At 46.9% G+C, this 576,716-nt stretch overlaps 2 protein-coding genes across 5 annotated transcripts; one reads left to right on the top strand and one right to left on the bottom strand.

Annotated features, from left to right (window-relative positions):
* The first annotated feature begins 100,032 nt into the window (after window positions 1-100,032).
* On the top strand, window positions 100,033-553,126 carry DOCK1 (dedicator of cytokinesis 1). Of its 2 annotated transcripts, none has more exons than XM_081074113.1 (52): window positions 100,033-100,211; window positions 148,317-148,400; window positions 153,507-153,547; window positions 155,758-155,813; window positions 159,860-159,956; window positions 162,271-162,419; window positions 166,485-166,620; window positions 167,515-167,672; window positions 168,829-168,910; window positions 169,304-169,439; window positions 175,170-175,242; window positions 178,383-178,462; window positions 184,547-184,672; window positions 189,076-189,200; window positions 190,266-190,364; window positions 191,332-191,404; window positions 195,987-196,090; window positions 196,475-196,658; window positions 200,688-200,785; window positions 202,995-203,084; window positions 203,415-203,515; window positions 208,560-208,694; window positions 214,504-214,612; window positions 249,459-249,529; window positions 253,010-253,116; window positions 270,095-270,222; window positions 272,020-272,115; window positions 378,936-379,037; window positions 386,025-386,119; window positions 457,436-457,514; window positions 464,094-464,194; window positions 474,627-474,685; window positions 481,071-481,219; window positions 492,242-492,327; window positions 492,508-492,664; window positions 498,147-498,187; window positions 499,441-499,531; window positions 502,317-502,436; window positions 512,399-512,488; window positions 513,329-513,433; window positions 517,480-517,621; window positions 517,764-517,842; window positions 519,731-519,815; window positions 522,855-522,941; window positions 524,737-524,913; window positions 525,890-525,973; window positions 531,807-531,944; window positions 539,058-539,203; window positions 543,236-543,434; window positions 546,155-546,308; window positions 547,584-547,732; window positions 551,946-553,126. In XM_081074113.1, the coding sequence occupies exons 1-52, from the start codon at window positions 100,166-100,168 to the stop codon at window positions 552,039-552,041; spliced, it is 5,595 nt and encodes a 1,864-aa protein (XP_080930239.1). In that variant the 5' UTR covers window positions 100,033-100,165; the 3' UTR covers window positions 552,042-553,126. The 2 variants fall into 2 exon arrangements, with proteins under 2 accessions (XP_080930239.1, XP_080930238.1); XM_081074112.1 differs by having other exon boundaries at window positions 100,036-100,211; window positions 178,320-178,462.
* Window positions 278,813-336,070, bottom strand: INSYN2A (inhibitory synaptic factor 2A). Of its 3 annotated transcripts, none has more exons than XM_081074114.1 (4): window positions 335,943-336,070; window positions 317,279-318,335; window positions 297,375-297,446; window positions 278,813-281,397 (listed from the first exon to the last, which is right to left on the bottom strand). In XM_081074114.1, the coding sequence occupies exons 2-4, from the start codon at window positions 318,328-318,330 to the stop codon at window positions 281,214-281,216; spliced, it is 1,308 nt and encodes a 435-aa protein (XP_080930240.1). In that variant the 5' UTR covers window positions 318,331-318,335; window positions 335,943-336,070; the 3' UTR covers window positions 278,813-281,213. The 3 variants fall into 3 exon arrangements, with proteins under 3 accessions (XP_080930240.1, XP_080930241.1, XP_080930242.1); XM_081074115.1 differs by lacking the exon at window positions 335,943-336,070 and adding an exon at window positions 318,956-319,085; XM_081074116.1 differs by lacking the exon at window positions 297,375-297,446 and having other exon boundaries at window positions 279,156-281,397.
* Window positions 553,127-576,716: the final 23,590 nt, after the last annotated feature.

The raw sequence follows: 576,716 nt of genomic DNA, 5'->3' as shown, positions 1-576,716 counted from the left end.
AATGTGTGACCTTTGGCAAAGATCTCCACCAAAAGCGAAATAGAGATTGTTTTTCAAAGTACCTTCTTCTGACACTGTGGGAAGGTTACTACATAATGCACAGCAGCAGTGAGCACAGCCCCCGGCACAGGGAAGGGTTCACCGAGTGCTGTGCACCTACTAACATACCCTGATCTGTGTGCAGGGTCCGGGCAAGGCACGTGGGGATACCCAGAGGAAGGAGAACTAAGCTGCCCGCCACGTGGGGCCCAGAGGACAGCTGCAGAGAAGGAATTTTAGAACGTGTGGCCTTTGGAGACCCCAGCACCCAAGGACGCATGGGGTGGAGAGAAGAAACCCCAAGAGCTGAGATCCTGAGTCTCCCTGGGAACAGAAATAAGGGCAGGATGATGGGCACAGTGGGTGTGGGGCAGAGATTCATGGAAGGGGTACATGGTTTGGAAACATGAGCGGGCACTGTTTGGGGCATATTCACAAATGCTGCCCCATTCCATGGAAAGCCAGTCTGGGACTAGAGAGCAAAGCACCATGAATGCAGACCAAGACGTGAGGACTTCATTTGGTTGGGTGTAGACTCACTTTCATCAAAGTAGGGCAGTGACATAATCAGAGCGGGTCTCCAGGAAGGGGAATCTGGCAGCAGCATGAAGAACAGGTGAGAAAGGGAAAGCTAGAGCAGGGAGGCCAGGTGGGGCCTCCCAGGGATGCTGGTTAACGTGTGACTAGGATGGGGCTGCTTAAATCAATCAGGACCTGTACCCCTCTGCCTGTAGGATCGTCTCTTGAACCTTCGGACATGCAGTAACTTCCAATCTTGGCGGAAGGGCGGGGAAGGGATTCTTGGGGGAGGGAGAGGCCCATTAGGTTCAAAGGAGAAATTTTAAAAATCGATTAGACAACAGACAAATTGAAAAGCACAAAAACGCACGTTTCAACTGGGAAACCTAACATCGCCGATTCAGCTTCAGGAAAACATCCTGTCACAGCGCTGTTGTGATTCGAGCTTTACTGGTGTCGTCCTTCAGTTGGTATTGGGTTAATTATTTGATTTGGTTTTTGGAGTTCACAGAAGAGCTCTCAACATACACCCAGGCATATGAGACTATACCTGGTTTTCTGTTGGTATAGACGCATATGTTGTGCGATGATAATAAAACAATTTGAGGCATCATACTCCGTCTTGACCCCACGCAGCCACTGCTCCGTCCCCCGCATTACACTTCACAACAAAACTCATGGCCGGAGACATCTGAACAGCACCGTCCAATTTCCCATCTCCCATTTTCTGTGGCATTCACTCCAATCACACTTCACTGCCAGGCCCTCCTCAAGGTCCCCAGGGACCTACCGGTGACTAAATCCCAGGACCTGGCTCAGTCCTCATCCTACTTGACCCATCTGCAGCACCTGACTCGACACTCGGCTGGGACACATCTTCCCACTCACCAGCTGTTCTTCTGTCCCCACCCCGCTTCTTACCACCACCCTTTCCCAGGCTCCTCTGCTGCTCCCTCTTCCTCCTCCTGAACTCTGAGGGAGCCCTCAGTCCTCAGGCACCTCTCCATCTGCACCCCCTCCCTGGCTGACAGCATCCCTCAAAGGCTCATAACTCACCTAAAACTCTAGTGCCAACTTCTGCCTGGAACTCCACATTTGTATTTCCAACTGCCCGTTTATGCTCTTTGCGTGCATGGATAACAGGCATCTTGAACTCAACATATCTAGAACTGAACTCTCGATTTCCTCCCCTGAGTCTGTTTCTACTGCAGTGTTCACAAGCCTAATAAATGGCAACACCATTCCCCCCGCCGCTGAAGCCAAAGCCTTGGAGTTTCTGCCATCTCTTCTCTTCCTCTCCCAACCAATGTCCAATTAATGAGCAGATTATAGCACACCTTCCTTCAGAATTCACCCGTGATCCCATCACTACTCACCAGCTCTGTCACTACCATCTGGGTCCAAATCAATATTGCTTTCCTGGACTATTGTAATAGCTTCCTTCCAACCCCCTTGACTTTCCTATAATCTCCTGTCAGCACTTCAAAAATGGAAGTCAGATCAAGTCACTCTTCTGTTTAAAACGTTTCAAAGCTTTGCCATTTTACACGGAGGGAAATCCAAAGTTTTCCCACTGGCCTCCAGGGCCCTGTGTCACCTGGCCCCCTCCTGCCTCTTTACGTTCATCTTCTTCCCTCCCTGTGGCTCAGTCCGCTCTAATCACATGGCCCTTCTGGCTGTCCCTGGGCCACAGTACAGACACCTTCTGCCTCAGTGGTGTGCAGGGGCCGGCTCACACCCACTGGAGACAATTATGAGTATCACTTCCCAACTCCACATTAAGTGACCTAGTGGTGGCTTTACATCAGCTATGGTGCAGGTATTTACATGACGGAGGTCAACCAATGTGGCATGTGTTTACATGACGGAGGTCAGCCAATGTGGCATGTGTTTTCAGAGAGCTGGTTGTTAGTCACTTACCGTCACATCACTGCTCTGCCTAAAACAACATTCCCAGATCCGTCCTCTCACCTCTGCTGCCTTCACGTCTCTGCTCAAATGCGCTCTCACCAGAGGGGTCCTCTCTGACCACACGCTAGAAGACAGTAAGCCCTACACATACTCCCTCGTCCACTTACCCTACGCTATTGTTCTCCACTAAACATACTATTCATTTAACAGTGTGTTCATGGGTTCTCCCCTCTGGAATGTCAGCCCCATAATAAACGAGGATTTTCGTTTTGTTCCCGTCTTTATCTCTAGCACCAAGACCAGTAGCTGACAATGCTGAAGACACTCAATAAATATTTATTAAATGAATGAATAAATGCATTTTATGCATTATTCCATGCATTTGAGACTTTCTCAGTTATTATTCAATGCATTCAATACATTGAGTAATACACAGTAAAAGAGTAAAACGGATGGATCTGTTGTACTGACATGAAAAGACATTGGAGATTTAAATTTAAAGAGCAAGTTGTTAAACATGTTAGAAAAAAATGTATGCGTATATACGTACATATTTACAAAAATGTCTAAAAGATTATAGAAGTCTTCTGCACTTCAATTTACATACTTTTAGAATGTGATTTCTAAAACCATGTGCATGCACCATTCTTGTTTTCAGAGATTTCAAATCTGGAAAAGCAAATCATGAAAATATGCTCGATTGTGAGCTCCATGAAGAGAGGTCAGAGTCCTATACATCTGGACTTCTTTAGTGTCTAGAAACTTCCTGGCAAACAGTGGGTGCTCAGAGATGCTATGGCATGGCTGAGGGCCAGTGAGAGCTGACACAAGCCTGAACTCAGGAGGCACCAGGGGGCCGGAAGCGCATTCAAAGTGGGTAGAGCCAGCCGGCAGCATCAGAGTTGTGACAGTGAACACGTGGGGCTTTAGGAGCAAAGGGACAGGGCCGGACGGAGACACGACCACATGTGAGTGCCGACTTCGTGCCAGGTACCGTGCTGGCACGTGGGGACAAGGTAATGAACAACGCATGGTACAACCAGACCGGAAGCATTCCAGTCTCCTGAGCTGAAGCCTCGAACCCTGGAGGAGAACTGGGCTTGGCAAGGGCTGTCCTTGCAGAGAAGTCCCCAAGCCACAATGCCAGGAAGCCAGCACCCAGAGGTGGGCTCCATGTGTTTGGCCTCATGTGCTGCCCACTCTTGGGCGCTTACACGTATCATCGACAAAGTGGCCACCACATTGAACCCTAATTTGGGGTACAAGACCATTCACTTGGAAACGCTTCTCTTACCAGTTTGGTAATGTCACAAGAGAAATGGACAGAATTCCACCTAGAGAATGCCTTTCTTCTTGGGAAATCAGACTTGTCCTGATCCCTGATGATACCCTATTACACACACCATTATCTACACATTCAATCTAAGAGACATTCATCTTCTATTTTAAGGAATCGTGATAACTCATTATAGAAAAGAAAAAAAGAAGATCAGGCACACTTCATTATGTGTTTTCCCTCAATTAGGTAGATGTCTCACTGGATTAACATTCAAAAAGCTATAGGTCTTTTTTCGAGATTTTTACTCAATTTTCTCAGTAACAGTAGACGTCAAGCTAAAAATCAAGAATGCAGGGTACAGAAACACATGCATGACTGCATTTTAAAGTTTCCCCAAGCCAATTGTTTTATCATAATAAGCTGATAAAAATAAAGAACTCCCCTCTACTGTTTTTAATGATTTTATTTCTAGGAATGGGACATGTACGATATAAAAAGACTTAAGGTTGGTATTAACAAGCTTGCTTCTGCAACTAAGCAAGTCATTTGACCTCTGTTAGGCATTTTCTCATCTGTAAAAAGTGGTTAGAATGGTAATGAGTTCACGAAGCCATCGTGAAGGTTAACGAGGTACTTCATAAAATCATTATGACATATTCCAGCAAGAGCAATTACCACTCGTGATCGTTTTGAAGTAAAAGACTTTTAGTTGTATACATGTATTATTAAAATTAATTGTGTCTTAAGCTTGTTGTAACTACTAATTACAGACATTTCCCTACAACTCCTGCTAAACAACCTGCTTAAAAAAAAAAAATCCAACGTGCAAATCATATTCATTTTCCAAAACGGCACTAGTCTCTGTACCCAAAATTGTGTAAGTCTCCCCATCCATCGTGGGACCATCCCTTACATGACCTTGTAATTTACCACACGCAGGCTCAAGTTGCAGGCACAAAATACACAACTAAAGTGAACAAGCAAGAACCAATGAAATAAAGCATCGACGCCTACTCGTGAGCAAGTCTCCATGGGTTACATGGTGAGTAACTGGAGCTTGTCCTTGGTGTTCACACGAAGTGAAGGGGAGGATTGAAATTCAACTCTTTCCACCAGTGATTTCTTTAATGAGAAAACCAAAATTGCATTTGAAGTAGATTAACTAATTCGTTTGAGGCATTCACTAGAAGCAAACAGATGTGTTTTGCCATTTAAATGTCTCGACGGGTCCAATCCTTTAGCACTTGGTGACACGCTGACCCTATGGTCTGTCTACCGGCCTGGCAGCTGAATGCCTCGGACTTGCTGTTACTTCCTGTATCATTCCCACAACATGCAGCGTCACATGACATGAGACCTTCGGAATCCCCAGGTTCCGGGACCTGGACGTGCTTGAGAGTCATATGGGGTGTTTGGCACAGATGCATATCCTCCTCGGCAAAGCGTACGTTCCGCAGGAGGTGGGCCCCAGAACCTAAACATGTTACGGGTCCTGAATGTGGAGGACAACACCTTGGGAAACACGGAATAATAGGGAGGCATGTTCCACACAGGGGTGCTCTGCACGCACCCCGCAGCCTTTGATGTGATAAGTGCCTTGGAAACGTTCCACACTTATGATCCATTTATACAGAAAACATACCCAGCAGACGGGGAACTCACCAGCACCGGACCTTCCCTGGTTTTAAACCTCACTATTGATACCTCTGATGCCTCATATGTCAGAACACCGGACATGACACGGTAGATTCGTGTCACATCCATCTGTTTATTTCACTCACACACAAATTCTCTCTCTCTCAACCATAAGTAATCCATCCTGCTCTTTTTGAATGCCAGGACCACCTTGGTCTAGGGCTCCACGGATTTTCGTTCTTCTTATGAGCATGACAATCATCCTTTAAACAACACACCAAGAGATCAAAGATCTGTGCAGCGTGGCACTGACATCACAGTGTGGACTCCTGGGGGCATGAAATACACTTTTTATAATTCCTACTGACAACACTCTGGCGGGATGATTTCCTCCTCTCCATCCTGGGAGCAGAACAAAGGAGCCATATGCCATCTGCTCAGTAGAGTCAACCCCCACGAAGGGTACTGGGCTTGAAAGCATTTGCCCACAAATTGAGCCTCTCAAAGTGGGATTTCACTAAATCAATGTTAATCCACTTACAGAATCTCCTACTTGGGGTTTTGTGAAGACAGGGTGATTTAGCAAGAAGCTGTTCTCAGATACTGAATGGGCTTCCAATATAGGGCAATTGTTGGTGTCAACCTCAGCTTGCACACACCAACGCTCAGGCTGGTCGACAGGCGAGCCGGGTACAGAGGTGACTCACTCAATTGCAAAGCACACACTCAGAGTCTATGAGGAACTCAAAGCCTGTAAGGAAATGAGGGCAGCTGACCTGTTGGGGACTGTGGCAAACTTGGAAGGGCAGCTCCCATTCCAAAGGACCCACAGCTATGGAGCTCCATCCAAAGCCACCTGGCACAGTGGCAGCCTTGAACCTCCAGATTTTCTGGTTTTTCAAAAGAAGGCAGATGTTTGTTTTTTAGGTGAAAGCCACTGAAGTTTTCTTAATCTACGTAATGCATGAGATAGTTAGAAAATCAAAGGCTTAAAAACTATGGATACAGTCATAAGATCAGTTTCCAGGGCTTGGGCAGAGCACAGAGGACTTTTAAGGAAGTGAGACTACTCTGTATGATCCTAGAATGATGGATACCTATCAGTATACATTCGTCCAACCCCCAGAATGTAAAACACCAGGATGAACCATAACTTAAACTCTGGACTGTGGGTGACGATAACGTGTCAACGTTAGTTCATGAATCGTAATAAATGTCCCACTCTGGTGGGGCACACGGACAGTGGGGAGACTGTGCATGTGTGAGGGCAAAGAGGATGTGAAATCTCTGAAGCTTCTCCTCAATATTGCTATGAACCTAAAACTTCCCTAGAAAAACAAAATCCACTTCCCTATTCTCAGTAACCACAACTTTCAACTCTTCCTTTTATTTTTCTGTCACTTTCTTTCATATTACTAAAAAGTATGCTTTGTCTCCTGCTCTGTGTTAGTTTAGTTATTCTAAACACTACCTATTTGTGTCCTGTCTCCATGGAGGTCGAGTGTTTTAGCTCTTAGAGCACCCAGCCTTCCCAATATCATCACAGCCCTTTTCCAGTGAACTCAGTCCACCTCCTGGCCGTGCAGCTGCAGCGCACACCAGGGGCCTCCTAACGCCTTCTCCTGAGCGGGGACGCCTGTTTTCTGAATTCCATGTATTTTTGTTGCTATAGAATCTTTTTCCATCAAGGGTGTGGGTGATGAGTCCATGGATATGTACTGCTTACCATCGCAGACAAAGGCAGCACCTGCAGATTCCATCACCATGGTTGACCAGATGCCCAAGCCCAGGACACACTGGCTGTGCCTCCTTTGCAAGCAGGACTGCCCTTCCCCTCCCTGGGTGCTCTGCAACCCCGATCCCACTGTCTCATAGTCATTTTTCTCAACATGAAGACTTTTCCTTTCCAAAATCCCTCTATTTTAAATAAACTGAGACTGTTTTGGAAATGCCTAGTAACAAATAAAATGCACAGCAACTCCATGCATCAAGGCTATTTGTGAGAATACGTTCACTACGGTCTCGTCTGCAACGGCAAAAATATTTGAGCCCTTCTAACAGTCCACGAATACTCAAAACGTACATTACAATACCCCCATGCTATGGAACTCTGTGCAGCAGTTTAAATGAATGAGGTACCTGTCCATCCACTCTTAGAAGGGCACCTGTGCTGGATTATTGGGGATGGCCACCACAGAGAGTATATATACAACTCTGCTAAAAAGAAATGAAGCACATGCATTTATATATAACAGTGTGCGGAAGTTTCTATGTGCACAGAAAAAGACCTGGAAGGGCACGCATTAAAACTATGACAGGGATTATACCTGGAGAATATAACGGGCATGGAGGAGGTGATAGAGAAGACTTTTATTTTTTATTAGAATGGACTACTTGCAGCGTTTTTAAAAATCCTCTAATAAAATACTGATCTCCATGGGAGAGCTTGTTTCACGCTGAGGTCCAGTAGCTCGGGGGTAACCTGGGAACCATGGGCGGCAGCATTCATTACACAATCTGCTGAGAAGCAGCCCAGGAATTTCCTCAGGAAAGGGGGTGGCACAGCCCAGACAGAATGCACGCACCCGACCTACGGACCAAAGCGCAGCATGTGTCACATAGCGACATTTGTGGAGTCCTGCCAGTGGCACTGTCTCCTTTCTTGGAGGGACAATGATACACCCTTGGCAGCTCCAGTCATCCTGTGCCCTGTCTCTACCAAGGATTTCCTTTCCCAAAGAGGCTGCCCGTGGCGGAGTATGACAACCAAAGGACCAAACTGTAAATGGGTGGTCCGTTACCCAGGCCGTTTTCCTTTCCATCACTTTATATAATTAAATATCAGGGTCTCTACATGGTCAGAAGAATTGAAAGCCAGTTACATGTGGGCAGCTTGGGACTAGAAATGATGGGAGTTCCCATTACATAAAGAAATCGTTGGCTTCGCATCGTGGACTCTAGCTTCCCTTTGATTGATTAGCTGCTGACAGACACCTGAACACAGCATTAAACCAAAATCAACAGGGCCCAGAATTTTGCTTGCAATCCCAAGCAATCTGCTGACCCTCCTGTGACTCTACTTATATTTTAGTGTTAGGATAAATCGAATGGTGGGTTCTAAAGAGAGCCACTGAATACACCTGTGTTTCGGGAAAAGCTGCCTCAGTGACCCTCATCCATCACTGTTGGATGGAAGGGGGTAATAACTTAAAGTGGCACGTTTACTTTCCATTGCAATATGCTAGCCGTGCGCATAAAGACTCTGTAACACGCGGCGACCGCTGTGACCTATCCTCATAAGGCAATGTCTGAGTCAAAAGAGAACGTCCATCTCCGAGAACTCGCTTTTCTCTGTTGGGAGAGTGGACGGGCCCTTTGGGTACCAACCACGTAAGTGTCACAGCGCCCTCTGCTGGTGGTTGCTTTCCCCTGCACCGCGCAATCCCACGTTTCTCTGATTTGCCCCCGTGGCAGACGAAGGCAACTCTGATCAGCGGACGGTTTGGGGAACGGGGACGCTGAGCGGAAGAGTGTCTAAAACTGAAAGTAAAGAAATCAGCATTTAGAAGTATCACGGGAATGACCAGTGGGTGCAGGTCGGCCTCCTGTGTACCATACTGAGAGTTGACAACCCAAGGACAAGTCAATAGACTAACGTTTTGGTGGCCTCCTCGCCAGATCTGCTGAAAAATGTGGTGAAAGGCCCACCGCCCTGCTACAAAGCAAATCAGTACCGCCAAGTGGAAGAACACAGACTTGGGACAAAGGAGCTGGGTGTGGGACCCTGCTCTGTCACTTACTGGTTGAGTGACAGAGGGAAACTCATTTAGCTTGTACAGTTTGCTCATCAGTTTGCTCTCTGCAACATGGGGGAAAGAAATCCTGCCTCATGAAGTCAGCATCCAAACAGACAACATGCACCAGAGCTCAGGCCAGGGGGTAGCAGAGAGCAGGCAGTGGCTCAGTGACAACGGTCACTAAATGTGCTGCGATTCCAGGTACTGCCTTAGAGTCTTTATGCAAATGGATGAGACAGTGGGAGATGAAGCACATTTTTAAATCACAGATGTGTATAATAAAGTTGTGTGCTTTTTCCTCTAAAGATGAAGTCTATGAATCTGATATGAACAATCATGTGTGTTCTTTATTCTTCCTTCCTCGATTTCCCCACTGCTTCTTGTACCTCTTTCTAAAATGAACAGATCTCAATAGTTCTTTTTCAAAATCTCTCACAAATTACTTTCCAGTCAGAGAGTTCCTAGTTTAGACAACCCTACATGTTCAAGTTGGCCCAAAGTATATCAAGGAACGAGATCATCAACAATGTGCCCACTAATTTTATTTTAAGTTACAAACAGGCAGCTAACTCTTCTCTGTGAGTCATCTTCTTGAACACTGAGCTTATGTGGATAAAATGTATTATTATTATCACAAAGACACACCAGTGGTCTGTATCTCGATTGGGGTGGTAGTTACATGAATCTATATATTAATAAATTGCACAGAAATACATACACACAACTGGCTGCATGGAAATTGGTGAGATCAGAATAAGTTCTGTGGATTATATTAACATCATTATATTATGTTGATTATATTATATTGATTATATTAACATCATTCCCAGGTTGCAACACTGTACTATAGTTACACAAGATGTCACCACGGGGGGAAACTGGGTCCATATTTGCAACTAACTTCAAATCTAGAATTATTTCAAAATGAAAAGTTAAAATAATAAGATATCAATGAGTTTGTGCTAATCGTCAATTACTGAGAGGCATAGTAACTATTATACCGTGAGGTAATAAGACATTAGCAGTCAGCCAGGACATAAATTACGCACTCAAGTTCAGCATCTACCATGTTTCCTCAATTGTACGCTTCAGCATTTTTATATGTCGACCCACGTGAAATCAGAATGAGTCTGACAATGACTAGCATGTCATAGTTTAATTAGTAGCATTTCTTCTTTCTTATTGGTACATAAAATAATGGTGTACATTCAAGAGAGCTGAGGAAGTGTAATGAATGTGACAGTCATTAGTGCTATTTACCCAACATTTCCTGCTCACCTGTTGGACACATGGTATTACACTCAACTGCCCTCTGAAATTCAGTGTGACTGGGGGATTGACTTTGGCCAATGAAATATGAGCAGAAATGATGCCCCTTCTGGAATAAAATCTTTAAATACTTGTGAGCCACATGTCCCTCTGCTGCCACCCTGACTGGCAATGTCCCAGCTGCTGGGGTCTTTGTCAGCCTGCATCCCAGGGGAAGGAATTATGCAGAAGAGCCCTAAGCACCCATGAGCAACATGAAGCATGAACTGGAAACTTCGTTTTTATCATCCGAAGCCATTAAGATGTCGGGATGTTGTTACTGCAGCATAACTAGCCCAGTGTAACTGATGAAGTGATGGCCGCTGTGCGCCATGGTCCCTCATGCAGCTGATTCTCGTTAACCTCAGTGGTTACGTTCTGTAAAGTTGCAGTGAACACTGAATTGGGGAACACTGAATCATTGGCCCTGAAGGGAATGCAAGGTTAGCTTCCTATGAGGCTCTGGTTTCAACATTTTCATCAACTGATCAAAACATAACCGTGTGTTACATGTGTTTCCGTTTAAAGACACCTTATGTATTTAATATATATCGTTAACTCATTAACATTGAACTTGTTGCCAACAGCACCATAACTCATGCCTGGACAAAACTTTCCTAACACACGTATTTCTCCGTAAGGCACGTCACAGCCGTCTGTGCTCAGCAACATGAGACCGCCCTTCAGCACTGCACTTGGGGGCCATTTTAAACAGTACCATCACAACAAAAAGCACAAAACTAAAGTTGAACACATCGCACTAAATAAACTGCAAAAAAGACACTTGTATACAGTATCAGAGTCAAAACAAGAGAGCGGGTGTCACCTTGCTTGACCTTAGCTGGGAACGTGCACATCCGGTCATTCCAATGTAAGCCACTCTGGTCATGTGCTTGCCATTAAATGGCCACAAATGCGTGCCGAGTATTGACTGAGAACCACAAATAAATCTAAGTAGATGGATTCACAAATCCGTGAATAATGAGCATCAATTGGCCCAGAGGTTGACCAAGTTGGGCCTATAGACACCTGGTATGAGGAGACCCTTTCAGAAAGTCTGAGAGATCAAAACAGTTTTCACAGTATTACTGAGATGCCACTTGCTTTTTACTCTCTACTGACATTTGCAGCAACAGTGCAAACAACAGGGTGTTTCAACAACCAGCAAAGGCGCGACACCGACCTGCTAGCCACCACTGTGAACTTCACCACCATGTACTCCTAGAAAGAAAAAAGAAGCCAGTTCCATTCAAGAATGTTCTGGAAGAAGCAGTAAAAATTGTTAATTTCATTTTGTCTTTTTCTATGAGAACACATCTTTAAATAGCCCTTGTGGCAAAATTGGAAACTACATATAAAATACTTCTTGATCATAATCGTCTTGAATAAAAGTTTTTGTGCCATTGTTTGAGTTGCACACTAAACTAGCCTTTTTTCTCTCTCTCATACTCTTGAAACAGTGTTTCTACTTGAAAGAACTGCTAATAAATGGTAGGATATTTTATCTGGAGTGAATGAAGTGAGCCTGGCACTTTGAGGAAAACAGATTATTTGTTGCCAATGATAAAATTCAAGCTTTCAAGTGAAAATTACATTTTAGAAAAATTGCATATGCCACGATGAGCTGGACAGCTTTCCGGTATTTAAACACTTTCCTGATATGATTGGGGCTGATATTAACAAACGCAATTTTGGATAGTGTCTAATGAAATATATCAACATTCAGAAGGGCTGTCTAACTTGGTGAACCACCATTTTCCAAGTGGCCCATGCGTGAGATAACAAAATCATGCATAGGTAAAAGATCCATTCAAAGTACCAGATAGAAAAATGGATTTTAATATACCAGGGAGTGAAAAGTTCGATGTCATTCCATATTCCACACAGCAACTAACTTCTGGGAAACTACTTTCAAGTTTTGATACGATATAAAAAGAACAATATTCACAATTACCTGCAAAGAATATTAGAATATCCTTTGTCCAACTACACACCTGAGTGAGGCCAGGTTTTTCTCATAGGCTTCAACCAAACATATCACAACACATTTCATGAATAAGCAGCTATGAGGACTTAGCTGCCTTTTAGTAAGCCAGACATTAGAGATTTGCAAAAATGTTAACCAATGCCACTCTTCTCACTGTCTTTTTCTTGGAAAAGGCAGTTATTTTTTATTAATATGTAATGTATCTTAACATGTGATGGGGCTGTTATTATTTTCAATTAATTAATAATTTTTACTGTCCCAGTTAAGTTTCAATGTGGTAAATCTCCACAGACAAAACCCCCATTAACAAAACTTCTTCAGGGTTCTCAACTTTTAAGTGTTTGAGAAGGGCTGCCCCTGCCACATCCTGCTTAACCAACACTGTCGTCGCCCATACACTCACACTGGTCACACCCAGGTTACAGGAAGAAGGGACTAGATCTCAGTCCCAACAGCAAGGAGAACAGAAAGAAGCCGGTGCTTGGCAAACGGGAGACCCTGCAGGCAAATTCCCAGCCTTGCAGATTTCATGCCAATGGGCTTCGCCTTTCTGAGTCAGTGACCCTAGAAGTGAAGTGGAAGGACTCTGATCCCTCCCCGGAGAGAATGCTGATCTTCTGCCGGCCCAGCCACTGAGGAGCCACGGACAGCAAGCACGGTTCTCCAGGTCAGTGGACGGAGGGTATGCTGCGTCCACTCTGGGCCATCGCATGAACCCAGAGACATCCAACGACCATGTACAGCAGGACTTCTCACCCTATCTCTGAGAGGCTGTGAACTCTCGCCCTGTTACCCCAGCAAAGATGCAACACAAAAGCAAGACCAACAGCCCAAACGTGACAAGCCATGTCGGTGGTCGGTGAAGTCAAGCCCGTGCCCAGCTGTCTGTGAGATGATCCGAATTGGCTCAGAGGCCCACGCCTCAGGCAGCGGCACCCCCCAAATCTCTCACGTCTACCCAGGTGTTTCCTGTGCACCCGTCCTCCCATCTTCCTCCTGAAAATACCATCCCGTCCATCCGGACTTTAGAGCTCCCTTTTTCACAAATATCTGTCGTGATTTCTTACATACTCAATTTAGTTTTCCTCCCTGCTCTGCTCTGTTCATTACACAGATGGATGCAACAAATGCCCCCAAAATGTCAGGATGGCCTGGGAAAGGGAACAGCACAGGCTGAAACTACTTAGATGCAAATATTTTTGTGCAAATCACTTTTCTTTTCTAACAGGGAAATGGCATGCAGTTCGAAAGTCTTTTATTTTTATAAGACTAAGAGTCACCCGTAAATGCATTTCTAAGTTTGGAGTTCTTAAACTAAAAGCAGCCCCGTATTAGAATTTACTGAGGAGTCTGCCTGACAGCCTCATTGCTGTCCTACTTCCTGAGCAAACAAGCACTTGGCATTTTCAGGGGAGCTGCTGCGTCATTAATGCTTGTCAACATTGCCCTGACTGGTGGTTGGGGCTTGCTGCTATTATTCCCTTTTAATTAGAAATCTGTATTAGTTTGACTCATCATTATCGCTTTAATTTCTCGCGAGCTATTTGGTTTGCTATATAATGAGATGCCTATTAGCGTCCAGAGCATTTTTGGCCCCTAATTTTCCAGTGCCCTGATTTAGGACGATATGTAATGGCACAAATATGAACCCTTCAGACTTCTATTGCTAAGATTTGTGAGATGTTATTCTAGATAATTATATAATCATAAATACGTTCCATAGATAATTCTGTTGTTGTACAAATAATTCTCTCAGAATGTCTTTGGACAATGAAATTCTGTGGTTATTAAAAGTGTTTCTTCAACTGGGAAGGTGAAAAGGGGCAGTTTGGGGTCATAATGTCTAATGTGAAAACTGTTTAAGATGCAATGATTTGCAGCATATGCCGGTAATTCCCAAATCAGAATCTCTGGCCTCTCATTTTTCCTAGGCTCTGGTTCCATATATTCAACCAGGTTTCACAAACTCATCATTTCCAAAATGGAAACTGTCTTTCTGCTCCTGTCTCAGAAAATGGTGTCACGTTTGCTTAGTCACTCCATCTACACACCTGGCTCCTCTCTCGTTCCCTGTCCAAGTTCGAAGGTCCTTGACTCTGCCTCCTAGACCCTTCTTAAATGCCCCTTTTCTCCTCATCCCCACTGCTACCACCCCAAGACACTGCCATCTCTCACCGCTTTATTTTCCACTGCTTTATTCCCAGAATCACCCCTGGCACGTAGTAGGTACTTGTGATGGATGTCCTTTGTTTGCCCCTTTGGATCCACCCTCCTCCCTTCCCCATGTCCTGGGCCCCGGCGTCTGACCTGATGAACCCTCTCAGCAGAATGGCCTGTTCTCTGGCTTTTTCAGCAGTGCTGTGCAACAGAAACAAAACACAAGCCACCGATGTGGGCCACATGCGTCATTTTGAATTTTCTAGTAGCTACATTTTAGAAAGAAAAAAAGACATAGGTGAAGCCAGTTTTAATAATATATTTTATTTAACCTAATATATCTTAAAAATGATCATATCAAGTTATGATCAATATCAAACAATACTTACTAATGGAATATTTTACAACCTTTTTCTTACTAAGCCTTCATTATCCAGTGTGTATGTTACACGCACAGCACATCTCAGTTCGGACTAGCCGCATTTCAAGCACACCATAGCTACGTGTGATGAGTGGCCACCATCCTGGGAGCTCAGACAAGGAAATCAGAGGGAGGGCAGGGAGTAGGATCATGGCATTTATATCTCTAACCCTTCACCACACCCCTTCACGGTCCTCACCTGCTGGTGGGTCCCAGCGCTTGTCCAGCAGCCTGTCTCCAGACCCAGTGTGTCAGTCTCCTGGGGTTGCTGTAACGAGTGTCACACACTGGGTGGCTTAGAACAACAGACATTTATTCTCTCATGGCTCTAGAGGTCAACAGTCCAAAAGCAAGGTGACGGCAGGGCCACAGTGTCTCGGGAGGCCCCAGAGAAGAAGACTCCTTTGCCTCGTGAAGCTTCCGGTGGTGGCTGCACGCCCTTGGTTCCTTGGCTTGTAGATACCTCACCCCAAGGTCTGCCTCATCATCTCATGGGCTTCTTCCTGTGTGCCTCTGTGTCTCTTTGTATAAGGGTGTTAGTCATGTCCGATCAAGGGTCCACGCTACTCCATCATGACTTCCTCTGAACTAATGACCCCTGCAATGACCCTATTTCCAGAGCACATCACATTATGAGGTACCGGTAAGGACATGAATTTTGTGGGGACAGTATCCAATGCAGGACACCCTGTAACTGCAACCTCCTCTGATAAAAGGATGAGCAAGTCCTTGCTGTTTCCCACCCTTCCCACACTGCCTACCCCCCGGCTTGAGATCCCATCTTTACTGAGTTCTGAATTTCCAAAAGCGATTAGGTCTATTTCCAGATTTTTCTACTCTGTTCCATTGGTATGTCAATACATGCACGAATTCCACACTATTTTAGTTATAGAGCCTTTCGGGCATGTTTTAAGGTTTTAATTCTACATGTTTTATAGTAGATTAACCTCTGCTCCCCACCCCTACTGCTCACCTTCCTCCTGGTTATCCCTAGTAAACCTTTCTCATTTGTTCTTCTAAATAAACTTTGTAAGTGACTGTCTCACTCCAGTTAAAAAAATAATCAATGATATAATTTTAATTGAGATTGCCTTTAATTTATAAATTTAACTGTGAGGAATTGACACATTTGTGAAAATGAATTTTTCTATCCAAAATACAAGATGCTTTTTCATTTGTTTATAGCTCCTGTTGTATCTTGGAGGGGTGTTTAAGTTTTCCATATAGGGTTTGAACATTTCCTGTTAAGTTTATGCCTAGATGTTTTGTTTTCTTTCTTGCTATTTAAAATGCAGTCTTCTCTTCCATTATATCTTCTAACTGGCTTTTGTTTGTGTATAACACAACTATTAATTTGTATGTTGGTTTTATAACTTGTTAATTTACTGCATTTTCTTACTATTTTATAGTAGTTGCCCATTGATTCTTTGAGTTGACACATTATCATATTACCCATAGAGATATTTTTCTATTCCTTCCAATACCTATTCTATAAATGTTTTATTTTTCTATTTCTTCCAATATCTACTCTATAAATGCTTTATAGCATTGGCTAATAATATAATGTTAACCAATAGTGGACACAGTGGTTATTATTTCTTGTTCCAGACCTCGGAGGCAAAGCCTCAAGTATTTTCTTACTACCATGTTTCCCCGAAAATAAGACCTTGCCAGACAATCAGCTCTAACATGTATTTTGGAGCAAAAATTAATATAAGACCCAGTCTTATTTTATTATAATAAAAAACCGGGCATAATATAATATAATATAATACAATACCAGGTCTTATATTTATAATATAAGACTGGGCCTTACATTAATTTTTGCTCCAAAAGACGCATTAGGGCTGATAGTCTGGCTAGGTCTTATTTTCGGGGAAACACAGTAAGTTAACAAGCTAACTTTGGTCTGAGGCATATCTATGGTTGTCACGTTATGAAAGCATCCGTCAATTCTTATATTACAAAGTGTTTATAAAACGGATATTGTTATGGGTTGAATTGTGTGTCCTCCCAAATTCACACATTGAATCCCTTACCCCAATACCTCAGAATGTGATTGCATTGGGAGCAAAGGCCTTTGGAGAGGTTATTGAGTTAAAGCGAGGCTGTTAGGGTGTGCCTTGGTCCAATCTGACTGCTGTTCTTATAAGAAGAAATTTGGACACACCAAGAGGTGCCAGGAGCCCGTACACATAGGAAAGACCACGTGAGGCAGCAAAAAAGAGATGAGAATCTATAAGCCAAGGAAAGAGACCTTAGAAGAAACCAACCCTACTGACACAGTGATCTTGGACTTCCAGCCTCCAGAATTGTGAGAAAATACATTTCTGTTGTTTATGACACCCACCCACGCTGTGGTGTTTTGTCACAGCAGCTCTACCAGATTAATACAGGTATTGAATTTTGTCAAGTGCCTCTGCCATATCTATGAAAATAATGATATGATTTATTACTTAACTCTATCAATAGCATGGTATACCAATATATCTCCTAAAATTGAACTATCCTTGCATTCCTGAATTGAACTTGTTCTTAATGTATCATTCTTTTAATGTGCTATTGGATTTTTTTTGGATTAGTTTTCATTTAAAAACTGTGCATCAATATTTATAAGTAAGACTAATCAGAAGTTTTATTTTTCAGTGCAACCTTTCAAATTTGAGGATTAATGATATACTCACTTCATAAAAAGTTTTACTTTATTTCTTATGCTCCAACATAGTTTGGTTGGTACTGGGATTATATGAACTTGAAAGGTGCATTTTAGGTTTGATGCTTTTGCAGGGGGAAAGTTCTTCAATTATTTTCCCATTTTTTTCTATGTTAAGTAATCCGTTTAGACTTACTGTCTTCACTAAATTAAATTTTGGTAAGTTGTGTTTTTCTACAAAATTACCCATTTCATTTAGGTTTTCATATTTATTTGCATAGAGTGTGCAAAGTACACTCAATTTTTAAATTTTCTCTAATTCATGAGTTTCACCCTTTTTCACTTCTGATGTTTTGAATTTCTGCTTTCTCCATTCTTTTCTTGATTTGATTAGCTGATCATTTGTCTATGTTGTTGGTTTCTTCTTAAAGAAATTCACTCTTGGATTTCTTTATGATCAATTCTGTTTTTTTCCCCTAAGGTATTAACTTCTTTATGTTTATTAGATCATACCTCCTGCTTTCTTTTTAGCATGCTGTGCTGTTCTTTTCCTATCTTTTTGAGTTGGTGTTCAATTTATTTATTTTTCATTATTATTGCTACATGTAACTAATTTTACAAGTTTTTCTCTGAGAACCAGTTTAGCTGTATATCTCTTAGATTCTCATAGATTATATTTTAATCTATACTTACTTATAAGAACTGCAATTTCATTTTGTATTTTCCCACTGACCAAAGGGCTGTTTAATAAAAAATGCTTTTTAATTGTTGTTTTGTATTAATGTGCTTGACTACTTCTCCTTGAATCTTTCATAGAATCTACAAGGTTGTTGCTGTGTTATTTGGTGCCTAAATACTAGTAACTGGCATCTTCATTGTGACGTGGAGGCTTTGACGTTATAAACTATCTTCTTGGTCTCATAATGCTTTCTGATCTGAATTCTGCCTTGAAAGATACCAAGTTTTTTCATGCATTTTTTAATCTTTCTTTTTCTTTTATTTATTTATTATTTCACATAGTATAAGTTTCTCCATTCTTTAATTGTTAACCTCCCTTGGAACTATTTAACTTAGGAGTGACTCTTACATAGGGAATAGTGTTGGATTTTTCTTTTGCAGCCCAAACTGTGAACCCTTCTTTCAATAGGCCAAGCTCACTTACATTTATTTTAATAATCAATATATTTTTCCTCAGCTTCATCATACCATATAATTGTGTGTATATTACACATATGTGTACATACACACACACCTATACACATATGTACATACATATTGAAATACATCTAATAGTCTCTCTTTCAGTATGTGGTCTTTGGGGTTCTTTTATCTTGCTGCTATTTATTTTAATTTTTGGAAATTAGGAAGGTTGCATTTTTGTGTAAGTAGTTACCTTTATATTACTACAGTTTTATCATACTTTAGTTCCTCCTCATTTAGCTTTTACCTGTGGACCCCCTACTGTAAACAATATCACAATTAGCTAATAGCCTCTTGTTTACACTTTCGTGCTTCTCCTCTGCACCTAATTGGAAATAATGTAATTTGAGTCCCAGTTAATACTAATGAGTTTGTCTTTGGCTCTATTAAGTCTGAGGTCTTCAAACTTAATAATTCCAACGTCTGTAGTTCGGTGAACTACTATTTAATTGATCAGTCCTGCCCTGCAGGGCTCACCCTAACCCCTGCATACTGAATATTATCAAGGCATTTATGGTCCAGGTCTGCCTGCTACCTACCTCCAAACACTGTAAACAGCAGAGCATCATACATGGCTGATGTCCTAGGCCCCCAGTGGCCGCACTGCCCTCAAGCCTGTGTCTTTGGACATCTTCAACCTGTGGCCTAGTCATGGATGGTGCCCTGCACGGCGCTAGGTACATTCAAAAGATCAGCTCACGTGGGCAAAGGGCAGGGGACAAGGTCTAGTACACCGCTGTCGTCATCCTCATCCTCATCATCATCACCACTCTGAACAGATATCAGAGCTGACCCCACAACATTGAGTGTCCCCAGGGAGCACAGCCTGGCATTCACGCTCTGCTGGAATCTGACCTCAAACGCTTTGCCTGTCATACACATTCAGGCTTTTTTTCATGACCTCCTGGGGTCTATTATATTTTCCTTTCCAACCCCACCCTTATTTCCCTCTTGGGGGAACCACCTCTACCAAACTCTCACTGCTTGATGTTGGAGGAGACCTGGCCTCATTCCAGAGGATAAGCTCCAGAGGTAAAGCATGTGAACAGGATCTAAGCCAATCAGGGAATACATCACATTTCCTTTGACGTGCTGGTTGGTTCAAGGATATGCACATGACCAGCTAGAGTTAATGAGGCTTTTTTCTAGGTATTCAGGGCAAGACACACTATCTTCTGCTGAGAAATGTGAGGTCTGAAGCTCTTTTGTGGTCATGAAAAAAAAAAGGTGTCTGGGACGAAGCCTGTAACTGAAGCCACATGACAAGATGGCTAGAAACAAAGTTGGGACATTTTTTGAGCCATGCTTAAAACTACCCCTGGCTTTTCACTTAAGTGAAACAACACATACATTCCTTTTATCTTTAGCTGATTGGTGTTGGATTTTTGTCATTTCCCACCAAAAAATTCTTAACTGACACATGATCTGATCTTGCTTTTTGTGATTTTACTGTCTGCTATGTGGGCTCCATAATTTTCCACCTACTTGGCTCTGTTCAAACTAATCCCTCTATCTGGGATGCTTGTTTGCCCATCCCCAAACATCCAAAATCTTTCTAGTTTTCTGGATTTAGGTCAAATGCTGCCTTCTCTTTAAAGAATTCCTTGAAGTATTCAGGGAAGATGAAGCACCAGCTCCACAACTTATACTCAAGTGGTCCAAGAAACCACTGTTCTTTGTAGTCCACTGGCAACTTCTCTGTAGATGTGTAATTATTCCAAAATCTTTAAAAATCAAACTTCAAAAGAAGTCTAAGCTCTTTGGTAGGCTTATCATCAGTAGAGGCAACTTCACAACAATATTATTAACTATTACTAACAGTCTTCCTGTTGGGGTTGGTTTGAAATAGCCCTAAGTGTGTCCAATCTCTTGGACAAGGTAGATGGGCCCATTGTCAAATGGACAGAGTACCCAGGATTTATCCCAGTCCCTGGCACATGGTAGACACTCTATGTGTTTTTTGAAGGAGTGAATGGACAGGGATGGATCCTACACACAGACGTCAAAGTGTTGATTGTACAGAAAAATCCATAGAACATTTTCTTCAATATTTTATGTGATGTAAGAGAAGATTATTAGTATTTTATGGTCTGATCACTGATTAAATAGTTAGGAGAGTAAAAGAGGAGATTCTTCATCAAGTGAAATAACTTTGCTTCCTGCAGACTGTGTAACAGGGTAATTGCAGATTCGTGCAAAACTAATGGATTCTTTGTGAAAGGAATGGATGCAGGAAGGGACCTGGTATCACGGTGCAATGTCAACAGTAGCAGTTATTTACCAGAAAAATAAATTGGATTTACTCACTCCTGGAACTGCCCCTATTGTAATGATAAGTATGCACTTGGCACAACTTGTCCATCTTCCTGACCTTCCCTTGCTCTGCTTTCCCCTCACCTGTTGGCACTTCATGCATCGGGTGGCCAATTTGCATTACCCTACATATGGGTGCAATCATGTGCAAGGTCATAAAACCTGCCTGATGCCATCATAAGTACAGCACCTCAGAACACAAAAATCCCACTCTTCAGAGCAATTAGTAAGAGACCATTCTCAGCCTGCTGCTGCAAGCCCACCCCACACCCCGATCTCAAGGATCAGGACTGCACTCCGACTGCTTTCTCGAAAAGAAGCACCAGAAAGATGCCGAGTGTCCAGTGGGGAAACCTAGTCCCTGTCCCACGTTATGGAAAGAGAAATACATAGGCTCAAAAGTTCCCAGCCCCAACATAGTCTGTATGACTTTGGTAAGTCACCCAGTGTCCCAGGGTCTCAGGCTCTCGTCACACAAGCAGACACAGTGATAACTGCCCCAACTTCTTCACACACTCTTTGTGAGGGTCAAATGTATGTGAAAATACTATGAAAGTCAAACAGTTCCCAATACACAAGCATCATCAGCAGCGTTTCAATGCCGAGGCAGTACTTATGGAGGCCTGAGGCATCAGGGAAAAGGAAGGGAGAATAGACGAAGGAAATCTGGTCCAATCTGCAGATGGAATGCAATGCTTGACAGTCCCTTACATGATGCTGGTTTTCCACTGGGCTGATGGCATCTCCAGGAAGGTCTCCGGTTGCTGGACAGAGCTAGACACTGTAAAGTCTTAACATTTGTACATTCACATTACCCACATCTCCAAAAGATACCATCTGTGGTATTTGGTGGTGTTTGGTATGGCAAAGAGAAGAGTGCCTACTGAGACAGTCTGTGGCTCCTTCATTTCTCTCGCCATCTATGCATAAGTGGTCCTCGCCCCCATCACCTTTTCTCACCTGCTCTTCCATTCTGCTCTGGCTTTCCCTCTCTCTAACATGTGCTTTTCTACTAGCACCAAGCCGCAGATACACTTAGGCCTCCCCAAAAAGAAAATGCATACTCCCTTTTGCTGTGTCACCCTCCCCGCTGAACGGTTCTCTCCCACGCCTCCTAAGTGAAGAGCGATCTCTTGGCCCAATTCTTTCCCACTCTCTCCATGTCCTCTTTCCTTGACCTTCTCAACCCACCTGGGTGGCAGTTAACACCTCCCGAGGGCTCCTGAGCCCAACTCACCACACTGTCACCTCTCTAAGGGATGTCATTACCTGAATGTCCCAGCAGAGCCTAATGCTCACTTTAGGTTTACCTAAAATTTCATCTTTTTCTTCTACTTCAAACTCCTGTATTTCAACCGGTTGGGCCAGCATTATTCCAGGCATTTAAACTGAAAACCCAGGAGTGGTCTTTGAACTCTCCTTGAATTCCCTACTAGCCCTACAAGTTTTTCCCATCCCTTTTGCTGCCACCCTGCTCAAGTCCTTACTGCATTTCTCTTCGACACCAGCCCGGCCTCCCACCGAAGTGTCTCTTCTTTCCAACACAACTTCTCAGTAGATCTTCCTATATTCAGCATTCAATACTCATATCTGACAGCCTTCGGCTCCCACACCCACCTCTCACATTGCTTTCTGTATAGTTCAATCCCCTCAACTTGGCATCAGAGGCCCTTTTTGGTCTTGCTTCAGGCAGCTTTTGCAGATTGGTTCCCTCCTCCTTCATAAGTACTGCATTTCTCACGTATCCCAAGTGTCTGGCCCTGTCCAATGGACTCTGGACCTCCCACCTCCCCCCTGCGCTCACACAGTTTCTCTTTCTGGTGCACCTTTCCCACCTCCTGTCTCTCCTTGGCAAAATCATCTGGAGGCCCAGATCCACTCCACCTGCCAGGAAACCTTCCTGGATCCTTCCTGGATCCTTGCTATTCTGCTGCCTTTATTAGAACCATGGGTGCTCATGACATTCTCTTTACTAGATGATAGATTCCTTTGGAGAGCAAGCCGTGTCTTGGTCCTTGGTGAATGCCACACAGACTGATCTCAGAGCAGCACGCAATACTGATTTGCTGTGATAAGTCCATTTGTTAAAATCAATTCTCCTGGGTTGGATTGGCACCTTTTGGAAAGGAGCCTTGTTGCCTTCTGATGATGTCACTCTCTTGAAATTTTCAGAAATATTTTCTAAGACTTGAGATTTCTATTTTGAATTATCTAGATAGATTTGCTTAGCTGGTGACCACAACACCAAACTTGAAACTTTATCAAAGAACAATCATCCAATTCACACGGAAAAACAGAACGCTGCTACATAAATAAAGGTTCATGCTGGTGAACTACAAAACACACGCCGAAGATCGAAATGCTGCTTGAATATGGAATTAGCAGTGATGCAAAAAATAAAAAACAAAAAGCAAAACAAAAAACAAACAAACAAACAAACAAAAAAAACTGAAGGAAATACAAGTAGGGTCACCGATTCTATATTCTCAATTCCCTGAAAGCTTGGGGAGACGATTTGAAATCAAGAGTTGAAATAGGAGATTTCTGAACATAAAACGGATTTGGCAAGTCTGAACAGGGTAGAGAGAGCCAAACAGGGTCTGAACTGGCCCTGCTCCAAGGGGGTGCAATGTAGGCAGCTGCAGAGGCCCTGAACCTGAACCCTGGGTTTTGTCTAATACTCTACTGTTGCCAACATGAAATTATTTCTAATTTCTGAACAAGGAGCCTGGCATTTGCACTTTGCACTGAGCTCTGAAAATGATACAGCCAGTCCTGGTCTGGGGCTTTTGGCGTCAGAGGAGCAGAGGACAAAGTAACTCTGAGAAGGTGGAGACATCAGTGAGCTGCCACGTATCTAATGTCACTTGACCGGGAGGGAGGGAAACGCTTGCTCTACTGGAAAAGGTCCCCTATTTTCTAGGAAAGTTGATACAAGTAACTTTTCTCTTTTGCAAGCCAGCCTGTGAAGGCATTTTTGGAAACGTTTTCCTCTCTAGAAGAAGGGGGGAGTAGAATTTCCCAAGAAAGTCTTCAACAAAAGGCTTCCATGTGGAATCACCAGACCAATTAAAAATTACAATGTGCAAATGTCTTTGGCATATATGTCCGTAAATCTGCAGATACTCCAGGGTGACGTGCCTTGGCTGCAAATGATGCAGCCGCTAGTCTTCTGAAGCACATCTACAATCCCCTTTTAGAAAGTGACCATAAACAGTTTGTATCCACAATCTGTGAATTTCCTTAAGTGGAATGTCTTGGAAAGGGATTGCATTCCTCTCACACCTAAGAAAGCGCTCCTCTGTTAATTAGAGGAACTAAGAAACCTATATTTTGTAGGCAAATGCCTACACTGGAGGAAATATAGGGTTTAACTACAATATTTGTCTTGTGACTCATTTGGCTTTGACAGTTTGACTACAATAATTATCACTTTCTCAGGAAATATTTAATGAAGATAATAATCCTGTGCATTACCACACTATCTCATTGAATCTTTTAAATCCATTATTTTAATGATGGAAAAAAAAAAACCACGTGAATTTGTTATTAAGCAAACCCAAGGCTGAATTTTCACATGTTGCAAAAAAAAAAAAAAAAATGTACTTTACCATATGTAATTTTAAAGTGCAAATATGTTGTGTTTATGTGGCGAAGTTTAAACAATCATCTTAATGGAAACACCAACATTCTTTTAGTGTGGGGGGGTGCTTAGTTTCTTAAGGAAAATGACTTGATAATCTGCTGATGGGGTTCACAGTTGGTTTTCCCATCCAGCTAGACTTGAAACAAGCCAACAAAAGATGTGGCAAATCGGCTCTGCCTTTGGGGGTCAAGGAGACAGGAGAGGAAAGGAGAGAGAAAGGTTGAAGCAGAGGTTCCCCAGGGGCTTTTAAGAACAAAACAGCTAACATCTCGTTGTTATTTGTAAATCGGTTTCATCTCCCCAACCTTCCTTCAAGCCCAAGCCCACACACACAGGCCCTGTGTTTGGAAGCCAAGCGAAGAGACAGCATTATCCACTCAGGATGGCCTAGAGCACAGAGGTCGTGTGTCCTGTAGGAGCAGAAAGTGAAAGCACGAAGGGATTTCCCCAAATCTTCGGTGGGCTGGAAGAAGGGGCGAAGTGCCCTGATTTTAAGTCTCTCTTCTGACATTATAATAACCCCCATTATCCATGGGGGACACATTCCAAGGCTCCCAGTGAGTGCCTGGAACAGCATATACTTCCAAACCCCATAAATACAATGTTTTTCCCTCTACAGCCACACCTATGATAAAGTTTAATTTACCAATTAGTTGCAGTGAGAGATTAACAATAATAAAACAGAACAATTATCACAATATAATGCAATAAGTTATGTGAATGTGGTCTCTCTCTCAAAACATATAATTGTGCTGTACTCACCCTTCTTCTTGGGATGCTGTGAGACGGTACGGTCCACGTGATGAGATGAAGGAGGGAGAATTTTCCGTTTCATCTTTTCAGACTGAGGTTGACCACGGGTAACTGAAACCACAAAAAGCAAAACCGTGTACAAAGGGCGGAACTAGTGTACTACCAATTTTCAACAAGAAAATATTTCCCCCAGAAAACTTTTTCCATGGAGTACATGTTTTCTGATTTGAGAGATTTACTATGACTCTCCACTGAGCTTTCACCTTTCCCCTCAACTCCCCCCAGGAAAGGATTTACCTTGAGCAAGGCACAAAAGGATTAAGGATAAAATGGCGCCGACCACTTCAGTTGGGCATGCTTTCCTCTCTCTTTCTCTCTATGGACTCAAGACAGATATCCTGTATACCCAAACCCTACTGAAATACTCCAAGAAATGGGGGCAGTAGCAACTTCCGGCATCTTTGCTCAGGGTCGAAAGTCCGTAAGACTCCATGTCGCCTTCTCTCTTCTCCCCTAATCACAAAATGGAAATTTTAAAACATACTAAGTGAGGCCTTCTTCCTCTCAACTATCATCCATTTAGAAGGTTTTCTGAGCACCAACTCTGAGTAATATACAAACCTATAGGCAGTCTTGCTTAAAAACAGTATTTTTTCTATTTAGCAAGAAATTAGAAATGGCTGAAAGAAGACAATATTAGGAAAACTCATGTGCTAGAGAGTGACAATGTGTAATTAACCACCAGAAATACATGGTTACACCTTGCAACTGAGGCCAAGTTCCCCTGCACTGTAAACCCATGATTTACCTGACTCGTAAATTCTAAAACCACTGCAAGTTTCTGGATGATTCGTCATTCTAGGCCTTAGGCGATGGGGGCCAAGTCCTTGTTACTCTAGAACAGTGTAACATGACAGCCCAAGGTGAGATGGGCCCCTGAGGTTTTTTGTGTTTTTTTTTTTTAAACAGGACTTTATTGGGGAACAGTGTGTACTTCCAGGCCTTTTTTCCAAGTCAAGTTGTTGTCCTTTCAGTCTTAGTTGTGGAGGGCGCAGCTCAGCTCCAGGTCCAGTTGCCGTTGTTAGTTGCAGGGGGCGCTGCCCACCATCCCTCGCAGGAGGAGTTGAACTGGCAACCTTGTGGTTGAGAGCCCACTAGCCCATGGGGGAATCGAACCAGCAGCCTTCGGAGTTAGGACCACGGAGCTCTAACCGCCTGAGCCACTGAGGTTTTTTTAAATGCAGGTAAAGAGAAACTGGGAAAGCTTACATACATTTGTGAGCAGTTTTCTTCCTGAGCTGGAGGTGCTTGAATTTGCACTTTGATGTGATCTGTTCCTTAGTTCTGGGGAAAACAGCCAAAGGTCTTACCTGCAAAGCGAAGACTCTACTGGGAAGGAGGGGCCTGAGAAACTGTGGCTTCAGGGCGCCATGCACCTCTGCGTCGTCATCCAAGCCACTGCTCCCAATTCTGCAGGATGTTAGCGATGGAAAGGTGCTTCTTCCCTAAGTGAGGACTGAGCCTGCACTCGATATGTTCTTCCATGGGGTTGAACATACTGGGGGGTCCAGCAGTTTCAGGTGGCAGAGGTGGGGTATGGAGTTCTACAAGAAGCACATGCAAGCCTATCCATCACCTCACTCCAAGAGAGATTCAATAGGACACTGGGTTCCCCTCGGGCCAGCCCAGCCAATAAGTGGGATTAGAGACCAGATAGCCCGGCTTGGAGACATGAAATTATGTTCCATGGCTGGTAGTGGGCAAACCAAAGGCCCTAAAGGGATCAAGTCTGGAGTGAAGGGGAAAAGTGTCCTTGTAGCCTTAGGGTCTGGGGCTAGTTTGCCTTGGGAGCGACCGATGGTGAGGCAGAAGCTGGCAGGGAGGAGGCTGGTCCAGGACCCTCTGTGGTGTGGAACGGGATTCTGCCCATCTCCTAGGATCACAGATTCAGCATTCGTATTTTTCTAGAAGGTGGAAGCTGGTCCTTGCTGTGTTGCAGGGCTCAGAGGAGCTAGGAGGCAGGCCAAGCTCGGCCCTTCTATTAGTATCCTATTGCTGCTGTAACGAGTTACCACAAACTTTGTGGCTTAAAATAGCACAGTCATTCCTTCATTTCTGGAGATGAGAAGTTCACAGTGGGTCTTGGAGAACTAAAACAAGGCTGGGGCTTCCTCTGGAGGCTTTGAGGGATAATCTGTTTCCTTGCCTCCTTTCCCTTCGAGAGGGCTCCTGCGTTCCTTGGCTCATGGCTACATTACTCTGACCTCCACTTCCATCCTCACTCTGCTTCTCTGACTCTGACCTTCTGGCCTTCCTCTTCCAAGGACCCTTGTGAGTGCAATGGACTCACCCGGAATCCAGGGGAATCTCCTCATGGCAAGAGTCTTCATTTAGTCCCATCTGCAAAGTCCCTTTGCCGGGTAAGGTCACATACTCACAGGGTCCAGAGATTAGGACATGGTCACCTTTAGGAGCCATAATTCACCTTTCCAGCCCCTGGGCTGAGTGACCATTAGTAGTTATGACCTTCAGAGGAGCCCATTCAAGGGACAGCAATGGCAGAGGTAGCAGAGCGGGGCCCAAGCTGCGGGAGGCCAGGGTGAAACTCCAGGGGGTCTTCTTGACATTCTTTGTTTCAGATTAACAACAAATCACTTTTAGTATAAACAATACCCCAATATTACATGGGACATACTTGCACTAAAAATTAATCATTGTTTATCTGATAGTCGCATGGAGCTGAACGTCCTGTGTTTTATTTGCTAAATCTGGAAACCCTTGAGGAACTCACAGAAACAATTCCAAGGCATCTGGAAGATACTTTGAGCAAGCTAAGGTCCTACCGTGAAGCCATCAGAGAGGTTTGCTATTGTAATTACATTACACATAAATTCGTCGATGTTATCAATTCAATTTTATAAGTTCTCTTAACACTTTCTTGTTTCCACATTAATATTGCTCTGATTTTAATTGTATTGTCCTTTCTAATGTAGGTTTTCTGTATTTTTGAAACATGGCCACTTTTACCCAGGTACTAAATATATATTTCAGAAATGTGATTTCAACCAATGTATCAAACGGAACATTTTATTTTCGTAAAGCAAAGACACTGCCTGTTGCTTTCAACAAGCCGATGTGTGGTTCACAGAGCCAAACTAATTAGTCCTCCACGTTTTTACACATTGAGATCAAGTTAACAGCAGTAACCAGTTATATTCCTGTGCATTAGGAAATTCCCAGAGGGATTATGTACAATGCTATGAGTCTCCAAGCAGTATCATCGGCTGGATACTGAAAGAGTTTCAAGTAAAATGCTACCTCGTGGAAGCTCTCCTACACAGTGGGCAGCCTAAATGTAAACAAGCTCAGGAATGATTTGGCATCATTTTTAACGAGTGGACATTCTTGTTTGAGTTGCACAATAACCTGAGCTGTCTCGACCAGCCCTGTCCAACAGAAGTAATGAGAGCCACATACACAATCATAAACTTTCTAGTAGCCACATTAAAAAAATAAAAAGAACCGAGTCAAATTAATTTTGAGGATACACTATATTTTACTCAACATATCCAAAGAATTATTCTTATAACATGTAATCAATCAATCTTTTAAAATGCGTTTTGAGTGGTTATTGACTTAATATTTGGAAATTAATCTTAGCATTTCCATAATGTGTAATATTAAATATTTCACCTATTTTGAACTTAAAAGGATTTCTTATATGTGGTTTTGTGACTATACTAAGGACAGGCTTTTGACAGAATCTGTTTACATCCTTAGTATAAACAATCGTAACGAGATATTATTACATTCTCTTTTCCCTACTAAGCCTTTGCAATTTGGAGTGTATGTCCTGCTACAGCACATCTCAGCTTGGAGTAGTCACGTGTGCAATGCTCAACAGCCACGTGCGGCTGGCGGGTTTCCTTACTGGACAGGGCAGCCCTACAATGTAGTGGACCCCAGACAGCATCCTAAACAGAGAAGCCCAGGCGAGGCACCGACTCTCTGGTGTTGACCGATAACACTGGGGCATTTCTGACCGCTCCCAACATCCAGGAGGAGTTCATAAAATCCCCAACAGCCACCCCACTTATTCCCACTGTCATCCCTTCAAACATAAAAGAAGAGCACTCAGACATACAAAGGCGATTAACCGGAGTGAGGCAATTCAGTGAGAACTGTATGTGAATTCATTCCTTCACACCCACAGGGAAAGGGAAGCAGTGAATGCAGCCGCCTGGGGCTAAGAGTGACAAACCTCAGCTTCTAAGACAGAACAAGTTTCTGAAGCAAATTCAAACATACTGTGAATCTCAACCTTGTGAAGAAGAGTTGGGGCATTTTAGAGCTTCTTGGGCAAACTGAGGTCCGGGTCACAGGGCCCATGGACCCCCGAGAAAAGGGGTTCAGGGGAACCTGTATCTTCCTGAACAACAGGGAGATTCCACGGGGCTTGGAGAAGATAAAGGACATCTAGACCCTAAGTGGCCCTGAGCCTGATGCAGTCCTCCCAGAAGTGAGACTGTCACAGACCGGTAGACGTTCGGGGGAATCGAGGCAGCAGCTACGAAGGGGAGTCCGGGATACATAAGGCATTCTGGAATTTTCCTCCATCCCTGGAAACTCCTTTCTCACAGAAACCCAGTGGCCCCAGTCAGCCGCACCAGGAATTCCTACCACAGACGTTCTGTTAATGGGGTTCACCAGCCCGTGCCTGGGGTGGGGGGACATGGCAGCCAGTTGAAGCGAGTATTTAATTTCATTCCTGTGTGTGCGAGTGGATGTAAGCACTCACTGACGTGTCAAACAAATGCCCTGTGTCTACAGTTCACATACTCCATTTTTGAGGTTCTACACGATGCTTAGGGATTGTAATTGTTTCTTTGGAGCACAAGATCTTAGGGCATCAAGGTTTTCACCAGTTACAATCCCTACTTAGAATTGTAGCTGTCAGAACATTCATAATGAAAACAGGAACAAAACTCCCAGGGCCCGCGTTTGATAGAACACAGCTGTGTTTGACAGAGGGAGGCTGGTCTAATTTTCTGAATGCATTTAAGGTCCGTGACTTGGGCTCCTGGTCTGAATTCCTCTTGGGAAAGCATGTGACATTGGGGCCGCATTTTCCACATTTCTTACTGAGAAAAGAATCACACTGACTGAACTACCAACACAGTTCTGAATATTAAGTCTTCAAAGCATGAACTGTGTGTGTGTCGGGGGCAGAGAGCCACGAATAACTAATATTACAGTGGCCAGCTAACATCCTGCTCTGCGAGACATAGGTATCATCTGCCTGATGACAACAGCTGCATTATATTTAAATAATAACTTATGGAAAATGGAAACTTCTCACCCAAAAGATTCTGCAGGGCCCTGCCTACCCGGGAAAAGAGACTGATACCACACCACCAAGGCTCATAATTTAAAATACAGATCTTCCTTTTGGAAGATTTCCGCTGAGGGAGATTTTGGTACAGAAAGTGGAGAAATACAATGCACTGACTCCAGACCTCTTCTTTTGGCAATTTAGCCTCCAAAAGTCATGCAGTGAACGTCCCTTTCCTGGTCCTAATGGGGTGTGAAGAGAAATATTTCAAGAATAAAGGCAAATAACTTGTCAAAATTAATAACGGATACCAAGTCACAGATCCAGAATCTCAGAGAACATAAAGCAGAATGAATACCGAAAAGTCTACACCTACTCATATCATATTCAAACTTCAGAAAACCCACAACAAAAGGAAAACCTTGAAAGAAGGCAGAGGGAGGAAAAAAATCTACCTTGCCTCTAGATGAACAAAGATAAAAATTGTAGCAGACATTTCATTAGAAACCATTCAAAAAGAGAGATCGGGGTGAAACATTTTCTATTGAAAGAATGCATGTCAATCTAGAATTCTATATTCAGAGAAATTACCCTTCAACATTGAAAGAGAAAGATCTTCTCAGATAAACATACACTGAGGAAATTCATCACCTGTCCTGCAAGAAATGTTAAAAGATGTTCTCAGGCAGAAAGAAAATGATACAGGTCAAAATCTTGGATCTACACAAAGAAAGGAGGACCGCTGGAGAAGGAATAAATGAAAGTAAAACCTTTCCTTATTCTTAATTGATCTAAGAAATAACGACTTGTTTGAAGTAGTAATGATGTACTGATGATTATAGCAAATGGATCAAATGGAAAAGTGAAATCAATGACAGCAAAGTCATACGGGCGAGAGGGAGAATCTGGGAGTTCTCTTCTATGAGATAACTTCCCCACACAGACAGTGGGACGTTATTTGTAGGTAGACTTAAATTAGCTTAAAAATAAATATCGTCCAATCTTAGAGCAACAATTAAAATTTTTAAGGAAGTATCATTGATATGCTAAGATAGCAGATAAAATACAATTATATGAAATACTCAAATTAAATCACAGAAGGCAGAAAATCCTGACAATAAAAAGTTACAAACATGGTTGATATTAATATTAATCCAAATATATCAATAACCACATTAAATACGAATTGCCTAAATACTATAATTAAAATACAGAGATTGTCAGAGAAAAAAAGACCCAAGTATATATTGTCTACATATACTGACTGCAAATATAAACTTAGTGTAAAAGAATAAGAAAAGATAGGCCATGCTAACACTATTTTAAAGAAAGCTGGAGTAGCTATATTAATTCAACCAAAGCATATTTTAAAACAAGGAAAATTATGAGGGGCACTACATAATGACAAGGGGGTCAATTCTCTAAGAAGACATAACCGTCCTAAAGACGTGTGCACTTAACAACTGAGCATCAAAATACGTGAGGCAAAATGTGATACAACTGAATGTTGAAATAGATAAATCCACAGTTAGAGTTCAACGTCTTCCTGTCAATAATTGATAGATTAAGCAGATAGAAAATCAATAAGGATATAATAGACCTGAATAATATGGTCAATCAACTTAATCTAATTGCCATGTATAGAATATCCCATCCAAGAACAGCAAAATATACATTCTTCCCAAGCTCATATGGAATATTCAGCGAGATGGACCACAAAATACATCTTAATACATTTAAAAGAGTAGAAAGCACATCACATAAAGTGTGTTTTTAGGCCACAAAGGAATTAAATTAGAAATCAGTAACAGAAAGATAGCTGGAAAACTCCTAATATTTGCAAATTAAGCAACACACTTCTAAATAATATGGGGCCAACCAAGTGGAAGTATCAAGAGATACATACAAATATTTCAAACTAAATTAAAATGAGAATATAATTTATCAAAGTTTGTAGGCTATAGTAAAATCAGTGCTTAGAGAAAAATATGTAGCATTAAACTGCACATATTGGAAAGGAGGAAAATGGTAATATAAATAATCCAACCTTTCATCTTAGAAAACTAGAGAAGGAAGAGCAAGTTAATCCTAAAGCTGGAATGGGACAGAAATAATGAAAGAGCAGAAGTTAATAAAACTGAAAACAGGAAAATAATACAGGGAAAAAAATCTATAAAGCCAAAAGCTATATTTTTGGTAAGATCGATAAAACTGATAAAGTTCTAGCCATCCTAACCAAGAAAGAGAGAGAAGACACAAATGATCAATATCATAAATTTAAAAGGTTCATCACTACCGATCCCACTGATATTAAATACATAGAAAGGAAGACTCCAAACAACACTGTGTTCACAAATTTAATTTAAACTGGGCCAATTCCTTGAAAGACATAAACTAACAAAACTCACACAAAGAGATACAGATAACCTGAATAGTCTTACATCTTTTAAAGAAATTGAATTAATCATACCTTTCCAAAAAAGAAGCCAGATCCAGATAGCTTCACGGGTGAATTTTACCTAACATTTATGACAGAAATAATGTCAATTCTCTACAATATCTTCCAGAAAATATAAGCAGAGAAAACATTTCTTAATTCATTCTAAGAGGGTAGCATTACCCCAACAACAAAGTCAAATGAAGACATTACAGGAAAGGAAAGTTACAGATTAATATCTCTCAAAAACATAGACTGAAAAATTCTCAAAAAATATGAGAAAATCAGATCCAACAATGGGTAAAAGCATTCTAATTGACAACTAAGTGGGATTTCAGGAATGCAAGGCGGGTTTTTTGATTGATTGATATTTGAAAATCAATCATTGTAATCTACCACATAAACAGACTAAAGAAGAAAAGTCATATTGTCATATCCATTGACACAGAAAATATATTTGACAAGATCTAACATGCATTCACAACATGAAAAAAAACAAAACCTCAGCAAATTAAAAATAGAGGGAAACTTCCTCAACCTGATAAAGAACACCTATAAAAAACCTACAGTTTATATCATACTTAATGGTGAGAAACTGAACACTTTCTCCCTAAGACCAGAAACAAAATAAGGATTCCCTCTCTCACCACTCCTATTCAACATCATACTTAAAGTGCAAGCTAGCAAACTGAGATAAGTGAAGGAAATAAAAGGTATGCAGATTGAAAAGGACAAAACTTCTTTGTTTTTGGATGACATGATTATGTCGAAAATCCCAATGAACAACAGCAATAAAAAAAAAAAACTTCTGAAACTAAAAAGATAGTTCTACAGAAAGATAACAAGATAAAAAGAAAGAAGCATACAAAATTCAACTGCTCTCCTTACACCAGCAACAAACAATTGGAATTTGAAATGAAAAAGGATATGATTTTTAATAGCATCCAAAAATGATATGCTTAGGTACAAATATAACAAAATATGTCTAGTATCTATACGTGGAAACTTAGAAACCATTGATGAAAAAAATCAAAGGAGATCCATATAAATAGAGAGATATTCCACATTCATGGAATGGAAGACTCAATATTGTTAAGACGTAAATTCTTCCCAATGTGATCTATGGATTCGACTTAATACAAATCAAAATACCAGCAAGCTATTTTGTAGATATCAACAAAATAATTCTAAAGTTCACAGGGAAAGGCAAAAGACTAGAACAGCACACACAACAATGAAGGAATACAAAGCTGGAAGACTCAAACTCCCTGATTTCAAAAGTTACTATAATGCTAGAGTAATCAAGACAGCACAACATTGGTGAAAGAATAGGCATATAGATCAAGGGAACAAAATTAAAAGTCCAGAGATAGACAAAGGCACATATAGTCAACTGATCTTTAACAAAGAAGCAAAGACAATTCAATGGGGAAAGTCTTTTCAACAACAGTACTGCACGTAAAAATAATTGATCATCTGTCTGCAAAAATAAGAACCTAGACACAGACCTTATAGCTTATACAAAAATTAATTCAAAATGGATCATAGATCTCAATGTAAAAGGCCAAACTATAAAACTTCTTGAAGAAAACACAGGAGAAAATCTATATGACCTAGGGTTTGGTGACGAGTGTTTAAACACAACACCAGTAGAATGATCCAAGAAACAAAAAACTGGTAAGTTGAACTCTATTACAATGAAAACATGCTCTGCAAAAGACACTGTTAAGAGAATAAAAAGATGAGCCACAGACTGGGAGAAAAAAATTTCAAAATATATATCTGATAAAAGATTTGTATCCAAACAATGCAAGGAACTCATAAAACTCAACAATAACAAACAACCCAGTTTTAAAACAATAGACATCTCAACAAAGAAGATATACAGATGGTAAATAAACATATGAAAAGTTGCTCAACATCACTTATTCTTAGATAACTGCAAGCTAAAGCAACAATGAGACACCACTGTACACCTATTTGAATGGCTAAAATCCCAAACAGTGACAATACCAACTGCTGGAAAGAATCTGGAACAAAAATTCTCAGTCATTGCTGTTAGAAATGAAAAATGGTACAGCCTTTGGAAGACAATTTGGCAGTTTCTTATAAAACTAAACATTGCCTTATCATAAGATCTAGCAATTGCACTCATAGGTACTTACCCAAATGATTTGAAAACTCATGTTCACACACACAAAAAACTATACAGACATTTATAGCAGTTTCATTCATAATTGCCAAAAACCAGAAGCAACCAAAATGTCCACCAATAGGTGAATGGATTAACAAAGTATGGTACACGCATACAATGGACTATCCTTCTGTGATAAATAGCTTTCAAGTTATGCAAAGACATGAATGAGTCCTAAATGCATATTGCTAAGTAAAAGAAGCCAATCTGAAAAAGCTACTTACTATGTGATTCCAATTATATGACATTCGGGAAGTGAAAAGCTAGAGAGACAGTAAACAGAGGTTTTGGTTGCAGGGGGCTCCAGGTGGGGGTGTGAAGAATGAGTAGGTGGAGCACAGAGCATTTCTAGGCAGCAACCTAGTCTGTATTATACTGTGATGGTGAATACAAGACAATAAGCATGTGTCAAAATCCATAGGACTTGATGGCACAAAGGGTAAACCATACTTTACAAAGGGTAAAGTATGCAAATTAGGCAAATTTATAAAAATCACTTAGGATGTCGGGGGATCCTAGGATAGAACGTAGACTACAACAGAGAAATATAAATGTATTTAAAGTATATGAAGCAATCTTGCTGAATGGGGTGGGGGTTGAGGTGCTGACCTAGGAAACTCTGGAAATTGAGTAGAAGCTATTAAGACCAAGCCAAAGGAACTATATGTAAGCACCGTGGTTGATAAAGCTGTTTCCCATGGGGTATGTGTTAACGATTCTGAAACCATTATATGTACGTAATGGATGTGAGCAGTTAATATGTGCTAGGAGCCAAGTTTCTCACTGTGGGAGTGGAAGGTTACAGAGAAGCAAGGACACGAGGATGATCCATGTGGGAATGGAGAAGAGTTGGAGACAGGAATAAACTAAACTCAAGTTCAGCTTGCTAGAGATACAGATGGTTACACGCAGAAATATTTACATACACACACACGGACTCGTATTGCATATATAGCTGCTGCTCTGTCAGCTGAGGGGACCTCAAAGAAATGACATCCCAGTAGCAATAAGCACAGCTCACACTCAGATATTGGTTTCTAATACCATTCTCCAGAGAAAGGAAACGGCCTCTAGGAGTGATGGCGGATTACAGGACTGGGACAGGAAATACACAAGATGAGACTGGCGAATCCTATAATGCAAGAAGTGCTAAAAAAAAAAAAAGATGGGGGTATTTCAAAGGGATATAAGAACAACTGAAAGGGCTCCCAATGGCCAAACTAGAAAAAAATTGGAGCTATAGCATAAAATAAAGTAGGATCGGATTATAACTTGAAATGGTAAATCAGTATGTGGAGTCCATATACATGTAAATAAATGATTAAATAAATAAGAATAAACAAATCATGCATGCAGAAGAATTCCAAATAATTTATGCATATACTCCACTTTTAAGGAGGGGGAGCATAACTCCCAAACCTGTAAGCGTGGGCTGCATATGGTCACTTATGAGTACAGTCGGGAAAAGGAAAAACAAAAATGTAACTTTACAGTGGAGAAACCTGACCGCACGACCTCAGCCAGGTGACCAAGGTCAGTGTCCACAGTGATAGGTCATATTCAGAGCGTGTACCCTTGATATAATGTGATGACAGTAGCACTTTACCTCTGTGCTCATCCCCCCAGAAAACCCATTACTCCAATCTAATCATGAGAAAAACATCAGACAAATCCCAATGGGAAGATATTCTGCAACACATTTGACCAACACCCTTCAAAACTGTCAAAGTCATCCAAAACAAGGAAAGTCCGAGAAACTGGCACAGACAAGAGGAGCCCGAGGACACGTGAAGCCTAGATATAATGGTGTCCTGGATGGAACCTTGAAACAGGAAAGTGCTTTAGGTAAAAACTAAGGAACTCTAAACTATGAACTTTAATCAATAATAGTATACCAACATTGGTGCATGAATTGTGACAAATATGCCATATTAATGTAGGACGTTAGTAACAGGGAACTGACGTGGGGTATGTGGGAACTCTGTACTGTCTTGGCAATAATCTGTAAATCTGAAGCCGTTCTTTTAAAAGTTATTTTTTCATCAAAGGGATGGGAAAAGCAGAAGTCAAAGTCGGAGGGACTCACAGAATTCTGAAATCCAGGCAATACATTTGCAAAAAATAATCCCCCCCCCCAATTTTTTAAATCTACCAACATGTCCATCATAACAGTATCACTGGTTAATTTACCTTGGCCCTGGGCTAAACTGATTTAACTGTATCCAATTATAGGCAAGATGTAGGTACATATTAAACTATTCAAGAATCAGATGGGGGGGTGGGGTTAATATCTTAATAGAATGAGTGGCTTCTGTTTTTAAATGCTAAATCAGAACGGGCTGGTGAAACCCACACAGAGAAGGGCAAATAGAATGCAAACATTGCGCGAATTGGTGGCATCCTTATAACTAAATTGGGCAGCGTGAGGAAAACCAGGGAAGAAACACAAGTAGTAAAAATGGACCTACGGAGGTTATACACAGAGCCAGACAATAAGATGAGGAGATTGCAGGTGGATTAATGCCAGGTAAAGCACCTGGGAAAAATAATCCCAAACAGACAAAGTAGCAGGGAATGAGATGATTAAAAACGCCAGAAGAAATGAGGCAGTGAAAGCCTGTGAAATCAGGTGTATGCAGTATGGAAGGGGAAGTGAAACAGGTGGCTTCAACGAAGGCAGTGTGTTGTGCCTCTTCTGGGGTTTAGACGGGCAACAACGGAGTCAGTGAATCTCCTCCCGGGGAAGGTAAAACCTCTGGTCCTCCAGGAAGCTGGGGAGGAATGAGTGTCCCAAGGAACAAGTTGCTAACAGATTCCACACTCTTAAAATTCTTGCCAAATGAGGTTTTCTTCATTTCCGCTAAGTATTCATCACTGAGTCGAGCCAAAGTAAGCCCTAAAATGTGAGAGTTGGAGAGGATTTCTGCAATTCAACGTCTAAAAATCTTAGAGCTCATGATAATGGGAGCATTGCACGTTGTTGGTAAGTAACATATCTTCACACCATTACTTTCAAAAAATAAAAATGACAAACAGCATTGGTTGCGTGCTTACCAGGTGCCAGGCTCTGGGATAACAAACATTTTATGTTCAGTCTCATTGAATCCTCACCAAGTTGCCCCCCAGGGCTCTTCCCCAAAAGCACTCCAAGGCATTCTAGGAGCCCCCCGAACCACATCCTCAGCCAGCTTGCACCAAAAAGAGCCCCTGGAATATTTGTCAACCAAATAGAAAGGAAATTGGGTTTTTGCCCAAAACTTGTGATTTTTTTTTTTTTTAGTAGTCTTCTTCTACAGATGCTTTCACTTACATCCTGTATTTTTTTTTTAAAGATTTTATTGGGGAAGGGGAACAGGATTTTATTGGGGAACATTGTGCACTTCCAGGACTTTTTTCCAAGTCAAGTTGTTGTCCTTTCAGTCTTAGTTGTGGAGGGCGCAGCTCAGCTCCAGGTCCAGTTGCCCTTTCTAGTTGCAGGGGGTGCAGCCCGTCATCCCTTGTGGGAGTCGAACCGGCAACCTTGTGGTTGAGAGGACACACTCCAACCAACTGAGCCATCAGAGAGCTCAGCGGCAGCTCAGCTCAAGGTGCCATGTTCAATCTTAGTTGCAGTGGGCGGAGCCCACCATCCCTTGTGCCACTCAAGGAGTTGAACAGGCAACCTTGTGGTTGAGAGCCTAAAGGCCCATGTGGGAATTGAACCAGCAGTCTTTGGAGTCAGGAGCACGGAGCTCCAACCCCTGAGCCACCGGGCCGGCCCCCACCCTGTAGTTTTTAAACATAGATAATTAAATGGATCTTTCAAGGCAAAAACCAATGAGTGTGACAGAAAATTATAGTTAAGCACACGCTTCTCATTGAAACACGCAACTTACCAAACAGCCCGGGCAGGCACCTTCTGCCTCATTTGTGCCAATGCCAACAGCTGCCGATTCGATTTTCTCCATACACACGGTAACTAAGGGGGTGAAGGACCTTGAGCGCGCCCAGAATGGCATCTCGTCTGCCCATGCTGAGGGGCTTTCTTCCGACTCCTCACTTTCAAGCACGAGGTTTCAAAGCAATGTGTCTTCAGAGTCTTAAGCTCTTGCTTGGGCAAACGGCCAACCTGAAAGCCCTGCCAGGCGTTTCTTTGTGAAGGGAGCTCCAGGTGGGTTGGTGGCCACACGGTTTGTCATGCAGGGGACCCTGCTTGCTGTGCCATTTGTCAGGGGTCTCAGCTCCTACTCCCCACATAAGAACGCAGGACATGGTGAGGCCAAAAGGAACACCCACGGAGCCACAGACAGGGGAGTCACACCACTGTATTCTCGCTGGCGGCATCCACCCCTCTGTAATCTGCTCTTGCCAGCCCAACCAGCATCTTCTTGCCAGCCCCCATTTTTTCTGCTAGTGTAGCCACAGCAGTTATATTGGTGGCCAATGGCTCACTGGTTACAGCTGACGGCCAACTAGCCACAGCTGATGCCCATCCAATCACAGTTAATGGCCATTTACTACCTGAACCAGCACCTTTCTATGTGAGGCCCAGAGCCTGGAAACTGCTTTCTGGGGTTCTGTCCCCACAGCCGCCTTCATGTTCTGAAGCATTTTGGCTTTGGGGAAGAGCCAGAAGTCGCACGGTGCCAAATCCAGTGAGTAAGGTGGATAAGAACACACCATAATGTTTTTATTGGACAGAAATTGCTGTATACCCAAAGAGACGTGTGACACCATGCGTTGTCATGATGGAGGATGGTTTACAGCACATTTTAAAACACACCGTCTCTCAACCATAGTTCATACTCGACTGACTGCATTGAACAAGTTGAAACATGTCACACACTGTTACAAAGGTTCAATGCGCCGTTTTTTCCCATATTGAAGATCCCTGCCTTTCTGTTGGATGGCACTCGGCCGCAGCATTTACCGTATTTTTTTATCACAGCTCGTGGAAGAAAATCCCTTTGCTGCCTGACCTTGCAGCTTGCAGGTGTCAGGGTCCATCGTTCTCCTCTCTGCAATACCAGTCCCCTCCCCGACTGCCATAATCCTTCTAAGCAAAGTTTCTCAGTACCTAAGCCCAGATTCATGTTTTATCTGACACCGCCAGCTCCAGTCTCCCACACACCCTCTCATCTCCACTTTTCTCCTCGATTACCTGGGACGGGACCGATGTACTCTGCTCACCACCACAGAGCCTTCCTTGCCTCTGGCCAGACTTAGCCCAGTGGATGGCCTGTGGCTGGTGTCGGGCATCCTGGCTCCAAATTGCTGCATTTCTGAAATAGCCACAGGTCCTCTAACAAGTTCCTTCGCCTCTCAGAGCCAAGGTTGCTCCTCTACAGAATATTGTTCAAGGGACTTTCCTCCCAGGAGGAGTAAATGGGGCGAGAAGAGGGGCGCTCAGAAGGCACTTAGTCTCCAGATGTCAAGGCGGGCAAACATGCAGCATGCTCTAGCACCGAGAGAAACGTCGGCAGCTGGGCCCAGCCCTCCCACCCAGCTGAGAAGACGACAGGAGCAGAAGCACCTGGGAGAGGCCCGTCACTGTTCAAGAGAGGGAGCCAGCCAGGGCAGCTCCCGGAAGCCAGAGTTCACAGGGCCATTCAGCACACGCTGCCGATGCCCTCTGGTATCCCTGTGCCTCCCACCCAGTGGTCCCACGTGGCAGGAGCCCGAAAGGTAATAATGGGGCATCTGTTGTCTCTGTTTCCTAGGCACTTCTCTGAGTTAAGGCTGCAGAATCTCACTCAAATATTTATTTTCAAAATTGCTTTCAGTTGGCATCAGAACACGGACTCTAGCACTGACTCGCAATGGCTGTTTTAAGAAATGCACTTTGTATGCTGCCTTTCCCAAAGTGAGATCTGTGGGGAGGAAAACTCTGGAAGACATCAAAGGTGACCCTCATCCGACAGCAGAAGCTCAGAGAAGTTGGGGCACGGGGGGTGTGTGTCAAGTTTAGGTTACAATAACCAGGGGTCCCAGCTCTGCCGCTAAGGCCAGCACATGAATCTTGTTTGGGTTGTTTTTGTTTTCTTACACGTCTGAATATCTTCAATCCCGCTGTGCTGACCATTCAAATGTGCAGTGTCTATTTTCCCCCAGGTCCCCACCAGGTTCCATCAGCCGTCAGCGCTGCTGGGATCCTGGGGACACTTTATTTTGTGACTGCAGTCAGGTCTCCTGCCTCCTTGACCAGTGACTTCTCTGTGAGACACTGATTTCACTTTGAAAGCCCAATGTTCCTCTCTGACCTAGCTTTTTACTTCTAGAAACACAGCCCTAGGAAACATGGTCCAAAAATATATGTATAATGATACGTAGCAGCACACAGACTGAACACTGACAAATTGGCAACAATTTACATGTCTAGCAATGTAGCAGTAATATGTAATTTATAGCCAGGGAGAAAATACACAGCCATTTTAAAAATGATATATGTGCTATAATCAGATGTTCGTTTAATAACCTAAAAATGGCATATATCGGAGCGAGAAAACTATACAATATGTTGTAGTGGACCTAGTATGCTTGGTCAGCTTAATCCACGCTCCCCTGCCTCAGGGCCTGCCTGCTGCCACCAGGACCTGGTCTCCCCAGGGCCAGGCTTTGGCTCAGGCCCCGTGGCTCCAGGAGCCAGGTCCAAACCCCAAACCCTGTGTAGGCCATTGCGCATATCCCAGCACTTCCAGGCCCGGGTGACACAGAGATGCAGGACGGGATCTGCTCTCTCCAATGTCTGACCATAGAGGCTGATAACAAAGCACAGAGGGGCCAGGAGGTTGACGTCTGTGGGGCAAAATTTGACCAGTGAGAGGCAAGTGACTAGAAGGAACCCTCAGATAAGAACCTCACCTTTCCAACTGCTAACGGGGAGCTCCCAGGCGTGGAGGTCCCTCACAGCCTGTCAGAGGGCCGTCCTCTGTGTTTTTCTGTGAAGCTCTTAATAGCTCAGTAATGCCCCACGTCACACCTGGTTTACCACCTTCTCTGCCTGACTCTTGCTGCCCTGGGATTGCACTTGCCAGGAAAGCCTCAGCAAATAAGCCAGGTGCCTGAGCCACAACGTGCGTATGAGAGACAAAATTGTCATCATGAGTGACATTCACTTTTATATACTTTTACTTTTCTAAAATTTTAATAATGAATATCATTACATATTTATAATCAATGTCATCCACTGAAACATTGGACCCCCTGCAAAGGTTAGCCCACGGCTAAATTAGGGGGAGCGCCGGCCACGGGATCACACTCACTGCTGACACTAATTGCAAATTTGGGAGGATTCCCGAAACCCACCCTCAGGTTTGATAGCGCTCTAGAAGGACTCAGAACTCGATGAAGCTCATGTTATACTCATGGTTATGGCTTCTCACAAGGAAAGGACACAAACTGAAATGAGCCGAGGGAAGAGGCTCAGGGGCAGAGTCAAGGGAAAAGACCAAATGCCTTGCTGCCACTGTCCTCTCCCGGGGGCCGGGCACAGCATGACCTCCCCAGCATCGGTGTGTGACAATACGCACGATACTGCCCACTAGGGATGTTTACCTGAGGCACCGTGGCCCAGTGCCGACCGGGGCTACACCACACTGGGTGGTTGATGGCCTGCGCAGCTGGTCTATCTCCAACTGCTCTGCAGGCCGGCTGATACCACCTGACCAGTGGTGATGTTGGTAACCACCCAACATCACTGGTTAGTCACCAGCTTTGCCCAGGACCCCGTGGAAAACAAGACACCACCCTGCACCCCCCAAAAGGCTGGACATTCCAACAGCTTAGAGAATACCCAGAAGCCAAGAGCAAAGGCCAGACCTCTTTGGGGGACCTTTGGGGGTTAAATTCTACACTACACATCCCTGGAACATTCCTCAGTGGTTCTCCACTGCCTTCATGGTCAAGTCAACTCTTTGGAGACCCTTTGAGATCTGTCTGCTGCTTATCTCTCCACCGCACGCCTCCTGCCCGGATCCCATATGCCCCTCTCCTCCCATCGCAGCCTCTTACATGCGTGTGCTGTCTGTTGCAACCAGGCCCTTGCACGGTCTATTTCCTGTGCCTGGAATATCAGGCTAATCCCACCCTATGTGTACACTCACAGGGTCTGCATCTGAAGCCTAGAATTCTTAGACCCTCAAAGCTTTCATCCCTACAGGCCATGGCTCAGGCAGCTGCTCTCAGGAACGGATTTTTTTTTTTTTTTTTTTTGAGAGCCCACTGGCCCATGTGGGAATCGAACCCGCAGCCTTCGGAGTTAGGAGCATGGAGCTCTAACCGCCTGCGCCACCGGGCCGGCCCCCAGGAACGGATTTTTTAAAAAGATAATATCAGAAAGAAAATCAGTGCTGGTGATGGAAGTAAAGCATCTAAGAAATGATGGTTCTTGGCCAGGAAGTGGAAATTTGGGATAAAGAGTGAAATGGCAAATGTGGCAGAGCTTCCTGTTTATGTCTCCTATGATTTTAGTCTCTTTCTAGATAAGCAATACAGGCTTGATTCAACAAGCAGTTCTACCACTGCAGAAATTATACATTGAGATAAAGATAAAACTACAAAGACATTTGGAAGGACAGTGTACCCATGGTGTGTCAATAAGCAGAGAAAACATGTAGCTATCAATTGATTTAAATAATTTATTTACTTAATTCCTTCTTAGAACCCACTGGGTTGGGTACTGCCCCAAGCCCTTTACAAAAGCATTACAAATAAGTTATTTAATCCTCTTAATAATCCTATGACTATAATTGACTATATAATCCTAATGACTATAATAATCCAGTACTATTATTATGCACGATTTACAGAGGAGGAAACTGACATACACAGAGGTTAAGTAACTTGCCCAGGGTCACACAGCTCATAAGTGGTGGAGCGGAATGGCACCTGAGTTCTGATTCTACAGAAATGGTGTAATACACTAGAGTATGAACTCCAAGACATCAGACTGAGATTAATTTGCTCACGCTACATTCCCTGGTTTTAGCACAGTTCTTGGTACCTAATAGATACTCAACAAAGGTCTGTTGTTACTGATTAAGAGGACTAAATATTTTTAAACATCCATTAATTAATTTATAATACTGAGGGTCTAATATGTGGAACATTTAATGGACATTTGAAGAAATTAAATGATCTTCCCAGACAAAGGATTGGATAATTCGGGGACTGTTTTGAGGATGTGAGGGAAAGTAAATGAGTTTGAGACTCAGGGAAAGAATCCATGGAAAGAAAAAGTTTGCGAGCCGTCTTGAGCAAATCAGAGCTGACAGATGACTTTCTGGGGTGAATATAGCTAAGATACAATTAAATACATTTCTTGTTGAATTCTTGAGTACTCTCAGGTTCATCAATCAGTGCCCATAAGGCTTAGGTTGAGAGAATCACAGAGTTTCAAAAATGAAAGCGACCTTAGAGGTCATCAAATTTAACTTTCTCATTTTGCCTGTTATTTTCACAAAAAGAAACCAAGACCCAGAGTGCTCAAGTGGCTGGCTTACGATTATCGCTCCCTTTATGAAGAAATCCTTCCCTCCCCTCCTCAGAACATCCTGTTTTGATACATCCTACAAGGCTCTTCTTAACTCCCGTCCACCCACGTGGCCTCCCTTGCACCCTGAAGCCATTGGAAACCATTTTATCTCCCTTTAACTCCCGTAATATGGAGTTTGCAGTACTGTTTAATGCTTAGCTTTTTTCAGCAGCTGAGTGTGTATTTAATTTCCCAGGTGGCAGACAGCTCAACAATTACTTGTTGGATGAATGTATGCAAGCTCCATGTTGGCTGGCAAGGTAGCATACACCATGACGTGCTGGGCCAGGAGCTCACCCTGGGATGGGGCCCAGGGAACACTTTGCATGCGAACTTACACCTGTCATCTAAGAAGTCGGGAAGGCGTGGCTAGGATCGGAAGCTCTAGAGCACATTGCCTGCGTTCAGGTCCTTCTCCATCACTAACCAGCTGACTTATTTAGACATTTGCTTAACTTCTCTGTCTCCCGCCCTGTCTATAAAAGGAGGATAAATATAAACCACACCTCATAGGTTTTCGTGAGGATTAAATGCGTGACGTTATGTAAAGCACTTAGAACACTGTTTGGCAATAGCAGGTGCTCAATAGATGTTAGCAAATATAATTATTAATTTCTTATTTTTGTGCCTAGAATGAAGCATGACACATCGCAAGTGCAGAATAAATGGTAACTGCTCTTAGTTCCTTTGGCACCTAGAACCTTTGTCACTGCTTCTAACTAGGCTTCAGAATAGAAAGTTTCAGATTATCCAAAGAACAACAAATTCAGAATAGACTAATGAAGTCGCACCTCACAGGGCAGTAGAATAACCAGGGAAGTGGCAGAAATGCTTATCTGTGCACGAAGAAACGTGTATAAGTACTGCACTCTTAAGAATTCCATAAAGTTGCATGAGCAATTAAAACACATTAGAGACCAATTCCATATTTGCTCTCAGAACCAAAGAGTGTAATTGTGTCACTGTGCTAATATCATCATTTCCATTTAGCTGAAAGAGTTCTCAGGTCATAAACACAATGGTTTTGCATTCTACCATAGCCGACTGCTATGAGAATACTAGAGACCTAATGGCCCAGCCAGCTTAATCAAAGCAAGGAATCTTCTTTCCAGAAGCTTCTGTCACTTAAATTGTGTTATCGAAACTTAAAATTATGGCATAGCCCAATACAAAACAATATTCATTCACCTTTTCAAAGTGCTTAACTCTGAAGATTTAAAACATACTGAGCCAAGTACTTTAAATTTGGGGTGGTGGTGGAGGAGTCTCTTCAGAGTTGTTACAGGAGTAATAATAGTTACGAGGCATAATTAACCTTTCCTGACCTAAAACCACATTTCACAGATGGTGAAGAAGGATTTTGCTCTCCACCCTCAACATCAGTTTCTTTCCTTTAACTTAAAATATTAGTCACGGGTTCCTGTGGCCTGTGGTAATATGACAAGGTGCCCAAGTTTTAGCATATTTTCTCCTCATGATTTTATTTCCTACATTTGGGGAAATAATCTAAAAATGCAGCCCTGCCACCAGCACCACAGGTCTGTTGCTCAGCGAGGTCTGGCAGACTGCCACCATCCAGGACAGGTAAATTTGTGACTCTGAGAACGTGCCTGTGTCCAAGTTTAGAGGTCTGTTCGACATGTGAGCCGTGCTTTCATTCAGAAGACAGAAACAGAAGCACTCGTCAGAAACAGCTTCTCCAGCAGGGCGATCTGTGCAAAGAAATGAGACCATTTCATTCCTTTGTTAAGCTGCCTTGTAAGTGACTATTAGGGAGGAAAGTCTCATTGTGAGGGATGTTCTTGAAGTATTTCTGTCTGAATTTTATTTGAGGATAATTCTTTGCACTTGCAGAAAGTTTCTTTATTCTTCCTTGAAGAGAAAGCAATCCTGCTGTGCCCTGCCATTCTTTCTAAATAGCAGCGATGTCACCTTTTGCTTTGGACTCTCAGAGGGACATAAAACGTCTGTGACTGAGATAATTAGAAGGATACAACAGAATAGGAAATGAATTAAAACATCCTAAGGATGTATTAGTGTGAACTGGTTCAATAGATCATGGCATTCATATAAGGGAATATTATAAAGCTGTTTAAAAGTACGAGGCATTTCCTGTACTAATGGCAAATGTTCTCCAAGACAACATATTATTACGTGAAAAAAGAGCAAGGCCATAATCAGTGGGTATAGTATGCTTCAAATGGTGGGATGGTTTTAAAGGAGGTATATATCTTTGTACTTCTATATGCAAACAATTTCCCAGGAAGAATCCATTAGAAATTGGTCATTATTGTCTCTGTAGAAGTAACTAGACAACTAATGTACTATAGTGAAAGAGAAATGTATTTTTAACTGTATACTCCATATATTTCTACCGAGCTGTAGTGAGTGAGAGAGATTTACTTTTAAAAAAATGTTCCTACAAATGATATTAAAATAATTATTGTCCACATCAAAAAAAAAAAAACAAAAACAACTCTGGACCTATATAAAGATTAAATCAAATGGATCAGAGCTCTAAATATAAAAATACAACTATAAAACTTTTTAGAGGAAAACCATCAAAACCTAGGGTTAAATGAAGAGCGCATAGAAAGAACCAAAATCAGGAGCTACTGAATAATAATTGATAGACATCAGCAGATGGTGAAATGGGAGCGCTGGCTCTTACCACTCTCAGCAACAATAATTTGGTATGCACCCACAAACAAAAATGAAAAATAATTGATGTTAGATTTCATTAAAATTTAAGAGTTGTGCTCATCCATCAATACTATCAAGAGAATAAAAAGACTGGAAGAAACTATTTATAAATCACATACAGAACCAAGACTTGTATTCTACAACAAGAAAGCAAACAACCTAACTTTTTTTAATGGGGAAAGGACTTGAATAGACACTTCACTGGAAACTATCTAAGGATGGTAAATAAGCACACAAAAGATGTTTAACACCATTAGCCACTAGGGAAATGCAAATTATAATAAAAGCATGATGAAATACCACTATAAATGTGCTTATGCAGGATGACTAAAATTTAAAACAATATACTGACAATATCAAATGCTGGTAAGGATGTGAAATAACTACAACTCTTATACATTGATGTTGGGAATACAGAATAGTGAAGTCACTCTGGAAAACAGTTTGGCAGTTTCTTATACAGTTAAACATTCACTTATCATATTATGTCATATGACCCAACATCCCATTCCTTGATATTTGATTAAAAAAATAAAATTTATGTTCACACAAAAACCTGTACACAAATATTCATAGCAGCTTTATTTGCGATAGCTAAAAGCTGGAAACCATGTAAATATTGTTCAGTAGGTAAACTGATAAATATGGATGTGGAACATCCGTGCAATGAATTATCATCATTCAGCAGTGAAAAAGAAGAAAAACGGATACATGGAACAACTCAGATGAATCTCAGAGACGTGGCGAGTGACAGAAGCTAGAGTCAAAAGTTTCCATGTTATACAAGTCCATTTATTTGACACTCTCAAAAAGACACAACTATAATTATGGAACACAGATCAGTGGTTGCCAGGAATGTCAGGAGAAGACAAGGTGCCATTATGAAAGGATAGCATGATGGCCTTTGAGGGGATAATGCAACTGTTCTGTGTCCTAATTATGGTAATGGGTGCATGAAGATATACATGTGTCAAAACTCACAGAACTATATATCAAGAGAAAAATAGTAAATTTTACAATATGGTAATTTTTAATTAAAGAAAAAAGAAGGGTGCATTCCACCTTCTAGAATTGGAATAGACTGGTGGAACTAAAATACTGTTGCAATGTTCCTGTATTATACATAAAGTAGTAAAACATTAGGTCTAAGTTGATTGTGATAAGTTAAATTAAGACACATAATGTAATCCTTACAGGAACCACTAAAAAAATAAAACAGAGATAGCAAAAAAGTTTAAAGTGGAAACAAAAGACATACTGTATTTACTCAGAAGAAGGCAAGAAAGAAGAAACAGAAAAAAAAGCAAATGAGACAAACTGAAAACAAATAGCAAAATCGCATACCTAAATCCAATGGTGTCATTAATTATATTAAATGTAAATGGACTAAAAACTCTAATCAAAAAGCAGAGATTTTTCAGACTTGATAAAAAACTAAGACCCAAGTATACACTGCCTACAATGAATACACTCAATAGTTTTAAAAAGACACAAGGTTGAAAGTAGAAACATGAAGAAGGATATACCATGCAAACACTAATCATAACAAAACTAGAATAGCTACATTAATATCCAATAAAATAGGTTTCAAGACAAGAACCATTACCAAAGATAAAACAGAGCATTTTATTAATGATAAAAAAAGTCAACATATCAGGGAGGCATGACATAATTATAACTGTGTCCCTAATAATAGAGTTTCAAAATACATGAGGCAAAACTGACAGAAATAAAGGAGAAATAGACACAGCCACAATTAGAATTAGAGATTTAAAAACCCTTCACTAAGTAAATGACAGAACAATTAGAAAAATATTAGCAATGATACAGAAGATCTGAATGGCACAATAAAACCCCTGATTTAATAGATATTTGCAGAACAATGCAGCTAATAGTTACGGAACATGCATTCTTTTTAAATGCATATGGAATGCTTATGAAGCTAGACCATATGCTGGGCTATAAAAAAAGTCTCATTAAATGTCCAAAAAAATAGAAATCCTAGAGAGTATGTGCTCTTGCCAAAATTGAAGTAAATTAAAAACCAATACGATATGTAGAAAAGTTCCAAGTACGGAAAATTAAAACAATAAACTTCTAAATGAACTATCAATCTGATAATAAACCAGAAGGCCTAAATCAATGATTTAGGTTTTCACTGAGAAATCTAGAAAAAGAGATGAGTAAACTCAAAGTAAGTAGAGAAAAGACATAACAAAAAAAGGAAAACTAATAATAAAAGAAAAAAAAACAATTGTAGAAAATTAAGAAAAGCAAAAATTGGTTCTATGGAAAGATAACTCTGGTTGATTCACCCCCAGTAAGACTGATGAAGGAAAAAAGAAGGAAAAACCAACCACCAGTAACAGAAACAAAAGGGGTATGTCACTATAACTTCCACAGACATCAAAAGTACAACAAAAAATTATGAACAAATTGTGTCAATAAATTTAACAATTTAACAGAAATGCCCAAATTCCTTGAAAAACACAACTTATTAAAACTGAAATTACATGAAATGTAAAATGTGATTAGCTCTTTGTCTCGTCAAGAAAATTAAATTTGTTATTTAAAAAATTCACCGAAAGGAGATCACTGGCCCTGATGTTTTCACCGGTGAATTCTACCAAACATTAAGGATGAAATAATACCAACTTTACATAAACTCTTTCAGAAAACACAGAAATAAGGAACTCTTGTGAACTTACATAAGAAGATAAGCCTATCTTTAATTCCAAAATCTAACGATAACATTGTAAGACAAGAACTTTATAGCACAATATCCTTCACAAACATAAAAGCAAAAATTCTTAACAAAATGTTAGCAAATCCAAAATAAGTATACCTCATATATTGATATACATAATATAGTATTTTATATAATGTTACATATAATTATAAATATATAATATATATGTATGACATATGTATAATGTAATCAATACAATATACGATTATATTGATATATATTTATATATTATATTAATTACATTGTATATTATATAATAATCATATTATGCAAATATAATTACATATCGCATAGTTATATAGGTTATACAGTTATATATATTATTCTGGTGATATATTCATATAGTGGAATGCCACCTGATGATAAAAGGAACAAACTACTGACATATAACAATATGGATGAATCTCATCCAAAATTATGTTCAGAGAAAGAAGCTAGATACAAAAGAGTACATACGTGAATCCCTTTTTAAGTTCTAAAACAAGAGAAAATGATTTAAGGTGAAAACTAACTCAGGACAGCAGTTGTCTGCAGGCTGTGGGAGGGACTGACAGGTAAGGGACCTGTGGGAACTTTCTGGGGAGATGGAAACATTGCACATCATGCTAAGGATATCGGTATTACTGGTATACCACTCTATCAGCATTACACAGCTCAGATTTGTGTGCTACAAAGTTTGTAAAGATTACCTCAAAAAAAACACAAAAAATAACGTGCAAAAATAATTAAGTGTGGAGGAGAGTGAGTGGAAATACTAATGAAAACAATGGTGACTGAATGTTCATAATTGTTGAAACTGGGTGTTGGGAACATGGGTGGTTCGTAGTACAATTCTCTTTATGCTGCATGTTTGAAACTTGGCATAGGAAAAGCTGAAATTAAATTCAGATCAGCATATACGGTCTTTCATGGCCGGCTGTTAAGCTTTACACACACACACACACACACACACACACAGGCACCGCTAACTCTGATGGTGGAAGCACAACGACAGAGTGTCCAGTGAACGATGGCACCTGTCTTCTCCCTTATCTGTTCCCTACGTCTCCTTAGATCCTCCCACACAATGGCATCCACAGGCCTGTCATACCATTGCCGAAAACGTCCCACTCCTCCTCCAGTTCTAACTCAGTCCCACGTCCCCCTGAGGGGGACAGCAGTCCACACACTCATCCTTCTTCAATGTGCGAAGTCGCTGCCCATGACATTCCCTGACACTCACCTGGCAGTTAGCACATATTGTCCTGTGAAGTTAACTTTCTTTCATTAAATCAAATAGGCCGAAAAATGGACACAAACCTTAAAAACTGTCAGAATCTTCACATTCTGGGTGGAAACACTGTGTTGTGTTCCCTTCAAGCCTCAATAAAAGATATAAACATTTAAAAGAAAATAGAGCCACACGACCGTCTTCAATTTTAGAACTTACCTGACCACGCTGAATACGGGCAGTGGTCACTTTGGTGATGGCGTGCAACAGACACGTACGCATGCCGGACCCCGCCTGCGCCCTCACTTAGCAATTTACGATCCTGACAACTGGGACACGGGGACCGTTCTGATTAAAGACCGGTGAGTACACCTAGCTCTCTCACCCCTTTCAGTGCCACCCAAACAACATGAAAATGGAGTGAAAACATCCTCAAAGGGACAGAGAGAGAGCCACAGCTGCCAAGTACAAAAGGGTGCATACCTGCAAAGTGCTGTGAAAAACGGTCGCCAGGAAGACTGCGAGAGAGAAGGTGCATATCCAGGTTTGAGCCACTCACAAATGTCCACTCATGTTAGTGTCACAGCCCTGAAAGGCTACTCCGGTCACCAGCCTTTGATTAGATCGTGAACAGGGTAGGCCACGCGAGAAGCAAATGGATCAATGGTCAGAAGAGGTCAATGGAAAGGAGAAACCATGAGGAGACACCACTGTCGTTGTGGACAAAGCGTCTGAACCGTGGGAGATGGCCAGAGAAAGGCGGACAGGAAGGCAGCCATGACCAGATCGTAAAACAGAGAGGCTGTGACCATGGACGTTATAAAAGCCCCACCGAGTTTCGGTTCCTGAAAAGTGAGACAGTACTTCCTTTCATCTCAAAGGTATCACAAGTGCTGTGGACTGAGTGTTTGTGTCGCCCCAAAATTCACACGTTGAAATCTCCTCCCCAAGGGGATGGTGTTAGGAGGCGGGGCCTTAAGGAGGTGATTAGGTCATGAGGGTGAAGCCTTCCTGAACGGGATTAGTGCCCTAATAAAAGCGGTCCCAGAGAGCCCTCGTCCCCTTTCCAATATGAGGATGCAGGCAGAAGGCGCCATCTATGAACTAGACACCGAATCTGCTGTACCATGACCTTGAATTCCCAGCCTCCAGAACTGTGAGAAATAAATGTTTGTGGTTTATAAACCTCCCACTTTAAGTTATTTTTATTATAGCAGCTCACAGACCAAGACAACAGACAAATTGATTCTCTGATACAAGAGATCAAAGAAGAGATAAAAAGATTCAAAACATGTTATAAAATTGGAAGAAGATAAGCAAGTTGGAAGATCTGAGAAACATTAAAACATCGAAAAATTCAAATCATATTGGAAACAACAAAAATTAGTGTTCAGAAACATAGCAGGCACAAAACAAAATACAAAAAATTAAGCTATAAACTATTAGATCTGCCTTCCAGTAACACAGAGCAGCTGGTGTCAGACTAAGCCTCATGGTGGTTATAGTAATTATAAACTCTGGACAAAATGTTTTTAAAAAAATAAACCTTTGAAGTCACTGGAGAGCACCCGAAATTGGGGAGAAACTGGAGGTAGGTCAACCCTGGAGAGAAAGAAATCACACTAGGTGTGATTCATGTTTAATTGCTTTTCCTTCGAGAACACTCCACTCTGCATGTGAGGGTCAGATACATCTCAAGGAAAGTCACAGTGCTACTGGTGGGCAGGATCAGAGAAATGTGGGGCTGCCAGGGTGACTAGGAATTAAGGAAATCCAATCAAGCTGGAAGGCACAGAAAAGGGAGTCCCAGTGTCTGTGAATAAATAGTCTCTCCTCCAAATCATTGGCTGGCCCTGAACTGCCAGCAGCCAGTGAGACTCTGAGCAAGGGGGGTTGGGAACATAACGGGCCAACAGGGAAGCTGACAGAGATGAGCAGAGATTTCAGCAGCTGTTGAAATCTCCAGGGAAACAGAGTTTGGGATCAGAGTTACCATAAAATGGGGATAATAATGTCACACCATAGACAGAGGTGTTTGACAAATAAAGAATGAATGAGATGGTTTAGCTCATGGCTGGAACAGAGGAATCAGTAAAAGCTAGCTGTCATTTTAGGTTTATCTCTGTACACCAAGGTTAGTGGAGGGAGAAGTGGGACTAGAATCCATGGCTGCCTAACCCCGTGCTCGGATCTTTGCTACACTTTCTGTAGTACATGGAGCCCTCTGCCCAATGCCGAGCACGCAGGAAACACAATAAATCCTATGACTATGGTTATGATCCTGGACCTACTCTAGGCAGGTCCTGCACCTAAATAACTGCACAGATGCAAAAAGCCCCAACACACACACACACACACACACACACACACACACACACACACACACACACCATTTTAGAATGAATTATGGCCCTTTCCTTTTCTCTTAATTTTATAAAATTAAATAAACACTTGGGAGGAAGAAAACAGTTGTATTCCCGGTTATAATCACTGTGAGTGGAGAGAGACACAGGGCACTCTGGAGCCGTGAGCACGCTCGAAACACCGGTAGAACTGTGGTGCCTGAAAGGAAGCTAAGAGGGAATATAGGTATTTGGTTCAAGTCCACAACCATCATGATCCTAATTGGTGACCCTCTTGCCAGATCAGTTAACATACAAAGCAATAAAAAACAAAAACAAACTGAAAAAATTTCTGCCCACTTTATTTGAAAGGTTGAGAAATGCACCAGTTTGGAGATAGGCAACAATCACAAAAAAGTTAAACCTCGTTTACCATTTTTTCACCGAGTTAAAACAGCCGGCTCTCACTGACAGTGAACAAGAATGAAGCCTTGTAAGAAAAAAAAAAATTAATAACAACAAAAAAAGGAGTCCTCAAATGTCAGAACCCACAGGTTCCTAAAACCTGGGAAGCCAATGGTACAGACCATGTTCTTCTGGTCCCCCAGACCCTGAAATGTTTCCATTTCTTGACAAGCTACTGTTCACTGAGCACTTACTATGTGCTAGGTAGGCACATGCTAAGTGCTTTTCTGACAAGGTTCTGACAGTGCTAACTAATGTCAGAGCCGGGATTCCGACTCAAGCCGTCTGATTCCAACATGGGGTCCTGACCTGCACTCCGGAGCACAGACTTGCCATTTGGCCCCACTTCCTATTATTACCTGTCACTACCCAGCAGCCCCCATGCTGTCCCGCCTCTATGTGTTTGCTTCTGTTGTTCTTTCTGTAAGGATGCCACTCTGCCAAGTCTGTTGAAAGCTAATTCTGCTTTAAAATAATCCTCACAGGCCACCCTTTGGAGAGAGATTTTTGCACTCTGGCCCCAACCCCCCGCCGCCCCTTCTCCCTAACTGTGCCCACATCTGTTTTTCCACAGCTGGCACACCAGGCCCCTCTCTTAATGGAACCAGAAGGGTATGTGGAGGCTCACGGTGTCCTGAACCGTGCCTGGGATTTCCCTCCAGAGTCTGGATCCTGGTTCTGCTTTCCGTTCACTATGTGATCTTGGGTGAGCTGCTCAGATTCCCCATCCGTCAGATGAGGGCTTAACGAGATGAGATGTACGGGGTGGCCCAGAGGCTCAGTAAGCCCCCGCTTCCTTCTCCCTCCCACTGACAGTGCTCCCCATGGCTGCCTGGCCCTGAGCTGGGACATCTCTTGCTAACCAGTTAGTTGTATGAGGCTCACAATAGAACTCATCCATCGTGTGTTCTCATAATACACATTTTTAATGCAAGAAGAATTGTACAGAGTTATTAACTTTTAGAAACAGTCTTTGCAAAGAACTTCTAAATCTTTAGTAGAGGCTGTGTTTACATAAATATTTATTGCGTGTAAGGATTTCAGTGTACCTTGTAAGTAACGTTTCCAGGCACAGCTCCTATTATTGCTCAGAACAGACTGAACTTGATTTTTCATTAGTTATTAAGGACGTGCCTCTGGAGCTCCCAGCACACAGAAGCCAGCAGAGAAAGGAGGAGAGCGTGATTCCAGGATCCTTGGTCAATGTTATTATTTACCAGTGGTGGGATCTTAGATGAGTCAGTAAAGTCATCCAAGCCTTTATTTGCCATCTGTAAAATGGGGATAACCATAGCATTGCAATGATGCAACAATGTTGATGAAAACAAATCCAGCACCGCCCTACTGCAGTTATTCACCAAAAATAGCTCTGAGCTTCCTGGGTATCTGGTCACAAGGGAGAACCACACTGTATACGGTTTGCAATGTTTAGCAAGAGGAGGCTTAATAGTTCTTTGGGAAAGAAACTCTAACATCTAACTCTAACACTCAGGGGAATTTGTCACGTTGAAGCACACAGGACACCAGCAATTTCCTAATGAATGATGCATTTGGACCATTCGGGAAGGAATAGAGAGCTGCTTCGAAGGTTTCTCACAGTGACACCTGATGAAAGTCGACGACTATTATTGGATTGTCACTCGGTGAGGAGGTTCCTAGCAGCTAGATTTCCTGTTCCTTGCAAAGCCTTTCTCGGACTTGAGAATTTCTGAGTATCAGAACCTGGCCACATGGCATAAAAGGGGGGGGATAGTCTTCAGGTGTCATCTTCACCTACTCAAAGGGCAAGGAATCTAAGATCCATGACCACCTGTCACTGTCTCCTGTGACAAGCCAGAAAGAGATAACACAGCTTTTCTAGAACATAGTAATTCATGGAGAGAAAAATTCCTAACTAAAGTACTTTCTGTGCCAACATAAATTATTAAGCCATGATTTATATCAATTAGCACAATTGCCTAACACGAAGTATTTAGCAAATATGTATTGGGCATCTGTTACATTATTATTGATAAAAGCAATATTAAAAACAAGAGCAAAAGATTGCTGAGTGCTTACTATGAGCCAATGAACCAGTTTGGATTCTCATGGTCACAAAACTTCTGTCTGGGCCAGCACCCTGGAGAAGCCAGGCCTTTCCTCTTCCCCCAGGAACGAGGGGTGCTGGTGTCCACCTTGGGGGAGGGGGCAGGAGAGTGCTGACGCTGGGAACGTAACCCTGATGAGGTGAAAGTGCACCTTCTACCTAAGGATGGGACAGCCCAGTCTGCAAGGTCAAAAGCCATGGCGGGAGAAGCGAACACATTCAAGGACGAAGGTGAGGAATTACTTGCAACTGGGAAGATGGAGATCCCAGCGTGGACTCCACATCCCTGTAAAAAACAAGTCTACAGCTGAGTATTTCGCCAAATATTGCAGACGTGCACCCGCCTGTCTGGAATCTTCTATCTGACCTGACCCCACGCTGTTCAAGCCCTCCTCCTCGCTTATGGACAGAGATGGCTACTTCCTAACTGCCCCCCGTCCCATACTCACACAGCCGCTAGAGTGTACATTCTGCACTGCAGATCTGACTTCCTTACCGCCCCACTTGAAATAAACACAGCCGCGGTTCCCTGGGGCCCTCAGGATCGAGGCGGATCCCATGAGGACCCTGATGGCCCCACCCAATCTTTCCCCACTGACCTCCCCAGGCTCTGCTCCTTGGAGCCCTTCTTACCACCCTCAGACCCACTCAGTCCTCTGAGGTTCCCTTCTGGACCCTCACCTCCTGGCCTGGCATAAGCCTGGTCCACTCCCCTCCTCTCACTTTGCCTGGCTTGCTTCTCATCCTTCTAGCCTCTGAGTCCGTCATAGGGAATCCCCGTCCCTCTACGGTTCTCCCACCCTGAACCCGCCACGCTGACCATTGTTGCCCAGTTGCTCTGGCCGACTAATGTTGACAATAACAGCCCAGAGGAGAGCCCAGGTGGACCCGTAACGGTTGCTCGGGAATGATGGTGGAATGGACATATGCCTATTCAAGAAAAGAGGAAGACGACCACCCAAGACGACCACTCTTGACCCAGAGTAGACCAACACCAGAGCAGGTGGAAGGGCCATCAAGGTCAACCAGTTCCTGACCTCTGCCTGGGGACAAACCACCCACAGGCCTGACTTCTGTGAAAGTGCAGGCAGGAAAGCACTGGCTGGATTTCTCCTGTGGCCCAGTCACAGGGACGGTCTGTGTGGCTGTGTCAGCACCAGTCTTCCTCCGTGGTACCCTCCCTTCTTGGAGATGAGGTCTGTCTTTACGTTTTACAAGTGTGCGGTCGACTTCAGAGAATCTTGCCTCCTGAGTTCTGAGATAACCACCCACCGAGTAACATGAGACATATTCTAGGCCCCCAGAGTTTGAGGGGTCTGGGAGGCCACGTTTCTGAAATCAAATGGTTTTTTTTCCCTTCAGTCACGAATAGCTCAGTACAATCTTTCACTAGTATTATAAAATATAGACTTCTCAGAATTTTGATGTTTAGAGTGCACCAGACGTGAAAAGAGTGGACTCGAAAGGCCATCGCTTTCCCTGCAATCCCCGGACCCACCTCCCTCTCTTCACACACCGCCATGTGCTCCAGGGACCACTTCAGAGAACTCGGAGAAGCTCACTGGGGATCTCAGAGAAAAGAGATAGACTCGCTTTCTGAATGTGATCAAAAAAAAATCTAAGCAGAAAATACCAACAAAGCTTTGTTTCCACCCCAAACTTAGCCCCTTGGGAAATTACACTTGGATGATTTATGGGGTGTGGGTCTTTAGCTGTCCTACACACTACAGTGCCGACAGAGACAACAATAATGTGGGATTGATTCCACTTGGATCTCAGCAAGTCAATAAAGAACTTTGTTTATACATAATTTTGTTGGGCAAATCTCCCAGATGGCACTGAAATGTTGCATTTTTAAGATGTTGAGTTTGGGCCAGGAAGATCATAAATTATAAAGATAATGTGTCTTTTGTATCGTTACAGTCATCTAATTGTAATCACAATTATAGTCACTGTGAAATCCACATTCTATTTTGACATTACTCTCGACATTTTTAAAGCTTCATTTATTTAAGAGCCAAAAGTCAAAATAAGGGCTCCAGACTCCCAGAGCTTCTTCCACCTGCTAATGTGAGGGCAATTTTACAAATTAAAACCTATCATGAAAGTAAATATGTAATATTCTCATAATAAGAATCAGTACCAACACAAACTCGTCAATTGGTTTTGGGTTAACTCTCGCACTCTATAGAAAGAGGCTTTAGCGAGGTTCCTAGGAAACAAACACTGTATCTCTGCGATAATTTTCCACTCTCCAAAACATGTAATTTGTGCCTTTATTAAAGATAAAATTATGTTTCTCTCTCTTATTGCTGCATCACACAAAAGTGCGTGGACAGATTATCACGAAATTGAGAGGGTTGGTTGAGGATGATGTGACTTAATATTAAGGTCCAGGCTTATGAAATGCCTCGTGGGGCCTGGCGGGCAGCCCAGTGCAGCTGACACGGGCAGCCCAGTGCATCCCACGTGCTTCCCTCCCAAGGCAGCCACAGGGCCTGCGTGCTAAGACGCTGTTCACACAGCAAGCAAGCCATCGTTTCAAAAATGAACCCCCAGAAGGTAAATTACCCAGGCAGAGGCTCCAGGTTGCAGGCACTGGCTTATAAGTGAGCTGCTTCTCCCAAAGGCAATGTGGCGTCACCTGCTCCAGGTGAGAGGCCTTGGGGATCGAGGGATCAGAGGCTGGTTAACTATTCCCTCAGGTAATGGCAGGAAGCCCAGGTGCCTTCTGAATACATGGGTGGAGATTCGGGGCAGGGGAAGAAGACACGAGGAAAGGGCCAGAGCAGCAGTTCTCAGACCCGAGTGAGTGTCCGTGTCACCTGGAGGGCTGCACCCTGCAGATTCTGATCTGAGGGTCCCGAATGGGACCTGAGTCCTTGCAGTTCTGGCCAATAGCCTAGTAAGTGACCAATAAATGGTGGTGGTGGATGTCCCAGCTAACTCTAAACGAAGCCAGTGGAGACCAAGGTCAGTAAGACCAAGTCATTTCAGTCAGGAAACGGCCCCGGTTTGATAAACACCAAAGGGAACATGGCTCTTCAGAGGACGGGGGCTTCTCCATGGACTCCAGCCTGAAGGGCTTTGTGGACAGTGAGGTGCCTGCACCAGGAAAACATAAGGCACGCAAGTGTTAACTGGGCAAAAGCAGCACTGGGACCTGCCAGCAAGGGGGCACGTGAAGAGAGGGAGCTACAGTGGCCAGAACAAGCCCTAAGCCAGCCTTGACCCCGAGGTAAGAGAGCCAAGGAGTCCCTGCCGAGGTGGGAACGGGGTCTGGCTGGCCCATTGGTGAGCCTTCGGCAAGATGGCCACTCAGCCTCTCGGAGCTTTGGTTTCGTCATCTGTAATGTATTTGCTAATTGGTTTGTGAAATACTGACTGAATACCTACTATGTACCAGCCACTGTGCTAAGGGCTGCAGACACAAATGCAGTAGGTTTAAAAAGACAGACGATAGATGGCAGATAATAGATAGATGATAGATAGATAGATAGATAGATAGATAGATAGATAGATAGATAGATAGATAGATTAGATAGACAGATAGATAGACAGACAGACAGACAGACAGACAGATGATTGATAGATGATAGATAGGTAGCCACCCAGCCAGCCAGGCACTAATAGCTGCCATCAGGAGAATATTTTGATTGGCCTCTTGGGTTGTGCAAGTTGAGGGCCGAAGACCATAGGCTCAGCAGGCAAGGGGGTTGTCCAGCTGGCTGCTGGAAGGTGGCAGGGATGGCAGGGCTCTGGGCAACTGGACAATATGGGCCCCCTTCTAGGGGAAGATTGATTTACCCATGAAGGGGGTCCCCATTTTGCCAGATTGTCCACACTTACAAAAGAAACCAGAACACCAGATTTTCATGTGCAGTGCACCAAAAGTTAAATATTGGTCTCTATTTCAAAATTTTTCAACTATGCTAAGGTCCAAACAAAGCACAGCTGTTTGCTGAACCTATCTGGCCCGTGGAGCACTGGTTTGTAGCCTCCAATTTAGAAAGAGGCAGCGAAACAATGGGCTGTATGAGGAAAGACTAGAATGGAGAACAGACTGAGGGGGCCTGCAGGGGAGGACAGAGGTGGGAGGCCGGTGAAGTGTGTCCAGGGCACCGTGGCCGGGAGGTCGCATGTCATCCCTGCGTGGTTCCCGCTGTGACATCAATTCCCTCGTCGCTGGCCAGACCGTGGGTAAATCTGCCTTGTGTGAGGAGTACGGGGGCAGATGCAGACGGCTGAGGACAACCTGGGAAGCAGGTGGAGTAGGCAGGGTGGTGCCAGCAGGGGCAGCCACTCAGAACCCACATGACAGGAGAACAGATGCCCCTTGGGCGTGGTGAGAATGACCTGGACGTGGGACGGAGGGCTGGAGTCCATTCATCTCAAAGGCCCTATGGCCAAGTTCAACAGAGGCACGCAAAGCCTGACCTAGTCCTCAAGTCTCCTAGGAGACGCAGACAACACTAGCTACTGACCCCCTAGATCAAATGAGCTGATTTTCTAAACGAAGCGCTTTACTGAGCCGCTGCTGCGTGTCAGGTGTTGACACCGCTGCACATCTTATCTTCACAGCAGTTTACACACAAAGCTGGGAGCAGACAACTGGGTAATGTACCAAAGTCTCGTGATAAAGGGCATCTCAGGAACCCTGCCCGGGCCTGTGCGATGCCCAGGTCCACCTCGCTACTCAGCCTCCTGAAAAGTGTGATTGTGGTTGTCTTTGCTGTGTGGTTGTCACAGTCCTGCCCCATCTAAAGAAGAGAGACACTGTGCCTGGTCCTCAGCAAAGTGTCCCGACAAGTGGAGAATATCCAGTAACAGCCGCTGCAGGAAAGACCACCTCCCATCATGCTCCCGTCCTTTCCCGTCATGCTGTTGGCGGGACGCAGGCTGAGGATGGGCGGGTGGCAGGTCTGGGGGCCTCTTTGTGAGGTTGATGCCCACTTTCCCGCACTATCTTGACCGGAGATGTGTCTTTTATGCTCTCTGAGCCTTAGTCTCCTCATCTATGACATTGGAATAATAATAGCAGTTCCTGTCTTGAAAGTTGTGTGTGTGTTTGTATGTGTGTGTGTGTTTGTGTGTGTGTGTGTGTGTGTGTGAAAGATTACATGACAGAGAATCCGAAAGCTCCATACAAATGACTGTGCCCCTGTTGGGCTGTGTTTATATCGCTGGGGCAGTAACCTGGGCCGTTTTCCACAGGCTTTACCCTGGGGGGAGAAAGCCCTGACTGCCAGTCGTAACCACCTCCTGTGGCCCGACTCTGAGTCTATGGTGTGACTGGTCATCACACTGTTGGGTCCCTTCCTCATGGGGGACTCATCATTGGCCTCTCAGCTCCACCCAAGAGTCGTCTGGGCTGTGCTGACCCTACAGTGGGGCAGGGGGATTTCGGGGTTGGAGAGAACTGAGACCAGCTGAAGAACAGGGCAGGCAACACTGGGTCTCAGCATTTCTCCTTCTGCTGAACTCTCTCCATCACATTCCCACTCGCCTCCAGATGGGCCTCTACTCTCTGCTGCCCCATGTACCCAAATCTTCGCCCTCCCACCCCACCTGTCCAGTCTTCCAATTCTTCACAACCCGTGGAGCACAGACGGAACCCGCACTTATTGCAACAAGCCCCCCCTCTCCCGCCCCGGGCACATTTACCCAGGTGGGGCCTCTGGTGTCGTAATTCAAACAGTAACTAAGGGTCAGGCTTCATTGGGAGGAGTGCAGGTCGCTGGGCTTGTTCTCTGCTTACAGGCAGGGCTCCGCCCAGGACCATGACTGTGGTTTCTGTGGGCCTCATCTAACTTGGAGCAGGGACCCCGCGCACAGCTCCATAGACTGCACATGTGTGGTTTCCGTTGCAATTTCACAAGTACTCATGGGAAACACACCCACTGTTTTAAGTTCTCATTGTTTTTACTTAAGCAGACTGGCTGGTCCTGTACTTGCCGGTGCACTGACGCTAGTCTTGAAAATTTCTCTCAAGCCCCAAACAGTGGGTACAGGGAGTAATGGGGCATGGCTGCGGAAATGCAGGGGGTGCCTCGGACCTCTGTCCCCACCCTGTTCACAGTGGGTCACACCAGGGCCAGCAAGTGACCTGCACGCACAGGCTGCAGCCACGAACATGAAAATAACAGGTGGCCTGCGGGGCTGCCTGCGGGGTCTCAGCTCCCGCTCCCCACATAAGAACGCAGGATATGGGGAGGCCAAAAAGGAACACCCTTGGAGCCATAGATAGGGGAGTCATACCACTATATTCTCGCTGGCGGCATCCGCCTCTCTGTAATCCGCTCTTGCTAGCTCAGCCACCATCTTCTTGCTAGCCCCCGTCATCCGTTAGTGTAACCACGGCAGTTACATTAGAAGCCAATGGCTCACTGGTTACACCTGACGGCCGACTAGCCACAGCTGACGGCCATCCCATCACAGCTGATGGCCATTTACTACCCGAGCCAGCACCTTTCCACTTGAGGCCGAGAGCCTGCAAACTGCCCTCCTGGCTCTGTCCCCACACAGGTATCTGTCTTCAGATCACCGAAAAGCGTCATGTATAGTCCATACGTCACGCTTTGGGACTCACTGCCCTACATCAAAGAGTATACATAAATTCATCAACTGTATTTCCTCCTTCCACTAATTTTGTAGTTTAATTAAAAAAATCAACTTTGCTTGATATTATGCATCCTGTATATACCGAAGGGAGAGGCATGACTGCTTTAAATTAAAAACAATTTTGAAATGTGCCACCTGGATGTTACTGCCCCTTAGGCCTTTTAAATCACATTCTCTTGGAAACAATGTGACATTCTAGCTGAACAGGGCCTTTTTTTTTCTGATTGTAAAAGAACTGTTTTATGTCCTTCCAAAATCAAAAAGATATTTTTACTGTTATGATTTTATTATGTATCTTTATAGTGTCATTTGCTTTTGTGAAGTGAAGGCAGTGAAGCGGAAACCAGTAACAAATAGGCCATATTGAAATCCGGCTCCGTGGTTTAAAATCTCCATTCATTTAATTGGGGAGAAAAGTGTGTGTTTGTTTGGATATCTAATTATTGGGAAAGGAGAGGTTCATTTGTCTAAGTTAATATCCCTTAACCAGTTAAAAATTAGCGTACATCTCCTTAATTACACCTTGGTGTGACAGCACCATACACACTCACAGGCCCATTCACCACGGTTCCCCGCTTGCACAATCCTGTAACAAGGATGGGAGGGGGTTTCCAGACCACCTGCCCCCCAAATGCCTGTGGCTGAAGGGACATCAGGGTCTCCCCACCAGGAACCTCCAGCCACCCCTTCCCCATCACTGGCTTGAAGCCCACATGGCCCCAGGTGACCTGCCACCATCAGCATGCAATGTTGTGCACAATAATTGTCAAATAAATGAGTAAGTGAGTGAATGAATGAATGAATGACAATTTAAAAAATGCTTGTGAGTCCTCCATTGTGGCATCCAAGGGCACATGGACTAATGTTCGACCTTGGAAGCCAAGAGTCAACCAGCCATGTGGAAACTATAGTGGCTGCCCCTGGAGGCTGAGGCGAGAAGAGCCCTCCCCGGCTGGGGGTCATGTGTTAATTTCTAAGCACATCATCTGGAGGTTCTTTTCATTCACTCGCCTATTATTGCCAGAATCAAATGATCTGTATCTTAAATGTTCAACAATCGAAAAATGGTTGAGGAAATAATAGAATTGCAATGTACTATGTTGCTATTTAAAATGATGTTTATACAGCGCTCACAGTCACATGAGAAATTTCTTATGATCTAATATTCGCAGGAAACAAACTAGTCCATGCCATATCATGCTATATGAAGACTATTACTGCAAGTGCATTTTTTAAAAATCAGAGAATTCTAATAGAATTCTGTGTAGAATAAAAAAGCAAGCACACTGTTTTTGGGTGATGAGTTTATGATGCTGTTTTTCCTTTTGGCTTCCCATACTTACCAGATTTTTCTATAGTGAGCATTTATTACTTTATTATATAAAGAAATCATGACATGTATTTCTTCTAAGAGGGACCTATACCTGCCCCTATGCCCGTAGGCCAGCTTAGAATGGCTATTTTGGGTTTTCTTAAAGAGGGGTTCCAGTGACATCTGTGTGTCCAGGGGGCTTTCGCACACCTGGAGGGCTGTGGGGTCTGAGCTGAGGGGTCTCAGGTCCCCACCCCAGGGCGGCCACCCTTCTCCGCTGACTGAGAACTGAGTTAGTTCCCAGGTAACGGGGATCGGTGGAGGAATGGAGCCAGAGCTCCCACATCTGTTTTTCCTGTTAATTATTCAGACTGGTACGGCTCACTGCCTCCCACATTACATTTCCAAGGTGTTTTCAAATCAATAACTAATTTATATACGGTCCTCTCAAACATAGGTGTTATTTTTCATCTCATTAACATGCAGCTTGAGCATAAGCCATGACTGACACTGGGAATGAGATCTGAGGCGGGGGAGGGGGGGTGGCCGGGGCGAGAGGGTGAGGACGGGCTCTCGACACCACTGGTGCCAAGGGGAGAGGACGGCAGCTGGGGAGAAAGTCCATGAAGCTTGGCCCGAGCGTGGTCACAGGGCAGGGGCCATGCTGAACTCCCACTACAGAGGACACTTCCGTGTACCACGGTGTGAATTCACTTCCAGAAGTCTCGTAACCGGTGATAACTGTATGTGGAAGTGTGTGTAGGAAGGATTTTTCCAGGGTCCTATTGGAAGTCCCATGACAACTTTAAACACCCCATTGAATGTGATTATTACCGCTAATGAGCCCCCACCACAAAATAACTCTGGATTGTATGCCCAGGGAAACCATCATATACATTCACATACTTCCTAGAGTGTTTAATTTTAAAGAAAAATCTTTAAGGTTTTATTTAGCAGCATCTAAAACACTGCTGTCATGGGGACAAAATCCTTTTTAAAATCACTTATTGCAACATTAGTCATTTAAGTTCACAAAGATAGAAATTTCTATCACAGTACATTTCATCAGAAAAGCACTGGAATCCTCTACCTCAAAACGCCCATGCGTGTTTCCTTGGATTTGTTGGTATTTCTGCTATTCAGCAATTAAACTTGCTTTAACAAGTGGCAGGGCCAGTGGCTCTCCCTGCCTGGGTTCTGCAAAAGCATTTTTTTAAAAAATCAGAGCATTCTAACAGAATTCTGATATAGAAGCAAATAGCAAGAGCACTCCCTAGATCCTACCCATCCTGTACACTCGTCTCCAATGACATCTCCTATCATGCCCCAGATGGTGCCAGGTGCCATGTCCTTAAGTATCTGGGTTCTCTGTCCTCTTCTCCAACCCTCTGGCCCTCCCACATCCCCCTGTGCAGACCCACCTCATCCTAACCCCTCTACTGGCGTCATGCAGCGGGGCCATCCACATGCCAGTTTCTGGGAAGCGGGGAGGAAGCACCAACATCCAGGAAATAGATTGTAAGACCATCTATTAGGGAGAAGGTGGGAGAGCATTCCAGAAGGGTACAAGGGGGTCACTTTGGAAGGCCCTAGAATGTAGTGCCAAGGCACTTGAACTTCTGTCCACAAGTAACAGGGAGCCATTGATGGTTCCCAAGCAGAGGAGTGAGGTGGTCAGAGATACCTGGACTGCACTCGTCACTGGGCACCAGTGGGCCTGCCTCCCACAATAAACACGAGTTCCCGGTATTCTAACGGTCCCCTTAAGACCCTCTTTCTGAGTCTCCTTCAGAAAGCATAGAAACCATCTCTAATACCAGCTTATGCGAAGTTCATTACACCAGAAGGGTTACGCCCTCCTTATGTGGAACTTCCCTTGACCACAACCCTTTAGAAAAACAGAAACCCTCATTGCTCAGGCTGATTAAACTGGGGTCTGTGGAGGTGTACATTTCTCTTCCAGCTAACCATCTACCCCACGAGTCTACCCCTCATCCAGTACCTGGCTAGTTTTGTTCCTCCTACTGTACCTTTTCCAGGTGAACTGAACCCCCTGGGTGAGAAAGCATTTTTTAAAATTCCACCTCAATACAAATATTATTGGGCAAACTGGGCTGAGAAGAAATACAACGTGTACTGGAAAGATAAGTAGATGCTGGGTCTCCAGGTTACGAATATTTTTAAAACTTGACTGTACCCACGGATATTGATTTATGACACGGAAAAGCAAAATGTGTGGAAAGTTGTAATAACTTTAACTACAGCATAAAGCATGATTTGCTTGCCATTATGATATTTGTACTGTACAGATACAAAATTTCAGAATCAGATGTTTTATGGGAAATAATTATACTTCTGAAAATGTGAACTTTTCCTAAACATATAAAAAATGGAACAGCCGGTGAGCATACCTAATTGAAAACAAAGTTTATGAGGCAGTTGATGTCTATAAATATGAACAGAAATTTAATGGAACTTGTCAAAATTTGTGTTTTGCATATTATACTCAGAAACATCTCCTAACATCTCCTAACATCTAACATCTACACTGTTCATGTAGTGGATGACACAGATGGGTAAAATGATTTGACAAGAGGGTCTATGAGTTTTGAGACCAATGGGGCTGCCATGTACAGCCGTGCAGGTTGTGCACTGAACAACTGCAGGGGACCCTTTGACATAGAGAATGATGTGAAAGGTGCCTGCTGGAGTGGCATAGTTCACAGCCTGCACAGTGCCAGGTGCCAGGTGCCATGCCAGGTGAGCAGTACTTCTTGAGCCATCACCTTGAGGGAGAAGCAGAATTCACCCATGTGCCCCCCACAAACACAGCCAAGGAAGACAACAAATTTCAACTCTCATAAAGAACTCCCTAAACCCTCGCGCACTGTTGGTGGGAATGTAACTTGGCGCGGCCGCTATGGAAAAGTGTGGAGGTTCCTCAAAAATTAAACATAAAACTACCAGCAATTCCTCTCTGGGTATTTATCTGAAGAAAATGAAAACACTGACTTGAAACGACACAAGCACCCCCATGTTCACTGTAGCATTATTTACAATGGCCAAGATATGGCAACAACCTGGGTGTCCATCGATGGATGAATGGATGAAGAGGTGGTGCATTTATACAGTGGTCAGTATAGAGTCCTTCTGAGCAGAGGAAGTATTGGCTGAGTGGAGTATTACTCAGCCATAAAAAGGAATGAAATCGTACCATTTGCAACAACATCGGTGGACCTTGAGGGCATTACGCTGAGTGAATAAGTCAGACAGAGAAAGGTGAATGCCATATAATCTCACTTATGTGTGGAATCGTTAAAAAAAAAACAACACACACACACACACATAAAAACACTAAGCTCATAGATACAGAGAACAAATTTGTGGTTGCCAGAGGCAAGGGGTCAGGAGGTGGGCAAATGGGTGAAAGGAGTCCAGAGATACAAACTTTAAGTTATTAAAAAAAACTCCCTAGCAATCCGAACCATCTTCAATTCAATCATTCACTCATTCATTCACTCATTCGTTCATTCAGCTCTTAAAAGTTATGAGTGCCCCCACAGAACTGTCATGGGGCTGCCAGGGGATTCCTGCATCGATGAGAGAACACAGCTCCTTGATCTGCTCTCACTCCGGGGTCCATGATCTCGTCAGCAAGCCAGGCGTTTTTGTCCTGGCAGAACCTTTGTTTTACCCTGGGGTTTGTGGGTTGGAACATGAGCTGCCTTCTAACAACTGGGAAGGTTATTTTTGCCAGTTTTGGATTTGTATTTGAGAACAGGCTCAACCACATCCTCCCCTGTCATATGCCGAGGGCTACTAACTCTACCCGACAGAACGTGAAATAGTTTCTTGAGAGGTGCCCATGCTAATAACCTAGAATACGTCCACAAAACGTGCTCCCATTTTTGGCTCAGCAAAAACAATTCGATTCCAACAGATGGTTCAGAACTGATAAAAAAACATCTTACAAGTAAAAAGCAATAAGTAAGTCATGAGTCACAGCTTTTAAAAAAGTCTGGCGGGTATGCATGGACTCGGGGCCCACCATTTGTAGAATTTAGTGCATCTCCTCGAGGGTCCCCACTCTGGAGCCGGGTTCATTTAACACTGGGGATTTCTTGGCTGATTCTTTCCTGCCTCACTAGTATTTAAAGCTATCACACACACTGAATAATTGCAAGAACTTGAGTCTCTTCTAGAGAAAAGGAACTCAGAAAACAAGACCTAAGAGAAAAAAATTGATGGATTTAGGACTATGTAACCCAGAGAAGAAAAAGGCTGCATGAGGGGTCACGAATTCCAGCAAGGTTATTAACAGTTGTTATGCACAGGATACTGACCATCTGGTTTCCCTTTCCTGAGCACGGAGAGGAAATGATTTTCAATTGCATCAGGAAGGATTTAGGTTGGAAAATAAGGAAGAATTTCCAGGTGCTTCAAGTTATTAAATACTGACTGTGAGAGGCTCTTGCTTCACCTTTTTGGAAATGGTTCAGGGGATGACAGTTCATGTCCGTCTGAGCAGAGGAAGAAGGATGAGTGAAATGATAGCCGTAAAATGCCTTTCAGCCCACCTTGCTGGACTAAAAGGGCCTCCTGCAGGAGCATACATAATTTCTAACTTCCGAAACACTTTTACTGTCTAGATTACGTAGACCTTCCTAAAGGCAGTAGTGGGGAGTGGGGGAGAATTCTGTTCTGGTCTCACCTGTGTGTGGGTGCACCACAGGACCTGTAACATGTCTGATCTCTAAGCCCCAGTTTCCTCGTCTGCAGCTGTCTCAGTGGAGGTAAACATGTCAATGAGCTGCTTGTTTTATGCACCAGCTGTTATTTTCATCCTGTTGGCATCTCGTTCCCTGCATCTGGATCTAGAATGGGCTTCCTTTATTGCAGGGGAGGGCACCCAGCCCAGGTTGCAATACCTTGTCCTTTGTCCACTCTGATTGGTCCAGAGGTGGGTGTGAAACCCGAGGCAGGCCAATCAGAGCTTTGCCTGAAATTTTCTACCTTAAAGTGCTGGGAAAGGCCTTTGTTACTTTTCTGGAGGCAAGTGGGCTGGGATGGGAGTCATAACTATAACTATCTGAAACCCCATCCCCATTACCTGGAGAAAGCTGTTTGCATGAGAATCTCCAAACCTGTGAGAGGCTGAGGGGTAGACACAGAGAAAGTACTCCCAGCCTTCTAGTCAGCTGCAGGCTGCCCTAGCCCCGCTATTTCCCTTTGGGTTTTAGGAGTCAATAGATTACTTTTGTTTTTCTTTAATCTTAAGCTCATTTGATTTGGGTTTCTGTCATTTGCAACCCAAGAGTCCTGATAAATATGGAGGAGGAATAAGGTCCCCTGGCTGTGGGTGTGAACAAGATCCAAGGACACAGAAGATGGTGCCAACTTATTCTGCATTAGAAATATCCATTAGCAACATCTATTCCCTCGGCACAGGAAGGGAAGGGAAGGGAAGGGAAAGGAAGGGAGGGCAGAGGAGGTAGGGGAGGGGAGGGACCCGGTCTTATATTATTATATTAAAGTAAAACCGAGTCTTCTATTACTTTTTGCTCCCAAAGAAGCATTAGAGCTGACGGTCCAGCTGGGTCTTATTTTCGGGGAAACACGGTACATAGATGAACATCATTAACAGTAGTGAAGTCAGGGCAGCAGCCAGTTAACTCAGCTGGTTAGCGCTGTGCTCTTAACAACAAGGTTGCTGGTTCGATCCCCACATGGGCCACTGTGAGCTGTGCCCTCCACAACTAGATTGAAACAACTACTTGACTTGGAGCTGATGGGTCCTGGAAAAACACACTTAAAATATATAAAAAGTGAAAAGAAAAACAAAACAAAAAACAACCAAACAAACTGTAGTGAAGCCAGGCCCTTTCTCCTTTTGCACGGGGCATTTTATAACCAAAAAAATAATTTAGAAAAGTCTTTCAGGGAGCTGAACAACAGCCAGCATCAAACAGAAATTGTGAACTAGACGGGGTCAGTAAGACCAGCACAATTATTGCACCTAAATGGTGCAATGGAAGGAAGCAGCTTTCAGAATGAAATTGATCTGGGCTAGAATTATGGAGAACACTGTTTAAAGAAACAAGCTACTTTTTTTTTTTTTTAACACGATAAGCTTATTCCAAAACTTCTTTACCATTACCTTTAACAAAGAAGGTTTAATGTGAGAGAAGCTAAACTTGCAGTCAGTTATTTCAAATGCTCCCAATTCCTACTTACAGGTAATGATGATCTTGAAAAGCGTGTTCCTGCAGCCAAGAGCGGGAGGCCCGGCTGGCAAACACAGCACGTGGAATAATCTCCATGAATAATTGCCGGTCAGCGTGGCGGATTAAAGAGAAACAGCAAGTTTACAAGACAGGGCTTTGGTTTGCGGTTGAACTTGAAGACACAAAGCAGAAAGCTGGGCTTGACGAAAATGCTTTTAGACTTTCGAGTTTTCACAGAATTAGGGAGTCTTAACCCCAAAGGAGATAGTTTAGAGGGATCAATGGATGCCCGTAAAATTTGCACCAGACTCTTTTGTATGTCTTTGTGCCTTATTCTAGGAAGAGGATCCATAGAGGGGATATGATCACCAAATGCTTAAGAACCACTGAATACATATACTTTCACCAGCATTGACCAATAGAACTTTCTGGAATGATGGGAATATTTTATATCTGCACTGTCCAAAATGGTCGCCATTAGCCACATGTAACTATTGGGCACATGAAATGTGGTTAGTGCAACTAACCAACGGAATTTTTTATTTTACATAATTTTAATCAATTTGAAATTTAAAAGGCAAAATTATAGGGATAAAAAACCGATCGAAGTTACCAGGGGTTGGGAGAAGGTTGTTCATAAAAGAGCTGCATGTGGGGGCGCTTAAGCGTGATGGAACTATTTTGCGTCTTGATTGTGGTGGCAGTTCCTTGACTGCGTTTGTCAAAGCTTATGGAAACGTACATCAAAAATAGTGATTTGTTATATGCAAACTGAAAGTAAAATTTTAAAAAACGTAATTGCCTGCATGTGGTGAATGGCTACCATATTGCATCTGTAGTTCCAGACCGTGATTTAAAAAGACCTACGTGTATATCCATCAGTAATGATGTCACTGGACTCTCCTGACCAACAGATTCATTAGCTTAGAAATTGTTCCCCAAACCTTTGCTATAATTAAGTGCATTCCTGCCTCATCATCAAAGGCAATATGCCCAGTGCAGGATGGTGACTGCCTCTCCCAGTCCCTGCATCCCTCAGTGGGCCCAACTCTCCTTGGTTACAGCAAAGCCAGGCAGAGTGATCTTGTCTCCAGCCTCACACCATTGTCCCAAGTTCCAGTCTCCAATCTTGGGAGTAACCCCTGCCTTTGCACCACCCAAAGACTCCTCCAGGCAGCAGAACAGGCCCGGCCACCTGAATGTGCCACCACAGCTTTCATGGCCTCCACTGACAATCGCATCTTACTCAGAAGCCATCCCGAGCACATAGGCTCCTGCTGTGTTTTCAAACATAACTGTCATTGTGTCCCTGACTCTTTAGTACTTTCCTAGGGCTGCATGCTGGGTGGCTCAGAACAAGAGAAACTGTCTCATGGAGGCCAGATGTCTGAAATCAAGGTGTCACCAAGGTTGGGGTCTTCTTGAGTGATCTGAAGGAGAATGTATTCCACGTCCCCCTGCTCGCTTCTGGTGGCTTCTGGACATCTTGGCATTCCTTGGCTTGTGGCAGCCACACTAGGGGCTCTGCCTCCATCTTCCATCCTCACATGCCATTCTCTTGTCTGTGTCTCTCTGAGTATGTGTCCAAGTTTCCCTCTTCTTTTAAGGACACTGGAAATTGGATTAGGGCTCACTCTAATTCTGTATGACCTCATCTAAACTTTAGTACATTGGCAAAGATCCTATTTCCCAAAAAGGTCATATTGCCACATAATGGGACTTGAATGTATCTTTTTGAGGGACATAAATCAATCCCTAAGAGATCCCAACCATCATTGGGACAGAATCCCTTTCTCAGGGTGGAACATTCCAGACCAGATATGGCTTCACCTCTGACTATCTTTAATTTCATTTGTGTGTGTGTGTGCATGTGTGTTTGTGTGTTTTCCATGGTAGTGTTTTTGCCATAACGCAAGTATCCCATTCATGGAAAACGGAGTGGTACCTGGCAAGTGTCCTCCTTTACTGAGCTCTTAACATTTAGTAGACACTCCCCTTCATTAACCGAAGGGCAGGCCTCTGAGGCAGAAACGTGGCATCTCCTAGGTCGGTGGCCCTTGAGCTGGTTGGCAGAATGCCGGGCACATATGCAAATGTCATGCAGCAAAATAAGGGGAACTGCATTTGGTTATCAAGTGTGCCTCTGATTACAAGTGACACTGAATGAGTCGCTTTACTTTGAGCCTAATTTCCTCCTTAGTCATGTGTGAATGTAATACCTACTTCTTGGGTTGTTTGATCATCAAATAAAATACGTATTGAGAATTTAGCTAATTGATAAAGGTTACTTTCTAAGTCATCTGCCTTTTGACTTTTTTTTTCACTTTTGCACTCATATAGGGACCTATAACATAAAAATAATTTTTATTTAATATAAAAATGAAGACAAGTACGAAGGGTAAATTAAAATACATGTAATTCCCTCACTCAGAGATAATCATTATTTAATTTTTATGTATTTCCTTACAGTCTTTTTAAATGTGTATTTACACACACCATTTCTTCAAAATTGGTTTCATTCTGTACATATTTGTTTTCTGACTACGTTCACTTAACATGATAGTCCATTTTAATTAAATGGTCTTCGAAAGCATGGTTTATAATGGCTGCAGAAGAATCCATGGTGGATATACTGTATTTCTTTAATTAATAACTTTTTGTCGCGTTTTACTGTCCCATTTTTTACCATTCTAAACAATATTGTTAGAAATATTCCTATGGATAAAACACCGTGCACCTCTTCGACTATTCCTTTTAGAAAAGTTACAAGAAGTAGAATGACTGAAATATACTCTCTAAATAACCATCTTACAACTTCTCCTTCCTTCATCCTTTTTTCCTTCCTCTTCCTCATCTCAGCTGACAAACTTTGCTCTTGATTTCACTGACAGCACAGAAGCCATTAGAAAGAACACTCGGACCTGTCCTTGACCGACTCCTGCAATCTGCCTCTATCTGACCATCGTGCTCTCTGACCTCCCTCCTGCACAGGCAAGTCCAGCCCCTCCCCCACTTGAGTACTGGGTCCCAGCCTCTCTTGCCTTCGCAAAGATGCTGCTCCTAGAACTCTCCCCTTGCTCTCCTGCATCTTCACAGGTCTTTATCTTTACACCATGCAAACATGCTCATTTATCCCCTATATTCCTTTTCTATGACTGTTACAACAAATTACCACAAACTTAGTGGCTTAAAGCACCACCAACTTATTATCTTACAGTTCTGGAGGTCAGAAGTCCACAATGAGTGTTGTGGGGTTAGACTCAAGGTGTTAACAGAGTTGTGTTGATTCTCGGCCCTCTAGGGGAAATCCATTTCCTTCCCTTTTCCAGCTTCCACACGCTGCCCATGTCCCTTGGCTCGTGGCCCTTTCCTCTACCTTCAAAGCCAGCATCGTATCATTTTCAGATCTCTCTCTGACTCTGACCCTCTGCCTCTCCCTTATAAAGACCCTCGTGGTGACACTGAGCCCACCCAGATCACCCGGGACAATCTCTCCATCCCGAAATCCTTACTTCCATCCCACCTGCAATGGCGCCGTTTGCCATGTAAGGTTACTGCTCAGAGGCTCGGGAGATTTCTATGTGAACATCACGGGGAGATCGACAGCCTGCCAACCACGTCTTCCACCTTTTCTCCCTGAACCCCCTCCAGTGGGACCCGTACCCCACCAGTGTCTTCCTCCTGCCACAATGTCCCCAGTGCCCCATCCAGTGGTCAAGGCTCAGTCCTGCTGGGCCCTGATGTCTGCACTACATTTATCAGCTGATCATTGTTCACAGAACTCCTTCTTTAGCTTTTGGGATGCCGGAATTTCTTGGTTTTCCCCGTATTTCATTGGCTGCTCCTTCTGGATCTCTCTTGCTAAATCCTGCCCTTTCCCTTGGCCGCTGTCACCCCAGGATTCACTTCTTTATCTGCCCTGACTCCCTGGGGGCCTCATTTGGTCCCACGGCAGTCAACATGACCTGTTTACTGATGGTGCCCAACTCTATGTTCCCAGCCCCAACCTGTCCTCCGAGCTTCCAGACTCAGACACCTCCCTGTGGATTCTGATCGATCTCTCCATCTTGACAGGTCCCAGACTGAACTCAAGGTCCCTCCACTTCCACCTGCCCCACGTGTTATTTCCATCTCAGCAACACAGAACACCCAGATGCTTAGGCCAAAATCATGGATTTGTCTTGAATCTGCTTTTTCTCTCAAATGCAGCCTCCCCTCCATCAGCGAGTCTTGAAGGTGCCTTCTTTACCACGTCCCCCTAGAAGACCGCTCCATCCCCTCAGCACTCCATGCACTGTCTCCTCTTTCCTGGGTTATTGCAGGTACCTCAAGTTACCTAGATGCTGGTGCCCCTGCTTTTACTCCTGCCCTACGTAGTCTGGGTCCCATGCAGAAATCGGAATGGTCTTTGCAGTTTTACATCAAAAGATGTCATTCCTGTGTTCAAAGCCTCCAACGAGAGTGTGTACATAAGACTGGGGTGGTAAGAGTGGCCCGTGGATCACAGCCACGTGACAAGGGGACTAAGGACTTCAATGATGACCGATGAACAGGACACCATTAGCCCCGGTGGGTACTGGATGTGTAACAGAAAATAAGCTAGAAAACTGGTGGTGAGAGTGAAATAGAGGTGTATCAAAAGAGAATGGGGAGTTATAATTTGATGGGTACAAACTTTCAGTTTGGGAAGAGGAAAAGTTCTAGAGATTGTACAACAATGTGAATACACTTAATGTTACTTTACTGCACACTCAGAAATGATAAAAATGATCAATTTTATGTGTATTTCACAATTTGAAAAAACTGAAAAAAAAAGCCCATCCTCTGCCAAGTCTCCCTTGAGTCCCCATGTGGGGTAATCAAGGTCCTCAGACGCTTCCACTGAGGCACTGCTACTATGTAACCACTAACCGAAGTGCTTCCTTCAGCAAATGGGGGACCTCTGAAGGGGGGGTGGCCTGACTCTATTGGTCTCTGTAGCCACAGCCCCCTACACAGTCGCTGGCACATGGCCAGGTCGCAACAAATCTTTGCTGATCCATTAGGACCCTACGTAGGATGTCACCATTAGGCGTCAAGCCGTCCCTGTCTCTGGTATGATCGCAGGTCCTTAGAGACTCAACCCGATGCTTCGACAACAGACACGCCACTTATAAAGAATCAGCTTGACAGACCGAACACTTTCCCCTTGAAAAATGGAGATGAGTAAGAAAATGTTGAGCGTCCTGAAGCAACTGGATGATTTACAGAGACGTTAACGAGAGCCGAGCTGTACCCAGCTCAACTTTGCATTGTTGGCGTCTAATTCACCTGCATGGCTTCCTCCCCTCCTCGGCATCTGCAACCCACAAGCACATAAATATTGCAGTATCATGTGACCAGCAGTGTCAGTCGCAAGATAAAAGTGTCTGTCAAGAAGCTGGAGGGTGCATCACAGTGACGGATGGACTGGAGACAGGACAGGGTGAGTGTTAATTACAGGGCTGGGGTCTGGGCTCCAGGCGAAAGGCAGCCTGGGGGCAGGAGGAAGGAGAGGCCTGAAGACCTGTGGAGGCCTCTCCCCCTCCTCCTGAGCTGTTTCCTGCTCTCAGTGCCTGTGCTTTGAGCCCAGTGTTGACATGTGATTGGGTCCCAACACAAGTCCCAGCAAGTTCTCATGGCTCTCAGCCTTTCTGCTACCTCTTCTCCATCCTCAGTCAGCCTCTGGCCTTGGCTTGGCATGTGAAGAGGAAATAGCTGGGTGGGGCAAGTGCCCCAAAGACGGGTGACTTGTAAACGCAGATATGGGAGGAGAGGGGTCATCAGTGGGAACTGGGTCAAGGGGTTGGAGTTGACTGGAAATGACATGGCCAAGGTTAGGGCCAAGGTTACCCAGATGGTCTAGCATGACTCATACAGGACCTCCAGGGGGATGGGACGTTAAGAGGGGTCTGAAAGCCAACAGCAGAACATGTATGTACACAGCTAAATGGCTTCGCTGATAAGGACTTACCTTGACCGAACATTTGTTCAATGCCACACACTGTGTAAGCATTTCTAAATGGACTAGCTCATTTAATCCTCCAATAACTCCATATAATGCAGTATATTCAGTCACCTCCACTTTCCTATGGAGGAAACTGAGGCACCGAGGTCAAGTGACCTGCTAAAGGACCTATGGGAGACTGGACAGGAACCATCATAAGTCAAGGAAGAGCTACAACCTTGGAGATGGGTAGCCATGGAAACACATGCTAGAGATATGCCAGCAATTGTAGTCATCACCAGTAGGCCGATGGTCAGAAGCAGGAACTCAGATATCATTTTGGTAGCAGTACTCACCTTCATCAGAGGGCAATGATGTTTCCATAAAGGGGCCATAGGAAGAGTGGAGACAAGACGGACTGGTGACCCCTACCTGGCGATGACGGTGGCTGCGTGCAGGTTGCCAGGTGACAGACAGCAGCGACTGCTCTCACGGAGGGCAGGCTTCTCCCCCACGTCCACTCCCAAACACTCCAGCGAGGCCTGGGCCACACGCAGCAGTGTCCCGGTCTGGGAGTTCACAGACATCCACAGCCTCCAAGAGAAGGAGACGGCTGTCCCATGTCAAGAGTCTTCAGCATGTCTTGTCTCCAGAATCTGTAGTGAAATTACGGATTTAGTCTTTAATGATCACTCATTAGAACTTGCAATGAAAAAGACACAGTTCATTCCGCAGTAGATACTGGGGAAAATACTCTCAGGTTATCTCCGCCTGGGAGATAAAAATGCCGCATGAGCGAAGCTGCACATCATTTACACTCTCAGCCCATATGTAGTCGGTGTGCCAGGTGCTGAGCTGAGCCCTGGGGCTATAGCATCAGATAAGATGTGGGCTCAGCCCTCTGTCAGGGTGCTCACCGTGTCGGGGGCAAGGCTGCAAGAAGCCCTGGGACGGAAATGCACATGGGCCCTGTGAGCACAGGAGGGTGAGAACCAAAGAGCATTCTCAAACCACACATCCCGCGGGACGAGAGCTCCACCCTGCTGGGGACCTGGGGGCGAGGGCAGAAGGCCAGCCTCAGAGCTGGCCCACCCAGGGACCCCACCTGTCACCCAGCCATCAGCCTGCTCCCCGAGGGTTTTAACTCCCTGGCACTTCTGACCTGCGACGCAGGTAACAGATGAGTCCACTGGCAAGCAGAATCTCTGGGGGGGAGTCTATGTTGGCACTGGGGCCCTGGCCAGTTTGCCCTGGAGCGGTAAATGCAGGCCGCATGAATAGGACACTCACAGTGTCTGCCCGAGGGTCACATGCCTGGAAGTGCCTAATTTTAAGAGGATGCTTTTCCTCTCAAACGAGAACGTAAGCCTGTCCAAGGACAAAGACCATCCCTTCGCCTCTCGGCGTCCAGTCACACAATACTGCCACACGCCCGACTAATACCCTGTGCCGGTGGACACCAGGAGGGTACATGGATTACGTCCCCCAAGGATTCTGTGCTATGAGATCACCAAGTGCTTTACAGAGAAGAAATCAGGGCTGCTGCTCCGGGGATGTGAGTGTTGCATTCAGCATACCCCTGGGGGTGCTATTCCTGCAGACATCGATATAAATGGCGCCCCCGAGACTTGTGCTGTGTGCCGCCTGTGCAACCATACGCAGGAGCCCTTGTGAGAACAGTTAAGCCGCTTCCCAAGCACCCCACAGGGAAGTGACAAGTGGAACCCTCCCCTACTAGTTCCAAAGCCCTGACCCCCGCCACAGCCTGGGGAAAGTGCTTCATAAAAGCTTCACAACTGCAGGGGCCCGTAAAGAAAACCCATCTGAACTCTTTCCGTCCCTTGGGACAGCGCTGAATCATGCAGCTTCATGGCTTAAAGGATTTGTGCACACAACCAAGAAGAAAGCAGACCCTGCCGGGGTGCGGCATGACTCATGACATACCAAAGCAAAGAAGAGAAGCAAGACTGGGAGGTGGAAGGAGCAGGAAAAGTGGAGCCCTTTACAGGGCAAGGAAGCAGCTTTGAGAAGCAAATGGACAAAAGAGACAGGAGGGAGATTTAGGCTAAGGAGCCGCACGCACGCACGCACGGCACTCCCAGAGAACTCAGAGGCATGCTAACAGGAGGGGTTTGGCTCCAGCTCCCAGTACACATGTCCCCTGGGCCACCGCCAGCACCAGTGTTACAGGCAGAGGCTTCAGTCCAGGCTGCTGGTGAGAACTGTCCTCGGCATGAATGTCAGGGAGCCCGGGAGGCATTCAGACCAACACTTTCCTCTCCTTCCAGCCCACAGGACACCCCCCGAGTGGTCCACTTCCTATCCTGCAGCAGCTGGGAGCACCATCACTCTGGAGGCAGCTGGGTCCCCTGGAAATGACAGGGAGGCACATCCAGAGAAAGCAGAGAGTGTGCTGGGCTGCAAGAGGGATGTGCTCCCAGCCCACAGACATACGCTGGCCCGTGTTAAAGATGGCTTTCGAAGGATTCCCAAAAGGCCCCCCTGGAAGCGTCCGGTCCTTCTGTCTGAGCCCACACCCACCCGCCCTCCTGCTCCCACCCCGCTCCTGAATCCTAGGAGGCCACACGCACGGGGTTCCTCCCAAGTCAGTAAGTGTGGTGCTCTGGAACCCACACCCTGTGACCAAGGCCAGGGCTGAACTCCTGTGCTTTGCCCTCCTCTCTCTGGCTCCATCCCTTTCTTCCCCATCAGCACACAAACCTGCACTTGAAATAAATGTGCTGTGTCTCGCATCTCGGACCTCCCTCCAAACACGCCTCACGGCACCAATAGGGTTGCTCATGTCCAGGTCACACATGATCTCCACGTTGTCACTCATATCGTCCCTCCTCCCTCCTCATCCCAGCTCTCAGTGACCCTCACAGTGGACCTCTCCTCCTGCTGACATGTCACCTTCCCCTGCCTGCGAGGACCCCACCCTTTCTGAGGTTCCCTCTGGATCTTTGGGATGCTTGTTCCCAGCTCCCTTTGCTGGCTCTAGATTTTTACCCTAATGACTGCATACCCGGGGTCTGCTCTGGGCCCCCTTCCCTTTCTCTCTGCACATTCTTCCCGGGTAATCTCATCCTGTCTCTAGGCCCTAAATGCTATGATTTGACCTCTACAGTCCATATCTCCTGCTCCCATCTCCTCCCCAAATTCCAGAAACCTAGAGCCAAGTAAGTGTTGATATAACTTCTTGGTCACTAAGATTACCTAAGCCTTCACAGGGCAAACAGAACTTTTTATCTCCCTCCCTTACCCACAGCCTGTACCTATCTTTCCGAGTCCCTTCCATCTCTGTAACCCTCACCACTGGCCACCCAGATTTTTAAGGCAGAAAATGTAGGAGTCCTCACGGAGTCCCCTTTTCCTCACTCCCCACTTACAGCCCATGACTGAGTCTGGCATGTCCCTTCGGCCACGTGCACAAGGACACTTGATCTCCAGAGAGCTTCGGTACCTCCTAGTGGGTCTTCCTGCCTCGACGGCTGGAACCTCTGTGGTCTCCTCTCAGCAGTGCAATTGGCAAAATGATTTCAAACACGAGAAATGTTACTACTCTCAACCTAACACCCGAGGCTTGCCACCACGTTTCGAAGAAGACCCAACCCTTTATCATGGCTGTTCCACTCTCCTTGTTCACGTGTGCCAGCCACGGGGCTGTGTCTATGCCTGAAACACACCGATCACTCTTCATGCTGGGTCTCGGGTCTCCCCAGCCACTCTCCTTGGGATGCGTGGCCCCCTCCCCTTGGCACCTTTGAGTCTCATCTTAAATGTTCTCTCCCAACATCTGCCCTAGGTCACCTCCCCCCCATTTTAAATGTCTGCGGAGCCCTTTCGGCCATCTCGTTTTCTTGTGTATATGCCTGTTTGCTTATCGTCTGTCTTCCCAGCCTCTCTCACCATTGGAGAGAGTGGCCAAACACTGTGATCACGGAGAAGCACGGGAGGGAAGTAAGAATGAGCAAATGTTTGAACGGACCCATCAGTGGGGGACCGGGCTATGAAGTCTTTCAAGAAAGGGCATCCCCAAGAGTCTTCTGAGGACTAAGCTACCTCCGGGATCAATGAGATTACCGTCCTCCTATCCCCAAAGACCAACGCACAAATGAAAGTGAGGCCCAGAAGTCCAACAAAGGACGCTTCCTTTTATCCCTCCTCTAAATCAATCTCATCATTGCACTGAGCACATTTTACATTAGAGTCAACCTGGGCTTGAGGATAAATCAGCGACACCAGAAATGGCAGCGAATAAGTGGGCCCATTTTATAACCCTTAGGCTCAAACATCAAAGAAACGTTTATTTCCACGTTAACCCTTAACTCCTGTGGCTGGCCACTCCGTGCCGCGCAATGACTAACAGCTTTACAATCGTGCCATTCATCAACTGCCTAGGTTTTCTTTCATTGGGATTTGGATTTTGACCTGTCATTTGTCTATAACTGTGTGTCAGGATTATATTTCAGTAAGAAAAACTATTTGAAGCCAAAAGTATAGGTCTTACAGTTAGACATCAAAAATGCACCAACACCAGAACGTTTTGTGAATCTCCGTCAGAAATCAGGTCAGAGACCACAGCTACGCAAAGTCAAAAACCTCGTGCTAATGGGCGAATTCCATACATGTAAAGAACGCATGCACGCAGTATAATAAGGAACAAAGGACAGGGACTGTTAAATGGCAATATGCAAGACTTTCCCCCAAGAGATAGGTTTTGCCCTTTAATATCGGTTGGTCACACTCTCAGACCCTGTGTGACCTTTAGCTATAAACCTTCTCCATAAAATTTTAATTTTGAAATCTTGAAGCATTTTATTCTATGTGTTTATTCTCTCAAGCCTGATGAAAATAGCATCATTCACGTTATACTAAGTACTAATAATCAACTTCTCAATATCACTGTATTCTAGATATGGGCTCTGTGACTTAAGGATGTGGGTTTAGTGGAGCCACTGCCCCACACTTCCACATCTTGCTTGAGGACCCGCCACTCCTGAAGAATTGGTATGAGATAATTCATTGTGCCAACAACCCCAGATTCATTTAGAAGGATCTCAGCTCTTGTCTTATCTTGTCTCTCGTCTGTTCCATCAGCTCCTATCCTTCTTGCCTGGTCAGGCCTTCATTTCTTCTCTCCAGGTGAGAATGAGTTTCACCACCCAGACCGCTCACCCTCCAGCGAAAGGCATCTCTCCCCCTGGATCCAGCCTTCCCGTTGCAGCCCCTGCGTCTGCTCTCCAGTATAAATACGATCACGTTGATACTCCACATGGAAGCGTGCCTACAGGAGAAGGCTTACCCATGAACTACTGAAGCAGCCATGACCTTGACCCTCCCACCCTCACCTTCACCTTCACCCTTAGCACCTTTCCCGTCTCACTTCATTGCTCCTCACCCTTCCGTCTCACCCCACACTCCAGCTATACGAGACACTTCGTGTCTTCTTAGCTTTACTCACACCCAGTTTGTTTTCTCTTATGAAGGGCTTTCCTCTCCTGCCCCAGCTCACTATACTCATCTCCCAAAACGTCATGTCTCCTCCGCTGATAAGGCTTCCAAGTCCTCAGCATTTGCCCCAGGCTTCAGTGTCACTCTGTGTTCTGCCCCACCTGACCGTCACCTCCTTGAGGTCTGGGACAGGATGTTTCCGGATACATACAAGTCATTCAACAAATGTTCATTGAATGGATGACTGAAGGGGACAGAGCCTGTTACTACAGCTATTGCCAAAAACTTTTCTTAAAATGCCAGCTCCTGTCATCTGGGCCAAGGGGACCTACTTAAGAGGCCAGTGTCCAAGCCTGGGGCAGAGCAGCAGGGGAGGAAGGTCAGCTGGTAGGGACCATCGTGGAGGTGGCACAGGGCTCAAAGGGAGAGACTGTCCTCACAGTGGCAAAGGTGGGAGGCTCTGACTTGGGGTTAATGGGAAAGACAACTTACTGACATATAAACATTTGCTCCAACATGCCATAAATGAAAACAAAAGAGAGAAAGAATCGAAAAAGGAATTTAAGAGCAGAGATGTAAAGAACTCAGGTATTTAAAAATAGTGACTGAATTCAAGGAGAGGCCCTTCACGTGTAAGAACCACGCATTCACGCTACACAAGACTGATGGGGGGTCGTCCACAACCGCTGCTGAGCCGGGAGGCACGGGCTTCCCCCTGGAAGACGGACAACCATCCGTCTAGTCTGCGTTAGTGCTGTACTGGGACCAACAGATAACTGACATCTCAGAGTTCCTGCTGCAGTAGGAAAGATAGGCTAGAAGTGACTCTGCCTGCTGGGCCTTGCAGGGCACAAGCTAGATATGTCCTGGCTGAGCCCCTGTGTGCCATGTACGGACGTCAGCACTGCAGATCCCGACACTGAATCTCGAGGTGACCAAACATAGGGACAAATTCATGGGAACAAAGTTTCCAAGAGGTGACCGTGAGATCAGAGCAGCCACATGTTCACTGACATCAAGAAAGAAAATGCTACGCAGTCTGTAATGCTCATGTTCCCTGGAGGGAGACGTACAAGGGAAGGTACACTGTCACGTCAGACTCGGGAGCGTGACATCCAGCAAAGGCTGCTGGTAGGTGACCCGAAGGTTAAGGCCAGGGGACTCCGCCAGCCAGTCGCCCTGTCATTACCGTTGAGCGGGCTCTAACTGCTCACCAGAAACTGGGATCCGAATGGACCAAACTTTGCCTTCTGCCTGCACCTTTTCTAGCCCCTCTCCCTTCCTCAGACTGCACATACGTAGGGGATGAGGTTTAAGCCTTTTGGAACTAATCCTCCACTTAGCTGGTGCCGTAGTTTGGATGCCCCCAAAGCAGATGACATGACAGAGATTTGAGTGAAGACAGTCTTTTGGAAGGTGATCCCAGGCAGCACATGGGGAGAAGTGAGGGAAGTGCGCACAGGAGGAGAGAAAAGTCGGTGGAGTTTCATTAATGATCAGGGTGCTACCTGGTCCCCACTGGGGACCATCTGAGATACCAGGTGGAGCGTTTGCCCACGATCCCTTCCCCACTGGTTGGCCTTTATCCCTGGAGGCCTCTGCTCTCCACTCCTCGTCCAAACTGCACCTACCCACACTCCAAGGCCAAAGAAAGCCTTCAAGCAGAGAGGATGCGAGAGAAGCCAGAGTTCCGGGCGGTGGCATGGGGGGTGACCTGGGAATTGTCTGCAGCTGCAGGTGATTCGCGGGGACTCTGGGATTTTGCTCCAGCTAGGAATCCTCACATCCCTGAGGCCACACATTTATAATCAGCTAAATTGTTCCATAAAAGGCTAATTGTTTGACCCTTGATTCTTTTTTATTCCCCTTGAGAAGTAATCTCCCAGTGACCTCTGCTCAAGCCTCAACCTAAATTCTTGGTCTCACAGCATTCAGCACAAAAATTCAACTCAAGTATAAAAATGATATTCCACGAAAAGATTTTCTTTTTCCCATAATATTTTCATTCACCATGGACTATAAATGATTCATAACTCGATTTTCCCCATCTGTCACAAAATATGAATTTTCAGTTCATTTTAAAGATTAATTTTTAAACTTAAACCAGCCCCTAAAAAAACAGACGGATATTTAAAATAATCTTTCAGTTCATTTCTATTTTAATACAGAGATGAACAGACCTACTCAAGATTTAAGACTTTATCCTTTTACTCAATTAATATCTCAGAATTACATATTTGTTATCGGTATTAATGAAAACTTTAAAAATTATTCATCGCGCCTGACAATCATGTCAAAATTTTCCAAATTAGGGTGTGATACTAAAAGAAGCACGAATCATTCCTTTCGGCTCGTGATATAATTACGAAGGCAGTCAACCCATTATTTATGTCCAGTATTCATTCAACCACATTATAAAGCGTTCATTTTTAGGGCAAGTTCAGTTGCCAATCAGTCCTGGCTTATGCTTACATATCTAGAGTGTATTCTTTCTTCCTCCCTTGACTGTAACAGCAAACAACAGCGACAACATTTGTGGTATCTGCTAACTCCAGCTGGAGTGCAATTATGGAGGGAGTAGACCATACTTAAAAGTCCTCAAAAAGCAAAGGCGCACAGGAATTCTGAGAAGGGCACTTAAAGTCAGTAGGGGTCTCCAAGGGGCACCCAGAAAGGTCTGATGGAGCTGGAAGAGCTCTCAAACCACCCTGCCAGGGATCCTCCCAGAGCAGGGCACACACAAAGGAGAAGCTTCAGGGAATGGAATTAAAATGCATCTGGACAAGGACAATAAAGACGAAGGTGAGAGAAGACTCAGACCACAGTGGGGTAGGGGAGTCGGTCCAGGAAACTTTGCTCTGAATGCAAGTTGCCATATTTACAAACAATTCAGGAAAACAACAGAGGGAGCTCTGTGGAGGGAGAAAGCTTTCCTGAACACTGCCTTCATGGGGACGTCCTGCAGAACTAACTCTACTTAAAAATGAACGACAATCGAGTATCAAGGTCAAGTCCCATACAAAAGGACTGTAAGAAAAAAAGAGTAAGCAGCAGAAAAACTTCCCTACAGACAATCAAAGCATGCCACAAAGACGTCACCACAGAACAAATCAGAATTAACCTATTATTTCAAAATAAGCTAAAATGATACAACATATGAGTAAGCATTTAGGGAAACTCAGAAATGAGGTAACAGCACTCACAGAGCTGGAAGTAAAATGAAAGTTTATATCACAAATAAAGACCAGATTATTAGGTTGGTGCAAAAGTAATTGCATTTTTTACAATTATTATTTTTAATCTTTTAAACCCCAATTACATTTGCACCAACCTAATAGAAGGAACATAGTAGTGAATAAACAAAGACAATAGCTAAAAAGAAATACGAGATTTAAAAATATTTTTACATCAAGAAGAAATAAAAAAAACAGATTTGAGAAAAAGTAACTAATACAGAAGATAGGCAAAGAAGATTAAACACACAGGTAATAGGAGTCCATTAAGAAGATAATCACAGCAAGGGAAGAAAAGTATTAAAAACATAATTAAAGAAAAAGGTCCTGAAATTAACGAAAACCCATGAAACTACATATTGAAAGAGCGTACCACACACCTGAGACTACTGACATAGAAGAACACCAACACAGTCTAGTTAAATTACTGAGTTAAAGAAAAAGTAAGAACATAGGACTTGTGAGGGAAACAAAATTAGGTAATCCTCAGCCTTTTTAACTGCAATGTTTTCTGCTAGAAGAAAATGGAGCACATATTTAAGAAAGTCAAAGAAAAGGACTATAAGCCAAAGATTTTATAGCCAGCAAAACCAACTTTCAAATATAGACACAAGTTATGAACATGCAAGGAATCACGGAGTAGTGTTTTCCATGAGCATTTCCTGAGACAGCTAATAGAGAAGAGGCTTACGATCCCCCAAGGGATAAGTCATCAGCATAAGGGCTGGTGGTGAACACTAAACACCACATTAGCTGTGGAACTAAGACTAAAAGAGGGTGAAGACGGGCAGGTCAGAGGAAGCCCTGGGATGTGCTGGGACAATGAAGATAGAAACTCCCACTCTTTTTCAATGGGGAAGGAGAGGATGTGGAGAACATTTGTTTAGAACGTATTTAAAATATGTTCATGGTAGTATTGGTATTTTTATTCTGCTGTGTGCTCAATATGGGATAAAAGATATGTGTGATTCTGGGCTATATTAATTCCATCATCCTCTGTGTCCCTGAGAACGAGGATTCTCGGTATCGAAATAGAAGGCACAGATAAAATAGAAAAGAACTAGAGGAGAGGTTATGTCCAAGCTCTGGAGTCTTAAAGTTGACTTGGAAGGTCAATATGAACTCAAGAAAAAAAATTTATATATATGATTTTTCATATATACATAGATATTCTCATATATATAGGTGGTCAAAAGGTACAAACTACCGGTTATAAGACAAATAAGAACACGGAATGGAATATACAGCATGATGCTATGTGGTATGTAGGAAAGTTAGTAAGAAAGTAAATCTTAAGAATTCTCATTACAAGGAATTTTTTTTCATTTCTTTTTACTGTACTTACATGAGATGATGGATGTCAACTAAACTTATTATGGTAATCAAACATTTATGTTGTATACCATGCAGTGATGTGTGCCAATTATATCTCAATAAAACTGGAAAAATAATTTTAATGAAAAGAAAAAATTAAAATTGTTGATATATATACTGGGGGTGCCAAAAAACATACACACTTTTTAAGAGATATTACCTATGCTCAAGCAGTAGTTCGCCGTAATCAGAAGTGTCTGGATGCCGACAGTAACCAGTCTGAGCACTTCTTGTCATTGCAGAAGTCAAACGTGACTTGATTTCATCTTTTGTTATTGGTATATGTTTAGTATTACAGTTAATACAATTTTTTTTTTCTTTCTTAAAATTTGTATACATTTTTTTCGGCACCGTGTGTGTGTGTGTGTGTGTGTGTGTGTGTGTGTGTGTGTGTGTGTGTATAAAGTTACGGAAAAGGCTGAGAAAAAATAATCCAATCGTAGTGAGCATTTCTAGAACTAAGATTGTCATGTAAAATACAGTTTCTTACTGAAAGAAACTAGTGCTTCTTGGGGAAATGACTGATTCCAAGTCAGGGGCAGGAAACATAGTGAAAATATCTTCTAATACCTAATAGCACAGAAGTGATCCAAGACTCCTAGAGACAAGTCAAAGGCCCCAGGAACCAAGGTAAAATGACTCAAACCAAAGACGAAACAGTGAGCTTCAATAATGGTAATAATTGCAATGGATTGAAACCTACCCAATATGTTTAAATCTATAATGTCATAAAGTTACTACAAAAAAATAATTCAATATGAAGATGACAGAGAAAGAATTAATTATCTTGAAAACCAGTCATTGTAGGAGAAGAATCAAGCATTATCCTATCTTTCCTACATAAATTGTCCCACTGAGGAACCAATAATAGATGAGGGGTAGTGTCTCTTTAAAACTGTATTCCAACTAATAAATGAGAAAAGAAATGATGGAATTTGAATATTACCACTTAACTACTCCTGATAATTTAACAGAATCAGGCATTAGAAAGAGCAAGACACCTAGTTATTAAGTCTAGCCAAAGGGACCTAACTTAAGTCTGATCTGGTCTCTGGATCCAGCTGCAAATTTTCAGGAAATACAGGGACAAATAAAACTATAGCACAAGTATGCAATCAGTAAAGTTCAGATTGGAAAATTTTACAGGTCAAAGGTCCCTCAATAAATAAACTGCAAGGAAAAGAGAGATGGAGGAGGAACCTAAAGATTAAAAGAGACTCGAAAGATAAATTTAAAAAAATAAATGTAAGGCTATAGTTGTGACATGGTAAGAAATAGCTACTGGGGCTCTGCCCCTGGTTCCCGGCACAGAGCTTAGGCCTTTGGAATCTCCTGAGTGCAGGAGAGTCTGTGGTACAGTGACGGCTGCTGGCTGAGGGGTCTCCAGACAGCTTCAGGCTGGGGGCTGGCTGCCAGGGGAACAAGCCATTTGAGAATTGGAACTTTCAGCCCCAACCCTCCACTTCCAGGGAGGGAAGGGGGCTAGAGATTGAGTTCATCACCAGTGACCAAAGATTTAATCAACCCTGCCTACATGACAGAACTTCACAAAACCCCTAAATGATGGGGTTTGTGGAACTTCTGGCTTGGTGAACACATCCATGTGCCAGGAGGATGGTGCACCCCAAACTTCAAGGGGACACAAACTCCTGTGTTTGGGACCCTCCCAGACCTCATCATCTGTGCTTCTTCATCTGGCTGATCATTTGTATCCTTTGTCATGTCCTTTATAATAAACAGGTAATGGGAAATAAAGTGTGTCCCTGACTTCTGTGAGTCCATAAAGCAAATTAATCTGAGGAGGGGGTCAGGGGAACCCCTGCCTTACAGCCGAGTTGGACACAAATGTGGGTAACCTGGGAACCCACTACTTGTGATTGGTGTCTGAAGTTAGGAGGAAGTCTTGTGGGACTGAACCCTTAACTTGGGGGGTCTGCGCCAACTCTGGGTAGTTAGTGTCAGAACCGAATTAAATTATAGGACACCCAGGTGGCGTCGGAGAATTGCTTGTTGTGGAAAATTCACACATTTGGTGTCAGAAGTGTTGTGAGTGGGAAAACAGTTTGCCTGTAATAGTGGACAGGGTTGCATGTGTGAGTGATAAAAGTCCATTTAAAAAGGCACAGGAATGTTATTAGTGTAAAAGTCAGGACAATGGTTGCTTATGGGGCCAGAGGAGGGGTCTTGGCTGGAACAGGCCCTTGTGACCTGGGAGGAGCTTCCGGGTGGCTGGCCAGGTCCTGTTTCTTATCCTGATAGTGATTGCCCTGAAATAATTCACTGAGCCTTGCATTGGATTTGTAAAGTTTTCTGTATTTGTGATTTTACAATAAAAAGATTTTTAAAAGCAAAAACAAAGGTCTACCTCCCACCCCCAGGACAATTTCCTTTCAGAAAGCTAAAACCTGCTTTGTCTCCTGGTCTTGTCTACACATTATGAAAACTATTTCTATACAACCAAGATGTGTTTAAAACCTCTCTAGGAACTTTTATCAGGTGTCAAAACGAACACAAAGTTGTCCTCTTGCTGAGTGTCCCGAGGCTCTGAGTCAGTCTGAGGAAGAGAAATTCACCCACAACTCCTATTTTGAGTCATATTTCTTCAACAGAACCAAACCTACTTTTATATCATCTGCTTGAGAGTAACAGAGGGAGAGTCTGAGATTCTGTCATTTCCTTAGAAAAGGAAAGCCCGGTGTGGTCACCTAAGGTCACCCATGCCAGTTTGGACTTGAGCTGCGCAAGGGCTCCCTGCCTCTACCTAGCGAGTGGCTCTGAGTGGGTCTGGGCTCAGGCTGCACTCCAGAGACGCCCTCCTCAGCCCAGCTTCCTCCTGTTCCCCTAGGCTGGCTCCTGGGGAAAGAGTGAAGAAACAAAATGGAGTCAGTATCGTCAAGCTACTAAAACTGAAATCAGAGCGAGTTGAAACAAGGAACTGATTTTTATCTTACTTTAGCCTGAGAACTTAATCTTCTGAACTTCCCAGTTGTGCATCAGAGCCTGGGTGTACATAAATCCTAGATAACCCTCTGAAGAATTAAGGCAAAACTGTTCCATTGCCCAGACCACCAGACATCTGGGAGATTACCATCTCGGCCCAATCCAGAGGCTAAGAATGCAGGGCTGATTCCTCTCAGGAATGTGCTTGTTGCTGTAGAGCTCTCTCCTTGTCCTTTTCTTCCAGACACTCTGGGAATTGCCCGGTGGTGTGTAAAGTACTGCAAGTCGCTTAAGACCCTCGAATAAAACCCTGTCATTTAATTCTAGTGAAGCCTCCTCAGTAGACAATACTTCCATTAGCACTTTGGTTTTGAGCTTCCAGAGGCAAGGCGATTACAAACACAGCCACCAGGGCCCTGTAGGCATTTGGGGCTTGAACTTTGAACCCCACTACTGAAGTGAAAAGCATCCCCGTTCAGTGCTCCAGGAAAAGGAAGCCAGCCCAAGATGAAAGCTTGCCCTTTTGAAGTCCACACCCCTTTCTGCATTTGTACTAAGCTACATTCATCAAGGTGGACACTGGTGGTGGCTGCCCAGGTAACCCGACCTGCCAGTGCGGCCATTCCTCAGCTGCTGTGAGTGTGGACATGAACTGAAAAAATAACAAGAATATCTAACATTCTTTCCAGAAAATGGACCTATGCCTTTAGGATGTACCTCAAAAAGGCTGGGGTGCTGGGTGCCAGGAGCCCCTGACAGTGGGAACAATCTGCGCTTTCAGCACCCGCAACTCCCAGCCCTCAGAAGAGCCCTCATGAGTGATAATACATAATAATAAATATACTACATATTATTAGTGTATGTAAGGATGCACTCATGCACTCCTATAAATAAATGATAAGACTAAATAACTGCAAGGCCTGGTTTCTGCCCTGGGTGTGTGTGTGGGGGGGGGGGAGTGACTGTGGGGTTGCTGTGTCGGTGCTGGGGGTCCCCATCTCAGTCAGGCGGCCCGCCCTTCTCTACCTGATCTACAAACGCCTTCCCTTCCCCTCCAATCCAGGACACTGGCCTCTGACTTTCACACAGATCTCAGGTCAGTTTCCTAGAGGTTAACCTGAGGTGGGAAAGCGTGTCCAGTGGCCTCTAGGGAAAAGGGAAGGGAGTGAAGCAGGAAGACCAGCTTCAGCCTGACCCAGAGGACAAGGCCGGCCTGAGGACGGGAACTGCCCAGAGCTGTCCCACTGGAAGACACGAGATGCCTTCTGCACCTGCGTGCCCATCAGTCACTGGTCTCAGTCTGGGCGAGGGTGGGCCCCATCCAGGGGGCAGCCTACCCTCACAGCAGCTGCAGGTAAAGTCACCTGGGTAGGGATCTGGACTTCCTGCAGCCTCTGCCTCCTGCCTGCAGGAGCCCCTGGCAGGAGGGACCACTGCCTGGGGGACCCCCATCCTGCCCTCAGTGGGGGACGAGAGAACCACGCTGGGGGAACCTAACTCCACATCTCCAGTATCATGCCACAGAAACAAGGGCTCGGTACCTGTTAGCTCTCAGCTGCTGGGGTGCCAGCTGCAGCCTGGCTCCCCACCTGCCCTCCCTGGAGCCCCACAGCCCGAAGCTGCCTCTCGGACTCCGGGGCCTCTTCCACTGGCAGCACGGACAGCGGGATCGGGAGACCCCTTTCCCAGCAGCTCCTCTGCCACCTGTCATCTCCACCACTCGTCTCTTTACAGGCAGCTAGAGAGCCCTGAGCTATAGACTCGACATTCTCAGGAAACCTGCTGCAAGAGGGGCTGCTCTCGCAGGATTTCTCCATTTCTATGTTTACTTGTGGGAAGAAAAGAAGAAAATCAAGATGCCCCACATACAAGAGAGCACGTGCGTCTTTAAACTATTTGTATCGAGCTGATTAAAAAAATCGTCATCATCAAATAAATTTCAGCAAATGAAAATCGGAAAACTGCATTCATTACGAATCGGAATTCTACACATACTGCAATTATGAAAGAGTAGTTTGAAGTTTCAATTTTTTATAACACGATAAAAAGCAGGCAGGTCAACCCTGGAAGACATTCACATGTCCGGGGTGGGGCAAGGGGGGGCGGAGGGGCGGTCTTTGCATCTCAGAGTTCCAGTGGAGTAGGGTAGATCCAGAAAGAACTCAAATGTCTGCTCCAAGCATACCCTGACCGGTCCGTAACCCACAAGCAGGTCAGTGAGGAGCCAGGATGGGGGGCTCAGGAACCGTTCCTTTCGGGTGCTATGTCCCATGCCCAGAGAGTCCTGGCACTGTCCTGCTGACTGTGAAGAACTGAACGGCTGAATGTGGCAGCCCCTGTAGCCTCTGCCCTGGACGAGCTCTGCTTCCCAGGACCGCAGCCCAGCCCCCCTTTCTGGTCTTGCCCCCTCCAGTCCAGCAGAAAGGGTTTCTAACCCAAGTCTTATACCATCCCCTGAGAGAACTCTCCATGGCTCTGCCTGCCCATGATGTGAATCCCCATGGCTCAGTGTGGCCCCCAAGCTACTTCTGGGAGCATGCTTCCACCCTGCCCCCACCCCAAATGTTCTTGTTGGGACCTGAATGTCTGTGCTCCCCCAAATTCACAGGTTAAATCCTAATGCCTAATGGGATGCGATCAGGAGGTGGGCCCACTGGGGTTTAGGGCACCAGGGCAGAGTCCTCATGAATGGGAATAGTGCCCTATAAGGGGACCCCAGAGAGCTCCCTCGACCTCTCTGCCAACTGAAGACAGACGGTGCTATGAACCAAGAAGTGGGCTCTCACCCTACAAGTCTGCAGGTGCCCAGATCTCGGACCTGCAGCAGCCTCCAGAATGAGGAGAAATAAATGTCTGTTAGAGCGGCAGGCACAGAGAGACTAGGCCAGCTCCCCTCTGGGGAGTGCCAGATTGTGGGTTTTGTAGTGAACACACACACGCACTCACGTGTGTGTACACACTGGTCCCAGGCTTCCCTCTGCCCACATGCCCTGCTGTGCCCTTTGCTGCTACAGCCCTTTCTTCCCCACCGTTGCTCACCTCCTTCCCTCACTTCTTTGTTACCTCCCTGCCCATTGCTGCAGTAGCCAAAAGCAAAATGGCCTAAGAACAATGTCCGTGACACCTGCCCTGTGGATTTGCTGTTGAGACCAAACTCCCAGTTGGATACAAGTCTGGGCTCTGACGTTTGCATGACTGGGATCAATCTTGTGCCTTTTACTTTTTAGCTGTGAACTCTGGGCAAGCTACAGAGAATCTTTGGGAGACTCAGTGTCCTCACATGTAAAATGGAGCGACCACAGCACCTACCTCATGGGTTATCGTGAGGATTAAAGCTGTTAGTGCATTAGTGGGCTCAGTCTCAGTAAAAATCTGTAAAGCACTTCCCAGAGTCATCCTCCCTTCCCTCTTAGCTCATTTTCTAGACCCATCTTCTCCATTCCCCAGTCCATCTTCCCTTCTTCCAGGTCGAGCTTCCTAGAGCACAGATTGGGACTCTGTGGGCCTCAGGGCTTGGCGGTCACAGCCCTTCCCCCTCTGGCCCTGCTTCCTGCCCCCACTCTGCACCCTACTCCATCGTCCAGTCTCAGGCACTGAACACTTTCAGGGTGGGGGGACATTTCTCACGCTGTTCCTTCTGCCTGGAATGACAGGGCACTGTCACGTTTCACGGTGTCCCCCAGACTGTCACGTCTTTGTCTGCTTTCTCTGAATCTTCTTCCTTCTGGAAGGTGTGTGTGTGTGTGTCTGACATCCCCAGAGCCTGCCCACAGTGGGCCTTTCGCAGGTCAGCCCTCACTCAGACTCCTCCTCGGGGCTGAGAAGGAACCTCAGGCAAAGGGATCAGATGTGAGCCTCAGAAGAGGAAGTGCTGCCTTTGCAGCTGAAGCTTCAGAGGGCAGCAGCAAGACCCTGGAGCAGGGCCAGCCTCCAGTGCCTAACCCACTTCCTGTCCTGTGCTTGGGGTGGCTCTGGGTGAGGCCACATGCCAGCGGGAAATCAGCCAGGGAGGGCCAATTCATCTCAGTTCTGGAGGCTGGAAGTCTGGGACCAGGGTTCCTCCCTGAGGCCTCCTCGGGACGCCTTCTGGCTGTGTCCTCCACGCATCTCTGATGTCTCTGTGTGGCCAAATTTCCTCCTCTTATAAGAGCACCAGATCAGGGACACCCTAACGGACTCATTTCAACTTAATTACCTCTTTAAAGATCCTATTTCCAAATACAGTCACATTCTGAGGTACTAGGGGTTAGGGCTTCACTTTGAATTTTGGGGGGTCACCATTCAGCATATTAGAGGGAGTCCTCAGAGAAGTGGGGAGGGGACAGACAAATCCAGCAGATACCCATTATAATTCCCGACCACCTATTCACACGGCCAAGAAGTCCTAGACCCCACTCCCAAAGCAGTGAGAGCTTCTAGAACCACAGACAAGAAGGGTCTCATCTGATTAAGTTTAAGAGGAAGAGGCTGTGAGAATTCTGAGAATTGCCCGAATGAAATGAGGGACCTCGGAGATATGAGCAAGTCCACAGTGACAGTAAGAGGTCCCGTGTGTAAGCACTGACTCTGCCTTTATGGTCTCTGTTACTTTCCTCATATTCTCCGTGTTTTCCTCTACCTTTTTGGGTACCTGGGGCATACTGACAACACTGTTTTTAAGGGCTTTGTCTGCTAATTCCATCATCCCTGTCACTTCTGCAACTGTTTCTCCTGATGGCTTTCTCCCCGGGCTATGGGTCATGTTTGCCTGCATCTCTGCATACCTGGTCATTTTTAGCTAGATGACAGACATTCTGAACTTTACATATGATTGGGTGCTTGGGTTTACTGTATTTTTATAAATGGGATCACACTTCACCCCAGCATGCTGTTCAGTTACTTGGGCATGGTTTCATTTTCTTAAGTTTGTTTTACAGCTTTGTCATTTACTAGAGCAGCCTTTTTTGGTGGGAGAATGCAGCCCCACTTCTGGGGTGTGGTCCTTTGGAGGGTTCTACCTGTCCTACTCTTTTTTATGGCGTCTTTCCACCTGGCTGGAGGGAACACTACTGTGTCAGCTCTGGGAATTATCCGGGGCCTGCAACTTTCTGGTGTTCTTTTGGTAGCTGGCCCACCGCGGACCCTTCACAGGTTAGCACTCACCTAGTTTCACTCCACACATGCCCAGGTCAGTATTCAGAGACTCAGGGCAGCCCTTCCGCGGATCTCTGACGATCTCTCTCTGTGGGCAGCCCCTCTTCCTGGGTCCTCTCACCTGCAAGTCCTAGCTTACAGCTGCGGCTTCTCTGAACTCCAATACCTGTCTCCACTCAGTGAGATACCAGGCTCAGCTGAGTTTCCCTTCCTGGGTTGCGGCCCAGCCACTGCCTCCAGGAAGCCAGCTGGGCAACCCACCATAGGGCTCACCTCATTCATTTCCCTTCTTTCAAGGATCACAGTCCTGCATGCCTGACGTCTGATATCTGAAAACCATTGTTTCATCTGAAACCCCTACCAGTATTAAGCTCCGCTCCTGTTCTTTCATGAAATCCTCACGACACCCTAGAAGTCCGGCTATTTTAACAGTGAGGAAACGTAGGGCTGCCAGGTAACTTTCCCCGAGTCAGGCAGCTGCCCACGTATTGGCCATGCGTCTGGCTGACTCCATGAACACTACCCTGCACTGTCTGAGAACCCCGAGGCCCAGGGGGGACCCCGAGGGCATCCAGCCTCCAGGTCAAGGTCTTGACCCCCTCAGGACTTGCAACCCAGATCCTGGGCTCCTGCACTTTCAGGAGGCCCTGCCTACTCCAGAGCTCATTTCCTCGTGTATTCCCCATGGGAAGGCCTGCTTGGTCTGCACTTACATTCAGTCACACTTGCCCACAAGGCACACAGGCGCAGCACGCAGCCGCCTCTACTGAACAACACGTTTGCTCTATGCAGCTGGTTGAGGTTTAACAAGCAGGGTCTGCCTTAATAATGTTCCCGCAGAACGCTGAGCAGTGCCCCTGGGAGGTAAGGCAGCAGCTGAGTTAGGAGAGAGAAGTCAGTCCTGGCTACAGCTTCTCAAGCTGGTTTTTAAATCTCAAGCCCTGCCTTTCCCTCACTTTGACTTTTCAAACATGTATAAAGAAAGCAGAGCGATGAAGCCCTCATTGCCCATCACCCAGACCGAACAATTTTGCTTCATCTTTATTTTTTCTTTAGTACTTGTAAGTAAATGACAAACACAGTGACAGTTCACTTCGAAACACTTCAGCATGCATCTCTAAGATATAAGGACTTTTTCTGACACAACCAGTGTAATACTACCCTAACAACATGAAGCATAATTCAAAAAAATACTTAAAATCCCCTCTTGTCCTTAACATCTTTTAGAGATGGTTTGTTAAAAGGGGTGTCCAATCAAGGACTATGCATTGCATCTGAATGTTCTATTTCTTAAGTCTTTTAAAATCTAAAACAGCTGTTTCCCATCTTCCCATTCTTTTTCAATAATACTGACTTGTTGACAGCCAGTGTCCTGTGGAAGGTCCCACCTTCTAGGTTTATCTGGCTATAGTTCTTGTGGTGTCATTTAACTTATTCTGCAATCCCCTCTATTTCCTGCCAACTAAAAGTTAGGTTGGAAGTCTTGATTATATACTTTGGTGCTGTGTGACAGTGATACTGGGACCACGTGCCTGATCATCTAATATGATGGGATCTGCCACTGGGTCAAAGGGCGGCAACTAGATGGTTCAATGCCAGACAGTGTTCCTCCGCTTTCAGGTAGCAAGCAATCTGACCACACCCCTTTCCAAAGCGTGCAAAATCCCCATATCCCTGTCCCATTCTCATCTCACCCCACTGTAGGAACATGCTTCCCCCACCCTCTGTACCTTCCGGTAGCTCCACCATCGAGATTTTGCTGAATTTACCTCCTGAGTTTGCATTGTGATCATGGAACCTTTTTTTTCAAATTAAAAAATTAAAAATTTTCAAAATTTAAACCTGTAATGTCGATTATACTTTTTTATGTCCCCATCTCAAGATTCTGCCATGTTTTGGAAGGGGTCCCTCGTCTGAACTTTAATGACTGCTCTCGGGCAGGTCACACCGGCATGCCTGGCATCCACCCAAGGCCTACACGGAGCCGGGAGGTATGGCTGAGATCTGTGGCCCAGCCATGTCAACTCAGGAGTTAAAAAGGCCAACCACCTGCAGAGCTCCTGGAACCGGAGGTGGAGCCAGTCCCGTGCTCATGCCACCACAGGGCAAGGAGCCAGGGCCACAAACTCAATTTAGAGTCGCAAGATGAGACCAGTGCGGGAGTCAGCCAGGAAAGGCTGACGAACCTTCTCAGAGCTGCGGGGACTGTGGCCACACGTACAGCTTCTCAGCCACGATGGGACCCATATCGTGACAATGGGGCCAAAACCTCATTGTGTGAAACACAGTTCACGATCTATCTGAAATTTTTAAGTTCGCTTTTAGAAATGAATACGACAGTCTTACAAAAGCACACAAATCCCGCACCACACTTACTTGTATATCCATTGGGTAACCTTTATCCGTGGGAAAGTGGCAACTATTCTAGAAAAGGTGAATCATGAGGTAGTGTCAGATGAGAACGCCAACCAGTTAGTGTCTTACCTGTGTAGCCACGCCTTCTCCTGCGGTCCTCAGAAGAGCCTGTGAAGTTGGTATGATGAGTCCTCATTTATATACAGGACTATCAGAACCCCAAGGCCTGGAAACAGAAGAATGGCCAGACACCCAAGGAGAATGGTCATGCAGCTGGCAACGGTGAAGCCAGGCCTCCCAGTTTGGCGTGACGCTCAAGCCCTTGGTCTTTCACTGCAACGTGCCATCTTCCCCACTGCGGACCTGTAAGCGCAGAACCAGCTCCAGATGGCCCCGTCCTGTTTCTAAGAAGATATTGCATTGCTTTCCAGGGACAGCAGGCCCAAACCCACAGGTCAGGCAGCTGAAGCATGCACAGAAGAGAGAACTCTGACCTCCAGCGGTACCCGGAACCAAAGGCTCACTCCCTCCCCTCCCGCCCCAGGGAACCACAGAACCCGAACATAACCGGAACTTGAACACCGTAACCCTTTCAAAAGCGAATCATCTGGTGTCAGGGAAGATCCAGTCCCGAAGCCTTTTCTGATAAACGGCCAAGTTCCGGGTCCTCCAGTGAAAACTTGCCCAGCCAGAGCTTCTGCATGTTTCCCCGAACCCCTCAAACACCCGCCCCAAACCCTGGATCCAAGAGACAGACTTGAGTGGGGCCTCCTGGGAGCTGACTCCGCATTAAAAACATCGCACTTTCCCCAAAAGCCCATGTCGAAGTATCAGCTGCCACTCACGTTGGGCAGCAAACCCTTTTTGGGCAACAGAGCCACACCCTCCAAATTGAAACTGGGCAGAAAAGATGGTAAGTACAATCCAAATTTGTTTTCCAGGTTTTCTTTGGAGAATCTGAGTTCCTAGCAAGGCCTCGAGGGCCCTTCTGCTGCAGGCTCATTTTGTGCCCCTTTCCCATTGTTCCCTGTGCTTTAGCCATACGATTCCTTGAAGGTTTGTGTTTCTCCTACTCCAGGGTCTTTCATATGCTGTTCCCTCGGCAGTTCACTTCGCTGGTTCCTGCTTCGCCTTAAAGCCTGGGCTGACCTTGTTTCCTCAGGGGATGCCCCTGGCCTAGAGTAGGTCAGGCCGCCATGTCCTTTGTCTCGGAGCACTGTACTTCTCCTGCAAGCATATTCACAGTAGCTTCTCCGTCACCGGGTCAGAATCACCAGGCCATGGTTCAGGCCTGAGCCCCCGAGGTTTCTAATTTCCACAGAGGGCGTTAAGTGTGTGTGATCAGAGCCCAGGCCCTTCCCTCCGTGGCACTTAAGTTCCTTATCAGTAAAACAAGGCCTGTAACTTCCTATGAATCTGCGCTTGATCTACCACCAATTGCCACATCACAGGTTATCCAAGCGATGGTATTCCCTTCAGCAGAGCGGGGGCCCACTTGGCCCTCCCCAGGCCGTACCGACCCCCTCCCCAGCTCTGCCACCTAGCAGTATCCCTATTCCATGGAGCCTTCCATCCTTTTTCCTTCCTTCCTCCAATCCTTGAAGGATCCCAGGCCGACTGCCGTTGTCACTGGTTCTCGGGGGCACGAGAGGGAAAAGGACAGTCAGTTAATATTCCATGAAACTAAATTTACTCCATTTAATGTGCTGCCTTCATTCTGAGGCTATTTCCTTTAACCTTTCAATTCTTTTCTGAAATTAGGGTAAAAATAAATAGGTATGTATGTTGTTTTAAGTTTTTCCTTAGAGAAATCTGAAGCCCCAATTTTTCCTGGTGTGAAAAACATGAAAGTCTGAGAACTTACCTACTGGGGTGAAGACCAAATTCCTAGGAGGCCATGCGTGCCTGCCCTAGGCCTGGCCTGAGGCTTCCTTTCTCAGCCAGCATCTCTCCCACTTCCTCTCTTCCCCCACTTCACAGATCTTGAGTCCTACTGAACTAGCAGAAGGTTAACCCAAGGAGGCTGAGCTCTCCTGCCATAGCTAGGCTTTGCCTGCCTCTCCTTCCGCCTCTTTGGGTAACCACTTATTCAACACTCCAGCCAGGGGCCATGTCCCTGTAAAGCACTTCCTGACAAGCGCGGAAGCATCTCCTCTCACCCACCTGGGGGTCCTGCCCGGTACCAAGACCAACCTATCCATCTGTTGTTACCTGACCATCACCTCCCCACCCGCTAACCTGGCTGCTTCGTGATCGTGGCACAGGCTGGCACTGGGTAGGTGCTCACTTAATGTTTATCAAATGAATGAATGAACCATGTGCTCTGGAAGGCTCCTCCCGGGTTTGCTCCGCTCCAGGACTCTCCACCAATGCGGACCTTACATCACCGGGCGGCTGTCTGAGCAAACACCCCGGAGCGGAGCAAACCGCAGGCTTCCTCCCTCCCACCCCGCCAGGGCGCACCCCTCGCCTTGTACGACGTCCAGACTCAGGGGGACTCACTGAGTCACGGAAACTCCGCTGATAATGAAAAGGGACGTCCCCGCTGGGATGCTGCTCTGGGGTGTCCCTTAGCCCTGAGCGTGGGGACAGGGTGGGGGTGCGGGTGACAGAGCTGAGTCCCCCAGGACGGGGAGCGGTCCCGAGGCCCCGGGCGGGCGGCGGTCCTGGGCCCCCCCGGGCTGGTCTGGGCGCGAGCGCATCCCTCCCGGCCGTCCCGCCTCTCGCCCGCGCTCCCGGCCTTTCCCATCCGGCCCGCGACGCTCCGCCCGCCCCGTCCCACATGACACCGCCTCCGCCGCAAACTTTTTCCTCCCCATCCTGTCGCGGCCCGAAAGGAATGGAAAATGGCGGACTAGGCGCGGAGTTTCCTGCCCGACCAGCGGCGGCGGCTGTCCCGGCGGCGCCATGACGCGCTGGGTGCCCACCAAGCGGGAGGAGAAGTACGGCGTGGGTGAGCAGCGCGCCGACCTCGCGCGGGGCCTGCCCGCCGCCGGCCACTCGCTCCAACTTCCCGGGGCGCGGGCGCGGGCGGGGGCGCCGGGAGCCTGTGGCGGCGACGCGGGCGGGACGCGGAGTGGCCGCCGCGGCGGAACGGGCGCCCCGCGCGGTCCCCCCCCCCCCGCCGCCCGGCCCGGCCGCAGCGCACCCCCTCGCCAGGCACTGCCCGCTGGGACCCCGGGCGCACGCTGTCCCCCCGCCCCCGCCAGAGCACGCGCCGGCCGGGCTGGGGACACGCGGGGACGGGGGCAGGTTGTGTCACTTCCCGGGTGGCCCCTCCGACATCCAGTTCTCGGGCGGGCGCCCCGGCGGTGGAGCCTTCCAGCCGCCCGGGCGCCCCTAAGTCCTAGGTCCCGGTCTGCCCCGGGCCAAGCCTGCAGCTGTGCTGGGCCCGGCCGGGAAGCCCGGGTCCTTGTTTTGTCCCGCCTTGCTGCTTTTAGGTGAAGTTGTGTTCGGGGTCTCGGGCTCCGGGGGACAGTTTCAAGTGGCAGGGATCAAAGAGAAGAATTGTGCTCTCCGCCAGTGGGAAGTGGCACGCGACCCGGGCGGCCGATGGGCTGCCCGCCACTTGGGGGCCCTCCCCTGGACTGTGCGGACCCTGGCAGAGGCACGGCAGGGCGCTCTGGTGTCCCCGGGCCCACGGAGGGCTTGTCGGGGAGGGCGGGACCTGTTTTGGCGGCTCCACTGCTCTTTGTCGTTTCCTGAGGAGAGTAGGGGGTGTCCGGTTGCAAGTTTACCTTTCAGACCCCAGTACACATTCCAGAGGCAGGCCGTCCTTAGTGGTAAAAGGGACCCCCAGCCGTGCCTGGCCTGCTGTCCTCCTCAGGGCATTTCCGGGCATGCCAAGGCCCCTGGGTTCCTGCCTTCTCTGTCTTGCCCACCCCATCTCCAGTCTGGCGGTGCCTGCCTTCCCCACCCTGGATCTTCCCAGTTGGTTTTCAGCCTCACTTTTCTTGGATTGGGCAACCCCAAGAACTCTGACCACCAGCCTCAGCCGGTCAGACTCTGCTTGACTTGTAAAGCCTTTTGTGACCTTGGCCTCCCCTCCCCGCCAGGCTGTCTTCCTAGGGGTCCAGACCTCCTGTCTCTGCAGTGCCCTCCCTGCTCCAGGGGTGTCTTGCCCATGCCCACCGCTGCTCTGCTTCAGTCTTGGCCCTCTGACTTTTAAGAAGTCTTGGGGGGTGGCTCCAGCCCCCAGGACTCTCTGTGACTCCAGCTGCTTATCTCTGCTAGGTGTCAGGGACATACAGTGCAGCCAGCTTGGGCAGTGGCAGGGAACAGTCCTGAGACAGTGCTAGGTCCCCCTCTCAGCTTGTTTCACACATGGGGCTGGGGTGGGGGTGGGGCTCCTTGATTCAGGACCACTGTGGCTGAGCTCCCCTCCCACTCCTGTCTTAGAGGCCATCAAGCTGAGGCTCAAACACGCACGCAGGTCAGGGGCTTCCTGACTGGGTGCTGAGTAGATAAGAAGCACCCTGTGCACCCCTGGGTGGGTTCATTCCATGGTGAGTCCTGATGGAAACGTCCCCATGAGTCTGCATCTGATGAGGGAGGGTTGGGGTGAAGGTTCTGCCTGGGCCAGCATGGCGTGTGGTGAACCTGCAGAGATGTCTACGAGGACAGCTGGGTACAGACACTCCTCCTCCAGAGAGACTGAGGAGGAGATGGACGGGGAGGGGTGCGTGGGGAGGGACTTCTCTTTGGGGCGCATCACTATCAGACACCTTGATACCCTTCCTTAGCTCTCAGGCTGGCCTGCAGGGTGTCACTGAGGATGCCGCACGTGTGGACAGCTGTAGAATGGCTTGAATGTCATGTCCAGAGAAGACCAAGGGGGAAGGTTTGCAGATGGAGAAAGCAGGGTGTCCTCCTGGGGGAGGCAGCTGTGGGCTAGAACACAGCTGTGCTCCTCCGTGTTAAGTCACATGCCTTCCAGAAGCTCTGCTAGCACTCACTGCGGTGACTTGAACATCGCAGCTTTGGTCTTAAGAAAACTCCATGTTGGCAAGTTTCCAAAGAAAAGCGACCAGGAAGGTTTTTCCAGGCAATTCTAGGAAGGGTGTAAATGGCTGCCAGGTAGAGGAGAGAGCAGGCTGGTGTGCTTAATTTTTCCAGGTGGGGATGAGACCGCTGAACTGGGTGGAAGTGACAAGACAGTACAACTCCCTCAGCATCCCAAGCAGCTTTAAATACCTAGAACCCCCTGCTAGGAGCGGCCACAGGCCTGGAACTCCAGTTTGGGGCAGAGGATGGCAGAGGATGGCAGAGGGTGGCGGGATGCGGGCTTGTGGCCTCTGCCCTAGAGGCTTCCACTGGGTCTCCCGGGTGCTGAATGGGAGGTGTGAGTGTGGGGTGCGGGGGTTCAGTCCCATTTGCTGACTGGCCATTTCAGCCTGAGGGAAAATTACTGGAGGTCCCCCTTCCCGACCACTGTTTTTGAGGAGCCTAAGAGCAGAGCTGCATTTCTCTAGAAGGGCTCCCGTGGTTCCACTCTGGCCACTGGCTTGGCCGATGAATGAATCACGAGGGGAAAGAAAATGATAAAACTCCATCTCATTTGGAAACATGAATCACAGCTCATTGTTTGTGAGCTTGGAAGCGGTTAGAAGCATTGTCTGTAAATGACACACTTCAGTTATTTATTTATTTTGTAAAATTGGGAAAGGCGTAAACAGCAAGGGCAGGAAATGCTGGTTCCCCCCACCCCCAATCATTCCCGTGGGGGTTGCCCATTAAATTTGCCAGCCTTTAATTTACCCCCCTGGACTTGAGTTTGGAGGGTCAGTGTTTACAGATCTGGCTGACTACCGTGAGCATGAACTTGGACCTAGTCGTCATACCAAGAGCTTGGGGCGGATGAACTTTTCCATCAGCCCCCCCCCCCCGCCTCCCCAACTAGGCAGAGTCTCCCGTTCCAACACGAATGAAGTTGGTGTTCATACAGATCCTGGCCCTAAGATTAGGTAGAAAGCTGCGTGCGGCATGTTCTCCAGTCACACCTGAGGCTGGTGTTACAGGCAGCATAATGCCCCCCACCCCAACACACGTCCATACTCTAATCCCCAGAACCGCGGAAAATGACATATGACATGGCAGAGGGCCTTTGAGATGTGATTAAGGTCACGAACCTGGATGGAGAGATGACCCTGCATTGTCCACACGGGCCCAGAAACCAGAGGACTGTGTCTGGCCGGTCACCGAAGACGGACTCAGGAACAGAGTCACAGGGCTGGTGGCCCTGAGGTTTAGGGCCCACTTGTAAGGACCGCGGGGAGGCCCCAGGGGCTAAGGTGGCCTCCAGCGACTGCCAGCCAGGAATCAGGTGCCTCAGTCGTACAGTCACAGCTGGATTCTGCCAACACCCCGGATGAGCCTGGGAGCCATTCATCCCAGAGCTTCTGTAGCAGCCCAGCCTGCTAACACCTTGACTTTGAGACCCAGAGCCACTGCTGTCTGACCTGGAGCACTGTGAGATCCTAAATGTGGGCGGTTTGGAGCTGCTCAGGGTGTGCTAGTCTGTCAGGGCAGCGATGGAGAACTAATGGGCTGTGTGGAGAGCAGCTTGGGGGGACAGGAAGGTTCTTTTTCTAGCGCTGAGCCTTGTTAGGAAGCTGTCTGAGCCCCTAGGGAACCCAAGTATGCACTGCACTCTGGCTGCACCCACCCAGAGCTCGGAGTTGGCCCCGCAGACACCTTGAAGTCTCGTTCATTAAGTGACCCGTGAGCAAATGACTCACGCTTTCTTAGCCTCAGTTTCCTGCTCTGGAAAGCAGAGCTAAGCCTGCCCACTGCAGAAGCCAGTGAGGGTTCATTGAGACAGTGCAGACAGAGCGCGGGGCGCTGCTGAGAAGCCACGCTCTCGGGGTGTTGCTTTATCAATTATTTACTAAAGCCCAGTTTGGAAAGGTAGCAACAAGTCATTTTCTGCTAGGACTTAACAGTCATGGTTGTGGAAAGAATGCTTTTCTTCAAAAGTTGGTCTCTTAATGGTGTGTTTTGCCCCTGTACTGGGGGGAAGTGACATTTGCTGGGTGTGGGGAGCATGACTTGTGTGTATTCAGAGTAGCTCTGAGTGACACTTGCTAGGAATAGTGTAATATCCAAATAAATTTGGAAGTGTGGGAATTGCAGAGAGATCTCTTTTGTTATCCAGAGTAGCAAGCAAGTTGCAATGTCAGGGAAGACAATTAGATTTGATCGTAAGTAAATAGAAATGCAGACATTTTCCTTCACTGGAGTTGCAGGAAAACCAAATTAGGGCATATTATAGTTCTACAAACCTGGTTTTACTTTGGAAATATTATATACATTTTAAATTTATTGTTGTGCCAGTGTTTGCCTAGAATATCAGACATCTTAGCAGGATTGTCTTAGGGTGTGAGAGTAGTTCTTCCTCTTGTTTTCTGTGACCACTGACGATTCAGAGAGTAAAAACCCAGAGAAAGAAAACGGCCGTCCTTAGTCTTTCGCGGGGTCCATCAGAGAGTCACAGTACCCACGGACATGTGCACACTCTTTCTTTCCTTTCTTCCTTCCTTCCTTCTTTCCTTCTTTCCTTCCTTCCTCCTTCCCTCCATCCCTTCCTCCCTCCTTTCCTTCCCTCTTTCCTCCTTCCTTCCCTCTCCTTCTTTCTCTTTTTTCATTAAACTTTGTATTTTCAGATAATTATAGATGCGTGTACTTGTAAGAAACACTACAGAGAGATTCCATGTGCCCATTACCCATTTCCCCAAGGTTATATCTTGTGCAATACAGTATTCTCTCAGAACCAGGGTGTGATATCCATACAGTCAGCTGCTGTGAACCTCCGTGTACAGGTTTTTGTGTGAATGTTAAGCCTTCATTTGCTGGGATCAATGCCCATGAGTGGAACTGCTGAGTTGTATGGTCGTTGCCTACAACTTTAGCTTTCTAAGAAACTGCCAAACTTTTCCAGAGCTGTACCGTTTCCCATTCCCAGCAGCCATGTATATGTGATCTGCTTCTCTGTGACATTCTCGCCAGCATTCGTTGTCGTTGCCCTGCTGTCTGTTTCAGCAGCAGTGTGTCATTGTGGGTTGGATTTTCATTTCCCTGATTACAGTCCATCCTTGAGCTGGGCTGACCCAAGGAAGCCAGACAGCCTTATGGGTAGAATTGCCTCCCCCTCTCCCTTCTCTTATCTCTCCTTCTCCCCCTGCGGTGCCTAGTCCTGCCTTCTCTGGTATTGAGCAATGCTTTTCTTTGATGTAGGGGCATGTGTAAACACGTCCCCTTGGTTTAGGGGCACGTGTAATCACATCCCCTAGGGGTATGTGTAAACCTGGAATCCCGCAGGGCAGGTGCCAGATGCCTTCTAACTGGGACTAAGTTCCTCTTTCTGCTCATTTCTATCTATCTACCTATTTCTATCTACCTACCTAACTATCCTATCACTGACACTGGATGAGGGGAGCCCATCCTTATGACCTCACCTTAATCACTTCTCTGAGGACCCTTTCTCCAAATACCGTCACATTCTGAGGTACTGGGTTAGAACTTCAGTGTTTGAATTGGGGGAGGGGGGCACAAGTTAGCCCACAACATTATGATTATCAGGACATGAGACTTTTCTTCTGAATTTTCACTTTCTTCCATGGCCCCACCTGGGTGATTTTTTTTGGTGAGGTTGCCGGTCCCCAGTGCTTCGGGGACACCTGAGCAGTGAGAGGTGGCTGCTCACAGTGTAAGCCTCCCTCCCTTCACAAGGCTCATGGAATCTGACTTAAGGACTCTCATTGGTTTGTGTGTTGAAACCTGGGCACTCCTTGTAGTCAGACAGGACAACACCGGCAGGTAGCTGGAGACGAGGAGGGAAGCTGTGCTGTTTTGTAAGTGTGGTCACTCACCTTGCGAGCTCGCCAGGGGAAGGCCCCTCCCCAGGGCGGTCTTTCCAGCTGCCCCCTCACCCCCCACCTCCCCGCTCTCCTGAGGTGGCTCCTGGGAGACTAAGACATCCTGCAAGGGTTGATTTCCAGTTTCTCTGCGTTTCTGTTTTTGAGTGTGAGTGGAGTGGCCAGGCTCACTGTGGTCCTGGAACCCCAGCCCCCCGGTGATGGCAGGAGGCCTTTGGTGCTGATATCGCATACTCGCTGTTGGCCCAGCGCACGACTCCAGGGGTTGCCCTTCACTGTGCAGACCATGAGGCTGGCGCCTCCAAGCCGGTGACACCACGCACAGCCCGCAGTGGCCCTGGGCAGTCATGGGAGCGCCGTAATTTCAGTAGCTAAGGGGGCAGGGGAGGGTGTTGGCTTGTGACAAATGGATGACAGGTGCTTCTTGATTACCTATAAGCACCCATTTGGCAGCAGGGCATTCTGCAGTCATCTACTTACGTGGGGTGCTGAATGTCAAAAGGCAGATGGTTTCATCCTAGACAGATGTCTATCAGCTTGTTAAATTTTCATCGTGGTGCCTTGGGGAGAAAAGGGTGTTTTCTCTCAGCATACGGTTTGTGCCAGAAGATCACAGGTTTGGGGGCCTGAGGTCCCTCTTCGAATTTCAGCTCCATCTCCTACTAGCCAGGTGACCCTGGGTGAGTTGTTTCCCTTAGGCTTCTCCTTTGTAAGACTGGTGATAACAACTCACCTTGTTGGGCAGTTCTGGGGAAAAAGGGAGGTCACCCAGCACACAGCTGGCCCCGTCTGTGCTTGATAAATGTTCGTTTCATTCTTTACTGATTGGAAGGAGAAGACTGGTGCTGCCTCAGACTGACTCTCTAATTGGCAGGCTCTCCCAGCCCCCATCTGACTCCCAGGTTGCAGCAGCACCCGCTGGCCCCATCGCTTTGGCAGCCCTGCTGCTGAGAGGCGAGGGTCGATGGTGGCGGAGATGTTTAGTGGATTCCCTGGAACTTAATGTCCCTCTGAGGTTGGCGTCCTGGCAGGGCCAGGTGAAGGCAGATCTCTGAAGCTTCCGTGGACAATCAAGCCTCTCGTCAGAACTGTCACTCGGGTCTTTCTCTCTCCCGGTGCCATTGGTTGGTACAGTTGCCATTTGCTGCTGCTTTTCCTCAGGAGCGTGATCCCAAATGTACATGCGTCCTGAGCGATTTTGTTTAACTTCCTTGGATGCGTTAGGCCCATTGCATACGCACACCTACGTGTCGTGATTTCCTTTCTGCGTTAGGCTTGGCTGGGAGGTGGTGCCCGTCGGCTCGCATTCCTTTGCCCAGAGCTCGTTGCCCGTCCGGACCTAATGGCACGTGGGGCTCGGAGGGGGCGCCTGGTGTGCGCAGCACAGACTGGAAGGAGGCTGTGCGTTTCCTCCACGTGCTCGGTCATCTCACTTCCCACTGATCAGGAGAGTAACGAGGGACCCTTAGCGCCGTAGGCTCTGAGAGCGGGGAGGGGCTGCAAGGTCTCACACCTGGTTGTCCCTGAGAGTCACCTGGCAGAACAGGTGTCCAGAGTCCTGCAAAGCCGCGGCACGGTGTGGCTGAGGACAGACGCGGCTCTTTTTCCTCTCTCCTGCCTTAGCTTGTGCGTGTTCTGCTCCTTAGGTCCTACGGCTTCACGTGTTCTCCGTGTACCTAACCCACAGGGGTGCTCCTGGGGGCGGTGAGCGTAAGGAAAACTGCTTTCTAAGTGACTCATCTTCCTATTCGTCTGGCACTTCCGATTCTGTCATCCTAAAATGTTCATGGCACCTCCAGACCCCTTCCCTGTATCTGTTGAATGCTTTGGGTTGCAGAAGGTGGTGTACTAAAGGCAGGCCCGAGTGCGACACTTCCTGGCACCTCGTGTGCCCTCCGGGCCTCAGGCCCTTCACCTGGGAGAGGGGACAGTAATAGTGCTTCGCCTGCACTGTGCCCGGAGCAGTTGGCCAGATAGTGAGTGTGGACCAGCTTGCGGAAGGAGACAGCACTGCTCAACGTGACACTATTAATGCTTACTTAGCTTGGCGATGTTAGCTTGTTAGGGAAAAACCATGTCCTTTATGGTGATGCTTTGGATCACTTTTGAATTGGAAAGGGGCAGCGTGCACTTGTGAGCGTTACTTTTCCTAAGGTTTTGCAATTTTTATTTTATTTGTCACTAGGCAAGTTGTCTAGTAATTGATTAATACTGTGAGCGGATGAGAATTCTGCATAAGCAGCTGACCTGGGCAGCTGAACCACCAGTAGAGATGAATGGTGGCGAAGGTGGTACGTGTGTCCCAGCCTGAGGGACACATGCAACTGTCATAAGCAGCAGAGAAATTAGAGACAACAGAAAACTGCCTTCAGAGAACCCCTGCCCTTTCCCCTCCGCCTCCCTTTCTTCCGGTTTGCTCCCAGTTTTTCCTTTAGACACTGGGGATCCAGAGCCACTCTCATGGGGCTTATATTCTGGTACAAGGTCAGCAGTCTATTATCTGCAGTTCTTGGAGCTAGTGGTCTTTCAGAATTCAGGTTTGTCACAGTGTGGAGAGAAAGTTGGTACCTGTGCAGGCGGGTCACGCGCCCAGCGCCCCTCAGCAGGTGGGCAGCACCCGGCAGTCAGACACGTGGCCCATCCACAGCGTGAGGGCAATGACCTATAATTAGCCTTATCTCCACTGAGGCTCGCTTTTCGCTTTCAAACTCTACAGTTTTCAGGGGGTGTGGATCTGTTTGATTGTCTATTTGGTTTTTTTCATGGCTAAACTGTTAGGTTTTGATCTAAGTTCTCAGACGGTGGCTGACGGGATTGGCAACCCTTTACAATGGCCTTCCTGGCCTCAATTCCTGCTCCGCTCCTGTCCGCCTGGCTGGTCCCAGGTCCCGCTCTTTGATTTCCTCCCTCCTACCTTTGCTTGTTAGGGATTGTGCCTCCTCCCACCTCCCCAGGATTGCAGGCGTGGGCCTCCTGACCCCTTCTGGAAGAGACTGTCCCTTTTTTGTAATCCTGGGCTGGGGGGACAAGTGTGTGTAAGGGCTGAGGGCTCAGAAAGAATGGCCCTGAGTCCCCAGGGCCTGGAAGTGTTGAGGCAGAAGAGGGGGCAGGGTGGGGAGAGGAGTAGAGAGAGCATGGGTGGGGGGGCAAGCATGGTCCAGGGACAGGAGGGAGTCAGGATTGAGGAGACCTGGGGTCCCCCAGAACTCATAGTGCTGTGGGTCCCCTTCTTCATTTCTTTAACCAGAATGCCCTCAGCAGACTGGGCTGATGGAGCTGTGTGGCCCAGGGATGAGCTGTTCAGTGGGCGTAGCAAGGGCCCTGGAGCAGCTGGCCCTGAATGTGGAGGAGGGGCCCAGCTCTGCCCAGTGGTAGCTGGCACTGCCCGGGAAGTGACCTGTCTGAGGCCCAGGGCATTGTCCCTGCGAATATTCAGTGCCTTCACTACCAAGAAGTTACTCCCAGTGGAGGCTGCCCGGTCACAGCCCGGACTGTGATGGCCAGGTTGGCCTGGGCGGCAGGGTCTGACCTGCTTCCTGTTGACATTCTGGATTGGGTGCCTTTCTGTGGCGCAGGGCTGTCCTGTGAATTGTGCACTGGATCCCAATAGCAAGCCCTTCCCTCAGTTGTGAACACCCCAAATAGCTCCAGACCGTGCCGCGTGTCCCTGGGGGCAAGAGGGCTCCCGTGGGGAACCACTGACGAAGTGCTGGGAGTGGCACCAAGGTCGCCCTCGACACCCCACAGCCTGTGCTCACAGTGCTGCTGCCTTATTACTAGAAGCAGAGTCTTTCCTGCATATCTGGGAAGAAGAGTTAGAAACCTGCAGGACCTGATTTCTGCTGGGTGTGTTTGAGCAAGAGGATTAGAAGGAAGCAACAAGGAAGCCTGGGGGGTGGGGATGGGGGTGGGGGTGTTTTGGGCCAGGTGTCCATGCTGCCTGGAGAGGGTCAGGAGCCAGCTGTGTTTCTGGCTGTGTTTCTTCTCCTTTCTGAGAGACAGATGGCAGTTTTGAGGTTAGGTCCTAGGAAGGATGCGGAGAGGACCAGGGGAATTATGGGCCATCCCCAGCCGGTGTGTTGTCTGAGGAATACCGTTCAGGCTGCTGTGACACCGGCATACATACAGGAAATCAAGCATTCACTCTCAGAGTTTTATTTGCTGGCACAAAGGCACTTATCAAGCCTGCTTTTTTTTCCTTTCTAAAATAATAACTTATTTTCTTTAACATAATAGACTTTACCAGGGGCAAATAATGATTTAGTGGGAGGGAAATGTGATGATTTTTCTTCCAAATTGCTGTGCTTCTATTAACTTCACAAGATTTATTTTCAAGTCCTTCTAACATCATGTGTGTTCTGTGCCCATTTTTCAAAGGCAGGAATGCGTCGTGGTCCTCCAGGCACGATGGCCAGGCTGCCAAGTTTCCTCAGATTGGTTTTTTTTGGGGGGTTGGAGAAGCCAAGGGGAGGGCGAGGTGGGCATGGGGCCGCCCACGTGCACGAGGGAAGGGACTCAGTGCAGCTGAGCTCAGTGATGTTGGGTGGCATTTTCATAGCCGGGCTCTGAGGCACTCACCCCCGTGGGTTCTGGAAGGCCTTGGCATATGCTTTTCTGTCTGTCTGGAAATAGCCTTTATTTACCTCCCCCCCATCTAACTTTGCTGGGCTCAGCTCAACTTGTAAACCTTTCTTGACTCACCTAGGCCGAATGAGGGGACCTTCTGCATGCTGCTCTGTGCAAATCCATGACACGCCTGCACGCCAGTCTCGGGGTGTGGGGGGTGCACTCCTTACGCACGTCCCCGCTGGACAGAGGGCCCTGAGGACAGGGCTGGGTTGTGTTCTTTTCTGTACTCCCTGGCCTGCCTTGTGGATGAAGGAGATGGGACGGAGAGATTCTGTCTCAGCAAAGTGTCAGGAGTTCTATTGCTGGGGAGTCACCTCCCTGGATGGGTGACCCTCCCAGGACATGTGGTGGAGTCAGCTCAGGAATCCAGTGGGTGATTGGGTTCCGCGGCCTTAAAGCTCCCCACCCCGACTGTGGGAGGCTTCCTAAAAAGGGGCTCTGTCCCGAACTAGCAGATGCCTGGTCGGTCCCATGCTGCGTACGCATTTGGTGATGCTGGCGGGTCAGGTGGTTCAACCAAACAGTGTCATTCAGTGGTCCTCAGATCACCTGGCGTCATCAGCACTTCTGTGACTTTACTGTCCCTAGAACCCCCCAACACCCCCTCCGTTTAATACTGATACAAGACTACTTCTCAAGTCCCCTTTTAATGTCATGTTCCAACAACGTGTTTCCTTAGTGCAGTCGTTTGTGTAGTTGACTGCAGAGGCTGGACCAGCAGGAGAGAGAGGAGAGCGGGGTTTGAGAAGGGAGTGGGGTGAGTCCTGGCTCCAGCTGTTGGCCGTTGAGGGACCCCAGTGCACTGGGCTCTGAACAGCTGGCAGGGCCGCCAGTCGTCTAAAAGGATGGTCTTGCCGCCATTCTTTCCTGCCCCCGAACGTGCTGATGGAAAGTCAGTGAAATCGAAGTCGATCATCCTCATATGTGTGGAAGTACTTTGTAAAGCGTTGAACAGCTAAAAGGAACAGTAACACATGTCTGCTTTGTAGAAGGTCTTGTTTCTGTTGAGGTCCAATAACAAATACTTTAGGCTTTACAGGCCAGGAGGCAAAATTGAGGGTCCCATGCAGGTATGTATATAACCATTAAAAAAATGGAACCATTAAAAAATGTAACAACTGGAAAACTGGCATTTCCTCAAAAAGTTGATCAGAGAAATGCCATGTGCCCCAGCAATTCCACTCCTAGGTCTATATACCAAAGGACCGAAGTCGAGCCTGCACAGGCACTGGTACTTGGATGCTATCGCGTTACTATTCACAGTACCCAAAGAGGGACACTGTTTAAATGTCCATCAGTGGATGACGGCATGAACAAAATGGGGCGTGCCCACACAGTGGAATATTATTCCGCCCTGAAAATGAACGAGGCACCCACACCACAACAACCTGGATAAACCAGGAGAACATTCTGTCAGTGACAGAAGCCAGACCCAGGAGAACGTGGACGTTAGAGTTCTCTTTGTGTGAAGTGCCCAGAAGAGGCAAATCCACAGACGCAGAAAACAGCTTAGCAGTTGCCATGGGCTGGGGGAAAGGGGTGGGGAGTGACTTCTCAGCGGATGTGGGCTTTCCTTTGGGGGTGACGAAAATAGAACTAGATAGAGTTCATGGCTGTGAATATACGAAATGCAACTGAATCATACATTTTAAAATCATTGTTTGTTATGTGAGTTTTATCTCAATTTTAAAAAGTTAGTGGAAACCTTCCTTAGCTCATGGGCAGTACAAAAACAGGCTGTGTCTGCGTTTGCCTGTGGGTCATAGTTTGTGGGCCCCTGGCTTAGAGTCTTAGGACCTTTGAACTTTAAAGCAATGACTGTTACTTCTGTAATAACATTAGGTGCTAATTATGAAAAGATGCAAACAGTATGGAAAGTAGAAAGATGTAAATAATCTCCCAGGCTTTCTCCAAATAAGGGACCATTCAGAAATAACCTGTGCGTGGAGCGTGGAGAATTGGGGGATTCGTAGACCCTGAAAGTTTCAGCTCTGGAATCGGGCTCAGGGTGCAGCTGAGCTGGGACCAAGAGGCACTTGAAATGTGTGGGGTGAGGTGGGACAATGAAAGGTCGAAAAAAAGAAAGTGATTTAACACAAATCCACTTCTTTGGGATTCCTGCCCCTTCAACCATGTCACCTCCAGTTGAATAGAACATAAAATCTCCATTTCGCACTTTTTATCTAACCAGCAGTTACCAGTGGGGACCAAACGCCCGTCAAGGGCTCTAAAACATTTGTCTGCACGATTTCTCTCTTTGATCTCCTGATTTATGGGAAAGCGCTTAAAGGTGGGATTAATGTGGAGTGGGCCTTCAGAGTGAAGAATCTAAGTCCCTGGAAATGAAGGATCGGATGGAAGTTTTTCGCAAGGACAAAGTGTTGATAATTGTGGCATAAGCAGCATTGCATTAGTACTTCCAGGTTGAAAGGCCGTAGTTTGTGTAACCACGTTCTGCTGCTTACGTGCCAACGGGCACAGCAGTTCTGCAGACTCTCAATGTGTCATCCTCCAACAGTGTTTGGACCAGGTGATAAAATTTTCACTGGGCTTCGCCTTTATCACTGACCTAGTAATGATTCATCTCATGGCTGGGAGTGCATCTCTAGCCTGAAGAAACAGAAGCGTGCCTTTGAGTCTTGTTTTCAGTTTTTATTAATATTTCTTGTTTTATACAGCCTGCCTGCTGGGCAGTGGGCCTGATTTGCCCTCTGCTTCTGTTCAAAAATACTTTGAATGACGTGTACACACACACACACACACACACACACACACACACACGCTGACTTAGAGCCGGGTGGAACCCTGGCACCACCTAGTCCAGCGTCTTCTCTTGACCCATCAGATGTCTGATGCCTTTTCTGACCACGCGGGATTCATGGATACGTTTCGACACACACATTGCTGACTGTGTTGTGAGCCCCCACATAGGCAGTCACTCATTGTGGTGGCCCTAATAGGAGAGCTAGGGCGGGACTGCGTTGGAGATGCAGGTGAAAAGCTGCTTTGGGGAGCAGACCGTCTGGAAGGAGGGATGCGTGACCTTTTCGTGGCTCCTTCTGGACCTGTGCTTCTGCGCCTTGTCCTCGGTCTCCGTTCAGCGAGGAAAAGGATGCTTAGAGGGGTCGCGTTCCTCCATCTGTTGTGTCATCTTTTTAGAAAAATGTCCGGAGACTGAGGTGGTGACAAATGTGCTAGGTATGTGATACTGTTAGTAGATTTTGGTCTCTTTGGACAACTTTTCTGTTTCAGTTTGGATTTCACGTGGTTTGTTGACCAGAACTTGAGGTGAACAGGAAAGTGCTTAATTAACTGCCATCCCTCCAAGGGGTCAGCTACTGACAAGGACGTTGGCGATTCTCCTGGCTCCTCCCGTTTCCGAGGAGATGATCTCTCTCTTTCCCTCCAGAGATCGTCTCTGAGTCATTTCCTTCCTGCCTTCCTGCATTTGTCCGTTGGCGTGGAGTCAGAGATGCCTACATAGCAGGCACCCTTCTAGGTGCTGGGATTCAGTGGAGAACCAAGGCTGAGCTCACGTGTGCCCTCAGGTCGCCACCTGTCGAGTGGGAGAGACGGACTTGGGACCAGGCCGCTCTGATGCCCAGAGCGAGTACTCTCTTAGGGGGAGGGCACCTGCTATGGAGGTGCGGGGCCCCTACGCGGCGTTGCCAGTCTGGGGGTGCTGCCGGGAGCAAGTATTGTTCATATAGAGATCCGGGGGCCTCAGGAGACCCCCAAGAGGAGGAGAGGGGACGAGGATTCTCAGCAGAGGGAACTGCGCATCGAGGCTTGGAGGGGAGATGAGTGGCTTGTTGGCGAACCTGAAAGAATGCACATGAGTGCAGCGAAGACATCCCTGGGTTCTGAATCTAAAACCTGAGTGAGGTGGAGGACGCCCCGGTGGGATGCAGGGGCCTGAGAGGAGTGGGAGAGCCACGCCATCGCCCTGCCGGCGGCTCTGGGGCGGCCTCAGCCTGGCTTTCAGTGATGAGTGGTGCCGGGCTGTGTCCTGGGCTGATGGCTGGGCTCTGCCCCCCGGGGCCTCAGCAGAGCGCTCAGCCTGACTTGTAAACTTGCTCGGCATGATTAAGTCTCCAACTCCCAATTTACCAGAAAATAAGGAGAAACGGGCTTCCTTTGTTCCATTTGTAAGCATTACTTTGCACAGTTGCCACACAGCCGGGATTGCCCTGAGCCAGAGGGTTGATCTATTGAGTCTAGACTGGTATTACGGTTAAGTATTTAATCAGGTCACTTTCAGAAGCGTGGCTGTGGGCATTTCATCTCTCGAGGCATTTCCATACGTCTTGTTCGAGGATGGTGTCTCTGTTGGAAAGACTGCAGGGAAGAAAACGTGCTAACCGTGAAGAAAGCCGAAGTGTTAATTTCCCCCGTTGTCTGGGGAGGCCGAGGGACCCGGAGTTTCCAGCGACCGTACATCTCTCTGACACACATGAAAACCACGCACAGTTATTTGCGTCGGAATTGATTCTTCAACTCGTTGTCAGGTCCTCTTATGGGCCTTGATCCCAGAGGGTTAAAAGATGGTTGCACTGAGTTGGGGGGGAACCCTGGCCATACCCCTTGCAGGTTGCGTGCTATTGAGAACTAATTTCTCCCTCTGTGCTGTGGTTTACTCATCCGTAGCCCAGGGACAATACCAGTTGCCACCCCTTTGTGCTGTTAAGGGATTCAAAGTTAACCCCCGGTCATGCAGTTCCCTATTGGACTTGTTCTCAAGAGTCTGGTGGGGAAAAGGACCATCCAGGGTGACCGTGCTCAGGGAGGGGGGTGCCACGTGTTTGTTCCTGGTCCGAGAAGCGGTCTTGGCTCAGTCGTGGGTAGTGGGCTGTTTGGGGGGCTTCCCTGAAGGGCTTCGGAGGGGTCTGGAGGGCGCCAAGGACAGGAGGGAAAGCAGACAGGCACCTGATGCGGAGGAGTTGTGGTGGCTCAGCCCGGGCTGCAGTGTGGGAGGCCGGGAGGGGACTTTGGCCGGCCTAGGGCTTGCCCGCCAGGGCAGGGACCATCCAGGGTGACAGAGCTTGCTGGCCAGGGCAGGGACCAGAAGCCAGGCGGTGAGTGTGGGAGGCGACAGGAGCACTTTCGAGTACATTTGTAAGTATGTGAATCAGTCGCACGACTTACAGAAAAAGTACTGTACTGAGTGAGATCCACATACACACAGTGAAGCATTATCCAGGGAATGGTTCGGTGGCCTTTCGTGCATTTGGTGTTGGGCCACCACCACCTCTGTCTGTTTCCAAAGCATTTCCATCACTCCAAAGTAAGAGTCCCTCAAGCACGGTCTCCCCGGGCCCCCCTCCCCCGAGGCCCTGGCAACCGCCACTCTGTGCTGTCTCCATGGATGTGTCTTCTCTGGACAGTTCATGGGAACGCATCAGACAGTATGTGGCCGTTGTCGTCTGGCTTCTCTCCCTGAGCACCATTTTCTGAGGTTCACCCGCATGGTAGCCGTGCCAGGGCGTCATCTCTTGTGGCCAAATAATGTTTCCTTATGTGCATGAGGATATCACAGCTGGTTCATCCGTTCCTCTATTGAGGGGCATTTGGGTTTCCACCGCTGGGTATCGCGACTCATGCTGCTATGGACGTTCATGGACGAGTATTTGTTTGAACACCTGTTTTCCAGTCTTCTGGGTCGAGACACCCACTTTGAGTGGAATTGCGGGGCCATATGGTAGATCTATGTTTGATTTACTTGTGCGATTCTTAGACATAACAGTGAACGCTTGGTGAGCAGTCAAGACGGATCTCCCCTGCCGGGGTGTGATGCCCGCATCACAGAGTCGCGGACAGGGTCCCCAGCTCAGTTTTGGAGTTCGGAGGTCTCCCCACACTCCCCACCCAGTGAGGGCTCTGTGGCTCACTGGAGCCCCAAAGTGTGTGGGGTGGGCCAGGAGCCCTGCTCTCTCTGCTGTCCTGGGAGCCATAGGCTCTGATAAGCAGGGAAGGGTGGGGCTGGTGGTGGGTCCCGGTACTTCACGGTGGGGAAATTACATGGGAGAAGGATGAGGGCAGTACTGGGTCTCAGCTTTTACCCTAATACTTAGAGTGGATGTGTCAATTGATGATTGTTTGTGCACCTGGTAATAAGAGGTAGGTAACCCCCAAGTGTAACAGGGCCTGGGATGATAGGACAAGGATTGGCAGAGTTTGGAAAAGGGGTTAATGCCCTGAAGGAAAGGCAGACTTGGGACCATGCCCTGTCTTTACCACGTACTATCCCCATAACCGTGGGCAGCTGACGTGTCACAATTTCTGCTCTCCAAGCAGTGTGATTAGCAACCTACCTTGTAGAGTAACGCTAAGAATGGTGTAGGCTCATGGGAGTCAAGTGGGTGGACGGTGCTGTACAGTCAGAGTGATTGATGAATGAATGACAGCCATCATCTTAGTTCCCTGCCATAATAAAATGCTGGGAACACCTGAAATGTGTTCTCTCACAGTTCTGGAGGCTGTGAGTCTGAAATGAACGTGTTGGCAGGGTCGGTTCCTTCCGGGGCGCAGGGGGAGAGTCTGTTCCTTGCCTCTCCCAGCGTCCGCTGGCTCTGGCTGTCCTGGGTGTTTATGGCTGGTGCAGCATCTCTCCGATGTCTCCCTCCGTCTTTGCATGGTGTTCTCTCTGTGTTGCTTTGCTCAGTGTCCAGATTTCCCTGTTATAAGGACTAGTCATTAGATTAGGGGCTATCCACATCTTAACTTGATCACACCTACAAAGACCCCTTTTTCAAATGAGGCCACATGCACAGCTGCCCGGGGTTAGGTAGTTGAATGTAACTTTCGGGAGGGTAATATGTAACCCACAACAGCTACCAATTAGGAGTATTTCACAATAAACAGATCTTATCCAGGGGTGTAGAATGCAGGGAAGACTACAAACACTGGTAAATGCCGATGGCCTGGAGGAAACCTGTTCTGAGTGACAGTGCTTTGCTCATGCACGTTCCAGGGGAGGACTGGGTGGCACGGTCCTCCAGCTGAGCTTCTCTAACTCCTCACTTGCTGGGTTGACGGTTACAGCTCCTAGATTTCGGGGAACCAGCGAGGGGGAAACAACTGTCTGGATCTCACCAGAGCTGCAGTGGGTGTGGCTGGGACCTGGGGCGGTCATCACGGAGGTCATACCAGCTAAGGACGCCAGCAGGGATTCAAGGAAAGGGGTTGCAACAGCTTCAGAGATGACATTACAGGCCCCGTAAGGACCGGGGACCCAAGAAGGCAGGAGTCCCTCAGCGACCAGGTCTGAGCCGTCCGTTCCCAGATGACCTTGGGGGCGAGGACAGCAGCGTGTTTTCACGGGAAGCCTCTCCTGGGCTGTGACTTGCAGAGACAGGATGAAAGTCGAAGAAGAAGCCCCCGGCCCGTGTGGGTCACTGCCCCCAGGTCCTCATCTGCTGAGTGGGCCGGTCAGGGTTCTCCCCAGGGTTCTCGGGCCACCGAGTACAAATCTCCTCTGACCCCAGGAACCACATGTCTTCATCTGTCAGCTCCTGACGGACGCGGACCCTAGTCCATTTTCCCGGGTTGGCTTGGATAGGTCCTGAGGGACGGACCCCGCAGGATTTCTGTGGTTGGTAGAGGCCCCTGAGGACCTTGGCTCTGGACAGCTGGAGGAGTGGAAGACCCAGGGGCCAGTGGCTTTGAAACACAGCACTGACGAGTGGGCTGACCAGCGTGGTGAGCACTTGTCTACTCGTGTCCACCTCCCACAGTGGGGGTGGATTCTGGGGTGGGAAGCATTGAGATCTGTAGCTCTTACAGGTCTGCTGAGATGGAAGTATGACTTTATTTTGGGGGGAGATAGGTGTAGCTGATCACAATGGTTCCTGTTGGTGCTGCAATGCACTAGACGCCCGCACCTGCGGCCTCTCGGGGCTGCCGCCTTACCTGGGGGTGAGGCTCTTTCTGTAGGGAGCACCACGCCACACTGCCCTGCTTTAGGGATTTGTCTCCTGCTTGTCAGTGGGGCAGGGAAGCGGGAGGGCCCCAGGTCTACAGCAGCTGGGCTCATCGGTGTCGGGGGAACTGGGGTGCTTCCTGCCCATTTTAAGCTAAAGCTTTCACCTATTGAAGATTAACAGTGATTCGGGGAAGACCTTCCTTCCTGGGTTTTGCATGTGGCCCTTGTCAAGGGTGGTGTGTCTCGCACTGGCCTGGGGTTGGCATCAAAGTTGTGGAGGAGGCACATGTCGCTGTGGGGGAGCAGGGGACAGAAATGCAGGGAACTGGGGGAGATTTTATGCAACTCGTGGGGGTGACATCCGTATTTGTCACGTTTCCCTCTGAGACCTTCCGTGTTTTACACCAGGCAGCAGATGCTTCCTTTGGAGCAGTTCAAACCTCCAGGACACGGGTTCTCGTGGAGTGCTCAGATCTGTGATTGGAAGTTACTGTATTTATTCTTAACATGACGGCATTCGTTACATGTGAGCCCAGCTGTATATGTAGCATTTCCATGATCTTTTCATCTTAGTAGAATTGAGTTTCTCATTGCCCCAAACCCCGAAACAAAACAGCCTGGGAAAGGAGCACTGTCACAGGTGGAAGTCAGCGATGGCCTAGGACAGTCAGTGGGACTCTTCACGGTGACCTTGAGCAGGACGTGCAGGCTGTAACTCGCTGGCTGCCTCACAGGGCTCCTTGCAGAGCCCCACCTTCTAAGAGGAGCCATGTGTGACTTGGTTTACTTTATCCCAATCATAACACTTGGCGTTTAGGATCAAAGCCTGATGAATTCTGCGAATACCTTGTGATGAGTTTTAACTTTATCTTAAAAAGAAATCATTCTTCCCTGAGGTGGAGCAATAAATCGGAGCAAGACTGGGCCGCGACTGGAAATCGACACCGCAGGTTTCCAGGGTTTCGTTCCTGCTTACCAGCCGGGTGTCGTCAGCTTTATCTGTTTTCCCACCTGCTACGAGCGGACTTTGTATGTGGCTCAGTAGCACGGCTAGCTGCAGCCTGTTTGGAATTTACAGGCTTTTAGTTTTGATTTCTGCCTTGTCTGCTCGGTGGAGCCCTTATAGGCATAGGGTGATGGTAAGGATTATGGAAAGTATGAAATGTTTCTTTTCAAATGTGGGCTATTGTATCCTAGCCACGTAAAAAGCCTCCATGGGGATGTTGCTGATTTTCATCTAGAATTTTCTGTTAAGAACTCCATGAAGTTGGAGAGGAGTCGTACTCTTAGTACATTTTATTGGTTTCTGAATAGCAATCCTGTAGTTTAGGCTAGACAGTGCTCACATGTGCTGGGCTTGTACAGCCCACGGGAGTAGGGCAGGAAACGAGCTCCCTGTTGACAGACCCCAGGGGAATCCCGGCTGCCAGGCAGATGAAGCACCTGCCTAGGAGATGTGGGGTGGTGGTCGGTTCTTTAAAGGGCCAGCACAGCTCTTCCGGGCCTGGCCTGGTCTCTGTTGCTGCCCTAGGCACACCTCACCATTGCTGTTTGAAGACCAGCCAGGCTGAGCCATATCCTCGCAGCTTTGGGATAGCGAAGGTGTCCTGTTCTGTCAACCTGGAGGGGTGGCACCGTCCGTACCTAACCCCTCCTTCCTTCTGCCCTCTGCTCTTCTCTTTGTGTAACTTCTCTCTGACCTTGTTTACGGTTGGAAGCCCCCTTGGACACTTGCCTTCAGTCTGGCTAAAGTGCCCTACTGTGTGCTGCCCACAGCATCCTGTGTCTTAGGGTCCAAGGTTTCAGGCTGTGCCCTGGCCACTTGGATACTGGACCGTCCCCGCTGTCACACTAGAAACTCGGAGCGGGTAGGGATGGCACCTGCCTAGCCCGTCTTTATATCCTGAGTGTCTAGAGCTGTCCTTGGCGCAGTGCTGGTTGTTAAATATTTGTTGAATGAACGAGGCTGAAATGTTAAAATTCCAAAACCTTTTGATGATTTGTGGATGTGTTGTAGAACATTCAAAATTGGGGCTATTCTAGAAGAGTTGGCAAATCTTTTCTGCTGATGGCCAGAAAGTAAATATTGTAGGCGTTGTGTCTGCTGCAACTCCTCACTTCTGCTGTTGTCGCCCCAAAGCAGCCGCATATGAGGCGTCAAGGCGTGAATGTGGCAGGGTTCCAATAAAACTTTATCTATGGACACCAGAATTAGAATGCTGTATAATTTTTGCAGGTCACGAAATATTCTTATTTTGATTTCCCCCCATCTATTTAAAAATGTCGAAAGCATCCTTGAGCCCACTCAGGCAGACCAGGTGTGTCCTAGGGCTGTCGTTTGCAGACCTCTGGTCTCTGTGGTTACTAGAGATTAAGACTGCTTGAATTCTTTCCCGACAAAGGCAGGGTTCCCGCTTCAAAAGAATAAATAAAAAGACATGAGTGTAAAAGTGAAGAAAAGTAATACCGTGTTTCCCTGAAAATAAGACCTAGCCGGACAATCAGCTCTAATGCATCTTTTGGAGCAAAAATTAATGTAAGACCCGGTATATTATATTATATTATATCATATCATATCATATCATATCATATATCGTATTTATTTTATTATATTATATTATATATTATATTATATTATATTATATTATGTTATGTTATATTATATTATATTATTCTGACCCGGTCTTATAGTAAAATAAGACCCGGTCTTGTATTATATTATATTACATTATATAAGACCCGGTTTTATAGTAAAAGAAGACCGAGTCTTATATTCATTTTTGCTCTAAAAGACGCATTAGAGCTGATGGTCCAGTTAGGTCTTATTTTCGGGGTAAGTAATTGCCTTACTTGGATCTGTTGTCCTCTGAGGGTCATGTCCCGAGGCTGGCCTGAGCAGTAGTCTGGGCGAGCTTTTGCTGTTCCCGGCCCTGGATCACGGTTGGAATAGATGAGTCCGGGGGAAGACGGATGTGAGGAGAGGCAAGAAAGAGGAGAACGTGGGCACAGTTGATGCTTTCTCCCAAATGCCTTTCTACGGAAAGTTCTACTTGGATGATGTTTTTGCCTCTGATTTGGACATTTCCTTGGAGTCTTAGTAACCTACGAGGAATTGACCCCGTGAGTTACGCGTTTATAGGAACGGTGGCAGGCCACGGAGTATTTGAGGACTCAGTGACTTGCCTTGCTTCCTAACTTTGGTTCATTTGATGGGAGTTGATTGAGAATGATTTGAAATAAACCAGTCCTAGGAGGAGGAGATCCATGCAACCATTCTGCTTATTCTTACAAACCAGGGTGATTTTCCAAATTAGTTAACAGAGGAAATCTGGGGCATTTCCTACTCAATATAATTTTTTAAAGTATCTATTTCAATAAACAAACTCTTGACTCCAAATAATTCAGAGTGCCAACTTTTGTAGTTGGCTAGGGTTTATGTAATGAGTGCATCAAGTAAAATTTGAATCTTATTGACAAGAACTGGAGTTGCAATAACAAACAGTAATTGCTGACTCTTTATCTATCAGGGAAATCAAAAGTGTCTATTGAATTATAGTGACTCTATTATGAAGCTCTGTGAACTCACCAAGATAATTCTTTTGAGAGTGATTAAATGTGATCATGAAACCATATAGATGAGAAAGCAAACAGATGGATAAACAACCAAAGTAATTATCAGCTGTACATTTACATTTTTCCATCACACTATTTCTGGGACCTGCTGGTCCAGAGTAATCTGTTGGGCCATTGTCTGGAAGGATATTCTGCATAATATTGCTTGATTGGTTTATCTGCCCTGTGATGGCACCAGAGGGCATGTCAGCAGTTTAACTTTCCAGAAACTCTTTGGAGTGTCGAGATTTTATTGGTGTCTGGTGGACAGAGAGGAAGAGAAAGTTTGAAGGTATGCATTCTGTGATTATGAGAGGAGATGCTATGTTGTATAAAGAAACCCCACAAAGCAACAGATAAAAGAGTACATGTGCATAGATGGCATAGCTCTAAATCCTGATGAAAATTTCCACTTTATGGCCCTTGTTTTGATGCTAGTCATCCTTTAAAACACACACACACACACAAAACCAATCAACCCAACAATAGCAACAGAAAACTGGCAAATTCACAGTGAAACAGAATTTGTCGATTTTACCTGTCTGAAGAATGTGCGATCGCCTTCCCTCGAAAACTTTCTTCTTCCTCAGCCAGCCTTTGCAGGTGGGGTGCTGAGAGTCCAAAATCCCAGCTGAAGATGTAGCCTGTGGTTCTGTGCATGTCTGTTAATGCCCTTTGTTTTGAGTGTTGTGTCTGTGGGTGCGAAAGTCATGTGGGTGGAGCCAAGGGTCAGGAGGCGTGGCGTGTGCTGTCCCTCTGTGATGCTGGCTCATTGTCCCTGTGCTCCCTGAGTAATGCCCACAAGGAGAGGTGGGCTGAGCCCCTCTCTTAACTTGTCCATGGCATGAAGCTCACTTTCCATTTCTGGTTGAAATGGCATGATAGATTCATCTGGGAGCAGGTTGCCTGCTGTTACAGTGGAAATAAATCTTGAAAGACCTACAAGCATCAGAATCAAAGAGTCATGGACGAATCTGCTTCTTACTTCTGATTTGCAGGAAGTTGCCTTAATGGAATGCGTTGGCCTCCAGGGATGAGCCATCTCTGGGAACCTGGGACCTCTGATGAAGAGAGGAATCTCATCCTGCGTGTTTTTCCTGTAAATACACTCAGCATTACAAAGATTCATTGAAAGATAAGCAGATCTGTCCTTTTGGGAAGCTTGTAATGGAAAGTAGGAGGTAGCTGATTATTCTGATTGCTGGGTCTTTATTTACAAGGCGTTTCTTCCCAGAAAATACTCAAATGGGTTATGTGTTTCAGAGCCTCACTGTCGATTCTTGAGTTTTCATGAACGCCTGAGATTTTAATTACTATCCTAAAAATATTGACTTCCTTTCCTTTTTCATCTAGAAATGGCCACTAAAAACAAACAAAGAAAAGGTTGAAGGCTTTCTTTGAACCTGACTGCTTTTTTTGAAGGGCTTATTTTCCTGTGGTCAGGAAACCACAGGTCTCTGGAAACAGACTGCCTGGGATCAAATCCCAGCTCTCTCACTTACTACCTGCGTGAGCGTAGGCAAACCAGCCTCTGCATGCTTCAGTTTCTTTGTCTGTCAAGAGGAGATAGTAACAGTTGTCATGGCTATAGGGCTGAGGTGATGGTTAACTGAGTTAGTATGTGTAAGCACCTAAGTTTATTTAAGTTTGTGATCATGAAAGGATTTTGACTAAGTTTGGCTAAATAAATTCAGTAAATATTCACTAAGTGCCTACAAAAATGCTAGTCACTGGGCTAAACTCTGGGATACAATGTGGTGAATGCTAGGAGGGAGAAAGGACAATCAAGGAAGGCTTCCTGGAAGAGGTGACATTTAGTGGATGACTTAAAGAATAGGTATGAATTAATGAGATGAACAAGGGTCGTCAGGAGTAGCATGAATACACCTGAACGCTCAGAGACACGAGAGAGATTGTGCTGTTGAAGTGCAGTCTGGATTATTCTAAGGGTGGAGGATGGAGCAAAGTGCATGATGAGGCAGGCTTGTCCAGCCGGGTCTTCTAAGCCTTTCTGAGGAATCTGACTCTCCTCAGAACAGTGCGTAGTTATTGAAGGATTTAAAGCCAGGGAGCACCATCATCGGGTTTGTGGTAGACAGATCCCGTGGTTTGTGGAATAGGAAGGAGGAGGGAGAAGAGGGGGGAGATGAGGCGTCTCTGACAGCCATCCAGGTGAACAGCCTCACCCTGGATGAGGGTCGTGGCCCTCTGAGACGGGAGACGCAGGTGGCTTTGAGAAATGTTACGGGGGCGAAGGACATCATGTGGGTGGGTGGAGAGGGAGGAGGGAGGCATCCAGTCGGGACGGATGTGCTGCTGATGCTGGGATGGGTACTCGTGGGCAAGGATGGACCCAGCGCAGACAGGAGGCCTCTGCTGGGCTACGCGCTGAGCAGTCAGCTCCGTTGGGAAGGCAATGGACAGACCCACGCACTGCTGCTAGATGGACGGGAGCACAGTTTGTAGAGTCCGGAGACAGCGCATACGGTAGATGGCGATGGAAGCCGGTGTGGATGACTTGTGCAGGAGTCTGTAGACAGAGAGGTCGCTAAGGTCACACAGAACCCCCGAGGACCGTCAGCGTGAAGGCACTGAGAAGGAGGAAGCCTGGTCAGAGAGGCTCAGGGGAGACACCACCCCGAGGAGGAAGTGGCCCCGACAGAAAAAGGCAGAGGAGTGACCTTCGCCAGGGATGTCTTTGACCCTGTAGGGCAAGTTTGAGTGGCAGGTGGGTTGGCCTGTGGGGGAGCTCGGTGGGGTCAGAGCTTGGGCTGTGAGAGGGAGTGAGAGCTGGAGAGAGGTGTGTGTGTGCAGGGGGAGCTCTGGGAGTGCAGTGAGGTTGGGCTGAACCCCAGCTCTGCATTGGGGCTCAAGTGTCACGGAATACATGGCAGCAAGATGTAGTGGTTGGTTTGAAACATCTACTATCTCGCAGTTTTGCGGGTCAGGAATCTGAGTGTGACTCCGCTGGGCCCTCCAGCTCAGGCTCTCATGGGGCTGCGTGTAGGGCTGGAATCATCTCAGGGTTCGCCTGCGTGGGACAGGATCTGCTTCCATGTGGCCTCACCATAGGGCAGCTCACAACATGGCAGGTGACTTTATCAACATGAGCAAACAGAGAGAGAGAGAAAGAGAAAGAGAGAATTATTGAAACCAGACCCTCTTCTAACCAAATTACGGAGGCAACCACCTGTCACCTGCCATATTTTATTGGCAAGAAGTGAGTCACCAGGTCCAGTCCACTCCAAAGGAAGGGACCACAGGGGCACGAACACCAGGTTGTGGGGCCATGGGCCGTCTCGGAAGTCTGTCCTTCCTAGTCTCTGAGTTTTGTGTCTTCACTGTGGGATGTCCTGGTGACCTCATGCCCCCGCAGGCTGGGGTGGGCGCCCAGCACACTCCATGGAGACTGTGCAGGAAGCAGTAGCTCCCTGTGGGGACCCTCAGAAGAGAGAGGCCAACGCAGACCTGAATTTCCCAGACACCGTGATTGAAAGGGAGCTGCCCCTTGGGAAAAAGGGAAGATTGCTCGTGGAACTCAGGCTCGTCTGTGAAACAATATGCTTCGAGTGGGGCTGGCATCCGGGGGCGGGGGGGACGGACAGTAAGCCTTGGGGAGACACAGGGCCGGCCCTCCTCACTGCAGGGTGGATCGGGCGCCTTTGTCAGGAGCACGTCGCACGTCGCCTGTCCTGTCCATCCCCTGGGGAGGAACGTGTCGGTGCGGTGGGGGTGGATGGAGATGCTGCCTGAACTGGATCCACAGGCTCCTCGTCACCCGAGGTGGCTCCAGGGGCCCTGCAGCTGTGCGCCTAGGAGTCCTGCAGATTCTCAGAGCCATGGTTTGCGTTGTTTGGGGCAACTCCTCGCCTCTCCCATCATCCTGTGCGTAAATAAAGGCTTATTTGCACAGCTGGCAGCAGGCCAGGTTGGACGTGGGCTGTGGTTACTGACCCCAGATCTGGGGCAGGAGAAAGTAAAACGCCTCGGGTGCTTCCTCTGTGGGTCGGCGCACATTGACTGTTTTCTGTTGTGTTTTATTGTTCACGTTATACTTTGCACACTGGGCTGGTGGAGATCGAATGGGGCGCTTTTGAGAGGTGCTGGGGCGTGGCCGTTAAGGCGCTCCTCTCCTGACAGGGCCTGCGGCTTCTAGGCTGTGGGACCTCAGACAGGTTACTTAACCTCTCTGGCTTTATTTTAAAAATCCAGCTTCCCCTCTTTCTCCCCTTCCCCCTCTCCCTCTCTTCCTTCACTCACTTCTTGGTATGGAGTTGGACTTTTTTTTGCCTTGGGAATCTGTAGAAGTTATATTTTCTTTGGTGAGGTTTTTTTTAACTTTCCTTTTTGTCAGTATTCCTACTTCTAAGTTGGTAGCTAAGTTGGGACTCTGGTCCCAGTGATGGGCGGGTGGGGGGTTGGGCTCTGAGAAACCTGGAGGGAGGTGAGGGAAGCAGCCCGGAAGGGAGGAGACCCTGAGCTGGAGCCACGGGGAGCTCTGCAGTGCAAAGAGCACCTGGGATCTGGCCCCCCTGAGGCCCCGGGCCTGGCCTTCGCCCTGTGTTCTTGCAGCAGCCTGTCCCAAGACGCGGTCATCCTAGGTGGGTTCCTCCTGGCAGTGCCTGGCAAGGTGGCTCCCAGTGCAGAAGGCAGCGTGGGGGGAGGATGCCCGGCACAGCGGGTGCTGGCAGCCCACACGACAGCAGCGGGGACACGTCTCTGTAACCCCTCCCCACAACCCTCCTCTGCCCCCTACATGCACTGCCAAGCCCTTGGGCGGAGGCCGTCTGGCCTTGTGAGGGCCCTTTGCCCATCACAGGGAGGTGAGGCAGAAGCTCAGGGGCCGTAGAAGTCCCTCCTCCCTCGTGCAGAGAGTTCAGCCAACCCCAAGGACTTTCCTTCCAGAATTGGTCAAATAGATGACCAAGAATGAAAAAAAGTCTTTCATCTTGAAGGCCGATTTTTTTTTCAGTCGTATTCTCTGCTAGTGAAATGTAGATCACATTTTAGTGTGATGCCTTGTATGGGTTTTCTAGGAACATGGATGTAGTAAGGGAAACACTCTTTCCTTGAAACCTGGGCCTGCTAAGGTGTGGGTTGAGTCTTCTGTGTTTGGTCCCCGTTTCCGGTCCCCAGACTCATGTGGTCTCCAAATCCTGTTGCATGCCGCTCAGTGCTCTGTTGCTGATAGTTTATTTCCTGTTGGCCGTGGGAGGTGGTTTCTGGGAACCTTCGGGTGTTTTGCTGAGGTGGGCAGCCCAGTGTCGGTGGCAGTGCACAGAGGTCACCAGCAGGTCACTGCCGTGGGCCTCTGATTGCCCGAGTGGTCTTTAAATATAAGGAAACTGCGGCAACCACTTGTTGGGAAAGTTTTATGTGAGGGGCTGGGACACCGCTGGGCAGGGCCACCACCTACATACTCTATTTTTATTAAAGTAGCTTCAGTGAGGATTTTTTTTAAATTAACGTTTATTGGGGTGACAATGGTTAGTAAAGTTACATAGCTTTCAGGAGTACAATTCTAAAGCTCAGAGCTTTAGATGCAGAAATGGCAAGGCTCTTAGTACCTACTCATAAAGCTACAGGGAGTGAAATGAGGAAATGCATGAAGTCTTAAGTGGAGTGTCTGGTCTTGGTTAAGTGCAGAATGAAAATGAGCTGTGCTCACCACCCAGAGTCAGTTCTCCTTCCATCACCATCTATTTGATCCCTTTTACCCTCATCTCCCACTGAGATTATTCATATGCCATGCAGTTCACCCATTTGAAGTATGCAGTTCAATGTAATATTAATACTACGTCATTTATCTTTAAAAACTGGATCTATATTTTTATCTACAAGTTTTGAAAAATAGACATTTTTTACATGGGTTACTTGTAAAGCGGCAAGAGCTCCTTAGACAAAACCTTGACAAGCCTTGTCCCACTCTGCTGCTTAAAGGCACTGTTGAAAAGTATAAATATCCAAAGAAAGATTGCGGACGTTGACATGAGGGTTCTTACACTGCGGGAAGGGAAGAAGCTGAAGCCTGCAACACTCCCCAGGGCTGGAGTGGAAAATACTTTGTCACAGATATGCTCCCTTCCTTGGAGTAATTAAAACTCTAATAACAGATGGGGGATGGTAAGCTTGTTTATCGAGGGAAGTACTGCTTTTTAATAAGATTAAAGGATTTCCAACCTTCCTTAGTTTGACAACTAAAATGTGTTTAGTACATATTTAGTATATTAAGTAGTAAAAACTAAACTATAAACTACATGTAAAATGCTGTACATACATACATGCACATATGTACATGCGTACATACAAACGCACATACCTATACATACAACATATGTCGGCACAACCTTTCCTAGTTGCAGTGGGCCCTCCAGGGTCGGGTGGAGGGGACAGATTTTGGTTCCGGGTCTGAGGGCCAGCACCCTGGACCAGAGGTCCTGTTTTCCTGGAGTCTCAGCTTCCTGAGAAACCCATGCTTTGCGAGTCCAGGTTTTCAGCTACGATGAACCTCAAATTTCCCGTCCCTGGTAGCATGTCTAAACTTCTCTGGTTCGTTGGGCTTGGTTTCCCACCCTCTCCTTCAGAAGGGGCCTTTGCCCCCGTCCACCCTCCTGAGGTGGGGTGTGTGTGCCTGCAGGGTTTCATCACCTCACCTGGTCCGCAGAGCCAGCCGGGGCAGCGCTGAGGCCGTGTGTTTGCCAGCAAGCTGGCCTTCCAGCTCCCTTGACTCGCCCAGGCCTCCCTCCCTGCACATGCCCCCCACCCTCACGTCCTTTCCCCGGGGACTCTGGGCCCCTAAGGATCCCGCCCACCCTTGCTGGGCGATGGTACAGGTCCTGGCAGGATGGAGGTCGTTCCTTGTTCAGGGACCCCACCCTCTGCTCCCCGCCTGGTACCCTGGATTCCCCTCTGCATTTGTTTGCTGACCCATCCCAGCTGATTCCTGAAGATGTTTGTTGCGTGTGCACTGTGTGCTGGGCCCTGGGGACATGAGGTTAACAGCCCCCCACTCCTATTCTCATGTAGCTCTGTCTGTAGGTGTGGAGGTGGGAGCTTCAGGATGCCCCTAGGCCAGGCAGTACCTCTGAGAATTACAGGAAGGTGCCCACTTGGGGCAGACATTCTACTTGGTAAACAGAAGGTGGGCTGGACTTCAGCTACTTTGTACCCTTTGAACCTGAACCTTTGTGCAGTCAACAACCTACCCAACTGCACATAGTGGTCTTGAATGGGTAGGTGGGTGAGGGTTATTCCTATGATGGGATTTGTCCTTGCAAACGCCTTGTTTCCCCAGGGTATTGGTAGCTCCCTGGTTTTATTTCAGAGGAGCAGGGCAGAGCTGGAACACAGATGGATTTCTCTGTGTGACAAGATCATGGGGTATTGAATATCCTTTTTATGCAGTAACTATATATTCATGTAAGACAGGAATTAGGGGTTTGACTGATGCAGGAAGGATCTGGAGGGGAAAAATCTTACTAGAGAATATTTCACCTAAAAAGGACTTGGTGACAAGGTTTGCTTGTGGCAGTCCTTGTGTGGTTGTAGATGATATTTTTTGTGACTTTTGTTTTGACATCTTTCTGCCTGGTTTTGTAGGACTATTCAGGAAGGGCCAGAGGGAGACTAGCCAGGCAGGAAGATCCAGGTCCAGCTGCCTTGTGTTTGTACCAACACACACACCAGTCAGATGCTTGGCCAGAACCTGCTGTCCCCTGCCTTCCAGACCCGAGGCTCTGAACAGGCAGCTTAACATCTCCAAGCCTCAGTTGTTTTCTTTTTTTTACCTGAGAAATGGGAATGATAATAGTAATACCTGCCTTATAAAGTTTTGCGATGGTTGTAGTAGATAACCCTCGAGAAGCATGCCACATGCCACATGGCTATTCCATGGCCAGGGGTTAGTAGCTCTTTACGGTTGCGTCATCTGGAGACCTGGCTGCCAACTCGGGTTCTTTTGCATCATGTCTGTATCAGTTCCAGCTCCAGTTTTGGCCTGAGGGAGGTTGTTTGCAGTTGTGAGTTCTCTTGGCATAGAAATCTTGTCTTGTTAGTCTCCACCTGCCCCTCAGTGCTCACCTGGGATCTTGGGTGTACATGTTCCCCCTTTACTGGACTGGATGGCTGATGGTCTTAGAGGTTCTGGTGAGTATTTCTTGTGGGGTACGCTTAGCCAGATATGACGTGGAAAGGCAGTTTCTCCTCTAGACTGGGGTCCGATTCACGGGATTAATGGAATAATTATTACATTATGTCTCAAGGGCTTTCTGGAGTGAGGGATCTGGCGCCTTTGACACTGTCCACAATTGGCACAGCCCCTTTGAAGCAGAGGGGCCCTGGTTATAGAGGAGGCACTTGGAAGCCCTTGTTTGTGAAGCAACAGCATAGTTGCTCTTTGTTTGAGGCACAGAGCAGCCAGGGAGGGCTGTTCTCCCAGCCAGAGGTCACATGATACCCAGAGCCTTTAGGCAGCACGGACTCCTTTCCCTGTTCATTGCTCAGAGCTTTGGATGCAGAAATGGGGAGGCTCTTAGCACCTACGTCATAGGGCTATAGGGGGTGGAATGAGGAAATGCATGAAGGCTTAAGTGGAGTGCCTGGTCTTAATAAGTGCAGAATGAAAATTAACTGTGATCATTACTGTGATAATGGTGATGGTGGTGGAGATGGTGGTGTTGGTGGTGATTGAGGTGATCGTGGTGGTGATGGTGGTGTTGATGATGGTGGTGATGGTGGTGTTGGTGATCGTGGTGATGGTGTTGGTGGTGGTGATGGTGGTGGTGGTGATGGTGGTGTTGGTGATCGTGGTGATGGTGTTGGTGGTGATGGTGGTGTTGGTGGTGATGGTGGTGGTGATGGTGGTGTTGGTGATCGTGGTGATGGTGTTGGTGGTGATGGTGGTGTTGGTGGTGACGGTGGTGATGGTGTTGGTGGTGATGGTAGTGTTGGTGGTGTTGGTTGTGGTGATGGAGGTGTTGGTGGTGATGGTGGTGATGGTGGTGTTGGTTGTTGTGGTGATGGAGGTGTTGGTAGTGATGGTGGTGATGGTGGTGTTGGTTGTTGTGGTGATGGAGGTGTTGGTGATTATGGTGGTGGTAGTGATGATTGTGTGGTGATGGTGATAGTGCTGACCGTATTGTTGGTGGTGGTGGTAGTGAGGGTGGTGGTGGTGGTGGTGGTGAGCACCCCATCTTTCTCACTGAATGCCTTTGGGGCATAGGCCTCATGGGAATAGTGCGAATAGGATATCCCTCGTTTGTAGTTAGGATTTTTCCTAGGAGATTGTTTTGGTGGAGGAAATATTTTTCTACATGTGTTGGGGTTGGGGGTGTTGTGGCTTCTCAATGGTCAGCCATGGTATTATCTAGAGCACACTGTGGTTAAGTCAGCTGAACAACACAGAATTGCAGGGAAATGAGTGTTTTCTGATGTCAAATCTGTTGGAGCTTTAAAAGTTAAAAATGAAAAAAAAGAAACAAATAGTGCAGCCACAGTCAGTGGTCAGTTTTTTGCTCAGTGCGTTAAAAAGAAATACTGAGCGGATCCTGTCTCTTGAGTATGGTGGTGGACACATTGGTGTGCATTTTCTGGGATGGATTCTCTTCTGCCTTCCTTTTATCCTCTTGGCTTTGATCCTGGTCAGCAGCAACTCTAAGCAAGCAAGTAGGTGTTTATACCCTCTTGCTAAGTGTTCCTACCATGGTGTGAAAGCAATTTTAGTATGTGATGCTGTATTTTTATAGTCAATCGAAATGACTATTAAAATCTAGCGTAGCTTGTCAGGCTCACTGTAGCTCTGCTGGAGAAGCACTGCCCTTGCGAGATGCGCACCTGCGTCCTGGAAAGAGAAACCTTCTTGAGACCAGAGCCTGAGGCCTGTGCAGTCACACAGGACCGTGCACGGACATGTTTTTCTTTCTGTCTTTTTTCAGTTTTGGTTTTACCATGAAAATGTACCACTTTAGCCATTTATTAGGTGGCTAAAGTTCAGTGTCATAAGTACACGGACATTATTGTACAGCTGTCACACCGTCCGTCTCCAGAACTTTGTCGTCGTGCAAAACTGAAACTGTCTCCGTGAAACACTAAGTGCCCGTCCCCGACTCTCCCAGCCCCTGGTAGCCACCATCCCACTTTCTGTCCCTATGAATTTGCCTGCTCTCGGGACCTCATGTAAGTGGGGTCCTACGAGGTCGGACAATTAAGGTCGTGAACTCATCCTAGAAAACGTGCTACATACCTCCTTGCTGAATATCACTGCGGTCTCCCTTGAAGTCCCCGCCTTGGGACTCTATGAGGACAGTATTTGTCCTTTTGTGACTGGTTGTTTGACTTTGGTGCAATGTTCTCAGGGTTCGTCCACGTTGTAGCGTGTGTCAGTATTTCCTTCATTTTGCAGCCCGGACAGTGTAGACCACGTTTGGTTTATCTCTTCCTCCGTTGATGGATGCTTCGGTGCTTCCACCTCTTGGCTCTTGGCAGTCATGCTGCCCTGAGTATGGGAGTGCAATCATCTGTTCGAGTCCCTGCTGTCAGTTCTTTGGGCTATAAACCCAGAAGTGGGACTGCTGGGTCGTATATTAATTACATGTTAAGTTATTGAGGAACCGCCAAACGGTTTTCCTCGCAGCCGTACCATTTCACCCTCTCCCAGCAGTGCAGAAGGTTTCCGGTGTTTCTAGATCTGTACCCACGCTTGTTATTGTGTGCTTTTGGGGGAGGTGGGGAGGATAGTAGCCATCCCAACCATCTTGAAAATGTAAATACATTTTGAATGAGGGACTTTGTTCTTCTATTTCCGTCGGGCCTTGAAAATGACGCAGCCGGCCCTGCTGGGAACCGATGCTGTCTGGGGCACGCCGGGTGTTCTGAGGATGCCCGGCCACATTCGAGAGCAGGAAGGTCTGTAGGTTTAGCGGTTTAGCGACCTGATGGGGAAGACAGGCTCGTGCTGTCTGGGCCTCCAGGCGGTTCCTGGGAGGCCCTGGTCTGCCGAGTAGGCTCGGGGGCGGTGAGCAGGCAGCAGTGCGGACATCCCAGCGTCTGCTGGTTTGTTTAGTGCCTCGTCTTGGATCTCTGTTCATGCCTGAGTGTCCACTTTGCATGATACTTGCGAGCGGATCCCGTGGCCTGCTCTGTGAAGGGCGGTTCACCTGCAAACACCTTTTCAATTAACATGCTGCTTCTCCTGTCTTTGCATAGTGACCACCGAAGGCAAATTTATCAAACGATTAACTAAGGAAAGGTTTGTCTTGTGTCCTCCAGGAACTCCTAGCACACACTCGATGGCTCCGACAGGCGTCCTGGCTGGAGGCCTTGGATCAGTCCCTTCCACGTGCCTGGTAAACCAGACGGAGTGGCAGGTGGCCCAGGCCTGGCCCAGTCGTGACCTTGGCTCCTCCTTCCAGGCTGTGCTGGGACGGGCCTCTACTCTTGTTTCCCGGCTTTCCCTTGCAAGCGTGGAAATGTCCCTTCTCCTCACGTGGTGTGTCTGGGCCAGGCCCACTCTGCGACTGCCCAGTGTTGCTTCTCCCCTCTGGGAACAAGCGGGCTGTGTCTGGGCGGCCTGATGAGCAGTTAGCTTCCGGAGTGCGCAGACACCGCTGAGCAGGCTTCCCTTCCAGAGCACGGCCCTCTGTGGGGATTTCTGGAAGGCAGGGACTGTGTGGGGAGAGGGAGCAGGGACTGGTCCTGTCCTTTGGGCTCCGAGAGCGGCTTCCAGACCTGTGTGAGGCCCCGCAGGCGAGGAGCCTGTCCGCTCTGTTTGCTCTTGCGGAACTGACTGTCCTTGTACGTACCCTGCCGCTCAGCGAGTGAGAGAGCAGAGGGGCTCCGGAGGGGAGGGCGGGGCACGAGGGAGCATGGCTCAGATGTGGCAGGGAAGATGCCAGGATCCTGGGGCTTTGGCTCTGCACGAGCATTGTGCCCGAGGAAAGCAGATCCTCACTTTGCACTTGAACCCTTTTAAGTTTAAGGTGACATTTATTGTGCACATTCTAGGGGCTAGCGCCCGCTGGGGAAACCTTCACATGCATTGCCCCCACATACCTATGGGGTAAACCTTCACATGCATTGCCCCCACATACCTCTGGGGTGCTATCTTTGCTGCATCACCCCACTTCAGAGGAAGAAACGGGACCTCCCTGAACTTGTGTTACTTGGCCGGGGCACAGATTGGGGTTTGCGGTTGAGTCCGTGTTTCCACTCCAGTCTGCGTGCCCTGCTCAGGGAGAATGGCTGGGCTGGTCTGCAGAGACCGAGAGAGTGTGACCGGCTGCACTGACAGGCCGGCCCGCCTGGCAGTGGGACAGTGCCATGTGTCTGTGGGGACGAGGTGCCCTGGGCTCCCGTGTCAGGTGTTGCTGGGCTCTTTCACTTCTTGGGCGCCTCACACGGGTACGTCTCTCTGGCTACTCCCTCATCTGCAAAATGGGGCAAAAGAACGGCCGGCCGTGCTGTCCAGTGTGTGGGAGCTCAGGGCAGGCAGAGTGAAGAGGCCCAGTGGTCTGTGGCCTGACGCCCCTACACGAGAGGGGAGATGGCTCCTCCGGGAGCATGCATCTGGAAACCCTGGGCTGCAGGGACGGCCCCCCTTCCTGCACACCCCACGCCCCACGTGTGCTCAGCTTTGCTGGTTTTCTCAGAGGGCTCGTTTGTTTCTTAATCTTCAACTTCATTGTTTTTATCAAAGCTAAATAATACAACGCTCAAGAGGAGGAATTTCAACAAAGTACAAAGACACCAGATGTTTGTGGTGCTGAGTCAGTCTTCCCCGGAACTCCAGGGCTGAGGGGTGCCCGCCGTCCTGTCCGCCGCTCACTCCCTGTCCACCCTCTCTGCCCGCTGCCCCCTGCCCACCGTCTCTGCCCGCCATCCTGCCCTCCATCCCCTGCCCACCCTCCTGCCCACCGACCCAGCCTGCCGTCACTGTCCGCCGCTCCCAGCCCCCTACCTGCTCTCCTGCCCGCTGTCCCTGCCCAATGTCACCTGCTGGCCTCCTGGCTGCTCAGAGGTGCTGGATGCCTTTGCCACCTGCAGCTTCTCAGAAAGTGTGGGCATCTGTAATCAAGGCTGAAATTCCCATTGGTTGAGAACATGTTGACAGAAAGATTCGTGAGAGAAGGTTCATTGCAGCCTTATGTATAATAGCTCCAAACGGGCAATAAATAACCCAAATGACCATCAGTGGGAGAACGAATAGACACATTGTGATACGTTGTTAACAGTGGAATACCATTCTACAATAAAAGAATAAACTGATAACAGCTGTGGGTGAATCTCAAAATGCTGAGTAAAAGAAGGCAGGCATAAAAGTGTACAAGGACTTGCATTTGTATCCAAGAATTGACCAAATTCATGTATAATTTTTGGATTTAATAGAATCCAAGAATTCATCTTGGTGATAATATAAATTAGAAAATGGTGTTGTGGGAGGAAATTTGTCTAGAGAAGGGCATGAGAGTACTTTCTGGACATCTTATTTTGGGTTTGCCTCAGGTAGAGAATTATTCTAAACTCGAACTGATCACCTCGCTGATGTATTCTATTCTATCCATTAGAATATACATATGCATGTGTCGTGCGGGAGACCCTGCTCGCTGCACCATGTGTCGTGTGGGGCGGCCTGCGGGGTCTCAGCTCCCGCTTCCCACATAAGAACGCAGGACATGGTGAGGCCAAAAAGGAACACCCACGGAGCCATAGGTTGGGGAGTCACACCACTGTATTCTCGCTGGCGGGCAGGCAAGACACACGCAGTAGTAGGAACACGATCCACAGTCCGCCATTCACCTCTCTGCCTGCCAACCAACCAACGCAGCCCCGCAATTACATCAGTAACCAATTGGCTAACTGGTTACAGCTGACGGCCAAACAGTCACAGTTGATGGTCATTCACTTCCCGAGCCAGCACCTCTCCACGCGAGGCCGAGAGCCTGGAAACTGGTCCCTGGGACTCCGTCCCCACAGTATGTGAGTGTATGCATGCAGATGTCGGCGAGCGACCTTCTGTGTGTGTGTGTTGTATGGGTCACTGCATTACGTTTCCTGTACTTAGACATAGTAGATACTGCTGTCTTGACACAATGTCCAGGAACCTGGCTGCTTCTTCCCAGTGGTTTTAAACCCTCAGGGTTTGTAGGGGCTTCAGCAGAGCAGGTTGAAGGGACAGGACCAGCTCGTGGGGCCACAGGATGGGCTGTGCTTTGGGGCATCCTGGCTCAGCGCGTTTCCCTGCTCTGCGCAGAGTCTGACTTGGGCGTGAGGAGAATGTGTTGAAGGAAGGATGGGGAATGCGGACATGATGTTGGAGGCTCGGGGCCTTGTGGGAAAACGCAGGTACGTTTTCACTGGAAGCCTGGAGGAAGGTGAGCCCCAGAGTAATTGTGCCCCGGAGAAGAGCACAGGACCCCAGTGACTTCAGACCTACGGCAATCCTCTTCGTTCTCGGGTTGGCACAGCTCAGCTCGCTCGCTCCAAGACAGACCTCTTCTTGTGAAGGGTTGCTGGTGGGTGATCTGGGAGCGGGAGACCATTGGCTCGGTCTCCCTGCAGCATCTTCACCCAGCAGAACCCTGCTCAGGGCCACGTGTGACCGGCTCAGCTGCCCCTCTGAGCCCATGGAGGGTGTGGGTCAGCTAAGAAGGCTACGAGTGTGCAGCTGCCCTGGGGGGGGGTCGTTGGCACCAGGTGAAACTGGGCTTTCTTTCTGGCTGTACGGTTGGATCTGCAGGACCCGCCTCCCTGGTTAGACTGGCCACACTGAGATGTTAGAAGTTGTCTCTGTCAGCTAAGAGGTTGGGTCTTCAGTTTCCAGTATGAAATCAACACAAACAAAACTGCAGTGTTTTCCAGTGGATTTAGGATTCAAGTAATAGTTTTGCTGCCTCGAGTTTCTCTATTGATTTGTTAAATGACTGACTCAAACAACATTTGTGTCCCTGTGGGTGCCAGGCTCCCTTCAGCGAAGATGCAGAGATGGGAAAGGTGCAGGGCAGGTGTGAACGGCATCAGGCAGCAGAGGGAAAGGATAAAGCTCCCCCTCCCCCGGGTGTTTAGAAGAGCTGCTCAGGGAATGAGAAGCTGCAGGCGGGAGGCCCTTATTTGTGGCTCCATGTGACAAACACTTATTGGATACCTGTTCCGCGGTGGTACAGCCAGCAGTGGGTAGCACAAAGGGCAGTGTTCTGAGGGCCTTTGTGAGGGTGGGCAGAGGGCAGTACTGAGTTGGTGTGAGCACACACTGACCTGCTCCACCCCCCACTGTGGGAAGTGACGGGAAGGTTTTCATCCAGGTGATGGACGGCCTGGAGGACCAAGCCAGGGAAAGAGGGGGAGGAAAGGGCATTCAGATAGAAGGAAGCTTTTGGACAAACTGGGGTGGCCACAGATGAGGGTGACTGTGGTCCCCTCCTCTGCTTACATTTACATAATGACAGAAGGTTCCCCCCAGCCTGATGGCTAACTTTATTGTGAATTTAATTTTTTCTTTGCCATTAAGAAAAACAAATTTACATGCTGGAATGTTCCCTTTGTTCTTTCTTTATTAGTCACCATTAATATGAGCGTGAATGATTTGAAAAGAGGAGAGGAGAGGAGAAAGAGTGACCTCATATTTTACGTAACAAATTGTGAGAGACTTTTTACTGAAGCCCAGTAAGGGGTTCGGGGCCTGACAAAGTGACCTTATTATTTACTATCACAGATAAATGGGTCAAAGTCAGTTTTTCTCCTCTTCTCCTTTTGCCCTTCTGGTGTGTCCCCAGCAATGCAGACCTGGCTCACCTTTTCTCAGGGGTGTGTTTTCACTGTGCCCTTTAGGCAGAACCTGTTTGGCTGGTGGGGGGAAGTGCAAGTTCTGGCCAGGTTTACAGCTGAGAAAAGAAAGTAAGGCTTGCGTCACATCCAACACTGGCTGCTCCTGGCTGCCCATGGTTTTCATCAGGAATGTCACCAGGACCGGCCCCTGCTTGTGGAGTCCACTGGACTCGCATTCCATGTGGCTGACTGGCTTTCATGGCTGATTTGCAGGGAGTCTCCTCCAACTGGCCCTGGTGGTGGGGTTTGTGGGCCCCAGAGGTCACACAAAGTCCCCATAGCCTTCTGGGGGAGGGGAAGTGTCTGGCCAGTTCACTAGCATATATTTTCCTAAATTGAAATAACCTTTCTGCCTTGAAGAAGGACGATTAAAGAGATTAAATCTCCGCTCATCTCTTTTCTACAACTCTTTGCTGCTAAGCAAAATTAAATGCAAAAATAGATAATTTTCAGGTCAGTTAAGTCTTTTCTTATTTGTGGGTGGATTTGCAAAGACTCGGTAATGAGGTCGATGGTTTTCCATCCTGGCACTGACTTTATGGAAGACGAAAGTCTTGAAAAGTGGAATCTTGTTTTTCCTGTCATGGAAAAGCAATAAGGCTGGCATCCATCCACCACCCAGTGTATTTCCTAAGAAACCTGCATGTTTTGGGCATGGTGGCCTTTTAGACTAGATAGAAATATGATAGCTGCTGGCTAGTTGTGGGTAAGGCAGACAGTGATATTCTGAAGAAATGAAAATATCTGTGAATTGTGTGTATCACTTCAATTAGAATTTGTAAAAGACTCTTTCATATATTTCTTTTCACACTCTTATCTTCACCATGTCTCCCACCTATTTCCATCCAAAAGGCAAAAGGAAATACTGAATAACAAATGATGGCTACTTTATCTTCCGATGCCTTGCTCCATTTTTTAAATTATTAGATGAGTTCCTTGATTCTAATATCCAAATGTCGCGTGGAGTCCTGCTGCAGGGGTTTTTGTTGGCAGAGAAACACTCTGCTTCTAAGAAAGAAAGATGGGAACCCAGAAGAAGTAACTTTGTGACTTTGAAAGTAGTATCCTTTTTGGAAATGTGGTTATTCTGTCTCTCTGTCCCCCTACTTTCCTCCCCCCATTTCTCTCTCTCTCTCTCTCTCTCTCTCTCTCTCTCTCTCTCTCTCTCTCTCTCTCTCACACACACACACACACACACACACACACACACACACACACACGGTTCTAGTTGTGTCCTTTGACCTGAACCCATCCCCCCTACTTTCCCCTTGCTTCTCTGTCTGGGGTGAACCAGGTAAGGGAATTGCTACCCACCGTGGCAGTTTGTATGTTGAGCCATTGACGGTTTCACGGATCACAGTGATTGGAGATACTAGACCCACTGGCAACATTCCTCATGTACCTACGTTACCAGCCTTTCCTTTTATTCACTGTATCTTTTTTATTATTATGGTAAAATCGACCTTAAGTAAATTTACTGTTTGAACCATTCTTAGGTATTCCGTTCTGTGCCATTAAGCACATTCACGTTGTTGTGCTGCCATCACCACAGTGGGTCTCCCGAGCTCCCCCCTCCCCCCCCCTCCACCCCCCCTGCAACCACCATTCTACCTTGTCTCTGAATTTCACTCCTCTGGTGCCTCACGTACTAAGTGGGATCATGCAATATCTGGCCGTTCCCCTTAGCCTAATGTCTTCAAGGAGCATGTGTCAGAATTCCTTCCTTTTTAAGGCTGAATAATATGCCGTTGTATGAGGGAGACCACATTTTGCTTGTCCGTTCATCCTTCGATGGCCACTGGGTTACTTCCACAACACAGCTGCTGTGAGTCGTGGCGCTGTGAACAGGGGTGGACCCATAGCTGGTTAAGTTTGTGCTTTCCCTCCTTCTGGCTGCATGCCCAGAAAGGATGTGTATATAACCTGATTCTTTCTACGCTCTATTTCCCGAATGGGTCCAGTGCGTGAAAAGGCTGTTCCTTAGGGACCAGGCTGTGGGCCGCTACTCCCTGGGGTTGTGCTGTGCTCAGCCCATCACTGCAACCCCAGCACCAGCTCAGCCCTGGACCAGAGCAGGAGCCCGACAGAGGCTTGGGAATGGCCAAATGTGGGGTTCGCATGGACTAGAGAAATGTGTAGAGTTTGTGAAACTCGAGGACAGCGGACAGGTAGCCTTTTAGAATGAAGCCCCGTAGGGGCACAGACAGGGAGGGCTCTTGCCTGGTCCTCTTAAACCCACGGTCGGCATTTTCCCCAGCCCCCGAGAAGACATATGCTTCTGAGCAGTTTTTTCCAACTGAAGGCAAGATGGAGTGAGATCAAAAACAGAGCAATTCATTTTCACAAATTGACTTTTTAAAAGGATTAATTAACTTTTAAATTGCTACTTGAAACCCTGAAGTCGTGTTTCAAGGGGACAATGTGTGGGACAGAGAAACTGAATTGAGCAGATTTCGAGAAGTGATGTGTGGTCAATCCGTGTTTTGGACATTTTACAAAGGCTTTGAACCTGAGTGCTGATGGTAGATTATCTCATTACAGGCAAGAGACCAAGCAGAGCCTGGAAAGCTAATATTGTGTCTCTTTCTTATTGATTGAATAAATCTTGGGCTCCTGGATCTTTCTGTCGAGGGCAAGATCATTTTGTACAGGAAGAAATGATTCAGTTTTTGCTTTCATTCTATTGCTAGCCTCACAAGAAGGAACACTTTATGATCTGGTTAAATTCAGTGAATTTTTATGGAGTCCCTGCAAGGCATGGTATTAGCTACTGTGTGAAATTCAATGATTAATAAACATTTACTTCCCCCAAGGAGTTTGGTCTGGAGGGAGAGACAGACATAGAGATAAGCAACTCTGCAGGGCTGTGGGGAGTCAGAGGTGATAGGAAAGGTCAGGAGCAAGCAATTAATTCAGGCTGTTCTTGGTTGGGGCAGAAAGTCAGAATTCAGTGAGGACTGGAGAAGGATGCGAAGGTAAAGGCAGGCCTTGCGGACAAGTGGGTCTTCAGAGGTGGTGAGAGGAAGGAGAAGCTTTGGCAGGCTCAGGGGTCCGGGGAAGGGGGGTGGGAGGAGGGGACTGGGGGTGGGTTGAAGTCAGATATCACAGGGCTTAATGATGTGCTGGAGAATTTAGGCGCTATTCAGAAAGTCAACGGAAATGATAAGATTTTAGAGTGAGATTTAAAGAAGATAATTACAGTGATAGAAGAAAAGAGAATTTATGCAATTAATGTAAATTTAGCTGGGAGATCAGCCAAAGTATCATTTTTTCAGCTCTGTGAAAACTTGGACCAGGCAGAGCGGGGTGGTAGAGACACCACAGGGTCCCCAGGGCTGCGGTCAGTTCACCACACCACCTTGAGCAAGTCACAACTCCTCTGTAGGGCTCTGTGTTTTCATCTGTTAAATGGGTTGATGGACTGTCATGTTTTTTTCCCCCTAATGTCAGAGTAGTCAAGTAGGTTTTTTTGTTTTTCCTTGAATAAGAGTTACATTTCATCTGGTCCTTTTTCTGTACCAGTTGGGATGATCACATAATCATATGATGATGCTTTATTCTGTTAATGTGGTGAATCACATTGATTGGTTTTGGATGTTAAACCAACCCTGTATTTCTGAAATCACCCCAACTTGGCTTCTTCTGTGTAAGGAGAAGGAAATCCATTAGCATGGTGCTTTAGACGTGCTGGACTTTAGGAACGCACAGGCCTGTTGGCCTGTCAGGGAACTCCAAGCTGGATGTTGTAATTTGCTGGGGAGCCAGCAGGAGTGCAATCTGAGGCTCAGAGATGACTGACTCTGGCCGAGGGTTGAGGATGGGACCGCACAGGGCTTTGTCACTATGTCCCTTGACCCATGCTGGCCTCTGGCTTTGTACAGCCCCTCCACTGGCTGCGCAAACATGGGCACACTCTGAGCTGCTGTAAACTCTGATGAGGAAAAGGGAAAATTCCGTAGCCACCTATAGGACTATTGTGAAGGTTAAATTAGTCTGAACATGTGAAACACTTAGCTCACTGACTGGCCGAGAAAATTGACTCAGTAAATGTCAGTCTATCATAGCAGCAGCGTTATTGCCATCACCACCATCATCACCACCACCACCGCTGTCACCATTATAACCATCACCGTCACCACCACCATCGCCCCCGCGACCGTCACCACCGGCACCACTGCCGGCACCACCGCCGTCACCACCGCCGTCACTACCACCATCACCACCGCTGTCACCATTACAGCCATCACCGTCACCACCACCATCACCACCGCTGTCACCATTACAGCCGTCACCGTCACCACCACCATCACCACCGCTGTCACCATTACAACCATCACCGTCACCACCACCATCGCCGCCGCTGCCATCCCCACTGGCACCACTGCTGTCACCACCACTGGCACCACCGCCGTCACCACCGCCGTCACTACCACCATCACCACCGCTGTCACCATTACAACCATCACCGTCACCACCACCATCGCCGCCGCCGCCATCCCCACTGGCACCACTGCCGTCACCACCACTGGCACCACCACCGTCACCACCGCCGTCACTACCACCATCACCACCGCTGTCACCATTACAGCCATCACCGTCACCACCACCACCACCACCGCTGTCACCATTACAGCCGTCACCGTCACCACCACCATCACCACCGCTGTCACCATTACAGCCGTCACCGTCACCACCACCATCACCACCGCTGTCACCATTACAGCCGTCACCGTCACCACCACCATCACCACCGCTGTCACCATTACAACCATCACCGTCACCACCACCATCGCCACCGCCGTCACCCCCACTGGCACCACCGCCGTCACCACCACTGGCACCACCGCCGTCACCACCGCCGTCACTACCACCGTCACCACCACCATCACCACCGCTGTCACCATTACAGCCGTCACCGTCACCACCACCATCACCACCGCTGTCACCATTACAGCCGTCACCGCCACCACCACCATCACCACCGCTGTCACCATTACAACCATCACCGTCACCACCACCATCGCCACCGCCGCCATACCCACTGGCACCACCGCCGTCACCACCACTGGCACCACTGCCGTCACCACCGCCGTCACTACCACCGTCACCACCACCGTCAACACCGCTGTCACCATTATAACCGTCACCGTCACCACCGCCCTCGCCACCGCCCACCGCCCCCACCGGCACCACCGCCGTCACCATGGTGTGCCAGTTATACCAGCAGCAGCAGCAGGTTCATGCGTAGTGTCGTCACCATCAGTGTTACTAATATGGGTGCAGTGGAAACCCTCCCTGTGATTTATGAGCCACGGTTCTTTGCTGACACCCCTGGGCAGCTGTTTTTAGGGTGATCAGGAGATTGAGCAGAGCTGAAGACTGTCCATGTTCACATCTCGAAGGCATATGTGCTGTGTGGGCACAGACGGGAGTGTTAACTTGAGACAGAAAGATCCAGGTGCCCATGACCCTAGGCTGATGCCTGCTCTTTCAGAAACAGAAACAACACCCCCCTGGGAAAGAAGCATCGTGCTGCGCTCATCTCTGCATCTGTTCCCATGTCACTTTTCACACAAGTCATGCTTCTGCACTGCACTCTGCAGCCTAGGACGGAGAAGCTCACAGGACTGAGCAGGCATCCCCAGTGCCACCCTCGCAGCCAGGCCAGTCAAAAGGTACATGATCTGAGGAAGAGGCATGTAGCCCAGCAGCTGGGGGAAGCGATGCCATACCCTCTGCAGATGTGAATGGATACGTGGTGACCATATTCTCTTGCGGAGCTGTTCCCGGACCTTAACTCTGGGAAAACAAAGAAGACAAATTGGCTGACTTGCAGAAAGGCTGCCATCTTTGTGCTTCTGTCAGGCAAAGACCTTTTTAAACCCAGATGCCATCTATCATCATCCTTCATAAAGGAGAAGACACTTTTGCTCTTTCTGGTCCCTGTTCTCACCCCTCAAAAGGGGGCATCTTTGAAAGGTCAAATAATCAGAATGAAGAATAATCTTTTAAATTGAATTCTTTTGGATTTACTTAACAAAAATGTACTGCATTGTTCTCATTTTTCTGTCATCCAAGAATTAGGGAACCTCAGCCACAGGCTTGTCAGACTCAGGTGCCTGCAGTTGGGACCCCTGCTCCAGCTGCCTTAAGCATTGAATAAATAAATAAGCCACAAAATACCATGTTCCCATTGTTTTTCCTATACCTCCCTATATGTGTTTCCTACTGCTGCTGTAACAAATTATCACAGACTTACAGGCTTAAAACAACTCAAATTGATAATCTTACACTTTCAGAGATCACAAAAGTCCTAGAGTCAAGGTGTGTTCCTTCTGGGGCTCTGGGTGAGAATTCACATCCCTCTCGCCTGTTCCAGTTTCTGGAGGTGCCCATGGTCCTTGGCTGGCAGCCCCTTCCTTGCTCACTTCGACCTCTGCTTCCATCATCACGTTGCCTCTCTGACTCGGACCCTCTTGTCTCCATCTTATGTGGACCCTGGTGATTACACTGGGCCCACACGGATAATCCAGGACCAGCATCCGCGTCTCAAATCCTTACCCTAATTACATCTGCCATGTCAGGTAGCATTTTCACAGTTTCTGGGATTCGGATGTGGGTGGCGTTGGGCGCCATTGTTCTATCTACTTCACTTAACTCCTCCCTCCCACTCCCCTGTGCAGTAATCTTATATAGTTGATTTGCTTTTAATAAGGGACTGTTTAGGCAGTAATACTAAGAAGAACAAACGGCAGGGGGCTGGGCCGCCACCTGCTGTGTCATCTGGGACCATATGCCTTAACCCTCTGGAGGCCCTTTTATCCTTCATCTATAAAATCAGGGATCTTTAGGGCTCATTGCAGAGTTAAATTGGGAGTTTCTGTATTCATGTGTGAGATTTTCACAACAGCTTCTGTCTGCCTCCTTCAGAGATGGAGGGGGCAGTTCCTTAAAGGTTTTCGTGTGTGTGCCTTCCAGAGTCACATGGACCTGAATGTGTTTAGAGTGGACGTGCTCGTTTTATTTTTATTATTTCTGGTGTGTTTAAGTTTTCCTTGTCCATAAAAGAATAGACACGCTGCCCGGTGTTGTTAAGAGCTGTGATAAACGCCAGTGGGTTACCTCTTGGCTTGGGCATATGGTTACACAGAACTGGAAGGCGAGGGCATGCTCTGAGCTTCCTGGACCTAATGCAGTTCTTTTTTGTTAAAGAGTTACCATAAAATGCTGCATAAACTTCAGTAACTAGTAATAACCATTTATGTTAGTTGAGGACATTACATTTTTTTTTAAATTTATTTATTGGGGTGACAATTGTTAACGAAATTACATAATTTCAGGTGTACAATTCTGTATTACATCATCTATAAATCCCATTGTGTGTTCACCACCCAGAGTCACTTCTCCTTCCATCACCATATATTTGATCCCCCTTACCCTCATCTCCCTCCCCCCACCCCCCTTACCCTCTGGTAACCACTAAACTATTGTCTGTGTCTATGAGTTTTTGTTTCTCATTTGTTTGTCTTGTTTTTGGTTTATATACCACATATCAGTGAAATCATAGGGTTCTCTGCTTTTTCTGTCTGACTTATTTCGCTTAGCATTATACTCTCAAGATCCATCCATGTTGTCACAAATGTTCCTATATCATCTTTTCTTAACGCCGAATAGTATTCCATGGTGTATATATACCACAACTTCTTTATCCATTCATCTATCGAAGGACATTTTGGTTGTTTCCATGTCTTGGCCACCATAAACAAAGCTGCAATGAACATTGGAGCACATGTGTTTTTATATATAAATGATTTCAAATTCTTTGGGTAGATACCCAGGAGAGGGATTGCTGGGTCATATGGTAATTCTATTTGTAATTTTTTGAGGAACCTCCACACTGCCCTCCATAGCGGTTGTACCAGTCTGCATTCCCACCAACAGTGTATTTTTTGGTGGAAATACCAGAAAATACCTGGGAAAGTGAAGTTGTCTGCATATGTATGGCTTTGGATGTTTTCGGATTTTTGTGAGTATGTGATAGTAAGCTTGCGCTGGCTTTTCAAAAGGATTCTAGTACTGACAGGAGTCTTTGCTGCAGGACACACCAGTCCTCTCAGCCACAATAAGAGCCTTTGCCATTTACTGAGTATTCACTGTGGGACCCCATTGCGCTCTATTGCCAAATCTGACAGCAGCATTCTTTTCTGTAAGACACAAAATGCATATGATCCTATGAGGTGTACGTTTCAATATCCTTTTCCGACAGACAGGGAAGCTGAAGATGGAGAGGGTGGGTCATTTGCTGGAGGTCACCCAGGGCCTCAGGGTAGAGGTCTTGCCCTGCATTTTGTCTGGCTCTGGAAACCATGGACATCAAGCCAGGGAGGCTGCCGGGGGCCTGAAAGTCTGAGTGCTGTCACAGCCAGAAGTGGCTCAATTGTGGAGCTGACGACAGGGATTCAGAGAGCTGTGGAACCAGGTGTTTGGAGAAGGGGGCTGAAAAAGCAAATACACACTTCAACCTGGCTTTCTGGAAGAGATGGCGCCCTGTGGGAAGACCCGTTTGGCGACGGGAGGATAAGTCAGTACACACGGGTGTGGGACAGGCCAGCTTCTTTCCTTCAGGGCAAAGGAGGGACACCCGTAGTGTGTGGTTGGGAGGAGTTGTGTACCACGAGGGACCCACCATGCCTGCTGGGGGGGTTTGCACATGATATGACCAAGGATAATTTTAGAGAGGGTCACAGTAAGGGTCTCATGTAAGGGCAGCCTAGTCTTTGGGGTGTTCAGCATGTACGAGAAATTGATCAGGGGTTTGGAGATGAGTTTTCCACCGAGTATGACATCTTTTTAGGAGAACCCTTGAGAAGGAGGGACATGACTGGATCACTGTATTTTTAATTGGGAGAATAATTGAATCATTTTTTGGTCTAAACAGTTTCTAACATCCTTTTTTCACTGTAACAGTTGCCTTTATCCCCTAATACTTGTGTACACGTGTAGTCTGAATTTTATGGTATAACTTTTAGGGCTTATCTAGAATAGGAACTGCTTTATGTCAGGATAAAGATTGGGGATTTCAGAGATTCTTCGAGTACTGCCAGTTTTAAGGATTTCTTCTTAATATTGGGAATATTTTTGCCTATTTGATTATAGCATAGCTTTTTGGCTTAATAGCAACATACCGTGTTTCCCCGAAAATAAGACCTAGCCGCACAATCAACTCTATTGCGTCTTTTGGAGCAAAAATTAATATAAGACCCGGTCTTACTTTAATATAAGAGCCGGTCTTACTTTACTATAAGACCAGGTCTTATATTAATTTTTGCTCCAAAATATGCATTCGAGCTGATTGTCCGGCTAGGTCTTATTTTCGGGGAAACGTGTGTGTGTGTGTGTGTGTGTGTGTGTGTGTGTGTGTGTGTAATTATTTTTTTCTTTTTTCCTTTTCCCAGTTTGGTTTCCAAAGAGTATTCAGTCCACATGTAATGGATTCATAGGAAAAAGTCAGCTAATAAAAAAATTAATTAATGGAAACACAAGTAGTATGTGAAGTGATAATTAAAATGTTGTTAACAATACCCTTAGTTTTCTTCATATTACAAACATTATTCAGCCACTAAAAGAATAAAGTTCTAATACATGGTACAGTGTACATGGACCTTGAAAACATGCTAAGTGGAAGAAGCCAGACACAAAAAGACAATACTGTATGACCACCTATCTGAGAAAGGTAGAGCAGCTGAAGTCATAGAGACAGAAAGTAGGTTTGGGTTTTCAGGAGCGGGGGCGAGGAGGGAATGGGAGGTATTACTTAATGGGTATGAGTTTTCTGCTTGGGGTGATGAAGGAGTTTTGGAAATTCATAGTGGTGATGGTAGCACAGCCCTGGGGATGGAAGTAATGCCACTGAGCTGTACACTGAAAAATGGTTAGGAAGGCAAACTCTGTGTCTATAGTATATTTTACCACAAGTGAAAAAAATCACTTATGGTTGTCTGGCATCAAGAGTAGTTATGAATCGCTTCTCCTTAAATGATGACCCTTTATTTTTGTTTCTTGAAAGCAAAGGCTACTTTTGTGGGCATCTGAGGATGATCCAGGGAAAGTCTGAATATGTTTTAATATTAAAAACAAGCAGAAACAACCCAGCATCGTGACTTCTACCTCTACTAATATCTTCTTACCCTTTTTTCTTTCTTCACAGCTTTTTATAACTATGATGCTAGGGGAGTGGATGAACTTTCTTTACAAATAGGAGACACTGTGCACATTTTGGAAACATACGAAGGTGCGTATACATTTTGGTATCTGTTCTCTTGTGTTTTGGGGCAGTTAGCATGCTTTTTCAATGCTCAGTGGGCAAAGCATTACCCTGGTAAGAAAGCATGTGTACTCATCTTCTTTCTCATATGACCCATATTCTTGCATGATGTGCCATTTCAGGTAAGAGCGGTAACGCGGCTCTCTGCTATTTAAATCATGCTTTTTTAAGATGAAATTAAAACTGAAAATTCCTGGTTTTCACCACTAACGCTTTCTGTTGGAAAAGTTGTTTTCATTTAAAAAAAGCTCATTGATTCTTTTTTTTGGCAAATGTATGTAAATCCTGACTGTTAACAACTGGCCACTTGAAAAAAAAATTTTGAAATACATGTAAGATATTTTAGTGTTGAAGCCATTGTTTTGAGATGTTTGATGGGAATGGTGAGACATTTTATGCTCACAGATTTGTCAACAGCATCCTCAGAAGAACCCAAATTATCATTTCTTATCTTTTCCTTTTTTTTTTTTTTTTTTTTAAATCTCTGACCCCATTTTCCTAGGAGTGAACAGAGATTGTCACAGCTATGTGGGATTTGGTCCAGGGAAACAATTGCTATAAGTATCCCATAAATAACACTGTTGGTGACAGTGGATTTCCGATGTCCTTGGTTTTTCAGGCAATTGTTTTTCATATTTAGTGTTTGCAGACTATTTGAACGGGCCACCTTTCGTTTTGCACTGCGATTATTATTGCAGAGAAGAGCGGCAAGGACAGGCTCGGTTTTTAGAGTCCTCGGATTCTGGAGTTTCTAAGATTGAGTATCAGCGTTGGTGGCTTTATTTCCTGATCGAAGGGGTAACTTCCTTATAGCACAGGAATAAAAACAACTGATTGAAGTCGATAATTTCAACAGAAAAATGGCTTTTATGTTGGGTTTAGCCAAACCCTTCCAAGTAGGAGGTGGGGGTGGGAGAGGAATTGCAGACATCCGATAGGAATCAACAAATTGAACTTCAGACTCAGTCTTTGAAATCCACTTTGCACAAGAACGAAGCAGCAGTGAGCTTTTATGCGCTTGGCAAGCTGCAACTTGCTCCAGTATTCTTTGTAGCTTCCTGTGACAGGCGCGGCGTCTTAAAATGTCCACGTCCCTTATTTCTCCATGTGATGTATGCTGAGTTAGAGTTCTATTTCTTTTGCATCCTTTACCCTGCACAAGTCCTGTTGGGGGAAAAAAATGGCTCCAGTGGCGTGTGCCTGGGAGCAGATGTAACACTACACAAACGGAACCGGTCCTTAAGTGCATGAGGAGTTGTGATGGGCGCCGCCTGCTTGTTTTCAGTTTTCACAGCTGACAGTTGTCTGCTCTCAGTATATATTGCCAATGGCTGAGAGGAAACAGAGAGAAATTAACTGGAGGTTAAGGATCAAGCCTCTCATCTCAGACAGACCCTTTTCTGATCTGAAGGGAAAAATGCTCTTATATCTTTTTTGTTTTTGCCCCCGGGTCAGTTGAAGCTGAAATCCTGGTTGATAAACACGGGGCAATGACATCATTCCTGAATAGACAAGAGCTTCCTGTGCAGCCTGGGTACGTAGGGACTGCAACTTCTTGTCCTTTGCTTTGTAAGAAGAATGTCCGCTTTAAAGCAGTGGAGTCCGTGGGCCAGTCAGTGGTCCTTGTTATACATTTAACCTAAAAACAAAACAAAACAAAACACCAACAACTGGATAGCAGGCATTTGACTTTTTTATCCCGCATGGGAAACGACTCTTCAGTGAGCATTTATTTGCGGGGCTAGTCCATCTTGTAAATTGTGATTAAAATATTCTAGTTTTTGTAAAGACCCTTTGATATAGAATGAATTTTTTTATTTGGAAACTGCCTTTTGGTTTGAATCAGAACCTGGTCAGAGAAATGCATCCGGGGAAGTAGTTTGGACTTTGGGAAAGTTGGTGATTTTATTACCATCGAGTATAAAGGGAATAATTGTTTTTCTACTGTTTCCTCTTGTTCTATTTGAATTTCACGGATTGTATTATTAGAGTTTGGCATTTTCTGCTTCTGTTTTCCTCCTCCCCCCTCCCACTTTTCCTCTAAGAAAATTTATGTCTGTTTGTCAAATTGGATTTTCTTTTTCTCTGTGATCCTTTTCAGGATATTACTGCGATTGCTCCGGAGAATATAATTTCTAAAAGATCATTCTCTATATTAAGGTTCAAAAAACAAATTTACCTTCAAGTTATGGTTAATTTCTCTCAGGCTCCTGAAGGCTGGGAGTGTAGAACAAGCAACAGGAAGTTTACAGGCCACTCTGAAGGTGGAAAGGGCTTTGAGGGGTCATTGAGGGTATGCCCCTGCCTGTATGCCGTGTCCCGGGTCAAGCAGATGGGAGGGGTGAATGGAGATCACAGATGTTTATTCAGTGGCTGTCGCCAGACTAACTCTGTGCCAAGCCTGCCTAGCTGGCTGCCTGCTCATTTACATAAGTGCTAGAGGCTGAACCTGAGGGACATTGCAGGCTTTGCACAAAGATTAGGAAATCATTCTTTTGATCAAACCGCAATCTCTGTCCTGCAATTCGGTTTGTGGTTTGCCCCGTGCTTGTATTAGGGAGTTTTGCAGTTTGTGAGCTCTTGGAGGGCAGAAAATTGGGTCCAGTCTGTTTCTAGATTTGCTCCGGCTAGGGTGGTGTCTGGCACATAGTGTGTGGGCTCAGTTGGTTGAAAGAATCATGCATACAGAAAAGTCCCAGGGAGGAAACCCATAGGTGTTCCTCTTGGTATGGAAAGCCACTGAACAAGAAGCTGCAATCTGCTATCATAACGTAAAAGAAAAGATTTCCCCAGTGCTCACCCTTTCTCCTCCCCCTTCTCACAGAAAACCCTTCTGCTGTGTTTGAAGTGGGCTTGTTGTTTGCTTGTGTTCTTTTACTGGTTGGCGTGCATGTATTTTTCATGTATGTGAATGTGCTTGGTTGTAGGTCTGATTCTGTTTCTGACTTGTGACTCGGTTCTGTATTCTCAGATGCTCTCCTGTTGTCTGTGTAGATGGAGTCTGAGGCCCTCACGGCGTTGTGCGTGCTCCTCATGCTTTCCTACCTGCCCTCCCAGCCACAGGCACTCGCATCGGCCCCACTGCCTGCCGCCTAGATCATGCTGCCGTGGCGTGCTGTGTCTGTCCCGCCTGGCACGGATGGGCGTGCAGATGTCCTCAGGGTGCTTTCCCAGGAGGGCTGTTGCTGGGCTGGGTTTGGGGATAGAGACTGTGAATTGGTAGGGCCAGCTGCTCCCACATTAATCGCCACAGTTTGCACTCCCACCCACAATCCCTGGGGCGACCGTCCTGCAGTATCACAATCTACCACGCTAATAATTGTGCAGTAATACTGTTTTCTAAGTTTTCATTTCTCTGGTTTAAGTTGAGCATCTCTTTATATGCGTGTTAAGTCTTTTGGGTTTCTTCTATGCACTGTTTATAGACTTTCTTTACATTTTACTTGGGTTCTGTCTTTTTCTTGTCACTTTGCAGTATTTTCTTGAATGTTCTAGGACATTAATCCTTTGTCAGTTTCAGAAAAGAAAGGGCATGTTAATCTTGAAAATGTAGGGACGACACAATGACAGGAGCGAGGACAGTCCTTTCCATTGAGGACGTGTAGCTTTGGACACCCGGCTGTGTCGACGTCTCCATTCCTTCACAACACCGTGTGCGAACGCCGTCCTAGACGGGCTCCGACGCTGCGCTGGCACGTGGGAAGCGCTGACGTGGCTGGTTTGGCTCTCAGACGATCCTCCCACTGCAGCTGCAGTCTAGACGTTCTGTGTCTGCGGGCCCCCCGGCCATCTGTGTGTCCCCCTTCGGGAAAGCGCAGTGGGTACAGTTGGTCCTCTCTAGGTCTTAGCACACCCCCGGCAAGGTGCCCGGGAGTGTGCAGCTCCTGTCCTGACTGCTCACGAAGCATCTGTTTAATAATTGCCTGAGGACTTTGCTCATTTTCTCCCCGTCGCTTTCTGGTTTTCCCCACCTCTGGTTGTGGAAACGCCTACTGTTTAAGAGGGGGAGCTGCCATTGCCGTGAGATTTGCCCAGGCTCAGTTTCTGAGCTGATTCCGCACCCCTGGTTTCTAAGGCCTGACTTGCTGATATTGTATGAAACCTTGTATTTGGTTACTCTGGGAATTTTCCCACTTGTACCTTCTATGTGCTCGTGTGGTTCTCTGGACCGTTCTCTTCCTCCGGTGTGGCAGAGTTGGAATTTCTCTGAGCTTCTGATGTACTTGCCCTGGGCGAGGTGGCCTAAAGCGACTTTAGTGTGTTTGGACATGGAAACTGACGTCATGCTGGGGTGGAGTTGTTGGGCGGCTGGTGCCTAGCCATGGACCCACGGGGTTTTGCGGGGACAGTGTCTGAGTCGGGGTGCCAAGGATGTGGTCAGGTCCGGTCTGTCCTGAAGGGACTCTCCCATTGAGCGTGTCATTCATGCCAGCAATCCAGCACGTGTGTCTTCTGCTTTCCCTGTTGTCTTCTCTCCCTCAGGAGGGATGGGAACTGGAGCCCAGGCCAAAGCCCAGGGGGTAGGAGGGCCCGGTTCTGGGCCACTGCTTCCTGCGGAGGGCTGCGTCGTTGTCACAGAAGGACTTTGTGAGGTTGTGGCCGCTCCAGGGCAGAGCCTTCTGTGCGGAAGAGGGAGGGGTCCCAGCTCTCAATAGGATTTCTGTTGTGGAGCAGCTCTTGATGATCTGAGGATGCTGGTATTTGCACTTGGCAGTGACCCTGACCCAAGTCGGAGAGAGGGAGAGAGAGGAAAATGTGCACTCCGGGAGTCTGCTCAGGGGCGAGCTGTCAGGAGGATGCTCGTCCTCCCAGAATTGGCTTCGTAACTCCCAGTTGACGCCTTCCAGGCCATGTGCGGCCCCTGGAGCCGAAGGAGCCACGTCTGTCCACTCAGGCTATAGCCAGGTCTCCAGGACGGCTCTGAGACGCCCTCTACAAAACCCCATAGTTTATCTCCAAGGCGTTGGCATTATTGAATTCTGGTGACGAACTGACGTCCCAGGTCCTGCAATGCAGTTAGTTCCACACCGGGACTCTCCGGGTACTAACCGTGTCAACTTTGTGTTTCTTTAGGGTGGTACCGAGGTTACACCTTAAGAAAAAAGTCGAAGAAGGTAAGTCCTTTTTGTTAAACCCAGTGCATGGCCGCTTCATAAATCACCGTGAGAAGAAATCAATTCTGTCTCATTTGTATCTAAGAGTTTTCCGTCTATATCTCTTTCTCTGAATTTAAACAATATAGGGGCTGACCTGTGTACTGCCCTGAATTGCTTTTTTCTGACAGTAGGTGTATGTAGAAATTGCAGCTGCATTTCCATGACTGCAATGCTGGGCTGTGAGACGGTGTTGACCTGCTGTCATGGAACGTGGAAACTTCTTTCCCTGGTGGAGTTTTTATCTGGTTTAAGCGCAGGATGTGTAAGAGAATGACCTGGGTACAATGACTTTAGAAAACAACAGCACCAAAACACTAGGCGTGATTTTCAGTTTTACGTTATCGTCGCTGATAAAGGCACAGGTTGGCCGAGCTCATGTGTGCTCCTTTCCCTCTTGCTCGTAACTATTTTGATACCACTTAACGTCAGCTGGCAGAAGAAGAACGTTCTGCTTTCGCAGAGCAGCTGGCATGTGTGGTTGTGTGAATTTCTGAAGCTTAGATGTGCAGTGACACCCCGGTCATTGTGCGGGACACTCCTGTACACAATTCGGCTGTGGCTTTCCGTTCTTAGCTCCACAAAACCAATTACAGCTCTGGTCTTTCATTTGATGATTTTGAAGTCATGTCCATTCTAAGCTGTGGTTAGGCTGTCCACGTTAAGTTATACATTTTAATATCTAATTATGCTTGACAGACGGTTCATTTTACTTCTGCTTCTTACCCTTTGCCTCTCATTATGTCGTCATTGGGCTGGGCCGCTCTCCTGGCCCTCAGCCTGTAACTGAGGCTTCTGAAGTCCAGTGGTCAAGCGGCGCCCTCCCACTTCCACCCCTACCCCACCCCCACCCTTCCAGGCTCAGACTCCACCCACTGTGACCTGGGGCTTGAGGCCTGAACAAGGTAGGCTCCAGCGAGGAGGATGGGATAGATTTCCCCAGGGAAAGTTCTGTTCCGCGTGGATTGCCCTCTGTACTTAAGGGTGCCTTTCCTCTAGGTGCAGCCCTGAGTTTTATCTGAGAAAGCCACAGCTCAGGACTTATTAATAAAGAGAGGATGGGATCATGGCCGACCAGGGGCCTTCCTCTCTGTTGCTCAGCTTCTGTCTTTCGGCCTCTCTCTTTCCCTCACTGAAAATTCTTTAAATGAAATGCGGCCACTTTCCTGGTAGGCAGGGGAGCATGAATCATTGGTGCCCTGCCTGCCCCACGTGTGATAAGTAGTGGTTTCTGGGTGGCCTGTGTAAATCCTGCGGGGCCAGATGCCGGGGAGCCCCAGTCAGGAGCTCCTGTTCCCACAACAGGCACCTAGAAGCCCCCGGCCCACTGATTGGATTTCTGCTCACGCAGGACACCGGGACACCTTGGGTGGTGCCGCCCCCGAGCTCAGCCCCGGCGCCCACGTACTTGCCTGTAAGGTGCTCGTCGGTGCTTCACGGGGAGGTGTTTTGCTTGCACAGGAAGCGGGACCAACACTCTTGGGGAAGCTCCTGGCACTTGATGGCCTGTGCCCGACACTGCCCTCTTGAGCTGTGTCCCGGGCACTGTTCTGTCAGGCCGTGTGTGCTCTGCCCTGTGGAGAGGCAGAGACTGAACGTAAACTGGCACGCTCCCCCAGTAGTCACGCAGATGGGGCAAAACTCACCCACTTGCTGTATTTGATCAGATAGCCCCTCTGTTTGGAGACTGATGAGAAATTCTGCGTGGGTCAGGTGAGTATTCGGTACATACGCGATGGTCAATGGTAGAAATGAACTTTCGACCACAAGTTTAGCATTTTGAATGGAGGAACTGTCAGAGACCATCACCAAAAACTGTCTTTAAGCCTCAGTTGGCTGTTGAGCTGCCTGTTTTCAGGTCAACAGTAAAAACAAGGTGGGCCCTATGGAGAGACACAGGAAGGTCCTGTGGAACGTTTTTCCTTGCTAACATTTCACTTCCGTTTTCTTGTAAGACAGCAGCGGCGTCTGAAACACAAGCTGATTGAGCTGCCATCTTTTATGCTTCTTTGTTTTCTGTGATATGTTATATGTGAGACACAGCATAAAACTTGCATAATTAATATTAGTGATCCAGTCACCCCCAAACCCCTCCCTTTTTGGGGACAGTTATTTGATTGACAATCAGTATTCATCTTGATAATAAAAACTGCTCTTTTTTCCCCCTAAAGGGTATATTTCCTGCTTCATATATTCATCTTAAAGAAGCCATAGTTGAAGGAAAAGGGTGAGTCTGGTCTTCATGTTTAAATGAAGGGTGCAGTGATTATATTTAGCCGTCTTGCTCTTTCATATGGCAGGGTAATATTAGGGGGCTGGAAAATGGGGGTGATTGGCTGTGCCAGGAGTTTTGGGAGAGAAAGGGGACTTCTGATTTAGAGGTGTGAGCAACATGGCTCTGAGCCTTTGAAGAGCCTACAAACCGCGGTGTTTGTCCTTGAACCTGATGTTGATTTTGGAAAGCCTCCTAGGGCTCTGTGCTTCGTCTGCGTCTGCGCTACCTCCCCAGCTCTGAACCCATTTTTCTAGAAGACTTTGCAGGCTTCGATACAAGTGGAGTTTAGGATGGAGCAACAGTTGTTAAATTGCTACATGTAAAATTTACCTTTTGTCTAATTGTGGTGTATGTTTCCTAGAGGTTATAAAAGTGATGTATCAGATCATTAACAGGACATTTGCAGAACAGGAACCCATTAGGCAGGAATGGCAGTCGAACAGCCAGGTGTGAACTGGGAAGAAGGAACATTAAAATGTTTTCCTCGTTTGTCTCTGCTATATCTTCACACTCAGTTAAATATGTAAATTATAAAATTACTAATCATATGATTACTGCATAATCACATCTCTTTGGCTGATTACAAAATTGCCTTTCCAAGCACTGCGCTTTTAATGTATGGAAAGGACCTGCTAGGGTTCTGTGGTACCATGATATGTCATTAGAGCGAAGAACGTGATTTAGAGGCATACGCAACTGGTGATAACCCGGAGCATGGTATTTTTATACGGATAAAGTGTTTTGTATGCAACGTTTTAAAGGGAAGAGAAAAAAAAAACCCAGAAAAGTTTTGAAACTTTCACGCAATTGTGGAAATGATTGAATAAAATGCATTCAGTATATTTTCACTTTCGCCTCTGTCAGAATCAGTGTAGGAGTCAGACTGTATGTGATTAATTTTTTAAAATAGCACTTTGATGAATACAAACAAATATATACAAAATATAATTATGAAGCATAATGGTAAAGTGAACAGGAGATCATTTGATTCTCAATAAACAGACTCACACCCTGCCAGACAGACAGACACACACAGACAGAGACGCGGCTGTTCCCATTACTGGGTCTAGTGTAAGAGCCCAGTATGAGCAAATGAGTGGAGCACTGGTGACAGAGACAGTTTGAAAACAACTTCCCTGCTGATGCTTTGGGGGTCCCGGTGATTGTTCTCCAGCTGTTTACCTGGCCCTAACTGTCTGCTGTCCGCTGCTCCCGCCCAAGCCTACCTGCCTTATTGCCGCCTCCTGGTGGAGAACCTCCTGCCTTCAGATGTGACAGGTGAACTCACCCCTCCTCCTTTACTCCAGCCACCTTCCCTGTCTCCTCCTGGCCCTTCCTCCTTTCTAGCGCGGGCCACACTTCCGTCCCACCCTTGCCCGCCTGCATGTCTCTGGTTGGTCTCTCTTGCAGGACGTCTCTCATCTCTCTGTACACTGGCTTTCCTTCACTCTCAGACATCCCAAATCATTACTAAGGGACTGCTGCCGCCGACTCTGTACCTTGTCCTACATAACCAAGGCAGTTTCCATTTGTCCCTTCTCCCATATTGACATGGGCACCCAATTTTCAGACTTAAAGTGTCTTCTCAGTCCTGCTCTTCTGGAGCGTTTCTGCAGTGTCAGACACGGTGGCCACCCAGCACTTACAGCTCCTTGTTTCCTGTGATGCCTTCTTTCCCTGTTTCTGTTGCCACCCGACCCTGTTGTCCCCTGTGCCCACTCCCCTCGGGGTGCTCTCCTTGGCCTCTCTAGTTCCCTCTTTCAGATCGCCTCTTGTTCTCGCACCCTCAGCTCTTCCCTATGGGTGATGCTTGGATCCGGACCTCCAGCCCTGACTTGTCCCTGACGTCTAGTTCCGTCACGCAGAGCCAAGTAACTGATGTGAATCACGACTGATGGCCGAGTGCCAGGCCCACTGCTCCTCCCACATGCCCTCCATCTCGTTCTTCCCCTCGGTCTTGCCACCGACCCTGTGCGGCAGGCACTGTCAGGTTTCTGTAGCGCTGACGCCCCGCAGGTAACGGGTTACGAAGATAATGCAACACAGCCACATTAAAGACGTAGACCCAGCTGACCCATCGGTCCAAGGACAGATCAGACCCATGCAAAGGGACGTAGTGCTCCTGAGTCCAGCACGCACGCTGAGGCCCTTGCCACGTGAGAGCGGAGTCTAACCGAGCTCCAGGCCCCTAAGCCAGTGGGAAGAGGCCCCTGAACTCAGCATGAAACTCGGGATCTGTAGGATGAAAACCAGCCCGTCGCTGATGGACGTGCTCACTCTGAGTGGAGAGAGCGTCTCCCTGGAGGCCTTGTGAGGACGACTCTGCAGAGTGCAATGAGCCACATTTTTATCGGCATCCTTACTGGGAAGCTTGGTGACAGACTTGGCTGCGTTAACGTCGCTTCTCATAGTAACTGGTGATGTCTCCTCAGAGGTGAATTCCGAAAAGCAATTTTAGGAATTGTCTGCGGAGGGTGGTCTCCAATGCATCCCTCCCTCCGACATCCGGTCGCTGCTCCTCCAGCAGGAGCATGTGGCTGACCTCCCACAGAGGCTGACTTTCTCTCAGGGACTCCACTGTTTCCTCCTTTGGTAACCCCCCCCCCATCAGTAAGTCACTAAAGGCCTGAACCCCACCTGTGAGCTGCCCACAGGTCCTGCCCACAGGTCTGGCCCCGTGCCAGTCAAGTTGTGTGGCGGGACCTGTCTGAGCCTGCCTGTACCTCTCACGCTGGTTGGAGTCTCGTCTGTTCAGGACGCCTGTCTGCTCAGGACCTGTGGGTCAGGTGGCCACACACTCAATTTCTCCACTGTACCAAATAGTGAGTTCTGTGTAGCACAATGCCTGACCCAGAGCGTGTGACCGGAAAGCAATGGTTGATTTGATGAAAACAATGCACAAATAGATACGGAGTTCAGAATAAGTCAAGGGTTAACCTGTTGAGGTAGAGAGAAAAGAGAAAGGATAATTAGGGTTTTGGGATCAGATAGAATGCCTATGGACGGTGAAAGCTGTAACCTCGCTGGTACTGTAGTTCATCACGGATAACTGCTTCATGTATTATCATATAATGAGTTTTATACATGATGGAAATGTAAAAATCACCTTAACCTAAACCTGCATTTTGGGGCGGCTGGAGGGCTCAGTTGGTTAGAGCACGAGCTCTCAACAAGGTTGCCGGTTCGATTCCCGCATGAGATGGTGGGCTGGGCCCCCTGCAACTATGATTTAAAATGGCGACTGGACTTGGAACTGAGCTGCGCCCTTCACAACTAGACTGAAGGACAAGTCCTTGGAGCTGATGGGCCCTGGAGAAACACACTGTTCCCCAATATTCCCCAGTAATAAAAAACAAATTTAAATTAATAAAAATAAACAAAAAACCCTGCATTTTAATGCCACACAGATTGGTTGTAATTTATGGCCTGTATAAGATAGATGGGTACACATATTATAAATGTATTTCCACTTCCCAGACATTGATGTTCTGAAGACTTTTGATGGGTATTATGTACCTCTTTTATCTTAGTTGGACATCACAGGATAATGGACAAACAGTCTCAGGCTTTGTCCAAAAATTACTTGTGACACTTAGAGATGCATGTATTCTTATGTGTGGATACAGTCTGATTTGTGTGTTTTCTCTCCCGTTTGCTTAAATACTGGGGTGCCAAAAAAATGTACACAAGTGGACACTTTGGTCACCGTTGCTCAAGCAGTAGTTCGCTGTAATCAGAAGTGTCTGGACGCTCATGGGAACTACTGTGAGCACCTCTTGTCATTGCAGAAGTCACACGTGATTTGTATTCAGCTTTTGTTATCGGTATACATTGAGTATTACAATTTTAATAGTTTTTTCCTTTCTTAAAATGCGTATACATTTTTTTTTGCACCCTTTGTGTTTAACTCTACGGCCTAGGTTTGGAATTTACAAGGTGCAACTCGCAGAGTTTCATGAAGTCATGAACTGAGCTCTCCTTTCCTCCTTTCCTCCCAGGCAACATGAAACAGTCATTCCGGGTGACCTCCCGCTCATTCAGGAAGTCACCACCACCCTGCGAGAGTGGTCCACCATCTGGAGGCAGCTCTACGTGGTGAGAGAATGGGGCGGTGAAGCAAAGCTTGAAAATAGAGAATGGTCTTTCCGGCCCTTTTCTGTGCCAACGGGATGCTTTTCTTTCCCTGGGAACCTCAAAAGCAGACCTTCTGGGACAGCGTGGTACTCAGAAGGCCAAAGAAAGCAACCTGGTTCCATAGTCTGCTCACCCTGGGGGGCGGTGTGCCTTTTGACCTGCTCTGTGGCAGGGTGCAGCCATGCTCACCACGGTGAAGGCTGTAAAGGTCCATCACGGCTTTCACCTCCCTTGTGCTGGGAAGGGAATGGGACTGCTTTAGGGCTTTCAGAGACAAGGTTAGGTGATCTGCATTGATGTACTTACCATCCAAGTTTATATACTGGTCATGAAAATGAACACCTTCTCTTAAACTGTAATAGGGGCTTATTTGTGGATGCGTAGGAGGTGACTACTTATTTGATTTTGCCATCGTAGGTATGCCTCTTCTCATTTGTGATAAACTACATAGTCTGTTAGATTTAAGCATGTGTGTTGCAGAGGTGGTGAAACAGTTTACAGTCTGGCTTTGTGCGCAGGTGTCCACTTCCTCGATCGCACCTGATCACTGGCGAAGTCTTATAAATTTGGAGAGGTTGGGGCTGTGACATCTTCCGTTTCATATTCCCTCAGGGCATTTCTTTGCACATAAATTCCTAGTTGCAGAAGATTCCCTTTTGTTAGCCTGGACTTCTATTCAAAGTGTTGATTCCTCATATGCTAATGTTGTCAGTGCAGAAGCTGGGCGATGCAGGGAAGTCGGTACATTGATTTCTCGGGAACGTAGACAACTTCCGAACGTCCCAGCTGCTCTCTGGGCAGGCTTGTTGTTTGTGATTATACAGCGGTTTCCTGTAAATGCACAGTAATAACGAGCTGCAGTAATTGTTCATCAAATGTTCTCAAAAACCTAAGAGCGTCAAGTTGGCTATGAATGTTTTGTGTAAATCGGAGCAGTTTTGTAGTCGGTTTTTCATGTTCGATTTAGTACTTTTTAAACAAAAATATGGCAGCAAAACAAACAGTCGATGCTGACTAATACATAGTGGGCCCGGCCGTAGCCATGCAGCTCTGAAGGAGGCATTCCTAACAACCACCGTGGTTTCCTTTGTACGGTTTGCCTTTTACGGACTTACGTTGTTGGATTTGTGCAGAGCCAAAGAGAAACGCATGCAGTGGTTGTATGTGGTTGGTTTTTCTCTGTTGTGTGGTTGTAGACGAGTTAGCAAACTATTAAGGATTTTAGAGATTTCATAAAGCCTTAGAAAAATGGACAAGGAGAATTCCTACGAGGGAAACAAGCATGATTTTCTAATAAGCCATTAATTTTGACCATTTAGTTTTCATTTAAGAAATTAAAATTAGGATAGTTTTAGAGTTTGATAGGCTGTAGAATGGTCTGCTAGGGTGTATGTGATGGGTAGGTGGTGGGGACCTTAGAGATTCTTAGAAAGAAGGTGAAATACTAGAAATGGTAGGGTGCAAAGTTCAGATATGTAGAGGAGATGTTATTTTAAAAAGCAGCAATGACTACCTTTAATTTTTTATAGGGATCATGATTTTTAGAAATTATCAAGTTTAGGTCTCACCCAGATTTCTTTTCACAGAAAGAACCACTGGGTTATTTTTCCTTTGGATGATCCCTAATTTCCTTGATCAATTGTACTCTTGCAGTTGCTGCTTTTCATTGTTCCATCGATCCGCTTGAAATATGTAGAAAGTGAAGTGTGAAGTTTGCGTCTTATTTGCGGTTTCCTTTTGGCATAAATGTCCCGAAAGCTTGTAGGCTCTGAGGTGGCTTCTTGCAGAAGCTCCTTTGTGTGCCAAGTGTGGCTCAGTGCTCCGGAGGGCTGGCCCCTGTCCTGGGTAGTCAGCTGAGAGCCAGGCCGAGGGGTTCAGATCTCAGTGTGCGCAGGGCATTGTGAAGATTCGGTCGTCAGACGTGTAGGCTCAGACTGGTCGTGAGGGAGTGGCAGTGTGTGCTCATCCGTGGGCCACATACCTGTGGGCAGGCTTTGAGGCTCGGTCCAGATCCTGCTCTGGTCAGCCTCCTGATTCAGGGGTACATGGCCTGGAATGTTGGATGGAATACTGAGGATTGTGCATTGCTTTTTGTCCTTTTTATCTTCTAGTGTCTGATATGAACCAAATTCTATATAAGCATCTTTCAATTTGACATACATTATTACATCCTATCCCATACAGCATATGCTGCATGTGTATTCGAAAATAAAAATCACAATGCTGTTTTACACTAAGCGCTTTACAACTGACTTTTTTATCCCCTTTCATCTAGCAAGATAACAGGGAGATGTTTCGAAGCGTGCGACACATGATCTACGACCTTATCGAATGGCGATCGCAGATTCTTTCTGGAACTCTGCCGCAGGATGAGCTCAAAGAGCTGAAGAAGAAGGTCACTGCCAAGATTGATTATGGAAACAGGTTTGTTTATCTGAACGATGACTTCATGCTTAAATTATCCAATATCATAACATCCACGTAAGCCTGGAGGAGACTAAAATCCTATTTTATAAAACAAAATTTCTAGCATCAAAACAGGGCATGGCTTTCACTTTTAAAAGGAAGAGGTATGTTCTGTTGCATCTTGAAAATCAGGAGTTTTCTGAGTCATTGTTGAACCTCTTCTTCTCAAGAAGCTGAGGCTGGGGCAGCCTGTCATTTTCATTCTTGTGGAGGGGGCCCCACAGCAATCCCCCCAACCAGGAACTTTTATTTTGCTCACGGTGTTTGACTTTGAGTCGGGACATGGAGGGGTACCTGTGCAGTAACAAGCACTTGGTTTCTTTCTGTGGAACCTAAGTTGTGAGAGTTGGAAAGGACAGCAAAGGTCACCTTAAAAGTTGTCACCGTTGTAGGGCAGACAGATTTGGCAAACAGCAATAGAATGAGCTAAATTGGAGTCTCAGAGAAACAAGTAATTGTTTTGTGTGAGTATGTCTCAGGCACAGTTCCATCCCCACAAGCCTCCGCCCAGCGCCGCTTGAATGTCTTGGGCAGTGCCGTGCTCCCTCCCCCACGGAGCTGTGTGATCCAAGCGTGTTAGCAAGCGCATCTGATCCTGGACGGAAATGGGCCGCTTCATCCCATTTCTGCCAGGGCTGGGACCAGAATGAGGCTCTGCCCTTTCCCGCCGGATAACTGCATGGCTCTTCATTTAATGTCAGGGCTGCAAGCAGCCTTGCAAATGATCTGGTCACATGGTTGCCAAATGCTGGCTTATGTCACAGTCACTGGGAGAGCTCTTAAAACACACACTCCTAGGATCCACTTCTGAAGAGTCTGTTTTCAGTTGTATGGAATGCTGGCTAGAAATCTCACCTCTTGATTGCAGTTGGCCCATGATGGACAGCAGGTTGCAAAACTTCGGGTTTCGTCCGAGTCCCTCATTTTATACAGTAGGATGGAAGCTCAGAGACTACGAGAGGTTTGTCCCCAGCCATTCAGCTGAAGAGAAGGCTGCATAAATTAAAGAACCTTTCTGTAAAAAATCAGAATTATAACATCATTTTGTTTTCTAGTAATTTATACTTTCAAGTATGAGAAGTTTCCAAAAGCAGCATTATTAGTTAACTGTAGTGTTTGGATTAGAAAGGCTACATACAGTTTTGGGTTTTTTTCCCCCAGAAAGCCATGGACTTCTGGGTATAGGATATTTGAGATTTTCGCAGTAAAACCCATTTCAAGACTACCTGCTTAAAAAAGCAAACTTTTGGAACTTCAAATTTATTTTTAGTAGGAGATTGTATATAGAACTTTTGTTCAGAAACCACCTGCTTAATCTGGCTGCAGGAAGCTACCAAAGCACATTACGTCATGGGACAATCCAGTTAAGAAAGGAAGAGTTTCCAAACGTCATTTACTACTTTGACAGGAAATATAATCCTTAATAAGACAGTTTTTTGCCCAAGGAACTCAAGTATATGCCATCATTTCTCTAAAGCCCAATGCTCTCTGCACATACCTTTTTAGTTCTTTCTTCGGAAAAAATAATACAACATAAAATCACAGTGTTCAAAGTTCGATTTTCAAGTGGTTTCTGGGAGACATTGGAGAATGTGATTAAAATCATGGACCATCTTCCTGAAAAATGCACGTGTATAGTTCACACACACAGTTTTGCACGTAATTTCAGGGGTGTTTCGATTCTCCTTTCCTCAACGAGCTTTAGGCGCCAGTGGAATTGGTCGCTAATGGTGTTCGATTTTCTTGGTCTGTTAAGATGTACCTTCATAATGGAAAGGCACTCTGGATCCAGGCCCACTGAGCACTGATTGCTGAGAAGGGCACAAAGAATAGTTGGCATGAAGACGTTCCATGACAGGCCACTTCCTGTGATGGTTTGCACGTGGCCTTCTGGAAGGGCCATGTGCTCAGAATCCAGGATCTGGCTCTTCTAGATGTTTCTCTGACTTTAGGGTTCCTCCTCTTTAAAATGGGCCTGACCATCGCTCTTGGCAGCGCTGTGAGGAGTACCTGGCAGGATGTATGCAGCAGGTTGGCACCTGGCCTGGGACCCCCCTCTTCAGGGACCCTGATTCTGTGAGGCCTGCAAGACTTTCTGGCCAGCCCTCCTCAAGCCAGCCCCACCCACACCCCCATGGGCTCTGCTCACACAGAGCAATCCCCTCCCCTTTCCACCCTGGTTAGCATTGACTCCACCCACACTCATACCGGCTCCTCCTTGGGACAGGTTCAGGGCTGGGATAAGCAATGATATTTGGGAAACATGTTACAAAGATACCGAATGAGAGCTTAAAAGGCTGTAAAAACAGGTCTTTCTGATCATCTCAAGGTCCACAATCCATGCAGCTGCCGAGGCTGTTTTCATGCCAGGCGAAAAGCCTCTTTATGCTCATGCTGCTCACAGGCCCAGTTGGTCCTGCTTCACTATCAGTGAACTTGCGAAACACATTTGAAAAGGACGAAAATAAGGTTTTTGTGATTGCCTCCCCAATGGTGCAGTGGTCCAGCATAACTTTCACAATGAGACCCATCTGCCACCTCATCAGGCTCATACTCACCTTTAAGGTGTGTGACTCTCAGAGAAGTTGGAGATTGGTTTCTGGGGATGGAATCTTTATTGCCAAGTCAACTTTCCTCTTAAACTTGTAACTGTTAAAGACGTTCTCTAATTGAAGTTTCGCTTTCTTTAAACAGACTTTCCTTTGATAGATGCTTAAAAAACTTAAAAATTTCTACTCCGTAGACTTATTAACAGCAGACAGAAAATCCCAAAGGCATCTGTGGTTAGGGTCCTCATGGCTTATCAAAAATAACACCACAACACATCACCAAAGCACGACTCTTGGTTTCTTTCTGTTAATTGCTTGTTTTTTGTTCTTTAAATACAAATTGTGGTAAAAATCACCAGATGATTTTGTTGGATTTGCGGAAACGGAGAGAATGTTGCACACAAGCATTTCCAAAGATAGATAGATGGCCAGCTTGATTGGCCAGAGGCTGCGTGTGTGGGAAGCTGGCTACACATTGCACCACCTGCCAGAAAGGGGCTTAACGTTATTGTGCATGACTTCCCTATGTTTGGTGATGAAATGCAATGAAACATCTTTATTGAAAATCTTCTGATGGGCTAATTTAGGGATTAGAACTGACGCTAGGTAGAAAGAAAGCTGTGCTGGAATCTCCCAGGGCCAGTGGTGAGGAAACCGAGTGGTGGATGTGCCTGGGCTTCAGTGTTTCCTCCCTCCCTCCTCTTCCCACCCCAACAATGATGTCACAGCCACCAACTTTATGTATTTGGACATAAGCGTTTGTATGTATGTATATGTATATACATGTGTACGTACACACATTCTATATATATATATTATATACACAGAAACTGTGTGTGTGTTTATACACACATGCATATACACACATATACTAGGGGTGTGAAAAAAATGTATGCAAGTGGACACTTTGGTCAACGTTGCTCAAGCAGTCATTCGCTGTAATCAGAAGTGTCTGGACACTGATGGGAACCACTTTGAGCACCTCTTGTCATTGCAGAAGTCAAACGTGACTTGTACTCATCTTTTGTTATTGGTATACATTGAGTATTACAATTTTAATACAATTTTCCTTTCTTAAATGTGTATACATTTTTTTGGCACCCTCTGTATATATTGTGCCTCCCACAACATACATAGCATGTGTGTGCTTTAAACTACTCGTCCTTGTCACATAGTAATTAATAACGTACACTTATTTTGGGCTTTGTTGATGAGCTGTGAAAATTTCTCATTGTAGGACAAAGTCACTATTGCAATGGAAGTAAAAATTGAGTTTTTTTTTTCTTCTGATATCCAGGTGGATTTGTTTTAAGTTACAGAACGTGACCTTACAGAATTGTGTTCCCTGAATATTTGTGGTGACCCCGTCTTTCTGTGATGTTTTCTTCTGCTCAGGTGCTAGGACTGAAATTGTGTTAGAGAATTTAAGGCCCTTAGTTTGTGTCCATGAAGTTCTGAATTCCTGTCATTCTAGAATTCTCGATTTGGACTTGGTGGTGAGAGACGAAGATGGGAACATCTTGGACCCAGAACTAACCAGCACGATCAGTCTCTTCAGAGCTCATGAAATCGCTTCTAAACAAGTGGAGGAACGGTTACAAGAAGAAAAAGTAAGTTCAGCGCTCTGTAACACGCCGTTTACGTCTGGAGTACACTTTCTCAGGAACGATTTTCCACACCAGTAAATCATCAGCGAAGCCCAGAATTTGCCCTAAAAAGGACCTGAGCAGGCACAGCGACCCAGCACATTTCACACAGTGATGAATGGATTGGAGCCCCGTGTCAAGTCATGTTGCTGATGACCTGAAAGGATTTCACCCCTTGGGGGGCGGGGGGTGTACAGCATTGCCCTCCATCTCAGGGGGCAGGATCTTAATGACATTGAATTTCCGTTCTCATTTCACGGGAAACGATACCTGATTCTGTACATCCTCCTTCATTGGGGTGGTGGTGTGGGGGAGTGGGGTTACATTTTGTAAGCTCGGTGGGGGCAGGGAACGCATGTCTTACTGATCTTTTTCACCTTCCATGGCCTTTAATGGCGTCTTTTATACAGTAGATATTCAGAAATCAATCACTGATTGAGTCACCCATTCCTTCAGTAAGTATTTACTGAGCTTTGTTGTGTGCCAGGGACTGAGGACATAATGATGAATAAGACAGAGGTGTCCTCGGAGGGTTTAGTCTCATGGGAGAACCCGAACTTAAGCAAGCGACGACACGTGCAATCACCATTCTCATTCATTGCTTGGACACTCCAACATTTCATATCTCTGAAGAACATACTCCATTCGCACGTGTGATCATTGCACAGGCTGTTATTTTTAGTTGGGTGCCTGCGTGTCTCGAGAACTTGAAGTGGGGACAAGGAAGTGCCTGCATGAATGGCTTTGCTGGGTTAGGCCAACGGGTTCTGTACGGTGTTCTATTCTGTAGGGAATACAAAAGCAAGGGGTAGCGATGACTGCTGCTAACGCCACCGTTCTATTTTCCTTCTACTTCAGTCTCAGAAGCAGAACATAGATATTAACAGACAAGCCAAGTTTGCTGCCACTCCTTCTCTGGCCTTGTTTGTCAACCTCAAAAATGTGGTTTGTAAAATAGGAGAAGATGCTGAAGTGCTCATGTCTCTTTATGACCCTGTGGAGTCCAAATTCATCAGGTCAGTAAACACGCCCGGGTTGCTGTCTTTATCTGGTCAGTGTTAGGAAAATGGCCTCACCCAGCACAGGGTCTCACGCCTGTGGAGAGCTCTGGGGGGGCATCAGCCGGCCAGACTTCTCCCACACAGCTGAGCTGGTGCCCTGTGCGGCAGTGTGATGGCAGTTGGCTTGGGCTCGGGGCCGAGGCTATTTGTAGAATTTTACTCTTATAAAGTTTTAAGGACCTAGCAACTAAAGATTGGAGTATTTAATGCTCTGTCTCCTATGTTCATGGGATTTTATATATCCGGAGTCCCCAAATGTCACTCTTCTCTTTATCTTACTTTTTCCATCTTTTGTTCTCTGTGAATGTCACTCCTGGACCTTTAACCTATTGTTATTTCTCCAGTATGAATGGCTGGAATAGTGTCCAGAACGGTGCCTGCTACCTAAAGGCTGTCAGTTAATATTTGTTGAATAAAATACTGTAAATCCTATCTGCCATTCCTGTCATTTCTGGTGTGGTGGTCTCTTTCTTAATTCTTGCTTTTGTCCCTCAGTATAACTTTCTCTTTGTCCAAATGGAAAAACGATGGTTTAAATTATGTGTAAAGTGTGTGCATGCGTGCGTGTAAAAGTCCAGTATCTTCACTTATATTACTCAAAATTTAAAAGCATAGTATATGACAGAAAACAGAACAAACGGGTGAATTTCGTTCTCGTTTCTGATAAGGACTTTATTTCTTGTGTTTTTAAGTTGTATGTGGTTTGTCATAGACTCTGAAAGAAATGTGCAGTGTTTATGTTGTAAATGAATGGATGGTGAATTGTAGACTGTAGTCATTCTAAAAGAACAAGAATGCTTTAGAAATAGATAACTGTTGAGATGGCACTTTCTCATACTTCCACGGTAATCACAACCCGAGACATCCGAAACCAAATCCTCCCAAGGACTTGCTGCCGCCAGGCCTGGCATCCTGCCTGTGTGGGCCATTACTTACCTCCTGTGGTGAAGGAAGAGCAGCTTTGTGTGACACTGTTGATGTGTCTGAACGCGCACGGTCGTCTGTGGCGTGGACCTCTGTCACAGGAACCATGAGTCAGTGTGGATGTACATTTGGTGTCCTGTTATGTTTGGAAAATTAATTCGCTTTTCTTTTTCGTTTCTTTTTCAAGTGAAAACTACCTGGTTCGCTGGTCAAGTTCGGGATTGCCTAAAGACATAGACAGATTACATAATTTGCGGGCGGTTTTTACGGTAAGTGCCTCCAAGGACCTTTGGTTGAATTGCTTCCCTTTCAGATGACGACTTTCAGCTACCCCAGCTGACCTCTCACGGGGCAGTAGGCCCGGGTTGTGGGCCCCCCTGTAATACGTGCTAATGTAGTTACATATAGCAGCACCCTTCCCAGAAGCCTTCTGGGGATTCCCTTAGAATCCCCGAACGTTGCTCTTAACCTTGTATCTTAAGTCCACTTAAGGTTAATTGACTATTGTTATTCAGTTCCTTTTTGCCGTATGAACAGCTTATTAAAATGCTAACAACTGGTCAGAGAGATGAGTCTCCATCCATCTCTTTACTGTCTGTATCAATTGAACCTGCATTGAGTCTTGCTGCTCCAAAGTAATTTATGGAAATTAATATTTCCAGGACCTTGGAAGCAAAGACCTGAAAAGGGAGAAAATCAGCTTCGTTTGTCAGATCGTTCGCGTGGGCCGCATGGAGCTGCGGGAGAACAACACCAGGAAGCTGACCTCGGGCCTGCGGCGGCCTTTCGGAGTGGCCGGTAACCATTTGTCCCCTTCTCATTACGCGTTCATGCTGTGGCTGCAGGCTGCTGGATGCTGGTTTTGTCGGCTTTTCTGGGGGAGGGAAAGAAAATCCATCCGTTCTCTTCTGGGTGCTTTGAGGCCCACGTGCCTGCCGCTCAGGATGCAGCCGAATTTCAGATGTAAATCACGGATTTAGTTTTAAAGTGGTCACCTCTCCTGGGGAGCGCCGGCCCCCATGTGCAGCCTGGAGGGAAGCCGGTCACTGGGGAATGTCCGGGGTTCTGCACTTAGGGACTGATTGATTGATTGAGGAGGGATTTGTCCCAGTGGCCAGTGACGAAGACGAAGAAGGCAAGCACGGCAGCAGGGTGCAGACACCAGGCTGTCGTCGCCATATTTGTGCTCTCTGTCGGTTTCGTTGGGTTTGGTGACAGCACAGGAGAAGCGGGCGATGTGTTACCTCTGTTGCGGAACGATGGAAATGTCCCCAGGAAGCTCTCCTGAGTGGGCCTCTTTCAGTGTCACTCAGTTTTCACCATTTGGGGAAGGGATTTCCCCTCACAAGTTGATGGCTGTAGTGGCGTTTCCACTACACAGCCTTCTAGTCTCATCCTGTTTGTGAATCTTGGGATGTATAAGAATATGCAGGTGGGAAAAGTTCTTTATTTCTGATGCGCAGCTGGGTTTCTTTACTGTGGCTGCCAGGAAACTCAGGGCTTAGTTTGGTTTGTTTTGCTTTGTTTTTAACTCCTTTTGAATAGACTTTACTTTTAGAACAGTCTCAGGTTCATAGCAAAATTGAGCAGAGTGTATAGAGATTTCAGAGCATTTCCACCCCCCCCCGCCCCACTCCCACACAGGCACCAAGATGCTTTTTGTTACAACAGATGAACCCCCACTGATGCGTCACCCGCGATCCGTAGTTCACATGAGGGCCCACTCTGGGTATGGGTCATCCTGTGGGTTTTGACAAAATGTTTAATGGCTTGTGTTTACCCATCTTTGTATCACACACAGTTTTCACGACTGTAAAAATTCTCTGTCCTCTACCTGGATTTTATCGATAAACCATCAAATCATTTAAATATATGATTACTACTGTATAAGGATTAAACAATAAGTGATAAGGGCCCTATGAGAAAGAAGCAGGTTAATTCACTTCACTTCCATTACCAACAGAGCTACCGAATGGGGTGTGCTCTTGAATTTTCCATTTGTGAGTGAAATGTTGAGGGTGAGGTTGCCTTTATGAGGTCCCCATGAGTGTGGGCTCAGGACATACGTTCATGTTTTCTTCCCCGATTACTTGAATACGCACTTTAAAGTGCACCTGTTTTCCAGAACCTGTAGTATCTTTTACGTGTAATCTGGTATTATAGTTGAAATACCTGTAAGTTTTCAAGGTTCTTTTTTCTCTTTCCCACCTCGGTGGTAGTTTTAAGGAAATACTGTCATTTCACCTCAGGTGTATTGGGCTTCTGTTACGTGACCAGAGAAGTCTTTGACAGTGTATGCAAGTTGGGCCTCTACCCACACTGATGCTGTAATTCTTTGGTTGTTAGGTTACCAGTAAAGTGGTAAGTTCCCATGAGTGCACAGATTTCTTAAAACGGTGATGACATCCAGACCTAACCGTTTTGCCCTCCTTTTGAGGGTAAAATTCTCAGCCTTCACAGGTTGACTTTTTGGCATGTGTGCTGAAAATGATTTCTATCTTGTTGGGTGTGGTATTTACATGGATGTATGCATTTTTCAAAATTCATTGAGCTATATTACAACACGTGCATTTAAATTTTTTTTATAATGGTAGCAACAAGGCAAAAGTCCATTCAAAGCATCGTTTCCTATAAAAACTTGTCCCGAGCCCCACTTCCAACCCAGGCTGGTTGATACCCCTCCTCTGTACCCCCATAACACCCGGTGAATTCTTCTGTCGTGGGATGTAACTTGTCCCACTGTGTGTACACAACTGTTCAATTTATTTGCCCACCTCGCTAGGCTAAGCTTTGCAGGGCAAAACCCACGGCTGAGCAGCATCCTGTCCCCGGACCTGCTGCACCTTTGTGGCATCTTCACTACCACAGAGAGCATCCAGGAGAGCACACCTGTTCAGATGGTCAGAATGAAATATGATGGGCAGAAGATGGTGGAGGTGGCTAGAGGGAGACAGGAAAAGATTTCTGAGGTTGTAACATAAATAATATTACGTCACAGGAAAATGTAATCACCCACTACAATGACTATTTTTTTTCTTAGTCAAACTATCCCTGGCATTGCTTTTTACATTTTTTTTACATCTTGACCTCCTCTATCCATTTCTCTCACCCAGCCCCTGCCTCTGGCAACAACCAATCTGTTCTCTGTATCAAGGAGCTTCTGTTTAATTCTGCAAATAGGAAGATTATATGGTTTTTGTCTTTCTCTGACTTAGCATAATACCCCCAAAGTCTATCTATGTTGTCGCAAATGGCAAGATAATTCTTTTTCATAAACCGTGTTTCCACGAAAATAAGACCTAGCCGGACCATCAGCTCTAATGCGTCTTTTGGAGCAAAAATTAATATAAGACTAGGTCTTGTAGTAAAATAAGACCGGTTCTTATATTAAGTTTTCAAAAAATCATCCTCAAAAAATCATCTTAGCCAAAACCTATGTCAAGGAACTTACCACCTGTGTTTTCTTCTAGGAGTTTTATGGTTTCAGGAATACATTCAAATCTTTAATTCATTTTGAATGAATTTTTCTGTATGGTAGAAGATAGCGATCGAGTTTCATTTTTTGGCATGTGTCTGTCCAGTTTTCAATAAAAACCATTTATTGAAGTGACTGTTCTTTCCCTATTGTATATTCTTGGCTTCTTTGTCTTAAATTAATTAACCGTATATGTGTGGGTTCATTTCTGGGCTCACTATTTTTTTCCATTAATCTATGTGTTTGTTTTTATGTCCATACCATACTGTTTGAATTTCTACAGCTTTGTAATATAGTTTGAAGTCAGGGAAGCTTGATGCCTCCAGTTTTGTTTTTCTGCCCATTCCTGTGCAAGTACAGTTTGCACAGACAGATTTAATTTTGAGGATTTATCCAGAATAACTTCTGCCTGTTTGTGTCCGCAGAGTCCCAATTAGCAGTGTTCACGGACCTTAAAGCCTACACTTTTTAGCCTTCTAGTGAACATATTATGTTACATTTCTTATTTTGTCACGTAAAAGTGATATAAAATTGTAAAATTATGAAAAAGAAAGAAAAGTGTAATGGAAAATGAGACATTCATAATTTTAGCTAGGGTTGTACCTCATGATTATCCAATATATTTCTTTCTAGTTTCTTTCTGTGTGTGGTTTATAATTTTTTAAAAACAAGTTCAGATCATACTGTGCTGGTGGTGTTTTTTTTGGTTTTTGGTTTGTTTACTTACTCTTTTGGTCTCTTTAGTCTTTATTTGTCTACCATTTAACCATTTTTAACGTACAGTTCAGTAGTGTTAAGTATATTCCCATTACGCGTTTTGTACATTTTGATCTTTTTAAAAAGCTTAACATCCTATTGTGGACATTTCATTTTATTAAATACGGCTATAATCTATGGCTGTGCCATTATTTCAGCAACGCTTCCTTTTGGGGCTTCAGGGATGTTTCCAGTTTTGTGGTGTCGTAGGTATGCGGTGACCATCCTTGAACTTGGATTTTTGTGCCCTTCTGACTGTGGGAGGGATGAACCCCTGGAAGTGGCACTTCATCTTGGCCTCTTTGATGCTTTGTGCCCAGCTGCTGTGAGCAAGCTGTCCGGAGGTGATGTCTTGAGCCAGCGGCCCCTCTCCTCTGCAGGGTGTTCCTCTTCCCTGCCTTCCTGGTTTCCTCCCTTTGCTGTCCCTCATCCTCCGTCACTACTGTCACAATGCCACCTTCCTTCTCCTCCCCCTGCCTTCCGCGACGTCCTGTTTGCCAGGCCTTTCTCACCCTCCACCACACGGTCACCAAGCCTGCACTCGCTGGGCTCTTGGCTTTCCTACGTCTGACCCTCAGATGTGAATGTAGAGACCCTGGGCTGTCAGTTTGGAGGTGAGCCCTCCGCCCATCCCCTCCCCCAGTCCTTCATCTCTTCCTTTGGTGACAAAGTGGCAACCACACTGAGAAATTCCTTGGCATGGGCCTGTGTGCTGAAGAGCAGCAAGGGAAAATCATTGGGAAAGTACGCGCTGACCAATTTTAAACCTTCTCCTCAGGCTTGGGATGGGCAGGCCGGAAAGGGATGTCCCTTCTGGGAAGCAGCAAGATAAAAGGTGCTTTCTCCCCCTGGTGCCCTTGCTGGGACGTGCTGCTGGCCTTCTGGCGTGTTCCAGGGTTGCAGACGGGGACCTGGCATGGGTCATGGTCCTCAGGGAGACTCCCCATCAGCTGTGGGATGAGGCCTGTGACAGAGGACGCAGGGCACCCCCTGCCGACTGGGCTGCTGGGATGGTCTCCTAGGCTCTGACGAACCTTGTTCTGGCCCCTTGCTGGGTGTGTGGGCTGTTGCTGCAAATACCAGAGGCGGGTTGGACTTTGGCTATAAAATCAGCTCTATGGATGACTCTGAACAGGTAGTCAAAATGTGGTCTTGGATGTAAAAGCATCTTAACAATGGGTGGGTGTCGTGGTCTAGTGCCAAGCAGTCACTGCCAAGAGCGCTTGAAGCTGGAAAGTCTTCTACCAGGTGGAGACTGGAGTCCAGGCTATTTTCTGAGCAATCGCAACTCGACGCTCCAAATTATTTGCGACTCTGACCTGTATCTCTAAACACATCGGTAGGCTCTTTGCTCTCTGAGTAGCGCTGGTTCCTGGGCATCTGTGCGGGTGTTTTTCCTTAGGATGTGCTGTGGGCTCTGGGCTCCACTAAACCAACCAGGAGGTTGGATGCTCGTGTTCTGGTCCCACAGACCCCTCCCTGGTTTTTGGAGGGAGGGTGATAGAAATGGACATTGCACACATTTGCAATATAAGATTATATTCATTAGGGAAGGGATTGTGGAAAAGAAACTAAATGAGGCATGTTGCTCACTTATCTTTAGTCAAATGTGGAGGCTGAGCAGACACACACAGTGTGCAGTGTCCCCGAGGGCTGTTCTTGGGTTTTCCTGCTGTGCTGTTGGTCTGAGCTTGGGCGTGGAGGCCGTCTGGTCTTCTGACTTTGGGAAATGTCATTGATTCGCGTCTTTGAGCCTCAGTCCTTGGCTGTATAGGAGGTGATTGTGAAGGATAGCTGTGAAGTGTGCCAGCATGGGGTGTGTGCGTTGTAGCTACTTTATTATTATTTGGTTGTTTGGGGGAGTGAAATAACCAAAGCAGTACTGTCCGGTATGGTAACCCCTTGCCACCTGTGGCTGCTTAAATGAATGAAATCTAAGTAAAAATTCAGTTCCTCTATCACATTTGCCACATTTTAGGTGCTCGTCATTAGAGAACATTTCGTCATCACCCAAAGTTCTCACAAAGTGCAGCTCTAGGGTGCCTGCTGGATACCAGGCAAAGGAATTTAATAAATGGAACTCTGCCATTTGAGCCCCAACCCCGTTTTAGCCAGTGTTTTCAGAGAACTTCCTTTGTCTTTCAAACAGGGAGATAATTTACTTGAATATAAGAAAATTCCACCATGCAGTTCATGCTGTTGTTTGTCTGAAGGCATTCTAATGTTCCTTTGTTTGTTTGTTTTCTCTGATTATACCACTTGAGCAAAAACAATCTCTGTTTTTTTCTTGTCCCCAGTGATGGATGTAACAGATATAATAAATGGAAAAGTAGACGATGAAGATAAACAGCATTTCATTCCCTTTCAGCCGTAAGTATGGAACCATCAAAATACTTAACTGGATAGAATATGGAAAACGTATGTTTGTAATAGTTATCTTCATAATTAGGGATTGATTATTTTAAAATAATGACAAATCTGTTTAGTCACTTCTGTAATATATGGAATTTTTGTAGCCGTAAGAATCCAGGGTTAAAGTTTATCATCTTGTAAGTAGAAGATTTTACGTGATTCCGGAATTGCCTTATCGCATGGGGCACGCAGGTTTACAATTCTGCTCTGAGCATGGATGTTTCTTTACATAATTGATTTATTCTAGCAGTGATTCACATTTTCAAAATACAGGACTTTCAAATTCATCACAGGAGGTTGCTGTTTTTTAAAATAGAAAAACCAAACAAAATAATAATGAATTTTTTTATAAAGTGAGAAATAATACTTTCAAGTGAATACACTGCCGATCATTCTGTCTTGGTTGTTGCCGAGAGTGGACTGTATCTGTGCTCACCATTTTAAGGATTTGTCCGGGATTTGTCTAGTTCTGACATGAAATCTGCAGAGGAATGGGGAGCTTGAAAAACATTTGGAAGAGATTCTCTAAATTGATTCTTTGATTTGAAGGTGGATCCTGTGGAAAAGGCTGAAAGAATTATTGTTATTTCCCTAGAGATTAAAGCAAGAGGGAACCTAGTGAATGGTCTGAGGCGACTTCCAGGTCACTCAGCCAGGGGTGGAGAGAAAGAGAGAAAGGAATTAGAATGGTTCAGGTCAGTTGTAAGAGACAGTTTCCTCCTGGAATGTGAAATTGCAGAAGAGTAAATGATGAGGCGAATTAGTATGCCCTGTCATAGTGCCCTGTGTGCTGCCTGTTCTCCTCATTTCTGTTTTGACTTTAGTGGTTGCAGGCTTGAAATAAATTTTATTTTAGAAATTTTACATCATGTGCAGGTGTTGGCCGAGGGGGTTTGGAGGTGGGTGATACACAGTGGGTGGCTGAAGAAATCCTATCTGCAGGTTGGGGTGGGCAGGAGATAGAGGTCCGCTTCCCTTTGCTTCCCACCTCCTTGCATGAACAGACCACCCCACTCAGCCCTGGGAGTGACGACTTATTCAGGATGAGAACAGTGTAATTTGTCAGAGAGCATCCTGAACCTTGGCTCAGAAGAAAATCCTGCCACCTTTTTGACACGAGGACACCAGAAAAGCCTGCATTACCAAGCTTGCAATTGGGGTTCAGTTATATGTGCGTCCCCACAGCCAACTGGAGGCAAAAATCTTCTGTGGCTTCAGTGCTTCAGATTTACTCTTCTGCCCAAAACGGTAACCGCTAGCCACGTGGGGCTACTTCAGTGAATGAAAATTAAATAAAGTCAAACAGTTAGCTCCTCAGTTGCACTGGTTCAGTTCCACATGTGGCTAAGTGGCTACCATATCGGTCTGCGCAGGTTAGAACATTTCCACCATCTCCTGGATAGAGCCGCTTCAGAGCTGTACCCAGTAAAGTTAGGTACAAAGGAAGCCAATTCTGCAGAATCTAGACGCTTCCTCAGTAAACTAGGGGACCATCATCTTTGAACATGGGCAGATATTGAGGTAATACATAAAATACACCTTTATAAAATGAAAGTATCAAGTTGCTTCTTTCGCCCATAAGAAATAATGCAGCCCAGGGCTGGTTTGAATGCTGTAGTATTAGACCTCAGAGTTTCTCAATGCCCCATGGACCACTGAGTTGAAATTACCCATTGCCTGCTAGTGTCTTCTGGGAAAAGTCAAGGGAAAAAAAACAAAAACGAAAAAACAGAAAATAACTTGGGTGATTGTTTGAAAAGTTAGGGGGATTCTTAGTGGTAGATTGACTAATCTAAATTTCATCAGGACATGTTATGAGCTACTTGGCGTATTGCCACCATCTTTTTCCATCTTTTAGTGAAATGTCCACTTCAAAAAAAATTATTACACATTCAACTCCTGCTGTAATCTGTGACTCCTTGCTACATTAAAGGAAGACTAATATCCAGATTAATATTTGCAGGGTTGCAAACAAAAGAGCAGCATGCCTTTAATAGCAAAATAAGCAATGAAACCAGTTCTTTGGGAAATGCCATGCTAATGAAACCATTTTTTGCTCCATTAAAACTGATTTATTGTATTACAGGATAAGTTTTAGGGAAGGAAGCAGAGTCTACATTTCTCTCTCTCTCCCTGTGTCTTGTTTAACTTGGTGAACTAAATTAAAATAGTCCCCAGCTCTCCTGAGAAACGTGGGCGCAAGTGATGAATAATACTTGTTCTTGGTTCTAGAAATGGTTTTAAACATTATGTACATGACGTATATTTCCTTGCTCATTGCATATCGTTCTTTGCTGTGCTACACGGTATTTCTCTTTGCACGTGTTGCCTGTTTGTATTGATTCTCTTGGTTTTAGTACAGCTTCTATTAAAAGCTCCTGGTCCCTGGGCCCCCAAAATATTGGTGGTTTCCATTCCTGATTGTGTCAGGATTTCACTTTTCAGGCGTGGTAGTTGTCTTCTCCAAAGACTGCCATTTTTTTTCACATTTAAGTATTTTACACTGAGTACACAGTTGGATGGGGGGGAGTCATCACCCGCCCTACCGCCCTAGGTGGTCATCACCCCAGATTCCCGAGACATTAGGTTGGAGGGATCTCGTTTTGGGGTATTGATTTTGCCTTTTCCTTCAAACCACCTGCCTCTTGACCTACGCTATGGCCACGAGCCATTGAAATTGAAGAAATGGCCATAAACATTCCTTGCGATTACATGATGTCCACCCACATTCCTTTCAGATAGGTCTCCTTTTTGTCTTCATTGCCCAGTAGGAAGAGTGCAGGCCTGGGGCCCATTTGTTTCCTGGGGATAGGGTCACCCTCATTGGCTTTACTTTTCTGATGTGGTTCAGCATTTTCCTGACCAATGCTCTTCCCTGTCTCTCTTGTCACCTATCCTGTCCTTTGTCGTGCGTTGACTCATGATGACTCTCTCGCACTCGGTGACGCTGATCTCTTGTGTTCCCTTGTTACCGTGACCTCTGGGTCTCTGTGCCCCTTTGTCTCCTGTGGTCTTGGTCGTCCCGTGCCCTCCAGGCTCGCGTTGGATGACGCCATTCGACACAAGCCGCTGAACATGTCATCCCGTTTTTCACCCAGGGTGGCAGGGGAGAATGACTTCCTTCAGACTGTTATAAACAAAGTCATTGCTGCCAAAGAAGTCAACCACAAGGGCCAGGGTACGTATTCTAGCATTTCGTTCCTATACATGTCCACGTATACAAACCTGGGGCTGTGCTGTGTGCTTTGCATTTGAGTTTGATGATGATCATGATGGGGGTGATGATAATGATAAAGATGATGAGGCAGATGATGATGATGGTGACGATGATGTCACGTGATGATGCTGATAATGATAGTGATGATGGTGGTGATGGTGATGAAGAAGATGATGGTGACAATGATATGAAGATGATGCTAATGACTGGTGGTGGTGATGAAGATGGTGGTGATGGTGGTGATGATGATGGTGATGGTGATGGTGGTGGTGATGATGGTGATGGTGGTGATGATGGTGGTGATGGTGGTGATGATGGTGATGGTTGTGATGATGATGGTGATGGTGGTGATGATGATGGTGATGGTGGTGGTGGTGATGGTAGTGATGGTGATGGTGATGGTGGTGGTGATGATGGTGATGGTGGTGATGGTGATGGTGGTGATGATGGTGGTGATGGTGGTGATGATGGTGATGGTCGTGATGATGATGGTGATGGTGGTGATGATGATGGTGATGGTGGTGATGATGGTGATGGTGATGGTAGTGATGGTGATGGTGATGGTGGTGGTGATGATGGTGATGGTGGTGATGGTGGTGGTGGTTATGATGATGGTGATGGTGGTGGCGGTGATGGTGATGGTAGTGATGGTGGTGATGGTGATGATGATGATGGTGGTGATGGTGGTGATGATTGTGATGATAAGGCTGTTGCTGCTGCTGCTGATAATGACATGTACTTGTCCCTGATGTATATAGCATGTGAGGGTTCTCTTACTGATCACCTTTGTAAGCAATGCCGAGAGCCAACCTAGATGAGAGGGGAGACTGAGTGGGATACGATTAAATGTTTGGAAACCAGAGTTGATGAGACTGGAAGCAATTCATTTATTGGCCTTCCTCAGTCTTCTCTAAACATCTCCTCTCATCCTAATCATTTTTAAAAACATTTGAATGAGTTCACAAGAGAATACAGTAACTGTCTACTGGCTGTTATGTCACTTTGCTGTTTACATAGAGTTATGGGGACATTTGAGCCACCTCTCCACACACTCTTCTCTCTGATATTCCTTGCCTGCGTTGCCCTAATTACTGCCACATTGTTTTCTGGGACTGCCTCTCCTGTCCCCCTGAGAACTTTTTGCACATGCATTCCATGTCATTTTTGTAATTGAAGCGATTTCTCCTCCCTCACTTGCACTCATCATTGTTAATATCAGGCTGACAAGTTTCTAAGCAGCTGACCTTCTGTTGGCAGAGGCAATGAATCAATCACCTCAGGCTGGTGACAGTTGGCACACGGACAGGCCAGGAGGGCTGCCAGAAAACAACTGTTTGCTGAGGCCCCGCCTCCAGCCTGAGGGGAAGTCACCTTTGGAACCCTCCTACCTCCCTCCTACCTCGGTTGCTTTTAGCACTGGTGGGAAAATCTACTTCTCCATCCCTGATTAGATGGAGAGTTACCATAAATTGGTCAAGCTTAGGTGAGCAGATCTTGACTCATTTCCCAGTGTTCTAAAGGAGAGTGTGAATTGAGTCTGAAGAGTGTTCTGGGGTCCAATCGCTCTGCAGTAGGAGAGACCTTTGGCTTTCTTTTGGTGTGAACTACCCCCCTACCTGGCAAAGAATAGCAAAACAATACCCCTAATCCCAATGTTAATGAAATGTGACCTGTATAGACAGAGCATTTTAAGCTGACCCAGGACTCATCTTCTCATAAAGTAACCCCCCTCCCAATTTGCATTGTAACTGACAACCACAGGGAGGTCCAATTTAAGCTGTTTCCAGTAGAGCCACTGTCAGGTTGGGGCCCCAGGCCCCTGGCTCCCCTTGGGTCCCCTTGTTCTCGCAGAGTCATCAGAGTTTTGATAGACTTTCATTACAGAGTCATATTGGAAAAGTGGAGACTGGGGTCAGGCCAGCAGGAAATTTCTTGGAAAGAGGACCCAAAGCCTGCCTGTCAGTCTCACTGGCTGTGGCCAGTATGTGACACCAGCAGCGAAGAGGCTGATGCCAGGGCCCAGTTCCTTGAACTCCAAGGGCAGGAGGGGTGTCTTTAAGTCCCAGTGGGAACAGAGACGAGAACAGCGACTATTTTTCTGTGGAGACCACAAAGCCTCTGATCCAAAGTGCCCAAGGCCACGTCACTCACTCAGGTGTGAGGGGGGAGGGAAGGGAGCATTTCACGGCGTCCTGTGGGGCCGCTTCAGTGCATTCCAGGCGGGGCCAGTGAACACCGCACAGAATTGCCTGCTGGCCTGTGGGTGTGCCCTGCGCTGCTCCGTGTTCCATCAGTAGGATCCAGGCCTACCCTGTTGTGTGCCCATCGAGGCCCAGTCCGGAGCAGGGCAGGGGAACGGCAGGAGGAGCCCTCACCTGCCCCAGGATCCAGGGAGGTTCCCACGCTCCTCTGAGCTCATCTCCAGACTTTGGTCTCTTTGGGCTTTATTTACATCAACATGTTTACTTGTCGGAATTGACAACGTCTTTTATATTTAGCCCAAGTTGTTCTGAACCCTGAACCCTGAGGTGCTGGCGTTTCATGTGGACAGTGAATCTTCAAACACCCCCGCCATCTGCTCCTATTGTTTGAAATATAATACATGCTAATTCCTTTTGTTTATACTTACTCTGGTTAAGCAAAAGTCAACTCAAAAATGCACTTTTTCTTAGAAAACTGGCCTTATTTTCTCCCACAAGGAAAGTGTTTTAAGCCCATCATGATCAGGAAGATTTAATCTCTATGTTTATGTTGTGTTGAAACAAATGGAACTGTGTCATTAAGTTACTAGTTTATGAACTGAGATAGTTGAGCAAGCTGATATTTGTGAGAAAGAAAAGTTGTTTGGAGGACAGGATTTAGATTTTAGGTTATTAAATGTCTTGTCCTCATTTCTTCACCTTAGGCCCCTGTAAACAAATTTCCTCATCACATCCGGAAAGGTTCTGACAAGTATCTTTGAGTTCGATTTATACTGCAGACACTCATTCCATCGGGAGGTTTTGGGACTCACACTCCTAAGATTTGAGGACCTTTAGCTGCATTCTGGTTTCCCCAGCAAGGACCAGCTCCATGTCAGTGACAGTCAGTGATAATTCCCCTTGCACATCTGTGAGTGTCCTCTTCACTTGGTTTGCTCTGCTGGAGGACAGATGTTTGGCCAGTCAAGGGTCTGTCTGCCCACGTGTTCCCCTGGCCAGAGCTGCTGCCAGCTTGTGGTGCTTTTGTGGGGATTAGACAAAGGGGACCCATTCTCTGGGTGAGTGGGGAGATGCACTCATGGCCAGAGCACAAGGCTCGGTGATCAGAGTGGGGCTGGGTTTAGTTCCCACTTGCCTGTATTTGCCACGGGCCTTGTGCAGTGCCCATCCTCAGCGATGATACAGGTGCTCCTGTTGGGTGCCATCCCCTGACATCTCATTAGGGACCTCCTTTTGTTGGTTATGCTTCTCTTCCATCTTCAACTTCTCCTCCTCACGATCAGGATTGCTAGGCCTTAAAAATAAAGAAAACAAAACAAAAAAAATCTAAAAGGAAAGAAAAGAAAAGGAAAGCACCATAAAAAGAATCCTACCTGGAATCATACATCTGTCTCATTACCTTTCTCCCGCTGTCGCTGCTGTTCGTCTTCTCTGCCTCCTTTGTCCTTCTCTGCCAGCCTTTGCTCGTCCTCTTCCACCTGCAGTGACATCTCCTGCAGAGGTCTCCGTGACACCTGGCTGTCTGTTCCGCAGACTCTCCCCTCTCCGTGGGATGCATGTTGTGCTGTCGCCACACTGACACCACCCCTCCTGATTGTCCCTGTTTTCCCCTGACTCCCCGTGTACCCCGCTGGCTTCTCTTTCCCCGTATGAGGTTCCAAACAGCAGCGTTCTCCATGCCGGGGCCCTTTTTATTTCCCCGCTCTGTGTTCTTGCCCCTCATGATGTCCCCTCTGGGATGCAGGGTTTCCCGGCTCAGGGGAATGTGCCCTGGGCCTGCTATTGGTCCTGCCCACAACTGTGTCTGTCTCGGACAGCCGCCCCTCCTTCCATCTCCTTCCTCCCTTTCTCGTTTGACCTCCATGCTCCCCCGACCACAGGTGTCATCCTGCCAATGTCCCTCTGGGCTCCAGCAGTGGCCCCTCTCACTTTGCTCTAAACTCCCACCTGTCCAGCCCCACACAGCCACCAGAGTGCTGTCAAGTCAAACTCAGGGACTCACTCCTCTTCTGGGTCCCCACTGTCCTTCAGATGGGCCACACACAGTTCCCGCCACTCCTGACAGGGCTACACGGGGTTGGGCCTTGCCAGCTTCCTGTCCACATCTCACAGCTCTCTGCCCTGTGTCTCGGAGCTCCAGCCACGCAGGCCTGCAACTCATCTTCAGATCTCGGCGTGATGCCCCTTTTTTGGGGGAACCTCTGTGACCCCAGGATGGCAGTCTTGGGGATGCAGTCTTCACATGCAATTGACTTTTCCTTTAAAAAACCTCTTTGTATCCAAATTCCGTATTTCACTGAGAGCCCATGCTTAGTGTTGGGCTCATGGAATGGAAGCCAAGTACCTGGTGGGGCTAGAATGAGTGTTCGCTATGTGTCTGCGGTGCCCACTGTGTTGGACACACAGTAGGTGCTCTTAGATACTGTGGAGTAAATCAGAGGGACTCAGTCGATGGCAAGAGGAAAGGGGTGTCAGCAGCTGGCAAAGAGTAAAATGCCATCAGTGACCACAGACTTGATCAGCCACAGGCAGTGCAGATGGTTGCAGAGGACAAAGATGGTTCCAGCCCAGCTGCTAGAAGTTGAGGAAGCTAGAGGGTCAGGGTATGAGGGGCGGGATTCAATCACGTAGAGCCGTTCTCGGCAGAAGCAGCCTCAGATGGCATCTTGCATGGACCCTTTAGACGTCTACCTGTTCCACTTAGAATGCAGGTAGTTTGTGGGCAAGGGCTGTGGCTTTCCCATCGTCCTCTCCTGAGTTCTGGGTGCTGAGCTAAGCACTGGTGAATGGTCCCTGCAACCTTCAGGCTTGTATTGAGAGGAGGGCTAGCTGGACAGACAGACAGACAGACACACATGTCTATTGTAGTGGGAGTGAGGACAGGTGCCGTTATATTCTGATGGGCTTGTGGGATCCTACAGAGCTGAGTGACCAGGGAGCAAGTAGGCCCGATCCCCGGGCTCTTGGAGCTCACAGTGTGCCAGCTGACAGTGACAACTCCCTTCTGATTTGGGAGAAAGGCAGCATCCTTGAAAACGACAGAGAGAACCAAGCAACTGCTTTGTCTCCTGCCTTTGATTTTGTTAAACGTGTCATCTTGATTCGCTCTCCTTACCCCCTTTGTATTCCTGCCTGAGAGTGTTTTATATTCATACCAAACATGAACCTCCATCAGCTTTTCTAGGAGGGAGAGCAGGGCACACACTCAGCTCGCAGGCATTAGTGACTTCACCCTGTTCTCTCCAAGACGTCCTCTGCGTCTTGCTTGGAGGGTGTGAAAGTCTTCATTCTCCCCTTAGAGGAAAGAGCCAAGCAGCGGCCAGAGCATTTGTTCTCCTGTACGTGACGTTGTAAGGCTGCCCGGCTGCAGCTGGCTCCTGGCCTGCTCTGCTGCCCACCTGGGGAGCAGCGGTGCTGCGTAGCATCTGGCAGCTTCCGTGGGTCCAGCTGTGAGCGTAACGTCCAAGCCCTCCTCCACTGTCATCCTTCTTGGGAGAATGAGAAGTGATGGCCTCTCAGTCCACTCCCAGAAAATGCTACCTTCTGGTTTATCTTCAATGCGTATCAACTCAAAAGCATCGCTGGTCCTGGGCAGACGTGGTGCACAGCTGCTGTGATGTGCACACCTGTTGCTAGGCACCTCCAGTGCATGGTCCGTCTCCCAGCTAATCAGATGCAGGGAATTCCCCTGGGCCAGTCTTTCTCTTTCCCATACACCCACGTTTTCTCTTAAGACATTGACTTGGGAATTAAACATTGCTCATTCATTAAAGGGGGCTTTGTGATACCTTCTTTTAAAAATGTACAAGATAAAATGTGACTCATGCATCTGTTGTTTTTCTAGGTTTGTGGGTAACCCTGAAATTACTCCCTGGCGATATCCATCAGATTAGAAAGGAGTTTCCTCATTTAGTGGACAGGACCACAGCGGTGGCTCGGAAAACGGGGTTCCCGGAGATAATCATGCCCGGTAAGAACCGGTTCCTGCAGTGTTTCTGAGTGTGGTGTGGATGTAGCCGGTGTTTGGGGACTTCCCGTAGCTGGTCACAGTTAGTGCCATGGGGACAGTGACCTGTAGGAGCGCTGACAGGCAGAGGGCTGTGTGTGTGGCAGGTGGTTTTAGGTCATTTCTTCAGGCAGGAGCTGCGGCCTCAGTGAGAACAGACCTCCCAGGTTCAGGCCGAGCAGAAGTGTCTCCTCTCAGTTATAATAACCTGGGAGGGCTCGTGGGAAGTGAGTCCTGACAATGCAGTAATAGGAACACAAGGGTGACATGAGCGTCTACCAGAAGCCCAGCCCCGAGGACGTGAGATGGGTTCCTGTCACCAGCTGGGTGACCATCCTCATTACCTAAGGAAACGCTTTGTTCTTGCCCATACCTGGCCAGAGCAGTGCATGCGTTGGTTGGGTCATGCTTAGTCACGAAATGAAGGCTGACCAGGAGGGGACCGTTGGGAGAGTTGTTCGGAATTCCCTTTAGGCTCTGGTGAATGGATTGGTTATGATGGTTGGTTCACTGCAGGACTAAGGTGACTTCTTTACGATGATGACGTAGGTTCCCGGTGCTGTCCCTCGGCCCTTCGTGTGGTCCTGTAAGAGCATGTGAAACATCCAGAATGTGTTCAGAGTGAGGGAGCACAGGGTAGGTGACCATACCCTATTGTCTCCCAGGCTGCGAAAAATGGCCCTCTGCGTAGATTGTGGGTTGTCTCTTCACCAGAGCGAACCACAGTCTCGCACCCCACCCTTTGGCCCCAGAGGTGAGCACGCAGGGCCTGGAGTTTGGTGCGTTGCTTAGAGTCTCACGTCTGCTCCTGTTTGGAGCCATGGCCTGGACACGTTACCTGACCTTTCTTAGCTGTAGTTGCCTCCTCTGAAGAAGGAGAATAATAATAATTCCCACCTATAGGGCTGGTTCAGTTATAGGGCTGGTTGGAGTTAGGACGCGTTAGGGTTATAAGTAACAGAAAACACAAGGCCACACGGCCGAACCCTGAGGAGTCTCATGGGTCGGCTCATTGGACTGAGGAAGAGAGCAGAGCAGGCCTCCATGTCTGCCCGTGCCCTGCCTCAGTTACCCCCCAGCTCGCTCTGCTGAGCTGTGTGCTTCGCATATTGACTTCCTGTTCGGGGGACAGACCCTGTTGCCTCCCAAGTTCTCCCCAAATCCCAGTGTCCTGAAAGGCATGGCATGCTTCTGACCCAGTGTTTCCAGCCGAGGAGGCTGAGTGTCATCCTGCCGGGGCTGCTTGGGCCGCCTCAGACCCTGGAGAGCATCGGGCCGGGTGGTGGAGTGTACTTTGGCCACCTGGACGTCTGGATGGGGTCAGCTCCTCCCAACTGCAAGAGTGGCTTGAGGGAGGCGTGGACACCCTGCAAGTCTGGATGAACATCTGATCAGAAGGAAGGAGCAGAATGTGCGTGTTTCCCCTGGGTGTCTGCTCAGTGTGTTTGTCATCACACCTGCATTGCTCAGGCCCAGTCATGGAGTTTCCGCTTCTTCAACCAATGAGGCCACGCCCGTGTTAAGATTAATCTCTTCTGTATATGTGATACTTTTCCCGTTTCCAAACAACATTCATATTAATAATCAGATTTGATCCTCACGAGATCTTGGAAGCATGTTAATATCTACCCTTTATGTCTATGGTTTGCAGCTGACATTCACCCTGATGGTCGAGCTTGATTTACCTGAGGGTCCCGGAAGGGTATAAATTGTTGTTGGATGAATTCCCATCAAGATTAAGCCACCGCGAAATTCACACGGCTAATGAGCAGTGGAAATGGGGCCCAACCACCCCACGTTTGACAGCTCCCCGCGGCCCCCTTTTATTGGGCTCTGCTGTGCACTTGCAGGGAGAGGGGAGAGGTGGCCACTCAGCGTGCTGTCACAGTTACTGCTTTATTTTAGGGCAATTGGGGACACGCTCTTCCTACTCCCTCTGCTTTCAGGATTGTTGTGGGTCATGGTACACTTTGTCTGGTAAATCAATATGAAAGACATCTAAAATTGGTTAAACTGTGCAGGAAGGAAGTGTGACGTTCGTTGTGCTATGAAGCTGGAACCTCTGCTGCTTGTACGGGTCAAGTCTGTACGAGGCAGATTCATTTGGATTTCTCAGTGGCTGTGTTTGCATTTGAATTCGAGATGCAGATCTATACATTGTCTCTCTCGGTGGCCTTAGGATGTCCTCATGTTCAAAGGGAGACCTGGGAAGCTTCTAGTTCACACTGGTCGTGTTTAACTTATAACTGATAGACTTAAAAGGAAGCCGCAACCTCTAAAGTCATCTCATGATAGATTCATGGGGAGCCATCCGGCTGACCGTCGTTCCGCTGGGTGCCATGTGCCACGTTGGGAGTGGGGCTTCTTCTCGTGCGGGATTTTAGCCTGCGTGAGTCACCGCCAGCTCTGCAGCCCAGTAATCACTGCCACGCTGTGGGTGCCACGCCTTACCCTTGGAGGAGAGAAGGCCTGAGGGTGTTCACTCGCAATCCCCGCCTGTCGCCTGGGAGAACTTGTGTGTCACCCCGCCCTGTCCCAGGCACCTCTCTCTGCTCAGTGGGAGAGCTTGTGATCGCCCTTACCACAGCCAGCTTTTCTCCTTTCTCCTGACCACTGGAAGGCTTGGAGTCCTGCGGGATATTGGGGCGGGGTGGGGGAGGAGAGGGAACCAGGAAGGTGGCTGGAGGCTTCGATGAGGCAAACGGAAGGTGGACTCCCCTGAATCCACCCAAGTCTCCTTCCGGTTCTGTCCTCCCCTCAGTGAGAGCCTGGAGCCAGGAGGCATTTGCCGAGGGCCTCTTGTGAGCACCTGTGTGCGGGGTTTACCCACTAAACATGGGGTCTTACTTCTGGGAAGGCCCACGTGTGTATCTGTGGGCCAGTGGGAGAGGGAGACCCTAGGGCTTACCCACCTCTCCGCCCTAGCATGTTAGTTCTCTGGCTCATGTGGTCTCTGTGAAGGTGTCGGCACCTTTTGGCTTGTGGCTTTTGTGCTTTGATGGAATTTTCAGGCTGAGAGAAAGATCATCCAGACTCCCCTGACTGATGAAACTGTTTGGCAGTAGATGCTGGAGTGGGTAGGCGGGTAAGTGACTGGTCCACGGTCCCACAGCTCGTTCCTGGCAGGTTCTGAATGCAGCCTTGCCTCGCGGTGCTGACTCCCCGGCTCCATCATTCCTAACGTGTCTCACAGTCGGGATAGCGTGCAGCCCTGCTTCCTTTCCCAGCACTTACTAGCTTGCAGCGGCCCATAGGGATTATTATTATCGTAATGACTTTTAAATGAAAGTTTAATAGTTGCATACATTAAAAGCCAAAATAGAGCAGTAAAAAACAGGAAAAACAAGAAAACAAGGGGATTTCTTTTCTTAAGGTTTCCTTGTTCTGTGCCCAGCGTGGCCCTGTGCTGCTCTGGACAAAAACTGTCCTGTGTCCCCAGGGCTCAGCAGGTGGGTCAGCCGTGGGAGGTGGCCATACGGACAGTGGGGAAGCTTCCTTTAAGTCATGTTGCTAAGGAAGCTTGCTAAGTTTTTCCAACCAGACCATTGCCAGTGGCTTCGGATATTACTCAGTGGGAAGCATCTCAGCTCGTTAGTTGTGGGTCTTTTTCTTTTTTCCCCCCAATGTAAGGCCCATCCCAGTTTCAGATGTCTGGGTCTGTACTGCATGTCAACTCCACTGTAATAAAGCATAAAATTCACAGCTCTATTTTGTCCTTCTGCTGCGTGGTCCCATTCTGGGTCCTGCCAGCTGCCCACCTGGAGGAGAGGCGATCCATGCAGAAACCCCCTCTCTGCACATATCCCTCGTCCCTGATCCCGGGCAACTCAGGACCTGGGCTTTTGGTTCCCACCTTAATCAGCTTTTTGTTCAACTCCTTAGTAAAATGAAGAAGATACCAACCTTGCCAATTATTCTCACTGTGCCAGCTGATGTGGTGGTGGTTTTTGGCGACTGGGATCCAGATTACCGCAGCCAGTGGTCTGAGGAGGGATGGTCGTGTGGGTTGCAGTGAGCCATGGGCACTAGAGACGGGGTGGGTCCTGGCAAACTCATCGTCAGCATTTGAGTGGCTCTGGGCTGGGGCTGCCCAGAGGTTTCGAGGCTTCTCGGCCCAGCGGAAGAACCAAGCAGATAATTAGGGGCCTTGAACATTTTCCTCTTCCTCTCAAGTCTTAGGATGATGATGAAAATTGCTTTTGTCATGCCTTTAAATGCTGAGATAACTTTGTAGAAAATATTTCATAATCTAATGCAGTATTTATGATAGTCTGCTAGGAGAGGTAGCGAGTTACACCATTTTGCAAAATCCACGGTTACACGATGAATAATGGATTGGTTGTAAAGGTATAGTTTCTTTCCCCCAGGTGATGTTCGAAATGACATCTACGTAACATTAGTTCAAGGAGATTTTGATAAAGGAAGCAAAACGACTGCAAAGAATGTGGAAGTCACAGTTTCTGTTTACGATGAAGACGGAAAACGACTGGAGGTATTTATTGTCGCAAAGTTTAATCTGTGGTGGTACAGTGTTACTTGCCAAGGGTTCACCTTGGTGCGGCTACAGAATACGAAAGGACCTACTCTTGTTTCTAGGGCCTCGCCTTGGCTCTGTCTTCCTTTTCTCCCTCTTGTCTAAGGGGCAGCCTGTCCCAGCAGCGCCTGAGGTCCTAGTAGTTTGGGTACCAGTATTAATGCCACCTGAGATGTGAGGGGACTCAGGCCCAGAGAAATAAATTGGCTGGCTGAGGCTCAGAGAGCTCGTGAGAGGTGGAGCGTGGCAGTGAAGCTGGGCATCCGAGCTTGTGCTCTATTGGGCGGTGCTGGTTGGCCAGACCTCCTCTGGAGTGGTCACAGCAGCGTGCAGGACTCAGTGTCCTGGGCCGTGCTTGGAGGCTGTGGCCTCCTTCGATGTCCCAAGGCCAAGCCAAAGCAGGTGTCCCTGCTGGCTGCCTCTCTGGACCACGGCTGGAGGGCTGGGCTCCCTCTGCCCACGTGGCTGAGCTCAACACCCTGTGCTCACCCCAAGGCTCAGCTGTGCCAGCCAGGAGGTAGGGGCATCCTTTCTCTCAGGGTGGCCCATGTCCAGTGTCACACTGGACACTGTTGTCCTTGCCAGTTGGGCTTAACCAGTACTGTTCCCACTAGACGCGTGGTCAGTGTTTATGGCTGCAGGAATGGAGGGAGTGTTGTCACCTCCTAAATTTTGCCCGTAGCCCTTTATTCTAGAGGTACTGAGTGAATCAGGCAACTTCCTGAAGATCCTAATGTTGGCGTTATTACGGGGGAGGGTAAGAAGAGTGGATGACAGCACACCCCCCATTATCGCAAAGCCCTTAACACCTCATTGTCTGAATGCAAGGGTTTTATGCTGGCTGCTGGCGTCAGATGGATCTGTTCTTCCATTGCTGGGAGCACTTTGCATTTGTAGGTTCTTTTGGCATTCCTGGAGTGCGCACGCTCCTGCTGGCTCGTCTAATGGGGGCGGGAGGTGGGAGATGGTGCCATGTCAAGCTCTGTGAGATCTGATGTGAACTCCTTGTGCTTTCTTTTAAAGCATGTGATTTTCCCCGGTGCTGGTGATGAAGCGATTTCAGAGTACAAGTCCGTAATTTACTACCAAGTGAAACAGCCGCGCTGGTTTGAGACTGTGAAGGTATCATTTACATGGTCATTTTGTCCCTTGGGGTTGGTTATGAAATACTCACTAGTGTCCTGAGGCAGCCCCCACCTCCCATCTCGCCCAGGGGCTGCTCACCGACAGGCACCCTGAGCAATAGGACCTTTCCACAAAGTCACTCAAGGTTGCTAAGGAACCACGCGGGCATTTCTTGGAATACATTTGCTCTCATCTCCTTTGGGACATGAAAATAGGACTTTCATGGAGACAAATGACAGAGTCCTTTAAAGGCAGCTATTGTCTTTCTCTTGCCGGGTATGTTTTATGTGTGAAATGCTGTCTTTACACCAAATGGAAAAAAAGTAGAGATGACATTATGCGGAGGGTATGGCAGGGTCCCGTTACCCTGGCGCTGCCGCTGCGTTTCATAATGCACGTGGCATGCCGACATCCCACGGTGGCCCACCGTGGAGGACACCAGCCGACACACACCAAGGGCCCGAGTATTTGCAAACCAGGCCAGCGGACGGCTGGATATCTAAGCAGGCAGCTGTTAGATATGCGAATCAGGCACAATCTTTGCTTAAAGGCAGCATGCATTAGGTCTTTCTTCTTTCACCATAAGTCATGACAGGAAGGCTTTCATCCTGCCGCTGAGGGCAGGTCCCTGAAGCTGTGGAGGGAACACAGACATTCCCGGAAGGGCTCACAACAAAAACGGCGACTTTTACAAATAGAATCTTAGCAGTGAGGATGGAGCGTTTGAAGAAACTTCAGCTGCCTCCCAGAGCTGGCTTTGCATCCTTTCCAACGTTACCTTGTTTAAATTTTCAGAAGGCAAGGTGCCTTCAGGAAAACCACACAGGGGATTAGGTAGCCAGTGTTTCCGGCACCGCAGTGTAGAAACACGTGCAGCTGTGCAGGGTCTCTCCAGCGGAATAGAGCTGCTAAAGCGAGACGATGCTGGTCGAGGTGCATAAACTTCCCTTTTCAATTCTGCAAGGTGGCCATTCCCATCGAGGACGTCAACCGCAGTCACCTTCGGTTCACTTTCCGCCATCGATCCTCGCAGGACTGTGAGTAATCCAACACCTAATCCCACGTTTGTCAAGGGAAAACCCAATAGGCTGCACTTCTATTCTAGATTGTTCTAGAAGTTTCTAGAACTTGGTTGCCATAACACAGTGAGGTCTTGACACTTCAGCTCGTGTCCCACGTTTCCCTGTTCCTCGGAATTTGTATTGATTCTTTCATCGAGCCAAGATCTCACAGGAGATCTCAATGTTCTTCTTGAGTTTTTCCGATGAGGTGCTGCTACTGGCTCTTCTTTTGATTTCCTCTCCTCCATTTTGCTTGTAACACGGTTCCATCCATCAGAAAAGTCACTGAGATACAAGTAGATTCCAAACGTGGGCTCTTACTACTCTGCATTGGAATTGAAAACCATTGAGGCCTTCCAGAGGCCCTGGTGTCTAGAACTTGGGCAGAGCTTTTCTCATCAGAGACGCTGATGCAGCTTTGATCATGATGCTAAGACTTTGGGAAGAGAGAACTGGTTTGGAAACGTTCACCTTCCAAAAGAATTGGTTATCGATGACTGAAATCTGTCTCCTCACATTTGTTGAATTAATTGTCTACTGAGGACACAGCCCTGTGTCAGACACTAAATACAATCACAGAAGGAAGATTTGCTCCCCATCCTCAAGGTCTCTATCCATAGATTTGGGGAAACAAGTGACAGTGAGGTGGCTACAGTTGTGTGCTGTACCATCGAGGGAAAGGGTGATCTGTGTGGCTGTGAGGGTCACCAATGACCCCGTGGGGCCAGGGCCACACGGGGGGAGCCTCAGCCTGGCTCTGTGTACCTCCGCAGATGCTTCAGCTTGAGGGTAAGAAGGACAGGGTCTCGGTGAGGCGAGATGGAGTCTCCTGAGCCGTGGCACGTTGCTTGGCACAGAGCAGAGGCTTGGTGGACACCACTGCTGCTGTGACAGTGGTCCATCCTCTTGACTGTTTCTGGGGGCCTGCCCGAGCCGGGCCCTCCCCGAGTTTGGGGCCTGCACAGGAGGGCTCTCCTCTTACAGAACTGAGGTTGAGTCGAGGATTGTGGTCACTTGTGAGAACCAAGTAGAGCAGGGCAGCGTGGAGGGTCGGGTGCAGTGCAGAGGTGTGAGTGTGTGCATGGGGGACATTTAGGGCAGGTAGGTCTGCAGCCAAGGCCTGAGGGAGTGGAATAGCAGGGGATGGCAGCTGGTCAGACCACGGCTGAGTGGGCTGCAGGGGAGCAGGAGGCGAGTGGCGCTGGAGGGCAGGAACAACGTTCTAGAATCCACAGAGGCCTTGATCTCAAAATTTGAGCACGCTCCCCCTTATAACAAGCTCGTTCTCTCTAATTAATAAATCTCACTAGGGCAGAGGGGTAGCTTCTGTTGCATTTTAATTTTCAAAATCCTTGTTTTTCTTGTCTGTTTTAAGAACTCATTATAGACAAGATGCTATCACCCTACGTACCATGACACATTTGCATAATTAATGAAGTCTCCGTGGCCACAGCTTGTGGGACTTTGGAGCCGTATTGAGCTTGCAAAGGGTGATGCTGACGAAATTCTAAGCTGTCAGCTGCTGGGGTGATGGTGGCCACCAGGGCCTCTCCCCTGGCCCCGTCTGCAGACCCTTTGGGTCAGAAATGGAGAGAACTGAGACCACATTGTGCAGCCCCCTCCCGGCAGAATATGAGCTGCTTTCCCCCAAAGGGCGCAAGTGCTGGGCTTTCTCAGGCTGGGATCTATCCTCGGGGTTGGGAAGTTTGGGCGGATGTCACTGTGTGACACTCTCCAGCCACTTGTTAGCAATTCCAGATGCATCAGCTCATGTTTTACACGAGAGAGAGCAGGTGTGTGGCTTCCGGGCCCAGCCTGCCAGGGGCTGGTGGGTTCCCTTGTTTGGAGGGGGCCTGGCTGGGTGGGGCAGCCCGGCCTGCTCCTGGAGCACACGGCCTCCTCCCGTGGTGCCTGACGTTTTGTGAATTTGTCTCTCATGATGGCTGCTAATGATCATTTAACGTGGGGCCGGACTCCATCCCCTTGGTGTAAAGATGTATGATAGTAATAAAAGAGGAGCATTTTTATTCTGTGCTACTTGATAGTGTGATGGGAGAAGCCCGCGCCTGGTAGGTGTGGTCACGTGTCCTTCTGAGTCGCGGCAGCTTTCACAGAGACGTTCTTTATTTTTTGTGTCAGCCCAAACTTAGAAGGAGCTGTTCTTTTCACCTGAACATTAAGATATTTTGCATTTTCTAGTGCCTTTTTACAAAGGTTTCTCTTTGATTCCTAAGGTGCATACTTTTTTTTACTTTTCATCCCCCCTTTGTTTTTGGTTAGTGGATTGTTTATTCATTCATCTAGTTGACTAGCATTTGTTGAGTACCTACTGTGTGCCAGATACTGAAGGACACCACCATGCAAAGATTAATGAGCTGTGTTATCTCACGCAGTGGCGTCTTCTGGTATATATTTTAGTCCCTGACTCAACGTGGGCAGACATGTGCTCCTCCCGCCTTGGACCTCTGTCCTGTGGTCTCTAAAAGGACAACATAGGGTACATAACTTTAAAGCTAGTTCCTGCTCTGAGACTCAGTGTTTCCATGCTATACTCGGATTGCATCTTGAGGAGTTCCTGGCGAGTCCATCTCTTCAGTCCAGACTCCCCCTCCATCCCTGCCTGATGTGGCCCCTGCCAGCCTTGGACCCCTCACTGCCCACGACTCACCGGTCACACTGGCTTTCTGTCTCCCCACCAGCCAGATCCGCTCCGATTGTGGGCTCTTTGCATTTGGCCACCTCTTTTCCTGGAAGGTTTACATCTCGGCTCAGAGAGACCTTTTCTGCCCCCCAACCAGATCGCCCCCATTCCCACCATAAGCCTTCAACAAATCACCAAGTTTTGTTGACTTTGTTAGTGGAAAGAGTAAGCTTTTGGTGTCTCCCCAACTAGAACAAATATTTACTGAGTGCCTGATATATGGTGGGCACTATTTCATGCACTGGGGAGACAGCAGTGAAAGAATACACACTGTCTCCCGAATCCAAAGTCCAGTGGGTGAAATTAACCATAAACAACGAATACACGCACATGCGCGCGCGCACACACACACACACTCACACACACACACACACTCACACACATACACACACACACACACACTCACACACACACACACTCACACACACACACACTCACACACACACACTCACACACACACTCACACACACATACACACACACACACTCACACACACACTCACACACACACACTCACACACATACACACACACACACTCACACACACACACTCACTCACACACACACACACTCACACACACACACACTCACACACATACACACACACACACACTCACACACACACACATACACACACACACTCACACACACACTCACACACACACACTCACACACACACACACACACACTCACACACACACACACTCACACACACACACACTCACACACACACACTCACACACACACACACACTCACACACACACACTCACACGCTCTCACACGCTCTCACACCTGGTAATCTGGTAGCGGTAGGACTGTTGTCTTCGTTGTTTCCAGCAGTCACAACAAAATACTATAGACGAGGGAGCTTAAACAACAGGAATCTATTTTCTTACATTTCTGGAGGCTGGAAGTCTGATATCAGGGCACCAACATGGTTGCGTTTGGGTGAGAGCCCTTTTCCAGGTTGCAGACAGCTGTCATCTTGCTGCGAACTCACATGGAGGAGAACCCCACGTCTCTCCCTCTCCTCTAAAGGCCCCGATTGTATAGCATCAGAGCTCCACCATATGACCTTGTTTACCCTTCAGCACCTCCCTAGAGCTAGAGCTTCTACATAAGAATTTGCGGGGACACGATTCAGCCCATAGTAACTAGGAAGGAAACTAAGTCAGGCCAGGACAAGGAGGTGACCAGGCTACAAACTTACTGTCTTAATCAGCTGCTCACTTCGGAGTGGGTGACACTTCCACCGAAACTTGAAGGAAATGAGGGCAGGAGCCTCTCCTGCAGACACCTCGGGAGGAACTTCCTTGCCAGATAGGGAACGGAAGGTGACAGTGAGGTTTTTCAGTCGCTGTGATTTATATTAGCGGATGGTGTGTGGTCGGACTCCATCCTCTTTGCTTGTTTCCCCCGAGTGAACGTGTTGCCCCTTTGCTGTCATTGGCCATGGGCCTCGTGTTTCCAGACCATGGCCATTCCCATTGGTCTGTGGGTCTTCAGGCTAAACACACTGTCTTCATTAGTATCACTGTACAGTTACTCTTGGCTTCTAGTATTGCAGGCTTTCCTGCAAAATCATCCTGGTACTTGGTCCTTTACTCTCCAATCAGTTTTCAAATTCATGAGCAAGCGCTTCTGTGAGACTTGAGTTGGAATTGTTTTGAATTTGCAATTCCCTTTATGATGAGTTTTCCTACTGCCGAACCTTACTCTCTCCCCACTTATTTGTGTTTCCTTTGACACGTGTCAATACGGTTTTATAATTGTTTCATGAAGGCAGTCCCCCCGCACCATCGTAGGATGTTACTTTGTTACGACGGCAGTTGAAGACGTTATTGATTTCTATTGCAGCTAAAGACAAATCTGAGAAAATATTTGCACTAGCGTTTGTGAAGCTGATGAGATATGATGGGACCACTCTGAGAGACGGCGAGCACGATCTTATCGTCTATAAGGTAGGCCTTTCCATGGGTGCCATCTTGCTGATGTTGACTGCTGCCTGCCTTTCTGGGCTTCCTGGCCCGAGCTGGCGGTTCTCCCCTTTGTGAGACAGCTGCTGGCCAGCAGCATGTAGTCATGCAAATGCACATTTCCGATGACCAGCTTTTGAGCTGCTTCTAAAGCGAGAAGATGATACATATATACAATAACCTATCAGGCGCTGTAGGATGAAATGCTCTGGTGACATGAATTAATTGACAGGAATTAGGGAAATCATTAGAATAAACTGTTTAGCAAATGATCAAATGCAAATATTATGATGGTGAAAAGGATCAAGGATAATGTGGGGGTCACTGACGGTGAATTGGGGTCCACGTATTGCATAATTAACCCCCCAGGCCGAAGCGAAGAAGCTGGAAGATGCTGGCACGTACTTGAGTCTGCCCTCCACGAAAGCAGAGCTGGAGGAGAAGGGCCACTCAGCGACGGGCAAAAGCATGCAAAGTCTCGGGAGCTGCACCATCAGCAAAGATTCCTTCCAGGTGTCAACTCTCGTGTGCTCCACGAAACTAACCCAGAATGGTGAGTTTAGGGCAGACACACATCACCCCGGCGTTTTCCTCCCGCAGCCCCATCCTTCTCATGCTTTAGCTGAGGGGAGGAGGCTTCTACAGGTGCCTGAACAAAGTCATTCCTGGCTTTTCTCGGTAATGGCCTGTGTGGAGGTCTACGGATTAGGAAAGGGGGTGACAGTCATCGGACTTCAAAATTCACGCTCTGATTTTGATCCAAGGATTAACCTTAAAGATAGAAAGAAAGCAGTGGGTTTACTTTTTAAAAAGTATTTCGGCCAAAGGCAGGTGGCATGGCATAAGGGGAAATCCACAAAATTTAAAGTTACACCAAAGACCTGGGCCTGAGCCCTTGCCCTGTGCTAACCCTGGAAATGACCTTGAGCTAGGTCCTCTGAACCCCGTTTTCCTCATCTGTACACTTGGTGACAGTGCCTGCCCAAAATGGCTTTGTGGGGGCTGTGTGGGTGGGAGGTACCCACCTCTTTGTGTCTTCCCCTCTCCCGGCTACTCATGGAGGTGATCACTGGTGTTCTCTAGTTTGAAGACATTTCTAGTCCCCCATCGGGGTAAGGCGCCCCGTGCTGAATGTCGCGCACAGAAGCACAGCCTGAAGGCAGCTCCACGCTGCCCGTGTCCCTGTGCTGGCCTGGCTGCCACGTGTTGTCACCGCTGCTTCCCGCCTCCCCGGTGACATGGCTGTCTGGCCAGGGCCACTTCTTATTCAGAGCACGCTGTCTGGGCGAGGCAGAAGTTCCTGTGCACAAATCCTCCATTTAAAAATCGTGTCCCACAAAAGTGACAGTGTCACAGCTGTGCAGTGACTCTGTGCTCTCTCGAAACTCAGCTCCAAAATGCAGTTTTCCCTCTTCACTACCTGATATGGGTTTTGATTATTAATGTCTGTTGCTATCGTGAATTGTGTCCCTGGGGGTTGTCCATAAATCTTGCAGTTGTCTCGGATTTGCCCGAGGGACAGTCATTGCTTGGACTTTAACAGGATAAACATAGGACAAAAGTAACCCTATCATCTGAAAGCCACTGCATTGTGGTGGAAAATGCGTTGGCTGTTAGGGTGGGCAGGTCCTTTCATACTTTCCAGGCCTCTGGCTCTGTGCTGCTCTCCTGGGCAATAGGAGCTGCGCTTTCTCACCGCTTGTCTGCTGAGTAAACTATGTGGGGGGTGGTGTAGGGGATTGTCACTCAAACATGTGGAGGCCATTTGGATTTGGGATACATAGTTGTACCACTAATATTACTTAAGGAACATTAGTTCACCCTAAGCTATGAGTTATCCTAGCTTGTGGTCATGTAGTCACCTCCATAAGCAAATGAAAACCCTTAACTGGGACACTGGGTCCCGTGCAGGCGTGGGGAGGGGGAGAGAGTGCCCTGGGAGCATGTGGGACCGGCTTATGGAAGGGATGCCCTATAGATTAAACATTATTCCCTGGATTTGGTCGTCCTCTAAATGCGACGTATATGTTCCTCTCTGATAGTCCTCTAGCCTGAGGGCTGCACCCAGGGCTCATTAACTCAGGGCAAAGGCAGCCTGTCCAGTGAGCCTCCCCGCATCTGTGTGGCTGCCACTGTAGCTTGTTAGTAGGTGCTGGGCAATTGATTGCTGCGGTGCATTGCCATTGTCACTGTGTAGGAGACCACCATGTTGTAGGTGGGTCATATTCCAAAAGCATGTTTGGAAATTGGTATTTTGAACTTGAACATATTTCCCTCATCAAAACAATACTCTGAATCGCAGCTAGGTTGTGAGAGCCGCCCACAGAATCCTTCCTTCTTAACCCACAAATCCCCAGAGGAGAAGACTGTGAACTAGTTATTCCCCAAGGTATTAAGTCACAGAAATCTCTCGGGGATGCTGTCCACCCTTCCTTTCACCTCTGAGCTCCTTGCATCTCACTGGCCCCCGGGTAATTCCCTCCCTGGAACTGAGGGAGTCAGCGCCCTGGGCTCGCAGCAGCCGTTGCTGGGCAACTGGGAAATTCCAGTGTGATTGCTGCTCTCTAAGAGGAAAGGGGGTCATTTTTTGGCTCCATTTCACCCCAGCCAACGATTCCTCTTTTGGGGATGGTGGCGTGTCAGGTGTGGGAAAGATGGAGCTCCCCCAGCTGGCCCTAAGCATTGATGCCAGATTCTCACTGGAGAGTCATTTTTCTGAAACCGTGATTTGTTACTGCGAAGTTCCATTACTTAGGGAAAAGCAGTAGCTGAATTATTCATCGAGGTTTGTGTTACACATCTCTGTCCTCAGAATTATGCTGGATGCTGTGGGGGATATAAAAAGAATATAAGATGTGATTCCTCTCCTCAATTAGCTTACTATATAATTAGAGAGGGAGAAGTCATGAAACAAAGAATTATTAAGAGTCTGACTGCAGTGGCTCCCCGCGAACGGAGAGGGAATGCCTGGTCTGACCTGGGTCGCTGGGGGCGGGGCAAGCTCTGTTTCATGCAAACATGCTCCCTCTCCTCCAAGGTGTTCGTTCACTACTAATTTGCCTAGCTGTATCTTTTCTCAGATGTACAGAGCAGAGATAACCTCAGCCTACCTCCTATCCAAAGTCCCACTGACTTTGTATGTATGGAACCCAGATTACTAGCTATCTTCATTAAGAAAACACTGGTGGCTCTTGTGGAATGAAAATCTCTCTAAACCCCAGGACCAAAAGCATGTCTGGGCATGATGTTGCCTTAATCATCACTTCAGTTTCGATTAGAAATGAAAACACGTTCACTTTCATGTTGAATGGCTATAATTTTCAATTTCTGATCATCTCTTTGGTGGACTGCTGCCTTAGTCTCAATGCTGGGTGTGACGCTAAATGTTTTCTTCACGTCATGCCACTTAATTCTTGCTCCAACCCCTGTGGGTCAGACCACATTGTACCCGTTGTTCAGATGGTGAAACTGAGGTGAAGTTCCTTTCCCAAGGTCATATAGTGGTGGTGTGGCCCAGCTGGTCGTTCAGCTTATGCTTTACACCTTTCACAGTATTTTAAGATGCTGTCCCTTTCTCATTTTCCCATTTTTTTAACTCTTCCCTTTGTCACCTCTACTTGGGGGTAAAGTCACATAAATGACGATATATATTTCGGTACTCCTTACAAGTGTGGCTTTATCCTTAAATTCTAGTTGGTGTCTTATGTTCCCTGAAATGCTGCTTATTGCTGAAATGATATTTGTCTTTTTAGTATTTACTAGTGTTTTTTAGGGAGACAACTTCTGTAGTTGAAGTTCGTTTCTGATGAGCATGCATAGTAAATTAGATGCCCTTTGCTAATTGTGTTTTTCACATAATAAGGTATTAAAATAACTCCCAGTGAAAATTGTGGAGGCACTCTTTTCTAGAGATGTCTGTATTCTGTCTTCAAGCCTTAACAGATATCTTGCTGACTAAAAAATCATTTCTGGACATCGTCTTCCATTATGTCTGTGAAAACCCAGCGCACCTAGCTTGTGATTTTTCTATTAGAAAACAAATAAACAAAAACTCAACTGGAAGAGGCAGCCATGGCAGGCCAGGCCCAGGTGATGGCAGTGGCTCGGTGCAGTAGGGGCTCCGTGGGCCAGGGCTCCTGGCTCCTTGTCACCTTGCAGTTTCACGACCTGGATTTGCGCTCATTATTTTATATGACTTTATCTTAAAAAGGGGGGAAAAATCGAGCTTCCTGTTCGCACTTGAGAAGAGATGCCAGGAAAGCACTTGGTGGGTAACAGCCCCTTCCAGGCCGTCGCTGCTTGGTTGGTCCCCTCCTTCCTGCGGGTTGGAAAGGCCTGTCCTTTCTTAGGCTCCCAAATGCATTTTTAAAGCTCTCACATGGAAATCACTTCATGGCAAGTGCAGCTGGAAATAATGATCAGCCACACTGCATGTCAGGCATGTGTGCTAGAAAGCTGGTGATGTTTTACAAGTAGGGCTGATTTTTCTGTTCCAAACAAACCGCACACACAGCCCCACACAGAGCATACGTAAGGGGGCAGCGTTCCTGCTGGAGGAACTGACTTTCCTTTCTGTTTCCAGTGGATCTCCTGGGGCTCCTCAAGTGGCGTTCCAACACCAACCTGCTGCAGCAGAACCTGAGGCAGCTGATGAAGGTGGATGGAGGCGAAGTGGTGAAGGTAACGTGAGCCTGGGGCCCCCGGGCTTTGGCTTGGTTCTGTCGTCCTCGGGCACATCGTCAGATGCTGCCTCCCAAGGTGGTGGCGGCTCGCCTTGATTCCTCTGACAGCAGTGACCTGGGTCCTGCTGTGACCTCTGCGTGGACAGACTCCTCTGGGACGTTGGGGTGGCCTCACGGTGAAGGCAGCGGGCCTGGAGTTAAGGCAGCCTTGGGTGCTGGTTCCCCTTCCCATGGGTCCTCGCTGCGGACAGGCAGAGGTTACCTCGCCTTTCAGCCTCGCTTTCCCTGCTGTCAAATGGAGGTAACAAGAGTGCCGCCATCCCCTCGGCTCGCCGCTCCCCTGGACCTTCTGTACTGAACCTGCACTCGTGTGGTGTGTGGGACGGAGCCGAGCACGCGTCTGGCGTGCGCACTGTCTTTCTCCCCGGGATCTCGCCCCGTTCGCAGCAGGCTCTGAGAAGCGTTAGGGACCCTGTCAAGTCTTTGTGAGAGGACAGTCGGACTGGGACCCCTGTGAGTGCTCACATCCTCCAGTTCTTTCTTCGCCTATGGTTGGCCGTCCTGATAGTTTCTTCAATATCGGGCACCTCTGGCCTTGCATCTGCTCCTGTGACTTTTCCTTGTTCATAAGGAAATGCAGTTCTGTTTTCGTCATGTTCCATTTTGGCTGGCAGGCGATAAGCCGGTCCCCGACTGGCACGGTCTCTACGGCCAGGCCCGTCCCTGCCCCAGTGCTTCACCCGCCCGGAGGTGCTTGCACCGGGACACTGTCTTCTCTCTGTAAAAATTAATTATGTAAAGTGGCCTTAGTTAAATAGCAATATGGTTAACGTCGGTGTGAATTAATTTGGTCGCACCACTTGTTCTAACTTCATTGTAGAGCCGTTCAAACGTATCCTTGCTCATCTTCCAGTTTTCATTATCTTTTCAAGTCCTCGTCAGCTACCACGGGCTGGACAATGTTAATTGCCTTTGAAACTTCCCTGGGTTCTGTAAATTCCCCAATTCTGATGGAAGCTGGGAGAATAAGTTAATGTAACTTTAGAAGACACACAGTTAATGAGATTTTGTCCCTTGTCATTTTTAAGTCCCTGTAGCACACCAGGAATTAGTTGTATTTCTGTTGACCTGTTGTCACACTTACCAGGGGAAATCAGGGACCATCTTGTTCTTCATTCTCCTTGTCTAATCTATTATCAAATGCCGTTGCTCATCCCTGGACATTGTCACGTCTCTCCCTCTGCTTCCTGTGCAGCGCAGGGAACCACCTATGACAGGATGACCTGTGTGACCCTCCCCTCGTTTGACCTCCGCTTGGCCAGTGTGCTCTGTAGGTCTCTGGCAGTGAACGGACTTCTCCAAGGCCACACAGCTGCTAACGGCAGGCATACTGGGGGCCCCCAGCCTCCTCGGGGCTCCTTTCGCTCTATTGCAGGGCCTCACAGACTGGGTGTTTTTCCGTTTGTCCAGGGCCTCCCTTCTGTGTATTTATGAGTAGTAGTAGAGAAGGGCATTGCTAGATAGATTGGAAAAGTACTCGCTCTTATGATAAGTGGTACAGTCTCCTATTTCAGTGGAAATGAAAATGATGATTTGGGTCCTCCAGTGGATGTTCTTAGACAGGGTGGGTGTCAAACAAGGCTTTTCCTGCCCCGTGTGAGTACCTCCTGCAGGAGACTTGTGTCCCCGCACCTCCGCGGCTCTGCCGCAGGATGACCAAGGCCACCGCACTCTGCTGCATGTCCTGGGCTACCGCTCGTGTCACCTCTCTGGGTGGGACGGGTAGGCTTGCTGCAGAAACCCTGGGTGAACTGTGACGAGCCAGGGCTTGGCACCTGGAGAGTCTGTTGACAGTGACATTGGGCTGTTGGCAGATGGCATAAAGTTTGGACCTTTGCAAAGATTTTGCAATCTGAAAATGGTGGAAAATGATACAAAAGTGCTTGCTGTGGGGCTCTGTCACTGGACTGATGGAACCCAGGAAAAGGGGTGGAGAGTTCCCGTGGGAGGGAACCTCCCCTGCTTGACTCAGGTACCCGTGTCTCTGTTCTGAATTCACTGAGCTCATATTTTCGGCTTCTGCTTCTAATGACTGGGAGAAATCCCTAGCGTTAATAGCTGCCGAGGTGCCCTTTGAGAAAGGTGGGTATCCAGGGGGGGGCAGCTGGGTGGCCTCACCCCGTCTGCTGGCCCTTGTGTCTCTGCAGTTCCTCCAGGACACGTTGGATGCCCTATTCAACATCATGATGGAGAACTCCGAGAGCGAGACTTTCGATACCTTGGTGTTCGATGCTCTGGTGAGAGGCCTCCTCTGTTTCTCCGCTCACGTATTAACACTTTTAACACGTATGCACTTTTATGCTGCAGTGTGTGGAGCTGGGGGAGGGGATCCGCCGCGGCAGCCTTGAAAGCTGGTCAGGTGGACATCCAGTCAAAGCCGACAAACTGAGAGCTAGAAAGCTTCTGCCCATAACACATAGTTAGGCAAGTGTGGTTTGTGGGGTGAAGAGAGGCAAGCTGGCCGACCCACTTCCCCTACAGTTTGTTGGCTCACACTGTACACATGACTCAGATGAAGAGTCCAAAAGAGTTTGCGTTATTTGCTAATGAAAATATTAATTTAACAGGTATTTATCATCGGACTCATCGCTGACAGAAAATTTCAGCATTTTAATCCTGTTTTGGAAACCTATATTAAGAAACACTTTAGTGCAACGCTAGCTTACACGTAAGTTCTCTCTGGTTGTTTCAAAACCAGTACTTTCTTTTTTCTTGTGTTTGTTAGTAAGAGTCTTTTTTCATATACTTTTGTCTGTGATTGTACTTTCTCCTCCTCAAAACTCTGAATTTCCTGGGATAATATTTTATTATTGTTTCCCTCTTAACAGTCCTAAAAATCTTGTCGAAAGAGACATGTGGTAAATTATCATAACATTTTGGAGTAAATTCTTGCTCTCCTCCATACCTTCCATTTGTCTTTGAAATTGTTAGTTTATGTTCAATGAAACAGATAGATGGGTGCAGGGCAGGGGTGCTGCCACTCTATAGCTTCCCAAAGAGCATTTGATGAATGGACAAATGGATGTGTTCTTATTTTGAGGTTGTTATTTGTTTAGTGTGAATAAAATTCAGTGCGGTATCTTTCATTATATCTTTTTGCTCTTTAAAGAATGCCTTTCCTTTTGTTCTAGAAGCCTTGGTGGTAAATAACTTGGGTTCCAGTGGTAAATAACGTGGGTTCTTAGTGCCCACCCAGCTACTCCCAGCCCATCCCACGTCCCCATGTGTCCCTCTGTGTCCCACTGGGTGTGTGACGCCAGAGCCTCAGAGGCTGCTCACCTCTGTTGAGGGGCACAATTCTGTGGCCCAGCTCCCTGGGCTTATACGACAGCTCTGTCACTTCCACCTTTAAGGCACTTAAGCTCTGGATTTCAGTCTGTCTTCTGTAAACTGGGCACGATTGTAGGTTTGTTGAGGATTTTCATGAGTTGTATGTCGACTGCTTGGCATGATCCCTGGCACTTGGAAAGCACGAGGCAATTGTTAGGAGCTCATTATTCTCAGAATCATTATAGTGAGTTACTCTGTCTCTCACAGTGGGGTTTATTGACATTTATACACACTTTCAGTTGTGCAAGTTGCAATGAAAAGATTTAAATATTTTTTTTTAAATTAAAGTATAGTCGACAAGCCATCTTACATTAGTTTCAGGTATATGCCCTAGCGATCGGATACAATTTCTTGAAGGACATCCACATAGAATCCTTAGAACCGATTCTCTTCGGGGCCATTAAATTGGATCACAGCTCCCATCTGCGCCTTGTCTCTGCCTGTGTGCAGCCACAAGCTCAAGGTCAGAGGTCTGGCGCCGGCAGCCCTGCTCCCGGATGTTTTCATGTCTGCCCTGGGTACCGTACTGTTCTGTGCCGGGCAGTGGAGCCCCGCATGCGCAGGGAGCTGCGATGTCCTCAGGCACACAGAGCAAGCTTGGACGGGTCTTATCTTACTTGTGAACAAATGTTTGTTTAAAGCAGTTTGTTATCTCAGTGGAGATGCCCAGTTTGTCCCGACTTCAGACAGTTCCTTACAGACTGTGAGGGGAGGTCAGAGCAGGTGGCACCATCTTGCGATGGCAAGCAAAACAGAACCCCAGCCGGCTGCTGGAAGTGGCCTGCAGACGGCTCTCACTGCGGCAGGATCCGAGTAGGTGTTACTGTCTCAGTTCTGCTGCTTTATTGAAAGGTGGCCAAACAACTCTTCTCACATTAGATTTTGTACGTTAATTTCAGAAAATCAGAACGATGAATCAGCTTGCCACACTGCATTCCAGATGCTTCTGTTGGCATTGCCCCTTACGTGCCTTTGGGGAAAGAATAATGTACTTATTCTCAGAAGCAGCAAAATGGAAATCAGAGCGTGTTTGCAAGTTACTCAATGGGAGAAGCAGAAAGTACCATTTTACCTTTCAGCTGCGAGGGGATGGAGCTGAGAGTCAGTGTCCTCTCATTCAGTCTCTGTAACCTGCTGAAAAGGAAATTGTCATTCTGGAAAAAAGTATTCTTACCGTGGTTTGATAAATGAACACCGCCAAGTGTTTCCTCAGAAATTTGCATCTGAGTATTTACATTTGGAAAAACCAAAGAGATAACAGATTCACACAGTTTTAACCAAATCATGGGAGGTTGTCTGCACTGACAAAGTGCTCATAGTGTTTATTCTCTGAGCCTGGGAGGTTCTGGTGCTAAGTGTAATAGTAATATCCCAGAGAGCTGCCCTCCCCCCACCTCTCCTGCCCCCCTCCGCCCCCGCCCCGAAACCTTGGCAGCATGGACTTGCGTTAGACCCTTGTCCTGCTACTTTCTTTGTTTCTTTCCTTTGATATACACTGAGATCTTTAGCCTTTCTTCACCAAGAACTCCAAGAGAAGAAATTAAAGGAGACTCCAGGCAATGGGCATTATTTCTTAGGGCTCCAGCGTTCCCAGATAGCTCCCCTGTGGAGGTAGGAATCCATGGGAGCTGGAGTCCTATCAGAGTGACCACAGCTGGCCCGGGTGACAAGGGAGGGAAGCATCGCCTCTGGGGACCATTCTCCTAGAAAACTAGCAGACTTTCTGTCCACGTATCTGTCTTTCCCGGAGCTGCTTCAGGTTCCCTCCCCTTCACTGATGCTCCATGTGGCCTGGATAATGAGATAGAGAAGGTTCCCCTCGCTGTAGGATGGTCTACTGGACCACCACTGTTTTAGTAGCTTTGTGCTTTTATTGTTAGAGCTCAGTAATGCAGAAAATGCATTGGACAAAATTGAACATCCATTTATGATACAACTTCTCAGCAAACTAGAAATAGAGAGCCACTTCTTTATCTGACAAAGGACATCTCAGAAAATGTACAGCTAACCTAAGACTTAAGGCTGAAACATTGAAAGCCTTTCCCCTAAGTCTGGGAATAAGGCGAACATCTCTCTTCTCACCACATGTGTTTATTACTGGAAGTAGTGCAGTAAAGCAGGAAAAAAATAATAAAAAAGTATATCAATTGGATAGAAAGAAGTAAAGCGGTCTTTACTTTCACATAATGTGATTCTGTACTTGCAAAACAGTAAGGAATCTATTTTTAAAAAGCCTCCCTCTCAAAAAAACTGCTAGAACTAGTAAATAAACAGGAAAGTTTAGATCCAAAGCTTATGTAGAGAAATCAAGAGACATATACCATGCTCCTGGATCGAAAGATAAAATCCTGCCCAAATGTCCGTTTTCCCAAAATTCATCTATAGTTCAACATGATCCTGGTCAAAAACCCAGCATGCTTTTGTGAAAAAAATTAGCCTATTTGAAAACTTAAATAGAAACGCAACCTGTCTAGAGGAGGCTAATTTTTCAGAACAAGAAACTGATTTTAAGACTGTCGTGCAAAGCTGCATAAGCCAGGACAGTGTCACAGAGACGGACAAAGAGGCGAATAGAAGAGACGTCAGCTACAGACTGGTCCCCACCACACCTGCTGCTCTGAAAACGCTGTTTTCCTTTAAAAAACAAAGAAACCTCATAGCTGGCCGTTTTCCCATGGTGGTCATGATGCAGCGCCTCTCCTTCTGGCCCTCACAGTTTGTTGAAAAGCTGTGCAATGTGCCATTGTAAGGATGTAGCGTCGTTCTGTCATCCGTCCTCAAAGGATGGACGTGCGTGTAGTTTTACAATTGTAGACATTGCTGCAGTAAACAGCCTTTAGTATTTATAAGTGTTTCTGTAGAATAAATTACAAGTAGAACTGCTGGTGTGTAAAGATTTGAAGATTTTTAATTGTTGTAGAGATTACCAGTTTATTGCCCCAAACTTGCTGTGTCAGTTATGACACTAGCCGGGCCCAGCTTCCCCACATCTCATCCGACCACCTTAATTTTCAGTCTTTTCTATTTGTTTGAGTATATATGGGACAGTCTATTTTACTTCGTGTTATTTTACTTTGTATGTATTTATTTATTACTGAAGCTGATTTTTAAATATGATTCTTTTTCTGTGATACACCTGGATATGGCCTCTTGGAGTCTTTTTTTTTTTTTTTTTAATTAACCTTCTTACATACTCTGAAGCTTTGAGCAGATTTACTACCACTTCAACTTTCTGGTTATTTGAATTACAGAAAAATAGAAAAATCTTAATTCTTTTGCTTTTATTTTAACAAGTATTTCTTTAAACTACCTATGAATTAAGCACTTAATATAATTGATATGCTATGAATTAAACTCAAAGTTCCAGTATGTACTTAATTTATACCACGTTCTATAATTACTTAGGTAAAGGTGTGGAAAATTTAAAAATAATTCTGACCAATTTTGGTATATGATAAACTATGTAAATTTCTGTTATGTTTTCTTGTTAGAGAGTTAATTGTTTTTAGATCACAATTTATAAAAAATAGACTCTAAGAGAAGTATAGTCATTATGCTGTTATAACTAAGTGTTTTTGTGTAATCTTAGAAAATGCAAAAAAAATTACAAATCTTTTTATGTATTTACCCATGTTATTCTCATATATTGTTCATCATCTTTTATATAAAGTTTCTTAGAAAACTCATAGAAACTAAGAATGTTTCCTGAAGATTTGAAAAATTGGTTCTAAATTTTTTTTTTTTTTGAGTGTAAGAACTCTAGTCTTAGAGGAAGAAGTAAAATGAATAGAGGTGGCTGAGATGGTTTTTGATAACAAATACTCTTTCATATAATGACTTTTTGTATTTTGGTAAAATACATACGTAACATAAAATTTAACGTTTAAATCAGTATACACTTGCAGTATTAGAGATTCAAGTCTTGTGCAACGGTCATCTAGTTCCAGACTGTATTCGGTATAATGCCGTTTTGCAAAGATTTTTTATGCTTCTCTTGGGCTGTAGAGAAAGTCCCTTTGACCTTTTTATTTGACATCGGGACGCTGGCCTACCTATCTAAGCCTGGCTGCTTCATCTGTGATTAGGGATAAGACCCATGACTTGCCTTGCAGCCTTATTGTGGGGATTAAAAACAACGCATTGAAAAGCTTAGAAAAACCTCAAGAACTTAGTAAGTGCTTGTTAAACGCACAGATCCCGCTCCTCTGAGAGTTATTTTTATGGGTCGCTTTTAGTTTTTTCAGAATGCATTTTACCAATGGGGATATGGTGATAAGTGTGGATCAAAATACAGATAACCCACTTGTGTAGTTCTGTCCCAGTTAAGGATCGAGGTGTTGTCATTTTCTGACCGTATTAATTTGTGTTTCCGTTATGAACAGGAAGCTGACAAAAGTGTTGCGGAACTACGTGGACAATGCCGAGAAGCCGGCCATCAGTGAGCAGCTGTACAAAGCCATGAAAGCGCTGGAGTACATCTTCAAGTTTATCGTGCGCTCCCGGGTCCTGTTCAATCAGTAGGTGTCACCTGGGCTGGCTCTCCAAGCTGCTTTTAGGAAATCCTTTCCTTCCTTCCTTTCTCTTCTTCTTTACCCTTCCTCTTTCCCTTTTGCTTTCTGTTTCTGTCCTTTCCTTGTTTTCTAGCATGACAGAGCAGCAATAGATAGCAGTAGTGGTGTGGGCCTGGCCCGTCTCACTGTAACTGGCCCCCACTTCTCCCCGGAACAGTGGATGTAAGCCCTCAGGGGCCAGCCCTCTTCCTGAGTCAGACACGTGTATGTGGGAGGAAACCATTGTCTGCTGAAAGTTATCTAGAGTGCTTCAAATGTAGGGCAGGGTGTATACCAAGGGTTCTGCTGTCCTTTTCTGTATGTCTTTACATAGAAAAAAGCTCCAAAAGAACAAACATTCAGACAAACAAGCCACAAACCACGGAAAGGGAAACCAGGTGAAATGGCCTCACTTGGGAAGACTGTAGGGCTTCCTGTGTCTTTCTCCTTCAACCACAATCATGTTTTGTTTCCAGAGAGATATCCCCACATCGGAACAGCCATGTTGAATGGACACTGTGGTTGTAGCTCTGTGATGCACTCTGGGTCAGTTTATGAACTGTTTGTGAACATGTATTAGCACGAAGTACTAGTGTATTGATGATCTCATTCGATATCGGCAGATAAAGAGCTGTGCTCAAATAAGTTTCAGTCGTCCCACGATATTTAATTCTGAACGAAGAGATGTGAAAAGAAGATAGATTGCGTGTGAGAAGTTGAAGTTGACTCACGCCGCTTGTTTCTGTTGGGCGACGGGTGGCTTTGGGTGGCGTACTGTGAGTTGTGTTGGTAATTGGAGGGTGATGTTCTTGTGAGTTCTAAATACAGAGATAGAGTTCCTGAGCCCGCACCCCTCAGAATTAGACAGCACATGTCACCTTTTAAAAGCACAGCACTCTGGAAGCATAGTGGTGAAAACCGGGAAACTGAGAATTGGATCTGTGTGGACCCAAATCAGTACCTTCCTGTTTCCTCTTCACTTGGTCTGAAGCAGCCGTCTTCTCCAGAAGGGCCAAGGGGAAAGGGACGGTCTTCATAACCCAGTCTAGAGGGAACCATGGTGCAGGCAGCAGGGAGGGAAAGGTGAAGGATAATGAATGGGCTCTGCCAGTTACTCTCCTTACGAAGACCTTTCCCCGGTCCCTACAAAGTGATGTGTGCTTTAATCTCACTGGCCAGAAGTATGTCACGTGAGCTCCTTAGATGGAAAGGAAGTTGGAAAGGGTGTTTCGATGGGCCTGTTGTTGCTTTCAACAAATCAGAGCTCTTTTAGTAACATAGTGAGAGAGAGCTACAGAGAGGTCTGGCGGTCAGCATTCCGTTCCTCATACTTGTGACCCAGCGTTTGTGCTTCCTGACGGCTTGGAATATCACTAACCTATTCTGGGTCGCGAAATCCTCCTTAATTAGCCTCCTCAGCGTCTCTCTTCCCCGTGAGTTTGGGGGTCAGTCTCAGAGACTCCTGGCATCGGTGTCTCTGGCTTTAAATCAGTGGAGCCCTAAGTGACCCACAGGCGTGACTCGGTCCTACCAGGTTGTGCAGGAACGGGGCGAGCTGCCCCGCAGACCCTTGTCCGGGCCTGGGAAGGGCTTTGTGGTTGCCGTGCTAAGGAATGCCTTTGTTCTGCTGCTTGGCATGCCCGCGCTGTTGGCATGGACCGTCTGTCCTGGACTAGCCTTCGTCCTGAGGTGGCTCTAGCAGGAGCCGGGCCTGACCCCAGGCTGAGGTTCTTGGCTGGATGGCTTGTTTGTCAAACGAGCTGCAACTGTCCAGGACACGAAGTGCAGAGAGTCAGAGCCTAGAAGCAGCAATTGTCAGAAGGCAGCACGGCTTCCTCATTCTTCCGAAGCCCTTGTCTGGGCCTGCCTGCCGCACCTGACCAGATACTGTGGTGATTCTGGGGATTTGGTTGGTCAGAGTCCTCCCTCCCTTCCTCTCTCCCTCTCTCCTTCCCTGGTTCCTTCCCCCTGCCCCCCCACTCCCGCCCCCTTTCTTCCTCTCCAACAAGTACTTTATGAACTTTGGAGCCCTGACTCAATCCCAGAGTTAAGGTTCATTTCTTGCCCTTATTTATTTGTTTTATTCTCTAAGTGTTTCCTAACTGTGTATCTCGGCTGCCTTCTACAATTCCTGAGTGTGGGGAAGGACATACGTTCCTTTCAAATCCGAGAGCCCAGCGATAGCCGTGCTGTCTGGCGATGATAATATTCTTAAATTTAAATCTGTAGTCTGAAACGGCCGAGGTGTTTTAGTATCTTAGAGATTCTATGGTCGGAAACAAACCATGACCTTAAAATCATGGATAAGAGTGAGGTCTGCTTCTCCTGCTCAGCCCCCCTCCCTGCTACCTGACGCATCTCAGTAGTTCTGCATCTGTGAGAGCAAAGGTGTTAGTTTTAGACGAAATAATATTCCTAGTTTGCTTAGGCTGCTTAAAGAAAAAGCAGCCCTGTGTCCCACACAGAGGTCTAGGATGTTTGATCCTAACTCGCCCTAAGCAGGTCTCATCGGGTATTTTTAGAGGTGAGGGAGAGAACTCGATAGGCTTCTCATCATCTTAGCTGTAACACATTTACTCCATTGGGAGAAAAACAACTGTGCTCACAGCTAGAATTGACAGGTGTGGTTTTCGTTTTGCAGTTGGAAGAAACTTTTGAGATCTTTTTTTCCTTCTTCTTCTTTCAAAATGGTCTGCTGTATTTTCATATAACGTAGTAGCTTTGTAAAATGCCAGGATAATGGAGGGTGATTATTCTTGCCGAGAACAAAGAGGGAAAGCTTTGGAGATGAAGATATTGAAGCTTACCATTGTTGTCGCACTATTTTTCTCACTATGCAAATTCCTACCTTTTGTTTTGTTTAGGAGGCTCCTTTTGTTTTGAAATGAGAAATGAAGGTTTACACCTCTGACCCAAAGACATTTGGGTCTTGGGGAACCGCGAAAAGATGCCTGATGATAGTCAGGGGCACTTCTCCGCTGGTTTTTGTGTGTCTGTGTTTTCTGTGTGGGCGTATCACATTGACTAGAAAGCCAACCAGCAGATGCATTCTACACGAGACCTTCTGAATCCAGTTATTACGCTACTTATTGCTGTGTTCCTCTTCTGTCTGTCAGGTGCTTTGTGGAGCTTTTGCCTGTCATCTGGGTGTCAGCTTTGTGAGTAATTATTGATCAGGAATAAGTGGTTGCAGACCTGTCTTTTTGCTATTATTTCCTGGGTAACGAAAAGAGAATGTAGTTTATAGACAAAGATCCTGTCATTCCTTGTTAATGAATATGTATAACATTTAAGTAGAGCAAGGAATGGTAACTAGGTTTTCTTCATCTATTTATCTACTGATATCCCTCTGGCTTCTTCCCTCTCTTTCCTTGTTCCACCTCAAGGTGGCTCAGACAAGATGCTCTTCCTGCTTTACTTGATAAAACTAAGGGGAGACGCTAGAGACCTCCCTTTCATTACCGAAAAATGCTTCAAATGCCTTATTTCATCTTTGTTTTTGAAGGCTATTTTCACTTAATATACATTTCTAGATTGGCAGTTATTCTCCTCCTCCAGATGTTATCCTGCTCTTTTAGTTTCCGTCATTTCTGGTGAGAAATCTGTGCTCAGACTTATTGTGGCGTCTTTGAAGGTGATGGTGTTTTTCTTATTTTCCTAGCGGCTTTTGCAATTTCTCTCGCTGTGGTTGTTAGCAGTTTTACTATGGATTGCATAGGGATACTTCCATTTTTGTTTATCCTACGTTGGATTTTCAGAGCTTCTTGAATTTTTGGATTGATGTCTTTTATTAATTCTGGAAACTCCATGGCCATTATCCATTCTAATGTTGCATGTATTCCATCGTATTTCTCCTTTTCTTCTGTCAATGCAATTACGTGTATATTAGTTCTCTTCATTGTTTGTATCTCTAACACTGGCTCCATGGTTTTCATCTTTTTGCTTATTTATTTTCCTTTCAGTCCTCCATTTCAGTAATTCTGTCTTTTTCTGTGTCTAATCTAAATTTAATCCATATAATGAATTCTTGATTGCAGATACTATATGTGATTTAGTTTTAGAATTTTCATTTGATTCTTTCCTGTGGATTCATTTCTGTACTAAAATTCTTCATCTTAACTTTGGTTTTTGCCCTCTCTCTGTTTTTCATATTTTTATCTATTTCTTCATGTTTTTCTCTTTATTTTAAAGGATAATAATTATAGGTATTTTGACACTCTTGTTAGCTAACTCTTGATAGCTAACTACAACATCTTGATCACCTTTGAAACTGTTTGTCTTGTCTTTGTTTCTTCTTTGATTTGGCCATTGGTCTGTTCTTTCACTGTGTTTAGTCGTATGCAGGGCTGCGTTATGTGAAAGTGGAAAAGCTCCAGATGGTATGACCTTCTTTCAGAGACAATTCATTCTTTCCCCTTCTTGGCAGCCAACGTGGACAACCGCCTTTCTCTACAGTGACTGCCCTGAGTAAAGGCTGCGTGTAGCCTTGGGAAGCCTCAGTTTATATTTGTTTGCTCCTGGTTCTCCAGGGTTTTCAACTTAGAGTCTATTGTGTAAGCTGAGGCCCTCTCCCTGGCCTTTTCCAAGCTCTTTGCATTATCATGGAGACTGATGAAAACCCTCCTGCTTTAGAGAGGTTTTCATTTCTCTTTTTAGTCTCCTGACTCATCTAGTTGTAGGAATTGGCGGTTATCCTGAGGGGGGAGAATGACTGCATGCTTGAAGCCTTTCGAGTGTTTGCACCAGTGTCTGCCAAATGCTGTTGCATGTCACCTCCAAGCAGACGTTCCTGACTCCATAATTTGAATTGTTCGGTACGCTGTTTAGGCCAAGTCCTATGTGAATACCCTTTACAAAACAGATACGCTAGGTTGCAATTTCCCGTCTTAGACAGGACGTGTTGCTGTACAGTGGAACTCAAATGACTTCCTCCAGGGTAATTAATGATCACTTAGTTTACAGAATTTTCCATTGTACACAAGTTTTCAGGTATGGTATACTTGTAATTAGGCAGAAAGCCAGTCTATATTAATAAAACATCTGAGTTGCAACATTCTAAAATGCAAATACATTGCTTCTTAGTAACACAGCAACTTGAGGTAACTGCTAATAAATAATTTATAGATGAAACTTATTTATAATTAACAACATACATTTGCATACATGTAACCAATGCATGACTTTCTTATTATTCATTTATTTAGCATGTTCCCCTTCTTGAAGGTTTTCCTGCCAGGACCAATTCTGTGATGAATGAATTTGATTACCACCATTACTCTGAACGGATGTAATTATGAGTTTACTATTATGTCATTTCCAAATGGTTATAAGATTATGTTAAATTTAGGCTATTTAGTGTCTCTGTCAATTATGTGACCTTACGTGTTCTGGCAGGAAAAACACCAAAATATTAATGGTGTACTCTCTCTGGGGTGGAATTGAAGCTGAATTTCTCCATCCTTCCTTCTTTTCTTCCTGCCTCCCTGTTTCCTTTTCTTTCCTTACTTTTCTGTGTATGGAATGTACTATGTCACAGTGGAGACAATACACCCGACGGTTAAACTTTAGCTTCTTTCATGTGAAGGCATGACCCCAGAGCTGAGTGGTCCCTAAAAACCTGATTTCCAAACCCCTCCCATGTTTTCGTGGATGCTGGAAACGTCCACCGACATTACAACTCATCAGCCAGACAATACCTCAAATAGCTGTAGCTGCAGGAGCAGAAAGTGGCGAGGTGCTGTCTGCCGGGCCCACAGTTTCCTGTGTTCCTCTGCAGACTGTACGAGAACAAGGGAGAGGCCGACTTCATGGGATCCTTGCTGCAGCTGTTCCAGTCCATCAGCGACATGATGACCAGCGTGTCAGACCAGACGGTCCGGGTGAAGGTAGGCCCTGGTTTCCCGGCACCGGCCATGGTCAAGGCCGCCTGTGAGATGCAGGACTGCCCTGGGGGCTGAGAGAAGTGGGCTCCCCATCCTGCGATGCCTGAACTTGAGCAGAAGGCCCACAATTGGCTTTGGCAGTGAACGCGCTCATGCTCCGCATGTAAGCGAGTTGCTTTCTCTGTCCTCTGTAGGTGCTCTGCAATCCTGTCATTGCTATGTCTTCCCTCCTCTGCAAGGAGAGGCTCTGAATTTACCTGATGTAAATAGGGGGCAGCTGAGGAGAACAATGCTGTGGGTATTTAGTATCTGAGCAGATGTGGGAGTCTGGGGCGTCGCTGCCCCAGGCATCAGCCGGGCCTCAGTCTGTGCCGAGCAAATGGTGTCACATCCTCGTCCTTTCGTGCACCTTCTGCCTGCAGCAGAGCCAGGGGTCCAGGCTCCTACTCTTCTCACCATCCAGATTGCCTGTTCTCAGCCTGTTGCCCATCAGAAGAAAGGTGCCTTCATCTGCATGGGGTCTGAGTGTTCTTCATACCGTCCTGGTGTGGGGGTGCCAGCGGCCCACAGAGCAGCCCCAGGACCCGCACGCTCAGGCGTGCCTGTTCTGGTGGTTTCTGTGGGGCTGACTTATTGCAGAAGGAGCTGTGCAATTTGCAGTTTGCTACCTCTGCTAATTCCTTCCAGGAGAAGAATCTTCCAAATGATTAGCTGGGAGCTTTCACTCGGCTGCTCACTGTAGCCACCTCTGTTCTTACTTCCTTTTTAATGTTCTTTTAGTGTATACTTTCAGAAAACATCTTTATGGCTATTGTCTTAAGAATCTTGTGGGGATGTGATTCCCCAGCTTTAATGCTTATCCTTTGATCTGGAATGAAGACGCCTCTCTGCTCAGATGCGTCTCAGGGTTGCTGTGACCAGAGAAGCAGCGTAACTAAATATGAATCAAGTCCTCACGTCCCTTTCACCTCCAAGGTGTTGGAGCTGCCTGGCAGAGCTGTTGGGTTCTTCAGTATAATTTCCCGTTCTTTATAGGAATGTGTTGTAAAAACCTGGTGCTCTTTAGGCAGTAGCTATGTGGTAGGCATATTATCGTTTTAGGTGAACTATTTTGGGAACGCGATATTGCCTCAAGCTCCCTTATTGTTCTAAGGTTAAAATTAGCAATGTGTTCTGGACAGTTACTACCAAATCCTGTGACATTTTAGGGAAACGGACGGGGGAAGTGTAAGAATAGATAAAAATTACAGGAAGTTTGGAGCCCAGAAGTAGCTGGATTCTAAATATGGTCTTACGGTACTAAATTTGATCGGGCCTGGCTTCTGTCTGCCTCCTCCCCCTGATGTCAGATCCCTTAGTGACTGGAGACTTGGGTGGTTTATTGTCAGACACGAGTGAATTCAGTGACGTCCGTGCCTCGATGTGAGCCTTCCATCTGCAAGACAGGTGACTTCATTTTATTTGCAATGTCGCCTCCTTGCTGCTAATTTTGTATTTTGTTTTTTCACAGTAAGTAAGTGTTCTCTCCGCATCTGAGCTTCCAGGATGCCATCATGAGACCCTGGTTTTTGTGTTGCTTTAACTCTTTAAGTTCTGCTCTGTTGAAATGGAACACGATTGTGAATCAGCTTACATGAAGCACGTGTGCAAAGACTGGCCTTTCTTCGGGCTTACACGTTGCTTCCCCAAGCGTGGCCCTTGCTAGCAATTTTGATTTTCGAGATGATCTGTACACACCATTCATGACTAGGAGGCCAGAAGGTTCTGGTGCCTTCTTGGTGGTGTTGGGGGTGGCGTGGGGGGGTGGGGGTGGGGGGTAGAGGTGGCTGCTGTGTCCCAGAGAGCCCTCACCCTACAGTCACCTTCTCAGAACAGATGCCACGACCCACGTCCCCCTTGCAGGGTGGAGCCAGCCACCGCAGTTTACGCCTCAAAGAAGGACAAGGCAAGAGGAGTTTCAGATCAGGTCACAACGAGAGTTTGCAGCACTGTGGCTTTCCCTGTGACTTACAACATTTCGTTTAAGTGAGCAAACACACCAATGGGAGACTGAGTGCTTGGGTAGTTGTTGTTTGTTTTGACGGGGGGGGGGGGGGGCGCTGCAGGGCCTAGTTGGCAGTGCTGTCATTCTCGCCTCTGCCCGGTCCTCGGGTCGCCTCCCTTCTAGACTCTGGCTCTGGGCGTCTGGGTCTTTCTGGAAACAGACTCCCCACCCTGCTGCTTTCCTGTCCCAGCTTCCTACTCCCAACCTCAGAGCTGCCACCAAATTCTTAAAAGCATTTTTTTTATTATGGTAAATAACATGAAAATGGACTGTCTGAACCATTTTAAGTGCACAGACCAGTGGCATTAAATCCATTCACATTGGTGTGTGACTGTCCTCACCATCCACCTCAGAACTTGTCATCCATCCAAGCTGCAAGTCTGTGCCCATTAAATGCTAATTCCCCACCCTCTTCCTCCTAGCGCCGGGCACCCACCATCTGACTGTGTTTATGAATTCACCCCTTCTGGGGTCGTCATATAAATGGAGTCATACGGCATTTATACTTTTGCGATTGCCTTGATTCACTTGTCTAACGCCTCCAAGGTTCACCATGTAGCAGCCTGTGTCAGGACTTTCTCCCTTTTTCAGACCGATTAGCGTTCCATCGTGTGCTGTAACATGCACGGGCGTTGGGGGTGTTTCCACCTTGGGGCTCTTGTGAATAATGCTGCTATGAACATTTGTCTATAAATAATGTTTGAGTCCTTGCTTTTACTTCCTTTGGGTGTACACCAGAAGTGGCATTACCAGCTCAGATGGTAAGATTCTGTGTTTCATCTTTTGAGGAATTACTATACTATTTTCCACAGCAACTGTACCATTTTACTAAAAAAAATTGTTTTTAAAATTCCTTGTCCAGTTTACCTTAGCAGCTATTTCTGGCAGCTTCTCAAGCTTGAGGCTTATCGCCCACCCCACTTCACCTTTAGCAAATGATACTGGTCTGTCTGCTTTACTGAAAGGATCCTCTGAGATCTGTCCCACATCACCTTTTCTTTCTCTCTTCTGTCTGGAGAGAAGTCCATCTTACATCCTTGAACTACCCTTCCACCTGCGCTCCGGTCTTACCCACCCCTCCCTCTCGGGTCCCGAGTAACACTTCTTTCTTGTCCGTCTGGGATTCTGGCTTCACATCAGATGGTCCCCCTCACTTTGCCTACCCCCAGGCCCAGACCTTCTCAGCACTCGTGAAATACTATGGGGATGCTTCTTTGCCATTGTGCTGTTCTCTGCCTTCCACACCTCGTCACAAGGCCCTTGTGCCTGCCACCAGTGCCCTTTGGTCCTCGTCTCTGCTGGACCCCGTGTGATCACTGCCTGGCTCTCCCCCGAATGATTCAATGGAACCACAGGCGTGGCTTCTCCAGAGCCACACTTAGTCTTTCTCTTCTTGCCTTCTCTTCCCTTCGCTCACCTTGGCCATGAGGTCCTGTGAGTGCGGGTCCTCAGCTACTCCCGCTGAAGTTAACGCAGACCATCACCTCCACTCCCTACACCCGCAGTGGGGGGCCTGCCCTTTCTTCTCTCCTGACTTGATTTCACTGTTTTCGTAAAACTCGCATGTGGTGCGCGCCTTCTTTTTCTCAGAAAGCGGTGACGTTCTTCAGGTGCCTGGACAAGTAGGTCAAATTCCGGTTCAGAAATTTTCATTGTGACCTAGACAACTCTCATCACCTGTAGTTCTTAGAGACACAAGTAGAAGACCTTCCCCAGGGAACACAAAGTCCTGGATGTTGGCAAGCATCCTGAAAATCACTTCCCCAAACCAATGGTTGATAGAAAGGGTGTGAGCTCCAAGTGCTAGAATAGCAAAAACTGATATTTACTAATCGCTTACTGGTTTAACTACTTTATCAACTTATTTTGATCCTTACAATAACCCTATTAAATAGGTTCTGTCATTGGTTTCAGAGGAGGACTCCTAGAGATAGTCATTAACTTGCCCAACGCCACACACGTGGGATCGGTCAGAGTGATGATTGCAGCCTAGGATGGCAGGTTCCGGGACCCCACTCTTTCCCTTTCAGCTCCCCAGAGAGCTGCTAAACACGAGCCGTCCTGTGGTGATTAGGGGTGGAGCCCATGCTTACCATGCATATCGAGGGACATGATGCTTTGGGCTGCAAAGATGTAAACATCTTTCCTTGGAGAGCTTTCCATCTAAGTGGGTGTATTCCATATTCACTCGTAAAGCGATTATAACAGAAAACTTGGACGTGTGTCTGAAGTGGGAGTAAAGGGAGATGGGTGGGGCTCGTCCTGAAGGCTTCCTGGGGGTCGGGATCTTGGCGATGGCCCCACTGTTCGCAGCTGGTGGTTCTGTTTCTTGATCACTCATTACCTACAATTAGTGGTCAAGATTCGGGGCATTTGGGGCTTTGCAGTTAATCACAGGCAGAACTGTCATTGAGTTCCACGAATATTACTGGCAACTCTGGGATGATCCTGGAAAGACTGTCCTGTGACATAAGCATAGTCTGCTCTTCTATTTGGGGCTGAGAATGTCAGAGCTCTGTAGGGGGAAACTGACCATGACCCACAGTAAGAGAAAGACTCTTGGTGGGCGTGGGCGTGGGTGTGGGCGTGTTGTGTATGTGACACTAAATAATGTTTCATGAAAACGCACTTACCTTTGTTCCATGTGACACACTCTGGCATTTTCTGTTCTGTTCTAGTACCCGTTAGTCTATTCTGAACGAATATATTTCACGAAAAAAGGAAGTGCTGGTTGACAGGCACTAAATTTATTTCCCGAGTGACTAATGTGTCCCCACCCTCATTTGAAAAGCACTGTTCTTCTCACGTGCTTCACATTTCTTCCACGGACTCCCCTATTCAGTTTCGTGGGAACATAGCAGTTTTCTTCATCGTCTTGTAAAGGAGCAGTTCCCTGATGCTCTGTGAGTTTCCGTACGGGTATGTGCACCTGATTGAGGGGAAGAGCCACTGAATTTGAGGCCTCCCCCGCCCCCAGCTGAGGCTGGCACACAGATGCCTGGCACTGTCCTTCCTGGGGCTGTCCCTGGGGTGCAGGCTCCCTCGTCTGTTGCAGTTCTCACCATCTTGGGGTGCCATTTCTGTTTTGTCTTCCCTGGAAGGAACTGTGTTGGAAATAAGCTACATCAAAATCACCATCAACACAGTGTTTGCTGGCTGAGTTTTGCCCACCACGAAGCACAGCTTTCATTTCCTTAAAAATAATATCCTGACTTGAAATGAATTATACTTAGTTGCCTTGTATCTTATCCAGAATTCTTCCTTATCAGTTTTTGTTGCTTTGGGGTTATTTCTAAGTTATTATCCGGGGTCCACGTGGCCTCGCACAAATTTGTAAGATTAGAATTTCTTTTGTCCTCAGGAAAAGGTGCCTGAATGTGTTAGGGATGATGGAAATGAGGATCAGAAATAATATAATTTCCCGGCAGATGAGGAAATCAGGTTTCCCAGGTAACTTTTGACCTACGCATGGCCTCATTTACTGTAAAAGCAGCTCCCAGCTCCCCTCCCGGGCCCTGGTGTGAAATTCCCACCTCAGGTGCCAAGTTCCCGATTTCTATAAACAAAGCAGGCATTTCTTGTGTGCTTATCCCTCAGTTTTAAATGCAGTAGGAGATCTTGTTAGACAAGTGAAAATACCCCAAAGTGAATTAAGAAAAATAAGCATCACTTATCTCACTTCCCATCTTCCCTCAGGTTACATGGTTAGCATTTTGTCTTTACAATTGTATGCTTTTTCTCCGTAGGGTCATCCTATATATCTGTATGATATATAGATGTATGATAACTGTGTACGTATCTATTCACATATATATGTATGTGTATGTATATACACATACTTTTCCAACTTCCATTGTTCCACTTTTATTTTCCTACGTCCCTTAGCATTTTTGAAGGACATATTTTTTTAAGGTCACACATTACCTCATCATTGTATCATAACTTGTTTAATCAATTTGGTGTTTCAGGACATTTAGATTGTTTCTCGTTTTCATTTCCAGAGACAGTGCTCTAATAAGTCTCCTTGGCTGACCCCCTCTCTCTGGCAGAGACCTCGTTCCATCTGTTTGCCACGAGGCATCCAGATTTCCACATGTTCCGAAGTCCAGTGAAAGTTGTGACCAGCCCCGTTAGGACTTGCCCCCTGGACGAGTGCCCTCTGTGCTCCTTTCTTCTGGGCTGCGGTGTTGAATGTGATCCCCGGCCTTGGTTTTCCACTTGGCTCTTGTTGTGTCTGTTACTCCATTTCATTGCACACTTTGTGGGACTGAGTGACTTGACTGACCGTTCTGTAGCCAGATGGGGAGCTGTTGAATCCCCAGAAGCGACCTGCTTACGTATCCTGAGCTTCTCTTGGCACGGGACTGGTGGCCGCATCAGGTAAGGAGATGAAAGTTCTGCCAAATGCAACTCCATCAGCCTGGAATCGTCTGGGCCCTGAAGAAAGCAGCCAGTGAGATGGGGCCGTCATAGACCAGCACGAAGTTTAAAGAAATTGGGAGCATTTGAGCCAGAAAGGTATACTAAGAGCAAGCAATCAAAATCTTTTCTTCCTTTCTTTCTTTCTTTTTGAGGTTTGGGGGCGCTGTTGTTGATTGTGTTAATTGACCCAGGAATGCCATAGACACCAGTCAGGCCTTTGCTTTCAAGGCTTCCATCATTCATGTGGACAAGTACGAGACGTTTTGGATGGCGACCTTCAGGTTATGTTATCCGTGGCGGGGGGAGACTTGTCAAACTAGACTATCTGGCAGCTCAAGAGAAGCCGGCCGTGAAGGGAATGGCTGCAGCTGGTTGAGAATCCATCTTCAGGAGGCCAGTCCTTCTGGCAAGTTCTGCTGACCCAGGGAGGAGACGGAGGGCCCCTAGTCCAGGAGTTCAGGGACCAAGACCCTTGGAAGGGATCTTGTTCTCCTAGGACTGTTGTAACAAACTCCCTCAGTCTTAGTAGCTTCTTAGAGAAGTTTTCTCTCTCACAGTTCCTTCTGGATGCTTGGCTTGTACTCAGCTCGGGCTGCTATCACAGCACACTACAGACTGGGTGGCTTATAAACAACAGAAATTTATTTCTCATGGTTCTGGAGCCTGGAAGTTCAAGATCAGGGAGCCAGCATGCTTGGTTCTGGTGCGGACTCTCTTCTGGTTTGTAGATGGCCACCTTCCCACGTCACCCTCACTGGCAGGGAACAGACAGAAAGCACGCTTTCATGTTCCTTATAGGGGCATGACTCCTACTGCGGCCTGAGAGCCCTCGTCTAACCCTGGTCACCTCCCCGAGGCCACACCTCCTGACACCACGTTGCAGGCTTGGGCTTCAGCATGAACCCGAGGGGACCATGTTTAGTTCACAACAGTGCTCTAACACACAGCCTGTCATGTGCGTGTGCCTTTCTCTTAGGCTGCCAGCCGTCCTTGGCTTGTAGACTTCACTGCTGGCTCTGCTTCCATCTTTGCCTGCTGTCCCCCTGCGTGTCTGTCTCTCCTCTTCTTATAAGGACACTAGCCGTGCTGCCCCTAGAGCCCACTCTACTGCAGTGTGACGTCATGGAAACTGATTCCATCTTGAAAGACTCCGTTGCCATGTAAGGACGCATCATTCACCGGTGCCAGGGGGAGGACTTGAACATATCCTTTTCTGGGACACAATTCAACCTACGGTGAAAGTGGCCGTCCACGTGGAGGTCGAAGCGCCCAGGCCGATGGCTGGAGAAGGGCTAGAGAGAAGCAGGCCTGCACCAGCCAAACGCACAGGCCAGCCGGGCATGTGGGCTGGAGGCTGCAGACCCGCGCTTCTCAGACCTCAGTGTGTGCGCGAGGCATTTGGGACCAGGGGCGTTGGGGAGAGTTTGGGTTCAAGGAGGATTTAGGGAAAGAAAGCATGAGGTGGGGGAAGTTCCGGGAGTGTATTTGCTGCTTTCAGGACATGACAGGCTCAATGATGGTTAACACAGTGGGCGGCGACACAGTGGGGACTACAGGGTGAGGCTGGAGAGACAGGTCTGGGGACAGGGGGCTGGTTCAAGATTGCGGAAGCCCCCGGTGAGGACTCGGTTGATCAGAGTTGGCTTTTCAAAGTGTCATTTTGGCTGCTGTGTTAGGGTGGATGGGGCAGGCTGAGAGAGGAGGCAGTGGCGTGACAGGCTGTCATATCATCTTGGTGAGCGAGTGACCGTGGGATACCGGCTTGAGCGGTTCCCCGCCTCCGCGCCAAAGCCGTTTGGGCTGAGGATCCTTGGTGCTGGGGACTGTCTTGTGCACTGTAGGATGTTTAGCAGAAGCCCCGCCCTCTACACACCAGATGTCCCTAATGTGACAACCAGAAATGTCCCCAGCTATTACCATAGAAATGTCCTCTCGGGTGGGGGTGGGGAGCAAAATTACCCCGTTGAGAGCCCGTGGGCTGCACTGTCAGTGAAGAGTTTTGAGGATGGAAACTTGCTGGTATAATTTACTGGCTGTGGTCGTGGGTCTGACGTGGGCGGTGAGGAAGAGGAAAGGAGCGGTCCTGGTCACCTCCCAAATCTTTGACTTAAGCAACTGCAAGATGGACACCTCTTAAGAAGTGGGTGGAGAGTGTAGACCGTGTAGACATCCACGGCGGGCGTCTCCTGAGACGCTGCGTGAGCGTGGTCTCTTCCTGGGACCTGCTATTATTACAGTAACTCTGCCTCACGCCGTCTCAAGAAAACTGACCCTGTGCGGCCGCTCGGTGCTGGTACGTCCCATGTACTACCTGTTGCACACTCCGGGTCTCCTGTGCCTGTGTTTCTAACTGCATGGACCGGGCTCTCATTTTCTTGTTTCTGCTCCTTGCCTGGTGTCAACTTAGTGGTGCTGCCGGCTGATTGGCTGTCGGTGTCGGTGCAGATGTAGCGAGCACCAGTATTGGAAGCTTGGTTACATAATGCAGTGGAAATACCAAACCCAGACTCCCGTACGGTTCGGAGAGAACTCATCTGCTGCTTTTGTCCAGATGGATTGTGGAGCACGAAATAATCCTGATCCCTTCTATTTGTGCTGCACTCTCATTCCTGAAAGCCTTTTGATGCTTGTTATCTCTTGTGATCCTTCCAGCGCCACCATGGTGTCTTTGAAAAGTAATAATGAAAAAGCTTTCCAAAGGGATGGGCAGAGAACATAATCATGTAAAAGCTATGCGTTTTAGTAGCTGAGTCGTGGGTGGACACATGTATACCTCTCGTCCACAGGCTTTTCTCTGGGATCTTAAAATTGCAGCTGTCCCATGAAGCCCCCTCAGAGAGATTTCGCTCTAGGAAAGATGAGGGGGTTTCAAACAGGGTCAAAAAGAGTCTGACCAGTCTAAACAGGGTCTTCTCAAGTGAACTGAGGGAGAGAGTCTGCAAAAGCTTACGTGCATCTCACTCGAGCAGTTCACAAATGCATTTGCTGTAGGTTTTTGTAGTTTCGGTTGTATTTTGAGTTTCTGCGGATTGAAGCCGCTTTTGATTGTAAGTGGCATAAACCTCTAATAAACTAAATAAATGGAAAGATATTCCAGCTTATGGAGAAGAAGACTCAATATTGTTAAGCTGTCCGTTCTTTCCAACTTGATCTAGAGATTCAATGCCATCTAAATAAAAATCCCAGCAAGTTACTTTGGGGATATTGATAAGTGGATTCTGAAGCTTATTCAAAGAGACAGAAGACCCAGAAGAGTCGGCACAATCTGGATGGAGACCAAAGTCAGGGGACTGATGCTGCGTGATGTCCGGTCTTACCATAAAGCTACCATAATCTAATCGCATAAAACCAACTCAAATTAGCTGCCAACAGAAGGAAATAATTGATTCATGGAGTTGGGCAGTCCAAGGCTTTAGATGGGCATGACTCTTTGCAGGGGCTGAAAGGTTTCCTCACTCTTGGCTCACTTTCTTCTGTTCATTTCAAGGAAAATGGCCACCAGTAGTCAGAGGCTTGTAGTTTTCTTAGTGTTCATAATCCCAGAGGACAAGGAGTAGTCACTGTCTGTCTCTTCAAGGCCATGACAGTCCTCAGAAAGAGCCCTCCCTGACCTTCCTGTAAATTAGGGGAACCATCCCTGAAAGGAAAAGACTCTAGGAAGTTGGAAAGAGAAGTTGAGTCTAATCTTGAGTGGAGAGAGAGGGCTGGCAGCTGCTAATAGGAAGGCTGACATGACATCTGTGCACGTAGCTGAAGCTGGTGCAACTCTGTGACTTTGTGAAATGAATGTTACAGCTGTCCCCTGGCCCTGTCTGCTGGGCTGATGGAATGGGTAGTTAAAACCTTCATTTAGGACTGGTTTTCCCACCCCCGCGCCAAGCAGCCCAAGCCGGGGCCCGAGAGGAGACCAGAACTTAAGTATTTTGTACTGACACATTTGTTGGCAGGTGCTGTAGCATTTACAGCTGTGCAGAAGGAATATTTCATATGTGAGCATCGTATACTTGTGTCAAATAATTACAGAATTTCATTAAAACCATTTGGCAAAATTTTATGATGGAATTGATTATGTGGGGGTATGTACTGATGAAGTCATGGGCTTTATGTGAAGTCAGATTTCAAAAGCACTCAAGCAGCTAACATTGGGAAATCAGGGAACTGGGGAGTGGGAAAGTCACATCCAGAGATGTTTTTAGGGATTTACCCAGGAACAGAGTAGAGTGGTCCTGTGAGGGAGGCCAGCCCCTGGCTTTCCGTTCTTTAGCCCATTGCTTTTCCCATGATACCCCAAGGCAGATATTCCGTTTATACATTGCACTGCTGTTATTTGGAGTCTTGTGCCAGGCAATATAATTTTGATGAGAAGCTGAATAGCATTAGTCTCCGTGAACTGTGAATGTGACACTTTTATAATTCAAGTAGAATTATTTTTCCCTTGGGAAATCCTATACATTCAATATGGTGTATTGAATTAGGGCAGAGGGATAGGACAAAAAAAAGAAAAGGCTATAAAAGACGTATCTTATTAAAACCAGGCAGGTTTTATTCTTTCCTGTGTAACCTTTAGCTACAGTGATTGATTCTTAGAGACACTAGTTTTCTTTTAGCATAAATTGTCTCTCTCTAGTTTAATGGTGAAGGAAGAACTACAGTCCTCATTGTCTGATGAGGTAAAACATAACGGAAGTATAATTAATTTTCAAAAATAGTATCTTCATAGAATTCCAAGAAATCTGCTTTGTGACAGTCCACATTTTGTGTGGTCACACTCGAGATTTAAGCGTAAAGGTGCTACGTCTGAGAAATTAGGTGATTGTCCCGTCTATCGTTATTTTTCTTTTAAGTGATTCATTTTTTATCAAGATGGGAAAAACGCTCCTCCTCCTGCCGTTTGTCAGGCCAGTCATCTTGTGAGAGTTCTGGGTAGTTCATGACTCTGCTGATGGGTACCCATCAAAGCATCCTTCAGAGGAGTCGCTTTATACACCCATGAGCCCTGGCAAGCACCTTGCCGATTCACGTGGTCCAGCAGCTGGCCCCTTCTCCTTTCCGCTGCCTTATTTTTCCAGGTCAGTAGAGGCGACATGAGGACAAAGCACTGGCTCAGCAGTATGTAAGTTAGTTCCAAGTTAGATGATTCCTTTACTGGAATTTCCCTTTGGGTGTGTCTAGTGAGTGACTACGGGGCACTTACCCTTTCAAGTTCCCCACCTTCCTACTGCAGCCAGAGGTACCCTCGGGCCACAGGGCAGCCATCCCTGGTGGCAGCAGGCTGGGGTGGAAGCTGAGAGTTCTTTGTGATGCATTATTAAAACTTTGTCTGTCACAGAATCTTGAGCCAACAAAAACTGTAGGAGGATTATTTTTAAATGAAATTTTCATTTCTTTTCTTTGATTGCTTCTCAAACACAGGCAGGCAAGGACTCAGAGAAAGTGGCAAGAGGCTTGAAATCACGGGATAAAGGTTGATGGGAGCAGATAGGACTGGCACTGAGCTTTGAGGGGTGGGTGGGCGTTGAGATGAGGGAACAATTCAGGGAGGGGGCAGAAGGCTGGGGACATGAGGGAGAAGAAAAAAACAGAGGGTGGAGGTGGCACGCGTGGATTGTGTTTTGGGGAAAACAGGAGCCTGGGGGCGGGAGTGGAGAGTTCCATTGGGAGCAGGGGACATGCAGTGGGGGCAGCCTTGGTCCCATCCTGGGACCTCAGAGCTGAGAAGAGGAGTGTGGATGTGTTCTGATCATCAGATAGAGATCCTGAACTGACTCACTGAGAATTGAAATACGGGCTTATTTTTTAATCTAAAACCACATTTTTCGAAAAGGACAAGATCTCCCAGGGAAGGAATAGGGGGAAAATGGACTTTCCTCCCCGGGTGTCTCTCAGTATGAAAATTACATGAGTTCTTAGAAATTTTATCTCATGAAATTCTTCATTAGTGCTTTTATTTTTGTCATGGGATAACTTTTCGCATTTACATTTTTAAGTAAAATATGTCTTTCATTGCACGAAAGTTTTCCTGGAATCTGGCAAGTCCCCTGTCAGAGCTCTGTGGCACTTGCTGGGAGCCCCTTCTTGGCGGGCACAGCAAGCCCTTCATGCTGACAATCGTCCCAGGGAAGCCACTTGGGAGGTTTGTGGGGCTGACACCTGTTCTTCACTCAGGGTGTCCTGACCACTAGAGAGCTGATGCGGCCTCAAAGTGACAGCCCGCCTATGTGACAGGCATTCGTAGACGATGAGGATCATTTCCCAAGGGGACCAGTCATCTTCAGGAGAGGATATGACGTGTTCTGAGTCATCGTGTGACATACAGATGGCTCTGTCCCCTGCGTTCTGGCTCTCCTTCACTTCGGGGGTCCTCAGCTGCTCAGTGGGCTCCCCACCAGCTCCTTCTCGCCAGGATGGGAAGAGCACTGCGTTAGGACATGGGAGACACTGAGCGAGTCCTTTCCTCTCCAGTCTCATGCCCAGACGAGGGTGGCAGTGTTACTGGGGCACGCAGGCCTGGCTTCCTTCGGAGGCCACAGCTGCTCTTTCTGTGGGCCAGTGTGTGCAAGGAGGGTCTTTCATCCTTTTATTTCCGACCTTTCTTTGTTCTTATGTTTAAGGAGAGCATGTGGTAAGCAGCATTTGGTTATTGTTTTCCCTAATCAGACAATTGTGTCTTTTATTTGGCGTATGCAGTCTACTTACTTCTAGAATTTTCGTTTGAAATCCCTTTATGACAGAGCTGAATTTTCAGTTGAGGTATACCTCCTGTACATTGCAATGCACGCGTGCGAGGTGCCAGCTCTGATGGATGCTGACCTGATGTGACCCACAGCCCCACAGTCAAGGCCATTTCCCTCCCCCGTCCCTGGGTTCTGGCCGTGTTTCTTCCAGTCTCCCGTCTGGAATGTGAGCCTTTGCACCTCTCGGGTTCTTTCAGACAGAAACTTTTTACTGCACTGAGTTTTCTTGTCCCCATCCGTGAAATGAAGGAAGGGTGTAGACCGTGTTCTTGGGTTCCCTCTGCATTGACTCTCGATGATTCTCCCTCTGGAAGCCAAACATCACCTCTTCAGAGTAGACAGCAGACATCAAAGGAAACTGAATCGGCGGAAAAGGACAAAATGCTGTCTATTGTTTGCTTGCATTGGGAAGTAATTTCTTTCAAGTGCACAGAGACAGATTTTTAAAAGAAACACTAGTGTCATTCAGTAGTCAGTCTTTTATAAATGACGTGTCTTTGTATTTTAAACTAATCGTAGCTCCCAAATTCGTGTGCCCGCACTGTGATATTTCAAGTCTGTTCTCCAGCTCATTTTTTTTGACGCCATGTGAAGTTCAGTGGAGCAAAGTCTCATTTACATGCCACTTATTCATAATTTAGGATAATCACTGTCGTGGCTGGGCTGCCATTCACCTCTTCCAGCTAGGAGAAGGAGGCTTTGGCAGACAAATCCATATTGTAAGCAGGAGTAAGTCCATGATGGCATGCTTATACTTCCTAAGACGGTAGAATCTTTCATGTGCCAGTGCAGAGCAGGCCTTCTCAACTCTTCTTTCCACCACATCTCCTCTTAGGCGTTTGGAGGTAAGACACTCCAAGATGCCTCTCACTCAGAAAGTCTGCATTCTCGCCAATATCATGCTGTGCTGGCTTGTTCATTTCCTTTGAAAACTTGAAAGTAAGAACATCTCATCTTTTGGAAACTGGTCATTCTTCAGACTTTTTACTAATCTCCCCCCACGCTCCCACCCAGGCACTACAGGGTTTGGTTGCTATTGGCTTTTATATTCTCATCACTGTTTAATATCCAGCCTTTGGGTCTTTGTTCTTCCTGGGGCTAGATTCCATTGCCCATGGAAAGTGTCACCTCCTCAAAAGAGGTGGGAGATTGTGTGGCCATGGGCCTCCTTTGAGGTTTTCCAGGCATACCCTGGCTCCTGGCATCTCACCGACCTGAAGATTCCCATTCTTCCCGGAAGATGCCCTAAGTAGGGACTGAAATTATGGGTCACAGTGGCCACTGATCTGTCTCTACCAGCCTATCTTTAATGCTGGGCTACTGAAAATCAGTTTTGTTTATTCTGTGTTTGAATTTGGACTTTCCTACTCAGTAATTTAATATTTCTAAAAGGACACCTTTGGTCTTGCATTTGTCATGAACGAGGAGGGAGTGCGCCAGCCTGTAATTTGCCTCTCTCCTCCCTTGCCCTCCTGGTGTCTACTCATTAGCTCCTAATTGTGTCCATAACCTCTTCAGAGTCTGGCGGGATCTCATTCTCAACCCTTCGTGACCCACCCCCCAAGGTAGTTAAATGAAGTTTTTCTGTCTTTTTGAATTAAAGATGTCATCTCTATCGGAAAGGTCCCTGAACCTATGGTGCTCTATTTTGGCAAAATAAATACTATTTTCAGAGAATTATAAAACCTGTCCATTTATATTTGCCTTTTATGAGGAGATATAATGATTTTATGAGGCATGTAACTATGAGCTGCCGCTCTTGTTGGAAGAAGGAAGTGGCTCTAGCCGTTCTGCGGTCTTTGTGTGTGATGGTTCTTGCTGACTGAGGGGCACTCATGGGGACCCTAGGTGCAGGGCATTTCTGTTCATTTGAGCCTTCCTGCCTTGATGCTTCCTGCTTCCTGTAGCCGTGGCCTCCAAGTCTGAGAAAGGCTGTATGCCCTGATGCCCCCCGCATCAAACCCAACCCAAGGTTGTCAGTGTGCCTCTTGCTTCTTTCCTGTCGTCACTCTTGCCTGCTTTCATCGCTTTTCTGGGGGTCTCTACGTGGTCTCTATTGCTACGTGGAACTACTAGCTTGGTTGTCACCTTTCGAGTGACAGCAGCTTCCATAGCCATGGATTTCCTGTCCTTAATCCAAGACTGGGGAGGGGGGCGCTTGTGTCCCAGTTGGGCAGTCTCTGCAGTTCCTCCCCTTTGCTGGGGCCAAACACCCGCCCCCCCCCCCCAGGAGCTCTTTGTAAAATCACTTTTGCTGAGGGGTAATTTACGTTTCATCAGTGCAGCCCTTCTGCGTGTAGGATGCTAAGGGTTTTCATAATGCCCCTCTGCCACCGCACACGCAGTCCAGAGTCGGAACCTTTCTTCACCCTGAACAGCCCTTGGGCCGCGTCTGCGACCCTCTGACTTGTGCTGATTCTTCAGAGGAAAGCAGCTGAGGCCAAAGACAACGACCACGAGCCCCGGCCTCTCTTCCCTTTGGCTTCTATTCCATCCTTCGACCTATAGGTGCTTGCTGTGTTAGGCGGCTGGCACCTTGGACCAGTGAGGGGGGGGCTCTGTAGTCATGAGGACGGGGCCGTCCCTCCAGGACCCAGAAGCCCTGCTGGACCACAGTCGTGTTCTCCCTCCTCAGTATGCAGAGTATTGAGTCCTGCCTGCCCTCCAGGCCCTCCGGTGGAGCCGGGGAGGAGGGTTTTGCCCGGGGCTCGGGCTGTAGAGGCTTAAATGGAGAATCAGCGACTGACTAGCATGAGAGGAGGAAGCCAGACGAGCATTGGGCTTCTGTCCTCTGCACCCCATGCGTGTCCCCTCCTGACTGGCTCCGAGCACTTGTCAGGCTTACTCGCTCCGTGCTCTCCTGTGCTGTCTCGTCTCTGCAGCTGCAGGCCTCCAAAGGGATTGTCTGCTTGTTTCGGGCCATGCTGTGCTTGTGCCTGTCTCTGAGTCTTTGCACGCAGAGGTTTCTGTCCCTGGAATGCGTGGAGCCCTCAACTCTCCCAGGGGACCCGTCAGTCAGCCTCTGAAACCCAGTGCAGAAGCCGCTCATACCAGTTTGTACTGGCGTCCTGTGCGTCCCACCGCTGTCCCCAGAGTCCTCCAAAAGGACTCAAGCAGGTGCGTTGGCGATGGCCATTTGCACATGCCACTTGTCGATCAGAGCCCGTGGCTGTTGAACACTTGGCCTGACGTGCCGCGGGCACCAACACCTTAGGAATAAGGGAACCCATGGACTAGAAGTGACTCGGAACATGCACGTGCGCTGGCATCCACGGGAGCTAAGGCACCTGGTGCCGCCACGTTCCAGGACACGGAAGCTGGCCGAGCGGCTCTGGTTTCCCGCGGCGCCTCCTCACTGCCCGGCATGAGGGAGGGACAGTGGCCTGCCCGCTGCCTCGTGTGGTTTGGGCTTCTGACCTCACTTGCTTTGATCTGAGAAACCCTTTGGCTGTTAAAATAGGCGTAAATCATATGAGAAACTCACAAAGTGAACCTCCTAGGGAGGAAGTATGCTTCCTGTTGATAATAAAACAGAGTGGAATACTTTGAATTCTTTATAATGGATGTGATTATAAATGATTTCCCTCTTTACTCATATAAAAGGCTAAATGGGAGATGATTAGTGAGTTCTGTTTTCTGTTTTTCCTAAGGTGATTTCTTAATCTTCCAAATAGATTCCCGTGATACATAGGGAAAAAAGAAAAACCCATTAAAAGTTACTTAAAATCTTTAAGTAGGTGTTTAAAGCTTTGGAACTGAGTAATCTTTCTATTGCTTTATTATGTTACGGCACAGGAGAGAAAATACATTATAGGCAAACATTCTGTGCTGTTTACCTGCGGGCGGTCAACATTGTTAAATGCTCTTCTGATCTCAATATTGGACTACTGGCACTTGTCATAAATAGAATGATGAGTTTTTAGACTTAACACCTATTTATGCTTTTCCCTTTTTAGCTGTATTGCCCCTAAAAATGTAGAATGCTTAATGGATCGAAATCTTTCTAAATGTCATGACTTAATATTGTCCTGTCATCTGATGACTAAAGAATGCTTCTTCTTGTTTTTTTTTTTTTTTTTTTTTTTTTAACCTCCTTTATCCTTAAATCTTTCACCCAGTAACCTGCTGGCCATATCATAGGTATTTCATGATTATTAATTAATTACTTATTCATCGGCAAGTGAATGTTACACAGTGCAATTAGGAAGGTTCTATATAAAGACATGTTAGCTAAGTGTGGATGTTTTCCACCCAAGTTGGGTTTAGAGGCATCTGGTTATTTCATTGTACTTATCTCCTATTTTATTTTATTTTTGTTAGGCAAACTCTGCTGGTTCAAAGCCCTTCTCTCACCAGCACTCCAGCGATGTTGAATCTAGTTGTAATGTAGAAGACCCTCTCCCTAGATGGCCCTCAGAGCATGAAGGGGTTGGGGCTGTTCTCATGGTGTGGCGACTTCTCTGGGAGCCCAAACGCTTCCCAGCACATATGCTGCTGCCCCTGCAGGTGCCATCTTCTGTCCACCCGAGCAGGACCGCGTTCCTGGGATGGGTAGGCGGAAATGCCACTTGCTGCTTCCTGTGTCATATGTCAGTGAGACTAAAACACAATTGACTAGCTCAACAAGGTGCTAGTTTGCTGTGTCCTTAATGTGTTTGTATGAGGAATTCCATGTTCCAGACTGGGACTCATACTGCAGCAAAGTACATTCACCCCAGGGTGCTCCTTGGGCCTCCTCTCGCACCCACCGTGGGGACACAGAATCTTGCAAAGAACCTTTCTCTTTGAGACCTTATAACACCTTTCTCATTATTTTATTTAAAAAGCAGTGCTAAAACACATTAGCCTGAAACCTTATTGCAAGTTAGCCACGATTTTACAGGTTACCTGGCAAAATTGGTTTAAACGGGAGCAAAGAAATTTAATTATATTTGGCAATTCCCCTCCCCAAATTTTGTTGGGGAACAGTGTGTTTCTCCAGGGCCCATCAGCTCCAAGTCGTTGTCCTTCAATCTAGCTGTGGAGGGCGCAGCTCAGCTCCAAGTCCAGTCACCGATTTCAGTCTTTAGTTGCAGGGGGCGCAGCCCACCATCCCATGTGGGAGTCAAACCGGCAACCTTGTTGTTGAAAGGATACGCTCTAATCAACTGACCCATCCGGATGTGCCACCAGCAGCTCCTTGTCTTCATTCTAGTTGTGGAGGGCGCAGCTCACTGGCCCATGTAGGAATCGAACTGCCCAGAGCTCGCGCTCTCACCAACTGAGCCATCCAGCCACCAACATTTGACAATTTTGTGCTGGCATGAACATAAGCGTTGGATGTCATTATAGTAAACCTTTTAAAGGTCATTTGAAAAGTTGAATAATTGGTTACATTGCAGTGATAATGAAGGATCATGAATATATACCTAACCTATAAATTTAAAAATAAAGCTGCTAACATTATGCAGATGAGAGGTCAAGGCTTGGGAAATAATTTACTGTTGTTCATAAACAAAACAGTGCCGTATTGTAAACATTTTAGACTCATGTGAAGTGATGACCAAAACTGGTTGTTGGTGATGATTGAGAGACGGATAACAAAGACGCAAGTCAAAAGTGAAGCTACAATAATTTCATGAAATGCGAGAATGGACAAAACTATTTCCGAATTAATAGCAATATACTATGATTGTTTGATAGGAATGCATGGTTAAATTCTTGAAGTTTTCCAAGGAGACAGTAGTTATTATCTATATGCATAAAAGTATATACAGTTGAAGTGGTCGAAATATGAAATTCTCTCACTGGGAAAATGAGGGTCTGTCTTACATCCAGGGTCACCTGACTCATAGGGACAAAAGGTAGTTCCTCACAGCTGAGTGGGCGGGAGTGGATGTGGCAAGAGGTGTTTGTGATGGGCTCTGCTACGCTCCAGAATGCTCTAGAGGTGAAGAAACATGGTCAGGTTTGGGGAGAAGGACAAACACTCAGCAGCTTGTGCTTCGAGCACCGTCCATTATTAAGGAGGGACCTTTGCTCATGCTGCATGGGTACCAGATTAGCATTGGACTTGCCAGAGGGATGAGTTTTCAGACAATGGGCTTGTAATTTCCTAGGCAATACAGGACACATCATCTCCAGGGGATGCTGAGAAGTTCTGCACTGTTTACAGCATCCACTAAGATGGGTCATTGCTTTGTAAGATTTAACTTGAGCTTGACCATGTCCCAGAAATTCATGCTGGGCTCAGTCCTTAGTGCTCATGGGGAGGGGGAAAAGAGGAGGGCTGCTCTGTGGACCCATCTTGGGGAGAGTATTGAGTGGGCGGTGCTCCTGAGCTGTTAGGATGAATTGTGGTCTGATGGGGGGAGGATCCCTGAGAAATCCTAGAGTTTTCTCCCCAAACCCAGTTAAGGGTTAACCCAAGGTGGGAGTTAGGAGCTTCTTGAGTGTGAGGGCATCAAAGGAACTTTAGTTTATAGACTTCGTTTCCAAGTTTCCAAGGTTGCTCGTGCCCCCTTCTTTCTGAGTGTTCTGTGGGCTTTGGGATTACAGCCAAACGTCTGCGAGGTGACCCTGATGAAATGTAACTGGCAACATAGAGCTAGAAATTGGCATTGTTTAGGGCCGTCTATTTAAAGTAGAACCAAAATCATTTTGGTGTTACTTGGTCATTAAAGAGATAAATGACTCTTTGGTTACAAATACAAATCTTGGAAATAAATGGGGAATCTCATTCTGAGCTTTCTTCTTCACAGCTTTATTTTTATGCACTACTGTGTTTGTCAAATTCCAGACCTTCCAAGATCCAGAGCTGAGTAATTCTCTCTGATGGTCGTGACATTTCATTTTCCAATAAATGTAATTATTTTCTTGCAGTTGCTTTTGTATGTAATTTCAAAGTTTTCTCCCGTTCACTCTAGCTCATGCTTTACAAATGCAGAGTCAAAGCCAGCAGGTTTCTGTTTTGATGGTGGCAAATGCATTCAGAGTTTTATTTAACTTGATAACTGGTTAGCCCCCACCGAGTGCCTCAGAGTTTTCTTTTTATAGGTTCAGGCACACTGTGGCGTCCTCCAGTAAGGAGCCTTTTATCAATTGGAAGCTGGCGCTTTTGTCCCTTTGACTTAGGATTGTACTGTTCACTGTCCTTTCCGTGACATTTTCTCTGCCCTTCAGTCACTTTTGGAAGTAGTTCCTGTCCTGTTCTGGAGCAAAATACCGTGGTTTTCTGGTTGCACACCGGGATGCCATTCCTGGGTCTGTGTGGAACTTACCTGTCAGAGATTGGTCAAAGCTGTGGACTTGATTAGCGTTTATGTGCACAGTAGGTGCGACACTGCTTTGTGATTTTGCCCTGGTTTTGTGTCTTTCTGTGAACTCTTGTTTGGTTGAAATTAATCTGTCGTTTCTCTTATTGTATCTGAAAATAGCAGTCATGGCGCTTTCCACGTGGCTTGGGATTTGTTTGAACTGAATCTAGGAAAGGTGATGTAAGAGGTACGTTTTAGTCCTTTAGTATTACCTGGAAAAAGAAATCTGAAGCCAGGTTTTGGGGTAAGTCAACTTAAGTGAATCGATATTGTGATTCTCAGTTTTAATTGCATCGCACTCCAGAGGCGTCCGGGTCTGAAAGCGACTGAGACGTCTGTGTCTGCCAAGGGGTCAGGAACCACCAGCCTCCGTGGTCAGAACTGCTCTCAGAGAAAAGGAAAGCCCTGTGATCGGGAGGCTTCTTCCAGAGAAATGCAGCAACCTTGCTGTTCAGTCCTTTTTGGAGTCTTAGCAGATCTTTTTGGTTAATGAATACATTTTGGTTCAACGAGTGAGTGAATGAATGAGTGAGTGAATGAATGAATGACTAAATCCTGGGGAGTGAGGGCTTCATGCCTTTGTAAGTTAGCTGAGCATTTGGTTTCTGCCTGTATTGATTCAGCATGGAATTACTGAGCACCAGTCTATTCTGTTGCCCTGTTCTTTCCTGAGGGTCCTGCCAGAGGCGGGGCAGAGGCTGGAGGCCACTGCAGAGCTGGGTGGGGCCCTTCCCCTCCAGGTATGTGGGGTTCAGGTCGCTGGCCCAGGTAAGCCTCCGCAGTGCTGATGTGCGTGGGAGGGGCATCAGTCAGGCGTCCACTGGAAAACAGAACCAATAGAGTATATGTTAGGTTGGTGCACAAGTAATTGAGGGTTAAAAGGGTAAAAATAATGGCAAAAACAGCAACTACTTTTGCACCAACCTAATGTTTGTTTATTGAGGTGAATGGGTTTGTGTGATGGTGGGGCTGCCGAGGTGAGTCTGAAATGTGGACGTGCTAATAGACACTGGGGCAGGAGCTGTCAGTGCCGACCTCAGGCTGGACTCTCTCTTCCTCAGGGAAGTTCTATTGACATCTTTCAAGGGATTGGATCAGGCCCACCCAGCTTATGCGGGACAACCCGCTTTACATAAAGTCACCTGGTTGTTGATATCAACCTCGCCTGCACAGCGACACCTACACTAATGAGCAGGCGGCTGCAGCCCAGCCCCGACACTCGGGAATCTGGGAAGAACTTAGTATCTGGAGCTCAGTTTGGGGGATGGAAAAGTGAGGAGGGGATGGCCGGGCTGTGGGTCGTCCGGTGTGTTAGCGGAAGATAGTGGACTTGGGCCCGTGGAGGTTACAAATGCCTAGAGCTGCTCAGCGCAGAGGCGGCCATGCCTGCAGGCAGCAGCCCGGGCTTCCAGGGGCTCCCTGTCCTGCTGGGAAAAGCACCCACCTGTCACCCTGGAGGAGCATTGTGGGACTCACGCCAGGGAGGAGGTGCTGAGGAAATGGTGTGATGTGGAAGGAAGAAGCCAACTGGAAATAGTGCGCCCACGAGTTGGGAGGTGGCCTGGGCACCAGCGAAGGTGGGTTCTGAACAGAGCCAGCTGGGAGCTCAGCAGCTAGTGTGGAGGGTAGAGGAGAAGACAGCGGGCCGAGCACTGTATTGGAGCCAGCCCGTGTCTGCACAGAGGCCATCTTTCCTGATCACCCCACGCCACTGTCCACGGAGCCGCCCCCCACTGTGTGCCTGCCCTGTGTGCTGGCTCACAGCAAGGCCGGAAACCCCGAGCCAGGCCTCGCCCGGAGTCCGCACACCCAGAGGAGCTGACTTGCCGCGTATGAACGGGGATAACGTAGCTGTCTTGCTTTTTATCTTGCTGTCAGCACTCCAGCCATCATTGTCTTCCTTCTCAGCAACCACCAGGAACTAGAAGAACAGCCAACCGAAGGATCTCCTACAGATCACGACGATTCTGTGTTTGTTCTGTCATGCCAGTGCTGGGCGTGGCGTGTGGGTACAGTCTGCAACAGGGCACGTCTCTGCCCTCATTGCACTGACAGGCTAACGTCTCCTAACCCATGGGTTGTAGTCCCCAGGGGTAAATCGGAGGGACCCGAGAAGGAGTAATTGCCTGTAGTTGGGGCAGCAGGGTGTGTGTGTGCGGTCCTGATGGGAGTGTGTTGTCACGAGGCTGGGGCAGGCATGTGTGAAGAATGGACTTTCTATTAATAAAGGAAGGAGAAGCAGGAACAACGTCACGGACTGAGCTGTGTCCCCCAGATTGCTATTTGGATGCCCTAATCCCCACCAGATCTTGGGCCTCTGGAAGCTTCCGGACCGGTGGCTGTTACAGCCTCGCCAACAAACTCATACGAACTCTAACAGCAAAACTCAGTGAGCAGCCTAAACGTGGGGGTCGACTTCTTAGCCTCACTGTGCTCAGCTGGTTCGGCTGCTGCCCAGTGAAAGGGTTTTCCCTGTGGCCTGGGCTTGAGCAGGTCCCTTAGTCGTTTGACCTTCGTGGTGCCTCCGCCAGGCTGGTGTTTTCTCTGCGGTCCCTGGGGCCTGTTTTAGTGTCTGGACTCCTCTGCCTGCACCTGTTCCCTCTGGTTTGGGAGCCCTTTCCTGGGACCCCTTCTCTTCGTAGCTCCCGCATTCCTGGAGCAGTCTCACCCTGCCCTCCTTCTCCACCTCCTCTCACAGCCCTCCTGCCCTGCTGGCTGGTCCCAGGCCCTGACCCCCGCCCAGCACCCCTCCATTTCCACTTTCACATCCCCTGGGCATCTACCTTGTTTCCTCCCATTGCTCTGTTCTAGCCTCAGACTCTTGCGAGACAGCCTGCCTCCTTCACTGGGCACCTCGGGGTTACTGAGGGTTCTGACCTGCATCTAGAACCTGGGAGATCAAGCCCCCCCGGGAGAGCAGGGCACCAGGCCGGGTCACAGGCGTGTTAGCACGAGGCCCAGGGTGTGCTGAGGGGTGCCCCCTGGAGCTGAGGAGCTGACGCTCTGGTCTCCAGGACAGAAGTTGCCCAGTGCTGGTGTCTCGGGACGGTGATAATTAGTGTCCCCAGCTAGCTTGTCCTTGGGAGGAGAAGAGACTGTCTGACCTGCAGAAACATTTTTAATTACCTACCCTGAAGCTTTTCGTTCGTTTGGCGATGTTTATAAAAATTCCCCATTGTGCACCTGAGTACATTTTTAAAACGTTACGTATTTGGTTGTTCGTGTTTTAAATCCTCTGACCTCAGTAGGAAATGTTTGTTGAGACAGATTGGAGACCCACTGTAGAAATGTCTGAAAGCATGTTTAGGGGTGGCATTTTGGGACGGTGCCTGATGTTGGGGGCTGTGGGGTGGCTCTCCGCCCTGGCCCTGCTGTCCCTGGATTTCCACCGCGGTGGCTTGTATCACATTGTGCTTAATTAAGGCCGTGGCATTGACAGTGGCATGTGTCGGGGGAGGTGGCTGCCCTAGTGACCAGGCAGTGACAATGGCATCGTTACTCCGCTCCTCTCGTGCCCCAGTTTAGACGTGGCTTGAGGCCAGTGGCTGTTTCCAAGGTGTTGGTCTCTCACTGCTGAGAACCATTGTGTGGGTCAGTCACGTGTGTCACAGCCTCGGGGACAGGCAGTGACTCTGAGTCAGTAAGTAAAGAGCAGCCCTGTGACTGTGTTAATGAAAAGTACCCTTAACACTTGGGGGCAGGACGTTCTTTGCTTTTTTCTAATTAATTGTTTTGTATGTGGTGAAATATACATGAATTCGCCATTTTCACTATTTTAGAGTGAATGTGGAGTTCATTAACAATATTGTGCGATTCTTACCACCATCTAGTTTCAAATCGATTTCCTCACCCCAGAAGGAAGCCCTGTTCCCAGTACCTTCTGCCCCCATCACCCCGCCCCCAGCCACCGCTAGTCTGTCTTCTGTCTCTGTGAACTTGCCCATTATGGGCACTCTTTTAAAGGACATCGTAAATATGTGGTTTTTTTGTACGTAGCGTGTTTTCGAGTTCATGCAAGCTGTGGGGTGTCAGTGATTTCGTTTTGTGGTGGAATCTAAACCCCACCCTATGGATACACCTCATCTGTGTTTTCCTTCATCAGTTGATGGACACTTGGGTTGTTTCCACTTTTTGGCTCTTGTGAATAGTGCTGCTGTGAACATTTTGGAACAAGTTTTTGTTTGATGTGTTTTCAGTTCTTTTGGTATAGAATGAGGAGTGAAACTGGTCATCTGGTAACTATTCTGAAGAATGGACATTTTTTAATAGTTTTATTTATATGGACTCCTGAATTACACGTGAAAGGTTCCCCTCCCTCTCCTTTTTTGGAGTGACCACAGCAGTAACATTGGTGCTCCAGGGAAGAGAATGGGGAGGAGGTGTGGTGGGACCTGGTGCTGATGGGAGGAGGTACTGGTAGGAGGAGGTGCTGGGTGGGGAGGAGGTGCTGGTGGTGATGGGGGACGTGTCAGGATTTGATCCTGGAAGGTGGAGTCATAATCCTAGCTCTGTCATCCCTGACCAAGGCACACCCCCACCCCTGGCACACCACTGGGTACACCCCACCGGGCACACCCCACCACGCACACCCCACCGGGCACACCCCACCAGGCACACCCCACCAGGCACACTCCACCACGCACACCCCACCGGGCACTCTCCACCGGGCACAAACCCCCCCCCCCCCCCCGGCACACCACTGGGCACACCCCACCACGCACACCCCACCGCGCACACCCCACCGGGAACACCCTCACTGCCATGGGCTTCCCCAGCTGAGCCTCAGCCAGGGCCTGGGACATGATGTTCTTTGTGCTGCTCAAAGCAGGTGACCCGGGGTCCTGGCCACAGGTGCTTGTTCTTCCTAGTGACATCATGACACTCTAGAAACTCATATAGTAACTTGACACCACCGTGTCATCCAAGCACCATTTTGGTTTACTAGGGAATCGTCTTTATTTTACAAAGCCATTGGTTGGAAACAGATTGAAAACAAAGCAAACCTTGGTCTTTCCTACAGGTAAGGAGTGGAGCCGTCCTTGCCTTTGGTCCTGGGACGGGTGTGTGTGTGTGTGTGTGTGTGTGTGTGCGTGCGTGTGCGTGTGCGTGTGCGCGTGTGTGTTTCCAGGGCTGCCTTAGGCAAAGGAACGCCATCTGGATAGCTTAAAACGACAGAAACTCTCTTGTAGTTCCGGAGCTGTCGGCGGGGTGGTGTTCTCTGAGAAGATTCTAGAAGAGGATCCTTCCCGTCTCTTCCAGCTCATGGTGGCTGCTGACAGTCTTTGACGTCTCTTGGCTTGCTGCTTCAGCACCCCACATGCCTCTGCCTTCCCGGCATTCCTCCTTGCCCATGCCTTTGGGTCCAGTGCCCTCTCCTTTCTTTATAAAGACAAAGGCACTGGATTGCAGGCCCACCCTCATCTAGCATGACTTCATCTTAATTTGATTTCCTTTGCAGAGACCCCATTTCCAGATCAGTTCACGTTCACGGGTACTAGGGGTTAGGACTATTTGGAGGGGACACTGTCCCACCGCTCTGGGTGGGTTTGTGCCTGCGATGCAGGGCAGCCAGTGCGCACTTGGTGTGGGAGTGGCGGGGCAGGCCTGGGTCCAGGAGGGTTTGGCCCCTCTCTGCTGTCGTGGTTTCCTCTCCCGCCAGGGCTTTTCTTCACCCCGTTGGTCTGTCTCTACCTGCCGATGTGTCCACGCCCTTGATCGTCATCCCTAATGGTTTTTCTGAGGGTTGGTGAGGTGGGCTGGAGCATGGGGGCCACAGGAGATGGCTGGGGGCTGGGGAGGGCCCTGCACCTGACAGACAGCAGCCGGTGGGTGTCCTCCCTCCTCTGTGCCTCCGCTGTCCTGCAGGGGCCCCTCTTTTACTCCTTTGCTCCTCAAAGGCTCTGTTTTGTGAGATGATTCAGACCATGAGTAAAACACAAGTGTGACATGTTACATTCTCCAGTCAGTGTTTTCAAAATCGCTTCACTGCAGTTCAGGCTCTTATGATGCTTTTGAACTGGACAATTTTCCTGTCTGTTGACTTCTGAATTTCCAGTGTTTTTTAGAAAATCGCCATTACTTACTTAGAAGTCATGCTTTGCCTCCTGGAAGCTGTCTAGAGAGGTAACCAATTTTTGCCAATTTGGGAGCCTGTTCAAAGGATCACTCCCTTCCTCCCTGAGCCTCTTAAGTTACACTGCTGTGCTGGTAAAAAGTAATAAAAAAAGTTCAGTAATTTAATTCAAATGTATTCTTGCCTGGATTACAGTAATACTCCTATTTAGCATGACTTAATTCCTGGCAAATGGGTTTTAGGAGGTTAAGGACAGCACAATGACTCCAAAGAAGAGAGCTTTCTTCTGGGATGTGCTGTGGTTAGCTCATGTCCCCCCTTTCTTTCCAGCGCCTTGTACTTGTTGCTACGAGGTCCTGCTACGAGGTCCTGCTACGTAGCCCCACGTCCGCAGCCACCTGGCCTCACTCCCTTAGTCATGGTAGCTACACATGGACCATGTATTGTCTTATTGTTTATTCTGTCCTTGAGCAAACTGCCTTCTGGTCTCCCGCTCCCCTAGCATTGGGAACGCGGATGAACCACGTTCAATAGTGTGTCTTGCCACCAGAGCGGAGGGGACCAGAGCAGAGCAGAGGGCGCCTGAGCCTGAGTTTTCCCACGGAGTTCAGACTTGGGTACATAGAAACTGGTTATTGTTGTAAAGTGCAGCTACTTGCGGCCGGAGTGTGCAAGTGGCCCAGGGCTGGTCTGGCTGACCCAAGGGCTGAGGGCTTCTGTGGGTGCACCCACTTGTGACACAGCCACACAGGACTCTCTTGTCATGTCTGGTGCTTCTCTGCCAGGGGCTGTTTGACTGTGACAATGACTGTGTTTTGTGCGCAGAGGGTTATTGCTGACATTTAATGGGTGGAAGCCAGCAGTCCTAAAAATGGTCCTGCCCCGTGAAAACAGCATTCCCTTCCTGCCCCACCCCCACCTAGAAACACGGGGAGACACTTTCCCCGTTGTTGATATTCTCCAAGGAAGGCATGACAAATTACTAATTTTTCTACTTATTTCTAATTGTGTTCAAAGCCACATAAGATAACATTCACTATGTAAATTGGTTTTAAGTGTATGGTTCAGTAGTATTAACTATATTTGCATTGTTGTGAAACACATATCTGGAACTTTTTCATGCTGTAAAACCTAAACTCTGTCCCCATTAAACAACAACTTCCCATTCCCACCCACTTCTGTTCCCATCCCCAGGCAACCACAGGAATACTTTTGGTCTCCGTGAGTTCGACTCCTTTAGATACCATGTTTCCCCGAAAATAAGACCAGTGTTATATTAATTTTTGCTCCAAAAGACACTTTAGGGCTTATGTTCAGGGGGTGTCATCCTGAAAAATCATGCTAGGGCTTATTTTCCGATGAGGCCTTATTTTCGGGGAAACACATATCTCATATAAGTGGAATCATACAATGCTTGTCATTTTGTGACTGGTTTATTTCTCTGAGCACAATGTCCTTCAGTTTCATCTATGCTGCAGCCCCTGTTAGGATTTCCTTCTTTTTTAAGGCTGAATTCCACTCCATTGTATGTATTGGCCACATTCTTTTTCTTAATCTCATCTTTTTTTCTTTTTTTTTTTATTATTAGTTTCAGGTGCACAAAACAACATAATGATGAGACATTTACACTCACAAAGTGATCATCCCAACTAGTCTTCTACTCATCTGAGGCCGTGCATGGCTACCTTGTTTCCCCGAAAATAAGACCTCGCCAGACCATCAGCTTTAATGCGTCTTTTGGAGCAAAAATTAATATAAGACCCGGTCTTATATTATAGAAGACCTGGTATTACATTATATTAAAATAAGACCGGATCTTATATTTATTTTTGCTCCAAAAGACGCATTACAGCTGATGGTCCGGCTTGGTCTTATTTTCAGGGGAACACAGTATATTTTTAACTACAGTTGACATTCTAATTTATTTTTTATTAGTTTCAGGTGTATAGCACAGTTAGGAATTTATATAATTGAAGAAGTTATTCCCCTGATAAGGGCTTTTACAACGTAATGGATTATATTCCCAATGTACTGCACATCCCCGGGACTATTTTGTGACTACCAGTGTGTACTTCCTGTTTTCTTCCTTGCCACAGTTTCTTTATCCCTCCATCCATTGGTGGACACTTGAGTTGCTCCCACCTCCTGGCTGTTGTGAACAATGCCACAGTGGATGTGGGTGTGCACATATATCTTCAAGATCCTGCTTTCAGTTCCTTTGGGTCTGTACCCAGAAATGGAATTGCTAGATCATATGGTAGTTCTGTTTGTACATTTTTGAGGAAACTCCGTACTGTTTTCTGTAGTGGTTGTTCCATTTTACATTCCCATCAGCAGTGTACAAAAGGGTTCTAATTTCCCCATGTCTTTGCCAACACCTGTTATTTTCTTTTTCATTTATTTTTGGTTAGTAGCCACCTTAATAGGTATATCTTGCAATTGATATCTTGCGATATCTTGCAGTTTTGATTTGCACTAATGATTAGTGATGTTGACCATCTTTTTATATGTTTGTTGGCCATAATAAATCACTTTTCAAGTATAGGAGCTTATGTTGGGTTCACTGAAGAATCTTAGTAATGAGTTTGTAGTTTTTTCATTAATTGTTTGGTTTGAACTTTTGTGAATTTGAAACATGAAACTACTCATGGGAATGATTCCCTCCAACTGCAGTATTGTCATTTGTGATTGAATGAACTGTAGCGTTCACAGTAGAGATGGGAGATGCTGTTTTAAAGACCGGACTCAGCTTAGAGGAAGCCTGATGACAAAGAGAAGAAGTATTTTTAGATTTAAGTTAACAAGGGATGTAGGCAGCCTTTATTTCATAGGGTATAAGGAATATAAGCAGTCTTTGTTACGTCTTTCTCTTTTTTGTCTTGGATTCCTTCGGTACGTACAGCAGGGTGGTTCAGAGTTGATGCATCCTCGAATTTTTCCAAAGTGCTGGGTGTTTCCAGTCTTCAGCTGCTTGAAGCCCTCCTGCCCAGCTCTGTTTCATTCATTGCCCAGGAAAGACACAAGCTCAGGTCCTGGGGTATCTGTTGGCCAAACTGGTCTTGCTACATTTTCCAACAGCAGAATATTCTGGTTCTTCTGAGGCTGTTTGACTATGCCCCAGATCTTCCAAAGACGGAACACTTAAGTCTGAAAAGAGAATTTGTGGACCATATACTATACTTTAGCTCAAAACCTCCAACTGGAATCATTTTAATATGCGTTTTCTTGAGAAATATGTAAATTAATAATTGCTTCATACATTATTCAAGCAAAACTTATTTTGTATCACCCATAGCTCTTGTAATCTTATATAAAGATATGCTAATGGATTTAATTAAAATAATTATACTGAATAATGTAGCCTGAACTTTACCCTAAAATAGTGTCTATTAATCATCATCAGTGGTAATATTTTTAGTCAGAGAGACACACCATTAAACCAATAGTAGATAGAAAGTGCACTTTTGGTTTGGGTTTGCAGTTGGGATTAAGGTGGCGTTCTCATGAGATGCATGACAATTAAATTTGCTTAGAGAAGAGTGCCAAATTTATTTAATTTCTTCAACCTGAACTGTTTCAACAATTAGAACATTTTAGCATTTCCTGCCATTTATTAATCCTTTTTATATGTTTCGGTTTTTCCCCCCTAAAACCTGGGTTTCTGTGTGTTACTGATCCTTTTGATTCAGTTCTGACCTACCCTCCTTCCTCAGAATTGTGGTCGTGGGCTGCCATGAGTTCTTGATTGCCTGGGGATTCAACAATGAATCCAGTTTAAAGAGACACCCAGCAACTTGCCTGTCTTTTAATACAAACAGAAATAGCTTTACTACCGGCCAGTGTTCTCTCTACTTTTCTTCTGGTATCTTTCTTTGGTTTGCTGGCTTTCAATCAGTGCTCAGCGGCGGGGAGCCCTGTTGTGTTTGGAGGTGATTTCAGTTTTACCTAAATCCTTTGTGTGCCTGAATGTGTGGGGGAATCAAGAACGTGTTTTCAGCACATCAGGGGGTCACTGCACATGTGTCGGTGGCCCCACGGCCCCCATGCATTTAGAGTGGGCCCCATCCATCATGGGATGAACAGATGAAAGCTTTACCGAGTTCCAAGAGAAAAGCAAGCTAGGACTTAAACTGTCATGTTAATTAAAAGGTTTAATATCAGATCTGAAGAAATAACTTTCTTAGGAAGCAAACGTTGATTTGATAAGTTAAATTATGACTTAAAAATCAGGAGATGAATAAACAAAGTAAAAGCAGTGAATTCATCCAAGTTCCTGCATGTGCTGTTGTCTGTTCCTGGCTAGGCCCTGTCACAGGGAGTTGTTCTCACAGGTTATGGAGTTCCCGGCTCGTCGCCCTGGAGGGATGGAGGGAGAGGCCTCACTGCTCACTCAGCTCTGTCTGGTGTGCACGTGGCACAGGCATCGTCCTCTCCTCTCTCACCCCCATCCCACACCCCCAGTGAGTCAGTTATGAACATCCTGCTGTCTGCAGGGAACCGAGCTGAGGCCTGGGCGGCCTCCTGGGCAGGGGCTGCCGACATGCTGCCCTTCCAGCCTCTCCCCCACACTTCAAAAGAGCCTCACACATTCCGAGCAAGATTTTGTTTAGTAAATAAAGAACTGATTTACAAGAAATTAATAAAATTGAGACCCAAACATAAAAAAAAAAGAAGAACCTCTCAGATGTCCTGCATTCCCATTGTCCAGACTGCTTTATGATTCAGCAAAGCATTCTAGTCAGTGTTGACCTGTTCCTACAGGACTTTGTACGTGCAAGTTTCCGCAGACTGGGGTGGCAAGTTGGAGAGTTCTGCACGCCGCAGCCGTTCTCCGTGTTGCTCGTTGCACACGTCCACGCGCCCTCCCGCCCCGCTGTCAGTGGCAGCAGTGCCCAGCGTCTGTTGGGCAGTAGCATGCATGGCGAGCGTGCTGCGCTCACCTCCTGTGCGTCAGCCCATTCTCCCAGCAGTCCCGGGGGCAGCCGCTGTTAACCCCCAGTGTCCCCAGTGAGCACCACGGACTGCAGATGCTGCCTTGCTGGGGGGCAGTTCGTGCGCAGCCCACCTGGCCTGGCGCCCTGGTCCTTGTGGGACTGGCTCTGCTTCTGAGGACCCTGTCCGCGGAGGTGCTCTGCCCGCATCCGGGACCTTCCTGTCTCGAGGTGTCTTCCATGGATGAGCTTCTACCTGCACTGTCTGTCCTCTGTGTAGGAGCCCCGCTCTGCCTGTCGGGCGCTCTCCACCTGGGGAAGCTCTGGAAGCAGCGGCTCGGTCCGCTGGGAGGAGACCTGCATCGAGCCAAGCCGCGCAGCTGTGCTGAGGAAGCCGGTGTCTTTGGACCTCAAAAGATTCCCGACAAATAACCAGTGTTAGATGTGCACAATGCTCCATGTGGTCCTTGGTACGAGTGGGTGATGGAGCAGGCTTCCCAAGAAAGGTGGAGAGCCTGTGGGGGGCTGCACGTCGGAGTTCCCTCTGCCTCTCTGAGCTAAGGATGGCGGCTTCTCTGGGTTGAGAGCCAAGAGGTGGGGTGTCTCTTGAGAATGAAAGAGGTGTTTTATACAAAGCTGGGAGTCATGGAGGTTCTACTGTGTCCAGGGTTCTCTGGAAGGATCAGTTTTTTGGTTGTGATTTGGGATCACAGGCCCCTGTCTGTGGGCATCGCCCTGACTTCGTGTGCGGCGTGGGGAAGCCCTTGCTTGTCCCGGCCCTGCTCATGCGCTCAGCCTGCCTGGATGACACAGCGCTGGGCCGCCTCAGGGCAGCATGTGGAAGGTGGGCTGTAAGGGCCTGTCTAGTCTGTCGCTGTCTGCTTTGCCCTTGTGACATGCGGTTGATCCCTTTGCCACAAGCACATGGTGCTTTGGGGGGTAGAGGATAAAATGCTCAAAGCTGATATGTTCCTCACCGTCGGGGCCGTCACGAATTCTACAAGACACCTACGGGCCTGAGCAGTCAGCTGTGCAGAGGCTCATTATTAAACGTCACCATAAATATTTCTTTGTTTTTCAAAGCAACTTCTAGGTTGTCGAAACAAGACTTCTGAAACCAGAATGCAATTGTTTCTACTTAACGCTCTTTCCAGAAGCTGGATCTCCAAGCAGGTAGTTGGGATCCCGTGATCTGACCGGCATTGAAAGGTGGGGTTAGCACCTGGAAGAACAAACCCTGTGATTCTGTAGTGTAGGATGTGGCTTTCCTGTCCCGTATTATCTTGACTGTGAGACCCTGAGATCCTTGGTGACGACTGAGTGTGGTGGTTTCTCTGTCGCCTGGGAGGTGGACCAGGGTCTTCCCTTTATTTGCGCCGCCTCTACTTTCAAATGTGTGAATCATCAGTTTGTAACTTTTGAGTTTGTCCTGTTTTACTTCTCAGAGTGCATTTGAGATTCATTCATGTTGTGTGTAACAAGGGCTTTTTAAATTTTTTATTGTTGAGGAGTGTTCCGTCATATGGATTCACCTCTTGAGGGACATTTAGGTTGTTTCTGGTTTTTGACGATTACAAATAAAACTGCTGTAAACATTTATATACAGGGTTTCCTGTGAACAAAAGTTTTCATTTCACTCAGGAGTGCAATTGCTGGGCCATATGCAGAGGGCATATCTAACTTTGTAAGAAATTGCCAGGCACTTTTGCAAAGTAACGGAACTAGTTTTGTATTCAGACCAGCAGTATCTCCAGACAGCACTTTGTATTGTCTGTTTTTTTGTTTTGTTTTAGCAATTCTAATAGATAGTAGTGATATCTCATTGTGGTTTTAATTTGCATTTCCTGGTGACAAATGATGGGAGCGTCTTTTTACGAGCTTATTTGCCACCTTCTTTGGAAAAAATCTCTTCAAATCTCCGGCCTATGTTGGGGGAGATTGCTTTCTTGTTATTGCGTTTTAAGAGTTCTTCGTATATGCTGGATACAGAGCTGTATTTGTGACTTGCGATTATTTTCTTCCAGTGTGTGGCTCATCTTGTTATTTTAGCAGGGGTTCTTAGTTTTCATGAAGTGCAATTTATCAGTTTTTGCTTTTACAGATTATGCTTTTAGTGTCATAGCTAGGAAGTCTGTTTAGCTCCAAGTCACAGGATCTTCTTCTAGAAGGTTTATAGTTTTACATTTCAGACGTGTGACTCATTTAAAGTAAATTTTCACATGGAATGCGAGGTGTGGAATGAATTTCATTAGGTGCTGGAGGGGGAGGAGCCTGTGCCCCTTGGGGGCAAATCAGCTCATTGACTGTCTGTATTATGGATGTCATACTTAACCGGGGTTTCTGCCCACTTACTTTTGGAAAGCAGTGGTAACCATTGTTTATGTAATAGGTATCATGTTCTCCATTATTCCCATTATTATCTTCTTCTCTTCAATTTGCTTCTGAGCTTTAATGCAAAACCCATAGAGGTATTTAGCATGAGTGTTATTTTCATCCATTTGTTTCGGGGAGGGGAAGGCCAGCCTGCTGTAAGGAGTCACTTCGGGTCCGAGGAGGGGGTGGGAACAGTCATGGTCAGAACACTTAAAATCCAGGACTTTCCCCAACGAGAGATAGATGAAGAGGCTGAGGTCCTGGCTTCCCACAGAACTGAATTTTAATGCCAGCTCAGTTCAGTGCTGTGTGATCAAAGGCTAAGTAATTGACATGTCATGGTCAGCTTCCCTGCCTCCCAACTCAGCTAACCCCATGGAGTCCTGTTGGAATTCAAGAGAAACTATACCAGGGCCCTAGCATAGCGCAGAGCGTGTATTGGGATCTCTCAGTGTTACCATCACTGTGTTTTTTTAGAGTGTGGGTTTTCTAGAAGATACATAATGTCAGTATAACAGAGAAAATTACTAAAGGAAAAATGATTCCTAATTAAGGGCTGCACAGATATACAGGAAAACAGTTCTGGAATGGAACCAAGAATCATTTTAATGGTTGAGTCTGGTAGAGCTGCAGTCATTGAACGTAGAGGGCTCTTCAAAGGGCACGGTTGTCATTTGCTGATGGGTTAAGGAGAAGAGTAACACAGTGGAGGCATTTGGTCAGCAGGCAGAAATGTTGGTTTCTGTTGCTGTTATGCTAGCATTAGGTGTCAAGGTCACCACGTAACAAATGACCATTGTTTGTGGATCACAGGTGTTTTCCTTTGCTCCATTTCCATCACGTTTCACATCAGCTTCTCACCTAGAAAGTGACCTTTCTTTTGGGATATCAGTGGCTCTTCATGGTCATTATAAATTTATATTAGTATTTGCCAAACTTCACGAGGCTCAGCATTCTTCTTTGGTCTTGCATTGCAGGGGGCAGCGCTGAAATACTTGCCAACGATCATCAACGATGTGAAACTGGTGTTTGACCCCAAAGAGCTCAGGTAAGCAGCAGCCAGGGCTTTCCGCCTTCCCCTTGGCCTCCGCTTCAGTGCATTTAGTTTCTGGGATGCTTGTGGTTCTGCCATGTGTTGCCAGAGGTCAGTGCGCTGGATTGTAGTGGCGCACGCGCTGGGGTTGGTATCTACGACCTTGGCTAGTATGACTTTATACGGGAAAGACCTCGTCTGTCAACATTCACAATCTTTTCTTTAGACCGATGTTCATAGCCCACTGGATATATCACGCAAACTTGGCACTTTGCATTCCTTACGGTTTGACTTTCAGTATAGCTGTTGGGTGTGGGTTTTGATTTCAGCACCTAAAACAGCTGACAAAGGAGCTTTAACGTAAGCCTCAGGCCCAAGAGTCAGAAGTTGTCATCTAAGATAATAAAAGAAAACAAAACTTCAGGGAAGCTGGTCACTAGTTTTCAGGCCCAGGAGTTAGGCTGGGGACCGAATCCTCTTTCCTCCCCATTTTACCACCCCCACCATCCAAGCCCAGTCTTTGTGGTTTCGAGGTACACATGTCACTGCCCCCTCAAAAGAGCTGACGTGAGCAAATGCACCGTCAGGCTTTTCAACCCCTGCCATCAACAACACGGGTTTGTTTTGCTTTTGATTTAACATCTGACACAATAAACTACGGGTAGGTGATGGCCCCGTTTTGACCAGCCTAAAAAGCCCACCTAAATACTAGCAAAGGGCCATCTGTCCCCAGGCTGTGAACCTGAATAAAAGACGGTCATCCTACCTGTACTTTAGGTCGACGTAGGTCACCGTGTATTTTCGCTGTGCCTTAGACATGAGGGGAGGGGGCTGTTGGGAGGTGCCCCCCTCTACGAATCCTCCTATTTCTGACTGGAGGATTTACTGTCCTGCATGGACACATTTATTTTCTGGTCCTGGAAACTGACCGCACTGCTTAGAGCTTAGCAGGCCCCAAATGAGAAAAGGAGAAACACGGACCCATTGGTAGCGTGCCTGTCCCTGGGTCTCTGGAGTGCCCACCTCTGCAGCACCCATCTCTGCAGCGCCCATCTCTGCAGCGCCCATCTCTGCAGCACTGCTCTCAGAGGTGTGCCCACAGCAGCGCCGTGCAACTGATTAGAAAATGCAGAATCTCGGGTTCCTGCCCAGATTCCTTTGAAACCGCCAGTGAATGTTCCTATTTGGGAGCTCAGGTCTGGAGAAACAGAGGACATGGGGAAGCTGTGTCCTGTGAGTCACGCCATGCACTTGGCCTGTCCTCCATGTGCACAGGGACCAGCCCCTCGCCCACGGGAGGGATGGTGCCATGTTCGCAATGGGCCATGTGCTTGGAGATCCAAAGACCCCTGCCCCAGCGCCAGCGCTGTCTGCTCTTGGTCCCTTGGCCCTTTATGCATGTGTATGTCCCTCTTGGACACCTTATCTACTGATTTAGTCAAAATTATGTACCATGTTTCCCCAAAAATAAGACCTAGCTGGACCATCATCTCTAATGCATCTTTTGGAGCAAAAATTAACATAAGACCCAGTCTTATAGTAAAATGAGACCAGGTATTATATATATTATATTATATTATATTATATTATATTATATTATATTATATTATATTATATTATATTATATATTATATTATATTCCCAGTCTTATAGTAAAATAAGACCGTGTCTTATATTAATTTTTGCTCCAAAAGACACATTAGAGCTGATTGTCCGGCTAGGGCTTATTTTCAGGGAAACACAGTATGTATTTTTTCCTGTTTACAAATTGGATTCATGTTTTGAGGAAACAAAAGAGATCACAGAGGAGAATAACTCAAATTTAACTTCACTGGATTCTTCTAGTCATCTTTTATGCCCCACCCCACACCCCTGAAAACATTCAGCATTATAGTTATGATTTTGCAGTCAGCTCCCACACTTAAGATGTCTTGTTTGGCCACATCCCGAATAGTCTTGTCCATCAGACTTTTTAGTAACTTTCATGGTGTTCCTTCCTGTGCTGGCCCGTCATTTATTTAAATAACAACAATAGACACTGGCATTGGTTATGTGCTTCTCCACACAAAGCCCTTTCCGTGTGTTATTCAGTTAGTCTTTGCAGCAGAACCTAGGCATGACCTAGGTTCTGTTATTAGCCCACTTGTTTGCTAAGCAAGTTGTCAGTGAGGACGTGGTTGTTGAATGGCAGGCATCATTGCCAACCCAGCCCTGTTGATGACAAAGAACGGACCATAGTGCTGTGCTCGTGGGTGCTAGATTGGGTCCTCTTTTTATAATTGTAGAATATGCTAGGATACAATTGTTTTGTAATGTAATTGTAGTATCTGCCCTGACTTATATCATTACTATAAGCAGAGAAGTGCAATTACTAGGTCTTGCACTTTCTTAAAAGGCTTTAATACTTACCCTCTGGTTGCCATCCAAAGGGTCCACCCAGCCTTTTGCTGGTGTCTGTTGGTGTCTACGCCTGCCCAAACTCTGCCAACACCTGGGATTACTATTCTATAGCACCTTGCCAGTATGAAACGTGAGAAAGGATCTCACCATTTTGTCTTTCTTTAGTTACTAATAAGAACTCTTTTTCTACTACTCCTTCATAGTATCATTGGCCATTTGAAAAAGTAAATTTTAAAAAATATCTCCCTTGAGATATAATTTATATACTATGAAGTTCACCAGTTTTAGAATGTTCAGTTAAATAGTCTTCAGTATTTTTATGGAGTCGTGCGACCATCAGAATAATCCGATTTTAGTTTCATCACCCCAGGAAGATCCCTTGTGAGCAGTAACACTCATCTCCTGTTCCCACCTCTAGGCAACCACAAATGTACTTTCTGTATCTACAGATTTGCCTGTGCTTGGCATTTCCCATAAATAGAATCATACAATATGTGGCCTGTTGCGACTGTCTTCTTTCACTTGTTGTGATGTTTTCAAGGTGTAGCTGTGTTGTGGCATGTGTCAGAATTTTATTCCTTTCTGGACATGCTGCATATTGTTTGTCCATCCACCAGCTGGTGGACATCTGGATTGTTTCCACTTCTCGAGTATTATGAATAATCTTGATACAGTTCATCTAAAAGGTTTTGTGTGGATATGTATTTTCATTTCTTTTGGAGTGGAAATGCTGGGTCATATGGTGACTGTTTTTAATAGTTTTGAGGAAATGCCAAAGAGTTTTCCAAAGCGGCTACACCGTCTGACATTCCCACCAGCATGGTATGAGGATTCCAATTTATTCACAGCACAGCCAGAGCTTGTTGTCTACCTTTTACTTTCCGCCATTTAGGGGGTGTGAAGTGAAAAAACAACATTTGACGCTAGCATGTTTTGGGTGAGATTTGGTCCTCTATTGCATAATGGGTATTGCCCAGTTTTCTCGTGGCATTTCACGACCATATTAATGACCTTGCAGCTTTGTCCTTTCTTGTAACATTTTGGATCATTTTGCAATGTGTCTGTAAACTCTTTCCATTGTGTTTTTCCTCGTAGCAAAATGTTTACCGATTTCATCCTGAATGTCCCCATGGGTCTGCTGACCATTCAGAAGCTGTATTGTTTGATCGAAATTGTTCACAGTGACCTCTTCACGCAGCACGGTGAGTGGAAGCCCCTAGATTCATTAAATTGTCACATTACTCATTGTCTGTAGACCTTGTCCCTTCTGAATTCTCTCCTCCTCACTGAAAGAAGTGGAGGTTGCAACCAATTACAACAGCTCTATTACAAGACAGGAAGATTTAGCCCGTACAAGAGATGGTAACTGACACACAGCATAGGTAATAGGTCATTGCCCACGGAAGGCAGAACCTCCTCGTGTGTGATTTAGGTGAGCACCAGAGCCGTCGGGCAATCAGCATATATTGTCGCCTTTACAATGTGTGAATCTTTATCCTGGGGATGCAATCACTTGCTTCTGTTGAGATGATTGCACAGAAAAATTTCAAGTTTTCTTTAAATTTAGATATAATGGTTCCGTCTCATCCTAACTTTGCATTCTTTGACAGGGTTTCTTCAAACCCGGCTCAAAAGAAGAATTTTAATGATTTCTCAACTCATTTGGCCTGAAAAACTCCTTCTATTTCCCTACATTATCTCCCTACCCTTTTTATTAATCATTTTCTTTCTTTTTGGGCAGACTGAATTAATATTTTACACTTGTCAAGCAGTTTTATTGAAAGCGTAAAACCTCTGCATAATTCCATAACCTTCCTCATTTATGGGAGGCAAATATGAAAACTACTGAGTGACACGCTGAGAAGCATAGATTTATTCTAATCCATTTCTGTCCAGACATTTGGCTCTTCTGTTCATTCTCTTTCATCCTCACGCACAGCGTTGTATCAGAGCTGGAGCAGCCCATGCCTGGATGTCCCGCTGAGTTACTGGCTACACTGAGAACTCAGTGTGTGTCTGCCTTAGTCCTTTGTGCCTTCTGGGCTACTAGACTCTATGTTTGTCTGCTCGTTTTAATCTCATTTCTTGATTTAACTTTATAAAATGCACTGGAGTCTACATTTACAGCTGAGGCTCATTGGTTAAGAGATTATGTTAAGACTTCATCTGGATGTTCTTCTGGAGAAAAAAACCATCAAACCAAGAAGTGGGGAGCTCTCTCCATCCCCTGCATGCAGACCTTTCTGGGCCAGAAGGTCATTTCTCTTTCCTAAGAAGTCAACAGCATTGCCATTGTTGGAAGTTCAGAGCACATGAATCTTCTTTACGCCATTGATCCCATGTTTCAGGCTCCCATGGAGGGCTGGATCTTGTTGCTCATTCTCTAGGTATCTACTAAAGCTTGAGGGACACTATGACTCAAGGAAGGCATGATGACAGAGCTGATGGGTGGGGACTGCTTCATTGTTTCCTTCCATATGGACTAAACTTTATACCAGAGCAAGTAAAATCCGCTGAAAGTTTTATATCTGGGTCTTTCTAGGTAGGTTACTGGTGTCCCTTCTTCTAACCATCCAACCCCAACACACATACACTAGCACCAGCACCACCACCAACATCACCTCCATCAGTACCACCAGTACCTTCAATAAATAACAGTTGTCAGTGGATTGATTGTATTCAACTCTTACTGAGAGTTGATACAGGGAGAATCGTCTTGAGGACACATTTACATATTTCAAAATGTCTATTGCAAAACCTCGTTCCACATATCATTTAGCTTTCTTTGCATAAGAACATAAGACATAAAGGTTCAATTAAAAATATTTAAAATAGAAGTTCTTTTAAAGGAAATGTTTCTTTCTACTGAAACTTACTCGAAACTTGCAGGGAAGCTTACTATTTATTTTGGTAATTATGTCAGCCTAGCTGTTTGGGGATTGTGCTTCTCTTCTCTTCCGGTGCCCCATTTCTACTTTCAGGCTTGCTCTGTAAGTCTTTTCTCATAGACTGCCTCAAGTCCTGTTTTGCAAGTATGTCACATGCAAATAAACATTTATAGCTTGTATTAAGCATTTATAGCTCTTTATTAAACGGTAGCTTTGCTTAATAAGAAGTTACCAGAATATGTAATATTTTGGAATAGGTTGTTTCTTTTTAAGTACAAAGCTGGGATTGAGTCTTCACAACAACTTGTACCCGACATAGTAAATGAGATTATATGCAGCGTATGAATCCCAAATGATCCTGGGCTAAATGAGCCAAAATGAGCCTGAAGCTTCATGTCTTACAAGCAGCTCCAGAATTACCCAATCCGTTGAAGTTGTCTGAGCCATAACTGAGAGCCCAGTATGCTTCCAGACTCTCACCGGCTGCTTGGAAGCCTTCAGAATGCATTGTCCAATGAGAAAATGGCTCCACTTTGAGGCTTTGAGTTTTATTAATATTCCTGGGTAATGTTTATGGATAATTCTGGGTAAGATGTGAAGGATAGCAAAGACGGCCCTGATTTCTCTTATCTGCAAGCTCCCTGCCTCTTTACAGCAGCCAACAGCCATCTTACCTCCTTGTCAGGAAAGACTTATCAGGGGAAATCTTCTGCTTGGCTTGTTCTTACAAAGATGTCATTACTTTTGTAAAATACTCTTTGCCACATTTGGTATAAATATTTAAAGCCAAACCATTTTCTGATGAGATATGATGGCTGTGATATTTTTGCTTTGTTCCATTTCGTGTTAATTTGTAAAAAATGTTGTTGTCTATGTCCTATTTCCTGGTCCCAGTGGAACCAATCAAACTAACTCCCCATGTGTCCAGATTTTTACAATTTGATAGAACTAGATTTAGCCGCACGAGCTACTGAATGTGCTAGCCCTTGGTAAACGTTCTTTTGGGTATGTGATCAGAGGGCATCACGGTGCTTTCCAGGGCAGGTCTTTGCTCATCAGCGTGAGCAAAAGAGACTCACAGAAGAGACTCCCTTAGCTTTGCTCTAGCACATTTCTTTCCATCTGCCTTGAATATCAAAGGCATTGCATAGTTTCAGTCTCATTTCAGCAGGAATGAAAAGCTGATCTATGCTGGGAGGCTGGCAGTGAATTCTGAATCGGGAACTGCTTCTGTGCAGAATAGTCTTTCCTTGCCAGGACTGGGTCCCTGTGTGCCACCCCTTACGGTGCCCTGACAGTCTCGTCCTTCTTTCCCTTATTGCTTCTCTTCTGTCCCTCTAAAGGACACACAACCTCAGGACGCGTCCAGCGGAGTTTGTTGGGTGACAACAGATATGCCTTTTGGCAAATAGGATTTTGTTTGGCCCCAACCTGGGTGGACACCATGGCCACTGTCACTGTCCCCTCTGCTCACACGTGTACCACTTGCGATTCTACGTGTGAATCGGGACCTTGCGACTCGTGCTGCCTACACCCTGGTCTGAAGGAAACAGGAGTTCTTCACAGAGATCTCTCCTCCCAGTGCTCCTTTCCTCTTCTGTCTTGAGGAGTCACACCTCATCGGCAGAACCTGGGACCCAGGTCTCGGCTTTACTCGCAAGGGTGGCTGTGGATTTGAGTTCTGGGTTATGTCCTGGGGAGACTGAGCTCATCATGTAGAAATAACCCCCAAATGTAAGAAGGCTGCTCAGCTGCTGAAGGGCAGACCTGGCATATCACATGTCTTGTCACTGTGGATGGCTGATACAGTGTTTCCCTGAAAATGAGACCCAGCCAGACCATTAGCTCTAATGCGTCTTTTGGAGCAAAAATTAATATAAGACCCAGTCTTATTTTACTATAATATGAGACCAGAACTTATAAGACTGGGCATAATAATATAATATAATTAATATAATTAATATAATATAATATAATATAATATAATATAATATAATATAATATAATACAAAATATAGTCTAATACCAGGTCTTATATTAATGTTTGCTCCAAAAGACGCATTAGAGTTGATTGTCTAGCTAGGTCTTATTTTCGGGGAGACATGGTAGATAGGGCCCGTGTCCCCCGCCCTCTGAGAGTTCAGGCCACTCGCAGCACACGGTTGTGTGTCAGCCACGTGAGCCTTTTCTCCAAGTATGTACCCCTCTCCCTTTTCTTTGATTTTTATAAAGTGAATGACTGGTTTGCATCATTTCTCCTACAGATGATTTTCCTTCCTCTTTAATAAAGCACTATTTACTTCTGAGGCCCTTGCAGCAATGAGGGCAGCCAGTACTTAGAGGGTTGAGGGTGGTGTCGGCTTTATGACCGGATGGCCAGGGCTCGGATCCTGCCTCTGTCACCTGCTCACTCAGTGACCTTGCCTTGCATAAGCTCCCCTCCCAGCTTCATGTTCCTCAGCTGCCCTTTTCTTGTTGCCTGCATCATATATTTTGAAGATTAATATGTGGATAGGACTGAGATTTGTGCTCAGTATTGAATGCACCAATGTTAGCCACCTCTTTCATTTATGTTGAGGATTCACTAGAAAAATGGCACTTAAGACCCTACCCTCATCTGAGAGGGTAATTAGCATGTCAAATGCCAGCTGGAAGACAATTGGGATGGAATAATGCAGGGACCTCCAGAGCTTCCTCTGAGAGGCAGGTGCTCTGAACACCCTGCATAAAATACCCCCAGGTACTCTGCCCCATGGCTTCTCTTGACAGTCTCTAAAGGGTGAAATGGTTGTGTTTTTGACGTGGCTTGCTTATTGTCTGTAAGCCTTCTCTGGATTGAGAGTTCCCTGGGCATGGTGTTCTTCTCATTCGTTTGGTCATTGCTCTGTCTCTGTTTCACCCCACAATGCACATTTATGGAATGAAGAAACATGGACATGGCTGTTCAAAACCAGCACCTTTTTGTTTTTCCTGGGAAGCAGAGCAGAGAAGGAAGCATGGCCAGCTGCATTTATACATAGTTAACTTGATCTTGGGGAGAGGAGGTGTGTATTCACACAGAGAAACTGGCTATGGCTTCTAGTGTTGAATCTGAATGGACTGATCATGGGGGAGGAAGGAGATGGCTTTGGGGGATTAATTTAATGAGAGAAGGAAAAGACTCGTGAGAGACTTGAGACATACAAGGCCATCTGGGAGCAGTTTCATAAAGTTGGGGTGGTCTTTTATTTGCTTCTGATCTAATTATTCCCCAGTTTTGTGGCAATGTGAAAGGAGGAGAGGACATTTCAACTCTACCTTTGGAGTCCAGATAGCTTTAGGTTAAAATTATGGAATATCTCAAACATACAGAAAGTGGAAGAAGAGTATCAAAGCGCATGAACCCATCACTGGGCTTCGAAGTTTTCACGTCGTGGTCAGTCTTGATTTAAAGCATGGTCAGTCTTGATTTTGAAGCAAATCCCAGCCATGACAGCATTTCACGAGGACGTTTTTGTGTGTTGGTGGTCAAAGAGTGAATGGCATTGTTTCCTAAAAGGGAGGATGTGCAGAGGGGCTGATTCCCATGCTGGTGACTGGAATCCACCTTGCATGTTTCTGTTCCCGCTCCAGTGCCAAGGTGATGAGCTTTTGACTTGTTAGCGTGCTGTACACGGGAGCCAGTGAATGGGCGGTGATGGCTTCCAAGCGTTGTCTCCTGATGTGACTGGACTGCCTGAAAGCTGGCTAAGTAGATTATGTGCTTCACAGAAAGATGACTCTTGCATATAATCTGTGATGTGGAGGGAGCAGATTTTGAAAGCAAGATAAAAAGAGACAGAAAGGTCAGATCTTCATAATTTGTGCATTTGTAGCTTTGTTCCCATGCGATTATATTGTCCAGATATCTGACAAAAGCTGAAAAAATTAAAGCTTAAATCCTATAATAGAAATGAAAAGTTTCAATGTAATTAAATTAAAATAAATACTAGGACACCGAGGTTTAAGATTTATGCCCACAAAATGTTATAAAAACTGGAATAAAAGGGATCAACCTGAGAAGGCCATATTGAAAGTGACCAGTGCAATTGGCAGATTTTCTGTGGCGCTTACTATGCTCTGTACTAATCATTTTCTTAAAGTTGTTTTGGGAGGGTAGTGTGTATGAGATTTAATGAGTAAAGCTTTGAAGAGTTAGTGGGAGATATGCCTATATGGTCTTGACAGGAGTTGACTACTCCTGCTGGATTCCCTTGCTGGAAGCTCAGGGTTCATTGACACCCCCTTTGTTAGTTTCGGTTTCCTTGTTTTTTTTCCTGGGATGGTTGGAATCTAGCAGTGAGGAGGAATGGGATGTGTGCCATTCCCACGTTCCTAGCCCATCCCATGGCTTTTTCCTTCAATGTAGCAATCAGCCTCATAAAACTTCATTTATGTTCCATTTTTGAATAATACAGAACTTAAAAATGTAGTGTTAGAAAGCTTAAATTATTTTCCTCATTCTTATTTTCAAGGTGAATGATTCTTCCAGTTAGATGCAGAGTGAAATTCTCCTTTTTAATGGTGGGAACATTTGTTACAGCAGCCCTTGGAAATCAGAGGGTAAAGGCCAAGTTACCTATTGGGACTAGCTATTAGGAAATATCAAAGTCTGATTTCTAGGCTATTTTCATTGTAATTGGATCCAAGATAGAAAATTTGTATCTCTGAAAATTACCCTATTAATCACATTGTTGTGTTTTAAATCTTAGAAAGAAAAGCTGTTTGTTTAATACAGACCTATAATAAACTAAACCTGAATGCTTTGATTCATAAACAAATCAAAATAACATCTCTTTAGTTTCTGCACTGTGGAAAATGGAGAGGTATTTCTCTTTATTGAAAAGAATCTTAAACTCAGAGCTACTCTGTGGTGGTTTTGTTAAATTGATGGATGTGGTACAGAAAGAAAAATTGGGGTTGGGACCATCATGTGGTATATAGTCACTTAAGGTATCACTCTTGTGTCATTCTGGAGTACTTTATTAGGTAGTTGTGCTGATGATTTCGAAGGAATGTTACTAGCTGTGAACTGAAAGACTATTTTGAGTAATGGTGGAATGTGTACACCATTTTCTCCTCTTCTGTTTTTTCATGCCATAAAAACATTTTAATCTTTATCTGTAAAGCACTGTACCTTTTACATCCCTCATTCTATATATCGTTCTGTATCTGTCATTATATGTGTTTTGAAAAGACCATTTGTTACAGCAGTGCAGCCCGTTTAGAAATGATTTATTGAATTTAGGAGGGTGAAGTCAATTTCAGTTACTTAATTACATTGATTTCAATTCCATTATAATTTGTTGAGTTCCTATCATGTGCTCAGGACTGTTGGTTAGCAAGTTTAATTGTTCTGAGAGGCTTCAGAGCCATCACCTTAAAACAATGCATAATTGGAAAAGAGTAATTGTCTTCGTTTACAGATAAGGGCTCCAGTTAAGGAACACATTTGAGTTTGCAAAGGGAATCCCAGGCAGGGAGCTGTCCACCACCTGGGTGCTGATTAAGGCATTGTCTTGTTACAAACCCATCACCCACTCTCAAACTGTTCTGCGCCTGCCATATGAGCAGTGCATTCTGAAAACAGAATTCACTTCGAATGCCCCATGGGACAAGCTAGAATACAAATATATGAACAAATGACACATACATAAAATAAATGTACACGAAGCATGTGGTGTTGTGTTCATGTGCCCATTGCATTTTCATAGCTTTTCGCTTTTTCTGTGTGAGGCTCGTATCTGTACTCATACTGCAGAGCCAGCAGTCCCTCAGGGTGGAGTCGCCTAACCTTTATTATGGTCTGTTCTGCAGCCTCCTCTGGGTGGGCGCCTGTCCCTGGCGGTGGATCCCGGGAGTAGGAAGTGCGGTCTTAGAAGTCAGTGTCACATCTCGTCGGGCTGACACTGGGCACCAGCACAGCAAGCTCCTCCACCCCCCAGTTCATGATTCCTCCCGGGCCTTCAGCGCTTAGCTGTGTGCCTGCGTGATATGTCGCCTCCAGGTCACTGGCTGGGGACAGTTGGAGCTGTTCCAGGCAGGCTCTCCTTCAAGGTCCAGTTCTTTTTCTGTTGCATGAACTACTCCCTGAGGGCGCAGGCCACCCCCCAGATGGAGTGTACCATACTACGTTTTTGACATTGTTTTTATCACATACATTTCATAGTTGGCACCCTGAGCGTAGTCAGTGCCAGAGCTCGGGGAGCAAGACCTATCTTCTTGAAGACCTTCACTTTCCTAGTTGAAGAATGCATGCCCCTTCTAGGCCCGTGCACTCGCTGTTTTTCTCACTTTCCACATGGTCAGATTCTGCCCACGGACTGACAGACCGGTAGAATTCTTCCCGAGCTTACTAGGTCACCTCCTGGATGTATCTGAATCTGCCTGGAGAACAGGTACCTGGTCTCACCAGTACTTCCCACACAGTCTCCCCTGCATTTTACTTGAGTCTGTCTGATTTTGTCGTTTCCTGATATATGGGACTCATTTGCGATTTTTCTCCATTGGTTCTTCTTTCATTTCTTCTGAGAAATTACTTATTCTTACACTAACAATGGGTAGTTTAACCGCTGCTATTATTCTACTTCTGCAAATAAAGAATGCAAAATATCTGTTGCCGCACTCCCTTCTTCCGAAAGATGACACACTTGTTATTAGGCCCAATGGCTTCATCCAGAAGACCTGTCTTTGACCAGCTTCTCGTTCCCATTGTTCTATAGCCCATGTCCTGCCCTGTAACTCCTTCCAATTTCCAAGATACTTTTAATTGCTTTGTAACCCTTTCAGTTAAAGTTCCGGGACACGGGGTACCTCAGGGCTGACAGGCAGATTCCCTGATTTCTGGCCATTTCAGTACTCAGCCGAGTGTCCCGAGGGTCTGCTGACCGGACCACTTACACAGGGGCGTCTCGTCACTCGGGTCAGAAACACAGGGCGGGGCAGTTGGATCACCTTCATTTCACAAAGAAACTTGTTCAGGAAGGAAAAAATGACGAACCAAGGGTTACTCAGTGTGAATTTCTTCTCTTGGTCCTGCTAACGATTATGACTTGTTCCATTAAAGCGATTCTTGGAAAAACTGAAGTTGCATTTGACATGTGAAGACACCGCAATCATACATGTTTACCCACATGTGCACATGCATGGATTGGTTGCCCTAAGGCACCCTGGCCTCAGGACCAGGTGTCACTTCCGACTCCGCTGCTGCTTAGCGGTGCCGTCCCTGTGTCCCTTCACTCTGGCTCTTGTTCCCACACCTGTACGGCGTGGACATAACTAACTGGGCCCTGTGATCCCTCCATTGCGAACTCCGTTTTCTGCTTTTGTGTTGCTTGAAAACTTGGATGGAGGGAGAAAGTCACGTGAACAAATTGAATCGTGTGGGCACATAGTTCTTAGGTGGTTGAAAACTAAGATGATTGTCTGTAAAAGACGACTGGTAACCAGCCCCCATTTATGTGGGTCTTACTGTTTAATGTTCACTAAGTGTTACTCTGGATCTCAGTTCTATGCAACAGGTTCAAGGTTGCATTATTAAATGTACATGATGGATCATTTGTTTAATGTGACCAAACTAAAACTTAACAAGCCCATTACTCAGTGTTCATAAAGTGAATGTTGTAAATGGACAGATTCATTCTTGTATTTGCCTCTTGCTTTGACGTAGAGCTGGAACGGGGTTATACACAGATATTCTGCTTGGACATCTGTAAGCGGAGAATGCCTGTTGAATACTTTTTATAAAGATTAATATTTTGTACTCTGTGCCCATTACCAGAGCATTACTCATCATGGCTTCAGCTCGTGCAGCTGAGGATGAGCAGATGTCGAGTTATTGCCGTCTGTAATCAGTGCGGGTCGTACCGGGAGGGAGGCGGAGGGCGGCTGGTGTGCTGCGAGACCGCTGATCCCCACAGGAGATTCGCATGGAGTCTGGGCCGTCCCATTCCTGCCCGCTTGGCGGGGCTGACTGCTTCTCTCTGTCCACGCTAATTCTGGCTTCCTTGGAGGTCGTGCGTATGCCTTGACTCAGAGCTGACGGGCCCTGGTAAGTCCCCAAGTCACACACATGTGACGGGAGGTGTGACAGGAGAGAGCTGTGGCCCCGGATCTGCTCCAGTGATGAGCAGCAGGTCACCCATGTGAGCGCTTGCACGTGCGGTCTGTGACATCTGCTCTCAGCACACGCTACGACTGCGCTGTCCAACAGAAACAGAACGCGGGCCACATGTTTAAAAAAGGACAAAACAGTTGGTGATATTAATTTTAATGACACATTATATTTTTGTCACCTGGTGGCTCTGAAATCCAATGTGTTTTTTATACTTACAGCACACCTCTATTTGGATGCTAAATTTTTGTCAAAGCTACTTGATCTGTATTTAATAAACATTTAATAAAACCCACCATTCAAAAGTGGATTTACATACCAAAGTTGTTCACAACATTTGTTTCCAATAACTAAATCAACTGTCATTTTTTACATTTACATGCAAATGACTGAAAATTAAGTGAAATTAGCAATTCCGTTGCTCAGTGGCAGGAGCTGCATTTCGGGCGCCCAGGGGCTACTGCATTGTGCCCTATGCTCTCAGGCACCCGTTTTCTTTGTGTACTTTTCGTTGCAAAGGCTGACTTTGTGTAGTAATATTGTTCTATTACTGTTATTGCAAGTTCCCGTTTATTGGATGCTCACTGTTTGCCAAATGCACACATTAGGTCATTTAATTCTCACAGTACATCTCAGAAGTAAACAACAGCCTCCTTCTTTTGCAAATAAGAACCAGAGACTGAGGGAGTGAGTTTAAGTACCATGCCCAAGATCCAAAGCAAAGCAGAGCGGGACGGGCTCCATGATTTCCTCCTGTGTGTGGGGGACTGAAGCTCGAGATCAGAAGCCATTCCCCACGTCTCACAGTGACGCAGGCTCCTGGACTGCTTCTTGTCAAGCGGTTGTCTCATCCCTTTTCCAAATGGGCATCCGTGGTCAATTTATTTAAAATATAAAGTTGGTTTTGGATTTGTTTTTGATTGTCAGATTCCCAGGCCATCTGTTTTGTGCCTAAAGGGACAAGTTGACACAAATTATCATGTAGAAATGACATTCTGTTCCTGGGAAAGGAAGGCAAGGGCATTCAGGACATCGAGTTGGGACGTCATAGGACAGGATACCATTCTCGCTTGCTTTCTAGGGACAGCGTCTCAGTCGTGCTTTAGAATAGTTCCCATCACGGCTGTGTATGTGTGTGTGTGGTATGTGTGTGAGTATGGTGTATATTAATGTGTGTGTGTGTGTGTAGGTTGTGTGTGGTATGTATGAGTGTGAGAGTATGTGTGTGGTGTTTACGTATGTTGTGTGTGGTGTGTGTGTGAATGTGTGTCTATATGTTGAGCGTTTTCTGGTGTACCTTCTTCGGAGCCCTAGATTTTTGGTCTGTGACAACATTTGAGAGATGTTACCGTTATTTCAAACTTGTGCCCCCAGCACCTCTTGGAAAAACAGAGCGTAGATAGAAATGCAGAAACAGAGACCCTGTTGAAGAACTGAGGGTTTCAGAGACTTGCATTGGTTTCGCTTTTCGAGAGGCCAGCCACATGGCAGGGGCACCTGGAGGCAGACCCGCTTATAGCTGCAGACGCTGTGATTGGACACTGTGTCCCTGTAACTGCTAAGGAGCCAAAGTGACACTTGCACATTCACATATGCGTGCGCACGCGTGCTGTTGCACACCCCCTCCCGGGCCAGCTTGGCCACCATCCAGTGAGACTGGGTCACCGGAAAGGCAGCAGAGGTCTTGTAGGGAGGCAGTTGTCCCTCTGATGTCTTCCAAGGATGGGCCAGGCTGCTCTGGACTGCAGGTCCCTCCTCCCCGCTTAACAGAAGTGCTGTGGTTTCCTGATGAGCGATGACCGTGGACAAAGTAAACATGCAACAACCACCTGACTAGGAGGAGAGAGCGAGTCTTCACAGGGTGTGTGTGTGCACGTACACATACACGTGTGTGTACACACATGCACATACACGCACGCACACACGTACTGCCTTCATCTGATCTTGGATTATGTGCAGGGGCTACTCCTCTTCATTAGAATAAGACGTCTGCTCTCGTGGAGATTGCATCCCAGTTCAGAGAAACATAATAGAACCCATGGTAGTTCACAGTGGTCCAGGAGTTGGGCAGCTGAGGCCTCTTTGTACCCAGGTCCATCGGTGGGCTGTGCTGGGTCATACAGACCCCAGCCGGCTTGTGTGGCCTCCAGCTTTGGTCCTGTCAGCCACTATGAAGGATTCCGGGCACTGCTTTTCTTCTTTTAGGGTCCTGCGGTGTTTTTTGAAGGGTGCTGCTGTCCCTGTGTTCCCCTGTCCTTGGAGGCCAGCATGAGATGCCTGGTGTGGTTTGTGTAACCTTTACGGAAAGTCTGGGGGCCTGGTGCCCTCTCTGGTCATCGGGTCCTATGGTTTGTGTGGTCAGGGCCGGAGCTGTGCCTTCGGGCTGCCAGGTGGCGGTCCTCCACACTGGAACACGGGGCTGCTTTTACAGTCCTGCACGTGTGCTCTCATCTCATCCTCTCAGCGAACTTCGCTTACCCCATTTGCCCACTCTTTCTGGACCAGCCATCGGTGGGGTGGGTTGGGAAAATGCACAAGTTGTGGACGCAGGTCTACCTGAAGGATTATAACACATGGTCTCTATGTTCTCAAGGGGCTAAGAGACTGAAATGTCTTTAAATGTGACAAAATGGCAGCAAAGTTTTCATATGTTTCTCAAAAAGATAGGATGGATAACAAAGCCTTGGGCTTGGGGCAGGCACGTTGGGCATTCCCACACGGTAGCCAGAGATGGTTGACAGCCGGAGATGAACAAGGCAGCTGACACTTCCTTCACCCTGGAGTAATTCTGACAAATGAGACTAACACACTCAATTACCCCGGAGAACAGTGAAGACCACAACTGCCTGTCCGGCGTGGCAGATAAATGGGGCAGAAAGGGATGGATTTCGGCCGGGCCATCTGGGTACCAGAACCTGAAGGGCTGTTTGTGCCATCTTTCAGTCTAGAACTGTGCTCCCCTCGTGTCCTAGGACTGTTCCTGGACACACCCTCCTCCCCCCGGGGCCTCTCCCTCGGTGGGTTCCTCCTAAGCTGGCTTGGAACAGCCCTGCCAAGCTTCCGTTGCCATGTTTCCTTTAATCATGTTGTTGAGGTCATCGCTGACCTGCTCCGATGTTTGTGGCTCTAGCTCCTCCCTCTGAGATGTCTTGAGAATTTGACTTATTCTCCTGAATGGTGGGTGGTTGTGTAGGGCTGACCAAAAGTCACCTGACTGGGGCAGCCGACGGTTCATCCCTGTGGAGGGTGCTTGTACCAGACAGTGTGTTTCAGACTGAAGGCAAGGGGACCACCTGGAGACGTCCGCCATGGGGAGGGACCCAGGCAGGGCTGGACTCAAGTAGGTTCGCGAGGGACCTGCTCGCCCGCTGGGCTCTACAAGGTGGTGTGTGGCCCCTACAGTGGGCGCTGTGTTGTGTTCAAGGTCCAGCCACAGGTCAGGAGCTACTAAGGGCAGATAGGGTATGTGAATGTCGAGATTGCATGGGAAGGACACGCTTTGGGATGTTTCTGGGATGCATGTATCTGTGCGTCTGCATTTTGGGCAGATGCATTTTCAGTCTGGATTCTCTGCCACGAAGTCATTTTCTTGAGGTGTTTCCTTGGACTGGCTTCGTCCTTGGGTGCCTCTATGACACCTGTGTACCCTCCTACACCGACAGCATGTCTGGCTCTTGGGAGCACGTCCGTCATGAGTTCTAGAGGCTGTGGCTTTGGGGGGATGCTGTCCCTGGGGCCCGAGTTCATCCAGGATCACAGGAAGTTGTGGGTGGGACGAGAATGGAATTGTGCGAGGGCCCCCTGACATCCAGGGGCGTAGACTTGGGGGGACCGTCCTGGTCCCCACAGGACAGCGCCTTCTCCGTGTGCCGTGCTCCGGCCCCTAACCTTCTGCAGACTGAAGACCTCACAGCCAGCAAGCCCGGTCTGCCTGTGCTCAGGCGTGCCGCTCTGCGGCGTGTCAGGCCTCACTTCTGCCTCAGCACTGGTTACTGTGCTTAGGAAGTCAGCAAGGGAATTCTGACGTTTACAGGACAGAACTCTTTCTGAACAAATGGAGTTGTTTCCAGCCCTTTCCTGAGGAATAAACCAAAGTGGGGTTTGTCACACTCTGAGCATGAAGCTCCTCCTGCTGTCCCCCTGGAAGACACTGAGGCAGAAGGGCTTGTGCTGTTCCTGCCTCCCCAGCTCTCCCCGTCTGCACCCCGCTCCGGAGGGCTTCTAACGGGGTCTCTGCATACTTATCTCAGCAGTTCTGATGTGGAATGCTTGGGGTTTTTTTTCTTCCCCCTGCCCCGCATATTGAAAAGGGAAACTAATGCAAAACATTGCTTTGACGTCTCATTCACATTGGAACTCCTACAATGTAAGATCTTAAATACAAGCTGAGTATATTTAACGTTTCAGGGCGCTGCCTTCTCTCGGGCTCGGCATGTTGGAAGGGCAGTGGCCGGGCACTCGCACAGCGCAGAACCGGCGGTAAACATCGGAGAGTTCATATGGGAGAGCGAGTGCTGCTGGAGTCCAGTGGGACTTCCCAGCTGGGAGAGACAATTAGGAATTGCATTTCATCTGTAAGCTCGTTTTTGTCTCTCCTTATTGTTCTTTAATTTTCTGAACAACTTTTTCTCTGCACCCATCTAAAAGCCACATGAAGACACCAATGTTCTTTGGCTCCGATCTTACACCCCACCGTCCCTGCATTTCACAGCCATGCTTCCAGGCATGGTGCCTGCTCCTTTTCCTGTTTTGGTCCCTCCTCCGCCGGCCCCAGGAAGCTGCCTGGGGAAGGAGGCTACGGCTGAAATTGCCACCTGGTGAAGCTGTCCTCGTCCACTCAGGCTTGCTGCCACATTGACCACCTCATTCTCCCTTGTTTCGGGTGACTTCGCCCATCTCTGCCTCATCCCACATCTTTCCTTGGCCCATCTTCATGGCCCGTGTGTCTCCTATGTCCTGAGGCCATTCACAAATTTTCCTTCTCATTCTGCACATGCCCCGTTCCTTGGCTTTCTTTACGCTCAGAGGCTGATGACTACCCAGTCTGTATTTCTGGGCCCGAAGTCTCCTTCAGCCTTTGGAACCCTCTCTCCATTTGCCTGCTCGATGGAGTTAATAGGTGTCCAGTGGCAGCTCAGGCTCAGCTGTCCAAAACCAAACCCTCATCAGTTTTTCTCCCTTAAACCCACTTCTTTTCCGTTTCCTCTCCTTGGAGGCCCCGTGAGGCTCCTTGGATGGCAGAGTCATCACGAGGATGCTGGGCTTCGTGTCTGGGTCTCCTTTCTCCCACTCTCCCATCCAAAGTCCGTCAGCCCGCAGGTTGGGCAGCCTGCCTCCAGTGTCTCTGATTCAAGGCCTCTTCCTTAAGAGTCAGCTGGAGCTCGGACCGTCATTATTTCCTGTCTGAGTTACTGCGTAGCTAATGGACCCGTTCCGGGCCTCCCTTCTCCACTGCCTTCCATGGGCACACCATTGAGGACCTCTAGCCTTTTGATCTGATCACCTCTCTCCTCTGTCATGTTCTATAGTTCCCTGCCCCCTTCCACCCCACCCATCATGTTCAGGATGAAATCCAGCCGCCATCTGCCCTCCTTCTCCACACCTTTCTGAACAGGGCATGTGCTTCTGTGAATATATCAGCTTCCATCTCACAGACTGTGTGTCTAGTGGTCCCTTTCCGGGATTGTTTTCTCCGTTGCCCACTGCCCCACATGGCAAATTCCTGTACTTCATGCCAACAGGTGAAGATATTGCTTCCTGAGCTTTTACCTCCAAGGTCAATACTTGCTTCCCACTGCCCCCTCCCTCACATACTCGTGCATTAGCTCAGGGATCTGCGAGGCCAGAGAGAGGCTGGTGACGAGCCAGCCTCTGTGTCACAGCAAGTCTCCTGTCCTGAGCATGTAACCTGTGTCAGACCCCCGACCTTGTAGGGGTACATGGTGCCTTGTAACTGTGAGTAGCTAGTGCCATCGTCCCCATGTTAGAGATGAGGAAACTGAGGCTCAGAGAAGTGACGTGAGCTGCCCTGCTAGGAAGCCAGTGGAATTTGATGTCAGGCAGCGTCCCTCCAGAGCCTGAGCTCTCAGCTCCCTGCAGGTTGTCCCTTTGCAAGTGTAGACCCAGCAGAACATTGTCCCCGAGTGAGTAAAGACCCAGGGAGGTGTCTGTAGGTTGTGACTCGCGGAGCTCAGAAACCTTTAGGGGGTGGTGGTACATGAGCAGAAGGAAACCATGCTTCGGTTCTTCGAGGAATAATTGAGGATAGCTGCAATTCAATAATTTTTGTTGTAGGAAGTATTTCCTTTAAAGTTGCAAATCACTGAGTTTGTAACTACTCAAACTTAATTAAAACCCCAGTGTGTGTTTGAGTTTGTTATGTGCACAGAGGGGATATGCATGTATGTGTGTTTATACTCGTACGTAACTCGTACGTATGATAGGGGCTTCCCCTTATTCACAGAGGAGACATTCCGAGACCCCCAGGGGATGTCCCAATTGTGGATCGTACCGAACCCTATGTATACTGTTTTTTCAGACACATGCACACCTATGATAAAGTTTAACTTATAAATTAGGCACAGTAAGAGATTAACAACAATAACTAATACTAAAAGAGAACAATTACAACAATATACCATAACAAAAGTTGCGTGAATGTGGTCTCTTTCTCAAGTGTGGTATTGTACTGTATATACAGTGTGGATATGCTGGACGGAGGGGTGACTCATGCCCAAGCTGGATGGAGCAGCGCAGTGCCAGATTTCATCACGCTGCTCAGAAGAGCACGTGATTTAAAACTGATGAATTGTTTATTTCTGGAATTTTCCATGTACTATTTTTGGGCCACAGTTAACTGTGTGTAACTGAAACCGCAGACAGCGAAACCGCGGATAAGGGGGGACTACTTCCTGTTTATGAAGTACTGTATATTTACATGAGGTACACCCATGTATTCACGGCCATGGGAATTTGGTGTGAAAATTATTTACACAGCAATATAAGTGATTTCCGCTCTCCAGATGTCAGTTGGCAGATGGAAATGTAATGTGCTTGAGAACATTGAGAACAGTGTAGCGTGCTAGGAAAACAAGCTGCTAGCAAGCACGAGTTGCGTCTTGGTGGGTCTCCCGGTAACTGGCGGCCCCGTGTCCCCTGCAGATTGCAGAGAGATCCTGCTCCCCATGATGACAGATCAGCTCAAGTACCATCTGGAGAGACAGGAAGACCTGGAGGCCTGCTGCCAGCTGCTGAGCAACATCCTGGAGGTGCTGTACAGGAAGGACGTGGTGAGTCACGGCCCTGCTTGCTCAGGCCCTCACCTAGGTCGGTAGTTCACGTGAGCCCCAGGCTCGGGGTACAGAGGCACGTTCGAATCATTCAAAAAGAAATGGCTTTGATTGTGAAGGTTAGCCTCTCTCCTTCTCCCTGCAGAGTTGCACCCTCAAATTATTTTTGTTTCTGTATAAGGTATGCTAATTGTATTACAATGTTTATTCTTCCACATTAAATATATATATACAATGTTTATTCTTCCACTTATATATATATATTTAAGTTTATTTGCTGTGACTTCTCAGCTAAATGCCTCCCAAGACTTGTATTTTGATCGTTAAGTTCAGACAAAGGCTTTGATGTTAAAAGTTGGAAATAAACAAGTGGAGGCTAATTACCTACGTGCTTTTTTTTCCCCCGATTCTGATTCTTTTAAAGTAATACATGCACATAGTAGTTTGGGGGTATTTTTTTTTTTTTATTGTTGTTCTTTTTCTTAAGTCAGTGGTACTTCTACGAGTTTTGAGAAGAGCAACTGAGCAGCTTTCTGCCATTCTCCCCAGGTTTTTCTTCTCCCCATGGGTAATTTCTTTTGGTGCTTTATTAGCTAGTTTTTTTGTTTGTGTTTTTTTGTATAGTATTTCCTTTTGCATTTCTAAATTGTATGCTTTTTCCATTGACCTTTTTTCTTACTCAAAAGTTAGTGCAAGCACGTGTGGAAAAGTCTGACCCAATGGTTCGCCATACTCAGTATAGCCACCATTTTGTGCCCAGGTGTGCATACTCAGGTAACATCATTGGCTTTCCAGGTGTGTCGGGAAAGGTGTACAGGGCCTTGGCCATCTCTACCCGAGCCCTGGACAGATTGGCCTAGATTTTCAAGTTGGTGGGTCTGGTTCTTAGCTTCCTGCCACATGACGTTTGGACACCTTTCCAGTCAACACACACACACACACACACACACACACACACACACACGTCCTGCCACACACACGTCCTGCCCTGGCTCATTCTCTTAGAGCCCAATTAGTACCCTTGAAGAAAGAGATCGGATTGAATTAGTTCACAGTGATGATGGCTGCACCAGCTCTTCTGGGTACCTTGCCTTTCAAAGCCTGTGGAAGCCTGCACCCAGAGGGCAGCCCCCTGTGGTCCCATTCCAGGACCCCCCTCCCTGTTTTTGTGGAGAAAGGGTTGGGAGTAAAGGGGTCGGTCGAATGGCCAGACCTCATGCCGGCGGTGGTGCTTGCCCACGCCGTGGCAGAAGTGCCTGTGGAGCGTATTTCAGCATTTTCAGAGTTCATGAAGAACCTCATCACACGCTGAAAAAGAGCAGGTTTTCACCGATAGAAATTCCAAGACCCATGCATTTCAGGCAGTTGCCAAGAGGGCGTGTGAACATTATGTTGCATGTGCCAGTTGCCCACGTGAGCGGGATGGTCTTGTAGGGCCCTGGACGGTTGTCATCTGCCGTCCCCCCATTTACAAACAGCCACATGTCTTTAGAAAATTAATTGGCAGGCTAACCAGGGGCCATGAACATAATATTGTTTAAACAGACTTGCTTTTATTGTTAAGGTTTGCTTAAATTACTTTGATTATATGACAAATTATTGTTAATGGGCTAGAATTAATAAAATGGCTTGCGTTTTCTTTGAAGGCTTTCCCCTTTGACAGGGACCAGTTTTCATCTTGTTAAGGGTTAGAATTGGTTTACTCTTCATGGGGTAAATGAATTCAGTGGCAGCCGCCGGGGCTCGCGGCTAATGACCGTCCTGGGCTTTGGTGCTCATCCACGGTGTGTCCCCCAGGGCCCGACGCAGAGGCACGTCCAGATAATCATGGAGAAGCTACTACGGACAGTGAACCGAACGGTCATCTCCATGGGGCGGGACTCCGAACTCATTGTAAGTACTTGGGGCGCACGCGTGGGCATGTCACTGTGGCTAAGTGCCTCTTTCCTGGGAATGCCATTTACTTTGTCTCCTGGAAATCCATCTGGGCCTTTTACGTGCCTTTGAAACTAAGCTTATTTCCCTACAACCTAGTGAGCGGATGAGGTGCATGTATTCACATTTATTTACAGTCTGGTCTATACAACGTGCTCGTTTTCCATGAGTTTAGAAGCCACTGTCAAAGTTGGAGGTGACCAAGCCAATGTTTCGGAGACAAAAGCATTTGGTTTTAATTTCCTCATTACTTCTAGTGAAGGATGTATATTTTCTTCTAAGACCTCATTCTTCTGGAAGTTTCTTTCTACGTATTTCCCTTTAAGATACCATTAATACAGTGTGAGATGTCGATACTGTATGACGGAATTGTACACCTGAAAATGTCATAACAGACCTTAAAAAGTAACTGAGGTCCTCCAACGTAGCTGTTTTGTTTTCTGCTCTAATGTGCTGTTTCTCTTACACAGAGTCCTGAGGCATGGGATAGTATCTTTTTTTTTCAGGATATTTCTAATAATTTAGACAGTGTCACGCTTTATATTATGGTGCCTTTTTTCTAGAGTGTATCGTTTTCCTCCTCATCCCCCCTTATTCTTACACTGGGTCTCTTAAGCAAAAGATGCACGTATAGGTACCATTTAATTTCTGTCATTTCTCATACATGGTACCATTTAAGTTTGTTTTGATGGCATTTCGAAAAACAGAAAAATAACTTCCTCAATGAAAGAATAGAAAATCCGGTTCGAGTTTCCACTGACCGTCGGGTCTGGCCTGTCGGTCTTCCTTGTGTGGCCTCCGTTCCCGCTGCATGTCGTTAGAGGAGGCAAGATGACACACGTTTCTATCGGAGGACAAAGCAGGAACATAGCACTGGGCCTGTGTTGCTTTCTGTGGCTGATGGGAGGATAAAGGAGGCAGATTGGGTGAATACAGATGGGGGCCCAGTAGGAAGTGATCACTTCTCAGTGTGTTTCCGCCCAGTACAACAGTCCCCGGCTGTCGCAGAGCTCAGCACGTTATGTTTAGATTTCCCTTTTTAAGGTATAGCTCATTTAGGTTTGGACGAGAATGTGTGTAAATTAGGAAATAAAGTATTTCTAGTAAATTAGCTTTATTTGCAGCGGGCTTTTCCAGTTCCTGGAAACGTCAACATGTTGGCCTCTTCATGTTTCTCATCATAACTTATTTCCTCATCGTAACCTATTTCCATGGGAATACGTTCTTCTGTAGTCTTGAAACACCTTTGTCAAAACTGGGGGAGACTGAGCCCCCTGGAGCGAGACTTGGGTGAGTCTAGGAGCACTCCCGACGTCTGGTGATCCTGTCTTCTTGGGCTTGTGCCATGGGTGCCCTTCGAGCACTGTAGTTGTGGAAGTGATAGAAGACCTTAAGTAGAATGGATGAATGACGTGTGGCTTGAAGTTGAAATAAGTTTTGTGTCATTGTGCTAAGACCCCTGTTGGAATGGGCTGGATTAGCGAGCATGGGGTGACATAACGGTGCTCAGGGGGTTACAGTGAGTGAGTGATGGGCTCTCATAATGGGCAGGTGGGGAGGTGGCTGGTGTGGGGGCAAGTGAACTGAAGGGATCCTGTCTCTGGTTAGGGGCTTGACTCTTGGTGGGTGTTCACTCAGGTCTCAGCCCGCTGGCCAGGAGTCACCTGGGGAGACAAGGGCAGGGAGGATGCCCATAAAGGTTTCAGTGGGTCCTTGAACTTGGAGAGACAGTAAGACATGCTCACAGCTCAAGCACAGGATCCAGCGAAGGGTGAATGGAGCGTGGTGTCTTCTCTCAGACCTTGTGGCCCAGGATGCCCCTGGGAAATTACTCAGGTCTCAGGCCACTAGTATTAATACTACTGGCGATAATACTAGCTGCGGTTCATCAAGCATCTGTTCACATGCTAGCCACCGTATGGCTCATGGCAAGATGCACATTTAATTCTCCCCTTCATCATGTATGTGCAAGTACAGACAGTGCCCTGTGCGGAGACAGGAGGTTGTCCGAAATCCCTCACCTAGCATGGCAGCTCTCATTGGGAGCCCAAGTTCCGTGCCAGAGCTGGCTGCCTTCGTCTCTTGTAGGGCTGAGACTCGTGGTGCAGACCTCCGTGGTATGGCAGGAAGTGTCAAAGGGGACTGTGAACCATTCCTCGCTCCCCCTCCTTGTCGGGCTCGCAGCTGTCCAGGCCAGAAGGCACCTTTCCATCGTCCACCTTTCAGTCATTTCCCTGGGCCAGATGCTATGATCTCCTGGCAGTACGAGAGTCAGACCAAGACTTGGGTGCCTGTTCCCTGGAGGGCCTGGAGGAACCTGTGTTCTGAGGAACCCTTCGGAGGCCCCAAGAGCAGCCCTTGCACATTCTGAGGAGGGGTGACAACAGGGACCCACACTCACTCTTACCCTGCTGTGGCCGACCGAGATCCTCCGGAGTAGTTGCAGTGGCCCGAGGCCAGCTGCCCACATCCAGGCCCAGTTCCCTCCTCCCGGACCTTCTCCAGAAGCCTCCGGAAGCAGGAAGTGGTTTCAGGTCCTTAGCTGACTCCTCCCACTTCCACCATCGTCAATAAGTATCTATTGAAGGAGTCCAGAAATTCCGTTTGTAAAACTAACTCAGCTGTTGTGGAAGGAATCTCAAAAACAAACAATTCTGAATAAGCTGCATTTGTTTCATGAGCCATGAAGATAGCATGAAGAGTTTTCAGGAAGGGGATTGGCCATGTCAGACTAGTGTTGTTTAGAAGGCTCTCTCAGTCACCAAGGAGACATGTGTCCCTTTGTGATGTCTACACAGTGGTACGTCCTTGCTCCCCGGTGTCCTCAGAGGTAGGCTTCTGTGTTGGCTGCTTAATGTCGCTGCTGTTGCTCTGTGAATGCAGATTGGAGGAAGACCTTTGGGAAATGTCCCTGACCAGGTGAACAGTGGGCCTTCGGGAGTGGAAGAAGCCGAGGAAATGGTGTATAGGCCTTTTATGGGTAAACGGTAACACTTCACGAGTCAGTCCTCAGTGCTTGGTACTCGTTTGTGCATAAATGGAAAGGAGCTGGTGTGACTATGAGCCGGCCTAAAAATTCTAAGTAATCACTGAAACTGGACTTAAAAATTAAAGTGATAAGAAAAGTTTTCAATAGATACGCTTCACATAACAATTCATTCCATGATGTCGTCAGCAAGAATACTGGAGATGTGACCTCGGTTTCCATGGGAATAAGTTATTGGGAGGCGGTTGCGATATGATCAGGTCTCTCAATGTATGATGAAATTGAGAACCGGGAACTTCAGATGTTATTGGGTGAGCTGTGATGTATGGTATAATCCTTTCCTTTTATCTGTATCTGTGGTATTCTGTAAAACACTATGCAGTTTGTTGTATATAATTTGTTTTAGTTCATTTTATACTTTTCAACATTATATTTGACATGGGCTATTGGAATACACCTCATGCATAGGGTAAAAATATGCCACGATCCTAAGTATTAATATTATACTTTAAAAAAAAAAAGTAGAATTCCATTTGGCAGGTAGAGCTTCATAGATCACGTGGATACCTAACACAGGGTCTGGCAGAGAAGCCTCGCGGTAACCTTGCCACACAGGTAGGATGCTGTTTTTTTATCTTGATTCCAGTGTCCTCTGATGCGGCAGAATAATTGAGCGAAGTGCTTACGTTTGTATTGTCTGACTTCAGTTTATTTTTCTTTTCCTCTTGGGAAAGCTTTCTTGGCCCTCAGCATTAGGCAGCGTTCTTCGTCTTTGGTGAGTTCTGAGCAGGTAGCCATGGTGGGCTAGGTGCTCTTGTCTTGTGGGCAGGTGGCCTGAGCAGCCATTAGGTGGGTGACTGGGCACCCCCTGCCCCGTGTCTTTGCTGGAATAACCGCTTGTACACAGAGCTGGGTTGTGAGCAGAGGAAATGAATACTAACCCACAGGAAGATCCCTTCTGGGATATTAGCTGCTGCTGCTTTCAAATGACTGGCTTTCCATTCTGTCAATGGGTCCTTTACAAATGTAATCGAGTGAGAAGGACTTCTAAAGATTTCTCTGTGGCCTGGCTACACACCAGAAGACTGGGGATTACCACTTCACGCAAAGAAAATGTGGGCCTCTTCTAAGGAAAGATCCCTGTGGAAAATCCCCAGAAGCAGGCTTAGGAAAGGGGCACTTTCTGCCTGGATTCTCTTCTTGCTCTCGTGACCACGACACCTCCCGGCTCCTTAGATCCACTGGTGGAATTTACTTTGTTGCCACTCTGAACTCCAGCTGCTGAGGACACTCACTGCTGGGGACGCTGACGGGGTGGGGCCTGTTTCATTGTGACGACAGCGCCATAGGTGGGAAGGACGCTGTCAGTGGAAACCCAGTACTCCCATTGAACCTGGGAGATTGATAAGGACCGGCCATGCTTGTCTCCATTTGGAAATAGTGTAATAGAAACGGTCTTTCAGTATATAGATCCCCTTTACTGAGACTGGTAACCAAGGCTTCACACAGGTGTCCTGTCTCCGTGCGTGAACATTCATTTTGCCATGTTTATTCTAATGGAGTTTATGAACGAATGTGCGTTTTAAAAAACGGCTGTATTAATCTTCATTTTGCAAAGGAAAATAATACGTTACAAAAGCTTCAAGTGGACAGTGTCTGGATTTTGTTTACGAGGGTCGTTAAAAGTGTGTCTAATGATATGTTTGGTAATAAATGTACTTTGAAAACATGTGGCTTTCAGAAAGTCATCGTGACAAGGGTGCACGTCAGCTGTGATGACATTATAAAAATCATTTTTACTTGGTATTTGTACAGCAATTTTTTTCCTGCCTTTCTTGGGTTTCTGTGGTCCTTAGTATTTTTTCAAGGTAGGTCACGGACTGTGGATTTACTGCAAAGGAAATAAAAACCACATCAGTGCCTGGGTAACATGGGCTTTGCATTTCTTGCAAATTCATACCTAACCGCAAAGGTCTCTTAATACTGAGCTGCTGCCTTCACAGGACCTCATCTGCCAGAATGTATGCTGTCCATTACAGTGTGATTAGTTGACACTAATTCACAGGATGGAATGTTATTCCTGAGTCATATAGCTCTTTTCTTCCCATGCCAAATATGCCAGTGGCAGCATTTTCTAGACAAAATGAGCTATGTCGGTGTGGAAAGCAGCTGCTGTGATCTTCACGTGACACTCACCAATGACACTGCCTTACGTAGTAGTCACGTCAGATTTAACTTGCTGATAAAAGTGCTCCTGAAAAATCAGCCCACCCAGGGTGGGCTTGGGAACGTGCTGCGTTGCTCCAGAGAGGGAGTGATGGACAAGCTCATGGCTGTTCTTGCTCTGTCTCTGAAAGGCAAAAGGCAAGCCTTCGGTGGTGTGGATTTTCACTTTGGTGGTGTGGATTTTGTGTAGTGACTGAGGGCTGTGTATCTGTGGTGCCGTGCCTGGGACGGTACCCGAGGAGACCGGCCTTGCAAGGCAGGCTCACTGTTACCATTTGAGATTGGGATCCATCTGCCTGATGCTGGTCCATTGACACCACACCTCACATCTCCATGGTGATGGACACCTTGGCAACCTCTAGGATGCGTGGGAAGCTTCTGCTAACTTCCCAGGCCCTTCCCAAGACAGCACGGGTTTCCCACACCTTGATTCACTCCCCATGAATACTCTGCTGGAACTAGGGGAGGGTGTAAGGTCGAAGCGACCCATACAGAGGTCCTGGGACCCATCCCCAGACGCCCATGGCACACCCTCAGTGCCTGATGGGCACCTGCGTGGCACAGAGTCCTTTGTTGTAGCTAGTGACTTACAAGAGAGGACCTCTGAGGCAGCAGGAGTAGTGGCTCCCAGACGGTTATAGCATGCGACTTGGAGTGTCCCCCCAATTGTCCGGGTAGTGCATTGGGTCTTACCCCCCATTCTGCACATGAGTTATCTTCATCCTCTTCTTTTCCCTGTGGAACTTGTGAGTGCAGTGGGAGCCTTTTTTCTCAGCCTACAGTGCCCCCCCCTCCAATCCTTGCAAGTAGACTCTGTTCTGCAGAGACCCGGAAAGGGGGTGGGGACCTCCTCTCCTGGGCTTTCAGGCAGACCTCTCCCTTGGGGAAGGGGTCAGTAGTGGACTGGTCTCCACAAGAGAGGTGGGGAGCTCAGCACAACTGGGGTGTGGGTCTTCCTACCAGGGGAGGGAAGACACAAGGAAGGCAGTGGTTGATTACCTGGGGCTGAGATCTGCTTGATGGGTGATGGAGAGAGAAGCTGTCTCCACGGGCCATGGCCGGATGTGCCATGAAAACACTGATGTGTTTGGTTGTCTATCTGAGGTTCTTTAAAAATTAGGTATCAGTTAGCCGGTCCTGCTGTGAGCCTGGAGGGTGCCCAGTGCCCTTAAGAATTGTCGCCCTCTCCTCCTGGCAGCCAAAGCCCATACGAGGGTGCATGGTCTGCTTAGCTGAGGCCCCGCTGGGTTTCACTCCCCCCCCTTCCTCGGCCAGGCCAGGCAAGTGGGCGGTACCCATGCCTCGTAATGGCCTGGTCTCCGGAAACCTCCATGAAGTTCTTTGCAGCCTGAGTGTCCTTCTTTCCTTATTATTTTCTGAGATTTATTCTATTTTCCCAAATTACTGAGACCATGAAATAAGCTTAAACGACACACGAAACATCACCTTTGATTTTTTTTATTTAAAAACTAATAAAGAACTTAGTGACAAGTATAATAATTTAATCTCTATACGTAATGCCATGAGTACATCTACATATGAGGGAACACTGTACTTTTTACCTTGGTTTTGTATCAAAGTTTTGACTTAAATCTTTCTAAGAGAAGGATCATCATCTGTTAGTGACACACTGCAATTAAACTATGAAATGATTTTGGAAATAGTTTTTCCTATTCTGAAGACACTATTATTTTTATATAGTAATTAGTGTATCTTCAGGCTCCTTTTCGACTCTGAATTTTTTTTTCTTTTTTTTTTTCTTTTTTTTTGTTTTGTTTTTGGTCTAGACTGCTTTCAAACAGTGACATTATTTTGTTTACTAGGATGTCCTCTTGACAGATTTATAGTACTAATTAAAAAGCTGCTAATACCCTTATTTCAATTCACTGAGATAGTTGGAATTCTTAAAACACAAGGAGAGATAACTTGTTGCAAACATTTTTATAACCTTTGTTAAAAACAGTATAAAATACATGAAACACAGGTTTTAAATTTTCTGTCTACAGGAAACAATTGCACTTCCTTCTTGGTACAGAATTGACGTGTTCATTCTTCTTTTGCACAAAAATATTTCTCGGTTCTGTTTACTGATTTTCCAGGATTTGTCTCCTCATCTAGTGTTTCCACAAAAGATGTGTATTTTTCTTTGAATTAAAGCATACATCTGCGGTGTAGCTGGAGTAACCCCCAAAGAACGTTCACACGATATGCTCTTTTCATTTATTTCAAGTTCATGTCTGATTGCGGATGACGAGGTCCTTGTCGAATCAAACCACTTAGAACTCAAGTGGATTTGCTGTTGAGTCTGGAGGAAAATGCACAAATAGCTCCAGTCTGAAAACTGCCTCAGGTAGAGAGCCTTCTGTTCCGGGGGCCACTGTATTTTTGGCGTCTAGTTGATGAGGTGTGCATGTCCGCACTAGATTAGATATGAAACTGTTGGACAGAAACTTGAAGACTAGGTTTTCTTGTATATTCACAAACTATTCAAAATTTAAGTTACGCCGTAAAAGGCAAAATAAGATCCCTGCTTCCTAGTGTGAAAAGCACAAATGGAGACACAAAGTCATCAATAGACGAGGGGCTTTTGATTTCTATAAAAAGATACTTGCAAAGGAATGAGTGAAAAAATAAAGGAACTAAGATTTATATTGCAATGTGTCATCAAAAGAGAACTCTATCACTGTTTGTTTAAAAAATACCTAAAAACATTTGATTCACAGCTTTCCCCTAGGTATTTCATTTAGTACCACTTACTAACAGGTTAAACGTAGGTGACATTAAGTTTGTCTGATGGTAGCAGCAAAACTACACACGCTGTTTCTCCTTGAGATGGTCGGGTCTCCCACCGTTGTGACAACGCATACCGAACTGTATAAAACATCTGCCCGCGCTCTGGTGCTCAGCGGCGTCTCGGAGATTGATCCACAGAAACACTTTCCGGTGGCAGAGTATGCCTGTGATTCATGGTGACGCTGTCATCTATTGCGTATCTCTAAGTGTGCTTTCACATTCCTGCCAGCATTTATCATTTGGCCTTTTGGTACCAAAAGATTACCAATGAGATCTAAGAAAGCTTAGTGTCCAGTAGCTTGGACCCTGTCCACTTGCACTGATTAAAGGCATGTCCTGACTTTGGGGGACTCCTGGTTGCTGGCCGGAAAAATGAGCAGTAAACATGTCGCGTGTCTGGAAATGTGGAGAATGCTAAATTCGAGGTGTCAGTGTGACACTGAGATGTGGTCACTTGGCTTAGCGCTACAGCACATGAAGGCAAATATACAGATAGTCACATTTTAGAGATTATTCATGGTCTCTGACCACTTGAAAAAATTGTGCTTTCTCCAGAATTTCATGTGCTGAAAATTGCACTCACCCCCTGCTTATTTGAAAAGTGAAACGTAAAAATGAAGTCCTTTGCAAACATAAGGCTTGCTTTTTCTTCTCATTATTAAAAAAATCCCCAAAACATAAAGGCTTGAAAAGAATTATGAGTTTTAGCTGTGTACAGAGTGACAGCCTGCCATTCTGCAGGTTGATAACATAACACTTGCCGATCTGGGTGGGATAGAGTTTGTACTGGTTGTCTTTGACTACATAAGTTTCATTTCAGATTTTACGTCCCACATCCGCAAACTGCAAAGCACAGCTGGCAAGTTGTGACACTGAATACCTTGCGTCTCCTAATTAGTTGTTAGTACAAAGGCCTTTTTGGTAAGCAGGGTGAGAACCCGGTGACACAGAGTCAGCCACAGTTCCCTCGACCCTATTCGTTTTGGAAAAGGATTTACTCAACTGCAGTGGGTTTTAAAGACGGCCTTTAGACTGCAAACACTGTGAGTTTTTAAAGGAACCAGAGTTTCCATCTTCCATGTTTTTTAGATTCAGTTTTGGATTTTTGCTTGGGAGCTGAGGAGTAAGTCTCCTGAGAGTAAGGCGAAGGTGCAACCTGAGTTTCCTCAAAAGGATGGAGATTCCTCAGAACTGGCTGGAGTTTGTCTTCTTGCTGCTTAAAATCTAGCTCCACACTAGAAAGAAAAGAAGGACAATTTAGTGCTTGGTCTTTCACATAATATAAAGATCCCCCTGAATGACAGCAAAATTTGGTGACATTGTTCAGGGTGACTGATCATTCGTACTGTGTTTATAATGAATTTTGTGACTCGGCATGAAGCACTGGGCTGAATGACATGTTTTAGCTCTATGTCACGGTGAACTGCACTTGACCCTTGAATGGCGTGGGGCTTAGGGACGCTGCCCTCCATTGCAGTTGAAAATCTGCGTATAACTTTTGACTCGCCAAAAACTTAACTACTACTAGTCAACGGTTGACCAGAAACCTTACCAATAACATACATGGTTGATTACCACGTATTTTCTATGTAATATGTACTATACACTGTATTCTTACAATAGAGTAAGCCAGAGAAAAGAAAATATTATTGAGAAAATCACAAGGAAGAGACAATATATTTATGGTATTGACTGAACAAAATCCTTGTAAAGCAGACCCACAGTGCAAACCCGTGTTGTTCAGGGTCAAGATCAGTTTATTATCTTGAAAAACTAACTCATTTGCTTTCATTGGGAACCTCTGAATTGTTAGTGTACACAGTTGGCGTTGAAGTCTGCACCGCCATGGACCACAAAACGACATTTTGGTCAACAACAGACCGCATATACGGGGGTGGTCCGTAAGATAATGATGGACTGAATATTCCTATCCCCTAGGGATGTCACGGGCGCCAGAATGTCACAGCACAACGCATTCCTCACGTGTCTGTGATGCTGGTGGAAGCAGACCTACTGCACTGCCAGCCCTAGAAAAGTGTAAGAGGTACAGTTACGTACAGCGCGTGATACTGGATAATAAACAACCCTGTTACTGGTTTCTGTCTTTACTAAGCTATAATTTTTGCCATCACTTGAGAGCGTACTCTGTGTACGTATAGAAAAGAAAGTTTGCTGTAAAACAGTGTGCCGGGTTCCACCGGCAGTTGCCTCAGACACCTCGTGTTTGTCGCGTCTCCTTCCATCATTTTCTCTTGCGCTTGATGGAGTCTCTTGTTGTTCTGTACAGTTAACGTGCGGTATAGCCCAGGAGCCATAGGCTCTCCCACAGCCTAGGTGTGCAGTGGGCTCGACCATCTAGGTTTGTGTTCGTGCACTCTACGGTGTTTGCACGACGAAATCGCCAGACAACACCCTTCTCGGAACGCATCCTGTCGTGAAGTAGTGCGTGACTGTAATGCGTTTGTTGAAATGACAAATGTGACATATGAGTAATCCTTTGGCTTGTCCACACACTGCACGTATGTGCCTCCTGCACTAAAAGCTAACCAAAAGTATGAGTGTTCAGGGGGCATCTTAGTACACATACGTCCGATGTACGACCCCTCTATTACTGTGCAGCTTTTCTCAAGATCAAGAAATCCATTTATCTCACCTGAAGCAGTTGTGAAATGAAATGACCTTGGCTTACATTCTCCTGGTAAAATCTGAACCACTGAAAAAACTGATTAGGAGCCAAAGAATCTAACATTGGGCAAAACAGTGTGTTTGTAAGTCAACGCCATTGGACATCATTCAGTCGTTATCGAAGACAGTTTTGCAGGCAAAAACCTAGATAGTGTTTAGTGAAAATAACTCCAAATTGTAATTATGTTGCTGAAGCCCAGTGATAATGTTTGTGTTAGAGTGACAGGATTAAAATGACTTTTTAAGTATATGTTGTTTCTTAGGAAGTTTCTTTAAAGACTGCTGTCACTTGCCCAGATTCCCCCTTCTCTTCTTGGCTTTGATGAGGACACTTGTTGATTCCCTAACCTTAAGAAACGCTTAACGGGTCCCCTTGGCATTTGGGATAGGACCCCCCTGGCCCAGTGTCATTTTTCTGTCATGGTCCTGGCATTGAGGAGCCTAGCTCCCTTCGGCGTGTCCCCCGTACCCCGATTAGGTGAACCTGGGCGCTGCATCGTGCCAAGCTTCCTGAGAATTCCACTCTGTGCTCTTCTGTGTCTGGTCTGGATGCCAGACTAAATGACGGATGATTTCAGTGAGGTCTTACTGATGATGATAATACATGAGCTCATAACAGTTTATATCCAGTAGTACCGTAAACCATGTATAAACACAAAATCCGATTGGTTTAGGGAACCATTAATCGAAGGCAAATTTTGACATTTTGGAAAGACAAAACAGCTAAGTGGTATTATCTGGAAGTCTCAAAACAAGTTTAAGACCCATCTAATGGACTGTTTTATGTGTTAAATCCACTGTTCCATTTTCCTTACTGTCCATGACTCTAATATTACGGAAAAAAATTAAAAATATTGTCATAGAATTTTATGGCCAGTTGCCCCCAGCTCCCAAAGCAAGACTTACTTTCCCCCTCATTTCAGAGGGCTGCAGTTTAGAGGAGGTAGAAGAAAACCTCATGAATTTGTTGTCTTGCTAGTCTAGAGGATGTCTAATGGAGGACAGTTCCTCTGAAGGATGGTTGTGGGAGTGCAAATCTCAGGACACGTTGCGTCCGTGCACACAAGCCCTCAGGTCTGTTACACGGGGCAGCAGAAAGCACACAGCTCTGTCCTGTCCTGGCCTCTGGACGTTGGGGGAAGAGCCAGGGCTCAGAGACGCCCCTCATCCCCGTTACAGCTCAGTTTCCTTCACGTCAAGGCGTGTCGTAGTGCCCTGATTATCTCACTGATTTGGTAAGGACCCCCCACCTCCCTCAGAAGTCAGTGAAAAGTTTTTTTATAAACTATGAGATGCAATTCAATATTATTTTATCCTTATTATCTGTTGACCACCAATTTTGTCATGGGAACGAGAGCTAACAGTGATCGAGGTACCTATAGAAGAATTCTTGAGCTTGGAAAAGTAACAGGGAAAACAAGAGCCTTGCCAGTGAGTCCGTGAGATAGTGTATCCAGTACGGTCTGTGAGGAACGAAAGAGGAGTTTTACCAAAGTGCTGGCTGAATACTGAACGCGTGCCCTGCAGCTCATAACGTTTCAACAGTCCCAGACAGGCCGTGAGTTATTACTTCGGAGGGTGGGTGCCAGCCTTTCCGAGGCTAACGCTGCAGTTCTGGGTACCTGTAATTATTGAATTCCCATTAAGCAACTACATTGGGAATCCTGTCATTAACCAATTTAGCACACCAGGGAGCCATGTAATCACAGGGTAATCTAATCTGAGGCCTTGTTAACAGTGACTCGACTTTCCCGTTGAGTCGATTCCTGTTTGCATTCCTCTGTTGCTGAGAGTCTGCAGCCAGGACGGGTGTCCTCGTGGACGAGTGGATAGCAGTGAAGGCTGGGTGGGAAATGCACACAGGAGGCCAGCGGGGCGACCTTGAGTTTTCTGGAACTCGCGAGTGGCTGTGCTCCTGCTTTAGGGTAATGCGTGTGTACCAGCCGGCAAACGGTGCCCTGATGTGGCCTAGCTATTGGGCGGGAAGAATGTGCATTGTTCTGTGCACTGCTTTCCGCTGGGGGGTGGTTCTCACTGGGGAAGGAACGCACCAGTCACCGGCTTCACTCAGAAGAAGACGGCTCACTGAGAGGGTAGGGTCCGAAGGTTAATAGTCTGGTCAACTCTGGCTGACACAAAGCAAAGGTCCCTTTAGTCTTCACAGTGACATGGCCAGAAGGAAGCATTACCTGCTGTCCTGGTCAGAGTAGGGGACTTGCACAAAAGCCACAAGCCCAGGTACACGTGACCTCCTCAGTGTCCAGCCACCTTCTAAAATAGCCCCCTCATCCCTCCCTTCTTTCCTTCCTTCCTTCTTTCCTTCCTTCTTTCCTTCCTTCCTTCCTTCCTTCCTTCCTTCCTTCCTTCCTTCCTTCCTTCCTTCCTTCCCCACACGCAACACGAGTATTTATTTGTTTCCATATCATTCTGCCACCAACCCTCAAATGCAGGTGCTGCAACCAGGGAGAATGTTCTTTCTGTGTCCCTAGCGTCCACAGCCCTTGCCTGTGTAATACTTACTGTATTAACAAATGAGCACAAAGCCTTAAAAGACAAATTCCTTCTCGGCCTTTGTCCCAATGGCCCGACTGCTCCGTCTGTCACTGCTGTTGTCCTCGTCCTGTCCCCCCTCTCTCCTCCCACACTGAGCCCCCCTCCTGGCTACAGACAACTAGGGCTTCTCCCGGAGGAGGCAGCATTAATGGACACTTTAGGTGGAATCTGTGGCCCAGCTCCCTTCTTTCAGAACTTAATCAACTAAGGTTCTGAAAAGTTTACTGCAAAACACATACTAGGATCTCTTTGGAGCTCGGCTCTGCACTTCCACTCCCTACTTCCCCTTTTTAGAAGAGTCTTGAGTAAGATCTTGGAAAGGCTGGGTCGGGTCAGCAGGGGTGCCGTGGAGGCCAGCTGCTCCTGTGCTCTGATCCGGGAAGCTGGGAGTGTCGTTGTATTCCTCAGGAGGAAGGCTGAGCTGGAGTCCTGGGCACTGTTTTCTGCATAAGGTTGATTCTCAGCTCTGTCACAGGTAACCCACTTCCCCCGTGCGGTGTTTACCTGCTTCCTCACTGGTTCCAGCACACACTGAGCCCCCCCCGCCCCCCGCCATCGGACAGGCAGGGGGTGTGTGTGTGTACTACAAGTCTGGGCCCCGGCTGGGGGTTGGCAGAGCTCCCTGCCACCCCCTAGTTCTTGAGCCCAGCAGCACACGCTCAGGAGGCCGGAGGCTGCTGGTGATGCCACGAGTCTCCTGCAGGCACGATCTGGTGTTTGTAATGCACGGTCCAAGGACACACATCTCACACTGCATGGTGTTCCTCAGGGTGATACGCAGGCTGGAAAAAGTCCTGACACCTTGGATCTCAAAGCGCGAGCGTGCAGGGCTGTGCCAGACCACGTTACCGTGCTAGGTGTTCTCTCCTTAATGCCTAAGTGAAAACACAGGCTGCGGACTGTGCTGCGCGAGACGGCCAGTCCCAGGACGGCTGAGCTGTGGACCAGGCACAAATCCAGGGGAGTGCTTCCGATGGGCTCTTATCTCTCCTTGCTCTGCATCCCCCTTTTCCCGCCAGCCAGCTGAACCCGCCAGCCCAACGCGGTGTATTGAGACCTCCACATGAACTGAAGCTGGGCCATCAAGTGTGCCCTTGCAGTGCCATTCTGTAGCGCCCCACGTGACTCGTTGGGACCAGTGGCTAAAGCAACTGGGCATAGATGGGATTGCTTTGCTAGGCTTTTTCTTGTAAAAAAAAAAAAAAAGGAAATTTTTAGTATGAGGACTTTCTGACGAAAGGATTATTCTGTGCATTTCCAAAGAAGTGAAAACCTGCCCTAAATCTCAGGCCGCTGTGTCAGCTGGCAACCAGGCTGTATTCCTGGAGCATCTGCGAGGCTTCCTAGTAACACATCTCCCCACCGTTTCATGCGCTGCTGCCGAGCGAGGAGTGTCGTTCTCGCTTCTGTAGTTGACCCTCTGGTGTCTAATGCTCCTATAAATACTCCGGCCCTGCCACCGTTTCTTCAGCAAGCTGCCGTCAGCTCCTCAAGTAAATTTGAGGGAAACGTATTTAAAACATTTTTCTCCAGTCCCCTTTGTGTAGCAGTTAAGAGTTAAAAAGAGGTAAATTTGGCTCTCAAGCACACGGTCGTGGAAGAACAACTGAGATCTCAGATTTCTTTGCCCGGGACCCTGTCGGCGGGGCTCAGTGGACTGCAGAGCAGGGGGGCCTCTGTTTTTAATTCTCTTTGAATTACATCTGAGTCCCCTGGCGCTCACTTTGGCTCTGACTGACTCACACTCTGCCACTGTGCATAAATCATCTCACCTTCAGGTGCCTGAGCTTCCTGGGCTGGGAAATGATGGTGGAGAGGCGCTCCCACCCACGGCGGGTTCCATAGAGCAGCCCGGCGTGTGGGGAAACATGGCGAAGCCCAGGACATCCGGCTTGTTGGGGTGTGAGATGGCTATTGCCATGTGGATCTGGATGGGACAAGTAGTGTTCCCAAAGCACTGGGCTTTACGGCAAGGGCAGCAGCCGGAATAGACCGGGGCAGGCTTCGTGCTAGCACCACGGACAGCACCAGCGCTGTTCTGAGGACCCGAAGCGTGGGCTGCAGTTCTAGGCCTGCCTCTCCCTTGGAAGCTGGGGGATTTAGGCAAGTGTCTGCACCGCCCGTCCTGGGTTGACCAATGTGACCACAGCCACACATGTAGGCTATGAAAGAACCAAGACGCAAAATAGCCATCATTCTCTCATGACCACATCTATGTCTGTCTGAAGGACAGACTACGTCCAACATGTCCAAAGTCAGACCTTTCCCCCAAACACAGCCTGTGGCTACCATTCCTCCCGGTGGCCAAGCTTTGCACCTTGGAGTCTGGCTAACCTGTCCTTCCTGCCTGCCCCCACCAGCTGGCTCCATGGGTTCGCCCTCAGCCATCTCCAGGGTCCTCCCTCTTTGGCCCCTTCCACTGCCCTAAGCCATACCTTCCGCAGTTTTGGTTTGGCTATTCGAACAGTCGAGTCTGTTCCCCTCCCTGCATTTCGCTCCCCTCCCCACCTACTTGTAGTTACCAGAGTCGCCTTCGGAAATCCCGAAACTCCTTGACAAACTTCTGTTCACGCTTCAAACCTAGGTCTCATGTCAGCTTTTTTCCCTGTGGATATTCTAAAATAACCACATCTGCACACACCTCCATGCTTTCCAAACTCCTGCAGAACAAGTTGCTCCTCGGGCAGGGTTCTCTCCACCTTGTTACTACAGCACGTCCGTCTCATGGTGGGTTGCAGCTGCTTTTCTCAGGTCTGTGAACTCACCGAGGGATGGGCAATGTTTAATTCATCTTACGTTTGTAGTGCATTTAGTACGATGTCAGGCTCAGAACGTGCTTTCTTTGTTTATTGAATTTAAAATAAACAGATGAGCTGAACCCAAATCCTTCTAGTCTCAGCAGAATGTTGTTACTCTGTTTTATGTTTGACATATATAATTTATTCATTAAAACAAGTCTACGTAGACAAATATGCCTCTATGTTACATACCATATCTAGTATATATGGGTATGTTATATATCATGTGATATATGATATATATATATATATGTATATATATATATATATATACACACACCCATATCTATATGTAGATATGTAGATCCCATTCCGATAGTTTCCTATATTAACAGTTCGTAAGAACGAGCTTTTAACACTTTGAACAGAGAAATAATTCATCCTAACTTCAAAAGCTTCCCTCACCCTTATTTCACATAGTAGGTAGATAATCAAAGTTTAGAGAACTGCTATCAGATTTAAAATATCAGAAATTGACGGCTATTCAATAATTTTAATACCCAAACTATAAGACCTGTCCCCTTTTCCTGGTATGCTATGAGAAGGAAATGATCATTACAGTTATAAAACAAAACAAAACATCATGAGTCTGGTATCGTACCTATGAAGTGTACTATGCAGTGTCCAAAGTTAAAGTTAGACAATGACCTTTCGACTACATCTGGCTGTTTCCCGACCGTATTGCAGAGGAGTCATACTCCTTTTGTGCTGCACTAAAGCTCCACTCTCAGGGTCCGTCTTATCTGTGACTTTCTCTGCAAAGAAATACTCATGTGGCCCCCAGGTCACGTCTAAGTACCCGAGTGTGAGGGCCGGTCATATGCACGGGGATCGGGAACCACGTAAATTGTGAGGTTGAATCAGAGAGATTCGAGCCCTATTTATAACCTCTGCTCATGGTAATTTCTTAAGTAGGAAAGGGACCAGGTCACTAACAAGAGTGTTCTATGTGTATTAAGCACATTTTATGCCACACTCTTCGCAAGCCACAAAGATCATACGCTACAATTAGAAGGGGTCCCTGATCAGTAAATGTAGCCTAGGAATATGCTGCTGACCTTGCCCTCATTGGAGAGCACACGGCTTCTAATGTTTGGCCAGGAAGTGTGTTGTGAGTGAAGTGAAAAGGAGAAAACACACAAGTGTCCAAAATCGGCTGTAGTTACATCCCACAGGTGCCAGGGGTTCAGCCACCAGGTCAGGCGACTAGAGTGGGCTTGGCCTGGATCGGGGCCAGCACCTCGTCTGCCCTTATTTTGCAGATGGACACTCTTGTGCCCAGAGAGGCAGATGACTTCCTGGGGTTCCAGTGCTGGAGCTAACGTGCAAAGCAGCCCACACCCCTTCTGAGCTCCGGCTCAGAACTGAGTTCTAGATGCCCTAAAGAGCTCCCCTGCATATTCTGACGGCAGTGGAGTGAACCACTCCCATTGCTACAAAGCAGTGGTGTCTCATCCCACAGACCAGACGGCCATTAGCTTCTTGTGTGTGTCCTCGGGTGTCAGCAGTGACCAGTCTAAACCCGGCCTCCCACTGTACCTGCAGGGATGTCATTTCTATGAGAAGAGTTCCTTCAAGATGACTGATGGGGGCGAAGAGTCAGCTGAGTGGCCTTAGCAAACAGTACCTGCTCTAGTCACCCTAATCCCCGGGGAATTTCACAGGATCTAACTCAGGGCATTGTGGGAAGGACTGGATCCTGTATCTAGCTCGTAGAAAAGTCTCCATATTCATCTGAAAAATGAACTACATTGATTTCCTCATGCAGTTGACAGCGTGACCCCCTCCTGCTGCTTTGGACCTTGGTGAATGCCACCTTAACTTTTACCTGTGGGCATAACCAAAGGTGAGGGTCGTAAAAGGAAAAAAGGTTATCAGTATAATTAGCCCTTCTCTGATGAAAGCTTTACAAAGACTAGGTTGACCTGAGTAATCGCTGGTCAGTTTTACAGCTGTAATCAGTTTAATAACATTTAATAGGTATCGGGATTACATACTAAAATCAAGGTTACCAAAGATTAGTGAAGTTGACTAAAACCTAAATCCTTGCATAGGGGGAAAAAGAAATACTATATTTTTAGAATTTTAATACAATAGAAAAAAAACTTGAATTATTGGCTTTGGGAATTTTCAAGGAGAATTTTGAGGTCCATTCATTTATTCTTTTTTTTCTAACTTAATTTACTCTATTAAAAAAGAAAAAAAAATATTTCCTTACACCAGAATAACCTCGCCTAAGGTATTATCCAGGAAACACTTCCTGTCATCTTCCTCCCACCCAAGCACTTATTGTAAATACTTAAAAACAGAGCGCTAAGTATTAGAGAAAAGGCTAATTTCCTCCACAGCAGCTCATGGTGTTAAGGAACTTAATATGCACAAGTGGTGGTAATTGAAGCAGGACTGGAAAGGGCAGTTCCACTAAGAGATAATCACTAAATGACAAACGCTGCAGTGAGTCCTCTCCACGTGGGCTTGGACAGGCTGGAATTGGCACCATCTCTGCATACAAATTCAGTGACCACTCGTAACAGTAGGGCTTCATCACGTGCGTGGGAGGCTCCCTGTTCTGGCGGCTGTGGGAAGTGTGCGCCACCCTCACCACGGGATTCAGTGAGATTTCCACACACTTTGCTCAGGCATCTTCCAACCTTCTATTTTGTGCTCTTATTGATTATGCGATGAATTACCAAGGATGATTTGAGAAAATGCAACCCATTAATTTGGCGACTTCCTCGTTCAATCTCATAATCTTAGGGCATCTTACTCATCTTTTTTGAAATCCTCTCATCATTTTGGAAAGGACCTTGCAGTATTGAGGAACGTCCTACTTGGTTAGCAAAGATTGTGATGCACTGGCAATTTGTCGGCTGCTGTGAAGATGCTGCACACTTGCAGCGAGGTACCCCCTCCCATCCTTGGGGACGCTTGGCTGCTTGTCACCCAAGTTCCTGCCAGTTGTCCCTTACTCTCTACTCCTGGAGTGGGTCTCTATAGAACACATCTAAGCGGTCCCCAGCATATGGCCCTCACCATGTTCCTGTCTCCTCCCAGGAAGCTGTCCCCCAGGTCCAGCCTCCCAGCACCCTTCAGCTCCTCTTCCGTCTTTGTCATTGAGCCTGTGGCCCACACCTTCAGTAGGAGGCTCCCTTTTATCAGAGCTCTGCGGAAAGGGTCTTATGGTAGGGGGTGTGTGGGGGGGTTTCTTCAGCCAGATTACAAATTCCTCCCAGTGTTTGATGCCAGGCCTGTGGACTCCTAGGAATCCCATGACAAATGCTTGCTGAAGAAATGCAAATAAGCATCAAATGGAAAGGGGTCGGGTATTTTATCAGAATGGTTGTTTGGAATCCTGCCTATGCTTGACCATCGATGGATCATGTCAAATGATGAACGTATGGCACAGACAACAGGGCATTCCAGAAGCACGTTCTCTCTCTCTCTTTCTCTCTCTCTCATTTGAAATAAAGTGATCGGCAGACCACAGCATTCCCATCCATTCAGGTTCCGAGTCTACTCACTGACCAACTCCGTAATTATTAGTGTCACTCGAGGCCAGCTGTGTGGTGGCCTGTGTGATACAGAAATGAAGCAGGCCTGGGCAGGGTCCTCCTGGAGGGTACACTTGCTTTGGGTCTTGTAACTGGTGGTAAGAATTCTAACACTTTACAGGGAAATTTCAAATTCTGGTAAAGATTCTATGTAATTAATGTGAATCAGCATTATTATTATCTATTAAATCTTGCTTTCATTCCCTTTTGAATGGAAGCTACCACATGCCATTCTCATAAAAATTTACAAATTTGAATTCAAGCCATTTTGTGTGGTATTATTTTACAAATTAACCACTTTAGTAAAGGAGGGAAATGAAGGTTTTGCCAATGATATGCCTCATTGTTCCTTTCTGAAACAAAAATCTGAACAAAAGGTGACTCATCAGTAGCATGACTCATCAGATTAATCTGACAAGAGAGTTACCAAGATAGTCTGGGTACAAAAGATTTCAAGGGTTTATGAGCAAAGATTATATTAGCAATTTATCCTTAACATATTTTCTGAAATAATTGTAGCATATTTTGACAGGCAATATGGATGATAATCCAGAAAAGTTTTGCTACGGAAAACTAACTTGCCTCTCCTTTAATCTTTCTCCCTGCTGCGATGGTCTTGAATGAGAATGCCACAAGTGGGCTGGATCCCAGCCAAAGGGATCCAAACATTTAATTATGTCAACCACCTCAGAATTCCCAGCTCCAGAAAATACCACTGTGACGCTCGGGGATTTGGTGCCGAGTGAGAGGGCAGTCCGTTCCCTGCCCGAGAATGGTCCTCTGGCTCTGCATGCATCCATTTGCCAGCACATGGAAGGACGCTCTCCTGTTGAGAAGCGCCTTCCACTGTCCACACCTTTACCTCCATGTTTATTTTCTGATGATGCTCTCACACCCATCCCTTTCATCATTGTGGGAAGGGACCTCCCTGCTCCCTTCGTGCCACCCTGCATGCCTGAGGGTATTAATGGACACCCCACCCAGCAGGGATGGAGGCTCAGCCGGAACCTCAGAGCACCCAGTGTCCCAGCAGCAGGCGCTGGCTGGCAGGTGTTTTGCATGTGGTACTGGTGGCAGCCCTTCCCCCTGAAACTGCTTCAAGACCTTTTATCCTTTTAATGATTTTCCCCATTCCCCCAAACCCTGCATATTTCCAGGAGGGACTTTTTTTTTTCCACAGAGAAATAGGTACCGCCCCCCATGCAGAGGTACACATTTATTACAGGACTGTGTTGACAAAACCTTGGGCAGCTGGTCTTGAACATGACACCCTTTGCATCTCCCTACACCAAGTGTTACTGGAAATGTGATGGATTTTTATGCCACTCGGAGAGGGTAATTGGGTTTTGAGTGCAAAGCAGTGTATAAATGCAAGATAGGCGGAGTCAAACGCGTTGACCTGCAGGGCTCTCTGGGCAACAGCCAGCAAACAGGTGTGACAAATTGCGACGTGGACATGGCACCTCTGACCCCCTTGTGTTCTCCGTCTCCGGGACAACCATAGTCCTTTGGCATTTTAAAATTTCTTTATTTTGAAAGTAAATCTAATCAATGCTGAGGTGCCACAGTCGTCCCATAGGGAAGACCAAGAAGAGTGGCAGAGATGGTGGTACCAGGACTCATAGGAGCATTCCCGAGCCTCGGATGCAGGCCCTGGTGCCAGGGCCAGGCTGGGAAGTTCCCGCCCTGGAGCTCAGCTCACCCTTTCTAAGGAGATCCTCTCCGTATAGAGCTGTGTGCAGGAAGTGAAGGAGGCTAGTATGCAGGTTTCCTCGATAAGAAGAAACAGACTTACGTCATAAAGCCTTTGAAATGTGGACACTCTCTGGCTCACTGGGTCTGTCCTGAGATGCTGTGAGTGCCCCCGTGCCCTGCTGCACGGTAACCCAAACAGGCGACTTCTGTCCAGGGCCTACTGAGTTCTGAATGCTTTTCCACCAAAGAAACCTCTGTTCTTCACGAAGCACTTGGCATTTGAAGATTGAGTCACAGGGCTGACAGGAAGCTCAGACATCACCCGGCTGAATTCCCACTTGCTCGCCTTTCTGTTTGGCCAAAGGGAACCCTGAGGGGAGTTACCTGTCTCAGTGTAGGAACAGTTGCCAGCCCTGAGGACACTCATGTAGATGCCAGTTTCCCTTTATCCCCTTACATCAGTCTGGTGTTGGCACAGGATTATGACAGTCTCCTTAACCTACATGCGGTATGAGCCCCCGTCCCCACCGTGGCATGACTGAGGGCCACCCACGGCCCCAGTGGACGGGCTCCTCCGCGGACCCATGTCCCTCTTCTTACTCTCTAGCTGCATGCTCAGTGTTGTGTTTGGGTCCTTGTGACTATTGTACTCATCGGTGGAGTGATTGGACTTATCTGAATGTGACATAAGCCAACGCAGTATAACTGAGGCAAGAGGAAGGGTAGAGGCCACACATTCCTGAGTGTGACAAACACAGAGGCAAGGAAGCCTCCAGAAGGATTCTGAAGTCAGGACACATCACAAGGCCTTGTTCAGATCAAAGGAAAACGGGTGTGTTCACGGAGGGTGACTTGGAACTCCAGGGCAGGCCCCCACATTTACAGGAGACAGTGGGCCTCACCTCAGAACTGGCGTGACTTTAAATCAGGTAAATGGTGAGATCTCCATGGAGATGAGTCAGATTACAGTAACACGTGTCAGGGTAGGATTCCCCTTTGACTGGTTTTCAGTTAGTTGAGCAGAAGTGAGCTGTCACTCATCTTACCTTCTCAGGAGCTCAGGAAACTCCTGCCCAATGTCAGTAACCAATGTGAGAGTGTTACTTTTTGGTATTGACATATAACATTGCCAAGTTACTAACTTAATTTTTAGTGATTTCCAACATACTGTGATATGAAAATTGGGACACGGAGTTTGGTGAGCTCTTTGTCTGAGTTAGTACAGTGTTTCCCCTAAAATAAGACCCAGCTGGACAATCAGCTCTAATGTGCCTTTTGGAGCAAAAATTAATATAAGACCCGGTCTTACATTAATATAATTTAAGACCATGTATAAGATAAGATAAAATAAGACCAGGTATAATATAATACCAGATATTATAATATAATATAATATAATATAATATAATATAATATAATATAATATAATATAATATAAATACCGGGTCTGGTATTAAATTTTGCTCCAAAAGATGTATTAGAGCTGACTGTCCGGCTAGGTCTTATTTTCGGGGAAACAACAGTAGTTGGATGACTGACCTCACGAGGAGAGACGGGTCCCGCTGAAATATTCCCGCTAAGCCCTGCAGAGTCACTTCTGGTCACCGCAGGAGTTTGGGGTGCTTTTACTATAACTGTGGCGGGAGAGCTCTTAAAATACTTTTCTGAAAGAGAGCTTCAAAATTGCACTTTTGGTCTCGCACCACCTCTGCTAGGACACCTGGCTCCTTAGGAGGGCTGACGGCAGGGTCGGCAAGGCCGTACAGGGCCTCGTCTCTGCTCAGTGCCTAGAGATAACGCACCATGTCAATCTACACCATCACAATGGCTCGATCCCTCCACCTGGTGAATCTCTGCCAACTTTTGGCAAATTCCTGTGCTGGTGGACACACAGTTCTTTTGAAAAGCCGGCCAATGGCTGGTGTACGGGATTCATGCAGAAGGCGGGTTGAGCCAGTTCTGAATAGCAACCACTCAATATAATTCCTGAAAAAGACAAGTGCCTGTCTTCCTCAGTCTTGTTAAATCACTTTTAATATCACTTTTAATGTGAGTTACTTCTGGATCTCGAGCCAAATTTATTTAAATTACTTCAGTCACATTGGAGAGTGTCCTAATGAACTCTTTTCTCAATCACCCACCAAATATTAAATGGGTTTATGCTCATCAAGTTTCTCTGAACCCTTTCCGGAAACCTTTGCTCACTTCTGCTTTGTTGCATTCGAAGGCTGGATGAACTTTAGCTCCCAGAACACTGAAAGCTGAACCCGGAGGGTATATGGCCGGTGCTCTACACTCTTCCTTTCTTTTCCTAGTGGCCTGATGTTAGGAAGTGGGTTTTCTGACAGTGTTACATCTCTTCACTGGTGATTCAAAATCCGCTTCCACGATATGAATATAGTGAAAAAACTCTCACTAACCAGAGTGCTCTGGTAAGTTGCTATATCTGAGGAAATAATGTGCAGTTGGTGGGAGGTCTTGACACACAACCCTTGCTGGGTGCTGGCTTGTCACTGCCTCTTTGTTAACAGAACCATCCGAGGGCCGGGTGTGCTGGGCCAAGGGCTGCCTGGAGCCCTTTGCATTTTGCCTGGACTCTTACTAGACCTTCACCTGGAGACGGGTCCAGCGAGGCAGGCTTTCTCAGCCTTGGCTCTATGGCCATTTTGAACCACGTGCCTCTGTTGTGGGGGCCGTCCTGTGCATTATACGGTGTTAGCAGTGTCCCGGGCCTCCATCCACTAGATGCCAATGGCACCTCCCCAGTTGTGACAGCTGAGAGGCCTCCCTCCAGATCTTGCCAGATGTCTTCTAGGAGGCAGAATCAGCCTCTGTTGAGACTTTCTGCAGTAAGGAATGTGCCAGTGTGACATCTGGTGCTCACATCTGCCCTGTGGTTTTTTTCTACCTGCTTCCAGACAAGGTCACCAGATAACCCAACTGTGCTTTTAAAGAACCTGGGGCCCTGTCTTAGATTTCTTTCTTGATTAGAGATGTGTGATGGGTCCAAGATTGTGTGGATTGAAGCTTTTTGCTCTATTGAAGACATCAGTACCCTCTCCCTGTGTCGACCTTCTTACTGAGAAGATGGTAACTTTGAAGATCTTTTTGGAAGGTGTATTTGGGGGGGGGGTTCTTTACACATTTTTAGGTATATAACTATGCAGTTAGAATTGTTTTTGATAATTTGGCAAATTAACGAAAATTGTTCTTCCTGCTTACCTTTTAAAAATGAACTAAATTATAACATCCCTTATTGCTTTCCTATTTTGTGTGGGAAAATTATATTTCCAGAAAAAAACAAACAAAAAAAGACAGTGACCTCTGAAGGTTCTGACCATGTTTTCAAATCCTAAATTAGTGCCAAAAGGCTAACATGGCTTTGCCTGGTGAAAGTTTCTGCTCTGTTACTGTTGATGTAAGGAATCTAAACTTACTTCAGAAGAAAACCCATGAAGATCAGCTGGAGGGGCTCTAGGCAGGGGATTACGCCCCAGGGGACACACAGTCCTTGTGACACCCCAGATAGCAGCCTGGGTTCTTCCGTGGTATTCCTAGCACATCCACACTGGTTTCCTTGCCTTTGATATATACCATCCAAGGGGCTTATATTTCACAGCTTTTCTGGAACACACTGTACAGTAGCACTCAGGGCTATCGATTCCGAGGGAGCGCGCCATCAAACTCACACCAATTTTTGAAACCACTAAGATACACTCGCCAGATAAATGAGTTCATGCTCTCCCTCTCCCGTGATCGTACACCTGGGGTCAGGTATTTAGAAGGAGCTTCGAATTGTGGCCAAGTAACGCCCTTTACTTTCTCTCTGGTATAGTCATCCCAGCATGGCCCCCAACGATCCTTCATTGGTGGGTAAACATCATTTGTCACTCATAATGAAAAAGTGGGAAGAGGAGAACGTTGACATACCTATAGATAATACATGCACTGTTCCTGCATGTGTCACAATTAGCTGTGTCTTGCCCAGTCCGATATGAAAGCCTACAAGATAAGAACAGGAGAGTATTACAAGTGGTGGCTGGTGGTCGCTGGCTTTTCTAGAGCAGACACCTCACATCAGTTGCTTTCCCAATGCCAGTGCTCGTCATAGTAATGGAAATTGATGAATGTGTGTTTCCAAATTTGTTCCTGACTCTGCATTTAGACAACCAGGGCAACATCTACCGCACGCTAAGATGATACTGAAATTAAATTTAGAATGTGAGCATAAGCTACTGGATGAAGTAAGTAATCGGATTTCATTATAAGCAGAGGGAATTTGGGATGTTTCAGTGCAACTTTATATTTATGGTGTTTTAAAGAAACTTTGAGGGAAAACCAACCCCAGATATACTGACTTGATAGCCTGTTTTTGCCCCACAACCTCTCGTGTTCCTAGAGTAGTGGTCTGCAAACTACGGCCCTCAGGCCAAATCCCACCCTGCGCCTGATTTGTCCAGCAAGGAAAGACTGGATTTTACATTTTTAAGTGGTTGAAAAAAATAGGATAATTATAGTTGGAACACATGGAAAGTAATGAAATTCAAATTTCAGTGTCCCTATGTAAAGTTTTAAATTTTGATTTAAAAAAATTGTGCAAATTTTAGTATAAATATCTACATGATAGCCTTGATTTTGCCTCTTGGCCTGTAAATTCCAGAATATTGACTCTGGATCTTCACAGGGAACAATCTGTAGAGTATTATGCTGCCACCGCCATGCCTCCTGATGTGCTTTCTCTGGCTCTGTTCCCTGAGGAGATCTGCGTCCCTGGGAGGCCAGGGATTTGGGGCAGGGGGCTCTGGGAGATGGGGGGGGGCGCAGAGCTAACTCTCCTCTTGCCAAAATCATGGAGTATATTGTGGAAGTTGCTGTAAACTTAAAAGTTTGATGATCAGGATTTTCTTGAGCAGGACTTGAATATCTCTCAGCACAGTCACCCCAAGAAACTAGTATTAGGGTGCTTCCACACAGGTTCTTCTAATCCCTTTGGTTACCCTTTCCTCTCCGATATTTTTTAACATGCAGTTGTATTTTGTTATGAATATTACTTGGTACCCAAGGACAAACGTGATAACCAGAATCTTAAATTTGTGGCAGAAGAAAAGCTTCCGTCTGACTTGGTTTATACACACTTAGGGGGCACATTTACATTTTGGAGTCACTCAACATATTAATAGTGTGAACACAAGGTTTTCTGTCAACAAAGATCTTCAGTATTTTGTCACGCTCACTATGCAAACTTCTCTTGTATGCATCATGGGTTTTGAATTGAAAATAACTTTTGTTTTCCTCATTATATTTTGTGTTACATAAACATTTGACAAAGGATTTTCCACTCCATGCCATGTTGTCTCAGTGAGCTTTGGTAAACGGGGCTCGACCTTTGAGTTCTGTGCATTTTATCAAGTGAGCACATTGTGCCCCAAAGTTTCCCTGTTACTGCCTGTGACCCATTCTAGTTGGGCTAGAATTGGAATCATACGAGTGTGGTTGCATTTGTGTTGACCTTGGTCCACCATTACTTCCCGTATGGGGCACCTTTGGGACTCACACTTGGCCTCTTCCTCTCTCTCCTCTTGGCCTTCTCAGGAGAGGAACAATGAGGAGCCTGTGTGTTACACCCTTCCACTTTTTCTTAATCAGATGCAAAGACTTTCCTTCCCAGCCCTTCCCTCTTCAGGACAAGCCCCAAGTGTGCATTCCTCCTGAACCTCCCCAAATGCCTTGCTCCGTCCTGCTTGGTCCTAAGCTCATTTCCGACCAAGGTCATTTTGGACAATACATGAGCCCATGTCCTGGTGATGACATGTCCTATGTATGCGGAATGTGTTGTCAATCTGTTGGGTTGGGTCGCACACAGGGATTGTGCCACTGCTGTACTGCGCCAGCGTGTACTCACCACCAGTCGCAGGCGGGTGGGGGGATGTGTTAGTTGTCTATGTGCTAGTCGCACTGCAACGCTTAGGCTTGTAAAAACCAATGGGCAAAATCGGGGGGGGGCATTTCTTCACCCTTATCTGGGGGCACAGAGAACCTTCCTGCCCCAGACCTTGGGACAAATCTCTATTAAGCCTATTGGCACCAACACCCCTTTTTTCTGGATGCATTGACTGACTTATTTCCTCCCAATATTGTGGGATTCCCAAGTGTCTCACTTACATTGGAGCCTTGAGTCCTCATTGAATTATGCCATCCTCATCTTACAGAGGAGGGCACAGGAACACGTCGGGTCTGGGATGTCATTATGCTGAGACCCTAGCTTCTGATGCTGTACCACGCCCTGCTTGGACCTTGGGACTGGTGTTTTGCAGTACATGTAATTGCCAGCCTGGGACAGTCAGTGAATCCAGCAATGACACACAAAGGCTCCTGAAAGGCACCTGAAAGGCACAAGAGGATCCTCTTCCAGGACCTTGGGGTTCTTCAGCTAGACATTGCTGTTTTAAAGCCCTTTCTGAAATGACTATTCTTACCACCTTGTAAAAAGCACACCTTCCCCCCCCCCCCCATTATAGTTGGTAAGCAAACAGTTATTAAGTGCCTTCTTGGGGTCAGGTATTATTCTGGCTACTGAGGAGACATTTTTGAACAAAACAGAATCCTTGCCCTCACAAATCTTACTATAGAGTGGGAGAGGCAGACAAGCTTCATGTAAATACATGGATGGACAGACGGACGGACGGATCATTTTTGATACTACTGTGTGTTAGGAAAGTGTTGTAAAGGGAGGCCTCTGACTAGCACACTGAGGGCACATCATTTGAAATACAACCTGGATGATAACAGAAAATGAAGTTAGTTGTTTGGATGAGTGTTGCAAGCAGAAGGACCATCACTTGTAAGCTTCCTGCAGTGGGGATGGCGTTGCCATGTTTGCAGGACAGAAAAAAAGGCCGGTGTGGCTAGAATAGATGGCGCAAATGGGAGTGGATGGAGTGGAGATCATGTACAATAGGAAGCTCTTTGGCCATGATTTAAAGTTAAAGGGAAACCACTGTAGACTTTTTCTTATAGATGGTTGACAGAATGACATGGAAAACACTTCCTCTTGAATTTACTCTCCACCCCTTCCTGCCCTAGTTCCACTTTCACTCAATTTCCTTCCTCTCACTTATTTACAACCCAGCCTACCTTACTCAGTCCTGAGATACACCGTTTCCCTGAAAATAAGACCTAGCCGGACCATCAGCTCTAATGCGTCTTTATGAGCAAAAATTAATAGAAGACATGGTGTTATTATATTAATTATATGATATGATATGATATTATACTATTCCCTATCTTTAAAATATTATAGTAAAATAAGAGCAGGTCTTATATTAATTTTTGCTCTAAAAGATGCATTAGAGCTGATGGTCTGCCTAGGTCTTATTTTGGGGGAAACACCGTAGCAGGGTTTGCCTGATGTTTGTTGGTAAGAAGCAAATGAGTCGTCATGTCTACTTTATATGGAGATGTATCTGAGGTCACTCTTAAGTTAGCTAATTTAAAAGAAAATTTGTTGGTCGGTCATATTTCTACCAGGTCTGAGAAGTATTTCTAGGACCTCATTGCCATGAACTTCTCTTGGCGTAAACCCTTCAGTCTGTTTCTCAGGTTTTGTTTAGGACCTTTCTTTTGTTTAAAGGATTCACGTGTTTAGAGTCCATAGAGGTAGTTTATAGAAATGGAGGTCAATGAGAAATTGATCTGTGGTTACATTTTAAAGTGCTGTCCGTATGTCATGTGGTTAGGTCGTAGGCTGCTTTAGCAGCTAACGTCAATCAAGGTATTCTTGCTGAAATTTTATTAGGCATGAGGGTGTTTTAAAAAGAGGGCTGAAACTTTGTAATACATTGTGCTTATTGCTTTGATAAACCATCTAATTATCCTTGGAACTTCCAAGCTGTAGGGTTTGGCTTTGCTGATAATTTTATGGTCACGTTAATAATTGTGTTGCAGCATCTGAATGGATGTGTTCTCCAAATACAGATGCAACAGATAAGTTCTTTCTGCACCATAGGGAAGGAACACGCAGTGCTGCTACGGAATTTCCCAGGTTTTTTCCTTCTCCCTTGAAAACAAGCCATAAAACCAGTACTAGGAATGATTATCTTTCTAGATTACCATTTTCACGAAGCTGAGCAAAAACCTTGAACTCTGGAGCAGATATTTCTCCAGTGACAGTGGGGCTAGCGATCTCAGTGATTACGAGTTTGGAGAAGACAGAGCTTGGGTTATTGATATGAAAACTGTAGTGGAAGAACGTCTTTATCAAAACACAAATTTTTTTTTTTGTCTTGCAAGTTACTTGCTACACGGGTAAGTAAATCCCTTTTCCCTTTTGTTTTGAGGAACTTTTATTACCTTATATAGGTTTATAATCCTCTGCCTGTCAGAAGGCCTGGTACACCCTGGGTGCTTGGTTAATATTAATTTGGCCAAATAACACAGTCTTTGTGTTTTCATGCTGAAGATCAGTAGCAGACACATCTAATAAAAAAATTCCAGCCAAGTGCAAAAAGCAAATGAAAAGTATAAATTGTGAAAAGCTCTGGTCCTCGCTTTTTTCCCATTAGGAACCCCCTTGAACCCCAGTAATAAGCATGCTCATTGTAAATATGGATTTTTAATGCACTGATCTTTGTAGCACTCACTATTTATTGTCCTGTGGCAGTTAGCTGCCGTTTGCCAGTATTTTCTGGCTTCAGCAATGTCTCTAATTTGAAAAACTAACATTCAGCACCAAGGACAGTGCCGGGAGTTTAAGAGCTGCCTTTTCAGTGCCTCCTCTTTTTTGTTTCCTGACCTTCTTGTCCCCCTTCCCTCGGATCACAGCTCCAACCCAAGGACCGATTCTGAGACCCTGAACCTCTCCTCACTTGATGCCTTTTGGACACTCATTAGTCCCCAAGGAGATTAGACATGAGTTATGAAGTGAATAGAGATGTAAAGAGCATGGGCTTTGTGAAAGCACCTGGAGGAGGAGTTGTTATTCCCGATTTGTTAAAGCAGAAGGTTTTGGACAAGCTAATTTGACAATGTAGTTTTGGCAGCGTCCAATTGTAGTGTCATGTCCACTTCTGTTTTGCAGTGAACCAGATTTCTTCACAAGACCTTGCTCTACTTCAAAGAAAGCGATGTGAGTGATGTTTATGGAAGACAGGTGGGACTCTAACCAGGGCTCCCCCACTGGAAGGAAGCATTGGGCCTCCTTTCTTTAGTGGCCTGGAATTCTCAAGTTTGACTTCGCAGGCAGGCCACCTGTACCACTGTAGCTGATGATACAGGCCACCGGCTAGTACCTCTAGTTCCCTTAGGCTTCTGCAGTAATCTGCTCCAATGCTTCAGCTGTCATTGTCAAAAGTTCCTGAATATAAAACTTCACATTTGTGTATGTACATAGAAAACCAACACAACACTGGGACGCTGTTGAGGAGGCAAGTTTTCAGTTATTCCTCCTGCAGACTGACAGCGAAAGCAGCAGTCAGGAGCAGAACTTAAAAAAACACCACGACCAAAACCGCAACAAGGAAGGGAAGGCACACGGCAGAGCTGGTGTAGCAGGTATGGCTACAAAGCCATAGGGGCAATAACAGAAGGAGGACAACTGCCAGCTTCAGCCTGAGCGAGACCTCGGCTGCGTCCTGCAACGGAGGGACTGCAAAGCCGGGGACAGGAGTGCCAGACAGCGTCAGCCTTTTCATGAAGGCGTCACAGGGAGATCTAAGCTAGCAAGGCCCTCGGTGGTAGGAAGGGTGCTGAGAAATGCCATAGAAAGGTCGCACAAAGCTGTTTTCCCGGCCATACATATCCAAGCTGTTCGCTCAGTATATCTGAGACCTTGAAGAAGGGGCCTGAGAGGCACAATGAATAATGACTCTGAGCCCCCCCCCCAAAAAAAATAAATAAAGTGTTTGAAAAGGTCAGGAATGGTAATATATATATATATATATATATATATATATATATACGTATTATCTTATTGTGCGTGTTATCAGGAGCAGAGTCCGACAAAGTTATAAGCATCTCAGACAAGACTGGTTGGCAGGTGGAAATTAATTCTATGGTATTTAGTAGTAATGACGAGTATCGGGTCACTGGATTGACTTTGTGAGATGTTCCTGCTGCTGCAGGCCCAGGACCCTGTTTTCTCTGTAAGTCGTTGAATTTCCAACTGATAGTCCCCACCTCGCATTCCTGGGGGGATTGGTTTTAGATGTCACAGAAGTACTGTCCTCTTGACCCACATCAGTGGAGCACGCAGCCCGCCGTAGGCCGTGGGCAGCTCTGCCTGGTCGTACAGGGCCTGGGGTCCCGTTGCTCACTGGCTGGCCTTTTCCATGGCACGTGATTTTCAGCAAGCTCACAGTTTCTAGCACATAAGCTAGTGACACCTGGGATGATGCTGAAACTACGGCGTCTCCTTTCATTATGGTCCTCGAAACACTAGTTATACAGAGTGTGGGGACTGTCGCGTTGAATTAACTCAGAGGTACGTGTTATGCCCACAGCTAGAGACGGCAGTTGATGCAAACAAAGGAAAACAGCATGCGCTCTGCTCTCAGTCCTAATCTTACGCACTTGTTTAATTTTTTCTCTCAATTTTGATCTCTGGTTCTTTCGGCGTCCTCACTGGGTGCCAGAAACCGTGTTTTTCTCCGGCAGGTTAGCCCAGGTTTGTACCCCATTCGATCCGTGAGCCATCACTTAGGTCAGCATCTTACGGGGCTTTTTCACGTACTAGTCTCAAAGTGACACTAATTAGAGGCCTAAAGCAACACCGCTCCTACTGTTGGGAGGAATTAAGTTTCAGAAACAGTCTAGGTCAGCTGTTTGCAGGGACCCCCTCCTCTGTGGTCAGGCTCCCCGTGGCTGTGGATTTGGCTTGCTCCTAAGTCTGCCTTCTCATTAGGGATTAACCAGCTTTTGCCCTCGAAGTGTAGTTATTTCATGTATCAGCTGTCCAGTAGCTAACGTGAATTTGGACTTTGCCCACATATCCGTGCAGACACAGCTATTTATCTATTTTGTGCACTTGAGCTGTTAAATGGCAGGATTTGGGTAACAGCCAAGTGAAGTTTGTTAAGTGAGTATGAGGCCGATTTCCCTAAGAAACTCCAAAATCACAGATTGCTCAATAAGGGTGGTGCTGGCTTTCACCGGCAGAGTATGACCAGCTTCCCAGCCGCTGGTAGGAGCGTCTTTGATCCAGTGGCTGGTTTGCTCTGTTAGGCTGAGCGATTCTGTGCCCACTAGTGGCCTGGGATCCCCAGGCAGACATAGCAGAGCAGTTTTAACTGAGGTTGTGTTTTGAGGACATAAAGTAACAGTGACCCCCAAGTCTCTGTGGCACCCGTTTTCCCCTGCCTTAGGGATGTCTAAGTGGGTTGATCATTTTGAAGCCTTCTCGGTAGTCTACGGGAATAGTACTGTTTCCTGCTGTTGAGAGGCCCTGTGGTCAGTAACTTTCCTCGCCCAGAATGCCTGTCACTCGGTATTATCAGGGCATGCTGCGTAGTTTTCTTTGTTGGCACAGCCAGTGTCTGGTGTGCCAGTCACAGCACAGGTGGCAGTAAAGGTTTATGGCTGGATGGGATGACGAATGAAAGAGCAGGTGGAAAATAAAAACCACTGGAAAGGTAATGCTGTCTCAGTTGATCTGAGTGTCGGTTTCACCTCTGTTCCAGTGGAATTTAGCAGCTCTTACTTGACATAAAACTTGAAAAAGGCTCACTCCATGTTTTCTGTTCAGCACCCTGAATATAATAGAGGAGTGTCTGCATTCGAGTTGCTATATTGTAATTCCTGAATTATCTCTGTTTCGAGAATTATAATCAATAGTCGTTTATTACATGGCCCTGGTTTCTCTCTTCTCTTTCTCTTTCGCCTGGAAATGTTAGGTCATGCAATAAGGCCAATCTCATTAACTACTGGTTTCTTCCATTCGTCTAGGACTTCTTTTTTGGAGGAAAGGGCTCTCATTGAAATTGAAATACATCAAACACTTCATTTCCGCATACACTCAGGATCCCCCTGACTTGGAAAGCACCTGCTCCAAACCTCCCTTATGTAAAATAGCTGTCCTACGGGACTCCATTTAGGGAAACCTACTTTTGGAGGCCCGTGTTAGAAGGAATATCCCTCTATGGACATGACTGTTAGGTTTTACAGCATCTCTGAGTCTCAGTGCAGCTGAAAAAAAAATTGAGGGCTAGCAGGAACCCCAACACCATGTATAATTCTGGCTTACTGGAAAGTGTCTGAGTCCCGAACCAATTACTTAGGAGTGATGTTTTAGAACACAGCCATTCATAGGTTAAGGTGGGTCATGCTTCCCGTTTATCTTACCCTTACTTAATTTTTTCCACCAGAAGGTAAAGTTCTCAAAATCGTACACGCGCCATTCTCTCAGAGCCAGGAAAGCGAGACATTGACCCTTGAATAACGAGCTTGACATGCAAATCCCGTGTGATCTTATAAACACATCAGGATAGTTTTCCGTAATCCTGGCGATTTCTGCTGAGTGTTCTCCTAGGACACTCAGTGTGCTAAAGGACTTTGCTCTACATTATCCAGAATCACTACCTGGCTTTCACCGTGCTGGCGTGTGCACGGCTCCTCCAGTGCTTCTCTGCACCAGCTCTGTGCACGGCTCTTTGCTGGGCAGCAGTGGTTGGATGAGTGAAAGCACAGACCTTGCCCTCAAGACACTGGCAGTCTAGAGGACACACGTTTCCAAGAGGAAGGAACTGCTTATACGTTAAGGGAGTGGAATTGTGTGACTTGGAAAAGCAGCACGCTCTCTGTGAGACTCGTTCAGTGAGTGTCCAACCCAGCATCCTTGCACTGCCCCTTCACTGGCAGCTCGGCACGTTCTCTGGCAAACACCCAACACCCTGTTTGTGGCTGTCTTACAGGCCCTTTCGCAGTGGTTCCTGATGAAGTGATTAGGTGTCTTTCTCTCGTGTGACTGTGTGCATCTTGGTGCCCATGTATCCATCTCCATCCATCTTCCCAACACCAGCATTCCCAGTTCCGGGCTATCTGCAGAGTAGCGCTTGTGGCGTGCATGTGTCACAAATCCAGTTTCGTTCATGATGCACAGAAAGTTAGTGCCCTCCTTCTCTCGCTGCTGCACGTCACAACACTTACCACCATGGAACAAGCCATGGACGTTGGTTATTATTGTGCTGTTAGCCTGTGACCCCCACTAGAAAGTCAGCACCCTGACAGAGCAGAGGTTTTTGTCTCTTCCTTGGTGAACGTTCAGTGCCCACATTGGGGCCTGATGTGTAGCGGGTGCTCAGGAAATATTTTTGGAATAATGAAGGAGCACTGAAGGAAGGAAGGGAGAAAGGATGGATGGAGGGATGGATGGATGGACGGACGGACGGACGGACGGACGGACGCATGGATGGACGGATGGATGGATGGATAGGTTGATGAATGAAGAATCTGTATGAGCGTCCTTTGGGTTAACTGCTCCCATCCCCTGAGCTTCTCTTCTGAAAAGGAAAATGGGATGGTCAGTTTTGTGATGTTCCCAGCTGGATCAGCTCGCCGAGAACATCTGGCTAAAAGTATTACCGTGATCCCATCTTAAATTCCCCCAAACAAGTGGGAAAGGTCAGTTATCCTCTGCTTCCCACACTGAGTTATTAAAATAAGTGGCCTCGTCTGCACCTGAAACAGCCCCCTCCTCCTTTCTTTAGCCCAGTAGCAGCCCTGGTGAAGGAGTTTTACTGCGAAACACCCTATTAATAATGAACTTGGTGGCTTTCTTTAGGCACTGTTGACAAATTAACTTTTATTGGCCTAGCAGCTCTCCAAATGTGGTGATACTTTACTTCTGGGGAGCCTCTGGCTGTGAGGGAAGCTTTTAATGTGTGTTTTCATTACAAAGAATTAAAGGGAGACAATACGGGTGGCTAGTATAGGGCATGGCCCTTCCTGGAGAGTCCAGGCCTGTGGCCTGGAGCCCCTGAGAGCATGAGGACTCAGCTGGTCTCCCCTGCTCTCGCCCCGAGCCCTCTGCCTCACCCCTGCACTGCTTCTGGTTGTCTCTGCCGCTCCCTAAGGCCCTGCCCTTCCCCCTGCATACATTCCATTATAAGAGCCGTGCATGATGACGAAAACGGAATCTATTATTATTACTGCACATGCTTTATTATTACTGTCAGAAATACATGCAGATTTGGGCCGAGACGGACACAGAGATGGCCCCTATTATTAGGGCCGGACTTTGTCTTTAGTGTTGTACCATCTTATTTTCATAATATAAAATCGTAATATATAAAAATCGGGGAGTATAGTAATTATTATTTTGTGTGTGTCCTGCCCGGTTATGTTACACACAGGCAAGACTTACATTTTCCTTCATACGTTCTGAAGTCAAAGAGATTCTTAAGTTGCAAAATGATGCCAATATGACAAACAAGTCCCTCACCCCAGAGGGCCCCGGGAGTAACTATTATTAATAAGGAAAACATCTTTTTAGGGCTCAGTCTAGGCTGACATGATTGACTTGTTTTTTCCTGAAGGAGAGATACAAGTTGAAGCTATATCATTTATTGGAAATTAATTATAATACATTTTGGTGGCTACCAAACTAGAATGAAAATAGGAATGTGAGTACACTGCGTGGAAACAAATCCTCTCTTCTGGGTTGCCATTTCTCTCCAGCTCTAGTACTGTCTGTGATGGGCGGGCTAACTCACGGAGTTTTTAGTTTGAAAGTATTAATGTGCCTTAGCCAGGGGTCTGGTGGTAAACAGCCACACAGGCTTTTCTCTGGGATTTATCCTTTCTTTGGATGTGCTTTGTTACAGCAGTTAACACATTTAAATCAGAACTTACTCTTTGTGAAGCTTTTGTGCTTTGTTTCAAAAGCCTGACTTTTAAGCCTTCAGAGCTCTTGGAGCTGACAGTAACATCTTTAAATTGGGGTGTCATCATTTCTAAAATTCAATGATGAGACTTTTATCTGGGGAGCTAGCAAATTGCTGTAACCAGTGACACATCCATAGAGAAACTGTTACTCCATTTTTAGTCAAAATATGCCCATTTTTGATTATCTTTACCTAGGAACTCAGTCTTTCAAATTCAGATGTGCTTATTTAATGTCGCATGGAAACCTTTCCTTCTACTTGTTGGTCACATGAACTTGGACATACATTTGAGGCAGTTAGAGCCAGATGGGCAGGGGGTGGTTCCTGGATGAGCCGCTCACGGTGCGGAGGGCACGGGAAGGCCCTGCTGTCGTTGCCCCAGGAAGGTTGCTCGTGGATAGATTGTCTGCTTGGCACTCAGATCCCTATACTTGAAGATCAATGACCTCGATTTTTCTGAAATTACCTCACAGATGGGATTTTTCTGTCTTGTTACGCATCCTTAAAAATACGCTTTATTTCTGGAATCCCTTTGCGTGGTGGTCTCTGCTTTCTCTACTGGCAGGTTGCTCTCTCCGGAACATAAATTTGCATGGACCTTACCAGGTCTGGGGTGCAGGAGCCGCACAGCCCCTTCCAGTAGAAGGAAGGACCCAGATTTGCAGTAGCAACAAAAGTGCCTGCTTTTTAATTGTTTTTTAATTCTGCTTTTTAAAATTTTTAATTCTGCTTTTTAATTCAGACAGACCAGGGTTCCCATTTTCAGAGAAGGAGGAGAATGGATGCGTGTGCCTGACAGGACAGGATGTGGGTCTGTCTTTACCATTTCCCAGCAGCCTTTTGACCTCGGGGAATGTTACTAGCATGACCAAGCTTTAGTTTCCTCCCGGAGATCATTCTTACCTCCCACTGTTATTCTGAGCATTAATGAAGACAATGCCGAATGGCCAGCATGTTGGAGATGCTCAAAATAGATGAGTTCTGTAGGTGCTCAGCCCAGAGACTCATTTCACTGGAACGCGCCCACCGATCCAGTAAGAACGATAACACAAACATTTCTGCGGAGCTTGGCAGAAACTGCATGGGATCTAAGAAAATATCTGAAAACTAGAACTTGCATTTCATCCTTAAAAAAAAAATTCCCATTCGGGGACACAAATCCATAAAGCCCATAAATGTTCATGTCATGCTTTGAGTTGCTCATTTTATCTGCACATGGGTGTCTGAACAGCCTAGTGGCTCGGTGGTGAGGCCTTCTTCACCTACCAACTGAAAAGGCTCGGGAGGTATTTGGAATCTATTTTGGCATTCTGCACAGGAAGATTATTTAAATTACATTTTCAAGGATGTGTGATACCTACATGAAGCCCAAAGCAAGAATTTGGAATGTGTTTTACACTCTTAGAAATATATTTGCTTCATTTTTCACATTAAAGATGGAAAGGCTATTATTTTTCAAGAACTTAAAATAGCATTTACGAAGTTACATAAATATAAGCTATCGAGAAGGCTCCCATGGCTGTGTGCACGAAATGAAGATGCTAGAGAGAATATGAGGTGTGCTTCCATTTCAAAGTCACAAAGTATGACAACTTATACTTGGACTTTGCAAATCGAACATATTACCACAAATATATAAAGGTCATTAGTGATAACAGAAAAAGAAGAAAACCAAAGGACAGCGGCGAACGCCAGCATGTTAGGTAGTGGAATGGATGAAGTATCCAGAGGAGAAAAAAGAACCTAACAGTGGGATCACTGTACACATTTATGAGGGTCACCTGTCGAGAGGGCCATGTCACTTCTCCCCTGTAACCTTTTGGGGGTGTTTTAAGGCAGTGACTGAAATGACCATGTTCTGAGACATCTCTGAAAATTTGTCTTTAGAGCAGAAAGGAGCCTTGAGGTCCCTCCTCTCATTTGGACCGTTCTCTTTAACACGGGAACATACAGCTCAGAGAGGCTAGGCCAGCGTGAGTTGGGTCGAACCCCAGCTTCCTGGCCCCACATCAACAGCCTTGGCCATGACACTGAACCAACTTGCCCTGTACGTTTCTCTGAAAACGAGTACAAAGTCCGGCGTCTCCATTCTGTAATCCTCAACCCCTCCTATCCTTGGAAATAAACCAGCCTACATAATAAAGCAAGAAACTATCTCTGAAGGGATGGAAGCCTGCTCCTTTCCTTAACCTCCCTGCACAGTAGCCCTTGGAAGTTAACAAAGTTGAGTTGGAGGGAAGTAACTTTTACTGAGTGCAAACACCGTCGTGGACTGAGAGACCTGTCTTCTGCATTCCATTCACTCCCCAAAAGACAGTCGGGAGGCAGGTGTTCTTAGCTTTTACAGAATAAGAAGCTGAAGTTTGGAGAGATGGATAATGCTACCCAGACACCATTAGGGGAGGGAGGGGCAGGGCCAGCTGCCAACTAAGGACTGGCTGAGCTGAGCCCAGGTCATTCCACCGGCTCCCCTCCTCCGTCTCATTCCCGGAAAATGGAAAAGCCAAGTGGCCGGGAGGCAGACCTCAGTGGGCTGGCTGGAATGTTTTCAAATGTTTGGGGGTTACAACAGATGTGCAGAGGGACACTAAACTGATTAATCCAGAACAGAAGAAAGTGAAGTGCTGCCATTTTCCTTGCGTTCAGATAGGGAGGAGGTCCAGACAGCAGTGCATTGGGCTGGTTAAGAACTTGGGTGCGTCTGATCTCGCTGCCCAGAGCTGTTTCCTGCTTTCCTGTGATGCGCGATGCCAGCCGCCTCCCAGAGAAGGTCCATGAGGACCCTTTGCACAACCACAGAGGCCAGTGAGAGACCAATGGTGCCCGCCCTCCCCCCTCGCACTTTGGCCCTTCCAGCTGACCAGGTGGAAAGCGTGGCCCTCAGTTAAGTGGGCAGGCTTGGCAAGGGTGACCCGGTCGTCCTTCCATAGCGAGCCCAGCCATACTGAGGTGGGGTCACCTAAATGCCCAGCTTTCCGCTTGGCTTTCGGAGGGCGGACCTGGGGAGCTCCCGGTCAGAATCGCGTGCCGAGACCTTGGTGATTCCTGGTTATGCCCAGGCTGCCGCAGTGCTGCACAATTTTCCACGTTGGTTCTTTCTGCTCTATGACTTAAACAAATTGAATTGTCCCCTGATGCTTCCTCCGTAATTGTGATACAGCATTTATTCTATTTGTGCATGGATAATTAGAGAAAATTCGGAGTGGTTTCTCATCCCCTGACAGGTCCTTCTGCAGAGTACCTGATTCTCAGTGATTTGTCACGATAAGGACATGCAGCAAAGCATGTATTTAACTTCTGTCCATCTGGCGTCAGTAAGTGGGTGAAGGCAAGTCACGTGACATAACTTTGTGCTGCGGTGACCTCTTATTATTGCTGGTGGGAGGATTAGGCCTTTTTTATGATTTAGAGAACTGCGGTCATGTCTGCATTATACATTTAAATGGCAGGTGTGTGCTTCTCTCTCTTACACACGCACACGCACACACAGAAAGGCATGCACACACGTGTGCGCACACACTTCCCAAGCAGAGTCCCGAAGGCTGTACGAGCTGATGAACAATTCAGTGTAGCCTGGAATGATGACCTGTGAACTCTTCAAAGGTGGGCCTGAGTTCATTTGACTTCTACCCCCTCCTTGGGTGGCACAGTGCCCACCACTTAGGAGACTCTGGGTAGAAGCGTTCTGCACGTGTGCATGACTGAGACACCGGTCTGGCCAGCAGTCACGCACCTGGGCTAGTCCTGCACCCCTGTTCTGCCTTGGTTTCAGGTTTCAGTTGTGTCGAGGTGGTCCCATGTTTACACGACCACGGTACGGGAGTCGGTAGTGTCTCGCCCACAGCCCACACCTGCCCATCACCTGTTTTTGGAAATGAAGTTTCGTGGGAACACAGCCATGTCATCAGTACGTGTGTTGTCTATGACTGCTTTCATGACATGGTGGCAGCGCTGTAGCATTTTTATAGACTGTGTGGCCCTCAAGGCCTAAAGTGTTTACCATCTGCCCTTTGCAGATGAAATGCGCCGACGTCTGCATGTGGGACTCCGAGGTCTTGCTTCCAGTCAGCATCCACCCCGTGAGCCTGTTTCCTTACTGCGAAATGTGTGTGTCTGTACGTATCCCTCTCTGCTCCCTGATTTTTCGTGAGTAGAAGGAAACCTAAGCGGAGCGCCTGTTAATACACGGTCTGCACTGGGTTCCGGTTCACGCGTTGCTGTTCCTCAGATAAAGATTCCTGTCTCCTTGTCAGATCCACTGTGAGTGCTGCCCTCAGACGTCCTGATCTCAGGGGATTTGCGTGGCTTCGTTTTCTTTTCTATCGCTCTGTGCCCTGCACGCGGGAAAACTGGGCATCACGCCAGAGAAAAACACCCTCATCGGTGCGGTGTGAACAGGAAGGACCTGGTGAGCAGGTAGCAGGGACCCACAGGAGACTGGGGGTCACTTCCTGCCAGCCACTGGGCTTCTTGGGTTGGCTGGTTATTTAGGATTTTCTTTTAAGTGACATTCTCATGTTTGCTCTGACTCAATACAGCCACGACCCCCCCCCCCCATTTCATGATTTCATCTCTGCCTATTTGTCACATTTAAGTGCCTGTTGGTGTGGCCTGGGTTCTGCTGCTCCTCCCTCCGCTCCACACCTGAGCCCACAGGCAGCACCGGCAGATGCTGGGAGAGACCGGCAGTGAAAGAACCTGACTCACCCTGGGAACAGTAGATCCTGCCCTCATATTTGATAGCTTGACTTCTCATGGTTTCTCCAGGTTTTCTCCGAATAGCAGGGTACCACCAGGCTGTCACCACCCAATGAAGCCCTCCCCCCACTCATGCGTGGGGTACAGTCTTAGAAGTACACAGCCGTCTCCCACCGAGGTGCCATGTCACCTCACTGGTGCCTGTGTCCCATGAGCGCCGCAGGCCTGCTCCCGCCCAGCAGCCCATCACCGCTCAGGAAGTACAGCCGTTACAGAATTGGGTGGGTGTTTACACTCAGTGCCCTTTCGTCTGGTTCGCAGCCTTCGGCGACTGCATGAGTGCCTCATTTTGGTAGCCTGTGTGACCCTGAACTTCCCGGGGAGAGACAAGAATAATACTGAGAGCTGTGAACTAAGCAAGGTTAACCACCGCCGTTCATGCCTGCACTGCGTCAAACGAGGATTTTAGTGAATCCCTCGTAGGATATGCCCCTTATTCAGTGTCCACCGTGCACTGCTACCTGCCAGGAGCTGTGCGGACGTCACCTTGGAGCTTCTAACATCCCTACCTGACAGAAGAGGAAACCGAAGCTCACTGCGATTAAGGAACTTGCCTGAGCTGAGAACTTGCTCTGCTGAGGCCTTTGGAAATCTACATAAACCAATGAATTCCTGAGTTTCTCTTACACAAAATAATCTGGAAACTACTAAAAGTGGCTGTGGTTGGTGACACAGAAATTCCTATGCACAGAGGAAGAAGCGCTACACAAAGCTTGCCAGACAATCTCAGTAGTGAAAAGAAGTCCTAGTAAAGAGTTATACATTCAAAATGCTTCAAGAAACATAATTTGGCCCACGGCCACTAGCCAAGTTCTGAGAGCCTTGCCTTCCGTCACCCTGTCCTGGGCACAGAGCAGTGCCATGGCCCCAGCAGGCCTGGCTCAAGCCGGCGGTGCGACGGGCATCGGGGCAGGATTTGTCACTTGGGTTAAACGTCACGGGCTGTGCAATGCGTGGGAGATGACTGCCCTCCCTGGGACTGCTCTTAACCCAGGCAAAATTCTGTACAAAGTAGGCCCCTCTGAGCTAATTGGGGGTAGACGGTGGGGAGAGAAATTGCTTTTACCTCACTTCTGAGCATTCTCTACTCTTATTATAAACTTCAGAATGTTTCCCAAGGAAAACGCCATTGATATTTGAACTTGGTCATGAAATTCTTCATTGTGTTACATAATGACCGTATAATAATCTACATAAAGGGAGATGTCCTGTTCTCTACCATAACGTGCAATGAAAACACTTATTTCTTAGCTCCGATTGAATCCATAAATACATCCTGCGCATTCCTCCTTCTACGGTGACGGTCCTGGAACACACCTGCAGGTCCAGTTCTCGGGGGCAGAAAGTTCTGTATTCAGGGTCTTGGGAGCTGGTTGAAGTTGGCCTCAGTTGCAGTATTTACATCAAGAAAATCAGCAAATGCTACCCCTTCTTCCGCCCAGAGCCAGGTGTGGAAGCAATGCCCACCCACACACACCTGTCTCCCACTCCTCGTGACTGCTGGACCCAGACACCTGGGAAAGGGATGAAGAAGGCTCTTACTTCTTACCTGCCCATCCCTCAGGCTGCTGTCTGCTCCTGTATTCTGACTTAGAAAAGAGTGGTGGACATTGGAATTTTGGCCAAATTAATGACCCTGGGCATTAAGAGGGGTCACCTTCAAGTGGCTTTGGAGTTTGAAGCCACTTGCTTCATTGTTATCTGTGTCCTGAGGGCTCAGAGAGGGAGCAGGAAATGACAGTTCTTAGGAACAGATGTGGGGGTCAGCAGGATAGGGACTTGCTTTTCCACCGTGAGCTGGTCCTGTGCAGACAACTGAACTAGCGACTGATCTAAAGTCAAGTCAGCCTTAGGCTTGCTCCGCCTTGTTTTGGGGATTCGGATGAAGAGCTTTTTGTGATGATGGAAATGTGTCCTCTGCAGTAGCCACCCCGAGGCTCCTGAACACTGGAAATGTTGCCAGTGGGACTGAGAAACTGAATTTTCAGTTATAATTAGTTTGAATTTACATTTCAACAGCCACATGTGGCTAGGGGCCACTGCACTGGACAGGGCAGCCCAGGGCTTTCAGAGATGGCACTGGATGGCAGCCTGTGTGCTGGGGACTCAGACAGGGGGCCGCCCTGTGTTCCCCAGACCCCAACACTGCTGACCGGGAAGCCCAGCACTCACACCACCAGCAGACATCCATCCAGCTGCCCCTGGCACTGGGCGAAACCCGTTAGGTCATCCCGCCTGTCCCTTCCTCTCCATCTGCAGGATGGGCGATTATCTCCAACTTACAAAGAAATGACTCCCAGAGAGCTGCCACCCTTGCCCAAGCCCTCAGAGCCAGAATTCCTATGTAGACTTGTCTTTCTCATCACAGAACTCGGGGGTCCTATGTAAAATAACCCCCCGCGCTTGTTCTACTCCTGGAAGCAGCCTATACACAGCGCCCAGCACGGTTCTCCTTTCAGGAGATACCGTTCACAGGTATTCAGCCTTTGCAGGCTTTTATTCTTGCACACCGCGGGAAGCATGCACACGAGCATATGCATTCATCTGGCTGTATGGCATTCGGTGAATTTTCTTCCCCACTGGCGATGTCCTTCCCTTTCTATTTTGCTGTCTGGATTGAGTCACTAAATCCAAGTCAGTGTCAGGTCCCTGTTTCGCCTCTTAATCTTTCCGTGGGAATGTGGTCTCCTGATCCACAGATGCCTCAGGGACCCACCTTAGCGTGTAGCTCTGGAATGTGTACCTACTCGAGTCTAAATGATTGAAATGGGATGAACATGGAGATGTAAACCCAAGACCAAACAGGCCTTTGGAAAACATTCTGTAACGGTAGGTCACTCTGAATCTACTGTTAGGTCACGACTGGCCAGCCACTCCTTTTGCTCACTGCCACAAACTGCAAACCATACTATGAAAACAGGAGGTGGGGCTTGTTGAGAATTCACTCCTCTTGCAGATGGGCCACCTTCACTAAGCTGGAGAAGCCAGAAGCCAAGGGCAGAGCTTGCATCTGGCGCCTTGCCGAGAAGCCAGGACTGAAGCCTTACTTGCTGCTTTGGAATATTGCAACCGCCCCATTTTGCAATATGCAAACATTGTAATGGCAGCACAACTGTGTCTGGAGGACACTGTGCATGCGGTGATTTGCTGCCCTGAGAATGCGTTTCCTGGCTTACCTTCATGCTGCCTGCCAACTCACTTCCCCAGGGCTCGGGCTGATCACATGAGACAACAGGGTACCGCCTCCGATGCCGCCTCCAGAACACAGGCTGGAGGGAATCTAGACAGGTTCAAGGTGGAATGGGAAAGAGAAGGTATGGCTGTCTAGGCAAAGGCCGGTAAGCCATAGGCTTTTGGAAGTACGGACCCAGAGCAGCGCTGGCTATTTTGTGTCAGCATAGCACACTGCCTGGCCCACACGCACCTTCCGAGCTGAGGGGCTCCTACCTTTTAAGTCGTTTGTTTTTAAACTTGCTGTTACACAATTTCAAGTTCAAAAGATAGGAAATGAAGTTCAGCAATCTGTTATCAATGCTAGACAGTTTGGCTGTTAACTTGGTATTGTTCCCTCTACAGCCGCGCTAGACACGTAGGGCAGCTGTGTCAGGGGACACGGCATCTGTCTCGTAACCACACAGATAGGGCGCGTCGAAGGACGGGCGTTGCTTCAGTGAGTCAGGTAAGGAAAGAGAAACATGCTGTCTGTTGTAGAAAACCGTGTACAGTCCTGAATGTAAGCGCTATTCCAATTACTTACTATAAGCGAGTCAGCGTTTACTTTTCAAAATGCCATCTGAATTCTTTCCTTTCTCTCCCATGATACGATTCCTAAGGGGCAAGTAGCTTGTTGTGTAGATTAGCTATTTGGACTGGCATACCTGTCATACTTCGTCAGTATCTTAACCCCTTGGTCTTTGGACATAACAAGAAAAGCTCCCTCAGCCTATTCAAAATATACGTATGGTTTGAATTCCAGGCCAGGCGGTGAGTGCCAGCTAACAAGTAAATCTTGAAGGTGAGCATGCAATGAAGCCTGGCATCATCCAACAACCTGTGACCCCTTTGGGCTTGCTCTGGGCTAGGCCACAGCCTGGCTACAGAAATGCTGGCTCTAGTCTCCGTACGGATTTGGGTTTGGGGGAGCTCTAGATGAACCCTGGGGTGATGAGCGTACAGAGCATCTTAAGAAACGCGTGTACCTACCCTTCCCGGTGGGCCTCTCCTTTCTCCAACTCCTGAATGACCCCCAGTAGCACTTTGATGGTTTCTTGGCTTGAGCTGATCAAGTTCTCCATCATCTGCAGCTGAGCTTTCAGGTCCAACACTTCCGTGTGAGGCACGATTGTTGGGCATTCTTCGCCCAGAGCGACGTCCCGCCCCGGCGGGGCTTGCGTCTGCGGGGGCTGGTCGCTCCCTTCGGGGGACACGCACGGCCGGGGGGGGGCCTGGAGCCCGTCGACGTGGGCAGCCCTGCCCGGCTCCTCGTCGGCCGCGGGGCACAGCGACCACTCGCTGGCGGCGGCAGAGTTTGGCGAGGCGGGTGCGGGGGCCTTGGCCGCGGGGGCAGGCGCACACACGGCGGCCACCTCCGTTTGAAGCAGCGCGGGGGGCCCGGGCGCGGCGGCGGGGTCCTCCGCGTCCCTGTCCCCGCAGCTGCGCGCCCCCGGGGTGTGGCAGGGCTCCGCGCAGTTGACCCCGGCGGGCGGCTCCCGCGCGTTCACGTGCTCGTGGGAGCGGGACACCAAGGCCGCGGTCCTGTGCGCGCGGCCCGCCGCCCCCGGCCGCGCCTCCTCCCGGGGCTCGGCCTCCCTCTTCCCTTGGGGACCCACGACCAAGCCATTGTTTTGACTTCTGAAGGCGTCCGCGGCGGGGGTGCCTTTGAGAGCCCCTTTTTTGCGGTCCGGCGGGAACGTCTGGTAACACGTGTTCAGCTCAGGCGAGGTCTGCACGGCCGTGCTCCTGGTGACGTTGGGGATGGCCCTCCGCGCGGGCACCGTCAGGTACTTGCGGTACCGGCAGGCCGCCGCCCGCGCCCCCCGCCCCCCGGCCGCCGCGCCCGCGCCCAGCGCCGCGTCCCCGCGCTCGTGCTGCGCCTCGCAGATGTCCTTGAACCGCACCTGCAGCGCCTTGTTCCGCTTCTTGACCTGCCGGTTGGGGTCCAGCGCGTACTTCAGCTCCAGGGCCAGGCGGGCGGCGGGGGCCACGTCCCTCTCTGACGGCGTGAGCGCGCATCGGCCGGTGTCCTTACTGACCATGATGCCTGCGTCGGGAAACAGGACACAAGTGTCAGTCCGCGGACACGCACGCGCGAGCACGGCGCACGCGGAGCCCGCGCCACGACCGCCCGCTCCCCAGATATTGGCGGACGGGCGGGGGGGGGGGCGGGGGGGCCTTCCTGTGCAGCGAACGCGGGCCGACAAAGGCTGGCAGGCGCAGCGCGAGACGCGCCCCGGGCATTAAAGCCTGCTTCCTGTTCCGCGTGGGACACACTGGGGTTTCCTGTGATAGGAATGCGTGTTTCCCCGCCAGACAACCCTGTTCTACTCTATGCGTCAAGAAACCCGACGATGCTGCCTCTTCTGCTTTGCAAATGATCGTTCCACACGCGCATCTCTGCTTCGTGGGCAGATGGTTTCCCAAATGCGACTTATTTGGTTTGGGTTTCTACTATTTCTTGAGGATGACGTGATCAATCTATTAGTGGAATCCAAGGGAATTGCTGTTCTCTCTTAAAGACTTATTGGCGATTCCAGCTCCCGACCAGATGAATGTGGAGAGCCCTAAGTTGAGGAACTGAAATAAATCTCTCGGTGTTAGGCCTTCTGGATGCCATGGGACAGTGGGCTACACTACTTTATGGGGAAACTATAAAGGACAAACCTTGGTGCTGCAGCTCGCTCCCTCTGTGTTCGCACAGCCATAAAAAGAACAGGGTATCCCTCTGTCTACAAAGGCACTCAGCACTTCTTTGATTCTATGGAGAGTGGTCTTTGAAAGTACTTTTTCTAAAACACATTATTCATTTCTGGAATCCAGTTTTGTGTTTTGATCACCACCTCTGAAAATGAAAACAATGGTGGTTGCTTCAGCATTTTAATTCTGAAAGAAAATAAAATCACGAGGCTTTATGTTAATCCTGCAGCTTCATCTTGGGCTGAGTTATTAATACCACTCAAAAGGTGCAGGTGGCCCGTGGCTGCTCGCGGGGACACCGGTGGGGTAAAAAAACCTTTGCTATATTGGGCTGATTCACAGCTCTTTATGGCACACGGAAGGGCTTTCTTGGGTGTCGAACTTAAAGTGAGAAGTATAGTTAGTACGTTGTTTGTGAGTTAACGTTCATGCCCCCCACCCCTGCCCCATGTTCCAGAAGAAACAGAGGGGAGGAGTCTGGGGTGTGCAGGGCCCTGGCGTCAGAGCAAGGTGGCCAGAGAAGCAAAGGCACTGACGTGAACCAGCGAGAGGGAACAAGAGCGGCTCGGGGCGCATTGCCCAGCCCACCTGATGACAGGCCTATCCTGGAGGAGCCCGAAAACGCTGCACGGACAGAGAGAAAGGACATCCCACAACCTTGGTTCTTACCGACAGGATTGCATGGGCGCAGTGGTGCAGTGAAGGAAGAGAGAGGGAGACGCCCAGAGCCACTGTCTGGGAGTTTCAGAGACAGAGCTGTCCCTCTCTGCAGTCTGGGGACTCCAGCTACACTGACCTCTGCATCTCAGGCCAGCATGGCGTGGGGATGTTCAGGACGTCACTGGTGTTACCGAGTAAAAAGGCTTAGAGCAAATCCAAGTACTTCCTCACTTGTGTCCTAACGATGGACTCCTCCTCCTGTGAGAGGCCATCAGAATCGTCAGGGCAGAATTGGGATTAGATGAAGGCAGGTTCTCAGCCTGGGCATACCTGGTGTTTTAGGCTGGGTAAGTGTTTGTTGTGGGGCCTCTCGTGGGCAGAGTGGACGATGGCAGTGTCCTGGCTTCTTCCCACCAGGTACAAGTAGCCTGCCAACCCTGTGTGACAATGAGAATTGTCTTCAGACACTGCCAAATGACTGGGGGGGGGCATAGCCCCCCCCCAAATGAGAATCGTTGGCATTAGACCTTTCACCCTTGGATGCTAGAGTGTGACCTGAAAGGTAAGGATAGGGAGAAAGCCATGTGAAAGACCAGGGACAGGTGATGGAATCCCACCTCCCAGAGGAACAGTGGGTCTGGAAAGTTCTGAAGCTGTAGTCTGGAGAAGCCCAGCTCTGTGGTGAGCCAACAGCAGGGCAAGGCCTCACTGAGGCATCTGTGTGTCTTCTGACCAAAGAAAGAATCAGAAACACTCACTCTTGGGGGCGGTTTGCAGAAGGCAGACTTTGGTCTTTGGTGTTTTCCTAGTTGCTAAGCATATTTGGAGACCTTTGTAATTTGACACTGGAAAACCTGGGCCGTTTGGAGAGAAAGGAGAAGGAAAGGCACAGACTGGAGCTGCGTCTGCGTCAATATCCTGGCGCCGTTTGGGGAGGACTAGATCAGGGTAATGGGTGAGGCAGAGTGTGCCTGCTAAGAGCAGACAATATATGTCTTTTACAGACACTCAGACCTACAGGTCAACAAGACGCAGCCAAAAGGACCTGGGGTGGGGGAGAGTGTGGGAGACAGTGGGGTGTAATAAGACAATTAAATCTCAGCCCTCACTCGTGTCTCATAGCCATCCCCTAACTGCCTTTGTTGCCCAGGTACACGAATTGCGCCATCATTCTGAGAAGACCTTCATACTAGAGGAAATTTGAAAGGGAGAACATTTTTACAAAAAGCAATTTACTAGTAATTTTTCAGCCTTTTCCCTGCCACTACTGAAAAATGTGTGTCTGAATCAGTTTGTCCTGCCATGCTATTCATCAGCACGGCTTGCCAGGAACTGCACCGAAATAATTTTCTTACATCTGTCTGCTGGTTTGGAAAGATATTCTGAGTCTTGGACCCAACCAACAAACTAATAAAACAAATCAGAAAAATTAATTGCTAGTGGCAAAATAATAATAATGAAAAAAAAAAAAAAAGCAAACCTCCTAAGCTCTTTTCTGTTTTACAGGGAGTTGCTAAGTATATAAAAATCATTTCCTTGTGAGCAAAAATGATGGTAATAAATAGGAATTTTTATCAGTTCGGCTTGGTGTTGCTGAATAATTTTTTGAGTAATAGTAATTGAATTGTCCTAACAACCGCAGTGAACGGGAACACACCAGGCAGTTTTTGTCATTGACTTATTTTTGGCTCCAGAGGGGGTTGAGTCCTTGGGATGGCCAGATGGCATTTTTCTTAAAGCTTTAGAATAAAACTTTCCTGGATGTGAAGAATTGCTTTCCTATTAAGGTGGCCACATGCTTCCCATTAAGAAAATGATGTTGTCATGAAAGAAAAGTGGGCATTCTGGAGATGAGAGTCCAGAGGACACATGGAACCTTCTGGCTCACCAGTTCGTGCACCAGTTCTTCACGCATTCATTCAGCAAATGAATGTCCCCATGTCCCCGTGTGCCGTCAACATCCAGTCCCCACGTTGTGTCCTCACCGTGACAATGGCAGCCTTCCCTACAGTCCTCACTTTCATTTTCTCCTTGACCCTGACGATTACTCCATGGGTGAGGCTCTCTTGTTATTCTCATGCTGCAGACATTTAGTGGCTGAGGCACCGGAGGTTTTTCTTAACTTGCTCAGTCACACAACTAGGGGGCCTCACCCTTATTCCTTTAAATCCCACGCATTAAACCGCTGCCCTGCCCAGGAGATGCTAAGCTTCAAACAGTATCAGAGAGCTGGAGCTCCTCTGAGCATCTGGGTGCAGGTTATTCAGAGACCCAGGGACACACCTGGCCACGGAGCATAGCCTCGGTGAGGGCCTCCTTGACTTCTGGACACAGCGTGGAACCCACATGGCATTTGCAGTGATGGCTTGCTCTGGCTGTGTCACCCCAGGAACCAGGGACTCGGGGTCTTGGAGTTAATCCCTTGGCTCCAAAGCAGCGGGAGCTTGTGACGTTTATTTTTCACAAGAAAACTGTGTTTTAGAATTCACCGGACTGTGCCATCTTGAGGTGAAAATGGCTCGTCATAGTCCCATAGCCTCTCTGGCTCTGGAAGCGCGACATGACAAGAAGCTGTGTGGAATATAAATGTCTTAATTACCCTCAAATTAAATTTCCTAATCAAATGTGAGCTGTAAATACATAAACCCTGTACTTTTAGATTAGCAAAGGAGAACCATCTCTGCACGCTGCTTTAAATTAATAGCTTATAGAAACATGTTCATTCCAGCTTGAAGGTGTGAAAAACAGCAGCAATGGAATGCCTAACAATAGGGAAACAGTAAAGTATGGGCTACAGTCACTCAGTGTGTATTAAAATGGTAATTGTGGAGATTATTTAGTATCATAGAGAAACACTTCTGAAAGAGTGTTAAGTGAAAGAGAGCCCTCTACCAAATTGTACCAGAAGACAAAGAACAAAAACAGTCCTCACTGTGGTATTAAGACAGTGATCCTAGGAAGAGTTCTTTTCCCTTCTGTTTTCTAGGGCTTTTTTTCTTCTTTTTTTGGGGGGGAGGTGGGGTGGGGGCGGGCGGGTGCAGTGTTGTTACATTGTTACAAAAACACAAGGCAAAGTCAGCCCACACCTGAGGCAGAACATATAAACACTTGGATCAGAATAAGAAAAACCCCCGAAATGATTAGATTTGGGTACACGCTGTCTCCCGAAGGTCATCTTTTATTGTTTTGAGGAACCCTTGATTAAAGAAAGAGTGAATTTCAAAGTAGTGATAGCCCCTGTGTGAATGTATATCCATGTGCACAGGTACACATTATGCACGTGCGCCTGTCTACAGCACGTGGACAGGTTGGGAGGGCAAAGAATGTATTTGGTTGAAGGAATACCAATGTGTGAGCAAACTCACTGTTAGGATGGGATTTGCCATCTGTTTTAATTAGAAATAAAACGGATTTGTCCTATGATCTGCACTTCTCATCTGAAGGAAACGTGGGGTATTGGCAGCTGACGAGAGAGGGCTCCTTGCGCTCAGCTCTGTTCTTACCCCGCCGGCACTGGTAGGTTTCCAGTTTGGCCTGCGCTGTGATGTGCAAGTCAGGATACAGCCGATGGACAGTGGGGCTGGTGACTGGGATGGCCTTGCCAGCACCTCCCTGAGTCCCATCAGTCAGTGGGGAGAGAGAGCACAAGAGCTGCACAGGCCATCCCACGAGCCTGCAAAGGGACCATATGATATTATTGGCTTTTCTAGTGGCTTTCCTGCTGTTGAGACACCTTGGAGTCGAAGACACTGGCTGGAATTCAAGATTAATTGGGTCAGCATTTTATTCCATATGCTGAGGGAGTGCCTGAACGTTAGACTACTGAGAGGGGGGATTGTAGACAATGAGTATGCCGTTCTTTAACACGCAGCTTCCCGGAAGGAAAGGGAGGGAAGGCAGAGCCTCACCCGTGAAAGGAGCCCATCCTGTGGGGAAACAGTTAACTCTAAGGCCGTTTTAGAGGCAAATGGAAGTCCTCCTTTCCTCAGGGCAAAGCTAACTGCTTATGGAGTTTGGACTGTGTCTTAGTTAGATTCATTATCCTATTTAATTTTCTTTAATATGCTGAAATGATATTTTCCCAGACATTTGTTCTCTTCCTCAGAGGTCATTGATTAAGAGGACTGAAATGAATGCCACTGTTCCTCTGAGGCTGAGATGGAGGGACGGGGCGTGTGGGAGCAAACCCGTGCGGCCATGTCCCAGGCCCTCCATTTATTTGTGGGTTACTGTACAAGGGGCCTTCTCATTGAGAACTGATGACCATCCAGTCAGAGGCAGGGCAGGGAATATTTACGGAGTTTCACTGCAGGTGTTGAGGCAGATGAAAAACCTTCCCAGGTGGGGCCCTCGTCATTCATACCTGTGATTTCAGAAAATACATTTTAACCAACAGAAAACCTATATAGGCAGTTACTTCAGCCACATAATGTAAATCACTCTTGCCACATGGGCTCACACTGGCCTGCTTCTAACGAGTGGCAACAGAGGAAGTGAACCATCCATTTTATATACTATGCTTGGGGGTTTGGTGTTGAAAGTTTTGAAGGACCAGGAAATGACCAGACTTTGTGTTTCCCTGTTTACTTAGTTCTTTATTTTTCAGCGTATCCTAGTATTGACCTTTGCTCATTTTCTGCCCAAATGTTGTCTGAATTAGGAGAAATGAATTAGCAAAATTTTATAATATTGGCAAAAATCAACTGAAAAAAAAGTGCTTCCTCCAAATGAGACGTTACATGAATGTAAAAAATTAATTTTATGTGCAGCAATTAGCTTTGCTAATAATGTCCAAAAAGAGTCCAGTAAAACAGCTTCCAACAACTCACCAAAGTCATATGTAAGATTAATAAAAGGAACTAATTCTCCTGCTCCTCTCCCTCCCCTCCCAGACTGGCATGACAGTTACAGAAAATGTTAGACATGGGGCTCCAGTTTTGAGCATAACTCACGAGGGCGTTACACATCATAGCAAAGGTCCCACCTGCTCTATTTCCTGAATGGTTCCAGGTAATTAATCAGCTGTTAGTTGGGGCGCACAGAGTTTGGAGGCTGCAGAAGAGGTGGCCTCACTTTCTTGCTCTGTACGGGAGTCTCACTCCCGTGAAAACATGCACAGCCTAAAATAGCCTCTCGGAGCATTTTGCCTTTGGATGCACTATGACGAATCCATATGTTTTTTACTAAATGGCATGATTTGACTCATGATATATCTGAAGCTAAAATTAGAACATTGATTTTGTCCAAGAAATAAGTTTATGTCCCCCGGTCCTTCTCCCAGGGGGATCCCAGAACTGCACACTGGAACACCCAGGACAGGACTTCTGCTGGGAGGGACCGTCCGTTATAACTGAAATCAGCTTGCGTGGAAGGTGCAGTCTGCCTTTTGGGCAAGGCCACATGAGTGCCCATCTATTACCATCAAAACAGAACCCCTTGTGGTTTCATTGTAGTGTGTCTCTTATGTCCTCAGTCTAGCCAAACTGTAGACGTTGCAGGGTCTAGGGTTTACTGCAGAGGTAGCAAGCCAAGAACAAAAGGGAGAAATGAGCATTTCTCATCATCAGCTTCTACTTGTAAGTGGACAGCCAACCAGAGAGAAACGTCTGCCGGTGGAGCCCAGGTACACAGTCCTATTAAAAGCCCACAGACAGACTCAGCATGTGGGGTCATCACACATACTAGTCAGCCATACATGTGTGCAAAGCCTATGTGGGCCTGAATTCTCAAGACTTACCTACGATCCTTGGGTGAAAAATGAGCAAGGGATCGCTTAGTCCAGTGCCCACGTCTCACTTCTCCATGGATACCCACAAGAGTCCCCATTTGGTAGCACTTCTCAAAAAGCAACCCTTTTTTTTTTTTAAGGTCTTCTAGAATCCTTCTCACCCTGCTTCTCTCTCTCAGTTTCTTATGGTTGTTGAGAAACGCTCTACCTGCTGGAGGTAAGCCAGTTCGCACACTGTCTCTAGCATACGCCATGGTCGGTGCCTGCTTTGTGCCTTCACTTTCGGTGGTTCACATTCCAGGACTGCCCCCTCTTTCTGTGCCACGGAGAGCTTCTCGCTGATGGCTCATGTCTAGTCCTGCTGCTCCCTCATGTCTAGCCCTTCTCTGGCTACTCCCGTCCTCACTGCTGCTGTCACTGAGTCAGTGAATAGCCCCTGATGTCTAGGGTAAAGCAGGACTCCTGCCAGGAAAACGAGGCACGGTCCTTGGAATATGTAGCTCAGTACGGGAGAGACACGCACTGATGGGTGACACCAGCCCACTGTGCTCAGGACCACCACGGAGAAAGGAGGAGGGGGAGGAAAGTACTAAGAGTGCTCCCTGGGGAGTCTGGACGGCCTCCCCATGGAAGAGCAGGCCTAGAGCGTGAGTCACTTTTCTTGGATGTGTGTCGGTTCTCTCTCCTAACACAAATGTACGTTTGTAGCCTAGATCCCTCTCAGCACCTCCTCTTTCTGCTGAACTCAGTCAGCCTTCCATACTTGCTAATTAAGAATATAATGATACACATCACATCATCCTCACAGCTGGGGCACGACATGTTCAGAAGGCTTTGGATGAGTACAGCGTCACTGTGGTTTCCATGGGTTCTTTCTGCACTTCCTGGATCTAGGTGGAACGTGGCTGCATTCTGTCTGAAACCTCGACAGGAACTAGATGAGTGGACAGAAAGAGATAGTTTCATTAATTTAAGTAAAACCACGTCCAGAGACTTTTCTCTCCTGAACCCTGGTGTAAGTATCTTGAGTTTGGTTGTTCTAAAGTATTATTATTTTTTGAGTGCTGATGGTGGAGAAAGAGATGGCCCACACACTCACAAAAATTAGTAGATGGTACAGAAGTGGTATATATTTAATCAGGAAGAACACTGGAGTCTGTATCACATATCTGTAGTAAATGTGAATTGGTGGTGAGTACCAGTAGGCCTGTTCTTCTGTTATCCAGGTTTCTTCTTGGGAGTGGGATGTAGTTGTGGCAAAATAAATGAAGACTTTAATTCAGAAATCTCAATAGCTTGCAATAACGTGAACATTTTATAGAGTGTGGAATGTTGGCTATTCTCAGCCTTCCAATCAGACTTTGTTTTTTGCTGTAGAGGAGGCAGTTCTGACCTTCAGGGAAAAACCCAGAGGGCCTGAGCGTGCCGTGGAGTCAGGTTGCTCCAGAGGGGAGTGTGTTTTGGCACAGAGGGTTACAGGAAATAAATAACTTCCATTTTTTTCTTACTTTGAATTGAGAACACCGGATATAAAATTATATTCAATCAACGAAATTAATATTTAGAAGTATAATTCTACACTACTGTGTATTTGTTAAGATGAACATGGAGAGGAAAGAATGGGGATAGAAAGAGAGGGACAAAGGGCCATGAGGGTGAGAACCAGACAGACAGACAGACAGGCAGACACAGGAGAGGAAGGGGTGGGGCTCAGGAAAGTCAGACCATCCTGCTTGCTGTGGACAGGAGCAGACACACATGACATTTTGATGTATGGAGCCACTATTGTCAGCTTTTCCACTGCCCGTTAGGGGGCACTTACAACAACCCTTCTCCTCCAGTCCAGAATGGACCCTGACAGTTCGTCCTAGGGCAAAACAACAGGCAAGGTGATACCTGCATCTGAGGTGGGACATCACACAGTTTCATGTTCTGTGAAGCACAAGTGTTGCAGTTAATGAATAATTGTATTTTGACTTTACATTTCTGTGGTCCTGCTTCTATCCTTTCATCTCTCCAGCACCTCCTTGGAACTGCCACCCTCTTACTTCACATGGATTGTGGGAGAGGGGAAGAAAGAACAGTGGGGGAAGACACGTAGCCGCATGAAGAGAAGTTGGCACTGTAGTGAGTAAGCATGATGAAACAATATTCCATGCACATCAGAATGCTAAAAATGTACTAGAAAGGGAAGCACAAGTCTCTCTAGAACCTCAGATGACCCCTTTGTACTCTGGCCTTCTTGAAGCTTTGCAGGAGAACACAGGTGGTGAAGAAGTGGAACCTTTTACACGGTGTTTTGGCGGTTTTTTCAGAAAGCGTTTTGAGATGTGTAGGAGATGAGAAGCCAGAGGGAGGCTGGGCCCCCACAGGAAGAAGAAAGCATGCATTTTCCTGAAGGGCGCCATCCTTGAGCCTGGCTCTCTAGAAAAAGCACCTTGGCCGCCACTCGAGTCCAGGTCAGTCAGAATTTCTGGGGCATGGAGATCTCAGGGCGGCAGAGATCGTTTTAGTAATGCGTCTATGATAAGAGCCATGGTCTACAGTTTCTGTTTGTTCATTTTCTTCCCCACCCCATTCTCTTCTATTTTCTGTGTGTTCCCCAAAGCTTAGAGCAACAGGTGGCATAGAAAAGGTGCCCGTATATATTTATTGAATGAAGCGACAAGTGAACAATGTTCCAGGGGAGCCAGGACTGCCAGCCCCTTCCATTGTTTCTAGAATGAACCTGGGACTCAGCCAGATGTTGGGGAAATCATTAGCAGAGCCCAGGTCGTGGGGAGCGGGTGCCCTTCTGCGGCCTGGGGGGCCTCACTGGTGTTATCAGCCATTGGGGTGGAGTCACCTTCCACAGAGGGGGACACTTAGAGAGCCATGATGGTCACGGTTTGAATATAGGTCTTTTGCCATGTGGATTGAGGTCAAGGGGCAAATTCCAAGTAAATTGGCGCCTGGCAGTTGTACTGCCGGCATCTGGCATGTTCACACCTTTGTTCTTGTGATGTTTCTGGTTGGGGACACAACACATCTATGTCTCTTCCTAGGATTCCGCGGCTAGGGGCAGCTCTTCTCAACCACCGACCTGGGGTGTGAGGTCTCTTGGTAGTGGGAGCTTTTTTGCAGCGAATGATTGGCTTTTGGATTTTACACATAGGGTCTTATAAATTGGTGAGGCTGTACTCAAGGTCATCCGCTTAGCACTCTCGTCTTTGAGAGTCGTTTCTGGACATGGTGATTCCTGACTATGTGGTGCCACGTGATCCTTAAGAACTAGAGACCAACTGCCTGATTTCAAGCTCCGGCCTGCCTATGGTTTTGGTCAGAGTCCTGAGCAAGCTGTAGATAAGCTGGGAGAGTAAAGGTAGTATACGAGCTAACATTTCGCAGTACTGGCCGCCGGTTGGGTTCTGCACTTTATATGTGTTCTCACACTGCATTCTCCAAACGCCTTCTGAAGGAGAAGTTATTTTTATACCGATGGGGAAACTGAGGCACTGATGGGTGAGTCGGTGCCCACGGTCAGACAGACAGGTGCTGGCAGCACAGGGGGTGTGAATGCAGACAGGGCTGCCTGGACACCGCTCTCAGCTCCGATCCACTGTGATGAGCGTTCAGGGGTGGGTGCCTAGGAAGCATCTGTGGGTCTCGTGCTGCCGTCAGCCATGGAGTGGATCATGGCAAGGACACTTAGGAACGCGTTGTGCATATGGGTGACACTGATTATACTGCTTGAGAGAAACATGTCTGAGAACCGTCTGGAACGTTTCAACTTTGAATGGCTGATTAAACAGTTGCCCTAGGTTTTTGTTTTATAGTGGGGCACGCCTGTGGTCATTTTCACGGACTCTTTTTAGGTCTAGAGTTAGAATTGATGCTTCAGTAGAGAATTTAAATCACCACTAGGAATGAACCAAGAGCCACGAGCCCTGGGTCACTTACGGCCCATTCTCTATGGCTCCAGCAGACCCCACCCCACGGAGGAGGGGTGCCTACCCTGAGCTTCCCCTGCCCAGTAAGAAGCGGTGATCTTTTCATAGAGCCACTGTTCCGACCATGTGCGAAATCCCATCATTCAGCCGAACCCTGTGTGTTTTTGCCACACTAGCAAATCTGATAGACGCCATAAATAAAGTAGACATATACTTAGTGGGGCGTTGATATTATGTAAGGAGACATGTACAGAGCAAGAACACGACAAATTAAGCAAGAGTGGAAACTACTTCTGCGAAACCATCAAGCTAATGGCTACTATTAAAACACACACACACACACACACACACACACACACAGAGTAATAATTTAGAAAAGCAGCTACCATGGGACTCTGCTGTGGCCCGAGAAGTCAAGGGAAAAACAGTGTGTGAAAGCGAGAAACTTGCCTTTTTCAGCATTGTTTTCATTTCAAACCCTCTCCACTTGCATGTAGTATGAACTTTTCTTGGGAACGGTTCCTGCCCACACTTCTCCGAGCTATGCAAGTCTCAAGTGCATGCTCAACAGGAAACTAGTCTTTTGTGCCATGCGGTTTCAACAAGGAAAAAAGCAAAAAAGAAAGCAGGTCTTTCTGTACCACTCCGGTGTTGATTTAAAAAAACCACAAAACAGTGATACATTGATGGGTCTGGCACAGACATCAATGGGATTGATGTCGTATTGTCAAACTGAGATGTGAGGTGAAGGCTGAGACAGGTGTCTTCTGGGTAACTTGGGCTGACCCTGTGAGCTCTCCAGTATTTTGTAAGGTGCTAGTGAAACTTCCTTTCAACGAAGATGTCAGCATGTAGGGTACAAGAACATTCAGTCCACCTGACTGAGGCAAGATGGAGTTTCTCCTGTCTCCTTGTCTGTTTCTTTTCCTCTAATACGAGGTCAGTAAACTCAAACACATTGTCTTTAAAACTTCACCTTCTACCCAACTGAATTTTGACCAAAGGAAACTCTGTGGTTGGGTTTGATGGTGGAAAAGCCCAAATCTTTGATAGTCTTTTTCTTTTTCTAAACAGAGTGGCCCGATGTAAGGATTGCTCATGTCTAGAAGCAGTCTTTCTTTTCCCCGTCTTCTCATAATACTTCCTTTCAATTTTGACTAGGAAAAAAGTAATAGCTTGAAATGAAGGGGAAAACTGTCACTCAATCTTGGTTCCCTAAATTTCTAGCAGAATCACTGACTAGGTTTATTGTGAATAGCCTTATTAAATATTTATTAAGAACCTGTTGTTATTAGATAGTACGATCCGTAGTCCTTTAATAATTTCTTTGTGTTGTGAATCCTTTGGTCCCTTTTTCTCCTCTTTGAAAGTGTTTCTCATAGAAGGCTAAGGAGTTAGAGATGATGAAAAACGTATTTTTTAAAAATAATATTTCCAGTTAAAAGCTCAAACTCGGGTTTCTAATAGGAGTCACATCTTTCCCCGGAAACCCACTGCCTCCCTGACGTCTCTACATCCATGTATGTCACCCTCCACCTCGCTCAGCCCAATGCATCATCTAATTCCTTCTTCACGTTGCCATGTTACCAAGATTGGCCACGTTACAAAGATGTTTCTCTCACAGTGGCCCCTTACATCCATGCCAGGACTCACTCTTAGTACCAGTTAGTTCTCACCTGTCACACCCTGTCTACTGGTCTCCAATCCCTCTTCTCCGGTTTATCTCTAGCTGTAAGACATAATCTTCTCCATTTGTGTTACTCTTCAAAGCATTCAGTGGTGACCGATTGCCAATGAAAAGAGGCCCTCCCTATCCTGCTGGTTCCTTCTCAAGCTGGCTTCGAACTGCTTCTCCTGGCTCCTGCCCTCTTCCCTAAGCCTTTGCCCAACGTCATGCCTCATTCTTTCCATACAAGTCTTTTGCCCTGAGCCCCTGCCCACTGGGCTGATGCCCCAGGATATAAGTGGCCGGGCCCAGGAGTCCCATCTCAACCTTTGTCTCAGCCAGACCATCACTCTTTCCTGGAGCCAAAGCAGGCCCCTCGTCCTAACCTGATTCTCCCTCCCACTTCCTCTCACCCTTCTGGACGTGAGCTTCTTAAGGACCTCTCACTCTGTTCTGCATTGTCGCACATGTGGCCACGGCCATGGTCACTGCTGCTACTGCTCAGTACATTTCCACAAACCAGCAGTCCTTTCTGGAGAAAATCACCTGCAGATCAATCTACCTTCCCTATGCTTGCCCATTTCTGTGTCCCACACTTTGTAGTTCCACCACATTTCCAACAATGCTAAAATTGCTTTCTACAAAAATAAGCAGTTTTCATGAAGCAAAACGCAGATCATACGAGGTGTTCAGAATCTAAACACTAAGGACATACAGAAAAGATAAAGAAATGGGCCACGGACAAACACGGGATACTTCCCAGGGCACAAGCAGTGTGGAGAGACCTAGGAACAAAAAGACTAGTTAGTTTCAGTAAGGTGGGCCAGGGATATGGTGTACCCCCACGCTGGTTCCTCAACAAAGCAGCTGAAATGAGTCCCTCAGACTGTCAGCCTCCCCTTTGTCCCCTTTCTCTCTGGAGTATTGAGGAGAGGGCAACTTTTATTTGCAAGGCTGCTGGTAGTATTTCTGGCCTGCCATCGTCTCCTTCTCATGTCTCTCATATGCTATAGTTTACTGCATTTCATTTTATGCCCAAGGCTAGATTATTAAGGATTGAATTGGAATTTTCCATAATAACTGCAACAGAAACTTCGGCCAGCATCTTGCCTGCTGTTAAGATTTTTTAAGTCTCTTCACTTGTTAATGGCTGTGGTCGTGGAACTCACGTGAGCCTACAATGTACACATGTGGTCTTCGCTCTGGTCCCTTCTTGCTCAGACTCCCTAACAACAAGATGACATGGTAAAGAGAGCGAGTCTGTGGAAGTACAGGACTTTGAAGAATTAGTTCCATACTCTATAAAAGCACAGTACTCACAAATAATGACTTTGGAGGTCATTCTTTCCAAATCCCTTTGAAATAAGGTATTAGCCAAAAGGTTTATAATTTAGAAGCACAATTCCTTCTTGTCCCTGGTATCTGCTTTTCTTCCCTCAAGTTCATTTTCTCTCAGCCCCAATTAGAACTGGGACTATGCGCTCGGCAGAAAGACACAGAGCTATCAGGTTAGAATGTCTTGTTTTTATTTAGATCAGTGCTGTGTCACTCGATAATATCTTTATTGCTCCAAGTCCCTCCACTCATTCATTTACGGGACGAATGATGTCTGAAACATGGATGACAAACTCATACTGAACATCCTGGTGCTTTATGGTCCAAGAGCCTCTGGAAGAGTTTATGTCACGAATTGAATTTGGAACCAGGAGCCGTCTCTGAATTTATGGATTTTTAACCTGAGAGGTTAGAGTCTTTGTTGCTTGGAGACACCTTCACAACTTTGGATCTGAAATAGCTAGGTAGATAGAGTACCATTCCTGGTCCAAAGGTTCGAACCTAAACTTTGTATGGCTTACTGTTTAACATGAGCTGATATCTAAACAACTTATTTATATGAATCCTGGCAGGGTCCCCATAACATGGTACCACATCTCTACTCTCCCCTCACTACAGAAGAAAAATATACTTTTAAAATAAACGGATTAAAAGGTATAATGTTCTGTTACATGTATGTTACAAGGTAGCTCAGATATTGGGTACAGACTTGTCCAAATGTTTGTCTGCACATTTCACGGTAATAAAAGCACAATATGATTGTCATATAATATCAATCATATTAAATTTTGCTTTAAAATACTGAAATATTCCATAACATTATGAAATATTAAAATCAAATATGTGAGGCAACTGAAAGGGCTCTGCCTCATGAATTATGTCAGCTACTTCTGGGCTGGGGAATGAAGGGCTATAGTGGGGGGGAGGGATACAGCTCTTCCCATTGTTGGAAGCATTGTTTAAAATAACGATGCCAGTTCGATCTGGGGAGTCGTGATGACCGCACATTCCCCAGATGATTGTGGTTTGCCTCAACCATACGGGATTTGTGCGGTTACCCAGGCTTTCCAGGTGCCACTGGCTGGTCAAGGAGCCTGCACCTCCCCTGCTGTCTGGTGGGCTGGCCCAGAGCTTCAGGATAAAACAGTCCTGGTGACCCTGTCGCTACTGTCCTAAATCAGTGCTCGTCCATGGGGTGCTGCTTTGCGGTGTAGCTACGGTTTCCTTATCATTATCCCCTGCGAAGCAGCCTGTAATCTGCTTCTCATACAAGAGGGTTCAGTAGCTGTTTGTCCAAATGAGACAGCCAAGGGTGAGCGCTTACAGGAGAATACAAATGTCTAGCTAAGTGAACGCATCTGTCCAGCCGCTCTGCTCTGACCAACTGTTAGTTGTGAGAATCATTTTTATTTTCTGACTCCCTGTTTCCATGTATAGGAGTCTTCCTAGGAGACGGACGCCCTTCATGCACAAGGCTTTATTTACATACTTACTTAATTGATTTTTCCCTACAGAGGGAGAAACAAAAGACAAAAATTGCCTATCCTGCCGTGGGGAAAACAATTGTGGCAGAAGAGAGAAGCCCCTCCCCCCCCCCCCCCAGTGTGTACAGTCAGAGAGCATCCAGCCCTCCGTAGGACTTTTCGAAAGCTCTTTGGTGCAAACACAGAGCTACGTATCCAGCTTTGTCTTAGAAGCCAGCCTGTTTCTTAACCAGCTTGTCACTGGGATCACCGGCCTGATTTAAGTAAAAACTCCAAGTCTTAACCACCAAAATAAGAAATGAAGCCATGGCAGTTGTAGTAAGTTTACAGGCATACTTTGCTATTCAAGGGTATCCTGTCTTCTTTAAGTAGAGGTCTTTCGAGTAGCTAAGGAAATTAAACTGAATCATTCCATCTTTAAGGAAATGATGAATTTAGTGAAGAAAATCTCAAATTCTCTGTAGCTAACATAATTTATGCAAAATCATGCAATTAGTGATAACTGTGCTAGATAGTTTTTTCTCCAAATGCGCCTCTAATAAAACCACATGAGTAGCAGTGCCATGCAATGTGAGTAGTAAACGTGGATAGTAAATTATTAATATCTAGGGAGGCATGCAGGACTTGCATTTTTCCTGTGAGCTGTTTGTGCACCTTTGCTAATCATTCTTGCAGAAAAAATGGCAAAGATAAATATGAACTTTTCTTTGAAAAGTCACATTCAACAGGATATGAATGTAATAAATAGCACAATGTGAATAGTAAAACCTTCACTTTCCGCCCCAGCAAAGAGACATGGTGGTTACTTTCTGTTCCATCTGTAGCATAAGCTGAATAAGGTTCAAGCCTGTTCCTGTATGTGCCACACACTGGGCATGGCCCAGGTCAGGTGACTGGGGTGCTATTTTTTAATCAAGTCCTCAGCGCTGTTACCTTGACAGTCCCCCACTGGCAAGTGGAAAGGTAACCCCTCAGCAGATCCTGCCCAGGGAAAACCTGCAAGCGCCCTCACCTCCATCTCTGCCACTCTGTACTGAGGCTTGTGCCATGATGGAGTGGGTTGCTGGCCAAGGCAGGGCCAGCCCAAAGTTCCTTCCCACTCAGGCCAGTTCACCTCAGGATGCTTCCGCAGAATTTAAGCTCCTTGTCTGCTTAGACAAGGTCAAATTAAACGGCTTCCCTTGGCTTCTGGCTCCGGGTCTGACCTGGCTTCCAGCCCCCAGGCACAGCCCTGCAGTAGGAGAGGGGTCAGGGCAGGATCCCTGTTCTGTAGAGGAGCTAAAGGCACCCATTTTCTCCCCTATTTCAGAGGCCTCTCTCCTCCCCCACTCCTGGCATCCCCTTATCGCCAGCTCCATCTCCCTGTGGCATATTTGCGGGTAGTAGAATGCTGAGGTCACAGGGACAGGCTCTTTATCTGAGCAATGGAGACACCGGCCAGGAGCCCTGGGCATGAACCAGCCAGACGCAGACCCTCGCTCTTGGCTTGGGGCGGAAGGCACTGCCCCGGCCCGGGCAGCCCCGCGCGCCCTCCGCCCCAGCCTGCCGGCAAGCCCGCTCTGGGTCTGCAGCGTTGGTCGGTTTCCCACACCTGTTCTGCTCGGACCGGGTGCCAGCTCCGGGGAGCCCCGGGACCACGACCCCGGCCCAGGAGCCCTGGCGCCACGGGAGGAGACGGGCGTTTCACGAGGGCGTCTGCCTTCTCGCCCGCTGGAGCCCCGTGCCAGGCGGGGACCCCCTGCTCCTCCCGGACGTACCCTCCGCCCCCCCCCGAAGTTAATCGGCCTTCGTTGCCCGTTCGCTTTAGTTGGGAAAAGACTTAAAACCCTCGAAACGTTCCGCGACCCGGCCGCCCCCGATGCCTCCAGTCCTGCCCGGCGGGGGCTGTCGGGCGCTCGCGAGGCTGTGGCGTTTGCGGAGAGGCGACCTCGCAGCCGCGCAGCCACGTTCCTCCGTGGCCATCGCCAAAGTTGCCGGACGCCGCTCGGCGACCCTGCCGCGCCAGCTGTGGTGGCGTCACCTCGCCCCCCGCGCCCCCCGCCCGCCCGCGATCGCAGCGGCACGTCCGAGCCCCCGCCGCCGCCGAAGCCCGTGGGCGAGCGCGAGCGGCCGAGCCGGGTGGGCGCCCGTCCGGGCGCGGGGCGCCGCTTACCTTGCGCGGCTCACGGACAAGTCGGGGTCGGTGCAGCGCCCGGCGCGGGCATGTCTCGCCGCGGACCCGGGCGAGCCTGGCGCGGCGCGGAGCACGAGCACTCGGGGCAGGGCGCCCGCGCGGGGGAGGCTGTGTCCGCCGCCGCCGGCCCCCGCGCCGCAGCCCGCGTCCCTCCGGCCCGGCTCAGCGAAGCGCGCGGGGAGCCGGGGGCTCGGCCGGCGCCGGGGACGCCCGCGCGCTCGCTGGCCCGCGGCGCGGCGGAGCCAGCCCCAGCCACCCGGCTTCGCGCTGCTCCGATGTCCTCATTTACTGCGATTGTCCCCGGCGAGATCTCGGAGCCGGGCCGGGAGCTGGGGGTGGCGCGCAGGAGGGAGCCGGAGGGAAGTCCTTGCAGCCGCCCCCGGGACCCAGCCACTCGGTGGAGCCGCGCGGCCGGAGGACAGGGCACCGGAGCCGCGCGCCCGCCGCCTGTGCGCCCGGCTGGCACCGAGGCGGGCGGAGCCCCGAGCCGGCGGGGGCGGGGTGGGGGCGGCGCGGGCCGGGCCGCCGCGTGCGTGGGGTGGGGGATCCGGAGGGAGTGGAGGAGCCCCCGCCCGCCGACTCCCGAGCCCGGAGCTGCAGGAGGCGGTGGAAGGAGCCGCCGGCGGCTGCCGCCTGCGCGCCCGGCGACACAGCTGCGCGTCCTCGGGGTCTCTGGGCTGCAGGCGGCGCTGCGCCGCCCGGGAACTTGTTGAGTCCACCTTGGAGCCGCCTCTGGAACAGCTGGAGAGTGGGGGACCCAGCGTTTTCCCCTGGGAGGGGTCGCTGGGGACCCCTTGAGATGGCTGCCTGCTGTGCCACCCGGCTGAACCCAGTGTGGCTTTGAAATCCAGGAGCGGGGTGCCTGCCCCTCGGCGGCGGGCTGCTCTGGAGGCCGGGGTCAAGGGCAAGTTTCCCTGCCGAGTCCGGTCCAGGGCCAGAGCCTGTCAGTCTCCACTGAAGGGCAAGCTGTTAGTGCCCTGAGGGCCTCGTGGGAGTTTCCCCTGGGTCTGGTGCCCGCTGACGTTTAGGAACCCTCCACAACAGACAGCACTGCTCCTCCCAACCAAGACGACCCCACCCGCCCCCAGTACACACCAGCCACCTGCAAATGTCACAGGGCTCCTGCAGCGTTGGTCTCAGGGCAAAGTTCAGCTCACTTGGGGAGGAGGCGATCTAGGAGGCACGTGGAGGAGCTACACCCCCTGCGGCCCTCCATCCCCCAAATGCACCAGTGAGTAGGTCTGAGCTCAAAGCAGCTGGCCCAGGATTTCTCTTGTTCCTGGCAGGCGCTGGTACCTGGGCCTGGGACTGAGTAGCCAGCCAGCCAGCCAGAGGTCTCATGGCTTCCTGAATTTTCCCAGCCATGGCGCTTGAAGTTCATTCTCCTTGGGCATACTTGAATGTAGTGACATTCCTTAGTCTGAATGAATATTTCCCAAGAAAGGACAGAGAAATGATGGACCCCAGGGCAGTGACAGGCTCTGGGGAAAGAATTGCAAGGACAAGTGGGAAAGTGGTCTCACGCACCCACCTCTTGAGGCAGCGCTGCGGGTGGCCACACCTGGAGCCGCAGGCCCTCAGCCCCCAGCCCCAGCCTTGCGCCCGGGACCCAGCCGTTGCTCAGTCCTTGTTTTTGATCTGAACGAAGCCCAACACTGTGCTTTATATCGTGTCTGTTCTTTATAAATGGCATTACATGAAATACTTCATTTATCTATATGTGGGTGTTTGTGGGATGTGTCCAGATACTCCTGGAAAAAAAAAGCATCCTAAGATCTCCTTTCTCCTCTTACCTCTCAGCACGTTTTGGGACACAACTCTACAGCCCTCAGGCATCCAGATATGCCCAGGAAGGGTGTCCTCTACTTGTGGGTTCAAACTGTGCTCACGTGGTGCTGCTTTTTACCACCTTCTTAACCCAGATCCCCTGAGTCTGCTTCTCAGCCCATTTCCCGATCTGGGTGCCTGGTGATGTCGATGGGAGTTGGCTGGAGAGAGATGATTCCATTCATTATCATTTTAGGTGATGCGGGAGCAGCCTGGAAACCTACCTCCTGCTCCTCTGCCTGGAAGGGAATTGACATTGGGATGTGTAGGGCTTGGGGACATTTAATGCCAGGGGGGAAAGGTCATCACCATGGATCCTTCCAATATCATCTCTGGGGACGTGCTGTTGCTTCTGTGGGCTCTGTAATTCTCCAGTGGTCTGAACAGTCTATAAATCTTGCTTTAATGCTAATCCATAAAATTGAAATCTGCCTTGCATCTCTTAAACATGTCACTACATAAAGCTGCCAGGAAATAGTGAAATTGTGCTGGTGATGTGGAAGGCTAAATTTTTAGGGGCAATGGGTGAAAACAGATAAACATAAATGCATGCACCGTAGGATAGAACAGAGCCACAGGTGGCAGTGTAAAGGAAGCAAGTGGCTCCAGGGACCACGTTCTTTGAGGTCCCCACGATGTGTAGTTCTAGGAAGAAAATGAAAAACTGCTGTTGGCAGGTCGGGAAATCCTACTTAGACAGAGACTGGAGTTTAATTGAACTTCTTATGTCATCAAGACTGCTTTTTGTTACTCCATTATCCAGTAGACTCCTAGTTGTTTTTTTGAGTCTATTAAAATCATTGGTACCACTCCCCACTTTTGAAATAAGACACCCACCATTTGTCTACTGTAAGTCTTAACTGTACAAACATAAATTTCCATGAAACTTGGTTCACCACACCTTTGGATATGGAGATATATTCCAAGTGGGTGAGGCTGATGGGTCATCGTGCTCTAATCTTTAAGGCAAACACTATGGCAGGGGCGGGTCGCCATTGTCCCGCCCACAGATCCCCTACCCCGTTGCATTATGTTTTATGTGTGCATGTTTTTAGAATGAATCTAGAATGAATCATTATGTTCAGTTTTCTCAGAAAAAAAGACTTAAAGTTGGTAGAATGTCAATGCATTTTAGGAATCAGGTAAAAACTGTTTTTTTTTGTTGTTTTTTTTTAATTTTGCTTCAAAGTTTTGCTAAAAAAAATAGACTCGCAAACGGAAAAATAGCTGTTTCTAAAGTGGGATTTCCTGAAAGCAGAGGCAACTAAAGAATGAAAACATAAAAAAAGTACAAGACAAATGACTGAGAAAACCTCTGAGTCTCTCTTCTTTTGCTGTCATCTTCTTGGATGTGAGCAGGTGTTGTGCAGAGAACTGCTAGGCTGCCTGGCTTACAGTTTAGTAACTCTTGAGGTCTCAATTTCTACATTAAAAAGGACAAGAACCTCACCCCTTCATGTTCTAAAGTGACTGTCAGGTGAGCCTCTGTCTGTGATGGCAGGCTGACAGCTTCCAGTTCCGAAGCTGTGGCCCACACCTACAACGGGACAGGTGGCTCGGGCAGACCCCAACCTGCAGGGCAGAGATCAGACACACCAGGACACTTCTCTTTCCTCCTTCAGGAGCCAGACACAGTGCTCCAAGGGTTCCCCCCCGGGCCTGTCCTTTGTCTAGAAGACGGAGAAGCCCTTCTGAGTCACTCCCTTTTCCACATTGCGCTCAAGCATTTACTGTCCGCTCTCTGGACTGACTCTTCTGAGCGTAAGAGTCTCCCTCTGTGTGAAGCCTCTGCCTGTGGTTCTCCATTGTCCTGGCGACAAGCTGTTTCCTCCTGGTGGGAATCGGAGCTGATACTGAAGTGCTGGTCCCACCCCAAGTGCTGCAGGGACTGTCCCACCCCAAGTGTTTTTCCTTCCGCAATGAGGGACCACACATGGCGTATTGGCCCAGATGACAATGTGGTTTGGACGATCGAAACATCACACAGACTAGTTGAAAGCCCCACTTTTCTATCGTGCCTCACTGTAAATCTAATTTATCTGTAGGAAATGGAGTGGTTTCATTTTGAAGGAGAAGAAGGAAGTTGGCTCCACGTTTCTTCACACGTGCAGCACAGGCAATAACGCAGTAGGAGGGGTGAGGAGTAGGCAGGGCTCCGGCTCTGGTCTCTGCCCCTCCCCTCACTTGCAGGGCTCTGCTCCAACCCTTTCCCTCCCCGAAGGCCGTTACTGTCCTCCTCTCCAGGTGGGCGTGCTGACCTTCATCTGCTCAGTCTCAGTGGTGGGGTCCTTATCCAGGTTTATCTAGTGGGAAACAGGCCTCTTCTGGATGAGGGGACAGCTTAGGGGCTTTTCGTAATCCCTTCCGGGGAGGCCAGCCATCTCACTGAGCCTGCCGTAGTCAAGGCCTCCGGTGAAAACAGGTGACGTGCCCAGGCCAGAGTAGGCTACCTTTGAGCAGAATTAGGCTAAGAAGTGATAAAAATTGCTTTCAGAGTTCTGTGTCTGCTCTGCTAACCCACTGTGGGGACAGAGCCCCAGAGAGCAGTTTCCAGGCTCTCGGCCTCACGTGGAAAGGTGCTGGCTCGGGTAGTAGATGGCCGTCAGCTGTAATCAGATGGCCATCTGCTGTGGCTGGGCGGCCGTCAGCTGTTACCGGTTAGCCATTAGCCACTAATATAACTGCTGTGGCCATGTTGGGGTGTCGGTTGGTTGGTTGGTTGGTTGGCAGAGAAGCAGACAGCGGATTGTGGCTCCTGCTTCCTGTGTCTCCAGCCCAGCCACCAGTGAGAATATAGTGGTGTGACTTCCCATCCATGGCTCCGTGGGTGTTCCTTTTTGGCCTCACCCTGCCCTGCGTTCTTGTGTGGGGAGCGGGAGCAGAGACCCTGAGTGACACCCACTTTGCTGGTGCCATCACTGTTGGTAGCACTTCCGTGGGCTGTGTGTCCTGGTGGGCACAGGCCTGCGTGCTGTGGGGCCTCTGGTCCAGTTATTCCCTTGCTTGCCCTCCATTATCACCTTAGTTTCCAAAGATGGGGGGGAGGAGAAAACGGAACACTCCCTACACCTTTCTCTCCGCAAACCCTGTTTGGCAGTCACGACGGCCCCCGTCTGTTGTATGCCAGGCACTATCTCCCGCTGTCCGCGCAAGACAACCGTGAAATCAGTACGGCTATATTCTCCCAGATGAACAGAGAGGTTAAGCAATTTCTCCAACGTCACACACCTAGGAAGTGATGGAGCCTACCCTCAAATCCACTTCTGCTGGATGTCAACGCAGTGCCACCCCACTCAGGTTTATTATGTTAACATGAACTTGAGATTTGTTCAACAACAGACATCATCGTTTAATGTCACCTGGAGTTACCATGCACTACTCCAACATCATGGCCCTATTTGAGGAGTGGCATGAACCAGTGTGGTTTTCTCCTGGTGCTTACCAGGGACCTGAGTCCAGGGTGGATTGCCCCCCCAACCCCGACTCTGGAGGTATCAGCTTGGCTCTCACTTGGGCAGCTTCTGACCAGAATGCTACCTGCTGACCGCAAGTCCTCATAAAGCAGATGGTACCTGCAGGCTGACTGAAGAGTGTCTTCACCCGGGCACCCTTTACCTTTATTAGCTAGGCCTCATCTCATCACTGGGTCAATTATCCTTTGAAGTAAAAACAGTCACTGGAACAGCAATAGACCATAATTGTCACATTCAGATAGCACCTTACGCTTCTCCAATATAATTTCAATGATATTATCGCACATTTTCTTCATTGAATAACAGCTATTAAAATAATCCATCACAATATATATTGTCCATAAGCCACAGAAGACCGTTTCAGATTCTTCTGGGGCCGGGTGTAATGACACTGTGTTACCGTGGTCTTCCAATTGGCCTAAAAGACCCGTTGGTGTTCTTACCACCTGACCTTAGATGTGTTTGCAAAGGAGTGTGGGTACAGAGGCGGCCGTAGCAAGCTCCTGTACGTTGAGAAGTAGGCATGTTGTTTTTAGACGCCCCGTTCCAATGGGAAGAGGACAGACATTTTAAAAAATCTCTAGTTGTGTTTGATGACCTCTAAGGGCACACACAGATTTTCAGTTCCAGATTTTCCATAAACATTTCTTTTTTTCATATTATTGAATCCTTGGAGAATTAACTAGGTCATTACTTTAATGCCGCTGCACTGTGGGGCTGCAGAGCTCCCAGTGTCCAATTTGCCTAATTTGTGTATTGGCACTGTCTGGAGCTCCACTGATTGATTTCCAAATGTGTGTGGCCTTAGAAGCCCACTTCTGGCTTTTTCTCTCAATACTCATGTCCCTTTAACTGATGTGAAAGTAATAATCCAAAACGTATTTTAACACTTTTCTTACATAATTTTAATTTCTTCCAGGATTCAAAGAAAAGCAAGACATTCTGTTTTTAAATGTTGCTGAGTATTCTTAATGCCTTTTGAAATATCTTTTTAGAAAATCCAGTTTCCATAACTTAAAATTCATGTGGTTAGATTGTGGTGCTCGTTCGGAAGAGAGAGGGTTGTTCTCTGTTTCCCAGAGCATGGCTTTCAGTCAAGACAGGGAGGCAAATCACACGAAGCCTTTTCCCAGTTGTGTTCATTGTTTGGTTATTACTGTGGATTAAAGGAAGAAAGTTGAAAATCTGTATGTTTACAACAGAAAAATGGAAGGGTAAATTTGGAAACTGAGGCACTGAAAAGATGAAATAGCTTTTTTAGAGAAATTGGTTACTCAGTGTAAAGTTTCAAGGAAATCTTGATGCGTTTCACGTGTGTTCTCGATAGGACCCCAAACACTGGTTTCACGGTTGGTTAAAAATTGAACATCTCCACCGGGGGTTGGGCAGTGAAGCAGTAAATGAGGGATCAAGGGGCTGTGAGAGATGGGCCCTCCGTGGCTGCTTTGGCCACAGTTTGGTGTGGCCTCATTACGCCTGATTTGTCCCCTCCTGGACCATCGCGTGGTTCAAATCTATCTGCCCCTTTCTCCATTTGATCAGCAGGAGCCAATGGAAAATGACCCTTTCGTTAGGTTGTCATGGGCTCTACGCCTTACGCCCAGAGTAGAAGATGAAATTTATTGATGATTTATTTTGTTCACTGAGTCCAAGTATGAAGATGAAGAAATTTCTTTTAATGATACGCCCCCATCCCCCGCTTCCCAGCAGAGTAAATATTGTGTCCCATGAAACTGCTGATGACACTTCTGAGTCTCTTAAAATAAGACTTGTGACCCTTTCACACCGTGAGAATAGTAGAGGCAACATCTTCACCTGCAGATCCGTGTTACTGGCCCTTTCCCTTTTGGTCCCTGGGTGTTAATGGATGGATTCACTTTTGGAGCTTTCTCTGCTGCTGTCTCCAGTGTGAATAAGGAAGGAGGGTCCTGGCTGGTTCAGGCTCTGGTCTCCGCCCTGGAAATGGCATGTTCAGTCCCCACTGTTGTGGGTAGGTTGCGTGAATTCAATTTGAAATTGTAGACACCCTCTCATAAGAATTAGGGCCAGCGGATGAGAGCGCGCCCCCTGTGTCGTAAGTAGCCCCTCCAGGTCACGTAGGCGGACCAAGGCAGGTGGCTTTCTATGGAAAGGTGTTCCTTGCGTACCTGAGGCATTGCGTAGTTCTTTGTTGAGTTCTTGCTTTTTCCATGGAAGTATGTATGTACTTTGTTAGTAGTTAAAGGACATTTGAAAACAGTGCTGGGGTGAAACCCGTTTAAGGTAGTTTGCGCATGACAAGTGTCGAAACGTGGCTGATATTCACCAGGAAATGTGAATAAGCTCGACTAAAGCAGGAATGATATCTACATACCATGTAAGAGGCAGAGACCTCCTGTAGACTCCTTGTTCTCTATTTCTTGACAAGCATGCATAATCTCTCCATTTGAATACCAGACAGAATCCATATTTTAAGAGTGTTTCATTCATGGGAATGACTCACTTTAAGCAAACTCCTTATGGGAAAGTATGACTTAGCAGCAGGTAAATGGACAACTTTCACTTTACCAAATGCTCATTTTGATTAAGGCTACCTTCAAACTACTGTCTCTCATGCGCGTAGAAGGATTCGGATTGTCAAAATTACTTAATACGTGACTTTACAGATAAATGCATCTTTTGCATTAAGTGTAATCTACCGTCTAGTCTCGTCTATGTGTGCATGTATGAATACACATATACACTGGCAATGGGCAGCATTGTCTGTGATCGATTTCCATACATGTTCCGTGAGTAAGAGTCTGGGTAGGATTTGGGCTGTGAGAGCAGCACATCGGTACTCTAAGTTGGCTGAAATCCCCTCTATCTACTGGGTCGCATGTACTCAGTAGAAAGCAGGGCTGAGAAAATCAAGAGGCGAACGTGTCCCCCTAAGGGCCTGGCACTTATTTTCTCTTATTTTCATCTCCTCAGCCGCGTTAGAAGGTCCTAGCATACGAAATGTTCGTGGGAGGCGTTCACCGAAGGATTGGTGCTGTAGCATGGTACAAGAGCCCTTGCTCTTATCACTTCTCACAACTTTAATAAACTGGAACCTACTACTGTGCTCTGCTTAGGACCTCTACAGGTCTGTCCAATTTGACTCAGTTTATTCATGTTTTTACAATAGCCCACACCCTGCTTCCCTGAACACAAAGAGACTTATTGGCTTGTTAAATATTTTATTAAAAATGTGTGCTAATTTCTTCTGGATAAATGACAAGTCTCGGCTTCTCAGGTTTTGGGGACAATCTCTCCTCCACTGAACCATTTCATGGGGAAATAGAAAAACGTGACTACCTTTATTTGCTGGTCATCATTGAGCTGCCTCAGTTAGACCGCTCAGCTCCTCTGTGCTCTGGTAGTTCTGGCTCTAGAGCTGCACAAGAATTAGCACCTTGATCTTCCTAAAAGCTCATGAATCTAGGCTCTGTTATCAGCACCATTTCTCAGATGAGGAAGGAAGCACAGCGGAGTCAACAAATGACTAAGTCAGTCAGGGATTTTACAGAGACTGCTGCTGAGAAGCCGTGGGAGATGAGATATCCACTCCCGAAATAGCACATGGCAGTTCAACTTTCAGTGAGGCGCAATTCAGAGTGTTTTGGCCTTGTTTGTTTTTCATTGTGTCGACATGAACCAATAACACTTTTTAAAAAATTTTTAAATTAATTTATTTTTAATTTTTATTGGGGAACAGTGTGTTTCTCCAGAGCCCATCAGCACCAAGTCATTGTCTTTCAGTCTAGTTGAGGAGGGCGCAGCTCAGTTCCAAGTCCAGTCGCCGTTTTCAATCTTAGTTCCAGGGGCGCAGCCCACCATCCCATGCGGGAATTGAACCAACTGAGCCATCCAGCCGCCCCTCCGGAACTTCAGCAGCAGCTCATTGTCTTTAATCTAGTTGTGGAGGGTGCAGCTCACTGGCCCCTGTGGGAATCAAACCGGCAACCCTGTTGTTCAGAGCTTGCGCTTTCACCACCTGAGCCATCTGGCCGCCCCAACAATAACACTTTTGGAAGACCTGGAAGCTCTGTTCCTTTTCCCCTAGGAAAATAACATCATTTATTCTTGTACACGTTGAGAACAGGGATGATTATAACATTTTGGGTTTGCTTACATAGATGCTAGGCATTGCTTTCTGATTGTTGATGGAAAGAATAGTTTGTAGCAAGGGTTGGAAGCTTTCAAACAGTTACATAATAAATATTTTTGACTTTGCAAGTCACCAATCTTTGTCCTGAAAATTCATCTCTGCTGTCAAAGCAGGAAAGCAACCATAGACAATATGTAAACAAACGAGCGTGGCTGAGTTCCAATAAAACTTTATTTGTAAAACCAGGAGGTGGGCCCAGATTTCTAACACAGACTCTTTTGCTGATCCCTGGTTCCCAACATAAGTTGTTCTGAAGAATTTTGATGCTATATATAGATCCAGATTTTAAGGATGAATTAATAAAGCATTTGACTCATCACAAGAAACAGCGTTTTCCCCTTTTGCTTCTTACGTACACTGGATTCTAGGTAAACCTGCCTCATCCGAAACAGCAGAATTCAGTCAGGATAGCCCATCAAAGATTTCTTCTGGTGAGGGATATGGTGGGGGAGCTGTTTGTCCGTTAGTATTCGAGTAACAAACAATAGTTCCATGCCTCGGCATTCACGGTCTTGAAAAACACGAGTGAGTTTGGGAATGGCACCATTTTGTGGTTGTCTACCAGAGAATTGTGCTTTGCTGGTTATGAGAATATTCTAGTTATTAGAGCTCAAATGCGGTAATCTCTTCAGAGGGAAAGCCAGTATGTTCAGAGGCTTTACCCTTCCACACTCCCCCTGAGAGAACGCTGTATAAGTCAGGAGGAGATAATACTGGACAGTTAATATTGGGTTTTCATCTCTGGCTGATTTATTTAAGTGCTTCATGAAACCAAATGAAATATCTTCTCTGTAGGCTTTTAATACTAGAGCTATTATGGTGACTGATACAATATATTTTTGTGCGTTGATAGTTTCTAAAAAAATTGAGATGAATAGTTAAGTGTCTGTAATTGTTCTTTGAACCCATGTGAAAAATGATTAAGTATTAACTCAATATGGATATTTCACTCAAATAAGGATCAATAATCAAGTATCTTTATTCATGTTATATATTTGATTATTCAGATTTGGATTTTATCAGTGAGCAAAGATTTCATGACCGTGTGTCATTTTTTTTACATGCTCAAAATGTGACATAGCGATCACTGAATTCAATAAATGTCATTGTGTGTTGTCACCTACTTTAAAATGTGTCAGTACTATATCTTCTGTTTGTCCTTTGCCATATTCTCTGAAGACAATAGGTAATTTTCTAATTTAAGTTTATATAGCGACATTTTGGTCATTAGGACTTTGGAGCTCCTTTATTAGTTAAAATGAGTCCATTGTGCGTTGTGCTGTAATTTACCAAGTGGTAGGCAATCCACTCTCTCTTTGGTGCTGGCCCTGTGTTTACCCTGCAATGAGAAGCTTATCCTACACTGCGTTTCCCTCAAGTGTGTTTAACTGAAGGAAGCACCTTTGAGTTTATCTTCTCACGGTACAACTCTTAGAAGCACTGAAATTCCTTTGATGACCCAGTAGCGAGTGTCTGGTTTTATACTTTGCTTCAGCCCACGTCGAGGGGCAGCCTTGAGAGCCAGTTTTCATCTTTGCACTAAGGTTGCATGTGTGAGTCAGAATATTTAAGGCATAGAAGTTAGAAGAACTTTGAGCTTACCTTTGGAGTTTAAGAACAAAATCTCAGTCAGTGTGTGTGTGTGTGTGTGTGTGTGTGTGTGTGTGTGTGTGTGTTTTAGGGCTTGCTTTGGATTTTTGTAAAAGAAAGCAAAATCTGAGGGCGTTCTGTGTGGGGACATCCTGTTGAGGGCTTTCAGAGGGTTGAAGAGCGAGAGTAAGTGGAAGCTTCTAGGAGAGCAGAGCTCAGGCAGGGGTGGAACCCATATACTGCAGGGTTTCATGACTTGCTAGACGTGGGAGAGGGTGGTGGTCTGTCTCTTCCCCATAGTCAGAACCGAAAGCACCATCAGGGTGTGTGCTGCAGCACGGCGCTGGAGGGCGAGCTCAAAGCCAGTCATCACAGCCCTTCTTCCTGTCTTCCTTGGGCACAGCTGCCTTGCTTTTTAGAATTGTGGGTTTGGAAACAAGGAAAGTAGTAAAAGTGAAGGAAAGTGAGTCACACCCATAAGTGTTCTGTCAAATAAGTCGTGATAATAAATATGTCACACACAGAGTTTATTGAGAGAACTTAATAGACCCAGGGATCACAGCTGCAATTATAAATGGATGAGCCCGTCTCCTTCTGTTAGCACGTGCGCCCAAGGATGCAGGCCGCCTGAGCACGTGAATTCAGCAGGGGCCCATTTCCTAAGACTTCTTTAATTTTAGTTCGCCCCTGCAGAGCTGCATGGCTTCAGTGTCCACTGTGCTGTTTTCCAGGGATATGGAGACTTGGCTTCAGGAAATGCAAGCTTGGCTGCTGTGTGGCTGCTACAAGCCGTCGTCCCTGCTTTATATAGTCACTCGGACGCATTACAACGGAATGCCAGGCTTATTAGTCTTATTATTGTTACTTTGAATCAGGAAAAAAAAGAATAGCAGAAGCTTTGTATCTCAGCGTCTTGGTTCCCTAGCAGTGAGAATGAAAATATTCATGAAGTCTTCCATTTGGTGGTTTTTGTCCCATTCCCTATGGAAACTGTTGTAAAGACTGTTCTGCTCCATCAGCACGAGCGCTGGTGCCTTTAGTGGCCAGAACATGACCCAGTGCTCTTTCTGGGAAGCTCGGCCCCTGCTCGGCCCTGCAAATGGCTCCCATGGAAGCCATGGAGTGCCAAGGAGGTGACATGAGGCATTAGGGCCACTGTAAAGGGACCTGTGCCTGGAAGTGATTCTGAAGGATGGAGGACCGCGTGCAGCCACATGATAATCCAGGCGGAATGGGGCTTCCTGTGATTGCCTGGATATAGCTCTCAGGTTGAGCCCAGGTTCAGAAATGCAGACCTTCCAGGAACCAAGTCCTGCTGTTTCTTTTTCCCTCCTCCTCTGCTGCCGGAGCCCTTGGGTGTCCCCTGTCTGTCCCGCATTGCACCTGGAGACGCTAATAGTACAGGCCATTGAATGGATGACGCCAGGCCAGCTCTCTGCTCTGCCCCTCCCTGCAAGAGCTGTGGCTGGTGCAGGTTGGGAGGCAGCATGAGGACCTCTGCTGGTCTTTCTCTTTCCATCTCCTTCCTCAAGGGCTCCTCAGTACTGGAGTTTAAAGCCCACTGTAAATTCTCACCCTCAGTTGCAGCAGCCTCGGCATGACTGAATTTCTTTAAAAGAGTGAAGTAAAAGTTCAGACTATTCCTATGGTTGCTCTCAGAGTGTGACAAGGACTTCATGCCTTAAAGCACGACGGCCAGCACTTCCTGTTATCCTTTTGAAACTGTAGCTGGACCATGAGGCCTTGCACTCCCAGCTCAGGAAGGCCTGCTGGGGGTGCCACTTGCTGGACCAAGGGGTTTGCAGGTCTCCTCTGCTGGGCAGGATGCTTCCCTTAATTTACTCAGTGGGTTCATGTAGGGTTCCAGGCAGATGGTATCAGACACCATCTGACGAGAACCGAGACTCTCCTCCTCAGGCTGCTTCTGAGACCCATGTACTGACCTTAGCAAAGCCAGCTTCCCTCCGTCCTCCTTCCAGGCTTTACAGACACATGTGGAGTGACTGTCACCCCATTTGTGGTTTGGGGGTCTAGAGATGTGATCTGACTGGCATCTGGCCCCCCTTAGAGGACTCTGTGAGTATCGTCATATTTGCCTCTGAACTTTAACAGCTTTTATTACTGATTTTTCTTTTTTAATCCAGACTTTGTTTTTGGAGCAATTTCGAGGGGGAGGTACAGAAATTTCCCGTGTACCCTCTGCCCTCACTCGGACACAGCCTTCTCCACTGTGAACATCCCCACCAGAGGGGGACGTTTGTCACAACTGATAAGCCCACCTTGTTTTGCCATCATCATTCAGAGGCCATGGTGTACCTTGCGGTTACCCGTGGTGGTGTGCATTCTGTGGGTCTGGACAAGTGGATAATGACACGAGCCCACCATGACACTGTCACACAGAGTCATTTCACTGCCAAAAAGGATTTTGTGCTTTTTCTTATTGTCGTATGTGCCTCTACCATTTAACAGCTTTTCTTAACAGAATTTTTGGTACAAAAATGGATTTTTTCCCCCTAGTAGAAATTATAGATGAGATAGTTTAAAAAGGAAAGTTCAGAAACCATAACATTTATAAAAATATATTCAAAAGTAATACATGCAGTTGGTGGGAAATGAAGATGGCATGGCAGGGGGATCCACCCGTGTGTTCCAGCCACCCCCTGAGGGGAATGGGAGTCCTCCCGGGGGGACACCCTGAGATACCAGCTGCTCCTGAGAACACTTGTCTTCCTGACTGGGGTCCTGCACCTTTTCACCTGGACATCAACTGTGTACATCATTTCCTATCAGTGTGAATAAACCTGCTGTGTGTCCCGAAGATGGCAGGGAGCCATAATTCCAAGTTTGAAAATAGTGTCATTTAAAAAAAAAAAAAAAAGGAAACCTGCAAACAAAAGTAAATTCCCTTCTGAGAATCCGGTGTGTTTTCCTTCTTGAAGAATTGAATGCTTTGGAGAATAAGCATCTATTACAAAAACTGGTTTTTGTTTGGGCAATTTTTTAAAACCAATTGTATCTCATTCAGTGTTTAAGAAATACCTATCAGAAGTGGGTGTATAATTTTGATTATGTGCATTTCTCCAATGGCTTGGAGGGTGATAGTATCCTGAAGAAAGAAGAATCATTTAACCCCAGGTCACTGGTTTCTCACAGTTGCCCACCTGCTGGTCTCCACTTGTGTGTCTGCTTGGATCAAGTAGGAAATTATTTTAAGAATCATTTTGGTCTTTGCACTCATGTAACAGATGTTTTGAGAAGCAAATGTGCATACTGCCCTGAAAATAAGACCGGGTCTTATATTAATTTTCGCTCCAAAAGACGCATCAGGGCTTATGTTCAGGGGATGTCATCCTGAAAAATCATGCCAAGGCTTATTTTCCGGTTAGGTCTTATTTTGTTGGAAACATAGTAGACCAGTATGTGACAACACTGGCAGCATTTTCAGGAAAGTGAGACTTCATTTTTATAAGTTATTTTGTACTTATGTATGCCCGAAGGAGTATGTGAGCCTGTGTGAATTTCCAAATGTGTGCCCATTAAGAGGTAAAAGGCTTTAATATTATAGCCTTTGCTTCATGCAAGTGCTGACTGTTGAGGACGCAGCCTCAAGCTTCCAGATTCCTCACTCCCCATTCACTTGGCCCCTTTGTGCTTTCAAATCAGCCAGGTGAGCTAAGCCCTGGCCGGTGGGATTCATCCATGCCCAGTAATTCAGAACCTCTCATTTGGTTTAGGAGTATTTGGGGTATTTCTGCAGACTCTTCTCTCTGTGAAGGATGAATTTACCAAATCTGTAACAAGCCCTCCCATGATGGAGGTCTCTGTTAAGCGTCCTTGGTATTTAGTTGACTAGTTTTGTCGATGCTTTTTCATCCCTCCCCCCTCTTCAAAGGATGGAGAAACTCACATTTACTCGGAGGCTAATTTCCTGCCTCTCACGTCCATGACGATGTCCTGCTGCTTAAATTTAACTTTGGAGACGTGTTTTCACTTAAGGAAAAAACTTTTTTTTCTTTTTTACTTTTAGCAATAATACATGTCTTTTGTGAAACGTGAAATCTAATCACTTCTCTCCCCACTCTCGGGTAACTATCATTACACACCTTTCTTCTTGCTCCCAAGCACTTATGCAATTTTTTATGTATATACATATCTTATTTATACATGTAAACTTAGATTATTATTGGGAAGGGAAGAGAGAGGGGGCTGTTTTCTTTGTGCTTACAAAGTAGAATTAATATAGTCACATCGTTCTTCATTGCATTTCTTTTTTCTGAGAGTATTTTTTAAAGCAGTTTTCGGTTCACAGCAACATTGAGTGGAAGGTACAGAAATTTCTGATATACCCTTTGCCCCTCACACATGGGCAGCCTCCTCCACTATCAACACCCCCACCAGAGTGGGACATTTGTCACAATTGATGAGCCCACCATTATCACCGAGAGTCCATAGTTTTCTCTTGGGGTCAGTCTTGTTGTTGTGCATTCTGTGGGTGTGACGGGTGTATGATGACACATAGACCCTGTTATAATGCCATACAGAGTCCTTTCGGTGCCCTGAAAGTCCTCTGTGCTCTGCCTATTCGTGCCTCCCTGAGATTCAAAACCCTGGCAATCACTCACCTTTTCACCATCTCTATAGTTTTGCTTTTTCCAAAATGTCAGATAGTTGTAATCACGGTATATGGCCTTTTCAGACTGGCTTCTTTCCCTTAGTCATGTGCATTGAAGGTTGCCACTTGGCTTTTTGTGGCTTGATAGCTCGTCTCTTTTTAGCACGAATAGTATACCACTGTCTGGGTGTGCCATTTGCTGACTGAAGGGCGTCTTCGTAGCTTCCAAGTTTGGACGATTGTGAGTAAAGCTCCTGTAAACATCTGCGTGCAGGTTTTCGTGAGGATATAAGTTCTCCCCTCCTTTGGGGAGCACATTGCTGGGTCTGATAATAAGAGTACGTTCAGTTTTGCCAAATTGCTTGTTTTATAATTTTATAACATGGACATTCCTACCAGTTTGTAGATACAGATCTAAGTGGTCTCTTTTCTTTTACCAGAATATTCTTTAAACATTCCTCATCTGTTGTACACTGAAGGCTATAATTTCTCCCTTAATTTTTCATTTTATTTTAATAAATTTTCAAATTTATTAGTAGTAATTATCTTTGCTGCAAATACACGTGTGTTTGTTCTTCACAGCGGCTCGGAAGTTAAGAGTTTTGAGTAATACTGTAAGGAAGTCATAGGATCCTAGAGAGAGAAAGAGCACGGCAGATCATTTTTCTTTTCATTCAGAGCAATCGCTGCTATTTTCTAATGCGTTGGAAGGATTATACATCTAGAATGTTCCCATGAAGCTCTGATGTATTCTTCACGGAGCACGCTGGTGTACTTCTGAGCTGGGAGAGAATTTACATGACTTGGAAGCATACTTTGGGTGTTGTCAAACATTTCGGGGGGATAGTGATCAGTTCTACGTAATGTGTTGGTCACATAAGATTGGATAACATCAAACTGAACTAAATGAAAATCTCTCCTTATGGCAGTGTTTTCAGAAACTTGAGTATGTTAATACGTACGATGAATTTGTAGAGGAGGAGGCAGATGCAGTGCTTCGCGTGACAGCATTTTCCTAACTTTCCTTACCAGGGAGCTCTTTGTTTATGTTTGCGAAGCATGCCAGCAATAGGGTCCCCAGAAACACAGTTTGGGGACTGCTGCTCCCTTGACTGTGTCTTCACATGTAAGGGACGTAAGACGTGAGCTTTCCCATTATGGAGGTTTCTGCCTCATTCCGTGTGATGAGTAGTGCCTGTCAGCATCATTTCTTTCTTATTTTAAATCAAAATGCATCATGCATACATGCGAAGAAAAGCAAAGTATGTGCTGTTTACAAAATAAGGAACTGTGCCTATGTGCCACCTCCAGCTCAAAATTCTTAGAAGCTCCTTCTCCCCCCAACTCGACTCCTCCGCCATTTTCTGATATAATCTTTAGCCAGATTGTTGGGTTCATTGTCCCCTTGCTTTTCTTTACAGTTCAGTCACATATTGATGTGTTCCTTAGCAGTATTTCCTTCTGTTTTGCCCGCGTTAGCCCTTCATGTAAGAGGAAGTATACACTGCCTGTTCTCTGGGACGTGCCTTTTGCTTTCAGTGAGATGCTTTTGTCATTCCTCCACGGCGCAGCGGTGGTTCACTCAGTTTCTTCCCTGTATACGATTGCAGGTGGAGAAAGACATCACCCCTGAGTTATCCCTCCATCCAAGGGGATGTGGTGGTGTCCATGTTTGTGATTAGAACGGTGTCTGTGAGCTCACCCGTCTCACCATCTCCTGGCACACCTGTGCTAGCGTTTCTGGATTGCACACCTTGGAGTGGAACAGTGGGCCACCATCTCCTTACGGCAAAGGCATTTTTAGGCAGGGATAGCCCCAGTGTTCCCTAGTCTCCAAAAGCCTGATGTCACAGTGGCACTTAGTCTTGGCCACTGTGGCTCCTCCTCAGGCCCGTCCTCATTCTCATTTTCTAATCCAGAATTATATTTATGATATTGTACTTTCAAATGCACAGCACACGTGATGGGAACAGATTGGTGGCTTGAATCTGAGCACAGTCCCCACTGCCTCCTACCCTCCGGCTCCCTTGGAAGCCCAGGGCATCTAAACCAAGATAATTTAAAACAGAAACCTCAGCTAAATTTTGTCTCCTGTTTATCTTGAGCTCCTGCTAGCCGGTACGAATAATGATGGATTGTGAACAGATAGCTCTGCCTTGTTGTTTTAGACCCTGAAATAGACAAGATGGATTGGATAAGGGTGTTTGACTGATGGACACTTTTTGTAGCCAAATCCCATTCAGAGGCTTAAAATGTGCTTCTGTAAGGTCAACCTCGGAATAAATTACACAGCGCTAAAGAAAAGAAGAGGCAGAAAACCCCTATGTAAATGGGAGGATTTATGGATATTTTTAAAATAGTCAAAACCCAACATTCTGTAGCAAACACAAACAAATAAACAAACAAAAAACCCGAGAAAACAAAAGTTTTCCTAACATCTGTATAACAAGGGCAGTGAGAGCAACGTTTCCCTTTTCTTGTCCTGTACCTTTAGCCAGACGATCCACACCACTTCTATTCAAAGCCGGTGTGAATATTCATTTCTGTTTGTGCCACTGACTTATCTGACTGCACCTTTCCGTCTGGAATGTAAACTCACTGAGAGGAATGCTTCTCCCCAGTAAATTCATCTGATCTGTGACGGGGGATTTATTTACAAGGATTGGTGTAATAGAATCGGTGCTACCTGGGTGTCGGGGAGGAGACCGGTTGCCGAATTCATAAATGAAATGGTTTTCTAGAAGGTGTCGAGTCTGCCACAGACTCGCAGCAAGGGAAACAAAAACAAAAACTACTCTTCGGCGTCACTTGGGAGCTACCAGAACTTACTTGTCAAGATGTTGTTCATTAGATCCGCTCTTACGTGGCTTCTGTGAGCTTTCTTCCAAAGTTCTAACGCTTGGTCGAAAAAGAAGAAGTCCTTGGAACCAAGGTGAATGTGCATAGTCCAGATACTGCTGGACAGAGACGAGCAGAAGAGAGATCAGAGCATAGCCTTAGGAGCATTGGCAGCTTTGGAGGGGAACACCGCCTGCTACGTAGTGGAAACTTGTCAGAGGAGTTTTATTCTTTCAGAGCGAGCGTGTCCCCACAGGTACCACCTGGAAATAGGCTTTATGACCACGTGCTGCAGCCTCTGGGCTGGGCGACCTCACCGTTCCACCTGTTGGAAAACGAAGAGCCTGAACCCCAGGCTGCACATGGGCAAAGGGCGGCCGCTGAGAAATTCGTAACTTCCCGACGAGTTAGTGACGATCCGCCCACCAGCATCTGTGTTGGAGCTTTGCCAATCAGGAAACACACATATCCCAATACCCGCTTTTCCCCAAGTGTCAGAGGGGTGCCCTTTCTCATGACTTTCCAACGTGGGTGAAGTTTTGCAACATCAAAAGAGTTAATTTCACAGAAGAGTCAGACCCGAGGAGAACATAGTTGTCCGGCAGGTGTGACATCCTGGTCTCTTTTTCGAGTGAGCATGTGTCCCATGCTATGCAGATGTCCTTTCAGAACTGGCACCATTTCCACTTGGTTAAAATTCCAGGCTGGTGAACCTGCTTGGAGACCAGGGCACAGCCCTTGCTCTTAGAGGTTTGCACGTGTCTGTTAGTCTCTAGTTCTGCTTTGCTCGGTGGTACCACAGGGTATACATGTCCGCAGGATAGGATTTCTTTTTCTATTACTGCTCAGAGCATCTACCTGTGTCCCCTCCTTACTGCCTTGCAGATGACCCAACCGCCCACTTTGAGCTCCTGGCGCGTCGGTTGTTCTTTGTAAACATGTTAAACATGTTTGCTCCATACCATCAGACGTGAGTGGCGTCCCTCCCGCTCCCCTCGCTCTCAATCCACAGTACCTGTTTGCATGTCCTTCTGTAATTCTCTCCTGGACTGGAGACGCATGTGTCCTCTCCTTTTCAAGGCCAGCTCTGCTTGATCCTTGTTTTCTTTCCCCCAGCTTTTCAGGCCTTGCTGCCTTCACTCCTCCCACGTCGTCTAGCGTCTCTGATCTCTCGTGTCTCCGCTCCATTCCCGCACTGAGCTGAGAACTCTCCTAGCCCCAGACGCACTTCTGTCCATGCTTCCTTCATCCCAGGTCCATCTAGCCTTGTGCTTTGCTGGAGAATGTATAGCTGTTGCTTCCATTTCCAACCCCCCCCTCCTGCCTTCTCACTTTGCACTTCTTCCTTTCTGGAGCTGTTCTGTCCTGGGGTCCCTAAGAGCCTCTCGATGACCACATCAGCAGCCCAGTGGCTGTCCTCATCCTTCAGCATCTCTCACGGGCATTTGCTTTCCTTTTCCTAGTTGCTGATGGACGGACAGAGAGCATACATGTAACTCTCCACTAAGCATCAGACAGTTTCAAAACAGCCCTCGAGAGTGGAAGGAATCACCTCAAATTTATACATGAATAAGTTGATACTCAGAGAGATTAAGCCATCTCTCTGTATTACATTATACAGTGGATGCCAATGAAGGTATAGAGATTTTAAGAAAGGAAAAAACTGTATTAAAATTGTGATACTCACTATATACTGATGACAAAAGATGAATACAAGTCACTTCTAATTGACTTCTGCAATGACAAGAGGTGCTCAAAGTGGTTACCATCAGCATAATTTTAATACAGGTTTTTTTTTCCTTAATTAAAATGTGCATACATTTTTTTAGCACCCTCTGTATATGAACGAACTGGAATGCTGTTACCAAAACCTGTGATTTTTAGAAAAATCCACAACACTGTAATCTCTTGTATATAACTTGAAATTCCTTTTCTTTCACCTTTCTGAGCACTTTTTCTCCTTGTCTTTCAGGGCGTCTTTTAGCCCAGCTGCTGTTGTCACTCCCCTCATGTTTTTTGTTTCTTTTTTCGTATTATGTTCTCCCTGTGTAAATCTTGACCTTCTGTGTAAAGGTCTGTGTTCTGCACCTGCATCTCCCCGATGTGTTAGACGTCTCCACCTGCATTTCTCACTCGCGGCCCAGGTCTGCTGTCCCAGGCCAGGCACTTTCTTCCATGTTGTCACTTTGTCTTTCTCACAGCCACTGTGAATTGTAAATGTTACCAGCCAAAAAGGAGTGTTCTTTATTTTTCTTAACTATTTTATAACTATGAAATATTTAGGTCATTCCCAGGGATAAGTAATGCTGCGTGGAACATCTTTCTGCCTAAAACATTTCTTTATTGAGCTTTATTTCCTTAAGGCTTACTCCTACAAGCAGTGTTGCTGGGTAAACACATTTTAAAGAAGTTCTTAATATATCAACTGGGGAGATTAGAAGAACAGCACAGAAAAACGAGTTTAAGTGCAGGCTTACAAGCTACAAATGAAATGCTGTGTGTGAATCAGGAAAAATGCTCATGTATCACGTCTCCTTGGCTGTCTTGTCTGTAAGCAGCACCTTGCTGGGACTGGAAGCCATTCACGGACGTCAGTAAATGGTCGGGGCTTCCATTTCTGTAAGCGTCTTGGAATTCGATCACTTTTCCTCTTGGCGATATTTCATATTCCAGTCTGTCAGCCGTTGCGAGGCCCAGACCCCCCAGTGGACACCCAGAGTGGGCCTTACACTGCTAATAGGATTCTGGCTCATTGATTTCCTAAGTGTACATAAGGGTGTTGGCCGTCAGAACAATGCATTCACAACAGCAGTCAGGCAGGGCATTTATGGAAGAGCTCCCTTGTCAGACCAAAGAGCTCCGTAAGGAAGCTGGAGTTGGGAGAGAATTTGAGCCGAATTTTAAGGGAGAAATGCCTTGTACCCAATGCGAAGAAAAGTCATACGGCAACAGGGCAGTGGCCTTGCAGTTGATGGCTGGATCCGCCGTCTTTCCTTCAGGGTGTCTGGATGAGGGGCAGGGTTTGGTGTTCCTGCATCGTTCACCCTACAGCTCTGCTCTCGGCAAGTGTAAAGGCCGGTGCACACTGGCCATCTTTGGCCCTTTCCCTCCGGCCGTTGGCTGGCCAGGGCACGGAGGAGGGTGGTGGCTGAGGAGACTCTCCCTGTCTCCTTCCTGCAGCAGCGGGGCTGCACCCAGTACTTGTTTCCTGTCCTCATGGAGGCTGTGTTGTAACCAAGAGGGAGCAGGGAGGAGGAGGGAGAGGGTGTGGGAAGGAAAAGCAAGAAACGGTCCAGAGTCAGGCATCTCAGGACTTTGTACCTAGAACCGTGTCTGCTAATGGGACACCTGCTCACACCTTCCTCTGTCTCTGTAACTTGATTCTGTCTGTGATCCTCAGCTTTGAGAAATGAAAACTGTTTTGTTTTTTTTAATTGGATTCTGCACATTATTTCTGTGAAACTGCATAGTGTAATTGGTTTAAGCAGTTTCTTGCTGGGTTTTATTTTATTAGTTTTACTGTGTATGGATTATAATTGTCCTAAACTGATAATATGCTAATTTGCTGGAAGCAGAAATGGCGAGAAGCCTACTGTGTGCCCTGGCAGTCTGTTGAGTGTACTGTGCTTTCCAGGTGGTTCTGACCTCCTAGGGACTTTCCATCTACTTTAAAATATGAAAAGCAATATTTGAAGAATACTTTCAGTTAATCAATTTTAAGTCCACTTACCAGATTCTTATCTCTTTGGAGATCCTCATGGAAACAATGGTAAAGTCATACTTCACATAATGCCGTCATCCGGGTGATCTGAGCATGCTCAGTTACGCTTTTGCTTATTGAAGAACAAAGTTTCCTTGTGTGCTGGTCACAATTATCTGAGGAAAATATGCCACGAGGAAAATTTGTATGTTTTATGCTATAAACATTGTGGACTGTAATTACTCTTATTAACCAAGAGACTCTTCGTTAAAACATTTGAATGGGGATTTCTTTCACAGAAATGCCAACATCACTTAATATGCAGCAGCACCTGTGAGACTGCACAACTGAAAATATTCTTGTGTGTAAATAGAATCCGCTCATTTTCTGTTTGTACGACTCATCGTGGGGCCAGACAAGTAATTTCGGTTCAGAATGGAATGGAGTCGTCATCTTTTGATCTGGTGGTAGTAAGTGGGGGAGTCTTCTTTAAAAGAGAAAACTGGTGACTTACATAGCTCGCTGGACAGAGAGCAGGACAGGAGGCTGCTGACTGCTGTCAGGTCCCGTCTATCTCACGTGCGTACCTGGTACCTGTGATCGTCAAACTCTTCTCACTCTCATGTGCGTACCTGGTACCTGTGATCGTCAAACTCTTCTCACTCTCACGTGCGTACCTGGTACCTGTGATCGTCAAACGCTTCTCACTCTCACGAGCGTACCTGGTACCTGTGATCGTCAAACGCTTCTCACTCTCCCAGCCAAGAATGCTCTCTTGGCAGTGACCCTATGCTTTGCGCTGAGACAAAGGGATGCTTTTTGAAAGTTCATACGTCTGTCCACTCTCCACAGTTGATACCCATTGTCTGTGACGTATTGAAATTCAAGATCCTTTCCCTGTGTTTCCCTCCTACTTTCTGTTGATATTTCCTAATCAAAGGAGATGCCCAAAACGTCTGTCAACCCTCCAGGTCAAATGTCCCTTTCGTTGAGGTATTACTGTGAAATAGAAGGAGTCTGTGAACTTGGCTTCTGCTGCAAATAGCAGCTTCCCAAGGGCCGTCTGTTCACCTGTCCATCATAGGGGAGTGGTGGGCAGCCTAGGAGTCAGAAAGTGTCTCAAAGGATGCTTTTTGGTGTGGAACCTACACTTTTTGGCTTATCTTTCCTTTACTGGATTTTCTTCAATTATTTCCTTAATTTAATGTAGAGTTTAATGCTATCTGAATTAAAAAATGATGAAATTCAACATTTGGGAGGATATGCTGCATGTTTTGGTGCCCAGCATTTCTGGTGGGAAAGTGATAAAGGCGTCCACCTCCATGGGCGGAGAGTAAAACGCCGTGCCATGTGCAGACTGGGTAACAAAAGTACTAGTATGGTGAGCATGTGACAGCGACTAAATTCAGTGAAATGCTACCAGGGAGATGCAGTGCTAATGGCTTCATTCATTTCTTTGCCATCTTAGACAAGGGTGTAAGGAGGAAGTTACTGTGTCTGGGCTTTCAGGAGCGGTACAGAAAGGGTACACATGTCAAATTTTATATTAATACATGCTGGCATCTCCTGCATTTATTTTTAATCAGGATTTGTGCTTACAAATGACCTGTTGAAAAGCAATTGTGTAATTAGCTTACTAAATCACCTTTTCCTCATTAGTCTCCTTGCATCTCTGAACAATACACCCCATCATAAAAACCCTCCCCATACCAGTGCAATTTATCTTCTTTCACAGTAAGCTTTTAGGGACTACAGAAGTATTTAGCATACCCACAAATATTGTGAAATTTAAAGATCTCTTTCAAACACTAGTTCCTTTGCTGTCTCTAAGTTTCACAAAATGCTTAAATCAGAGTGTGTCAAATTGACAGACTTGATTGAGTGGCAGTAGGCTGACACACGCAGGCAAGTTTCTTCTTGTCCTTTCTTCCCGATTAGAAATCTTTCCATAATGAACAAGTTCCCATGGTAGATGCATTTTATAGTTTCTCTAGATAGATCCCCCCTTGTTTTGGTGTTGCATTTCTATGTCTCAAACAGGTAGCTTTATAATTTAGGATAGACTTACGGAAAAGTCACTTGGTCCATCCAGCACGTTCCCAGCTCCACCCCTCACTCAGTTTCCCAGTGTCAGCATCTTCCTTTACTGTGATACTGCATCTCGGTGAAGTAATCGACCCTGAAAACCACTCTGAGTTTATCAAGGTCTTTGATTATTTAGTTTTAACAGTCTGTAAAAAAAAAACTCGGAACAACACAAATCAGCATCTTGTGAGGATATGAACAGAAACATACTAACTGTTAAATTTTGTATGTTTAAACACTAAAGTCAATTAGTCCTCAAAAAAATCTCTAATGGTTTTAATTTAATAGCATGCTATTATTTAACTCACAATTTTTTGTGACTAATAATTCCAGGTTGCTATTATACTTCCAGTTCCCACTTATTATAGTAGAATATTGATATTCCGCTTCTTCAAGGAACCAGTAGAGAACCCTGAGCATCAGACACAAGCTACGAATGAGCCCTTAGCTCCTGCAGGACCCATGTTGGTCTCTATGGCGTGGTGGCATTTTAATGACATCGGTCCATCCTCCTTGACTCCCCCTTTTTAGCTCACTCCTCTTCCTTATATGTACAGGAACCAGGAGATCTTAACTGACAGTAAGAATCAAGGTGGGGCTGTGTTTCTTGCAGCACCCAGTGATGAAGGTTAGAGTGAAATGGTGCCAATCGCTGCTGCTAAGTGAGAGTTCCACGTACTGGGGTTTGTTTCCTGTACTTAGCTTATCAAAATAAGTTAGACTCACAACAAGACATTGATTTTCTTGGGTACGTGTTTATAACCATGCTTTGGGCTGATATGCTCCTTCTTAAAAATTCATGTATTTATTTTCTGTGCCTGGAAAATCAGTTTCTGCACACGCTATTAATTATTTAATAAGAAAAAATATCCTGCTTTGATTGTATCCAAAGACAACTTTGGAGCCTGTTTTTTTAGAATGGAGGTAGACTAGTACGAAACACTAATGTTTTAAAGTGCACATGTATGTATTTTTACCATGGCTTAATTTATTTAAAATAAATAATTTCGAATAAAAAAAATCAATGAAAATTTTAAGTGTGAGTTTTCTGGAAGGGAAAGGAGGAGTGTACATAATAAAAATCCTTTGAACTCAAAATAGTAGAAAGTTCAAGTATGTTTTAAGGAACATGAATTTGTTAACTAGGGTGCTGGAAGAGAAAGAAAACGTTGTATGTAACCATTAAACTAGAAGTGGGCATCAGAAAAATCACTGCATATACTTTTGTAATCTATTTTTCAATGTTACTATACATACACACACACACACACATATACATATGTGTGTATATATATATATACATATATATATATCCTATTTTACAAGATATATCCTGAAATTCACATTTTCTAACACTTTATCCTCTCTCTGTCAGTAAATATGAATTAGAGAGGTTTGGAAGTCATACATGATTATGGGTCAAAAATATAAGAAGTAATTGATGGGAGGAATAAGAATTGTAATTTGTAAGCAGGCCCCTTGTAATTGAATTTTCTAAATACGAAACTGACATTTTTTTTTTTACTTGCATGTTTTATTGGTAATGACAGGAAAGGAATAAATTTTCATCAAACAAAGCGTATTCCCTCTTCCTCCATCCATGCTCCAGGCAGAAGAGGGGTATCTGCAGAGACTTCCCTGAAGAGAAGCAGGTAGCACATGCCTCTGGTTTGTGAATCTTGACAGTTTCTCTGATCGTTGTTCTTTCCTTTTGGACCCCAGAAAATCATATCACACAGGATGGAATTGAGCCTGTCCTTTGTTTATACATGTCACTGTCTCTTGTTGCTCCATACTGCCAGCGAACAAATGCAGGGCTTAATCTGATGTGTCTCAAGGTGGAGTTAGCATTCTGAGTTCTAACTGTTGCACATATAGCTGAGAAGATTATAAATTGCTTCAAAGATATCTTTTTTCACTTTTCCCTCTGTAATTGCTGGGAAAGGAATTGCATTTGTGTACAAGAGCGTGCAAATAGAAAGCCAATTGAAACCTGTCAGCCGTGAGAAGCAGTTAATATAATAACATGCTCATTTCTAAGTGAACACCAAAGTTTGGGGAGTTTTGCAGTTTCCCTAGCACACAACCTTCTTTCCCCATCATATTGATCATACTGGACTGTGGGCTGAAGTGGGGTTTAATTTGGAAGTAGAATGGTTCCACAGAAGACACGGGAAACGCGAGACAAGTAAAATCGAGCAGGGAGTGTGGCCCGCCCCCCAGTTATTTCTTGGCTTCTGATGAAGAGTCAAATATAAGAATGGATTGGCAAATGCTGCCAGCCCATTGGCCCCCTCGCAGAGCCCATTGCCTCCGTGCCAGGAGCCCGGACTGTGCCTTGGCTTGCCGGTTCCTTCCCGCCTCTCTTACCAGCTCTTGTAAAGAGGTCTGGTGGGCTCCCAGCTCTCAGGCACCTGATGCCCCCACCACTGTGATTCGGCAGACCTCTGCCCGGACTGAATTTCTCCCTTCTCCCATCCCCCCTTCCACCTGCCTGGGTACCCTTGGTGCATTCCCATACCGTACCCCTGATACCCCATCCCGACCCTGTCGTGCTGTGCACAGAGGGCCCTTTCTTACTAGACACGGGCAAGCACCCTGTTGTTTTATTTCCATTCATAGTCCCAGCACAGGACCTGGCCCATGGCCGGTGACCATGCACACGTTTGCTGAAAAGTGCGTGGGGGATCCTGAAGACCTAGCTTACGGTGGACACACCCCGCCTGCCCTCCTTGACTGCTGCAGCCCACATGTACTCTCGCCGCTTGTCCATCGTGGGCATCCCGGCCCGTCCTCTTCTGGACCTTTGCTCTCGTCTTAGTCTTTTTCTTGTTGCTCCAGAGCGTCTGTCATGGACACCCTCTCCTCGGGCCGGGGCAGCAGGGTTATGGTTGGTGGGTAAAGGCACTTGGCCGAGGCCCGAGGGCAGGTGACATTAGACTGGTAGGGCTCTGCCTGCATGGATGTTTGGCAGCTATTTCTATCCAACACATTTTGCACGTGGCATTCCCACTGCCTCCCCATGCCTCCCCATGGCGTCCCCATGTGGCTGGCAGGAAGCAGACACAAGATGGGTGTGGGTTGGGCTGTCTAGTCCACCACCGTCTTCATTGTAAGCCACCTGCTAGCAGCCCTTTAACTGAAACCAGTGGCCACAGTGGATGTCCAGGTGCTTTGCACAGATCCTGGGCCGCAGCAAAATGACCCTGCTCTTTGTGGAGCCAGCATGTTGCCCTCTGGTTGAAAGAAGCCGCTTCATGCTGAGTCACAAACGGAAGGCAGAGCATAGGAAGGGACAGAGCCACCATGATGGGCAAATCGTTTCCATCGCCTCGGTGTGCCAGGCAGCAGGACCCTCCCACATCATTCCACGCTGGCAGCTTCAGAATGAGGTCCCCTTGGATTCATGACTCCGAGTGGGGTGCAGACATGGAGGCCGTCCCTATGGCTCAGACCCAGTCACTGGGGAAGTGACATTAGGGCTGGACGGAGAATGGGTTCTCAGCATCCCTGCTCAGCTCCCTCAGAGTCACATGTGACAAGGGAGAAAGCTGAGCCTTCCATAAACCATGTGGTTTTCCTGAGCTCAGGCTGTTTCTTCCTTGTTACTGTCATAACCCTCAGCTTGAATATACTACGTGCCTTATAACTGAGAGCCGATAGTTACCAAGTAGATTTCCCATCTGGTAAAAATCACGAAAGTATTAGCAACTTGAAGATAGTTTCAGTATTTCAAACAAGCCCCATTTGCCTAATTTTCTTTATGAGAGGACTGCTGTCGAGTGTCTAGTGAGGGTCCTTGAGCCATTTGGCCGCATGACTTCCCTCTTTCCTGATGGAATGTGGAATAAGGGTGCCTGGTGTGCCCTCCCAAGAGTTGTGTTGTGTCTGAGTCCCAGCAAGACTGCCCAGTCCCCAGGTGGCAGGAGGACACTCGCGTTCTCACTGGCCGGGCAGGGACACTGCCAGGACAGGGCACTGGGCAGCACGTTCCCTCATGCTCTACAAAGTGTAGGCAGAACGAGGTTTGCTGCTTCCTCCTCTGGCTGGAGGACATGCCAGCTAGTGGTCGCTGGGTGGGGACCAGCGCACTCTTGTTTGGTCTTCACCTTGGCCCTGCGTTTTGATGGAGGCTTGTCCTGACCTGATGGGCCTGAGCCACCGGCGAAGCTTGCGTGGGGTGGAAGCCATAGGCAGTACTCAAGCTGCCGCCAGTAAATGGACCCAGGGACCCTTACAACAGAGCCCTCCGCTTTCACTCCATGTACAAAACGGCACAAATTCTCCAGCATATCGGACTGTCGTTATTAAGGCAGTTTCCATTCAACAAGAGGTAGTTTTGCCTTAAGACTCATCAGGCCATTCCAGGGCAGGGTTTACATTTGCTTTGAAAGTGGTAGCGTGGAGAACGAGCTCTTTAGAGAAACGGTAGGCTGTGGAGTCACGCTGTTCTCTAACTCCAAGTTCCCTCCGTGGGGCATTTTGAAAATAGGAATTCAGGACTGTTCGGTGCAGTAACTTGCCGGTTTTCTGTGTCTCAGAACATGTACGTCAGGTGTATTGTGAAAAAGACTTAGGTGCTTGAATTTCTTTAGAATGGTGCCACTTAACTATGGGTTTAGGGATCTTTAAAAAGACACGGAAATAAATCGATCACTTCATCAGAAGTACATTCTCTTATTAGTTGATAGAACCAGTCTCTCCTTATTTTCAGTTATGGCCTGTGCCAGACTGAATAAGTCCCCCTTTGACCTGTTTATGTCAGGCCATCTTCTTTTCTTTGACTTTATATATTCTTTTAAAAAAAAATCAACTGAGTGCATGCCCTCAGTCAGCCTTGTCATGGATTTATTGGTCTTTTGGAGGCACAGGCGTTCCATTGGCGCCCAACAAAGATCCCTGCCCTCGTGGAGCTTATATTCTAGTGAAGGGACATGATAAACAATGGTTATAGTAAGTAGGTAGAGTGTGTCATGTGTATGAAGGTGACTGGTGCATGCAGAAGGCCGGATAAGGGGGTCAGACGTGCTGGGGACAGAGACGGGTTACAGTTTGAAATGGGATGTAGCAGCCTTCTCATTTGAGACAGGAGGCCTTGGAGCCAAGCTCCAAAGGAGGGACAGAGGTGATCCTGGGGAGGAGCCTTCTTGAGGGGGCACAGGCAGCACATTCTCTAAAGTGGGCTGGAGGGAGGGGAGCCGGGCCAGTTCTAGGACCCCAGGGACAGTGGCTGGAACCATGAGGGAGAAGGAGGTTACCTTAGGTTGCTCAGGCTGCCATAACAAAATACCATAGGGTGGGGGTGGGGGTGGGGCGGCTTAAACATCGGAAACTCATCTCCTCCCAATGCTGGAGGCCAGAGTCCAAGGTCAAGGTGTTGGCAGCATTGGGTTCTGCTGAGGCGCCTCCTTGTCACTGTGTCCTCACCTGGTCCGCCCTCAGTGTGCCTCTGCATGTCTCTTCTTAGAAAGACAGCAGGCAGATAGGATTAGGTCCCACCCCAAAGACCTCACCTTCGTCACCCTTTAATGATCTGTGTCCAAATGTGTTCTGAGGTTTTGGAGGTAGGACTTCAACACAGGAACTTGGGGACAGAGCAGCGGTGGCATCGGATGCTGTGGGGAAGGTTGGAGCAGCTCAGGGATGTCCCTGGAGACCTGTACATTTGCCCACGTTAGTCCTAAAATTTGGCTTTTTATTTGTGATAATGGTTTTATCCCAAATAATTTGTTCAGCAGAATTCCCGAGAAGCAGTGTTCAAGGTCCCTGATTCTTTCACACAAATGCCTCCTATTGATCTTGCTTGTGCCTAACTGGTCGGCCTAGATTTCTTCTTTTTGCCCCTTCCTGACACAACAGTTGACTTAAATTTAAAGCAAGTGGGCTGCATTATCCACTGTGCTTCTTGTTCAGACAGGAACTAAGAGCATTACGATTTACAAACTTCCAACTGCTTAGCCAGATAATTAACTGGTGAAAAACATACTCAATTTTACAAACACATCGTGATTCTGGAATGTAATTAAAATTACTCACTATAGTACCACTTTGTGGATTTGCCTTCCACTGCATGCTGTTAAGATCTCGTCTAAGCGAGATTAATAAATAAATATCTTCACTGAACATCTGTTGCAAAGTGACTTCCAATTTGCATTTTCTCTATGTGACTTGCGATTAGAGGTTTGTTTCAGGTAAAGGTAATCCGATTTGATTTGTGATGCTTTCTTTTTAATTGTATGTGTGAGGAAAATAACTGAAATGTCTATGATTGTCATAAGAAAAAAATTAATCTTAAAAAATATATGAATTTTAACGAGATTACTCTCAATAAACCAGTATTTTGTGTTCCTTAATTAAAATTATGATAGTCACCTTCGTGATCAATGCTAAATAATTTGGAAATGACAAAATGCGGAGCTAAATTTTGATATGATAAGTGGAATGGCTTCTTGTAATATTTTCATTATGTCTCATGTATAGACAATGAATAATGTTGACACAACTCTGGGGAAATTGCTATATATTTTGATTGATATCCCCTTGAATATTTTTTCTCAACAAGTGGACATCCAAGGGGGTTTGTTGTTTTGTTTTGTTTTTGCAAAATATTACATGAAAACATCACAGGATGCATTTGCCAAGTGTGTGATGTTACCTCCCTCCAGGTGCCGAAGGGTCTCTCTCCTTCCTCACTAATTTACCGCAATTCCACCAAGTGAATGAAATGTTTGCATGTAGCTGCCTATCAATACGCTCCAGCCAATAGAATATGAGCTTTGTGAGGGTGTCAAGAACGGTGTCTGATCACAGTAGCCTCTGGATCTGTTTCAGTGAAAGAATAAATTATGTGGCTTCAGGCCCCTCCTAGGAAATGAGATTTATTTACAAAGTTGCTCTTCTGAGTGTAGTTTTATTATAGCTTGCCCTACATAATTATGTTTGGTGGGGCAAGTCCCAGCCTTACCCTATTAATAAAAATTTAAAGCGTCCCTATGTGCTCGTTTGATGCTTAATTTTCTTGCTGATCCATTTGCTCTTCAAGAATAAAACTCTTCCTTTTGCCATAATATTCATAACTGTATTTATTTAGCTTCACATATTTTGTTATAGATGATCTCCAGGTTAGGAATATTTCCTTAATATGATCCATGAAGTCTGTCTTAAACCAGTATCCGAGAGACTAGATATTAAGTATTCAGCCCACAAAAAAGAAATGGTAATTATGTGACCTGATAGGAGTGTTAGCTGATGGTACTGATGGTAATCATATATAAATATATATATATATATATACATATAAATGTGTCACATCAGCAAGTTGTACGCCTTAAACTTACACAATGTCAGTTATGTCTCCATGAGATAAAAAATAAGTGTAAAAAAATTAGACCCTGACGACATGCCCCTCTAAGAAAACAATGACATGGCTGTTATTACAACTTAACAGTGTCTCGGTGGTGATAGACTGTGTAGTAAGTATAGACGCAGAAGTAAGACTTAGAGCGGTTAGAAAGGGCAATGCAAAATTATTGACAGATGTTGGTTTGATGTCTTTAGAATCCCTCCCCCTGCATGTGACAAAAACTGTAGTAACAGAGTTCTGTAAGTTCAATTACAAAATATACACATCCAATTCAATAGTTTCCCCAAATATATAGATAAAAACATATAGGAAATGTTAAATCTTTTTTTAAAAAAGCACTTCTCCCAATAGGAACAGCATTACAAGAGCTGTTTGAGATCCGTATGATGAAAACCACAGAATACTCCTGAATGGCATAAAAATAGACTTGAACAAATGGCGAGACATTGTATGTGTATAAATAAGAAGGCTGATGTCTTAAGCCTCCTCAATTAATTTAAAAATCCAATGGAATCTCAATTTAAATTCCAATGGGACTTGTTTCAGACTCAATAATATGCTTCTAAAGTTCACGTACAGGAATAAATTGGCATGGACACTCAAGAAAAAAATGTGAAAAACACACGCAATGATGTAGGCCTGTGCTAGTAAATAAAACCATTTGAAAGCTACCATAATTAAGGTGTGATCCCACTTTTATTAAAACGTGTATGCTTCGATGTGTGGAAGAGCAAGAAGTAATCCACTAAAATATCAGTATTAGCTGAGTATCACTTACAGGGAATTTTATGGCTTTCAAAGTTTATTTTTGTATATATATTTAAGGTTCTCCAGTAAAATCTATACTTCTTGGTTCCAAATTTTGACAGATGGATTCTATTCTATCACCACCACTGAATGCAAGGTTTAGAATATTTTCATTCCCCCCAAAAGGCCGTCGTGCACCTCTGGCATCAGTCCCCTTCCCTTTGTCACTGTAGTTTATCAGTAGTTTTATTTTGTTGTTCAGCATTATTTCCAATATGGATATACCACAGTGTGTTGTCCCATTTGCCAGATAGGAGATATGTAGGGTGCGTCCAATGTTTGACAATTATGAATAAAACTGGCTATAAACCTTTGCACAGAGGTCTTTCTGTGGGCATATTTTTTTCCTTTTTTTTGGGGGGGGGTGAATACCTAGAAGTAGGATGGGTGGGTCATATGGTAAATATAGGACTAACTATGCAGAAAACTGCATGTTTTCCAAAATGGCCATATTGTTTTGCCTTTAGACCAACAATATGGGAGAATTTTAGTTGCTCTAAAATTTCCTGCCTTTTTTTATTTTTTAACTTTAGCCGTTCTAATATGTGTGTGTAGTGGTAACTAATTGTGGTTTTAATTTACATTTTTCTGCTGACTAGTGACAGTGAATGTGTTTTCATGTGTGTCTTGCCCATGTGTATGTCTCTTTTTTTAAAATTTTTTGTGAAGTATGTATTGAAAATTTTTTTGCCAAATTTTGATGCTTTTGACTTTATTATTATTGAATGTTTGGAGTTTATTATATATTCTGGATACAAGCTCTTTGTCAGATATACATTTTGCAGATATTTTCTCCAATGCCACAGCCTGCCTTTTCGTTTCTTTTCAGTATTTTTCAAAGAGCAAAAGTTTTTAATATTGAAGAAGTATGACTTATTTTTTTGTGTGTTTCATGCTTTTTGTATCCTAAAAAATATATGCCTAATCCAAGGTCACAAAGGTTTTCTCCTGTGCTTTCTCTTAGAAATTTTGTTGTTTTATGTTTTGTATTTAGGCCTATGGTACACTCTAAGTTGGTTTTTGTATCTGGTGTAAGATTTGGGTCCTTCCTCCCTCCTGCCTTTTCTTCCTGTCTTTTCAATATGGTGTCTATTTGTACCATTTGAAATTATCAATTCTTGAAAAGATTTACTTTCTTTCTCATGGAGTTTTCTTGGCACCTTTGTAGAAAATCAATGAACCATGTCATATGTGTATGGTCAGTTTTTGGTTTTTTTAAATCTATATGTCTGTCTTTTAATGAGTACCATGTTGTTTTGATATCTGTATTTTTATAATAACTCTTAAAATTAGGTAGTGTGTGTCCTTCCCTTTGTTCAAAGTTTCTTTGGCTGCATCCTGTCACTTGTTTTTCTATGTAAAGTTTCGAATCAGGTTGTTAATTTCTACAGTAAACACCTACCAGCATTTTGTGGCTGTATGTTGATTGGCATCTTAACTGTAAAAATTCTTCAAACCATAAACATGGTATATCTCTCTGTCAGCTCTCTTTGTTTCTGTCATGAGTGTGTCGTGGTTTTGGTATACAAATTGTGTGACTTTAAACTATTCTTCTGTGTGTGTTTTGTATTTTACAAACCATCATATCCGTTACCATCACCACCGCCACCATTATAGCTGTCATTCGTTAGCTGTGCTAATATCCTTACATACGTAACTAATCATGACTAATGTAAATCTTTCAGGAATTCCAGATTTTAAAATCACTATCACCATTTTGCAAAGGAGGAAACTAGGGCTCAGGGAGCTTAAATAGCCCGTTCAACTTTGTACAGTATTCTTGTGCTGGGTCAAGCGATTATTTCTATCCGTCGGCCTCTGGAAGCCTGTTGACGTCTAAGCTAATTTTCTATCAAATATCTGTTTAACTTTTATCATAAAAAGAAAAGTACCTTAAAATAGTGAAAAAAAATGTGAGTGAAATTAAGACCCATATTTGGTGGGGAAACAGGATGCTTTATTCTTCCTTCCCACTTTCACTGTATTTTGTTAAGGCCAGAATGGTCCAAATAAATGAACCATTCCTTCATCTGAGAAGAATGTATATGGTGGAGCTTTATATGCAAAAGCAATGCAACCCTCTGTTTAATTACATTTTAGCTCCTCAGACAGTGAATATTCCTGGATTTGGGTTGCTTAGAGCCATTCACTACCTCGTCCCCAAGTGTATTTTAAAATAGATAAACCATCGCTTGTATTCCTATTATTATATTCATCAGTTGTTCTTATGACTGTGGGTAGAAATTGTTTTCCCTCAGCTTTTAATTTTGAAATTTTTTTTAGCTACAAAAATAATTGGAAAAGTATTACAGTGAGACCTGTATACTCATCAATACATCCACCACTTACTGTCACTTTGCCGTATGTATGTCACCCTGCCCTCCCTTCACTGAGTATTTGTATACATTAGGATGTAAATTTGCCAGACCAAAAGTTCATTACATTTCATGATACGTCATCCCTAGTTGTTTCATGAATCTCCTAAGAATACTTCTTCTGTACATTCACAATATTGAGACCTACAAAAATTAGCAATGATTTTCTAATGTAATGTAATCCCTACCCCAAATGAAATTTCCCCATTGACTTTTTAAAGAGATCAGGTCAGTTGTCTTTTCAAATGCCCCATATTCTGGATCTGTCCCTTCATTTCCTCATGAGTAAACATTTTTGATATAAAATATTACTTAACTGATTGTATGCCCTTAAGAATCTGTGAGGTGATATTCTCAGATCCAGTGACTACCTTTTGCCCCTCCCCCCACCACCCCGTGACCTTGACCTAATGGTTTCAATACCCATTGCGATGCTTGCTGGAATCACCCATTACCTTAGGAGTTGACACGGCTGACTTACTGATTCTCTCATTCATCTACATTTGTTCATCTTCTGTCAGGAATAACGTTACCTTTGCCTCTCATTCCCCACTGTCCTCAGGCTTGTGTATCAGTATGGGCTTATGGATTTTTAATTTTAATTCAGTGTGTTAGAATCCATGACTGTCATTGTTCATTTTGATACTCAGATTGTCCCAGTGGTCCCACAAATGGCCAGGGGGGCTCAGACACCCTCTTGTGTCCTTCTCACTTGGTCCCTTTGGGAAAAAGTTGAGTCCCAAGCTCCCTGGGTCTCATCTTGGGTGGGGCTCTGCTTAGTTACCTTCTGACCCGCCTCCAGGAACTCCATGCTTTCAACACTGTGCCCACTTGTTGAGAATTTGTTGAGTCGGACTTGTTAGTACTCTGCACGATTTTGAGTCTTCCCATCATTTTGGCCTTAGCCCATCAGTTTCCCCTGGTGTATTTTAGGTGGTCCCATTTGCTCAGAATCTCAGGAACCTTGGCTTTCCTCAGGGCTGGGGTGAGAGGGAGATGGGATGTGTTTGGAGCCCCAGTGGGGTTGTGCTTCATGCTTGTTACGTTTTCCTTTGCACACCTGCTAGACAGGTATGTTTCTTGACTGAGTTTCTCTTGGCTACCCCCAGATTGAGTCACACTTCCCAAAGTAGATTTTGAAATAAACACCTACGTATTTTGCACCAATGTCAGTTTGGTGCCTTAGGTGGTCTTAAGCAAACCAGCTCTGGGTGATGTGATGTATAGTAACAAGCATGTGTATGCACACAATGTATGCATATATTTATGTATAAACAAGTATCTCCTCAGAAATAATACCTTATAACTGAGATGAACTCTGTGTCCGTTATCCAATAGTCTCATATTTCAAAACATCTTCCTTAGGATTCATTAAGTTAATTCTTTTAACACATGGTATGTGATATAGTTTCCTCCTCACCAACTCAACCAACCAATATAAATAATATTGAGGATAGTATCCTTGTGATTCCTATGGGGGAATTTCATTGTATTCAATAAAGACTTTCAACTTTAATCTGCAACTACGATGGTAATAATGTCCTTTGTAGAGAGAAGTCAATTAAAAAACTAGGTGAGCATATCGATCCCCCCTTCAATGGTAAGATTATTAAGACCAAATTACTGTTGTTTCTATTATACTGTATTTAAAGATATTGTATATCATGGGAGAAGACTTTGAAGATTCTAAACACTCCAAGGCTCTAAATATTATCTGATTTATGAAAATAAATACAAAATTTTCTGCTTTACTCCCTGACTTGTGTTAGCAACAAATGAATCGTATTAAGAAGTTGTGCATAAAGAATATCCATTCCTCATTATGCCATCAAGTATAATTGTATATATAAAAGTTGATTGTATTTTATTTTTATTCTCATAACAAATGTGATTATGTGTTTAATTTATTACATTGAATAAGTAGCAAATAATTGTTATGTGTTATTTAAGATCCAAATATGCCCTTTTGGTATATTTGGCCTATGAAGATCTTGCTACAATTACTACCACTGTAAAATTGAAATTGATTTTGTCTCTAAAATTAGATTCTTTCTTTATAGTGTCTGCAATGATATAAAATACTAGTACTCTGTGAATTCAACCAAGCACTCAATTTAAATTTTCGGTTTCATTTTGTTGCCAGTCAGTTGAGAATAGCTAATAGATTGCACTAGAGTAGTTGAACAACCATACTGTGTTTAATTTCGTGTAGTTTATTTTCACAAACATTTTTCATTCTATGGTCCTTTAAAAAATAAGGAATCACAATATTTTGGAAACTAAATGAGTAAAAATTCACCATACATTGGATAAAGGCATCATGGGACTGAAATTTTCTGTAAATGGAAAAAGAAACAAAACACAGTCCTTGGTTTTAACCATGAATTGCTTTTCTGGAAAAGGTGTAGTGAGTTCAGATGATGTGAGTGAAAACTCATTTTTCTAAGAACTTCAGTTTTAACAGTAGAACCTGATTCAGTCTCTTTTTTTAATTATATTTTATGCTTAATCAAATATTTAATTAACCACAAGAAATACCTTTGCAAACTACAACCCTAGAACCCTTAAACATGTCACCATTGGCTGTCTGTCTTGAAAGCAGAAAGCCTGTGTTCTCTAGGGCTTTTGTGTTATCTGTACCAAGAACTCAGCTACACAGGGATTTATTTCAAGTCACACCTGCTTTTTAAGTGGAGGACCCAACTTTCAGTTAACATTCCCTTTTCCTGTATTCTAGTTCTCATAATGTCCCGTCACTGCATTGATTCTTTGGCTTGAATGCGCCCCCCAAATGAAAGTCATTCAGAATTCACCACATCATACATCTTTCCACCTTTCCTGCAATTCTTGCCCGGTGTCATTTAGCAATATATTGAAAATGTCACTGGAGGATTACTTTTTCTTTAGTTTTTAATAATGATTATGAGGTAGGTTTGTTTTCCTCAATATATTTGATGTTTAACCATATAAAGGAGAGTTCCTCCTCAAAGTACTCGCGTTGGTGACTGCATGATTAAAAGTTTCTAATAAATCCCCATCGGCAGTCATGCAGCACATCCCCCTTTCAACAAGCAGAATTATTTTACTCAAACTGGTGCCTGCCTTGCAGACTCAGGGCTCCGGGGTCACTGTTCACAGCTCCAGCAGCTTCTGGGGGTTGGAGTTGCTCCCACGTCCTTGGCATTGAGCATTTGAAAGAGAGTTAAGATTCTGCCTTGTGTCCCAGAGAGAAGATCTGTGCTCCGAAGCAAAGTGTGAAACACTCTTGGGGGTATTTCACAGGGTCCCGTGAAACAGTCTTGTCAGTTGATGGATTTACCAAGAGCAATTTCATAGCCCGCCTCAGGTCGCGTGGCTAGGACTGTCTCCATTATGTAAATGGAGCTCACTGTCATAACTCCTCAGCACCGTGAATTCAATTCCTTGAGAGTTTTTCTTCTCATTTGTGCCCTCACGCTCATCCGAAGTTCCCATTCTCTAAAAGCTGTCCTTTCTTTAACCTTTTGTCTCTATATCCTGCAGTGACATCTCATATACACTTGCCTGCCACATTATGCGCCATTTCAACACCCATTCTTCCTTCTGTCTCTTCTCAGTTCTACCCGTTCAGCATTCTGTGTTCTGTTTTACCCATCCTCAGTTCCACCTGCCCTTCATACTACCTGACCTCAGTTCTCCCTGTCTTCTGTTTCACCTGCCCTCCATACGGCATCATCTCCGCGCTCCCTGTCTTCCATTCTGCCTGTCCTCTGTTCTACCTGTCCACCTGCCTAGTGCACTGGGGGCCCAAACAGATATACAACACTGAGGGTAGTTCTAGGACGGTGCCAGGCTCGAGGAGCCATGCAAAGCAGTAACCAGGTCTACACAGACAGGGAGCCCTGTAAATGATATTTTTGAGGATGAGGGAGTAACAAATGTGGGATTTAGAGACAAGGGAGAACTGGTCCCCGCTGCCAGGTGAGATCTTTTTGTCTCAGGACTACCTTTTAAAACATCAACATATTTTGTGTTTACAAAGGTAATCGGGGCTCATTCTGCCGCCTCTGATGACTATTTGGTATTCTTTCTTTTTTTAAATCTTTTTGTTTGTTTTTTTTCTTGTACTATAGTCTTTATAGCGATGAAATATGTGTGTATGCATGTGTGTGTGTATATATATATATATATATATATATATATATATATATATACACATATATATGTATGTAATTATCTCCAGTTTTGTTCTTCCAGCTTTTTCTCATGTTATTAAAATATTTTATATTTCCATGGTTAATGTTTAGTGTTTTAATGTCTGCATAACATTTCATCAAAGTGCTATAGTATGATTGCCTGATTTAGTAAATAAAAATACAGGACACCCAGTTCAATTTGAACTTCAGATAGACAACACAGAAATTTTTAGCATATGGATGTCCCATGCAATATCTCCAAGTCAGTATTTGGGACATACTTGTTTCTCTCTGTTTATCTGAGATTCAAATTGAATTGCTATCCAGTATTTTATCTTGCATTCCTACAAAATATCATATTACTTAACGCAGTTTCTTGCTGTTGAACATTTAGATGTTTTCAGTGATACAATGGACAGCTTTGGGCAGACTATTTCCTATTTTGAATTACTACCTTAGGTGGATTATTAGAAATAGAATTACTCTGAGGAGATGAGTATTTTTTCCCCAAGATTTTTCAAACGTATTGCTAAATCACTTTTTAAAAAGGTTATAGCAATTTCTGCTTTCACCAGCGGTGTACAAGGGTTCTCATCCCCTGCACATGTGCTAACGTTGTCATCACTTAAATACTTCTTTGCTATTTTGGCAAGCAAATAATGATATATCGTTTTCATCTTTGATTACTAATGAAGTTCACAATTTTTGTTTATTAGGCATTCTGTGTCCTGAATTTTAAATTTTCTGCAACCATATCCTGCCTTCTCTGTCCCTATTTTGCATTGCTTTGAAGTCATAAGGAATATGTCCTATTTTTATTTATTTACGCATTTTTACTGAGCCACTAGGGCTGGAACCTGGTCCCCAGGCTCAGATTCCAGGAGGAATTCTGCACAACCACCGTCAGCCCAGCTGCCCACCTACCCATGGTATAAAATAAAAGCTTCACACGACTTCTAAATGCATTTCAAATTAATCATTTAAAAAGCACAGAATAGTAATTTTCCTCTGAGCCTGCAGAATGAGTTACCTTTTCGCAGTTATCCCCATTTCCTTCTTTAGTGTCAAGCTGGTCTCAGATACAGCTTCCATACAACCCATGTGAACTGCCCTAGAAAGCACACCAATCTGCTCTCGGAGTTCCAAGTGCTCATGTAAGCCATAGGCTTCATGATATCCATGATGCTTCCCCTAAAAATACTGGGTCACCATGAATGGGATGCCATTCTGAAGGAAACGGGGGTGCAGGTCCCTGAATTTTAACAGCCACATTGTCCCTTTCCTAGCGGGATCCAAAGCTTCAGCTTAGAAAAGAGCTGGGGTTGCAGAATGTGCTTCCTCTAAAAAAGGAATGGCTGAACTGTACCGATTCCTTTTGGAACGTTCGTTAGGATAAGTGAGGAGCACATAGGCCCTGCCTGGCCTTCTGACCTCTGTCTCATGGTGATGACCTGTGTCTGTCCCTTCGTCCAGGCTTGCTCCACTTAGCCTCCAGCCTGTTAAAGAAATGGCCTCTGGTCACCTTCTCTGTGGTGTTCTAATCCAAAGAGAAGACTTCCCGATGGACTGTTGGCCTCTTGCTGGGACTGGCTTAATGGAAGTTGCTCCCTTGTCTTTAGTTTTCCCTTTGCTGCATCGTGTCAGTTCCGCGGCCTTTGCTTTGCATGCGTTTGCAGCATTCCGTGTCATTCTGCTCCCTAAATCGAGTATGTACGCGTCACCTGTCCGAGTATCTGGCCAGACTCCTGAAGCACTGGTTTTTCTCATGAACAGGTGCTCTGTGCTCAGGCCTCTGGCATCCTCACGTCCGCTCTGGGGTCTTGCTTTCCTACTTTGTACTTGATGTTTTAAGTGAAGCACATCAGTATATTGCTTCTGATTAGACATAACTGGCTTTGTGGTTTAGGTGATTCTTATGTGTGCGTTGCCATTGTTTCACACTTGTGACCTGCAGAAAATTAATGTGAGCCCCTGCGGCGTGCATCTTGGCCGATGCAGGCCTCTTTTCCTCAAGAAAGGTCCTTGTCTGGTAAGAAGAGGCCCGGCTCACAGACAGCTCCGTCAGGGCAGAAGGTGGGCCATCGTCTGTGGCGGCCTTTACCTTGTCCTCTTCCTCTTCCATCTTTCTCTAAGACTTCAGGGTGCGGAGAAGTGACTCTCGGCCTCACGATGGTCATCAGCAGTGGTCTCAGAATTCTCAGAGAAAGAATTAAAATGTGCATCAGGCTAAGAGGGAAATAAATGAGCTTAGCTATTATGCTAAGCGCTGCCTTGCCGTCGGCAGTGCTGGGATCACACCCAGTGTTGCCATCTCCTCATTCAGATGGGAACACCTCTCAGCTCAGGTTCACAGCCTATAAAATGGGGCCAGAAGAGAATCTGTGGCACAATTCAATTGGGGTCATGATTCTACTGGCCTTGGCACAGCTCGAGACACATGGTAACTGACCAATATGTAATATCATGAAGACCATGACCCAAAAGATTTCATCTCGTAGTGTAAAGAGGACGCAGAGGTGGCTTCTCTTGAACTCCGCTGGATGCCAAATAGTTATGAATTTCAAAGGTTCATATTCATAAATAGACATTTTGCTATTTCACACATCATCCCTCCAATGGAAAACAAGCATTATTTAGCTTTTTCCCTGAACACCAACTTGGAATCTAAATCTCAGCAATTATCATTATTCACAAATAATTTACATTTCTAGGCAAATGGAAGATACCATATTATCATTATTGCATTTGTTCAATTTACATAATGCATCCTTTGAGGACTCGTTTGGAAGCATATATGTATACTATAGATATAAAATGAATTGGAACAATATTGGACTTTAACATTTCACTGCAGTGCATACATTTCAAATTAATACAAAAGACATTTAGGCATTCAAATATATTGCGTGTAAAGGTAGAGTTAGTAAAAGAATGCAATTTGGGAACTCATTTAATAGGGCAAAATTAGGAACATGTCGAAAGTACGTCTCATTCTATAATTTTATCAGACTTGTACTGATTTAATGGGAGAGGATATATGTCCTGTGTTTTAAGATGTCATTAATTTAGGGGAAAATGTTTACGAGCAAGGGAAGCTTTTAAGATGTTGTTAGTCATGGGCACCAGAGGTTATACACTGTGTTCAGGGGCAATGGGACCACTTAGCCACCTGCCCACCCACCTCACACACAAACACACACATGCATGGCCCTGCACACACACATTCATGCACTCCCAGCCACCCACATGCTGGCTGCCTCTGTTTGCTATCTGCTTGGGCCCTTTACTTTCTCCATGTCTTGATTGTGACTATCGGTTTATTTTTTTCTCCCTCTTTTGCTTTCCTCCCAGCTCTGTGTGCTCTGAGAAATTCCCGTCTCTCACACCTTACATTCTGATGAGCCTGCGTTTCTCCTCACATCCTTCTTGGGAAGGAGAACTGGACCATAATTCATTGTGGAGTCGGTGCCAATTGTCTCCAAATTGGCCCAGGGGAACATAGGCAGAGTTTTGAGAAATAAAAGGCCTCTCCTTGCCATGGCCCCCGGGGAAGGACTGCACCCATCTATTGCCTGGTAGCAGGGCAGCGATTTTCCAGTGAGCGCAAGACATATGTGGTGTGATTTCACTCGTCTTTAATTTTGGCTTAGTTCATGCAAAAAGATTTAAAGCTTATTTTTCCAGCCTGGACAACCATGTGTCAGGAGCATTCAGTTTAATGCAATTAGAGAAAAGGAAATATAGGAAAGGGAAAGGAAAAAAAAAAAAGATTGTGAGGTCGGAAGTGACTGGTTGGTCACCTTATGTTGGCCGGCCAGGAGTGACAGAATTTGGGGCTCCCTCCACCCCACTGCTTCTCCCTGACATGTTTCCACCCCAGACTCTTAGTTGGTATCAACTTTTCCCACGAGTGTTGTTCTTTCCCATCTTAATTGTATCTTTTGATTCATTTACAGGGAAACTTCGTGGCTTGTATGACTGCTATTTTACGGCAAATGGAAGATTATCATTATGCCCATTTGATCAAGACTTTTGGGAAAATGAGGACCGATGTTGTGGTAAGTTTCCCTTTGACGCTTTTCACATACCTGTGTTTTAGGGCCAGCATTTTAAGCAAAACACTGGAGGGAATATTTTCATGTTAAGTATGGTTTTGCATGGAGACTTGCCTCCAATTGATTTGAAAAGCCTCCTGGGAAGGTCTAACTGAAGCCGTGTGATAAGGCAAGGAGACTGGGAAGGTGACTGTCGATGTAAACCCAGAGAAATCTCTTTTCCACTCTGGTCACAGTTTGCTCTCCTGTACTCTGGGATCATTGAAAATTTGGAGCTGTTACCCATGGAGAGTCTCTCATTAACTCCTGTTCATTTACTGATTGGCTTCTCATAGCAGAATCCAGAGAGCCTTTCAGCCTTAAATTATACTCTGTGATTAGTTAGCTCCAATCATGGAAGTTTATCAGCATTTCTCCAGAGCAGTCTCTAGTTGTCCTCTGTAAAACTAGGAGTCAGCTTAAATAGGAGACTCATAATGGGGGGACTTATCGCTTCCGAGCTGCCTCCCTAAGGACCAGCATCACATGCACGTGGCAAATGTCCTCCGCAAGCTGCAGCCAAACTTGTTGGCATTTTCTGATTCGACATTGACCCGAAGTCTGTGTTGATGGCACAGACCCCATTTCTGAGGCCCCTGGATTCCTATTGATTGCATTTTCCATCGATCTTATTATTAAGGGAGGGGGAGAAGAGAAGGCATTTTATGATTTTTTTCAAAGGATTATTTCTAGTAAAAATATAGGTCCCACTTTATAGGTGTGCATGTATTTATATTTAAATTTCTAGGGAGAACAAAAAGGGGTCTATTCCTTAAAATCACAGAAGATTTTCTTAAATATTAACAAGCCATTTCAAGGAGTGGTATACTCACGTATGTAATATATATCTCATTGTGTCCTGTGATATTTTAGCCATAGCCCTTGAATGAATGGCATCGTGAAATCACATGTGATATGTGTACCATTTAATGCCACCATTCAATCTTTTTAAATTAATTGGTTCATGTGTACAAAACAACGTAATGATTTGTATTTACACCCCTCCCAAAGTGATAATCCCAACAAGTCTACTACCCATCTGACACCATACTTAGCTATTCTGATACCATTCACTGTATTCCCTATGCTGTACTTCACATCCTGTTGCTATATTTACATATGCACAAATGTCTATATACCTATACACATTTATATATATATACATACATACACATATGCATGTTATAGTTGACATTGCCACCATTCAATCTTAACGGGATCCCTCAGCCCGGTTTTGGTCAGTGGAGGGAGACTTGTAGCTGAACCTCTGTGAATAGTTCCTAGGTAAAGTTCCAGGTCGAATAATGAGGTTTGCAGAATGAGAAGCGTCGCCCAGCTAGACAACTTAGGACTCCAATTAATAATGCGCCTCTTATCAGAACAGTCACGTGATCGAAATCCACACATGTGCAGTGTTGAGATATTTCATCTGAACCATGAGTGGTGCTGTTGATGGGGAAGCTTTGGGGTGTTGTGCAACATGATTCCACAGAATGGTGTTTTGGGATGCCTGTCGTTTGCTGACTTCCACTGTGCACAGAGCAGATGAGCCGGCACTTCTATCGTTTGTGGTTCTGATTTCCGGGGAATGTTTTTCCTTACACAGCAGTTCAGAAAATCAATTATTTGCAGGCGATTTGATTTCTGATATAAAATTGGTTTGGATATCACAAATTCATAGTGCAAGGATTGTAAACCTTTTTTTTTTATTATTATTGATAATCAATCAGAACCTTTGTAAAATGGGTTCCCTCCCATTAACTATACATAGAGAGTATTTGACTGTTTTTCTCCTCTGATTGCTTGTCACAAAAATAAAAGGTCATTTTGTGTTAAATAGGTGGAAGTTAGTTAATAATCCAATATGAAAACAGCCTAGACCATGTTTTTCAAGAGTACTTCCCTGTTACAAGTGCAACTTCAAGTTGTGGAATTCAGCCCGTTTTCGTTTGGACGAGTCATTCCCATACAATGTTGGGGTTATTGTCGACACCGAAGTCACATGCCACAGAGCTGTTACTTTTACAGTCTCTCAAATCCCCCCTTGGACCCCAAGACACTGAGAGGATGGAGCACAGCACGAGGCAGAAGGGCTGACCCAGAAAAGAACAAGAATGGACAGGTTCGACTCCAAACTCTCTCACCATAGAGACGGCCCTTGCTGGATGGTGAGACATGCAGGAGCTTTCGGTTCTTCGGCAGCGGAGAGGCAGACCTGTGGGGTGGCGTGCCAGCTCACACATGTCCCCATCTCAGAGTCAGGAGCAGAAGCAGAGAATGTGCTCAGAGCCTCTACAGTGAGATCGGAGGGGATGAGGGCTCTGGCCCTTCCAGGGGACAGTGTCGTCTTGCCACTTGTCCCACATTCCCCCAAGTGGCCCTTACGAAATGTCTGTTGCGTGACTGAGGGAATGAATAGTGGTGTACACAGGACAATAGAGGTGGAAGTCACTGATGCTGGTTGATGGTTGAGTGAATATAGGATAAAGGACAGTGGATGGTTGACGGAACTTGGGTGCCGCCGTCCCTGTCAGCTCCCATGTGGACTCGTGGCGGACCACGTGTTCTGTGCAGCCCCACCTCTCCCTGTGCCCCCCCAGTTCTCTCCACTTGTGGGGCGCCTAGGGAAGCCGAGTCAGGCAGGCTTCTGTGCTCTCGGGTCCCTCTATCAGAAATGCCCGCCTGCCTTCTGAGAACGCTTACCCAACACCTGCCCTGGTCTCAGCAGGTGGACGCAGACCCTCTGATCCTTCCTTTTGAACTTAGCCATCCCAGGCACTCCTCAGCCTGTATTGAGCTAGTCCAGAGTGACTTTTCATACCTCAAAAGTGATGAGTGAGAAAGTGAGAATGCTTGTGGGAATTACGAAGGCAAGACTGCTAGCAGGTGACGTCCTTGCCTGGAGACAGTCCGCTATTGGCCGTTCCCGGTCTTGGACAGCCTTGGGCTCTGTGGGAAACAGCCACCAGAGGGTGGTTTGCAAACTCACGTGGAGAGTCCTGAGTGGGAGGGAGGAGGAGCTTTGGGCTGAACATCTGTGTCTTTATTCCTGTGACCATTTCCTTGTAAATGAAGCTTTAATGAGGGCTCTCCATGCCGGACGGTGAGTCTGGGCGCTGCGGAATCCGTTTACAGTGAGTTCGCTCAGAGCTGTCTGTCGAACACTGACGTTGTGTTAGCACACTGGAGGGGAGGACAGAGGGCAGGCAGAGAGGACCTGCAGGAGGCAGGGCCCCACAGTCTCGTGGAGAACAGCACAGTGGTGTAGAAAAGCCTTCCAACTCACCCCGGACGTCCGTGCTGCAAAGCCAAGTTCCTTATGCATAGGCAGGCTGGTGAGGCAGGTGGCCAGGAAGCTCCCTTCCTGGCTAAGGAGAAAATGGGGGAGTATTGAGGACTAGAAGGAAGAACCATGCATGTGGGGGAGCAGCGTGTGCTGGGGGGGCCGTGAGGACATCGGCAGTGAGGTGAGCCTGGAGGGGGCTGCGGCGTCACGCCCTGAGGGAAACTGTGGACTTTGCTTGCTTGTTCTCAACTCTCTATGTCCTTTATTCGGTCTTTTCCCTTAAATGTTTTAAAATTATTCTTAAAGCATTATTTTTTGCGTGAACTATTTTGAGATCAATGTAAGGTCATGTGCAGCTGCAAAAAATAATACGGAGATATTTGATACCCTCTACCCTTTGCCCCACGTGTCCCAATGGTAACATCTTGAAAACTATATTCTGATGAATGTCAACACTTGATACCCAAACTGCAGCCTCTGCATTGATACAGTCCATTGGTCTCATCCCAATTCTCTTTTTTCTTGTACTCTTTCCCCTAACTATTTATCATGCAAAAGTGCCAGACTAGAGGAAAGCTGAAAGAATAGTACAATGGAAACTCATTCCCGTCGCCTGAACTCGTCGGTCGCAAGCGCTTCCTTCACCATGGTCTTTTCCTCTGTGATCTCTCTGTATCCAGACGGCCAAGGCCTGCGAGTATGTGAGAAACGCGCTTCTTCCCTAAGTGCTTCAACAAACGTCTCTCAAGAATGAAGCCCTTCTCCAGTGGGCTCATTGCTCTTCCAGACATAACAACCACCCCCTCGCACCAGATAGATTCAGATTTCCTCGGTTCACCCTCACCTTCCTTGTCTTTCTGAGGGGCTTCCTCAATTCCTAATCCTGTTCACATCCACCCATTGCCATTTACTTTGTGTGTGTGTGTGTGTGTGTGTGTGTCCCTAATCTCTTTTTTTCTAGAACAAGTTCATCACCTAGTTCGTTCTTCCTTTCAAGACATTGCTTTTTGAATTTTTCGAAGACACCATGCCAATCATTTTGCAGACTATCCCCCATTCTTGAATTGCTGAGTACTGCCTTGTAAGGGCTTCCCATTTGTTTCTCCATCCCTCTGTGTGTCCTGCAATCTGGAAGCTTTGTCTAAATTCAAGTTCATCCTTCTACAAGGGCGCTTGAGTTGGTGGGAAGCACTCCCGGGTGTATCCACTGGGCAGCTGAGAATGCAGGTGACGATGATGATGAGTTCGATCGCTTGGTTCAAAGGGAGTAACTGTCAGATCTCCCCGTTGTGAAGGTGCATGCTGCTTTGCAATTGTCATGTCACGTGTGAGCAATACTTAGGCAGCCACAGAAAGCTGACAGTTATTCTACCCCCAACAACCCTTCATCTGATGAGTTTAGCATTGTTTGAGGGTCCTTGTCTGACACAGGTATTTCTTTGACATAGCAGAGTGGTGATTTCCTACTTCTGAGAGTCAAAGCACTTAGTCTTTAATCTAAGAACACTGGGAAACCACTGGGGACGTCGGTTAAGTGGGAGACTGGAGAAGTGTGGTTGCCTTGACCAGATCTGCAATTTGAAATGATCACTCTGGGTGATGCTTAGGGACCGAGAGGGACAAGTGGATGTCGGTAAATGAGCTAGGATTCCTTTCTGGCAGTTCAGGTGAGAGAGGATGACCATTTATTCATGTGGGTGGGGATAGGACAGACAGAAGTAGATGGGTTGATGACAAGGAGACTTTGCCCATGGAATACATTGGTAGCTCTTGGTAGACCTGCCCACTTAGTATATGGGAGATGCTGTCAATAATCAAACTAAGAAATGCAGCAGCAATGGCTTGGCATTAGAAGATGAAATTTTCACAAAACATCCTGTGGTAGCCCTCCATTTCCCCTTGTTGACTTGAAACTAGCAATGTACTAGACTGTTAAGCTGCACCAGCTGCTCTGGCAAGTGCAGTGGTGGGGACTACCGCCTCGGCTAGTAAGTTATGCAGACGGACAAGGAAGCCTTGCAAACCTCATTTCCCATAATATGCAGCATTTCGTTTGATCAGCAAAGTACCGAAATTTAACAGCTGAGCCATACTAATGAAGTATGGGGCTGTGTTTCCTGGAAAGAAAAAAAAAGGAGTTGGAGAAATATGCCTCTCTTCCAGAATAATAAACACCAGACCCTATATCTCAATTATTAGGCTTTGAGGAGTGATCAGCAAGAAAGCCAGCAATTTCATGCAAATAGGGATGTGACTGAATTACAGCACTCGGCCGCCAACCTGATCATTAAAATGTGAAACTCTTGACAAAGTGGGGAAACTCGAGTAGTGAAGTAGGAATTTCACTACCGGGAGGGAGGGAAGCCGTTCTGTGTGCCGGGGGCGGGGGCATCCAGAACTCCCCCGCTCTAAGACCAGTGCTTGTGTGAGTAGAGTTTGGGGGGCACGGGGTTGGCTTGTCGCTCCTGAGTTTGCCCGGGTCCCTAAGGTCTCCTGGACTGGCGGTCTCTGTTATAGAAAGGGTGATCACGGTTGCTCCCCGAGTTTTCATTCATGTAGGTGGCCTGGCCTTGCTATTAAGGTCGCAGAGAAAGTAGCTCACCTTTGAAACTCAGCTTATTGTTGCTGTCAAGTTGAAAGTGTGCCGCTTTGCAAGACATACTTGTTTAGAACTTTGTGCTGGGAAGTGCTTTCCTGGCTGCTTAAATGCTGTTCAGCATCTCAGTCTTAATAGCTACTGCACCTAATTATGATTCGGTAGATCACATAGATGAGAAACGTCCACTCGGGCAGCTGCCTCACATTTCTAAGGGAGTTTTCAGTTGCCTTCTCCCCCGACAGCCCAGATCTTGAGGGAGTGTGCAGACAACCAGGATGTGTGCTTTCCAGGACAACTACTTGTTTTGTTCAGCCTAGCTCAGTACAACTGCCAAACTGTCAGATTCAAGAAATTCTCCTACTTCCAACAGGCACGGGGTGGAGCCCCTAGGAAGTGGTTTCCCCTTCCCGATGCCAGGCAGTCTCATCGGTGTGGAAGCCGGGGGAGGGGGCGGAGGGGCATGAGGGTCAGAGGCCCGGCATCACTGAGCAGCTTACGGGGATGTAGCTGCCATCCAGAGAGCTGGGCAAGGCGACCACAGACTCAAAGGGTTGATGGCGAACTGAGTTTGTGCAGATGTGCAAGGGTTCCTGTTTGAGCCTTCTGCTTATTAAATTAGATAAGAAAAAGGTGAGGATAATAAAATCCCATATTCAGCTGGGTGGGCTCTGTTCAGAAAGAGCAATGGATTGCGAGTAAGTATAACAAATATTAATAATAACCTGCATGCTATGTTTGCAAAGATACAGTTTTCTGTAAGCAGCAAGAGAATGAATGTGTGTTTGTTATCTTTGGGGACTTAACTCTTCGTGACTATTAGAAAGACGTGCCCAGGGGATTTCCAAATGTACGCTTGGAAAAGATATCCCGGAGAGGCGGAGTTCGGGCAAACGGGAAGACAGAAGCAGTGATGCAGAGCTCGTGGGAAATACATCCCCACGACTTTTCGAGTGTTTTCTGTCCGCTACCAGAAAGGAGGTCACTCGTTATCCAGTCACCCAGGGAGAGGGGATGGGTTCCGCCTTGTTCTGGGTGGGCCGTTTCAATGTTTTGGTTTTTATTTCAGGACTTCCTGATGGAAACATTCATCATGTTTAAGAACCTCATTGGGAAGAACGTCTACCCTTTCGACTGGGTGATAATGAACATGGTGCAGAATAAGTGAGTACGGGGGAGAAGCTCTCACCCTATGTGAGGTGCCTAATTCATGGCCCTGGGGGACAGCGGTGTCGCCTGCTTACCATGGGGCTCTTCCCCAAAATTAAACTTGCTCCTCCTGTGCAGCAAATAGTCGCTTGCAGAAAGGGACCTGGAGATTCGGTGATTTCCTTATGCCAACACAAGGCTCTGCCTCCTGGAGAAAAACAAACCTGAACTTGAGCCACCCTTAGCCTCCATCAAGGGCAGAGAGGTACTGTTTGCCCTCAGTTCACCATCTAATTTTAACCACCTGTGTTTATTAGCCCAAGTAATTCTCAGCTCTATGCTGGTTTTTGAAAGGTGTTTGCATTTCACATTTCAGCTTAAAACAACAAAAAAATGAACGTTTTCTTCTTACTTATTAAATATTAAACTTGCGCTTTGATCATCTCCCTGTGAGAGCTGTTCGTTAGTTTTCCAGCCCCTGGGTTTTTTAATTTCTGTAAGCACCCACGGTGGCCATCAGGTTCTCTATCACATGCGATTTCTAGAAGAAATTTCTGTTTACCTGTTTTTTCCCCTTCTTTCTTATTAGAATTTTTGTGGAGATAATTGTAGATTCCTAGGCAGGGGTTGTAAGAGATAACACAGCGAGAGGTTATGTACATTTTACCCAGGGTCCCTCGATGATCACATTTTGCAGAGCTGTAGCACAAAACCTTAACTAGGGAAACGGCACTGATGTCATCAATCATGGGTATTACTCAGATTTTCCCAGTTTGACTCGTACTTGCGTGTGGCATGTGTTCTTGAATCCAACTGACAGTCAAATCGCAACATTGCCATTCCACAGGGGTCTCTCTTGTGACCTATTTATAACACATCTTCCCCTCCTCTCCACCTCCACGCTCTCTAATCCCTGGCAACCACTAATTTCCTCTGCGTTTCGAAAATGTTGTCATTTGGAAAATGTTACCGCATGCACTGTATAACCTTTTGGGATGCCGGGCTTTTTTCACTCTGCTTAATTCCCTGGAGATTCATTTCGGTGGTTGTGTCAGTGGCTTGTCCCCGTTCACTGCTGAATGGTGTTCCAGGCTGTGGGTGAACCACCGAGGTTTTAACCGTTTTCCTCTCGAGAGACATCTGGGCTGTTTCCAGTTTGGGGCTGTTACAAATACAGCTGCCGTGAACATTCATGGACAGCTTTCTGTGTGAATGTGTCTCCGTTTCTCCGGCACAAATGCCCAGGGATGCGAGCTCCGAGGTGTGTGGTAATTGCCCGTTAGTTTTCTGAGAAACTGCCAGACCACGGCTGTGCCTTTGTACAATTTCACTGACCCCGTAAGAGATGCAGTCCCTCCACATCCTCGCCGGCATTTGCTGTTGTCACTGTTTTTGTTTTGTTTGTTTTTGGCCATTATAATAGATGTATAATATGTCCCTTTTGTGGCTTTAATTTGCATTTTCCCCTCATGCATTTGCCTCTTTTTAACGCTTTTGTCCACCGTGTGGACACATCCATAACAGCGAGGGCTTCTCCTTTGCCTTCCCTGGGTAATGCTGCTCCCTGGGATAGCAGGGCTGGACTCGGCCGTGTGTGCCGTAAGCTGCCACGCTCTGAGCGGCCTCACGGGTAAGCCTCAGTGAATGTTACCTGTCTGAAGTCACATGTCGCTGTGGCTGAAACCTCACCTCCTTCCACACGTCCGACAACAGTTGAGAATTCAGAGTGGAGAGGTTCGGGAGCTGCAACTCACAGCTGTAGGTACAGCCATGGCTTGGGGACCAGAGCAGGGTCCTGGCCTCAGCGTCTGCGTGTCACCTGCTGGGTGACTTCCAGTTATCCACTGGGCTCTTGCATGACAGTCCTCATCTAGAAAGTGAGAGCCTTCAAATAAAGCGCCTGTGTCCTCTTCCTTCTTCTCTGCTGGGTTAACTTTCGTGAGTTATTCAGAGCAATTTAAAATGCCTGTGAAGAGCTGCAATGTCCGTGTATTTAATGGCCTATGCTTCACATAGCAAAACAAACAAATACACGACAAACAAAGGACACTGTCCGAGATCTGAATGGAGACTCACGTTCTCCTTGCTCGGCCATGTGCTGTAGCCAAAAATGACAGAGCGGTCGCTGCTCTCTACCAGTGAAGTAACTCGTGGCTTCTGCATTTTAACTAGACTTTGAGGATCAGTTTGTGTGCCAGTAAAGAAACCATAGGTCTCGTTACATTGCTGACCAGAACTAGAGGGCACTCTGCCACGTGAGGCCAGCAGGACAGGCCCCTGGTGCAGCCGGGCTTTGTGACCCCACACGTGGACTGGACCTGCTCTGCATGTCCCCTGCAGTGTGGCCAAGTCCTGGCATCTAGGCTGTGCCTCCCACCCCCCTGGGCGCGGGGGCAGGCTTTGCTCCTGCCAAGGTTAGATGCGGTCTGCTCCTTGAGGTGTATGACTTGGTACCCCCACTCCCAGGGGACCCAGAGTGACAGGGGACTCCTGTCACCCTGTCAAGGATGGTACATACACACTCAATTTATTTTTATGCTGTTTTTATGATGACTGAGAGTCTGTTTCGGTTTTAGTGTTATGGTTGTATCATCCCCTCTTCCTCCTGCTTCATCATCAGCCTCCTACCAACGCTGAAGTATCAGAGCATCGCCCCCCAACTGCATGTGGGTGAAAGCCACACCGTTTGTCACTCTAAGCCCAGCACCCTGTGGTCAGGGTTTCCTTCCCCAGAGACCCAGGGTTTCCTTCTCGCAGGATGGTCTTGTTTCTGGGTAGGAGGTGGCTGTCCCGTGCTCACTGAAATTTCACGTTCCCTGTACACCAGAGCCAGCCTTGCCCCTGCGTCCCTACTCACCAGGGCACCTCTGCAGGGCACAGCCATGTGACAGGGATACGGGTGTGCGGTGGCATCTCGGACCCAAGCCTTTGATCTCAGCCACAGGGAGGGGAAAACACTTTACAAGGGAGAAGCCATGGTGTCCTCTTAGCAAAAGTCTGGGGATGAGCTGTGTAGGTGACAAGAGGGTGAGAGTCTGGAGCGGGAAGCCCATCCCGTTCTCCTGTTCAGTGTACACACAGACTGCGCCCTACAGGACGTCGTGAGAAGGGTGTCCGTCTGAACGTAAAATCCCTATGGTTTATTTCATGTCGTACGTGAACCGTCGTGTGGAACTGTCTAAACAAGAAGTCTCACAGACTGAGCCTAGATCTTCCAGCTGGTAGAGTTTCTTCCTTGGAGCTTCCTAAGGATGAGTGGTGTGTACGTGTATGTGTACATATGTGGGGTGTGTGCACGCGTGTGTGTATGTGTGTATGTGCCCGTGTGTGTCGGGGTATGTTGGTGCCAAGTAAAGGCACTCTGAGGAGCTCAAACAGCATTGCTGTCCCAGCAGATGCATTCTGCTGGGACAGGTCCCCAGGCCAGCATGACCAGCAAGCGAGGACAGCACGAGGGAGCATGTGGACACTGACGGAGTCTGGGCTTCCGCATCACACGCCCCAAATGCTCCCCTTCTGGTGAAGAAGAAATATTGGTATCTGGAAGCTGGATGTTGGGTGCTTGAAGGTTATTGCCTCAGTGTACCCAACTAGTTCAAACTGAAAACCAGCTCAGGACATCTAGGGTTGGACCCTTCTGTTTTCCTGAACACCCTTGCTTAAATGCCAGATGCAGAAGGAGGGCTTTCTCTGTTCACGCCATGCCCTCACTCTCTGAGATGTGGTACATGTGTACATGCTAGAGCTAAGCCTGCCCTCAATCTGGCCTGCTTTCCCTGGGCCCGGCCCTGCCCTGGGGATGTGACGTGCAGTCGTGGCCAGGACACCCTCAGCAGCACCCGGAGGTGGCGGGTGTTTGCTTTTTGTTTTTGTTTTGGATTTTTAAAACTTTATTTTTCAATTACTATTGCCATACAGTATTATATTCGCTTCAGATATACAAAGCAACATTATGATTCAATATTTCTATACCTCACAAAGTGATAACCCCAATAAGCCTAGTGCCCACCCGACACTGTACACTGTTCTTGCAATATTATTGACTCCATTCCCTACGGTGTACTTGATAGCCCCATGACTATTTTTTTCTAATTATAGTTGACATTCTGTTTCTCCTTGTGTCCTTAAAGCACTTTCCCACAATATTTACTACTTCCCTGAGTGAATTTTAAGTGTAGACGTCAAAACGTTTCTACTTAGCTTTCTTCGCCAGTCGAAGTGTAAGTTATTAGAGAGGGTGCCACTCATGACTGAGCGGATGGAGACCTGCTGTGAACTTCTGGGGGACAAAATCTTATTACTATTGTCATAAAATAATTTCCATTGGAAATCACATAGATGTCATATTGCATTGTTTCTATGCCATTGTCTACTTGCCTTTTTTTGCCTGTTACTTGATCGCTTGATATCTTATAAGTTGCAGCCCCCTGCCCCCACTCCCGGCATGCATCAGAGATTTGCTTGCCTCCTTGGGATGAGTGGTGATTCCCAGAAGCCTCTGGAGTCTGTATTTAAGTTTTCATTGCACAGCTGGACAGGCAGTTTTACCACCCACAGCTTAGAAATCGACAAAACCGGCCTCTGTGGTCTCTTAAATATGTGTGGACTTATTCTGATTTGTCTCTGCAAGTGCACCGTTCCTCGGTTCATGGGACTTCTGAATATAATTAAAGAGAATGCCCATTAGTTTTGGCACAACAACTTGTAAATCAAGAAGCAAAGTTATAGGGTTTAATAAATATCCCAAAGGGCACTAGTCACTTGGCTGCGCCGTTCTAGATAGTAACTGGGTGACGATGGCCTGACATTATCCTCTGCTGTAGGATATGATGGTGCCAGATGGCAGGGTGACATTTCCAACAAGCACAGCTCGGGTATAAAAGTGTGCTTGTGTGTTAGCACCCAGAAGTGCTTCCTAACCTCCCCAAGGGAGGCAGGTGCTAAGCTTCCACATGACATCTCAGGGTGTTGGAAGCATAGACTTTCACTGTCAGCGTATAAGAGCTGCCGTCCATCCGTAGCTCCTACTGGCTAAATGTGTCCGATTTGTGCTTCGCTGTGTGTGTGGCATGGCTGTCATACGGTTCTCTTTGGTGGTTAGCAGGAACGTGGCCAGGTCTTTAAATTTTTATGTCTTTCTTCTAATCTTAAGGCTTGAACTCATCCCATGTCATACGGTTCTCTTTGGTGGTTAGCAGGAACGTGGCCAGGTCTTTAAATTTTTATGTCTTTCTTCTAATCTTAAGGCTTGAACTCATCCCAGGAGGGTGTTTGTACACTAATCATCTCCAACTAGAATTTTAAGGAATAGGAGTGACCTGGTAGGAATGGGTCTGAGGGTTTGACTGAATTTCTTTTTCACCTTGATGAAGGAATTCATTTCAGCATTTGTTATTCACTGCTTTAATTTGACATGAGGAAGGCATTTCTATAGTGTGCAGTAGGTGAAAAGAGGGCCGGTATTGAGTATAATTTTCAGATTTTTAGAATTAGAGTTTCTAATTCATTTTGACTGTGTAATGCTGAACAAAACCTTTCCTGAATTTGTCAACTCTTCAGACTTGCAACAGAATTGTAAAATGTTTAACTACCCCGATTCAATGATCACTAGGCCTTACTGCTTGTTTCCTCCTCTCTCAGGATGAAAAATAAATGAAACCGATACTTTTACTTCCTCGGAGCTATGATACTTTGCAACCATGGTTATCACTCGTTTTCAAGTATCCTTGTCTCTTAGTGTAGATTTTGTGTCTCCTACTTCCTCTTTCTTAAATGTTAAGCTAGGGCCTGAAGAAGATCGTATGTTGAATTTGTGGTTTATAGTCTATACACTTTCATAAAGGACTTGGTATGTTTTACAAGCAAGGATTCACACATTGTGAATATAAAATAGAACATGTAAAACCAGAGGATACATGAAGCTTGCTAGAAACCAAAAGTCTTGAAGCTGCCTGGAAAACATAGCAGAAAGGAAAATATCACAGGGTGCTAAATTTTCACTAAATAAAAAAGAGATCCTTGCAATTTGTCCAGGGAGACTGATGGTTTATGATGGAGATCCTTCTACAGGACACATTGCGCAAGAGAATATCATCATTAAGGAATCAGTTGAGAACTCAAAATTCTGCCCACAGGAAATGAAGGAGATTATTATTTCAGCTCTGAAATGCCTTACGTGTTATGAGTCAGCATATTGGCCATAACGATATGGCCAATATAACGATATGGTTGGTCGCAGCTGAACCTGTCTGAAAGACTCGCTCATCGAATGGAGTGGATTTTATTGACCCATTCAGTTGATTGTTGTCTAGTTGTTGACCATTAAATATTGGAGACCACCAATCAAAACCTATTGTCTGGTTCTACTTTAACTGGAATCATGTTAATCTTACCTTTTTCCTTTCAAGCTCTGAAATGTCATCCCAACTCAGAACATGTGAGATCACATTGCTGTTTATTCGTGTGGCTAGGTGTTACTCTTGGTTTTACTCACGGCCATGTGGAGACAGCCCACCACAGGCCACGATGACTGTACAGCCTGCATTCTTGGTCTTCTTTAGACTCCAGCCTTGTCTCCTTTCTCTTCTGTTCCCCCTACTCTCACCTGTGATTCAGACATCTTGACCAGGAAGTGTTGCCTCTGTCCATGGATTTAGTGCAGTATATTCCCACCAACCACATGTGCATAATACATATTTACACACTCAGAATCTCACGTGGCTCCTTTCATCTGGTGACTTTTCCATGCATATTTTTTTTTTAATTTCAGGTGTACAAAACAATGTAATAGTGAGACATTTACCCCCCTCACAAAGTATAACCCCCGCCCACAATCTACTACCCCTCTGACATCATATATACCTGTTACAATTCTATTGACTGTATTCCCTATGCTGTACTCCACATCCTGTGACCATATATATATATTAATATATATATATATATATATATTAAATTATAGTTGACATTCAATATTATTCAGCTTCAGCTGTACAGCGCAGTGGTCAGGCATTTACACCATCCATGAAGTGGTCTCCCTCAGACACGTGCCCATCTGAACCCCTACAAAATCTTTACATACATATTTTTTTAACTTAGTGATTTCTTTTCAATATAGTGCATTTCCCACTCATAAGTAGTATCCATTAGAAGTACCAGAGCTCAAGATGGTAACCTCACAGATGTTTCTGCCAATATTTGTTTGACATTTAGTCAGGACAGAAAAGGGCCTAAAGCTTTAGAAAGGGACTCTCTATCTTTGAAGCAGCAAGTCTGTCAAAGATAAATCATGGGAATGCTCAGAAAGCAAGTTTGCAGGGCCGGTTGTTTGCAGGCACAGGACCATTTGGTTTCATTGCTGTGGAAGAAGGTCAGTCCTTGCCAGCACGACACCTCGGGCTTGCACCTGAAAATGTACCATTTGCTTTAGGATGGAAGAGAGGGAGGCAGGGGGTCTCTACTTGGTAAGGAACTGCCTCAAGGACCAGGGCACCAGCCACAGCCTGACAATGGTTGGGTTTCTTCCCAGCCTGGCCTCCTTCTGAGGAGACACGTCTCCCATGAAAAGGCACGCAGCTGAAATCTTGGTGCAAGTTGAAAGCATGGGCATAAAGCATTTGTGGCTCCAGAGATTTTCTTCTCAACATCTTTTTTTCCTTTCTTTGAAGCCTAGGGTTTTAGTGGAGGCTGTTACTTTTACTTTACTTTTTTTAAATTTGATGGCTTCCTGTCGGGGTATTGCATAGCCAATGGCTTGAGGATTTTAAGCACACCTCGGAACTCTTCTTCCTTTGAAGCAGGCTACAGCAGCTGTTGACGTAGACATGGTCACAGCCAAGGACCAAAAGGAAGAAGAAATAAATATTGTTTCTGAGTGAAGAAACAGGAATTCAAAGTCAGTCTGATGAAAACGTTCTGGAATGGAAATTTCCCTGGAGGTCAGCGTGCCCGCATGCTCCCAGCTCACGCACTTAATAATACCGCTCTTTGAAGCCCAATCCTCCCCCAGGAGACCCACCTGACCGAGCTCCTTTGTGCCTCGGACCCCAGTTCACGGGCACTGAGGCATGGCCTGTCCCCTGGGCTGGGTCAACCCACGCTGCACCAGCACAATTCTGGCTTGTCTCCTGCAGGACATGTCCCTCTGGTGCAGGCTGGACCATCTGGAAGCACCAAGATTTCAAAGCAGACCAATTTGGGTCTAGTAATGGTGCTCAGGGTCCCAAGGGGAGTTCTGCTTCTCCATGGCATTTCTATAAACGATTTTAATACTCCCCATGCAGTACTTCAGTGGCATGCGTGCTTCTGGTCGTTGCTTAATAATTCAGCGTGGCCTAAAATTAAAACAAACAATCCCGGATTTTTACCTGTTTCTTGATCAGCGGTCGCTTGCGCAAGCCTTGGCATTTCATACAGCTGGGCTTTATTCAGATCGCCTCTTTAGTTAATGCAGAGATGAAAATCTGAGGGCTCTCAAAGACAGGCAGTGATGAAGAGCTCTCAGCCAGGACTCTCTTCCTGGAAGCTTGCTTTGCAGGGACGTTTGGAAAAGGGCAAAGTGTGTTTAAGAGTCCTCAGAGACAGCGTGCAGCTTGCCGGGGGCTCCGGGCTGGCGCCGAGGACGCCGTCCTGCCGGCACTTGGTGCTGGAGGCGGTACTTCACCAGGAACGGAGCCACGGGGCCTCTCTGTCTGGTGCACAAAACGTGTCTTCCATGCAAAACAAAATGGAGGAAATACATTGTATTAAGGTCGTTTTGTTCTCCAGACCCTTCCATCCTAAATTTTTACCTCTGGTGCTCCTGGGACTTAGAAGATAGCCTGTGCAGGGTAAGACCGTGTGGTGTTATGCTTCCATTTAAGTCTAGAACGGGAGGAAGGGGGACCGAGTTTTTGGATTTCCAGCAGTGTCTTAGGTACCTTTTCCGTGGTTTTCAACCAGGGGTGATTTTGCCCCCTAGACATTTGGCAATTTTGTTGTCACCGCTAGGGCTACTGTCGTGTGGTGGGTAGAATCCAGAGGTGCTGCTAAATAAAAACATCTTTCCATGTATAGCACAGCCCCCTATCCCAAAGACGTGTTTGGCTCAAAATGTCAACAATATCCCCACTTTGTGGATAAAAACAGTGAGTCCCAGTGATGTTAGGTAATTAATAGAAATATATGTGATTCATTTCAATGACCCTCTTCTCTTTATTTCTGCATTTCACAGCCACCCTTCCCTGTTGCATGACCCCAGCACCCCTCAAAATAAGTAGTAGCAGCCACGGCCTGAAGAGGCCACGGCAGAGCTCTCAGGTATCACGCTGGTGCCTGGGGTTTGCAGCCAGTTTTCCCCAGGACGCCCTGCCAGGGGCTCGCGCTTCACCGCAGATCCCCGTGGACGTGGCCAGGGTCACATGGTGGTGGGAGCAAGGTGGGCATTAGAGTGGCACTCGTGGGAATTTAGGTCTTCTCCTACTGTGTTTCCCCAAAAATCAGACCCAGCCGGACCATCAGCTTTAATGCGTCTTTTGGAGCAAAAATTAGTATAAGACCCAGTCTATAAGACTGGGTATAATGTAGTGTAAAAATATAATATAATACTGGGTATAATATAATATAGTATAGTATAATATAGTATAATATAATATAATATAATATAATATAATATAATGCCGGGACTTTTATACTATAAAACTGTGTCTTATATTGAGTTTTGTTCCAAAAGATGCATTAGAGCTGATGGTCTGGCTGGGTCCTATTTTTGGGGAAAGCCGGTACTAGTCCCTGCATATCAGACATTACAGAAGATTTCAGAAGTGTCTCTCCTGCAGGAGTTTGTGTTTTTGTTTTTAGATTCTGCATATATGTGAGATCACACAGCATTTGTCTTTCTCTGACTTCCGTTGCTTGGCATAATGCCCTCACTCTCCATCCACGTGGTCGCAAACGGCGGGATGTCCTTCTTTCTCGTGGCTGAGAACTTGTCTGTTGTACGTAAATGCCCTGTCTCCTTTGCCCATTCACCCTTAAACCTTGTTTCGGGTATGTGTGTTGCAGGTGTCTTGTCCAACTCAGTGACTTTTGTTTGTTTGTTTTCTCTCTTAATAGTAGTTTTTATGGGTCAACATTAGAATTTTTTATTTGAAAAAGTGTCTTAAAAAAAAATCTTTGAAGACTCTTGTAGATGGGTACTAGACTTCATAAGTTGTATAAATGTCCAGTCAGTATGCTGTACACCAGAAATTAGTATATTGTATGTCAACTGTAATTGAAAAATTAAAAGTTGGGGGGGGGGCAAAATAAAAGACTAGTACTTTTATTTAAGAAACTGTGTGGACTTCCTGCTGGTGAATTGGTCATCACAAGTGTAGTGACCGTCCCAATAGGAGGGGGTAACATTCTTTTTCTGTGGAAGCTCCATGAAATGCACTTTTTGAAATGCCCTCGTGAAGACTAAACGTGGAATCACACCAGTATTCATCAAGCTTCTGCTGTTTTCTAAAGACAAAAGCAGAAATAAAGTTGAATAATAGTTTGTCTCCATCTTCAGGAAAGCCTGACAGTGGGATAATTGAATTTTTAAGAATTCACATATGTAGTACATTTGCAGTTCTATAAAGAAATGATAATAATTGATGTAATTTCTCCTTAGCATCAGAAGGTTAACAGGATCATGACATCTTCGATCCATTTTTCCTCATGTAAGACACTATGTGTCACTTGCTATGTTTTCATGGGATTCTGTAGATTTGTGTGTGGCTCTTGGGTGCCTCACGGGGAAATCACTCATCATCTCCCAGGCTGCTCAGTGTCCAGTGACCTGGCACATAGTAGGTGCACAACAAACGGGCTGAGTAACTGCCTGACTTAAAGACTGCATATCAGTGGGCGGTGGTCTTTATTATCAGTCAACTGATAAAATTCATGTCATAGTTTTATAGCAGTTCTTTCTGGGTCCACAACGAAATAATTCCAGACGTAGATAGATATATGACGAACAAATAATACCTCTTATTCTCTGGAAGACCTTTTAGCTAGTGGATTTCCTGAACTGAACGTTGTTCTGCAGTCAGCACCGAAATGTCTGCGAGAGCCCTGCATTTGGACCTCAGAGCTGCGTCTGTGTGTGGGTCTGAGCGGCAGGCAGGCTGCTGTCCCCGGGAGCCTTCTGTGGCCACGCTTAACCTTTCCAGTAAGATTTCAGAGGAGGCTTTTTACTTAATACTGTACCTGTCAGAAGCCAGAGCTGCAAGTAACCTGAAGATACAAATTATGTTGTAAAGTGAAATATTTTGTGTTATTCTACAGTTTGGTTGATTTAGGAAGAAAATGAGCTCTGACAGCTAGGTCTTTGCAGTTCAGTGAATTCTAATGGTTCAAAACAGAAAACGCACCGAAGGGCTCTTCCAGAGTTGCCGTATAGCAGACACAGTGCACCGGGCTCTGTGCTCCCGATGCAGTGTCACACAGTGTGCACTGACTCCATGTCACGACACGCAGCCGCTCAGGAAGGGTGAGCTAGTGTGGAATGCTAATATTTGTGGATACAAATGGCAACCGTCCCCGGAGGGGAAGGGGCTATTTAGCTGTCTGACCATTGGGGCGGCTTTTAGCACTTGGCACTTTGCTCAGAGAAGATCCTTTTCCCATTTTGCCCGATGTGTTGCCCTGGCATGCCCAACATGGGGCTGTTTGGGGTTCAGAGGTTCCAGAGAGTAGGTAGGGAGCCCCTCTGTCTCTCCTTTTCTGTGGTTGTATACTACTTGCCAGCCTTTCTGGCTCTCATGATTCATTGTTTCCAGGAGGAAACATGGAGTGGGGTTTCCTGCAAGAGCTAGCAAACCCTAAATTCTCAGATTCAATTTCTCAAGTGTCATGCCGGGGACAGGGTGTATGTGTTAAGAAGGTGGGTGAGTGTTTTGTAGGGCTGGGTTTGCTTCTGGGAGCTTGCCACATCTTCGTCCTGCAACTTATGTGGTGCTTTCTCCTCTGCCTTCCCAGGGCTAGGTGGCCGTGGAGGTGTTGACAGGTGGCAGCCTAGGCTCTTTGCCCAGAAGACCCCACCCGTGCCGTGCGGGAGCTGGCCTCCCTGCTGCTTTCCCCAAGGTCCTGGGCATTAAGGCGCAGGAATCCCGTTTGGATTTTTTTGAACTGAATATTATTGCCCCTCTAAAGTAAATGGCTGTCTCATTACCATCTGATGCTGCCACCTGTTGTGTGGAAGGTGTTTTTTAATTAGCTGTTAACCTGCAGAGGACGTGGAAATGCAATCTAAGAAGCAAGCTGAATATTGGATAGCTTTCTTCACTTTCAATGTTCAACCTACAAATTAAGCTGGATTTCAGAGAATGGAACATTTTTCTTTTAAGAGGCATGATTGGAGGTGAACGTGGTGCATGTCGTTTAGGGGGCCTGGCGTTTCTGAGTAGCGTTGTAGCAACTAGCTGTCCCCTGGTGGACTGTACGCACCCCAGCATGCAGTGCATTGTGAACGGACCTTCTAATACTGAGAAAAATGCCAGCCAGGGACATGTCCTGCTTAATCATTGGTATTCCGCCTGTAAGATGGATTTGGGTAGCTTTTCAGTTTAGAGAAATCGTGTGTACAGCACGACACCTGAGAGTAAACGTGTAGTGACATGGGGATTGTTGGGGAAAGAAGGGGCTGGAGGGAACCCCAAAGGGACCCCAGCATAAAGCAGGTGCCTCATTTTTTCCCCAATGCGCTCTAAGCCCAGACAAATGAGGGACAATGTGAATGACATCATTCTTGGTATCTGAGCAGAACGGAACTACGATCCAGGGGCCGCCCACTTTTCCCCGACACTAACTTTTAAGGAAGTTTCTTATTGCTATTTGTAGAGGCCAGGCCAGAGTTGGTTGTTTCGTTTTACATAATAGAACATTCCTCAAGGTCCAATTTCAAGACACAACACAGCACAGGCCTTCTTTGTGTGTTACCCATTATGATCACCTGGGTGAAAACTGTGAATGCTGATCCCGTGGTGACATTTCCAAGGTCACTAAGGTTGTGTCATGTAGGTCTTTTGTAGATGGAGAAGCATGTCTGCTTTAGAGTTGGACAGACTATGGTTTAAACACCACTGTGAGCCGGGGGCTTTGGGGGGTTGTTCCCGGGCCACCTGTGGATTATCAGTCTTGAAGGGTTCACGATGGTGTGTACCAAGTGCCTGGCAAAGAGGGACCATCCACAGATGCTGGAGGGAGTGTCCTCCCAGCCCGTGGTCATTACTGGGTGATTCCTACTGAATGAACGGTTGCAGGGTGTAGCTTCGGGAGCCTGGAGAGCAGGCGCTACGGTGGCTCCGGGCCTCTTTCTCTCCCTGGTGGGTTGAGCTGGCCTTGCAGGATGGGCAGCACTCGCGCGGGCTGCCTCGAGTGCTCTGCAATGCCACGGGGGGGGGGGGTGAGTAGATAGAGAGAAATCATGCTGTGGACCACAAGTGGCAACGTTTTGTGATTCACTGTGTTCCTCCCCTGAGAGCCCTGACCTCCCTTTCCACCCGCCCCATCCTGATTTGGCTGGAGTGACTCTGCGTTTTAAGAGCTGTCACATCCAGTTCCCCTGACCTCAGAGGGTTTCAGCCTTCCCTTTGGCCCTGCCTCTGGTCCTGGTGGAAAGGGGGATAGGGATGAGGTCCAGCCACTACTTTGCGGTCAGCTCTGAGGTTCGAGACCACTGTTCCCTGCACTCCCTGTGGTTCGTTCCCTTCGTGGTCTTCCCAGGGTGAATGCAGCCCACATCTTCTGCCTGCTTCAGCCTCTCTTCGTCTGGCAGTGTTGGTAGCATTGAACCTGAGTTCTCTGGTACCCCAGCAATGGTCGTTTGAGGGAATCAGACCCATGTGGACCATGACACCAAGGGAGAGCCAGTGCTGCAGGCTCACCATTGGGTCACCATTGGGCAGCACCCGCTGTCTTCCACACTGTCTGTGTAGCTTTGGGGAAAAAATGCTCACCGTGGCTGGAGCTTGTCATTTACACAGCTGGGGGAGGTCACTTTCAGGGAGGAAGAGTGACCCGGTCCCCGGGGGCCGCAGAGTGCTTCTTCACAGAGGAGCGCAGCTTCCACACCGAGGCGCTGACGTCCACTACCAACCCGCCCGGGGTCGCCCCAGTGAGGCCTCAGGGCTATGAGCTTTCCAGAGCTCTGGGCGTGAGGAAGAAGAAGAAGGATCTAGAAGCTTTACGTCAGTCTTTCGTCAGTTAGTTACATGTGGGGCCGACTGTGAGGGATCACCTGGCCGTGACCCTAAATGACCATGTTAGAGGCAGATTTTGAGTGTTTGCCTTGAGACCAGTCAGAATTCTTGAGTTTAGACTTAAGGGGAACTATTTGTATTCGGTGGGATTTCTGATTTGTTCTGTGAGAGACAAGTCAAGATGATGTACTCCCAGAACTAGGGCATGACTGAGGCTGGAGTGAGGTTTGGGAAGCAAGGGCAGAGCTTCGCACCCAAGGTCACATGGCATCTCTGATGGAGGTGGAGACGTCCCACTGCCCTGTAGCTGGGCGTTTCAGGGATACGCCTCTTTTTCACTGTTATTTTTTTGGATGCTGCTACTCCTAGAAAGGGAAGATTCATCAATTGAGTTATTTAAACTTTTGATTGTGTTAGGATGTTTGGGGAAGCTCAAGATGGTATGGTGCAGTGAGCCCCACGGGTATTTGGGGGACAAGGCACTGCAGAAAGATGGACAAGAAACAAACTGACAAGGGCATTAATAAACCTAAGTCTAACCATGAGGAAAACATCACACAAATCCAAAATGGAGGACGTTCTATACACCACCTGAGTGGGGTGCCTCAAAACTATCAAGGTCCCCGAGAATCAAGAAAAGTCTCAGGAACTGACACAGCCAAGAGGGGCCCTAATGCGACATGAAGACGCCACAGGATGGGATGTCCTGGCTGAGATCCCCGCGCTGTAAGAGGACATTAGGAGAAAACTCGTGAAATCTGAATAAACTGGGGGGTTTCATTTATAGTAATGAGACAGTGTTGTTTCCTGAGGGAGACACATGTACCCCAGTGATGTCAGAAGTTAAGAACCGAGTGAGGGGTACATGCCCGAACTCTGTCTGCAACTTTCTATAAAGCTAAAACTATTCTCAGATTTATGATTCTTTAAAACTTCTTAGAAGTAAAGGAGGCAGGTTGGAAAAGATCAGATGGTAATGCGGATTACTCAGAGAATCTGACCCGAGCTGTGATGGACTCGGTGACGTACTTGAGACCCGGGGCTCAGTGAGGGCCTCTCGAGGGGAGTGGCCGTGAGGTTGGGATCTTAATGAATGATAAGTAGATGGGCACGTGTCTCAGGTGGAGAGCGCAGGTGATACTAAGGCTGTTGGGTGGATACAAGTACGGGATTCGAGGAACAAGAAAGAAGGCTGACTTGACTGTTGTAGCGAGATTCATTCCGAGGTTGAAAGTTGCTGGATGCTTTAAAACAAGGAAATGGCATCACTGACTTAGGTTTTCACAACGCTCTTCGGAGCATAGAGAGTAGGGGAAAAGACCCTCTGCCAACTGGAGGGTCACTTATGAGATTCGGAACAATCTAGGCAAGAGATCGCTGTGGCCTGGGCTCAGGTGGTCCCTGGGGAAAGAAGGAGGAATGGAGGATTTGGTGATTGTTTTGGAGGTGGAGTCAAATGGACTTGCTACAAACTGTATGGAGGGAGGGAAGGAAAATGAACGATCAAGGAAAGATCTAAGAGTGTTGGCTGCAGCCAAAGGGATCGATGAAACATCTAATGAGGGAGAAGCAGGTTTGGGGGTATGGGTATTCACGAGCTCTGTTATGTCCCAGTTCAGTGTTTCCCAGTTTTTTTGTTCGTTTGTTTTGTTTGTTTTTTATTATCACCCTCCTAAGGAGATGGATCAAATCAGATTTAAATTTGAGAGGAATCACTAAGAGCAAAGAAATAAGATTTTGTACGTTAGAGTATCCTTTGTAGGGCCACAGGCCAGTATAACGTCTAGAATGTTCTTCATGCTTCTCGGGAACCAATTTTCATCCCATCTGAGACACTGCTCCTTTGAGAATGCGTGGCCTAGTTCATTGTGAGATGCCTAGCAGACAGCGAGATGGAGAAGTCCAGCTAGCAACTGAAAGTTCAAGGCTGGAGTTCAGAAGGAAGGTAAGGTTAGGAGATACAGCTTGGGGTATCCCTGGTGTTTCTATGATGATATTGAGGCCACATGGGAAGTGAGTGTGGCTGGAAAAGAGACCAGGCTGAAGTCCTGGGACGCTCACATATTTCGGGGGCTTAGCAGTTGAAGGGAAGCCAGTAAAGGAGACCATACACGAGAGCCAGTAGCAGGAGAAGGGAAGAGAGACGCTGTTGAATCCCAATGAGAGTATGTGGATGATGACAGAGAAGCCACCAGAGGATGTAGCCACACAAAGGTCGCTGCTGATGGTAACCAGAGCAGTGTCCTGGGCGGGGCCGGCTGAGGAGGGGTCGCGGAGAGAGTGGCATGTAAAGAAGGGAACACACTGGCCATGGGCACCTCTGTCAGGACTTGGTGCTGCCAGGGGTCAGAGAAATGGTGTCTGGAGGGAGCTGTGAGGCCAGACGGGGTTTTATGTCTGTTATTGATCCAGGGCATGCTGGGAACTCTGGTGGCGAGAGAAATGGGTGAGAGGTGGTGGGAGTGGTGGAGGGGGCGCGTGGGAGCTGTGTGGTCCAGAGTGGAAGGGACACAAGGAAGGGCTGGCCTTGGATGGGAAATGAGGACAACAGATCCACTGTTACGGGAGAGAAAACAGAGGGTGGGTACAAATGTCAACACGGGTGTAGGTGTTGGGGTTGAATGATGAGAAAACCTGTGTGGTTCTTCTCTTTCCTCAGCCAAGTGTGAAGCAAGGTCATCAGCGAAGGTGTTTGGGGCATGGTCAAAGGTTATGATGAACCTATATGTATGTGATGTCCATCTGCGTCTTTTCCTACAGCCCTTCCTCTGCTCATACACTCCCGGGGCACAGGCTGCAGTATCTATAACTTAAGCCTGCCTCTTACGTAAAGCCTGTGTGACAACCAGACGAGTCTAAAAGGATACCTTCCTTCAAATAACTCATGTGAAATCATCCTTCTGTGAACGTTCTGAGAAGGATCTTGTCTTTTAAGCTTCAGGAAAACCCGATTAGCCATCAGAACCCTCTAGTCTCTCAAAGTAACCCTCTTGCAGCTTCCACGCAGACGCTTTCCTCATGGCTGAGTGGCCTGTGGGGATGATGGGAGGGGGTGCGGGCCGTGTGAGTAGGAACCAGCGCCCCCCGGAGAGGACCTGTATCCAGGGCCCACCTCCAGCCTGCTGTCCTGCCCTCAAGGGCTTCCTTATGCCAGGGCTCTCAGCCTGCGGCTTTCCTTTTTGGGGATGGGGCTGCACTCAGCACCTGACCCGCTCACTGCTTTCCCTTCTCTTGGTTGTGAATTCCATGACGCTTGGGCGGCTTCCATCTGCCCAGATGTTTCTCTTCTGCCGCTTCAGTTTAGAAATTTCCAGAAGATTATGGGCCTGTTCCTTTTCTTGTATCCTGTACCTCTTCTCTTCCCCCTGCCCTTCTCTTCCTTCATGTCCTTAATTACAACAGAGCCAGGACCCAGGAAACACTCTATCTAGTGTGAGGGATATTTCAGGTCCCAGCGGTGACTCACACGAGGCAGGCGTCTTGTAGTCCTTTTTCTGTTTTGTTTAGAAGTATAGAATAGAGAGCTCTACGCAGAGCTTCTTTATCAGGTCCAGGAAATCTTGGATGCTGCAAGAATTCTGAAAACCGAATTCTTCCTGTGTCATAGCCGTTACTACGTGGTCTCCAATGGAGCCACTGCTTCCCGACTCCTCTGTTACAGAATGCATGGAGAGGCCTTAGAACTCACATGGCGAGCGTCATGGACCACTTCCTGCTGCCAATGTCCCTTTCCTAGTTCCTCAGTGACGTGCGATGAGTGTCCCCGCTGTCAGCAAGCAGCCAGTCAAGGTGTCCTGGGAATCTAATGGCCCAGACGCACCTGACTGGTCCTGCTCACATACAAGTGTCGTGTCTGTCCGATCCAGGTGGAGAGAGTCGTGCTGCCTGAGCAGCCGTGAGGCTCAGCTGGGAGTCCAGAGCCGGCTCGCCCAGAACATCAGCTCCCCTTTTAGTAAAGGATGTTAATCGCGAAATATCTTTGGAGCACCTAAAATTTGAATGGGCTTTTGACTGTAAAACTTTTCCTATTTTCTGTAATACAGAAACATCTCATCCAATGCTTCTGAACAATCATGAACGTTATTGGTAAGGTGGTGGATCATTAAAAATATATAATGCATATATATATGTACCTCGCACACTTTGACTTATGAGATATAAATGAACCTTCTTCACAAGGCACGTTTGTCACGTTGCTTTGCCTTCTTTGCTTATTTCAGGTGGGTCTCCCGGTGAGCACTTCACATTATCTTTCTGACATAAAACACCTCCAATAAGCCAGGTTTCATCCCTTTAAGACTGAAGACCTGAAGACACCCTGTGTAACAAATTGAACTCTCAGGTCTGTGAATCCCAGGTGTCTCACACGCACCTGATTGGACAGCAGTTTTCAAAGCTTTCAGCTTCATTTTCACATGAAAGTCAAGTTCCTTTTCACAGTCATATTTTACCATTTTACGTAATGCTTAAGTATGTTGTACAGTTATTCTAATAGGTGTAATGGGTATAAACTTGTAGGGAACACCTTTTCACAGTCATATTTTACCATTTTACGTAATGCTTAAGTATGTTGTACAGTTATTCTAATAGGTGTAATGGGTATAAACTTGTAGGGAACACATATACTGTGTGTCCATACAATGTATGTGTATGTGCTATGGTCTTAGCTATGCAGGTTACATGACAGTTCACTAGGGGAAGTATGTGTCGCTGTTGTACAGCATAAGGAAAAGGAAACAGTTCAAGTAAAAATTAGATCCTCTTTGCTCAGTGTTGGCTATAAGGGACTTTCTGTACAGAGGTCCTCGAATCCCTGTACATAAGCAGAGACCTAAACTGGATTGTGTTGGACCTTCCCAAGCAAAGAGGCTTCAACATATTTAAAGTAGCATTAAGTACAATACTAGTAACTAAGCAACGACTGGTCCTTACTGTTACTACTTACCTCTTTGCTTACCTCTCAAAGAAATTCATTTCCCCCTAAATGCCTCTAATCCATCCAGGGGAGAATTACGTGAGGGTGAGGGAGTTACAGAAAAGTAAGTTCAGAAGGTTGTAAAAGAAAGTCGATTTAACTTTAAAAGTTTATATTCTTCTCAATCCTGAGTATCGAACCTGATCATGTGGTAAAGCCCCATGTGGTCACGTGGTAACAGCTGAGATCACATGGTGCCTGATCACACGCATCTGCTCATACGACAGCTGATCACATGGTAAAGCACCACTCAGGCTCCGAGACTGGCAGGGAGGTGAAGCGAGGCGATGCGGGAAACTTTCCTTCAGAAAGATGTGTTCTCTCTTGTTAAAATGTAATCACTGATGTTGTTAGCAAACTACTGAGATGCGTAGTATTGTTGACGAAATACAGTTTCCTTCCGACTATGACAAACCGTAGATCAGACAGGTGTTTAGTTCCACTGCTGATAAGATGAGGGGGGCAGACATAAGTACCTGATGGACTCTTGAGGTCCGAACCAACGGAAACCCCAGTATGATGCCACCTAACAGCTCCTTTGCCCCCAGAGCATACGCCCAATGCCCTGAACATCTGGGGTCCAGGAAATATTTGACTAATTGACGAATCTGTTGTTCCTACTTCGTGTTTAATCAATTTTCAATGTCGTGTCTCCTACAAAGGGGTGTACATCTTTGCACAAGGCTTTTTCACAATAAAATAGCATTCATGATGCTTTGAAACAGCTCAAAAGCCTCCAATAGAGTTCTAAGTGTATTTCATAGGAATTATTATCAAGGATAATGAAAATCATAATAAAAGCACTGAGTGGTTACTGGGCCTTTAGTCCAGGCTGCATACTTTACTTGCACCCTTTTATTTAATCCTCTCAGTAGCCACAGAAGGCAAGTCATTAGATCCTTATTTTGCAGGTGAGGGAGCTGAAGTTGATACTGATTTAGCAGTTCATGGAAAGTCATGGATAAAAAGTCAGAAAGTACCAAATTCATACCCAGGTTTGTCTAACTCCAAAGCTTGTGTTCTAATTTTTTAATCTCTGCTTGTTTTTCGCCTCCACTGTACCTTCTTTGCCCTTTTGGGGGTGAGTGGGGATGAAGGCATGAGATTACCCAGTAATGTAATTGCTTGGCCAGAGCTTTCTCGCCCATTGTTTTGATGCAGAACTTCCTGCACCAATCTTAACCTTCTGCCAGCTAAGTAAATGTTTGGGATGTTAAAGAAAAATGATCCGTGATGCTTGTTACAGATAAAAGACAGACTTTATTTAGGACCATCGTGATTGGGTTAGCGACCGCTGCAGACGGCAGAGCTGGAGCTCAACTCTGAATGCAGAGGGTGGTAAGTGGGGGTTTATAGCCAAGGAGCCAGGGTCAAGGTCAGCAAATGGAAAATTGCTGAGCAAACATCAGAGGTGAGGGCAGTTTCTGGCTAAACTGACCTAACAGGACTCTTGCAGAAAGGAGGCCGGGGTGATGAGGCATCATCTGGGGGATGCTGGAGGGGGAGGAAGCCCATCAGATATTAAGGAGGGGGGGGCATTCTATCTAAACTGACTTAGCAGGATTCCGCTAAAACCGGCCAGTGCAGAGATGCAGATGGAAACCCAAAGTCAGGGCCTAGTTGAGAAGACAATTCAGGGATGCCCGAGTTTGATCAAGAAAAGAATCTTTGTCCAGGGACAGAAGTATGGCTGGAATTCCTATAAAGAAAGGTGCTAGTGTTTACTGGAGAGCCTGGCCTCACCTTTTTGCAGTGTGCTTTGGAAACACAGCTCAGAGAGCGGCCCCCTTGGGGAGGCGCGCTTTCCTCTGACTGCAGTGTACGATGAGACTTTCTCATACTTGGGACTTTGGGAAGCTGGGGAGAGCACAGCCGTTTATAAAGGATGACCACATGCAAAAGAAATATTTATTTTACTCCATCATTTCTCATTCATCACAGCAGTGGCTTTTCCATGATATTTCCGTATAATAGAATTGTCGAAAAGTGACCTTAAAATCAGAGTCAAACGTCATACTTTGAGAGCCCATTCATGTTTTTGTTTTTGTTTTGGGGAAAGTTTTGTGGTTTTAAATTTTTATTTCACATATTACGTTACATTTTTTAAAAAGGGAGAACTCTTTGTTCTTTGAGTAAAACGTCCTGATAGTGAACATCTGCGTTTTGGTTTTTTGTGTTTTTTTAAAGGATTGTTTTTTAAACTGACCACACATTTCACACAGCATCGTCCTCACCCGTTCTCGTCACCTTCGTTCAGACAGCGTTCAGACCCTCAGAAAATTGAAAGCCAGAATAAAGGGGGTTTTCTCAGCTTTGGCAATGCTGGGGACCAAGGTGGCAGTTTGTTCTCTGTTCTTGCAGCACTGAGCTTCTTTCGCACACTTGGGCGTCAGAGATGGTAGGGACGCAGGGCCCTGGCTGCAGAGGCTGACGCCGTGCAGTACGTGAGGGACTCACACAGAATACATTTCCAGCGTCCGCTGAGAGGCTGACTGCTGCTCTCAGTAACCTGTATTGCTTTTGAATTGAAGATGTCTTCTCGTCCTTTCTTCCTCCCTTTCATGTTTTTATGCCACGCTGGGGGGAAATCCAGATTATTTTCAGCTTTTCCAGTTGTAAAATAGTTCAGAGGACGTGAAGATCCATTCGGCCCCATTGTCCACATCTGATTCCTTAATTTAGTGAATCACCGACACCCATTTCGTGTAGCACGTCACTCTGTTGGAATTTACAGTAAAGCCTTAATCAATATATTTCCATTTAGTGAGTGTGTTTTCAATAACGGCTCTGCTGTCTTGTTTGGTTTGGCTGGAGGTGGTGTCTCTGTGCTTCTTATGGCACTGGAGCGGAGGCCCCAGGGCTTTGTCACACTGGTACAGTTTTAGTTTTAAATCGAAAAGTGGATTTGTTCAATATCCTTCAAGGAGCAAATTCATAAATCTGCAGCTTCCCGAAAACTCGGTGCCAAAGTTATAATTGGTAGAAAGTTAGCAAGAAAGAAGGATTAGCTCATTGAGTCATGAATCGCAAATTGTAATGCTGTCAAGTAGTTTTGTGACTCGTTGAAAAAATGATACACTGTTTAGTGCGGGTCAGCACCTGGGCTGTTCACAAAGACCACCTTTGTAGGGAGAATTTCTAATAGGACAGCTCTAGACCCTCGTGGAGGAATAAAAGGATACCATTCCAGAAGGGATTAAGGATGGTCTTTCCATATTTGCCGGAGACCAGTGCTATCCATGGGAATGGGTAGCGGGTGCTGCAGACGTGTGTGTGACCTCAGACTGGAGTCCTCCTTGTCTCCTGATGGGTGCCGCCCTGGCATTGCTGAACAGGGACCCAGGGAGCCTGCAGTAGTGGAAGGCCAGCAGAAGACACCCCAGCTGGCACAATGTTTCTGTCCTCATGCCAGGAGGGGCTGCCTAGTTGAACAGGACACCTTGAGAAACAATCGAAGCAGGGCTCTCATTGATTCAGGAGAGCAGAGGCTCTTCGAGAAATGTAAGGGGGGAGGAGTCATCCATCTTCCAAGGGGGAAAGAGCTGTTGCTCACATCGGCATCTCGGTTTCAGAGGAGTTTGAGCTTGTCCCTCTTTAGTGACTTTTTAATTTAATCACCATGATTGAGGTACAGTTTACATTCAGTGAAATTCACCCATTTTAGGTATATAGATTCTTTTCCAAACCTACGTGATTCTGAGATCTCGTGGGAGGATGGCTTTGAACTGCCATCCTTTTGCAGGGCTCCATGGGAATGTTTGCAGGTACAGTCATAAGCCCAAGACGCATCTTTATTAACTGTGGTTCTTATTCCTCGATCAGCAAATTCACACATGGCTGAAGGTACAGCTGTCATTTCATCTTCCAGTGATGTCCTGTTCTTCAGGACTCTAGGCACATAGGATCAAAGAATCTTCTGGAAAGGTCAAACTTTCTGGATCTAAGGGGCCTTTGTGTTTTGCACAGATGACCTCAGGGCCTTTTCCACGTGCTGTATTTTTCTTTTCTGGAAGAGAGGCCAAAGGCACAGACAAATGTGACTTGCACAGGACTCAGTGGCTCCTCAATGTACCTGGTGGTCCTGTGTGACCCTCACAGACCCCAGCTGGGACTTCTGGCAGCCGGTTCCCCTTTCTGGACTATACAGGTGAGGGAGTATCAGCTTCTGGCAGACTTGTGCTCAGAAACCTTGAGGCTTTTGCCCCCAGATGGCCACCTGCCCACAAATGAGGCGGGGTCAGACTCTGTTGCAACAATGAAATTTGCAAAGCCAATGTGAGCCCCCAAGGCGAGGAAAGCCACTGTGTACCTTCACCCTTCCATTGCACACCACACTTTCCCAATCACTTTTTCTGTTCTTCTCCTGGCCATTTGTTTCTTTCCTTCCTCAGTGGCAACACACATTCTACCAGCTCCATACTCACTTTTCATCTGCTTGTTCCAACATCACCAGAGTCCTGAGAGCAAGATCTGTTCTGCCTGCATCCAGCTGTCATTTCTTAGTGGCAGACTTTTTTTTTTTTTCCTTTTCTAAGAAGAACCAAAGAAAAGGCAATTTCTGTACAGTGATTTTGGGAACCTGGCAGAAGGGACCCAGGTAGCTCATGGGTTTACCAACTGCTTTTCCATCCTCTTTCCTCTTGCTGCGTAAGAACAGATAAATGTGGGGAGTCCTCCACATTGGGACCGTGTGTCCTGTGAGTTTAAAACGTGCTGGAAGAGCAGGGCATTTGTGGGACATGTGAGCCTGGCTGGGCTCTGTGTTGAGTGTGGTGCCTTTTGCTTAGCTCCAGGAGGTGGCTTTGAACGCCGTTGGAAGTGATGCTCGTGAAGCATACTTAGCACTGGGGTTTTGTTCGGCTGTGTTGCGTGCGCCATGTTTTCTTCCCTGGATGGAACTGGCTTGGACTTGCCAGCCACAGGCAGTAATCACTGGGAGTAGCAGGCCAGGCAGGGAGAGGTGTGGATGCCCCAGAACCGTTGAGATTGGAGGAAAGCTCTGAGCTCGGGCTGAGCCGCGTTGTGCGGTCTTGACCAGATTTCTCACCGTGGAGCTTCCAGAAGCCACAGAAGGCTTGCAGCCTGATCCATCCTCACAGGGCAGAAGAGAATTGACCGGTGTTTCCTTTCGTTACTTTATCTTCATTCATTATAGAAGAAATAAAACGCCATCCTATACTTGGCCTGAAAGGAATGCAAAAAAGTGCATATATATTATCCTGTACTAGCGCAACTTTTCTCCAGTGGGTTGATCTTTTTATATGTGTATTTTACTTTCTTGTACTCCTAGTATAAATATCATCTGGGTACACCGTTTTTTACTTACCAATCTATCAAAAACGTGTCTCCATGTTACTACACAATTGTCGTCACCGACCTTCCTATTGGCTGCAAAAGAATCTCTCCAGTGATTTGCCAGCGCATTCTCTTGTTTTTTATACCTTTTGGTTGCTCTCAAGTTGTATCTCTTATAGATAACATTGCGGTGAGTATCTTCACACACATGGCTTCCCTGTTTTGGATTATTTCCTAGGATTCATCCCAGAAATGCGATTACCGGGGCTTGATATATATTGTCAAATTGCTTCCCGAAAGGATTTTATCAGGTTTATTGCACCCTTGCCAGAATTCAGTATTATCTCTTTAAAATTTTATTGATTGAACAGTCCAAAAGTTGCTTTATTTTATTTACATTTGCATTTTTTCGATTATTTGAAAGATGATATGGTTTTCATTTTCTTTCTAACCGTTTCTGTTTTGTGAACTGTTTACATCTTTTGCTTATTTATTAGCTTTTAAAGGTTTTTGGACAAATTTTAGGTATTAGCATTTTTATATAGTGCTCATATTAACCCATTTAATATTTCTACAAAAATTTTTCCCATGTTGTTTGCCATCTCATTTGGTAATGATTTTTAAAAATTTACTTTGTTAATATACATACAAAATGTTAACTTATCCAACCTCTGCGTCTTTTCTCTACCACTTCTCCAGTGTTGTATCCTTCATCCACAAATTTGATATTCAATGCTAGGTTTTATTTTTATTTTATTATTTTATACTTAAACTTTTAGTTTTATCTGTAATTAGACTTTTTGTACTAAATGTATCTGAATTGATTTTTAAACTGCAAATAGTTGTTATAATGCCATGTATTAAATAATCCTCAAAAATTTTTAAATGATTCTTTTACTTAAATTTTTTACATAATGTTATTGGTCATTTCTGGGCGATTTTTTGCTTCAGTGATGTAATCTTTTATTCCTGGGTCAGGCAGGACAACATGGTTTTAATTACTACTGCTTTATGCTATGTTTTAATATCTGGCTGCCCCAGTACTCCCTTACTATTATTTTTCTGACTTGCATTTAATATCCTAACCCATCGTTCTACCAAATTAAATTTTAAATCATTGTATCAACTTTCCTATCAAAATAATTATTTTCACATTCTGATTGGATATGCATTAGAGACGAGTCTAAAATGGGCACATCTAATGGTGCTAAATTTCATGCTGAACATATTTTTTTTTTATTTTGCAAAGGAAATCCATGTTCATTATGGAAAACATTGGTAGCCCACCTATGACCTTGCTGACAGTTTAATGGAGACTCTTCCAGTCATGTGCATATTTCCCCTTCAGTATCTTTGGCAGCTGGGGTTCCCTAGCTCTGCTTCACTTTCAGTGTGGAGGTAGGAGAGGGAATCCATGCTGAAGACTCCAGATGCCATCTCACCCATCTGCAGGGGCCAGACGCAGGGACCAAGGAGTATTGTTGCGGTCACTTGGAGAAGGTGCGGTGAGATGGCCAAGGTCATTCTGTCCTCTGAGCTCTGGTGGTCTTTACATATATTCCTCTTGAAGATGCTCTTGAGAACATCAGCAGCCTCACCAGGGAGCTCCATCTGTGACGATGGTGGCTTTGTAGCAAGGAATTACCTGCAAGACCTCTGTCTGGGTTCAGAGGAGCTGTCTAAGCAGATTGCGCAATGCGCTTATACGGTAGAACTGGGCTCCCCGAGCCTAGAGGCTGTGCCTCGCTGTCATGTTACTCTTCAAACGCAGAGCAAGTGTTGCCCTCAGGCCAGTGCAGGATCTCCCTGCATGCCCTTTCCTGGTGGGCTTCCCAAAAGACTCGGCCTCTAGCATGTTTTCCTAGCCTCAGCTGCCAGCCTGCCTTTCTGCAATTCCACTTTTGCTGCCTCACCTTCAGGTCACTTCCAGTGTAGGCTTCCATCTTGTTCCCTTCCCACAGAAATTAAATGATGACCCTTCATGTAGCTCTTACTTTCCATCTGGGATGATTTATTTTTCTGCCTGAGGAACACCTGGGTCGGCTCGTTTTGAATTCTCTTATTATTTGTCTGAAAATGTCTTTGCTTTGACTTCATTTTTGAAGAATATTTCAGGTAAAGAATTTCAGGCTTACAGCTACTTTTTTTCAGCAACTTGGAAATAATTACTCCACTGTATTTTGGCTTTTGTTGCTTCTATTGAGTCTTACTGCTCCTCTGAAGGTAATGTGTCTTTTTCTGCAGTGGGGTTTTAATCCCAGATGTTTTTGTTTTTTAACTTTTTATTATGGAAGCTTTTGTACATATGCAAAAGTAGAATAGTACAATGACTCCCTGTTATCCAGGGGTAAGCTTGTTGTGTTTATCACCTGAACTTTGTTTATCTCACCATTATTTCGAAGCAAATCCCCGGCATTATAGCAGGTCATCCATAAATACTTCAGTTGTAGCTCTGAAAAACAAGAACTTTTTTTAAACACCACCACAATATGTGATCGCACCTGAACATTGTCCCACATATATTTTTAGACTTTGTTCAAATCAATGTCTAGGCAAGGCACAAATATTATATTTAGTAAGTTTCTTATCATCTTTAGGTTTAACCATCCACTTGATCTTGATCTTAACAATTTTTTATTATTTTTTTGTATTATTATTTTGTTTGCTTTATTTCATTAGTTTTTAGGTGTGCAAAGCCATGTAATAATTAGACATGTATACCCTTCATAAAGTGATAACCCCTATCCCCCAAGCTACTACCCCTCTGACATCTTGAAAATGTTTGTCCTATAGGAATTTTTACATTCTGGATATTGTCGTTGGGTCCCCATGGTGTTATCTCACATGTTCCTCTGTCTTTACTGTAAACTGATAGATATACAGATTGAGTGAAAGTAAATTTTTATTTGTTTGTTTGTTGTTGTTTGGTACGAAAATTCCCTAGGTGGTCTTGTGTCCTTTCTACTGCGTCCCACTGGGAAGGGAAGCAAATTAGGTCTGTTTGTCTGTCTTATAATGCTGAGATTGGTTAGCTTTTTCAGGAGTTGTTAGCACTTACCCATCTACCCAGTTTCATTCAAAATGTAGTTTTTTCACCTAATGCTTGGCAGCTAGTGGTGATCCTTGACTAAAACCCATTAGTAGCAAGTTTTTTTCACAAAATGTTTGGTTAGCCCGAAGAGCAGTTTTGAAAGGAAAGGATGCTTGTTTGCCTCTTTTACGTACCTATTTTCCGAATAGTGAATTGGTTTTCTAGTATCCTCCAAGGATGACCCATGACTGTGTTCTTTAATATTATCATGAGTCATCATGTGTCTCTGTCTTTTGCTGTCATTATTGATTTTGCTGCTCAAATTGCCTCATCTCGGGCCAGCGGACTCTCATCCCCTGGACTCCTGGGTCCTTTTCACACAGCCCAGATCGTCCTGGGCAATGGCTTGTCCTGCTGATGTGACATGATGTACATTTCTTGCCCCAGATGTGGAATTAGCCAACGTAGCATATAATACAGAATAATCGCATATAATATGTCATGTATACTTTTCATATACTTACACATACAAGTATGTAAAATAGATTAAGAATAGGAATTCCAATATCATTACTAACGATATGAAAGTAGTTTATTTATTTTTCTTTAAGATGTGTAGCACAAGAAATGTCCAGTCCAAGTATTGTGTTTTGCACACGCTTGGGATGGCTCCTCCTTTGTGGTTACGTCTCCATTTGATATTCAGGATAGTTTCATTTTGTTCTTGATTTTTTTAGCGGTTGCTCTTTTGTTTCATAATTATGTGTTTCACATATTCTAAATGGACATTTATAGAGTGTTTTCATTTCTGACCCTCTCCTCCCTACAGGACACCATTCTTAGTAGTTTGTTGTTTATCTACATCGTTACTTAATTTCTGATATAAGTAAATACACATATCTATATTCCCCTCCCATCCTTATTCTTAATTAAATGGTGGCATTATGTACATACTTCCTTTTTTCAACTTACTTTTCATTCTAGAGATTAGTGTAGAGCAGCACGTAGGAATCGTTCTCGTCATTTTTACCCCTGCGTTGTATGGGTACAGTGCATTCAGCCAGGCCCTTGGTAACTGGCATTTGATTGGATTAGCCTTTCGGTATGACAGGTGGTGATGCTTCGGGTAGCATAGCCTTGTGCACACATCTTGTCATAGTTGCCCAGTGTACCTTTGTGATGGATTCTCTGCAGTGGGTCATTCAGCTGCTCATTCCCATCAGAAGTAAATGAGCATTTCCTCAGTCTTCCCACTATATTGTGTTGCCAAGCATATGTGTTTTTCTAACCTGTCAGGTAAGAAACACCATCTCAGTGTAATTGTGGATATGTAGGTTGTGGATGTGTTGTTCGTTTGTTTCTACGGTGCTTGGAATTCATAACGGTTTGGAGAATCCTCAGACGGGATCTCTTATTATTGCTTCTCATTCCCTTTCTGTCCTTTCTCTGAAACACAGTTGCTGTTATTAGACCTTTCCATCATACAACCTGTATCTCTTATGCTCTTTGTTAATTTGCATTTTCCACCCATTTTGTTTTGTCTGTGTTTTAACGTAGATATATCTTACCTGAAACATCTTCTAGTTCCATTTTTTTGGTTTTATTTGTTTTTCTGTCGTGTAATCTGTGGGTAAACCCATGTATTGTGTTCTTAATTTGTTATGGAATTTCCATTCGGTGATTTTTGCTAATCAGAATCCCTTAAATACTCTTGAGGGTCTGTTTCTCTTGTCTTCTGTGGGGATAAGGGTGTCTTGGTCTATGATTATATCTTTATTTCCTGTATCTGGATTTTTCTGAAATGAATGCCAGAGGTCATATGTTAAAAAAAAAAAAAAAAAAAAGAGTTAATTGAGGATGTGAGTTAGGTCATCTCACTCCAGATAGGGTTTACTTTTTCTTGTCATTTCATGTGTTTTGATAGTGTGTATATTTATATAGTAAGACCAATCCCCTTTTCTGTGATAGTCAAAATGAACACGAAGGTAGTTTTGAGTGGGAAATAGATTTTTAATTGCGTTTCTTAAACTTTTCATTTTCAGATAATTGTAGATTTTGCTGCAGGTAGAAGAAATGTCATGCACCCTTTACCTAATTTCCTCCAATAATATCATGCATAATTAAACTATATCACAACCAAAACAAATTGATATTGATACAATCCATGGATTTTATTCAGATTTCCTTAGTTTTATATGCACTCGTTTGTGTGTCCATGTGTGTATATTTAGTTTTCTGTAATTTTATCATAAGTGTACATTTGTGTGACCAATACTACAATCAAAGTACACAGAGTTTCATCACAGGGTCCCCTGTGTCACCTTTTATAGTCACAGCCACTTCTCTCTTCCTCATTTTCTCTAACTCCTGGCAACCACGAATCTCTTCTACATCTCTTTATTATTATTTTTTTTTAATTTCAGGAATATTATATAAATGGGATCATATAGTCACCTTTTGAGAGTGGCTGTTTTCACTGTGCATAATTCCCTCGAGAGCCATCCACATTGTTGCATGTATGGACAGTTTTGTTTCCTTTTATTGCTGAGTACTCTTCCATAGCATGTATGTGTTTTTACCACTGAAGGACAGTTGGATTGTGTCCATTTTGGGGCTGTTATGAATAAAGCTGCCACAGTCGTTTGTGTGCAGGCATTTATGTGAACGTAAGTTTTCATTGCCCTTGGACAAATGCCTAAAGAGTACAATTGCTGAGTCATATGGCAATTGCATGTTTAGTTTTGTACGAATTGAAGAGGCTGGGTTTTAAGGTTGCTGGGGTTGCATGTTGGAATGGAGACTTTGCAACCCTTCCTGCTTCAGCTGTGGACACCAGTCTAGAACCTGGGTATATGTTGAAACGGAGAAAATGTGACACGGCCTCTCATCTACACCTGTATTAGTGAAGATTCTTGATTACAGGCGTCAGCACACAGGCTCACAGCAGCTGAGGCACACAGGAATGTACCAGAAGGAATTTGAGGGCCATGAGGGCAGCAGTTTAGCTGGGCATCTGGGGATAGCCAGAATTAGTGGATTAAATGCTGTCTTTCCTCTGCGTCTTTGTGCGTACCATCTTCAGTCCTTCCTGCCACTGCCCCTCTTCCTTGTGGCAGGCAGAGGCCACATGCCACACTCGGCCTCAGGTCCCACAGCCCCCATTTTCAGCCAGAGATTTATATCTGACCCTTACTTTGAATTCTAGAAGTCCCTGGGTGGCACTCTAAATGTCACAGTGGGTCTAATGCCTCGTATACAACCTTGTGTAACCAGCAAGTGCTAGAGATGGGGGATGGTAACAAGCCAGGAGAACGCCCTGTTGGCTCAGTCCACTGTGAGAAGCTGACGGCTGAGGGGGGACTGGCTCCAGGTCACACAGGCGCTCAGCCCCGAACCACGATTGCCATGTGTCTGTTGCAGCTCTGTGGCTTTGCTTAATTGTTGTCCTTGTTGGGGAGGCAGAGTCACCCTCCCTGCTCCACCATTGCCGTGGGTGTGTACTGTTGATGATAAGTCTAAGTAGAACACAGCAGGACAGTGTTTTCAGTCACAAGCCCAGTAAAATGCAGGCCATGAGTTATCTGTTAAACAGGGCCCTTGGCAGTAGGCAGCTCTGTTGAGGAAATAGGAGCGGCCGGGCTCCCCCCGTCCCCTCTGTGTGTCGTGTGTGCTCGCCGACCCTTGGCTGCCTCAGGCTCAGTGCCGGGCGTGACTCTGGAGCAGATGTCCGGACAGAAGCAGCAGAGGGTGCCTGGAAAGCCTGCATGTCCTCAGCGCCCCAGGGCGTATTTCATCCACTGGCCTGCGCTGAGTCACAGCTGGCCTCTGCCTGCATCTCTAATGGACCCTCTGAGTTTGGACAGTTCATTATGTGCATTTCCAGTATGACCACTCCAGGTCTCTCCACTTCTCTTTTCTTTTTAAATCCTCTGTCAAGTGTTTGCTGCGGCCTCCATATCTGTGCAGGATGGGATATTTCCAGACACTGTGGGTTCTGTGGACCCTTCCTACCAGCCCCAGGGGAGGAAGCTGATACCTCTGTCGCAAAGCTTTTGTCTGGCTTGCTACTGGGCCTGTGTGTGCCTTTATAAGAGAGATGGGCCACCAGCATTTGTCACAGAGCTTCAGGGTAACGTGCCCCAGATAACGTCAGACAGAAGCCTCAGAACAGTGGGGCTCACGCTGTGAAGAACAGAAAGGTGGTAACTGACAAGTCCCAGGTGTGATGTCTCGGAGGCGCTGCTTTTCTGCCTCATTGTTGCTCACATCCTTGTAGCCGCTGGCATCTGATGGGGTGATTAAAGGTGTGGCAGGCCTGTTTCCCACTGAGCAGGGGTGCTGCTGACCACCGTTATTTAAGAAGAAATAAGGTCCTTCACGCAGCTCGCCCGCAGCGAGAGCTCGATGGTTTGTACTTGCCGAGGAAAACCTGCTGATGATCTGAAGTGACATTCAGCCCACTGAGAGTTGATATTGGCAGACAGATTTCATGCCCTGTCTCCTGGTCACCGTTTGCTGCTTCGAAGTTGTTAGGGATATTAAAAACAGGGACAGGAAGTCCCAACTTGACAGGTTCAATTTGTAATGTGAAAAGCTCTGAGAAAAAAACAAAAAACAAAACAAAATAAGGACCCAGCAGGGCCAGCCAAACCTGCTGACCCAAGAACTCAGCAAGATCAGGAGAGGAGAGGGGTCTATTAGTGGCACGAGTGTCAAAAAGATCCCTGTGGGGGGCCTGGAGGCGATCTCCACGTGACACTGCGAGGCAGGCTCTGCTATTGGGGTCAGGACGCGTTAGAGACATGGGCTCCCTTTGCTTTCCATGTGCTACTCCAGGTCTTTGAAGAAGCACAGACCTGGCAGGAGTGGCCTTTTCATGGAGAGACAGGACACTGCCAGCTGGAATCTTAACTTTATCTCCAAGGAGACATGAGTACAGGTGGGAAAAGAAGCAAATGCCTGCCTCTGACAAGAGCACTCTGGTGGCCTGTTGGTGGCTTGATGCTCCCGACATGTGTCCACGGGCACCTAGAGGGACACCGCTGCCCTTGTCTGGATACTGAAGAGGCAGGGTGGAGTTTCATGTGTCACTTGTACCCTCCTTTTGTGCACCCAGCCCAGACTGGGTTTATGGTTTATTCTCAGTCAACAGAGCAATGGCTTTGTCACCAAAGTACCTGTATGTCCTGGGCCAAAGCGCATTTGTTCCCCTCCGCACTCCCCTGCTGGGCAGCTTTGAGAGGGGTCATGTGGGGCCATGGGATGGGGAGACACCCAATGAGCCGGTGGTCAGCAACAAATTCTGTGACCAGGTCGCCCATAGATACGGCAAGAGCCCAGCACGCAGGTGGCACCAGTATACATTTGTGAAATGACTGCACAGAGGAAAAAGAAACCAGCAAAAACAGGAGGGCTTTTCATTTTTTAAAAGCCTGTTGAGAACAGCTGTCGACCCCTCCTCTGCCAAACCCCTTCCCCCAAGACTCTTTGCCTCTGCCATGCCCTTGGGACCTTCCTGGTCATCTGGTCTACTGCCAGCGGTCAAGGGCACTGACTGAACCTCTTCACTTAGGGGAGCTCCTGAGGACCATACTGGCCACCTCTCTGTCTGTCTGAGCCCCGAACTCAATTTATGTTTTCACCCCTTGCCTTCCATGCTCATGTTCCTTTGGGGGGCCGTCGCCCACTTATTTAAAGGCCTATCTCAGATTGACTTGTGATGGAATAGAACCGTTTTTACTTACAACTTGAACCTTGTCCCAGGAGACTCCGTATTTGCACTGTGTTGTATTTTATGTGAATTGCCCTATCCTTAAATAAGGATGGTACCCACAGAACCATGACAGGGATTTGGGGCCAGGGTGAAGAGCCCTTTAAACACACAGCCTGTAGCTTTGTGCTAATGGAGGTTCAGGGTTCCTGTCTCCTGCGTAGTTATCCACTCAGATAGCTATAACATATAAGGAGCATTTGCACCGTGGGAGGAGGTTGCTGTGTGAGGGGAACCTGCCCTGTGCAGTTGGATTGCGGGGGCCAAGGTGAGGAAGGGAGAAGTTTGGGAACTCATCCTATAGGGCCTCATTAATTAGCCGTGGGGCGTGGGAGTTGTGTCCGGGCGGGGCAGGAGGGGGGCTCGTCCAAGTTTTTCACCAAGAGAAAGACTGGTCACGTATCCTGCGCTACTTGCTGTGTCCTCAGGTGAGGATGGTTATGGAGACAGGGAGGCCAGGGGAGAGCTGGGACAGCCATTTAACTCATAGGACATCAGGGACAGTGCAAAGGGTGGAGGGAAGCAAGGGGCGTTGTGGGGACAGAGCCCCAGAAAGCAGTTTCCAGGCTCTCGGCCTCATGTGGAGAGGTGCTGGCTCAGGTAGTGGATGGCCATCAGCTGTGGCTGGTTGGCCATCAGCTGTAGCCATTAAGCCATTGGTCACTGATATAACTGCCGCGGCTACGGAGGGGAGCCGAGGAGAGTGAAGGAGGAGAGTGAAGGAGAGTCGAGGAGAGTTGGTCGGTTGGCAGCAAAGCGGACAGCAGGTCGCACGTCGTGTAAACCCAGCCTCCAGTGAGACCACAGTGGTATGACTTCCCTCCCTATGGCTCCGTGGGTGTTCCTTTTTGGCCTCACCATGTCCTGCGTTCTTATGTGGGGAGCGGGAGCAGAGACCCCTCAGGCCGCCCCGCCGGACACCCCGCACGACAGGCGTTTAGGATTTAGAGTCTGTGGAGGGTGAGGAAGGGTCCAGAGAACATGAAGCTGGAGGCTGTAATATTACCAAAGCTAAGTACATTGGAGTTGGGACAGACTCAGTCTGACATGCCAAGGTGACGGCAGGATGAGCTGACCAGCAGGAAGTGCAGGTGTGGCGCTCCGAAGCTCTGGAGTAGCAGCTCAGGCTGGTGAGCAGTACATGGTCATGACAGTAACGCTTCATGGGGCCATCTCCGTGGAAGGGAGCAGAGAGGAGAGGCGAGGTGGGCAGGGCAGAAACGGAGGACTAGTCTGGAGCCCTGCGAGCTACACCAGGGAAGGCGGCGTGAGACGGGATGTGTTCTCATCAAGTTCTTGTAATTACACAACAGAGTAACATTCCTCAGGAATACAAACCCCCTCTCAGTCATGTCGACACCCCTCCCTCCATCACAGTAATAACTTTTGGAATGCTCTCTATAGTTATGCTGTAGCATGTTGGAATATTGAAAACATAAACCAGACTCACCTGGCGTTAGCTTGGGGAGCCCTTGCCTTGAAAATCAGTCCAATGACACAGGAAGTGAGGGACGCGTTTGTAGAAGAAAGTGAGGACAGCTGTGAGCGTCCTGTGGGAGTGACAACAGCGAATCCTACCACCCACCACCTGGTAAGGTGCCTTCTTCTCTGCTCCCTAGTCTGCGTATTATTCATTTCAAGGCTTTGTTTATATTTTCTTGAGGGGCAACAAGCACTGTTTAATTAATCCCAGCAAACGTAATGTTGGAAAAGCAACCATTCCCACCACGTGTAATAACCCGTCTGTAGGAAAACACATCCATTAAGTATGAATCAGTGTGAATGTAAATACTATTATTAAGGGCAGATCGGTTCTGTTACGAGCACCATCATTTTAGTATTTGCTTATGCATTCTTTGTGATTCCATGTTCTGTGGCCTTAAAACCTTAACACCCATACAAATAATGTCTACATGGTAATTAGTGCCCAAAATCGCAGGTCAGCCTATCACATTTCACAGATGAATCCCTTTGTTTGGGGTTAGTTTGAATCTGCGGCTAATTAGATAGTGAATCCCCGGTTTTGAAATTTGAATGGTGATTATAGCAGAGGGCTCAAATTGTTATCATTTCAATAAATCATTCATTAATTGAAATCTTTTCGTGAAATTATCTCTTATGGTCGAGCTAACGGGGAGGTTTCCTTTCTTTTTAAATGTAGTGGAGGATCCTCCAGTTCACCTTGCATGAACCAAGCAACTGCGTTGACCATTGCCAACCAGGAAGAATTTCCCCCAGCCTCTGTCTTCCTCAACGGGCCCAGAATTTGTCTCGCAACTTAGATTGCTGCCTGCTTCTGGGCAGCATTGGAGGCTGGTGGTCTGCCCAGAGCTGGGCCTGGTTAAACCTCGTGAAGAGTCATAAAACCCGAGATTGGTTGATTTCAAGAAAAAACATCTCACATACTTCTCTGGGTTTCTGTCCCAAGGCCCAGGGCCTGCATTAGCACACATCACTTTTGAAAATCAATTGGGCACATTTTTCAGAGCTTTTTGCCCTTTGCAGAATGGGTGTGATGGCCCTGTTCATATGAGAGAGGAGAAAGTCGACCAAAGGTAACAAAAAGGCCTGGTGATGGTTTCGTCTGTAAAGGAACTTGAACAGTGTACAGTTGTTCAGGGGGCATGTGTGCAGCCAGCTAAGATGTCATTGTGGGATGATTTGTGGCCCCAAAAGATCCGTTGAGTCCCTAACCCCTTTACCTGTGAATACAACCTTATTTGAAAATAGGGTCTTGACAGATGTAATCTAGTTGCGATGAGGTCATCCTGAAGGAGGGTGGGCCTTGATCCAATGACTAGTGTCTGCATAAGAAGAGAAAGCGGGCTCAGACAGACACGCAGAGAGGAGACTATGTGACAATGAGGACAGAGTGGAGTGAGGTGTCTGCAAGGCTTGCCAAGGATTACCAGTGCTGCCAAAACCAAGAGAAGGCCGTGGAACAGTCCCCCGTTCAGCCTTCAGGGAGAACACAGCCCTGCCGACACCTGACCTAGGATACCTGGCCTCAGCGCCGTGAGAGAATACATTTCCATTACCTTACGTCCCGCGTCAGAGCAGCCCTAGTACACTAGTACATCATCTCTCAGTGAGTCTGGCTGAGTCTTGGTGGGGCCGCCCAGACCCATTCTGGCTGCGTTGGAAGGTCAGGACGCTGTGCTCAGGAGGGGGCGGGACTTGGGCCGTGTATCTGGGTTCTTGGACCCATACTCGCCTCAACCAGGAGAAACAAACCTTGCCTCCTGTCTCTTGCCTCCTGCCTTCCTGGAGATAGGGTTATTAAAAAAGAAAAGTACGTATGCAGCGTTCTTTTCTCAAACTCTATGTCCTTTCTCGGAGCATCCGGCCTTTGGTCGCTGTTTCTCCAAAGCCTGTTGCCCCGCGTTAGTCCTGTGCCCAGGGGAGGTGATCCAGGCAGAAGGGCCGGCAGAACCACAGCAGGGAAGGTGACCAGGGCACTCAGTGGGCTCAGCAGGTTCTGGCTTTCCTCTGAGGAACGTTCCGTGGGCTGGCGGCAGCCTTGGGTGGGAGCCGACAGCAGACGCTACGTGCTGTGGCACGCGGAGCACTTGCCCCACCTGAGCTCTTGGGGAAGCAAGTAGAGAGCACAAGGAAGTGGGAAGCTGGAAAACACGCTGGAAGCCCTCTGTCCCACCGTGTGCTCCTCTCGGCAGCTTCTGTCCATCATCCATCCCCATTGTTCTGTACTTTCCCGATAATTCACATTCTTTTCTGAGCTACTTGGGAAAAGCCAAATAGGAAGTGAGCCGCTGGTAGACTGGCTTTGGGTAAAGACGGCTGGAGCGGTAAAGGTCATTCATTGTGTTCTAGAATGGAGGACCCCAGAGAAGATAGCAGGGACCTAGGAAAATGGGTAGATGGTGGTCTGTTGGGGACCACCCCCAGGAAGCTGGGTTAGGCTGCAAAATAGAGAGGAGATGCCCCCTTCCCTTCATACCATGGACTTGGCGGGTCATGCTGGTGTCAGCGGTTAGGGTCCAACTTCTTTTTCCTTTTCAGGCCCTGATGCCCCTTATATATGTGTTTTGAATTCTTTCTGATAGTCCCTTGTTTTCGGGCCTTTTTTTGCCCACCAGTCACTCCCCCAATGGCTGCCCCAGGCTTGGCCCCTCGTTAGTCCTCCAGGCCGGCCTGCCTGTCCTGCAGGCACCATCTGACTTTCTTTGCTTTACTTTCTTTGCTTTTTTTCCTTTGAGCTTCTTCACCCCTTCTTCCTGGCCACGTTGGAGGAGATGGCAGGCACCTGCAGCCCCCCACAGGGCCAGGCCAGCACGGGGGCCGGGCACATCCCCTCACTGCCATCTCCAGAAGACGTACCAGCATTTCCTGACTTCCCAAGCTTGGTCAAGTCCTCCAGCTGTTTGAGATATGTCAGAATCATACCTCCCCTGGGGAGAGGAGGCGGTCTTTCCGTCTGAGCAGAGACAACACACATCTGTGAGGTCAAATCGCTATAAAAGAAGCCAAAATCAACAAAGAGGGTTTTGAAGCTTTTTTCCAGTTCTGGTGAGAGGCTAGAGTTCATTCCTCAGTGGGCGCGGGGCCTGGGTTTCTGCCTTGCTGGGCTGCAGGGGCCAGAGTGCCTATTTCATCCAGATCAGAGGGTTAACAACTGTGTTTCTACAAGGCCGCTCTATACACGAGCACAGTTCACCAAGAGCTTTCAAAAGCAGATTGTGCTTCCTTTGAGTTCCTAGCCGTGTGTATTGAAATGACCCAAATATTTGGTTGATTTAACAAATGCGAGCTTGTGACGCTAACTGTAATGAGCACTGTACTAACATGTTTTTCCCACAGGGGCAGAAGTTAGGTGGATGAGAGGTGTTTGCAAAACAGCTTCGTTTTGCTGTTTTCCTCAGTGCGGGAGAATAATTTCTCAAGGCTTGGTGGTCACCTGTGAAGACGTCCATTTGGTTTCAGTATTTGGGAAAAAAGAAAAGGACTGTGTTGTGGGCGAGGGTTTATGTCGAATCAGCGCCTTCCGCGCCCGTGAGCGTGAGCTGTGCAGCAGGAGCCTGCTTCCACGTCGCTGTGTTCGCGGTGGGTGGTGGTCTCATGCATGGCCCTGGGCTCGCATGCAGGGTCCTGATTGGCAGGTCTCACAATCCAGGGTCCCCTGCGCCCAAGTCCCTTTCCGGCCCAGCTCTTCTCCACAGCCTGTGCGTCCTGACCTCAGTCTGCCCTGGAGGATTCCAGCGGCCTCCACTGCGTGACCACCTGTGAGGGAGGTGTGAGGGGAGCGGTGTGCTCGGCACCCCTAAACAGACCAGATGGGCCCCGAGGAGAAGGGAGGGCACCCAGAGGCCGTCCCTGTGGCGCCAGAGCTGCTCGCTGAGGGAATGCCGCTGCCGTTCTGTAATTCTGTCAGTTCTGCCTGCCTCTGAATGCCAGGGTGGCTGCTTTCTCAAGTCTGTTTGACAGCAGAGCCACGTCCCCCAAATCCATTCTCATCCGGTGACGTGTCGGACGTCCAAGGCGTTGTGTGGAAATTGTGGCTCAGAGAATGAAGAGCTGAATGGGGCCAACTCCAACGATTTTGTTTCCCAAATTTATTACGTCATTCGAAGTCGTTGTGGTAAATGTTAACAGTTTGTAGGAACACCACCCCACACGCCGGTACCGCTTTTTCTGAACTCTTAACCTGAAGGGGGTGTGTGTGAGGCCAGCTCTGTGCAGTGACAATGCAGGTTGGAGGTCGCTAGGAAAGCTGCATTGTCCTTTACATTTCTCCTTACACACCAGGGTGATACGAAGTTTTTTTAACCAGCATGAAACATGATCAAATCTTGTGTTTAAGTTTGCAGTAAAAGTCCAAAACACTGTACTCTGTCAAAAAATGATTCTGGCACTTGCGAAAGCAACAAGGAAGGCTATTCAGGAATAGTGTGTTAGGTGTCAAGGCCGTTGCAGGAGCAGAGAAATCAGGCTCAACTCTGGACACCGCAAGGACAAGTGGGGATTTACAGCTGAGGAGCAGGGTGGGGGTGGATGAGTCAGTGGATGGAAAATCACTAAGAGCAGGCATCGCGAGTCCACCGTCACGGCATTCTTCCTGGTTGTGGGCCAAGGGTTTAGACATCCACGGTGAGCGATGGAGGGATTTGATCAGGTAGCTGTTGAGGGCGGGGATTCTTTCCAGACTGACTTCGCAGGATTCTTGCTAACACTGGGCCATGAAGGCCGCTCAGGAGTGGGCGCTCGAGTCGAGGAGCCGTGAAGAGGATGGCTCAGAGGAGCCCGACAGAAGTTTAGTCAGTGAGAGAGTTTTTGTCAGCACTTGAGTTAATCTCGTTGTTCAGTGGTTACTGACCATTGATTCGGTGATAGGGTTACAAAACAAATCAGTGGAGGGGGAGAGAGAGGGTACATAGAATCGCAATGCATTGAAAAGTGCAACGGTGGGACCATGTACAAAACAGTGTGGACTGCAAATACCGAAGTATAATGGTGAGCACCTGAAATACGTATCATCGTGTACACCAGTTTTACCGCAATAGAGAAAGCAACAAAAACTGCTGTGGGCTCATCAGCAGGAAGGAGTCACTCTGGGCCAGCCTGACACGGGCGGAGTCCATTGAAGAATCTACTTTGGGGACTGTTCCCACAAGATGTTTTAGCAATTTGCCAGGCAGAGAGCATTTGAGAGTGGAAAGGGCACGGGGCTGACGGAACAGTGTGTGCAAAGCCTCGAGGAGCACAAAACCTCCTCGCCTGTCCTATCGGGGTGCAGAGTGCCACATGGGCCCCGGGGGCGTGGGAGGGTCAGGAGTGAGACTAAGGAACAGGCCCGTGGAACCTCTGCCGGTAAGAACACATGCCTCAAAAGTGTGCTATCCTGGAAAGCACCACCCTGTGAACCGGGTGACCTTAGTGGTCCTTCATGTACTTCAGAAACTTAATTCCTCTATTCTGAGGAGCAAAATGCTAGTGTAGGTTTGCATTTTCACTCACCGTATCCAAAAGGAAAATATTAGTTTCCTGAAAATTGTTGTATTCACTTGTGACTTTGAATTAAATTGTACAGCCTTCCAGACTAGATAGAATCTTCCCCAGTGTGGTTAAACCAGAGTTCGGTGATGAACTGAAAAAGTAAAAGCTTTTTTTATGATCATCAAACACTTTATTTTTATATAAAACATGTAAATGAATTTTTTTTCACTTTTCCTTTTTGTGTTTTTGTTGTTGTGGTTTTTGTTTTGTTTTGTTTTTCTGTTTTATGCAGGGCCAATGCCTTTTTTTCAATGTGGTTCCACTCATCATAATACATAGTCAATCGATTCTAAGATTGTTTAAAGCGGAATTAAGAGATTTTCACATTTTCTTATTGTCCCCATTGTTTCACCCATGCCCAATTTAGAGTTTTTTAAGCGACTTGTCTTTATAATCTTTCTAAAGCGTTCGATTTAGTTTTCCAAAAATGGTCCTCCCTTTTTGGTACTCATGATTCATTGTTTCATATCGTATTTAATTACTCAACTGCCCTTGGGATTGTGCGCTCCAGTGAATGCTCTCACAATGCTCACATGTCTAGAAAGGAGCGTGTGACCTCAGCGGTCAGTGTGCCTCGGACGCTAGCAGCATATTTTATCGAGGCTCTGCAGAGTGGTGGCAAAGTCAGGAACTTATTTTCCTGGAAATGACTTAAGAGGATTTTTCCACTGTACCTGAGTCCCCAACACATGCCTCACCCCATGCCGAGATCTGGAGGGGAACACCTCTGATATATATGACCTGGTCGTACCTTAGGGCACACAGTTTAGAGACACAATGGCAGTCTGTAACAGTGCGAAAAAGGAGATGTGCTCTCAGGGAGATAAGACAAGGGGTAGCAGTGACCATGCTCTAAGCCTCAGAAACCAATCCTCAAGAACAAAATCTTCCATTAGATTGGCAATCTATTTGCAATCAGAAAAGAATCAGAGGGACTGCCTTTAAGGTGTAGAACTGAGATGTCCATTTGCTGTGGCAGCTCTCTACTGAGGTAGATGTTACTGATTTGTTTTATCTAGTTGACTTCAGAGGTCGTTTTTGTGTGTGTGTGTGTGTGTGTGTGTGTGTGTGTGTGTGTTTTTTTCCAGAGCAGGGTTCCTTTAATCTATTCAAGCCATAGATCCCCTGACCTTTTCTCTACTGGGTTGACCAGATGGCTTAAACCCAGGATTGTGGCATCTATGTACCCTGTTTCCCCGAAAATAAGACCTAACTGGACAATCAGCTCTAATGCATCTTTTGGAGCAAAAATTAATAAAAGACCCAGTCTTATATCATATCATGTCATGTCATGTCATATCATATCATACCTGACCTTATATTATAGTAAAATAAGTTCTGGTCTTATATTAATTTTTGCTCCAAAAGACGCATTAGAGCTGAAGGTCCGGCTAGGTCTTATTTTCGGGAAAACACGGTATTGAAGCAAGGTGATTGGCAGTTGAATGTTTTATGTGGTTAGCTCAGGTACATTTTAGATATATATTTGATTTTGAATTGTTGTATGAACTTGAAAAACCTCAAAAGTGGGTTGTCAGAAATATTGTACAAGTACTTCTTCGGGACATGTCTCCTTGTTCACTTATTTCATCTAAATGCATTCTGGATGTTTCGTGCTGTTTCAGCGCCGCTGGCTCACATGTTCAGGACCAGCAAATGGGGGTGTTCATCTTAAAACCTGGTTCATACTTGCATGTAGAAGCACAACTTTGGTATTTACGGGCTCTTAGGGGATTCGGGAGATGATTGCTTGGAAACATTTGTGTTGATAGGAATGAGATTTTTTTTTTCTCTACATGTTGTAGTTTGTCCTAAATTCAAAATTAAGTCTTCTCTCTCTGACTTTGGCATTTTCTGATCTTAGGAATTTATGAGGGAACCATGTTTTGTTTATACTGACTACATTATGGGAAGCTTGGATAACTGTTTGAGGGGCTTTTAAATTTATCTCGATGTGCTAGATTTTCAGCTATTATGAAATTAAAGCAAACGCAAAGCGATGGGAGGCATTAAGAGTGAGGTTTGTGAATCTGAACATCTTGATTTCTTAAAAGGAATTTCACCATTATCTCTCTCTGGATAAGAATTTTCAAAAAATATTTACATGTGTCATGTGCAAAGTGTAACAGTTAAATTAGCCATAATTGAAAAGATGCAATACACCGACAATAATTTGGGAACCACTTTAGGATTAAAATTAAGGTCTATTTTTAAGAAAATTTTTCACTATAGTTTTTATAACATTAGCCTGATAACTTCATTTGATTACTTTTCAAAGTATTACTTTGAAAGTGATTGAGAGAGCCCACTGGAACTGTGCAGATCAGATTTATGGTCCTCTTATTTTTCTAGCCTTTCATCACTTTGAATATTTAAGTCTTCTGTGTTGACAGCTTTGTCATTTTATGAAAGATAGATGGAAGTCCTTCCTCTTTTGACACGCATTTGGGCATCAAGATCCCTACTGTGCAGTGGCATTCTAACACCAAGTGCGACATTGCCACGTTTTGCTATTTTACCTTTTCAGTATCTGCATTTTCTCTGCGGGACCATCCACTCTTCCCCGCTCACCCTCATCTCCTCTGAGACAATTTCCATCTTAATCTGGTCTCTAAAAGTTGATACCACATCGTCAGAGGAAATTCTCGTGTCCAGTGCATGTCTGCTATAGCAAACAGTGCCCAACTGGGAAACAAATGTGTGCAGCTGCCAAGTCCTGAGGGGTGGCATGCATGCTGGTGACCCTTTCACAGGCCTGGCCTGGAAAGTAGTAGCCAGACACCCGTGAGGCCCTCGGCTGGCCCGTCTTCTCCTGGGGGGACACCCCCTCTGAGCCTCTCTCAGCAGAGCTCCTAGCCGCCATCCTGCATCTCACAGGCCTCCGTTTATGCTGCTTTCCCCACCATCACTTGGAGTGTCTCAGCACATCGTGGGGACAAATGCCACCGTCCTTGGGACATCCTGCTGCCTGGGAATCACTCTATGTCTTTTGTTTCTTGCCACTTGAGGTGTTCTCATGGGAGCTCCTTCTCTCACGAGGGTCCCTCACCTCTTCTGCCACTTGTTGCCCTGGAGATGTCACAGCCCAGAAGGTAAAGCTGTTTGGGGAGGCAGGGAAAAACAGTCTGGCTGTCTCAGTACATAGTCCCCATGTGGCCATGGGACAGCCACCTGGTGGGGGGGTTCCACTTGAGACAGCCATTTCAACCAGGAGGAGGTCCCTGGGGAAGCGTGTGGCGTGTCATGTCTACTTTCTTGTGGCCGAGGTGGCTCTGTTTCTAGCAGCCTCAGACTGTCTCTTATCCGGTCCTGTTGGCTTCATGGTTTGCAGAAATTCAGGAAGCCCGCTTGACGCTCTCTCCTGGCGTGGCAGCATGGCGAGCTTACGTTTTCCTTTGTTCATCCCGAGCACTGGAGACCTGATGGGAAACGGTCTGTGTGCTGGACAGCCTGCCAGCGGCCCTCCAGTGTGGGGTCCTGCCTCCTTGTTGTTCATCTCTGGCCGGTGGAGGTCACCTGGGATGCTGCCCCAGCGCTCAGTCTGGGATTAGCCACACTTTCCTCCTCGTTTCACAGCTGCGGCCCTGTTTTTCGGACCGTTTCCAGGGCTGTTGGAGCCAGTCTCCTGGAGGACTTTCTTGGTTTTCAACATTAATATTTTTTAATCAATGAGATGATTTGCAACATTAAAAAATTCCCTTCACATCTTGCGTGCTAGTTCAAGGGAATACTGTGTTCTGCATGTTCTGCTTAGGTCCTGGTGATAATGAAAACTGAGAACTAGACCTTGGAGTTTTCTGTGACTGGGAGTCTGTGGCGTGTCGTATCCCACAGCCACCTGCCTCACCTTCCTAACATATTAAGAGGAAGCAACTTCCCTGGGAAATGAAGGAAACGGGTAGGGAGCTTTCCTTCAGTAGCTGATGGCCGGCTGGCAAGTCAACAGGTGAATTTTTTGCTGTGTGGTTATGGATTTGTTGACCGGGAACAGCTTTCCGGTTTATATCCTAGAAATCTGATAACATATTCGTATTACTTAAACTATGTATTTTGTAAGCGTTCTCCAAGCAAGGCAGTAATTTGTCACAGAAGCAGAGTATGTAGAAACGGTTCTCGTAAAAATGTTCTCGAAATTGCTTTGCTTGTAGCTACTGAGGTTGCTGTAAAGGAGATTTCTCATGTTGGATTTTCAGAGCCACAGGAGTGGTCACAGAGAAGGCGAGGGACAGCCCGATGATTGAAGAGCAGTCGATGGCTCAGTCGTTGTGAAATAGAAGGAAATAAACTCCAGTCGGCTGCTAGAACACGTTACTACCATCTCGTAAGGCCACAAACTAGGAGACTGATTTATCTCCTGTTCTGTCTTATTAGATGGCAGTCAGAAGAACAAAAAGGATAGCCAAAGCCGGTGGCAGAAACTTTTAGTCCAGGCCAAGCTCGGCGGGAAGCCTCCTTCAGAGGACTGCATTTCTTTAGTGTACAGGGATTTGGATGTGATGGAATGAGAGCATGAATGGGCCCCGGGGGACACATACTCCAAACTCTATTGTGCGCGGGAGTACCCTGGAGCGCTTATTAAAATGCCGATTCAAATCCAGAAGACCTGGGGAGGCGCCTGGACCCCTACTTCCAAGGCAGCTTTTCCAGGGGCCACACTTTGAGGAGTAATAGTCTAATCCATCCTTCCTGATTATAAACCAGCTGTCCTTTCTAGAGGGTCCTCTCTTTCCACCCCGATTCTGAGTGGCCTCCACATGCCCTCCCCCACTCAGCACACCGTCCTCAAGGCTCACTCCTTCCACCACTGAGAAGGGGTTTTCCTTGTCTCTTCAATGAGGCCCATTCCTTTCTTGTATCATCCTCAGTGAAGAGAAAGAAGGTCCCCTGACTTTCCCGGGGTGGCTCCAGGATTTACTTCAGCTACTTGAATTCTTATTTCTTTTCCAACTTTCCTCAGGCTTGAGACATCCTTCCTCCTTTCCTCAGGGTCCCAGGTCTTGAGCAAATCATTCTGTAAGACGCAGTTTTGGGCCTGGCCCCTGATATGCTCTCTGATGTTTTGGGATGGTCTCCATTTTGGCAGGCTATGATGACCAACCAATTGTATTCAATCTTTGCCAAGCACTCCTTCCACACACAGCAGACAAAGCTTTCCCAGTTTTACACAACAAAAAGAGGTCAGTTAACTCACCTGGAAAAGTAGTCACTGAAGAACAACAATAATGGACTTTTTGGTGCAGCACCAAAATCTACGTGTTGAAAATAACAAAACAGTGTACTGAGCCCTTCCTGTGTCATGGACAGGCTGACTGGTTTAATTTAAAACTTTTTAATTGTGACAAAATGCCCATAGCACAAAATTTACCATCTAACACGTTTCTAAGTGCACACACAGTTCACTAGTGCTAAGTATATTCACACGTGTTGTGCCAGAACTTTTCCTACTTGCCAAACTAACATTCTATTCCCATTAAACACTAACCCTCCATTTTCTTCCCCTAGCCACTGGCAACCACAATCCTAATTTCTGTTTCCATGAGTTTGACTACTCTAGGTACCTCGTAAAAGTGGAATCGTACAATATTTGTCTTTTTGTGACTGGCTTATTTCACGGAGCATAATGTCCCCAGGGTTCGTCTGTGATGTAGCCTGTGTCAGAATTCCCTTCCTTTTTGAGGCTGAGTACTATTCCATTGTATGTCCACCATTTTCTGTTCGTCATCTGTGGACGATCGCTTGGTTTGCTTCCATCTTTGGGCCGTTGTGGATAACGCTGCTATGTTTAAGACCCAGCTTTCAGTTCTTTTGGATACAGACCCAGAAGTGGGGTTGCTAGATCATGTGACAATTCTATTTTCAGTTTTTTTGAGGGACCACCATATTAAATCCCACAAGATCTGCCCCGTTTTACATTCCCACGAATGGTGCACAAAGGTTCCAATTTCTCTACATTTTTACTAACACTTGTTAGTTTTCATGTTTGTTTGTTTTTTTTATTAATAGCCATCCTTGTAGGTATGAACTGTTTTGTTTTGTTTCTATTAAAATACTCTGGTTTCCCTTTATCATTATCACACAAGTCTTCAGTCTATACTCATTTTATGTGTGAAGAGTCGTAGAGGCGCTAAGAAACTTGTCCAAGATACTGGAGGCAGGAGAGGGCAGACATGGAGCCAGACCTTTCAGGTCTTCTGGCCTTTCTCTCCCCCTGCAGTATCCTGGCTCCCAGGAGCCCACCAAGGAGACTTGAAGGGGAGCTTAAAAGGCAATGGTCTATTGACTGCTCAAGTTTTCTGAAGTTAAGAAAATGACTGATGAGGTTTCCAAAATTACCCTGGGAAACGAAAACAGGTGTAGAGCGCTTCTTTAGTACCTGAGTGCCAAGTTAGTTGGAATGACCGGATGGCTGGGAAATACATTATCAGAGCCTTCGTTAAATGAAATACTTCCTCCTTGAGTCCACGAGGTCATTCTCACTGTCGTATGTTGTTGTGAGTTGCCTTGGAACCCAACCACCCCCTTTCAGAGATGTACTGAAGATTGATGTTTTGGGCACAGTGGAGCCTTGTGGGAAATTTACTCATTCACGACCCACACCTCATCCTCCGTCTGGTCCATTCTTGCCACCACTCTCTCCCGCCTCTCTCACTCACCCCCACCCACCTGCTTTTCCCCCCCTCCCCTCTAGTTTCCTTTGGAGCTACACTGCCAAATACCCTTTCTGAGATGGACTTCTGAGAGGGCAAGGGATGTAGTCTACAGCTGAAGCCCCAGTTGGTGATTGCAGGGCCCCTGGCTCACACGGGCTCCTATCTGGCATGGTCATGAATTAGTGCATGCATTTGAGCTGGGTGTGTGTGTGTGTGTGTGTGTGTGTGTTAGTTTTCTACAGCAGCTCCCTCTGATGTACACAATTGATTTGTTCTGTGAAGAGGTCTTGTGTGGGACTGATTTCATGTGGTGCATTTCAGAGCTCTGCACCCTTCAGAGAAAATGACTTTTCATGCCCACGAATATTGAAACTGGAAATACTTCTCCTGACTCTGAAGTGTCTTGCACGCACCTGTTTTTACACTTTGGCTGATGAGCCTGCTCCTGACATGAAATTCCTCTAGGGAACTAGGTTATTGTAATCATGTCTATTTTTAATGCAAGCTGGAAACAAGAAAGGGCAGGCCCTAGGAAAGCTTTCCATTGGAGTGGAATATTTAGAGTTCGGTGGGAGGGAGTGTGTGTGTGTGTGTGTGTGTGTGTGTGTGTGTGTGATTTGATAGACCCTTTTCTCAACTACAAGCTGAAGAAAGGAGAAAGGAATAACCAAAGGCCAAAGCCACCAGCCACTTGGTCACGAACGATGGGTCCCTGAGGCACATGCTGTACGAGCTCAGGGTAACCTGCGCCTGCTGGTTTCTGAGACGGGAATCGCAGTGGTATTGGGGAAAATCTAAAACATCTTTAGCAACTACCGTTATAAATGGGTTTTGTTCAGTTGTGCGTTATTTGAATGCTCTCTGGCCCCAAAGCCACTGCCTCCCCAAGTAATTTTGAATGTCTGTATATACAGGCAAAGCCACACATATTTTATCTCCAGGTTCCTGTTGAAAACTAGGAGGAATGACGTAACAAAAGCCTTTTGCGCTCAAACTGATAGGGGCCAGCTGTGCCATGGCAGCACATCCACGGGAGGCTGGTTTCCTCTCAGAAAGGACTGTGGGGGCAGGAACCCGGCCTGGCTCCTGTCTCCTGTGGAAGTTCGTTGATGTGTGAACCCTGGCCTCACTCAGCCCTCCTAGGACTGGCCCAGGGGCTCGGCACCAGCATTTCTGAATGCGGACACACCCTAGTGGTTTGTTGTGTTCAGTAAACGTGTGTTGTGTCTTCACTTTGTGCACAGGGATTCTGAGGTGAAGTCATTGGGCTCTGCGTTCAAGGCACTTTCCATTCAGATGGGTAGGTAGACATAGAACCCACAGACACAGTGAGACAGTGATGGCTGTAAGCGTGAGCAGCGCCAGAGGAGAAGCAAACCTGTGTGCCTGACAAGCTGGTACTTCTCAATCTTAGGGTCGGGCTGGACCAGCTCTTCGTTCCCTGTGCCAGCGGGGTGATCCAGTTTTCACAATGGAAAGCTGCCCCCTCCTCCGGGAGAAAGGATTGGGATATGGTGACATGGAGTGTTGACAAGGAAAAATAATGAACACCAAATACACAGATAGGTACATCATGGGAACCGTGTCCTGTGGACTGGTAAAGATAAATGGGAAAGATTTCATGTGAATGAGTCTGTTGTAGGCTGAATTATGCACCCCACCCCCAAATCCCTGTGTTGAAGTCCTAATTGCCAGCACCTCACAGTGTAACTCCATTTGGAGATGAGGGCTTCACAGCGATGGTTAATGTTAAAATGAGATGATTAGCATGAACCTGAATCCTGTATAACTAGTACCCTTTCAGAAAGAGCAGGAGATTAGGACACAGACACTTCCAGCGGGAGGACCGTGTGAGGACACAGGGAGGTGACCGTCTAGAAGGCAAGGAGATAGGGCTCCTGAGAAACCAACTCTGCCCACGCCTTGATCTCAGATTTCTAGCCTCTAGAATTGTGACAACACACGTTTCTGTTGCTGAAGCGCTGCAGTCTCTGGTACTTTGTTACGGCAGCCCGAGCAAACGACTGAGCCCTGCTGTCTTCACCCGTTGTGAGGGCAGCCCCTGAAGTCACATCCGTTGACTCTCAGCACATCAAATAGCCTTCAGGGCCAGCTGGGCACAAGCAGTGGAGTGCTTACTCTTATTCAGAACTTCAGGGAAAGGATACTGTTGGACTGTATTTATCTAATGGTGCCACAATATTAGTTAGCAGATAGCAGGTGACAGTGATTTTTTTCTAGAAGTCGGAAACCATGCTGAGAAAAAGTTGTCTGTTCTTTTTGGCTCATTTTGGATCTTTGCACTCATTTTGAAAAGAACATTAGAAACCAAAGGTTTTACTTCCTCTCTCCTCTCTTTTTCCTGTGAATGTGGACACCCTCTGTCAGGGTTTGTTGTGTTCAGATGTGAGAGTGTTGCGTTCGGGTTGTTACGTTGGTAATGCCTTGGGTTTATATTTTTGGGCCTTGGATGGCTTGGATAAAGATGTCCAAGTCAAAAGGGTGGTGTTGACAAGATACCTGAGTGTGGGCCTAGGAAACTGCATTGTCCAGTGGAAAAACTAAAGTGCAAAGATGGGAAAAGCACAAAAATGAGGCCGGAGTCAGCCGTCACCCACGTTGCCCTGGCAGCTCCCGCACTGTTGCCACCCAGACTTGGAAATAACCACCCCCCACCAAGAACAGCTCCCCACCCCGACCACGAGGTCGTGGGAAATGTCCGCATGGAACACAGAAACTCGCCTTAAGTAATCAGATGCCTCACCCTAAACCTGTTCACTGGGCTGTCACTAGCAAAAGTGAGCTGACACTTCTGTGTACGCTCTTGTATGCTTTTCCTGTTATTTCCCCACATTTTGACAGACCTTAGTAAAGCTATTTTGAGACTTTGCTGACAGTTTTTCTGGGCCCGCACTCTGTATTTCAGCCATTTCAATCTTAACTCTGTGACCTCATTAAGTGTGTATTTTTGTATAAGCCTGTGGGTATGGGTGCTGTGCCCGCTCTGTGTTCTTATTTAAAAGCCCCAAGTTAAAAACAACCCAGGCTCTTTAGTGTTCTCTCTGCACGTCTGAGTTTGGACCAGGAGAGAAAGGCTTAGTCCACTACAACCTTTTCCAAAATAAGCATTGAAGCTATGTTGTTGGGGTTTTTTGCCCCCTAAAACTTGATATAATATGAATCCTTTGATTTATTGGAATCGTGCAGATTTTCCTCTCTTCATTTGCTTGCCATGTAATTACAAGTAATGTCAAATGGCCAACGCAGAGCCAGGTGTCTCACTCCTCGGCCAGGGCCCCGCTCCTCTGACCACCCGAAATAATTCGTAATTACAGACTCGGCAGTGAGGTGGGGCGAGCTCACAACATGCACAGTTAGGAGCTCTGGTTCTAGTTCGTTTCCATTCACTGGTAATGGTGGGAGGGAAATTCTCCAAAGCCGCCCTGTGCTGCCGCTCCTGGATGGCAGTTGACATCAGGACACGTGTTGGAGCCATCTCCATCTCATGGGGCTTGTTTCCTTGAGATAATGAACTCAGCAGGCTTTGAAAATCTTACGTTAAATCTTTCAAACTTCTGAACATGCCGACATATTCTGTGCATGACATTCTGACGTGTTTAAATGACAGCAGCTGCCATGCCACGGGGTACCCAGTGGTCTCCACCTTGGAATTTGCCACCATTCGCGCTCCCACGGGCTCAGCTGTAGCTTTGCTGAAGGACGAGGAGGACAGTAGCCTCCGTGTGACATGGAGGTGGGGTCTCCCTTGTGCAGCTGGCCATGTGTCTGGGGCACAGTGCCTGCTCGGTCAAGTAACCTTCCCTTTTCCTCCTTAAAGTACATGTGCACATGTGCGTAAGGACATAGCTGATGGTGATTTGCTGAATTCATCAGCGTTGACATTTAAAATGATAAATGAGCTTCCATGTCATTTTCGGGGTAACATTTGTTCGCTCTTTTTCTATTCAAGTGTTTATTATGTGCCTACTTAGGGTCACACGGAGTACTAGGTGCTGGGATAGATGGCACCTAAAGCAGATGGGGACCCTGCTGTCAGAGCTGAGAGGAGAGTCTGGGGGTGGGGGGAGTCAGGCATTGGACATGGCTCCAACCACCAAAGAAGCCAATAGAGAATGACACATGCGACCCAAGCACCCTGACAGAGAGGCAGGTTCTACAAGAACAGGTTATGAGGGACCAGCGGGGCTGGAAAGGCTGGGCGCTGACACATTGCAAGGAGTGAAGCAGGTGTGTCCAGGCAGGAAGTGGGAGCCCTTCAGGGACAGGGCACAGCATATGCAAAGTCCCTGCACATGTGAAGCCCTGAAAGCAGGTCCCTGGGGCCCAGCACCGTGCTCATCCTACAAGGTCATGTGTCAGGCCCCCAGGCCACCTTAGATAACATGACCCCTTCCCATGTCGTCCTCCAGCAGGAAATCAGCTTGCCCACGTTGGCCTCAGTGTAGGCATTGCCGCATTTTGATGAGGACCCTTTGAGCCAGGTCCTGTTGTAGACCCCGGGGCCCTTAGGCTGGATGTGACTGACTACGCCTCTGCCTGTGTGGGGTTTGCCTTCTCCTTGGATGGGGGCTCAGACAACAATCCAACAAACATGTAACTCAATCATGTCATGTCAGCGACTAATAAGTGTCATGGGAAAACGATGGCGAGGAGCTAGAGGGTGCCTGGAACGCTGTGTCGCCCTCGGCTGGTGGGGGGGTGGCGGGTAGCTCCCTTAGGGGATGGGAAGGGGTATCCTTGGCCCGAGGCTGGAGTGCTGAAGCAGCCTTGCCCCACCCCAGCCTCCTGTCGGCTACACAACACCATGCCTCCCCCAAGGATGAAGAAGGGGAGAAAAGAACCTGAGAAATCCCAGAGCTAAAACCAACAGAGATCGCCAGGACCGTGTGCTGCAGACACTGATCACATCAGCAAGAAAATTGTTTCCATCACTGATTTGCTTTTCCTTTAAAGAGGACATTCAGTCATAGCTTCCCCATAAAATTGATTTATTGTGTGGAAATAATTTCCGTAGCAGGGGAACTAATTTGATTGTGTAGCATAAAGAAAATGTATGTGGGACAATGGGGAAGAATAGAGCCAAAATGAATCCAATATATTTTAATCTCCGCAACACAGATTATATTTTCAATTAAGAAGCTTAACTTGCGTGTGTTCGGCTGGCGGGAGCTTCCGGTGCACTTTCCACGTGTGCTTAGGGGGAATAAGTCACTGGGCACTAAGAAGGAAGACAGCCACTCACCTGTGATCACACAGTCACCTCTGGTTAATAGCAAAGTCAATGCACCCTGTCGTCGTGGCCACATTTGGGCATAAATGTGGAGAATTACGGACAATGGAAGTGTTGTGTCAGTGAGCGTGACTTTCTGGATAGAACAAGGAAATCCTGAGTTCCTTCCCCTGCGGCCCGAGCAATGCCTGGTTCCCTCTCCTCGTGGTCATGGGAGAAGGTGGCCTTTGGATCATCACGGCCAGACTCTCCAGAAGCACAGCAGAGCGTGGCCGTGTGTCTGAGCAGCTTATTTTCATTAATGCATCTCAGGAACATGGGCTTTGAAGCAGATGGACCTGCCCTTGGTCTTTGCTCCAGGCCCTGCTTCCCACCTGTCCTCAGTGCTTTGGCCTCGTGGAGCCCTAGGGAAGGGGAAGTCAGGATGCTCACCTTTGTCCACTGTCTTGGTTCTCATTTAACCTTCAGTCAATCTGTTAGGTAGCTCCATAATCATCTATGATCTATAATCATCCATATTTTGTAGGCAATGGAAACTGCCCTCAGCTTCCTGTGCAGGAATAAATAAGATGGCACCCAGCAGCCATGTGCACTGAGTCCACGGTCACAACTCCTTGTTACGTCCTTTCCCGTTCTTCCTCCCAGTAACAGTCTACTCAGCAGAAGTTTCTGGGGCCTGCCTTTGCAGATTCTCACGCCGTGACTCACCGCCTCCCTCTTTAGCACAGACATACAATTAGGAGAATAGCATGAAAGAAATAAAGGGGTCATTAAAAAAAAAAAAAACAACGGAGAAGGAATCTGGCAGGGAGAGCAGAGGCAGATGTGGAGTTAGTTAAAAAAAAAATCTATTTTGAGCCTTTCCAGAAGGCTGGGGCCGCTGACACGCAGAGGCCGGTGCAGACAGAGAGCAGTTGCGTAAGTAGAACGAGGTGCCTTGGGCTCCCTCCCACTCGGTCACGTGGCTGGGAGCATGCCATGTTTGATACCCTCCAATCAGACACAGTGGACCAGATGAAGGACCCAAAATGAGGTCAGAGCCGGGATATGGGGGTGCGGGCTGTAAACCAGAGAACAAGCTGAGAAATGGGCCCACGGCAGACAGGGTGAGTAGCAGGTGTGCAAGCAGTGTGATGAGCCCAAACCCAGGACCCGGAAAGAGCAGTGAAGGGCTGAGCAGCCGTGGTGATAAGACGGCAGCTCCTAAACTCGGAACGCATCTCACACCACTCGTTTATTCTGGAAGTGTTTACTGGGTACTCAGTGTGGCTGCTGTGGAAACGAAAGAGTCAGCTCCAGGCCTAGCCTCAGTTACCCTCTCCTTCCTCTCTCCCCCCCTTCCTCCCGTCCTCCCCCCTCCCTTCACAGGTCCGTCTTCCTCTGTCCAGAAGAAATGTTGCCATTTCTCTGGGCTCTATTCCTGGCCTTAATTTGTTTTTTATTCTAACATCTCTCTTCCATGCTATCTTATCCTTTCCCAAGGATTTGTTTCTACGTGGACTCAGATCCAGTTCCAGATGTATATCCCACCCTGGACCTTTCACCTGATTTCTGACCTTGCTGACTCTCGGGGTCCCTGAGCCTGAACCTTACGCCCCAGAGGAGCCTCTCTGAGCTCCTCCACCTGGCTGTAAATATCTCTGTAAATGGCGCCTGCCACCCTATTGCACAAGGCAGAAACCCTAGCCCTCCTCCACTCCCCCTTTTCTAAATTCAACCCATCACCTGTTCCTGACTGACTGTTCCTGGCACACAGTAGGTGCTTAGTCTCATTAAAAAAGTAGTAGGCAAGAATGACAGGCCATGGACATTGGCACAAATGTGACTTTTTAAACCCAAGGTTGGCAAACTATAAGTGGTGAACACAAAAAGTCAAAAGAAGAATATTTCACGACACACAAAATTTATATGACATTCAAGTCTCAGTGTCCGTAGATGAAGCTTCATGGGCACGTAGCCACGCCCACTGCTTTGGGTTTCCCTTTGGCTGTTTTCCTTACAAGCAGAGTTGAATCACTGCGACAGAGACTGTATCTCCTGCAAAGCCCATCTCACTATCTGGCCTTTTATAGAAAGAGTTTACTGACCCCTGCACTAAACCATTCAGTGCGCAAAGTGCCATGTTAGTAATGGACACATTATTCACATGCTGTCATCAGTAATCAGCGACCGAGCATCAGTAACTCGGATGTTAACTAAGAATCTGTTATGTAAGGAGGAGGTAGGAACTGGCTTTCCCGTGGACTCTGCCTTCCCGGAAGGAGACAGCGTCGTGACCATGGTTAGGAAGCAGGAAGAGAAGAACCCCTTGGGAGGTAACTCAGGCGGCTGGCGGTAGCCGGGAGAGAGATACCCGTACTCGTGGGTACTTTGGACCCGTACAGCTGTGATAGTTGCCAGGTCGTTTGATTATTTTAGTGTGGTGGGCAGAATAAATGGCCGCCAGAGATGTCCATGTCCTCAGCCGCAGAGTCTGTGACTACTGCAGGGGTATTAAGGGTGCAGAGGGAGTGTGACAAGCTGGGAAAGGCAGGACAACGGCGTCTTCCCCAGCGCCCCCGGCTCTGCTGACGCCTCGGTGTTAGTCCGGTGAGCTCCACGTTGGAATTCTGACCTCCAGAACTTGAAGAGAATACATTGTGTTGTTTTAAGCACTAAGTTGTGGTTATTTGTTACAGCGGCCCTGGGACATTAATGCACTTGGGAACATCGCTGGGTCCCTTTGGAATTTCCCACTGGAAAAAAAAAGCCAGGACTCCTTTTGGTCCCCTCTGTTGATCCCATGTTGGCTCGGCTTTCCCTGTGCTCCTCTTTCCCTCATTCCATCCCGGGCCAGACAGGGGCCTGGGTTCCCGTGATGTGTGCCTGTGGCCTTGGGGATAAATTGGCACAAAGCAGTACTACGGCAACCCTGTCTCGATTGCATCTGACATCTGTGGATTCTGTTCTAAATGACAGTTTCACAGAGATTTTCTTTATGTCAGTGCAAAAGACTGATTAGATTCGTTGCAGTTGGAAATTTTTGATGCCGTTTAGCACATTGGGCTATGGGATGACTCAGCCTGGAGACCTGAGAACAGTGTTTATTCTCTCACCCACCTCTGCTCTTCAGAAGGCTCTGCCCTGTCCCCATCCCCATCCCCGAGCTCCCTTGGACTCTTGTTCGCCTGGCTCCCTGGGGCCGGGGCTTAGAGAGCAGGGAAAACCAGTAGTGGCAGAACTGCTGGTCTGGCCAGACCCCCATGAATGCTTACCCCCATGCCCTTCCCAGTCAGTTTCACAAATTCTGGGTCCTCCAGATGTCATAGAGTCACCCCACATTAGAAGTCCCAAGAATCCTAAAGAACAATCCAGCCCAACACTTACATTTAGAGACGGGGAAGTCCAGTCACTTTCCACAGACAGAAAGTTCCACCCCCTTGACTCTCCAAGCCCATATCCTCCCTTGCCTTTTCCACTTGTGGTTGTAAAGTGGACAGTGAACCCTTTCCCAACAACCTCTGGAGGCCTGGGGCCCGCCCCGCCCCGAGCGTGACACACCCACTGCAGGGCTGTGTGGCTGCTGCTGCAGACAGACTGTGACATACTGTTTCCTGGCAAAGCCCGTGACGTGACCTTCCGTGTAACCGCTCTGCCAAGCAAGTCTGCTATCGTGAAGGAGTCTGCTCCGGTGTCGGTCCTGCCTCCCAGGGCGTCCTGTCCAGTTGGGCCGTCTCACCCACAGAGCTTCTGGGGCTTGAGCACAGTGCGTGTATTGCCTTCTATCCAAGCGTGCAGGCTACTTGTCCGTAGTGAGATGTGTCTTCTAAAAGCCAAATAGCTCTCTCTAACAGGCTCTTTCGTGGTAATGTCAGGCAGCTCAGTGAAACCTGTGGGTGCTTCCTGTGTGGGGTGCCTGGGTCCGGCCTGCAGCTTCCACCTTCTCCACACCATGTGGCCGTGGGGTGGGGAGAAGGACGGACAGTAACTTGGCTTGTTAACATGCGTTGTGCCTCCTGGCTGGGTAGCCTGGGCAAGTGTGGGCTGGGTGAATCCTTCGTGCCCCACCTGAACGTTGCAGAGGGTGGTGAGAAACACGTGAGCACCTGAACCCCACAGAGTTGCTTGATCAACGTCAGCTGTCTTTTCCTCGCCTGTGATGAACAAGAGCCTACCTTTCTCCTCCTGTGTGTTTCAGCACCTCCGCTGGTGTCCAGGTGGCCTCAAGGTCAACTGTGAAATCAGCCACCGCACGTGTGAGTCTTGGGCTATCCCTCCAGGTGAGCTCTTGCAGCCGAGGTAGACAGAACCTGTACAGGGGACTGCTGCTCACACAAAGTTGGGGCTGGATTCTGGAAAAGCAGGGACGGGTCCTTGGGCTGTCCGCAGCTTAGCTGTGGATTATCATGGGATCAAAACCAGCAGGAAAACAAAGGTGTTCTCAAGGCCGTGAGGAGCAGTGTGATGTGGGCGCTGGCTCAGATGAGGCCACTGGGGAAAGAGAATCCTAAAGAACTTCTGGCACCTTCCACCCTGGACCGAAAATGACGAAAAGATAGGCTGAGCGGAAATCAGCCATCACAAATCCAGTTGACAGCCTAGCACCAGCCACGTCTCCTGGGAAACATGAAGTGGCCTTAACTGCCATCTGCCTGTCTCCTCATGCTTGCCATTACTCAGGCATCCATTAAAGTAGCATAGCAATATTAGAATTCAGAGACAACTGGAGAGTTGATTTCCTAAGAGGCACCTTGAGAAGACAGTCTGCTGTTTGGCCTCCACTGAAGTTCCAGGGCAGACTGGGGACTCATGCGTGTGTCACCTCATGGGCAGCGTCCTCTGGAAGCGCATTTTGCAGATGTGGCGGCTGAAGATTAGGTCAAGGCCAAGTCACCCTCTGTAAGGGGAGGAGCTGCCCTGTTGGGAATGACAAAGGGCAGGTGTAGGGTTTTTTTCGTAGATACTGTTAGTTGTTCATCCTTAAATCTGGGTATAAGGTAGCTTTTTTCTACCACTTGGCCACCAGGTTAAAAGGAAGGAATCAGGTCAAAGTCTGCCATACACAGACGTTTATTAGCAAACCCTTTCTCACCAGCAGGCACAATCAATGCACACAGGCTGTTCTGAGGTTTCATGAAGCCCCACTCCTGTGTCATTTGGGCGCTGAGAAACTCTGCTCCAGGCAGGTTTCGTTTAGCTCCTTGGTCATCATCATGCAGCCAGAGTCATGCAAACCAGTGGCACCAGAACATAGGGTCAAGCTTTGGGCCTCGTCGCGCAGGTTCCCCAGATCCATATGCCCTATTCCCGCATGAGCAGGGAGAGTCCCTAAACTATTTTAACTCATCCATGTATTTCCACTATAATCCATCCATGGATTTCCACTAGGAGAGCCCATTTCTATCGTCCATTACGCTCATTAAGAAGGTACAAGTTTCACAATAGAAAAGAATGTCTAAGAATTATTATTTTCACATTTCTGCTTTTGATCACGATAAGGCTAGCCATAGCATTTGCCCAAGAAGTCTTGTGGAAAGTGGTTTTCTGATTAAAGGAGGCAACCAACTGACTGATTAGAGTTGAATTACCTGAGAGTATTTGAGACCTCCTAACACTTGTAGGGCACAGACTATGTTCCAGCAGCTGTTGTCGGCACTGTAACCATTTCAGCTCATTGAATCTTCACCACTGCGCAGGTCGGTGTACCTTACATACCCATTTCGTAGATGAGCAAACAGGAAACCAGCTCGGGGTTTACACAGCTGGTCAGTGGTGGAGCCTGGACTTCCTCTCCGGCTATTTATCGCTGGAGCCCCTGATATAACGAGCAAGCTAATCTGCCTCTCAACACCAACCAGGGCTTTTGTTGGGAATGAAGGTCAGGGCTGCTTGGTGGATGTGGTCAAGGCTATCAAGATGCGGTCTGTTTTGTCCAGAAAAGACCAAGTAAGATCAAATGGCCTTAAAAGTATAGGGAACAGATTTTAACTAGAAAGTAGGGAAGGATTAATTAGAGATGGTAATGGATACTGTTCTTAGAGATAGGAGCAGATAATTATGTATTTCCTCCTTGAATATCATTTGATAAGATAATAGAAAGGTCCATGTTGTCGCAAACACAGATGGATCTTGAGATTATCATGCTAAGTGAAGTAAGTCAGACAGAAAAAGTTGAGAACCCTATGACATCACTCATATATGGGATATAAAACTGAAAGCAACAAAGGAACATGACAAACAAATAAAGAAAAACTCATAGACACAGACAACAGTTTAGTGGTTACCAGAGGGTGAGGGGAGAGGAGTGTGGTAGAAGAAAGAAAAGGGGATCCAATATATGGTGATGGAAGGAGCACTGACTCTGGCTGGTGAACACACAATGGGATTTATAGACGATGGATTATAGAAATGTACACCTGAAACCTATGCAATTTTACTAAGCAATGTCACCCCCATAAATTTAATAAATTTAATTTCAAAACAAAACAAAATAATAGATAGGCCCTATTTTCAGCTTTGTGGGCCAGACCTTCCCTTCACAGTATGTAAATGAATGTGCATGGATGTGTGCCAATAAGACTTTATTGGCACAGAAGCAGGCAGAGGGCCAGACTGGGTCCACAGGCTGTAGTTTGCCGACCTCTGAGATGCTGTGCAACCTTGAATCTAATACCATCCAATGTCACATGTCTCACATGATTACTTGACTTAATTTGGAGGACCACCCCATTCTCAGTACAAAGAAAGCTGTCTCTCGTTAGTGGGGATCAGAGGAATTATGTAAGTATGAGTGCCTGCTGACGTGCACTTTATGTTCGGTATGGGGAAGACAGTCACCGTTCAGCTCCTGAGCTCTTGTGGTCTGGGTTGTTACACTGTGCCCGGCGAACAAGTGATGGACTCAGACATCACGGGCTTAGGACAAGGCTATGCCAGTTAATAAAGTGTCACTCAGTGGATCGCAGACAAGCGGCATCCTGAAAGCCACGTCATTCTCACAAGACCTGCTACCGTCGGTGTTTCTAGCTTTAGCTTCCAACCTCCCCTTTACTAAACAGAGTTTTTCATCTCATCGCAAATGCTCAGAACATCACAGGCGCCAGCAAAGGGAAGAATCTGTGACGAGAGCCTCCCTCCCCGGGGTTCGTCTCAGACTGCAGGAGAATGGGAGCGGGGCCCAGAGACACCAGTTCGGCCTCGAGGTTTGTGGCTCAAGTGATCAGTGAGGGTCCCAAGGACCCTCCTCCTTATCTGCCGCCTCTGCTAGCGTGTGGGTGGAACTGTGTCTGACTAGGAGGCATTACACTCCCGGGACTTCTTTACATTGCATGGAAAAAATGGATCTTGCTGATGTAATTAAGGTTAATAATTAGTTGACCTTAAGATAGGGAAATTGGGTGGGTGGATCTCATGTAATCACAGCAGCCCTTTCAGAGGAGAGAGTTTTCGCTGGCTCGAAGCAGAAGAAGGAAGCAAGAGATTTGAAGCCTGAGGACTTGACAGGCAGGCTGCTGCTGATTAAAAGACGGAGGGGCCAGGTGAGAAGGAATGCAGGCAGCCCCTAGGAGCAGAGTGAGGGCCCCAGCTGATGGCACGGAAATGGGGACCTCAAACTTACATCCGCAAGGAATTGGCTTCTGCCTACAACCTGGATGGCCTGGGAGATGGGAGCCTCCATGTCAGTACCCAAGCTGGCCCACACCTGGCCTGAGCCTTTTGTGTTCTTATGCAGAAGACCCCACTGAGCCTGCAGGGAGTTCTGACCGATAGAACTGTGAGATGATCAGGGAACGGTGAGCGAATCCGTGGCCACTACATTTGTGGTCATTTGTTATGCACCAACAGAAAACCTACCAAGACGGTGGCCCTCCCCAGAATAGCAGCCTTCCTGTGATATCTGCCAAGCCAGGAGCTCGCAGCTCTGGGCTGGTGCCCTGTCTCTGCGGGACCATTGGGAGCCTGAGCTCAGCCCTCCCCAGGCCACCCCTTTGCATCTTGGCAAGGTAAAACCTGCCATGACAGTCTTTGGCACTGTCTGAGCTCCTCTCCGTGGACAAAGATGGTTGAAGCAAGTTCCAGACACTCAACAGTTGATGATAATCTGAGCCAAAATAAAACAAAAGAGTTGGAAGCTCTCCATGACACGCTTTCGCTTTTCCTAAGAACTTTCATGGACACGAATCTCCTAATTTCGCCTTTGCCCACTACAAGCTGAAGAGGTGCTTTGGAGGCCTCTTTTGAAACAAATAGCAAAGAAGAGGACAGAGGCCTTCATGCTTTGTATCTTTATCATCCTCCCAACAGTGGCTCTCAGTTATTGAACAGCTTGTGTGACCCAGGCCTTTATCAACACCGTCTCCTCTAATTCCCCTATCACAGACCTCAGTAAGGAAACCTGATGTCAGAGGTGTTCATTCACTTGCCGAAGGCTGCACAACCCATAGTCACGGAGCATGATTTAGGCACAGATCTCAAGGCTCCTGCTCTCTCCACTTCTCTGCCTGCTGCGCATATCCCCCCGGTCCTCCTTGAGGGGTACAGCACGTACACAGACCCACAGACACAGTGAGAGGGAACTAAACGAGTGGTGAGCAGAAGTCGCCAAATAGCAGTGAGCATGGGCAAATGTGGAAGACATCTCCACTGCCAGGTAGCTTCTCCCAGAACATCCTCAAGCCCTTTGGTCCCCGAATGGGCAAAGACCCTGTCCCCGTTTTAAGCCTGTGACCAAGGAGCCGAAAGCAACGGATACCTGTCTGCAAAATGAAGACAGCGCCCTTCAGCGAATCCTGAAAATGACCAGGATAAATCCCAGGCGTACCTGGGATATTCTGAGCCTGAGTTCCTGGGAAGAAGCATTCCCTTTTCTGACTATCCTAGTTTCTCTAAGAAGTGCTACTTTGAACCCTACAGTTGCCCCCAGGCCTTTGAACACATAAGTTTCCTTGGACTCACTAGGTGGATTCCGTGACCCTCTATTTCATTTTCTACAAGATGCCTGCTGGGTGCTGTGGGGATAACACTTCAGCACAGATGGGCCTCAGTGGACTCATAGTAGGTCTGGGCCACGCCACATAGGTGACCACTGTCGTGTCATGTTCAGTGAGAAGTGACCTGCTAGGGCCATAACAGACTCTGAGTGGATGTTGTTGTTGTCATTGTTATTCCTATTTTGTTTATGCTTATTTATTAATGGCCCACCCACTCCCAGAACAGGTCTGAACAATCTGGTTCTTTGGGGAGTAAAAGTCAGAGGTTCTTACTGCGTGTGTGTGTGTGTCATGGAGCTAGTCACACGGATGCTGGTGTGATGGACATCGTGACTCCCACCACTGCAGTTTCTGGAAATGTCCGTTCCCCTTTCCTTCTCAAGGTTTTCTTTTTTATTGTGGTAAAATATATACCACTTAAAATCTGCCATGTTAACCACCTGGACACGTGCAGCTCAGTGGCATTAGTTACGGGCACAGTGTTGTGCAGCCATCGCCACTATTTATTTCTCAAAATGTGCCATCGCCAAACAGAAACTCTTAGCTCCTCCTTCCTTCCCTCCACGCCCAGCCCCATGTGTTTGGAACTGGGAAATCCTCTAGTGACAGTGACCGATCACACACATCTTCCCGGGCGGTCTGTGCCTTTCCCAGGGCTGCGTCACCACTCCCTCCTTGCTTTCTCGGCTGCCCAACCCGCAGAGGCAAAGCACCCCTGCTTGTCCTTGACTCTTGTAGTTCGTAATCACAGGAACAGTGGGAGGACTCCAGGGGGGTCGGGAGGAGCTGGGAAGAAACCTGCCTGATGGACGCTGGGGTGCTGGTGGGAGGGCCCTGGGGAGGCCAGGACCTTGGCTTATTGTCACGACTGGTTATTCTAGAGTCAGGATATGCCCATTCCTTCTCTGCCTTTCTTGCTACAGAGAATTCTCACGTGCAAATATCTGGTGGGCATTCCATAGGTGTCTGTCTTGGGGATTTTTCCCCCTTACCGAACGTACCCCTAAATCCATCAACACGTATTTTTTGATGTTGAAATGGGTGAACCAGGCAGAGTTAGGGAGGAGAGGAAGGAGAAGGAAGTAATAGAATAGAGGGATACGGTGTTTTTATTGATGTTTAAAACCTGACCCAGAAATAAGATTGTCACTTAAGACGTGCTTGGTGCCCTGGAGATGCAGGTGGCAGGAGCCCACCTTCTCTGGTTTCCAAATCACTTTTATCCCAACACTCGTATCTCCACTTCAGGGCTCACAGTGGGATGTTGCCTAAGCTTTGGAGGGGTTTGTATGGTCTTTTTGATCAACAACAGGTGTTGTCTTCTGATGACCAAGGCACGGGAGTGAGCCCTTATCCCCCTCCCGAAATAGGCGAAGAACCCCCAAAATCTGTGTGGGGGACAGATCTGGATTGAATCACAGCTTTGCTGGGATAGCAGAGTTTTCTGCAAAGGGCCAGAAAACTGTATGCCCAACTACTCAGCACTGCTGTTTTAGTGGGAAAGCAGCCACAGAAAATCCCTAAATGACTGAGCGTGGCTGTGTTGTAATAAAACTTTATTTATACACCTCATACCATTAAGAAGGCCACTATCAAAAAACCAAAAACTAACAGGTGTTGCTGAGGACATGGAGAAATTGGAGATATTATGCATTGTTGGTAGAATGTAAAATAGCGCAGCTGCAATAAGAGAGTTTGATATTCCTCAAAAAGTTAAAAACAGAATTACCATGTGACGTAGCAATTCCACTCCTGGGCATACACCCAAAAGAACTGAAAGCCGGGATTTGAAAAGATATTTATACATCTGTGCTTATACCTGCGTTATTGTCAATAGCCAAAAGGTGGAAGCCATCCACGTGTCCACCAGCGGATAAACAAAATGTGATATAGAAACACCTTGGAATATTTATTCAGTCTTAAAAAGGAAGGAAATTCGGACACAGGCTACAACATGGATGAACAGTACACTCAGTGGACTAAGTCAGGACAAGAGGACAGGTACTGTATGATTCCACCCCTGTGAAGTGCCTGGAGTCGTCCAAGCCGTAGAAATACAGAGTGAGATGGTGGTTGCCAGGGGGTGGGGGTGGGGAGAATGGAGAGTTGTTTAATGGGTCAGAGTCTCAGTTTTCCAACATGACAGGAATTCTGTGGCTCGATGGTGGTGATGGGTTGCACAACGGCATCTGGATGTCCTTAATTCCACTGAACTGTAGAGTTGGAAATGGTGGAGATAGTTGATTTGTAAGTTAAGGTGGTGTGGTTAGTGTTCGTAGCCCATTTTACACCAGTGAAGAGTGAGACTGATTGCAGGGTGACACACCCAAAAGCGAGCAGCTCATCGGTGGCTGAGGTACCCTGAGCTGTACCCAGAACTATGGGGCAGATGGGCCCCCGACACTCTGAGTGACCCACAAATTCTGTGTAAGGCGGGCACTTCCGGTTGCCAAGGTGCATTAGAACCAGGTCTCACGAGAGAGTGTTTTAAATCTTTGCTGGAAACCGCCTCAAATGTTAAAGGTCTTAGTCCTGGCCAAAGCGAACTGAGAAACCATAACAATGATACGGTACGAGCCCATCTGACGTGGCAGCGTATCGTATGTGTCCAGCCACATGAGGAAAAGGCAGAACCGTAAAGACAGTAAAGAGAGGTGTGGTTGCCAGGGGCTCAGCAGGGGGGCAGGATGAACAGGAGCAGAGGGGACCTGCAGGGCAGTGAGAGCCCTCCGTGTGACACGTTCATCGTACACTTGTCCAAACCCACTGAGTATCCCACGTCAGCAGTGACCCTGAGTGTAACCTGTGGGCTTTGGGTGATGACGGAGTGCCAGCGTGGGTCATGGTGGCCAGTGCGGCCTCTGGTGGGCGCGAGGATGGCAGGGAGACCGTGCCCGGGTAAGGTCAGAGGGAGCAGGGGGAAATCTCAGTACTTTCACGAAATTTGCTGCATACCTAAAACTAAAGTCTGTTAGTAATAATAATGTGGGAAGGGTACAGGATGGGGAGAGAAACCGTCCTGGGCAGAAGGTGATAGCTATTGACGCTGAGTAAAGGGCACGTGGGTCTCGTGCTGTCTACTGTTGTATGTGTTGGTAATTGTGCTTAATACACTGGAAAACCAACACGGTTGTGGGGATTTACTTGTATGGTGCAACCACACTGATTGGGGTTCCCGAGGAAGGCAGCATGACTTGGTGGCCGGGGGTGGCCGTGGTCTGCGTCTGCTCTGTCCTGTGGGAACGTGAGCTTCTATCCCTTAGAGGTTCCATTTCCTGGTTTGTAAAATACTAGGTAATTCATGCCCCACAAGACTTGTGAGCAGTAAAAACATGAGTTCTGTGCAGTACGAACAGTGCGTGGAACATATAAGATTCCGGAAATGCTTATGACTGAAGCAGCAGAAGCGAGGGGTGGACGTGCGGGAGAAGAACGGTGAGAACCCCGGTCACGTCCCCACCTCTCTCAGGAGTCCTGGCCTCCACCCGCAGGGCTCAGTGGCCACAGTACTGTGTGGGCAGGAATCTGAGTCAGAGTGATTCCTCTGTTTAGCATGAGTCCTACCAGCAGAGCCCGGGGATCTCTGCTCCTGACACCCCTTCCCAGGGAGGGCTCGATTGTAGGCTGGAGCAGACACTGCCAGGGGTTCTCTGGGTTCCCGTGGCCCTCACAGACGGAGCCTGCTTCTACAGTGCTGCCCAGCAGAAGTGTTCCAGAGCATTCTGGATTTTAGCTAAGAGTTCAATAGATATCGAAGCCATATGTCGAAAAGGAAGTGAGGAAATCTTGGGAAAGGGGAACGCCTCTAGTGCCTTAGGGAACAAAGGCCGTAGCAGCTTTTGGCCTTCCTGCTCTTGCCCAGCTCTCCAGCCTCCAGGAGCACCCACAGCCCATCATCCAAAGTGCAGACTCCACACCTGGCCTTTCCAACCTCTCACAGTCTGGGCCCAGCCGCCCTTCCAGCCTCAATCCCCGAAAGTTCTAGTGACATTGACTTTCCCAGTCTTTCCCAAATCAAAAAGCCCTCCCCGCCCCCTGGCCCCACTTTCTGTGTGTTACCCCACCTTTCCTATACCAGACCCTTGAGTAGGAGTCTCTTCTTTGTGCCATGTGGTCCTCATTTCCACCCAAGTTCCCACCATAGCAAGTGGCTGGTCCTGTCTGATCAGCAACTTGACCAAAGAGCCTCTCTGCCAAGTGTGGGATGGGCCGAAGATGGATCGGCTGAAGGCAGACGTTCAGCACCTCTCCTCCCTGTCTAATCAAAGTGACATTCTCTGCATCTCTTATATCACTTCACCTTAGGTTGCTGCTCCTTCCCAGCATCTCAGAATTATGTGGAAATTGTTTTAAGGCCTATTTCCAGCTACTATTCCATGACTCATTGATCTGCAGGGGTAGATTGTAGCTTTTAATTTATTTCCCTTTTTCCTCCCACTTTGGGCAAACCATTTTATTAAAAGATGCATTTTTTTTTCCCCAAAGCGACTCTTGTTTTAATGCCAGAGGTATTTAAATGCCCTCATTGAACTGTACAATCTAATTATGCAACTTAAAGTATGTTTAGGGAAGGGATAATTAAAATAAAAAACAAAAACAAAAACCCAGCTTCACCATTTGAGAAATGGGGCTTAATATCCCACTGGAAGTTCAATGCCATTCTCAGTATCCTTCCCTTTGTAGTAATGAGGCGCCTCGTGGTCCAGTTTTATTGGCAGCAGACACTGGGTAACAGAGGTGCTAGAAACGCCTGAGCCTCCACCACAATAAAGTAATTTTGGTGACTGTAATTGTGCCAGGAACTCCTAATAGTTAAATTGGCTCCTGATTCTGTTCCACTCCCTAAGTTCCCCCTGGACTCAATTAACAGATAATTAGAGAGGACTGCCACATGTATTGCTCTGCACACATTGCTTACAATAGGCAGCTTTTGGGAATGGTCTCCCACGTGGCATTCACGGCCCTTTTTGTGCAAAACAGAGCGGGGATGTGGCCCAAGAGGCCAGGCTGGTGGGGCCTCCTCTGTCAGATGCTTGTAGGTGACGAGCTGGGTGCCTGCTGCGGGTGGAGAAGCCTCCGGGACCACACCACACACAGCCTATCACCTAAAGGTCTGCAGGGTCCAATTCACAGGGCATGCCTTTCCTTTTTACCAAACGCTACGTCACACTTTCTAAAGTGTCAGCAGAGACCATGGTGTTAAAATGACTTTGTGTCATGTGGCAATATCTCCTTCGTACCTTTAATCTCAAAGCTAAAAACAAACAAACAAGAAAACACCCGAAACCCTTAGATTCTAAGTTCAAAGGAGCTTAAATGCCCCATAGTTTAGTACTTTGATTTATTGACTGAAAATATGAGACTCTCGAAAACTTAAGCAACGTTCTGAAGGCCATGTAGCTAAATGATTACATAGACATGGAGAGAGAGAGAGAGAGAAGAAGAGAGGGAGAGAGAGAGAGAGAGAGAAATGATAGCTAGATGAGTGATAGAAAGCATTAAATTAAGGCTAATTGTGTGTGTGTGTCCAACAATTAAACTCCTATTTGACACCGACAGGAATTAGAGTACAGCATTTTGTTTCTCGTGGGAAGCTCCTGAGGTTAAACGTCCAGGTAGAAGAGAAGGAAATCAGGAAACACCTGGTTTGGGGTTTGTTTGTTTTTAATTGTACGAGCTTTGGGGATGAACGCTCTCTCTCTCTTTCTTTCTCTCTCTCTCTCTCTCCCTCTCTCTTTCTCTCTCCCTCCCCCCATGGGAGCCCAATTATTAAAATGGTAGTGTGGCAGGATTGATGAAGATGATGGTCGACAGGAATTGGTTACCAAGAAGAGAGAGGGTGATGAACTTCTTCCCGTGAGGCCATTAAAATCACAAGTTACCGTCACTTGCCTTGAATAGATTGAATGTCTTAGCGGTAGGGCTTTTTGAATATTTTTAGGATGACGTAATTTGCCTGTGGTTCTCTCTACATTATTTATTTCTGTGTTTGGTTTTATCTTCCAGATTTTTAGATCATAAATAAATCCTTTCGTAGATTAAAAATGATTGAAAAGAACTCATTTGAATATCGACTTACCCTTTTGACCATGTGGGACAGCATCCCTGAAGGCATTTAATTCTCACACCATTAGCTCTGGGTTTTGGAAATTGCTTAATTCTCACGGCTGGGAATAAGACGTAACGTGATTGGTTCACGGAGTGATTGATCTTTCCTGAGTCCTTCGCTTTTCCAGCAGGACAGTAGTGGCATGTCCTGCCCCTTGTCCATCACCTGCAAGCATCTCGTTCTCATGTTTTTGCGACGGTATGAGCATCACATGTGACCTCTGTTCACTGTGTCCTGTAGTTTATATACAGTGACGTTGAGTGGAGAGAATACAGCAAAACTCGGATCGCCAAAAGGTGGTTTCTCTCCCTCTCCACTGGAGCAGGCTCAGAGTGTGTGCGTGTGTGTTTGTTTTTATTTTGTCTGGCTGGTGGGAGGTCCTGGATACCACTGATTCTGAGACATCTGTTAGTGTGGTTATCAGCTAATAGTTCCCTAGGCCAGAATATTTCAGAATATGCGTAGTGGCAACAGATTTCTTTCTGTGCTTTGGGGGATTCTGTTATACAAAGAACAAGGTTCCTGCCATCAAGAAACTCACTTCAGAGGGAAGCAAGGAGACTAGTACAGGAGGTCGGCAGGGGCGTGAGGGGAAAGTGCCCAGCCATAAATGCCAAATGCCTAATGAGAAATTTGGTTACCAAGAACCTCAAAAGAGCAGAACCTCACCATGGAAAATCTACTCAAAATGCAAGGACTCTAGGGAGAGCCACGGGCTACTAAACAATTTAGCTCTAGCCTCCATAAGCCCTTCGACTGAGTCAACGTCTGATATTCTGGGCCAGCTCATCCATCCTTCATCTGTCCATCCCTTATTCATCCATATATCCATTCACCTACCCTCCCATCCATCCTCATCCATCTAGCGATCCGTCATCCGTCATCCATCCATCCATCCATCCATCCATCCATCCATCCACCCACCTACCCATCCGTCATCCATCCATCCATCCATCCATCCATCCACTCATTCATTTCTGTGACGAACATCTAGGGAGAATATGTGATGTACCAGATGCTGCCTTGGCATTGCAGGCACGTGGGCGAATAAGCAAAGAGGACCATTTGGGAATAGTCTGGAGAGCTTCTCTGTCCTTGAGCCCAACTCCAACAGCGCACAGCACGGCGTCACCAGGGAGACAGGGGCCAGCCCACTGTCCCTCTCATTGCCTCACAACACAAAGGACTTGATCTTGCGCTGTATCAAGCCAAGTCCAAACCCTTCATTTCAGAATAATAAGGCATCACGCTATCCAGTCACTTGGCTTAGCTTGTGATCATTTTCATATGCTTCTGTGACTGAAAGCAGACTGTTATACAAACGCTGCTAAAGTTCTTTTCCTGTTTATTTTCCCTAGTTTGACATGTATTAAAATCAACTTATGAATGACAGTAGATAATAGTCTTGCCTAAAAGTTAGTCTCTGTTTAGGTTTCGTGTATCCTAGTTAGATAATTGATTTATGTTCAGGTGGACTTGGGGCATTGTTAAGTTGGGTTTTTATTTATTTACTTATTAGTTTCAGGTGTACAAAGCAATGTAATAGACATTTACACCCCTCACAAAGTGATAACCCCCCCAATCTCCTACCCCTCGGACATCGTATGTAGTATGTAGCTGTTACAGTTCCACTGGCTCTGTTCCCTGTGCTGTACTCCACATCCCGTGTCTATATATATATATATATATAAAATTATAGTTGACATTCAGTATTATTCAGCTTCAGAGGAGCTAAGATTTTAATCCCATCATGTGTGGGCCGTCGGATGTGCTCTATCTGTGTCCTGGATCGTTCTGTGGAAGTGAAGCTGCCCTGGGTCCACCAAGCGGGCACGTCACCCCATCTTTGTTTACTGCCCTGATAACAGTTTTTATTTTATCTTCCCTGTAGATTTCCTGGTACAACTCCCATTCTGTGTTTATTTGGTTTTGTGTCCTGGCTTTTCAAAAACTGTACAGTGCGTGTAAATTATAGACTCTTGCAGGCACTGCTCTTGCTGAGCTGTCGGTTCATTAAAAAGTTTGTGCTCGGCCTTCATGTTATTTCTGCATGGTATAGGTTTTTAAAGAGTCATTTTGAGAAATATCTGTATTTAACTGGCTGGAATTCTTCTAGTGCTTAATTAGAAGTAGCCTGTTGCCACTGTTTGGGTGCTGTCTTGAGACAAAATAATTGCCCCGTAATAATAACGCATGTTTTAGTCCACTTGTCATTGTTATCACAGACAGCTAGACAGAGGGTCTTCCTTAAAGCTGATAAGGACCCTAGGGCACTCTAGTGAACAGCCAAGTTCGAGAACTTAATGAACAACGATATGTTGGTAGCACTCTTTCTGTGCTGCGTGAGAGCCCGCCCCTGGAATGACAGCAAGTTCTCCCATTCCGCTCGCACTGAGGGGATCTCTGACTGCTGGATTGAATGCTACCTGAACACAGTCGCCAGGGGTCACGTGGGCAAGGCAGACCATCGCCTCTTTGGCCATGCAGCCTGTCCTTGTGAGACAGGGGATGCCCGTCCAACACTGACAGGCTGAAGAGGGTCTCCAGGGGGTCTATGTACACACGAGGCATGTCCTGAATTCAGCGATTTTTCTCCTGATGCTGTATTCATTTGTCAGGTGCCCTAAGTGCCCTGTGTTCGTCTTTTCTCTTATGTCCCCCAATGAATTATAAAATCCATCCTGTATTTGCAAAATCTGATCGCACACCGTGGTCATGCATGCTGCTGCCCAGCCTGGGCTCTTGGTTAATGAAACTGCCAGGATCCCCATGTCCTCCAATTCATAGTCACTTAAAATACGAATTCTTCCTTTCCGGTTAGATTTAATGTCCCCAGGGAAGAATTCAGACAACGCTGACAGAGCTAGCAAACCCCATCGCAGGCCATTTGTCGCACCTGTTTCAGTCCTGGATCCCACTGCTGGGTTTCTTGAGCTGATGTCACAAGCCCCGTCCTTAGAGCTGTAGCGACATGATGAGGATGAGAGAGGCCGTAGTGACAGCAGGTATGGGATGGCAGGTCGTGGCGGGGTCGTGATGCCGATGACCTGAAGCCCCAGCTGCACGCTCCCTTTCTCCCTCCTCCCATGCTGACTGGCCACCATTAGTGGCTGTGGGACGGCCAGGAACACGGAGCTTTTCCGGCCTCCTTAGCTAAGAAGATCATGTCAGAGAGCACGGTTCCTAGTAGGTAACCTAGATTTCTCTTACGCTCCCTAGCTGCTTCCTGCTGCTTAAATGGAGAAGTGTAATTAAGTTTATTATCTGTGACCTAATGCTAATTCTCTTGCATCCTGCCTTTGTGCAAAGAGAGAGGGGTCATTTCAAAAGAAATATCTAGAGAACTAAGCTGTGTTATATAGTCAGTACTCCCAGCGGTAATAAAACAAATGTACTAAATGAGCAAGCTTGTGAAAGGCCTAGAGCTCTGGAGCCATTTATGACCTTTCAAATGGCATGTTTCATACAGAAAAGGGAAAGTTTAAGGTATCTCAGTGCTTAAAATTGCACATTATCAATGAATCAGTATTCCATCTGAAGTTCGTAGTCAATCACTCTCAGACCTATTAAAGCTCTTAAAGTTTTATTTAAACAAGTAAACAGTGACCCAAATTAGCATTTGGAGTACAGGACAAATGATACTGAAAGAAGTCATACTTCCACGCTGGTGAGTAACAGCGCATTCAAATGCTTAACTTTAAAAAGCCAACTAAGCAAAGACCAATTTCATAATATGACATTAAGATGTTGTGACTTGAGAAAAGGATTTCATTTGTACCTTTTTTAAAATTAGGGTTTTTAATGATACTTTTCATATGTTACTTTCAGACACCGTTATTTTGGTCTGTTTCTTTTATTCTGCATGTGCTAATGTCCTTGATTAATTTAGAGAACATCGGCCTATAATTGTCTGGGTTTTTCATTGGCAAAACCTCTGCCCTTTTCACGGGACTTGGAGAGTTCCCGTTCCCGGCAGTCCGGGTTGTACCTAATTTCAGTGCCAAACCTGCAGAGGTGCCACAGCCTAAGTGCGTAATTATGTCATTTTCTCTTGATCTTTCAGAGTCTTCCTGCGAGCGATTAATCAGTATGCAGATATGCTGAACAAGAAATTTCTGGATCAAGCCAACTTTGAGCTGCAGGTAAGAGACGAGTTAGATGCAGCGCTTGGTTGGGAAATCATGTTAAAACAAATTGCTCATCTGAGCCAATACCTTTTATTCCTGGTCCTAGAACTTAATTGGTCTCCCCTGCAAGGGGTGGAAATGGCATTTACAATATGTACTATTGGAACCTGAGGACTGAAAATTATGCCTTCAAGGTACTTGCTCAATTTAGCAAGGAAGAGGAGATGGAGCTGTTTCAAAGAGAACGTACTGAATCAGAGTAACAAGAGGGAGTCTGAGCCAGGAGGCCACTGTGTCTCAGTGTGGCTGCCGAGATTGTCCCAGACCATCCTAACAGGCGGAGGGGAGCAGCGGCAGAAGAGGCGCCAGGGCTGGGCGTACATTGCTGGCTTTTAGAACTCAGTATTTCCGCCGATGTAGTTCTTCTCTCCTGGCTTTGTGCTGCCTGCACTGGCCTTTGCAAGGCAGAAGACCCCGCCCTGTCCCCCTGGGCTTGGGTCAGCTGGTCCACCAGTTTCAGCCCTACTCTTTCTTTGCGTGTGTGCATGCGTGTGCGTGCTTGTGTGCGTGTGTGTATTAAGGATAGATCTTGCTAGGCATGATTTTTCCTGTGCATCTGATATTTGTGCTTTCAGTTCTATTGTACTCTGGATGTGTTTCTGCTAATAATGATTTTGTCATTATTATTGCTTAGATTCTTTTACTAAAGTTTGCAAATAAAAAAAAGAATCCAGATGCAAATGGCATGTGAGTTTCCTGGAATTGAGCATTGAGAAGGAACCTAAAGAATTTCTGCACCCCCAGTGGGAGGTCTGAGTCAAAACTGTGTTGCAGACAACAACAGTTACACACCCATCACTTACCCTTTTGCATCGCACCCCCGAAAATTTAGAGCTAATATGATAGGTTATTAGATTAAGTCCTAAGGTGCCTATCCTTATTTTTTCTATACTTTTTGAATTTTAAATGTCTATCTTAACAGCAGTATAGAATGTAAGTATAAAATATACCAAGTGCTACATATCTGGAAATGTTATCTTTTTCACGATTTGATTTTTTTTTTCTTTTTTCTCTGCCTAATGCTTGTTTTCACTTGTCCTAATACAGAGATATAGTATTATTCATTACTCATCATAAAATATTCATGCAGTATAAACCAGCACATTGAGTAAAACATGAAAGATCCCTTTTCAGTCTTTCTCCCTCTGCAGGGTCACTTTTACCCAGATGTTGTGTGGCCTTCCTGATGCTTCGTTAAGCATTTATATGGACTTATGCATGCTTTCTTTTGGCTTTTAACATGAATTGGAGCATATGCTATGTGTTTATCAGCTCTGCCATGTTCCACAATCTAAATGCACCAACATTTGTGCAGGCATCCCCGCACTGATGGCCTATCAGCTATTTCCATTTCCCCCCTTAGCAACGCCACCATGAATAGTCACCAGTCTCACACATGCACAGCGCTGCATTGCTGTAGAAAAGCTTCCTGGAAGCATTGCCAGGCTGGCTGGTAAGAAATGTTAGTCTGATAGAGATCCTAGAATGCTTTAGCAATTTGCAATCCCAGCAACCTTCTTTGAGATATGCCGTTTTTCTAGAATCTTCTGCAATATCAATTTCTTAAATATTGCTGATTCTTATTTTTGTTGGAATTTCTCTGATTGCTAGTTAGGCTGAGACTACTCACTGGCTGTGAGAATTTCTACTATTAACTTACCTACTACTACTAATAACTTTCTGATCATTTCCTGTGCTGATTTTTCTATAGGCTATTTGCCATACGCTTTAGTAAGTTGAAATTTTTGCGACAGCCTAGTCTTGGGTTAAGTTTTATCATGTAGAAATATTTAATTTTTCCACAGTCAAATCTGTCATTTCTTTTATGGCTCTTGTGGTTTCTAGTTTGCTTGGCAAATCCTTCTTTGCCTTGATGTTATAAATGTAACTATTTTTTGTTATGTAGTTAGTATCTGCTAATACCTTTGTAGGTATGTTTTTTTGTTTTTGTTTTTTTAACTTTCCAATCACTAATCTTAGGCAGAGAACAAGCATTAGGCAGAGAAAATAAGAAAAAAAAATCAAATCGTGAAAAAGATAACATTTCCAGATATTTAGTACTTGGTATATTTTATACTTACGTTCTATACTGCTGTTAAGATAGACATTTAAAATTGAAAATGTATAGAAAAAATAAGGATAGGTACCTTAGGACTTAATCTAATAACCTAAGTTATTAGATTAATCTTTTTTTTTAACTTTCCAATCACTAAAAGTGAAGTTAAACTCTTCACTTTTCTCTACTTCATTTCATGAATAGGTTCTGCTTTCCCCAGTGATTTGAAATGCCACTGTTAACATAATTGCAAAGGCGTGTTTATCAGTTCTGTTTTCTGTGTTATTACCTACTGGCTTTATACCCATCTAGTAGAGTCAGGGCTTCCCTATTAACGCGCTCTTTCAAAATCATCTTGGATCTTCTTTTGTATTTCTTCTTCCATGTAAAATTCAAAGTAAGCTTGTTGACCTTTTTGTTTTAATGCCTCTTGTATTTTAATTGGAAGGCCATTGAATTTATAAATAGATGTAGGGGAAATGTTACAGTATTTGGAGGAATACTTTGCAATATTTATTTTCCCACCCTATACCTGAATATTTAGATCTGTGTGTGTGTGTGTGTGTGTGTGTGTGTGTGTGTGTGTGTGTGTGTGTGTGTCCTTCATGACGTTTTTTTCACTTTGTCCGTATCAGCCTAGCCCATTCCCTGCTGGGTAGATTTCTGTATGTTTCATGAATGGCTGCTGTGAGTGTGGACTCCTTTTTCCTAGCTTGTCAGGGATTACTGCACTGTTCACTGTCTCATGAGTTTGTTTCCCTGGATGCCGCCCTTCATACCCACACGCAGCAATGTGCCCTTTTGGCCCAACGTAGCTCCTTGAGCTTGGCAGGGGTGAAGTGTGTGTGGATGGTTGTTCATCCCAAAGGGTGCCCACTGCTGACCCTCAAGGGGTGTGCTTCGGTGCCATGTGGCGGAGGCAGCCTTCAGGCAGCTTGTGCTTTGACAAGGCAAATCGTTATGTTCTTACATGCTCAGGTTCACCGCACTGTTCCTTCTCCTGACACTTCCTTCTCCTTCAACTAACCGACCCTGAGGGCTGCTTCCCCTGCTCCTCCTCAGTCTGCCCCTCGTTTCTGACAAGTGCAGGAGAAAAGAGCTGTTTCTTCACCTTCCAGTACAAAGCTAACAATCTGACCCCAATACTGCCGGGCACATCTCCAAGCAGGGACTCTGTCCTGCGTAACTACGGGTGACGGCCCAGATCAGGAGACGTACAGTATCGTCACTGCCACGAGTCCTCAGACCCCATTTAAGCTCAGGCATCCCCGTCACATCCTTCAGAGTCCTCATCACCCACCACAGTGGTCATACGCATTGCTTACAGTTGCTTTCACACTTGTGTTTTATGTGATTTTTGTAAAGACCTAATTTTCTTAGAGCAGTTTAGGTCCACAGCCAAATTGAACAGAAGGTACAGCGACTTCCCATATGCCACCTGTCCCCACACAGGCACCGTGTCCCCACTAACACCATCCCCACCAGAACAGTGCCTCCGTTAAACCGTCAATGAACCTGCCTGACACGCCGTAGCCACCCATAGCCCGTAGCTCACATGAGGGCTCACTCTGGCTGTTGGCCATTCTGTGGACTTGGATCCGTCATTATGGTGTCCTGTGGATATTTTCACTGCCCTGAAAATCCTCTGTGCTCCTTGTCGGCATCTACACATTCAGTTTCTGTGTCTCCTCCATCTCTTTCAGGCTAGAACAGCTCCTCACTCTTTCTTAACTCTGACCTTGACACTTCTGAAGCGCGCGGGCCTGTTATTTGCAGGCCTCTCAATGTGGCTGTCTCAAGCCTTCTCGTGGCGAAACCCAGGCTACCCCCCTTTAGCAGGAATGGCACGGAAGTGATGAGGCCTTGTGCCAGAAGCTCCCGAGCCCTGGGGGTCAGCGTCACCGTGCTTGTGCTCTGACAGTGGCCCATGGATTTCTGGGGCGCTGACAGCCTGATGCAGCCTGTCCACCCCTAAGGAAATAAAAATGTCCTCCTGGCCCCTCCTGTCTGGCGTTCCAGGTAGAAGTGCTCCATCGCCAGGCGCGCGGAGGGAGGAACCCCCTTCAGGGCCCCTGACTACTCAGTTCCCTTCAACCTCTCCTGGGGCAGGTTTCTGAGGAGACATCAGACTCAGCACACAGGAATGAAAAGAAGGGACAGGGAGTTAGTGACGCTGGCACCTAAGAGGAAGCATCCACGTTTTTGCGGATGTTGTTCGTGCAGGCAGGGCAGCCGGTGTCTGTTAAAATCCCTCTGTGCATTTGTGGGGCCTGTTGTCGCTGTGCCCAGCTATGGTTCTCAGGTCACACCTGAACGTGGCCGGTCACTCCTGCCAGTGCTGGGACAGGAGGGCATGACCAGGAGACGGGAGGCCAGAGTGGGAGGTGCAACTTGTACTTGAGGGACCCGAGCCCCCCTTTTATGTCAAAGGGGCTAAGAAAAAACAGGGTTTTGTGGGCCGTGGTGGGGTGTGGGCTGTAAGTTCAGGGCGCCTCACTCAGGATCCTTCTTCCACTTCACCTGTGAGCTGCGGCTTTGGGTTAAGAGGAAGCCCAGCACACTCTTTCTTATAGTCATACTTGAACATTTCCACTTACTTCACAGGTGACTAAAAATAGAATCAATACTGTTAATGCCTTAGTTTTGTAGAACTCTTTGCAACTCTCTCATTTGATATAATAAATATTATCCCTGTTTTGGAACTGAGAAAACCGACACGCACAAATGTCCTTGAAGGTGTGCTAGAGCTTTGAGGTGCAGTGGGAACCCTGATGGTCCAGGCTCTTTCCCACTGGTGCAGGTGGAAGGCTCCCCGAAATGTCGTCTGCTATGAGCATGCTCAGTTCCTCCTCCAGAAAACAGCCCTGTGCTCCAGAGCCGAGGAGTAGCTGTAAGAACCACTCTCTGAGCCCCCTACTGCAGTTCCTGGGGGCCTCCCCACTTGCCTCTCACACCCTCCCCACACCTCCCAGCCACGGTGCCACCCTCTGGGGAGGGAGCAGATGGAAGCGATCTGGAGGCAGTGTCCCTGGGTTCTAATGTTGCATCTGAGAACTCCCAGTGGGTTCATCCCTCAATTATTGGTTCTTATTGCTCGATCGCTTTCTCTGTGCCAGACATGGATCCCTCCACCCCCCGACCCATTGTGGGGCTCAGAGAGGATGATTAAGTCAGGACTCCAGTGCCTGCACATAAGGGGGAACTGAGTGTCATTGTAGGGACACATGGCGGTGCTGGGAGGGCAAGAAGGCGAACACACCTGCTCCAGGTGTGAGACACCTGAGGGAGGAGAAGGGGGTGGGCCACATGTCTGTAGAGGCCAAGTCCAGGGCCCTGATGGGCAGACTGGGTGAGTCCTGTGAGTGCAAAGGCTGCGACAGGGAGGCGGCTGGAGCGAGGCAGTCACTCACCCTCAGGGTCTTTCCTGACCCCAAAGGTGTGCGAAGCTCGCCGAGGGGCTCAAGCCAGGGCCAGGCAGCCTCCGGCTGGTGTGGGTTCCTCTGGCTGCGCTGTGGACAGTGGGTTTGACAGGGACAAGGTCAGCGGCAGGAAACAGGCCACAGGCCGTGCTGGTTGCTGGGAGGGTGCCATGCGGACTGTCACACACGGATGGGTTTGGGAGGTACTGATAAGGTGAAGACCGATGGACTTACTCATTGATCCGATGGGATGCAGGAAGGGACCAAGCCCAGAGTCCCCGAGCAAGGTGGATGGTGCTGCCGTTTATTGAACTCCAATAAGCAAGCACAGCATCGGTCTTTGTGATCCGAGAAGCCTTGGTTCATTTTCATTATCGCCACCTGATTGCAACATTGACATGGGGGCGGGTATCGGTTCCACGACTTCAGGAAATCTCCCTTTCACAACGTTTCTTGTTGAAGAACGTGTTTGTCACGGCAAGTGTCTGTCACCACATCCACACACACAGCTCCACAGTGGCCAGCTCTAGGACGACACAGTCATGTCACAGCAAACAGTCTTTTGCGCCCCGTGCAGTCTGTGTGTCCTCTAAATACAAAATGCTTGATTTTTTATATCTGTTTTCCTTAACCGTGTAGCATTTATATACTTTTTTAGTATCAGAAAAGATCATAAATTACAGAAATCTATTTGCTGTAAAGGCGCTAACCTTTGTCACACGCTCCTGGATGCGGGGCGCCAGCGGACGTCTCCGCACGTGTTAATATTTACCCCCCCCCAAGGTAGGTACCGCGGAGATTCCCACTGTTCTGGGCGGAACACCAGGCAGGGGGAGGAGGGCTGATGCCTTGGCCAGCGGTCCGGCTGGGTCTGGAGCACGTGCCCGGGGAGCCCACTCTGAGCCCTGACCCACGGCCGGTGGCTGTGAGCGAGTTGCGCAGAGGAAGTGTGGTTTCCGAGACGCTCCAGGAGCGTGCGCTGGCAGGGGGCCTCCTCGGCACAGCCGAGGGCCGCCCTGAAGCACAGATGCCTCAGCCTGTCCCCCTTTTTGGTTTCAGCTGTGGAACAACTACTTTCACCTGGCTGTGGCGTTCCTCACTCAAGAATCCCTGCAACTGGAGAATTTTTCAAGTGCGAAGAGAGCCAAAATCCTTAACAAGTAAGTCTGCACGGTGCCCTGAGGCAGGAGCCTGTGACTGTCAGCATGATGTCCCTGCAGCCTCTGAGTCTCCATGGCACACACTGAGCTGTGGCCGTGGTGTGGTGACAGCACGGCTCCTAATCATGAACCGGGCATTGCCTTTTCCAAGTCATGAGTCAAGAATCCAAAAGAGACTGCTAGCATGGCACAGAATGGAGTTTGGGGAGGTACTAGCTTTTCCTGTGCACCAGTCTGCTGTCATTCCAAGTGTGGTGCACATTATTGCTTAATTCTCCAGCGCTGCTTCGAACAGGGAGCTTCTGGTGAAAGCTCTCAGCTGCGATGGGCTTGTGGGAAGACTCAGAGTGGAATCAGAGCTGCCGGGGCCCCTTCTCTGGAGGTTACCCCTGTCCTCCAGGTGGGAACTCTGAAGGGCTGAACGAGCCCTGGGTTACCTGACAAACCTGTGAGAAGCCCCTAGGAGGCCCAGCCCCCTGCCTGGCCCTTTCAGCTCTGTGTCCTGCAGGACCCCTGGTCCAGGATAAAGAAAAGAACTCTTGTGGGGGCTTCTTTCTAACCTTTGGGTGCCCTGAGGGCCTTGCCTCCCCTCTTTCTACCTCAGTTTCACTGATTTCTCCCTTCTCATAAATACTCAAAATGGGTTTTCAGATGGCTTCCCATTGCCAAGTCATCAGGCCCTATCTGTTGTTTCTCAATACCTCTGCAATATCTTGACCGTTCCAAGGCTTTGCCCTTCACCCCCACTCCCTCCACCCCCGCTCACTGAGATTAGAGATTCCAGAGGGAGTCTGTAGGGACGGAGCCCCAGAGAGCAGTTTCCACTCTCGACCTCGCGTGGAAAGGTGCTGGCTTGGGTAGTAGATGGCCATCAGCTGTAACCAGTTAGCCACTGGCCACTGATATACCTGCCATGGCTGCTCTAGCAGGTGCAGATTGCGGCTAAAAAGTGCGGTTAGCAAGCGGATTACATTGCAGATTGTGTTGATCCTACTTCCTGTGTCTTGCCCAGCCACCAGCGAGACTGGGGTGCAGGAAGACCCCTTGTTGGGGTACTGGCGGATGTTTGCCTTTGTGTCAACCAGCCGCCATCTAGAATATAGTGGTATGACTCCCCTATCTATGGCTCCGTTGTTGTTCCTTTTTGGCCTCACCATATTCTGTGTCTACCTGCTGAGAGCGGGGCCAGAGACCCTGCATTATAGAGTCTCAGAAGGGACAGCAAGTCAGCCTTTTTCATCTTCTGTGCGTATGTCATTTTCAAGGCAAATCGAAAGCATGTTATCCCCAGAGAGTAATTATTTCAGCAAATTTGTACTGAGCACATACTATGCACCAGTGTAATACAGAGACTCAGCTCCCATTCCCCGCACAAGAACGCAGGATATGGGGAGGCCAAAAAGGAACAACAACCGAGCCGTAGATAGAGGAGTCATACCTCTATATTCTCAATGGCGGCTGGTTGAGACACAAAAGCAAACATCCGCCAGTACCCTAACAAAGGGTCTTCCTGCACCCCAGTATCGCTGGTGGCTGGGCAAGACAGGAAGTAGGATCAACACGATCCACAATCCATAATCCGCTTGCTAACCTCACTTGCTAGCCGCAATCTGTGCTTGCTAGCGTAGCCACAGCAGTTATATTAGTGGCTAGTGGCTACTGGTTACAGCTGACGGCCATTTGATCACAGCTGACAGCCATCTGCTACCCGAGCCGGCACCTTTCCACGTGAGGTCGAGAGTCTAGAAACTGCTCTCTGGGACTCTGTCCCTACAGCCAGTCACTTCATAAGCACTCTGTGTGCGTTTTTCACATATAATCATTAGAATACAACCCAAAAGTATTCTTAGGGTTTCATATCATCCTTATTTTCCAGATGAGGAGTGAAGCACAATGGAAACAAGTCAGGTGGCGAATGTCACACACAGTCATTCTAATCTAGGCAGTTCAGAGCCCAAGATTTTTACCGGTGCTGCTTTTAGAATCTTCCATTTTTTCCCTCTGTGCCCATCTAAGTAAAGGTCAGCTGCCACCTGGCATCGTCAAGCTTCCTCTGTTAAGTGACTCCATTCTACTGGCCATTGATGTAGACAGTGTTCATTGTTCAGAAAAGGGAAATGTACCAGAATGGTGTAGGCACAGTGTGTGTCCCCGGTAGGTGCCAGGAAGCCAGGCACCAGCAGATACTTCCAGGTGGCCCCCGCTGGGGACTGGCTCAACAGGAATGCTTCCACCTGGCCAAATGTACATGCCCTCAGGCCTCCTACGAAGTTAGAGGGGCATGTTTGAGTGTTGTCTTGGTGAAAAGCTGTTTGTAGTAAAATCAGTAATAAGCACTCACACTGAAAATAACACAGCACAGCTCATCCAGTCACTCCGGAAACCCAGGCCCTTGGTCATCCATCTGCAGAAGGAAAGTGCGTCCACAGCAGCTGGAGTCGCCTGCCTGTGTGCAGGGCTCCCTGTGGGGTGATGCAGGGATCCACACTTACCTCCGGCCAAAGGCGGAACCCCTTCTTTGCAGAGCACACAGCCTGTCCATCCCGTAGGGATGCCTGTGGGAGAAGCACGTTAAAAAACTGGAAATCTGCCTTGAAAATGCTGGCATCTCCTTCAGGGGCTTTAGAATAGAACAATTTGATTTGGAGCATTTTCCAGGCTGGGCGGGACAGCTCTGCACTGGGCCCTTGCTCTTGTTGGTGAGAGCATTCGCAGTCTAAGCTAAAACAACATCAATAAACGCATTAACCACCCAGGGCCTTGGCCGCCAAAGAAAACCTTTGCTTCCCACCAAGCCTCCTGCACTCAGAGCCCTCAAAGCCCAGGAACTAAACACAGCCAGCTGGCGTCTCCCCTTCCAGAGCAGGCAGGGCCTCTGAATTGAGATTTTAGTATTCTCCCACTCACAACCAATAAGACACTTGGATTTTCCCTTTGAAAATTTCTCATGGATGCCCCGAGGGAAAAATCCCGAGTGTTTCAGAAGTTGTCTTTGCAAGACTCTGGAGAGACTGCCTGAGCCATTCTGCAGCCTGAGAGGCGCCTGAGGGGCCCTCTCGCAGGGTTGTGGGTACTTGTTTGGCCAGGACAGGCTGCCCCTGAGAAGGTATCTGCTTCTGAGATAAGTGCTTTTGTCCCAGAAGCCGTGTGGCTGGGCTGCATGGCGGGTTCACCCATGTTTGTTTTTGTGTGTGTTTTTTGAAGTATAACTGGCATACAATATTATGTTAGTTTCAGATGTACAGCATAATGATTCCACATCGCAAAATGGTTACCCAGCGAGTCTAGTTGCCATCTGTCCCCAAAGTTACAACATTTTTTTTTCTTGTATTGGGAACTTTCAAGATTTGCTTTTTAGCAACTTTCAAATTTACAATATATTCTATACATTACATACCCATGACATTTATATCTGAGAGTTTGTACCTCTGGACCCCCTTCACCCCTTCCACCCACCACCCAACGCCTCCTCCCCTCTGGCAACCATCAGTCTGTTCTCTAAATCTCTGGGTTTTGTTTTGTTTGTTCGTTTGTCTTGGTTTCTTTTCAGTTCCACATATAAGTGGGATTATGTGGTATTTCTCTTTGACTTATTTCACTCAACATAATGCCCTCAAGGTCCATCCATGTTGCTGCAAATGGCAAGATTTCAATCTTTTTATGGCTGAGTAATATTCCATTGTACACATGTACCACCTCTTCTTTATCCATTCATCTATTGATGGGCACTTAGGTTGTTTCTATATCTTAGCTATTGTAAATAATGCTGTAATGAACACAGAAGCGCATATATCTTTTCAAATTAGCGCTTTTGTTTTCTTCAGAGAAATACCAGAAGTGGAATTGCAGGGTCATAATGTAGTTCCAGTTTTAATTTTTTGAGGAATCTCTGTACTCTTTCCCACAGTGGCTGCACCAGTTTACCATATCCACCTGCCGTGCACAAGAGTTCCCTTTTCTCCACATTCTCTCCAGCACTTGTTTTTTGTTGTCCCTTTGATAATGGCCATTCTGACAGGTGTGAAGTGACATCTCACTGTGGTTTTGATCTACATTTCCCTGATCATCTTTTCATGTATCTGTGGGCCATCTGTATGTTCTCTTTAGAGAAATTATCTATGCAAATCCTCTGCCCATTTTTCAAATTTGATTATTTGTGTTTTTGTTTGTTTTTGAGCTATATGAGCCCTATATATATATTTTGGATATTAATTCCTTATCATATATATGATTTGCAAATATTTTCTCCACTTAGTAGGCTGCCTTTTTATGTTGGTGATGGTTTCCTTCACCGTACAGAAGCGTTTTAGTTTGTCGTAGTCCCATTTGTTTATTTTCGTTTTTGTTACCATTGCCTTTTGAGTCAGATCCAAAAAAATACTGTCAAGAGTGAAGTCACGGAGTTACTGCCTCTGTTTTCTTCTAGGACTTTTATGGTTTATGATTGTGGTGTTTTGCATGTTTCTCGCTATACCGTAAACACTTTATAACCAAAGTGCAATTTCATTTCTAAATAACAAAACATGCCTAAGAAATATTTGAAGACCTCTTACCCAGATGGTTAAATTTTCTAAACATACCCCATGCCTAGAAATGTTTTAATATTTTTAAATTGCGCTAATAAAAAGGGATTGAGTACCCGTCCTCTGTTCATTTAGGTCCTGGTGCTAGGGACCCAGAGATAAGAAGTTCCCAGTCTAGAGGGGGAGATCAATATGCAGAAATAATAATGACTGGAGTGGAGCATAAGTGCTCACTAGATGCTGTGTGGCCTGGAGGTGGGTTTGTAGGCCTCACCTGGGAGCCCAAAGGCCTCCTGGCAGCATGGGCTTCCAGGCTGGATGTGAAGGGGGCTGGCAGATTTACCAGGTTGACTCATAGGAGCCAAGGGTCGGCAATAGCCAGTCCCAAAGGGGACATCGGGCCCCAGAGGCGTGGTCTGCTCTACACGGAAAAGGATGGTCTGGGTTGTTGAAGCATAAATGAATGGCAACATCTGGAGGGCTTATGGCTGGAGGCAGGGCGGGAGGTCCAGTGACGTGGGAATGACCCCACGCATCTGAGCACGTGTCTGGGTGCTACCTTAGAACACACTGGAGCATGATTCATGTGGCAATTTTTTTCTAGAGGGAAAGCCTGTGAGGTCTGAGAGTGGCACAATGCTCCACCCACTGAGTTGCCTCTGGCCGTCTCCATGTGGACCCATCTACTGCTCTAGGGTCTGTAAAGCCAACCAAATGCACCTGAGTACACGCTCCACTTGGAGGTTCCTCCCCCCACACAAGAGGAGGTACCCTCTCATCCTCCCTGCTGAGCCCTGCAGCTCCCCACGTCTGTCTAGCTCAAAATGATAGAAAATTCCAGTATCGGATCTGCCTGTTCATTCCCTCTTGTTAAGCTGTCCTCCTCATGACCTCGGTTGGGGAGATAATTAGGATGGTCATTCCAAAGACATTCCCCAATGCTCGTGCAAGTAACATAAAAGAATGGGCCACCCGACGCACAGAACTGATTATGTCAAACCCAAAGTAAAGACAAGATTTGCCAATGAACCACAAAATAAATAACCCCTAGGAATCAAAGTCCATAATAAGAAAATGCAGCTGACTCCGCCTTCACTCGTTCTTGGTGCTAGTAAGTCCTGACAAAGGACAGAGATGTCACCTGAAGGCTAAACCCGACCAACATGCCTTCCTCCCCTCCTCCTCCCCAAGGCGTTAACATTATTGGGGCTCAGGAAATCTGAGTCGAATATAAAAGAGTTGACTTTTGATTCGCAGCTGGCTCAAGGACCTTAGTATGCAGGACACGGTAGCCATGGGAGGGGACAATGCGGCACATCAGTCAGGCGGTTCTGTGTACAGGACCAGATTCTGAGAGAAAAGGGTTCACGATTTGGGCCCCTTGCATATCTGAGCATAAAATACGCACTTGAAAATGCCAGCCCAAGAGGATAAAGTTTGATGGCCAAGCCCAGGTCAGTGTGTTTAGACCTGTGTGCAGAGACCGCCCTCCACAAAGACCTGCTCACTCCCCAAGTTGTTACCATCTTTTTCTTTTCTTTTTTCTCCTTTTGTCCTTGTTTACCATAAAAGTCTTGTGTCAGCCCACTGCACCTTCTAAGACAGGGGTGTCCAAACTTTTTTCAACGGTTTTCACCAAGGGTGATAAGAGGTAAAATACACAAACAGCCGGGCCACTCACTCCAGGTGAAGTACGCATTGCCTCACCTGGTTTATTTAAGTAAACTAAATGTATTTTTGGAATTTGCTGCGGGCCAATTAACAATGGACCGCATTTGGCCCCCGGGCTGCAGTTTGGACACCCCTGTTCTAAGAGGACAGCTTTCACAGCTGGAGCACAATACCACCTACACGAAAGATCTTCCCACACACTGGGTTCTGAAGCGTCAGTGTGTTAAGTCAAACTGTACACGGCACTTTTTAGGGAAACAGAAATGAGGTAAATACGCTGTGACCAGCCCTGCTCTGCGGCATGACTTCATCTGGGGCTGCAATTGTATGTTCCAGGTTGTAACAGGAAATGTGGTGTTTAACCTGTGTTTGTGCTGCTTTTATTTTCAAGAGACTCGAATGATTCAAAACAAGTTCCCTGTATTAGAAGGGGACCCAGGGGGATGGACTCAACAAGTGGTAACCCTGAGCCAAGTCCTGGGTGGAAGGGTTAGTGTCCCGCATACAAACACTCACTGAACATGCTCACATGACATGCAGCGTAGGACCCTGGGGCACCTCACATCCCTGTGTCTGAAGAGGTTTATTCTGATTGGCCGCATCAGAATAAACCACCCAGGAATTTATCGGCCCTTCCCATTGGAACACAAATGCCTCAGTGCACCCCTCCCTGCCCTCCAGCTGCCTCCCTGTCTGCACCCTCCACCCACTCCTGACTCCACAGAGGCCCCAGTACCCCACCTCTGTGCTTTGTTTCCAGATCTCCTCTCCAGGATTTCCTGCTGTGCTTTTGGCCTCTGGGTCCCCTTGTCAGGTTCACATGCCTCCAGCCAAGCCTTACATGGTGTTGCTCCTTGGGTTGTGGCCTCGGGCCTTCTCATTCCATTCTCTCTCCTTCAAATAGCATTTTTCAGACTGACTCTCAGCCCCTTATTCGGCCAGGATAGCAACTTAGTGGGCCAGTTACATTTGTTTCCTAGAGCCGTCTGCCATAACCTAACAATTCGCACAAACTCAGTGGCTTGAAACAGCATGAGTTTATCGTCCTGTGTGGTTCTGGAGGCCTGAACTCTAAATCGAGGTGTCGGCAGGGCCGGTTCCTGCGGGAGGCCCGGGGGGGGGCCCGGTCGGGCCTCTCTCCTGTCTGCTGGTGGTGGCCCGTCCTCGGCTGTGGCCACATCGCTCAGCCTCTGCCTCTGTCTTCCCAGTGTGTCTGTGTCTCTAGATGTCCCCTCCTTAGAGGAGCACCAGTCCCTGGACGTAGCCCCCAGCCCTAATCGAGGGTGACTTCCTCGTCACGTGATCTGCAAAGCCCCTATTTCCAGAAAGGTCACGTTGAAGGTATGGGGGTTAGGACTTCCAGCTGTCGTTATGGAGGATGCAGTGCAACCCACAACAGCCATGACCAACATGCTTTCCCAGCAAAATAGAACATAAGAGACAGCATTAGAGTCCAGTGCCCTTCGTGAGGTTAGTGTTAGTTCATAAAACTTTTATACACATGTATTTATGTGTGTGCTGGTTAGTGAAGTAAAACGTGCTTCTGAGTTCACAAGTTTTTGAAATTAAAAAAAAAATTAAACTCTGCCTTTGCATCCTCTGCTCAACACACACATGCACTCACTCACACACACACACATGCACACACATGCACGCACGCGCATACGCACACACACATGCACACACGCACACACATGAACACATGTGCACACACGCACGCACATGCACTCAGACATGTGTGCGCGCACACATGTGCACACACATGCATGCACACGCACACACGCAGGCACCCTTGTGCTAGGCTCTCACCCCCAGCCAGGGCCTTCTCTGGTCTGTGTACTCCCCCCCCCCCCATCCCCGCCCTGGCCCCTGGAGTCCTCTTCCTGCTCCTCTTTGGATCACACTTCTTCTTCAAATCTTAGAACAAATGTTACTCACACAGAGAACTCCTTCCACAGCCAAGCTGAACCCACGTCTCACACTCCTCCTGTTTTTTCAGAGCCATGATCACAGCCTTCACACAACTACTGTATATGTATGTGTGTGTGTGGGCTATTTGATTAGTGTCCACCTCCACCCATCTTAATAGCCCCCTCAGGTCTGTGGTGGTGTGTTCTCCACCTTATACTAATATTAATTTCCCAATATTCATACTCCCATATTAGCTCTGTGCCTGGCCTCCAGGACGTGCTTAGTAATTAGTGAATCAATAGCGCTGTTCCAAAAATGGATCCATCTGAACGGCCATTACAACCACAGGGGGTTTGTCAAGAAAGAGAACTAGAATGGCCTGAGTGCCTTCAAGGACAGACGGGGCGTCTCGTCTCTAATTCTCACAAAAGCCTGTGGGATGAGCGTTGTGCATCATTACCCAGTACTACAGACAAGGAGACTGAGGGTCAGAGTGGTCAGGTAACTGTCCCAGTCAGCCTTGCCTCTGGTGAACATGAGTGTCCTGCTTCGTGGGGTGAAGATTCAGGAAACCAGATGCTGAGGCAAGGCCTCGGAGACCAGACCCACGCTGGGTTATGTCAGAGTGTGTGGAGATCAGAGTACTTGTTGGCAGGCACCGGGGTGTGATTGTGTTGTCAGGATCCTCCCTGCCTTACCAGGTGCCCACGTCCCTGAGAAGCGACCCATCACATGGTGTGACAGCCTCACCCTCCTCAGGATGGACCTTCGGCGCGAGGGCTGGAGCACAGTGCTACTTTCCGTGTCCCCTTCTCCTGGCAGACACCCAAGGATGCCAGTCACCCGGCTCCTGTGCAGCCAGCCACGTCCTTTCAGGTCCTGGGCTGCAGCAGCTGCTTGGACCCCTTTGGCAGTTGTGCAGAAGCAAAATGGGAATGGGGAAAATGGCTCTACAAGCCTCAAAAGGACAACATAACGGTGTTCAGGTCGCATACTCCTAGGCGACTTGGGGTGCCAGTTACACACTTACGGATGCTCTCCTGTCACCCACAAATTCAGATCCAGTAACTTTGCTGCTGGTGGCTTTGCACTAACAGTGGACAGCCCTCTCCTCCCGGTGGTGTTGGCGATGGGTTCATTCCTGGCAGAGATACCCCCTCCCTCACTCACCGAATTTATCAACATCGGTGCTCTCCTGGTTGTGGGGCTGGGCTGGACCTCAACCTCCGAGGACCAGCTTGTCCTCCTAGGGACGGCTTACGCTCCCGTTCAGTTTCTCCATCTGTACAATGGGCCACAGCACCCGTACAACTGTGGTGCCCCCAAGGTTGACTTCTGTGAGCGAGCTGCCTGGTGGGTGTCATCGTCCCTGGTGGAAATGGTCATGGCGTCTGTAGCCCTCTCCTGATGTAGGTGACAGATGGGTGTGTCTGACGCCCGAGACGTTTATAATAAAGAGGCACCAGGCTGTGCTTTTTGCTTCACCAACAGGGTCTTTTCTGCCTTTAGAGCCACAATTCTGTCATCTGTAACGGCTTTCCTTGTCACATCAGCTGACAGAGGATAAACAGAGCAGGCTCAGTGACACAGCTGCTAAACTGTATGATAATTTCACAAATTATTATTTTTAATATGATCAGCCTTTTCCTTAAGCAATAAAGGAAAAAGTTAAATTACTCACAAACCAATAAAGGTTTATATTCTGAAGCATCAAATTCTGTTTACTCACGAAACACACACCTCTTTGCTTACCCACTGGGAGGAAAATTAGCATTTGTTTTCCCTGATCAACAAAGTGGGGGGGCATTTGTGTTATCGATAGGTGTTAAGCCCTTCCTTACATTGAAAATGATAAAGAAGAAAGGGAGTTAGTTGGAAGAGGCCGTCCCTGCTCTGACTGCAGACTCCAGGGCTTAATTTTACCATGTGGAACCTGCTAATGGTGAGCGGGGGTGTGGGGTGTCATTTGGTGTCTGCAGGCCTGATGCGAACAACATGCCTGGAAAACAAACTCCCCCTTAGGCCAAGGAGCCAGGCTCTCTTTGTCATTGGAGATTGAAGAAAGGAAAATGATTTCATTACTCCCCACCACCTCCCCCAGGTTCCCACAGCGGGAGGGTGTTCTATAATCTGTGCTGATGGGAAAGTGAGAGTCCCAGGCTGGATTCCTCCTCCTTCAATTCCCTTTGGTGGCAAAGGAAGTTGAAGCTTTGACACTGTCTGTGTCTCAGTGATGGAAGACTTGAATTGCACTTTTAAATAATCCAATTCTGATTTTCAAAGTCTGTGTAGAGTGACTCAGTGTTTTTCCTATCCCTGCTTTTCAGGTATGGAGATATGAGGAGACAGATCGGCTTTGAAATCAGAGACATGTGGTACAACCTTGGTGAGTATGATGTCCGGCCATCGTGGTTAATATCTTGATATCCATGGGTGATGACATTGGACCTGTTTGTCAGTGTTGGGGCATTTTAAGAATCTGAATCGCTTCTGTTCCTTGGAGAGCAATTGCTATTCTTTGCAATAACTGTTTTCAGTAAATAAGAGATGAGAGACCAAAGTAAAAGGAAGAAAATCTGATGGGTGGGACAAATAGAAACATCAGTAGAACATCCTCTTGTGTCAGATGAACACAGCTCAGCCTTTGAAGTCCTTTGCTCCTGGGCCTCACTAACATTCCTTCAGCTTCTCACACATTAAACCATGTCTCTCGTCCTACTGCTGCATATGCCATCACGTATTTTATTCAGTTTTGTATAGTCTACCTTCAAAAGGGTTTATTCACCTACTCAAACCTGGACCCTATATTTAGGTACGCTGTCACCAGGTGGTGGTAGCACAACATGCTTATGCAATTAAAACAAAAAAAGATGTGTGCGTTTAAGATAAGAAATTAATGTAGGCATTTATCACTGTATACTTCCCTCTTAGTACTGCTTCTGCTGCATCCCATAAGTTTTGGTATGTTGTGTTTTCATTGTCTTTGTCCCAAGATATTTTCTATTTTCTCTCTTGATTTCTTTGATCCATTGGTTGTTCAAGAGTATGTTTTTAAATTTACACTATGTGTGAATTTTCTAATTTTCTATCTATCACTTAGTTTTATTCCATTATGGTCAGAAAAGATACTTGGTATGATTTCAGTCTCCTTAAAATTGTTATATAACTTAACATGTGATCTATCCTGAAAAACATTCCACATGTAGTTGAGAAAAATGTGTATTCTGCTACTATTAGGTGGAATGTTCCATTATATCTTTTAGGTCCCTTTGGACTATAATGTTGGCTTTACCAGTAAAGAAAGATCTCAAATAAACAACCTAAGCTTACACCTCAAGGAACTAGAGAAAGAACAAATTAAGCCTAAAGTCAGCAGACGAAAGGAAATAATAAAGATTAAAACAGAAATAAATGAAATAGAGAATAGAAAAATTCAACAAAACTATGAGTTGGTTTTTTGAAAAGATAAACAAAATTAGCAAACCTTTAGCTAGATTAATTAAGAAAAAAAGGAGAAAAGACCGAAATAAATAAAATCAGAAATGAAAAAAGGCACACTACAACTGATGCCACAGAAATGAAAAGGATTGTAAGAGACTATTGTGAACAATTATATCCCAACATATTTGATAACCTAGAAGAAATGGGCAAATTCCTAGAAACACATAACCTGTGATGACTGAATCATGAAGAATTCAAAAATCTAAACAGACCAATAACGAGGAAGGAGATTGACTCAGCAATCGAAAAATTCCAAATAAAAAGCCAACACCAGTTATCTTTACTGGTGAATTCTAGCCAACATTTCAAGGAGAATTAACTAATGCCAATCCTTCTTAAAGTGTTCCTAAAAAATTGAAGAGGTAGAGACACTTCGAAACTCATTTTATGAGGAAAGCATTACCCTGATACCAAAGCCACACAAGACACTACAATAAAAGAAAGTAATCTGTAGGCCACTACCTCTGATGAACATTGATGCAAAAATCCTCAACAAAAACTACCAAACTGCATCAACAGCACATTAAAAAGATCATCCACCAGGATCAAGTGGGATTTACCCCTGCCATGCAAGGATGGTTTGACATATTCAAATCAATAATAGTAATAACACTACATTAACAGAATAAAGGATAAAAATCATGGGAGTATTTCAATAAATGGAGAAAAAGCACTTGACAGAATTCAATATCCTTTCGTGATAAGTACTCTTGACAAACTAGGTATAAAAGCATGGTACCTTGACATAATAAAGGCCATATATGACAAGCTCACAACTATTAATATACTCTGTGGTGAGCAAGTAAAAGCTTCTCATTTAAAATCAGGAACAAGATAAGGACGCCCACTCTTGTCATTCCTATTTAACATAGTGCTAGAAGTCTGAGCCAAGCAATGAGGCCAGAAAAAGAAAGAAAGGCATTCAGATCAGAAAGGAAGAAATACAATTCTCTCTATCTGCAGATGATGTGATCTTACATACTCAGAGTGATCATTAACATGTTAAAATGTGTCCTTGTTGCTTGATTAATAGCTGCTGCCCCAACTCAGCCCTTTCTGGCCCCTTATGCTCCCCGAAGATGCTCCTTTCCTCTCTCTGGCCCCTCGATTGAAAGGTCACTCTCTGCCATAGAGGGAGCTTCCAAGTCTCAGTGGGAGCCACAGCTGGCCTGACTGATGGGTGCTCCTGTCTTTTCGGTTTTCGTTTAAGTATTTTCAAGGTCATGTTTGGAGTCTCTGAGACTGATCACCATTTGAAACTGGCTCCATTTCATTTTGTTGATGCTCATGACTACAATGGAGAAAGATGAGATGGGCCCAGAGATGTTGAGCTTCTCTGTGATGTCACCTCCAGACCTTCTGAGAATGCACCCTGTGGTGTAAATCAGATCTTTAAAGCCCTTCTGCAGTTGTTGGTTCTCTTGACGCTGTCATTAAGCTTCAAATAGGCGGAGTCGAGTGACAGAACGCTTCTGATTTGGTGCATACAGGATGCAGTTAAGATACCTTGTTTCATCCTGTCAGTTGCCGGTTTGAATACTGTGATTCATACACAAGATCTGCTGTGTAGCTTTTCAACCAAGTCCATTGACTCTGGCCTGACAAGCGGCCAAGAGATCACGTGTAAACCATGACCGAAAAGTCCTGGCTACCCACAGGATCTTCCCGAAGCAGCCCCTCAGATGGCTAAGAAGAGGTCCTTGGGGTCACCTGGCAGCCTGGTTGTTTCCTGCTGAGAATTTCAGTTATGGAAGCCTGCCTGCAAGTGTCACTACGGAGACTGCCCCTCCAGAAATTTATGAGAGCACAACTCCCCGAGGTGTCCACAACCTGTTTTCTACATAGTTTTTGTTTTGTTTTTAAATAGGCTTAACTTTGCAAAGGTATTGTCAGGGTAACATAACCGGCTCTGCCAAGAAAATAAAAGTAGAAGTCAGGTGTACTTGTCATCTTACAGTTGGCACCTATCCTTCGATCAGGCCTTGAGCCGAGCGCTCCCTGAATCTCCCCAGTAATATGTGGGTTCTTTGAAATGAGCGTCTCAGATTGCAGCTGTGTGCAGCTTCACTGCAAGGGCCCCAGACTGTTGCTCGATTTTACTGCAAGTGCAAACAGGGCACTACCCCACAGGACAGAGCGCACCTTCTTTATCCTCCCAAGTCTGTCATATTTGGTCTGAGAGGGGAAACCCAAAGCAGCCTGTCTCCTAAAACAGGCAGGGGAAATGTGCTTACATACCCAGCTCTTCAGTTAGTATCAAAGCGTGCTCCGTGAGGCGGCCTGGGGGAGCACTCGCTCTCCCTTTCTCCTTTGCCTCCTCGCTTTACATTCAGTTTACTAGGAATAGCACATTGGAGCCACCACGCTGTACCCAACCCAGCCTGAACACGTGCTCGCAGCGAGATCTTTGGTAGCCGGGTTCAGTGTGGGATGTTTTTCAGGCAGGGATTCCCTCCATGTATCTTTCTGGGGACTGGACAAATCGTATGCTTTTCAGTAAACTGACATACAGTGAAGCCTACTCGCTTTCAATGTCTGCCCTGTGTATGTGGAGATTTCCTGGGATAATGGCCCAGATTTCTGAACAGTCGTAATAATTGTAAGGAGATCCCAGGGGGCTGGGGGTACATCTGGCTTCCCAGAGAGGGTGCTGTCCATTCCCAGGGGAGACAGCTTTATATTCTATAAATATATGTAGAATAGTTTATATTCTATAAGTAACTATAAGAAAGACGCTAGTGGGTTGTAAAGAATTTGGGAGTGGTAACTAGGAGACTGGCAGGGTGACAGGAGGTAAATATTTTCGTTGTGATCTGATAATTAGCTTGTTCCTTTTTCTTGAAAGGAAAAGAAAAGGCAGCCTTTATTTTCTTGAAGTCGACACTATAGGAGTCCCTTTGATCCTCGTTGATAATGAGTTTAGCATTAAATTTGAGTAAGATATGCTCCAGGGGAAAGCCATAATGAAAATGTCCAACAAAAAAAACACACCAAAAATAGGTGAATACTGGGGAATATTTCACCCTGAAGACCATTCCTTCTCGAAGGTTAGGTCCGCAGGGGTGTCACTGTTGACAGAGCTCAGTGCTGGCCCCAGCCGGTGTGTCCTGCATTAGTGGGAAGTGTCAGAATCAAAGATTAGGCCAGACTCGCCTTGTAACTTTTCCTTTCCCTGTGTCTACAACCACTTGTTACTGCCTTAGGCGGCTCTCCCATCTTGGAACAGTAAAAGCAAGCCGTGACAGACAGAGCACTCTTACGACACTCAAGTTGTGGCTGATGAACACCCTGCTGTCACTGTCATGTTTTCTGAAATATCGGCTCTTGACATTTTTTAGGCATAATTCAAGGAAAGTGTCACCTGAGAGACGGAACATAATAGCATTTTTAAGAGAATGCTTTGCACGTGGCAGTTACATGCCTTTCAGAAACATGAAGCATTTAGGGAAGTGATGAGAATCACATTATTATATAGCCTTAGTTAAAACATTGATTATTTATTAAACGTGGGAAATATAAGATTTTAATTATGTTCGGATTCCTTATTAGGTTACATTTTACATATGTGTCCACCCAATACAAATGTTGGAAATATATTAATTTAGGCTAATTATGAGGATTATGTATTTCACCAAGTGTAGTTATTTATAATAGCCAAATGTCTTTAATGGCTCTCTTTACAGAAACCTGTGTTGGCTGAGTTATAATGAAAACTAAATTCTTCAGAGTATCCATTCTATTTCCTGATTGTGTAAAAATATTAGTAAGATTGATTAACTCAGGATAAATCCTGGTGTTAATAACAAAATGTCACAGATAATTCATTCAAGCATTTTTTCTTGTGCATTCTCCTGTAATATGTTGGAAACAAAATGATGTAAATTATATAATGGTGCAAAGTGAACATAAATCAAGATTTCTGAAATTAAAAACGAGGGTAGGACTTTTAAAAGGCCACGTTCTTGACAGTCCCTGCCTCTAAGTTTACTCATATTCCTCTAAATAAAGTCAACTCCCCCTTTTTAGAAATGAATTTTCCAGCAGCTTCTTTCCAGGCAGTGAGAGAAGGTGGTGGTGTTACAGCTTCCTCTGTCTCCCTCCCCTCAGACCTTTCGCAGTTCCTTCCAGGTTCTCTATAAGCTCACGTGTCACTGCCAGCTCTCAGGAATTTAGAAGCCAATAACCCTAAGCATGTGGGGGCCCCTGCTGGGGGGAGGGGACAGCGTGGCAGCAAAACCCACACTCACAGGAGGCAGGTGCTGAGCAGAGTCGCCCCACAGCTCCCGCTTGTCTCTGTGCAACAACAGGCTTTGCTGACGAAGATTCTGAATTAGCAGCATCTGTCTGAGTCAAAGGCAGAGGCCTCCAATGACACAATACCAAGATTTCCAACCAAAACAAAGTCCGTCAAAGAAAGAGAGATGGTGGCCGTCTCACAAGGTTATCCTGAGAATTCATGAGGCATTTTCACCTGGCTTGTCTATAGTAAGCGCTGATAAATGTTAGCTGATATTATAAAATTCATTATTATTCCTATTGGTAGTAGTGTTAGTTTAAAAAACGACGTTTGGGCAACCTTTCCCTGAATTCCTTAAAAATTGTATCTGGACAAGATAGGTGAGTTGAGATTAATAAAGTAGGTATTCCAATAAGCGTTTTCCAATCAAGTAATAGCCAAAGAAGGCAGAGTCATTTCTGTTTCCACTTCATATTCTCAGGGCTGTGTTTTGATTTCTTTGATTGCAGCCATTCAGAATGTCACAGAAATCACTCTGCATTTTTTATAGAGGCGCCGGATAGAAAATTCTTTATAGGATGTTGGAGTGAGAGGGGACCCAAGAGACCATCTCCTCTAACTCCCTCGCTTTATGGACTTTCTTGTTCATGGCCCACTTTACGAGTTCCTGAGTGTTCCACCTCCCAGCCCCGCTCTGTGCATAGCTGGGTCCCCATTAGCTGGTCATATCCTTGATCCGTGTGATCATTGTCTATTTGTAAAACAGTATTAATCTTTTATACTATACACATCCTGACTACTGCCCTCATATGGGGTGGAGTTTTTAATAGATCCACTTACAACCATTAGAATATAGTCCACTTCTTAGAGTAAAGACTGGACACGCTTGAAATGCCAGCAGGTGACAAATGAGTGCACATTCCCAAGATCCTAGCCTTCGCCATCACAGTGTCAGTGTTGTTTTGTGGTGTCCACTGAAGCCCGTTGTAGAATCCTTTTTTTAATTCCTGAATAATGCATTGCTCTATTCAAGGTCAGCACAAGATAAAGTTCATTCCCGAAATGGTCGGCCCGATATTGGAAATGACACTAATTCCTGAGACAGAGCTGCGCAAAGCTACCATCCCCATCTTCTTCGATATGATGCAGTGTGAGTTCCACTCCACCCGCAGCTTCCAGATGGTAAGGACTTGGGTGTGCAGTGGTGTGAGGGGAAGGGGGGAACAGCAGGCCTGAGAACCTGAGGACAGACTTTTGGATGGTTCTAGAGTTAAAGGTGTTAAACATGGAAAGCAGACAGATCCTGGGACTTTCCTTATTGAATAGCCTATCGTCCTTTGCTCTCATCTTTAGGGAGAATCATTCTGTTTTTAGCTTTCACTTACTTATTTTATCTGGATTTACATACACATCAAACCTTGGATAAAAGCCTCTTCCCCACCCTCCTTGGTACATGCACTCCTAGAGCATTGAATCGGGTGTTGTTGTATTCTCTGAGACTTGGATGCTCGTTGCTGACTTACGTTATTTGAAAGTCTAACGGCTTGGCTTTTCTTTTTTTAAATGTGTGTCTCAGTCTTTTACCTGTGCAATAGAACTGATGGGAATTGCTCAAAGAAAGTGGGTGTAAAGAGCTCAGGACATACTGTATCATCAGGAAGAACAAAATCTGAATTATATGTGCTTGAGAGGTCACAAAACCTCCTTCTTTGGATTCCGTGAAAATAAGGAAAGTGCTCCCATGTTCACGAATGGGTACACACCCACACTGGCTTCCTCCCTAGTGGACTCAGGGTTTGGCCATGAAGCTTTGCAGGAGGCAAGAGAAGAACCCAAACAATAGGAGGTCCTCAACACTGAAAGCAAACTTTGTTCAAATATGTGAATATTTTACATAGATTTTTGAGGAATTTTCAGAAAAAAAATCTTGTATGGAAAGGAAACCTAAACTTCAATCAATCAAGGTAGCATGACTTTAGTGAGATCTAATATTTAAGAGTAGATTTTTCCTTCCCTACCATTGTCTTTCTAGTTTAAGAGAGTTTTAAATAGTTCATAGAGTTTATTGGTCAGTTTTCATCATTATTGCCCAATGGTAGTAAGTAGCCATGAAGAATAATTTTGCTGTTTCCTAAAACGAAAAACAGATACAAAGCTAAAAGTGAGTAGGTGTTGGGTTTAGACACTGAAGTCAGGTGGTCCACCATCTCTTGCTTAGCTTGGTACTACCTGGGTCTTGAGCAAATGACTGAACATCTTTAAATGTCCAACTTAGAGCTGTAAAATGGATATAAAAATAGAATCTGCTCCAAAGGGATGCTGTGAGAAGTGAATAAAATCAAACCCATAAAGTCCGTCCATCTTTTCTTCCTTCCTTCCTACCTTTCCTTCTTTCCTTCCTTCCTTCCTTCCTTCCTTCCTTCCTTCCATAAGTGAGGAAGATTTCCTTACATTTATTTATTTGTAAAACTAAAGAGACTATTTTAAAAGAACAGCTGTGTTTGTTCCTCTGGTTCACTGTCTTCGTACATATGTAATTGTAATGTTGTAAACATTGTCCAAATTTTTTGTTGTTCTTTTTTTTGACAATTTTTTTAAGACATTTTCCTTGATTATAACTTAGTGACCATGATTTTAAATATGGCGTAACATTTCATAAAATAACTTGGCTAATCTTCTCTTATGCATCCCCTTTAGTTGGGCATTTAGGTTGTTGCAGGTTTTCACTGCTCTGAATAAATGTGCAATGAACACATGCATATAGATAGTGTGACTTTCTTTTGAAAGTTTTCCCAGTGTACATTCTCGAAAGTGGAATTGCTGATTCAAAACATTTTTGTAACTTTTGACATTATTGCCAGTTTTTAAATGTTATTGTCTTAAGATTTGACCCGTCTCCACTGCTGCTGGCACTAACTAAATCATGGTCCAATCTCACTGTCAACTCACCAGAACTAGGAATTGTAATTTAAAATGCTTTTTCCTGGGCTGAAAATGCATTGGACCGTTTGAATTTTATATGACTAAAGCCCCAAGTAATGACCTTATAAAAAATGTGCCATGGAATTAAAGAATCAGGTAAAGGAGGAAAATGTATTTGTATAGATAAAAGCCACTAGCCCAAGAAATAAAGATCAAAGGCCTTGCCATTCTTTGGGGCAGCCTTTGGGTCAAAATAAGATCAAAGGCAGTTGGACTAAAGATTTCTGACTTTTCCCTCTTCTTCCACCCACTCTTTTTGCCTCTTTCCTGTTTCACCAGGCCTTTCACATACCTTCAGACACCATCTGCAGAAGTGCTTCATCTCCAGTTCACAGGGGCTCTAGTTTCTCAGTAAATGACACAGAGTAATGAAGAGTCGCGGCACTTTTGCCTCCATTCTCAACCCTCTCCCCCCATTAGTGGCTTCAGAATCTGGCCAATATCAAGTGACATCTTTCCAGAAAATAGAAGGGTTTGAGTAATACCATGAAGTACTCATGCACATTTACTTCTAATTTTCGAACAATTTCACTACCATGAAATAGGCCTCGCTTGGAGGGATGTTGATAGAAGCACACACATGAAGATGCAGGTCCACAAAACGCTGTCAGGCTAAGCGTGGTCAGCTACTTGAATATTTTGGTCCATAATCATTGGCCATTTGTATTGTCATCTGCTGGGGCCATCTTTGCGGACAAGTGGTAGGACACACCAAAGGTTTTAAAAATGAAGGCAAAAAATCTAAAACTTATGAACAAAAATCTTCCTACTATGGTAATCCATTCTTGTGAATTGGGAAAAGATCGATTTCCTTTTCTGTTGGGATATCTCAATTTGTTTTTCCATTGGCCTGTCTCAGCCAATAGATGTCAGGTGGGATGTCACGTGGGACGTCATCTTTCCCAGACCTGCTGCATCTCCATCCTATTTCCACCAGGCTCCTCGTCATTTGCTTTATCGGGACGGGTTACACTGGCCGTGTCTTTGTTTTCTCTCCTGGCCTCCTTGGTGGCTGCAGCTCTTCCCATCTCATCTCCAGCATCGTCTGCTTCTCCCAGTCCCTAGCTCAGGGCTCTCCTGGACCGTAACACTTGTCTCTCCACTAGCTGGATCTTTTCTAACTCCTTCCTGTTCTCAGTTTAACTCTTACCTTTCATCGGCTGCTGTTCCTGAAGCACAAGGCCTGCCTTCTCTGCCTTGCAAGGGGTGTGGGTGCATGTGTCGTGGGCAGGCACGTGGAGAGAACAGCAGTCAGCCCTCCCTGCTTCCATCCTAGGAAGCTTCTAGGACATGGCCGATTGGCTCCTGATAACTAATCCGCCACCAATCCAATTATCTAACCTTATTTGTCACATCAACAAGGGCTTAAATTGGCTCAACTTTCATAGCAGATGGGCAGACCTAATGGAGTGAGGGGAAGACATTAAGGGTTTTCATTTTTACAGAACTTTAGTGCTCTGTAACATGTGATGCAGCTTACTTGTTTAAAGGTTGCTATGCGTTTTGGAGTCGGGCTATTAATATGCTACTGTTTGTGAAATATGCTTTACCTTCGGGCATATCACACTCTTAGCGTTGGAAGGGGTGAGGGGATTTGCTAGAGTCAGGAGAAAACCTGCCGTACTACTCAGGACGAGGCTACACCAACCCATTATTGGAATTTCAGAAGCACGTATTACAGATGGGCTCGTCCAGAGCTCCCCAGAGGTGCTGCCGCTGTGTTCTTTGGCTGCAGGGAGGGCACTTCACTAGAATGTTCTTCCACATGCATTTCCGCCGGTGTCGGCTTCTTCCCAATCTCCACTGTTGCAAGAAGAGCATGAGTCTTTGTGCAGAACAGGCATATCCTTGCCCTGGTCCTGGGTGTTAGTGTGGACTCCCCAGGGTCCGTGCCCTGAAGGGGCTCTCCTGGTGGTGGGATGGGGTGGCATGGTGCTCCCCATCCGTGTGCCGTGTCCTGGGTCTGGGACGCTCTTTCCAGGGCTGAGGCTGTGCTAAGTTAGCTTGATGCTGGTCGTGCTGGGTGGGTCCTCACAGGGGTCTGCAAAGGCCAGCTGACTAAGATTCTCTACAGATAACAGAAGGCCCCTGGAAGAGGACTACTGTGCAGGGACCTGAGGCCATGGGGAGCAGCGTGGACCAGGCAGAAGCACATGAACTAGAAGGTCCACATGTGTGCAAGTGGCCTTGAGTTCTTCTAGAATCCCTTTGCACCTACAGAACAAATGCCTCGTGTTGGCTGGTGTTCACACCTGCGCGGCCCTGTGGTCCAGAGGGAAGCCACTGCAGGAGATGGGGTCCTGTATAACTTTTCTGTGATCTGAACTGCTCTGTTCCATCCGCCGACCCCCTGGGTCTGATTCCTCCTCTGTTGGTGGGGTGGTGACAGAGGGATGGTGCCTTCTTTTCATGTTGTCTTTCTCCTTAGCACTTGTGTTGTGAATATTCCATCAGCAAGGGGGCAGGAGTACATCCCCAGCTGGGTGTCCACTCTAGCTGTGCCCCCCGTGGGGGACCCCTTCCTGCCCTGTGGCGGCCGCTGTTGACCTTAGGTATTCCAGCCACCCTCCACCATCTGCCCTCCTTATGTGGCCACTGTGATTTCTCTGTCCTGTCCATGTGGCCTTTCCTGCACCCACTCAACAAAAGCCCACTTCTCGTCTTTTCTGCCTCTTCCATTCTCTTTGAGTGCCTCCAATGCTCCAGCTCCCTTTGGCCATCCTGGTTCTTTAGCCCTTTCTAAGGGTCTTCTATGGTCTGCATGCCCCTTCTATTCTCCAACATTGTCCTCTTCTCTGGCCTCTCTCTTGTCCATTTGTCTCAGAAGACACATCTCTGGTCTATTTCCTTGTAATCCTTTCCCTCCTTGAGTCATCCCAGCAGTTATGTTCACTGTTCACTGACCCCACCCCCAGGGTAGCATGTTTACACTTAAACTAAGACTTTTGGAAATCTTGTTTGTTTGTTTTTTTTTTTTGCAAAGGGGAGATTGTGTGTGTGAAGATTTCAGGATCTGCTAAGCTAGCAGGGAGAGGTGGAAGGCGTGGGCATCCTCGTGCCCCTTAGCCATTTATGGAGACCTGCTGAGCTGTGTTACCTTCACCGGCCTGCAGCCCACCTTGCCCCCATCTCACTGAGCCCCCTAACCCCATATGAGTAATGTTCGAGTCGCAGCTTCACTGGATTTTTCTTCATAAAGAAAACATACTTTAGCTTTTCCATGCTACCTGGCATTGTTCTCTCTTCCCACGTAAATTAAAGGGAATCTTTCACCAAGAGCAGAGCCCATGATGTCCTGAACATGAAGCAGGAGGGTGTCCTCGAGTTCCTTGCAGCGAGAACCCAGTGAGGTGCCCCCAGCCTTGACTTGCAAAAGGAACAGTCCATCTACAATGGAAAAGTGATGGCATCCACTATCAATCTGGAGAGAACCTGCAAGAAGCTTCTGCTGGCAGCTCGTGCTGTTGCCACTGAAAACCCCGCTGGTATCAGTGCCCTATCATCCAGGAATACCGGCCAGCGAGCTGTGCTGGTTTGCTGCTGCCCTCGGACCCACTCCTAGAGCCGGCCGCATCAGTCCTGGGGTCTTCACTAACCAGATCAGGGAGTGAAGGATTCTGGGAGCTGAGACTTCTCGTGGGTACAGATCCCCCGGCTGGGCACCAGCCTCTCCCAGAGGCGCCTTCTCGTGGCCTGCCTGCCATTGTCTGTGTAACACGGACTCTCCTCTGTGCCGTGGGGACATTGCCATGCGTGCAACAACCAGGGAGCCCGCTCCGCAGGTCTGATGTGGGGGTGCTGACCCGGGAAGTTCTCCACTTGTGTGGCACCATCTCCCTCGAACACCTGCGGGAGGTCACGCCTGATCCCTGCTTCTACAGAGACCCCAGAGAGATTGAAAGACCGCTGCTGAAGAGTCTGGCCGTGGAGGAATTTCAGGGCGGTGGACGGCTCCAGCTCCCGAGTTCACTGCTGCTCAACCTGACGTCGCAGGCTGCTCTGAAAGCACAGGTGCCCTGGAGCCCGTCCAGCCATTTCCTATGAAAGACCGGCGTGCTCTCCTGCTGCCCAGGACTGGTCTGCAGCCCCCACGGCTCGGGACGCTGAAGGGGTAGGAACAGCCGCTGAGAGAGTGGTCCTAAGCAGTTCTGCCACAAACTCGGAAGCAAAATGGAAATAAGGTTGACGGAAAATAAACAGTTTCTAAAAGTTAAAAAAAGAAAAAACTATTTGCAATTCTCTCCTGGCACCTTTTTAAAGAATTCCATTTGTTACGTCTTTGGAAAATACAGAACTCCCAGATGAGAATTGCAGCAAATGACCGTACGGTCTGTATACCATTAATAGAAAGGGAATGAAAAAGGCTCCACAGCAAAATCATGTTTTCAGCCATGGAGCTATTTTCTGTCCTCTTTGCAAGGTCAGTAAAATGTTGCCTGACTCCCGCAATTCCCCTTTAGTTGGAACAGTATTGCAACATGAGGAATAGGTATGTCTTTGATGTTTCTGAGCCCCTGTTTGAATGATCTTTTCCTCCCGCCCATGCTGGTAACTTAAGCAAATAATTGAATAACCCAAGTGGATGTTCGCAGCTTCTACCACTTGATGGGAAAGCCAATAGATTTTGCACAGTAATATGAATGTGAACAAGTTTGGTAGCAATTTCATCTTGTTTATTCTTCAGTTCTTCGGGATTCCGTTTGCTGATTGGTTGATTTTCACATTCAATTTCAAAGTAGTACTTGATTCCATTGTTTTGGATGCTTAACGGGGAAATATGGCGTAAGAATTAGGCTTTTATTTCATTGAACCCCAGACCCAAAAGTGGCCTGAGAGATCATAGAAACTAACACCCTTGACTCCAGGAGTTGCGATTACATTGAATTCGATTCTTAAAAGCCCTTCAGCAAAGAGAGGCCCAAACTCCCACCATCTCCTTTAAACAAATTAAACAGGACTCGCTGTGAGGGCCTGTTCGTGGAGTGCGCTGTCACAGCCCTGAAGTCTCTCCACCATCTGGCTCCATGCGCAGATGCGGAGCAGCGGCACCTGTCTGAGGTGTTGTCAGGTGAGCAGCCAGGCTCCTCAGGTAGGGGGCCTCGGGGCTTCTAGGCTGCTGAGTATTTCACAAAAGCTTCCAAGGTCAGTGAGCCGCTTGCTCAGTGGACGTAGAAGGATGGGGGGATTTTAGAATGTGGAGTGCCAGAGATTAAGTGTGTAATTAAATTTACAGAATGGCTAAGCAAGCGGAATGCGATATGCATGAAAATATGAGTGTGTCTGAGCAGAGAGTGGAAAGGCTGAGTGGTAGATTGTGGGGAATCCGTTACTTGTGTGACGTCAGCACGCAGGCCGGAGCTCCAAGGGCATCTGAGTGCCAGGCTGCTCTCTGCCGCGCCATGCCACTTCCTTCTTGGCCGTGTTTTCCACGCAGATGCAGTTAAGTGGCTTTCTCTGTCCACCCATCCTGTCGGTGCCAAAGAGGAGGGACGTGGTTGGTTCTGCAGTTTCCTGGGACTGGCCTGGTTCCATCAGCAAATGCAGAAGCAGAGGCTGATTTTATTGGTACCCTCTGCTATGAGGGGTGACCTAAAACCACGGTCCTACATCCAGTATCTTGTGAGTGTGAAAACCAGGAGAAGGCAGAGGACTGTAGGGGGAAGTGCAACACTCGCCTCGGGCTCATTTGTCGTGGGGTCAAAGAAGCCCTTTTGCTGACGTGTTTGGCATAGCATTTTCCTGGATTTCAGCTTCCACCCAGCTCTTGACAACCTCTAAGCGCTTTATCATCAGGATTATTCATGCAAACCTTTCCATCCCGGTCCAGCTTCCGACCTTGCTACCACATAACCCCAGAACTCGTCTAAATGCATTCCTGGATGCCTGCAAAATGCAGGCCTGGTTTCAGGCATTTATAAATGTATATATATAGTCAGAATGGCACACCTGACCCAAAACAAAAACAGTGCATTCCAAACCAATAGAATTTGCTGAGACCCTTCACTCTATAATGTCTTACGTCGGAGCCAATAACCCATGGTTAGCTGAGTTGGGGGAGCAGTGCTTCCTTTCTGAGTTAATTGAATTAACAACGATGTCAATACGCCTGCAAGCACAGCCCTTGGCAACCCCACGTTAAGCTTAACAGCAACCTTCAGAACAGGTCTCGATTCAGATGCGGCCTCTCATGTTCCTATTCCCGGAGCCCGGAGGCCTGGAGGTGCTCTGCTCAGTACTTTAAGTGGGATGCCCTGGGGATATCTTTGTAGCAATATTGGCGATTCAGACAGGAGAGGGAAATGTTGTATAATGATTTCGCTTATCACATCAGCGAGCCTCTGCCACGTTTTGAGCAACACAGTGAACCCTTGCTAATTTCATCCTAACCGCAGAGAACCCAGTTGCAAATTGCCAGACAGCGTGCATTTACGAGTAAGATAATAAACATGCTTTTTTATAAAACAAGCTCTGCTCGATCAACAAATGTACTTCCTCCAATTTATTTGGGCAGAATCGTTTAATTCTGTTTATGATAACAATTCACGGCATACTAGCAAATGATTTCTAGTACATTCTGTAAAAATTAACAAAGACCCTGGAACTGGAGGCTAGCTGCAGATCAGTGGTATTGCATCCTGCTGATAAACAGAATAGGGTTGCCAGGTGTTTGTGCCAATTACTTAGTTTAGACTAGAGGTTAGTAAAATTAGAATCAGCTGTGTTCTTGTGATTTACTCATCATTCATCCACTCTTTTTAGGAACATTAAATTCATCAGTCAGAATTTGATAAGCAGCATACTTAATGAGCTGGAGCTCCTTATTGCCCTAATTTGTGACAGCTAGGTTTACATGGGAGCAGAGAAAACATGCCATTTCCATTAAGCAGACTCCAAGTTCAAGTGTCTTCTGATTAACAAGTGATGAGCGATTTGAAAAGCCTAGATTAGGATAAGGCATGTCTTTCTGCTTTCTCTATACCAGTGGTGTCCAAACTGCGGCCCGCAATCCATTGTTAATTGGCCCGCAGCAAATTCCAAAAATATATTTAGTTTACTTAAATAAACTAGGTGAGGTAATATGTACTTCACCTCGAGTGAGTGGCCCGGCTGTTTGTGTATTTTACCGCATATGGCCCTTGGGGAAAAACATTGAAAAAAGTTTGGACATTCCCCGCTCTATGCCTTCCTCATTGTATGCTCATTAAATGTGTGGAATTGAATCATGTGTTTTAATTAAATTTAGCCTTATTTTGTACCTCAGTTATTTGCTCTAAGGAAGCAGCCCTCAGCAAATGCTTCATTTTTGGCGTTCCCACCAGGGCACCATCTGGTAGATGGAGCTGTCTTGAAGTGCCAGCTTTGGGGCTAGTGGCACGCCAGCTCCCTTGTGCTGGGTTCCGAAAAGAACCTCCTTTTGCCGAATTCTTTTCCGTCAAGAGCAGAGTAATAATGGGTTAGTACTAAAAGGCTGTTATTTTACAATAAAAGTCTTTAGCATGAGACTTCAGGAGGGGGAAACAAAAGCAGGTCATCCTTTCTTCTTCAAGAGAACCATCTCTTTTTCTGTGTTCCTAAAATCCCTAACTTCTTAGGCCAAACAGAATCAAAGAGAGGGTGTTTGTTTGGGGAGGAGACGATGGGGAAGATCAAGAAGAGATTTGCAGGGATTCACCGAAGTCCCGGTTGTTGTGAGGCTGCTGGGTCCTTGATGTCGAGCAGGAATCAATGTTTCTCTCCAATCCTGCTTCCACCCTTTGTTTCATCTGTAGCGTGATCACACTAGGCTCCGGCAGTGTGAGCCCTTGCCTGTTTCACAGGAGCTACAGTCTGCTTCCACTGCAGCAGCCGCGCCCTGAGTCCCCAGGGCCGTCGATGGTCCCTGCAGTACCCGTGACAAGCACTCGGATGAGTGTCCACCGGTTGAGCCTTAGCAACCTGCCCACCCACTCCTTTGCTGCCCTATGAAGCCCCGCGCAGCTCCAGTTTCACACACTATCTCTCCAGTAGTTTATGTGCCCATGGTGCACGCTTCCTATTAGCGTACCGTCAACACCAGGCGCTCTGCCAGGTACTGGGGATACGGCGCTGACCGAGAGAGAAGGAAATTCTCTCACGTGGCTTAGACTCTTATGGGATCCTAAGAGGAGTGCGGGACCTGGGATTGTTGCCTGGGAAAGCAGGGCCTCAGCATATAATTTAAAGGGACCCCAGCAACGTTTGCCTACATGCCATGGTGTGCTTGCTTTCTAAGCCCTGGAACTCAGCTATTGTTTCCTTTGGTTCTTCCTTCACATGTTGTCTTCCAGCTCTGTGTGGATGACTCCATCTCTATGGTAACTAAGTCTCTCCCAGGCCCTTATTCCTACCTGGCCCGAGGCAATGTGTGACCTCAGGTCCCCCTACCACAGGGAAGTCACCTGGCCAGAATACCAGTAGAGGTGGCTTTGAATTTTGTCAGGGATGGGAGACTGGGCAGTGAAGATGGGGACACATACACATCATTATCAAGGTAGTTATTTTCAGATCAGCCACTGTCAAAATATTTTGTAGATTTGGACCTCTCAGAATTTGGTGTTTTCCCGAAAGCATGCACCCAAGAGATAGTCACTTCTGACGATTCTTTCCCAATGGGAAGCTCTGGAAGTCCAGTAAGAAGTTTTGGGGAGTTCAAAGAAAGCCTGGTATGGACCTTCTTGAAGTGTCTGTTGCTCTGTCTCTAGAGACTGCCTCTCTTGTTTCATACACTATTTTTTCAACCAGAGATGTTTCACTACGATCCATGAAGGAACAGCAGTGAAGTGGCCCCTTGGATGTTTTCAGATTACGGAGAACTGTTTGCCGGGAAGTGAAACATCGTCTGTTCATTTCCAGGACCCAACAAGCTGTCTTAGATGTTACTTGTTCATAGAGATGAAGTTTGAGATTTTTTTTCATGTTGCTTCTTGATTTTTTTTGCCCTCGGGTTCCCTTGTGGTTCTTACTTACTCCTGCTATCAAAATACACATGTTTAGGCTCCATTAACCACAGAAGGAAATGGAAGATTCCGGGTCATCAGCAGTCCCCAAGGGCCAGGGGACAACAACTCTTAAATGCAATCAGGCTTGAAAGCCTCGGGTAGCTACCTGATGGTGATCTCGCTGGTTTGTGTGCTCTCGATGCTCCAGCCATAAAATGCAATGCCTGCCATGCTGATGACTTACGCTTCCTCTGTTTAATTATAGTTCGAAAATGAGATCATCACCAAGCTGGATCATGAAGTGGAAGGAGGCAGAGGAGACGAACAGTACAAAGTGTTATTTGATAAAATGTAAGTGTTGATTAACGGTGGGATTGATGTCAGAATAGAGACAGAGAGACTGTAATTAGACTACAATGAACTTTGTAGCCCAGCAGTAATTAAAATGTGTTAATAATGGGAAATATTTTAAATTGCCCCTCCGTCAGGTTTCTGAGTGTGATTAACAAGGTGTGTGTAATTATTTTTCAGCCTCCTGGAACACTGCAGGAAGCACAAATACCTCGCCAAAACGGGAGAAACTTTTGTAAAACTCGTCGTGCGCCTGATGGAAAGACTTCTAGATTATAGGACCATCATGCATGACGAGAACAAAGAAAACCGCATGAGCTGTACTGTCAACGTGCTGGTGAGTGAAAAGTTCATTAAATTTCCAACCTGCCAGTAAGCCAGAAACTGAACCAAGATGTTCAGAAACCTCATGACAGCTGGCCGCAGAGCTGCCCATGGCAGGATAGGCTTCCTTTCTTGTTTCCTTGTCTGTTGAAGGGAAGGAATAATGAAGAACCATTTGCAGATCGGCTGTAAATAAGTCTGCAAAATCATCTGTCCTCTGGGTGTTTGCTGTGGGTAAGACGGATGAGCCATCTCATTTTGTAAGCAGGGTAGTGCCCTCGTTGATTACAGGCCTAAAGTACTTCATTATTCAGAGACTGTAAACATGTCCAGTGGGTTGAATAGTGGCTACATCCTCATCCTCAGAACCTGTGATGTGACCTGATTTGAAAGAAAGGCATCTTGCAGATGTGATTAAGTTAAGGCTCTCAAGATGAGGTCATCCTGGGTCACCCAGGTGGTCCCTAAGTCCAATGACAAGTGTCTTTAGAAGAGGAGAAGGCATAGACACAGAGGAGAAGTCCACGGGAAGATGGAGGCCGAGATTGGGGTGATGTTGCCACAAGCAAAGGGACCCCTGGGATCACTAGAAGCTGGAAGAAACAAAGTATTGTCTCCAGGAGACTTTGGAGGAAATGTGCCCTCTTGACACCTTGATTTTAGACTATGGCCTTCAGAATTGTGAAAGAATTCATATCTTTTATTCTAAGCCACCAAGCTGGTGACAAATTGTTATGGCAGCCATAAGAAATGAGTGTATGGCCACACGAAGAGCAGATGGCTCGGGTAAACTTGGCTTCTGCCTTCCTCGGACCCCCACACACCTGCTGTCACTGACGTGGCCAGTTCTGCGGACACGCTCTTCCCGGCGTAGATGTGAGGCATCTGGAAGTGCTTTGGGGAAGCCGTATGACAAGCTCAGCTGCAGGGAGTGGCCGGCAAACCTCTGGGCCCCTAGGACTCCATGTCTGGCTTCAGGCTCTCTGCATTTTTCTCCTCCTCCTCCGCTGCTCCCAGAAGGAGCCAGAAGAGCAGACTCCTGGCCCTGGGAGGGGTGTCTTCAACACCCCTGCCTGCCCCACGGCAGGAAAGCAAGAAAACACTACCAGTAGAGTAAGTTCTACAGGTACTTATTTCCCTTCTCCACATTTCCCATGTCACCCCCGGTCATTATATCACACGCAAATCCTGGACTTCTTTGCCCAACTTCAGGCACTTGGAGCTCGTGGAAATGGACTTTTGTGCCAGGATGAATATGACACATCATTTATCCATTAGAAAATCACCAGAGATGTTTGGATTGGAAAGATAAAGGGGAATATTTTCACCTTCCATCCACTTTCGTGTCAACGCAGATCTGACCTTTGCCATGGGGAACTTGCAGATGACAGCTCAGGGGCCATCTCCGCCTTGGCCTTCTGTGGCTGGGTGGCCTGTTTTGGCTAATAATAAACATTTTTCTATAACACATTTTCTTTTTCTTAAAACTCTAAGTGTGGGGGACTTCCGGTTTCTGGTTCACTGTAAAAGGGACTTTAGAAGTTGGTACTCCCATCCTCACGACATGGAGAAAACTGGCACGCTGAAAGTCAACAACTCTTCTGACAGCCATCTTCTGGGGGCCACAGGGAAAACTGCTGTCCCCAAAATCAGCAAGACCAGATGGTACAGAGAATCCCAGCTTACCAGAGCAGATGCCCAAAGCAGAACCACTGCTGGAGCCAGCACTGGTGTCTTTTTACCTGGAACATTGTGTCCACTTTCAACATAAAATTACAAAGCACCTCAAGGCCAAAACACACAGTTTGAAGAGATTGAGCCAGCAACAGAGCCAGATTCAGATGCGGCAGAGGTTTTACAATTATCAGACTGGAGATTTCAAACAACTGTGATAAATGCGCTGACGGTGATAATGGAAGAAGAAGACATTATGCAAGGACAGTAATATAAGCGGAAATTCGGAAACCTTAGGAAAGATTCAGAAACGAACGCGAGAAATTCAAAACACTCAGAGTGAAGAATGTCTTTGGTCTCATCCATAGACTGGACGTGGCCCCAGAAGTTATCCGGGAAACATTTAAATATGTCTGCATGTACATCATACGGGCCTTGGGCAACGGGAGGAATTACTGACTGCTGGCTTCTATCCCTGAGAAGTGGCCACTGAGTTTGTGTGTACACTCACCTGTAGACTGGCTGCGTAGCGTAGCAGTGAGCTGTGCCGCAGGAAGGGGCCTTGATCGTTTCCACAGGAGGGAGCCTGGCCCTTGCGTCCTTGCGTTCCCACATTCTTGCCTCTGTCCAAAGTCATTTGCTTCCATGATGCCACTATGGCCAGCATGAAACAGAAATCAGGATTTTTCTGTGGAGAGAAACGGAAACCTTTTCAACAGCATTCCCTACTATGGACATGTTTCTCTAGTGCTCCCTCTGATCTTTCGGAGGATCCGAGAGGCTGATTTGTGTCCAGAAGGAAAAAGTATATTGCTATGTTGATTAGCTTTCCAACTTTGATGACTGAGACTACTGTTTGTCTTAACAAGAGATGCCATGCTCCCCGGGCACGACACCTAGTGGAGACATGGTGCTGTGCTCTGAACGTGGCCTTGTAGCAGAGCCAGAATCAGTGTCAGAAAACCAGGTCTGGGAATGACACCTGCCACCACGGTTTCTGACGCTGACATGTGTTTCTGTCTCACATGGAGCCTCACGTGGTGCCTGCATATTGTTACTGCCATCCGCACTAGCTAGGTTTTGACTACGAAGCACACCCAGGGTCCCTGAGGTTATCCGACACTATCTTCCTTCAACTCGGGGCATCCCGGATCATCCAATGAGGAGTTGGGGGTGCTGTTCTTAACCTTTTCCTGGGGATGATCAGATGGGTCCTAACCTGTCACGGGTCTTCCATTTAACAAATAAAACAGGTCTATGAGTTAAAGAGAAACAGGAAAACTGCATTTTTATAGATAGCTATTCTGTCGTAATATTCACGGCCCAGCTCACATTGAGTCAGAAATAAAAATACAAATACATTTTTAATCTCCTGCGCCACTTTCACCCTTTCCCTTGGTACTTCTTTAGTGAAACAAATAGAGTTTCATAGAGACGACTACGTACATTCATCGCTAGATGGATATAGATGTATAAACGTGTTAGGAGTATACAGAATGTGCTCAGTTTATCACTAAGCAGAAATCCCCTTGAAATCCGAACATTAAGAAATAAAATAAAGAACATCGAATGTATGGAGGCCCTTTAAGCCCATTGCTAAATTTCCTTTAGAACCAGTGCTGTTGTTTTTTAAAAAAATGGAGTCACTGGAACATTCTAAGTAATGTGGTTCATTAATGTCCCACTCTTCCTTGCACTTAAAAAACAAATTGAAATTAAAAAATAGGAGACCTGAGGGGTCACTGAGACCTGCAGCCTAGTCCCCTAAACGTGCTCCTGCAAACACGTGGGCACCGACATTGGGTCATGGTCCCCACCAGACAAAATGCACATTTGTAATTAAGTAGAATTTCATTTGTCACCGGAGAGTCATGCAATCTTTAATTCCCGGTCAATAATTTTGTTGTGTGTCACCTAGTTCTTCTATGCAACCATCAACCTATCCATCTCTACGACGGGTAGACTCACTGTTATTTTATAGACAGAAGTTACTCTCTTCATGGCCCCTGTACAAGGCTAATTGCAGTGGTTCCAACTAGAATTCTCAAATTCTTAGTGTCTGTTTTAGTCATGAAGGAGTACAAAACTGAAAGGTCATGTATGTGTTCTGAAAGATCAGTGCTTACTGGTGGGTTGGAGCTGGGGACCTGGCCCCAGTGGGGTTGCTGGAGAGCTGCCAAGCTTTGCACCCGGCACAGATGTCGCCCCTGGTGTGGGGGGGGCTTGAGCAAGAGGACTGTGGGGGTTGGGATGCCGCCTGCAGAGCCCAGAAGTGGAGCCCAGAGCACCGTGAACTTCAACGTAGAAACACAGAGGTTTGATGTAGAAATTAGGGTTTGAGATGAGTGTCCTCAGTTCTAGAGAGCTTCTGAAGTTCTGGGAAGGGAACAGAACTCAATACAGGCAGGGAATAGAAAACATTTCTGTATTTCGGAGAGAGGAATGAATTGAAGGGTGCATGATATCCCCGTTGTGAAATTGTAAAGGGAATGATCAAAAGCTTAGGAAAGGATTAAAAATATGAGAGCAAAAGAGGATGGTGTGGAATTGCAGCTTGTAAACACTGGCAAGGCCGAGTTGGAAGTGAAGGAAGCAGATTCTTTCTTACCTGGAAATATTCTCATTACCCAGCCGCAGCGTATGAACCAGAGGACAGTAAAATCTCAGATGCAGCAAAATGTGAAAATCTTGGTGCATCTTCTAAACGTACCCCCTCTGCCTTTCTATGGTTGCTTCTTGTTTCTTCTCAGAAAGGTCAATTGGAGAAGCAATGCCTTTTTTTTTTTTTGCTAATGAAAGTGAACAGGCTATTTCCTCTTACTGGATAATTGCGTGCCTCTGAAATGGTCATAGTCACTAGTTATCTCAGGTACATAGCGGTCAGGTGCTAAATTTTACCCTCAAAACAGCTATGGTGTTCCCATGCCTCAGGCTTTGCTAGGTGACTAGTCTGTACCTTTCTGTTTCCTCAGGTACGATCAAGATTTTAGAGTAGTTACAGAGGCGTTCACATGAAGAAATATAAGTTTGACAGAAAAGTTGATGCTCACCCTGAAACTACTCTACAATATGTTGAAATAACCCATTGTTTATACTCTGCTAAGTAACCTTTCTCCATCGGTGCTTGTACATAAGGTGGCTTTTTGTGAGTGGCAACCAGTTTTCTTACTGTGTTTTGGAAGGTCGGTGGTTCTAGAACAGCGCTGTCCGATAGAAACGCCTGTGATGATGGAAGTGCCCTCTGCTGTACCTCTCAGTACCACAGCACTCAAAGTGTGGACGAGGGAGGCCGTGAATTTGTAACTTTCTTTAGTTTTAATTAAATTTACTCAATAGTTGAATGCACGTGGCTACTGTGTTGAACAGACCGAGCTGGAGTACCACAGCGCCTCCTTCTGGCTCTTGGATGGGGCTGAGCCCAGCCTGCTTTCAACCATGTGATGAAGCTTATTCCCAAATTTGGGATCTTTCCTTTTTTTCCTTTTTCACTTCTAATGAGAATACAGTGGTTAAGAGTGGTCAAGATGTCCTATCTCAAGATGTCCTATACTTTGTTTTAACTGTGGGCAGGTGACTATCAAATGACAGAAGAGGACTTTAGCCATCACGGTGTTTAGAGTGTAGTCCCTGCCCTCCTCCCCCCAAAAAACAGTACAGGACAATGTCAGATGGTTTTGCATTTTAGGTGAATTTATGGTTCTAATTCAAAGGGTTCTAATGGTTCTAATTCATGGGTTAAAAAAAACCTATGAATTTTTAATGTGCATGTCACACCTTTAATGGAATAGGTTTCTTAACAGTGTTGTGGTTTTATTTTTCAGAATTTCTACAAAGAAATTGAAAGAGAAGAAATGTATATAAGGTATGTGGGCATCATGCTTGTCTGTACCTTCTACACGTCTATCGTACTTGCTGTTTATCAAGTCCACACTAAGAAATGTTTCAGTCACAGGGGTTATCCTGTAGGAAATTGAGAAGCCTAGAGGTTGAATTTGATGGAGTGTCCAGGTGTATTCTGAGACTTTGTGCAGTGTGACCATGCAGATGTGGAGACTTGGGGGCGTAAAGGGGGGGTCATACTTAGCCAGCTCAGACGCAAAGCCACGTCTGAGTACTTCATAGGGGTTTTGCATCTTTTCACCAACTTATATGACCCTTTTGAGGAAAGGTACCGCCACAAAATTTAATGTTTCACAGGAAGCCACGTGATCAAATGAGAAATCTAGATTGAACTTTATCAGAAATAGGCACTGTGAAATTTTTTCAGTCTATTCTTACATTACCTGACCCCATGGTCTCATGGTCTGTGTTGCCTGCTAGAGTTTTGTCCATCACTTCTCCAGAGGGAGGGATATGATTGAACCCCTCTCCTTGGTCCCTATTGGGGGCCAGTGTCAAATATTTAGCAAGATCACCACGTAGAAGACCAGAACAAGAATATGATCCGTGTGACATTAGTGTTTAATGATGGGTTTATTACACCGAGCATGATGCTCTAACTTTTGATTTCTAAGATTTTTTTTTTAACTTTCTCCTTTTAAAAACAAAAAAAAATACCATATGAATATAATAAACTTTGGGGAAAACAATCAAGCATTTTTTATCCAAAAAATGTAGGGTGCTTTACATTGAAAAGCAATCTTTATCTCTTTATGGCAGAAAAATTCTTTGGACCACATTCACTGTGATCATTGGAACTCTTTATTTTTATGGATTTGTATTTTTACAGATTTTTTTTGGGGGGGGAATATTTGGATTCAATAGTAATCTAAGAAATCACTATCAAACATTGTGTAATCTCATTTCAAATGTATGAAGAAAATCCTGGAAAAGATGGGAAGGAGTGAGAAATCTTGAAGTACAATTGTACCTTCTTGTGACAGCTTCGGTTTTGTTCTGAAAAGAGGATTTACATTATGTATATATGTAATATTACTCTTGTTGGTTTGTCTTCATGCTTTGTGCCCCAAGTCTTCGAGGCATTATGAATTGTGAACACTATAAAAAGAAAGCATGGATCTGATTTACTGCTGAAAGTAGAATTTAGCTTTTGCTATCTGCAACACAAATTATTTGGTGACATTTTAAGAATGTACCTGTATTTTCTCGTCTCAGGTATTTGTACAAACTGTGTGACCTGCACAAAGAGTGTGATAACTATACCGAAGCCGCTTACACTTTGCTGCTCCATGCAAAGCTTCTGAAGGTAATAAAAATTACCATCCACTTTTATGATTCTGTTGTTATGGATTCTAAGACTATTTAAAACCTTATTTTTTATGACAAATTTTAGTAAACCTGTAACATAAGATTTTATGGATGTCGACATTTTAAATGCAGTGACATAAACAAAGATATTTAGGAAGTACTTTGATGATAGATTTGGCCCTATTGAGTGTCGATTTAACAAGATGTCGTAGCAAGTTGTCAGTTGTATGGTAAACACCCATCCCTGGGCTGTCAGCTAGCAGTGATGGAGATTCTGCAATTCCTTATCATGCCAACAAGGTTCAGTAATGGTGGGGAAAGATCTCAGGAAGAAATATCTGGGGTGAAACAGCTAAGAGACAGGATGAGACGTACCGCTAATTATCTCAGCAGAGAGTGTAGGAACCAGATCGTGATGTGGGCATAACCACACAGCCTCTCGTTTGATATTTTAAAATTTTAGCAAGCATTAGATCATCTTTCTAATTCTAGCCTTGTGAAAACTAGAAAAATTATAAACTGGATAAACAAGAACAGTTTTGAAAACTAAAATTTAGTTGTGTGGGATTCTTCATTCGAGGAATCCCATCTCCCGTCTCAGGTCAGCCCCCCAAACACCGAAAGCTGAATGAGAGTAAACTAGATAAGATGACGTGAAAATGGGCATTAAGAAGGCCACTGGGTGATAACAGGCAGTAAGGAGCACACTGTGTTAGGCAAGAATCTTCTAGCCTTTGGCCCAATCCTGAAATCTCCAGTAGCTTCTGTGACACAACTGTACAGGGGCAGCTCTGGACACATTAAAGTGTGGAGATTTACCTTTTAAAACCAGAGGGCCTGTTGCAAAGAAAACTCCAGGGGCCTCAGGCAGGGCTCCGTCTGGATGCCCAATAATCATCAGAAGGCCGCCTTTGACTTTGCACCATCTAAAGATCTTCCAGGAGGGTCACTTATGAAGCTAGAGATTGGAGTTCGTGCGTTGACACCAGCCGTCCCTCTATCAATTCTAATAGCCTTCATGTGTGAGAAACCCGAATTTCAGTAACAGTGCATTTTTGCAAATATGAATAAATCTCTTTTAATCAGGGAAATTAAAATAAGGTTGACACACCGCTGGTTCAGTTGCTCTGTCCCTCATAGTATATGAACTTTTATGTGTGAATGGAATATATATATAACGTGTGTAATGATCATTTGTCTAATCATTAGACTTATTGAGCACAGATGGAATCATCAAAACTGCATGAGGGTGTGTTTCACAGCCCAAATCAACGGACACCATTGCACTGTCTTTCCCACTGGGTTCTGAATTTTCCAGTTAAATGGTGGATCCCACATAGCCTCTCTCCATATCTTTTACGTGATTACATTTTGCAATTTCTCCTAAATAGGTTTTGATACTGCAGTAAATGTGAATTCATGCTGGTTAATCAACACATTAAAGGAACATTATTTGTATTGTTATGAAAATTCTTCTTCAATATAACAATGACAAATGCATTCTTGGTCTTTAACTAAAAATCCTCAAATGGAATCTTCTTTTTTGGTTAAGGACATTTTGTCAAAAAACAAGGACAATAAAAGCATTAGCCGGTAGCCCAGCAGTCAAGTTCTTTATCTCAGTGTTTCAGTGGAAGGTATTGAAGCTTTTTGCCTCCCTATTCAATTTTTTTAGCGATTTTAAAATCCAGAAAAGTCATTTGACATCTGAATTTTCTTAGTCTTATTTATTCAGTATAGTTACATTTCAGAATCCTCTAAAGTTTTACTTTTATCCCCCAGAAAACTAGCAAGCTAGCCACATTGTGAAAACTGCGCAATTAATGAGTTTATAACTTCTAGTTGTGGTCAGGAAAATCAAATCTAATTTTAAGGTGAAACAATTTGCAGACCGCATAAAGGTGTCTCATTCTTACCTGACATCCCAGTGTGCAGTTTGCCTCCCACCCTTCAATGTCTGTGACATTTTTTGCAGTGTTTTATTTATCGTTACACTCTAATTTGTATAGCCCTGTCTCTGTGTCAGGCATTTGACTCATCCTTGACCTAGTTCCTTCCACGTAGTACGTCCTCACCTAACACTGAAGCTTATAGAACCACATACTTAATGCCATTCATTTGGTGAGCCTGAGTACAGGAGTTTACATGTCAAATGAGCTTACCTTCATTCACCGTGGCATGTGTTCCCCGCTCGCTGAGACCACTGTGCACCCTTCCTTCTTACCATAAATAAGCCCACTGACACCTCCACAAACACTGGCCGAGCCCTGCCTCTGAGCCACGCAGTGTGCCTGGGCAAAAGGTACAAAGATACCTGCTCACTGTCTGTAAGGAGCGGGATTGACTGTGAAGTCCCTTTCCTTGTGACTTGGAAGCAGGGTCCGTGCGCCCTCTTTACTGTTGATCGATTGCAATGCTGAAAAGCACAGGCCCAAGGCCAGCTCGCTGGATGCCCCAGTGACACAGCCACACATCACTGCGTTCGTAATTCATCCCACGGGTTACATGACATTATCAGCAAGCTGACAGTTCTGTGCTTTGCTGAACCTGCTGGGTTTCTCTTCTGTAGGAATCTAGACCCAGTTTTGCCTCCCTCTTGCCCTTCATTCCTCTCAGGGTCTCTGCACAGAGGTCCCATTTCCAGGCCCAACTGCCTGATGACAGCAGCCCTAGGTGTGCCCAGAATCAGGGCCACGTGTACACACTAAAAGTAGAGCTCACGGTGCCTTCTGACCCGGCGGTTAGCAAATGGTAGCATTACTCATGCTTTGCTTTTGCCACAGTGGTCGGAGGACGTGTGTGCGGCCCACCTCACCCAACGGGATGGGTACCAGGCAACAACGCAGGGACAGCTGAAGGAGCAACTCTATCAGGAAATCATCCACTACTTCGACAAAGGCAAGGTAAAAAAAAAAAAAAAAAGAAAAAAGAAAACAAGCAATTGTTCCTCCGTCTTCCTCTTTACATGCACCTTCCTGCAGCGTGATAAATGTTCTTTAACATTTGATATCTGTGGAACCAGAAATTTGTTACAGGTTGTCTCTTGGAAGGTTTTATGCATGGCCCTTCAGCTGGTACTTCTAAGTAGAAGTCTTCAAATAAAAAAACAATCGCCCTTTCCTAGGTGCTCTGCTGAAAGTGAGGACTGTAGAACATAAGTATTTGTATGGTTGCCACAGAGAACTAAGTCTGGAACCCTGATTTGGGGGAGTTTGGGGGTACTTTGAGCTAAAGTATTTCTTTGACGTTCACATTTTTCTATAGTCACCGAAAAACTAATTTTATGGTGAGGCCAACATTGCTCCATCTTGGTGGCTTCTAGAAAAATTGGCTCACACAAAATTATTTGTTCCGTTGACGTCGATTAGAAGGAAACCTGCCATCACTTCCAGTACAGGATCTCATCACTGGAGTTTGTGCTATCCAGAGAAGCAGAAACTATTAAACACAGGAGCTCCTTCAGCTTCCAAAGTTTTCAAAATCTGCCAACAAAGTGACTTCCGAGCTCCTTCTGTGCTTCATCAGGATTCATCTCAGTTTCCTGCTTTCTTTTCTTCACTTTGTGAAAAGCAACCAGAGAATTCCCTGAAGGTCCCTGTATGAGTTCCTGGTGCTGCTGTTACAAAGTAGCACCACCTGGGTGGCTTTCAACAGCAGAAGTGTCCTGGGGGCTGGGCGCCTGGCCTTGCCATGTTGGCAGGGCCATGCTCTCGCCAAGAGAAGATGGGGCAGGTAGGACCGCATCTGCTCTGTGCCTTTCCCTTCGTGTCCGCTGCCAATCCTTGGCATCCCGTCATGGGCAGACATATCGCTCCAGTCCTTCCATCCATCATCACAGGACACACTCCCGGTGAGGGTGTCTTGTGTCCAGATTCCCCTCTTCTAAGGACACCAGTCGTTGGGCCCACTCAGCCAGTATGGCTCCTCTTAACTTGACCCCATCCAAAGTCCCTATTTGCATAAAGTCACATTCACTGATACCATGGGTGAGGACTTCACGTTTGGGGGGCAAGAGGTGGGGGGGTTGGTCACAGTTCTACCCAAAACAGCACCAATATCAGGAAAGGATGATGGCTGCCCCTGTAGCTGTTGACATAAACCAACCCCTATCGGAAAGCTAATGTGTGTCTTACTCAATCCCTACTGTCCTTGACACAGGACAGAAATCAAAAGATTTAAAAGAGCATGTGGATTGGCCGGAGGCCACTTGGAAATAGGATCAGAAATGTTCTGTGGATGACACCTGGCCCTGCATTGGAACAGGATGTATTTCTTCATAAAAAGAAGATGCTTTCATGATTAAGGCCAGTGACTAAGCGTCTATTAGCGTAGCCAAGGGAATCCTGGTTCTCAGCAATCTGCTAAAGAAATGGAGCTGATTCAGTCATTCCTTCCTCCTATGGCTTCCTGGCTTATTGTGTTCTAGCCAACAAGCATCAGGCTGTAGAGTGGGCAGAGCGGGAGGTGGGGACCCCGGGAGGCCCGGGAAGGATGAGGGCAAGAGTTCATCATGGCTGAAGGAATGTGTGCCTTCTCTGACACCCATTCTGGGCTCTCCTTGTTGCAAGACATCCTCTGACCGTGTGTGGCCAGAAAAAATGGCTCTAGAGCCAGCTCATCCGGTGGCATCCCTTCCTGGTGAGCTCGCAGTCTCCCTGCTCTCCCACTCCCCTTCCCAGGGGCCCCACACCCATCCCTGCCATCCCTCTGGGTCCTAAAAGTGGTCGTGGGATCTGCTTGAATCACTTCAAAGATGCCTAAACGTCAGGGGACCCCACGTCCTCTACAGCCTTCACACCTGGCAGGTGAGGCACTTGATAGGAGGGCTCTACCCTACGTATCTGTCCCCTCTTCACCCAGGACATCGTGCCTTTTTCTGGGCGTGCTCCTTGATCCTGACCACTGGGACTTCCCATGGCCATCCCGAGATGTGGTGTGGCCCTTCTCACCTACAGTCTCCACATGTGGCATCCTTCCCACCTGCTCCGCACGTTTGCATGCTCTCTCTACCTGGGAGCCTGTCCTGTCTCCACCCCTGTTGCCCCCTCATCCAGGGAGAATGCCCCTCTGTGCCCCTGCTTGGGACTATTCATATGGCTCCTGTATCCCCTCTTCATTGAAGGCGCACTTCAATGAAAAATGAATCAAAATGACAGTGTTGACAGTGGGGGATGCTGTGTGGGTGGGGGGCAGGGGAATGTGGGACCTCTCCGTGCCTTCCACACAGTTTAGCTGTGTACCTAAAATTGCTCTGTAATGTAAAGTTTATTTCAAAAGAATGACTGAGTGCCCAGTCTGTGGACACAGAAGCACTAGACACTGCCTGCTCTGACCTCAAGCAGGTCCCCCGGGGATCTTGTTAAAATGCAGGTTCTGATTCAGTACCTCTCAGGTAGGGTCTGAGGTTCTGCATTGTCAAGCAGCTCCCAGTAGTGAGAATGCAGCTGGTCCAGGAACCACCCCTGAGTCACCGGCCCCCCTTTGGCTGAAGCTACTTGAGGTCAGAGCAGGATGTGTCTGGTGCTTCTGTGTCCCTCTGAGGAAGGCCCATGCCACACACAGACTGGGCACTCAGTCATTCTTTTTTAATAAACTTTATGTTACAGAGCAATTTCAGGTTCACAGCAAACTGAGTGGAAGGCACGGAGAGGTCCCATTTTCCCCTGTCCCCCTCCCGCACAGCATCCCCCACTGTCAACACTGTCATTTTGATTCATTTTTCATTGACGTGGGCACATCCTGGCCAGTGCTTGAGCAAGTACTTGAAAAGGCAATCGTTCAGACGTTCCAACAAGTCCCTTCTATTGGGCGTGTTTGTCCCCTTAGTGCGGTCCCGACTGCTTAGCCAGCTCTGAGCCTCTGAGAGGTCCCGGGCTATCACTGCTGCCGCGGAGGTTAGGGGCGCATGTTATCTTCAGGCTCCCTTCTCCAAGCCTGACTCCGTTATGCTTAATGCCACGTGTATCGCAGAGGCTGTAGGTCAGACAAGCACAAGTTCTTGCTAGAACAGGGCTGGGTTTTCCTGCCTGGACTCCTGTATGTCTGTCAGAAATAACATTAGTCTTCCGTCAGAAGGATTCCGGGAGTACACGGGGTGAGTGAGCAGGGACAAGCGGGCCGGGGGGGCCTTCCAGCCTCAGGGACAGTCTGACCTAACGTGTTTCCCCGAAAATAAACCTAGCTGGACAATCAGCTGTAATGCGTCTTTTGGAGCAAAAAATGATTTAAGACCCGGAATTTTATATTATATTATATTATATTATATTATATTATATTATATTATATTATTATATTTTATATTATGTTATGTAAGACCTAGTCTTATATACGACTTGGTATTATATTATATTACATTATATTATATCATACCCAGTATTTTGCATTATATTATATTAGACCCAGTATTATATTACATTATATTATACCCGGTATTTTTTATATTATATTATATTATATTATATTATATTATATTATATTACATTATATTATATTATATTATTATATTTTATATTATGTTATGTAAGACCTAGTCTTATATATGACTTAGTATTATATTATATTATATTATATCATACCCAGTATTTTGCATTATATTATATTAGACCCAGTATTATATTACATTATATTATACCCGGTATTTTTTATATTATATTATATTATATTATATTATATTATATTATCATATAGACCCGGTATTATATTACACTGTACTATATTATATTATACTATATTATATTATAAGAACCGGTCTTATAGTAAAGTAAGACTGGGTCTTATATTAATTTTTGCTCCTAAAGATGCAGTGAAGCTGATTGTCCGGTGAGGTCTTATTTTCGGGGACACACGGTAACCGCCGGCACAGCTTCACCCAGACCTGTGTGCTCTGTGCTCCGCAGCAGACTTGCTGTGGCTTGATTTGATACTTTAGCAGGAAAAACTTGCAGTTCTGAAAATCACATATTCAGGTAAGGAACATGTAACCACAGTTGAACTTGAAGACCTACAATTGTTGGTGGTCACAAAATTATAAAGTAGAGATTCCGGGAGCGAAAGTATGACTGAGTTACAGCTGCAGTGGTACAGGCCGTCACCTCATGTAACGAAGGACGTTTTCATTGCATCCTTGACATGGGAGACTTTACACGTCCTAAAGCTGATTTTCAGTTTTAAATTTATCCCACTGCCTGGGGGAAATAGGGACCTACAGAATCCAAGGCAGGTTTGTCCTGTGAAAACTTGGAGCAGCCATTAAAGGAGCTGGGGCGTGGTCAGGCCCGCGGGCGGCATCTCAGTGGCAGGGAGACCCAAACGTTACAGCAGGAGACTAGGGTCGGGTTGTATTAAAAGTTTCTCTACCTTTGTGCTTTGAAAGCTGCCATATTGAATGGATTTTCCAGTTCTTTATATTGGACACTCTGGCTTTTGAATTAGGTTGTTATCTTTCTGTATTTCTTCTGCACAAAATCATTCTCCTAGTTTTGCTTTTCTATCGTTTTAAAAAGTTTTGAATGCCTTTTGGCCTAGCCCCGGGTCGTTTTATCTTTTTCTTTCTCTCCGTAAAAACGACATTTCCATTCGTTCCTCTTTTTATTCTTTTCCAGCTCTTCCTTCCAGGGCTAATAATTACTGCTTTTCCACTGTATTTTTACCACCCCTTTGAGCACCCCTCCCCTGACAAAGCCTGGTCGGGCTTTATCATGGCAAAGGAATGAATGTTTTATCCTGAAGATGCGCTGAATTATCTGTCTTATTGTGTTTGGTTGAGGCCTCGTAATTTTCAACAAAGCCTTTAAGTCCAAGTACTTCACTGAAAATCACCAGGCTTCTCTGTGGAGGGTGAGTCGAAAATAAACCTGGCAGCAGGAAAATGTCGCCAGAGTGAAGAAGCCAGTATTCAACGTGAAACTACCTCTGAAACCAGAAGTAGCCTGTTGGCGTCCACAGAGGGGACACCTCACTGGCAGCCCACGTCCTATAGAAGCTCTATGACTGTTTTCCACTGGAGCTCTGCTTTCTTTTCCCTTAAAATAACGTCGCCTTGACAAAGTTCTCACTTTACCTTGTGCCCAAGTCAAAAAATGAGGTCTCTTGCGTCATCCTGTGAACTAAAAATGGGGGTTTGGGAGTAAGTTCCTGTTTCTGTTGAAATGGTTGGATTTCTTTTCTAAATATTGGGGGCGAAATTTTCTCATTCTATGAGTTTCCCTTTAAAAACAGGTTGTTATTCAGAGGAATTGCTGGTACGAACATAATGTGACACCCTCTGCTTGGTTTTATTCTCAGCACTTCCCGAAATTTTTGAAAATCCTAATATTCACTAGACTCTGTTCAGTCAGAATTTGGCCCAAGTGTTCAAAGAGATCATACGTTAATTATAAATGCTCCTATAAAAAAAAATCGTTTGCTATCAAAGCAGGAGAAAATCCATTTTTAGACTCAGGAACATCACCGCTTCCCCATGCTCTGCAGGACCACTCACACGTCTTCACTAACAAGCCTACTGTGTGCCAGGTGCCAGCCTGCACCCATAAGTTACAGAGAGAAGAGACAGGGCCTGCAAGGGGAATGCGAGGGCTGCTGCTGGTCAGAGAAATGACAGACCATCCTCCAGACTGTCACTGGTGGTCCCTGGGCCTGCCATCCAGCAGTAGTGGGTGCGATTGCTCTTCTGAGGAGAAAGGGAGGATCCACCTTCAGAGAAGGCAACATTTAAAGTGCTTCTTGAAGAATGAGATCAAGTTTGCCAGGTGACAGCTGGGAGGGGCAGGGGTTCCAACGCGTGGGAATAGCACTGGGAAAGACAGGGCCTCTTCCGGATCCGCAGGGGGCCTGGTCTCAAGAAATACATAGCATCTCATTTTGAGAAAATGTGTTCCTTCCTCACATTTTCTTTCAGGGCGTTAAAAAGGGAACAAATGGTTTTCCGTTTTGAGTGATGGAGAATTTCTGTAGGGAGAGAGCAGCCACTTGGACGACCAGGAGTTAGACGGGCTGTGACTCCTTGAATACTTGACTGCTCCCGAGAGCGGAATTCGTCTTCTAGTCGCTTTGAGAAACTTTCCATAAAGGCCTCCCACGTCCGGCCCCAGTGCCAGGTCCCACAGGGTCCCTCTGCCCCGCCAGAGGGTGGTCAGCGCTGTCTAGCCACCTTTCTCGGGTGGCAGGCCGTGTCTTGTGCACCCTCAGGGAGAGGATGGAGCCGTTGCTGCAGGGTCAGGCAGCTTTGAGCTCAGACCACAGAGGACGCACCACTGCTGGGGCTGAGGCCTGACGCGCTCAGAAATGTCTTTGGAAAATGTTTTCTTTGCTCAGGTCAGTCGAAGCCCATTGGGAGCAGCAGGAGGACGCAGGGTATGGGTTGGCTCAAGGAGAGAGGGGAAGGCCTAGAAAGTGGAGGTGCCCACAAGGGGGCTCCATTCTGTAAAGAGAGGTTGCAGGCCCCTCTGAGAACAGCGGGTCCCTTCTCAGGTGGGCCACAGCCGCTAAGCTGCTGCTGTCCTTCCCATGACACATACCTTCCCCGGGGACTCCAGCCCTCATCCTAGAGGGACGGGGAAGAGACTGTCCCTCCCAGCACTCCTGCAGACACACTGCGTGTTCCGGCCCGTGCTAGAACTGGGCCACCATGGTCCCCTCCAGCTCCAAGGGACCTCGGCCAATACCCCGGGGTCTTCCACGCCGTTGGATTCTTGTCACCTCAGAGACCTGTGTGGACACTGGAAATTCAGAGGGTAATTTCCTGACACCTGCCTGGAGAAACACAGGAGTTTTAGAAGAGTAAGTGAAATTCAAACGTCCAGTAAAGCACCTTCACTGGTATGTCACTTACAGCTGGTGAGTTAAAGCACAGGTGCCTGCGAATATCCCCATTCGTCATCACCAGCCCGAATTAGTGGTAAGGAGCAGCTGTCCAGACCGGCACCTCTTCCTTCATCTGCCACCGCTGCCTTATTCTGTGAGATCAATGTCATCATCCCATCCAACGGGTCCACCATCAACCTTGTAGTTCTCTGCAGGAAATCAATAGTTGATATGTTCTCTGCAGCCACATCTTTATTAGAACTAACAAAGGAGTTTCATCAGGGAAAGAAAAAGTTTTCAACTCACGAAACTTGAAGAAATGGAACTTCCTGAAACCACACAGTTGAGAAAGAGAAGATTATCATCAAGAGAAAGCAGCTAAGACCACCTGATGGAAAGAGGTGCTGGAAAGAACATTCCGTGTTGCAAGTGAACTAGCAATGTCAGGAATGCTATCACATGGATTAAGGATTTCATGTTAGAAAATAAAGTGTGTGCAAAGGGTGCTTATCCCTTCGGACCGCGGTGAACCCCATAAGCCTAGGGCACATCTAAGAACCCAGCTAAGGCAGGCCATTCAGTCGCACAAGTTCAAGCGATTCTTTCACCAAGATAATCTAAATCTTGATTGTACTGAATCTGTTTGCTCTCTGGCACTGAATAGTTTTCAAGGTATTCACATTGGAAATATGAGTTACCCATACTCCTTAGAGCCCAGTCCTATTAAAAGCAGGTGAAAATCTCCTTAACCCAGAATCCTTTAAAACCGTCCCGGGGGGATGTTGTGCATTTATAGAAAACACAATCGTGTAACCTCAGGGTGAATTGGATAAGATATTTATTCAGGACTTATATATTTTTAAAAAACCATTGCTTTTGATGTGGATCTAAAGCATCTCATCTGTCATTCAGGATAAGAACAGATTAAGCAATGAGTTAGAAGCCATGGCATTCTAGGCAGCTGAGAAGGTGTGTGTTAGCGTGCAGAAAACTAAAGAAAAATCCAGTGAAGGAGAACGACAAGGAAAGGTAACGTTTTCTTTGAAATGGAAATACACTGGAGAAGGAATTTGTGGCTGGAGCTTAGAAGAAACATGAAAAGTGATAGAAGCTCCCCCTTTCTAGAAATGTGAGCTTGGGCTCCAGCAAAGGACCACAGAAAGTTCTGGATCAGTAGAGTATGATATTCAAAGAATACAAGGGGACTTCGAAAGATTCAACAGGATGGAGATGAGATGGGGGTGGTTGTGGGAAGGAGCCAGTGTGCAATCTGTAGGAAGGACATCTCAGCCGCTTTCTTTCTTCCCTGGGGTGACTCTGCCCCTGAAATTTGTTTCTACTCTGGGCTTGTTTTTATTTTGTCTTTCAAAGTATTAAAATGCAACTGTTATCTCAGAATTGTTTTTTTCTCATCAAAAATGTTTCTTTAAGTCATAGCTATGTAAATTGTAAGTCTATTGGGTGACTCAGTAACAGGTAAGGCCCTCGATGGAGTCATCCTACTAAGAGAAGGCAGAATAGCAGGTGGCTGAGGGCTCAAGGCTGAGGGCGTGCCAAGTGTGTGCCTTCACAGCCTGTGTTCCCAACACCGTCCGCAAGTCAGGAGGAGAGCCCTCACCAAGAGAGGAATTTGCCTGCACCTTGATCTTGGACTTCCAGGCTTCAGAAATGTGAGAAAGTAATGTCTGTGGGTTAAGCCGCCCTGTCTGTGGTATTTGTCACAGTGGTTCAAACTAAACCAGTCATCAAACGTCAAAGACTAAGCTGGGCCATGTCCACCCCACCGTGTTCCCTTGGGCAAGTAACTTAAGTGTCCAGTCCCCAACTTCCTTATCTGCAAAATGGGTGGAACAAAGGTGAGGGACTTACACAAAAGGACACGGGTGTGGTGTTGTTGGACCCAGAGGAAGCTGGGAGCCACTCGCCCGAGCAATGAGTGCGCCATCTTGTTGGAATGGTGGTGGTGGAGAAGTGGGCAGCTAATGTCTGAGAACGCAGTATGCAAGATGTGTGACGCTTTCCTGATTCTAAGCCAACAGCCTTCAAGAAACATTGTTCAGCAGGTCCTGGGCTCCTGTCCAGAAGTTTGGGTACTGCTGGGTCCCTACCCTCCGGGACATAGTCTCTGAGGACAAATGACAAAGGAGCATTCCAATTTCGATACATTACAAAAAGATTTGAAGGAGGGAAATCCTGGGCCCTTGTGGGAGAAAAGGAGCTGAGTGGGCAGCACCCTGGAAGGCTTCCTGGAAGAGACTCTTCCTCCATATTTTCCATGTTCTTTTCAAGTTAACCACTTTATTTTTCCCAAGGAAAATAAGGGAAATCCAGGGCTACTACACGTATCAATTACCCCATACGTAACAAAAGTTTATCAGCATTTTGATACATCAGTTAGCTGATGGGAAAACCACTTTCAAAATATCACTACAGAAAGTTCCTCTTTTAAAATGATGGCAGTGTGGCTGGTTAGCTCAGTAGATTAGAGCGCGGTGCTGCTAACGCCAAGATTGCTGGTTCAATCCCCGCATGGGCCACTGTGAGCTGCGCCCTCCTTAAAAAAATAAATGAAATGATGGCAGGCTTTTCATCCTCCCGGTACTTGCACACGTACAGTGAACTTCTTGGAAGCCTTAATTCGGAGTTGAAATGCATCCTGGTCTTTGTGACTGCTGAAATAGAAAATTTATTAAATGGGAAGGTTTGGGAAAGAGCAAACTCAGGCTCCTCGCAGCCTCTCGTCGCCCTGCGGCCCCTTTCCCTGGCTCCATGGCTGCTCACACATGGGCTGCAGGAGACAGAGGATGGGAGCCAGTGAGGACCCCGGGCGACGCAGCCTGATGGCTGAGGCAGGAGGTGACCACGTTTGTCAGCTGATGCCTATTGTGAGCCAAAGGACACGAGCTTCTCGTAAATATTTGTCTTTTCAGTCACTGTTCTCGTAGTGTTTTTCAATTAAGTTAGCTCATTTCCAAAGTGTTTTGTTATGAACGGTCGTGTTACTATTTCACCCTTTGACCACATAATTCAGGGTGGCTTTCTCTCTCCCTTTTCTTCCTCACAGATGTGGGAGGAGGCCATCGCCCTGGGCAAGGAACTTGCCGAACAGTATGAAAACGAGATGTTTGATTATGAACAACTCAGTGAATTACTGGTAGGTCTTCCTTCCTCTCTCTGTACATGAACACGGGCAATCTAAACTTGTTCTTCTAGAATTTCCCTTTCCCTTTTCATGTGGGGATTCTGCTCAGGCTCTCGGTAGCCTTGGCCATCGTCCTGCATTGTCTGGGAGGAGAGTCGTGATTTATTTGCTGGTAGGTTCTGGCCCACGAGGGTCCACTCTACTTCCCACTGAGCTTTTGTAACCACAAAAGCTCAGTGGACGATTTCCATGTGCAACCCGCTGACCTCGTGCACACAGCGGTCATCATGGCTCGAGGGCCTCCCAGAAGCACCACTGGTATAAAACTGGAGACATGGAGAGTGGCCTGACCTGTCACCTTCCACGGAAGCTCCGTCAGTTTCTGGTTACTGCCTTCTCGGCTACGACGTCGTTTCTGTATGCGGCAGACCGACTTCATGGTGTTGTCATGTTTATCATTCATTTGGAGCAGAATTCTGCCCTTTTAAATTCTTCTTTAATGTCTCCCGTATCTGGTCAATAACATTTTTTAAAATACTGAAGACCAGCCATTTAATCAGAAGCAAAACTGTTTCTGTGGCATCTGTGAGGTTATTGAAATCCCTATAAATCACAGCTGGTTGCTAAATTTGGCTTTTTTGGTCACATTCCCCTACTGATTACTAGAGGATGAGTGAATACTATTGTCAGAGCTGGGTGGCGAGACTAAACTCAGAGGCACACGTTCATGCCTCTCCTCCTAAGACCCTCCTGGAATTGCCAAAGCGCCGAGAGCCCACTGGAAGACACCAGAAGAACGGACGCTCAAATACTCTATTCAAACCTGAAATGCATTTTCTTACTTCCTTTCAGAAAAAACAAGCTCAGTTTTACGAAAACATCGTCAAAGTGATAAGACCCAAGCCTGACTACTTTGCTGTCGGCTACTATGGACAAGGATTTCCCACATTCCTCCGGGTAAATTTTGATTCTGTTTAATCTGAGCCAAGATTCTTCCCTGGGCGGAGAGCCTCTGCCCATTCAGGAAAAATTTGGACTTTGCCCCCGTGGCTCAAAGTCTGACTCTGTAATCTAATAGCTCAGTGTGGAGCTTAGGGCGCCAAAGAGGGGCTGGTAATGCTTCTTGTGATTGTATGTAGACTTTCTATTGATTTTTCCTAAACAGAACTCCCCTTCAGCCACTTATGTGTATTTTTAAACCTGTGATAAAAATATACACAGCGTAAAATTTACCATCTCAACCCTTTGTAAGTGCACAGTGCAGCGGCGGTAAGTATGTTCAGTGTTGTCCAACCACCCCGACCCTCCCTCCTCAGACCTTTCTCATCTTCCCCAACCGGAACTCTGTCCTCATTACATACTTACTCTCCCTTCTCCCGTCCCCTCAGCCCCCGGCACCCACCCTTCCACTTTGTGTCTCTGGCTTTGCCTACGCAAGGGACCTCATAGAAGAGGGATCACACAGGATTTGCCCTTCTGGCTCATTGCTGTTAGTCCAGGTCCTCCAGGCCCGTCCATGTGGGAGGGTGTGTCAGAACTTCATTCCTTTTTGTGGCTGAGTAACACTCCATTGGCGGGATGTACCACGTTGTGTTTATCCGTTCGTCTTTTCGTGGACATCTGGGTTGTTTGGCTACTGTGAATAACACTGCTAGGAACACGTGTACTTTTACTCACCCGCGAAGCGGGAAATGCATTTCCAGTGCGGGAAGCTCTGATTCATAGTCCATCCCTGAGACAGACACGTGCTGTTTGACACAGGATGAAAGAAATACCACAGTTGGCAGCCAAATGCCCATTCCCCAATACTCACGAGGCCAGAGGAGAAACTGGTGAGCCAGTGCCACCTGGCCTACTCGTAGAATTGTTCCCAGTTTCCAAAAACTCATTCTTGGATGTCATTGACCAACAAGTCATGGTTTCTTGTCATTTCTTACGACATGCTTTTAGTGACACGTGCTTTTCTCTCATGTGGGGAGGCGATGCATGGTTCCTGTGGTTTTGGGGAAGCAGAAGCTCTGTGCCTGGGGCAGTTACAGCCAGGGAGACATTCCTAGGCCCAGGGCTATGTTCCTTTGGCCTGGAGTTTCTGATTCCACAGGCTTCCCTGATAGTATACAACTTCCCTTTATGCAATGTCGGCACCAGCGGGAAGGACATAGTCGGTGAGGACTTCTCATTGTTTGTGAATGTCAACCCGTGACCCTCATAGGGCTGGCCTGCTCCAGAGGGAGACCTGCTGGGTTAGCCACTCACGCAGGGTCCTGGCTGGGTGATTGGGGCATCTGGCCCTGTCGGCACAGCTCAGCCTCTCCCTGCCGCCATGGCCTTCGTTGTACAGCCGTGGCAGTACACGTCTAAGATAGCGGCTGGTCAGAAACTCCCATTCTGGAGAAAGTCTTCCTTTCCAAGAAGAATACGGTTGTAAGTCCTACATTAGGCAGCATTTGGAAATAACTTTATTTTAAATAGAAAAACAAGCCAAAGGGTATAACGAGCTTGCAGCTGACGTCACCTAACGTTGCTCATGGCTTTGATTAATGTGCTTGGAAATGACCGTGTGGCTGTGTGTGTGTGTGACTCTAAGAGCAGACCAAGCCTGAATCATGGCTGACCCGTGCTGTGCTGCATGTTACAGGTGTGGCTGTCTGAGTTTAGTGCTGGATCCAAGGCCACTAACTACGGCTCTGTCCTGGCTTCCTGACGTGCCAGCGGGGTGGGCACTGGGCCCACTGATAATGCCAGGGATATGCTGGGAGGACACACTGGGTCATCCCCATCAAAAGGACAAAATGCAAAGTACGAATAGGGTCTCACAGGCGTGATTACTATTGAACTGACTTTCCCGCCACAGCTGAGTAATTTCGTGGGGCTGCAGCGGTATATTTATTATGCCTCACCAATCACCTGTCGGGGCTCAATCTGACAATGACGTAGCAGTTATAAAAAGAGGGGGTGGAACGTCTGGCGCCTTCATGCATTGCTGGGAGAACAGCCCCTGAGAAGTGCCTAGCTGTCCCTTTGGCTGCGTTTTTCTTTAAGAGTTGATCTGTTTTTGCAATCATATTAATAGTTATGGTCCTTACAAGGAATGACTGTCTTTGACTATATGTGCATTTCCCCCTTGTTTCCATGTTTGAAGGGACCACTTCAGAATGCAAAGTAATTGACGTTTCAAGAAAATGTTATCAGGTTTTTCACCTGTAACTCATTAGTGTTTTTCTGTTAAAGCCTTATATACATTTGTTATTATTAAGTCCTTCTTGTAGTGTAAAGCATAATAAGCTCATGTTCATTTCCTAGTGCCTGTTATACATTAAATCTTCCTGAATTTCTGAAATGTTTGGCTTTATATAGCCTTCAAAGATGTCCACACTGTGTATTTATATTTCTGATTAAGACTACATATTACTTTGCTTTCTGTTTGACATTATTTTTTTAGAGAAAGAGAACATTTTTCTTCCATAATGGGTACTTTAAGACATACCTAAGCACAATCGAGTAAAATATTCAATTCTTAAATTGTTTATTCTTCAGTGATTTACAGGAACTCAGAATGAGTTGAGACTAGGCAGGGAGATAAATTGAGTATACCAGAGGATCATTCTTTATCTTTTGAAAATTCATTAATTAGACAAATTATAATTTGACCGTGAGCTGAGTCTCTAGGAGGTAAATAGAAAAGTAAGCAGTGGAATGCTGTTCTATCTGTCTGCCTCTCTCCCCGTCCTCTCTGGCGTCTGTCTGTTGTCACAACAGATAACAGGGCTGTACCTGGTTGTGACCAGCCCCCCTGGAGCCTCTGGCCCAGTGTCCCTTGGTTAAAACAACAGATCCACCCACACAACCAAGTCCCAGGAGGAAAAGCATCAGCCCCCAGTTCCCCATTTCCTGGGTTCCGTGGCTTCTGCTCACTGTTTTTTCCTTGTTGTAGGTTTCCTTTAGGTTTAGACAGTCCTAAGATCGGGGGTGGGGGGTGCATGGGGGAGGCAATAGGCTTCAGGGACCAGCGGAGCACCACACTGTCTACCCAGTGCCACCTTTCAGTGACTCAGTTGACCCTCAGAACACACTGGTTGAATCTGTGAAGGTACGGAGACTTGTTATATCTTGGAATCAGAACTTTCCTAACAGATACATTTACAGAGTGACTGAGTCACACCCAGACAGAAATGGCCTCAACAAGACAGCCTATGTAAGGGAGAATGCCTACAAAGTTAACACGCACCCCGAAGGTCGCCTAGCCCAGCCATCTTATCACTACCCCCAGATGGACACCCCAACTAGAACTGATGGAGGTGACAAATGGGAGATGGACAAAACGACCCTTTAGAAGGAGAACTCTGTGTTGTGCCTTCTCATTGGTTGATGGATAGTTGTCCATACACACATATCTCTGAACCTGCAAATGAGGGAAGTTCTACCATCCACCTCCAGTCTCTCCACCAGTGGAAGCCAAGGGCTTTGCTTTGGTCTGGACCTTTTCATCTGGTTCTGCTGAAGCCAAGACTCTGTAGGAGTCCGCTTGAAATGTCATGCTCAGGTTCTGAGGCCTCACTATGATCTCATGCTCTCATAAATTCCTTTCGGCAGGATGGAAACTCATTAGGTCCTACCAGAAAAAAATAATAATACACACACACACACACACACACACACACACACCCATGACACCCACCATTACCCATCCATTTGCCTGGGTGCCTTCACCCTCTCTACCATTTCATGCACTTGGTTTTTCAGTTTTGTAAATGGTTTGTCCTCGTGAAGACTGTATACATCACCAGAGATCAGTAACTCTGCATTGTGTGGTCACGGCGTCCTCCACAGTGTAACGTACGTGGCTTGTGTTCCTGTGTCCTTGGCCGATAAGACCAGTGAGATGACAGGTGGTTCCTCCAGTCAGCGACTTCCTCCTCCTTAACCAAAGACCAGTGCGTTTCTGTGTGAGGTTTTCCCAGCCCTGCCCTGTGGTGTCACTTCATGACTGTCGTTGTTTCCAGGGGAAGGTTTTCATTTACCGGGGCAAAGAGTACGAACGCAGGGAAGACTTCGAGGCTCGGCTCTTAACCCAGTTTCCAAACGCTGAGAAAATGAAGACGACATCTCCACCAGGCGAAGATATTAAGAGCTCCCCGGGCCAGTGTATCCTTTTAAGACCACAACACAGCGAACAGGAAGAGGTCGCACCCCCATTCCTTTGGAGGGGTGGTGTTGGGGAAGAGGGGGACCCGCTCACGATTGATGTTCATGCTGCCTTGTGATCCTTGACCCCTTTCACCTTCAGATATTCAGTGCTTCACAGTGAAGCCCAAACTCGACTTGCCCCCGAAATTTCACAGGCCTGTGTCAGAGCAGATTGTAAGGTAATCAGCCCATTTTTCTTATCCAGCATGAGGGTGGGGAGAGACTGTGTACAGATCCCTTGTTCATAGTTTTACCTTTGAAATGATGGATCTTAGTCCTTCATTAGCTTTTCAGATGGCCTTTCTGTTTACTTAGAATAGAAAGGGAAACCAGTTATTTTCAGCATCAAAGTGAAGGATGTGGAGTGAAGGAAGCCCACCCCCATCCCCAGGGTGTGACCCTTGAACAGCACAGGGGTTCGGGCATTTGACAATCTGAGTATAACCTTAGACTCCCCCAAAACTTCATTGTCCCTTGTATCTGGAGGGATTGGTTCCAGGACCTCATTGGATACCCAAATCCATGGATGTGCAAGTCCCTTATATAAAATAGCACAGATCAATGCACACAGTCAGCCCTCCCCATCAGTGGGCTCCCAGTCAGGGCTCAAAAATAGTGCAGGTGTTTATTGAAAAAAATCTGTGTATAAGTGGACCTGCGCTTCACACCCATGTCCTTCAAGGGTCAACTGTAAAGGAAGTTATAAAGGACGTGGCTGGGAGGCGGCAAGGATTATTCCTTTCCCGAGGTCAGGAGACGGGAACTCCGGAGGGCGGAGGGGACGCTCTACTCGCTCCTGCTCCACCTGGTGAAAGGATCCCTGTAGTTTTCAGTGGTGCACAGGTCCTGCTCCATCTCCAGCTGCTCTGAGCCTGGACACGTGGGCTGTGGCCCGGCATTTGCATTCTGTGGGGCAGGAAAAGGGATTCGGACAGGTGCTCTTGGTGGAGAACGGGGTTGGGGTGAGAAGAGCCCTTTCACCCCTAATCACAACAATTCCGTACTATGGGATCACAAGGTGGCTTTTAAAACGCACGGGTCAGCTGTCTGAATTTGAGTGAGATTTTATGCCTCTCCATTGAATTGTATCTGACTCGGCAATGCTGTAGAAACACCCTGCTTTAGATGTCCCTTTGATGTTACGAATTTTCTTTTTTATTTAATCCTTGTTCTAGTAAAAAAAGAAAATGAATCTCTTCAATGGTCTAACAATGCTTAAGATCTGCTTATTTTGTATCATGGAGTTTGGTGGGTTGTGGCCTTCCTGAAAATTCACTATCATTTTTTTAACCTTTTATCAACAATGATGGGAAATAAACCAGGACTCTTATTTATTGACGGATGATGGCTTCCACAAGCCTTCCATTTTAAGTTTTGCGACATTTTTTTCTCAGAGGGAGGCATGAATCAAGTAGTGAAGGATAGTGCACTCTCAGGTATTTCCCCTCCATGTGGGGAGCCCAGCTGCATTTCAGTGCAGGAGGATGAATGAGGCCCCCAGCCTGTCTCTGGAGTTTGTCACCCCTGCCCCCCACCTCAAGCAAGGAAGGTGCACTCTTGGTCCGTGCAAGTAGTACGACTGACTGCTTTCTGCCTTTTGTAGATTCGAAACTGAAGTAGGTAAGACCTCTTTAAAAATAATGAAGACGTAACTTCTTTTATCTAAGAAAATAATAAATTATTAAATTATTTTAATAAATTAGTTGTTGAATTATTAAATTATTACGTTTTTAAAATAATAAATACCCAAATGGAGAATGGAGGCCTTTTTCCTCTCTCCTTCCCTTCGTTGTGTCTCTGTTTTTGCCCATTTCAGTCTTACTCAGCATCACTTCTCCCTTGAGGGTGTTCAGGGACAGAGAGGGGGCAGAAACTCAAGGTAATTTTTCCACCTGCCAGCATTTGTCTTCCCATGCCGATCGGGAGAGGAAGCCACTGCTATCGATTCGGGTCAAGGTTGGGGATATTTTAAGGAATGCAATGACCTGTTGGGAGGCCAGACCTCACATCTAAAAGCAAGACTGCTTTTTGGGTTAAATGTTTAATGATTTCTCTGTCTCTTTACAGTTTTTACAGGGTAAACGAGGTCCAGCGATTTGAATATTCTCGGCCAATCCGCAAGGGAGAGAAAAACCCAGACAATGAATTTGCGGTAAAAAAACAACCATCCCCAAAAGCACATTCCACCATCGACAAAACTGCCTGTGGAAAAAACATGGCCTCAGAGGCGACCCTAGTGCCGTGATCAGTGGCTTTGTACATTATGTACAGAAATCCTAATGTGTTACCCCTTCAAATTTGGTGAAACCATGAACATATCACGAATGGCCTTGCGGAGGTCCCTATGACACAATATTGCAATAAGGTGACGTGCTGTGAAAGCGCTCCCAGGCCCCTAGCACTCTTGCTTCTCCGAGGGTGGACCTGAGTCATCTTCCTCGGGGCCCATGGAGCACGTGCTGGGCCCACCACTCAGATAGGCGCACAGGTGCCAAGCACTTCACGGGTCTGCACTGGGCACTACCGCGTCTTGGGCCGGGTTCTTCTGTGCGCTGGGCACTGTCCTTTGTACCGGCCATGGGATGTGGAATAGCGCCCCTGACCTCAGCCCACGAGATGCCAGTAGCACCTCCCCAATCCATCAAATCAGAATCAAAATAAAAAACAGAGTCAAAATGTTATCACACATTGCTAAATGTCTGTCCCCTGTTGAAAACCACGTAGAGTCATGCAAATATTGATACAGATCCTTGTAGCCTTTTAGAAAATATACATATAACTGGTTTAATAGATTCCATTTTGCAAAGGCATGAAATAAAGCATAGGTTTTCTTTTTAATGTTGATATTTCTCCCTCCTCTTGCCCTGGAAACCTCCCTTGGAAATCGCTCCATAGGCCCATGTTTTAAGGAGGCATTAACCTCAGGGACTCCTGAGGACACCACCACTACTGGGAATGGCTCCCCCTGCCCTGCAGGCTGGAGGTCAAAGGTGAACTGGCAGCTGACCCACAGTGAAGCTGGGGGCACTTCCGCGGAGCCACCTCCATGCACCTTCCCTGGAAGCCCTAATTTTCCTACAGTCTCCAATCTCAGGGCAAAATGCTTGGGAGTCTCAGGGCACAGCTCCTGACGCCCTTCCTGCCTGAGCCCAGTTGTCTATGTGTCAGCTAGGAGCTTAGGGTCGGTGAATTCTGAAGTCGTCCCCAGTTCCGGCACAGGTTATTTCAAAACTGAGACCCTATTTCTTGGTTCCTGGGGCATCCTGGATCTATTTTGTGACCAGTCAGTGGGGTGTAGTCTGTAGGAGTGAGAGGCACGGCCTGACCTGTACTGCCACGCTGGGGGCGGGGCTTTCTCAGCCCTACCTGTCTGTCATGGTCATGCCAGCATTCCCGCCATTATTTACATGGTTTCTCAACTGCGGATTTGTAGTTCTTGAATTTCCCACACACCTCTCGCCCTGGCAGCTCTGTGCATTCGTGTACTGCAAAGAGACACGAGGTCAAGTACACCGCCAACGGGTGCACAGCCAGTCAGGGCAGAGCTGAGAATAACCCAGACCCGTGACCTTCACAGCTGCATACGCCTCCGAGGCCGTGATTTTTCTAAATGGCCCTGAAATCCCCTAATGACCCCGCTAGGTCCCCACAGCCACAGGATTTAGTCCTTTACACTCCCGACAAAGCCTCAGGTTTCCAGGTAAGCATGGGGGTTCTTGCAGCAGGGAGCCTGGCCCCAAGGGCCGGTGCTGGGAAAGCCCTTGCCAGGCCGAGAGCTCAGGGCTAGCCAGGCTGGCCCTAAGCCCAGTGGAACCCAGAGGCAGCCCACCCCCACCCCCAGCGTGTGTTGGCGTGGGGGAAGGTGCTCCCTGCAGATGTGGTCTGGGCCTGCTCAGACTGCTGTTTCCTAGGGCAAGTGCCAGAGGGAGCTGGACCTGAGACTTAAGGAGCATTGGCTGGGGGACAGGAGACGTGGCCTGTGTCCTGGGGACTCGGCCAGGTCCTTCCCCCTCCTGCTCTGGAGTTTAAAAGGTTTGGGATTAGTGCTTTCTGGCATTGTTAACATTCCATTATGCCCTCCCTTTCTATCAGGATTACTGCTGACAGACTCAGTCTGCTCAGTGAGTACCACTTACAGGAAGGCTGATAACGCAGAAGGGGGGAGAAAAGATTTACTATAAAAAGATTTATTGCAATGGAGTCCGGTGCAGGCTTTAAAGAGATGTTGAATTATATTTATTGGCTTGAAACAATTTCCTGCAATATATAATGTACCATTTTACAAAAATCTTACAGGTTATAAGGTGGTACTTTTATTGAAAATACAACTTTTAAATGGTTAGTGAGAAGTTTTAAATAATAGATACTAAATTAAGTGACCAACTTTGAGTAGTGGGTGATTGTTCTCCCTCCTATTTCCATATCTTTTTTTCTAACGTCAAAACATTACAGTAGTACCTTGGTTTTCGGACGTCTCCGTTGACGAACATTTCAGTTTACAAACGCCATAAACTCGGAAGTAGGTGCTTCGGCTTTAAGTAAGTGCTTCGGCTTTCGAACATGCCTCGGAAGTCGAACATGTCACGTGGCTTCTGAGTGCAAGATCCTGAGGCCTCGGTGACGGCTCTTTTCGAAAGTTTCAGCACTCGAACTGTTTTCCGGAACGCATTACGTTCAAAAACCGGGTACCACTGTATTACACACACACACACACACACACACAAAAAAAAAAAAAAAATTCTAAGCTTCAAACACTGATTTTATCACTTTTCTTAACTTTTCCTCAATGCATTTGCACAAGGAGCTCCCTTGAACGCTAAGTAAGGATGATGCCAAACTCATTGGAACCTTTCTAAAAATCTATTTGCTCAGAGGAAACCTCCCGGTTTGGGCATATATAATTCTCCCCGACTCTCCTATTATATTTTCTTTGCCAAGTGGCAGGGAGTTATGTACTGTTGGCCAAGAAAGCAGGGGACATTGATGTGTCCTGTGTGACTGGCTGGTCAGCAGAGCATGCGTGGCCCGGGAGGGGTGACCTGCTCAGAACACAGAAGGGCCATGTGTCACCTGTCCCAGGAGGAATCCCATGCTGGTGGAGGGCTTGCCTCTGGAGAGTTGTAGAAATCCCCCTTAGGGCCGAAGCAATCGTCAGCCCGCCTAACCCGTGCTGTGTGTGTTCCCCTTGCAGAATATGTGGATCGAGAGAGCCATCTACACCACTGCATATAAGTTACCTGGAATTCTAAGGTGGTTTGAGGTCAAGTCTGTTTTCATGGTAAGGACACTCCGGAAAGGGATCGTCTGTGATCCTCTTCTATACGTCTGACACGCCCTTTCCCCCACGAGTGTCACGCGGTCCTGTGGCCACACGCGCACTGCAGACCCCAGACCAGACAGGTCTGAGCCTGTGATCACCCCACGTGTTCTCAGAGCAGTAGCTCTCCTCAAAAATCGTTGTGGAAATGCTGCGTAATCACAACCACTCTAGCTTCTAAGAAAACCAGAACTAAGATTTCATTTCTTCTTGGAAAATATTTAAAGCCAGGCTTTGCTGTGCTGTTTGACAGTGGTTTCTGTTAAGTAAATGAAAAGTTTAAGATGAGTTCCAATTTACATACACTTTTTTAGATCTTTCTTCCTGATGGTTTTATTGCCATTTACATGACAAACAACTTGATTAATAGTACTTGCTCATTTCAAGTAAAAATAGCTTGAGAAGACACCCCTCACTGGCACTTGTTAAGGAAATAATGACTCGTATCTCATTAGCTAATCTGTGCTTTGCCTGCGTGGTGAGCCCTCGGGCAGTCTCGTGTCTGGGAACCAGAGCCAGGTAGCAGGTTTTCATTGGATATGCAGCAGTTTCAGGGTGTGGCAGTCGCCAGTATAACAAGACCTGATTGACATATGTACAGTTTGTCCTGCTTTGTCGTGGGTGTCCAGGCCTTTTGTTTCCACCTGTCAGGGTCTTATCCAGAGGCTGGTACCTGCCTGGCAGTTCACAGTAAGCCCCTAGATGGCTGCTGATTTGGTTCTAGAATGGGCTGGAACCTCTCTTCCCGGTCCTGTTTCCTCTCCCGTCCTTTGTCCATGCCAACGTGAGGTCTGGGCCTTTCCCAGAGTGCCCTGCTCACCACATCCCCCACCCATCCGAGAGGACACACCTCCTGCTCTGAAGCCCTAGGGCTCTGGGCCCCCTTGGGCACTTCCACTTCCTGCTCCAGAAGCTCCCACTCGCTCTGCCCCCATAGCACCCGGGCAGGCAGGCCCTCACCCGTGGGGAGCTCAGGAGGTAAGTGGCAGGTGGCAGAAATGCAAGCGTCACTGGTACCATTGGATCTGGTGATGTGGGTGTATGAAACGACAGAAGAGGAGGGCCTTCTCATAAACAGGCTCTCACCCTCCTAATAGCCTCTTCCCATAAGCCCTTTGTAATCAGGGATTCTGAGCCGGCCGGGATGCCCCAGGAAGGAGCTTAACAGCTGGGAGGTGGAGCAGGCTGAGTCTGGCTTTCTGGAAGGACGTGGGTCCGCCACAGGCTGCGTTTGCCATTTGTAGCAAAGGAAGAGGGCTGTGGGCGTAATCCCAGAATGGCGCGGCTAAAAGCCCCATCAACACCCCTCGAGCCCCGTCCGCTCATGTCTGTCCCCTGGAAGAGCCCACCTTGGAATATCTGTGGACACAGTGGTTAATGTTGGTGTGATAAAAACAGGGAACTATTCTTTCTAGAGGCAAATGGGGCAGACGTGTGAGAGGCCGTGGAAGGGAAGTTAGGAGGAGATGTGGCCATTCCCACAGACCAGTGGCAGGGTTGGAGGTGAGGCCATCAGGTCCGACCGGAAGTGGTGACCTGCCCACGCCCCTGTCCTGGGAGGTGCGCGCTCTTCCTGTCTCCCCTCCTGGCCACACAGGTACAGGGGGCTTGCAAAGTGCCAGGCCTGCCTCCGGGACAGTGACACGACGCTTAAAATTCCCAACTCTTCATTCTCCTTGAAACAAGATGATGGTAAACAAGACGCAGTCAGCGGGCGCAGCAGCCGGCCTGAGGTGCCGTGTCCCCTTCCTCGCAGGTGGAGATCAGCCCCCTGGAGAACGCCATCGAGACCATGCAGCTGACGAACGACAAGCTGGACAGCATGGTGCAACAACACCTGGACGACCCCAGCCTCCCCGTCAACCCCCTCTCCATGCTGCTCAACGGCATCGTGGACCCTGCCGTCATGGGCGGCTTTGCAAATTACGAAAAGGCAGGTGACATGCCCACTCTCTTCTTACAGCCCCATCCTGGGACACACTGTCTCCAAACACTGTCTCCAAGCAACCCTGGTCTCATCGAGCCATCTCAGCAGTGACTGGGCCAAGGCCAGGCCACGAGCCCAGGGCGCCCTCTGCAGCTGCAGGCTGCCCACCCCAGACCGCCAGCCTGGGCATTGTCCCCCTAACCCCCAGGTTGGCTCTGGAGAGTGATCCTCGGGTGACTTTCAAGAAACCTGGGATCATTAAAGGCCAAAGACAGAGTTTGAGCAGGGCTGGTCCGGAGGAGAGGGCCAGCTGGTCTCCCTAGGAATCATCCCCATAGGAAAGGGCAGAAGCTGAAGGTCACGACTGTGGTCTAGACAAGCGGTCTGCACAACAGTCCGCCGCCTGTTTTTATAACTCAAGTTTGGATAGTGGCCACAGCCATTCATTACCTAGAGTCTGGCTGGTTTTCTCATGCAACAATGGCCCTTGCTAAGAGCGAGGCCCTTCGTGAACAAGTTTGCTAGTCCCTGGTCTAGACCAAGTAAAACCAGGCAGAAGGGGCACTGGCCGAGAATGGGCACGGATGGTGGTTGACCGCCCTGGACAGGGAGATGCTGCTCTGTGGCAGCTGCCCTTTGGTGTGGGGTCGACATGGGCAGGGCACCAGTGGGGGTGACAGGCATGTGAGCCTCTGGGAGCTGCTACCCAGAGGCCTGAGCCCTCCAGGCCCGCTGTGGCTTTGCTGGGCTCCTAGGCCTGGGGTACCCACTGAATGCCCGGCCTGGTCACTCCATGTATTTGTTCGACCTTACTGGACGCTTTGCCCTGGGTGCTCGGAGCACCCAACCGGGGAGAGCGAGCTCCGTGGCGGCAGCAGGGGTGTCGGTCTGTTTTACACATGGCCCTAACCCAGGGCATGGTGCACAGTAGGTGTGCGTGTTGGTGAGCGGTGTTTTGAGTGGCTCTCCCTGTCTCCATCAGGCCTTCTTTACAGAGCGGTACCTGCAGGAGCACCCAGAGGCCCACGAGCAGATTGAGAAGCTCAAGGACCTGATCGCATGGCAGGTAAATGTCCACCGGCAGCCTCACCGGGCTGGCGGGGGAGGGGGAAGGTGAGTGCATGCCCGGGCCACCTGGGCAGCCTGAGCACCGGGTCCTGTGGACATCAGCCAGAGTGCACGTAGCCACGCTGGTCCCCAGACAAACCTCCACACCTCACCCCCCACTGCCCTGATTCACTCAATTCCTGGGCTGCAGCCATGAACTTGAACACCCAGGAAATTCTCTGTTGCAAATGAGCCTGATCTGCTTCCCTCCTTTGGTCAGTTCTCCGGCTGCTGGAAAATCTTTGTCTGGTATTGACAGAGGAGAACATCAGAGGCAAGGTCAGAGCCTTGATGTCTTAGGAGCTCAGCTCCAGCCTATCCCAGGAAAGGCGCTGTGCAGGGATCTGTGGGAAGTGGAGCTGGAGCCCACAGAACGCCCACCCCGTATGTTCTCCCGCCTGGGCTGGGTTCAGGCGGGGTCCTCATTTGTGTTTTCCCAGCTGTAAGACAGGCATATTATATTGCTTTCCTATTTGTGCTTCTGAGGCCTTCTGAGATTTTTCTCCGAGGGCGATGGTCTTGAAAGGGTGGGTGACCCCGGAGGGAGTCTTGTGTTCCGTGGGAAGTTACTTGTTCTTGCGCTTCTTGGAGCGTTTGTGAGCCTGGAGGTGGAGGGGCCGTCAGACCCGCTCTCTGGGAGCTCTGCCTACTTGCTGTGTGCTTCGGCCAACTTACTGCTTTAGGCTTCAGTTTTGAACGTGGAAGGCGAGGAGCGTGCTGACCCAGTGAAGAGAGCGGAGGGAGCGGAGGCCTGGGTTTCCCTGCGCCCAGGGGCATCGTACCCCAGGCTACCTTGCTTCCTGCTCCCTATGCACCTTTCCTCCCAGTGGATCCTTGGAGTGTGATCTGTGATTGCCCAACCAAGGGCAGCCGGGCATTTCAGTATCATTGTGTGCCACAGATGTGGCCCTCACATGCTAATCCGAAAGGAACAAGGCAAGGCCACCTAGCTCTGGGGTGTATTTGTGTGTATTCATGTGTGCTTGTGTGTTTATGTGTTTGCATGTATACATGTGCGTATGTATGCATGTGTGACTGTATGTGCACATGTGTGTTGCGTATGCATGTGTATTGTGTGCATGTGTTCGTGCACAGGTGTACATGTGTTGTGTACATACACAGGTATGTGTACATGTGTGTTGTGTGCATGCATGTGTGTGCACACGTGTCTGTGCTTGTGTACACATGTGGTCATCCCCGGAAAACAGTTGGGTGCCTGACATGGTGAGGCTGTTCCTGAGGACACATGTTTATGGATACCTTTATCCTGCCACCCAAACCCTCAGCTTAGTGGCTTCTCCGTCATCAGCATGTGGACGGATGTGACCTCTTAGGGTGGAGTGGGGCTAAGCTTCGATTTCAAGTCACATTATAAGTACTTATTTTATATTTTATTGTGGTAAAATTTATATAACATAAAATTTACCCCTTTAACATTTTTAAGTATGCAGCTCAGTGGCATTAAGCACATTCACACTTGTGTGACCATCAGCCCCATCCGTCTCCAGAACTTTCCAGCTTGAAAACTGAACCTCTGTGCCCATTAAACACTGACTGTCCATTCCTCCTCCTGTATCCGGAAGCCACCATTCTGCTTTCTGTCTCTATGAATGTCGCTAATGTGGGTTCCTCATATCAGTGGAATCACCCAGTATCTGTACTTTGTGACTGGCTTATCTCACTGCGCACACTGTCCTCAAGGTCCATTCATGTTGAAACATGTCAGAATCCCCTTCCTTTTTAAGGCTGAATGATACTACATTGTGTGTATGTAGCACATTTTATGTATCCATTCATCCATCAGTGGGCACTTAGGCTGTTTCTAACTGTTGGCTGTTGCAAATAATGCTTCCATGAACGTGAGTGTACAGATGTCTGTTTGAGTCCCTGCTTTCACTTTTTTCGGGTACAGACCCAGAAGTAGGATTGCTGGGTCTTGTGGTCATTCGGTGTTTAATTGTTTGAGGAACCACCAAAGTGTTTCCCTCAGCAGTTGAGGGAAACCACCAGCCATAGTGCGCAATGGTTCCAATTTCTCCGCATCCTCGCCAACACTTGTTGATTTCTGGTTTGGTTTTGTTGTTTTTTTATAGTAGCCATCCTAATGGGTGTGACGTTGCCACAAATCCATATGCATTTGACGTCTATTTGCCTTGGAATTATTCTGTGACAAGAAACATTGAGGGTTGACTCCAAGGGACCTCGATGGCCAGGAATGGGCCTTTGCATGGAATGGAAGGTTCATGTAGGTTGTCTCCCGTTACTGAAAAAGAGGGAGAGTGTTTAGGAGTCTGAAGGATTCCATGGTAGTTGTTGTAGAAACCAAAGGGTACAAAATTCAAAACTCCTCTGAAGGCTATAAAACCATTGCTACACAAAAACTAGTTTGGTCTGCAAAAGTTCTATTGATTTTTTTTTTTCCTGTAAGCTTTTACAGCAAATTGGATTTTAAGAGTTTCAAGTCCCACAGAGGAAAATAATTTGTTCCCCAGAGAGAAGTTTATGTCAGCACTATGTCGTCACCCCTAATAACTGTATTAAAGGATGAATTTTAAAGCGGCTCACAGGAAAGTTGAAAGAAGGAATCTCTTTTCTAGCAACTTCATTAAATCAAAAAATGATGAAAATTACATATTCAAAACATTACCTGTGATTTTTGCTTCCATTTGCAAATGTTTTGAAAACCCATATTTTGGTATCAGTAATTGAGTCACACACTCATCAAAAGTAAGAAGTTTGGGGATTATCAGGATGCTTTTTTTCTGTTTTCGCTTGTTAGTTTGTTTGGTTTGCTATTTTCCTGAAGCGCCATCCAGGCGGAGTGAGGTTTTCCTCTTGGGAACCCCCAGGACATGTGGGCAGAATTTCCCTCACTGATGTACAAGAAGCACATCTCGGAGCCTAAAATCACGTGAAGGCTGGTTGTTCCTTGCAGGCAGCTCCTCATTCGGCTTTTGCCATCGCGGAAATGAGGTGGTGCCGACCCGCTCCTCCCAGGTGGGAGCTGGAGTCAGGCGCAGGCTGCATGGGGCCTCTGCTGGTGTACAGCTGTCGCCAGGTCACACATTTTGCCCGCTTTTTCCCCAAAGGCACAGCTCGGCTCTTCCCCAAATGCAGCTGTCTTGTTGAGCTTCCCTGCACAGAGTCCAAAGATGAATCCAGATTTGGATGGGATGCTTCCAGATTTCTCTTTGAAATGCACAAAGATGAAAGACCAAGCTCACTCATCATCCCCAGCTGAGGACAGGCACGACCGCTGTCACCGGGGTGGTGCTCCTGGAACATTGAGCCGTGCTCGCCAATGTTCTATGTGGCTGGCAGACCCAGAATCTGTGTGTAGGGGACACACACGCACTCTTCAAACACAGCACTGCCATGTAGAAGGACGTCTTTTAAGAGCAGTCTGCGTGCTCAGTTCAAACCCCTCGAGGCGTGACTAGCTCCTCTCTGGGCTCTGGGCAACTCTTTAGAAATGCAGATTCCCAGGCCCCGTTCTGGAGCAAATCAGGGCCCTGGGGGTGGGGTCCAGCAATCTGCCTGAGAGAGTTTGGTGCTCAGCCAGGTCGGAACCCAGTGAACTAAAAGGTCTCCAAAGGCCGTCTCAGGCCTCGATCCGCCGCTTCTATTTGTTATTAGGCAGCTCATATGTTGGAGCACACAGGTAACCCCCGTATAACATCGCGCTTCTATAACATGGCTTCGCTCTAACACAGTTCGAGAATTAGAGAAGTCCTCGAACAACACAGAGCGTAATAAGAGCTTTTAAGAGCAAAACATATCTCATTCAAAATTAGGGAACTCCCCAAACAACATGGAGCGTACTAAGAGCTTAGTAGTGATGACAATGAAAACATTATTTAATACATATTAATATGTTATACTTTAGGTGAAAATTGCTTTAATAAAGGTATTTCTCTTAATTGTAAAAAATATAATAGTATTTTTTTTTTTAATTTTTGGAAACTAACACCCTTTTTTGTATTAGTTCTTTGTTCCGTATAACATGGATTCGCATAACACAGCATTTTTTAGGAACCTAACAACCGCGTTATACGGGGGTTACTTGTATTTTCATAGCTGCAGCTCAGCCCCAAGCGAGCATAGAAGACGGCTCTGTGTGACCAACATCAGGGACCTGTCGAGGGGGGAAATCTCACACTCCAAACATTTCAGCTGCCAAATCAAATCGCAGTCCACATGGTACCAGTGGCCAAACCAAATCGCCTTAATTCTAGTCCATTAAGCACCTTTTTGATGTCGAGTCTGCCCATTTTAGAGTTTTATCAAACCAACAAAAGACACAGAAATGATGAGACTGTGTTTTGCACTTTGAGGAAGATCCATTCTCTACCAAAGTGCTTTCGGTATCTAGGGTAGGTGTGCGTTCACCCCAGTCAACACCCAGACAGACACCACACACGCAGCATCCCACCACAAGTGGTCCCCGGCCTGCCTTTGCCATCCCCCGAGGCGGAACTCAACTCGGGAAACAAAGGGACTACCGGAGCATTTCCTGGAGTGGAACCTGAGCAAACTGCAGCTCATTTAGGAAGCTGCCATCTGCAGGAGGAATTCATGAGGAATACCAAACCGTCCCAGCCATTTTGAAATCTCACCTGTGTGCTGCCCTTTCGGCGATAGCGGGCAGGAAGGGGATACCTGGCGGGTACCGTGGGTACAGACCCAACTGTCAGGAGAACAAACTCTGCCAGTGCAGGTGGAGAGCAGGCCGGGTGGCGCTGGAGCCACAGGGAGCGCCCGCTTAGTCTGTCCTTTGCTGGCGCCCCTCAAGAGACAGCAGCTGCGTGCTCTAAATGGCAACCAAATGCCATTCAGGCTTGGGTTCATCTTGATAAGATTTCTCGAATTTGTTCACGGGAAACTCAATTGTGTACTTATTATCCTTCTTACTAATAAATCTGCTCATTGAGATTAGTGTTCTGTCGTATTAGGAAAATCTGTTTTTAATCAGTATTTTGATTTAATGATAAATTATTAAGAGGAAGCCTCTTGGCTTGATTACATTGAGGAGTGTCTAACTCCCTGTCTGAGCAGGAGGGGTTGGGGGGGTGGGGGTTAGAAGCAGAAGCCAAGGAAAGAAAGGAGCTTTTCTTACCCCACCCAGCAGCAGGGACACTGGAGGGTCTCTGGGGCTGGGGATGAAATGTCTGTCGGTGACGCTTTTAAAGGTCAGCTACATCTCCACTCTCGGAAATGAAGTGTTGGCATGGATATTTTGTGACAGCAGTGTTGGCAGAGAAGTGATTATTTTTAGTTTTAAGGAAGAATAAATTTGGTCTTCCTTTCCAAATAAGACTATCCTTCAGGACCACAAATCACATATAATTAGATCTTTACTTTTTGGAATAGGGTCTCAGTTGTCTACAAAGACAATATTTTCAGCTGAAAAACATCTTTTCACTGTGACATGACCCACTGCTAATAGATCAAGTCACATCTAAACAAATTCAAAATGCAGCTATTCCCGAACTCAAGTGAAAACACAGATAAGTCTCTTCTGGATTAATAGACAAATGCGAGTCCGGGAAGTAATCAAGTGGCTGTCGTGTGCCCAGCGCTGCACGAGACGTGCCCAATTTGAAACACAAATGATTTTAACTTAAACATTTTAGTCTTCGGGGGCAGTGTGCCTGCTGATGAATTTAATCAGCCAGTTTGATTTGGACGCAAAAGCAGATACATGCTGCACAATGCCACTTTCCGCCTGGTGTGCATTCTGTCCCTAGACCATTGACCAAGAGATAAGGAGGGTCGACCTCTTTGTTTTTCAGATCCCATTTTTGGCCGAAGGGATCAGGATCCATGGAGAGAAAGTCACAGAAGCACTGAGACCATTTCATGAGAGAATGGAAGCCTGTTTCAAACAGCTAAAGGAAAAAGTGGAAAAGCAGTATGGCGTCCGGACCATGGTAAGTGGGTCCCATTGCAGAAGCTGGGTTCTGTGTGTCACATTGTCCAACAGTGACAGGCTCACTGCACAGTAACCACGATGTCCGCATCACACCTGCTGAGGAAGCGGGCGTGTCAGGGACCTCAGCCCCCTTTGTTACCCATCTGCCAGCAAACCAGTAACCGCCTTTCGATAACTGGGAGGTCAGGGTGAGTGACCATTCATGAATTTGCTTGGTCACCAAATACCTGGCCCCCATGCTGCGAACACGATCGACCCTTTGTGTGTGTGACAGAGCGACAGGGACATCTCAGAGCCCCATGCGGCTCAAGCTGGTTCATAGAGACCATGTCTGCAGTCATACAACACACACAAAGGGCTAAAGAACACACAGGGCCACAGCACTCACAACATCCCAAATCAAATGTAGAGCCTGTGCCCAGCCTCAGGTCCAAGTCACTGAGGGGACGAGTGATGGCTTATTGAGGTCTGAAATTGTCAGCGAAGACTCACCTAGTAGAGGAGGTCATCACTGATCGAGGCCAGGAAGGGTACGATGGAGATGGCCAGGGGAGGAGATGGGAGGACACTGCCTGGGGAAAGGGCGGGAGGCAGGAGTGTGAATGGCAGGCCACAGGCCAGAGCAGACACAGCCATGCATTGGACACAAAGGAGTCGGAGGGAGGAGGTGGAGAAGTGCCCAACCTCCGAAGCCTGGAGCGCCGGTCTAGGCCGGAGGCTCGGCTCTAGGATGAAGGGCAGAGCTGGGCTCTAGCTAGGAGTTCATGGAAGGTTTCTGATCCAAGGCTGGGATCAGGAGCATGACAGAAGAGCCTCTTGTGACTTTTCATGATGCAAACTGTCTTACAGTTTAAGCCTAAGGCAGGCTTGAGACGTCTTCCTGAGCCGTGTCATAGCAGCTGTGGGGGCAAGGCCCGACCACTCATCAGAGCATCGTGATGGCATGTGGTTCAGAACAGCACTTCCATCCTTACTCACGGTCTCTGGGAGTCTGGATGAGGTCTGACCTTGACTGCCCATGGAATCTGGAGACGTCTGGCATAGCAGATGGCTCGAGACCCCCACTCCCCGTTGTTCAGAGATGAATGGCAGTGTGGCGAAAGGAGGCAGGGAGACCCCGGCTGGTGTATGGGAATCGCATGCCAGCTGGCATGGGGGGCTGTGTGCAGGTTCCCCTGGGCCTGCAAAAGGGACACATGCTGGGGGAAGTCACTGTGCTTCCCGTAACACATGGCACTTTTCTCTGCTTCCTAAAGACCCAGGTGTGCAATGTCATGTGCCATTTTGGTTCCTTTTTTGGCCCAGCTCCACTTGTCCACTGTTGTCTGAAGTTCTCTGTTGAACTCACTTCTTTTCATACATGTATCTTACTTAGCAAACACCAATTTAGTGCTTACCATATGCGGGGACCTTTCCAAATGTTTTGCAAATATAAATTTGCTGAATCCATGTGTCGCTATGAGGGGGGCACTGTGGTCATGCCCATTTTACAGCTGGGGAAGTGGGGACTTAGAAAGGTTAAGTGGCCCGAGGTCACGAGCCAGCAAGGGGTGGACCCAGAGTTTGAGGCCTGTCAGTCTGCCTCCAGTCTATGCTTTTAATCACGACTATGATTTACGCGGCAGCTTTTCCCTCTATTGCCCGTGGGGTTGGAGACAGAAGAGATTGGGCTTCTCCCTGAGCGGGGCTCTTTTGGCTCTGACTGCACCCCATGCTCTCCCACCTGCTTCACCCCTGCCGGCCGTGTGAGCCCTGGGCCCAGCCCAGAATGAGCCTGACAAAGCCAGGAGTCACACAACTGCTAGGCTCTGGTCTGAACACGTAGCATGCAGGAGCCTGGGCCAGCCAGCCTAGCGGTAGCAGCTGCAGGTGAACCGGATTGGGAGCCCAGGTGCTCTCCTGCCGGGCCACCCGGGAGCACCCTTCATGCGAGTCGGAACCCTGAGCAGCGCTGATGGCTTCGAGTGGCAAGAAGGGTTTCGGAATGCATCACCATGCGTCTCTTCCCAGGTTTGACGCCCTTTGAATTCTTTCTGAGAAATCAGCACTTGTGAAATCTCGAAGTTTTCTTACTAAGTGAAAAGCTTCCTCTTCTGTTGATCATTTAATGTATTTTTCGAAATGACAGAAACCTGTCCTGCTCACCAGGCATCCTTCATGCTGGTCAGCGTTTCTGTGTGTGCTCCTGCCAGGCTCAGCAATGAAGGGCAGGAAGGCGGGGTGTTGTGTGGGTGGCAGAGGGTCTCCCCACGTAAGGACAGGTTTGTCCTGTTCCCAGGCAGCTGTCCTTAGCTGGCAAGTCACGATTTCTACCACACTCGGAGGAGCGACCACCCCTACCATGGTCCACCTCCTCTATGGGGGCAGCCAGGGCCCCCTCCCAGCTGGTGGTGGGACAGGCTTATGGAGAAGTGATCCAGGAACAGAACGAGGAGTGCATTTCCCACCCGTGGGTGCTCGTCCCCTGAAACTGCCCTTCTGAGCTCTCCTCCACCCTGGGGCCCGAGAAGCAGACCATGTGGGCAGCTCCGTAAGCAGGCAAAGGACAGGCAGATGCTCTGTCCTCTGAGAAATGCGACAATAAGGGGCAGTCTGAGAGAGCCTTTCCCGTCGTACGTACTTGGAAAACTTGCAAACATCTCACAATGCTTTGAAAAGCAATATAGTATCGTCCTGTTTTTAACAAGATGGATTTGAGAATAAAAACCCCATAGAAAGGACATAAACCTTTCTGTGCATTTTTCTGAGCCAGCCTGAGCTATAGAAGGCGAGGATTCAGACACGCTCTGACTTCTCAATCCACGGCGGCCCCGCGGGCCCTTGGCTCCAGCTCGCCCTTCACCCTGCCAGTCCTGGCGCTGTGAGGAACCCCCATTCCCCAGAGGAAAGCGCAGGAGCCCAGCTTCTCCTGCTACTTAGGGATGAGGAGTGCAGACCCCCCTTCCTCAGAGAAGAGGCCCCAAGTGCCAGCTGTGCCCATCACCAGCCCCTCTGCCTTTACTGGCCCCTCGGCACCCAGGAGGTGTTTGTCTTCAGGCTTGTGAAGAAGAGTTCTGTATCTCCCATCCTGTTCTTCATCCCCTATTCCTTCAAGTCTGGAGAGGAGCAGGGAAACCTGGAGAGTTCCTCCCTCTGTCCGCCCTCATCACTACCCGCCACCTGGTCCAGGGGCTCAGCTCAAGCTTCTCTCATAAGTCCAGACCCATCTCTTAGACTGCCTCCCAGCAAATTTTGGGGTGCCCTTCCTGCCCAATGTGCACACAGAGTACGCCATCTTCCTTCTCTACCTTACCTGGCCAGCATCTGCCTTACCTGGCCGGCACCTGCCTTACCTGGCCGGCACCTGCCTAACCTGGCCGGCACCTGCCTTACCTGGCCGGCACCTGCCTTACCTGGCTGGCATCTACCTAACCTGGCAACACCCACCCATAGGTCACTAGACGAAAGCCCAGGAGTCCCCTTTATCCCTTATGCCAGATTCCGCCGTGGTCTCCCTGGGGGTACTGCATGTCACCTGTCTCCTTTTGCCATCTCAGGAGGCTCCTGCGTCCCGGTGTACTCCTCTCTGCCTCCCTCAGCAGTGGCCAGTGGGAGGGACCCATTCCAGTAGTTTTCTGACTAGGATCCATGGCACCCTGGGGTTCCTCACAGGCTGCTGGGAAGGGTGCTGACTGGCAGGCGAGCTGACAGCCTCTCGCTCAGTGAGAAGTTCCCCTTCTCCTGTTCTACATGCTCGAGTTCAGCAGCATGTTTCACCAGGGAGAAGAGTTGGCGTACGAGGCCTGAGAGCAGGCGTGGGGCCAAGGCTCCATGAGAGACGCAGACCTGACTGTGATGGCCAGTCCTTCAGGTCCCCTCATGTCCCCCCCCATGGCCTCTGAGAGGTGGGGTGGGTCCCTAACATCCCAGCTGGCCTTCCCACCTCTCTCACCTGCGCCAGACCTACCTCCCCCCGACCCCCTCCTGGGGGCCTGCATGTCACCTCCTGTGGGTTTGCCATCCACAGTGGACATTGTGCAGTATCTGGAAAGGAACACGTCCAGGAAACTAGGGAACATACCTGCTCCTCACCCTCCCCATAAAACGCGGGTCGCTGTGGCTAAATGCACCTTCACCACCCGCGCATGACTCTGTGAGCAGGAAGCACGTGGCGTGGGTGAAGGTGGAGTCACGGCGGCTTAGCCTGGAGACGAGAGAGCCCCGGGGCAGGGCAGGCCGCGCTCCTGTGAGAGCTGAGTGCGGCTGTGCCTCCGGCCACAGTAATAACACAGCAGGGACAACGGAAGCTGCCATCAGAGTGTGCCAAGCCCTCTGGGCTTCCCTGCATCAGTTCATTTCATTTTTACGCCCCAGGATGACTATTCCCTATGCTCGGGAGGAATCCGGGGCTCAGAGTGGTTTCTTATTCTCTAGAGCGAGCTCACATATTCGCTAGAGCCAGAATTTTAGCCTCGTTCCAACTGCCCCACACCCTGTGGGCCCTGCTGCTGGGAGAAGGGGACAGTGGTTCATTCACAGGGACCCGGCCTTGGAATTACACCTGTCAGGACTGGGAGAGACTAACTGCTTCAGATGGAAAAAGAAAAGCCCTGATTGCTCATTGTCTGAAGGAGCTGCCCAGTCAGGAAGGAACCGTGAGGCGCAAGGCCCAGCAGAGCCCACGGCCACACCCAGGGGTGCCCTCCAGGAGAGGGGCCCCAGAGTCGCTTCTGGCCCTCCTCGTCCCCCTTCCTTTAACCTTCCCAACCCGTATGTGTACATCCCGCCCAAGATTCAAGGTTGCCTTTCAAGGGACATCGCCAGCCGTTTGTGGTCAGTAGCAGGAAGTTCAAGGGCTGCTTTCTCGGCCTCCCGGGAGCTGGAGCGGGCTCACTGGCCATCTCCACCTCCGGGCGCATGACTGAGTCCTGTGTGCCACTCACTCTGTGCTCACGTCCCCATGGCTGCTGTGAAGATCATTTCATCAGAGAAATGGAAACCATTACGCTGGTTGCTCGGAGCAATAGGGCTCATAGCACCCAAACATTGGACGGGTCACGTTTCTTCTCCACTGTACACTCAGCTGCATTTTCCTGGATTCTGCGTCTCCACGTGCCCAGTAGGTGACAGAATGTGGAGGCAGCATTTCCAAGCCACAGTGTCACCTGAGCAGGAGGTGCTGGCTCCCTTCCCTTCTGCCCCTCACCTGGGTCCAGAATGGATGGGGTTGGAGTCAAGCCCAGGTAGTCGCAGGGGTGAGGCGTGCAGGCTGGCTGAGAAGACTGTTCAGAAAGACAGACACCTGGTGTCTGCTGCCTCCCCACCTGTGAGCTGTCCTCAGAAGCTGCTGCTGTGGACAAAATAGCAAGGGGTAGCATGGATTTGGAAAGAGCCTGCCAGCAGATCTCATTCAAAGCATAAAGAGGATTGAAGACCCACAGAGACGCCAGAGAAAAGAGGGGTGGCTGTGTTGGGCGTGATGGATAAGGTGGCCTGGGCGGGCCCAGAGAAGCAGGCAGGACCCTCCCTTGGGAGTGTCAGGAACACCAGGTCACAAAACAGGCTGCCAGGGCCCAGCCGAGAGGCTGGATAAGAGGACACTTCAGAGAGCAGGCCTTGGATTGCCCTTGAAAGTGTTTCAGAAAGGCTGAGAAGAGGATATGGTAGGCTTTGAGTCTCTAGGTTGTGTTAGGAGCATTTTCACACTTTGGACTAGTCTGTGAGGAACCGTTTCCTTTTCAGTTTTCTCATAAAGGCTAATTAATGACAGTGGACATCTCCAGGGATATATGCAATGGCACCGTGATCAGTGCTGATCTGAGAGTCAGCAGACCCCCTCCACACACTGCTGATCTCCAGTTGTATAGTGCTTTGAACCAGTGGATGGCAAACTATGGCCCACCACTTGTTTTTGTAAATAAAGTTTTATTGCCACGCAGCCATGATCACTTATTTCTTTATTGTCTGTGACTGCTTTCATGCTACAGCAGTGGAATTGAGCAGTGGGACAGAGATTTTATGGCCTGCAAGCCTAAAATACTGATTATCTAGCTCTTTACAGAAAAAGCTTACCAACTCCTGTTTCATACGGTTCTTTCATTGTTTTGAAGCTTTTCTTATTCAAGATCAAATTCTAGTTTGTGTGCAAAAAACACATTTACGAAACAGGCCACTTTCCAGATGTGGAAGTGGTGTTATATAGTGTTTAATCAATCACCTTGGCCCCACGCAGGTCTCCTGTAGGTGACTGGCTGAATGAGACGCCAGCTTTGGTGGTGTGGGGCCGAGGGGTGGGGCGGCCGAAGGCACTCAGAGAGGAAGCGCCCAGTAGGCATTTGGTTTCCTCATCCTCAGGTAAAAGCAAGGAGCTTCTGCCACATCTACAGTCCCAGATGTGCCGACATCTGGCTCGGGGGAACATACACCAGCAGGATGTAGCTAATTACAGGTTGACATGTGGTATAGTTCAGGGACACTTGTCTGGGAAGTATACGATAATATGTCAAAGAGAGGATGGCAGACTCCATCCAGAGACCGTTTTCCTCGAGAATGTATCACCGGCCCTCTGCCTGGCAGGAGGTGACCCTCACCCCCTGTTCCGGTCTCTAGACCATTGTGGTCTGGACAGGCTCAGGCGTCACGCATCCGTCACCGGGGTGATCGGCCCCGGCTGTCAGCATGCAGAGATACACGGGGTTCATCTCAAGATCTTGCCGATTTTTTCATCACATCCTAGGTGTTTCTCCATACGTTACATTTTCTGCTCAATACACTCGACGACTTTGGAACAACAGGTTGATACACTGTGGTCTTGGTAAAGAAAATTATATTTAAAAATTGTTTTAAAGCCAAGGAAGTTCTTTCTGGGATTTTTCACAATATTGGGGGAGGTTTCAAAAAACCCCAAACCGTCATGGTTTTTGTCTTCGACTCTGAACAGGAAGAACATGTCATGTTCATAGAAGTGTGGGCAGTTTGGGTCTAGATTCCAGGCTGCTGAGACCCGTTAGTTCCCTAGGAGTCTGGCATGCCAGGGGGAAGCCTTTTGGGGCAGACATCAGACAAGCCTCTCTCTCTGTCTCCCCCTTCCCCTCCGCCTTCCCCTCCCCCTCCTTCTCCCTCTCCCTCTCAGCCCTCAAGCCTGGACGACAGAAGAGGCAGCCGTCCTCGGTCCATGGTGCGGTCCTTCACGATGCCATCTTCATCACGGCCTCTGTCGGTGGCCTCCGTCTCCTCCTTGTCATCGGACAGCACCCCTTCCAGGCCCGGCTCTGATGGGTGAGTCAGCCTCTGCGTCAGGGAGAGGGCTGGGAGGGGACTCAGGGGGGCCCCTGAATTTCTTTTATCACAACTGAGAGGATATTTCCTTTTTTAATCAAAGCTGCCTGTAAACTGAGACCCTCCAAGACTTTACGAAGGTCGTACCCAGTAAGACTTCCAGGGTCTTGTGAGTTTTTGAGAAAGAAGTTCTCACTCTGGATACCACTTTCCCTAAGGTTTTCCATCAAATCTTAAAACCTCCCGGGACTGTACGGTCCTGTTCAAGGTGTCCTGGGAGAAGCGTGCTGTGTCGCTTGCTGGCCAGGTACCTGGACTTGCCATCTCTGGCTCCCTTCCATGGTGTTGCACCAGGGCAGGGCTGTCACACACAGTCAGGCTCACACGAAGGCTGGCAGAGCCACCTTTCTTGAGAGGCCCACTTTTGCTCTCGAGCACCGGAAAGCACACAGCAACTAAGAAGAGAACGGGGACCCGACAGACTGGGGAACGTGGGTCGAGCTCTCGCATTGGCTCAGTGTTCAAAGAGAACCTCCATGCTGACATTTGTTGTACTTTTGAGTAGCAAACATGTAAAGTTTGCTCTTATGATAAAAAAAAACAAAAATTGTGGCATGCAATTTAATCATCAGAGAAGAACTTCTGATGGTTTTATCGTCGCGTTTGCACAGCTGAGTACTTGTCTGGCCCCATTTCGTTGACAATCCATCACCCTGTCAGTCCCCCAGGCCCTGGCTTCTACAGCATGCAGGCACAAACTTCCAGAGCACCCAAGGGACATTCACCTCTGTGCGCCCCGTTTTTGGTAACAACTAATGTGCCCGATGGAGAATTGAAAACTACACCCACATTTTTTTCTGAACAGTAATTTTTATCAGTGTCTGCTACTTACAAGGCCAAGTCTACACTGAAGTTCTCAATTTAGAGGTATTTAAATCATGTGTGCTTGTCACTTCGAACAAGGTTGCTAAAGAAATTTAATTGAGCTTCTCCCCAGGAAAGCCCCAGGCTAGTTACGAAAAGGTTTTGTATTTCCAAGCAAGAGGGGTGAGGGTGCAAATGGGAGTGCAGGTTGTGGACAGGAGAGTGGTGTACTGCACTTGTGAATACAGGATTGTGGACACTCTTCTCCCTGGGAGGAATTTGTTCAATCCTGACCTAGAAGGCATCTTTGGTGGAGTCTAGATTTTCGTTCATTCTCGGGGTTACCTCCCCAAGCTGTGTGACTAATATGGAGAAAATGAGGCTTTGGTCTTAACTGGCCCAGGTACCTGCCAAATACAGCACCACCTGTCGGCAGTTGCTTCTCACAGGTGAAAAATGTAAAACTCAAGCTGTCTTGTGGTTCTTTGTATACTTGTCTATAGTTCACAGTGCAGGTCTTACCCCGAGTCGAATGACATCCACAAGTCCTTTCTTCCTACATTGTCTCAGGTTCTGCAAAACCTAGAATAAAATCATGAAGATTTTTTATTATTGCTTCTAATATAACAGATCCACTATCTAGCACCAAGTGGGTGTTGACTCATTGGTTGCTGTGTATTCAGGTGGAAAGCTCCAGGTTGATCAAAGTTGACACTGTATATTTCATCCCTCATTTGCGAGTTTTTGTTACGGAAAGTTTTCAGGCGTAGACAAGTGGACAGAATATTGCAGTGAGACCTGTACCCACTCTTATCAACTCCTAGCCAATCTCATTCTGGTCTGTATCCCGCTCCCTCTTCCCCCGTGTTATTTTGAAGCAAGTCTCAAACATCCCATCATTTCATTCATAAATATTTCAGTGTGAATTTTCTAAAAGGTAAGAACTTAAAAGAAAAAAAAGATATTTATCACACATAAAAAGTAACAGTAATTCCATATTATCATAAGCTATTGGAGTTCATTTCCAATTGTGTCATAAATGTCATATTTTTAAAGTGTATTGGTTTGAAATTGATTCAAATAAGAGTCTCACCTTGCGTTGATTGATGTATCTCTTTAATTCTCTTTGAATCAATAGATTTCTCTTTCCACTTATTTTCTTTTTCTTGTAATTTATTCCTTGGGAAAAATCTAGGCTGCCTACCCTGTAGTCTGGAGCTTGCTGATTGCGTCCCTCCCGTGTCGTTTGATGTGTGTCTCTGTCCTCCATATTCTCGGCAGATGGGTAGTTGCTTCTAGAGTCTTGATCAGATTCAGGTGTGATTTGAGGCCAGGACGACTTCATAACTCCCTCCATTCTGAGGGACATCATGTCTGCCTGCCTCTGTTTCAGTCGTGTTAGCAGCTCCTGATAATCAATGCCTGCATTCAATACCATTGCTGTTTAAATGGTACGCGCCTTAACAACAACGAATCCTGCTGCCTGTCAGTGTCACTGGCAGAGACAACGAACAGGAGATGAGAATACTTGCTCTCAGCCTGTAGCCCCAGTGGATTTACTTGCAGGGTCGTCTTGTGAATGATCCACCTAAATGTTGATTTCCATGTAACCTCTCCCATGCTGGGAGCTCGGTGGCTGCAATGGCCTTAATCAGAGCAGCGGTTTTGTTCCAAATGCTTCTTTCACAGATAAGTTTAAAAGAAACCAGTTATGATGAAAATGTGAGTGGCTCTCTAAGTTTCCTTCTCTTGCAGTCAGCCTCTCCTTGAAGAGGCCAAGGTATTGGCCAGGTGGTCCAGCAAGTCAGTCCCAAGGGCATTGTGGGGACCCCCCAGGGCAGGCTCGGGCCGGGTTCCTGTCCCAGCTGTCCCCCTGGTGAGGGTTGGGGTTTGCCCCGCCACCAGGCTTGGGGACTGCTGCTCGCTGGGCAGCTAGAGGGCAAGGAGCGTTTGCGAATGCTCTGGGCTTCCTGTTCTGCTTCTCTTGACCATATGCACAGTTCCAAAGACATTTATCAGAAATCACAATATAGGCTGTTTCTCATCTATGACTGTATGACTGTAACTCCTTTTAAGAGACCATACCTCTTTTGGAATAGATTGCCTTTTTCACATGCTGTACTTTTAAAATGTAAGATCCTCATGATAACAATACTGTACATATGAGTTAATGCCATCAGGTTTCAAAGCCATTTCGCTCCTTTCTCCATGTTGGCTCTGTCTCCTACCTCTGTCCTGATACAGAGGATGACATCCCAGTCTTAGAAGTGGACCCGTTTCTTCCCTCTCCTCGTATGACTTAGTAGGATAGAAACAGAATGCCCCCCTCCCCAGTCTGGGATTAAAATAGTGACTCGCAATTGAATGCAGATGTGTGTGCACACTCGGCTGTGATACGTGCCTTAGAAATTAGTCCACGATACATTTACTCAGTAGGCTGGCCATGTACATGTTTTGGCGCCCACTTGTTGGTGTCATCTTTGACGGGGACAGCCCTCCCACTGTGCTTAGAGAATGTCGCGACTCCCCAGTAGGTGGCAGAGCTAGGACCCAGGTCCTCTGTCTGTAGCTCAGTTCTTAGCTGGAAACCTGAGGGCATCTCGGTACAGTACGTACCTGCGAGCTGGAATCAGCTGACTTCTCACTGGGCCATGCAAAGGGCTTTCATATTAAAGCAACCTACATGTCTGTGATCATAAACTAGCCACGGAAACCTGGTCCAAATCAAGACACCAGAAATTTCTTTCCATCAGTGTCTGACTACTTCTCCCCATCGCATCTGTGAATATTTCAGTAGCAGTCCCTGAAAAGTGAGCACTCCCCTTTGAAATACACCCCAAATCCCATGCCCCCATCACAGACCAGCAGGAGCGCCTACATATCATCGTCATGCCCACCCAGCCGCCCCTTTCCTCCGCCGTCCTGGAAATGTGGGGTTTTTTCAGTTTGTGGTTAGCGAGGAACAAACACAGCCCACGCACTGCTGTTGGCTGGTAAGTATCTCGAGTCTGCCCGGCCTCTCTTTGAAAAGCATTCCTTTCCCTGTAAACTTCGTCAGTTCCCAGTCAGCACTTGGATTTTCTGGGAGTGACATTACACATGTCTCCGGGTGAAAAGCAGTCGTTCTCTTCTGAAGATGTCAGTGCTTTAAACAACTGTTTCCTTTAGGTTTGCCCTGGAGCCCCTCCTGCCAAAGAAAATGCACTCCAGGTCCCAGGACAAGCTGGACAAGGACGACCCGGAGAAGGAGAAGAAGGACAAGAAGAAGGAGAAGAGGAACAGCAAGCATCAGGAGATATTCGATAAGGAGCTGAAAACTGCCGACACCCCCCTGCAGCAGTCGGAGGCTGTGATCCTTTCAGAGACGGTAACTTCCCAGCAACGTCCCCCCGCCCCAGCTCTGTGGTAGCTGCTAGGACCCACCTTTGCTCCACAGGCAGCCAATGGCGCTGTGGATAGAGATCACTGCCTTTGCCATAAAATAGTCACTGGACAATCTGGGGTCTCCCTCATCCCTCCTCTCACAGAACCCGATGCTGATGGACAAGGGAAGGCGCAGGGTGAAGCTTTTCCCGTGAGATGCGTGGCTGGCACCATCCTCCATTCCAAAGGGGCAGGGGCAGGGGTGGGGGCCGTGGGAAGTGGGGGGGTCCTCCACAGGATCCCCGCATGCGCAGTCTCTGCAGCGAGGCGGGACCTGCTGCCAGTACGCGTCCTGGCGTGTCCGGAGATGAGCAGGAATGCTGTGATGTCCGAAAGCTGTCCTCCGTGCCAGCAGACACCCTTCCCTCGCCCTTCCCACTGGGCTCCGCCAGCAGCACCATCCCTGTGGTCCTCAGCCTGCATCCGCTGCACACTACATCTCACAGCCGTGTGCAGAAGGACTTTCGGGGACTTAACGTGGCACGTGCTGCTTGGTTGACATTAAGACGGATCCCAGGGAAACTGGTTCACGCTCTGTCTGCTCTGTCCCACGGCGGGGCCCGGGGCACTGCTTCTCCCTGAAGCACACGGCAGCCTTTGCCATCTGAGGGCAAGAATGCAGCACCGAGAGCCTTTGGGGTAAACTTTACGCAGAAAGTGCCACTTGTAGACTGTGAGCAAGACAAAGAGGAGGCTCTCACAGGCTGTCAGCTTCAGAGGCTGAGTGAGGCGGAGGCCACCGCCCCTAGAAACTGATGGGCATGTGTCTGTGGTGGCCCGGGGCCCGCGACCTGTCCTGGCTGTGACTGAAGGATTGCTTGGTCACAGGGCTCCGGTGCGACCACCTTTGAACAGGACACGCCCCACAGCTCGTTTGTATCTTGCACAGCAGAGGCTGTGTGTCATCCAGACTGTGCCCCTCGCACCAGCGCTCGCATGTTCTCAGCTGTCCAGAGGCAAAAGGCAGACCTGAGAGCCACCGCTGCCCTTCTGAGGCCGCTGCACGCAGCTCTGCCTGCGGCTGGCCATGGTGTCTCACTGCAGTGTGATGCTGGCCAAGAGTGTCAGGGCTCAGGGGAGGGCGGCCGGCAGCTGGCGTGAAGTGCCGTGCAATGAGGAGTGTCTGATGAACCCCACACGTTCTCTGTTCACGATTCTGGAAAGCTGGAGTGCCAGTGACCTTGCTAGGACTGGCCGAGGTCCCCTGCTCTCGAGCCCTTCACGTCTCAAGGCATCGTAACTGGGTGGGGGTGTTAACAGAAAGGTGTTTTGAATATTTACTAACTGCCAGCCACTGTGCAAGTCTCTGTATGTTTGGACTTAAGCTGTTGAAACAGAGGGTCTCAGGAATTGAGCCAAGTGGCAGAGCTCATCACAACTAAGGTGCCAGTGCCTGTAGTGCCCCGGGGGCCTCTGGGGCGGCCACTGCCCTTTGCCTCCCTGCAGCCTCCCTGAGCCCCTGCAGAGGGTTCCTCTGGTCACTATGGGGCTGGCTTAGCTTCCTACTTGATTTGCCTCATCAACAATGTCACGGCATTTAGCTGAGCCTCTCAGAGCCTGGGGTCCCTCCAGGTGCACTTAGCATCTCAGAGTCCTCACAAAGGGCCCTTATGGGGTGGGACTAGGAGGATGGGGAGGACGGGAAGGATGGGATCAGCGCCTGAACAAGCCCTGAAGCTCTGTGGCCCTTAGCACTCCCATTCTCCCACGAGAGCCTCGCGCGTGGCCACGCCTCCCCCAGCTCCCACAGCAGTTAGGGAAGCCCTGACTCCTGCTCTCCGGGGCTGCTCCATCAGCATGGCAGAGGTCCGGCCCCCAGCCTGTGTCCCCTCACCCCCCCCAATTACTGAAGGGCTTAAACCTTCCTTCTCTCCTTTCAGCCTCAGTAGTGTCCACGTGAGCTCTGCCCTTGCACACCACTCAGGGCACACGTCTCAGCCCCCCTGCTCTGCCGCTGGCCCACCCAGCAGAGCCCACCCCACAGGCCAGCAATCGGGCCATAGGGACCCAGCCCCGAGCCCCTTCCCCACCTGGGGGCGTCGATATCTGGATTCCTCCTTTTCCACTGGTGAATAGCATTTGTCATTGCTCCTACCTCAGAGTAGTTTGGAATTGCTTGTGATCCCCACGGCCTAAGGATCTGAGACCAAGTTGTAAGAAATATGTGAATACAATTTCCTGATGGAAGAACCTGGTCAGGGCTGCTGCAACAGGGTACGGCTAACTGGTGCCACAAACAGCAGGACTGCATTGTCTCACAGGAAGTCCAAGATCAAGGTGGCAGCAGGGTTGGTTCCTTCTGCGGTCTGGGAGGGAGACTCTGTGCCAGACCTCTCCCCCAGCTTCTGGGGGTTCGCTGGCCGTCTTTGGGGTCCCCTGGCCTGTGGAAGCGTCACCTGATGTCTGCCTTCACGTTCAGGTGTCGTTGCTTCTGTGCGCATGTGTCTGTGCCCAGATTTCCCTTTTCATAAAGATACCAGTCACATGGGATTAGGGTCACCCTACTGACCTCCTCTTAACTTCATCATCTGCGAAGGCCCTGTTTCCAAAACAAAGGCATGCTCACTGGTCCTGGGGGTTAGAACTGCAACCTACGAACTTTGAGGTGACACAACTTGGCCCGTGACGGATGCTAACTCCGCTCTTTCTGTCCCTCCAATATAGATAAGTCCCCTGCGGCCCCAGAGGCCCAAGAGCCAGGTCATCAACGTCATCGGAAGTGAGAGGCGCTTCTCAGTGTCCCCGACGTCGCCGTCCTCCCAGCAAACACCCCCTCCGGTCACGCCACGGGCCAAGCTGAGTTTCAGTGTGCAGTCCAGTAAGTGACACATTCTCCACATTTGAATTCAGGCCACTGTCCCGCATGTAATTCCCCACTTGCTTGAAGCCTGTAAATTAGACCCACTTCCTCCCATTGCAGCAGATGGAGCGTTTCCAGGAGCCCCCTGGGGACTTCCGCACATCAGGCCAGACCTCAGTCCTGGGCTCCCGAGCTCCCTAAACGAAAAGTGTGGGGCCCACCCAGGCTCTCAAAACCGCCAAGAGGAGGGGCTGAGAGGAGGAGCGTTGCCTTATGGTAGAGGCTTTGTGTTTGGGGCGATAAAAACCTTTTGGAAATAGATAGTGGTGACGGTCGTACATTATAAATATAATAAATGCCACTGGTGTGTACACTTAAAATGGTTGAGTGGCAAATTTGGGGTTATATACATTTTACCACAATAAAAATAACCAAGCGTGAGGGCAGCCATTCAGTCACAGACCTTCTCCTCGCTCCCCTGAATTCCACGGCAAGACTTCCTCGTACATTGACACAACTCTTCCCAGGAAGCCTTTTCCTAATGAAGGATTCTTTCATTATGTGGATCATCAGGAAAACTCTAAAAGGGGCCTGTCAGCAAAAATGTCAATTTTCTTCCCTTTAACATAAAAGGAAAACAAATTATTTCTAAGAGTTTCAACAAGGGCTGAGAAAATATGCTATCTTAATGACTGTTCCCCGTTTGCAAAAGGCCACTTTTTCAGTTTACTTTAAAAATCAATTGTACGTGCCTTGGCCTATTTAAAGCAACAGCCACCGTGACCGCTGCTGCTAATGGCGTCATTGCATGCAGGCCTGGGTCTTCCTGTGAGGGAGCTTTGAAAGGCGGGCGGCGGGTTGTGCACTGCGTGAGTAGACGGAGCTCTCCAGGTGTAGTGAAGCTCCAGGTGATAACTGCGGGAGGCTGGGGACAGTCCTGGCTGGGCTTCGAAACAGCAGGCGGACCTGTCCTTGTGAGGTGCCCAGGGCGGGAGGGACCAGAAGGGACCCAGGGTGACATGGCTATTGTTACAGTGGATTGGTGCCTCCTTCACGCTCTGGTTTTAGCTGCCTTATGGTACTTGATGTTCTTTCTAGCTCATGCCCTGTTCTAGGAGGGGATACCCTGCCCTCTACCTTCTCTGCCCCTCCACGCTCTCTTCTCTGCCCCGCTGACAAGCATTTCTGCCTCCTTTCCATTCCCCGCTTCCAGAGACAACATGAAGCGGCCACATATGTGTTCACACCCAGTGGGGATGTGGGTTTGATTTTAAATCCATCCCGGTTTTCCAGGTTTGGAGCTGAATGGCATGACAGGGATGGATGCGGCTGAGGTCCCACCCCCTCTGCCTCTGAAAGGCAGCATGGCAGATTATGGGAACCTGATGGAGAAGCAGGATGCGTTGGCTTCTGCGACGCCCCCACCCCCTCCTCACCAGAGGGTAAGTCAGGGCTTTCCCTCTACAGAATCCAAAGCTCTCCTTTCTGACGTTAACGTATTTCCTTTGGGCTAGCCTAGCTTTGATTTTGAGAAAAGGGGTCACAGTGAACACAGCTCTGCGCTATCTGTGCTTCTGTCATTGTCACTGCATAGAGATTCACGTCCAGAGGTGGCCTTGGCAAGGGGGAGCGCAGTTCCTGATGCTGGATTGGAGGGCGACCCCATGACCTTGGGGGTCATTCCAGTTGAGGTGCAAGTCTTGTGAAAGTTGATTTTGAAATGTAGCTTTTCTATGAAGAGGTTTGTCTGACTTTTTAAAGCAGCTGGCCGAGGTCACGCTGCATGGAGACACCCCAATCAGACACCCACCTGGCCCCTGGGAAGCCCTTGTCCCAGCAGTTCCTCCAGATGGCAGTACCCTCACGCTGGCCACTTCCCAGTGAGGACAGGCACTCACCACACGGAGAATCTGCACAGGAGAAGCACGAGTTGGCTCCAATCAGGGCAAACCTGTTCCCCGAGGCCACACGCCCCCAGCTGTGCCTCCCTGAACCCCCCCCCATTTAGATTTGGGGTGTTGGCTGCCACAAGCATGAGCAGCCAGCTCGAACTCTCGTCAGCACTGGTTCCCCGAAGCTGGTACCCCTTGGACACTTGTTTCAGTCGTTAATCTTGTCTGATGTGCTCATTGCTCAGTGGCCTCTGCCTGCTGATGCGAATATTAGCTAAGTCTTAAAACGCACGAAACCAGGATGTCTGTTACCCATTGACAGTTCCAGAAACATTGTTTTGAGATCCACAGTGGTCTCTCCTGGATCTCCAGGCTGCTGTCAAACAGGTTCTCAGTTGTTCACTGGCCCAGCTGCGCGCAGCGGTCAGCCTCTGCGTGGAGGGGCTGGCATCCAGGAAATCACCGAGGAGGGCCGGGAGGTCCGACTCCAGGTGCAGCCGTATAAACTTCAATCAGCCCAATGTGAAGACTGAAATATCCTCCTTCACATCTGGGCGTCGGGAAGCCTCAGTGAAGTGATTACAGGGCAACAGAACCGTGGGACGTAGAATGCATGGGCTTGTCACAGGGCTGGGGTTTTTTTCATAACTGCAAAGCGTGCTTTCTCCCATTAAAAACAATATAAATCCTACACACCTTTTCGTCTTCTTTTTAGGGAGATATTTTCACTGAGTGTTCTGTAAGTTTATTATCTCTTTTCTTGTGAGAGGAGTGGAAGAGAGAGGGGATTTAGTTACAGTCCTATATATTTGATGTATTCCTCTTGTGTAAGAAAACCAAACCAGCAGGGGACTTCGTCTTTGATGCTGAAGGGACAGGTGTCCTTGAGGCTACCGCGCCTTTTAGATCGGCCCTCTGTCCCTAAAGATGCTGTGATGGGGAAGTAGCCCTAGAGAAGGGACAAGTTACCTAATGATGGCTTCTCAGGGGGCTGGAAATGTTGTCGCAACTACAGAAACTCAAGACTAACTACAAGTTCAAACAAAAGGAGAACATCGATTGGATGGGGTGTTGTTTTCCTAGCAGCTTAGTTGACCGGCCACATCTTCATTTTCATGTCTTTATTTTATTGGAAAAGCAGGCTGTCCCGCAGGTCTCCCTACTCCTGTGAACTGAGAGTTCTGATGGTGGAAGTAGGAACAAGTCTGTTTTTGTTACAAATCAACTCATGGGCAACATTGTAGCAACTCAGTTTCTTTGATAAATCATTCTGTTATTGATGCCAGTGCTGTTGGGACCAGTACATATAAACTGGCTCCATTTACAAAGGGGTTGTGATTTGATTAGATTAATTTCCCAAGTCTCTTTGCCATTTGTTTCTTATTTGATTTACCTTCAGCATGAGCGTGCGTTCAGGTGACACGGCCGTGGTTAGTATGTCTTGATTAGTTGGAAGTGGTTGCGTGTCTGGGGGGCCCCCTTCTGCGTAGACCCTGAGAGCTGCTGTAGGGTAACGATCGTTCCTCTGCCGTGGGGGTCATTGATTCTCCTGTCATGCCCATTGATCAGCCGTGGGCTTGTATCTCTAGCTGTTGCCACTGTAAGCTGTCATTTCTTTCAAAATGCTTTGACCACCAGTAACGTGGGCTAGCATGTTGCTTATTAGTGACAAACCTGCCACGCTCGTATTTAGCATAAAGGGTGTCTGTAGCATGTGTCTGTATCTGACTGCGTGGCCTGGCCCTCAGTCGCTCACCTTTGACCTCTCTCTGGCTTTCACACGTGTTCTGTGCGCGTATCAGTCTGTCAGACACCAGGTGGTTGGACCAACCTTTGTGGTTCTTACGATGGCAAGACGCCATTCAGCGGTAACCATCAGGAAAAGGAAAATAAAATAAAGGCTTATTACTCACAGAACCTGGACAGCACACAGCACAGCCACACGGGAAGGTCGCGCGTCGAGAGTGCACAATGCAGGAGCCTGGGTTCTGCCTTTCCGAGGGTCCAGGCTGGGACCGAGGGTTGCAGTGGGCTCACTCCTCATTGGTGACTTTGAAACATAAGAGTGAGAAGAGGAAAAAACAAGTGGCCCAAATGGTCAGTTACTGAAATCCACCAAGATCTCTAAAACAAAGGGGCCTCCGTGGGAGGAGATGGCCTGGCTCTTCATCTAGTGGGTGTGTTTATTCACTAAGCCATCTTTGAAGTGCATGCCTGGGCAATCAAAGCTTCAGTCTGCTGCCTGCATGATGAAAAAGGGGGGGAAAAGCACTGTCAGGGCTTGCACCACATGTAAACAAATAACCATTTTATCCAACCTCCAAAGAGGTGTTTCTTTTAACCCTTCTTACCGATTTAAAGTCTACTTGTTTACTTCCCTTTTTATAATCTCTAAATATCATTATATCAGTTCTGTTTTTCCACATTTATTCTCTTCTCTCTGTTAAGCACTGGGTCATTTTCGTATTCACTTGTCTGCAAATGGGGAGGAAGTGTGCGTGATGAGTGAGAGACTGCTGCGTCCATGTTCTGACCTTGAAACTTTTCTCACATTGAGCTAATGTGACCCTCCCCTGAGAGGCTTTTAAAAATGATGATGCTCTGATTTCATTCCGGTTTGTTCTCTGTATGGCATCCGTCCACTTACCCTGCTCTGTCCGTTTGTTCATCTGTTCATTTATTCAGTGGTTCATTTACTCATTGTTCTCTTCTTCCTTCATTCACCGGTTCATTCATTCATTCATTCATTCATTCATTCTTTCATGCATCATTCATCCGTTCCCTCTCTGGCTCACTCATTTACCTACGTGGTTAGGTAAACAGCAGTTACATCTCCTGTATGTCAGGTGTCTGTGCTGGGTGCCAGGGTGCCGAAAGAAGAGGGCAACAGCCGCCCTCAGTCCTTCACACCTGGCAGGTCCATTAAACGGGGCTTTGCTCTACACCTTTCCGGTTGTAAATTCATTCCTGGGAATCTAAGGCAGACTCTGGCCCACGGGCCAAATGCAGCCTGCCACCTGTTCTTACAAATAAATTTTTATTGAGACACAGCTGCACCAGTCTTTACATGTGGGCTTTCCCTCGTGAAGAGTTTAAACAACCCCCTCACCTTGTTTATCCGCCTCTGTTTGCAGTTTCAGAAGCAACTGGATAAAAAACTGCCTGTAAACTGGTCACTTGCCAGGTGGCTGCAGCTGCCCCCACATGGCCTCGCTCATGTGGCCTTTCCAGTTCCGAGAGTAAGGGGGTCCTCTCCCCCCGCCGGGAGCCTCTCCAAGGACTGGTGTGTCCCTGAACAGTTTAGGGGCGTTTTCAGGGACACAAGGAGGAACCCACGGGTCCTCACTGAGGAAGGCTCACTGGGGTCCTGCCAGGCTGTCTGGGTGGCCCTGGGTCCTGCTTTGTCCATATTCACTTTCTCTTGACCGTTTACACTGCCTAGTTCTGAAAACAGTCAATCTCCGGGGGCCGCTAAAACATTGGCCCCTGGATTTGAAAGTGCCACACAAGTGGTTCCACTTCTCAGCGGCTGTGCAGACTTCTGAAATGCTTTGTGAAAAGCGGTTCATCAGAGACGCAGCAGCCCAGTCATGAGCAGACCCCAGGTCCCATGGAGAGGGCAGTCCCCACCCAGGGCTACACGTTAACACGTGAACTCCCCCTGCCCCCCGCCGTCTTGACAGGACAGACTCCACCCGGAGGCCATTTCTTTCCTGTCAGATCTTCAATAATGTGTCGTCTCCCTCATATTCATGTCTTCTAGCACCTGCCACCTCCACTGCCCAGCAAAACCCCGCCTCCTCCCCCTCCAAAGACGACGCGCAAGCAGACATCTGTGGACTCCGGGATCGTGCAGTGAGCGCGGCAGGACGTGCTGGAAGGAGCAAGCTGCTGTCCTTCCTCTCCCTCCGTGTGTCTTTCTGTGTCTGGCGTTTACCTCATTGGGGCTGTGATGTCTGACATTTAGTGCAATTGCTTTTACTTAAAAGGAGCTGGTTTTCAGCCTTGGAGTGCGTGGCCCTTAGTATCAGGGAGCAAGGTGGACATGGGCCTGGTACGTACCATTGTATTCATCAAAGTGTGTCCTCCTTGAGAGAGCCTGAGTCTTGCCCAGAGCCCTTTCTTTTTGTGCCAAATGACACGTTCGCACAGAGTTCAGCTGAGCCGCGTTGAGCATCGTAGAAGAGGTTAGGCCGTCCAACCCCCTGGAGGACCGCATGGCCACCGAGCTTCCGAACGCTCCCCTTCTCAGAGCCCGTCCCCAGCTTACGCGCAGAATGTTTTACCAGACCCTCCCCACTGTGGCTGATGGTGTGACTTTTTGTTGGTTGAATGTCTCTTCAACCTGCATCGGGCAATTAAGGTCAACGCTTTCAGGGAGGTTCCTGATTTCCTCTGGTATAATTTAAAGTAGGACATTTCTCAGCTACTGAACAGTTACTAATTTATGGAGTGGAAACACGATTAAAAATACTGGATCAAATGGAAAAATAACTATGAGTAAAGAAAGATCACTTTTCTTTCCTTTTTATAAAAGAATACATAGACCACAAGAGATGGTTTTAATTGGGTAAATTCTTGTTGTTCTCTTTCTGTACAGAAGTGTGTATATATGATTGTCTTTAGAACTCATTTTCGTTTTTGTGGTCCTTCCATTTATTGTAATAGGTGTCTGCAAATGACTACCAATATATGTTCTTAATTTTTAACTGCTGGAAATGTAAAAAAAAAACAAAACAAACAAAAATGCAAATTAAGTCTTGATCTTTTTCTTTCAAAGCTCTAAAATACTGAAAATGTTGGTGGGCGATGATTTTTAAAAACTAACTTTGTATAACCTAATATTTTTATTCTATCATCTATATTTTTTTATTCAGTATAATCATGATACTCTTCTAATAGGCTCAAAGTTAATCATTGACAATAAAAAATAAAATGTTATTTAAAAAGACTCCCAGTGTCTGAGATACTATGTTTCCATCCTTTGGTGTAAAATACAAATGCAGCTTTCTTTCTGCTTTCTCAAGGAGCTTTGTTATCCCCATTTAGATATGTGCACATCCTCCTCCAACACCATTCTTAGCGTCTCGCTTTAAATTGTCTCTGATTTGGGCCCCAGAGGGACACCACCCGTGTCCCGCTGTGTGTCCTTCTGCGTGTCCACAGAGCAGGCAGAGCCTCCCTTCCTGAAGCCCTCCCCTCAAACCCCCCGGGGCTCCTGCCTGCACTTCTTTCTGCCTCCTGGTAGCCTTTTCAGGAGCTAATTTGAGAGAGCACTTTGTGTCCTGGGATCTGTCATATCACTGGAGACACATCAGACTGCAGAGCGTTCTCTGGACCTTCAGTAGCAAGAAACCACGCAGGGGTCCTGTGTTTCAGGGAAAGCACGTTTGCTCTCCTGTGTTTCTTCCAAGCGTGTCCCTGTTGAAACCGCAAGGATGGGCCTCTCTGCCTCCTCTACCCGGGCCTCGCGGAGGCTGCCGCAGAACGCGAGGCCCGCAGGACCCTTCTCTCCTTCAGTAACTGTGTCCCCCGTTTATTCATCCTCGTAAGTATCCATTCCATCCCCAGGACATTTTAGACTCGTATGAATATAGAATTGTTTTTCTCTGTGAATCCTTGCTCTTTGACCAAGATAAACATTCGTTCCCTGTCAATCGAGTACGTGAGAAATTGGTTATTGTCCACAATCCTAAAGCAATTGCATCAGCGTGCCAACCTGGGAGAGCATGTGGGAGGCCACCCCCTGGCAGGGGATAATTTTTAGATTGTCAGCATTTCAGATTGTCAGCATTTTGCATGAGCTGTCACCAAAAATCGTAAAATAGTTCCTGGCCCTGTGGAAAAATGGTAGTGTCTATCCTGGTATGGCATCTGGGTTCTAGTTCTTCCCTACAGCCCATCCTCCTCCAGGAAGTCCCCCCGGATAATCTCCACAGCCCACTCTCTGGTGGAGTTCCTCCTCCCCCCAACAACTTCCAGGAACCCCATACTGGTGTCTAGAGTTGGAATGTATGCAGAAAACACAATGGTTAAGCAGGGAAAACTTGACACACTTCACACATTACAGAAATTTCCTAGTATAAGTTATAAGTATGCAAATATATCCACAAATGAGTGAACTTCAAACTACACAGACACAAAATTTCTTCACCTTTTAAATCAAGGTTTTACTGCAAAACGAAGCAGGAGAAACTGACCTTTGTGTTATCAAGTGTCTTCTGGAGACATTCCTTCTGGAATGATGATCCGGGGACACAGCTTTCCTCTCTGGATGAAGATATATTCCATTTAATCAGAAACAGTGTTTCTCAACCTTTGTTCACTATTGTCTCCCAAGGAGTCTTTTTAGGCATTTTTTTCTAATCATTCCTCATCATGAAATTTTAATAGTATAGATATACCGTGTATATATACCGTGTATATAGTATACCGTGTATACTATACGGTATAGTATAGATATACCGTGTAGATATTTCGTGTAAAACAGGAATGATGAGGGGCTTATGCTGTGTTTTTGCTTTTGTTGCCAGGAAGCTCAAAGCCAAATTTATTTCTCACACAAATTTTGGTTTTATTCTTTTGCCTTCCAAAATGCTTTCTGATCTATTACAAATTCATCTTTATTTTAACTACCCAATTTAATGTGTGCTTTCCTCAAATCTTTATAAAAGAAGATAGTATATAACCTAGATTTAATAAGTAGGAAAATCTTTTTCTTATTTAAAAACCACCCTTGGTGCTTGAAGATTGCTTCCTAGTATTTGAAGAAATTATTTTTTAATCGATGTTAAGATTGTTCTTTTATGTAAAGATTTGATCTTTTTCATTATCTTTGGCTCTGGATTCTAGTATCAGGCTTTATCTTTCATATTCATTGAAGTCTTTCTTAGTGGAATGGATTTTAACTTTTGCTTTTTAGTTTTATCTCTAATTACTTTTTAGTAATTTACTTACTTTTAAAGTCTGTTTGGGGTCATTTACTTTTTTTTTTTTCCAATTTGTCCTCTCTGAATTATTTAAATATGTGTTTAGTTGTTGATGGCTCAGAGAAACCTAACTGGAAACCTTCTGGGCAAATAGCTGTTGGCTCCTAAATAAGTTAAAATCGGTGTTCCCAGTTTGTCTCACCATCACAAAGAAGCAGCTGCTTCAGCCAGGTGCTCCGATGGTCGAAATGCAGAGGCCCAGGCATAAAAGGGAAGGCGGGGACTGACGGAACTGTAACCCACAGCAAAGCTCAGTCCTGCCGTCGTGCTGCCCCTAGGAAGGAATCGCCTTCCGCTTTCCAGCTTCTGAGCATTGTCTCCTCATGTCCTGGTCTGCTTTCGTTTTGCTCATCTATTGCCTCCTGTTTAGCTGTTGCTACTGATTAATGTTTATGTTCAATATTACAAAGTGTTGAATTTCATCTGTTCTTTATCCTTTCTCTTAACTAGGTGTGCCGTTTTATAAGACATTGGGAAGGTGTTGACAGCTACCTGCAGGTGCTTTGCCAGGCACCTGGGAAAAGAGACACAGATCCAGTCCTGTCCCTTGGAGCTCAGCGTCTAGTGAGGGATAGACAAGCCAACAGCCGAGTAGGGTTCGGTTTGTTGCAGGCCACGTGTGGTGAGCACCAGCGTGGACGAGAGGGGCCTTTAGCACAGACTTCTGGGGATGCCTGGAGAATGAGTAGAATTGGGCAGATAGGGGAGGGTAGTCAGCGAATGGAGAGTGTTCCCGTAGCAGACACAGCACACACAACCTCCCAGAGGTGAGGGAGCCCCTTTGAAGGGACTTCTGAAGGAAGACCTGTGGGATGGGCCAGTGTAGAGGAGCAGGCTGGACAGGACTGGGGAACTGGGCAGCATCCACAGGGGGGCTGCCTGTGCTGCTAGGCCATTGGGAACACTCTGGGCTCTGTCCTGTGTCCCTGGCCAGTGCTAAGGGCAGGAGGACCCACCAGCCGCCATGTAAAGTTTGCCTTTGAATGGAGTCCCTGGGATCTTGATGAAGCTTAAGGGAGCATGGTGGAGAATGAGGCAGCACGATGGAGAATGATGGAGCATGGCTGAGAATGATGGAGTGTGGTGAAGCATGGAGTATGGCGGAGCGTGAAGGAGCATGAAGGAGCAGGGCTGACAAAGGCCAGTGTGGAGGCTGTGAGGTCAGGGCTGCAGTGTATCCAAGTGAACCCGACAGCCACTCCAGACCACATCCTGGATTGCAATTGCCAGGGCATGTCAGGGACTGTAAGTGCTCAAGGCACGTGGATTCTCTTGCTGGGGGCCCTGCCTGAGAAGGCACCATCAGTCAGACTTCCCCTCACCCATGATGTCCTGATGACCTTTGGCTGCCCTTACAGGAAAGGACCGTTGGCCACGGGCAAATCTTCCCTCGTCGGCTTGGTAAGCCTTGGAGTGGAGTACAGCCCTAAAGAGGCAAGAGGGGAAGAACCTGGTGCGCCCCACAATATCTCAGCAAGTAGACTTGCTCCTCATCACAGCTATTCGGGTGGCATTTGATTCCTTCTTAGACCTTCACGTGGATTTCTTTGAGGTAGGGTGGGGGATGAATTGCTGGCAAGGACTCAAGGTCCTCTCCTTTATTAGCAGGATCTGGGTTTTCCAAGATGGAGGCAGAATTCTAAGCTCAGCTCCTCTTTCTCTTCCTTTCCCTTCCCATCCTTCATGGACAGCTTAGTCCTTTATCGGGACAAAGCCAGGTAGGTGCCCACATTGGGGACAAGCCAACGGAGGCACCGTGGGTATCAGAGCCAAATGCAATCGGAGGGAGAGAGGACCAGTTTCCCGCAGGTGAGAGCAGGTGGGCGTACTTACTCTGCAAAAGACTGGAGGGAAATGGAAGGTAGGGCTGCAGGGTTTTCTAAAATTGAGCGTCTTCTCCCACAGAGCCACCGACCACACCCAGAAGTAGCCCTGGGCTTTGGGTTTGTGACTTCATCATCAGAGTCCATGATATTCTTGTTGGGGATGGGCAGGGAGAGAGAGGTGCCCCCAGGAAGGGCCAGGAGGGCAGCCCTCGCCCCTCCGTCCCCATGAAACCTCTTGAGTCAGAGCAGATGGATTTCTCCCATTGCTGCCACCCTGGCCACTCACCACCAGTCAACACTGGTGGCGTCTTCATCCTCCCACAGTCACAACAGATCGTGTCCGTGGCTCATGGTACACAAGCTGGGCAAATGCCTACGTGGGGGCCACCCGTGAAAACAACCAGGAACACAGCCACTCAGAAAGATGCTTGATCACAGAGTGCTGACTCCACCGCCACTCATGAAAAATGCAGCCACTTGAAAGGTAAAAATAATCAGTTTGGAAACGAGAATGTTTCTGAATTAGCATAAATTATACTATTTAAAAATCCTTGTTAACAGGTAATTTAGCACTATGAACACTTGCGTTGGAGAGGAGGGCACTTAATATCGAACAAGGAGCTCCTTGCAAAAGGCAGGGTTATTTTTAAGCTCCTCACATTTTTGGCTTCTCTGCAGGGAGCACAGACAACACCCAAGGGCTTTCGCTGCCTTGTGAAAGCTTTTTCACGGGAAAAGTAACCTTGGAAGGCAAAGCAATGATCATAGAAAAGCATCATCAGAGCCAGCCCTCGGTTCTTCAGAAACCCTAGTGAAGTGAGGGTTCATGGATGGAAAGAACACCATATTATTGTGGCCTTGGAAGAAAGAGCCTGCTGCTTTCTCCGGTCTGCAGGGGAGCAGACCTTGCGCCTGCAGGGGAGGCCCAGTGGGCAGCAGGGACCTGCAGCTGCAGCTTTCCTTCCTTTGACCATCCGGTGGGGAAGGCCACTCCCAGGGAGGAATGCAGGAAAATGAAATGCAAAGCAAAGGTCAGAACTGCCACTGCGCCATCCCCAGCCACTTGGGTTCTCCTGGCTGAGAAAAGAGGTTTGCACAGAATGAAAGAGGGTGTCCAATGGTTTGGGAAAGCTCGCAGCTTCCTATTCTAAATGAGGTAATTTGCTTGTCCGTGCATTTCTGCTTGTCATTCTCCCCCTTTGGAAGGTCTCCTTCTGCTGATCTCAAGTCTTTGTTCTCAGGGTCCTGTCAGGCTCCCCAAAGGCCACAGAGGCAGTCTGGCCATCGCAGACTCTTCCCAGTTGGGGATGGGGGACCCCGGAAGGTCTGCATATTCATCACTGCGGTTCCTGCTATGTGACTGACACATATCGGGGCAGAGAGGAAGGGATGATGCCTCTGAGAAAGGACTTGGGCATCTGCTCTTCTTTTCGCTTCCCTCCTGCCAGTCACTGCCCCTTCTTGCCATGGGCATCCCTTCCTCCCTCTTGGGGCAGCACCCACGGGACCCTCTGCAGGGCATGGAGGGTGGCGGCTTCCCGCTCCCACTGTGTGCTTTGCCCCTTGCGCCATATCCTCAAACCCATCTGCTCCTTCCCAGGGGCAGGGCACACTGGACGCAGGGACGGTCCAGCTATGTGCTCTGGCACTTTGTGCAGAGTGAAGAATAGGGGTTCAGCAGCCCCCGAGAATAAGGACAGGCTTCCAGGAGGCAGGAAAAACCACACACCAGGGACCAGAGCAGCTGGCAACTGAGGGAGACCAGGAGGTCGGCAGAGGACAGGAAGGTCAGGGGTCCCAGACACTGCAGCCTGCTGTGCTGAATTCCAGAAGGAGGATGGGGAGAAACGGTCAGGAGGCGGCAAGGCCTGTGCACACCTGCTGGCCCCGAGATGTCTGTGCTGTGAGAGGAAGCGGTTTCCACCAACAAAGGATCAGCGTCCACAGGGCACAACCAGAAATGCAGCCCAGGTTCAAGCTCAGGAAGGTGTGGGGGCAAACAGGGGCTCATGGAGCAGCTTCCGTGCAGGTACGTGTGTGATGAGGGCACTGGGCCCGCCAATGCCCTCAGAGCAGCCATAGTGGGGTGCTGTTAACTTGGAAAGCTCTTGTCATCACAAACCAGGCCATCGAGAGAGAAATGGGTTGACAGAAATTTGAGAAGAGAGAGGAAGCTAGGCAAGAAGGGAGAGAGGGAGAGGGAGAGGAAGAAGGGAGAAGGGGAGAGAGAGAAAGGAGGACAGAAGAGGAGAGGAAAAATAGAAAATAGGTCTTGCCCCGCTGCACACCTGTAGCTCTACCTTATTTGCACACACTGGGAGCCTGTCATTAATTTCAGACTCAGAGTGAGCAGCCAAAGAAAGAAAAAAACAGCAAATGCCAGTCAGTGCCCACCAAATGCCCAGGCTTGTCTCCCTCTGACAAATTCTCACCCTTTCCCATCACCTGTTCCCTCTCTGATAGATTTCACTGGCCGGATGGGAAGTGTCATCTTGAGACTGGGGAAATGGAAAGTAGAAGAATCTTAACCAGACTTTAATCACTGCTGTCAGCTTCCTAGAGACACTTGGTAGTGGGCCAATATGATTATAATGTTGAATTATTATTGTGCGTAAGCTATAATAATCATTTATTTTTGTTATTAATCTCTTTAGGTTCCAAAATGCTTCCACATTTATTATCTCATCGGATCTTCAAAATTGCTTTCTAAGGACATAAGAGGAGTAACTGTTTCCCTTCCCGTTTCGTAGAAGAGGCACTGAGTCCTGAAAAGTTTGAGTGACATGCGGCTGTGGTCAAAGCCAGCCAGGCATCTGGTGAAACCGCCAGCGTGTGAGGTCTCCTTCAGTCCCCTCAGCAGCCCTCAGAGAGGACAGAGCTCGGCTGGCTCATCTACTGGGCCCACGTCTGTTCTTCTAGGTGCGAGGGATAAAGTGAACAGGGAGACCGAAGTGTTTCTTCCTCTCGGGCTGACGTCTGCTAAGGACTTGGTCTCTCCAACTTGACAGCCTCATTTGAAATCCAGCTGCACCTCCACCAGGTGTGTAAGTTATTGAGCTTGAACAAGTTGGTACCTCCTCACCCCCATCATCCTTCATCACGATATTAGTAATCTGGGTAAGAATATAAATCTAGGTCTGGAGATTGGGGTCCGTACCCAGCAGATTATTTCCCAGCCAATCAGCACAGACATCGTCCTGGCATCATCCTATGGATCCACAAGTGGGCATGACCCACGCAGACCAAAGGGAGAGACTTATTTTTCATGCCTGGGGAAGGGGCCGTCGCTCCTGGTGGATATGAGAACAAAGGCTTTTGTGGCTGGGCCCCGTTCCCTGGCTCTCTTGTGATCGTGACAACCAGCCTTAGCAGGACACTGGCACTGGGGACAGTGTATCCGTCACCTGCATCAGTGACCCTGAAACGGAAGTGGCTCAACACAACACATGCTCACAGCAGTCGTTCTCATGATGCTCCGTGACCCACCAGGAGCAGAAGGAGACCGCTCCTCTTGGCCCAGGCAGAGGCTCCATTTCGACATGGGCTTCCACAGTCGTCACGAGAAGACAAGAAAATGTGACGAGAAGAAAAGAACACGATGCAAGCACACACCCTGGTTCCCTGAAGTGACCCATGCCATTCTCATCACATTTAATGGACCACAGCAAGTCACAAGAGTGGTGACGTAATCCTCCCGGGTGCCGGCAAGGCAGAGGGTAGGAGTATTAGGTGGGCACAGAGCTTTGGCTTACTCTTTGAGCTGTGTGTGTGTTCCTGTAGGCTTGGCGCAGCAATGAACGTCCCTCTTCCCGATTTTAGCATTTCTGTCTTCTCTTTTATTCTTGGTCCAACTTGTCCATTTTATAGATCTTTGCAAAGAAACACCCGTGGTTTCTCTGGTGTTCTTCTCTGTATTTCATTCGTTTTTGCTCTCATCTTCACTGCTTCCTTCCTTCTCCTGCTTTGGGTTCGCTTGCATGTTGTTACTTACAGTGGCAAGCGTGCTCCCTGATGCCCTCCCCCAGGGTGGCAGGTGAGAAGACTAAGTGCCACGATGTGCACAAAGCAGTCAGTGCTGGCACAGGGCTGATGGCTGCCCTGTGATTCTCTGACTTTGGAGATCTGCAGCTAGGCAGGCAGGCACCACAACTGTCCCCGTTTTCCAGTGGAAGCAGCTGTGTCTGAGCCCATAGGAGGGGCTGATGGGAGGCCGATGGGAGGGCAGCCCCCCCCCCCCGCCCCAGGCAATGCCCACTGCGCCTGCGCTAGCATAGTGCTTGCTAACCCATCGTTTGCGTGTCTTCCCCGGAGCGGTCGCTTGTTCCTCGGGTCACGGTTGCACTAAAGAAACAATTTTCCTCTAGAACTGCCTTGCCTCCACTGCTCTTACTTCTGTCTGACAAAGAGCATTAAGTGATGGGGCAGCAGGATTGAAAGTGACCAGTCGCCAAGCAGTCACATGCGGGTGGCAATTCTTTCTTGAGGAAAATGCGTGGACACAGGGAACCCGCCTACCTTTGCAGGATGTTGGAAGGTTGACCGTGGGTCTCTGTTGTTTGAGATGGGACACGGCTCTTTCAGGGCCACTGTCCCTGTGCTGGATCCAGGCTGGTAAACAAAGGCCTTGTCTGGGCTCTGACCGGGCCCAGCTCACTCACCCTAAAAGCACTGAGTCTCATATTGATGAATTTCCCAAATTCTCCTGGAGTGGCCAGTGGGGCTTGTGCCCTCTGCACAGAATGAGGACAGTGGTTCTGGAAGGTTCTAGCCTCTCCACTCCTCTCTTTGTAAATGAAAATGATAGAGGAGAGCCAGGTGCTTTGGGCAACGACCAAAATTACAGGACACTCCCTGCTTAGCTCCTGGAAAGGCTGCATGCAGCAGCTCATCTACTGTGACCTTTTGGATATTTGAGTGTGTGTAAGAGTGTGTGTTTATGTGTGTGAGAGTGTGTGTGTGCATGTGTGTGCATGAGTGAATGTGAGTGCATGTGTGCGTGTGTGAGTGCGTGTGTGAGAGTGACGTGTGTGAGTGTGAACGCACACGTGTGCAGGGTGCTTTAGAATTCGCTGTTAACAAATAGCTGTTGAAAGGGAAAGGCCATTGTTGAGTGCCCGCCTCGTGTTTCTCGGTGCTGGACACTTTCTCTGCCTTATTAGACAAGAGTGTCTCCACTTGACAGGAGAGGAAGCTGGGCGAAGACCCTGCACTCCATCCCCCTCCAGTGCTCCCAGCAAGTGGTACACACACGTGCTAAAACCAAGTGGGACCCACTGGGGATTTCAGGCCCACACACAGGGTCACAAAAGGAGGCCTTTAATTGAGCAGCTCAAAGTGTAGAGAAGAGGGCACCCAGTAACCGCTCTAAGAGGTTACCAGTCTCAGCAGCGGGCACAATCTGACAGCCTTCCAGGTGCCAGCCCTTTAGGCTGGGCAGGTAAGGGCTGGCTCCATCACCTATGTGTGCAAGTTCACTTCCCCAAATAAATGACGTGTTGCAGGCTCTGCTTTTGGAGGGACTTAGGCTAAAACAGAGACTGTGGACCCAATGTGGAAGGAGTCACAGGGAGGGCTCCCTGACCCACCAGGAGAAGCCAGGCCAGCCAAGCCGGTTTAGGGGCAGGTGGAGTGAGTGACCAGGACAGAGCAGGAGCCAACTGGCAACCTAAAGCGAACACGTCAGAGCTTCTCCACCTGTGTGCTGGACCAGCTCCCAGTGAGGCCCTGAGTTTTTACAGAGGCAGGTCCCAGCCAGCTGCCTTCTGAAACTAGCCAGGAGTCACACAACCCGGTCAGCCTGCAGTGCACACCGGGCGCCAGCAGAGGGGGGTGAGGGTCCCAGCTGCCGTATTCCGATGGGAGGACGGAATCCGGGCTCCGGGCTCCGGGCTCCGGGCTCCAGGCTCCGGGGCTCAGGCAGGGCCTTCCGCCTTCGGCATGTCCGCAGGAGCCTACTTGCCCACCTTGGCTCCTGTTGTCCCTCAGTGTCGTATTCATCACTCCCTGGCCGTCACTTCCTTTCAAACTCAGTTCAAACGCAGCCTGGCCCCTGCTCCAACCTACCCCTGCATGCACGTCTCACCCCAACTCCCCTCCTGTGTAGAGTTTGCTGGAATCTCCTTGGGCTTGGCCTTCAGTTACTTTCACTCTCTCGGGCCCCCCTCAGCTCCTCATTCCCAGCTCTTTCTGGGAAGCACACAACTAACAATTGCTGAATGAGTTAAAGCACCCCGCTAAGTTCTGAGCATAAAAAGCAGTGAGCAGAAACCTGCGTCAGAAGCAATAACAAGAGCGAAAAAGCCCTAAAACACATCATCTTGACTCCACAGCTCTCTCCTGAGCATACCGGCTGTGGAAACCTCCAATGCCTGCCTTGCTGAACTTTTTGTAATAAATTGTTAAGCTCCTCAGTGTTGAATTCCAGAATCCAAAATACATCTGCATTAAGACCTGCCCAGCCGTGACAGCTAATGTGAGCCTTACCGAGGGATATACATTGAGCAGACTCTTCTCTTCCATTTCAGATCTTGGACAAGTCATGGTCAACGCCGTAAGTCCAGGGAGACGGTTTGGACTTCACGGTCCCGAGCCTCTCACCTTCCAACCTACATCCAGCCTCCAGTTCTTTCCCTCTGTCCATCCTACAATGTGCTTGCTGGAGGGGGTCCTCAAGGCCTGAGCAGAGAGCTGACAGTTGGACACACAGGGCAGGCTGGACAGAGCTGTGAGTGGAGTGCAATCTGGCTTTAGGGTGGCAGCTGTCTGGGCCATGCCAGCCAGGGCCCATGCACGTCACCACTGGGCTGTGGTTCTGACCTCTGCTTTTCCTTTCACGGTCTTCTGCAGAGCCTCTGGCAGGCCCATCTCTCTCTGGTTGTATGCCAGGCCTTCAGGGGCACAGCCCTTCAGTCAGGAGGCTCCTCAGGGGTGGTTTAGAATCTTGCAGGAAAGCCACCCCCAGCGGGTTCAGCACAGAGAAAGACCTCACCCCCAGCCTGGATATGCTGGCACCCATTCACCAGCGGGGCCACACAACTGTCAAAGGGGGTTTCCTAGCACCTCCCGGCCTCTGACCTCAAACCCAGCTCCTTCTCTCCCAGTCCCTGAGACTTGTCTGCTTGCGAAGCACACTGTCTACCCAGCACGGAAGGTGGATCCCAGGAAGCTGGCAGTTTGCCTCCTCGGGCAGTGTTAAACCCTAGTTCTAACTTCCCCTGGAAGCTGTCCATGGTACCAAGGCCTGGATAGCGTTTGTCAGGGACAGAAGGGTTTGGTGACACCAGAGTTGTATGGCTCTAATTCTTAGAGGACAGTGTGCACAAGGTAGCCTGATTGCATTCCCTGTGCTGGAGTCTACCTATCAGGGCCTGCCAGGGCCTGTGTATCATTATAACCCCTCAGCACTGCCCATAATGAGTGCTTAGTTGAAATGATGGAAGGATGGATGGGTGGATGGATGGATGGATGGATGGATGGATGGATGGCTTTGAACAGCATCGTCCAAAGTGGAATATGTTGGAGAGGAGGAATTCTTCCCTGGGAAAATGAAATCAGGAGCAGAGCAGAAATACAGGCTTGATGCAGGGACTACATGGGAAGGCATTTCTAGGCTCTTCTCTGTTCTGGGAATTAATCCAACCTGGACTCCAGCCCGTCCTCCTCAGTCCCCCGCAGCCAATGACCCAGAATGCCTTGCTTAAGGGACCCACTCCTGGGCCCAGGCACCTGTGGGGCCCAGACCATGCTCCTTTCCAGGCCACACCTGCCCTGACACACCCTGGAAGAGATCCTCAAGGCCCAGGTTTACTTTGGGGACAGTGAGTCCTCATTGAATTGGCTTTAAATAGAGACATCTTCGGCTGCCGGTGTGTTCCTGCAAATCCACATGTAAAGCAAATCTGATGAATCAAAGCACGTCTTGTAAGAAATAATGATAAATGCAGGGTTATGAGGGCATCCCGCACATGACCACATAATTGCGTATGCTTTCCTAGTTTGTTTCAGTATGCTTTATTCATTGCAAAATAAAGAGTTAAAATCTAAAAAAGAAGAATGTAGACTAATTTCTACAAAATAAGAAATGAAAATGCACATATACAATGTCACTTATTTGTCCAAGTCTGTGGGGCTGGATTAACAGGGCTGTGAAGGAAGCTGTAGGAGAGAGAAGGCTATGCTGGGAGTAAGGTGGACAGAGGAGGGGGGCGGGGAGGGGGTGCCAGAGAAGGAGAGGGAGAAGAGGGAGAGGGCGGGGGAAGGAGGGGAGAGAGAGACAGAGAGTGGGAGATGGAGTAACGACATAAGTGGGGCACACCATTATTCATGGTAGATGGTGATGGAATTAAATATGATGGCAAGGGTTGCTTAATAGCATCAGAACTCAAGGGCTTCAAAGATTCTTCCTTAGATTCTGGAAAGCATCAAACACCATGCTGCTTCTCCGTGTTGATTTCAGAATAATGGTTCACAGTGCAGTTTCAGTCTTGCCAAAGGCATGCCTGGCGGCTACTCGGACTGTCTTTTCACAGATTTTTACAATGCAAGTCCCTGTCATTACTTTCAGCCTCTTTTCTTGGTGATTATAACTAACATAGTCTTCCAAATGTATTTTCACTCATTTATTTTTCAAAACCAATTTTGAGATAATTTGGTCAATTTGTTGAAGAAGAAAAGGGGGTTTGTTAATTTTCTAATACGAAATCATCAATTCTGCAAACACCTTACTTGGTCATGGAGCAGCACCTATACCATTTAATAAATGTACAGACTTCGTTTGCTGATAGTAGAGTTAAATTTTTTCCCTTAGGAGAAGCTCAAGATGGAAAAGGATTTATCTCAAAGACATTTGGGACTGTGGCTTTTGTCTAATTGAATCTCCAATAAAATTGTGTTGATACCCACAGACTTGTGAAAAGGAGTATATTGGCACGAATCACAGCATCTTGGACCGAAGGGCCAAAAAAACAAAATGAAAAGAGACCACTGAACCGTCAAAGTTACGTTGGCAGGAAGCAAGCTGAGAGAAGGTTGCTACTGCAAACATGCTGATCTTTTACAGACAAAGAAAGGATGACTCAGAAAGCAGAACCAAGAGTCCAGAGAAAGAGCCAAGAGTCCAAACAGGGCTAAGACTAAGTTCTAACAAGAAAACCCACAGCATTTTCCTGACTGGGTCTCAGAATTGGTGTGGCGACTTCTCTGGGCCTTCATTTCCCTCTATGAACAAGAGTGGCAACAGCATGGATCCATGTCCATCCGTCATTGTATATTGGGTGTATGGGGGCCAGATAAGTGTTCTGTATAGTTCAAGGTCCTCAGCAAGAGAAAGTGTACTTGAAGAGCTGTATGGAAGGAGCTCCATCTGAGGGGCCTTAAATCTTGACCTCGTTTAGATGAGAAGGCCCAGATTTAGAGCTAATGCTAGAAAGAAATGGACATTTGGGAGCAATCCTGGGAAGGCATAAGTGTATCTTGCGTAAGGGAGAAATGTACATAATCTATGGCCGGGGCAGACTGTTGGTTTTTCAATATGCCCACAAATTCTTTGATACACCTTCAAGATTTGGTACTTAATTCTCCTCCACTTAAGCCTGGGCTGGACCTAGTGGTTCCTGTTTAATAAATAGAACAAAGCAGAAATAACTTTTGAGCCTATATCATAAATATCATTACAACTTTCCTCTTATTCTTCTGAGATTACTCATTCCAGAAGAAGTCACCAGCCATGGCCTGGGGCTACCCAAGCAGCCCTGTGGAAGGCCTGACATGTGAGGAGCCAAGGTCACCAGCCAAGAGCCAGAAAAGAATCGAGGCGTCTGCCCACGTCCTGAGAGTGAAGCATCTTGGAAATGAGTCCTCCGGCCCCAGTCAAGACCTCAGATGCCTCCAGCCCCAGCTTACAGCTTAACTGCAGCCTCAGGAGAGACTGAGAATCACCCACCTAATCTGCTTTTGAATTCCTTCCTGACTCACAGAAATGGGAAGAGGATAAATGTTTGTTATTTAAACCACTAAGTCTTCCGGGTAACTAATGTAGCTCCATTATACTGAAGCAATAAATTGGGACATTTTCCCTACTTTCCCATGCTCTGGGATGGTTACAAGCACAGAGAAATTATCTGTTTCTTGGGAGTTTATTAGAACTCACTCACAAATCCATTTGGTACAACAGGTTTTGTTTGTGTTTTGTTTGTTAAATTTTGGAAATAGATACTTCATAATTTAAAATTTTCTCTTTGGATTGTTTGAGTTTTTGACTTCTTGAGAGCTCCTTGATAGAGTTAAAAACTATTTTTACTTATTCATTTTCAACGTCTTTTAAAAGTGATTTTGGTTTTGTTATAAACATAAGAGAAAACTCATGTGTTCCATCAACACTTTAAAAGGTCTTCTCATAGAGTTGCTTATTGGAGATCATTTTATCTCTGCTCATATTCCTCTCACTTGTAATGATGTGTTTTTGTTGTCAATCATTTTACCTGATTAGATTTTCCAAGGTTTGTCTGTTCTATTGTTTTTTATAGAAACATTGCTTGGACCTGTCGGTGTTTTTAGCTTTTTTAAAAAAATATATTGCAGTTTCATTATTTTCTTTTTTCATCTGGATTCAATTTCTCTATCATGTTTTCCTCAGTTTTTCTCTTTCATTTCTTTAATTGAATGATAAGCATTAACAGTTTTTTGACTTAATAATAAAAAGCATATGCAAGTATGACTAAGGTTTTTACCTTTAGAGTTCCCATTGTCCTTATTATATAAACATTCTGTAGTTGCAATTCTGATTTCCTTCTGTCTCAAGTGCTAGCTAGAGGATTGAAATGTTTTATTTCCAAATGATTCAGTGTTTTTTAATCACACATTTGTAATTTTACTATACTGTGGTCTGTGAAGGTGACCTAAACATTCTTTACTTTTTAGAATATCTTTAATTTTTGTACATGGCCCAGAGATATTTTGAAATAATGTATATTATCTAGAGAGTATAAAGTTCTATATATTTATATATTCTTTTATATATTTAGATACACATATATGTGTATAAATATATGTATTTCTTTATAAATACATATATAGATACATATCACTCTGTCCCTTCTGCCTCCCACTCAACCTGTCATACTCTGTCTTCCTTCAGAGACAAAAATCAAATGTCATCTCCACCACAGAACTTTCCCTGGCCCTCAGGCAGTGGAGAGAATTTCCCCAAATCCCCTCTGGGTCGTCCAGCACTTATTTATGTGACTCTGATGGGAGTGACCCCATCTAGTTTGAGTCACAGTCTGTCTTCCTCCCCAAGGTCAGGCTTGCTGTCCTTCGTCTTTCAGTCCCCAGGGCTTAGCACTCTGTTTGGCACAGAGTGGTTTTTTGAATAGTACATTATTCAAATATATCCATCTGCAAATGTTTACTGAATGATGAACTTCACAGCAAATGACTCCAGTGTCAGTTGGGCACACATTTCCTCTGTGAAGTCTGGTGTTTTATAGAAGAACACCCAGATTAGCTAACTTTTCAATCACAGCACAATATTTATTACTTTTGCGTTAAAATTCAGCTCTTGTTGCAGATCCATCGTTATGAACTCTTTTACAATGTTAGTCTTGTCAAGCTTCATTATTCCCAATCCAGTCTGACAGTTGGAGGTTAAAAGGACATCAGCTGCCTTGCCCACATTACCCGGTTCCTGCAGGTAGCAGCCTAGGTGAATTGCTCCTGACTGTGGTCGTCTAATGCACCCAGTGGGTGTAAAATCCTCAGAAAGTTTACTTTGTAACTCTTTACCCAACGCATGCCTAGTAACATAAACTGCTGTTCCACATGAGACATGCAAAATGCCATATGGTGTATGCAAGGTATTCTCTAAAAGAGAGTGTTGACCATTTTCTTAAATGTGATATGAGGACAATTCTTTTTATATTGTTATCTTTTATTTTATTAGCAGGAGCTTAGGTTATAACCTATTCTTTATGCTACTCATTTTCAAGGATTTTTAAAACGCAGAATTTCCTTTTGAGAGCATTTTAATTTGCAAAAGGATGGCTGGATCAACTGTGTCATGAATTGAAAAGCATACTTAGACACTGTACACAGAAAGTGTCTAATCATTGCTTGAAAACTTGAGAGCTTTCTTTCTGCACAAGAGAAAAGGCAACTCCTTTGGCTACATGATCATATTCTGATTTACATCCTCTAAGGGCGTATGTGAGATAATGATATTTGTACATGAAACAAGATGTTGCAGTTTACCGCATTGGGCAATAAAAAGCCATAGTGCGATATATAACCCTCTCCCTTCGCGTTAGAGCTCTTTGGCAGAGTCCAATGTAGGCATCTTTTTGGACACTCATATTTTTTCTTCAAACAGTTTATAATGAAGGTAGCTATGCCCTCTACTGAATGTCACAGGTGGGTGTTGGTTAGGAAAAGCAGACTGCCCGATAATCATGTTGGGGAGTTTTGCCCAGTGATGGAATGGAAAGTGTTTTTAAACATGTTTCCACAAAGGGAACTCGATTTGCTCTCCATTTTTTTATGTGGTCATATCATATCTTTCACTTTCATAGGTCAATCGGCATGAGTAATTGCATGGTGTTTCACTTTATTTATTGTATCATGACGATTACTTCTAAACGCCCGAAATATTCCGCTCCCATTGACAGACACGAGCGATTGTTGTCGTGAAGCCGTGGGGAGTGTGTCTCGCTCTCCCAGGAACGCTCCAGGAGGGTGGGAGAACTGCCACGTACGCGTCTGCTGCTTTGGACAATTTCTTCAATTTCTGTCACCAGAAAATGTTCCTCATGCAACAGAAAGAAGTGAAAATGGTTCATAAATTTGTAACAAATCTGTCGACAATGAAACAATTGCTGTCGAACAAAGACAGTTAAGAGATGCTGAAAAATAAAAAAATAAACATCCACATGTCCTCTTCACGCCCTCTTCATTTTTTTGCCAGTAGCTAAACATTTCTCTAGCAGGCTTGGTTTAATTTTTAATTCTGATAATTGAAGTAACTAGAACTCGAGCTAATTAAAACCAACATTAAATAAGGATGGAACTACCTGACAGAAAGGCTGATTCTGTTTTCACTTGAAGTACCAGGCGAAATGCTCTGTGATGAAGCATTTTTCTTGTGTTGCTGTGTCATTAAAGATGTCCACTGTCAGGTGACTACAGATTAAAACGTCCCTCCACAAGAGACACTTGGGGGTGCTATTATCTTAGAAGGGTGAACTATCTCCCACTGCGAGTCCCCTATCATGCTCGAGATATTTCCTTTGAGTTTATAGGTTTTAAGTCTTCTTTGTGGATGGAAGAGGTGTGATTAATATGCCCAGAAACACACAGGAGTTGAGAGAAGTGATGACCATGTATTTTGCTCCTACAATGTGCCAGTCCCTTCTTGGCATTCGGCATCCCGCTTAATCGTCACCATAACACTATGGAGGGGGACTATTATGACCTTCAGTTAGTGAATGAAGCCAGGGTGGGCCTGGGGGCTGGGGTGTGTTCTCAAGGTTCTATTCCTTATAAGTTGCTGGCATCATTTCGTTTGCAACCCAGTCTGGAAAATCTGTGTGTTTACATAGCCGGGGTTCTCCTGTTTTCTACAAGGATGTGTCCCCCACAGCCCCTCACTTCCACTCCCTTTGTGGCCCAGGAAGGGTGCTCCTTGTTTCCCCCAGCTGCCTCTGGCATGGAAAAAAAAGAATTAGAGAGATGAGATGTTCAACTGTCCTTTCTGTAAGATCCCAGTGGTTTATTTGGATCCAAGCCCACACGAGCCGTGGAGTTGGCTGGGCCAGGGAAGAAGGGGTGTCTGTTAGGGCTTCCCTTCTGCTTTGCTTAGCTCTCCAGAGAACAGGGGAGTCTCATTCCTAACTCCTTACCCACCACCTTAGTCTCGGGCATTGGAGACGCCCTCCCCGCATCATTCCTGGCTGCCATTTCCCCCTTCACAGCCAAACCACACCTGCCATCTCTCACTGCAGCAGAGTGCAGATGCGATTGTCCCTTTCCTGCTCAGTAAACGTCCTGGCGCAGGTCCCCACGATGGCTCTGCTGTTATGTCGGTGGGTCATAGTCAGTCCTTCTGGACTTCACCTCTCCCCAGCGTTCCACACAGCGGGCCTTGCCCTTTGAGGAGTATCCCTTCCTGGGTCTGGGGGAAGCCACACCGTCTGGCTTTTCTTCCCGCCTCCCTGATGCCTTCTCCTGTGGGCCTTCCTCTGCCAGTGCCAGACCCAGGCCCATGGCTCCTCTCACTCTGTGCCCTTAGCACAGACCGTCTCCTGAGCTTCAGCCACCCAAACCCGGCTCCCCTAGGAGGCCCCCCCACCGCCCTTCAGGTTCACCGAGCTTGTGCTGGTTCTCTCTCTGCTCTCTTCCACCCTGCAATGTGCCCAGGAGGCTGGCCAGGGTGGACCGTGCCAGCAGGCTCCCTCAGCCTGTGCTTCTGCAGGAGACTGTCGGTCCTAGGAGGGAGAGGCTGGGCATTCTCTCCCGTTTCCTCCCTATGAGGCTGGACACTGCCTTCCTGTCCCCGTGTGCATAGGTACCCTCTCTGACTCAGGTAACGAAAGCTCCCCTTCACCTTCTGCCTTTGGGGTGCTGCTGGCCTCCTCCCCTCTATTCTCTGGCAGCTTCCCATCCCTTGTTGCCCCTTAGGTCCTGCCCATAGCTCTGTCATCAGTGCCTTCACTACCATCCCCTGAGTTATCCTGATGGGTGTGTCTCCTGTTACCTGCTCGCCAATATGGTGCCCCCACTGGTCTTTGCCTTTCCTTGCCTTTCCTGCCTTGCCTGCTCTCCCCGTGCCCTAGTTCAGTGAGTGGCATGTCCCCGCCCAGGTGCCTGGCCGGGACCCTCAGCCTCATCTCATACCCACTCCATTCAAGCTCTTCTCGACCCTCTGTCCTTGGGCTCCATCCCCACTGCCAAGACCTCGTCGAGACCACTACCACCCCCACCCCCACCCCACCCCACCACCTGATAGCCTGCTACCTGGTCTCCTAACCTTCCCACTTGCCCCTTTAATGCATACGCCACATTGCAGGCAGGACAATTGCTTCTAAAACACAAGCCAGATTATGCCAACCCCAGTAAACTCTTACTGAATGCCCGTGGGACGTAAACCCCGTGTGTGTCTTGGCTTTTCCAGCCCTGGAGGGTCCTTCTGGCATCATCTCTCATGCCCACCAGCCCATCCATGCTGAATTAATTCCGAGAGCACCATGCTTTTTCTCGCTTCTGGCTTGTCCATGTGCTTCCAGCGCACGGGCCTGTAACGTGCCTGGTCGTACCACTTATCGTTCTGGTATCAGCGTAGATGTCACTTCTTCTCTGGCACCCCCTCCAGCCACTATCTCCAAGCTGCTGGAGCAGCCCAAACAGCTCCTTCGTCCTCCTCATCGAGAGCTATGGTTTTTATGACACTTACTATGTGACAAGAGTTGCGCCAAGCACTTGACATGAAGCGTTTCCTTCAATACAGAATCTCTGAGAGGTGGTCTGGCCCTGTACACTATATCGTTACCGCCCGCGTGCTCATCTAGAGCATGACTCGGCAAATTCTTCCTCAATGTAAGTGGTTTAGTCTTTGTGGGCCACACAGTCTCCACTGCAAGTACTCAGCTCTGCCACTAGCCAGTAAACAGCCAAGACCATGTGTGAATGAGTGAGTGTGGCTGTGTGCCAGTAAAACTGTTTGTGAAGACAGGTGGCTGGCTGGAGGGGACCCAAGGGCTGTTTGCGGAGCCCTGCTCTGGACTAGACTACAGGACTTGTGAAGACAGGGCCTGTCTGCTGGTCATCGCTGTGTCCCCAGCATTGGGACCAGCACACAATCCTGCCTCCAAGGAGAGACTCGGGGCGGGACAGACAATGAGGGAGAACCAAGGTGTCTGTGGTGGCTGAGCAGGCCGTGTGCTCAGTGTGCCATCACCTACCTGGAAAGTCGTCCTTCCCTGAGCCCAGGTCCACATGGACCTACCTGTACTCTTAAGGGCTGCAAACAGCTGTAAACGCCCCTCCCCCAGAAACACTCCTCTGGGGTTCCGACTCCAGCAGTCCCTTCTCCAGGTTAAAGAGCTCCCCTCCCCTTCGGCCCCTAGCTCCATGGTGGCCACTCCCCTTCATCCTCCTGCCCCCTCCTCAGGCTCCCCACTTGGCAATGCCCCCTGGAATGGCTCTCTCTCTTCTGGAAATAGAACCTGCTGGACTCAGGGGGCCTGCCCCCCCCAGCAGTCAGGGGTCCTTGCTTGGGCTCAGATGGAGTCAGTGTCTGTAATCCCAGCCCTCTCTTAGGAGAGCTGCTTCCAAAGCAGTCTTCCTCCACATTTTATGGAGAATGTCTTAGTTTCATTGATGTAAAAAAAAGAAAAGAAAAAAAATTCTAAATGTACAGTCACAGCAGGATTTGGGTCTGGGGGTGACATGATAAAAACATTTAGGAAAATTCATTCTGCCAGCCCTCACATTCAGCCTGGATTGTTTACAGGGCAAAGGGAGGCCGAGGGGCTAAGTGCAAGATCACACTTTCTTAGGGAGTGGTGCGAACACGTTCATGCTCAAAAATGGGGACAGTCATCTTACATGTCAGAGTCGCACTGCAATATCGTCTCACTGCAATATCGTCTCACTGCTTAAAGTCACCCTCATCGGTGAAGGCCTTCACTGAAACGCCGCGGTATCCATGAGGCCCGTTGTCGCCATCAGAATCCGTTTTCTCTCTCTGGCTCCCCTAATTTGTTCTTAGTCCCCTGTCAGCACCTGACTTGGATGAGAGCTTGTTAGATGGTGGCTTTCGGTCTGAGTTCCTTGAGAATGTGATTGTTCTCACTGAATCCCCTCTGCCCGGCCCAGCCCACGGGAACTGTGCATAGTCGTGGACCCGAAGCTGCAATGGGCCGAGGGCATGCAGTTGGCACCATCAGCACAAGGCTGCCTGGGAGTTTGCTCTGTGTGGCCTTCTCTTGGGAGCAGCCCAGCACGTCTGCCTCTGCGTCTGGGGCGCCTGGCTTGGCTCAGCCTCCCCGGGTGTGCACTGGCTGACCTCCGTGTTGAGCTCCGCCGTGGGCGTCCGTCCGTCGTGGGCACCGTCCCCACCACTCCTGCTCACGCTGAATTATAAAACTCAGGTACTAAACTTCCTGGCATGAAGCTCTTGGTGAAATAATTTTGCCTCGTGACTTCTCTGTGTTCCCAGGAGGAAACCCCACAATTCCAGAAGCTTCTCAAAGTTCACGACTGCACGGTTCAGTCTCCTAGAGCGCTGCTTGAACTTCCTCAGCTGCCTCTGTGGGCGGGTTAGACACGCTTGAAATGTGAATCTTAATGCAAACACCGCCCGGCACAGAGCCGATGCTTGTAAATACATACGAGTGGAGTGAATGAGCTGCCGATCAAATGCATACTTCCTGATGGTGGCCCTCGGTGCCATCGCCGGGACTGGACACAGAATTGAGTGGCACCAACAGCATGGGGCACTTCAGTGTCACTTAAACTGTCCCCAGATGCTTCACTCTTTTTCTTCAAATCCGTTAACTAATTTTTCCACTGACTTCCTGTATTGGTATTTCAGTTTCTGTTACGTCTCCTTGGACAACTGAGCTGCCAGTCATTTTCCTTGAGTGCGCTTTCCATCCCAGAATGATGGGATCGCTAGCTCAAACACTTCCGGCGGCACTTCTGCCTGCCTCGATGTTTGCCCCTTCCTCTGCCACATGGTCCTGAGGCTCCACAGCGTTGCCCAGGCCACCATGCCAGCCTCTGTCACCTGCTCCTCACTCACCTGCACAAGAAAAGGGATCGACTTCTCGCTCCCTGGACCTGTTCTGTTTGGCTGTACCCGAGCTGCACCTGGAGCTCTGCCCCTGCTTTGAAGGCCATTTCTGTGTCCCATCAGTTCTGACTGCACCGGGCACCTGTGTCTCTGGGGACCTGAACAAGGACTCAGGAGGACAGCATTCGAGACCCAGGGGACGCCGACACTTTTTGTTTTGTTTTTTTTAAACTGGAAATCTCTTTATGGTTATAAAAGTAATGTATGCTAGTGGTCTAAAAGTTTAGAAGGATCCAGAAATTTTTTCAAGAAGAAATTTCCCTTAAATGCTCCCTCCAGAGATAATTATTGCAAACAGTTTGTTGTTGGTCTCTCCAGGCCTTTCCTCACAACTCTCGAGTGTTTTGTTTTGTTTTCTTAGTACAGAAAATGGACTTATGCTGGGAATTTTTACTTCCCTTAAAAATATCCTTTTGTATAAAAGGCTGTAGGATCACCTCAACTTTCTTACCGGCATGAAGCAGATGCTGTACTAAGATCCCCTTTGGGAACAGGCACGCAGTGGGGACAGAGTTCCAGAGAGCAGTTTCCAGGCTCTCGGCCTCACGTGGAAAGGTACTGGCTCGGGTAGTAGATGGCCGTCAGCTGTAACTAGTTGGCCATCAGCTGTAACCATCTAGCCAATTAGCCACTGATAAAACTGCCGTGGCTGTGTTGGTTGGTTGGTTGGCAGGCAGAGAACCAGACGGCGGATTGCAGATCGTTTGGCTCCTACTTCCTGTGTCTCACCCAGCCACCAGCAAGACTGGAGGGCAGGAAGACTCCTTGTTGGGGTACTGGCGGATGATTGCTTTTGTGTCTCCAACCCAGCCACCAGCGAGAATATAGTGGTATGACAACCCTATCTATGGCTCCGTGGGTGTTCCTTTTTGGCCTCACCATGTCCTGCGTTCTTATGTGGGGAGCGGGAGCTGAGACCCTGCATGACACATGCATTGTCCCAGCTGTGGGGAGCTGCCTCCTCAATGCAAGGGTGCAGGCTAGAGCCCTGGCCCTTTGGGTACCTGCAAGAGGTGTGATGAGCTGAGGCCCCTCTCGCCCCAGCACTTGCTCAGTCCTACTTGCTCCACGTTCTTATAATGTGCTCCTGACAGCACTTCCCCACACACCTCCAGGGTGCCCATCTCTGGGTCTTGTCCAATTCCCTGGACACATGACCTACTTTGGAGTGTTTCATTGCCTGGATAGAAGCACCAACATTTAGTAAAACAATTTTGTCCATCGTAGAAACATTCGGGTTATTTTCAATTTTTCATTGTTTCAAACAGTGTGGAGCATACATCTTTAAAGTAACGTCAGATTCCTTCCTTGGAGTAGGGTAGCACGCTGTGTGTGAATGTGGAGGCCCTGAGGGTCCCCGCGACTCTTTCTGGAGGTCTGTGAGGTCAAAAGTCTTTTCAGGTTAGTACTAGGCTGTCATTTGCCTCTTTTACTGTGTGGACATTTGTGTTGGTGGTGCCAAAGCAGCTGTGGGGAAAGCGGCAGGTGTCAGGGCAGTTGCAGCAACGTGCTCGCGTGGTCACCATACACACTCAGTTTAAGAAAAGCCAAGTTCACTCGGGAATGCCCTTGATGAGGCAGCAGAATCCATTCATTATTTTATTAAGTCTCCATCCTGTCCACATGCCTCTTTCATCTCCTGGGAAAGGGGAGCAGAGCATTTCTGCTACCCACGCTGGCATGGGCATTGTGTCAAGGAAACACTGTGCCGTGCTTCCTGTTTGGAGCTGAATAAGGCGCTTCATCCTCAGAGCTCCATCTCCGTCAAAGCATAACGGACAGACGTGCTGTGGCAATCCAGACTGAGGGTGTGCTGGCCATTTCCTCAACAATGAATGAAGTGAGCCAGTCGTGTCAAAGAAAGCCACTGACCGTAT

Source organism: Rhinolophus hipposideros, assembly GCF_964194185.1.
Source record: "Rhinolophus hipposideros genome assembly, chromosome: 15".
NCBI classification, from domain to species: domain Eukaryota; kingdom Metazoa; phylum Chordata; class Mammalia; order Chiroptera; family Rhinolophidae; genus Rhinolophus; species Rhinolophus hipposideros.
This window is presented reverse-complemented; position numbering and strand designations above follow the sequence as displayed.

Excerpts from the sequence above, each read along its gene's own strand:
- INSYN2A (XM_081074114.1), bottom strand. The coding sequence starts at position 318,330 with ATGGTCAGTAAGGACACCGGCCGATGCGCGCTCACGCCGTCAGAGAGG. Across the intron at positions 297,447-317,278 it reads GGAGAGGCCCACCGGGAAGG|GCTTTCATATCGGACTGGGC; the intron begins GTAGGTACACGC and ends CTTATCTTGTAG. Across the intron at positions 281,398-297,374 it reads AGTGCATGTATTATCTATAG|TGTGGAGCTAGATTTTAAGC; the intron begins GTATGTCAACGT and ends TTTTCTTTCTAG.
- DOCK1 (XM_081074112.1), top strand. The coding sequence starts at position 100,166 with ATGACGCGCTGGGTGCCCACCAAGCGGGAGGAGAAGTACGGCGTGG. Across the intron at positions 191,405-195,986 it reads CCATCGATCCTCGCAGGACT|CTAAAGACAAATCTGAGAAA; the intron begins GTGAGTAATCCA and ends TTTCTATTGCAG. Across the intron at positions 203,516-208,559 it reads AGTGCAACGCTAGCTTACAC|GAAGCTGACAAAAGTGTTGC; the intron begins GTAAGTTCTCTC and ends CGTTATGAACAG.